A 576,716-nucleotide genomic window follows, 5' to 3' on the forward strand; every position below is an offset into this window, starting at 1 on the left:
GGACACAGCAGCATGGAGGGCAGCAGCAAACAGCCAAATGAACAATAAAAAACTCAGTGGTGATCAAATACCACCAAAAGAAAGCTCTATCTGCCCCAGAAAAACTGATAAAGATTGATAATAATTTGATATGGGTACAGTGTCATGCAGACCACGCAATTGTTAAAGTGTGACAGCGCTGAAAACTGAAAATTGGCCTCTGCAGTAAGGGGGTGAAAGTACCCAGTATTGAAGTGGTCAAAATCATTTAAAAAGAAGTAAATCAGTGAAATGTGGGTTGCACATTACTGACTGCTTAGTCAGTTAAACTTTTGATCTACAGAAGCAACACAATCTTACAAAGAGTGTAACCAGAGGTACACCAATATTAAATGTACAGTACTGTTGAGGGTTAGCATGAAGGCCGACATATGTTTAATAAGCTACACAGCGTTCTCTGTCAAGGTCAATGTTTGAGAATGATCACTTAACAGTTCAATCCAATACACCTTTATTTTTTCCCTTGGTTTTTGACTATTTCACATCTTACCACAACAAGGTCAGAAAGTATTTGCGCTATTTCTATTGCCACGTGTCCATTTTCCTTCTTATCCAATTTGATAAATTACTGATAAAGTAAATTAAACGTCCTTGTTGAAATAAAGGCCTTCTGAACATGACAATTATGTTAGTTTATTACTTAAACGCCACCTTTTTTTTTCTGTAAGTGATAAGTAATAATTATCAAGTTCAAAATGATTTGGGGTACAGGGTCACTCTATCCAAAACCGAAGTTCCTGTGTTTGCTAGATATTGATTTAAACCATTTAATGACTTTTTATTCCTGTATGTCTTGGGGTCTCCCATCATGAGATCTATGTGCTTGAGTTGGAAGGTCACGTGTGGGTAAATCCTAACTTCAGAACCCTGACCACAGCAATCACTTAAAGTAGATGTAAATCTGTTAAAAGAGAAGTAAAGAGAACATTTTTTTATCAGTATCATACTTACCTTGGTGGATGTAGCATCGGTCTGATGCTGCATCTGTCCCCCAGAGCCTCTGCACTGAGAACCGAGCAATCGAACACCGCCGATGGCTCGGTTCCCACAGCTTCATGAGCAGAGAGCTGCTGACTGTCAATCAGAAGCTGTCCACTCTGCTCCTCCTCGCTCATTGGAGTGCTGAGCTGTGGAGGGACAGGGAGCGGCCGTCTCGGGCTCTCAGTGGCTCTCTCAGCCACTCAGTGGCTCTCTCAGAAGCTGAGACGGGTGTCAGTCCAGGCACCTCGCAGACCCAGACTCCCATTGTCGGGATGATGTGGTGCCTGGACTGATTTCTGTGACATCTCTGCTGAAAAAGGGTCACAGGAGTGCAAAACATATTGCACTCCTGTAATCCATAGGAGAAACCCAGCCAAACGAGCTTTGGCTGGACTTCTCCTTTAACAAAATTTCAAATGTGATTTTCAATATCGTTAAATATGCAGCTTTCAGAATATCTGGTCATCATGTCATGCAGGTCTTTGTACAGTAACTTCCTGTTTTAGGGCAACAGTGCTCTGTCTCTGTTTCCATATTGTGATTTTGCATTGTCACTCTGTCACATAAGCTTCCACCGAAGTCTACAAGTGACTGTTTCAACATGCTTGACATAAGCACAGTCTGCTGTAGTCGCCATCCCTGATGTGCATGCATGTAGACTGGAAGTGGTTGCCAAGAGGCTACAGGAAATCTGTAGTACCGTGATGAAACAAAGAATAAAATAGAATAGAATAGAATAAACATCATCACACTAAGTGATGTCCAGGGTAGCTCTGGAAACACAGTTGAATAGCTGGAGGGATCCCAGGCCTGAAGATATGGGGGGAGGTGGTGGTGATGTGGCTCCCCATTGGAACCAAAGTACCTTGGCAGCCATTTGTAAGGTTCTCCCTACAGTAGCTAGGGTTTCCAGACAAGCTGCATGCTATTAGGCTTTGGCATGCCGGCTCTGACAGCAGAGGGCCACTCACCTGGTTGGATTACTTGCCCAAGTGTGGATTCTCTGAGCTTTTAAAGGAGAAAAGCAGGATAAACTTTTCCTGGGCGTGTCCAGCAACCCAACCCAGTTGTGGAAAAAAAATGGGAGGGGACTATTCCTGCATCTAAGCATAGTGAGAAAATGGGCACTCTACTAATCTACACTCTACTTGAACTTTTGAGTTTACAGACCATTCAGATTCATCTTGTGCAAACTTTACAGCAAGTATCCCTAAATTAGGTCTCCGGGAGTGCACTAGAGGTTGAGTCTCGGTTCCAGCTTCTGAGTCTTCATGCATGTCAAGGAATGGTGGTTCAGAGGGCTCCACAGCAGGAGTATGTACCTGAATTGAGTGACCATTGGGCTATGTAATATTTTGAGGATCCAGGGCTTCTCCAAGGGGTCTTGAAGATAATGGTGGAAAAGCAAGAGGCAGCCATCATTTAACCTCTGGTGGCAGAGAAGTTTATGGTATAGGCTTCTTGGTTTTTCTTGGTTTCCTTGTCTCTCAATGGGTTTTGGAAGTTTACTGTGTAGGAGTCTTGGGGTTTTTTTTGGGTCCTTCATTTCTGGTTATTATAAACTGGCAAACCTGGAATAGGCTGTTGTAGGGCACAAAAATAGATTTCTTTCAAAGGGATTTGCAATTTTTCTTGCTGGTGTGAGCCTTTTATGTCAGACTAGTACTCTGTCTCCAGATTGAAGATCAAAGTCTGTGTCACGAATGTCTACCCCAACGCAGGTGGTCAGACACTATAGCTGGCTACTGTGTGCTTCACCTATAGCAGCCCCATTTCCCTTAAGACAAGCAGGCCTACCGGTACTTGGTTGCCCCAGGACTTATACACAATGCTAAAGTGTCTGGATACCACACCAGGGCAGGTGCGAACTGAGCAAAGCAAACAAGTACTTGCAGTTTAGCAGACAGATAGAGTGGTTCAAAGGCAGTTCAGGTAATAAGGCAGGCTGAGTTCAGGGGATAATCCAGTATCCGTTCGAGGTAAAAGGCAGTCTGAGTTCAGGGGATAGTCCAATATCCAATCCGGGTCATACATAGGAGATCCAGCAGCAAGCAAGGCAGACTAACGGGAGGCTTGATCTAGAACAATGCAGGTAAGTCTGTCTCTATTACAAGCGAGGGATAAAGTGTTCAGTTTGCTTATATCAGGTGACTGACCAGATGAACACAGACAGGGGAAAAGCAAAGCCAACACCCGGGTGCTGGAATAAGGAACAGGGGCACTAAGTGATCATGACAGTCTGATAGTTCAAACTCTCCTTGCTCCACTTATGATGAGTCTTTAATGAACTGTTGGACTTCAGATAGGCATTGTTTCCACCAATGAACCCAGGAAGTGAGAATATGTACAAGATCTTCTGTGGGCACTGTGGCTCATAAGTCCGTGGGTCAACCGAGAGTACGATCAAAAATAACATGGTAGGATGAGTGGCCTGCCCAGGGATGTACTGTATTATTGCATTTCCAGACAACTTTGACTAAGTAATGGGTCCATTTCCCTTATTTCTCATTAGCTAAGTCTCTCAGCAGTTGCATCAGGATGTTATAAAATCTGTTACTTGCTCCATTGCCTTGGGTAGTGTGCAAATTCTTAATGCCTATTGAGTGACTCCATCGTTGGAAGAATTCACTTTGGCCAGTGGTCCCTGGTCTGAATGTATCTTCTGAATATAGCCAGGAAGACAGAAGTGCTTCCACACCATATGGGTATCAGTCTTTGAGTTCTGGTTGTGGGTGTGTATAGCCACTACAATGGTATGGTATAATGGTATGTGGTGTGTAAGACATATTTGATAGTAACTATAGTTAACAGTAACTATTTTCAGAGGAGCAGATGTGTGCCAAGTCAGAAAATATAATCTAGGCCCCAGTGTCACGGTCAGGGGTCAGGCTTGGAGACCAGTAGCTATGGAGAGGCTCCCAATGACTAGCTGGGTAAGTACACAAGCAAGTCGTCCTGGTTGGTGATGCAGGTGATGCAGGCTCATCTGAGGTGCAGGGTCTAAGCACTAACTGGTATTTACCAGATCTCCTGATGGTGGAGATGAGTTTTGCTGCATGTTAGTACCAGATTGCAGTCATCAGTAAACAAGCCAAAGGTCAGTAATAAGTGGTTGCAGGTTAGGATCAAGCAGAAGCATAGTCGAGGAACAATCCAAAGGTCAATAACAAATAGTTGCAAGTTGGGATCCAGCAGGATTGTAATCGAGGAGCAAGCCACAGGTTGGTAACAAGCAGTAGTGGAGATAAGGACAGCAGCAGGTACGAAAAGGAACAAGATATTGGCTGGAGAGAGCACAATAATCTGGCAAGCGGGAAGTACAAAGGCATGGTTGAAATACCAAGTTCATGGGAGGAGCAAAGGGTTCAAGGTTCACCAGACACTAGGCAAGATTATTCAAAAAAATCAAACAGTATGAGCATCTCAGGTGGCTCAGCAAGAAGAGCTACTGCCGGATGCAGCAGAGGTCATAAGTTTTGATCCTGGTTCTGATATTTAGCATCCTTCGACACTAAACAGACCACACAGTGTTGGCAAACTTCTTCAACCAACCAGAACAAAGCCACACATGGCTTGTCTCTTGAACCAGGTGAATGTTTTGTAGACACTCATGTACCCCACTTCCACCTGAATTACCGCCGCAGACAGGTCCTAAGCCTGTAAGAGTCTGGAAGAGTAATGGAAGGACATTATTCTACCATCACGAAAATTGCAGTAATAAGAATTATTTTAAGACATCTCTTCAGTCAAGTCAGGGATTTCTAACTCTTTAGCTTCTTCATCTACATCTTGGTGAGGCCTATCTTGTCTGTACCTTGACAAGGTGTCTCTCATATTGCTGCTTTTTTCAAGGAAATTTCAAACTTCACAAAGTGGGCTGTCCAGTGTTGCTTCAGAGAGCCAAGTTTAACTGTTTGGAGATGCACCAATGGATTGTTATCTGTCTAGACCTCAAACTTGGCTCTTATCAGGTATAGAGCAAAGCATTTGGTTAATGCCCACATGAAGGCCAACAGCTTCAGCATGAAGAAGTTTAAAGGGGCTGTAAACACTCGCTGTTTTTCACCTTAATGCATGAAATGCCGATAATGTTCCATTTTTCTCCGGAACTCGAAAAGGCACATTGTTCAGCATAAGGGCATACTTTTGAACTGGCACACCTCCAGGTCTTCAGGCTGTATGCAAATACCCTGTGCCAAGATTGTGTATGGGGAGAAATTTGGCCCGTTTTAGGGCAAGTGATTGCTCAGTCTGTGGAAAACGATAGGTGCCCCTCATTATAACAGCATTCAGACACCTCTAGTTCACACAAAAGCTAAGGGTGCCATCCTTCTTCCTCACCAAGATAACTGTAGCCACCCATGGACTTTTACCTGTCATTCAACTTCTCCAAAGCCCAATCACAGAATGTAATGCATTGTGGAATTATAGTAAGATAGGTTCTGAGTGACGCGGTGAGCAGAAGGGGGCACAACTTTTCTGTGAAGCTGAGGCTGCAGTCAACTTTTACAGTGCAGGATGACCAGTATCCTGAGGCCATGAAAAGGCACAGAGTGTAAGATTTGTAGCAGAAGCAGACACCAACAGGTAATGGGCTACACACCATTACATATAAATAATGTGTGTGGTGCTGTATCCCAACAAAAAAAGTATACTAAACTCCAGCTGTAATTGCTTATTATTGGCAACTTAGCTCTAATATGACCTTTATTTCTATAAAACTGGCAGATTATTGAAACTCTATTGCTAAGCTGTAATATTCTTTGCATGCCATGCTGATCTGTTGCATTCACCCTGAACGTGTACCTATCTTGTTTGTTTGTACTCTGAAAAACCTTTTCTATTAAGATTATTGAATAAAAAAAAAACTGGCAGATTATTACAACATATTGTATGTATGGACACAATAAAGCCCATATCTGGGCAACAATGAAACCCACTCCCCTCTTAACCATTCATCCTTTTGTTAAACCAACCTTTGGAGTAAACTTATACTTATCTATATTCACCTTTGGGTTCTCTCACTAGAGCTGTTGGCAAGGACCAATAATGCATCACGGCAGATATGCCTGCACTAGTTGGTCTCCCCTCGTTCCCTTTTGCTGGTGTCACTGCTAAGACTCCTCTCCTGCATCCTGCAAGGACCCTGGCCCTGGACAACCAATAGAAATTGTGACATGGCCACCCATAAAAATAACCAGATCCTGTACACAGAAGAAGAGAGAAGATTTGGGACTGGAATGTCAAGTGAACACGGATATAGGTGCACAAAAAGGGCATTAAGGTTTTCTGTTTTTCATTTTAATTGAAGAGATTAGATTCATGGGCGTAAGGAGGCCTGGAGTGTAGCTTTAAATTTTGACATCCTACAAATCACCTCTACTGATATTTTTAGCTAATACAGAGAACACAAACTTAGCCGAGCTTACATTCTGCATCATTCAAAAGAGAAAAATGCCAACACACCATATATGCCAATGTCCTCAGGGATTTCTTCCAAATAAAGGAACTCATACTCATCAACTGCAAGTCACCTCTGGGATAGAGGAATTGTTTGTCATTATAAGTTTCTCAAATACATCAAGGATGCCAAAAGGCTGACATTTTGTTTTTTAGATGGTATAAATATCCCAGTTATTTCAGTTATTTCATATTATATCCCGATTCTTTCACACGGGGCGAATCAGTGATGATCCGCCCCGTGAACACCCGCTGGCTCAGCGGGGATCGCTCCGCCGATCCCCGCTGAGCAGAAAGATGACAGGTCCATCGCTGCACGCTGTGCAGCTACGGACCTGTCAGAGCGCCGCTCTCCCCTATGGGGGATCGGATGATGACGGACCGTAGTGTCCGTCGTCACCCGATCCGATCCGAAAACGGATGGAAAAGTAGGTTTTTCCTCCGTTACACTTTTCGGATCGGAGCGGCGTCGGATGTCAGCGGACATGTCACCGCTGACATCCGACGCTCCATAGGGATACATGTATGTCCGTTTTTCATCCGAAAACGGAAGGATGAAAAACGGACATACGGATCCCCCATGTGAAAGAGCCCTAGTTTCAGTTATTTTCCACACGCCCTGTGTTTTAGAAATTATATATTTTAAGAGTTAATGACACCCACACAGTACGGCAGCGTACAGCGAGTCATCAAATCCAGAGAGAGCTATGTGAGAATCATAGCTGGGAGGTTTTTCTTGTACACTAGGATAAAAATGACAAAGCCCAACTTTTAAGTGGACCTATCCTTAGAAATCAGACTTTACATTATCATTAAGACTGTAAAGAAACTATTAGGGCACTTTCACACTGGGGAATTGGGGGCTATTTCTAGCGGCGCTTTACCGTCGTTTTAGCAGTGCTTTTCGGCTTTTAACCGCCGCTAGTGGCCAAAATAGGGTTAAAAGTGCCCGCAAAACACCGCTGCTGAGGCGCTTTGCAGGTGCTTTTGGCGGCGCAATCCCACAAGCGCACCTCACTTTCACACTGGAGTGAAAGGAGAGGCACTTTACAGGCACAGGGGCTATTTTTAGTTTAGTTTATTTTTAGACAGAAGTACACTTAAATCACACTTGTTTAATAATAAAAGGAAATAGAACAAACATAGTCAAAACATGCCAAAGTTCGGTAACCGGAACGGATGGTCAGCCAAGCCAGAAGGTCAGGAATCAGTGTAGTGGAACAGCAAGCAGGATCTGGAGCCAGAAGGGATGTCAGCCAAGCAAGTCTTTAACAGGAACGCAGGAGATAGTCTCTGTGATGTTGACCAAGGTGAAGGCAGAGATCCTCTGGGCTGGATGGCTTAAGTAGACAGAACTGATGAGCAGGATATCAGCAACAGGTGAGTAACTGTGGAGAGATAGGAGCTGTTAATTTTCTTTCTCTGAGCTGGCCGCTCAGCTGTTGGCTGGGCTGAGCCCAGCCCTCAGACCAAATTGGACCCAATTAGCCTTCCCCCCCTCCCCCGTGTCATGTGACTCGTTAGTGTTATAAGGTCTCAGGTGTGAATGGGGAGCAGGTGTGTTAATTTTGGTGTTATTGCTCTTACTCTCTTAAACTGGTCACTGGAAGTTCAACATGTCACCTCATGGCAAAGAATTTTCTGAGAATCTGAACAAAAAAAAAAAAAAAAAAAGAATTGTTGCTCTACATAATGATGGCCTAGGCTATAAGAAGATTGCCAAGACCCCGAAACTGAGCTGCAGCATGGTGGCCAAGAACATACAGCGGTTTAACAGGACAGGTTCCACTCAGAACAGAGAAACAAAAAAATACCGCGCTACCACAAAGAACCTCCCAAAAAAGCAGCAGTTCAACTGCATGATATACACAGAAATACAAGGAAAACAAAAAAAGGAACTGCGCTAAACCATCATGAATATGTGAATGCATAAAAATCAATTAGTGCTTATCAAAGTTCATAAAGCATAAAATCCAGGAAATCTTCTAAGCAAATACCAATAATCAGAGACTAGAGCTATGCTAAAACATATGAATAATGAAATCATGAGTGCATAAAATCAAACTTGAATTAAACACCGCTCACAGCGATCCTCCACCACATGAAATACACCACACACAAGGTAAAACACTAACAGAAATGTAGTTAAAAAGAGCATTTAGCTGGCCGGCATAGCGAGTGCCCGTTCTCAGCAAGATCGTGATGACGTCAGAGCGTCAACCTCCCAATGTACGTTTCGTCTATAACAGTTCCCCAGACGATGTCAGTTATAGACAAAACGTACGTCGGGAGGTTGACGCTCTGACGTCATCGCGATCTGACTGAGAACGGGCGCTCGCTATGCTGGCCAGTGAACTGCTCTTTTTAACTACATTTCTGTAAGTGTTTTACCTTTTTTAATAAATCGTTTATACCGGATTTACGCTATGGCCACCTTTCTTTTGTCCTCATGCCTTTGAGTTCGGGTTGGTGCACCATCCATCATACCTCCGCAGGCACGCTGTATGCAGAGAAGCCTCATCAATAGCTGGACACTGGGATCCGGGTCCCCATACAAGCTTTATTTGCTTGCTTTTTGGTAAGCGTGTATTTCATGTGGTGGAGGATCACTGTGAGCGGTGTTTAATTCAAGTTTTCTCACGTCAGTTTTCACTGAGAATCATTGAAAGGACTTTCTTTGGGACTTTCTCTATTTCTATACAATTTATTTTTATACTTACACTATAATGATTTTTATATGCACTAATTGATTTTATGCACTCATGATTTCATTATTCATATGTTTTAGCATAGCTCTAGTCTCTGTTTATTGGTATTTGCTTAGAAGATTTCCTGGATTTTATGCTTTATGAACTTTGATATGCACTAATTGATTTTTATGCACTCACATATTCATGATGGTTTAGCGCAGCTCCTTTTTTGTTTTCCACTCAGAACAGGCCTCGTTTTTGTCGACCAAGTTGGGTGCACGTACTTAGCGTCATATCCAGAGGTTGTCTTTTGGAAATAGACATATGAGTGCTGCCAGCATTACTGCAGAGGTTGAAGGGGCGGGGGGGTCAGCCCGTCAGTGCTCAGACCATAGGCCGCACTCTGCATCAAATTGGTCTGCATGGTTGTTGTCCCAGAAGGAAGCCTCTTCTAAAGATGATGCACAAGAAAGCCCGCAAACAGTTTGCTGAAGACAAGCAGACTAAGGACATGGATTGCTGGAACCATGTCCTGTGGTTTGATGAGACTAGGGTAAACTAATTTGGTTCAGACGGTGTCAAGCAGGATCCCCTCTCTTTGGAGACTGGGCAGCAGGGCAGTATTCCAACATGATAATGACCCCAAACACACCTCCAAGATAACCATTGCCTTACTAAAGAAGCTGAGAGTAAAAAGGGATGGACTGGCCAAGCATGTCTCCAGACCTAAACCCTATTGAGCATCTGTGGGGCATCCTCAAACGGAAGGTGGAGGAGTGCAAGATCTCTAACATCCACCAGCTTTGTGATGTCATCATGGAGGAGTGGAAGAGGATTCCAGTGGCAACCTGTGAAGATCTGGTGAACTCCAAATAATGGTGGCCACATAAAATATTGACACTTTGGGCAACAGGGGTGTACTCACGTTGGGGTGTACTCACTTTTGTTGCCAGCGGGTTAGACATTAATGGCTGTGTGTTGAGTTATTTTGAGGGGACAGCAAATTTACACTGTTATACAAGCTGTACACTCACTACTTTACATTGTAGCAAAGTGTCATTTCTTCAGTGTTGTCACATGAAAAGATATAATAAAATATTTACAAAAATGTGAGGGGTGTACTCACTTTTGTGAGATACTGTATATGCTATGAGGATTTGGGGATCTGTCTCCCCTTTAGGGGGATATACTGGCAACTGTTCACATTTATTTTGTGTGAAAACTTGAGCCTGTGGGTTCCTGGGGGGTTACCTCTGCTGTTCTGGATCCTCTCAGGAGGTTCTCGTATTTCACTGGGACTCCTGGCGGGAGTCCCATTTAGGCTCGATATTTCTATCCTAATGTTAGGATTGGTGTGCTGTTCAAATTACACTGTTATTGTTTCTCTACAGTGGGCAGACCATAGCGGATGCAGTGCGCCTCCATCGGTCTCTGAGGAGCGTTTGTTTCCGTCTCAGAGGCGTATTGAGGATCCCATATTTAGGGATCTTCAAATCTCTCTGGTCATGGAGTGGGAATTGGCTGGTCCATTCATACTCTGGGGGGGAGGGGGGCTTTTGGCGGTTTATGGCCTGCTCCGCCTAATTTTTGCTGGTCTCCATCTTTCCATGTCACTTTATCTTTTCTCTTTCTCATTTTTCCTTATCTAACAGTTTTGTACTGTAGAGTTCCCAGGAGATGCCTGTAACGACACCCCGAGTATGAAAGGGGTTAAAGTCGTTTAGGACATTCCATACCCAAACACAAAGGCAGCTATCGAGCAATTCAATCAGCCGAACAAGGAACCCATACAAATAATTCTCCCCCAAATACGAGACAAGGCTCTGTCTTGAGGTTCAAGCAGGAATAACTCTTTATTAGAACCGAAATTACAAGTCTTTATATACAGTTAAAGAGGAGGTGTATACCTCCTGCTCATATTACTCTAACAATACACCTGTGACCAGAAACAGAATTAATATGAACTAATTAACTAACCCCTTCAATAAGCCGATGTGACTCGTGCCCTCCTGGGCATTGTATGAGTAATCAGGATTTCACTACAGGTCAGACTTGTTGTCACTGAGCTTCACACATTAGTATAAATACAGGACTCCTTCATACAATTGCAGGGTTAATTAGCCCAGACAACAATGGCTGAAAGAGAAGCCACACTAGACTCATTTACATTATAGAAGACAACAGAGACAGGTGTCTGGAATTGACATCAGCATCTCCTCACAGTATGTGTTCCAACTGTATGAATCAGTCACTATTTCTAATATGGCATATCCAGGGTCCCCAGAGTCTGTGTGTCATGGGGGACATGGACCCGAATCTAAAGTAACGCCACCTCAAGGGTCCCCAGGCATACAGCTCACAAAAAACACCATTTCCCCCAAATGCCAGAGCCCATAATCTGTCGGCAAAAGGCTAGCATTAAGTTCCCTCCAAAAGCCTCTGTCCGGGCTAGGTCTGTCACATTTCTCCCCTTTTGGCAGGAGACTAACACAGGAGGAGACCCCAGACGGGTTGACTCCGAAGTTAGTCAGTAGTTCCAGTCCTCTAATGCTGGTATCCACACAGTACCCCAAACAAATTGTTCCAAACAGAGCATTACTCACCCAGCCAACCTGTGCCTCTCTCAGAGAACATATCTGCTGCTGGGGAGAGGCCTGGACTGGCCCTTCTCCCTGGAGTCCTTTCAGCCGCTGGAGAGAAGACAGGGTGACTGGGGTCACTCCGTCATGCTGTTGGGGATCTGGGCCGACTACCCAGCATCCCTGGGGTATACGGGTGGGGACTGAAGCCCCCTCCACCTTTACAGGAAATGTATCCTCTGTTAGTTGAGGGTAGAGGCCAGCAGCACTCTGCCCTGTTGCCAGCCCTTCTGCTGGAAATCCCACATCATCTGCTCCGGCTAACTGTTGGGGAGGGAGGCCGACTGCCCTGGCTCGCTGGAACTCTGTAGTTGTTGCCGGTGCTGGGCAGAGGTTGGTAGCACTCTGCCTGGTTGCCAGCGCTTCAGCTGGGTTGGTGTCATCATTCTGGGGGGCCGTCTGCTTTTGGCACTCCCTTTCACTGGTATTGTCTCCCAGGTGCACAAACCCTTATTGGGGAGGGAAAATGGCTGCTTCCTTTTCCGTTCCCTCATCTGGATGCTAGGAAGTGATTGCCACCTTCTCACCATGAGCCTCTGGAACTGCCACAGGTGTGGGGCAGAGGTCTTGGACCCTCTGTCCGATGACCAGCGCCTCAGCTAGGGAAGTTCCTTGCAACTCCACAGATGCTTCTGTTGATGCTGGGCAGAGCACACTGAAGTTTGGCCCTGATACCGGCTCTTCTGCTGGAGGCTCATCAGGTTATTCTTCCTCAGCAGAAAAATCTATCAAATCCCTTGTCTCTGCAACTGGTGTCTGGGGATAGAGGTTCACCATCTCCTGTCCGTGGAACCCAGAAGATGCTATCAGTGCTGGGCAGAGGTTAGCAGAACTCTGCCCTGTTGTCAGCACTTCAGCTTTGGGGATGGCAATCTCCAGATTTTCCACTGCCGATTCTTCAATCAGGATTTTATAGTTGTCAACTGGTATTTCCTGATAGTCCCAGGCAAAGGGAGCCCCATCCCAATGAGAGTGAAGTATAGAAATGACATCTTTTGCTCTCCTTTTGGTCCCGTCCCTGTCTCCCAGGGATGAAGCCCGCCTGATCTTTATGAACGTATTTTTCAATAAAACTAGATAGTCTCGATCCATATGGGAACCCTGGGCAACATATAGTAACGAATCGCTCTGTCCAGGAATCGCACATATGGTTTAAGACATCCCTGATCTCTTTCTTCCTTTCTTTCTCTTTTTCCTTTTCCACTCTCCTTCACAGGGATTCCTTAGACTCCCTGTCTCTAACTTTCCCTCTCTTCCCATTAGTTGGCTATATGTCTCTGTGGGGAGGGGCTCCTTATAACCCCCTTACAAGAAGTAGACGGCTAACCAAGTTAACTAGTCAGTTACATGCTTATAGCAAGCATAACTTTTGTTTAATATATCCTCTGGATTCTGTCAGCCTGTACAGTGCTGTGAAAAAGTTTTTTCCCCTTCCTGATTTTGTTTTTTTTTGCATATTTCTCACACTTTAATGATTCAGATCATCAAAAAAAATTAATATTACACAAAGATAACCAGAGTAAATCCAAGATGCAGTTCTTAAAGTTATTATTTCATTTATTAAGGGAAAAAAGCTGTTCAAACCTGCCTGGCCCTATGTGAAAAATTAATTGTCCCCTCCCATGCTGAATCATGAATAACCCGTGATTAACCACAATTTTTTGTAAAGCTGACTTGAATTTCACTGGCCACACCCAGGCCTGATTACTGCCAGACCTGTTGAATCAAGAAATCACATAAATAAAAGCTGTCTGACAAAGTGAAGCAAGTGAAACAGATCACAAAAAGCCACACAAAAGCCACAATCTAAAAAAATTCAGGTCTAGGGAGGGTTTCAAAGCCATTTCTAAGGCTTTGGAACTCCAGTGAACCATGCGGAGAGCCATTATCCTCAAATGGAGATAAGTTGGAACAGCGGTGAACCTTCCCAGGAGTGGCAGGCCTACAAAAATTACTCCAAGAGCATGATGACGACTCATCCAGGAGGTCATAAAAGAACCCAGAACAACATCTAAAGAACTGCAAGCCTCACTTGCCTCAGGTAAGATCAGTGTTCATGATTCAAAAATAAGAAAGAGACTGGGCAAAAATGGCATCCATTGGAGAGTTCCAAGGCCAAAGCCACTGCTGACCAAAAAGAACACAAAGGCTCATCTCACATTTACAAAAAACATCTTGATTATCCCCAAGGCTTTTAGGCAAATATTCTGTGGAATGATGAGACAAACATTTAACTTTTTGGAAGGTGTGCGTCCCGTTATCCGGCATAAAATGAATACAGCATTTCATAACAAGAACATCTTACCAACAGTCAGACATGGTGGTGGTAGCGTGATGATCCGGTGCTGCTTTACAGCTACTTGGACGACTTACCATAATTGATGAAATCATGAATTCTGAGCTCTACCAGAAAATCCTAAAGGGGAATGTCCGGCCATCAGTTTGTAACCTCAAGCTCAAGTGCACTTGGGTTATGCAGCAGGACAATGTTTCAAAACACAACAGCAAGTCCACCTCCAAATGGTTAAAACAAAACAAAATTTTGGAGTTGCCAGGTCAAAGCTCGGACTTAAATCCAGTTGACATGTTCTATCATGACCTTACACAGACTGTTCATGCTGGAAAACCCTCCAATGTGGCTGAATTAAAACAATTATGTGAAGACGAGTGGGCCAAAATTGTTCCTCAGCAATGTGAAATACTCATTGCCAGTTATCACAAACACCTGATTGTAGTTGTTGCCGCCAAGGGTGGCACAACCAGTTATTAGGTTAAGGCTGGGTTCACACTGGTCCGACAAACGCTCCGACATTGGGAGCTCATGTCGCATGACGTGTGAAATCCAATGTTTCCCTATGGGAGCCGTCCTAACTGGTCCGACACAAGTCGTTCCGACTTTAGAAATGCTCCCTGTACTACTTTGATCCGACTTTGATCCTACTTCAGCCTATTGACTATCATTGAAGTCGGATCAAAGTCGAATCGCCGTCTTGCATGATCCGACTTCGGCACGCGACTTGTGCTCAGATGATCTTGAGGGGGAACTCCGCGCCAAATTTTAAATAAAAAACCGGCATGGGTTCCCCCCCAAGGGCATATATAGGCTTATATAGGCGGTGACCCCGCTCCCTTATGCCGTCACAGTCCCTGGGCATGCTGGGACTGTGACGTTTTAGGGGCGTGGTCATCACCCGATGACCACGCCCCCTTATGCCGTCACAGTCCAAGCATGCCCAGGGACTGTGACGGCATAAGGGGGCGGGGTCACCGCCTATATAAGCCATAGCAGAGCGCACAGAGAGCATTCCAGCCGAGAGAGCGTCGTGTCAACATCAGAAGAAAAGAAGAGGGCAGAAGACTGAAGACCGGGCTCCTCCGCTATAGCAAAAGAGCGGCAAAAGAGCCGAAGAGAGCGGAGGAGCCCGGCAGAAGATCCGGAGAGCGTGGAGAAGAACCGGAGAGACCCCCGAAGTCGGAAGAAGACCCCCGGAGCTGTCTAATAAATGACTTTAAAATTCTGTGTAGTGTTTTTTGTATTGACACTTTTTCCCTAGGTGAATGGGTAGGGGTACGATGTACCCCATACTCATTCACATAGGGTGGGGGGCCGGGATCTGGGGGCCCCCTTATTAAAGATAAGCCCTCCGCCCGCAGACCCCGACAACCAACGGCCAGGGTTGTCGGGAAGAGGCCCTTGTCCTCATCAACATGGGGACAAGGTGCTTTGGGGTGGGGGGGCCCGCAGTGCGCCCTCCCTCCCCCCAAGGTACCAACCCCCCATGTTGAGGGCATGCGGCCTGGTACGGTTCAGGAGGGGGGGGCGCTCGCTCGTCCCCACCCCCATTCCTGTCCGGCCGGGCTGCGTGCTCGGATAAGGGTCTGGTATGGATTGGGGGGGACCCCCACGCCGTTTTCTCAGCGTAGGGGGTTCCGCTCAAGGTCCATACCAGACCTAAGGGCCTGGTATGCTCTTGGAGGGGGAACCCATGCCGGTTTTTTATTTAAAATTTGGCGCGGAGTTCCCCCTAAAGATTCATACCAAACACAGTGCCGGGCATTGGCGGGGATCCAAGTCGGATCCCCGTTCATTGAAAGTCGGACATATGCCGGCTTCATGTCGCAGGGCAAAGTCGGATCCAAAGTAGGACGGCTGTCGTGTCGCACCAGTGTGAACCCAGCCTTAGGGGGCAATTACTTTTTCACATAAAGCCAGGCAGGTTTGGACAGCTTTTTTGCCTTTATAAATGAAACCATCATTTAAAAACTGCATTTTGTATTTACTCTGGTTATTTTTGTGTAATAATAACATTTGTGTGATGATCTGAGTCAGTTAAGTGTGACAAATATGCAAAGAAAAAATCAGAAAGGGGCAAATACTTTTTCACAGCATTGTATATAAATGGGGCTCTTATGTCCTGAGCTGGAATAGATTATTCACCAAAGAGATGTCCGGGGGGGCGGAGGCCTTGGGTTTCGTGTCCCGCGAGAGACACTGCACACCTACAGATTGATCCCATAGGGGTGGTGTGCTTGGGTTGGGGAGCTGTGGAAAATTGCTTACCCGGACATTTATAATAGATCAGGCTCCTTTGGATGCTGGCTCATAGGAGCAGTTCAATACATACAGTCATAGAAGTAGCTTCCATTACTCCAGCGTGACAATAGTTATGTTTAAGTTACTAATTCTGTGTTTTGCCTTGTGATGTAGAGGCAGTGTCAACTGACTCACCGTAATCTGATTGTAAAATGTTATATTCTTCGATTGAGGTTGATGTATCTGTTGTTTACACTTGTTTTTCTTTTCAAAAATTCAATAAATAAATTGAAAGAAAAGAATATTAGTGAACTTTAACTTACTATTAGCAAACATGTTTATTAATATCCAACCCAAATTGGTTCCAGCACATGCACCCGCTCCATCTGCTGTCCAGGTCCCCCTGTGTGCCCCTTTCCTCCGCAGCGCTTCCAGCTTCCCTCCTCTCCTGCCTGCAGATTCTGTGGGCCCACATGGGGGATATTTTAGGATGCAGAGCAGGGGAAGGGGCCAATAAATATTTAATTTACTGGCCCCTTCCATTCCTGAATGAACACAGTGAGCGACCATTACCAATCACTCCTGTGTTTATTCATCACTGAAGCATAGTAAACACCTTTTCACAGCGCCACATAAACAAACAAAGGCCAAAATAATGTAATACCGCAGATACTGTTTATTTAAAATACCATTGGATGCTTAAAAAGTATGATGGAGACAACTGCTATAACCACAGTTGCACTTTGTTCCGCCCTATGCGTTTCATTATAACAGACTTTACCAGGGGACCAGAGATGATAAATGGTGGAGGCTTGGTCCTTGGGCCGGGACCATGTGCTGAAATTTGTTGGCTGTTTAAAGTTTAGCCCGTTAAGACATTATCAGTGTGCGGCTTTTCTTTCAGATTCTATCGAGCATTTTGTTATATCTGTTCAATAAGTGAAAAAAGTACCTTGTGAAATCTTGTGGACTGAACACTTATGTCCTGTACACACGTGGTCGGACATTGATCGGACATTCCGACAACAAAATCCATGGATTTTTTCCAACGGATGTTGGCTCAAACTTGTCTTGCATACACACGGTCACACAAAGTTGTCAGAAAATTAGATCGTTCTGAACGCAGTGACGTAAAACACGTACGTCGGGACTATAAACGGGGCAGTAGCCAATAGCTTTCATCTCTTAATTTATTCTAAGCATGCGTGGCACTTTGGTCGGATTTGTGTATACACGATCGGAAAATTTTATAGCAAGCTCTCAAACTTTGTGTGTCGGAAATTCCTATGGAAAATGTGTGATGGAGCCTACACACGGTCGGAATTTCCGACAACAAGGTCCTATCACACATTTTCCATCGGAAAATCCTATTGTGTGTACAGGGTATTACTGTGCTTTCTGCCTCTGTTATCAGAACTTTCACACTAGAACTGAGAATTGGAATAGAACCCCCCACCATGTTACAAAGGAGGAGAGGGGTGTTCTGTAGTTCTGAAACATTTTCTGCCCTAGGGAGACAACTCTCTGAATTAACGAATGAATGAACACTGTCGTCCTAAGATAGAACACATATTACTAATGGTAAGCTGCAATACATTACATTTTTGTGTGTTTAGATACCCTTTAGGTTTGATAAAAATGTTATTTTTTGAATATATAGATATCTAAATTGTGTAGTATATCCAAAATACAAAAGTAAATAAAATGCTTTTTGAATCATTTATGAAAAGTACAACATCCATGTGTAAAGTGACATAGCCGGACTAGAGTAACCTGGAAAAAAGAGTTATTTGGCACCAAGTCTCCATTCAGATATGTGCAAGGTTGTTTGCGCATGCACATCGGAGGTAAGGCAGACCATTCTTTTCAATGGGTGCCCTACTTTGGAGAAACATGTAGAAAGAAGTTCAGGACCCCTTATAGAAATTGTGACGAACTGGTGCTGTGCCACCATGCAGTTTAGCACATACAAAATCACGCTGAGGTTGCTGATGCATGGGAGGGCTATTAAGGAGTAACGGCACCTCTGCACTTCTGCTAAAGTGCAGCTCATCCTTCTGTGGGTCAAGAACACGTACATTTTTGCATGCAATCCCCACACACAGGAATGCGAACCTAGCCTTAGCAATGCCTTACCAAATAAATTGGAATACGGTTTAAAAATATTAAAAATATTTGTAAAGACACATCGACATGGCACATACCAGTGTAAACTACAGATCAAAAGCATAATAGACATATTTGACAACTAAAGAATACAGAAACAAAAAGTTAAAAGAAAACATCCCTTTTTTGAACTATTTAATTGTAGGATCATTAATCAGAAATATTAAAGAAAACTCAATTAATGGGACCCCCTAGGGGAATTGTTAATATTTTTATTACAGTTGTCTTTGTAGTGTGTAAAGACAGAGAGCTTCGAGTCAGCAGTACATTTCCATTACCGAAACATTCAGCTCCCTGGGGGAAATTTATCAAACTTAAAGAAGCCAGAATCTGGAGCTTCTGTCTTCAGCCTATTCAGTTAAACTTTGAAAATAAAAGATTAGAAATGATTGGCTGCCATATACAGCTGTTTCAGATTCTGGCTGATCCAGTTTTGATTAATTCCCTTGTGTTTTTTTGCAGTAGTCAACCCCTTAAATCAGCAGGTAGTACTTCATGGATTTTGTTTTAATAAATTAATGGCATGTGTCTACTTATAACTAGGGATGAGCTTTATGTTCTGGATGAACATGAGTTCGACTCGAACATTGGCTGTTCATCCTATCGTCAAAAACCGAACATTATGGGGCGTTCGCGTCAAATTCGAGCACTGCTTAATTCCCCATTATGCACTGTGCATTGCTGTATGATGATTGGCCAAAGCATGCACCATGACCGGCATGATTTGGCCAATCCCAGTGCCCTCAGCTAAGAGAGCCATAATTTACCAAAGGCAGGGTGCCTTTGGCCAATCATGGCTCAGGGGGACTAAGTCCACACCCCACACTATATAAGGCTACCTGCACGTCGGCCCCATGCAGTGTGTTGTTGGCATGGATGGAGAGAGAGTGTCATTTGATTGGGCAGGCAGGCAGGTTATTCAGTTAGCTGCAGTGTATTTAATATATATTCAGTGTATTTAATATATAATCAGTGGAGATTATTTATATATATAAATAATCTCCACTGCATCCAGTTTAGCTATATCTGAGTGCAGGCCATTCCTGGTATACTTTTTCTAATATATTTCAGGCAGGCAGGTTATTCAGTTAGCTGCAGTGTATTTAATATATATTTACAGTCAGTCTCATGTGTATATATATATATATATATATATATATATATCCACTGCATCCAGTGTAGCCAAGCCTATATCTGACTGCAGGCATTCCTGGTGTACTTTTTCTAATATACTTCAGGCGGTGTACTACTTTTCTGGTGGTGTACACAATACAGTAGACCCATAGTTGTTATTATTTTGTTGGTGTACACAATAACGTGCACCCATAGTGCAGTTGCTACTACTTTTCTGGTAGTGTAGATAGTACACAATACATACAGTGCACCCATAGTTGCTATTAGACTTTTGGTGGTGTACACAATACCGTTCACCCTAGTAAAGTTGCTACTACTTTTCTGGTGGTGCACACAGTACACAATTCATACAGTGCACCCATAGTTGTTATTAGACTTCTGGTGGTGTACACAGTATCATGCACCCCTAGTGCAGTTGCTACTACTTTTCTGATGGTATACACCCATAGTTGTTATTACACTTCTGTTGGTGTACACAGTATCATGCACACATAGTTCAGTTGCTACTACTTTTCTGGTGGTGTACACAGTATACAACACATACAGTACACCCATAGTTGTTATTACACTTCTGTTGGTGTACACAGTACTGTGCACCCCTAGTGCAGTTGCTACTACTTTTCTAGTGGTGTACACAGTACACAATACAGTGTAGTGTGGTTTTGCTAAACAAAATTTACAGCATGTCTGGAAGGCCACCAAGGATAGGCAGATGCTCACAGGCCACTAAAAGAGGGCAAGCAGGCTCTGTGTCTGCAGCCGACAGTGCTGGTCCTGGACACGGTGCAGCCTCAGCACGTGGCCGTGGGGCACGCTTGTCCTTTTTTTCTGTAGCTGGCCATATTATTGAGCCACAACATGCAGAAGAGTTGGTGGAATGGATAACAAAGCTGTCCTCATCTTCCTCATCCTCTGTCACCCAGGCTCAGAGTAGTTTGGAATGTGCGGTACCTCAGTGGCAGGTTCCCAAACGCCATTTCTTTTCATGGAAGGCCATTCCGGCTCTCTACCAGCATGTGGAAGGCAATGTCTTGGCCTCGTTGGACAGGGCGGTCAGCAGTAAAGAGCATATTACCGCTGATTCATGGTCCAGCAGGCATGGACAAGGACGTTACCTTTCTTTCACGGCGCACTGGGTAACTCTGCTAGCAGCTGAGAAGGATGGGTTCAGTATTATTGGAGCTTGTTCCGCCACCTTGTCTCCAAAATGCTAGTAGTGGTGATTCTGCCATAGCTCTCTCCTCCTCTTCTTCCTCTATGGCCTCTTCCTCTGCAGATTTGTCCTCTGAACCAGCGGTGCTCCGTATGTATTCAAGGGGCTACACAAGCATTCAAGCAAAAAGATGCCATGCTGTGCTTGAGTTGGTCTGCTTAGGGGACAGGAGCCACACAGGGGCAGAGATTCTGGCAGCTCTGCAGGGGCAGGCTCAGAGGTGTTTGACGCCATACCAGCTTTAACTAGGAATAGTTGTATGCGACAGTGGCATCAACCTCCTATCCGCCTTCCTACAGGGACACTTGACCCATGTTACCTGTTTGGCTCACGTCCTGAATTTGGTGGTGCGGTGGTGCTTGAGCAGGTACCCGGGCTTACAGGACCTCCTGAGGCAGGCCAGGAAAGTCTGTGGTAATTTCTGCCGGTCATATAATGCCAATGCTTAGCTGGCTGACATTCAAAGAGAATGCAACCTGCCCAAGAACCGACTCATTTGTGACATCCCCACCAGGTAGAACTCAAAGTTGGCAATGCTGCAGCAGCTGCACATGCAGCAGAGGGCAATCAATGAGTACCTGTGTGAGTATGGCACCAGGACAGGGTCAGGGGAGCTTGGCTTTTTTTTTTCCACGCCAGTGGCTACTGAGGATGCATGCACTCTCCTGTCACCATTTGAGGAAGGACTTCCTTACCTCTCAAGGCCCCCTTTATCCAGATAGTATTCCTGTGGGCCTGCCGATCACACAGGAAGAAGAAGAGGAGGAGGAGGAGGATTGTGTCAGCATGGAGGTGGAGGATAACACCCAGCATCAGCAGCAGTCTTCAAAGGATCGTTTTCAGTCCCCAGAAACCTATGGAGTTGTACGTGGCTGGGAGGAGGTGATTGAGGATCATGTGATCCTTAGTGACCCAGAGGACTCAGGATTGAATGCCTCTGCAAACTTACGCTGCATGGCCTAGCTGATCCTGCAAAGCCTGCGAAAGGACTCTAGGATTCGTGGTATCAAGGAGAGGGATCATTACTGGCTGGCAACCCTTCTTGATCCATGCTACAAGGGTAAGGTTGCAGAACTTATCCAGCCTTCACAGAGGGAGCAGAGGATGAAACATCTTCAGGAGGCCTTTCAGAAAGGTTTGTGCAATGCGTTTCCAGAGCCTGGGAGATAACAATTTCATGGTGCTGGACAACGTGTTGCTGAGGCTTCGTTCAGTCACAGAAAGAGCGGTGGAGAAGGTAGCCCGCTAACCGATGCCTTCAGACAATTCTTCAGTCCTCAGCACCAAGGTCTGATAGGTTCCAGCAACCATCGCCAGCGTCTGAATTACATGGTGCAGGAATATCTAGGGGCAAGATCAGACTTGGAGACCTTTCCAACAGAACATCCACTGGGTTACTGGGTCTTGAGGATGGACCACTGGCCAGAGCTTGCTCAATATGCAATTAAGCTACTGGCCTGTCCTGAATCCAGCGTTCTTTCTGAACGCACATTCAGTGCTGCTGGATGCTTTGTAACTGATCACAGAGTGTGCCTGTCCACAGACTCTGTTGATCGGCTCACATTCATAAAAATGAATCAGTCTTGGATCACCAGCTACCAAGCACCTGATGCTGATGTAACTGATTGATTTTTCTCTGGATGTGGGAAGACTGCATATGCTGAGTGACTATCCTATTATGCTGAGTGACTATCCTATTCCTCCTCAATTTTCATGACGATAGCTTCTAAGGATATTTTTGGTTCAGGGCACCACCACCAGTGGCTAAGGCCCAATTTTTCTGCCCCTGTTTAACAGGGGCGTGTAATTACAATTTTTGATCAAATATTTAACAGCAGAGCTCATTCCTGTGCTCAACAAGAGTATCTGTGAGGCTTTACAGTGTTGTGCCACCACCACCGCCTAAGGCCCAATTTTTCTGCCCCTGTTTAACAGGGGCATGTAATTACAATTTTTGCTCTAATATTTCTCAGCAGGGCCCGTTCCTGTGCTCAACAAGAGAATCTGTGAGGGGTTATAGTGTTGAGGCACCACCACCACTGTCTAAGGCCCAATTTTTCTGCCCCTGTCTAACAGGGGTGCGTAATTACAATTTTTGATCTGATATTTCACAGCAGGGCCCATTCCTGCACTCAACAAAAGTATCTGTGAGGCTTTACAGTGTTGTGCCACCACCACCACCACCGCCTAAGGCCCAATTTTTCTGCCCCTGTTAAACAGGGGCGCTTAATTACAATTTTTGATCTAATATTTCAAAGCAGGGCCCGTTCCTGTGCTCAACAAGAGTATCTGTGAGTATTTACAGTGTTGTGCCACCACCACCACCACCTCCTAAGGCCTAATTTTTCTGCCCCTGTTCAACTGGGGTATGTAATTACAATTTTTGCTCTAATATTTCACAGCAGGGCCCGTTCCTGCGCTCAACAATAATATCTGTGAGAGTTTACAGTGTTGTGCCACCACCACCACCTAAGGCCCAATTTTTCTGCCCCTGTTTAACAGGGGCATGTAATTACAATTCTTGATATAATATTTCACAGCAGGGCCCGTTCAAGCGCCCACCAAGAGTAACTGTGAGGGCTTACAGTGTTCTGGTACCACCAACACCTAAGGCCCAATTTTCCGCAGAGTGTATAAGGCAGGCCTAATAGTATATACAGGCGGTCCCCTATTTTCAAACATCCCACTTACAAAGGACTCCTACTTACAAATGGAGGGAGACAACAGGAAGTGAGAGGAAATCTACCCCTGGGAAGGGAAAATTTTCTCCTGTAAGAGTTAATATGGGAAAAAGGTGTCTCCACTGATGCTTTTCACCAATCCTAGTTTCCATAATCACCCAAAATTTTCAAAATCCAATTGTCATTGGGACAGAAAGTGAGGTGAAATCTTCTGAACAGGGGCACAGACAGCAAAACAAATGTTACAGGGGTGATAGCCCTTCCGTACGTTATCCAAAAAGCTTAAAAGTAGATTTTTTGGCTGAAGCCACCCTTTAAAAATGTACCTGTTCCAAATTACAAACAGATTCAACTTAAGAACAAACCTACAGGCCCTATCTTGTTTATAACCCGGGGACTGCCTGTATACTGCTGTTCAGAGTATATAGGGCCTGGGGGCCCCACGCCTTTTTTTTGTAATTTGGGTGCGGGGTTCCCCTTAATATCTATACCAGATGCAAAGGGCCTGGTAATGGGCTGGGGAGGGGGTACCCATGCCATTTTTCTCAATGATTTTCATCTATACATTACATTACAGCCGCAAGCAGTTTTAAATGACTTTTATTCCTTTAGAAATGTCATTTTGTGCAGGGTCTGTTCTAAACACGGGACAAATGCGCCACTTTACAGGCATACTATAGACACCCCCAGGTACGATATTTAAAGGAATATTTCACTTTTATTGTTTCACTTTAAGCATTATTAAAATCACTGCTCCGGAAAAAACGTCCGTTTTTAAAACTTTTTTTTTGCATTGATACGTGTCCCCTGGGGCAGGACCTGGGTCCCCAAACACTTTTTATGACAATAACTTGCATATTAGCCTTTAAAATTAGCACGTTTGATTTTACACGTTCGAGTCCTATAGACTTTAACGGTGTTCGCTTGTTCGCACGCATTTTTTGCCTGTTCGCATGTACTGCCGCAAACCGAACCGGGGGGTGTTCGGCTCATCCCTACTTATAACAAATATTTAAAAATCATTGCTATTCTGAAAAGAATGTGTATGTAAATCAATAAAGCCCATACCCTGTTATTATTAAAAAGCAGTAAGGGTGACAGGCTCAACTGGTATTGGTAACACTAGACCATGCATGAAACAAGAACACCGAGGAACAGTCCATGCAGGTTTGTCATGCACTTTTATTTAGCAAGGCAGTAAATAAATAGTTTTAATGTAGGAGGGCTTTTTACAGACTTATTTATAAGTCCATAACCTAAAGTTGGTCATACACTAGTGGATTTTTGAGCAAACCAACATTCATATGAAAATTGAATTTGATGATTCAATCATCTTTTGATGATTTCACAAATGTCATTTAAAGCACTTCAAAATTTTGTTTGCTTTTAACATTTGATTTTGGAACAAATAGACTTTCCCAAATGAAAACCACATAACGCTGTTAGAAATGCATTCATTCAAGAATTTTTTTTCCATTCTGCTCGTTCAAATTGCTTCATCACTGCAGTTGAAAACAAATGTTGATTTAACCCCATTGATGATTAGATCAAACAAACACTTTTTTTTTTAAAGAAATTCTAGTAGTGTATGGCCAGTTTAAAACAAACAAACAAAACATCTGCACCTCTGAGCCACCAACTAAACTCGGGTAAGTTCTTGACTAACAGGATCTCCCCTAACTAATGGAATCCCCAAAATAAACAGGCAGCTCTTGTACCTTTTTGAATGTTAGTGTTCTGTCAGCAGCCAGACTTTTTAACCAGCAGCAGGCTCTTACAGCAGAGAGAGAGAGAGAGGGCCCTGAGCATCAGTCAGCTCACAGTATAAAGGCCTGTGGACAGCTGAAACTTAAAGAGGTCTGGCTGCTTGATAAAATTTGGACCTAGGAATAGAAGATTATTTCATCCAAAGCTCTACAGAACCTCAGAGCTTTAGTACCAGAATAGGGTTTATTAAACCTCAGAGAAAACAAAAAATCAGTTTTCTCAACATCAGTCATAATCTCTGGAGCCCCTCATTATGTGCAGGTGAGAAACCTAGGAGACAGCTGGTCCCCACATATACACCATTCACAATCCTGCCAAGTCAGTGCCTTACAAACACGTTTATTTTTCAGCATCAACTATTACATTGTTTCAGTCCATAGGATTCCTTCAACTTGGGTTTCTATCTATCTTTTCAGGTGAGAACGCTCATCCACTTGGTTAAGAAGTAAGGTTATGGACTTCCGGTTCCGTCGATACATGAGGAGGAGGTAAGCAGAGACTGCTCCCGCTGCACTCCTCTCTAAAGCCTGCTATTAAGCCAGCTATCGCCTCCGGGGGACCCCCCCACAGCCTCAGCTCACTGCTGGAACCCTTGTGGATCGACTTTTGGTGCAATCCAATAGCCGATCGCTCTCCTCCATGCCACAGCCCTCGGCTGATACAGCGGTGGCCGCGGCCAAGATGGCGGCCACTCCAAGAGATGCTGAGCTAGTGCAGTCTTCCACAGGTATGGTGGCTGGTGATCCAAGCAGTTGTAGCCCTGCTCATACCCACCTTAGCTGCCACAGTGGATGCTGCAGTACAAAGGGGACTGGAGCAGCTGCATGTGAAGATCAAAGCCCAGGCTCAAAGGATCGCTCATACAGAGGAGTGGATCTCTTCGGAGGATGACAATACAGCTCTGCTGTCTTTGCTCACCTCTCACACTCCAATAGAGACCTTTTTGGACAAGCTGGACGATTTAGAAAATCGCGCCCGGAACAATAATTTGTGGTTTATTGGCCTCCCAGAATCATTCTCTAATGCACAGCTAACAAACATCTGTGCCAAAACCATTCCTGAGCAACTTGCCTTCTCACCCAATGTGTCATTGAATGTGCGCATCGCATTGGCCAGCACACAGAGCACCATGCTAAACCTAGACCTGTCATTGTCAGATACCTGAACTACGCTGACAAGAATGCTATTTTGCAGAAATTCTGTCGCTTGTGCACCCTCTCTATTGAAGGCGCAGACCTGCTGTTGTTCGCTGACTACTCAATAGAGGTGATGAAACAACGTAAAGCATCCTCATCAATCTGCTCGACCTTGTACAGCAATCATATCAAGTTCACCCTTGCCTACCCGGCTGTTCTTCATATCCAATCTCCTACAGGGGGACATCTCACCTTCTCATCTCCAGCCGACATGGAGCACTACATCAATAATCCTTCTGACATAGACACGGAGCACAATAATCCTGCTGACGACTCTCCCTCAACTGCTGGTAAAGCCTCTGGGGCCTCATCTAGGAGTCAACACAGTCCCAAGAAGCCGCCATACAAATGTAGTCGTTTTGCCAACATGGCTAAAGGCTCAGAAAATTGCTGAATTATTCTCCACACTAAACTGCTTCCTGAGTCTTGTTGGGAACTGGTACCTTTAATCTCTACTCCATTTACGCCTCTTAGCCTGTTATGTACAATGCAACCACTGCATTTGTTATAGTTATGTATTGTATTTACAGCACTTGGTTTATATATAGCTTTCTATACACCTGCTATTTTCAGCCAAACTCTTGCTCCATCAATGGGTTAAAATTCTGAAGTTTTATTCAGATACTCCTCTACTTTCTACTAATGCCTGCTATCAGGAGGGTCCCCTTCCCTCTTGTCCCCCTTCCCCCTATTCCTTCATTCCATCCTCTCCCACTGTGGGGGCTATCCCCACATCCCCCTCCCTCCCCCAGGGCTTATTTTTCACCCCCGAAAGAGGAGCAGGCATTTGGTGGGAGCTCTGCATGGGAGATGGTCCCCATGTGGAAAAAAGTGGAGTCAGTAGTTCGCACCAGGTGGCTCTTACACTTGGCTTTATTATTTTTGATTTCTTCATCTTTTTATTTGTTTGAGTTATTTACCTGTTAAGTAACTCTACCCTCAGAGGATTTCCAATGTACTGATGCCCCTCACTGTGATGAAAGGATGACTGTCAGAAGGCCCTATTACACGTTAACATTTTTTCAGTCTCTTATTTAACAGACATGGCTCCTCAAAGTGACAGGGATCACCTAACAATTATCTCCTGGAACGTCAAGGAACTTTGCTCCCCTAATAAGCGTATGCAAATTCTTAGACCTCTAAAGCGTCTCTGGGCTGATGTGGTGCTCCTCCAAGAGATCCATCTATCCGCTGATGATTTACCACGTCTTCGTAAACTATGGGTCGTGATGTTTATGACTCTCCAGCAGTAGGCTGCAAAGCAGGGTGGTTATCCTGCTACATAAAAAATTAAAACACACTATCCGAGATATCCGAGACTCGACAAAATGACACTACATTTATTATTAGCCTCTAGTGACATTGCTATTACCAACATCTATGCTCCCAACTCCCCTGACAATCTCTTCTTTCAGGAAATGGTGTCTTGGTTCTTAAATGCTCCCGAGGCTCTCCGCCTGGTCGGATAAGATTTTAATGCCATCATGCATCCTTACTAGGAACGCACGGATGTTCGGTCCCATACACCGCAAGATCATGCATCACCGGCCACATATCTCTCCTTGTTAGCACAGGCCATCTCATCCATACATTTTGTAGACTTATGGCGACTAACCTACCCGACCAAGATTTTACCTTTTTTTTCACCACCCCCCACAATTCTTTCTTGCGTATAGACTATTCTTTTACTTCTCCAGCTTTACTATTGACGCTACATAATGTGGAGATTGGCGATGCAGTGATTTCTGACCACAGTCCAATTATCTTACACTATGCCAGTGTCAAACCATCATCTCCCTCACCCACTTGGCGTTTCCCCTCATATTTAGCAGAAAATTAGGATTTCTGTCACATGCTTTATGATGCCTGGGCGGAGTACGCCTCCACTAACGGATCACACTTCACCGATCCAAACTTCTTCTGGGAGGTGGGTAACAACTTCCTTAGAAGAAAAATTATTTCCTATACTACCCAATTAAAGACACTCCCGACATCAGTATATGCAAGCTAGTGAAACATTACGATCAGCACATGCAACTTTAAAACATACTCGCACCTTGGATAACATAAAACCCTGTCAGCTGGCTAAACAGAACTTTGATCTGTGGGCAGAGCAACAGGAAGTGGCTAAGACATCCTACTCTACACTGCATTTCTACAGGTTCGGTAACAAGGCAGGCAAACTTTTGGCCAGACTGTGTGCAGGTCCTAGACTACCTTAAATTTCTGCTCTAAAGAATACTGCTGGCTCCCTTGTTACCTCCCCTGCAGAAATTAGTAAACTGCTTACTGACTATTGTACATCCCTCTATTCTGAGGATCTGACTGATCAGATAATGGCGGACAAATTGTTATCCAAGGTGCGACTACCTCAGCTCACCTCCGCACACTTAGAGGTCCTTAATGCTCCCATCTCAGTGGAAGACATTCAAATAATGATTAAATCCTTAGCTTCATCCAAGGCCCCTAGGGCCAGATGGATACACTGACGAATTTTACAAATTGACTAGAGATTTCATCCCTGACACATTAAAACATGTGTTTACCGCCATGTGGGAAGGGGGCTCATACCTCCTCACAGGGACTCAAGCGCACATTAAACTCATATCCAAAAAAGGCAAAGACCCCTTACATCCTGGTTCGTATTGGCCAATTTCATTGATCAACGTGGGCGTTAAGATTCTCTCTAAAATAGTAGTCCCGCGATTAGCTATCTTACTCTCTTTGCTTCACCCAGCACAATCGGGTTTTGTCTCGGGGCTGTCGGCGACTTTAAACATTTGCAAAGTCTTGCTAGTGCTAGAATATGCCAAATCACATCCTGATCAAGATATTGTTTTAATCTCTCTAGATGCCAAAAAGGCATTTGATAATATTAGTTTTTCATGGCTATTTAAAGTAATGATGGCATTTGGTTTTGCGGATTCGATTGTATGCTTTTTACACCAAATGTACGCATCCCCGACGGCTCGCCTTGTTACTCCAGATTTCATATCAGACACCATACTTCTGACTAAGGGAACTAGACAGGGTTGTCCCCTCTCCCCTCTACTTTTTAATATAGTGATTGAACCTCTATCTAGAATCCTTAACTCATCTGCTGGTGTTAGTGGTGTCACTTTCGGCGATCAAACTTTCCCATCCGCTTTATTTGCGGACGATATACTACTGTTCTCCTCCAATCCTCTCTCAGATTTTGATACACTATGTGGCCTGTTTGCAGCTTTTCGACTCGACTCCGGATTCAGAATTAATTTTGACAAAAGTGAGGTTTTAGCGCTGCACTCGCAGTTGTCCGCTAAATGGCGATTGTCGTCTCCATTTACTTTAGCCACTCAATATATCACCTACTTGGTATACACATAGGCCAAGAGCCATCCTCTTTATATACTCTCAATTGTCCGACTTTAATAACAAAAATTGTGAAGGAGCTGGAAGCTTGGCAACCCTCCCCCTCTCGCTCTTTGGGAGATGTCACCTCTTTAAAATGGTGTAATTTGCAAATTTACTCTATCCAATGCAGACCATACCTCTTCTACTAAAACACTCAGATGTACAGAATATACACAATACACTTTAACTGCCTTTTTATGATTGCACAAAAATACACGCATAGCTCTCCGAAAACGTTGTCTCCGAGGGTGGTACAGGCTTGCACAACGTACATTTTTATAATCTCTCATGTTTACTTAGACAAGGTCTAGATTGGCTGTCTGGAAAATCTCGGTATTTGGTCTCCCCAGACACCCTTTCGGCCGTCCACTCAACTCTTAAGGCCTTGCCTTTACATCTTAGGTCAAATGTCACAGTGGTTGCCTGGTGGGAAGTGTAGAAGTTGCTAGGGCTTCCCTCGAATATATCCAAACATCTTACCATCCAGGGTACCCCCATGTTCCTCCCTTCCACTATCTACACAGCCTTCAACTATTGGTGCACACGTAATGTCACGAGATGTCACCTCTTTAAAATGGTGTAATTTGCACATTTACTCTATCCAATGCAGACCATACCTCTTCTACTAAAACGCTCAGATGTACAGAATATACACAATACACTTTAACTGCCTTTTTATGGTTGCACAAAAAATACACGCATAGCTCTCCGAAAACGTTGTCTCCGAGGGTGGTACAGGCTTGCACAACGTACGTTTTTATAATCTCTCATGTTTACTTAGACAGGGTCTAGATTGGCTGTCTGGAAAATCTCGGTATTTGGTCTCCCCAGACACCCTTTTGGCCGTCCACTCAACTCTTAAGGCCTTGCCTTTACATCTTAGGTCAAATGTCACAGTGGTTGCCTGGTGGGAAGTGTAGAAGTTGCTAGGGCTTCCCTCGAATATATCCAAACATCTTACCATCCAGGGTACCCCCATGTTCCTCCCTTCCACTATCTACACAGCCTTCAACTATTGGCACACACGTGGTCTCATTACTGTTACTCCCTTATATTCTGGCAAACTGGGTGAATTCAAATCCTATCAGGTTCTCTCACAGGAATTCTCTTTACCACCATCACATGCTTTTCACCACCATCAATTGCTCAGCTACCTACGAATTTGTCATGGACCTCAAACAGATCCCCCTCAAAAATCCTTTATTGATATAGTGCTCCAGAAAGATGATCACTCTATTTCCAGTCTTTAATCCCACTTTATTACACATCAATCGGATAAATATCATCTTACTCCATTCCAGAAGTGGTCCTACATTTTTAATGATACTGAGCTCCCGGAAAGAATCCTACCAAGTTATCGCCACATTCACAAACTCACTACTTCAGAGACCTGGCGGGACATCCACTTTAAAATCATCCACAGAGCATACTACCCATTTCGCAACCACATCGCAGAACCTACCCAAGCTCAATGCCATTTCCACCGCCCTACCCTGCTGCATCATCTATGGGAATGCTCAGCAATATCTACATACTGGGACTCTGTGCTTGCCTATATCTTTAATGTTAACAAGATACGGCTACTCAAAGATCCATTCTTATGCTTGATGCTCCAGCCTCCCCATTCCCATGCAATGGTCTCATATATGTCTATTAGCGGCTCGCAGAACAATCATGGGCCACTGGATTAAACCATCTCCACCTTCCTATGGGCTGTGAAGCAAGCATTACTGTCGCTTTTTCATGTTGAAATACTGGACACCTTTGTCTTAAACTTTCGCTCTACTGCTTGTTTTTTTACCAGGTGGAGGAAATATATGGAGTCTACGTTCACTGTGGAAGAACTATCATCCATCATACATTCGTTCCGATATACTGAATGGCACCAGAAGCAAAAACTTGCTAATACCCTGGGCAAACTCAAAATGCCTGATCTGTCCACTTTGGTAAAATTTAAAAGCTGAGGTTGCACTGAGTGAATAGATACCCAACATGACAAACCTTAACCACTTCAATGCCGGGCACTTATACCCCCTTCTTCCCTAGACCAATTTTCAGCTTTCATTGCTCTCGCACTTTGAATGGCAATTAGTCATGCAACACTGAACCCAAAAAAAAAATTTTTCTCATTTTTTTCACACAAATAATGCTTTCTTTTGGTGGTTTTTAACTGCTTGCTGACCAGTGCACAATGACATACGTTGGCACAATGACACAGCTGCGCACATGGGTGTACAGGTACGTCCCCTTTAAGAAGCAGCATTGTGGGTGCGCTAGCGCCGCCCACCGCGTACTCCATGACCACCGGCATCCCGCAGTCGTGTCACGGAGCAGCAGAACGGGGAGATGCCTATTTAAGGCATTTCCCCATTCTGCCTAGTGACATGACAGAGATCTACTGCTTCCTGTCATCGACTTCTTGTCATCGGCTCCCTGTCATCGGCTACCACTGACGTGTCAGTGGTAGCCCATCCCCCTCACAGTTAGAATCACTCCCTAGGACACACTTAACCCCTTGATCGCCCCCTAGCGTTTAATCCCTTCCCTGCTAGTGTCATTTATACAGTAATCAGTGCATTTGTATAGCACTGATCGCTGTATAAATGACAATGGCCCCAAAATAGTGTAAAAAATGTCCGATGTGTCCACCATAATGTCGCAGTCATGATAGATTGCCGCCATTACTAATAAAAAAAAATAATAATAAAAATGCCATATCCTCTATTTTATAGACACTATAACTTTTGCGCAAACCAATCAATATACGCTTATTGCGATTTTTTTTTACCAAAAATATGTAGAAGAATACATATTGGCCTAAACTGAGAAAGAAATTACTTTTTTTATATATTTTTTGGGGATATTTATTATAGCAATAAGTAAACAATATCGCTTTTTTTTCAAAAAAAGGACATCAATTTTGTTTGGGTGCAAGGTCGCACGACTCCACAATTGTCAGTTAAAGCGACGCAGTGCTTTTTTGGTGGGGTTCACGCTTTTTTCAGTTTTGTTTGCACATGATTCCCCCTAAAATTCATTCCAGATGGGTCTGGTATGGGATTTGAATGGAACCATGACATTTTTTGTGTGGGGTCTCCTTGACATCCATACCAGACCCTCATCAAGGATAAGGTCTGGTATGGATTAGTTTAAAAACAGAAGTAAAGCAGACAAAGCTGTCATTTGCCTGAGATTTGAACAGCATATTTTTGTAAATGTTGTAGTAGGTTGTATATATTTTTCAGATGCGCAATTTCTAAGGCAGGTTAGAGGCATTACCCAGGCATATTATCAAAATGAATTTAGCATTTTTTCATGTGGCTTTTAAGCATTATGAAAATTACTGCTCCCCGTCAAATAAAATAAAAAAAAAGTTTTGGTACAATGCAGTGCCTCATGCTGTTTGTTTGACAATCCCTTGCATATTAGCGTAGGAAATGATCATTAGTGTTTTTTCACATTTTGCTCCCATTGATATCATTGGGGTTTCATTCCGTGGCCAGACTTTACACATGTTTTGCGAACCTGCCCTGAACCTAACCCAGGTACAGTTGGCCCCCCCAAGTTCCTATGTAGCCAATCACATGATCTACAATGTCCTTGGTTAGAAAGCATAGAAGTGTACCATGGCAACATAAAAAAAGGAAGAAAAGAAATGACAGAGAAACCGGTAGTGGGCAGGTATCCCATGTGTAACATTCCTGACCATCACCAACTACTGACTGTTATGTAACTCTTCCCTGCCACAATGCCGCAGCTCTCCTTACATACCATTGGTCTCTGGGGAATTCTGAGGCAGCTGTACCCTTAAATTGTCCTTCTCTCTCCCAGTACTATTTATGAGGTGTTCTGCTCAGGCCACTTATTTACCTCGTCAATCCTTCCTAGCTGTTAACCAAAACTCAAATTTTAAAACTGAAAAGAAGAAAAAAAAATGTAGTCATGGTTTCCTTAGATTCGGTTTTCTGCATTCAGTGTCTGGGGGACAATGCGTGTCCTTTGTTTCCTGGAGACAGACCACTCAGAACAAGGACTGTCCCTGAGAAACAGGGATGAACATCAACCTTTGCCCATGTCCAATTTACCTACATTAAGAATGTGAATGGGAGCCTAAAACTTATCATTAAAATCTCATTTAAGCTTTAACATTTTATGACAGTTTAAAAGCTGTTTTTTAATTCAAATGTCAACTTCAGCTTACACACTCCCTCTTGCCTCCTGTACCCTATGGTGAGGGGGGGGGCTACTTATTACAGCCTACAGTATATACAGGGCAATAGAGGGATGCACAATGTAAGAAGAAGAGGCATATGAGGACTCTACTTTCTTAGCTAAAGCTGAAATTAGTATGACTGAGGCTTTCAGGTTTTTGGACTTCTTGGATGTCACAGCAGACATTTGTATGCATGAACCCTTAGAAGCCTAATTTGCAGTCATAGCACAAAAACAAACACTTCGCCCTTCTTTCTTTTAAATTCCAAAACTGTCAACTGCAACTTATGACAATCAGTTCCGTCTTACCAACATTGAGTTTAAAGCTAATTACCAAGCTGTGCTGTCCTGTCTCAGTTTAATGCACCGCCACCAGCACCCAAAAGGCAAAAAACAGACTGGCTAAAAAAATCAAGTGAAAAGTTCCTCCTGATTGTGTTGCACTCTCTATACTGCTGTGTAATCACTCTGGCAGATGGGAAGAGCTGAGACTCACAGATCTTGCCGCCAGTGTCCAAAAAGCTATAAAAGCCATTTCAACTTCCCAGAATCCACTGAAACCTGAAATATAATTTCATGTTCTACTGCAGTAGAGATAAAGTCATGCAGATGTGCAACAAATAATTTTAACTTTACGATTTAAACATTCCTTTATATTATTTCTCTAGCAATGTCTGCAGGGAGCACTTGCAGGTTTTGATTAGAATTACAACAAAATACAGTGGGGACGGAAAGTATTCTGACCCCCTTAAATTGTTCACTCTTTGTTATATTGCAGCCATTTGCTAAAATCATTTAAGTTCATTTTTTTCCTCATTAATGTACACACAGCACCCCATATTGACATAAAAACACAGAATTGTTGACATTTTTGCAGATTTATTAAAAAACAAAAACTGAAATATCACATGGTCCTAAGTATTCAGACCCTTTGCTCAGTATTTAGTAGAAGCACCCTTTTGATCTAATACAGCCATGAGTCATTTTGGGAAAGATGCAACAAGTTTTTCACACCTGGATTTGGGGATCCTCTGCCATTCCTCCTTGCAGATCCTCTTCAGTCCTGTCATGTTGGATGGTAAACGTTGGTGGACAGCCATTTTTAGGTCTCTCCAGAGATACTCAATTGGGTTTAAGTCAGGGCTCTGGCTGGGCCATTCAAGAACAGTCACAGAGTTGTTGTGAAGCCACTCCTTTGTTATTTTAGCTGTGTGCTTAGGGTCATTGTCTTGTTTGAAGGTAAACCTTCGGCCCAGTCTGAGGTCCTGAGCACTTTGGAGAAGGTTTTCGTCCAGGATATCCCTGTACTTGGCCGCATTCATCTTTCCCTCAATTGCAACCAGTCGTCCTGTCCCTGCGTCCTGTTCCCAATGGCCAATTTCGTAGATTACGTAGGAATAGTACCAAAACAGATGACTATACAGCACAAGGTGGTCTTATGAAAAAGAAATTCGAGGAGAAAGGATACCCAAAAGAATTGATAATGGATGCTTTCTGCTCTAATAAGACACACCTTCCCAGGAATAACAAAGATAAACACATGCATATGGCCAATACGGTCCGATTTATATCCACCTTTAACATCAAATATAGAACCATCTCCAAGATAATATATAAACATTATGATATCTTAAAACTGGATCATATCTTGGCTCCGATACTCCCTCCCAAGCCACAGGTTACGTTTAGACGTTCCCGTACGGTGAAAAATATCATTGCCTCTAGCAAGTTGACTAAACCCAAGAGTGGACCCTTGTTTGACATCAGAACCTATTTTGACAATAGGACTGGTATATTCCAGTGTCGCAAGAGGGGTTGCCTCATTTGTCAATCCATTCCGCATGGTTGTTCAAGGATAGTAACCAATGGAAGTGGGTCTTTTCAAATCAAACAATTTATTACCTGTTCTACAGAGTTCGTGATTTATGTTCTACGTTGTTCATGTGGTCTTATATATGTAGGGTGCACAATACGCACTTTACGTACGAGAATTGGGGAACATCGTAGACTTACCAAGAAAGGATGCATAAAACACAGTGTCCCTCGCCACTGTCGCCTTGTACATAATAAGGATTTTGGTTAGATAGAGGTATATGCCATTGAAGCAATTCCCAAGGGCACTCTCACGGACAACGAAAGATTCTCCCTTCTGTGCCGAAGGGAGCCTTTCTGGATTTATCGTTTGGGCTCGCTTTCGCCCATAGGCCTGAACGAAGAAATCGATGTCCTCATTGTCATCCAATAAAGCCCTGTGGTTAGCTTCATTTACTATATTCATGGGCTAATCTAAAGACTACATGCAGTTCCTTATTAGAGGCTACGACCATCCAGACCATGTATTGATTGTGCGGATGGTCGTTTGCACTTCACGTGACCTAGTGTTTTTTCAATATTAATTATATCACACTGTGTGTCGCTGAGGGTATGCATTGTTTCGCTACAGGCATGGACTCATGATCACACATGTATATCTGTATATGGTGTTTATAGTGTTTTATATTGTTTTGACACCCCACTAAAGTTGTTATGATGTCTGGACTAGCTTACATACCATTATGCTATTTTATGGCCTTGATATAATACACCACATATGTCATAATTGATCATTTTTTCTTGATGCCATTTTTTATCCATTTTCATTCATTATTTATTATTCATTATTTTTTATTTTTATTATTATTTATTATTTTTTATTTTTCATTTATCTTCAGCTTTATTCTTTTTTTTAATTTTTTTTTTATTTTTACCCATTTTATTCATTATTACCTTCATTTCTCTTAGCATCATAAGTTTAATTCGTCTTGTCTTGATACACTCTGTGTATGCCTTCTCATTGTTACATACAAGGGGTCAATATCTCAAAATGTGAAAGCACTCCCCATGTCATATACTGATGCCTATATAGTTCACTGCTGCCGCTGGCTCCCGTGACTTTGACAAAGCGCAGGTGTGTGAAACATGTTAGTCACGGTCGCCACGGCAACATCGAGCTCACTTTCTGTCCAGCCCCTGGATGTTTCCGGTTTTTGGCTGTGACTTTGTTCCTCAGCTTCCCCGGCTTCCAGATCCAGCCTCCACACATCCGAAGGGTTCCCTGTGACGTCAGTCACACACTTGTCCACCAGGCTTGTCGGCTCTGCTTCCTCCGCTCGCTCCACGGGTCTTCAACCCCCCTCCCCCCTGGCACGGAGCGCAAGACACAGCGGCGCTGGCTCCAGCCTTTGCAGTACAGGGACCGCTGCAAGCCACACTACATCTGCTCTCCACATCCCTCCCCCTATGGGGACGCAGCTTACAGTTCCTTCATTGTTTGCAGCAACACGAGTGATCATTTGACATTCCATCACCCCCCTGCACAGCTGCAACACTGAAGCTTTCTCCTGTTTCACACATGGGATACATTCGCAGATATTAACCCTTTGTCTGCTGGCGGTATCGTATTTATTATTCAGCATATTTCAGCAATGGAATTGATGCCTTTTCATTTATCCTTCATATTTATTCTTTCCATTTGATTGTTGTGACTTTTTATTCATTTGGGCGTACATTTTATTAAACCTATTTCAGTTTTTTATCAGTCCTCCTATTTTCTGGCCCCATTGTAGCGCTGTCTCTTTGTGTATTTTTATGTTCACTTTTTCCCAAAAGTTGACAGCTGCACTGGTTTCCAGTTTTTTTTCTTCTCATTTCATTGGTTATGACACCATCATGATTCCTCAATGACTGTCAATTTTAATGCTTTAGGTCTGTGTGTTATGTCCTGTCCCTGCAGCTGAAAAACACCCCCACAGCATGATGCTGCCACCACCATGCTTCACTGTTGGGACTGTATTGGACAGGTGATGAGCAGTGCCTGGTTTTCTCCACAAATACCGCTTAGAATTAAGGCCAAAAAGTTCTATCTTGGTCTCATCAGACCAAAGAATCTCATTTCTCACCATCTTGGAGTCCTTAAGGTGTTTTTTAGCAAACTCCATGCAGGCTTTCATGTGTCTTGCACTGAGGAGAGGCTTCCATCGGGCCACTCTGCCATAAAGCCCTGACTGGTGGAGGGCTGCAGTGATGGTTGACTTACTACAACTTTCTCCCATCTCCCGACTGCATCTCTGGAGCTCAGCCACAGTGATCTTTGGGTTCTTCTTTACCTCTCTCACCAAGGCTCTTCTCCCCCGATAGCTCATTTTGGCCGGACAGCCAGCTCTAGGAAGGATTCTGGTCGTCCCAAACGTCTTTTATTTAAGGATTATGGAGGCCACTGTGCTCTTAGGAACCTTAAGTGCAGCAGAATTTTTTTGTAACCTTGGCCAGATCTGTGCCTTGCCACAATTCTGTCTCTGAGCTCTTCAGGCAGTTCCTTTGACCTCATGATTCTCATTTGCTCTGACATGCACTGTGAGCTGTAAGGTCTTATATAGACAGGTGTGTGGCTTTCCTAATCAAGTCTAAACAGTATAATCAAACACATCTGGACTCAAATGAAGGTGTAGAACCATCTCAAGGATGATCAGAAGAAATGGACAGCACCTGAGTTAAATATATGAGTGTCACAGCAAAGGGTCTGAATACTTAGGACCATGTGATATTTCAGCTTTTGTTTTTTAATAAATCTGCAAAAATGTCAACAATTCTGTGTTTTTCTGACAATATGGGGTGCTGTGTGTACATTAATGAGGAAAAAAATGAGCTAAATGATTTTAGCAAATGACTGCAATATAACAAAGAGTGAAAAATGTAAGGGGGTCTGAATACTTTCCATCCCCACTATATGCCCTCCTAAATTTAATATGTAATTTTTAGATTTGAATGGTAAATGTATGCAAATTAAAAAATGTTGCAAGTGTTACTGTGTTGGCCTTTACAAAACATTGAGAATGACAATGTAACCTAATTATCCACATCTGTCTCCATTAAAGCCATGCTACAACTTTTTGAAGTAACTAGTGTAGCATAAAAAAATGTCAAGTTGATTGCTTGATTAAAATATATTCCCATTTCTAATGAAACACAGTGGGTGTGTTGCATATTAAATTGAACTAGCACATGCTTTTACATTCAAGTCTGTAAATACTGCCATTTAAAAACTATTATATATTAACAGAAGTTTACTTAAGGTTTCATGGAACAAGGCAATATACAGAGCTGCTTAAAATGAACTTGTGGAAAGGCTATGGACATTAAAGTATTGATGTATTTTTATGGAGTTGCACGCTAACTTTATAACTAGCCCTCACTGACCTCTGTAAATGTACAGTATCTCACAAAAGTGAGTATACCCCTCACATGTTTGTAAATATTTTATTATATCTTTTCATGTGACAACACTGAAGAAATGACACTTTGCTACAATGTAAAGTAGTGAGTGTACAGCTTGTATAACAGTGTAAATTTGCTGTCCCCTCAAAATAACTCAACACACAGCCATTCATGTCTAAACCACTGGCAACAAAAGTGAGTACACCCCTAAGTAAAAAATTTCCATATTGGGACATAGTGTCAATATTTTATGTGGCCACCATTATTTTCCAGCACTGCCTTAACCCTCTTGGGCATGGAGTTCACCAGAGCTTCACAGGTTGCCACTGGAGTCCTCTTCCACTCATCCATGATGACATCATGGAGCTGGTGAATGTTACCCCACAGATGCTCAATAGGGTTTATGTCTGGAGAGATGCTTGACCAGTCCATCACCTTTATCCTCAGCATTTTTAGCAAGGCAGTGGTCATCTTGGAGGCATGTTTGGGGATAGTTATGTTGGAATACTGCCCTGCGGCCCAGTCTCTGAAGGGCAGGGATCATGCTCTGCTTCAGTATGGTCACAGTTCATTTTGGCATTCATGGTTCTCTACATGAACTGTAGCTCCCCAGTGCCAGCAGCACTCATGCAGCCCCAGACCAGGACACTCCCACCACCATGGTTGACTGTAGGCAAGACACACTTTGTCTTTGTACTCCTCACCTGGTTACCACCACACACTTGACACCATCTGAACCAAATAAGTTTATCTTGGTCTCATCAGACTACAGGACATGGTTCCAATAATCCATGTGCATCATCTTTAGAAGAGGCTTCCTTCTGGGACGACAGCCATGCAGACCAATTTGATGCAGTGTGCGGCGTATGGTCTGAGCACTGATGGGCTGACCCCCCATTTATGGACATTTATGGTTTTGAACAGTAGCATCATTGTCACTTAATGGTATTTTTAACACATGTTTTTGGGTTTTTGTTCACTTTTTATTAGAAGTTGGATGTGTAAGGATATGTACTGATATGTACTGATACCTAGCGCTTGTCCATTGTGTAGACTGCACTGCACTGCACTGCACTACACTGAAGTGTAGACTGTACTGTACTTGAACAACAGCCAGTGTAAGGCTGGGTTCACACATGTGTGGTGCAAACTGAAGCTCCATTTTCACAGCTAATTGACAAAGTAGTTGTTCAATGTTTCAGGTCAGTTTTTGAACAGGATCAGGTCAGGATTGCATCAGTATCAGGTCAGGTTTACATAAGGATCAAGTCAGGATTTTATCCTGTTCACAACTGAATGACATGTGCGATTCAGAACTGTTCCCATAGAAGTCAATGGACCTGAATTCGCACCTGAGCCAGACCGCACTGCTCAGAAAATTGACAGGACTCTTTCAATTCGCACTGAATCCGCACTCCGGCTGCACCAGACATATGTGAACAGGCACAATAGAAAGCAATGTTCTTTCACATGTCATGCAAATTGTATGCGGTTCAAAACGCATCCAATTCGCATATGTGTGAACCTAGCCTAAATGAAAAAAAAAGGAAAGGATTTTTTTTTTTTTTTTTTCGAAAAAGAGACATATGAAGTAATGCATGGCCATGTTAGCATTATGTTTTTTTCTAATTTGTGTTCCAGTCATAAACCTAGAATGCCAACTATGGCAATGACAGCCTACACATTTCTTCAGTACAGGTTTACTATAAAATGAGAAACTGTCAATATCACAAAAGGCAACCATCTGACATTTTGATGACTTTACTTGCAACGAATGAACAATTATATTGCAATTCAGGACACGAGACCCATCCTTTCCGCTCTATTTTGCCAAATATCAAAGATCATGCACTGCAGAACAGAGACAGATCATATGGTATCATGGGAACTGAGCTATTTTCTAGGAAAAATAGAATGGCCACACAGGAAAAACTTACATTTGTCAGTGTACATTCTGGAAGAGGTTTTAATTGCAACATGATATGGTTAGCAATGTGTTAAACTGTAAGGAGTGCATTTTTACATTACATTTGAATGAATCATCTCAGGCTACAAAAGGTTTGGTTACTTGGCTAGGGGATAAAGCAAGAGACCTATTATAATCTCTAGAAAGGACAGCAGTTCCTTGGGTTTTGTTGGTAGAGGGGAATGGGCTAGGCTCTTCCCTCATACCTGGGTTTGGGAGATTTATGTTTTTTTTCTTCTCCTTTTTTCCTTCCAGTCTTTTCTTCACCCTCTTCTCTCCTAGCAATCTCCGTGAGTGCATCGTACGACAGCCGGTTCCAGCTCCCAGCTCTCGGGCTCCCCAGGCTACATCCCTACCCAAGAACTCCTGAGCCATGGCCTCAAATGATCCAAACAACTCCCCATTGAGGATAGCCTCCCATAATGTTCACTGTGACGCATCAAGAGGAGCCGGTGCCGATACTTCCGGTGGCTCATATACTAGGAGGTGCAGTGAAGAGGAGAGCTGTCCTGTTAAATAGATTTTACAAGGCTTTTTTACAAGATAAAAAATGTGAGTGCATCTATAGAATTTTTAATAAACCAAGTATTGTTTACAGTCTTGCGCGATGATGATCTTTCGTTTTCTTTGAGAATATAAACTTGGAGAATTTGCATCCAAATATATGGGGAGAAGTTTGCAGGATCCTGGATCAAACAGCTGTGTTTTTCATTCCTTTTATGGCTGATTTTCTGGATTATTACTAAAGCGTGATTAGACCCAAGAGGGTCTTCCTTTGAGGTAAGCAGGCATTGCACACAGAGGTGGTGACTACTATCGTCCTTATCACCTGTTTTTACCCGTGAGTGTGTCACGGATTGTGGAGATAATTGAATTCACGTTATCTCATCACTGAAGAATATATTTAATTAATTCTGTTTGCATGTGGACACATTATACACATTTTATTTGCATTTATATTGCATCATATATTGTACTATTATATACCTTTATATTTGGGTTTAGCGCACTATTATTTATATTACATAATTTTTAGTTGGTGTCAGATCACTTTTGAATAGTTGCAGCTGCCCCCTCTTTTTCTTTACCATCAGCCCATATCAGCGCTTATGTATTTTTATTTCATTGCTAGGATCTTGCGTTCACTGGGCTTAATAGATATAAGGAGGGAACTTAACCCGCAATCCAAAGACTACACCGCACCAAACCTATTCCAGGATAGATCACATTTTTGTCTCCTCTGCAGTGATCCCACTTTCCACCAGAGCCATTATCAGAAACTCTGCTCTCTCAGACCATGCCATTGTCCTACTCTTGCTTACATGCTCGCCCGACCTCAAAAGGCCCGTTTCGATCACGACTTAAAGAGTCCATACTAAGCGACCCAGTCCAATGCACTATCTTGGAGAAGGAAATTAAAGAATACTTTCTCACGAGCGACTATGGAGATATATTGCCACATCCACCCAGACAGCCACCCAGATGGCACAGACCACCAATCACCTGATCCCACCCAAATATATAGGTTCTCCCAGCAGGCCAAGAGGTCCACAAAACCCCTGCCCATTGACTGAGATACCACATATACTCCTAAACTGTCCTTGCTTTGCCCTTATCTAATCTAATCTAATGTTGCCAGGTACCCGGCCACCTAGCAGCAAAAGAGAAAAGTGCAGCAATTCCAGACTTAGGGTGAAATCAATTGATCCCTAACAATGAGCCAAGGTAACTACTTTCGGCAGGTAAATTTAGGAGCGACCCTGTGTAATGTCCTTATCCCTCCACTGGAGGCTCCGACATTCTCCTGCAATGTTCTTATCTTTCCACTGGGAGCTCTGATATCTCCACAAACTCTGATGCAGATTGATGACATCACAACGACATCACCCAGCTCCTCCTACTTAAACAGCCGACGCCATTTGCTTGACATTCGTGCTAAGAACCTGATGCCAGGCAAAGATCTCCGTCTTCACTCTCTATTGGGCCGGTCAGAGCCCCAACTATCATCTCACTTTTGGGCCAGACAGAGCCCCGTCTATCACCTCACATTTGGGCCAGACAGAGCCCCTCCAACTTCCAGTTGTTGGGCCGGACAGAGCCCCTTCCTCTCTAGTAGTCAGAGGCTCTCCTCTGCCTACCCTCAGTCAGTTCACTCTGCCCGCAGAAAACCTTACCTGTTCCTTTCCACATAGGAGACCAGTACATCTCTCAAGAAGCCATTTAGTAACCCCAACACCAGAAATCCACTCACTGCAAGTATCTTTATGTTTCCTATAAACTTATTCCTGTGTATTGCTACTATGCTAAAGTTACCTCTGAAGCTCCCCGTTATGGCTGTGCATTACCACTCTAAATAAAACCAATTGTATTCCCAAATTTACCTGAGTCTTCCTACCTGATACCTGTTACGAAAATAGTATTCATAGACTTCCGAAGCTGTGATCCACTCAATCCAATATAGTTCACTGACTGAAGCGTTACACCCTGCCTAAATACCTGGGTGGTACATCAAGATTAGAATATTCAAATCAGTCTCATGCTTTTGTCTCCTGTACTTGTTAATCATGTTTTTTCCCACACTCCTGAATATTCTTATGCCACGTACACAAATGTTCGATGTGAGCTTGTTGTCGTCAATTCCGACATGTGTAGGCTCCATCGGACATTTTCTGTCGGAATTTCCGACAACAAAAATATGAGAGCTGGATCTCAAATTTTCCTACAACAAAATCTGTTGCCGGAAATTCCAATCGTGTGTACACAATTCCGACGCACAAAATTCCACACATGCTCGGAATCAAGCAGAAGAGCCGTACTGGCTATTGAGCTTCCTTTTTCTAGTCCCGTCGTACGTGTTGTACGTCAGCGCGTTCTTGCCAATTGGAATTTCTGGAAACATTTATGCGACCGTGTTTATGCAAGACAAGTTTCAGCCAACATCCGTCGGAAATAAATCCACGGTTTATGTTATAAATTTATTATGACATCTGTACAACCATTGAATAAATGTACGTTTTTTGTTATCTAGTTCAACATTTGATTCTGTTACATTGCTGTCTAAAGCCCCCTTTGGGGAAACCTTTCCTTATCATTCGTTTTGGAGTGTGCAGCCTATACATCTCTCCCATATGTGTGTTTTCCTTATTACATAATTCTGGGTGGTTACACACCCCCTTCCCCCCACCACACATGAGAGATATGACAGGCGCTGTGTGTTGTCCTCGAACCCCTGCATGTTAAATCTTTTACTTTCAATATGATAAACAGTTTAAGGGTGTTACATTGTTAACCTTATGTAGGTATTAACACCCCTTAAAATTGGGGGATTAGATCGTAACTGTATCTCTCCCCTCTTTATGCATCAGTTTACTTCTATATTAGATTCCTGTATTGCAGCATGTTCAGATATATAACAAATATGTGTTCTGTAAACGTACATGCAGGGATTTGGGGCTATTCAATATCACACAGCTACTGTACAAATCGTAAATATATTCGTAATAGATATCGTTATTGCATCCATTGTGAATCAATATATCCAACCTAGGCACAACCGTTATGGTTGATGCTAGTTTATTTTGTACTTTTACAATTATATAGCCGTTGCGGGTCATGGTGGACCCCTGCTGTGCCTGTCGGCCCCATGGGGGTGGATCCTGGCCCCCTGCGGCTTCCCGGCAGGGTGGGGGGATGTGGTTTGCATCCACCCCTTGCATGCTCTAGTCGATGGGTGATTTCACCTCCCGCCTGCTGATAAGAGCCTCACCCTGCCGGCGGTGTCCCTTGATTATCCCCGGATGGTTGTGGTGAAGTGCGCACGCGCGAGTGGCTCGGCGTGCGCATGGCACCGTGCTATCTCGCGGTTTGAGGCGGAGATGACGGCAGTGGCCGGGGCATCCGCCTTCCGGCGCGGGGTTCCCCTTTAAATCCATACCAGACCTGAAGGGTCTGGTATAGATTTTGAGGGGGAACCCACGCCATTTTTTAAAAAAATTTTGGCCGGGGTTCCCCTGTGGGGAATTCCCATGCCATTTTTATCAACAAAATTTTATGTGTATTGTCGGACCGCAAGTAGTTTTAAATGCCATTTTTATCAACGAAATTTTATGTGTATTGTCGGACCGCAAGTAGTTTTAAATGACTTTTTTTCCTTTGAAATGTTATTTTGCTGTCAGACTGTTCTAAACACGGGAAACATGCGCCCCTTTACAGGCATACTATAGACACCCCCCAGGTACGAAATTTAAAGGAATATTACACTTTTATTGTTTCACTTTAAGCATTATTAAAATCACTGCTCCCGAAAAAATGCCATTTTTTGAAACTTTTTTTGCATTGATCCATGTCCCCTGGGGCAGGACCCGGGTCCCCAAACACTTTTTATGACAATAACTTGCATATAAGCCTTTAGAATTAGCACTTTTGATTATTCATGTTCGTGTCCCATAGACTTTAAAGGTGTTCGCGTGTTCGAACAAATTTTTTGCCTGTTCCCATGTTCTGGTGCGAACCGAACAGGGGGGTGTTCGGTTCATCCCTACTGTATATTAGGTTCTCAAATGGCCTTTATTTTGGCCATTTTATACAATAGTGCAAACGTACCTTATTTGCTACATGAGGGGACAATTGCTTCTTCAGCTAACTATTATGTTGTGCTGTGGGTCTGCTATACATACATAATGTTTTTGTTCTTAATGTATCTAATGTATTAAGTTTGAAAACATTATGCCTTTTCAACTTCTTTAATTTCTTTGAGGCCATAAAATTGCATGAGTTGGCCACATTTTAGAGCACATTGTCACTGTAACTACACAAACTTAACAAATACACTGGTATTGAGCATTGAAATAATAAGTCACACATTGTTTAGTAAAAAACATTTTACTCAAAGCACATTCACATGTGCATTTTAAGGTTTTATAACAAGCCAACATTTTGGTGTATAAACATATGTTTGCCATTATTTTTCCTTTTTTGGGGCTAAACAGGCATGTTTGAAAACATAAGATACACATCCCCAACTCAGGAACTTACAAAGTTTAAGCTTGGAAAAGTGAAGGTCATATGAGACATTAGTATCCCAAGACTGCGTTGATGTTGCCTTACTCAGATGGGGTAATCTCACCCCTCTAAAAGCCAAAATTTGAAGCCACGTCCTTGTAGAGGCATAACTGTTAAATGTCCCATATGATCCCCTGTCTAAAATGTATGTAGGTACAAACAGGTTAGTTTCTAAAGCCCCAAAACACACAGTGTGTCAACGTGTGCTATCTCCCATCACAGGGTAGAAATGGACGCATTTTGGGGGTGCAACCCCTTCCTCATAACTAAAGAAGGTAAGAGGAAGGGGTTGCACCCTTGGAACACGTCCATTGATACCCCATGATGGGAGCTAGCACATGTTGACCCACTGTATGTTTTGTGGCTTTAGCAAACTAGTTATAGGGAAAGACACACATTTTAGGCATGGGATTATGAGGGAAATAAGAATCCTTTTGAACAATTTGTGAGCATCTTCAAGTTTTACATAGTTACATAGTAGGTGAGGTTGAAAAAAGACACAAGTCCATCAAGTCCAACCTATGTGTGTGATTATGTGTCAGTATTACATTACATATCCCTGTATATTGCGGTCATTCAGGTGATTATCTAATAGTTTCTTGAAGCTATCAATGCTCCCCGCTGAGACCACCGCCTGTGGAAGGGAATTCCACATCCTTGCCGCTCTTACAGTAAAGAACCCTCTACGTAGTTTAAGGTTAAACCTCTTTTCTTCTAATTGTAATGAGTGGCCACGAGTCTTATTAAACTCTCTTCTGCGAAAAAGTTTTATCCCTATTGTGGGGTCACCAGTACAGTATTTGTAAATTGAAATCATATCCCCTCTCAAGCGTCTCTTCTCCAGAGAGAATAAGTTCAGTGCTCGCAACCTTTCCTCATAACTAAGATCCTCCAGACCCTTTATTAGCTTTGTTGCCCTTCTTTGTACTCGCTCCATTTCCAGTACGTCCCTCCTGAGGACTGGTGCCCAGAACTGGACAGCATACTCCAGGTGCGGCCGGACCAGAGTCTTGTAGAGCGGGAGAATTATCGTTTTATCTCTGCAGTTGATCCCCCTTTTAATGCATGCCAATATTCTGTTTGCTTTATTAGCAGCAGCTTGGCATTGCATGCCATTGCTGAGCCTATCATCCACTAGGACCCCCAAGTCCTTTTCCATCCTAGATTCCCCCAGAGGTTCTCCCCCCAGTGTATAGATTTCATTCATATTTTTGCCACCCAAATGCATTATTTTACATTTTTCTACATTGAACCTCATTTGCCATGTAGTCGCCCACCCCATTAATTTGTTCAGGTCTTTTTGCAAGATTTCCACATCCTGCAGAGAAGTTATTGCCCTGCTTAGCTTAGTATCGTCTGCAAATACAGAGATTGAACTCTTTATCCCATCCTCCAGGTCGTTTATGAACAAATTAAATAGGATTGGTCCCAGCACAGAACCCTGGGGGACCCCACTACCCACCCCTGACCATTCTGAGTACTCCCCATTTATCACCACCCTCTGAACACGCCCTTGTAGCCAGTTTTCAATCCATGTACTCACCCTATGGTCCATGCCAACGCACCTTATTTTGTACAGTAAACGTTTATGGGGAACTGTGTCAAATGCTTTTGCAAAATCCAGATACACCACGTCTACGGGCCTTCCTTTATCTAGATGGCAACTCACCTCCTCATAGAAGGTTAATAGATTGGTTTGGCAAGAACGATTCTTCATGAATCCATGCTGATTACTGCTAATGATATCATTCTTATTACTAAAATCTTGTATATAGTCCCTTATCATCCCCTCCAAGAGTTTACATACTATTGATGTTAGGCTAACTGGTCTGTAATTCCCAGGGATGTTTTTTGGGCCCTTTTTAAATATTGGTGCTACATTGGCTTTTCTCCAATCAGCTGGTACCATTCCAGTCAATAGACTGTCTGTAAAAATTAGGAACAACGGTCTGGCAATCACCTGACTGAGTTCCCTAAGTACCCTCGGATGCAAGCCATCTGGTCCCGGTGATTTATTAATGTTAAGTTTCTCAAGTCTAATTTTAATTCCGTCCTCTGTTAACCATGTAGGTGCTTCCTGTGTTGTGTCATGAGGATAAACACTGCAGTTTTGGTTACTGAAGCCCCCCGATTCACTCGTGAAGACTGAGGAGAAGAATAAATTCAATACCTCTGCCATCTCCCCATCCTTTGTAACCAGATGTCCTTCCTCATTCTTTATGGGGCCAATATGGTCTGTCCTCCCTTTTTTACTGTTTACATACTTAAAGAATTTCTTGGGATTTTTTTTGCTCTCCTCCGCTATGTGTCTTTCATGTTCTATCTTAGCCATCCTAATTGCACCCTTACATTTCTTATTGCATTCTTTATAAATTCTGAATGCTGTGGATGATCCCTCAACCTTGTATTTTTAAAGGCCTTCTCCTTTGCTTTTATATGCATTTTTACATTGGAGTTAAGCCATCCAGGATGTTTGTTTGCTCTTTTAAATTTATTACCCAATGGGATACATTGGCTAATGCCCTTATTTAATATGCTCTTAAAGCAAACCCATCTCTCCTCTGTATTCTTTGTTCCTAATATTTTATCCCAATTTATGCCTTTTAGCAAGGTTTGTAGTTTAGGGAAGTTGGCTCTTTTGAAATTCAGTGTCTTTGTGTTCCCTTCATGTCTCCTATTTGTGTGATTTATACTGAAACTAATTGACCTGTGATCGCTGTTACCTAAATTGCCCCGTATTTCCACATCTGTTATCAGGTCTGTATTGTTGGTAATCAGTAGATCCAGTAATGTTTTATTTCTAGTTGGTGCGTCTACCATCTGACCCATAAAATTGTCCTGCAAGACATTAGGGACTGGCGAGCCTTAAATGAATGCGCGGTTCCCTCCGCCCAGTCTATGTCTGGATAATTAAAATCCCCCATTATGATAACACTTCCCATCCTTGCTGCTAATCCAATTTGTGATAGGAGATCCGTCTCCACTTCCTCCCTCAGGTTAGGGGGCCTATAGCATACTCCCAGTATTATTTTCCCCTTAGCTTCATCCCTTTGGAGCTCTACCCATAAAGATTCCACCTCCTCCCTAGCCCCCTCAGTGATGTCATCTCTCACATTCACTTGTACATTATTCTTGATATATAGGCATACCCCTCCCCCTTTTTTACCCTCTCTATCCTTGCGGTATAGGGTATACCCTTGAATGTTTGCCAGCCAATCATGAGAGCTGTTGAACCAGGTCTCTGAAATTCCCACAAAATCCAAATCCTCCTTGTACAACAGTATCTCTAGTTCACCCATCTTGTCCGCCAGGCTCCTGGCATTGGTGAACATGCCACATAGTTTAGACCGGTCGCATATTGTCCTCGTATTGGGTGTTTCAAGATTGCAACTTGGACTTGCTACTATACTCACCTTGTGTTTTTGTGCATTGGTTAACCTACCACTAATGCCCCCAATACTACCCTCTGGAATATCTTCCGCGCTGGCTATCACTGTCTCTGGACCCTCCCCCCCATCGCCTAGTTTAAAAACCCCTCTAACTTTTTGGCCATCTTCATTCCCAGCAGATCTGCACCCTCCTCATTTAGGTGCAGTCCGTCCCTTCTATAGTACTGGTTACCGACTGAGAAGTCGGCCCAGTCCTCCAGGAACCCAAACCCCTCCTTACTACACCAGCTCTTCAGCCACTTGTTTACTTCCCTAATCTCCCTCTGCCTCTCTGGTGTGGCTCGATGTACCGGTAGTATTCCTGAGAACACTACCTTGGAGGTCCTTTTCCTCAATTTAGCTCCTAAGTCCCTAAAATCGTTCTTTAGGACACTCCATCTGCCTCTGACTTTGTCATTGGTGCCAACGTGCACCATGACAGCCGGGTCTTCCCCAGCCCCTCCCAGTAATCTGTCCACAAGATCCGTGATGTGCCGAACCCGAGCGCCCGGTAGACAACATACTGTTCGGCGCTTCAGGTCTTGGTTACAGATTGCCCTCTCTGTCCTTCTAAGAATTGAGTCCCCTACCACCAGAATCTGTCTTTCCTTTCCCTTTGCTGCCCCCCCCACTCTCACTGGAGGAGTTCTTCCCCTGGCAGCTAGGAGAGTCCCTCATCTCCAGCAGTGCTGGTCCCTGACTGGTTTCACCAATGTCACTCAAAGTAGCGTACTTATTGGGATGCTCCAGTCCTGGATTGGCCTCCCTGGCACTTCCCCCTCTACCCCTCCTGACTGTCACCCATCTACTCTTTGCTAGTGCCTGCACCTCTTTGTCTCCACCCGCCTCTGTGCTGGCCCCTGCTTTTGGCTTGGCTGTTTTGGCTTTGCGATTTTAAAAAACACATAAAGATTACAATTAACATTACTTAGGGCAGCGTTTCCCAACTCTCCTTCTCCAGCTGTATTCCCAGGTAATGTTTTCTATATTTTTTGCTTTTGTCACAGGTGATGATGTCATTTTTAGGGTTAGTAATTCTCACAGTCGTTTTTAAAATACAGAAAACAGGACCTGGTGGTGCACCTAGAGAAGTGGAGTGGAGAAACACTGACCTCGGACACTAAAACCTAGGTTCACATTGGAGCGACTTGAGAGTTAAAATCGCATGACAAGTCGCAGCCTATTGGAGGCAATGTCACTGTTCCAATTGGTGCGACACCGAATTAGCAGCGCCGCACCAATTTTCAAAAGTAGTTCCTGCATTACTTTTGCCAATTTCAGGTGCGACTTCAATAGACATCTGGACATGAAGCCACACAACTGTCTATCAAGTAGCACCTGAAATCGCGCTGACCTTGCTACTTAGAAATCGCGCAACTTCAAGTGAAGTAGCGTGATTTCCAAGTAGCATCAATGTGAACCAGGGCTTACACTGATTTTTGCACTCGCTACATAAGGCTTTGTTGCCCAATCTGATTTGCATCCTAAATTAACAAAGCACGTATTTGTACTTTCCTGCAAACAAAATACAGCATTCCTAAAGAAGCAAGGACAGACACAAAGCTGGTTCCTACTTTTTTAGATGTAACTTGGCTAACAGCCACATTTCTTATAAAAGTTTCTTAGAAAACTACAAAAATTACAGTTTTTGGGTGAAATAGTAGTATACAAAACATGGATATTTGTACAATGTTTTTTGTACATGACAATACTTTTGGACAAGCTACCCCACCATATTCAACAATGTGCTGTGTTCAATTTGGTGCTGTAGCTGGGGAGCAAACCACCCTGAGAAATGGGCAAAGTTAAAATAGAAGCTGGCAACTCGATGATTCATCTTTTTCTCCCAAAAAATGTAAATAGGAAACAAGCTGATGTGTTTCATCTAAAGCATAATTATTCATCTTAGGAAGGCTGCAAGTGCTGAAACGCATTGTTTTGATCCTGTTTAACATGATGTAAACAACAAAAAAGATAATAACAAGTCATGGAGTTTCAGGTTCATTTGTCGATCTTTTGCTAAAGTTAAATCGTACATTCAAATTTAACAGTTGCAACTATTACAAAAAATGTGCAAAGGTTAGTCAATTTCAAACTGTACAAACACATGTACAACAGAACGAAAAAAAAAAAAGTTTCCTTTTTAAATTTTAGCTAAAATATTGATGATGTTGACAAATCTGTCTTGGAGATCATGCATGTTTTCTTTCGTGTTCTTCAATTCCCTATTGCAAACCAAGAGCTCACTGATTAGTATTTGTGCACTTGAACTGCTGAAGTGAGTTTTGTCTTCCACAACACCTAGAAAATATAAAACACACCATGTATTAGAAATATGCAGGTATCCATCTATTACTTAAAGCTGTGGTCCCAGACACTGACCTGTGGTCGACACAGTTTCAAGAACTTCACACAATACTTCCTGCACATCAGCATCAACATCTTCTTTGGGGTGTCTGGTGAGTTGACTTTCTGGATCTTCAGGAGGTGCTGGGTTACTGATGTCCACACACAGCTCAGATGTTCCTCTTCTTTTCTCCCCTATGTAAATCCAAAAAAGGTATACTTAGCAGACAGATATGTTAGGCTAGAAATAGTAATATGAGACATTGTTTTGAAGTGTCTTTCAATTGTCTGTTTTGGCAGAGATCCAAGCTGAATACATGTTTTTTTCCTTTCCAAAGCAGGAATACTTATCTGTTTTGTGCAAGTTTCACACATGGAGATACCCCTAGTATCCACTGGAGCACCTGCGTAGGACACCATAACAAGGGGGTTATGGTGTTTTACACTGGTGCTCCTGCGTCCAGCTACGTAACAGCTGCTGAGTGTCATCTACTGACACTGAATAAAGTTGACATTTCAGTAGTTCCGAACACATCTAGACAACAATAATGAACTTATGCTATATCAAAATAGGCAATAACAAATGCATTTAACATGCTTCTCCCAGTAACGAAGTATTAGTGGTCGATCAACATGTTTCATATCTTGCAAAAGATTCCTATGTCAACGAAAATAAAACTTGGCATTTTAAACTGTAGAACAGTAAAGAGAAGAACATGGACCAGCATGATAGTAATAGGAACACAGGACAAATACTTACTTTTTCGCAGCACTCTCCGGATCTTTCTATACTGATCTTCCTCTCTCAATTTAAGGTCTGACCAGCGTTTTCTCAATTGATCCTTGTTTTGTCGTACCCCAAAATTCCTGTGCAGACTTCTCACAACTTTATCCATGATCTTGGCCTTTCTGGCATTTGGGTTTCTATAAGGTTCATGCTTCCCATCATAGTCTGTCCTCACTAAGATGTCCACCGTCTCTGCCATTTCTTCAAAGGATATATTTGTGGCCTTATAGCTCCTCCTGGATCTGGAAGTCTCTTTCTCTGACAGGGGCAGAGTTTCACGCATGCTCAGTGTATATAAAGCCATATCTCGTGATCGCTGGAATGGCCATAGGAACGATCTGGGAGTGGAGTACGAACGATCGTCAACATGCAAAAGGGGCCCTAAAACGAAGGTACAATTGTAAATTGGGGCATCAGTGGTTAGTGGCCTATATTGGGACCAGATTATGAGTTAAGCCTGACATTATGGTTTGTCTTGTGTTCTGTCTTGCAGGCATCCGATAAATAATTTATCATGGTGGATAAATTCACTGCGTCCGACTTTTTGCTTCAATTTATAGACCAGTACCGGGAGCTACCCTGTCTGTGGAAGGTGAAGAGTAGGGATTGCTAAAACTTAATAAAATCAAGAGGAAAGCAGCGATGGAGAAACTTCTGTGATTGATGAAGCCTCTGTATCCCAGGGAAGACATCAATTTTGTGAAGAGCAAAATTGGGAACCTAAGGAGTAAATTTAATAGGGAGCAAAAGAAGGTCCCGGAATCATGGAGATCGGGAGCATCAGCAGATGACATATTTGTCCCCAGGCTGTGGTACTACCACAGCCTGCATTTTTTGTCTGACCAAACCCAACCCAGGCCAACACTCTCAAGACTTCCTTCTACATCAGATGAGGCCACAGCTCCTGAGGTCCACCTTGGTCCTTCGACACAGAATGAAGATGTGGAGGAGCCCAGCTTGACCCAGGTATAGCATTGTTGAACATATTTGTATCCAAAAATAGAATGATGATAACTAGACATTATTGTTCAAAAATTTCTGCCTTAACAAAGTGGTTTCCATATCAATAGACAGTAGTGGCCAAAAATAATTGGGACAAGAAGGAAAAATGCTGAGGTCAGAATGATAGTCTTCTATATTTCTCCACAATCAATTTGCAACAGTCATGAGCTCAAAATTGTGTGTGATTGATGATAAAAAAAAAAAAATTTTAGTTGTTATACTTTATTTCTTTTTGTATTCAGAGAATGCAATTTTGGTTAAGTTGAATTTTGATTTGGATGGCAGATAACATGTCTAATTTATTTTATTTTATTTTTTGAATAAGGCACAAGAAAAAAAAATGGCCTCAGGCAATGTGAAAGGGAGCGATGGCCTGGGTTCAATATGGTCTGTCAAAAACCGCAGGCTGTGGTAATACCACAGCCTGGGGACATACCAGTCATCTGCTGCTACCGATCTCTCGGAGTCCAGGACATTCTTGTACTCCCTATTAAATGTACTCCTCAAGTTCCCAATTTTGCTCTTCACATAATTGAGGCCTGCCCTAGGGTACAAAGGCTTCACCAATTCCAACAGTTTCGCCATCGCTGCCTTCCTCTTGATTTTTATAGGACCTTCTTGTGATCCCTATTAAATAAAAAAAATGTGTATGTGTTTTACCTAAAATGACAGTTTGGGAGTAGGCAGGTACATTTAAAAAATACAAAGTAAAATTAAAAAGGGACACCAACATAGTTGTATCTTTGATCTTAAAAACTATGGGATAATGGTGTTGTGGTAACTTGACCCAAAAAAAAATCTTGATATCACTAGAAAAAAAAAGCCTTTTTAAATACGTTTGGCAGAACTCAGTATCACCAGCAAAGCAGTTTTATTATTATCCCATTATAAAGAAGAGAATGTGCACTGTATTTCAAGATTTCATAATTTGCCACATCACGAATGTGACTTCTCCATTATGAACGCTAGTTTTACAAAACTGACTGCTTCCGGCTCGTCCTTGCTTCCGAGCATGCATCTTTGTACTTTGGACTTTTGTCCGACGGACTTGTGTGCACACGCTCGGAAAATCCGACAACAGACCGTTGTCCACAGAAAATTTTAAAGCCTGCCATCCAACATTTGTCAGCGGAAAATCCGACAATTGTCCGATGGAGTGTACAAATGGTCGGATTTTCCGCCAACAGACAATCACACAATTCCCGTCTTATCCCTCCTCTTGTCTCATTTGACATAGGAAACATTCCCTGCATATAACTTTGCAGTCTCCACTGCTAGACTTACATGCAATTTCAGCTTCTTATGGTAATGTTCTTTTGTTTTGTTTTTTGCTCCCATAACATTTTTTTACGCTGATGGTGGTTGTGGCTGGATAATACAAGCACGCCTATACGCAGTCATACCTAGTCGTTCACATATAACCTTTTTTGGTCAGTATATAGGAAATGTTTCCATTTTGTTCCCTCTCTCAATTGGTGGATTGGGGTTAATAAAACTTTAGGCAATGCCTATCTACCATCCAGCTTTAACGCCATCACTTGTATACTATACCCCATTATGTCCTCCTGAGTGCTGTACATTATCCTGAATGTTGTCAAAAATCTGTCTGTTATAGAATTTCATCTTTTATGTGGACACCACCGGCATTCATTTATGAGGACCTTCATGGGGACAGTGTGGTCTTCGGACCCCTCTCCAAACTGGGTGGGTGTCAGGCCACTACCCCTGTACAATCAGACCGACAGAGTCAGAGTTTTTTTTCTTAATACATTCAGTTACATTTGTCTGAGTGAACCACAATGTACTATGTGGTAGGTGTCTCTCATATTGTGTAGACCAACAGACCTACAGTATACTACTACTGTGTTTGTGTGTTGTTAAATGGTATTTCCTAATTCTATGCTATTTTATCTATAGAATACTGTATACATGTGTATCTCCCTCATTACACCCCTGATAAAAGGTTCTTCCTGAAACGTGTCGGTAGAGTAGAGACAACATGTGATTCACATATGCAGTTTCCTAGCATGTAACTGGGATTGAATGTTTTTATTTCCTTAGTGCAAAACACATCAATTGGATTTTATCATGTACCAATAAACATTTCTATTTTGTTGAACTCTTGGGTAATGTGTTTCCATTAAAGTCCCACCAAACTATGGGGGTTTATTCTCGCTTTGCAGGTGTGCATAGTAACCAGTCAGCTACTAGCTTTTATTCTCAACGCTTTATTAAACAAGCTGAAGTTAGAAGCTGATGGTTAATATGCACAGCTGCACCAGATTCTGTGTGTGCCAGATTTAGTAAATCTCTCCCTAACTGTGCATAATAGCTGAGTAGTCTCTTATTTCTATAATTATCCATATATAAGCAAAGAAGGCATGCCCTGCTTCTTATCTATTTATATGTAAGTACTGCCACAACTAAACTGGAAAGCTCAATTTTAAACTTATATAGAATAATCTTCCTCATATTTCCAAAATTGCTACTGAAACATTGCCCGACATTTCCTCAAGTTGTTTTGGCTCATGCTGTCAGCCTTATTTAACATTTTTCCAAATGAACCTTTTAAACTTTTAAAATTCTTGTAAAGTCTTAGCTTTGACCTAGCACCATTAAATGCCTGCTATTACTTTTGTTAGCCAGAAAAGCCTCCTCTGGCCCCTATTTCACACTGTTATGAATAGATCAACTTTCCTGCATTCTTGGCTAGGTCAGAAGCCTGCTCACCTACTGTCTCCCTGTCCAGTGAGAATAAGTAACAAAGTTAAGTCTGGATGCAACTGCTCAGACATCACTTTTATGTTATAAGTTCTAAAAAAAAACTGACTGTTCTGATGTAAAACTCAATTAAATGCTCCACATTTTTTCTCTTTATAATCCTGTACTGCTGAACAATATGATCTCAACTAGTTTTTACCTGGAAAAACCTCAAAACCCCTTTTCTTTATTAGAAATGTATGCCCTAGAGAAGCGATGGCGAACCTATGGCACACGTGCCACAGCTGGCACGCAGAGCCTCTCTGCTGGCACGAAGCCAAGTCACTGGATCGCTACCCAGGTCACATGACCTCTAGCTGGGCCGCCCCGTGATTGGTGCGCTGAGACAGACTCGGGTGTATTGAAAACCCTAGAGTGTACAGTGCTGTGATCGTGGGAAGAGGGAGATCCTTCATCATTTCCTTTGGCCGGGAGCTTCGCTACAGCTGATCCCAATCACCGCACTCAGCTGACAGCCATCACCAGTTCAATATAACAGGCAGGAAGGAGCAGTGCTGTGCTAGGTGGACTGGTAACGGCCCTATGGTGTACAGAGATGCAAGTTACTTTGGTTCTATAAGCTGATGCTGGATGGGTCAGTGTAGTCTTAGCAGTGCTGGGTGTCACTGCTGCCCCTGGAGGATGGGGATTACTGGGGGCTTAGAGCGAGGTGCACAGGTGAGAGGGGAGGGGGGCCATTAGAGGGGCCATTGCTATAGCGGACCGTGTGTGATCGCCTCCCGGGATCGGAGATATGGTGGGGTGAGCGGAGTTCTGTCACCCCCTTCTCCTCTGGACGCAGTCACATGACCTTTGACACGCCGCTCTGTACACCTGTTGCGGTTGGGGCATTTGGGTTCAAAAAAGGTTCACCATCACTGCTCTAGACTTTCACTACAGTGTTCTTAAAGGCAGGGCCATTAGAACATGTGCATAATGTTTCTTTCTTGGAAACCACCAACAGTGACTCTTGTCCTAATTTCCCTTTAGTGTGAGTCCCCACTGCCAGAGGGAGCCAAATAGCATATATTAAACAGCATGTGTTTCTTACCATGCCCCCCATGTCAACCTGCATTCCACCCAGCAAAAACAAGTACAAGCTCTAAGGATAGGTCATAGGTAATAGGATGAGGTAAGCCCAAAATACTTTCAAAGCCTTACTTTCTAACTTCAAGATGGGCAACTTCAGGCATACAATTATATAACAGACAATTTCAGGGCACTTAAATTACAAAATTCAAAATAAACGGTTATATCAAATATCACTTCACAATAGAGAATGTTTCATATTTGGCTTCTCATCCTGTTGATTGACTGTGGTCAACATTTTTCTGCATTGAGCACACTGCTAGCCCTGGGGGGAATATCATACACTGGAGACTTCACATCTTTACTGGAAGGACCCCGCTAAGTCCCATGGGGGTCAACTATGGATCTGAGCTCTTATCACCTTGCATTCCCCACCCAAACTCATTTCAACTTGTAACTCCCTCATATATATTCTCAGGAAGGGCACCACCTAATGATCAAAATGGGGATTATGCTAATTCCCTTTTACACTTTATGCTGGTAGAAATGAGTAACAGCCACATTGTTTACACTGATTGTAGTGTGCTGTAAGTACATGTAGGGAGGAATTTACTCATCTGGCATTATTACATTTTTTTTACAACTTATGGATTCAATGGAATAACTGCTGTTACACATTGTTTGACTTGAATAGCTGCCATCTAAATAGAGTGACAAAACTGATCTTAAATAGTCATACACATATAGTGCATTTTCATACATCATGCCATAATTCCTCCACATGGACAGCAATAATGTGTATCCAGATATTCCTTGCAGTTCAACCATTTGTGGCACAGGGGTCCCATGAGGGGGAATCTTCCTCCCCCCTTCTCCTCCTCTTCCAACCTCCAACTTAATTCATTCTATTTAATGCTTTATTAGTTCTTTTAAATTGGTGGGTATCACCCAAACCTTCACTTAATTATTTATTTATTTATTTTATATTTTTATTTTATATTCAAGGTCAATTGTGTAGTCCCTTCCCATGGGGTTCCATCAAGGGTTAAATTACACATACCTTCATTCCAAAATTGTCTTAAATTCAAAACTTGATATTTACCTTTATGTTGCATTCAAAAGAAACAATTTAGACATTTAGGTCATTTCTGTTATCGTGGTGAGTGACACGGGTGGTCCATTACCCAGGTGATTGGTAAATAAACTTCTTGCATATGTTTAGTTTGGTTCCTCACATTCAGTGTATAAAATAAACATGATTTAATTTAATTTTTATTCCTCAAATTTACTTAATGAAAGTAGTAATGATGCTATAATAATGGTGATAGTGGTATAATAATGATAATAGCTAGAATGGTGGTACTGTTACTGGTAAACGGAGTAATATTCCTCTGTAACATTTACTCTTTGTGCACTAAATTAAATAGCCAATAAAAATACAAACCTATCACAAAGACGTGACGAAGGGGAAGTTAATGCTGGTTGTAGGTATTTCCAACTCAGCAAGATCCAATGCTGACAGCCATATGCTTTTTTTTTTTAGACAGAGGTTAACAAAATCTGCGGATTAAATGAGAGGATAAATAAACTGTCAGTTAATTAGAGAGCTTGATGCTAAAATGGTGGAACTATTGCTGGTAGACAGAGTAACTTTCCTCAATGGAACCACACTGCCTTTGTACAGCAATTAAGCAGTTACTATTAATACCAACCTGCCACTAGGACAAGACAAAGAAAGGATCATGATGATTGTGAATGTTTCAAGTGTAGCAAAGTCCAACGCTGACAGCCATGTGCTGTCTCGTTTGGGCAGAAAAAAATATAGTCTGCAGATTAAATAAAAGAATACATAGACTGTCAATTATTTAAAAGAAAAATAATTGTTGGAGAGACCGAAAATTATGTGAGCACGAACCCAAGTTTAATTTCTAGCACCACATCCCAAGAAAAATTGTTTTTAGAACCAGAAAGAGTGGGGATTTTTAAGGTGCAAGTTAAATAAGTATCAAATATTTTTGTATAAAAAGACTTTTACTTTATTAAGAAAATACAATAAAATGTTTTTCACATCAAAATATAAAAAGGAGATTTATATATGGAAGTGCCACATGTATTTAATTGCAGATGCAGTAACACAGCATAAACGATGTACTTCCCAACATGTTTCGCCCATCCATCGAGCTTCCTCCGGGGATGCGGGTCACATGCAGAGTACACTGCCTTCTAGCGAAAAACATATGACAATGGTTGTATATTAGAACACAACATAAATACAGAGAATATGAATTCATTTGGAGGAGGAAGGGAAGAAAGAAACAGCAGGAACAAGAAGCCAGAGGCAGATACTGAGAATACTACAGAAAAGGGTTGTAGCTGAGCATTTCATTCAACCCTGGATAGGTTGTAGCTTTCAACAAATATATCCAGCGTGACTCTAGTTGTAAGAGTTTTTGGTCATTGCTCCCCCTCTACCATCGGGGGGGATATGTTCAAGGGCCATAAACTTGATTGTGTCTAAACTAAACCCATGAAATAGTCCAACATGGCGGCTGATTGGTGTTTCCATCCTACGTTTTTTATTAAGAGAGTTATGGTCGTTGATTCTCTTATGGAATGGGCGTTTTGTTTTCTCAATATAAAAACAATTGCATATACACTGCATAAGATAGATGACACCTACAGGCTGGCATGTTACTCTTTACTTAATTGAATGAACTCATCCATCAGGCAGTTTCACAGTGTTATTGTTGGAAAGAAAGCGACATTTATCGCATTTGCCACAAGAAAACGTGCCTGGGGAACGGTTCAATGGCAACGAGTGATGGTAGTGACTATGAGTGAGGCGGTCCTTGAGGGATCTGGCATGTCTGTATGTTATTTGAGGTTGTTTTTCAAGATACTTCTTAGCAATCGGATCCGCCAATAGAAGTGGGCAATATTTGTCAAAGATCCGTCTCACTTGTTCGTGTTGCTTAGTGTATGAAGCGATAACTCTAACAGTTTGAGAATTATCCGCAGTCTTTTATTTATGAATCCTATCTTGGATTTTGGTCCTATTAAACGCTTTCTTGAGAGTGCTATGGGTATAGCCTCTCTCCCATAGGTGGTCATAAAGAAGATTGGCTTCATGCAGAAAATCGCTATCCCTACTGCAATTTCATCGCAGTCTCAGGTATTGGCTATATGGAATGCTTTTAATCAAAGGTTGAGGATGGGAGCTGGATGCATGCAGGATGGCATTGCTTGCTGATGGCTTTCTGAATAATGTGGTGCCCAGAGAGCCATCAGATTCTACAAAAATCTTGATGTCCAAAAAGTTGACAGATTTTTTGTCGCACATCATTGTGAATTTAAGATTATAGGTGTTATTACCTATGATGGTCATGAATTCCATCAACTCATGGTGGGAACCTGTCCATATTAACAGAAGATCGTCTATATAGTGATGGAAAACCATAATGCAATCCAAATATTGTTTAATGTCCTCTCTAGCAAATAGATACCTCTCCCACCTGGAGGTAGTGGGAGGAGCCAAAGACAAACACATTTCTGGTAAGAATGAATTTTAGGAGATCAAGTATGAATGCATTGTATTGATCAGCAGTGTGGCCGTGTTCCCGTAAGTGTTCAGCCACAACCCTGAGTCCACAGTCATGTGGAATTGCATTATATAAACTCTCCACATCTATAGTTACAAGCCAGGCATCTTGGGGGACCACGATACCTTCAATCAATTTAATGAGGTCGATTGTGTACTGAACAAATGAAAATAGAGACCTAACATGAGGATTCAGGTAGGTATCTATTACGCAACTAGCGTTTTCCGTCAGGAAGCCGCATCCTGAAAGAATGGGCCGACTGGGGGGTTGGTTAAGGATTTGTGAACCTTCGGTAGGGCATAAAAAGTTGGAACTATTGGTTCCTGGATGTTCAAATATGACCAAGTCTGTTTGTCAATTAGACCATAAGACAATGCACAAGTAATGATGTTCCTGAATTCTCTATAGTAGGATTCTATAACCGTTTGAGAAATGGGTCTATACCATTCCTGATTTTTAAGGATACGCAAGCACACTAGTTCGTATTTGGTACCATCCATGACCACCAGGTTGCCTCCCTTGTCGGCAGGTTTAATTATCAGTTCACTATTTTTTTGCAATGATGTTAACGCTTGTCTGAGTTGTGGGGATAAATTGTCAGTAAAAAAGTTCTGACATTTCATCTCCACCACTTCCTGGGTTACCTGCTGTACAAAGGCCCAAATGTTTGGATTGCTTCCTAAAGAAAGGAAATTCCTAGATTTGGGTCTAAATAGCTGGGGGGGGAGAGTCTATTCTCTGAAGTTGTATAGGTCCCTGCTGGGGGGCCAATTGGCGAGTCAATCGAGTTGCCACTTTCCTCCCAGAGGTCCATGAGATCTTGTATGGCTTGGATTTCTCTAATGGTAAGATTTTTTTCCCCTGTAGAAGAGGTAAGGTGTGCAATCTCTGCAGGTTTGTGGTAAATAATTTTAAATAATAGACGTCGGGCAAAAAGGTGTATATCCTTGATTAGTTCAAAACGATCAAGGTTGGTCTCAGGGCAAAAAGTGAGGCCTAGTTGCAAGATCTCAATTTCATCTGCCGTAAGGCAGTGAGATGAAAGGTTCAAAATGGTAAATTGATTACCTTGTTTTGGGGCCTTGTCACCAGAGTTTACAGGCTTACCGGGTTGGGGTGTTCCTGTGTGCTTAGGGGTAAAAAAATGGATGCTACTTTAAGATCGATTTTCGCATTTGTAGGAGCGGTAGAGTCACTTACCTTTGATGTAGTGATAATGGTGCTATAACCGAAGAAGAAGAAATAGGGATAGACAGAAAGCCCATTGTACCACAGGTTTTACAACCCTTGGTGCCACGTAGGTTTTTGAAGGCAGGGTGAGTGGTGTTTAGACGTTGTTGTGAATTTTTAGGACAGACCACGGGTGATGTGTGATTGGGTGCAGGTGCAGCCGTAGGTTTTGGATTGTCTGAAAATGAGATATTAAAATCTCCCTTTCTTTTATTTGATGATCTCTCGTTTGCAATATCTTGATAGATCGTGGACTGACTAGAAGAGGAAGGAGAGACAGTACAGGCATTAGAAACAAGGCTAGAGTGATTAGATTGTGCTTGATTATTAGATTTGGTTTGGTGTCTTTGTTGACCATGAGATGTCTGATTCCACTTATAGGCAAAGCCCATATCGTGAGCCGATTGGTCACGTAGGAATTTTGTTTCTTTATTATTTATTATTTCAATAGTGTACTGCTCAATATGTGTTCTCAGTTCGCGTTCCTTCTCACAAAAGGAAGGCAAACTTTCCACAGTCACATGTTCAGTATACCATTTGCTGATTAATTCATCCAGTTCATTAAGTTCAATGTCATATTGCTCACTCAAAAGGGACATTAGCTCAAAAGAGCATATTTGTAGTCTCGATTCCCACCTATTTTTTAGATTATCGTCAATTTTTCTCAAATTTGGAAAGATTTGGATCCTCAATCCCCATGGAGTGACTTGATTCTCTATATATTTTTCAAAGTATCTTTTATGCCAAAAGATTCTTACTTTTTTTTCAATAAGTCGCTGTAGTTTAATAAATGATTTGTCTAGATTTGCCTCCTTAGCTCCTGCTGAATTCTGGGACAGGTGTATCTTTGTCATTAAGCCTTCCCAATCATCCCCACAAAATTTGGCCATTATGGTTCAACTGAATCCAATCAGGGTATATATTGAATTGCAATAGCTACCTGTTTAACCATTCATTGAATAAAAATAACTTTAATATTCCTGCTTATCAAAGATCTCATATGGATAATCATATGACTCCAGCAAAGAAGTCATATAATAGAGACAAAAAAAAGAAAAAAAGAAAAAAGGGTTATACAGAGTCACAACAATATTTGATAAGTAAACCTAGGGCTCGTGGTCAGAGGGTGGTGTGATGTAACACCTAAAGACAACGAAAGTTATGTGAGCACAAACCCAAGTTTAATTTCTAGCACCTCATCCCAAGAAAAATTGTGTTTAGAACCAGATAGAGTGGGGATTTTTAAGGTGCAAGTTGAATAAGTATCAAATATTTTTGTATAAAAAGACTTTTACTTTATTAAGAAAATACAATAAAATATTTTCCACATCAAAATATAAAAAGCAGATTTATATATGGAAGTGCCACATGTATTTAATTGCAGATGCAGTAACACAGTATAAATGATGTACTTCCCAACATGTTTCGCCCATCCGTCGGGCTTCCTCAGGGGTGCTGGTCACATGCAGAGTACACTGCCTTCTAGCGAAAAACATATGACAATGGTTGTATATTAGAACACAACATAAATACAGAGAATATGAATTCATTTGCTTAAATTACGTGCATGTGCATCTTAGCTGTCATAATGCAATTGCCTACCTGTATCTCCTAGAACGGGGGGAAAAGGGGGGGAGCGGGGTAGGTCTGCCAGGATAGAAAAATGCTACCGCTGTACCGAGGGAGCCCTGCGCTGAAGGTGAGCGTAGATGGTACAAAAAGGCAAGCTAAAATATATAAAAGGAAACGATAATATCCTAATGTGTGAGGGTAAGCTGGAAATAACCTTCACATCATCATGGCACACAATGAATAATAGGGGTTAACACTCACAGGGGCTGGTACGGCAGCTGGCTTAATGCCAGGGACCACACACCTCCAAGGATACAGATCACTTTAAAGGAATGCCTGAATAAAGCACAAACACACTATGTAATACCTGCTGCTAAGTGTCAGCAGTAAAGAGGACAATGTCCTTCAGTAGAAGCATCAAGTGGCACAGAGCGGTAACAGGCATAATGAATTTAACACACAAAAAAAATCTACTTATGTAAATACCTGAGTGGAGAGATTGAAGTGCATGGGTCCCTTGGTTCCTGCAGCATGAACTGACTGCTAACAGCGGCTTTAAATACCATCCATCCGGTACTGATCCTGGAAGCGGACCATGGACTGGGCTGCACAGGTGCATTCATCGTCATGGCTGCTTTCTCCCCAGTCTGCCGCCGGGTCCTCAGGTCCGGAAGGCACGACAAGACGGGGAGCTCCCTCTGGTGGTAAATGGGGGAAATCTCACATCTCTAGAGACAATATGAGATAAAGAGGCCAGACAGCAGACACATGTCAGCACAGTAAATCGGGTGCCCTGCTGAAGGGACAGGAACACCCTGGGTGTCCATACGGTCACCCAAAAATGCGCATGAGAGCCAAGGTGGGCGACAGCATCCCCCCCATGAAAAGGATGACATGGCGAACCAATAATAAGATGTGACTGGACCCCGGAAGGCAGCGCATAAGACAGGAAGATGCACATGCATTTACAAAAGAGAAAAAATGTTTTTCATATATATATCAAATACAATCAAGGAAGACTACAATAACTCAAAAAATGAACAGAATAAGACAGACAGAATCACAAACTGTTAAAAATGACTACAATTATGAAAATGAAGGCTGCATATATTCCAACTTCACCATAATTATCATTGAGCATGATAGCTTTACCAATACTCTTATGCCCCGTACACACGGTCGGATTTTCCGATGGACAATGTCCGATCGGAGTGTGTTGTCGGAAATTCCGACCGTGTGTGGGCGCCATCGGACATTTTCCATCGGATTTTCCGACACACAAAGTTGGACAGCAGGAGATAAAATTTTCTGACAACAAAATCCGATCGCGTCAATTCCGACCGTGTGTGGCCTGTTCCGACGCACAAAGTGCCACGCATGCTAAGAAGAAATTCCGACACGGGACAGCTCGTTCTGGTAAACTTAGCGTTCGCAATGGATACAGCATTTTCGTCACGCTGCAATGTAAAAAATGGTTTAATACAGCGCACTCTCTTCTTCTTTATAATGTGACAAGAATGAAGTAGTTTTGCTGCTCATATTCACACACACTTCTCACAAAGTTTTATTTGTGTTTTTTTAGTGGGATTCCCTGAATATATTGTTATTAGTTGTCACATCTGACAGTTTTATATTTTTTATGTTTTTTTTTTTTTTGATTTTAAGCCTTTTTTTTTCTTTAATGTTTGGATTTTTTCCAAGGCTGATCTTTGTTCAATGTTATTTTTATTTTTACTCCAGAATATTTTTGTGTGTGTTTTGTGTGTCAAGTTACCCCAACACCATTGATATCTTGTATTATTTAATCTCAAGGAGATTGTTTGTTGTTGGTGACCCTTGTTCATTTCACATTTTATATTAGAAATGTACCTGAATCCTCACAAACCAACTGTCATTTTTGAAGTAAAACACATAGGAGAGTATAATTCAAAACAAAAATCCTTTATTAAGGGATCAGAACCAAACAAAGAGGAAGGCAACACTGGATCAACAGCAGAAATTAGTGAAGCCTGGGACCCCCACGGCAGACATCAATTCTTAAACATCAAAATTGGTGGCCTGAGGAGTCCATATGTAAGGGAGGGCAGTCTGGTCCGGGATTCACAGAGACTCGGATAGCAGCAGATGACATCTGTGTCCCCAGGCTGTGGTACCACAAGAGGCTGCATCTTTTGGCCGACCAGACTGGATCCAGGGCAATCACTCTCTGGTCTTCCTTTCACACTTCCTTCCGGGCTGTGGCTGTGCAGTTGGAGATGTGGCAGGAGGAGGAGTAGGACCTGGAGGAGGAGGAGGACTGGGAGGACCTGGAGGAGGACTGGGAGGACCTGGAGGAGAGGGAGGAGGAGGAGGACCTGCAGGAGGAGGAGGAGGACCATCCCAAAGCTGTGTGTGAGGTGTAATTTGGCCCCTCACACCTTTCTCCAGAGCCTCTGATATGAGGGCCTGACACATGGCTTTTTGGCCCTCCTCCATCCTCTGCATTTTATATGCTATGAATGCAGCAATGTTCTCCTGCCTGGTGTGTGGTGCTCCCAGGACCTCTGTAGCCCTCCAAAAGAATCTGATAGCCGCCTCCTCTAGGGCACTCGTCCTACTGCCACTTTCTGTTTTCAGGGGGGGGTGGAGGGACCTTGATATCAGCCAGCCGGCTCGGCCCGGCCACCTCCTGGCTGAGACTTCCCTGTGTATGAAAAAGGGACATGGTTTTAGTTTTTGCATCATCAATCACAATCCTAAATTAGTACTCCCAACTAACATCTAGGTAACATCATTGATTGGACAAGCAGAAATATTTAGAGGAATGCTATACCTGGCTCAATCTGGGCTCCTCCACATATGGCCTGGAAGGCCCAGGTTGGGTGTCAGAAGCCTCAGCCGGGGGGGAAGGAAGCGTGGAAGGAAGACTGGAGAGGGATGGCCTGGGTTCAGTCTGGCCTGCCAGAAAATGCAGCCTGTCGTAGTACAACATCCTGGGGACATAGATGTCACCTGCTGCTCCGGATCTCTGCGAATCAAGGACTTTATTGCGCTCCCTCAGATATGTGCTCCTCAGGTCACCAATGAAAATCTTTAAATAAGTGATGTCTGCCGTGGGGATCACCTGCTTCACAATTTCACACAATTGCTCCAGTGCTGCCTTCCTCTTTGCTTGGTTCTTGAAATGGGGGTGGGTAATCTCCCACAGACAGGGCAGCTCACTTAGCATATCAATGAATATTGACATGAAGTCAGTATCTCTCATTAAGATATCCATGTTCACTGCAAGACACAACACAAGACAAAGCCTAATGTCAGACCAAACTCTCCTAATCTTGTTACAATATAGGCCTCAATCTAGAAGCAGTATAGGCCCAAGTTTGTCTCTTACCTTCGTTCTTACGATCGGCGCGTCCAATGCTCCTTCCTCCGCTCACAGATCGTACGTAATACGCACGCGTGTTACGCTTTATACACACTGCGCATGCGTGTAACTCCGCCTGCCCCTGACCTTCTTTCTAGTCTATTCCCTGCCCCTTTTCATTCGGCGCAGTGGGGGAAGAGCATGATGGCGGAGTTACAACAGGTGCGTGATAATTCTAACAACGAGGAGGAGGAGGAGGAAAGCCCGGATCCAGGCACGTCCCGATCCAGAAGGAGACGTTTTAAGGCCACAAATATGTCGTTTGGGGAGATGTTGGAGATGGTGGACATCATGAAGAAGTCCGACTATGAAGGAAAATATGGGCCTTACCCCAACCCCAACATCAGAAAGGCCAAAATCATTGGTAAAGTGGTCCGGAGTCTGGAGAGGAATTTCGGGGTACGAAGATCTAAAGATCAGCTCAGGAAGCGGTGGTCGGACCTGAAGTTGAGAGAGCCAGAGCAGTACCGAAAGATCCGGAGAGTGCTGCAAAAAAGTAAGTAGTTGTGCTGTGTTCATATTCTTTCTGTCTTTATTCCGTTCGTTCTGCTCCATATGCTTTTAGTAATTGTAACGTTTAAAAAGGTCAACTTTAATGTTCATGGGCCCATTATTCGTTCGTATCAAACATTTTTCTTTCGGCCTCTAGAAAACCATTGTTTAGGCCATATGCATTTTCCCACATTTTTTTTGGGCCTACTTGGATGCCAAATATTTGTTTGTGTAGATGGGTTTGTTACTAGAATGAAATGCCAACTAGATTGTGTGTAAGGAGAGGACACTGAGCAGCTGTTTTCACATCTGGACACTGGAGCACTAGTGTGGGACACAAGAACACCATTTTTATTAGGGGGGGCACACAGGTGCTCCAGTGTATACTATAGGGGGGGCTACATCTGTGAAGCTTGTACAAAACAGGTAAAGTATTGCAGCTTGACAAAGGGCAATAAAAAATATACATCTTGGAACTCGGCTAAAATAGACAATTGTACCCCACTTCCAAGCAATGTTTCCTATTTCTAGTTCTGTCATCAAATATCTGTGTGCTAATTATACCATTTTTGTTTTACATAGGGGAGAAAAGACTCGGAGGACACCCCTCATCCCAGGAGACCAGAGACCCCCCCCCCTCTGGAAGAAGGGAAAATACCAACCCAAGAAGCTGTGCAGGAGGAAGAAGAAGATGTGGTGGAGATTGGCACCACAACAGGTGAGTGTCTGCAACCACAGGCTCAGGTAAAAGAGATGGATGTTGGCAGATTTTTGAGACCTGTTTTTTTTGTTCTTTATCTCTTTTTAGGTGATCGGGATCCAGAACGCTTTACATCTGAAAGTGCCCAGATACTGATCGGGGAGATCATGGGGTGTAATCTCCAATTGCAAAACATCCAGCAACAAATCAGTGATGTTATTAAAAAAAAAATAACATCATTGATGTTTTGGGGCGAATTTAAACCCCACAAAATCACCTGTTTTATCTTACTAAAATTTTTACAATGTTTAGAAAAGCCAAATTTGGAGGATGCACACAGTGTGCCAACATGTGCTATCTGCCATCACGGGAGATCAATGGATGCGTTTTGGGGGTGCAACCCCTTCCTCAATTATAAAGTAGCGTTGAGGAAGGGCTTGCTCCCCCAAAACACGTCCCTTGATCCCCCCTGATGGCAGATAGCACATGTTGACATTCGTAAATTGGTGTGCATCTTCCAAATTTGGCTTTTCCGGGGTGATTTCCCCCCATCTGAACGCTATATCAAACCCAGTTCCTAAATACTGATGTCTGATATAGCCTTCAGGTTTTACCTAATGTGAACTTTGTAAGTTCAAGTTTTTTGGCTTTCTTGTTGGTTTTACACAGGCCTGTTTTATCTGAAATGGATATTTCGATTTTTGATAATGCCCCCCCAAAAAATTGTTATACAACAAACATGTTGTTTTGTTTTAAAAACCTTTGGTAAATGCACATGTGATTGTGCAGGTATAAAAAAGTGCCTTACTCAAGAATGTGTGGATTAGCTGTAATAGCTGTTTTATGCAAAAAAGGGGGTTATTTCCTAAGGGCAAATACACTTTGCACTACAAGTGCAGGTTCAGTGCAGTTGCAAGTGCACTTGTAGTGAAATGTGTTTTTGCATTTAGGAAGTACCAGCCAACACTATTCTTTATAAGGTTACCCAATCACGACATTTTCTGCACTCTACACATTTCTGTCAGGGTCAGCTCAAACAAACACAAGCAGTAAATGTCCACCAAGAATTGCTTTTGGTTGTTTTTTATTTGAAAAAGGTGTCACAGATTGTCTGGCATATTGATAGCCCCCCTACCCGCAAAGAACTCCAGGTATCGTAACCGGACATCATGGGCACTCAGGGAGGGCAAGCCAGGACGGCCGCTTTTAAGCGCCGTCATTGTTGATGTATTTGGTATTCCGGCCTCAGGCCCAACTGAGCCAGCATAGTTGGCTGAATGTTTTCTTAAAAAATTATGGAGAACACAGCACGCCAGTATAATATGGTTCAGTTTATACTCCGCCATATGGATGGGTGTCAGAAATAGTCGGAACCGGCTGGCCAGGATTTCAAATGTGTTCTCCACCACTCTTCGGGCTCTGGCCAGCCGGTAATTAAAAACCCTCTGTTCCGGGGTGAGGGTCCTCATCGGGAATGGCCGCATCAGGTGGTCCCCCAGCGCGAACGCTTCATCAGCAACGAACACAAATGGGAGACCTTCAACATTGTCCTCTGGAGGTGGCAAGTCCAAGCTGCCATTCTGGAGACGCCTGTAGAACTCCGTCTGGGCGATCACTCCACCATCGGACATCCAGCCATTCTTCCCCACGTCCACATACAAGAAGTCGTAATTAGCCGACACCACCGCCAACATCACTATACTATTAAACCCCTTGTAATTATAATAGTACGACCCCGAGTTGGGTGGTGGGACGATGTGGACGTGTTTCCCATCAATTGCCCCTCCGCAGTTAGGAAAGTCCCACCGCTGGGCAAAGTGGGAGGCCACAGTCTGCCATTCCTGTGGCGTGGAAGGAAACTGTTGAGGAAAAAACAATAAACATTACTATTTTTTCCACAGAAACATGGCAAGCAGATTAGACACAAACATTATGGGTCAACCTCCAGATAGCATTTATTAAGGGGAATTTTACAACAACAAAGTATAAGGTACACCTATCATATTCCCCCCCCCCCTCTCATGGGCCATTTCTAACATTATAGGGGGGGGGAACTCTTGGACAGGTAACCCTCTTCACTTCATTGAGAGATGAATGCCTAAATACAGGGTATTACTTGGAACAGCCCCTCCTTAGTTACACTATTGGCAGCCCACTGGACAGGTAAGAAGTGTCATAATACAAAGATATAAATACACACTGTACACATTTGAGCACATTTGGACATTCTGCTATTACCTATCAAGATCATAATAGGATACAAGAACTTTAAACAGTACCATTGGAAAGTATACAGGCAGGCCCTTGCACTACATGCTTTGGGGAATTCATCCATAAATCTGAGCACTAAAGAGGTGGGTATAGTGTGTATGGGTTTGGCAAAGTCAGCAGATAGATGATTGAGGATAGAGAATTGGGATCAGCTGACTTAGCAGTTGGGGGGGAGGGTTACAAAAAATTTGGGGACACCACAAAAAAAAGCCTCTGGCCCTCTGCCTGAATTTAAATCAAAAATAACATTTCCAAACATTTTAGGGGGTGTTTGGGGTAAAGCACTACTATGGAGCAGATAAAATACATTGTTAAGTGACTACATGAGGTGAATATAGGCCAGGAGACACCATGCTGGAGAGGTTAGTGAAGGGCAAATATGTATGAAGGGCATAAAATAATAATTACATAAAAATCCAGCATGCATGAGAACAAAGGGGGCATTCACAGCATATTCCAATCATGGTAATTAGGGAATGAGGAAAGAAATACAATATATTAGCAAACATTAAATACAATAAAATGTGATATTAAAGGATAAAAATCTTACCTTCATATACTCCTTCTGCAGGACCTGTAGGATGGCAGAACAGGTCTCTGGGATGATGATCCCCAGAGCCTGGGGGGAGATGCCTGTCGAGAACTTCAAGTCCTGCAGACTTCTCCCTGTGGCCAAATACCGCAAGGTAGCGACCAACCTCTGCTCCGGAGTGATGGCTTGCCTCATGCAGGTATCCTGCCTGCTAATATAGGGGGTCAGCGAAGCCAACAAACGGTGAAACACGGGGTCCGTCATCCTGAGAAAGTTCCTGAAATCATCAGGATTATTCTCACGGATCTCACGGAGCAAAGGCATATGACAGAACTGGTCACGCTGAAGCAACCAATTCTTGGTCCATGAACTCCTCCCCACCCTGTTCATGGACTGGACTTGTGTCAAGGTCAGGACCCCAACACCAAGCCCCCGCACAGCACGAACTCTACGAGGAGTACGCATACGAAACATGGCTAGAAAACGGTCGGCTGCTCAGAACGAAGTAACAGAACGCACTGAAGAACAGCAAGGCCTGTGAAGAGCGACCTGAAAAACAGCAACGAGCAGGCAAGATCACACAGAAAACTCCGCTACGAACTGACTGCACGCACTGAAGAGCAGATACAAACCCACAAGCACAAACTGAACGTCAGAAAACGATCTGAAAGCCACGAGTCTGAAAAAGCGCGAATCGTCTCTCACCAAACTTTTACTAACACGAGATTAGCAAAAGGAGCCCAAAGGGTGCTGCGCTTGGTTCTGAACCGGCCTTTTCTAGTCTCGTCGTACGTGGTGTACGTCACCACGTTCTTGGCGATCGGAAATTCCGACAACTTTGTGCGACCGTGTGTAGGCAAAACAAGTTTGAGCCAACATCCGTCGGAAAAAATCCTAGGATTTTGTTGTCGGAATGTCCGAACAAAGTCCGACCGTGTGTACGGGGCATAACTCTCATCACAGTCGAAAATATCCAATTTATTTATTTTTGTGCCAAACTATAGCTAAGGGGGATGGATGGTGAGGGGAAGGTTATTGATGACCATAGGTATGACAAAGACTAGGAAATGGGGAGAAGGGGAGGGAAGAAAAGGGGTGGAGGGGGGAGGAGGGGGAGGAAAGGGGGGGGTAGGAAAGGGGAGGAAAGGGGGGGAAGAAAGAAACAGCAGGAACAAGAAGCCAGGGGCAGTTACTGAGAATACTACAGAAAAGGTTTGTAGCTGAGCATTTCATTCAACCCTGGATAGGTTGTAGCTTTCAACAAATATATCCAGCGTGACTCTAGTTGTAAGAGTTTTTGGTCATTGCTCCCCCCTCTACCATCGGGGGGGGGGATATGTTCAAGGGCCATAAACTTGATTGTGTCTAAACCCATGAAATAGTCCAACATGGCGGCTGATTGGTGTTTCCATCCTACGTTTTTTAATAAGAGAGATATGGTCGTTGATTCTCTTATGGAATGGGCGTTTTGTTTTCCCAATATAAAAACAATTGCATATACACTGCATAAGATAGATGACACCTACAGTCTGGCATGTTACTCTATACTTAATTGAATGAACTCGTCCATCAGGCAGTTTCACAGTGTTATTATTGGAAAGAAAGCGACATTTATCGCATTTGCCACAAGAAAACGTGCCTGGGGAATGGTTCAATGGCAACGAGTGATGGTAGTGACTATGAGTGAGGCGGTCCTTGAGGGATCTGGCACGTCTGTATTTTATTTGAGGTTGTTTTTCAAGATACTTGTTAGCAATCGGATCCGCCAATAGAAGTGGGCAATATTTGTCAAAGATCCGTCTCACTTGTTCGTGTTGCTTAGTGTATGAAGTGATAATTCTAGCAGTTTGAGAATTATTTGCAGTCTTTTTCTTATGAATCAAGGAGTTCCTATCTTGGATTTTCGTCCTATTAAACGCTTTCTTGAGAGTGCTATGGGTATAGCCTCTCTCCCGTAGGCAGTCGTAAAGAAGATTGGCTTCATGCAGAAAATCCCTATCCCTACTGCAATTTCGTCGCAGTCTCAGGTATTGGCTATATGGAATGCTTTTAATCAAAGGTTGAAGATGGGAGCTGGATGCATGCAGGATGGCATTGCTTGCTGATGGCTTTCTGAATAACGTGGTGCCCAGAGAGCCATCAGATTCTACAAAAATCCTGATGTCCAAAAAGTTGACAGATTTTTTGTCGCACATCATTGTGAATTTAAGATTATAGGTGTTATTACCCATGATGGTCATGAATTCCATCAACTCATGGTGGGAACCTGTCCATATTAACAGAATATCATCTATATAGCGATGGAAAACCATAATGCAATCCAAGTATTGTTTAATGTCCTCTCTAGCAAATAGATCCCTCTCCCACCCCCCCCAGGTACAGGTTGGCATAGGATGGGGCACAACGAGTCCCCATCGCAATTGTTGGAGAGAGCAGTTCTCCAAGGATATGTCCTACCTGTGTCAATTCCATGCTGCCAAATGAACCTCCAGCTTGTTTACAGTCTATAGAGATGGGAGAGAGAGACACTCTGAGCCCACTGCACCATATAGGAGAACTAATCTTCTCCAAATTGTCCTTAGCTGTGGTCCAGGGGCCAGGATCAATGATCTCCGCCCAGATCCAAGCCCACCATTTCGAGGAAGGGCAATGCCCATATCTGAATCCCCATATCACAGCCGCTAATAGGGGGAGGAAATTAACATGCACAATGCAATATATGTCATTATTACGAGAATATATAACCTATGATTGGTTTCAAAAATTGTTACCAATTGACAATTTAGAGAGTCCCACATATTGACCCACACATATGGAGTAGCATAGCGATTCGTAATGGGCCAGAAGCAGGGTCATAGAGCAAAACACATCATCTCACATAGTAATTAAAGGGAAAGTGTGGAGTGGGTCATATCATTAAACTCTAAAATGATCTAGAAAAATAAAGGCACAAAGCAACACAACGACTCGGAAGTAACAGCGACTTGGGAAAAAGGGCAATACACATCGCCTTACTTAGTAATTAAAGGGAAAGAGTGGCGGGGTCACATCAATAACCTCTAGAATTATCTAAAAAAAAAAAGGCCCCAACAGCATAGCAACTCAGAAGTAACAGCAACTTGGGGAGAAAAAAAAACAAAAAAAGATAAATACAAAAATAAAAAGTCAGTGGTGTTTTTGTGGATTTCTGCTAGCGAATAGAATACCGGTATTTGGGGATGTTTAACTACAAGGAACTAGTAAGTCTCCTTGTCGATCACTCCCGAGTTGAAGGCTTGTGCACTTAATTTAGCAAATTTTGACTGAAACTTTTCGAAACTGTCCTCAGGTACTATTTTGTACCAATTTTTACTGGTCAGAATTTTTTGAACATCTTATCATATCGGTTTCTATCCATCACCACCACATTGCCACCCTTATCGGCTGATTTAATTGCTAATGATGGATCGTCGCATAATTGATTTAGCGCTTGAAGTTGTTTCTGATTAAGATTTCCTGCATGTATGGGTGAAAGATGGAGTTGTTCCACAGCCTTGGTGACCTGGGTCAGGACGGCCCAAATACATGGGGAAGATTTCAAGGGGGGGGACTTATGTGACTTAGGGCTGAATTTTGTCTGAGTGCTCTCTATTTCATTGGGCTCAGGGGAGGAGGAGGGTGTTGTTTCCAATGCTACCTCTTCCTTTCCCTCATTTTCATTTAACACTTGTATGAGATTGTGTAAGGCCCTGAAATCAGCCATCGTGCAAGTTTATATTGGTCTGCCTCTATTTTTCCCTTCAGCTTTCTTAATACTGTGTTTATTGTGTAAGTATTTAAACACTAATTTCCTAGTAAAGAGATACAAATTCTTAATCAGGGTAAATTTATCGATAACCTGGTCCGGGCAGAAATTTAATCCCAGGCCTAAGACCTGTTCTTCCTCTTTAGTGAGGGTATACATAAAGAGATTCAGGACACTTAGATGCTCTACTTCTGACTCTAGAGGACCACAAGGCTGTCTGTGAAGTTCTTCTCCATCTCTGATGTCCTTTCTAGTGGTTGGGTTAAAAGGTTGGTATTTAAATGGTTTGCTGAAGCTTTAGGTATAGCTCCAGGACTTAAGGATCCTCGTCCTTCAATTTGGGTCGTGGGTTCTGTTTTATTTTTGGTGCTGGTAGTGACCTGTGATATTGTGCCATACTGTCAGGTAAGTACTCACCCAGGCCGAAATGCCGAGAGCGGTTTACCCTTGCGACTAGGCGCACTCCGCCCCCTGGAGGTGGTACAGGGAGTGGATGGCACGAAGAGGCACAGGCTACCAGCAGGCAGGATAAGACTTGCGTAGTACTCCTTGAAGAGTTTTGGCAGATGTGCAGAGACTGGCAATTCAGGAAGTCCAAAGCAGGCCGAGGGTCAAACACAGGAGAAAAAGGCAGGCTCGGGTCACTGGCAGAGGGTCAACACAGAAGATAGCAGGCAAGTCCGGGTCACAGGCAGAGGGTCAAACACAGGAGATAGCAGGCAAATCCTGGTCACAGGCAGAGGGTCAAACACTGAAGACAAGGCAGAATCCATTAAACAAATCGAAGGTCGGGTCCAGGAGAAGAGCAGAGTGGTCAGGGACAATCCGGGTCAAGCAAGTGAATCAAATACAGGAAACAACTCAGACAGGTAGCTGAAGACAAACCAGCAACCCGTCTGAGCACCTGAGTGTCTTCAAATAGGCCAGCCAGAGTGTCACGTTGAGTGTGTGCTAATGCGAAGGCATGCACGTCGTTCCATCGGGCCACGAACGTGCGTGCGCCGAAACATCGTTCCGCCACGCATGCGCTTGTTCCGGAGCGCCGTTCAGTAAATACAGCCGGATTGATTATTTCTCTGACAGTGCCCCCCCCCGAGGGGTGGACTCTGGACGCCCAAACTGGACATCAATTCGGGATGTTCTTGATGAAATGCTTGGATCAAGCGTGGAGCGTGCAAATTACATAGTACATAGTTACATAGTAGGTGAGGTTGAAAAAAGACACAAGTCCATCAAGTCCAACCGATGTGTGTGATTATGTGTCAGTGTTACATTGTATATCCCTGTATGTTGCGGTCATTCTTAGCGGGTTCCCAGGAGGTGTCCTCAGGAGGGTAATTGAAAGCGTAGCTTCCTACCCTTGGGCTCTGAGTTCCTGTGTGGACTTCTTTACTTTGTTATTATGTCATGTAGTTTAGTATTATCGCCATGTTATCAAACCTTTCGAAAGGCATCTGGGAGTAAAACATCACACGAGACAGGGATACATAGTTGCCAACATTGCAAAAAAAATACGTGGGACACTTTTTTGGCTGTAGGCGGAGCCGTACAATAATTAGGGGGCGGGGCATTCGTTTGTAGTCGTGGCTTAACAAAAAATACAAGTGCGTCACGCGAAGCGAGCCGCAGCGAAAAATGGCCGTGGTTTGCGTGAAATAGTGGGCATGGCTTAAATGGGCGTGGCTCAAGAGGGTGTGGTTAGAGTCTGAGATGAATGAGGGATGGAGAGGGAAAGGGGGAGAGGGAAAGGGGGAGAGGGGAATGACGGGACAGCAGCCCCAGATCCTACACAATAAAAATATGTGTATCCTAGAAAGTTTAACAATCAGCAGATAAAGATACTCCAAACACCTGGTGTTAACGCTTCAATCATCCCAGCACCATGGTTGTTATGGTGTCAGGATGATTGAAGCGCATTATTTATATTATTACATTGTAATATAAAATTAAATCATGCAACTCACCATAATGCCGAATCAGTGGGATCCCTGAGCGTGTCACCTGCCACGTCGCCTGCCACCAGCAGAGTCTGTCCTTGCATCAGGTGCCCCCAGCAGAGTCAGTTTAGACCCCCTCAGTGCAGACCCCCCTCCATCAGTGCAGACCCCCTCAGTGCAGAACCCATCAGTGCAGACCCCCTCCATCATTGCAGACCCCCTCAGTGCAGACCCCCTCCATCAGGGCAGACCCCCTCAGTGCAGACCCCCTCCATCAGTGCAGACCCCCTCAGTGCAGACCCCCTCCATCAGTGCAGACCCCCTCCATCAGTGCAGACCCCCTACATCAGTGCAGACCCCCTCAGGGCAGACCCCCTCCATCAGTGCAGACCCCCTCCATCAGTGCAGACCCCCTCAGTGCAGACCCCCTCCATCAGTGCAGACCCCCTCCATCAGTGCGGACCCCCTCAGTGCAGACCCCCTCCATCAGTGCAGACCCCCTCCATCTGTGCAGACCCCCCTCCATCAGTGAAGACCCCCTCAGTGCAGACCCCCTCAGTGCAGACCCTTCCATCAGTGCAGACCCCCACCATCAGTGCAGACCCCCTCAGTGCAGACCCCCTCCATCAGTGCAGACCCCCTCCATCAGTGCAGACTCCCTCCATCAGTGCAGACCCCCTACATGAGTGAAGACCCCCTCAGTGCAGACCCCCTCAGTGCAGACCCTCTCCATCAGTGCAGACCCCCTCCATCAGTGCAGACCCCCTCAGTGCAGACCCCCTCCATCAGTGCAGACCCCCTCCATCAGTGCAGACTCCCTCCATCAGTGCAGACCCCCTACATCAGTGCAGACCCCCTCCATCAGTGCAGATCCCCCTCCATCAGTGCAGACCCCCTCCATCAGTGCAGCCCCCTTAGTGCAGACCCTCCCCTCATCAGCGGCCGGTGTTTTGCCGAGAAAGTTCCCCTCTATCAAGTAAGGACCCCCTGTACTGCGCAGGCGCAGCGCTTGAGCAGTACGAGCCGGCGGAATTACCGAACTTTTCGGCAAGACACAGCGGCGCCATGTGTTCAGTGGAGGGGCCGATCCGTGCAGCTAAAGAAGCCGATTCATTGGCTGCACGGATCAAGCCCCCTTCCTCTCTCCACTGAACACTAGGGGGAAGATCGAGCGGTGGCGCCGGCGGCCATTTTGCTAGAGCCAGCTGTTCCAAAAATTAAAAAAAACAACATTCCTGATTTTCCTGATGGAAATCCCGATTCGGGAAGCCTCCAAACGGGACGAGGGTCCAAAAATCGGGATTGTCCCGGGAAAATCGGGACTGTTGGCAACTATGGGGATATGATGCTTTGACTCAAAATGTATTTTGCTTTGCATAGTATATATAGCATTATTACAAGGCAGAGTATTTAAGGCGTTCTTCAAGGCATCATTTTAACCAATCACAAAGACACAACTCAAATGTCACTGGGACCTTAAATGATTAATTACACATGATCATCTCCACTGTTTGATCTATTATCTACTGTTTACTTTGTCAGGTCAGGTCAAGTTAAAATGTCCAGGTACTTTCCATGAACTATTTAGTAGGTAACATGATACAACATGGTCAGCAGTTTCTGACTTATAACTTGACAATTTTTTACTAATGAATAATTCTCTGTTCTAAAATAGAGCTGCAAAGTTAAGATGGTGACTGTATACTCAATCATATCCTTACAATCCCTCCTTTTATCCCTGACAAAGGTTAAACAATAAAGCAAATCATAAGTCCAAGGTACTATCCACAAGATCAAACTATTAGCATCTTTGTCTCGTAGAGGGATGCTGCATCTTGAGGGCAACTTCACCATTCCCCTGGTAATGATTAGGGCATCACCTGTTGCAGCTCATATTCAGTTTTAGATGATTGATTCATTTTGTACTGGTATCCTTTGATCATGCAGAGCAGGATTTTGAAGATGACATATGCAAAAAGAACAAACAAAAGACACATCAGTATCACAACACCCACTTTCTTTATCCAGAGAAATAATCCACTAAACCATTCCCCTACACCTCCTAATCCGTTGAATGGATTCCATTCTTCTTCAGCAATTTTCCTAGCTTTATGCTGTACTTCCTTTATTGTATGTGAATGTTCCTCTATCTTGTTGTCATAGTCTGATGTCCAAGTGCAGCATTCATTTCCTATAAATTGGCAAAACCCTCCTTCTGAAGCTAATAAGTAATCTAAAGCCATTTTTTCATGCAAAGCTAATTTGCTTTATTCTCGTACTTCTTCATTTAACAAATCAATAGCACTTGTGGTTTCATTTAAAATTTCATCCATAATATTTGAAAAATCATTTAATCTTTCCCTTAGAACAATTCCCCACCTTGTGAAGGATGGGAACATGGACATGGTCATGTCCCCAGCATCAAACAGTTCTCGTTTTCCTTTATTGTTCCATACGGTTTTCAACTGATAACTAGCATCTATATCATTTTCTGACACATAGGCAGTGGGTACTAGGGTTACAAGGGTACAAACCCCTGAAACATTGGCGGGAACAACTTTATAGGTGTGATCTCCACACAACCAGAAGAAAGGTGTGGTTATTGAGAAACATTAGGAATTCTGGCTTTTTGTAAAATTTTATCAATCAGGAAGAAAGTTGTATACAGATGTTTGTTCATTATTGCAGAACTACAATGCTTTCCTTGACATACAACCATATTATCCGTGCTGTGGGGATCTGATACATCTATGTCTCCTATGTCTACCACAAGGCCTTTAGGACATTTGATTCTTCCAGTTCTCCCACCCCTCCCTCCTAGTCTATATCCAATATTAGGTTTCCCATGTTTACCACTGACATAAATTGGCTGTCTCAATTGTTTACAGAAATATTTATCCCTACTGGAGAAATTCTTTCCTATTCCTGCCTCACAGAAAGTATCATAGGGTTGTGCAAGTCTGACATTCAAACTTTCATTTATGGGTGCTGATTGATTTATTGTGATGCTATGGGGGATAAATACAGCTATCATTGCTTGAGTCGTAATACCTAATGGGGGTTTCGAACATACCCAGCAGTTAGATGTGTTGGCTGTCTGAGCAATTTTCATATGAGTTTTCCATAACAGACTCAGATATTTATTATTCTCGATATTTCTTTTGTCAATGTGTGGGGTAGCAATGACCTGGGTGCAATGTGATCTGACCAGGCTCTAGTCTAAGCGACTAATTCAGCTGCTTGAGCAGAAGGGTATGTTAGTGAATTTGCTTCAACTATAATGTCAGGCAGCTGTACTATTGCATATCCTGTGTAAAAAGTCCTGTTATTTGGTTGTGTAGATGAACCATCTACAAAAACATCCTCAGCTCCAGGTATCAGGGTTTCTAACAAGTCAGGTCTTGGTGTAGTGTCGTGCTGTATTATGTCCATACAATCATGTTCCTCAAGTGTGTTATCATCAGAATGTGTGATCATGGCATGTAAGAAAGCAATTACACCTGAGTTTGAGGGAGAATATTTTATCTCCAAATTTGCTGAAGAAGTGAGAATCACTTAATATCCAGAACTGCACTGAGCAGTCATGTGCTGTGTGGTGTTATTCTTCAGTACATTTATCACTTGATGCGTAGTATGGAGAACAGTGTGATGTGAAAGGGTAAGAGTTTGGGCACCTTCTACTGCAATTGCACATGCAGCCACTGCTCTCAAGCACGCAGGTAATGGCAACACTTTTGAGAGGAAAGCAGTTGGTCTCATAGAGCTACCGTGTTCCTGGGCCAGGACTGCCGCCATTACCACTCCCCCCCCTCTACAATACAAATGAAAAGACTTTTTGTAGTTAGGGATGCCAAGACTTGGTGATGTAACAAGTAGATTTCTTAAATATGTGTTTTGTGCATTTCATCAGTCCATTGTAACCTTGCTGGTTGTTCCTGGGTGGTGGCTGCCCGGAGAATGAAATCATAATGAGAACAATCTGATATCCATTGCCTGCAATAGGTAATCATGCCCAGAAAAGTCATCATTTCAGCTTTTGTGGATGGTTTAGGCAGGGTAGTGATGGCTTTTACCCTGTCTGAAAAGAGTTTTCTCTGTCCATGGGAGAGGAGGAATCCCAAGTATTTCACGGTTTTCTGACAGTATTGAAGTTTGCTTTTGGAGGCTCTGTGTCCCGCTTCAGCAAGGTGTTTCATTAGAGAGATAGAGTCAGTTTGGCACCCTTCTTTGTCTGTATTTATGAGAAGGAGATCATCTACATACTGCAGGAGAGTGGAGCTGCAACTGGGGGTCCAAGACCTCAGGGTCTCCTGAGTAGGGATGAGCCGAACACCCCCCGGTTCGGTTCGCACCAGAACCCGCGAACGGACCGAAAGTTCGCACGAACGTTAGAACCCCATTGACGTCTATGGGACTCGAACGTTCGAAATCAAAAGTGCTCATTTTAAAGGCTAATTTGCATGGTATTGTCCTAAAAAGGGTTTGGGGACCCGGGTCCTACCCCAGGGGACATGTATCAATGCAAAAAAAACTTTTAAAAACGGCCGTTTTTTCGGGAGCAGTGATTTTAATGATGCTTAAAGTAAAAAAAAAAAAAGTGAAATATTCCTTTAAATATCGTACCTGGGGGGTGTCTATAGTATGCCTGTAAAGTGACGCGTGTTTCCCATGTTTAGAACAGTCCCTGCACCAAATGTCATTTTTAAAGGAAAAAATCTCATTTAAAACTGCTTGCGGGTTTAATGTCATGTCGGGTCATGGCAATATGGATGAAAATCAGTGAGACAAACGGCATGGGTACCCCCCAGTCCATTACCAGGCCCTTTGGGTCTTGTATGGATATTAAGGGGAACCCCGCACCCAAATTAAAATAAGGAAAGGTGTGGGGCCACCAGGCCCTATATACTCTGAACAGCAGTATACAGGCGGTGCAAACAAGACAGGGACTGTAGGTTTGTTGTTAAGTAGAATCTGTTTGTAATTTTGAACATTTTTAACGTGTTTAGCTCCAGCCAAAAAATCTTTTCTAAGCTTTTTGGAAAACATAGGGAAGGGTTATCACCCCTGTGACATTTGTTTTGCTGTCTTTCCTCCTCTTCAGAAGATTTCACCTCACTTTTTTGTCCCAATGAAAAATGTTTTTTGAAAATTTGGGTTTTTTTGTGGAACAAGGATTGGAAAGCATCAGTGGAAAGGAGAAATTGTTTTCCCATATTAACTCTTACAGGAGAGAATTTCCCTTCCTAGGGGTAGATTTCATCTCACTTCCTGTTGTCTCCTTCCGTTTGCAAATAGGAGTCGTTTGTAAGTTAGATGTTTGAAAGTAGGGTCCTGCCCTATATACTCAGCAGAAATTTGGGCCTTAGGTGTTGCTGTGGCCACAACACTGTAAGCCCTCACAGGGCCCTGCTGTGAAATATTAGATCAAGAATTGTAATTACATGCCCCTGTTGAACAGGAGCTGAAAAATTAGGCCTTAGGCACTGGTGCTGGTGCCACAACACTGCAACCCCTCACAGACACTCTAGTTGGAACGCAGGAACAAGCCCTGCTGCAAAGTATTGCTTCAAAAATTGTAATTACACGCCCCTGTTAGACAGGGGCAGAAAAATTGGGCCTTAGGCACTGGTGCTGGTGCCACAACACTGCAACCCCTCACAGACACTCTAGTTGGAACGCAGAAACGAGCCCTGCTGCAAAGTATTGCATCAAAAATTGTAATTACACGCCCCTGTTAGACAGGGGCAGAAAAATTGGGCCTTAGGCACTGGTGCTGGTGCCACAACACTGCAACCCCTCACAGACACTCTAGTTGGAACGCAGGAACGAGCCCTGCTGCAAAGTATTGCATCAAAAATTGTAATTACACGCCCCTGTTAGACAGGGGCAGAAAAATTGGGCCTTAGGCACTGGTGCTGGTGCCACAACACTGCAACCCCTCACAGACACTCTAGTTGGAATGCAGGAACGAGCCCTGCTGCAAAGTATTACATCAAAAATTGTAATTACACGCCCCTGTTAAACAGGGGCTGAAAAATTGTGCCTTAGGCACTGGTGGTGGCGCCCAGAACCAAAAATGTTCTTGCAAGCTATCAGCGTGATGATTGAGGAGGAAGAGGATAATTACTCAGGGATAGTCACTCAGCATCAGCATAGGCAGTCTTTGAAGGGATCTGAGATTTCAAAAAAAATTATTCGGTTACATCAGCATCAGGTGCTTGGTAGCTGGTGGTGATCCAAGACTCATTCATTTTTATGAAGGTCAGCCGATCGACCGAGTCGGTGGACAGACGCACCCTGTGATCGGTTACCACGCCTCCAGCAGCACTGAATGTGCGTTCCGAAAGAACGCTGGATGCAGGACAGGCCAGTAGCTCAATTGCATACTGTGCAAGCTCTGGCCAGTGATCCATCCTCAAGACCCAGTAACCCAGAGGATTTTCGGTGGGAAAGGTGTCCAAGTCTGATCTTGCCCCTAGGTATTCCTGCACCATGTAAAACAGACGCTGGCGATGGTTGCTGGAACCGATCATACCTTGGGGCTGCGGACCAAAAAATTGTCTGAACGCATCGGTCAGACGGCCACCTTCTCCACCACTCCTTCTTTGACTGACCGAAGCCTCAGCAACACGTTGTCCAGAAACAGGAGTTTGTAACCTCCCAGTCTCTGGGAACGCGTTGCACAGACCTTTCTGCAAGGCCTCCCGAAGATGTTTCATCCTCTGCTCCCTCTGCGATGGCAAGATAAGGTCCGCAACCTTACCCTTGTAACGTGGATCAAGGAGGGTTGCCAGCCAGTATTGGTCCTTCTCCTTGATACCACGAATACGAGGATCCTTACGCAGGCTTTGCAGGATCAGGGAGGCCATGCAGCGTAGGTTTGCTGAGGCATTCGGTCCGGAGTCCTCTGGGTCACTAAGAACGACATGGTCCGCAGCCACCTCCTCCCAGCCACGTACAAGTCCATGTGTTTCTTGGGACTGATCCCTTAAAGACTGCTGCTGATGCTGAGTGCCAGGCTCCACCTCCATACTGACACAATCTTCCTCCTCCTCCTCTTCCTCCTCGTCCTCTTCCTGTGTGATCGGCGGGCACGCAGGAACACTGTCTGGATAAAGGGGGCCTTGAGAGCTAAGGAAGTCCTCCTCTTCCTGCCTCTGTTCTGCCTCAAGTGCCCTGTCCATTATTCCACGCAGCGTGTGCTCCAACAGGTGGACAAGGGGGACAGTGTCACTGATGCATGCACTGTCACTGCTCACCATCGTCGTGGCCTCCTCGAATGGTGACAGGACAGTGCATGCATCCCTGATCATGGCCCACTGGCGTGGGGAAAAAAAACCAAGCTCCCCTGACCCTGTCCTGGTGCCATAGTCGCACAGGTACTCATTGATGGCCCTCTGCTGCGTGTGCAGCCGCTGCAGCATGGCCAACGTTGAGTTCCACCTGGTGGGCATGTCACAGATTAGGCGGTTCTTGGGCAGGTTAAACTCCTTTTGGAGGTCCGTCAGCCGAGCACTGGCATTATATGACCGGCGGAAATGCACACAGACTTTCCTGGCCTGCCTCAGGACATCCTGTAAGCCGGGGTACCTGCCCAAGAACCGCTGCACCACCAAGTTAAGGACGTGAGCCAAACAGGGCACATGGGTCATTTGTCCCTGTCGGAGGGCAGAGAGGAGGTTGGTGCCATTGTCGCAAACCACCATTCCTGCCTTAAGTTGGCGTGGCGTCAACCACCTCTGAACCTGCCCCTGCAGAGCTGACAGAACCTCTGCCCCAGTGTGGCTCCTGTCCCCCAAGCACACCAGCTCAAGCACCGCATGGCATCTTTTGGCCTGCGTACTTGCGTAGCCCCTTGAACGCCTACGGAGCACCGCTGGTTCCGAGGAAGAGGCCATGGAGGAAGAAGAAGAGGAGGGGGTGGAGGAGAGAGGTGTGTCACAATCAGCATTTTGGAGCCGTGGTGGCGGAACAACCTCCAACACTACTGCACCTTGTCCTGCATCCTTCCCAGCTGCCAGCAGAGTCACCCAATGCGCCGTGAAACTTAGGTAACGTCCCTGTCCATGCCTGCTGGACCATGAGTCAGCGGTAATATGCACCTTACCGCTGACCGCCCTGTCCAGCGAGGCATGGACATTGCCTTCCACATGCCGGTAGAGAGCCGGAATCGCCTTCCGTGAGAAAAAGTGGCGTTTGGGTACCTGCCACTGAGGAACCGCACATTCCACAAACTCACGGAAGGGGGCAGAGTCTACCAACTGAAAAGGCAGCAGTTGAAGTGCTAGCAATTTTGCCAAGCTAGCATTCAACCGCTGGGCATGTGGATGGCTGGGAGCAAACTTCTTTCGGCGGTGCAGCAGCTGGGGCAGGGAAATTTGCCTGGTACAATCTGACGTCGGTGTACCAAAAGCAGATTGCCCACAAGTACTTGGCTGTGACACACCTAATTCTACACCTTCATTCCTCTCACTGCAGGTCTCAGAGAGGACTAAAGGTCTAGTGGGGTTGGAAATCTCAGCTGATGAGGAGCAAGGAGAGATCCTCTTTGTTCTTTGGTGTGGGTCTTTTAGATACGCTTGCCAACGAACTGCATGGCAGGTCAACATATGTCTGGTCAAGCATGTGGTACCCAAGCGGGAGATGTTTTGGCCACGCGAGATACGCTTGAGACATATGTTGCAAATAGCAGCGGTGCGATCTGATGCACTCGTCTCAAAAAAGGCCCACACCAAAGAACTTTTTGAATAACGCGCAGAGACTGCAGCGCCCTGCACATGTGGAGCTTTGGGGTGTGATGCAGTCAATGTGCTGCCCTTAGGCTGGCCCCTGGAGGGCATCCTGCCTCGTTGGTGATGTGCCGCCGCCTCCTCCTCCTCCTCCTCCTCCTCCTCCTCCTCTCTCCTATCAGGCACCCACGTTGAGTCAGTGACCTCATCATCCCCTCCCTCCTCATCACTGGAGCAAACCTGGCAGTATGCTGCAGCAGGGGGAGCATGACTGCCAGATTGCTGTCCTTCTTGGGCACCCCCTCTGTCCGTGCTCATGTTACTGCCTTCATCGAGCTCAGTATCGTCATCAGAGCCTTCCAAACGCTGGGCATCCTCCTGGAGCATGTACCCAACACTGTGGTCAAACAGTTCGAGGGAATCCTCATGAGGACATGGTGGAGCTAGGGAAGGAGTCACTGATGACATTGAGCTGAGGGAAGAGGCCGCTGCTTTGCCAGACAAAGCACCCTGGGCATGGGTGAGAGAGGATGAGGAGGATGAGGACGGCTTGGTCATCCACTCGACCAAGTCTTCCGCATGTTGCGGCTCAACACGGCCAGCTGCCGAAAAAAAGGCCAAGCGTGTCCCATGGCCACGTGCTGATGAGGATGCACCGTCTCCACGACCAGCACTAGACACAGAGCCTGCTTGCCCTCTCTTATTGGCTTGTGACTGTCTGCCTCTCCTTCTTGGCCTTCCAGACATACTAATGGCCTGTAGCTGCACTAAGCTGGGATAGAACACCTGTAATTTTCTTCAAGTAGCTTTATATACTGTAACCAGACAAGCCTGCCTGTCAGTAGGAAGATAACAGGAACGGATCTAGCTGAACACTGTGAGCAGGACGCACTGTACTAAATGTAAATAGTCTAGCTGCCTGACCGTGGTACTAATAGGATCAAATAGAACACCTGTAATTTTCTTCAGGTAGCTTTATATACTGTAACCAGACAAGCCTGCCTGTCAGTAGGAAGATAACAGGAACGGATCTAGCTGTACACTGTGAGCAGGACGCACTGTACTAAATGTAAATAGTCTAGCTGCCTGACCGTGGTACTAATAGGATCAAATAGAACACCTGTAATTTTCTTCAGGTAGCTTTATATACTGTAACCAGACAAGCCTGCCTGTCAGTAGGAAGATAACAGGAACGGATCTAGCTGAACACTGTGAGCAGGACGCACTGTACTAAATGTAAATAGTCTAGCTGCCTGACCGTGGTACTAATAGGATCAAATAGAACACCTGTAATTTTCTTCAGGTAGCTTTATATACTGTAACCAGACAAGCCTGCCTGTCAGTAGGAATTTAACAGGAACGGATCTAGCTGAACACTGTGAGCAGGACGCACTGCACTAAATGTAAATAGTCTAGAAGATAACAGGAACGGATCTAGCTGAACACTGTGAGCAGGACGCACTGCACTAAATGTAAATAGTCTAGAAGATAACAGGAACGGATCTAGCTGAACACTGTGAGCAGGACGCACTGCACTAAATGTAAATAGTCTAGAAGATAACAGGAACGGATCTAGCTGAACACTGTGAGCAGGACGCACTGCACTAAATGTAAATAGTCTAGAAGATAACAGGAACAGATCTAGCTGAACACTGTGAGCAGGATGCACTGCACTAAATGTAAATAGCAGGAACGGATCTAGCTGAACACTGTGAGCAGGACGCACTGCACTAAATGTAAATAGTCTAGAAGATAACAGGAACGGATCTAGCTGAACACTGTGAGCAGGACGCACTGCACTAAATGTAAATAGCAGGAACGGCTCTAGCTGAACACTGTGAGCAGGACGCACTGCACTAAATGTAAATAGCAGGAACGGATCTAGCTGAACACTGTGAGCAGGACGCACTGCACTAAATGTAAATAGTCTAGAAGATAACAGGAACGGATCTAGCTGAACACTGTGAGCAGGACGCACTGCACTAAATGTAAATAGCAGGAACGGATCTAGCTGAACACTGTGAGCAGGACGCACTGCACTAAATGTAAATAGCAGGAACGGATCTAGCTGAACACTGTGAGCAGGACGCACTGCACTAAATGTAAATAGCAGGAACGGATCTAGCTGAACACTGTGAGCAGGACGCACTGCACTAAATGTAAATAACAGGAACGGATCTAGCTGAACACTGTGAGCAGGACGCACTGCACTAAATGTAAATAGCAGGAACGGATCTAGCTGAACACTGTGAGCAGGACGCACTGCACTAAATGTAAATAGCAGGAACGGATCTAGCTGAACACTGTGAGCAGGACGCACTGCACTAAATGTAAATTGCAGGAACGGATCTAGCTGAACACTGTGAGCAGGAAGCACTGCACTAAATGTAAATAGTCTAGAAGATAACAGGAACGGATCTAGCTGAACACTGTGAGCAGGACGCACTGCACTAAATGTAAATAGCAGGAACGGATCTAGCTGAACACTGTGAGCAGGACGCACTGCATTAAATGTAAATAGTCTAGATAGAAGATAACAGGAACGGATCTAGCTAAACTGAATACAGTGTATATATATATATGCAACACCTGGGATGCATATATATACACAATACACTGTAAGTGCAGCTAACTGACTGACTGTTCTGCCTAATCTATCTAACTCAAATCAAATGACACTGTCTCTCTCTCTCTCTATCTCTCAGCACACCGGAACACACACTACACAGGGCCGCCGTGCAGGCGGCCTTATATAGTGTGGGGTGTGTACTAAATCCCCTGAGCCATAATTGGCCAAAGCCACCCTGGCTTTGGCCAACTACAGCTCTCTCTACTGACGGCGCTGTGATTGGCCAAGCATGCGGGTCATAGTGCATGCTTGGCCAATCATCAGCCAGCAATGCACTGCGATGCCGCAGTGAATTATGGGCCGTGACGCGCCACACGAATTTAGCGCGAACGGCCCATAACGTTCGCAATTCGGCGAACGATCGAACAGCCGATGTTCGAGTCGAACATGGGTTCGACTCGAACACGAAGCTCATCCCTACTCCTGAGCTACTCGAGAGTACACTGCAGGTGAGTCCACAAATCCTTGTGGAAGTCAGACCCAGGTCATCTGGATTTTTTGAAAACAAAAAGCTAACAGTGGCTTTGTTTCCTCATCAATTGGTATTGAAAAGAAAGCGCTCAGATCAATAACTGTAAAATACTCAGCATCTGATGGTATAGATGTTAACAATTAGTTAACATCAGGTACCACTGGTGCAATAGGCTGTATTAAGTTATTGATAGCTCTGAGATCTTGTGTGAACCTATAACCTCCCTTTGGTTTGGGTATTGAATTTATAGGTGTGTTGTAAGGTGAAACAGTGAGTTTAACAACCCCATTCTGAAGTAAGTTCTTTATAACAGGTTCAATTCCTTCTTCCTTCTCTTTACTGAGAGGATACTGTTTCACATAGATTGGAGAGGTGTTGGGTTTGAGTGTTGCTTGTAAGGTGTGCAATCTATGAATCCTACATCAGTAGGATGTTCTGTCCAAAAGTGTACAGGTACTTCCTGTAAATCAGTCTCTAAGTCTTGGAATAAGTGAGCAGTAACATGATCTGTTGTGTTAGTTGGAGATACAATAAATACCGTAGGTGAAGTGACATCGACTCCCTCTTGTGGAGAGAATTGGATGTTAATCTGAAAAACACCAAGTAAATCTCGACCCAACACGTTAACAGGGCAGTTTGGTACTATCATAAAAGAAAATTTTCCCAAAAATGTTCCATCTAATGTAGTTACAGTTAAGGGTGGGGTGCGTCCGCACCGTGTTTGAACTCCAGTAATGCCTATTGAAGTCTCACCTTTTTCCCATGGTCCTTCATAAAAATGTGCACTTAAAGAACTTTTACTTGCTCCTGAATCTATCAATAGATCAGTTGCTGTGCCCTGGATTATAAAAGAGCATAAAGGCAGCTCTGTTCATGAAGGGGAAAGTTGAGTGAATTCTGAGGTGAGGGAGTTTACTTCTAGGCTGTCCTATTGGGTTTTCCTTTTATTCTGCCAATCAATGGGCTATCGTACCACTCTTGGGAATGTTTGCCTCATGTCCTGCTGGGAATTGGGCATATATTGCTGCCTTTTATTTGGGCAATCCCTTTTCCAATGACCAGTTTGTCCGCATTCAAAACAACAATTCCTTTTCTGCGCATCAATACTTCCTCTTAGGAGAAACCTCGTTCCTACTCTATCTCTATTATCTCTATTCATTCTTTGTTGGTATGCCTGTATAATTGGTTTTCCATAATCAAAACATCCTGCAGAATCTTTTATCATGATGATATCTTCTAAACTTTTAGGAGATAGCGTGTGCCAGCTATCAATCATTTATTTGATTGTTCGTGCAACCTTAGGACGAAAAGCATTCATTAAAGTTTGTACATAAACCAATTCAAGACCATTGCTCTTACCTAGGCCAGCTTCCTCTGTCCATACCTTCCTAAATCTTTTTATAAAAGAGCTGACTTACTCTTTAGGAAGTTGTTTACATACTACTACTGGGCCCATATTCTTTTTATCTCTGTGATCCTTTACCCATAATTCCAAAACCTTGTTCCACATGGTATTAATCTCTTCTTCCTTTCTGAAAGGATAGTTTCCTGTGTTGTAAACATTGTCTAAATCTTTTAGGAGGGGTATTTCCTTCCAATCAAACTCATTTTCCTCATCATATCCCACAACACTCTGTAGTATAATTTTATAGTCCTCTCTAGTACAATTTAATGTCTTAGTTGTTCTCTTTAAATAATTTACTGCAGCCTGGGGATTTTTCTGAGGAGGTGGGAAACCGGATAGAATACTATTCAGAGTTTGAGGGTCCAGGGGCTTAATGATGATCTGTTCCCCTACAGTCATGAATGGGGCTTGCACAATGGGAGAAATATCAGTGTCCTTCTGTTCCAATTTTCTCATTTCTTGTTTTAATTTCTCAGTTTGGGCTCTTGTTTGTATTTTTACCTCTTCTGCTACTCTTTTTGTTTGCCCTACTGATTGAGAAGATGTAGAGGGTTCCATGGGTGCATCTGCTGCAGATGCAGAATCAGCTGTAGCTACTACAGGGGCTGCAGCTACGCTGGCTGATGCTTGGGCAAGCGATGTGGGCATGAAAGGAGAGGCAGAAGCTGCACCAAAAGCTTCCTCACCTTCATCATCACTATCACTAACTGTTCACCGTGCTTCATTGTGTGCCCTCTGTAATGAAGCTACAAAAAGACAAACACTGCCATCATCATTTGCTCTAGTCAGGCTGGGGTATAATGGCATGTATGGGGGTGGAGCTGTTGGTGGTTTTGGAAATATACAGTCATGGCAATCACATGTTCCCATGAATGGCATTGTCCCTGGCTCTTGCAACCCATCATCTTGCCACAATTGAGTAATCAATTGTTGCCTGGTAAGATGAGATCCCAGTTTTAATCTTTTTTGTTTCCCCGTTTTCCTTATCGTAGCTCCTCATCAGAGTATTCTCCATAATACCCGTCTTTGCTTTGCTGAAAATCGTCCATTCCTAACATTTGTGTTAACTCTCTTTTATTTGCACCATCTATATGCCATAATCCTCTTCGCTTTGCCTGCTTTCTGAGACTAGTTATTGGGACTTCTTCATAGCCTTCAGTCATTGGTACTAGACTTTTATTATTCCCGTCCTTAACTAATGGTTTGTAATATGGAGCTAATTTGATCTATGTCTTGGCACACTTACTCATATATTTCATGTCCCATTCAGGATCACCCGAATAATATGGGAATGCTTCTTTATCATTCAAACATAATCCTTTAATCATGTCTATGTGAGAAGGGGAAAATGAACCCGTTCTGGGGAATGGTTCAAAACCAAGTTTGTTCTGGGACCATTCTAAAAAATTGGTCAAAAAAGGCTTTACATTGAAAGACCCTGCATATCTCTCTACGAACTCTTTAGGTGTTTCATTTCCAGGGCTTTAGGGTTAACTATTCCACTGGACCTCTTACCTGCAGACTTTGGTACATCAGTTTGTGTTTTATACTTAATCTTTGTTTTAGGAGTTGCATCATCTTTTTTATCCCATTTAGCAATTAAATGACCCATTATGGAGATATTATTTAACCACCTCTATAATGAAAAAGCTAAGGTGCTTAAAGTTAAAAGTGAAAAATGCAACATACAGAAGGCAATCTAAAATTTGTAGTTACACAACCTATAGATGTGTATTGCCACACTGAATTGCCCTTTTTTTAACCTACTGGGCGTAAGGCCAAGCCTTATCTTATTTCAATCAAATAAGCAGTTAGTAATCATGTATATCGCCCTTCTGTAAATATTACAACACTTATAACTTTATGGCAGTGTGCAGCAAGATATACTAGAAACTTAATTACCGTAAATCATAAAGTACAAACATATAGTACATAAAACAAACAACCCAGACAGACATATATGTTTGATAACCGGGAGATATATAATGACGTTTCCTTTAGTAGAAAAAATTAAAAGGAAAAATAACCAAAAATGTAATAATGTCTGGTTTTCTCAAAGAAAACCTGAGGCCTCGAGTAAGTTTCAAAAAGCCATGCTCCCCAAGCACCAGCCTGCTGAACATAGCAGAAATGCTAGCATACACCTGCTTTCCCAAAGCAGAAACTTTTGCCACCCAACAGCAACATAACCTGCCACACAACAAAAATCTCACTCATGAGCACACCAGATCATGTCTCCCAGCAGTGAGACAGCTGAGAGGAAAGAAAGATATACTTTACCACCAGTGGCGTAGCGTGGGGGGTGCGGAGGGGGCCATTGCCCCGGGCGCAACATTTAGGGGGGCGCAATGCTGGCTGCCTCCTCCTAAATTCACTACCCTGTGTCCCCACGCTCTGGCCGCCATGTTCAGTCTCCGGCGCCCTGTGATTGGCCGTATGGGGTCATGTGCGGCGGCGCGGCTGGCCTGTCCATGATCGCGGTACATCCTGGAGTCCCACCTCTGCACATGTTCAGTCTCTGGCACCCTGTGATTGGGTAAATGGGGTCATGTGCGGAGGCGGGACTCCAGGAGCAAGTGCGATCGTTAACAGGCCAGCCCCGCCGCCGCACATGACCCCATAACCCAATCACAAGGCGCCGGAAACTGAACATGGCAGAGCGCGGGGGACACAAAAATTCAAGATTGTGAGCTGCCGCTGTCTCCTCCTCCTCCTCCCCTCCGGACCGATGGAAAACAAAGAAGAAAAGGTGAGACTCCCTCATGATGAGAGTCGTGTTGCTGGCCCGGGGGGGGGGGGGACACGGTCTGGGAAGAGGGAGCAGCCAGCCAGAGAGAGAGAGAGTGAGTAGAAGAGCAGCTAGAGTCATGCAGTGTAGTGGTCAGTATAGAAATACTGTAGGTAGGGTAGTGTAGTGGACAGTAAAGTAGTCAGTGCAGTATAGTGGACAGTATAGTATAGTGGGCAGTATAGTGTAGTGGGCAGTGTAGTGGACAGTATAGTGGTCAGTATAGTATAGTGGACAGTATAGTGTAGTGGGCAGTGTAGTGGACAGTATAGTGGTCAGTATAGTATAGTGAACAGTATAGTATAGTGGTCAGTATAGTGTAGTGGGCAGTGTAGTGGACAGTATAGTGGTCAGTATAGTATAGTGGACAGTATAGTATAGTGGACCATATAGTGGTCAGTATAGTGGACAATGTAGTGGTCAGTATAGTGGATAGTATAGTGTAGTGGACAGTATAGTGGTCAGTGTAGTGGGCAGTATAGTGTAGTGGACAGTATAGTGGTCAGTATAGTGTAGTGGGCAGTATAGTGGGCAGTATAGTGTAGTGGACAGTATAGTGGTCAGTATAGTGTAGTGGGCAGTGTAGTGGACAGTATAGTGGGCAGTGTAGTGTAGTGGGCAGTGTAGTGGACAGTACAGTGGTCAGTGTAGTGGCCAGTATAGTGTAGTGGACAGTATAGTGAACAGTATAGCGGTCAGTGTAGTGGGCAGTATAGTGTAGTGGACAGTATAGTGGTCAGTATAGTGTAGTGGATAGTGTAGTGGTAAGTATAGCGGACAGTATAGTATAGTGGACGGTATAGTGTAGTGGTAAGTATAGCGGACAGTATAGTATAGTGGACAGTATAGTATATTGGACAATATAGTGGTCAGTGTAGTGGACAGTATAGTGGACAGTGTAGAGGTCAGTATAGTGGATATTGTAGTGGACAGTATAGAAGTCAGTATAGTGGACAGTATAGTGTAGTGGGCAGTATAGTGTAGTGGACAGTATAGTGGTCAGTGTAGTGGACAGTATAGTGTAGTGGGCAGTATAGTGTAGTGGACAGTATAGCGGTCAGTGTAGTGGACAGTATAGCGGTCAGCATAGTGGTCAGTATAGTATAGTGGGCAGTATAGTGTAGTGGGCAGTATAGTGGGCAGTATAGTGTAGTGGACAGTATAGCGGTCAGTGTAGTGAGCAGTATAGTGTAGTGGACAGTATAGTAGTCAGTGTAGTATAGTGGTCAGTGTAGTGAACAGTAGAGTGTAGTGGTCAGTATAGGAATCAGGTTGGTTAGTACTATTGTAGGAAAGGAAGGGACAGGACTCGGCGAGTGCTAAAAGTCCACAGGTTAGGGGGCGCAAATTACTTGCCTTGCCCCGGGCGCTGACAACCCACTCTACACCACTGTTTACCACCTCCACTGACCACAGCTGTGGGACATCCCACTTCAAGACACCAATTGAAAGTGTAGCTTCCTACCCTTGTGCTCTGAGTTCCTGTGTGGACTTCTTTGCTTTGTTATTATGTCATATAGTTTAGTATTATCACCATGTTATCAAACCTTTCAAATGCATCCGGGAGTAAAACATCACACGAGACAGGGTTATGATGCTTTGACTCAAAATGTATTTTGCTTTGCATAGTATAAAGCATTATTACAAGGCAGAGTATATAAGGCGTTCTTCAAGGCGGCATAATTTTAACCAATCACAAAGACAAAACTCAAATGTCACTGGGACCTTAAATGATTAATTACACATGATCATCTCCACTGTTTGATCTATTACCTACTATTTACTTTGTCAGGTCAGGTCAAGTCAAAATGTCCAGGTACTTTACATGAACTATTTAGTAGGTAACATGATACAACATGGTCAGCAGTTTCTGACTTATAACTTGACAATTTTTTACTAATGAATAATTCTCTGTTCTAAAATAGAGCTGCAAAGTTAAGATGGTGACTGTATAGTCAATCATATCCTTACAGTAACCCTTCCAACTAATCAAATCCTGGAGCTGTCTACTCCTCTTCCTGCAACTTAGAATTGACTCCACCTCGAATTCCTTCTCCCCATCCACCTCGACTGGTGGGGGAGGTAGTTCTTCTCTCCCAAAGAAGGGGCTGGAAAAAACAGGCTTAAGTAAGGATGCATGAAATACTGGATGTATTCTGTAAGAGTTGGGCAGTGCTAGCTCGAAGGCCACAGGGTTGATCATTCTTTTGATCTTAAAAGGTCCAATGAACCTTGGCCCCAGCTTCCGTGAGGGAAGAGGTAATTTGAGATTAATAGTTGATGGACAAACTTCTTCGCCAACTTTGAAGACTGGGTTCCCCCCCCTTCCTCTATCGTAATGTCTTTTGTAATTGTCCTGAGCTTTTTGTATAGTTTCCTGAATTTTCTGGAAGTTCAGCTGAATAGAGGCTATTCGGTCTTGTACGGCAGGGACAGACATCTCAGGAATGGTGTTCGGAAGAAAAGAAGGGTGGAAACCGAAGACCAGAAAGGTGTTTGGTAGCTGTATGGATGAAGTTATTGTACGCAAATTCAGCGTATGGCAGGAGAGTGGACCAATCATCTTGGGAACCAGAACAAAAACAACGGAGGTACTGCTCCAGGGTTTGATTTGTTCTCTCCGACTGGCCATTGCTCTGCAGGTGGTACGCAGACGAGAGACAAATCTTTATTTCCAGGGCTTTGCAGCGTTCACTCCAGAACTTGGATGTAAATTGGACACCTCTATCCGAGACGATGCTTCTAGGTACACCATGAAGTCTTGTAATTTCTTTAAAAAAAAATATTAGCTGTATCTGAAGCAGAGGGAGTACCCACCATGGGCTAAAAATGTCCCATTTTAGAAAAGCGGTCGACAACGACTAGGATAGTGGTAAACCCCCCTGAAGGAGGTTTGAGTAGAACCCAGGATTTGGTGTTTTTTGGTTGTTTTTTTTTTGATCCTGCCATTATTGCATCCCTCTTTTTTCATTAATTGTATCTCTCTTCTTTGATCCTGCCATAAATTCAATCCCCTTTTTTGCGATTTTGCCATAAATTTAATCCCCCTCTTTTTTGATCCTGTCATAAATTGCATCTCTCTTCTTTGATCCTGACATAAATTCCATCCCTCTTTTTTCATTAATTGTATCTTTTTTGATCCTGCCATAGATTCAATCCTCCTTTTTGTGATCCTGCCAGAAATTTAATCCCCCTCTTTTTTGATCCTGCCATACATTTTATCCCAATGATATCCTCATATTTTCCAAGTCCCTGGAGAGCCACCACACAGATGTCTGTCGTGTGCTTCAGAAATTAAGAGAGAACAATCTCTATTGTAAACTGGAGAAGTGTGAGTTCCATCGGGAACAGGTTAAATTCCTGTCATTTCCACTGCTGGTTTTTCGATGGACCCAGAGAAACTTTAGGCAGTCCTACAGTGGCCTCGACCTGTGAGGTTACGTCCTCTGCAGCGTTTCCTGGGTTTTGCCAACTATTATTGGAAGTTTATTTGTAACTTCTCGTCTCTGGTCAAGCCCCTGACCAATATGACCAGAAAGAATGGTAACCCACAGAGTTGGTCTCCAGAGTCCATTAAGGCCTTTGAAAGTCTCAAGGCTGCCTTTGTTTCTGCTCCTGTGTTGGCACATCCTGATCCTACATTACATTTTATCCTTGAGGTTGATGTTTCTGAGACTGGTGTTGGCGCCCTTCTGTCTCAACGTCCTACCTCTGAGAGTGCTATGCATCCTTGTGGCTAATTTTCCAAGAAATTGTCACCTGCCGAGTGCAATTACGAGATTGGTAACAGAGAGCTGTTGGCAATCATTTTAGCCCTGAAACAATGGAGACATCTCCTCGAAGGTACTACTGTGCCGGTTCTCATTCTTACTGACCATAAGAATCTCACATTCTTGTCTGAGGCTAAACGCCTCTCTCCCAGAAGGGCACGATGGGCTCTTTTCTTGTCAAGTTTCAATTACATTGTCTCATTCTTACCCGGTACTAAGAATGTAAGGGCTGACGCCTTGTCACGACAATTTTCCTCCACTTCCAAGTTGGAGTCGGTTCCGGTTCCTATGATTCCTCCTGATCGTATTCTGGCTATGATTCTTACTTCTCCTTTGGGTGACAAAATTCTTGCTGCTCGGGTTGATGCTCCTCCCGAGAAACTGTGCTCCAGACTTACCATTCTCCCAAGGCAGCTGACCCTTAAGGTAAGAATCAACTCGTTTAGGCCATTTCCCAACAATTCTTGTGGCCTAGTCTACATGCAGATGTAACTGCCTTCGTAGCTGCCTGTTCCATGTGTGCTCAGAGTAAGACTCCATGACACCTTCCAGTGGGCCTTCTACAACCCATACCCAATGGAGAGAGGCCCTGGAACCACCTGTCAATGGATTTAATTGTGGAGTTGTCCAACTCCCAAGGCAACACTGTTATCCTTATGGTGGTTGACCGGTTATCAAAGAAGTCATTGTATTCCACTTAAGAAGTTGCCCACTTCTAAGGAACTGGCTTCCATTTTTGCTCGGGAGATCTTTCGCTTACATGGGCTACCCAAGGTGATTGTCTCGGACAGGGGTAGTCAGTTTGTGTCCCGGTTCTGGTGAGCCTTTTGTGCACAACTGGGAATTCAGCTTGCTTTCTCCTCTGCATATCACTCGCAGTCTATTGGGGCCGCAGAACGAGCCAATCAGTCCTTGGAGTAATTCCTACATTGCTATATTTCTGACCATCACAACAACTGGTCAGACCTATTACCATGGACAGAGTTTGCTCACAACAGTACCTTGAATTCTGCTTTCTGATTGTCTCCGTTTATGGCAAGTTATGGTTTCCAACCTTCCATGTTGCCTGACTCGTTTGTTCTGCAGAGTATTCCTGCGCTAGAGGAGCATCTCCATGGTCTTCATTCCAATTGGGAACAAATCCAGGAGACTTTTCTTCATGCTAATGATAGGTACAGACTCCATGCTGACTGCAGACACCTGCCTGCGCCTTCCTACCAGGTTGGGGACAGGGTCTGGTTGTCATCTCGCAACCTCCATCTTCGTGTTCCCTCACTGAAGTTTGCACCTCGGTTTATTGGGCCTTTCCATATCCTTCTCAGGATTAACCCAGTGGCTTACGCGTTGGACCTTCCTCCTAGTATGCGCATCTCTGTGTTTCATGTCTCCTTATTGAAACCGTTGGTCTGCAACCGCTTTACCACCTCGGTGCCACGTCCTCACCCTATACAGGTTAAAAAAACATGGGGAGTATGAGGTACAATCCATTGTTGACTCCCGTAGGTTCTGTGGGCGCATACAGTGCCTGGTGCATTGGAAGGGGTACGGTTCGGAGGAATACTCCTGGGTCTCATCCTCGGACGTACGTGCTCCTGCCCTCCTCCGTGATTTCCATAGATGTTTTCCCCTCAAGCCTGGTGGTCCTCCGAGGGGGAGGGGTTGTTGAGGAGTGGGGTACTGTCAGGGTTGGCTCAGCCCTTCCTTCTCTGAGCTGGCCGCTCAGCTGTCGGCTAATTGCCAGCTCTCATCTCTCTCCACAGTTAACCAGCTGTTGTGGATCTGCTCCTCAGTCCCACCTACCTAAATATCTCCAGCTCACTTCATTCCTACCTTCACCTTGGTCACATCACAAGAAACCATCTCCTGCGTTCCTGTTTAAAGACTGGCTTTGCTGACATCCCTTCTGGCTCCTTATCCTGCGTGCTGTTCCTCTACTTGGTTCCCTGACTTCTGGCCTGGCTGATTACCCAATCTGGTTACTGAACTCTGGCTTGGCTGATTACCCGATCTGGTTACTGAACTCTGGCTTGGCTGACTACCCGATCCGGTTACTTGACTCTGGCTATGCTTTGACTACGTACTCTATTTACCTTTTTATTTTTATTAATAAACAAGTGTGATTTTACTGTACTTCTGTCTCGGTCTGTTTCATGGTTTCTGACACCCACTCATTACACATTTTATTAGTCCCTTGGTCCAATCGTAGCGTGGCTCTCCTCCACTAGTTCTTCCTGCTGCCTAAAAGCCGTGATACAACATAGCCCCTAATGGATAACTAATATCTGATTTAGACTTCTGCTCATTGATCCAATAGACCTTTTCCAAATATATGAAACAAAACACAGGTCCAAACCTGACTCCTGTCACCCTAGGAGGCACACAAGCCCACTATGTGAAGTAAATGCATCCAACTTGTATTGCATGTCAAAACATTTTCTCTTACAAAACCTGGAGTCGACCTTCTAACAAAACATTGATGAGCTTGCAACTCCACGGAGCCTCTAATCGACTAAGTTTTAGAAAAAGCACAGACTGAACTTGATGTGCTCCTGACAGAAGCAACAACATAGAAGGGGTTAGGCATACTTTCTTCACAAAGGGTAACAAACAAGATATTTTACTAGCCTGTAAACTTACCCTTCCTGCCTCAGAACACAAATGCAGGACTTTCCTTTCTGTATGAATTCTTCTCCTATCTAAATTAAATTCCGGTTCTGACTTGTTCTCAGTAGCTTATTCTAACTATGGCATCTAGTGCTATGCTTCAACAACCCATCTCCACTGATAAGGTCACCCAAACCATTAAACAAGCCCATAAACATCCAGGCCCCTACTGCTTTCCTGCCAATTACAACAAGAAATGTGTTGGTCAGCTCACCCTGCTCTTAACAAAAGCGTTTAATAGCATTTGAAAGGACCATAAATTCAGAAACTCTTTCTGCAATAATCTCTGATACCAGAACCCCACACTGACCCTACTTCCTGGCCCAATTAACAGCTGATCTCATTATTAAAATTCTAGCTTTCGAAAGGACCATAAATTCAGAAACTCTTTCTGCAATAATCTCTAATACCAGAACCCCACACTGACCCTACTTCCTGGCCCAATTAACAGCTGATCTCATTATTAAAATTCTAGCTATAATCCTTGCCACTAGGCTTAACCTAATGATAGGTAGCCTGATATGTAAAGATCAAGGCAGATTCATTCCAGCTTGTCAGCCAGTAACAACATTTGGCTTATGATGTTTTCAGAAAAAAACTCACGCTAGCCTATAGATCCGAAATTCAGCTATTAGCACCAAAGATGACACAAATCACCTCCTAATGTGAAATAAAATAAACAATGTGCCCCAATTATATTGATATATAAATGCTATATCTACACATAAAATTGAAATAAAGTTAAAAACCTATATATACAAAGTGATAACATTTTTTTTTATATGAATCATCGGTGCCCTAATTATCAGTGCAGCCCCATCAGTGCCAGTCAGTGTCTATCAAGGCAGCATATCAGTGCAGCCTCATCAGTGCCTCTTCATCAGTGCAGCTTATTAGTGCCAATCAGTTCAGCCTCATCAGTGCAGCCTCCTCAGTGCTGCCTATCAGTGAAGAAGAAAAATTACTTATTCGCAAAATTGTATAAAAGAAATAAAGAAAAACAAAGTGTGTCTAAAAAGTTTGGTGAATGTTCCGATATCTCAACAGCAACATGGGTCATGTGCACGCGCATGTGCATGGCTATCCAGAGACAAGTTGAGAAGCGCCACGTAGCGTGGCGTACACGTGACCATCAGGGTAAACCTGCTGCAGGCAGTCAGTGTGAGAGGTAGTGTCACAGTGCAATGGAGCAACAAGTGAACATCAAGTTCTGCTACAAATTGGGGGGAAACGGCGGCAAAGACGCATGAAATGTTGGTGCAAGTGTATAGTACGGAAGCTGTGAGCAGAAAACGTGTTTAAAACTGGTCCAAACTTTTGTGAAATGAAGGAAAGACTGATGATGAGCCACGTTTGGGTTGGCCTTTGACCAGCAGAACCCCAGACATGATCGAGTGTCTGACTCTATGATTAATGGTGGAGCAATTGGGCATTAGCAAGGACATGGCATGCATCACGGTCTGTGAAGATTTGGGTAAGTGGAAGATCTGTCCCCGGTTTGTGCTGCACAAGCTGAAAGACGAACAGAAAGCAAACCTCTGAAGATTTGTGACCAGGATCCTACCTTTCTGGGAATCATTGTCACAGGGGATGAGACCTGGTGCTACCAGTTCAATCTGGAATCCAAGTGGCAATTGAAGGAATGGCGTTCACCGTCTTCCCCGCAACCCAAAAAGAGTTGCCAGCAACAGAGCGGAGATTGCGAGCCAGGCCTTCTCATCCAACATCAGTAGCTGACCTCATAAATGTGCTTCTGTAAGAATGGTCAAACATTCCCATAGACACACTCCTAAACCTTATGGACAACCTTCCCAGAAGAGTTGAAGCTGTTATAGCTGCAAAGGGTGGGCCAACTCAATACTGAACCCTACAGACTAAGACTGGGATGCCATTAAAGTTCATGTGCGTTTAAAGGCAGGTGTCCCAATACTTTTGGTAATATAGGGTATGTGTCCATGCCCACTATTTTAGTCTAGAAGCGTTTTTGTAGCTTCAGCTTCTAGGAGCAGAAAAAAAAATGTATTGTGTTTTAGGGAGCGATTTGCCAGCAGGAAAAAAAAAATCTGAATGCTCCTAACTGCTGCTAAGGCTCCATGCATACTAGCGTTTTTTATAAGCTCAAAAAACGCTAATAGAGTTTTTGTGCAGGCTTGTAGTAGTGTTTTAGTAGCTTTTAGAAGCTCTTAGGATCCTTTAGTAGTATTATTTTATGAGCATTTTTACAGTATATGTAGCACTGCCCTCTTGAGGGTCGCAAGATAAATCAGTACCCCTCTGGTTGCCCAGACCCTGTGAGTCCTCTGACACCTCTGACACCCTGGGTTCATACATTTCCCCTTAAATAACAGCAGCAATAAGGAAATATGTCAGAATTAGTTAAATCATAAATAGTTTACTTAATGAGGTGAATGGGAAAAGAATAAAAAAACAAACATGAGTTTACACCTAAAAAGGTTGTCTTACAAAGGATATTATTAGTAGCTAAATAACCATCACTTTTAAGATTCAAACATTCAACAGTGAACACTATATTTCCTTTATTCAAATAAGTGCATATAATGTCTATGTGAATAGGCTACAGGAGAGCAGAGGAATGGCTCTTATGAGTGTCAGACCCCTCTCTACTGCTCCTTCACATATAAATGGGAAAACAGCAGATAAACAAGTATAACTTCAGCAAAAAGAAACTGTAATGCTGCGTACACATTTCCGACATCAAATGTTTGATGTGAGCTTGTTTGTCGGAAATTCCGACCGTGTGTAGGCTCTATTGGACATTTGTTGTCGGAATCTCCGACAACAAAAATTTGAGAGCTGGTTCTCAAATTTTCCGACAACAACATCCGTTGTCAGAAATTCCGATCGTGTGTACACAATTCCAATACACAAAAATCCACTCATGCTCGGAATCAAGCAGAAGAGCCGCACTGGCTATTGAACTTCATTTTTCTCGGCTTGTCGTACGTGTTGTACGTCACCATGTTCTTGAAGTTCGCAATTTCCAACAACATTTGTGCGACCGTGTGTGTGCAAGACAAGTTTGAGCCAACATCCATCAGAAATAAATGCAGGATTTTGTTGTCGGAATGTCCGATCGTGTGTACGCGGCATAATACAATTCAACCTGCTCTTACGGAGAGTTCTTGGTAACGGCGGCTTTACACGCTTCGGCAAAACAATTCCCTTAAGTGGGGAGGGAGGTGAAAGTAGTCCAGGGTTGCTGTGTGGCAATCTGGTTAATCTTCAGCTAGCTCTCAGGCGTTTAATTGTATGCAAAGGAAATTGAATGGTAAAGCAAAATAGCTGATCCAATAGCTGGTGTATAACCTTCAGACAATATTTGTGTGCAAATCAGAACTGTAATTGAATTCACAGTGATCACTGACCTAAAGATGTTAAAATCTGTGGAACTGCAAGCAACAGCAGAACAATGGATGGCATTGATGTCTGTGTATAGTGTCTGTTATGCTGGAACAGATTCTTGAACTAAAGATGGTAATGGGTGCAGGAAACAATGATGTCTATATACAGTGTCTATAAGAAATCCTATCCATATGGACTACATGTGCCAAGATGCTTTGCTCTGTTATGTCTCTGATTAAGAAAGTAACAGGACATCTCACACTGGAACACTAGAGGGAAACAGCTTCCTCTGACACAATGGGGGTCATTTACTATACCGCCAAAAAATTCTCCTGCAGTACCAAAAAATAACTCTCAAAAAAGGCCAGGAAGACTTCAACTCTCAGAAAGTCAGCGCTAATGCAAATGGAAAGCAGCGCTATTGCGGCAATAATGCCTGTCAGATCACATATGCTGGAATAGTGGAAGTCAGTGGGGCTCGAACCTGCAAAATCCAAAGTTCTCACTGAAGGCTTATATGCAAGTTCTTTGCCATAAAAAGTGTTTGGGGACCCGGGTTCTGCCCCAGGGGACATGGATCAATGCCAAATTTTTTTTTAAAAACGGCCGTTTTTTCGGGAGCAGTGATTTTAATAATGCTTTGAGTGAAACAATAAAAGTGTAATATTCCTTTAAATTTCGTACCTGGGGGGTGTCTATAGTATGCCTGTAAAGGGGCGCATGTTTCTCGAGTTTAGAACAGTCTGACAGCAAAATTACATTTGAAAGGAAAAAAAGTTATTTAAAACTACTCGCGGCTATACTGAATTGCCGGCTCGACAATACACATAAAAGTTCATTGATAAAAACTGCATGGGAATTCCCCAAAGGGGAACCCCGAACCAAAATAAAAAAAAAATGACGTGGGGGTCCCCCTAAGTTCCATACCAGGCCCTTCAGGTCTGGTATGGATATTAAGGGGAACCCCGGCCAAAATTAAAAAAAAAATTGGCACGGGGTCCCCCTCAAAATCTATACCAGACCCTTCAGGTCTGGTATGGATTTTAAGGGGAACCCCGCGCAAAAATTTTTAAAAAAAAAGGCGTGGGGTACCCCCAAAAATCCATACCAGACCCTTATCCGAGCACGCAACCTGGCAGGCCGCAGGAAAAGAGGGGGGGACGAGAGAGCGCCCCCCCCTCCTGAACCGTACCAGGCCACATGCCCTCAACATTGGGAGGGTGCTTTGGGGGTAGCCCCCAAAGCACCTTGTCCCCATGTTGATGAGGACAAGGGCCTCATCCCCACAACCCTGGCCCGGTGGTTGTGGGGGTCTGCGGGCAGGGGGCTTATCGGAATCTGGAAGCCCCCTTTAACAAGGGGACCCCCAGATCCCGGCCCTCCCCCCTGTGTGAAATGGTAAGGGGATACAAAAGTACCCCTACCATTTCACCAAAAAAATGTCAAAAATGTTAAAAATGACAAGAGACAGTTTTTGACAATTCTTTTATTTAAATGCTTCTTCTTTCTTCTATTTTCTATCTTCTTTCATCTATCTTCCTTCGGTTTCTTCCTCCATCTTCTTCTTCTGGTTCTTGTTCTTCTGGTTCTTCTTGTTCTTCTGGTTCTTCTTGTTCTTCTGGTTCTTCACCCGGTCTTCTCCTCCGGCATCTTCCTCAGCTGCGCCGTCTTCACTTCATCCTCTTTCCTTGGGCCGCTCCGCATCTACGATTGGATGGGAGGCTCCCGCTGTGTGACGCTTCTCCTCTTCTGACAGTTCTTAAATAACAGAGGGCGGGTGACCCCGCCTGACCCCGCCCCCCTCTGATGCAGAACAAGAAGATGGAGGAAGAAACCGAAGGAAGATAGAAGAAAGAAGATAGAAAATAGAAGAAAGAAGAAGCATTTAAATAAAGGAAATGTCAAAAACTGTCTCTTGTCATTTTTAACATTTTTGACATTTTTTTGGTGAAATGGTAGGGGTACGTTTGTATCCCCTTACCATTTCACACAGGGGGGAGGGTCGGGATCTGGGGGCCCCCTTGTTAAAGGGGGCTTCCAGATTCCGATAAGCCCCCTGCCCGCAGACCCCCACAACCACCGGGCCAGGGTTGTGGGGATGAGGCCCTTGTCCTCATCAACATGGGGACAAGGTGCTTTGGGGGGCTACCCCCAAAGCACCCTCCCAATGTTGAGGGCATGTGGCCTGGTACGGTTCAGGAGGGGGGGGCGCTCTCTCGTCCCCCCCTCTTTTCCTGCGGCCTGCCAGGTTGCGTGCTCGGATAAGGGTCTGGTATGGATTTTTGGGGGTACCCCACGCCATTTATTTTTTAAATTTTGGCGCGAGGTTCCCCTTAAAATCCATACCAGACCTGAAGGGTCTGGTATCGATTTTGAGGGGGACCCCACGCCAATTTTTTTTTTTAATTTTGGCCGGGGTTCCCCTTAATATCCATACCAGACCTGAAGGGCCTGGTATGGAATTTAGGGGGACCCCCACATCATTTTTTTTTAAATTTTGGTTCGGGGTTCCCCTGTGGGGAATTCCCATGTTGTTTTTATCAATGAACTTTTATGTGTATTGTCGGGCTGGTGTTCTGCCAAAAAAGTTCCTCTCGGAGGAGCCGGCGGAAATAGCCGAAGCGAAATAGAGAAGAAATCAGCTGTACACGGTGCCTGTAAGAGGGTCCCCCGCGGGCTCGCTTCGCTCGCCACGCTTCGGGCACGGCCTCGCTTTGCTCGGCACTTTTTTATTCCCCCTCTAGGTCCACTTGGATCGTGGGGCTTCAGCCTGGACCCAGGGCGCAGGCGCCGTGTACAGATGATTGAAGATTTTCATCTTTGGCTATTTTCGGCGGCTGCTAGTCGTTGGTACTGCGCAAGCGCAGCACTTGCGCAGTACAGGGGGGACCTTATCCGCCAAGGGAACTTTCTCGGCAAGACACCGGCGATTCAGTATAGCCGCGAGTAGTTTTAAATTACTTTTTTCCTTTGAAATGTCATTTTGCTGTCAGACTGTACTAAACACGGGAAACATGCGCCCCTTTACAGGCATACTATAGACACCCCCCAGGTATGAAATTTAAAGGAACATTACACTTTTATTGTTTCACTTTAAGCATTATTAAAATCACTGCTCCCGAAAAAACAGCCATTTTTAAAACTTTTTTGCATTGATACATGTCCTCTGGGGCAGGACCCAGGTCCCTAAACACTTTTTATGACAATACCATGCATATAAGCCTTTAAAATTAGCACTTTTGATTATTCATGTTCGTGTCCCATAGACTTTAACCACTTGCCTACCAGGCCAATTCTGACATTTCTCTCTTACATGTAAAAGTCATAATTTTTTGGCTAGAAAATTACATAGAACCCCCAAATTTAGCAGAGACCCACCCTAGAGAATACAATGGCGGTCATTGCAACTTTTTATCTAGCACGGTATTTGCGCAGCAATTTTTCGAATGCGTTTTTTTGGGAAAAGAAACAGTTTTGGGCTTTAAAAAAAAAAACAAGAAAGTTAGCCCAATGTTTTTGCATAATGTGAAAGATGAAGTTACGCCAAGTAAATAGATACCCAACATGTCACGCTTCAAAATTGCACACGCTCGTGGAATGGCGCCAAACTTCGCTATTTGAAAATCCCCTTAGGCGACGCTTTAAAATTTTTTACTGGTTACATGTTTTGAGTTACAGAGGAGGTCCAGGACCAAAATTATTGCTCTCGCTCTAACGTTCGCAGCGACACCTCACATGTGTGGTTTGAACAACATTCTCATATGTGGGCGGGACTTATGTATGCGCTCGCTTCTGCATGCGAGCTCACAGGGACAGGGGCACTTTAAAAGTTTTTTTTTTTATTGTTAATTTTACTTTTTTTATTTTAGCTTGACACTTTTTTCCAAAAAAAATTTTTTTGATCACTTTTGTTTCTATTACAAGGAAAGTAAACATCCCTTGTAATAGGAATAAGCATGACAGGTGCTCTTTACAGTGAGATGTGGGGTAAATAAGACCCCACATCTCACCTCTAGGCTTAGAAGCCTGAAAAAAAAAAAAAAAAAAAAAACGATCTCTGCTTCCCAGCCGAAGCGGCGCCGTTTTTTTTTTAATACAGAGGCCGGGCGTGACGTCATAACATCACGCCCGGCCTCTGAACGATCATAGAGATTCCGGCGACCATCTGGTCCACCAGAAATCTCTATGCTAAACATCCGGGGCTGGCGGATCCTGTGACCGACTCACCGATCGTAGCGGTAAGTCGGTACAAGCACCGGAGCGTGGCGGGAGGGGGGGGACGTCCCCTCTCGCCTCCTGTTAGAATGATCAAGCAGTGAAACAGCCACTATGATCATTCTTATGGTGTGCAGATTCGCAGGCTCTAAAAGACGATATCTGGATGATGTCTGTAGCTACAGGCATCACTCAGATATCCCCGCTCAAAGCCGAGGACATCATTTGGCGTACGGCGGGCGGGAAGCGGTTTTAATGGTGTTCGCACAAATTTATTTGTCTGTTCGCATGTTCTGCTGCGAACCGAACAGGGGGGATGTTCGGCCCATCCCTAGTTCTCATTAAGAATCATGGGGGTACAACTTGTCAAGCAACTCGGAAGTCCAAAGTCGCCCAACTGTGAAACAAGTCATATATATTTTAATAGAAAGGAGCTCTCATTTATACTTGCATTTACATCAGCAGAACAAATGCAGGAAGTGATGTGTGCACATGGGCCAGAAGCAAATGTGTGGGGATGCCAAACAAATCAATGAACCCCACCCACACCAAATCTAACTATCAAATCCACCCCCACATTGATTAAGCACAAGTACATATCATACCCTTATCCAGAAAATGAGCCGCACCTCCTCTTTGCTAAAGAGGGACCTCGCCATGTCCACCTAGATGGAGATCTTGACCAGCACAGGGACTTCTAGGTGATTACAATGACTTATTTCTGGGTCAGAAGGCAAAACTACACTCTTTTAATCACTGCTGCAAATATTTGATCGCAACCACTATTAGAATTTTATTATTTTTGTTTATTTTCAGATATGCAAATTTGTATTTCTACTTATGATATTTAAATGCGTTCGATAAGAAATGGTGTCCCTGGGTTAGCAGCAGGCGGAAATCGTTCAGCTGAAATCACACACTTTCATTCCCGCATGTCAGTCCTGACTGCAGGGGCAATTTCAGAGACATCTGTGCAGGTTTCTGCACTGATATCAATACAAATTGCACCCCAAAGTCACACCAATTAAAACAGTACAATTGTCACCGCTTTGACATGTCAAATCGCACCAATGTGAACTAAAGCTGACACAAACATTGCCTATCCACCAGCTGAATTCATTACCTGCAATTCTCCACAGCCGTTATATATAAAGATTCTACCTTTATCATTTACTTGCAGGTGTGCAGAAGCCTAGGTTTACATTGGAGCAATTTGTCATGCAATTTGAGAGATCAAATCGCATGACTATTGGCAGCAATGGCACTGTTCCGATCAATGCAACATTTTTTTGTGGCACCGCACCAATTTGCTAAAGTAGTTCCTGCACTACTTTTGCCGATTTCTGGTGCGACTTCAATAGACATTTGTGTATGAAGCCAGACGGATGTCTATCAAGTAGCACCTAAAATCATGCTGACCTTGCTACTTTGAAATCGTGCTACTTCAAGTGAAGTAGTGCGATTTCAAAGTAGCATCAATGTGAACCAGTGCAAAGATTAGTTTTTTGGTGCACAAATACATATTGAAATAAAATATAAGAGATATTGCACTTTCCCAAAACCACCACCCACAAACTAAAGAGAAGAAAGTAGAAGAAAAAACAAAAAAAAAAAAAAAAACAAAACACAACAAGGCTCAATAATGTACTTTTATTTTACCAGCAGAAAAACAAAAAATTACATTTACTAGCTTCAAAAAATTTTGGACAGGATATATGGTGCTACATTTAGCAATGGGATTTTAAGGGCCCTGCTCATAGGAGCTTACAATCTAAAATTAGACAAAACCTTAGAGTGGACACAGCTTTAATTTCTGTGTATAATGGGCAACACATCACATTGTTATCTGCAAGATTATAGAAACATACTTAACAGTCATTCTTACAAAGCATTCCCACATAATATTACAAAAGACTTATTCAAAACACCCACCACCAGCCCACAATCCACACATACATACATACATTGGTGACCATGTTCTGCTGGAAGCTGCATTTCGGTGTACATGATTAAACGAGATAAAAAAAAGAATAGGTCAGCAGATGCTTCCAAACGATGTTTGCATGATCAGACAGGAACAATACACACACAACATTGACAGCATGGCCACATAAACCCACTTTTGATTGAAAAAATGCACAAGAATTTCATCAAATCTCCCAATAGCATTCCTTCTCCCCCACAAATCACAGCAAAAAAACCTGACCTTCTCAGGCCAAACGAACCCCCTACTGCAGGCCTTTATATAAGAGAGGTTGTATTGTTAGCACACTGACACACCCAATAGAAGTACACGCCCACCAGTATCTTTCAATCTGTCTCTTCATGTATGTCTAAAGTGATTGGACCTGATGGGCAGGAACACATAATAGTGTTCGCAACTCTGTTAGCCCTTGGCTATGTGCATCAAATCTCCAACTACAGGACAAAGATCAAAGTCCATTTGCATTCACATAAACAAAGCAACAGTTTTCTAAGCATATGTACCCGTGCAGTGTAAACCCTAAAATTTGAATTGTCCAAGTCCCTGGGCATGATTAGTGCTAATAAACATTAACATCAGTCCCTAGCTGCAATGAGCTTCCAATATAAAGTCCAAAATTAACGTTCTTACATTAGAACCTATTTCGACAGGAGACAAATACAATGCCAGCATGTATTTGGATTGTGGTGAGAAACCCACACAGGGATAACATATAAACTTCAACACAAGGATTAGCATGTTGGGGAATTGAACTAACATCCCGGGTGCTGCTAGACAGAACTGCTACCCACTTACCCACCAGGCATCCCCACACATGTTCTCTGCATCTCTGTGGTGTGAACCAGCCCTAAGTCCATAGCCATGCTCAGTGTCACAAGCAATATACAATATATTGGCCTAAGTATTGGGATGCCTGCCTTTAAACGCACATGAACTGTAATGGCATCCCAGTATTAGTATTGGGTTCAAAACTCATTTGGCCCACCCTTTGCAGCTATAACAGCTTCAACTCTTCTTGTCCACAAGGTTTAGGAGTGTGTCTATGGGAATGTTTGACCATTCTTCCAAGTGCATTTGTGAGGTCAGGCACTGATGTTGGACGAGAAGGCCTGACCTACAGTCTCCTCTCTAATTCATCCCCAAGGTGTTCTGTTGTGTTGAGGTCAGGACTCTGTGCAGGCCAGTCAAGTTCCTCCACCCCAAAATCACTCATCCATGTCTTTATGGACCTTGCTTTGTGCACTGGTCCAAATGATTTGGTGGAGGGGTAATTATGATGTGGGGCTGTTTTTCAGGGGTTGGGCTTGGCCTCTTAGTTCCAGTTAAGTGAACTCTTAAGGCATCAGCATACCAAGACATTTTGGACAATTTCATGCTCCCAACTTTGTGTGAACAGTTTGGGGAAAGCCCCTTCCTGTTCCAACATGTTTGCACACCAGTGCACAAAGCAAGGTCCATAAAGACATGGATGAGCAAGTTTGGAGTGGGGAAACTTGACTGGTCTGCACAGAGTCCTGGCCTCAACCCGATAGAACACCCTTTGGCTGAATTAGAGTAGAGACTGCAAGCCAGGCCTTCTCATCCAACATCAGTGCCTGGCCTCACAAATGCAATTCTGGAAGAATGATCAAACATTCCCATAGGCACACTAAACCTTGTGGACAGCCTTCCCAGAAGCTGTTCTAGCTGCAAAGGGTGGACCAAATCAAATTTTAACCCTACGGACTAAGACTGGGCTGCCATTAACGTTCATGTGTGTGTAAAGGCAGGTGTCCCAATACTTTTGGCTAAATAGTGTATCTGGAAAAGACTTACAATGGTGGCGGAACCCTCCTACACATAACTACTACATTTAGACATAATTATATGACCTGGGAGATGAGACAACTTCTTTACATGAAGTAACATGGTTGGGATTTGAACCCAGACCCTCAGGGATACTAAGCAGAAGTTCTAACCTCTAAGCCACGGAGCTGCCACGTGTGAGACCCTCCTACACATAACTACACATAAAAACACATAAATACTGCATTTCTATGGACATACAAGTGATGGAATTCCATTACTCAAGAGTTCTTGATTTATTCTGTGATATTTGGTGTTTTTTTGTGGGTGAGAGTAGAATATTACCCTCAAATTTTTGGGAATTACATTTTGATTTCTGATGTTGGTACACATATCACATTTTTTGGGCTCAAATTATGAATATTTGGAAATAATAAAAAGCACAAAAAAATGTGATTCATTTTAAATTTGCATCAGCAATGGTATTGTTTGTGGATTGTAAAGACTCCTGTGTGAGTTTGGGGTAAAGATTGTTGTGAGATGGAGAGTAACAAGTGAAAGTGACAGAGAAAAATATATTTTATCAAAACTTCAAAACATTCCACATTGTAGCATTCTTAAAATCAAAATATTTTAAGTAGAAGCAACAATGTTGCAAAGGAAAATTTATTTCACAGAAAGATACATTTCATCTCAACATTAAAAGGTTTTTTTGTGAAAGTTAGAATTGTTCCATTAGAATCAGTGACTGAAACTTCATTTGGACTAATTAGAGCAGATTTTAACTCCCAAAAAATGCTCTCTAATTAGCTCTCATTTTGGTATTTACTATAGCTCCAGGTAAAAAAGACACTGGAGATAAAATGAGAGTTATTTTCAGGTCTGAGCATGCTCAGTTGTGTTGGCACCTAGTTGTACAAAACGGGAATTTTTCACTTTTCAGACTTTTAAAGATATTTCAGTGTAGAAATCACTTTTTCACACAGTTTAAAAGCAGATAATCTTTAAATAATATACCGCATATTTCAGTACCATTTAGACAATTATATCATGTTCTAAACATTATTTCCATGTGCAATTCTCTAGGTTTTAGCAGAGTAAGGGTTTGGGCACTATTTAGATTCAGGGAGCTATAGTAAATTTGATTTTGGGAGAATTTTCTCACCAGCGCTATAGTGAATACTGTTTTACGCGAATTAATTCGCGCTAAATTGCCGCGAATTAGCGCTAATTAGCGGCAATTTGCACGAATTAGCGCCATAGCGCTATAGTAAATGACCCCCAATGCCACACAGCGTCTTCTGATTGCAGGAAAAAATAGATATCCAGCTCCTGGCTACATAAGGGGGAAAAAATGCTCAAAAAACCTGTTAGGAGAGTTTTAGTAGCATTTAGGAGTCCTTAGCTTTTTATTCTGCCAGGAAAACTCTCCCAAAAACTCCACAAAAACTCTGCTCCTAAACATGGAAGCTTGAAAAGTGCTTCTAGCATAACATAGAGTGCATAGATAGATAGGAAAACACTATTAAAAAGCTGGCATAAAAACATTATTATGAGCATTGTTCTTCCCGTGCTCCTGTGCGGCTGGTTGCACACAAAGACACACACACAGCATCTGTAAGCCACACCCCTGCCCCCTCCTCACATTTGTTTGACTGACAGCAACAGAAGCCTATGACTGTAGCTGCTCTCAGTCTCATATGAGATTAGAAAGAGAGGAATGCAGGGCTCTTTACCTTAATTCAGGGAATACATTAAGGAAAAAAATGTTTAGGGTTCCCAGATAGAAAGCAATTACATAGTTACATAGCAGGTGAGGCCGAAAAAAGACACAAGAAAAAGAAAAAATTCCTGTGCAATGGAGTGCGTACTATAGAGATTAAAAAGTAGTTTATTGGAACTGCTGCCTCTACCAATTACTTCCACTAGGTGGAGTATAATTTGGAAAAGAAAAAGGAGTAGATATGGCGCCGTTCCCAACCTGATTAAAATCAGGTGTATGTGCTGCTCCCTTAGGTGGGAGGAGAGTATTGTGGTGGGGGGAAGAGGAGTGAGTAGGTAATTTCTATTAAATGGGTGTCTTCTATCCAAAATTCAAATGCACAGTGAAACATTAGATGGCTAAAACTGTGCTCTTTTGTGAAACCAAAACATATAAACTCCTGGGTGTGAATTAATGTGTACAGGGGCGTAACTAGAAATCACAGGGCCCATAGCAAAATGTTGTATGCCCCCCCCCCTGCAAACAGCCCCCCCCACAAACAAATGGCGGGCTTAAATGAAATAGTGGGCGTGGCTTAAAGAAAGAAAGAAAGAAATCCTACACCACAATAGCATTATATGTATTCCAGAAAGTTTAACAATAAACAGATAAAGATACTCCAAACACCTGGTGTTAGCGCTTCAACCATCCTCACCTGTGCCCAATGCAGTGCGACCAGTTCCCAAAGTGGCCTGCCTGTTCCCAATGCAGCGTGGCCTGCCCGTGCCCAATACAGCCTCATCTGTGCCCAATACTGCCTCACTTGTGCCCAATGCAGCGTGGCCTGCCTGTGCCCAATGCAGCGTGACCTGCCTGTGCCCAATGCAGCCTCACCTGTGCCCAATGTGGCCTGCCTGTTCCCAATGCAGCGTGGCCTGCCCGTGCCCAATACAGCCTCACCTGTGCCCAATGCAGCGTGACCTGCCTGTGCCCAATGCAGCGTGACCTGCCTGTGCCCAATGCAGCCTCCCCTTTGCCCAATACACCCTCACCTGTGCCCAATACTGCCTCACCTGTGCCTAATGCAGTGTGACCCATGCACAATGCAGCCTCACCTGTGCAGAGGAAGAGGCGAGCCAGTGGCGGAACTACCGAGGAGGATGAGGAATGCATACTGCAGCCCTCAAATGGCTGTTGGCGAGCGTGGGGCTGCCTCAGAGTGGGGGGGGGTGAGCACCGCCCGCACGGTCCCCCAGCCAGGTGAAGTGAGGAGAAGAAGAGGCAAGCTGTACGAGCAGAGAGCTGTATGAGCTTTCATTCGAATTTCTTGTGTTCCCGGGGCTCACCGTCACATAGCCCCACCTCTTGGCCCGGCGCCTTTGATGATGTCACATGTCCCGCATTGGACCGGCGTTCTGTCTATCAAAGGCGCCGGGCCAAGAGGTGGGGCTATGTGACGGTGAGCCCTGGGAACACAGGAAATTCTAATGAAAGCTATTACAGCTCTCTGCTCGTACGAACAGCTTGCCTCTTCCTCTCCTTACTACCCCTGGCTGGGGGACCGTGCGGGCGGTGCTCGCCCCCCCGCAGTATGCATTCCTCATCCTCCCCACCGGCCCCATAGTGCCCACGTGGCTCGCTATGGCGGTAGTTCCGCCACTGATTCCAGTGCGTGAATGACAGTTCAACTGAGCAACAAGAAATCCTGCAGAAAGTGATATCAAAATCTTCTGTGTGATAGCAACACCCAGAAACCCCCAAGGGTATAAGCTCCCCACAATGACAGGCCCCTATAATGGGACAACAGAAGCCTTATATTTCTATAAGCTCAGATCAATGGCTACAGATCAATGCTTCAATGGATTTAATGATTAGCATGACACCAATAAAGCTTGGTTCAAAGAAAGAAACAATCTCATACTATATACCAAAATAAAAACCTTTGCTTATAAAAAGCTTTTATGCACACACATGGAATGATATGGTAACAGGATCATCTGCAAGTACACAGCCGCCACCTCCCCTCAGAGTTCAGCTAAACATGCAATCAAGCCAGACTGGAGGCAGGATTCAAAAGGACAGATGATACATAGCGTCTCGTACATACCACTTACTGAAAAATTTCCAGTGTTCCCGGAGCTCACCGTCACATAGCCCCACCTCTTAGCCCGGCGCCTTTGATGACGTCACATGTCCCGCATTGGACAGGCGTTCTGTCTATCAAAGGCGCCGGGCCAAGAGGTGGGGCTATGTGACGGTGAGCCCCGGGAACACTGGAAAGTTTAATAAAAGCTATTACAGCTCTCTGCTCATACGGACCGATCCCCTCTTCCTCTCCTCACTACGCCTGGCTGGGGGACTGTGCGGGCGGAGCTCACCCCCTCCCCCCCGCAGTATGCATTCCTCTTCCTCCGCACGGGCCCCTCTCGGCTGCAGGCCCCATAGTGACCGCGTGGCTCGTTATGGCGGTAGTTCCGCCACTGAATGTGTATCAAGCTGTATACCTAACCCGATGTAAAGTGCAATGTGCAAGACACCTTAGCTTGTTTTATATATGAATAAATTAAACAAAATAAATAAAAAATAAGTGCAATATTCCCTAAACATTATTATGCATGTGCAATATCCACATATTACAAAATTAAATCAACAAATACAAATAAACATATGTGAGTACATTTTTAAGCGTTTGCACCAATAAACAATTTTTTTATACAGTATTACGCTATGTGGGCTCCCTCTTTCTCTTTTCATAATGGAATCTCCTCATAGCCAACATTAAGGACGAAGTTATCCTGCATTGCTACACAGTGGCACATACTGTGGATGTGTGAGACCCCAAGAGGGGGTGAAGGATCTGGTGAGTACAGTCACTATAGGAGCACGAATAAGACATGCACCAAGTGTTTATTCATTGGAAAGTCCACCAGAGTTAAAATGGATCCCTTCACTGGCACTATAGCACCTTATAATCTAATTGTATATATCAATCATATGTTCACCAGTTTATATACACCAGCACCTTTTATTTGTATTTGTTGATTTAATTTTGTAATACGTGGATATTGCACATGCATAATAATGTTTAGGGAATATTGCACTTATTTTTTATTTAATTTATTCTTTATTCATATATAAAACAAGCTAAGGTGTCTTGCATATTGCACTTTACATCGGGTTAGGTATACTGCTTGATACACATTCAGTGGCGGAACTACCGCCATAACGAGCCACGCGGTCGCTATGGGGCCTGCAGCCGAGAGGGGCCGTGCAGAGAAAGAGGAATGCATACTGCGGGGGGGAGGGGGTGAGCACCGCCTGCACGGTCCCCCAGCCAGGCGTAGTGAGGAGAGGAAGAGGGGATCGTCCGTATGAGCAGAGAGCTGTAATAGCTTTTATTAAAATTTCCAGTGTTCCCGGGGCTCACCGTCACATAGCCCCACCTCTTGGCCCGGCGCCTTTGATAGACAGAACGCCTGTCCAATGCGGGACATGTGACGTCATCAAAGGCGCCGGGCCAAGAGGTGGGGCTGTGTGATGGTGAGCACCGGGAACACTGGAAATTTTTCAGTAAGTGGTATGTACGAGACACTATGTATCATCTGTCCTTTTGAATCCTGTCTCCAGTCTGGCTTGATTGCATTTTTAGCTGAACTCTGAGGGGAGGTGGCGGCTGTGTACTTGCAGATGATCCTGTTACCATATCATTCCATGTGTGTACATAAAAGCTTTTTATAAGCAAAGGTTTTTATTTTGGTCTAAAGTATGAGATTGTTTCTTTCTTTGAATCAAGCTTTATTGGTGTCATGCTGATCATTAAATCCATTGAAGCATTGATCTGTAGCCACTGATCTGAGCTTATAGAAATATAAAGCTTCTGTTCGTTCATCGGGTTAGGTATACAGCTTGATACACATTCATTCACACCCAGGAGTTTATATGTTTTGGTTTCACAAAAGTGCACAGTTTTAGCCATCTAATGTTTCACTGTGCATTTGAATTTTGGATAGAAGGCACCCATTTAATAGAAATTACCTACATCACTCCTCTTCCCCCCACCACAATACTCTCCTCCCACCTAAGGGAGCAGCACATACACCTGATTTTAATCAGGTTGGGAACGGCGCCATATCTACTCCTTTTTCTTTTCCGAAGTCCATCAAGTCCAACCTATGTGTGTGATTATATGTCAGTATTACATTGTATATCCCTGTATGTTGCGGTCGTTCAGGTGCTTCTAATAGTTTTTTGAAACTATCGATGCCCCCATGCTAAAACCATCACCTGTGGAAGGGAATTCCACATCCTTGTCGCTCTTACAGTAAAGAACCCTCTACGCAGTTTAGTGTTAAACCTCTTTTCCTCTAATTTTAATGAGTGGCCACGTGTCTTATTAAACTCCCTTCCACTAAAAAGTTTTATCCCTATTGTGGGGTCACCAGTATTGTATTTGTAAATTTAAATCTAACCCCTCTCAAGCGTCTCTTCTCCAGAGAGAATAAGTTGCTCGCAACCTTTCTTCATAACTAATATCCTCCAGACCCTTTATTAGTTTTGTACAGCATACTTCAGGTGAGGCCGGACCAAAGTCTTGTAGCGTGGGAGAATTATCGTTTTATCTCTGGAGTTAATCCCCTTTTTAGTGCATGCCAAAATTCTGTTTGCTTTGTTGGCAACAGCTTGGCATTGCATGCCATTGCTGAGCCTATAATCTACTAGGACCCCCAGGTCCTTTTTCATCCTAGATTCCCCCAGAATTTCACCCCCTAGTGAGTAGATCGCATTCATATGTTTGCCACCCAAATGCATTATTTTTTATTTTTCTACATTAAACTTCATTTGCCATGTAGTTGCCCACCCCATTAATTTGTTCAGCTCTTCTTGCAAGGTTTCCACTAGGGATGAGCTTCGTGTTCGAGTCAAACCCATGTTCGACTCGAACATCGGCTGTTCGATCGTTCGCCGAATTGCGAACGATATGGGCCGTTCGCGCCAAATTCGTGTGGCGCGTCACGGCCCATAATTCACTGCGGCATCGCAGTGCATTGCTTGCTGATGATTGGCCAAGCATGCACTATGACCCGCATGCTTGGCCAATCACAGCGCCGCCTTAACAGAGAGCCATAATTGGCCAAAGCCAAGGAGGCTTTGGCCAATTATGGCTCAGGGGATTTAGTACACGCCCCACACTATATAAGGCCGCCTGCACGGCGGCCCTGTGCAGTGTGTTCCGGTGTGCTTAGAGAGAGAGAGAGACAGTGTCATTTCATTTGAGTTAGCTAGATTAGGCAGGACAGTCAGTCAGTTAGCTGCACTTAAAGTGTATTGTGTATATATATATGCATCCCAGGTGTTGCATATATATATATATATACACTGTATTCAGTTTAGCTAGATCCGTTCCTGTTATCTTCTAGACTATTTACATTTAGTGCAGTGCGTCCTGCTCACAGTGTTCAACTAGATCCGTTCCTGTTATATTCCTACTGACAGGCAGGCTTGTCTTGTTACAGTATTTTGAAGAAAATTACTGGTGTTCTTTTGATCCTATTAGTACCACAGTCAGGCAGCTAGACTATTTACATTTAGTGCAGTGCGTCCTGCTCACAGTGTTCAGCTAGATCCGTTCCTGTTATCTTCTTACTGACAGGCAGGCTTGTCTTGTTACAGTATTTTAAAGAAAATTACTGGTGTTCTTTTGATCCTATTAGTACCACAGTCAGGCAGCTAGACTATTTACAGTTAGTGCAGTGCGTCCTGCCCACAGTGTTCTGCTAAACCTACAAGTAAGTGGGGTGCGTCCTGCTCACAGTGTTCAGCTAAACCTACAAGTTAGTGGGGTGCGTCCACCTCACAGTGTTCAGCTAAACCTACAAGTTAGTGGGGTGCGTCCACCTCACAGTGTTCAGCTAAACCTACAAGCTAGTGGGGTGCGTCCTGCTCACAGTGTTCAGCTAGATCCGTTTCTGTTATCTTCTTACTAACAGGCAGGCTTGTCTTGTTACAGTAAATACAGCTACCTGAAGAAAATTGCTGGTGTTCTTTTGATCCTATTAGTACCACAGTCAGGCAGCTAGACTATTTACAGTTAGTGCAGTGTGTCCTGCTCACAGTGTTCTGCTAAACCTACAAGTTAGTGGGGTGCGTCCTGCTCACAGTGTTCAGCTAAACCTACAAGTTAGTGGGGTGCGTCCACCTCACAGTGTTCAGCTAAACCTACAAGCTAGTGGGGTGCGTCCTGCTCACAGTGTTCAGCTAGATCCGTTCCTGTTATCTTCTTACTGACAGGCAGGCTTGTCTTGTTACAGTATTTTAAAGAAAATTGCTGGTGTTCTTTTGATCCTATTAGTACCACAGTCAGGCAGCTAGACTATTTACGGTTAGTGCAGTGCATCCTGCTCACAGTGTTCTTCTAAACCTACAAGTTAGTGGGGTGCGTCCTGCTCACAGTGTTCAGCTAAACCTACAAGTTAGTGGGGTGCGTCCACCTCACAGTGTTCAGCTAAACTTACAAGCTAGTGGGGTGCATCCTGCTCACAGTGTTCAGCTAGATCCGTTCCTGTTATCTTCTTACTGACAGGCAGGCTTGTCTTGTTACAGTATTTTAAAGAAAATTACTGATGTTCTTTTGATCCTATTAGTACCACAGTCAGGCAGCTAGACTATTTACAGTTAGTGCAGTGCGTCCTGCTCACAGTGTTCTGCTAAACCTACAAGTTAGTGGGGTGCGTCCTGCTCACAGTGTTCAGCTAAACCTACAAGTTAGTGGGGTGCATCCACCTCACAGTGTTCAGCTAAACCTACAAGCTAGTGGGGTGCGTCCTGCTCACAGTGTTCAGCTAGATCCGTTTCTGTTATTTTCTTACCGACAGGCAGGCTTGTCTTGTTACAGTAAATACAGCTACCTGAAGAAAATTGCTGGTGTTCTTTTGATCCTATTAGTACCACAGTCAGGCAGCTAGACTATTTACAGTTAGTGCAGTGCGTCCTGCTCACAGTGTTCTGCTAAACCTACAAGTTAGTGGGGTGCGTCCACCTCACAGTGTTCAGCTAAAGCTGCCTGTAGAAGGTTGGTGGTGTTCTCATACTACAGGCAGGCAGTTGATTTTGCTAGCTGCAGTATCAGTACATATATATATATATATATATATATATATATATATATATATATATCCCAGCTTAGTGCAGCTACAGGCCATTAGTATGTCTGGAAGGCCAAGAAGGAGAGGCAGACAGTCACAAGCCAATAAGAGAGGGCAAGCAGGCTCTGTGTCTAGTGCTGGTCGTGGAGACGGTGCATCTTCATCAGCACGTGGCCATGGGACACGCTTGGCCTTTTTTTCGGCAGCTGGCCATGTTGAGCCGCAACATGCGGAAGACTTGGTCGAGTGGATGACCAAGCCGTCCTCATCCTCCTCATCCTCTCTCACCCATGCCCAGGGTACTTTGTCTGGCAAAGCAGCGGCCTCTTCCCTCGGCTCAATGTCATCAGTGACTCCTTCCCTAGCCCCACCATGTCCTCCTGAGGAGTCCCTCGAACTGTTTGACCACAGTGTTGGGTACATGCTCCAGGAGGATGCCCAGCGTTTGGAAGGCTCTGATGATGATACTGAGCTCGATGAAGGCAGTAACACGAGCACGGACAGAGGGGGTGCCCAAGAAGGACAGCAATCTGGCAGTCATGCTCCCCCTGCTGCAACATACTGCCAGGTTTGCTCCAGTGATGAGGAGGGAGGGGATGATGAGGTCACTGACTCAACGTGGGTGCCTGATAGGAGAGAGGAGGAGGAGGAGGAGGAGGAGGCGGCACATCACCAACGAGGCAGGATGCCCTCCAGGGGCCAGCCTAAGGGCAGCACATTGACTGCATCACACCCCAAAGCTCCACATGTGCAGGGCGCTGCAGTCTCTGTGCGTTATTCAAAAAGTTCTTTGGTGTGGGCTTTTTTTGAGACGAGTGCATCAGATCGCACCGCTGCTATTTGCAACATATGTCTCAAGCGTATCTCGCGTGGCCAAAACATCTCCCGCTTGGGTACCACATGCTTGACCAGACATATGTTGACCTGCCATGCAGTTCGTTGGCAAGCGTATCTAAAAGACCCACCAAAGAACAAAGAGGACCTCTGCTTGCTCCTCATCAGCTGAGATTTCCAACCCCACTAGACCTTCAGTCCTCTCTGAGACCTGCACTGAGAGGAATGAAGGTGTAGAATTAGGTGTGTCACAGCCACGTACTTGTGGGCAATCTGATTTTGGTACACCGACGTCAGATTGTACCAGGCAAATTTCCCTGCCCCAGCTGCTGCACCGCCGAAAGAAGTTTGCTCCCAGCCATCCACATGCCCAACGGTTGAATGCTAGCTTGGCAAAATTGCTAGCACTTCAACTGCTGCCTTTTCAGTTGGTAGACTCTGCCCCCTTCCATGAGTTTGTGGAATGTGCGGTTCCTCAGTGGCAGGTACCCAAACGCCACTTTTTCTCACGGAAGGCGATTCCTGCTCTCTACCAGCATGTGGAAGGCAATGTCCATGCCTCGCTGGACAGGGCGGTCAGCGGTAAGGTGCATATTACCGCTGACTCATGGTCCAGCAGGCATGGACAGGGACGTTACCTAAGTTTCACGGCGCATTGGGTGACTCTGCTGGCAGCTGGGAAGGATGCAGGACAAGGTGCAGTAGTGTTGGAGGTTGTTCCGCCACCACGCCTCCAAAATGCTAATGATTGTGACACACCTCTCTCCTCCACCCCCTCCTCTTCTTCTTCCTCCATGGCCTCTTCCTCGGAACCAGCGGTGCTCCGTAGTCGTTCAAGGGGCTACGCAAGTACGCAGGCCAAAAGATGCCATGCGGTGCTTGAGCTGGTGTGCTTGGGGGACAGGAGCCACACTGGGGCAGAGGTTCTGTCAGCTCTGCAGGGGCAGGTTCAGAGGTGGTTGACGCCACGCCAACTTAAGGCAGGAATGGTGGTTTGCGACAATGGCACCAACCTCCTCTCTGCCCTCCGACAGGGACAAATGACCCATGTGCCCTGTTTGGCTCACGTCCTTAACTTGGTGGTGCAGCGGTTCTTGGGCAGGTACCCGGGCTTACAGGATGTCCTGAGGCAGGCCAGGAAAGTCTGTGTGCATTTCCGCCGGTCATATAATGCCAGTGCTCGGCTGACGGACCTCCAAAAGGAGTTTAACCTGCCCAAGAACCGCCTAATCTGTGACATGCCCACCAGGTGGAACTCAACGTTGGCCATGCTGCAGCGGCTGCACACGCAGCAGAGGGCCATCAATGAGTACCTGTGCGACTATGGCACCAGGACAGGGTCAGGGGAGCTTGTTTTTTTTTCCCCACGCCAGTGGGCCATGATCAGGGATGCATGCACTGTCCTGTCACCATTTGAGGAGGCAACGAGGATGGTGAGCAGTGACAGTGCATGCATCAGTGACACTGTCCCCCTTGTCCACCTGTTGGAGCACACGCTGCGTGGAATAATGGACAGGGCACTTGAGGCAGAACAGAGGCAGGAAGAGGAGGACTTCCTTAGCTCTCAAGGCCCCCTTTATCCAGACAGTGTTCCTGCGTGCCCGCCGATCACACAGGAAGAGGACGAGGAGGAAGAGGAGGAGGAGGAAGATTGTGTCAGTATGGAGGTGGAGCCTGGCACTCAGCATCAGCAGCAGTCTTTAAGGGATCAGTCCCAAGAAACACATGGACTTGTACGTGGCTGGGAGGAGGTGGCTGCGGACCATGTCGTCCTTAGTGACCCAGAGGACTCCGGACCGAATGCCTCAGCAAACCTACGCTGCATGGCCTCCCTGATCCTGCAAAGCCTGCGTAAGGATCCTCGTATTCGTGGTATCAAGGAGAAGGACCAATACTGGCTGGCAACCCTCCTTGATCCATGTTACAAGGGTAAGGTTGCGGACCTTATCTTGCCATCGCAGAGGGAGCAGAGGATGAAACATCTTCGGGAGGCCTTGCAGAAAGGTCTGTGCAACGCGTTCCCAGAGACTGGGAGGTTACAAACTCCTGTTTCTGGACAACGTGTTGCTGAGGCTTCGGTCAGTCAAAGAAGGAGCGGTGGAGAAGGTGGCCGTCTGACCGATGCGTTCAGACAATTTTTTGGTCCGCAGCCCCAAGGTATGATCGGTTCCAGCAACCATCGCCAGCGTCTGTTTTACATGGTGCAGGAATACCTAGGGGCAAGATCAGACTTGGACACCTTTCCCACCGAAAATCCTCTGGGTTACTGGGTCTTGAGGATGGATCACTGGCCAGAGCTTGCACAGTATGCAATTGAGCTACTGGCCTGTCCTGCATCCAGCGTTCTTTCGGAACGCACATTCAGTGCTGCTGGAGGCGTGGTAACCGATCACAGGGTGCGTCTGTCCACTGACTCGGTCGATCGACTGACCTTCATAAAAATGAATGAGTCTTGGATCACCACCAGCTACCAAGCACCTGATGCTGATGTAACCGAATAATTTTTTTTGAAATCTCAGATCCCTTCAAAGACTGCCTATGCTGATGCTGAGTGACTATCCCTGAGTAATTATCCTCTTCCTCCTCAATCATCATGCTGATAGCTTGTAAGAACATTTTTGGTTCTGGGTGCCACCACCAGTGCCTAAGGCACAATTTTTCAGCCCCTGTTTAACAGGGGCGTGTAATTACGATTTTTGATGTAATACTTTGCAGCAGGGCTCGTTCCTGCATTCCAACTAGAGTGTCTGTGAGGGGTTGCAGTGTTGTGGCACCAGCACCAGTGCCTAAGGCCCAATTTTTCAGCCCTTGTTTAACAGGGGCGTGTAATTACAATTTTTGATGCAATACTTTGCAGCAGGGCTCGTTCCTGCATTCCAACTAGAGTGTCTGTGAGGGGTTGCAGTGTTGTGGCACCAGCACCAGTGCCTAAGGCCTAATTTTTCAGCTCCTGTTCAACAGGGGCATGTAATTACAATTCTTGATCTAATATTTCACAGCAGAGCCCTGTGAGGGCTTACAGTGTTGTGGCCACAGCAACACCTAAGGCCCAAATTTCTGCTGAGTATATAGGGCAGGACCCTACTTTCAAACAACTAACTTACAAACGACTCCTACTTGCAAACGGAAGGAGACAACAGGAAGTGAGAATAAATCTACCCCTAGGAAGGGAAATTCTCTCCTGTAAGAGTTAATATGGGAAAAACATTTCTCCTTTCCACTGATGCTTTCCAATCCATTGGGACAAAAAGTGAGGTGAAATCTTCTGAAGAGGAGGAAAGACAGCAAAACAAATGTCACAGGGGTGATAACCCTTCCCTATGTTTTCCAAAAAGCTTAAAAAAGATTTTTTGGCTGGAGCTAAACACGTTAAAGATGTACCCGTTCAAAATTACAAAGAGATTCTACTTAACAACAAACCTACAGCCTGTATACTGCTGTTCAGAGTATATAGGGCCTGGTGGCCCCACACCTTTCCTTATTTTAATTTGGGTGCGGGGTTCCCCTTAATATCCATACAAGACCCAAAGGGCCTGGTAATGGACTGGGGGAATGGACTGGGGGGTACCCATGCCGTTTGTCTCACTGATTTTCATCCATATTGCCAGGACCCGACATTACATTAAACCCGCAAGCAGTTTTAAATGAGATTTTTTCCTTTAAAAATGACATTTGGTGCAGGGACTGTTCTAAACACGGGAAACACGCGTCACTTTACAGGCATACTATAGACACCCCTCAGGTACGATATTTAAAGGAATATTTCACTTTTTTTTTTTTTACTTTAAGCATCATTAAAATCACTGCTCCCGAAAAAACGGCCGTTTTTAAAAGTTTTTTTTGCATTGATACATGTCCCCTGGGGTAGGACCCGGGTCCCCAAACCCTTTTTAGGACAATACCATGCAAATTAGCCTTTAAAATTAGCACTTTTGATTTCGAACGTTCGAGTCCCATAGACGTCAATGGGGTTCTAACGTTCGTGCGAACTTTCGGTCCGTTCGCAGGTTCTGGTGCGAACCGAACCGGGGGGTGTTCGGCTCATCCCTAGTTTCCACATCCTGCAGAGAAGTTATTGCCCTGCTTAGCTTAGTATCGTACGCAAATACAGAGATTGAACTGTTTATCCCATCCTCCAGGTCGTTTATGAACAAATTAATCAGGATTGGTCCCAGCTCAGAACCCTGGGGGACCCCACTACCCACCCCTGACTATTCCGAGAACTCTCCATTTATCACCACCCTCTGAACTCGCCCTTGTAGCCAGTTTTCAATCCATGTACTCACCCTATGGTCCATGCCAACGGACCTTACTTTGTACAGTAAAGGTTTATGGGGAACTGTGTCAAATGCTTTTGCAAAATCCAGATACACCACGTCTATGGGCCTTCCTTTATCTAGATGGCAACTCACCTCCTCATAGAAGGTTAATAGATTGGTTTGGTAAGAAAGATTATTCATAAATCCATGCTAATTACTGCTAATGATACCATTTTCATCACTAAAATCTTGTATATACCGTATTTATTGGCATATAACAGGCACTTTTTTCCCCTTAAAATCAGGGGAAAATCACGGGTGCGTGTTATACGCCGATCCCCGCCGATCCCCCGCTGACTGTAAATGGAGGTGCGAGCGCCGCCGACATTCATACATAGTCGAGTGTACTCGGCTAGGTTCGGCTAGCTCCGCTCACAGTCACGCCCAGTCCAGCCCTAAGATGGACATAACACAGGGACTGGGCGTGACTGTGAGCGGAGCTAGCCGATGACACAACAAGGCTGCAAATGACACAAGGCTGCAGATGACACAACAAGGCTGCAGATGACACAAGGCTGCAAATGACACAAGGCTGCAGATGACACAACAAGGCTGCAGATGACACAAGGCTGCAAATGACACAACAAGGCTGCAGATGACACAACAAGGCTGCAGATGACATAAGGCTGCAAATGACACAACAAGGTTGCAGATGACATAAGGCTGCAAATGACACAACAAGGCTGCAGAGGACACAAGGCTGCAAATGACACAGCAAGGCTGCAAATAACACTAAAAGGCTGCAATTGACACTGAAAGGCTGCAATTGACACTGAAAGGCTGCAAATGACACTACAAGGCTGCAGATGGACACTGATAAGGCTGGGCATTTAAATGTAAGTTTTTTTCCTTAAAAAGTTTTTTTCCTTAAAATTCCCTCCTAAACTTGGGGTGCGTGTTATACGCCGGCGCGTGTTATACGCTAATAAATACGGTAGTCCCTTATCATTCCCTCCAAGAGCTTGCATACAATTGATGTTAGGCTAACTGGTCTGTAATTCCCAGGGATGTATTTTGTCCATTTTTTAAATATTGGTGCTACACTGGCTTTTCTCCAATCAGCTGGTACCATTCCAGTCAATAGATTGTCAGTAAAAATTAGGAACAATGGTCTGGAAATTACTTGACTGAGTTCCCTAAATACCCTCGGGTGCAAGCCATCTGGTCCCGGTGATTAAATAATGTTTCCCAAGTCTATTTCTAATTCTGTCCTCTGTTAACTATGGAGGTGCTTCATGTGATGTGGCAAAAGGACAAACACTGCAGTTTTGGTTACTGAAGCCCCCCAATTCCCTCGTGAAGACTGAGCAGAAGAATAAATTCAATACCTTTGCCATCTCCCCATCCTTTGTAACCAGATGTCCATTTCTCATTCTTTATGGGGCCAATATAATCTGTCCTCCCTTTTTTACTGTTTATATACTTAACCACTTAAGGACCGCCTAACGCCGATTTACGTCGGCAAGGCGGCACGGGCAGGCAAAATCACGTACATGTACGTGATTTGCCTCTCGCGGGTGGGGGGTCCGATCGGACCCCCCCCCGGTGCCCGAAGCGGTCCCGTTCTGTTCCCCGGCGATCCGAGATGAGGGGGAGGCCATCCGTTCGTGGCCCCCCCCTCGCGATCGCCGCCGGCCAATGGGAACACTCCTTTGCTGCTGTATGCTAAACAGCAGCAAAGGAAATGATGTCATCTCCCCTCGGCTCGGTATTTTCCGTTCCAGCGCCGAGGGGAGAAGACATCAATGTGAGTGCACAACACACACACACACAGTAGAACATGCCAGGCATACAAAACACCCCGATCCCCCCCCCGATCGCCCCCCGATCCCCCCCCAATCACCCCCCCCCCCTGTCACAAACTGACACCAGCAGGTTTTTTTTTTTTTTTTTTTTTTTTTTTTCTGATTACTGCATAGTGTCAGTTTGTGACAGTTACAGTGTTGGGACAGTTAGTATTACCCCCCTTTAGGTCTAGGGTACCCCCCTAACCCCCCCTAATAAAGTTTTAACCCCTTGATCACCCCCTGTCACCAGTGTTGCTAAGCGATCATTTTTCTGATCGCTGTATTAGTGTCGCTGGTGACGCTAGTTAGTGAGGTAAATATTTAGGTTCGCCGTCAGCGTTTTATAGTGACAGGGACCCCCATATACTACCTAATAAATGTTTTAACCCCTTGATTGCCCCCTAGTTAACCCTTTCACCACTGATCACCGTATAACCGTTACGGGTGACGCAGGTTAGTTCGTTTATTTTTTATAGTGTCAGGGCACCCGCCGTTTATTACCTAATAAAGGTTTAGCCCCCTGATCGCCCGGCGGTGATATGCGTCGCCCCAGGCAGCGTCAGATTAGCGCCAGTACCGCTAACACCCACGCACGCAGCATGCGCCTCCCTTAGTGGTATAGTATCTGATCGGATCAATATCTGATCTGATCAGATCTATACTAGCGTCCCCAGCAGTTTAGGGTTCCCAAAAACACAGTGTTAGCGGGATCAGCCCAGATACCCGCTAGCACCTGCGTTTTGCCCCTCCGCCCAGCCCACCCAAGTGCAGTATCGATCGATCACTGTCACTTACAAAACACTAAACGCATAACTGCAGCGTTCGCAGAGTCAGGCCTGATCCCTGCGATCGCTAACAGTTTTTTTGGTAGCATTTTGGTGAACTGGCAAGCAAGCACCAGGCAGCGTCAGGTTAGCGCCAGTACCGCTAACACCCACGCACGCACCGTACACCTCCCTTAGTGGTATAGTATCTGATCGGATCAATATCTGATCCGATCAGATCTATACTAGCGTCCCCAGCAGTTTAGGGTTCCCAAAAACGCAGTGTTAGCGGGATCAGCCCAGATACCTGCTAGCACCTGCGTTGTGCCCCTCCGCCCGGCCCAGCCCAGCCCACCCAAGTGCAGTATCGATCGATCACTGACACTTACAAGGCACTAAACGCATAACTGCAGCGTTCGCAGAGTCAGGCCTGATCCCTGCGATCGCTAACAGTTTTTTTGGTAGCATTTTGGTGAACTAGCAAGCACCGGCCCCAGGCAGCGTCAGGTTAGCGCCAGTACCGCTAACACCCACGCACGCAGCATACGCCTCCTTTAGTGGTATAGTATCTGAACGGATCAATATCTGATCCGATCAGATCAGATCTATACTAGCGTCCCCAGCAGTTTAGGGTTCCCAAAAACGCAGTGTTAGCGGGATCAACCCAGATACCTGCTAGCACCTGCGTTTTGCCCCTCCGCCCGGCCCGGTCCAGCCCACCCAAGTGCAGTATCGATCGATCACTGTCACTTACAAAACACTAAACGCATAACTGCAGCGTTCGCAGAGTCAGGCCTGATCCCTGCGATCGCTAACAGTTTTTTTGGAAGCTTTTTATTGAACTGGCAAGCACCAGCGGCCTAGTACACCCGTCGTAGTCAAACCAGCACTGCAGTAACACTTGGTGACGTGGCGAGTCCCATAAGTGCAGTTCAAGCTGGTGAGGTGACAAGCACAAGTAGTGTCCCGCTGCCACCAAAAAGACAAACACAGGCCCGTCGTGCCCATAGTGCCCTTCCTGCTGCATTCGCCAATCCTAATTGGGAACCCACCACTTCTGCAGCGCCCGTACTTCCCCCATTCACATCCCCCAACGAAATGCAGTCGGCTGCATGAGAGGCATTTTTATGTGCTCCCGAGTACCCCTACCCAACGAACCCCCCCCAAAAAGATGTTGTGTCTGCAGCAAACGCGGATATAGGCGTGACACCCGCTATTATTGTCCCTTCTGTCCTGACAATCCTGGTCTTTGCATTGGTGAATGTTTTGAACGCTACCATACACTAGTTGAGTATTAGCGTAGGGTACAGCATTGCACAGACTAGGCACACTTTCACAGGGTCTCCCAAGATGCCATCGCATTTTGAGAGACCCGAACCTGGAACCGGTTACAGTTATAAAAGTTAGTTACAAAAAAAGTGTAAAAAAAAAAAAAATATATATAAAATAAAAAAAAATAGTTGTCGTTTTATTGTTCTCTCTCTCTATTCTCTCTCTCTATTGTTCTGCTCTTTTTTTACTGTATTCTATTCTGCAGTGTTTTATTGTTATTGTTATTGTTATTATGTTTTATCATGTTTGTTTTTCAGGTATGTAATTATTTATACTTTATTGTTTACTGTGCTTTATTGTTAACCATTTTTTTGTCTTCAGGTACGCCATTCACAACTTTGAGTGGTTATACCAGAATGATGCCTGCAGGTTTAGGTATCATCTTGGTATCATTCTTTTCAGCCAGCGGTCGGCTTTCATGTAAAAGCAATCCTAGCGGCTAATTAGCCTCTAGACTGCCTTTACAAGCCGTGGGAGGGAATGCCCCCCCCCCCCCCACCGTCTTCCGTGTTTTTCTCTGGCTCTCCTGTCTCAACAGGGAACCTGAGAATGCAGCCGGTGATTCAGCCAGCTGACCATAGAGCTGATCAGAGACAAGAGTGGCTCCAAACATCTCTATGGCCTAAGAAACCGGAAGCTACGAGCATTTTATGACTTAGATTTCGCCGGATGTAAATAGCGCCATTGGGAAATTGGGGAAGCATTTTATCACACCGATCTTGGTGTGGTCAGATGCTTTGAGGGCAGAGGAGAGATCTAGGGTCTAATAGACCCCAATTTTTTCAAAAAAGAGTACCTGTCACTACCTATTGCTATCATAGGGGATATTTACATTCCCCGAGATAACAATAAAAATGATTTAAAAAAAAAAAAAATGAAAGGAACAGTTTAAAAATAAGATAAAAAAGCAAAAAAATAATAAAGAAAAAAAAAAAAAAAAAAAAAAGCACCCCTGTCGCCCCCTGCTCTTGCGCTAAGGCGAACGCAAGCGGCGGTCTGTCGTCAAACGTAAACAGCAATTGCACCATGCATGTGAGGTATCGCCGCGAAGGTCAGATCGAGGGCAGTAATTTTTGCAGTAGACCTCCTCTGTAGATCTAAAGTGGTAACCTGTAAAGGCTTTTAAAGGCTTTTAAAAATGTATTTATTTTGTTGCCACTGCACGTTTGTGCGCAATTGTAAAGCATGTCATGTTTGGTATCCATGTACTCGGTCTAAGATCATCTTTTTTATTTCATCAAACATTTGGGCAATATAGTGTGTTTTAGTGCATTAAAATTTAAAAAAGTGTGTTTTTTCCCCAAAAAATGCGTTTGAAAAATCGCTGCGCAAATACTGTGTGAAAAAAAAAAATGAAACACCCACCATTTTAATCTGTAGGGCATTTGCTTTAAAAAAATATATAATGTTTGGGGGTTCAAAGTAATTTTCTTGCAAAAAAAAAAAAACTTTTTCATGTAAAAAATAAGTGTCAGAAAGGGCTTTGTCTTCAAGTGGTTAGAAGAGTGGGTGATGTGTGACATAAGCTTCTAAATGTTGTGCATAAAATGCCAGGACAGTTCAAAACCCCCCCAAATGACCCCATTTTGGAAAGTAGACACCCCAAGCTATTTGCTGAGAGGCATGTCGAGTCCATGGAATATTTTATATTGCGACACAAGTTGCGGGAAAGAGACAAATTTTTTTTTTTTTTTTTTTTTTTTTGCACAAAGTTGTCACTAAATGATATATTGCTCAAACATGCCATGGGAATATGTGAAATTACACCCCAAAATACATTCTGCTGCTTCTCCTGAGTACGGGGATACCACATGTGTGAGACTTTTTGGGAGCCTAGCCGCGTACGGGACCCCGAAAACCAAGCACCGCCTTCAGGCTTTCTAAGGGGCGTGAATTTTTGATTTCACTCTTCACTGCCTATCACAGTTTCGGAGGCCATGGAATGCCCAGGTGGCACAAAACCCCCCCAAATGACCCCATTTTGGAAAGTAGACACCCCAAGCTATTTGCTGAGAGGTATAGTGAGTATTTTGCAGACCTCACTTTTTGTCACAAAGTTTTGAAATTTGAAAAAAGAAAAAAAAAAAAAGTTTTTTCTTGTCTTTCTTCATTTTCAAAAACAAATGAGAGCTGCAAAATACTCACCATGCCTCTCAGCAAATAGCTTGGGGTGTCTACTTTCCAAAATGGGGTCATTTGGGGGGGGTTTGTGCCACCTGGGCATTCCATGGCCTCCGAAACGGTGTTAGGCAGTGAAGAGTAAAATCAAAAATTCACGCCCTTAAAAACGCTGAAGGCGGTGATTGGTTTTCGGGGCCCCGTACGCGGCTAGGCTCCCAAAAAGTCCCACACATGTGGTATCCCCATACTCAGGAGAAGCAGCTAAATGTATTTTGGGGTGCAATTCCACATAGGCCCATGGCCTGTGTGAGCAATATATCATTTAGTGACAACTTTGTGCAAAAAAAAAAAAGTGTCACTTTCCCGCAACTTGTGTCAAAATATAAAATATTCCATGGACTCAATATGCCTCTCAGCAAATAGCTTGGGGTGTCTACTTTCCAAAATGGGGTCATTTGGGGGGGGGTTGTGCCACCTGGGCATTCCATGGCCTCCGAAACTGTGATAGGCAGTGAAGAGTGAAATCAAAAAGTTACACCCTTAGAAATCCTGAAGGCGGTGATTGGTTTTCGGGGTCCCATACGCGGCTAGGCTCCCAAAAAGTCCCACACATGTGGTATCCCCGTACTCAGGAGAAGTAGCTGAATATATTTTGGGGTGCAATTCCACATAGGCCCATGGCCTGTGTGAGCAATATATCATTTAGTGACAACTTTTTGTAAATATTTTTTTTTTTTTTTTTTTTTTTTTTTTGTCATTATTCAATCACTTGGGACAAAAAAAATAAATATTCAATGGGTTCAACATGCCTATCAGCAATTTCCTTGGGGTGTCTACTTTCCAAAATGGGGTCATTTGGGGGGGTTTTGTACTGCCCTGCCATTTTAGCACCTCAAGAAATGACATAGGCAGTCATAAACTAAAAGCTGTGTAAATTCCAGAAAATGTACCCTAGTTTGTAGACGCTATAACTTTTGCGCAAACCAATAAATATACGCTTATTGACATTTTTTTTACCAAAGACATGTGGCCGAATACATTTTGGCCTAAATGTATGACTAAAATTGAGTTTATTGGATTTTTTTTATAACAAAAAGTAGAAAATATCATTTTTTTTCAAAATTTTCGGTCTTTTTCCGTTTATAGCGCAAAAAATAAAAACTGCAGAAGTGATCAAATACCATCAAAAGAAAGCTCTATTTGTGGGAAGAAAAGGACGCAAATTTCGTTTGGGTACAGCATTGCATAACCGCGCAATTAGCAGTTAAAGCGACGCAGTGCCAAATTGGAAAAAGACCTCTGGTCCTTAGGCAGCATAATGGTCCGGGGCTCAAGTGGTTAAAGAATTTCTTGGGATTTTTTTTGCTCTCCCTATTTGCACCCTTACATAACTTGTTGCATTCTTTGTAAAGTCTGAAAGCTGATGATGATCTCTCAGCCTTGTATTTTTTGAAGGCCTTTTCCTTTGCTTTTATATGCATTTTACATAGTTAAGCCATCCAGGACTTTTGTTCGCTCATGTTTAGCTGAACTCTCTAAATTTATTTCCTAATGGGGTACACTGGCTAATGCCCTTATTTAATATGCTCTTAAAGCAAACCCATCTGTTTCTAAGGGGGCGTACACACGGTCGGACTTTTCGGCTCCAAAAGTCCGACGTAAGCCGACGGACCAAATCCGGCGGACAATCCGATCATGTGTGGGCTTCCCCGGACTTTCAGCGGACTTTTCCAGTCGCAAATCTGACGGACTTTAGATTTGGAACTTGCTTCAAATCTTTATGTCGTAACTCCGCCGGACCCAGAAATCCGCTCGTCTGTATGCTAGTCCGATGGACAAAAACCCACGCTAGGGCAGCTATTGGCTACTGGCTATCAACTTCCTTATTTTAGTCCGGTGTACGGCATCACGTACAAATCTGTCGGACTTTTGTGTGATCGTATGTAGGCAAGTCCGTTCGTTAGAAAGTCCGGCGCAAGTCTGCCAAAAGTCCGTCGAAAGTTTGTCGGACGGGCTGTCGGACTTTTGCAGCCGACCGTGTGTACACCCCATAAGATGTTATCCCAAGTTATATCTTTTAGCAAGGTTCGTAGTTTAGGGAAGTTAGCTCTTTTGAAATTCAGTGTCTTTGTGTTCCCCTTGTGTTTCCTATTTGTGTGATTTTTGCTGAAGCCAATTGACCTGTGATTGCTGTTTCCTAAATTGCCCTGTATTTCCACATCCGTGATCAGGTCCGTATTGTTGGTAATCAGTAGATCTAGTAATGCCTTGTTTCTAGTTGGTGCATCTACCATCTGACCCATGAAATTGTCCTGCAAGACATTTAGGAACTGGCGAGCCTTAGATGAATGCATGGTTCACTTCCGCCCAGTCTATGTCTGGATAATTAAAATCCCCCATTATGATAACACTTCCCATCCAAATTGTGATAGGTGGTCCATCTCCCCCTCCTCCCTCAGGTTAGGGGGCCTATAGCATACTCCCAGTATTATTTTCCCCTTAGCTTCATCTCTTTGGAGCTCTATCCATAAGGATTCCACCTCCTCCCTAGCTCCCTTATTGATGTCATCTCTCACATTCACTTGTACATTATTCTTGATATATAAGCTTACCCCTCCCCCTTTTTTCCCTCTCTATCCCTGTGATAAAGGGAATACCATTGAATGGTTGCCAGCCAATCCAATAGTGTAAGCTGTTGAACCAGGTCTCTGAAATTCCCACAAAATATAAATCCTCCTTGTTCAACAGTATCTCTAGTTCACCCATCTTGTCCGCCAGGCTCCTGGCATTGGTGTAGTTTAAACCAGTCGCATACTGTCCTCTTATTGGGTGTTCCGAGATTGCAAATAGGACTTAGTTACTATACTTACCTTGGGTTTATGTGCTTTAGTCAACCTACCACTAATGCCCCAATACTACCCCCTGGAATATGTTCATTGCTAACTACCTCTACCTCTGGACCCTCCGCCCCATTGCCTAGTTTAAAAACCCCTCTAACTTTTCGGCCATCTTCACTCTCAGCAGATCCGCACCCTCCTCATTAGGTGCAGTCCTTCCCTTCTATAGAACTGGTGAACAACTGAGAAGTCGGCCCAGTTCTCCAGGAACCCAACCTCTCCTTACTACACCAGCTCCGCCACTTGTTTACTTCCCTATTCTTCCAATGCCTTTCTAGTGTGGCTCGAGGTACCGGTAGTATTCCTGAGAATGCTACCTTGGAGGTCCATTTCCTCAATTTAGCTCCTAAGTCCCTAAAATCATTCTTTAGGACACTCCATCTGCCTCTGACTTTGTCATTGGTGCCAAGGTGCACTATGACAGCCGGATCTTCCCCAGCCCTTCCCAGTAATCTGTCCACCAGATCCATGATGTGCTGAACCTGAGCACCCGGTAGACAGCATATAGTTGGGTGCTTCAGATCTTTGTCACAGATTACCCTCTCTGTCCTTTTAAGAACTGAGTCCCCTACCACTAGAATCTGTCTGTCCTTTACCTTCTCTTCCCCCCCACTCTCACTGGAGGAGTTCTTCCCCTGGCAGCTCGGAGAGTCCCTCAGCTCCAGCAGTGCTGGTCCCTTTCACCAATGTCACTCAATGGAGCGTACTTATTGGGATGCTCCAGCCCAGGATCAGCCTCCCTGGCACTTCCCCCTCTATCCTTTCTTACTGTCACCCATCTACTCGTCTTTGTCTCCACCCGCCTCTGTGCTGGCCCCTGCCATGTACGTTTCTGGCTCTCCCTTAGTTTGGAGGATCTTCTCAGTGCTGACAGTTGATTTCCTACATTCAGAATCTGGGCTTCCAGGGAAACAATGTGCTTACATTGTGCACAGCAGTATTCACCATCGATCAGATGATAAAGGAACGCATACATTCCTCAAGATGTGCACTGAGTCACATCTACACACCTGCCGGGCAACGTACCTACTGATTTCATGAGGATTATACCCTGTCCAAATTACCTAACAACTAGCTTCCTGACACTAATACTCAACAATACAATACACAGGTACTCAACAAGACAATACACAGGTACATGCAGACCACATGCACTCGCAGACCACGTGCACTCATAGCCTACGTACACTCGCAGACCACATGCACTCACAGCCTACGTGCACTTGCAGCCAACGTGCACTCGCAGACCACGTGCACTCGCAGACCACGTGCACTTGAAGACAACGTGCACTCACAGACAATGTGCACTTGCAGACAATGTGCACTCGCAGCACTCGTGTACTCACTGCCCACGTGCACTTATAATACAGAGGTACACACACTACACGGGTACTTTGACCCCTGTTATAACCTCCAGTTTTCAACTCTGGCTTTTAACTCACCCCTTTGTCCAGTTCCACTTGGTCTAAGTTCCAGCAAGCAAAAAGGTGGCAAGCTCAAAGATGAGCAGGCTCAAAAGAAAGAAAGTTTTATATAGGCCTCAAGCACCTGTGACCAATTAACCACTCCTCTTAATTAGTGGGCTGAAAGAAGAAAATAAAAAAAAGGCTGTTTAAAAAGTGACGGATAAGGTGTTAAAAAAGCTGCAGGGAAAAACCCCAAAAAAGACCTAAAAATGCAACACAGCAATCATCAGCAGTCAAGAGCAAAACTTGTTCACACTCTCATCTCAAGGTTCCCACTGTTCAGCTTCCAACCAGAAAGTCTGCAATTGTGCTGCAAGTTTGAAAATTACTTGCTCAGCTTTTGCTAGAGCTGCCAGGCTTCGCAAGCTTGTTGCACAATTGCAGCAGGTCCGCATTGCATGATTCTAGATCAACTTTCTTTGCAAACACTCTGCAAGTCTGCTGCAAGTTCTGGTTCAGTTATGTTGAGCAATAGACACCCCACCACAGGGGTCAGTGTGGTTGAATTTTCATGCTGTAGACTTGCAGAGCTCTTGCTGTAGGCTCACCACTGCAATTTTGCTCTTGCTAGAGACCTGCCATGCAAATTTTCTACAAATTGGAAAAGTGTCAGTTAGAACTTGTGCTTCAAGTGCTCTGCAAGTATACAACTTGCCAGTGAAAATGTGCAGCAAATTAATAGACTAATGCCCGAACACACGGTCGGATTTTCCGACAGAAAATGTTCGATGGGAGCTTGTTATCGGAAATTCTGATCGTGTGTAGGCCCCATCGGACATTTTCCATCAGAATTTCTGTCACACAAAATTTGAGATCTGGATCTCAAATTTTCTGACAACAAAATCTGTTGTCGTAAATTCCGATCGTGTGTACACCATTCCACGCATGCTCGGAATCAAGCAGAAGAGCCACACTGGCTTTTGAACTTAATTTTTCTGGGCTCGGCGTACGTGTTGTACGTCACCACATCCTTGACATTCGGAATTTCCGACAAGATTTATGTGACCGTGTGTATGCAAGACAAGTTTGAGCCAACATCCGTCGGAAAAAATCCATGGATTTTGTTGTCGGAATGTCCGATCGTGTGTACAGGGCATTACAGTTCAACACTGCCACAAATTTGTGGCAAGTTAGCTTTGCTATCTGGCTTTAGAACCACTTTAATTTTGACAGTAGACACTTTGACATTAATTCACAGCATCTGTTTAAGAATATTACATGTGCTCAGATTAAGTGCACTTACTGTCATTTTATATTTCCCTAGATTTGCCAACAATCCATTAGAGATTCAAAGTACAGAATGGAAGTGTAGAAATGTACAACCATCTCAGAGAAATATCTGAGTACTCTGCATGTAATATTAGTTAAAAAGAAAACAATAACATGAACAACTTCAGACCCATCACCCATATCTCATGATTGCAGCTGAAACAGCTTCAAACGACTTCTGCTTGAAAAAAGGTTACTTGAAAGATTTTACTATTTGACCCATTTCCTCTTGGAATATTAGTACTGTGCTGATATGTAATGATAGTTCATAGAATATTACACTAAAGGGAATGCATAGATGAATTAAAAAAGACATTCATAATACAAGTCTCAGTCAGGTCAGCCTGCTCTTAAAAAGTTAGACTTTCTTCTTCACATTTATTTCCACAATTTGGTGCTTGTCCATAGAGCTGGTATATACTGTCTATGTGCTGTGTTATTGTGCAATAAGGCTTGCTGCATCAAAGCATACTCAAAATATTTTAAAAAGCCATACCTGTAAAGAACCATAGAAACGCTGCTGCATGTCATTAGTGGTCCAGATCTATTTAGTACTTACTGCTGTTCTGCAGCGTTGTTACAGTTTATGCTCATCTGGAAGTCCAAATGCTGTTTTATATCCTGTGTGTCAGTTTATTTTAATAACGTGTCCAATTATTTTGTGTTCACCCTCTTATCTATTGGCTTAATTCACAATACCATGTTACCTTTTTCCATTTGATTTGATGCTTGTCTCTCTAGTAGAACATCATAGCTGGGTTTCAGGCACTGCCCCAGCAGATTTTGTAGTGTTATACAGGCCTCCTCCCAACCAGGTGATTTAGAGAGGTTGAGACATCTGAGGATCTCAAGGCCTAGAACAGGAGGACCCATTCTATTCAGTGGATCCTATGGGGGTAGAGCTATGTTTGGGGGCTTGTCTGGAATAACTCTGTTCTGAGTGTTAGTGCCAAAGGAAACGAGCCAGAAAAACTTGACCTGGATCCTTATGCTGCAGTACAGTGGTGCCAAGAGTTAAATGACTGCCCGGAAGTGTGTGTTGTGAATGTGATTGATGTGCCAGGAAGTGAATGGACTGAGAAGCAGCTTAACAAAGCTGATGGCACTAGCTCCCAAGCAGAAAGTGTTAGACTTGAAAGTGAACCCAGATCCCTGATTAATTTTGCGGGGACAGCAAGCAGTCGATGCATGTTTAATTCAATTGCATATGCTAAACATTGGCCTGGAGAGCCCCTACCAGACTCTACCAGGTAGAAGCAATTGACCCTATTTGAACAATTGCCTCCTGTCTCTTTCTTCCTTGATGTAGGAAAGCTGGTTGAGAACTTTGTCAGAAAAACAGGCCTCTCACCATCGATCATGGGTATAGTAAGTTACAGTTCTTCTCAGGAAAGTCCCAAGTTTCATGCAGAGAAGAGGATTTCAAGACATGGATAGACCAGTCCACACAAGCACTAGGAGAGTGGGACATTCCTGAGGCTCTAAAAAAGCAGAGAATTAGCCGGATTCTTAAGGGACCAAAGTGATTCGTAATCCAAAATTGGGAAAACCAGATTGTGCAGCCACTGATTATATTGAGGTTTTGCTTGCTGTGTTTGGACAAGTAGGAAAACTACCTGACTTGATGTATAAGTTTGAGCACACCTATCAGCGCAAAGGGGAAAAACTCTGAGTTTTAAACCTGAATAGACAAAAGCTTACATCAAATTCTACAGAGAAAGGGAATAGACCCACGGCAGGCAGGCAAAGTTTAATTAGACCACTCTCACCTGAACCACCCTATGGTGCTGAAACTTCTCCTCAAGGGATCCAGAACTACACCTATTTGGTGAAGGAGATAAGAGAAGACGAGGCTCTGATAGACAAGAAGAATCAGGAACCAGTCATTCCTAACAAGCTGCCTCCAAAGAAGGAAAAAGTCACCACATTAATGGCTCAAGTGACCTTATTATATCGAGACTTCTAAGACAAAAATCTGAAACACATACCATTGCTTGAGTTGGAAGATCTGGAAATCTGGGGTATTACTCAGCACGCAGAAGTTCCCATACAATGGATATCTTCCAGTCAGGTTGACCTCTATAGTTAAAGAAACAGAAACATTCAATACACTTGTGTCCTTTCCCTCCCAGGTGCAAAGCAAAACTCCCTGCTGATAAGGATGAACACTGACCTCATAAGAAGGCTGCCCATCCCTATAGTCATGAAGAGTGGTTCCCCTGCTGAAGTGGTTTATCCCTGATTATGCCAGGCCAATGTGTCCTGCAGGAGTAGAAGGCCCTGATGGAAGGGGTAGGGAATATCTGGGAAGGGGTAGGGAAGATCTGAACACTGGAAGAAAGAGTGCTGCAATCTGGGGAAGTAGCTTGTTCATCAAGTTAACCTGGGAATAACTGGGACCTTTTTTCATCCCTGAAGCTGATTCCCAGGGAGAGGACGCAGGGATGGAGCTGATCCCTGAAGTAGTGCCCTGTATCGAAGCCATGGGAAAGTTCCCATCACAAAAACAACACTTATGTTCCAGTCAAGCTGAAGCCTAGGATGCTGCTTGGGCAAGTGAACACAGCCCAAACAGTAGAACCCAAGGGGGGAGATTTACTAAAACTGGTGCACTCAAAATCTGATGCAGCTGTGCATGGTAGCCAATCAGCTTCCAGGTTTTATTGCCAAAGCTTGAACAAGCTGAAGCTAGAAGCTGATTTGTTACTATGCACAGCTGCACCAGATTCAGTGTGCACCAGTTTTAGTAAATTACCCCTGCTGGGTCTAGTTGGGGAATTTGCTAAAGAAACCTTAGGGAGGTAACTCTTCCCTCCAGTAGTCCCCGTTATCACCCAAGGGGAATAAGAGGGTTGAGAACCTGGAATGGAGGAAGATATTCTCTAAGAAAGATTACAATGTAGGGTAGGCTAAAGTGCTCAACATAGAATTTGACTCATGGAAGATAAACCTTTCAGGGAAAGAGCCCCGGGAATTCCATAAGGCAACTTGGAAGACCTTTGGGAGTAACTGACTGAACTGATGTAAGCAGGCATAATCCAGGAGTTAAGAACCCTATAGTAGTGGTGAGGAAGAAGAATGGCTTGATCAGAAAGTGCAGCGATTATCGAACACTTAATTGGAGAATGATCCCTGATCAATACACCACACCACAAATAGAGGATACTCTGCAGTGCTTGTCAGGGGCAAGATGGTTCAGTGTGATAGATTTGAAGAGTGGGTCTTATCAAATTTCCCTGCACCCAAATGACCAAGAGAAGACCACCTTCATCTTCCCACTGGAATAGTTTGAATTTAACAGAATGCTTCAAGGCTGTCGGAAGCTTGTGTAACTTTTCAATGGTTGATGGAAGACACTAAAGGGACATGAACCTGACTGAAGTACTGGTATATCTTGACAACATCATCGTCTTTAGGAAAACTGTTGAAGAACATGAAGAGTGACTGAAAAAGGTACTGCAGAGACTTCATGAGAAAGGGCTAAAGCTGTCATTGGAAAAGTGCCAATTCTACCAAACCTCATTTAGCTACCTGGGACATGTTGCCTCGACTGAAGGGTTCGTCCCTGACCTTAAGAAAGTAGAAGCAGTCATTTCCTGGCCTAGACCAAACATTGTCATGGAGTTAAGGTACTTTTTGGTATTTTTCACTTACTACCCAAAGTTTGTCGAAGGGTTAGCTGAAATTGTTCGGCCTAAGAATGAAGATGATGATGGGGCTGTACCGAAACCCTTCAAACTCAGCAAGGGGCTTAGAAGACGGCAAGAGTCTATTCGAGAACAGTGGACTGAACATAGTGTATGGGCATTCGGTCAGCTGAAAAGGAGTTAACGCTCCAGTCTTAGCTTGTGCCAATCCCTCAAAGCCCCATGAACTACACATTGATACAAGGAAAGAATATGATGGGCATCTACGCCCAGTGGCTTTTGAAAGCAGGAGCCTGACCCCTGCAGAACAAATTACCCCACTCACAAGTTAGAGTTTTTGGCATTAAAGTAGGCATTAAAGTAGGCAGCAGTAGACAAGTTCTGAGATTGCTTGTACGGTGCTGACTTAGTGGTCAAAACAGACTATAATCCACTAATTTAGTTTCACATCACAGCCAAGCTAGACACAATTGGACACTGGTGGCTAGCTTCCCTGTTCAGGTTTCATTTTAGTTTGAGGTACCGCCCCAGGGCCAGAAACAGAGATGAGGATGCTCTCTCCAGAAGACCCTATAGTGTCTCCTCTGTCTCAGTGCCTCCTGTGAAAGCAGGAAGTGAGGGGAACGGTGCTGCAGCCAAGACAGCACTAGAGAGGTGATAGGAGTCAGGCAAGTGTTTAGGGATGGGGATGGGTAGAAATAAACAATTTATACCTTAATGCAGAGAATTCATTAGGGTAAACAACCTTTTGACTTTACAACTTTAAGTAAAACCTATCCAAAAAAAAAAAATTGTAAACCAACCCTCTGCTCTGTGCTAACTACCATGTGCAGAACGGAAAATTTTGTTTCATTTCGGATAGATTTGTTATGTTACTAATTTCGTTTCATTATGGAATTTGTTTAGTCTGGTTTCGGAATTTGTTTAGTTTAGTTTTGTTGTCATTAAATTTTGTTTCCTTTTCATTAAAATTAATTTCATTTATAAATTTTCTAATGAATTCCAACTTTTTAGAATGATTAGAATTCAAATCAGTCATAAAACGATCGACCAATCCAAATTCTGTGTGAAGAAATAGCTGGTTGTTAAGCAGCAGGCCGGGAAGCCAGCCGCTTATGTCCTTAACAACCATAAGTCATCATCTGTCAGCGGGCTTCCCCACTGACAGATGAATGTAAGGAAAAGAATGCCAGCAATGCCCAGCATTGCAATAGAAAAATGTTTAAACAAACGGTGTAGGGCCCCCCAGTCCATACCAGGCCCTTCGGGGGGCAGCCTCAGAAGTTGTTCATTGCCTCAGGTGGGGTATTTATACAGGCAGGCATGTTATTATAAACCAGGCTTGCTCCTCCTACTCCCACACCATGTGGATACCCTGGGGTCTTTCTGTGTAAAGGTAAGGAGGCCAGCAGTGTTAATTTAGTCGACTAAAACATTTTAGTCGACTAAAATGACTTAAACTAAATTGCAATTACTGAAATGTACTGGAGATTTTAGTCGACTAAAATGTCTTACGTTTTAGTCGACTAAAATCTCCAGTACATTTCAGTAATTGCAATTTAGTTTAAGTCATTTTAGTCGACTAAAATGTACTGGAGACTAAAACTAAAACAATTGCAGAAGACTAAAATGGGACTAAAACTAAAATTCCATTTTAGTCCTAAGACTAAAATTAACACTGGAGGCCATATTGCTATTTATACCACATTCCATCCATACAGAGCACCTATCTAGAGACCATATATTTTAGCTGGTTTCACTGTGACTTTAACACTCTTATTGAGATTGTTTGCTTTCATTTGCTTTCACTTGCTTTCACTATTTATAATAACCACAAATTTTGAAATAAATTTTGTTCATTTTGAACCTCACAGCTGATGTAGTTTTATTGCACTACACTGTAATACTTCATGTTCACATATTGAAGACACTCCTCATCACACTCATAGAACTACTCATAAACTCCAGCTAATTATCATAATTTACTTATACGACAGCCTGAATGCCATAGACATGATATTATATTTTTGTAGAGCACTGATCTAGAGAACATATTACTGTACATAACTGGTTACACCATCCCTTCATCACATGCATTTTGGATTTTTATTTGTTTACACCTGTTTACACTACAATTATAGTGATTAAAAATAATTACTACTTCTTTTTTTTTACATATTGAGGGCACTCCCTTATATATTCACATAATTGCTCACACTTTTAGCCAGCTACTATCATTTGTTCCTTATTTTTTACATTTCGTGTAGAGCTCTACTCTGGGGGTGATCTTTCTCCCATGGGCCGGCGAGACTATACCTCACTGGATATTCAACCAGTACATCTCTGTATACTGTTTGGTCTAGTTACAAGATGCATGAAAAGTATATATATATTGAAATCTCCAAAAAAGGTATCACATTTAGATATATTGCTTTCTCTCTCCCCCTCTCCCGCTCTCAGTCTCTCCTTGGGGATAGGTATTTTGTTTCTTTCCCTGACCCAATGATTATTATAAATAAATGTAATTATTTTTTGATCTTTTGCAAATTATATTCATATTTATATTTTATTCTTAGAATTCACTTGTGTGATCATGTACATTTAGGAGGTCCTGGAGAAGCAGTAATTTCTGTGAAACACGTTGACCCTAGTTCCTCATCTTGACAAACAGCTATACATGTTTGTAGTGGATAATGTTTTGCTGCTATCAGTATGCAAGCCATCACAATTTGATACAGTTTTTTAATATTGTATTGTTAAAATAAAGATTTTGTACATATTTTTTCTTACATAAGTGTACTTCTGTAATCACTGGAGGGGTATTTACAATCCTACTACCTACCTTTTGTTGTAATATGCTTATTATAGGGATGATACCCTCCACTGGCACATTTTTCTAGTTGATCACCTCCCCTATATATACCCAACAAACACACAAAGAAAACCTCTTGACAGGATACGACAGGGCAAGGAGTGGCACGAGTGTCTGAATGAAAGGTACTCGCAGCAGATGCCAAGCAGCGGGCAGGCTCATGGACTGGTAGATGCGGATGCACGCCAACAGGTTCAGAACAGTTTGCAGACTGGTGGACTGGCAGGTGCAGGTACACAGCAACAGGTGCAGGACAACAGGCAGCAACCAAGCTGGTGTGCAGGTGGATGTAGGGTCTCTGGTGGTCAGGCAGGCAGAAGTTGGTAACGGCCAAGCAGCAGAGGTACAGAATCGGATCCAGAGAAGAGTCAGGGCTAAGCCAGGGTCAGTATCAGGCGAGCAGAGAAGGCACCGGAAGAGTAGGCAAAAGGCAGAGTAAGGTCACAAGCCGGGTCAGCAATAAGGTATCAGAAACAAGCAGAGTCAAACAGGCCGGGTATACACAGCAAAAAGCACAGGATCAGGTCACAGATGGTAGAAGCTGACAACCACACAGCAATCTTCTGGTCTATGGAGCCAGTTTAAATAGACAAGAGAGCGGCAAGTATTCACGCACACTCACGCTAATGCGCATGTGCGCGGCTACGTTAGCGAGTAAAGGCATGTCTAGTTGTCACTCGCAAATTCTTATTTGCATGCGCTTGTTAAAGGGGGCTTCCAGATTCCAATAAGCCCCCTGCCCGCAGACCCCCACAACTATGGTAGTGGGGAGCAGGCCTTTATCCCCATCAACATGGGAACAATGTGCTTTGGGGTGGGGGAGACCCTGCCCCAAAGCACCCACCCCCTCATTCTGAGGGCATGTGGCCTGGTATGGTTCAGGAGGGGGGGCACTCGCTCGGCCCCCCTTTTCCTGACCTCCCAGGCTACATGCCCAGAAAAGATCTGGTATGGATCTTGGAGGGGGACCTCACGCCATTTAAAAAAAAAATTGCCATGAGGTTCCCTTCCAAATCCATACCAGACCCAAAGGACCTGATATGGACTGGGGGGACCCCATGCCGTTTTTTTATTTTTTAACCAGTACTTTTTTTATTTTTCAGCTGTCAGCAGGGAAGCCCATTGACAGCTGATGACTCATCGGTTGTTGAGGATGCCACAGCCGGCTTCCCGGCCATGCTCCTTAACAATCAGCCTACACTGTGCCCTGATTGGGCAAAGCTGCTGCACTACCACTGCTCCGATCCACCTGCTGCCAATTACTGACAATATATGTTGTTGTCAGTATATGCACTTCTCATGACATACACAATCCCCAAATGACATTGCTGGGGTTTGGGTTTGCCATAATAGTCATGTAGGCCTCTTCTTCTAGGCCTAGACAGTGAATACAAGCTCAGAACAACAAAGTAGGGCAAGCAAGTTAAAGACCTGTCTTTTGTGTGTGGAAAAGGTCATAAGCTCTGATGAAGGGTAAGGAAGCAAGGGACTTGACATATGCCAAGGATTCTAGAGGGAGAGACACTGGTGGTGCTCATGAAGTAGAGTGCACACAAATGCAGAAAGTTCCCCTTTACTTACAAGTGTAGAGTCCCCATTTTAATCCTACCTGACTTCTTTGATTCCTACCTGTATCTCCCTGATGAGCTATTGTGCTTTAATGTTGTATAGGCAGTATATCTGGCTTGTCAGTATCCACTTTTTGTGAAGGGAAAACCTATAACATAATTATGGAGGTAGAGGAGGTGAAGCTGTTCCTTGACAAGATGCTGATTTGGGGAAAGCCTGCATTCTCACTAAACTACATGAAATTACATGGAATTATTAGAAACTCACTCCATGCACAGTATGAGGTTCTCAGTGCCACTAATAGCATCGCTGACACAGACAAAGCAGGAATATATCACATTATGATTGGATCACATTATGAAGGCAAACTATAAAGTAACAAAAGCCATCAACTTTACAGATTCCACATTAGTACAAGATGGATTCTGATTGGCTGCTCTGGGTAGAGCATTTTGCACCTTATACTTTGCTTCTTGAACCATTTTATTGAATGAAATGGATACATTTCTTTTCTAATGAAGTCACCCTGAAGGTTTAAATAGCACTGTAAAAAATGCACGTATCCAAAGCAATCTTTCATTGCCTTTGGTTACTGGAAATCTGCCTGCTATGGATTGCTGTACATTGCACATCATAAATACTCTGCAATTTTTCACTGCAAAAGCCCATTTAAGGCTGCCCCAAGATTAAAAATTTATCTATTTTTAGTGACCTCTTTAAAGGTTTGCAAGGTCCTCATTTATTTGCTAAAAAAAAGGAAAAGGAGTACACCTAGATTAATGTATTATGTAAATAAACCTATAACAGCATAATAATTATGTTTTTTGCAAATTAGAGTGGTGTGAGTTAATTAACTTGAAAGGGTTTCCTTTTATTATTTACTATATATTGATCCATTAATTGCTGAGATGCATTAAACGTGCTGCTTAATTGCAACAAAACAAAGACATAACACAAAAATAAAGAATGTAGCAGCATGACAAATTACAGTAGTTTGTATAAACTTTTTTTTTTTTTTTTTTTTTTTAAATAATCTTTATTCATTACACAGTGTTATACAGTAATTTCCATCAACGATAAAACATTCCAAACTCATATGCACAACACTCCTAGTATAAAATATCCTAAAACATTATTCACCCGTTTTTTCCCCTTTTTTCCCCCGTACCTATCCCCCCACCCCCCAACCCAAGGGTCTAACTGTTTTTTCCTTCGGTAGTTCTATAACCCTCTGTGTACGTCTACAACACCTCTTCCTACACACACTTTACATGGGATACCCTATTTCTTCTAACCATGGGTTCCAAATTTTTTTGAACTCCTTCAAATTTTTCCTCCTTACGTATACTACCTTTTCTTTCCATACCGTTTCTGTCACTGTTCTAATCCATTCATCCTTAGAAGGGGGTCTCTCCGCCTGCCACCTCAGGGCTATTAATTTCCTTGCCTGAAAAAGGCATCTCACCACTGCTTTGTTTATATTATTTCCTCTCCCTTGGCATTCCCCAACTCCCAATACACATAACTTTGGATCCATTTTCAAACCTAATTTAAAGATCTTATTTATAAGTTCTAATATTTCTGTCCAGTACCGATGTAATTTTGGGCATTTCCATATCATATGGATCAAGTTCCCCGTATTTTGGCATCTTGGGCAATTTGCATCCGCCCTCCGCCCAAATTCAAGCAGTCTCTTTGGTGTGTAATATGCCCTGTGTAGGAGCATTAGGTGTGAGAACTTCTGCGCGGGTGATACCGAGACCTGATGTCCTCCCTCCAGCATCTTTCTCCACTGTTCATCCGATATATTGCCCACGTCCCTTTCCCATTTGCTTCTACACTTAAGCTTTTCTGGTCTCTCCATCCCACCTCTGCATAACAATGGATACATTTCTGCTATGGAACCTTTGTGTCCATCCGCACTACCCATTCTGCAAAGGATAGGGGAGAGGCTCCACCTCGGACCTTGTTCCCCAAATTGAGCCTTTAGGGCATGCCTTATTTGTAGATAGTTGTAATAAGTGTGATTCGGAATATCAAATTCCTCCTTTAGTGAAATGAATGTTTTGAGTGTGCTGCCATTATACAGTTGGGCCAACTTTACTATTCCTTTTGTTTCCCAAGACTTAATTTTTCCCATTGGCTTTAATTCCTGTAAATACTTATTATCCCAAAGGGGAGTGTACCTAGCCTTTCCTTCCACACCATCCAACACTTTCATGGATTTCCAAACTTTTATTATTAATTTAACTGTGGGGGGTCTAGAGACAAAAGAATTTGCCTCCAGCACCTCCACTAAAGTTTCATGTGGCGCTCCTATGGTCATTATACCCTCATTATTTTTATCCCCTGACCCTATGTGCTGTAACTGAGCTGCTAAAAAATAGCATTGGGGGTGTGGGACCGCCATACCCCCCTCTCGAGTTGATAATTGCAAGGTTTGTAGGCTAATCCTTGATTGTCCCCCTTTAGATATAAGATCTCTTAATATTGTGTCTATTTTTTTAAACCATTTCTTATAAATCCATATTGGTGAATTCTGCAATATGAACAATAACTGGGGCAACCACAGCATTTTGACCAAAATGCATCGTCCAGCAACTGATAAGGGGAGCCTCCTCCATAAATTGACTTTATTTTTAAACTTCGTCAACAGGGGGATCAAGTTGTGATTTATATAGTTACCTGGGTCCTTTGTTATATAAATACCTAAGTATTTTACTATCTCCACTATTTCTATTTGTATACTCTCCAAATAGGCATTTTTCCTAATTGGGTCTACCGGTAATAGCATTGATTTTTCCCAATTCATGGTGAGACCAGATAGCTTTCCAAAACTTGTGAATATGTCTATCACCTGCCTAAGTGAGCGCTCCCTATCTCCTAGAAATATGAGAACATCGTCCGCATATAGTGCGATTCTCTCCTCTCTACCTCTTCTCCGGAACCCCTCCATAAGCTGACTTTGCCTCACTGCTGCGGCCACCGGTTCAATGGCCAGGGCAAAAATCAAGGGTGACAGAGGACACCCCTGCCTTGTGCCTCTTTCCAGTCGGAATCCAGCTGAAAGAGTGTTATTAGCCTTAACTTTAGCGCTAGGGTCGTTGTATAAAATTTCAACCCACTTCCTAAAGGATGGACCGAAGCCAAACTCCTTCAAGACACGCCACATAAACCCCCATTCCAGGCTATCGAATGCATTTACCACATCCAACATCATGACCGCCCTTGACCCCGTATTCTCTATGGGTATTTGCAGGTTTAAAAAAAGCCTCCTGATATTCCAACTAATTGACCTCTGGGGAATAAAACCCCTTTGGTCTGAGTGGACTAATTTTGAAATTATTTTTTTAAGTCTAATAGCAAGCGTTTTTGCGAGAATCTTAGCATCTGCGCACAGTAAAGAAATGGGCCTATAAGACCCAGGCTCTAAGGGGTCTTTCCCCTCCTTAGGCAGCATAATAATCGTAGCTTCGGTCATTGATTTGGGTAATTTTCCTTCTTTCTTTGCCATGTCAAATACATTAAGGAGCTCCGGGAGTAAAATTTCCCCATATTTTTTATATGTTTCAGCAGGTAGGCCATCGGGGGCAAGGGGACTTCTGATTTGCCATTTCTGCTACTGCCATTCTTATTTCCTCTAATGTTATCGGAGCCTCCAAAACCTCTCTGTCAGTGTCTGTGAGGGAGGGTAATTCAATATTCTTGAAAAAACTGTCCATTTCCTCCCTTCCCGCACCCCCCCGGGACTTATACAGTTCTTCATAATATTCCTTAAATGTATTACTTATCTCCTCTGTCACAGATGATATCTCCCCGCCCATGGTTCTAATGGCGGGGATTGTGGAAGGTGAGGCACTGGCCCTAACAATATATGCCAGCATCTTACCTACTTTTTCCCCTTCCCCATACGCTATTTGTTTTTGGAACATTCTTTTGTTTTCCCATTTCCTAACCATTACCTCTTTATATGTTTGTTGCTTGTTCTCCCACTTACTCCGAGTATCGGCAGATGGCTCCTTCACATACTCCCTTTCGGCCGCAGCTAACTCCGCCCTAATCTTAACCTCCCATTCCAACGATTTCTTTTTTGTCCTTGAAACCTGCTGGATAAGTAAACCCCTCAGATAAGCCTTTAATGCATCCCACATCACTCCTCTTGTTGTTGTATCCGTATTAAAATCTACAAATTCTTTTACCTTGCCTACAATCTCGTTCTGACCTTCTATTAGTTCGAACCATGTTGGGTTCATCCTCCACAGCCCACCTAATTTATTATTCCTTATATTTACCATAGCTGTTAACAGTGAGTGATCCGACACCCCCCTAGGTTGGTAGACTATATCTTTAATTATTTGGGAGGCTAAATTATTGCCCAATATAAGGTCAATTCTTGAAAGTGTGGAATAGGAACCCGAATAGCATGAAAATTGCTGTGCCACCGGGTTCCGTATTCTCCAGAGGTCCAATAATCCAGCTTCTTCAAGAAATTGACCCATACGCTTTCCTTGTGGCCCCCATCCCTGATTACCTGGGGGAAACCTATCCATTTTTTTATTAATTACGGCGTTGAAATCTCCAACTACAATAACTGGTATGTTAGATCTATTAACTACAAACTCCAGTAAACAGTACAGGACCTCTAATTTGAAAGGAGGGGGAATGTAAATATTTGCAAGTATACATTCCTGATTTTCTATTATGCAATGTAGGAAAATATACCGACCCTCCCCATCAATCTTGCACTGCTTGCAGGTAAACACTATCCCTCCACCAACTAACACCACCACACCTCTAGAATACGAGGTGTGTACCGCATGGTATTGGTACTGAAAGTGCTTATTCTTTATTTGACATTTTGTGTCATTGGTCAAGTGTGTCTCCTGCAAGCAGGCAATACCCACTTTAAAAAAATCCAGCATATCAAAAACGGCAGCCCTTTTAACAGAGGTACCTAACCCTCGGACATTCCACGACCCGATATTCAATGCCATTGATTATACTTAAACATGATTATCAGCAACAACTATAGAAAAGGCTACAGGGAGAGAAGTACACCACAGGGTGTCTTGCCATATTAAGCCCAGAACTCCAACCATCCCTAATGTCACCTGTATCCCATCTACCCCTTGTTCTACAATACTACCCATTATCAATGAAATAATTTCCCTATTTGTCAAAACTAAATTAGTGAACTTTTTATTTATAGAGCATACCCATGTTTCCACACTCCACACTTTCCTAATATATCCATATTCTACTATGCCCTGCGTGTCATTACATAACCCAGTGTACCAAATGTCATACCTAATTTTTTGTTGTGCCAAGTGCATTAATGTATAGACTAGTATACCGTATGTTTTCTTATTATTTAGTGTACCCACTCGTACCCTCCCATGTGTTCTTCCTCTTGTGTTCCCTTTACCCCCCCTCCTTCCCTCCCCTGCCCCCCTCCTTTCCTCCCCTCCCCCCTCCTTTCCTCCCCCCCCCCACTCAGAATTTTTAAGTATTCCCCCCTCCCACCCAACCCATACCATTCTATGTTACCCCTTGAGGCTTGTTTAATGACCGTCCCATACCACCCCACCCACACAAAACTCATATCTCCCAGTCCCCCTACCCCCCTCCCCCCCCCATCACTACAACTACATAAACACTTATTTTAAACCACCCCCATCCAAATCCAACTTCCATTATACCCGTGTCTGAGCCTATCCCTGCTCCACATAAACTATATTAATTTTCTTATGTGCTTCCCCACCTATAAGTGATAAATTTAAACCATTTTTTACAATTATTTCATTACAATTGATCCTTCTTGTCTTCCAACCATGCCAGCGCACTGGCAGGAGAATCAAAAATCTGACTTCCCCCCAGTGCGTTTATCCGAAGCCTGGCGGGATACAGAAGGGCATATGTAACATCAAACTTTTGCAGGCTACGTTTAACTCCCAGGAATTCAGCTCTGCGCTTCTGTAGGTCAGGTGAAAAATCTGGGTATATTGAAATCCTAGTACCACAATATAAGAGTTTCCCCATCTCTCTAGCCCTTCGAAGTAGCGTTACTCTATCCTTAAAATTTAAAAATTTCACTATCAACGGTCTTGGGGGTCTTCCTTGGGGAGGGGGCCTAAATGGAACTCTATGCGCTCTTTTGATTGAGAACTGCTGAGAAAACGTCTCTCTATCAAAAGGTTTCAATCAGCCAGCCCTCTAGAAATACTATCGGATCCGGGCCTTCGCTCCTTTCAGGCAATCCCACCACCCTCACATTGTCCCTACGAAATCTGTTTTCCATTTCATCAAATTTTCTCGTCAGATTATCTATTCTCTCTTTCCAGACTTTGATTTCTTGTTTCATAGGGTACACATCATCTTCTAACAGACTTATTCTTTTCTCCGCTTCCGTTACTCTTTCTGCTGTTTTTCTGAGCTCCTGTCGCACCAGCACTAGTTCCTCCTTGATCTCCTTCATTTGATCTCCTAGTTCACCCAGGGAGAGTTTGCATGTATTAATTGCCACAAGAATGTCTTTTAGCGATGGCTCTCTTTCTGTAGGGGGTGTTATAGTAACGGGGGCCTCTGTTTCTTTCCCGGCTCCTCCTGGCCCTTTACTAGTATGGTTCTTTATACCAGAAGCACTTACTGACATACTTGGAAGCCCCTGACTCTTTCTGTCCGTTACTGTCTTTTGTATAAACTTTAGTCATGTTAGCTAAATAATTATTGTGGAAGAAGGCAAGTTAAAAACTTAATTATAATAAAAAAGCAAAGAAGAGAAGCAAAAATAAAATTATTGCCTTTGGTAACAAAAGATACATTTTGATTGATCACTATTGGCAAAAACTTTTCTTTTTGTTTCTGGTTTCTGTTCTCCATTTTTCCTGCCAATATTAGGAATGATACGAACGTACCTGGGTTTAGTTCAAGGCAGGTCTGGCAAAAAGTACTGTAGTTCGGGTGCCAAATCTGAACCTTACTGACCTCAATTTAAGCGAATGTTAAAAAACAATAAACAGCATTTTCTAAGCTAATAGTCAAGGGATTGTCAAACAAATAGCAAGGGTGTCTGGGCACTGCCCCGGGGAACATACCAACCCCCCCCCCAAAAAATTTTAAAATGTAATTTGGAGGAGAGCAGCAGTTTTAATAATGCTTTAACAGCAACAATAAAAATGCTAAATTCCTTTAACCACTTGCCGACCGCTGCACTCCGATATACGCCGGCACAATGGCAGCGCTGAGAAAATGGGCATACCTGTATGTCCCCTTTAAGAGCCTGGGATAGCAGGCGCATGCGTAGCCCGCCGCGTACAGCGTGACCGTGCCTGCGGGACCGATGTCCAGCGGTCTCCCGGCGATTGTGTCACGGAGCCTCAGAACGGGGAAGTGCCTATGTAAACAAGGCATTTCCCCATTCTGCCTAGTGTCATGACAGAGATCACCGCTACCTGTCATCGGGAGTGGTGATCTCTGTCATGTGACTTGAAGTCCATCCCCCCCACAGTTAGAATCACTCCCTAGGACACACTTTACCCCTTCATCGCCCCCTAGTGGTTAACCCCTTCACTGCCAGTGTCATTTACACAGTAATCAGAGCATTTTTTTAGCACTGATCGCTGTATAAATGACAATGGTCCCAAAATAGTGTCAAAAGTTTCCGATGTGTCCGCCATAATGTCGCAGTCCAGATAAAAATCGCAGATTGCCACCATTACTAATAAAAAAAAGTTTAAAATAAAAATACCATAAAACTATTCCCTATATTGTAGATGCTATAACTTTTGCGCAAACCAATCAATATACGCTTATATATATGATTTTTTTTACCAAAAATATGTAGAATAATACATATCGGCCTAAACTGAGCAAAAAAATTTTTTTTTTATATATTTTTGGGGGATATTTATTATAGTAAAAAGTAAAAAAATAATGCATTTTTTTTTTTTTTAATTTACGCTCTTTATTTGTTTATAGCACAAAAAATAAAAACCGCAGAGGTGATCAAATACCACCAAAAGAAAGCTCTATTTGTGAGAAAAAAGGACGTCAATTTTGTTTGGGTGCAACGTCTCACAACCGTGCAAACTGACTGCGTCAGTTAAAGCGACACAGTGCCAAATTGCAAAAAGTGCTCTGGTCAGGAAGGGGGTAAAATCTTCCAGGGCTGAACCGGTTAAATAACATGCCTGGGGGATGTCCCAAACCTGCCTGCGAAGTGGCACATCTGTACAATATACAGTATACAAATATTTAAAATGTACCCTCTTAAAATTAAGTGATTTTATCTTTCCAGTATGTGTTTGTTGTTCACAGCTTATAGTAAATGAAATCATGTTATGGTCACTGCTGCCCAAATGTTACCTTGTATGAACATTAGTAATAAACTCCACATGGTTTGAGAATAACAGGTCCAGTAGAGCATAATTTCTAGTTGGGGCCTCTATAAACTGTACCATGAATTGTCTTGTAATAGGTTTATAGATTTTTGCCCTTTTACTATTTCTGCAGTGCCATTACTCCAGTCAGTTTCAGGGCAGTTAAAATCCCCCAGGATTATCACTGTTGTAGACCTTTCAGTCCTTTCTATCTGTGCAAGGAATATAGTCTCTAGCTCTACTGGGTGGCCTGTAACAAACACCAATACTTAAGAAGATGTTAATCCAACATTTCATATTCTCCGGATATGTGCCTGCTGTACCATGTAAGTGTATGAAAAAGTATCCTGTTCTATTTGTATTGTTTCCTTTGTCTGAAATACCTGATGTTCCTGCCAGTTCCTCTGCTTTCCTATTAAAGACTGAGCACACCAGGCATGCAAACACAGTATGGTTAGTTATCTAGCTGTGCTTAGAACTCAGCCTGTTCTCCAATGATCAGACTTGCACTGGCATGCCAACCCCCCCCCCCCTCACAGCCATTCACTGGGTGCTGTTTCTCCTTCCATAGCACCCCTTATGCAGCTGAGAACAAAGGGTATGTGATCACTTGTTAAAAAGTGGGAAAGGGTAATCATAATGTTTTTAATATCTATGCACAAACGTTTTGCCTTATATTTCTATTTTAAACTGAATGGACTGTTTTACTAGGTTAGGGTTCACGTATAATTTAACTTCGAAGTATGCACACCCGTATTCAGTTCCACCCATAATGCTTCAGCACCATCACACTCTCCATCAACAAAGTCTTCTTTCACACTCACTTTGAGATCACTTCTCATATAAAGACAGACACCACCACCTTTTCTTTTTACCCTGGCTGTCCAAAAGACAGCAAAGCCAGGAATATTAATAGCCCAATCATGTGAAGAATGAAGCTAAGATTCATCAGAACCAATTAAATCATTCCAACTAACTTATTTTGCTTGGCAGACTTCTGGTATTGGTGAACAAACCGTTTAATTAATTGTCACATTTTGGACTTGTGGTTTGCATACTCTTTGGAATACAAATAAAACTATAATTTCCAGTGGTTGTTTGTAACATGGGGACCTTCTTATCACCTGCCATAGCCCTCCCCCATCCTCCCCCATTTCACCCACCATTGGGGTCTGACCTGCTTACACCATTATATTCTAATTCACCCTCCCCCTCAGTCCTAGTTTATATACTCATCTATCAATGAAAAGTCAGCCCAGTGCTCTAGAAACTCAAATCCTTCCTTCTTACACCAGGTCTTTAGACATGTATTCAAGTCCTTAATCTCCCCCTGCCTTTCCTGTGTTGTGCAAGGCATAGGCAATATTCCAGAGAATATAGTCTTGGAGGTCCTTCCCTTCAACTTGCAGCCTAGTTCTTTAAACTCATTCTTAAGAAGCCTCCATCTTCCATGCATTCTCTCATTAGTCCCAACATGGACCAAGACAGCTGGATCATGCCCAGCCCCTCCCAGTAATTTATCAAGCACATGCAAAACCCTGGCACCAGGGAGACAGTAAACCATTGCTGACTCCCACAACTACTGTGCCACAGATGTGGGAAAGAGGCCCATGTCCTCATCAACATGAGGACAAGGTGCTTTGCCAGGGTGGTCCCCTGCAAAGCACAAGGGGACCCCGTCTGGCATTTTGGATAAGTGACCGCATACTCACCCTTAGGGATAAGCCAGATCAGGTGTTCGCCTGTTCGCCAAATAGCGAACAATTTGTGGTGTATGCAGCAAATTCGAAAGCCATGGAATACCCTTTAAAAGTCTATGGGAGAAATCAAAAGTACTAATTTTAAAGGCTTATATGCATGGTATTGTCATAAAAAGTGTTTGGGGACCTGGGTCCTGCCCCAGGGGACATGTATCAATGCAAAAAAATGTTTTAAAAACGGACGTTTTTTCAGGAGCAGTGATTTTATTAATGTTTAAAGTGAAACAATAAAAGTGTAATATTCCTTTAAATTTTGTACCTGGGGGGTGTCTATAGTATGCCTGTAAATTGGTGCATGTTTCCCGTGTTTAGAACAGTCCGAGAGCAAAATCACATTTCTAAAGGAAAAAAAGTCATTTAAAAGTACTCGCGGCTATAATGAATTGTCGGTCCCGGCAAAACACATAAAAGTTTATTGATAAAAATGGTATGGGATTCCCCCACAGGAGAACCCCGAACCAAAATTTTTTTAAAAATGCGTGGGGGTCCCCCCAAATTCCATACCAGGCCCTTCAGGTCTGGTATGGATATTAAGGGGAATCCCGCACCAAAATTTTTAAAAAATGGCTTGGGGGTCCCCCTGAAAATCCATACCAGACCCTTCAGGTCTGGTATGGATTTTCAGGGGAACCTGTTGTGGAATCTCATATTAGCCAATGTATTTCATATTATATATATTGATTTGCATATATTTTATTGATAATTATTATTATTATTTATATTATTATATAGTAGTGTTTTTATCAATATTATTATTCAATAAGTAAAGCAACAATTATTAATCTTTAAAAATGTATACTGTATTTTCCAGATTTAGAAAGTCTTCATTTTTAAGTGTTGAACTTTAAATGACCTCTGCTTTATGACAAGTACTTGTACACAGGTGTTCTCGAAAATGTATTAAGATAGTCTACTGGGTGAAAGTTCATTAGAATAGATTCAAGTAATATAGAATTGTCTCAGATAAGAAAACAGGTGGTTAAAATAATTAGGTGGAATACAGGAAAGTTATGTACAGAACATTAATTAAGTTTGACAGGGTCAAACAAAGGTCTGCTTGTGCCCTCATTAAAACTGTTAAAATACATGCATATAGTGAAACATATAAATCATCTGGTGGGGTTATTGAAAGTTAATTTTCTCAAAGTTGTAAATCTGCAAATCCTTGAAGCTAGTTAAATCTTATCAAGATAAGGAGAGTTTGATAACACAGCTGGGTGCCAGACTGTCTCTATACAGGTGTTTTTAATTGGACAAAAACAGTTATAAATCACTTTAATGAACATATAGGAATTTTGGGAATAATTAAGTTTATCTGGTTGTAGAACAGGTGTCAGATTTATGGTTGGTTACTTTGACGTAGATCTTAGCAACCAATCATATGTAAGAGATATGTTAAGATAAGACTTGTAAAAGGGTATATAAATGCAAGCTCCACAATTGTTAGACAGACAAGTCAGATAGGAGCTCATAAGGCTGAACTCTATGTATGCTGCCCTATTGCACGGGTCATAGAGGTCAGAACCAATGGGCAAGTATCTGTCCTAACTTGTCCCCTCGGACAAGTCATATAGGAGCTCATAAGGCTGAACTCTATGTATGCTGCCCTATTGCACGGGTCATAGAGGTCAGAACCAATGGGCAAGTATCTGTCCATAACTTGTCTCCTCGTACGAGTCAGAGAAGACTTCTTAACTTGTTCCAGAATGTGGTCTCAGGTGAATTTCCCTCAAGAACTTGGTCGAGCTGGAACCCAGAACTCTGTGAGGGGACCAGACCACCGGCAGATCGGCTGGTCCCTATCAGGTGAGAGGTTCCCAAGAATTGGCAGTAAAGACCCATTCTGGTTCAAGGTGAGAACAATTCACAATTGTTTAAATTTGGTTAGAGGATAAGAATATTTATATCTAATATACTTGCATTGTAAGAAACTGTATAAATTAGATCTGTATTTTGTAATACTTTGAACATAAACCTGTATGTTATCAGCTGTTAATAAACCTGCATTGCTGAAGTTCTGCCTGGTTCGATACTTTACTATTCTACTTCATTTGGTGGCCCGTATGGGGACAGCATAACCTCAACTCCGATCTTGCCTAACTCCATTCTGGTGAGGCACTGAGCTCAACACAATATTGCGCAATATATCAGGTTAGCAGACACCTATTATTAGTTCTGCATTGTGTTGTGCCGTGTTTTGCTAGCGCTAGGAGGGGCAGGTAGTTGTTGTTGGGGTATCGCTGTCCACCAGGCAGATCTTTGTGATGGTAGGTTGAGTTTTCTCAACTGTGAATGCCTTAAAATGCATTGTACAGGATGAAATACCCTGGGTAAAAAAAAAAAAAAAGAAAAAATTTTTCCAAAGGGGTACCCCTGTAGAAGGCTAGCTACTCTCTGTGTGAACCTACCTTTAACATGCATGTTGGTATCCTAGACTGAATAAATCAGTCTAGAAGAGGTATATTTTGATTGGTATCCTAGACCTACAAAAGGTCTGGACGAGGTTTTGGGGTAAATGTTTTTACCCCTGGAGAACCTACCTTTAACATGCATGTTGGTATCCTAGACTGAATAAATCGGTCTAGAAGAGGTATATTTTGATTGGTATCCTAGACCTACAAGAGGTCTGGACGAGGTTTTGGGGTGAATGTTTTGACCCCTGGAGAACCTACCTTTAACATGCATGTTGGTATCCTAGACTGAGTAAATCGGTCTAGAAGAGGTTTATTTTGATTGGTATCCTAGACCTATAAGAGGTCTGGATGAGGTTCTGGGGTAAATGTTTTGACCCCTGGAGAACCTACCTTTAACATGCATGTTGGTATCGTAGACTGAGTAAATCGGTCTAGAAGAGGTTTACTTTCGATTGGTATGCTAGCCCTACAAGAGTTCTAGAAGAATTGGTATCCTAGACTGGTAAGTCCAGTTTGGAAGAGGTTCTTGAGTTGCCTAAATGTACATGCATGTTGGTATCCTGGATTGGCAATCAATCTGGAGGAGGCTTTGGGGTTATCAGACCCCTGGAAAGCCTAAGTTAAAAACAAAAACAGTACTGATATGTAGCTACTAGTAGAAAAAGGTACCTTTGTTTTGTATAATATTAAACATAAAAATTGTGGTGTAAAATAATACTCATGAGTTTAGAAATGTCAGGAGAGGTAAGTCCTGACAGGTAAATAAGGTAAAGGTTTTGGAGCTCCATTTGTTAACAAAGTTAAAAGGTATGTATCGTCTTTGTGCTATAAGTGTATGTGTTTATATGTATCTGTTATAACGGTCTGTGTACTAACTGAGTTAAGATCAGGTTGAGACATTCCTGATCACCTTGGCAAGCAGGGCTTGGCGTTTTTTTTTGTCTTGAGACAAGCGTTTTGGTAAGGAGACGTATGCGCGTACGGTGCCTATTGGCTTTACTCTGAGCACTGCTGTCCATAAGTAATTACTAACCAACCTGTCAGTTTTAATAATTCTGTGAATATTTGAATATTTATATATAGTCAGGAATTTGTGTTCATGTGTATGCATACTTTGCTAGGTGGAGTGACTGTGTATTGCTATATAGAAAACAGAAGATAATGACATTTTGTTAATGAATGTTCACAAATGTAAGTTAATTTCTTTGTAATCTTTGTAGACTGTTAGAGAATATTATATGTGTGAGGGAGACTGATCATCTCCCAAATTAGGTTAGAATAAGTCTGTAGTGGTTGTAAAAACGTTCGTGTGGAAGGACCCTGTGTGTTAGTTCTATGAGTAAATTGTAAGAAGTATGCAACTGATGCTAAATTCTGCATAGTGTATGACGAATATGGAAATGGTATGTATCTTCCATACAAATACAATTAGAACTTTCTGTGTCATACCTTTGATTTTGTGACACGTGTTATTAGTATTTGTTAGGAGGTTTTATATTTATATGAGTTAAATGTGTGTGTGTGTGTGTTTTGTTTTTTTGTTTTTTTTTTTGTATGAGGTGTAAAATGAATCCCTATGTGAATGATTGTATGTCTTTCGTTGAGAGGCTAGGGATTGATAAATCTATGGTGACTGATTGACTTTAGCGTCAAAGTTCTAAATGTTATTGGCAGTGATTGAGGGTGTGTGTGGAAGGCACGATTCATTTTTTATTTTTTATTTATTTATTTATTTATTTTATTACATTCTTTTGAATATGTACCTCAGCTAGTTAGCACCATGAATGAGCTGAGGGAGTTAGAAGTTATTTAAACTGTAGAAAAAAGAAAGTTGTTTGTTTTAAGTAATTTACGATACAAAATTCACCCATATTTTTTTTGTATCCAGCATACTGCTTCTGGAAGGAAAAAATCTGTAGATAAATTCAATGCCGCTAATGTAATTAATGTCATGCTTAACAGATTTTACAGTTGTAGGTTTTACAGGTTGGACGAAATACTGTATTTTTTTTTTTCAGTATGTGTTTAGGAGCTTATGTGCAAAAGCATTAAATCACTTTTTGTGACAGCTCATCTCAGTGCTCTGTACTGAGACGAAAGGGGCACGTTTAGGGGAGTTATGTCTGGTGCCTTTAGACAGAAACTGGATGAGCTGACCAGAAAATAAATAAAATCTCAGAATACGTTCTTATTCTTAAACATTTGTTGATTTTTTATTAGAATATAAACTGTAGATTATAATAGGCATTTTGTCTTTTATATTATGGACTGTAGTAGTGAAAGGTGCATTTTATTTTTAGTGTATCACTCTTGTAAGTAGGGTGCTTATTCTCCCTTGTAGCTTTTGTTGTTTATTTTGTCATGTCCCTATCTTATTGTACAGTATTATGTATACTGTCATCTTTATATATTTGCCTACTTAGTAGTAATCACAAAGATAGTAATGGGATTTATTTATTTGGTACAAGGGAACTCCAAATTTATATTTGTTTATTATTTTCTAAAAAGAATAGTGAAGAGTGATGCATGGTAACAACAGTGCTACCATCTTATTATATGTGCTATATGTAGCACATACAGGGGGGTGAATTAGATAATTAGAGTCTTAATTTTTAATCTTAGCTTGTAAGCTCTGGTGAGCAAGGTCCCTTATTGGTATTGGCTATAACTTATTTTGTCCTACCTGATTACAATATTTAGTAATCATCAGGTTGATTATTAGTTTGCTTAAATAAATAATTTGTTTCTTTATTCCAGGAGCAGCCAGCACGTTTTCATATGTAAAGTTATACTTTGTAAAATTTCACTCCTTTTTGATTTTTTTTATTATTCAAGTTCCTAGTTATGCTACTACAGGTGGCAAAGTCAGTTTTTTTTTTATTAGGGTCACTCTGCATTAATATGATCTAATTAACAATAAAATTTGTATATAATTATTCTTAAGGAAGGGACATAGTAATGCACATTTTCTTAACCTCTTTAGATTTAACAGACTGTGCAAGTGACCATGTAATTTTATTTTGATTTCTTTTTAATTATGAACAATCACAATGTAGTTTCACAAAATGTAGTTCTTCAAAGTCTATTTTGTGTGCCTGTATATAGACTTTATTGCAATGAAAGAACAAAGCTGTAGATATAGATATACTTTAATAAATGTATGCTCCTTTTTAAAGTAAATCAAAGTTTTTCAAATGGTCATGCAAATGTATGAGACAACAGCTAAGTGTCTGATGTGGGAAATTTTTCCCAGGATTGGAGTGTATACAGCACTGATATCAGATAATTGTACCCATTTTTTATGAAAAATCAGTTCCATTTTGCTCTATGCTTGGCATAGACGATAGAACCTTGTGTCCACACTCATATTCATTGGTGGATAGGTTGTATGGGCTGTTGTAGACCAAATTAAATACACTTTGCTGGGCCATATGAAACTTTGGATAGATTTGTCACTAAATTTAGGCGTTCTAGAGGCAGATCATAGTTGCTTAGACTTCATGCTGTACAGTGGGAGATAAAATGTTCATGTGTTTAAAATAATTAACCAAATTGGTGTAGTTTTGTTTCTAAACAGATCCTTGTTTTAGATGTGATCTCTTGTTCCAATCAAAGCCACTAAAGGAATGTATGTCAGTAACCCTTGATGACTGCAAGTACATTAAAGATCATAAAAGGAAGTGGAAGAATTCACAATTCAAGTTTCCGTTTAAATCCACATTTGTGACAGTGACATTTTCCATTTCTATAGTAGTCAAAGTCTGACTGAGATTACCAAGAGTGTTATTCACATAAGTGCAAGTGGAATACATACAAGAGACTGTTGCAGACAAAGACATTGGAAGTATTTCAGTAATGGACAATTCTAATTAATTATATGTGATACTTTGTATGTAGGGACTTACTGTTGTTTTGTTTGTTATATATGTTATAAGTATTAATATTGTGAACACCTTAAGGTGAAACTTTGGTCAGATAATTAATTCCTGCTGGATCACTTGAGGCTAACCCTTTTTGCAGGTGTAGCTATGAAGCACAGTAAAAAATAAGTGCCTATACTGTTTAAAATCCACTGTTCCACCCTGCTCTACACAGGCTCAGTTGTGCTCTATTTTTTGCACTGATTAAAATCTAGAGGCCAGTTTGCTGACAGCCTGAAATTCTACTGCTGCTCAAAGGTTCTGGGCTTCAGTAAAATGGTAGCATAATAATTAATGTGGAATGTATTTTTCTTGCTAATGAACCTTATTTTATCACATTTTTGTGAGTAGAGTTCCACTTTGAGTAAATGTTCAATCATTATAAACAAATAGTTTATCATTTTTTGGAAAAAAAAAAAAAAAAAGTGGGGAGGTGTAATGTAATGAGTATGACATTATCGCTAAAGACTGTATGCTATTGATGCTCTATAGGATATGTTATGATATTTGTCATGATTTTGTTTTATAATTCATGTTTTAAGACATAGGAGAGGTAGGCTACTGACTTAGACAGTACAGCAGTGACTGACAGAAGAGACCCATGCTGACTGTTATACAGTATAGTATGTGCAGAAATGGACAAAAAGTGAAATGGTTTTGGGTTTAGCAAACTTTGTGGGAAGACTTCAAAATTAAAACTAATGAAATATCTGGACTGACTATATTGACAGTATGACATGACCAGGGTAATAGTGACTGAAAGGTGGAGTCAAGGTTAAGAAATTATAAGAATTTACAATTATTGTATGGGAAATAGTATAGGTTAGGAAATGTAAAAGAATAGTTTATATAAAATACTTTGTACTGAAAACATGTACTTAAAGGGATTTATAATAATAATTATTATTAATATTGTAAGAGTATTGTATTATGATAAAACTATATAGATATATTTATATTATTTTAGCGGATGTTGTAGAAGTAAAAGGAACACACTAAATTAAGTTATTAGATAAGATGAGAGTGGAGGAGCCATTGCTTTGTAGGTTGCCCTGAAGCGCTTGCCAGAGACCTATTGTATCCTGACACTGACTTTATTTTAATTTTTATTTTTTATAACTATATTTTTGAAGTGTATTTTATATCCAGACAAATATCGGGTGATCGCAGAAGACATGATGCAACTTGTTACAAATGTTAATTAGTACAAAGGAAGGATTTCATGCATAAAAGGAGGAACTGGAACATCTGAGACTTGTACCTTTGCAGAACAGGTATGCACTGAACTTGTGTCTTACAGCATCCAAAGCAGCTTGTGCTATGATACTGGACCAGCAACTGATGATGAAGAAGGAGATCTCTCCAAAAAACATCAAGTACTTGGCTAAGCTGAAAAGACCTATGCAGGAAAAGGCAGAGCCTTATGGGACTGAGTCTGCTGAATGCTTCTTGGAACCACATACTTGGCTTTCATTCACTAGCTGAACGGATTGTTCCTCTTCCCTGTTATCCTTGATGTGCTGTTGCTGAGTAACTGTTGCCTGTTGCAAGAAGTTTGTGGCAAGAATGATCACAATGCCACTGAGACTGACAACTATGTTTTCCGTGCCACATATGGAGAAGGACTTTGCAACTACAGAAGAAGATGCAGTGTGTTTTTTATTGGACTGATTTATTTATTTTTTATTTTTTGGACTGATTTATTTTTATTTTTTTTGGACAATTTATGTGATCAGTGTTGGGTGCATGGGGTCTCTGAAGAGCATGGTGGGTGATATGTACTGTAATTGCTGTGAGGCTTATGCCTCAACAGGGGGGAAATGTTGTGGAATCTCATATTAGCCAATGTATTTCATATTATATATATTGATTTGCATATATTTTATTGATAATTATTATTATTATTTATATTATTATATAGTAGTGGTTTTATCAATATTATTATTCAATAAGTAAAGCAACAATTATTAATCTTTAAAAATGTATACTGTATTTTCCAGATTTAGAAAGTCTTCATTTTTAAGTGTTGAAATTTAAATGACCTTTGCTTTATGACAAGTACTTGTACACAGGTGTTCTCGAAAATGTATTAAGATAGTCTACTGGGTGAAAGTTCATTAGAATAGATTCAAGTAATATAGAATTGTCTCAGACAGATAAGAAAACAGGTGGTTAAAATAATTAGGTGGAATACAGGAAAGTTATGTACAGAACATTAATTAAGTTTGACAGGGTCAAACAAAGGTCTGCTTGTGCCCTCATTAAAACTGTTAAAATACATGCATATAGTGAAACATATAAAACATCTGGTGGGGTTATTGAAAGTTAATTTTCTCAAAGTTGTAAATCTGCAAATCCTTGAAGCTAGTTAAATCTTATCAAGATAAGGAGAGTTTGATAACACAGCTGGGTGCCAGACTGTCTCTATACAGGTGTTTTTAATTGGACAAAAACAGTTATAAATCACTTTAATGAACATATAGGAATTTTGGGAATAATTAAGTTTATCTGGTTGTAGAACAGGTGTCAGATTTATGGTTGGTTACTTTGACGTAGATCTTAGCAACCAATCATATGTAAGAGATATGTTAAGATAAGACTTGTAAAAGGGTATATAAATGCAAGCTCTACAATTGTTAGACAGACAAGTCAGATAGGAGCTCATAAGGCTGAACTCTATGTATGCTGCCCTATTGCACGGGTCATAGAGGTCAGAACCAATGGGCAAGTATCTGTCCTAACTTGTCCCCTCGGACAAGTCAGATAGGAGCTCATAAGGCTGAACTCTATGTATGCTGCCCTATTGCACGGGTCATAGAGGTCAGAACCAATGGGCAAGTATCTGTCCATAACTTGTCTCCTCGTACGAGTCAGAGAAGACTTCTTAACTTGTTCCAGAATGTGGTCTCAGGTGAATTTCCCTCAAGAACTTGGTCGAGCTGGAACCCAGAACTCTGTGAGGGGACCAGACCACCGGCAGATCGGCTGGTCCCTATCAGGTGAGAGGTTCCCAAGAATTGGCAGTAAAGACCCATTCTGGTTCAAGGTGAGAACAATTCACAATTGTTTAAATTTGGTTAGAGGATAAGAATATTTATATCTAATATGCTTGCATTGTAAGAAACTGTATAAATTAGATCTGTATTTTGTAATACTTTGAACATAAACCTGTATGTTATCAGCTGTTAATAAACCTGCATTGCTGAAGTTCTGCCTGGTTCGATACTTTACTATTCTACTTCAAACCCCACGCCAAAATTTTTTTAAAAATGGCGTGGGGTCCCCCCAAAAATACCAGAGGGGGCGGGGTCACACGTTACATAACCCCGCCCCCTTCTGACGTCACGGGGAATGCCACAGGGAAGTCCCTGGGAAGTCCCCGTCAAGTCCCCATGCGTCAGAGGGGGGGCGGGGTCACCAGGTGCCCCCCCCGTTATTTAAGAACCGTCAGAAGAGGAGAAGTGTCACACAGTGGGAGCCTCCCTCCATGCCATCATGGATGCGGAGCGGCCCGAAAAGAAGATGAAGACAAGAAAATGAAGAGAAGAAGATGAAGAGAAAAAGATGAAGAGAAAAAGATGAAGAGAAAAAGATGAAGAGAGAAGCGTCACACAGCGGGAGCCTCCCTCCATGCCATCATGAATGCAGAGTGGCCCGAGGAGAAGAGGATAAGAAGACGCCACGGAGGAAGATGCCGGACGAAAACAGCGGAGGAAGAACCAGTAGAACCAGAAGAACAAGAAGAAGAAGAAGATGGAGGAAGATACCGAAGGAAGATAGAAGATAAAAGAAAGAAGATAGAAGATAGAAGAAAGAAGAAGCATTTAAATAAAAGAGTTGTCAAAAACTGTCTATGGTCATTTTTAACATTTTTGACAGTTTTTTTGTGAAATGGTAGGGGTTCTTTTGTACCCCCTTACCATTTCACACAGGGGGGAGGGCCGGGATCTGGGGGTCCCCTTGTTAAAGGGGGCTTCCAGATTCCGATAAGCCCCCCTGCCCGCAGACCCCCACAACCACCGGCCAAGGGTTGTGGGGATGAGGCCCTTGGCCCCATCAACATGGGGACAAGGTGTTTTGAGGGGCTACCCCAAAGCACCCTCCCAATGTTGAGGGCATGTGGCCTGGTACGGTTCAGGAGGGGGGGCGCTCTCTCGTCCCCCCTCTTTTCCTGTGGCCTGCCAGGTTGCGTGCTCAGATAAGGGTCTGGTATGGATTTTTGGGGGGACCCCACGCCGTTTTTTTTTTTTCATTTTGGCGCGGGGTTCCCCTTAAAATCCATACCAGACCTGAAGGGTCTGGTATAGATTTTGAGGGGGACCCCACGCCATTTAAAAAAAAAATTTTGGCCGGGGTTCCCCTTAATATCCATACCAGACCTGGAAGGCCTGGTTTGGAACTTAGGGGGACCCCCCCCACGTCATTTTTTTTTTTAAATTTTGGTTCGGGGTTCCCCTGTGGGGAATTCCCATGCCGTTTTTATCAATAAACTTTTATGTGTGTTGTCGGACCGGCAATTCATTAATAGCCGCAAGTAGTTTTAAGTGATTTTTTTCCTTTGAAATGTCATTTTGCTGTCAGACTGTTCTAAACACGGGAAACATGCGCCCCTTTACAGGCATACTATAGACACCCCCCAGGTACGAAATTTAAAGGGATATTACACTTTTTATGTTTCACTTTAAGCACTATTAAAATCACTGCTCCCAAAAAAACATCCATTTTTAAAACTTTATTTGCATTGATCCATGTCCCCTGGGGCAGGAACCAGGTCCCCAAACACTTTTTATGACAATAACTTGCAAATAAGCCTTTAAAATGAGCACTTTTGATTATTCATGTTCGTGTCCCATAGACTTTAACAGTGTTCGCGTGTTCGTACAAATGTTTTGCCTGTTCGCAAGTTCTGGTGCAAACCAAACAGGGGGGTGTTCGGCTCATCCCTAGCCGCGAGTACTTTTAAATGACTTTTTCTCCTTTAGAAATGTAATTTTGCTCTCGGACTGTTCTACACATGGGAAACATGTGCCAATTCACAGGCATACTATAGACACCCCCCAGGTACGAAATTTAAAGGAATATTTCACTTTTATTGTTTCACTTTAAGCATTATTAAAATCACTGCTCCTGAAAAAACGGCAGTTTTTAAAACTTTTTTTTGCATTGATACATGTCCCCTGGGCCAGGACCCAGGTACTCAAACACTTTTTAAGACAATAACTTACATATAAGCCTTTAAAATTAGCACTTTTGATTTCTCATGTTCGTATCCCATAGACTAAACGGTGTTCGCGTGTTCGAACAAATTTTTTGCCTGTTCGCATGTTCTGCTGCAAACCGAACCGGGGGGTGTTCGGCTCATCCCTACTCACCCTCTATTTCCTTGCCTGTCACACTACATGCTCGGATAGGTTTTTGGTGTGGATTTTTGAGTGGGAACTACATGCTTTTATTTCTTGATTTTTGCATGAGCTTCCCCATTAAAATCCATACTAAACTTGAAGGGTCTGATATAGAATTTGTGGAGATGCCACACCTTTTTTTATCACGTGGGTTCCCTCATAAAATTCACATCTGATCTGAAGAACCTGGTAATTATGGGGGGAACCCTACATCATTTTTTTTTTAAACTATCCCCGGGCCTCTTTGTTTACACAGCCAGACTCCTGTAGGGGCAGAAGCAATTGGCCCTATTTGAACAATTGCCTCCTGCCTCTTTCTTCATTGATGTAGGAAAGCTTGTTGAGAACTTTGTCAGAAAAACAGGCCTAGCCCCATCGATCATGGGTATAGTAAGTTACAGTTCTTCTCAGTGAAGTCCCAAGTTTCATCCAGAGAAGAGGATTTCAAGACATGGATAGACCAGTCCACACAAGCACTAGGAGAGTGGGACATTCCTGAGGCTCTAAAAAAGCAAAGAATTAGCAGGAGTCTCAAGGGCCCGAAGTGATTCGTAATCCAAAATTGGTAAAACCAGATGTACAGCCACTGATTATATTGAGGTTTTGCTTGCTGTGTTTGGACAAGTAGGAAAACTACCTGACTTGATGTATAAGTTTGAGCACACCTATCAGCGCAAAGGGGAAAAACTCTGAGTTTTAAACCTGACTAAACAAGAGCTTACATCAAATTCTACAGGGAAAGGGAATAGACCCACGGGAGGCAGACAAAGTTTAATTAGACCACTCTCACCTGAACCACCCTATAGTGCTGAAACTTCGCTTCAAGGGATCCAGAACTACACCTATTTGGTGAAGGAGATAAGAGAAGAAGAGGCTCTGATAGACAAGAAGAATCAGGAACCAGTCATTCCTAACAAGCTGCCTCCAAAGAAGGAAAAAGTCACCACACTGATGGCTCAAGTGACACTATTATTCGAGACTTCTAAGACAAGAATCTGAAACACATACCATTGCTTAAGTTGGAAGATCTGGAAATCTGGGGTATTACTCAGCACGCAGAAGTTCCCATACAGTGGATATCTTCCAGTCAGCTTGACCTTTGGCCCCTCTATAGTTAAAGAAACAGAAACATTCAATACACTTGTGTCCTTTCCATCCCAGGTGCAAAGCAGGTTGGAGTGGCATAGGGCAGGTTGGGGTGGCACAGGGCAAGTTGGAGTAGCACAGGGCATGTCGGGGTGGCACAAGGCATGTTGGGGTGGTACAGGGCAGGTTGGGGTGGTATAGGGCAGGTTGGGGTGTTATAGGGCAGGTGTGGGTGGCACAGGGCAGGTGTGGATGGTATAGAGCAGGTTGGGGTGGTTCAGGGCAGGTTGGAGTGGCACAGGGCAGGTTGGGGTGGTACAGGGCAGGTTGGAGTTGTATATGGCAGGTTGGGGTGACACAGGGCAGGTTGGAGTGGCACAGGACAAGTTGGGGTGGTACAGGGCAGGTTGGGGTGGCACAGGGCAGGTTGGGGTAGTATAGAGCAGGTTGGGGTGGCACAGGGCAGGTTAGGACTCTATGCAGTGAGAGTGTGCTGTGCAGTAACTTACAGCATGCCTCATGCCTGCAGATGAAGGCTTGGGCAGGTCTGCTGTGTCCTGGCCTCCAACTCCTTCAGCCGTGGGATCAGCCAGTGGGAATGGGTCTGTGGGAGGAGTGGAGGAGGCGGTGCGGCCACACCCCCAGCTCCGCCCACCAACTTTGGCTGCCTCGGGAGATATTGGAGATCCCCGAGTGACAGCTTAACCTGAAGGGGGAGTGTTATAGGAAGCTTCACCCGCACTGCTGGATGCCCTGCTCGCACCGCTCCGCTGCAAGCTATAGTAGTGTTTAGCAGCGGTCCCGGTGTCACCCGGTGCGGGCCGCACCCCTCGCACCCCCATAGCAACGCCACTGCCTCATAAGAAGGCTGCCCATCCCTATAGTCATGAAGAGTGGTTCCCCTGCTGAAGCGGTTTATCCCCGATTATGCCAGGCCAATGTGTCCTGCAGGAGTAGAAGACCATGATGGAAGGGGTAGGGAATATCTGGGAGGGGGAAGGGAAGATCTGAACACTGGAAGAAAGAGTGCTGCAATCTGGGGAAGTAGCTTGTTCATCAAGCTAACCTGGGATTAACTAGGACCTTTTGTCATCCCTGAAGCTGATTCCCAGGGAGAGGACGCAGGGATGGAGCTGATCCCTGAAGTAGTGCCCTGTATCGAAGCCATGGGAAAGTTCCCATCACAAAAAAAACACTTATGTTCCAGTCAAGCTGAAGCCTAGGATGCTGCTTGGGCGCACGTGAACACAGCCCAAACAGTAGAACCCAAGGGGGGGGATTTACTAAAACTGGTGCACTCAAAATCTGATGCAGCTGTGCATGGTAGCCAATCAGCTTCCAGGTTTTATTGCCAAAGCTTGAACAAGCTGAAGCTAGAAGCTGATTTGTTACTATGTACAGCTGCACCAGTTTTAGTAAATTACCCCTGCTGGGTCTAGTTGGGGGAGTTGCTAAAGAAACATGAGGAGGTAACTCTTCCCTCCAGTAGTCCCCGTTATCACCCAAGGGGAATAAGAGGGTTGAGAACCTGGAATGGAGGAAGATATTCTCTAAGAAAGATTACGAAGTAGGGTACGCTAAAAGTGCTCAACATAGAATTTGACTCATGGAAGATAAACCTTTCAGGGAAAGAGCCCCAGGAATGCCATTAAGCAACTTGGCAGACCTTTTGGAGTAACTGACTAAACTGACGTAAGCAGGCATAATCCAGGGGTTAAGAACCCTATAGTAGTGGTGAGGAAGAAGAATGGCTTGATCAGAAAGTGCAGCGATTATCGGACACTTAATTGGAGAATGATCCCTGATCAATACACCACACCACAAATAGAGAATACTCTGCAGTGCTTGTCAGGGGCGAGATGGTTCAGTGTGATAGATTTGAAGAGTGGGTCTTATCAAATTTCCCTCACCCAAATGACCAAGAGAAGACCTCCTTCATCTGCCCACTGGAATAGTTTGAATTTAACAGAATGCTTCAAGGCTGTCTGAAGCTTGTGTAACTTTTCAATGGTTGATGGAAGGCATTAAAGGGGACATGAACCTGACTGAAGTACTGGTATATCCTGACAACATCATCGTCTTTAGGAAAACTGTTGAAGAACATGAAGAGTAACTGGAAAAGGTACTGCAGAGGCTTCATGAAAAGGCTAAAGCTGTCATTGGAAAAGTGCCAATTCTACCAAACCTCATTTAGCTACCTGGGACATGTTGCCTCGACTGAAGGGTTCGTCCCTGACCTTAAAAAAGTGAAAGCAGTCATTTCCTGGCCTAGACCAAACGTTGTCATGGAGTTAAGGTATTTTTTGGTATTTTGCACTTACTACCCAAAGTTTGTCGAAGGGTTCGCTGAAATTGTTTGACCTAAGAATGAAGATGATGATGGGGCTGTACCGAAACCCTTCAAACTCAGTAAGGGGCTTAGAATACGGCAAGAGTCTATTCGAGAACAGTGGACTGAACATAATGTATGGGCATTCGTTCAGCTGAAAAGGAGATTGACTAACGCTCCAGTCTTAACTTGCACCAATCCCTCAAAGCCCCATGAACTACACATTGATATAAGGAAAGAATATGATGGGCATCTACGCCCGGTGGCCTATGAAAGCAGGAGCCTGACCCCTGCAGAACGAAATTACCCCACTCACAAGTTAGAGTTTTTGGCATTAAAGTAGGCAGCAGTAGACAAGTTCTGAGACTACTTGTATGGTGCTGACTTTGTGGTCAAAACAGACTATAATCCACTAATTTATGTTCACATCACATCAAGCTAGACACAATTGGACAGTGGTGGCTAGCTTTCCTGTTCAGGTCCCAGTTTAGTTTGAGGTACTGCCCCAGGGCCAGAAACAGAGATGAGGATGCTCTCTCCAGAAGACTCTATAGTGTCTCCTCTGTTTCAGTGCCTCCTGTGAAAGCAGGAAGTGAGGGGAGCGGTGCTGCAGCCAAGACAGCACTAGAGAGGTGATAGGAGTCAGGCAAGTGTTTAGGGATGGGGATGGGTAGAAGTAAACAATTTATACCTTAATACAGAGAATGCTTTAAGGCAGTGGTCATCAACCCTGTCCTCAGGGCCCACTAGTAGGCCAGGTTTTATGTATCACCTTGGGGAGATGCAGACTAGAATACTGCAATCACTGAGCAGCAAATGATATCACCTGTGATGTGTTTCAGTTATCTTTCAAAGCTGGCCTGTTAGTGAGCCCTGAGGACAGTGTTGATGACCACTGCTTTAAGGTAAACAAACTTTTGACTTTACAACTTTAAGTAAAACCTATCCAAAAAAATTGTAAACCAACCCTCTGCTCTGTGCTAACTACCATGTGCAGAACGGAAAATTTTGTTTAATTTCGCATAGATTTGTTATGTTACTAATTTCGTTTTCGAATTTGTTTAGTCTGGTTTCAGAATTTGTTTAGTTTAGTTTCGTTGTCATTAAATTTTTTTTCCTTTTCTTTAAAATTAATTTCATTTATAAATTTTATAACAAATTCCAACGTTTTAGAACGATTAGAATTCAAATCGGTCATAAAACGATCGACCAATTAAAATTCTGTGTGAAGAAATAGCTGGTTGCCTGCCAGGTATTGGCCTTTTCTCTGCATTTGAAGCCTGCAGAATGCGAAGTGAGACTCCCTGCTCAGTAATGCTGCAATCTGGCCCTCTAATACACAGTCTGTAGCTTCTCTAGTAGCATTTTTTACATACACGGCATTATAAAGACACCTTAGGAATTAGGTTCATTTGTGATTTAAGCCTGTCAGGCATTGGTCTTCTCTCTGCAGTTGAAGCCTGCAGTATGCGAAGTGAGACTTTCCGCCCCGTAATGCTGCAGTTTGACTTTCCAATATACAGTCTGTAGTCTCTTTAGTGGCATTTTTTACATATATGGATCCCTGCTATGGTGTATTATGATATAGATACTCTAGGCATTTGGCTTTTTTGTAATTCAACTTTGCAGCATGCGAAGCGAGACTACCCGCTTTGTAATGCTGAAGCCTGGTTTTCCAATATTTAACCCGTAATTCTCCAGTGACTTTTTTCATATATACGGACTCTTCAAACCTAGTGTTTTGGTTGTTTGTCCCTTTTCTATTTTGGTCCTCTTGATTATGGGGTTTTTTCGTATGTTACTTTGTCAGTTCCTCCTTCTTGTAGCTTTTTGTAACTTTTTTTCTTGGTTTTCGAGCTGCATCTCATTGATCATGACTCATAATCCATGAACATATTTTTTTGTTCCTGGGGTATCATTACCTTTTGGGGACATATATGTGCACATTTTATATGTCTTTGTCTTTTTAAATACCAGAGCACACATTGGTTATTTGTTCGATCTTTTTGTCCCTCCCCGTACTCCAGCATATCCCTCAGTTTAATTGAGATATAGTTTAATCATGGTTTCTGGACACTTGATTTGGGAATGGCTGCCACAGATTTTATCGGTCTTCCGATGATCTCTGGCAATCCCGTTCCGTCATGCTCTAGTGTTAGTTCCATATTATTTAGGGTTTTTGAATATTTGTCTGGTGTATGGTGTTTTGGGCTCATGAAGAATAATATCACCTAGCATGTCTGATGTTATGATATTTAATGGTGTTTCATTTGACGGACGTACCTTTAAAAGACTTTACTCTTCTATTTTTATAGGGGTTTAGATCATGTCTGCTACAATGACACCATTTACTATAAACAAAACAATTTATATGTTTGTTTTTTACTTTTATTATTTGTTTTTCATTTTTTCCATGTATTTTCTATGTATTGCTACATCGTGTCATTATTTCATGACTGCTCAGTTTTGCATGATTGTATTCCATGTTATTTCATTTCATGAAAATTCACGAATGCATATATTTTTTTTTTAAACTCACTTTTCTCTAATGTTTTGTTTGTTTTTCATTGTAATTGGGCATTCACAGGTTATCACAACTTGTATGGATTCTGAGAGGTGTGGTTTTTGTCCGCTTGATTAAGTGTTTTATCTCCAGGTGTTATACATGTTTTTGATCAATCCCCTCCCTTTATATACCTCAGTTGTGATGACTGTTCCTTAGCTATGAGTAAGCATCCATTGATGTGAAACGCGTTAGCTGCTTTTTGTCCTATATGTCCACTTTGATGTGACCTGCAACATTTTAATTAAATAAAGGTGCTTTTTTTCATGGCAGTGCAGCCACCCAGAGCTCTTCGATTCATTATCTACTGAAGAAATAGCTGGTTGTTAAGCAGCGGGCCGGGAAGCCAGCTGCCTATGTCCTTAACAACCATAACAACCAGTGGCTTCCCCACTGACAGATGAATGTAAGGAAAAGAATGCCGGCATTGCCCAGCATTGCAATAGAAAAATGTTTAAACAAACGGTGTAGGGCCCCCCAGTCCATACCAGGCCCTTTGGGGGGCAGCCTCAAAAGTTGTTCATTGACTCAGGTGGGGTATTTATACAGGCAGGCATTTTATTCCAAACCAGGCTTGCTCCTCCTACTACTGCACCATGTGAAAACTCTGGGGTCTTTCTGTATAAAGGTAAGGAGGCCAGATTGCTATTTATACTACATTCCATCCATACAGAGCACCTATCTAGAGACTATATATTTTAGCTGGTTTCATTGTGACTTTATCACTCTTATTTAGATTGTTTGCTTTCATTTGCGTTCACTTCAGAGGCGTTGCTATGGGGGTGGTCACCCACCAGAGGGGTGACACCGGGGCCGCCGCTAAACACTACTATAGATTGCCTCGGAGCGGTGCGAGCAGGGCATCCAGCAGTGCGGGGGAAGCTGCCTATAACACTCCCCCTTCAGGTTAAGCTGTCACTCGGAGATCTCCAATATCTCCGAGGCAGCCGAAGTTGGTGGGCGGAGCTGGGGGGGGTGGCCACGCCGCCTCCTCCACTCCTCCCACAGACTCCTTCACACTGGCTGATCCCGCAGCTGAAGGAGATAGTGGGCGGAGCTGGGGGTGTGGCCGCGTCACCTCCTCCACTCCCTCCACTCCTCCCACAGACCCCTTCACACTGGCTGATCCCGCAGCTGAAGGAGATAGTGGGCGGAGCTGGGGGTGTGGCCGCGCCGCCTCCTCCACTCCCTCCACTCCTCCCACAGACCCCTTCACACTGGCTGATCCCGCAGCTGAAGGAGATAGTGGGCGGAGCTGTGGGTGTGGCCGCGCCGCCTCCTCCACTCCTTCCACAGACCTCTTCACACTGGCTGATCCCGAAGTTCATCTGCAGGAATGAGGCATGCTGTAAGTTACTGCACAGCACACTCTCACTGCATAGAGTCCTAACCTGCCCTGTGACACCCAACCTGCTCTATACTACCCCAACCTGCCCTGCGCCAGTCATCCAAACCTGCTCTATACCACCCCAACCTGACCTGTGTTACCCACACCTGCCCTATACCACCCCAACATGCCCTGTGCCACCCCAACCTGCCCTGTGCTACTCCAACCTGCCCTGTGCCACCCCAACCTGCCCTATTGCACTCCAACCTGCCATGTGCCACCCTAACCTGCCCTGTACCACCCCAACTTGTCCTGTGCCATTTCAACCTGCCCTGTGCCACCCCAACCTGCCCTATACCACTTCAACCTGCCCTGTGCCACCCCATCTGCCCTATACCACTTCAACCTGCTCTGTACCACCCCAACCTGCCCTATACCACTACAACCTGCTCTGTACCACCCCAACCTGCCCTGTGCCACCCCAACCTGCTCTATACCACTTCAACCTGCTCTGTACCACCCCAACCTGCCCTGTGCCACCCCAACCTGCCCTATACCACTTTAACCTGCCCTGTACCACCCCAACCTGCCCTGTGCCACCCCAACCTGCCCTATACCACTTCAACCTGCCCTGTACCACCCCAACCTGCCCTGTGCCACTTCAACCTGCCCTATACCACTTCAACCTGCCCTATACCACTCCAACCTGCCCTGTACCACCCCAACTTGTCCTGTGCCACTCCAACCTCCCCTATACCACCCCAACCTGCCTTGTACCACCCCAACCTGCCCTATACCACCCCAACCTGCCCTGTGCCACCCTAACCTGCCCTGTGCCACCCTAACCTGCCCTGTACCACCCCAACTTGTCCTGTGCCACTCCAACCTGCCCTGAGGAACCCCAACCTGCCCTATGCCACTCCAACCTGCCCTGTAACGCTCCAACCTGCCCTGTGCCATCCCAACCTGCCCTGTACCACCCCAACTTGCCTTTTACCACTCCAACCTGCCCTGTACCACCCCAACTTGCCTTTTACCACTCCAACCTGCCCTGTACCACCGCAACCTGCCCTGTACCACCCCAATCTGCCAATATACCACCACAACCTGCCCTATACTACTCCAACCTGCCCTGTGCCACCCTAACCTGCCCTGTACCACCCCAACTTGTCCTGTGCCATTTCAACCTGCCCTGTGCCACCCCAACCTGCCCTATACCACTTCAACCTGCCCTGTGCCACCCCATCTGCCCTATACCACTTCAACCTGCCCTGTACCACCCCAACCTGCCCTGTGCCACCCCAACCTGCCCTATACCACTTCAACCTGCCCTGTGCCACCCCAACCTGCCCTATACCACCCCAACCTGCCTTGTACCACCCTAACCTGCCCTATACCACCCCAACCTACCCTATACCACTCCAACCTGCCCCGTGCCACCCTAACCTGCCCTGTACCACCCCAACTTGTCCTGTGCCACTCCAACCTGCCCTGAGCCACCCCAACCTGCCCTATGCCACTCCAACCTGCCCTGTGCCATCCCAACCTGCCCTGTGCCATCCCAACCTGCCCTGTACCACCCCAACTTGCCATTTTACCACTCCAATCTGCCCTGTACCACCCCAACTTGCCTTTTACCACTCCAACCTGCCCTGTACCACCCCAATCTGCCAATATATCACCCATACCTTCCAATATACCACAACAACCTGCCCTATACCACCCCAACCTGCCACTATACCACCCTATACTACCCTAACCTGCCACTATATCACCCTACACTATAATTTACAGGGGCCGGTTTGGGGTGCGTCCCATGACCGTGCGCTACATGCAGGGTGCTGGGCAGCCTAGACATGAGGGGGGTGACACCATGTTTTACCGCACCAGGTGACACCAACCCTAGTGACGCCACTGGTTCACTTGCTTTCACTATTTATAATAACCACATATTTTGAAATCAATTTTGTTTATTTTGAACCTCACAGCTGATGTAGTTTTATTGCACTACACTGTAATACTTCAAATTCACATATTGAAGACACTCCTTATCACACTAATAGAACTACTCACAAACTCCAGCTAATTGTCATAATTTACTTATAAGACAGCCTGAATGCCATAGACATTATATTATATTTTTGTAGAGCACTGATCTAGAGAACATATTACTGTATATAACTGGTTACACCATCACTTCATCACATGCATTTTGGATTTTTATTTGTTTTTACCAGTTTACACTACAATTATATTGATTAAAAATAATTACTTCTTCTTTTTTTTTTTTTTTTTTTTTACATGTTGAGGGCACTCCCTTTTATATTCACATAATTGCTCACACTTTTAGCCAGCTACTTTCATTTGTTCCTTATTTTTTACATTTTGTGTAGAGCTCTACTCTGGGGGTGATATTTCTCCCATGGGCCGGCGAGACTATACCTCACTGGATATTCCACCAGTACATCTCTGTATACTGCATGGTCTAGTTACAAGAAGCATGAAAAGTATATATATATTGAAATCTCCAAAAAAGGTATCACATTTAGATATATTGCTTTCTCTCTCCCGCTCTCAGTCTCTCCTTGGGGATAGGTATTTTGTTTCTTTCCCTGACCCAATGATTATTATCAATAAATGTAATTATTTTTTGATGTTTTGAAAATTATATTCATATTTATATTTTGTTCTTAGAATCCACTTGTGTGATCATGTACATTTAGGAGGTCCTGGAGAAGCAGTCATTTCTGTGAAACACATTGACCCTAGTTCCTCATCTTGACAAATAGCTACATATTTTTTCTTACATAAGTGTACTTGTGTAATCACTGGAGGGGTATTTACAATCCTACTACCTACCTTTTGTTGTAATATGTTTACTATAGGGATGATACCCTCCACTGGCACATTTTTCTAGTTGATCACCTCCCCTATAAATACCCAACTAACACACAAAGAAAACAGGGGGCAAGAGGGCAAGGAGTGGCACGAGTGCCTGGATGGAAGGTACTCTCAGCAGATGCCAAGCAGCGGGCAGGCTCATGGACTGGTAGATGCGGATACACGCCAACAGGTTCAGAACAGCTTGCAGACTGGTGGACTGGCAGGTGCAGGTACACAGCAACAGGTGCAGGACAACAGGCAGCAACCAAGCTGGTGTGCAGGTGGATGTAGGGTCTCTGGTGGTCAGGCAGGCAGAAGTTGGTAACGGCCAAGCAGTAGAGGTACAGAATCGGATCCAGAGACGAGTCAGGGCTAAGCCAGGGTCAGTATCAGGCAAGCAGAGAAGGCACCGGAAGAGTAGGCAAAAGGCAGATACAGGTCACAAGCCGGGTCAGCAATAAGGTATCAGGAACAAGCAGAGTCAAACAGGCCGGGTAAACACAGCAAAAAGCACAGGATTAGGTCACAGATGGTAGAAGCTGATGACCACACAGCAATCTTCTGGTCTATGGAGCCAGTTTAAATAGACAAGAAGGCAGCAAGTATTCACGCACACTCACGCTAATTCACACACGCATGTGCGCGAATACATTAGCGAGTAAAGGCATGTCTAGTTGTCACTCGCAAATTCCTATTTGCATGCGCTTGTTAAAGGGGACTTCCAGATTCCAATAAGCCCCTGCCCGTAGACCCCCACAACTATGGTTGTGGGAATCGGGCCTTTATCCCCATCAACATGGGAAAAATGTGCCTTGGGGTGGGGGGGACCCTGCCCCAAAGCACCCACCCCCTCATTTTGAGGGCATGTGGCCTGATATGGTTCAGGAGGGGGGGCACCCCCTTTCCTGACCTCCCAGGCTACATAATAAGATCTGGTATGGATTTTGGAGGGGGACCTCACGCCATTTAAAAAAAAAAAATTGCTGTGGCGTTCCATTCCAAATCCATACCAGACCCAAAGGACCTGATATGGACTGGGAGGGACCCCATGCCATTTTTTTATTTTTTAACCAATACTTTTTTTATTCTTCAGCTGTCAGCAGGGAAGCCCATTGACAGCTGATGACTCATTGGTTGTTAAGGATGCCGCAGCCAGCTTCCCAGCCACGCTCCTTAACAATCAGCCTACACTGTGCCCTGATTGGGCAAGGCTTTGCCCAATCAGGGTGCAGAATGCACTGTGCAGTGCTCAGTGCATTGCAGGTGTTTTCGTCGGGGAGAACACCCGGTGAACACCCAGCAAATTTGGGTGTTTGGCGAATGGCCGAACAGGCAAATGTTTGGCCCAAACTCATGCTTGGGCTGAACCATTCACCCACCCCTAGTAAGCACCTGCTACACTACCACTGCTCCGATCCACCTGCTGCCAATTACTGACAATATATGTTGTTGTCAGTATATGCACTTCTCATGTCATACACAATCCCCAAATGACATTGCTGGGGCCTGGCTTTGCCATAATAATCATGTAAGCCTCTTCTTCTAGGCCTAGACAGTGAATACAAGCTCAGAAGTAGGGCAAGCAAGTTAAAGCCCTGTCTTCTGTGTGTGGAAAAGGTCATGAGCTCTGGTGAAGGGTAAGGAAGCAAGGGACTTGACATATGCCAGGTATTCTAGAGGGAGAGACACTGGTGGTGCTCATGAAGTAGAGTGCACACAAATGCAGAAACTTCTCCTTTACTTACAAGTGTAGAGTCCCTATTTTAATCCTAACCAACTTCTTTGATTCCTACCTGTATCTCCCTGATGAGCTATTGCGCTTTCATGTTGTATAGGCAGTATATCTGGCTTGTCAGTATCCACTTTTTGTGAAGGGAAAACCTATAACATAATTATGGAGGTAGAGGAGGTGAAGCTGTTCCTTGACAAGACGCTGATTTGTGACAAGCCTGCATTCTCACTAAACTACATGAAATTACATGGAATTATTAGAAACTCACTCCATGCAAAGTATGAGGTTCTCAGTGCCACTAATAGCATTGGTGACACAGACAAAGCAGGAATATATCACATTATGATTGGATTTATTCAATATCCAATGGAAGGCAAACTATAAAGTAACAAAAGCCATCAACTTTACAGATTCCACATTAGTACAAGATGGATTCTGATTGGCTGCTCTGGGTAGAGCATTTTGCACCTTGTACTTTGCTTCTTGAACCATTTTATTGAATGAAATGGATATTTTTTTTCTAATGAACTCACCCTGAAGGTTTAATAAATAGCACTGTAAAAAATGCACGTATCCAAAGCAATCTTTCATTGCCTTTGGTTACTGGAAATCTGCCTGCTATGGATTGCTGTACATTGCACATCATAAATACTCTGCAATTTTTCACTGCAAAAGCCCATTTAAGGCTGCCCCAAGATTAAAAATGTATCTATTTTTAGTGACCTCTTTAAAGGTTTGCAAGGTCCTCATTTATTTGCTAAAAAAAAGGAAAAGGAGTACACCTAGATTAATGTATTATGTAAATAAACCTATAACAGCATAATAATTATGTTTTTGCAAATTAGAGTGGTGTGAGTTAATTAACTTGAAAGGGTTTCCTTTTATTATTTACATATTGATCCATTAATTGCTGAGATGCGTTAAACGTGCTGCTTAATTGTAACAAAACAAAGACATAACACAAAAATAAAGAGTGTAGCAGCATGACAAATTACAGTAGTTTGTATAAACTTTAGTCATGTTAGCTAAATAATTATCGTGGAAGAAGGCAAGTTAAAAATGTAATTATAATAAAAAAGCAAAGAAGAGAAGCAAAAATAAAATTATTGCCTTTGGTAACAAAAGATACATTTTGATTGATCACTATTGGCAACAACTTTTCTTTTTGTTTCTGTTTTCTGTTCTCCATTTTTCCTGCCAATATTAGGAATGATCCAAACATACCTGGGTTTAGTTCAAGGCAGGTCTGGCAAAAATTACTGTAGTTCGGGTGCCAAATCTGAACCTTACTGACCTCAATTTAAGCGAATGTTCAAAAACAATAAACAGCATTTTCTAAGCTAATAGTCAAGGGATTGTCAAACAAATAGCAAGGGTTTCTGGGCACTGCCCCGGGGGACATACCAACCCCCCCAAAAAAAATTTAAAATGTAATTTGGAGGAGAGCAGCAGTTTTAATAATGCTTTAACAGCAACATTAAAAATGCAAAATTCCTTTAACCACTTGCCGACCGCTGCACACCGATATATGTCGGCACAATGGCAGCGCTGGGCAAATGGGTGTTCCTGTACGTCCCCTTTAAGAGCCTGGGATAGCAGGCATGCGCATAGCCCGTGACTGTGCCTGTGGGACCGGTGGACTCGATGTCTGCCGGTCTCCCAACGATCGTGTCATGGAGCCTCAGAATGAGGAAGTGGCTATGTAAACAAGGCATTTCCCCATTCTGCCTAGTGTCATGACAGAGATCACCGCTATCTGTCATCGGGAGTGGTGATCTCTGTCATGTGACTTGAAGCCCATCCCCCCCACAGTTAGAATCACTCCCTAGGACACACTTTACCCCTTCATCGCCCCCTAGTGGTTAACTCACTGCCAGTGTCATTTAAACAGTAATCAGTGCATTTTTTTAGCACTGATCGCTGTATAAATGACAATGGTCCCAAAATAGTGTCAAAAGTTTCGATGTGTCCGCCATAATGTTGCAGTCCAGATAAAAATCGCAGATCGCCACCATTACTAATAAAAAAAAGTTTAAAATAAAAATGCCATAAAACTATTCTCTATTTTGTAGACGCTATAACTTTTGTGTAAACCAATCAATATACGCTTATATATATGATTTTTTTTACGAAAAATATGTAGAAGAATACATATCGGTCTAAACTGAGTAAAAAAATTGTTTTTTTTATATATATTTTTGGGGGATATTTATTATAGCAAGAAGTTTAAAAAAATGCATTTTTTTCAAAATTGTCGCTCTATTTATTTATAGCGCAAAAAATAAAAATCGCAGAGGTGATCAAATACCACCAAAAGAAAGCTCTATTTGTGGGAAAAAAGGACGTCAATTTTGTTTGGGTGCAATGTCGCACGACCTTGCAAACTGACTGCGTCAGTTAAAGCGACGCAGTGCCGAATTGCAAAAAGTGCTCTGGTCAGGAAGGGGGTAAAATCTTCCGGGGCTGAACTGGTTAAATAACATGCCTGGGAAAGTCCCAAACCTGCCTGTGAAGTGGCACATCTGCACAATATACAGTATACAAATATTTAAAATGTACCCTCTTAAAATTAAGTGATTTTATCTTTCCAGTATGTGTTTGTTGTTCACAGCTTATAGTAAATGAAATCATGTTATGGTCACTGCTGCCCAAATGTTACCTTGTATGAACATTAGTAATAAACTCCACATGGCTTAAGAATAACAGGTCCAGTAGAGCATAATTTCTAGTTGGGGCCTCTATAAACTGTACCATGAATTGTCTTGTAATAGGTTTATAGATTTTTGCCCTTTTACTATTCCAGCAGTGCCATTTCTCCAGTCAGTTTCAGGGCAGGTAAAATCCCCCAGGATTATCACTGTTGTAGACCTTTCAGTCCTTTCTATCTGTGCAAGGAATAGAGTCTCTAGCTCTACTGGGTGGCATGTAACAAACACCAATACTTAAGAAGATGTTAACCCAACATTTCATATTCCAGATATGTGCCTGCTGTACCATGTAAGTGTATGAAAAAGTATCCTGTTCTATTTGTATTGTTTCCTTTGTCTGAAATACCTGGTGTTCCTGCCAATTCCTCTGCTTTCCTATTAAAGACTGAGCACACTAGGCATACAAACACAGTATGGTTAGTTATCTAGCTGTGCTTAGCCTGTTCTCCTCCAATGATCAGAGTTGTGCTGACATGCCAACCCCCCCGCACAGCCATTCACTGGGTGCTGTTTCTCCTCCCGTATCGCCCTTTATGCAGCTGAGAACAAACGGTATGTGATCACTTGTTAAAAAGGGGAAAGGGTATTCATGATATTTTTTATATCTATGCACAAATGTTTTGCCTTATATTTCTATTTTAAACTGAATGGGCTGTTTTACAAAGTTAGGGTTCACATATAATTTAACTTCGAAGTATGCACATCTGTTTTCAGTTCCACCCATAATGCTTCAGCACCATCACACTCTCCATCAACAAAGTCTTCTTTCACACTCACTTTGAGATCACTTCTCATTTAAAGACAGACACCACCACCTTTTCTTTTTACCCTGGCTGTCCAAAAGACAGCATAGCCAGGAATATTAATAGCCCAATCATGTGAAGAATGAAGCTAAGATTCATCAGAACCAATTAAATCATTCCAACTAACCTATTTTGCTTTGTAGACTTCTGGTATTTCTGAACAAACCATTTAATTGTCGCATTCTGGACTTGTGGTTTGCATATTCTTTGAAATATAAATAGTACTATAATTTCCAGTGGTTGTTTGTAACATGGGGACCTTCTTTTCACCTGCCATAGCCCTCCCCCATCCTCCCCCATTCCACCCACCATTAGGGTCTGACCTGCTTACACCATTATATTCTAATTCATCCTCCCCCTCAGTCCTAGTATATATACTCATCCAGCCTTTACATAAACCTCTCCCCAGCACAGCAGACCCCCTTCCATTTAGGTGAAAACCATCTTTAACATATAGGTAGTACATCAATGAAAAGTCAGCCCAGTGCTCTAGAAACTCAAATCCTTCCTTCTTACACCAGGTCTTTAGACATGCATTCAAGCCCTTAGTCTCCCCCTGCCTTTCCTGTGTTGTGCAAGGCATAGGCAATATTCCAGAGAAAATAGCCTTGGAGGTCCTTCCCTTCAACTTGCAGCCTAGTTCTTTAAACTCATTCTTAAAGCGGAGTTCCACCCTAAAGTGGAACTTCCGCTCATCGTATAATACAGCTATCTGCACCCACTTCCGGGCATAGCTAGCCACAGCTAGCCACAAATGCCCGCCCCCCATTGTGTTGTGGGAAACACACAGTTCCCACAACACAATGGGGACCAGTGTAGAGGCGCAGCGCCGCTCGTGCATGCGCAGTAGGGAACCGAGCAGTGAAGCTGCAATGCTTCACTTCCTTAATCCCTGACTGAGGATGGTGGCGGGGGCAGCCAAGAGACGAGCGATCGATCGGCTTCGGCTGCCGACATCTCTGGACCCTGGGACAGGTAAGTGTCCATTTATTAAAAGTCAGCAGCTGCAGTATTTGTAGCTGCTGGCTTTTAATATTTTTGTTTAAGGTGGAGCTCCGCTTTAAGGAGCCTTCATCTTCCATGCATTCTCTCATTAGTCCCAACATGGACCAAGACAGCTGGTTCATGCCCAGCCCCTCCCAGTAATTTATCAAGCACATGCAAAACCCTGGCACCAGGGAGACAGTAAACCATTGCTGACTCCCACAACTACTGTGCCACAGATATGAGAAAGAGGCCCATGTCCTCATCAACATGAGGACAAGGTGCTTTGCCAGGGTGGTCCCCCGGCAAAGCACAAGGGGACCCCCCTGGCATTTTGGATGAGTGATCGCATACTCACCTACTCACCCTTAGGGATGAGCCAGATGTTTGAGTTGAACGTAAGTTCGACTTGAACATCGGGTGTTTGCCTGTTCGCCAAATAGCGAACAATTTGGGGTGTACGCAGCAAATTCGAAAGCCACGGAACACTCTTTAAAATTCTATGGGAGCAATCAAAAATGCTAATTTTAAAGGCTTATATGCATGGTATTGTCATAAAAAGTGTTTGGGGACCTGGGTCCTGCCCCAGGGAACATGTATCAATGCAAAAAAAAGTTTTAAAACCGGCCGTTTTTTCGGGAGCAGTGTTTTAATACAACTAAACAATTAAACAATAAAAGTGTAATATTCCTTTAAATTTCGTACCTGGGGGGTGTCTATAGTATGCCTGTAAAGTGGTGCATGTTTCCCGTGTTTAGAACAGTCCGAGAGAAAAATCACATTTCTAAAGGAAAAAAGTCATTTAAAAGTACTCGCGGCTATAATGAATTGTCGGCCCCGGCAATACACATTAAAGTTCATTGATAAAAACGGCATGCGATTCCCCCACAGGAAAACTCTGAACCAAAATTTATTTTTAAAAAATGCGTGGTGGTCCCCCCAAATTCCATACCAGGCCCTTCAGGCCAATCATGGCTCAGGGGGACTAAGTCCACGCCCCACACTATATAAGGCTGCCTGCACCTCAGCCCCGTATAGTGTGTTGTTGGCGTGGACGGAGAGGGAGTATCATTTAGAGCAGGCAGGCAGGCAGGTTATTCAGCAGTGTATTTAATATATATATTATATATATATATATATATATATATATATATATCCACTGCATCCAGTTTAGCTATATCTGACAGCAGGCCATTCCTGGTGTACTTTTTCTAATATACTTCAAGCAGGCAGGTTATTCAATTAGCTGCAATGTATTTAATATATATATATATGCGCAGGGCTTTTTTTCCTCAAACAATAGGTGCTGGAACTTAACCACGGCCCCACAAAACCCCTCCCCCTACACACACCCTCCAAATCACATCAAATAGTGGGTGTGTTCAATCAAATTTCATGAAAACAGTAGGAGGGTCTTAAAGGGGCATTAAATACCAAGATTGCATTACATACAGAGTACAGAGCTGTCACTTGTAAACACAGAAACCGGACTTCTCTGTTTACGTGATTGTTAAGTGATTAAGTGATTGTGGTGAGCAGGCACCAAAGGGCCTGAGCCAGAGGTGGTGGAACTGAGTTCCACCAAGTTCCCCCTGAAAAAAAGCCCTGTATATATATACACAGACAGTCTCGTGTATATATATATATATATATATATATATATATATATATATATGCCATTCCTGGTGTACACAATACATACAGTGCACCCATAGTTGTTATTACACTTCTGTTGATGTACACAGCACCGTGCACCCCAGTGCAGTTGCTACTACTTTTCTGGTGGTGTACGCAGTACACAATACATACAGTGCACCCATAGTTGCTATTAGACTTCTGGTGGTGTATACAGTACCGTGCACCCCTAGTGTAGTTTCTACTACTTTTCTGGTGGTGTACACAATACATACAATGCACCCATAGTTGTTATTACACTTCTATTGGTGTATACAGTACCGTGCACCCCTAGTGTAGTTTCTACTACTTTTCTGGTGGTGTACACAATACATACAGTGCACCCATAGCTGCTATTAGACTTCTGGTGGTGTACACAATATCGTTCACCTCTAGTGCAGTTGCTACTACTTTTCTGGTGTTGTACACAGTACACAATTGTTGCCTTATGAGTTTATTTGAAATCTCCATTAATAACTGTAAAATATTGTAATAATGAATATATTTCATTTAGCTGGCATCTATGAAAGCCGGGCAAAAAGGGTTTCATTTAAGCTTTTGCTAAGAGCAGAGAATGTGGGCCAAGGCTTGTATATGCAAACAATGGAGAGCCAATTCCATTGTTCTACACCTACTCCTTTGAAAGGGTGCCATGCTGGGATATGCAATGGACCTAACTTCCTGGGGAAATGCAATTAACACACTTGGCCAGCATAGTCACAAGGATTTGCATGAAAGGGGGCCGACTTATGGAGTAAGCCCTCCAATCATGATCCAAGCTAGGCCAACCAATGAGACATCAGCTTGGTTTGATATACTCAGAGTCAAGGGGGAGGTATCGCGCTCTTTCTGATAAGACCAGCAAGCTGAAAGGAGCTTTGGTAAGGATGGGTAATTATGGGAAAGGAATGCCCTTTTACTTGTAACTGAATATGTGTGTAGATTACTGTATTGAGGAATATACTCTATATTCCTTCATGTAAATACTTTATTTCAACCTAATATTTTCTGCCTTGGTGTAAGGCGATAGATAGATGATTGTGTATTAGCTAGACTTTCAACTGCTTCCTAATAAATGTTATTATATTTTAAGCTTTCACTCTTCATCGAAAAGAACTCTTATTTAACCCACCTCATATCTATGAGATATGAAAAATCTTAAATATAGATTTTTCAGGGTAACAGATGGCGACCACTGAAGTAGATTACAAGACTGAAAGTATTTAATATAATACCGAGATTTGTGTAAGGCAGATTAAGGTCATTGGGGGGAATTTAAACTGAGTCAGTTTGTCCCGGAAATTGGAGGTCACAACAATTTTATCTAGGGAAAAATATAGGTAATTGTTTGTTTTATTAGTGGGTATTAGATGAACTCTAAAAAGGAGGGAGGATACACCACATATTTTGTTTTGCTTAATATCCCGTAATTATACTTGAAAAAAGTACTTTGGATGTACCATTATAATCCGGATAAATGTAATGGGGAGGAAATACAGAGCGGGAAAATTTTTTATTTTATTTTATTTATTTATTTTTTTTTTTGTTTCTTTTGGGCTCACCAAGCTTCATTGCTCTCTATCTAACTGTGCTGTATGGTGAGCACATGTGTTTCATTGAAAAGACACCGATTAAGGGTGGTCTTAGTTTTGTTGAAAAGGTTCAACAGATTTTTGTTTTTAATTTAAATGGTGTGTCCACTAAAGGCATAGTATTGTGTGTAGGACATTGGAAATGAGCTACAAGAGAGTAGTTTGGTTTATTTGTTTGTTTGTTTTTAGCTGTGAGAATTTACAAGCAGTAATATTTTCATTGGCGTGAGTTAAAGTACAAAATGGTGGACGTCTTGTTACTGAAGCTAATATTTGATAAAGATTATTATTATAGGGTATAAGGTGCCTCTAGCATACTGTATTATACCTTGACATTTTTTTTTGTTAAGGATAAACCCTATCCAAAATTATTTGATAATCTGAGTTTGTGGTAGATTTTTTATTTTTTTTTAAACTGAATTTGGTTTAACATTGGTGTAAACACGGCTGTGTTTACCTTTCTATTGTAAACCTAGAGGGCTACCCACCCTATTTGATCCTGGTGGCCTTACTATTGTTCCTATAGGTCTGGTGTTTTGTTCCTTGTATCCCACGGGTCTATTGTTTTGCGGGTGTAGGCTCAGACAAGGTAAACTACAGTCTATTGTATGTAGGCTACAGGCTAGTGAGTGTGTCTCCACTAAGCTGAAAGATTGTGTTATTGAGAGCTGAAAATATCTTTTATTTTCTACACTTTACTGTATTTTCAGAATTTTTATTCTATTTGAGTTTCTGTTTATTGTTTTGTCCCTACTTCTATAGTGACTGTATAGTACAGGGGAACATTTAACTTAATCTAGCTTACAAATTGTGCATATTATTTGTTGATAATGGCAGCCATGTCCTCTCTAGAAAAGTTTGTAGCAAGTTATACTCTTAAATATAAGAGCAATGAATTTGCATGTGATGCTAGATTACAAGGTTCGCCTTGGGCCTATGTCCAAGAGTTATTTGAAGAACAATTTAAAACAACCAAAAAGGATAAAAAGCTCAAAGGTTTAGCTGTAGCAGGCATGTATTCGGCTTGCATGGCTATGAATGCTAAAATACAGCAATTAGAAGATATAGTCTAAATATTACAATTTCAGAGAGGGAAAAGGAGAATACAGCTTTACATAACCAAATACAAACCTTAACTTCCCTTAATCAAATGGTTAATGCCTCACAGGAGGAAAATGTTAAAAAGTACAAATTGGCTCAAAAAGAAGTGGTACAATATAAAAACATGCTAACCAAAGTGGAGACTGAACTGGACCACATAATTAGTGCATATAAAGTGATCCAAAATCAGTTACATGAAACTAAGAAAGGAAAATTTATAGATCACACACAGTGCACACAAACAGAGTCACAGTTGCTACAAACAATTTCAATTCTCAAAGGACAGGTGGCTGGGGCTAGCAGATGTGAACATGCTAATGCTACGGCACCTACTTGTGCCTATAAAATAGGGGACACAGAGGAATATGAAAAGTACTGGGGAGGTGAAGATATGGGTCCTAATTCTACTTTTCCTGTGGCGATGGGAGAAATCGCTGAGCCACAGGAAAATCGAGAATGCACCATGGTCACAGACCCACTAAACAATGGGGGCCAGCTGTCCACAAATGAGGAGCAAGACAAGTTCCCCATCACGGGTAGGATCCAGACCCTCTCCTCTCCTGAAGGAAATCAAACACGTTTGGGGTTTGATAGTAAAGGAAATGAGGGGATTTCAGATGTATATCCAATTCAACCGGTAAAAACCCCCAGGAGTGTGGCTGCTATCATTGGCAATATTAAAACTAAGGAACACATTCCACAAGCAACTAATGTACAACAGAGCTGTGAGCTCTTAGATGGGAGAAGGCCTAGTGGCCAGGTTAAGGCATCTTCCAGCCCAGGGCAGCGTGTGCAATCTACACATACCATAGATTGTAATGCAACCAGGTTGAGTATTTAAAGAGACAACAGGAAGTTATCTCCTCCTGGAGAAGTTGTTAATTTCAACAACTCATTAAAAGGTGAGAGCTCTTTTGTAAATACCCCTAGACCTCCTAGGAAGACAGGAAAAGTGGTTAATCAAGTTGGAGCCATGGAATATTCTCGGCCTAAAACCACACCAGTTATTAAGAGATGCTTTAATACTTTACAAAAGGTAAAGTGCTACACGTGTGGGTTATGGGGGCATATTTCGCAGTTTTGTTTGTCTTCTGGGAAAAAGTTATTTAAACACAAGCAATATACAACCAAGAGGCGTGATGTGGAAGTATACTCACCGCGCTGGGGTGAAGGGCCTAGGAAATATGAAAATGCAAAATCATACATCCCTTCCTCAACTATTGAAGCCGAAAATGAGGCTTTACAGCAGGAGATTAGGCAAATTAAAAAGGAACGGGATGAGTTTGTGAAAGAATTCCAATCCTTTAAAAGAAACGTTATTGACTCCTTGAATTGGAAAAATGGAGGGAGTAATTTGTCCATCGAGAGACAAACCACTACACTAAAGCCGGGGTGGCAATACAATATATAAGTTATGTTATAGAGTTCTATGGCATTTAAGTGTCACTATATCCAGACAGAAATGTTATGGACCATTTACCAATATACACATATGAATGATGTATTGTTTGCTTTAAATAAAGTTAAAGAGAAAAAAAGAGGGGGATAGAGTTAATAACTGTTTTCTACAAGTTTTTTTTTCAGGTTAAGTGAGTTCCTGAAAATAAATGTACATATAAAGCAGCTGTATTGTAGGTTGCTGTACATATGCGTAAAATACGCGCCTAACAAAGGTAAGGTGTAACAGTCCTTTGTGTTGGGCTTTCTTTCTCTCTCTTCTTTCCTTTATATTCTCCCAGTGGCCAGAAACGCCTAGCTATTCATTTGTAATTAACAAAGCTCTATCCAGAATGTCTGGGATTCATTCTAAATAAATGGGTGTGTCTGAGTGATGGAATACATGGGTATGAACGGTTCATGTGTAATCAAAGATTTTTGTTTGTAGGGGTGTACTCACCATTGTGTTATAGCCATCAATAAGTGTGATCACACTAATGCGCATGCTTTGTACTGTTTATGATTATTTTAATAATTTTTTTTTTCTCGTTTGTAATGAGCTCAATAATGGTACCAGTTTAAATTAATACTTTTTTTACAAGTTTATATGTATTCGCGAATAAATAACCTGTGCACAGATAAGAGATCTCGATCCCTATAACTCTGAGAAACTGTAGGGATTTTGTTTTGATAATTTTTCCTTTTCTGTGGCTTAGAGTGAAGTTTCATTCACTCTAATACGTGGAAAATACATAATGCATTGCTTTGCACCTTGTGGCCTCTTATGGATTCAGTAGGTCTGGTGTTTTGTTTTTCCTTCCAAATTGACGCATGTGCTGTTAATATGTGTAAAGGTTTTATGTCTACATGATGTCTTCTTAAACTTTAAGTACTTACAAACACACCAGGTTTTCCTATTTTTTTTTTTACTTTTTGTTTGTCAGAGTACAGATATGTGGGTGTGTCTGTACATTTTTGACTGTACTTACTGTGGATGGACGCATTATCTCAGCTGGAAGTCTGTTCCAATCCTCCACTACTAGTTTAGTCCATTATGAACCTCTCAGAGAGGTACAGTGAGGTGTTATTAATTTTTGAGTTTTGTATTTTAGGAGAAATACACAGACAAGGACAAATGATTGAACCCAGACTGGACAAAGTACTTTGAAACACAGAGGACCTTAAAACATAATTTTTATTTTTTTTTGTTTTAAGGAGAAGCCTTGAATCCAATTAATTGCAGTCAGGCCCAACTAAATTCTAAAAAGAAAAACATTTAAACATTTTTTTTTTTTAAACAGAGATCCTGCTCTCTGTAATACAAGTTCTTGTGGCCTGATTGACTTGCAAATAGATTTTCACTGAGAGTCAATTAATATGTTAATCACCACCGACAGAGGGTGTTGCCTTTTGAATAGCTACAATGTTTGAAGGCAGTTTCAATGTTTTTTTTTTTGACAGAATACAGATTCAATTTTTTTTTTTCTCTCATTTTTATTCTTTTTTTTTCTTAACGGTAACTTTTTTTTTGTTTACAAAAAAATAAAAAAATAAAACAAAGGGGGAAGAAAGATTTTTAATTTTTTTTTTTTTTTTTTTTTTTTTTAATGTTTACTATTTTTCTTTCTTTCCTATAGTACCGTTATTTTAATTTATTTATTTTTTTTTTTTTTATTGTGATTCTTGAGTTTGGTGTCACCAGGGTGAAATAAATGAATAAATAAATAAATAAATAAATAAAAAGAGGGGAGTAGGGGGACATTATATGGAGAACATTTAAAATGGTTAGAAATGTTGATATAGAATATTAAAGCTTCCCTATAGCATTTTGGGGATGGACCAAGTTCCAACAGTTTTTCTTCTCTCTTTCGACATTGGATAATTGTTATATAAATGTATGTGATTGTAGCTATTACCAACTATGACAATAACACCTGGGTGTTAGCAACAGTCATGTGACTATTTTCTTTATATATGTGACATACAATCCTCTCTACAGTTCTAATATTGGGCAGTCATCATATGTGGTCATTGATCAATTTTTTTTTCGTGCCATAACTAAGTTCAAAGAGCATTGCGTGAATATCATATAGATATACTGGGACTGGTGAGACTCATAGTGATTGGCAAATAGCAGAGAGTATAGTACAACTGTACTTAAGAGTAATTTAGTTTGATTGATCCTGAAGCCACTAGTGACTGATGACATCCCACTTATCCGTATTCTGAAATTAAGTTATTTTTGTCTGCGTAGGCGACACTGCCTAATCTGCACGGAGAACTCTTAAAGTGATGACCTCTTCTGTAGCCTGCTAAAGGCAGGACTCATACCGTATCTACGCATGGTAGCCAAGGACGGAGCTATATGCCCAAAGGTTTGGCACCAGCCAAGGTTGAACGGAACACAGTTCCAGTAAAAGGGGTTAGTGGTGAGTTGCAATAGCAACAAAATTCCCCTGAACACGTGAAGAGTCATACACACACACACAACGTGGTATTCCACAGAAGGTGGGGCAGAGGTACTTGCAGGCATATGACAATGGAGGAAGAAAGATGGGAGGATGAAAATCAGACACCTGGCTTAAGGGCGTAACCATTCAAATTGTTATACATGTCACTGGGAAAGGGGTCTCATTACTATGTTGCAGTATATCTATGGCAATTCTAATCAAAGGTCCTTATGGCTCAGACTCACCAGACAAGCATTCAGTTGAATGCATATGTCTTAAATGTACTTGTGTTTTTTATTTCTCTACCTTTGTCCACATTATTAAAGTATAATCTTAGAAAGCCAGGAAAAGCTGGTCCCCAGGCTGTTATTGTATGCTGTATCCAATTGGAATCACCAGTGAAGGCCGTCCCAGAAGCAAGGGCAACAGGACCAGACTCGCCTTATGGATTTTCGTACTGTTATTATCGGACTATTGTTATTATTGGACTGTTGAGAACAAGGATCCTCATGTTTTTGTTTTTTTTTTCCTTATTGTTTTGTTTTGGTGCTGTTTCTCATGATTTTTATTATGGACTTATGACATCCAGAACAAGTGATGACTACTGATACTGGGATCCAGAAGTGTGAACTGTAGAGATGGAGAATTTAAAAGTTTTTTTTCTTCTCAATGAGTTTTATTTCATTTCAGTGGGTAAAGCCAAAAGTGCCAAATATTAAAGGAGATTGCACATAAACCATTATTCTAGGTGTGGCCGAGTCTCATATTCTCAACTGGCCACAAGGGGCCATCTGTTGCCTTATGAGTTTATTTGAAATCTCCATTAATAACTGTAAAATATTGTAATAATGAATATATTTCATTTAGCTGGCATCTATGAAAGCCGGGCAAAAAGGGTTTCATTTAACCTTTTGCTAAGAGCAGAGAATGTGGGCCAAGGCTTGTATATGCAAACAATGGAGAGCCAATTCCATTGTTCTACACCTACTCCTTTGAAAGGGTGCCATGCTGGGATATGCAATGGACCTAACTTCCTGGGGAAATGCAATTAACACACTTGGCCAGCATAGTCACAAGGATTTGCATGAAAGGGGGCCGACTTATGGAGTAAGCCCTCCAATCATGATCCAAGCTAGGCCAACCAATGAGACATCAGCTTGGTTTGATATACTCAGAGCCAAGGGGGAGGTATCGCGCTCTTTCTGATAAGACCAGCAAGCTGAAAGGAGCTTTGGTAAGGATGGGTAATTATGGGAAAGGAATGCCCTTTTACTTGTAACTGAATATGTGTGTAGATTACTGTATTGAGGAATATACTCTATATTCCTTCATGTAAATACTTTATTTCAACCTAATATTTTCTGCCTTGGTGTAAGGCGATAGATAGATGATTGTGTATTAGCTAGACTTTCAACTGCTTCCTAATAAATGTTATTATATTTTAAGCTTTCACTCTTCGTCGAAAAGAACTCTTATTTAACCCACCTCATATCTATGAGATATGAAAAATCTTAAATATAGATTTTTCAGGGTAACACAATACATACAGTGCACCCATAGTTGCTATTAGACTTCTGGTGGTGTACACAATACCGTGCACCCCAGTGCAGTTGCTACTACTTTTCTGGTGGTGTACACAGTACACAATACATACAATGCACCCATAGTTGCTATTAGACTTCTGGTGGTGTACACAATACCGTGCACCCCTAGTGCAGTTGCTACTACTTTTCTGGTGGTGTACACAGTACACAATACATACAGTGCACCCATAGTTGCTATTAGACTTCTGGTGGTGTACACAATACCGTGCACCCCTAGTGCAGTTGCTACTATTTTTCTGGTGGTGTAAACAATACATATAGTGCACCCATAGTTGTTATTACACTTCTGTTGGTGTACACAGTACCGAGCACCCATAGTGCAGTTGCTACTACTTTTCTGGTGGTGTACACAATACATACAATGCACCCATAATTGTTATTACACTTCTATTGGTGTATACAGTACCGTGCTCCCCTAGTGTAGTTTCTACTACTTTTCTGGTGGTGTACACAATACATACAGTGCACCCATAGTTGCTATCAGACTTCTGGTGGTGTACACAATACCGTTCACCTCTAGTGCAGTTGCTACTACTTTTCTGGTGGTGTACACAGTACACAATACATACAGTGCACCCATAGTTGCTATTAGACTTCTGGTGGTGTACACAATACCGTTCACCCCTAGTGAAGTTGCTACTACTTTTCTGGTGGTGTACACAATACATACAATGCACCCATAGTTGTTATTACACTTCTATTGGTGTATACAGTACAGTGCACCCCTAGTGTAGTTTCTACTACTTTTCTGGTGGTGTACACAATACATACAGTGCACCCATAATTGCTATTAGACTTCTGGTGGTGTACACAATATCGTTCACCTCTAGTGCAGTTGCTACTACTTTTCTGGTGTTGTACACAGTACACAATACATACAGTGCACCCATAGTTGCTATTAGACTTCTGGTGGTGTACACAATACCGTGCACCCCAGTGCAGTTGCTACTACTTTTCTGGTGGTGTACACAGTACACAATACATACAGTGCACCCATAGTTGCTATTAGACTTCTGGTGGTGTACACAATACCATGCACCCCTAGTGCAGTTGCTACTACTTTTCTGGTGGTGTACACAGTACACAATACATACAGTGCACCCAAGGAGAGGCAGACACTCACAGATCACTAAAAGAGGGCGAGCAGTCTCTGTGTCTACAGTCGACAGTGCTGGTCGTGGACGCGGTGCATCCTCAGCATGTGGCCATGGGGCACGATTGTCCTTTTTTTCTGCGGCTGGCCATGTTATTGAGCCACAACATGCAGAAGAGTTGGTGGAATGGATAACAAAGCCGTCCTCATCCTCCTCATCCTCTGTCACCCAGGCTCAGAGTAGTTTGCCTGCCAACGCAGCTGCCAAAGCGGCCTATTCCATCGGCTCCATGTCAACAGTCACTCCTTCCCTAGCCCCACCCTAATGCACGGAGGAGTCCCCCGAACTATTCGACCACACTGTCGGGTACATGCTTCAGGAGGATGTGCAGCAATTTGAAGGCTCCAATGATGGTACCCAGGTTGAGGAAGGGAGTAATGCGAGCCTAGAGAGAGGGGGCGCCCAAGAAGGTCAAGAAACTGGCAATCATGTTCCCCCAGCTGCAGCATACTGCCAAGTTTGCTCCAATGATGACGAGGGAGGGGATGATGAGGTCACTGACTCTACTTGGGTGCCTGATAGAAGAGAGGAGGAGGAGGCACATCTCCAACGAGGCAGGATGCCCCCCAGGGGGCAGCTTAAGGGCAGCCAGCCTATTGCATCACACCGCAGAGCTAAGCAGGTGCAGGGCGCTACTGACTCCCCGCATATTTTGAAAAGTTCTTTGGTATGGGCCTTTTTTGACACGTGTGCAACAGATCACACCGCTGCTGTTTGCAACATATGTCTGAAGCGTATCAAGCGTGGCCAAAACAGCAGCCGCTTGGGCACTACATGCTTGATCAGACATATGATGACCTCCCATGCAGTACGTTGGCAACAGCACCTAAAAGACCCAAATCAAAGAACAAGGTGGACCTCTCCTTGCTCCTCTTTAGCTGGGATCTCCAACCCCACTATACTTCCAGTCCTTTCAGAAACCTGCACTGAGAGAAATTAAGGTATAGAAATAGATGTACCAAGTACTTGCAGCCAATCTGTTAGCGGTACACCAACATCCAATTTTAGCAGGCAAATTTCCCTACCCCAGTTGCTAAACCGTCTAAAGAAATTCAGTCCCAGCCATTCACATGCTCAGGGTCTGAAAGCTAGCTTGGCCAAATTGCTAGCACTGCAACTGTTGCCTTTTCAGCTGGTAGACTCTACCCCCTTTCGTAAATTTGTGGAATGTGCAGTACCTCAGTGGCAGGTTCCCAAACGCCATTTCTTTTCATGGAAGGCCATTCCGGCTCTCTACCAGCATGTGGAAGGCAATGTCTTGGCCTTGTTGGACAGGGCGGTCAGCAGTAAGGTGCATGTTACCACTGACTCATGGTCCAGCAGGCATGGACAGGGACGTTACCTTTCTTTCATGGCGCACTGGGTAAATCTGCTGGCAGCTGGGAAGGATGCAGGACAGGGTTTAGTATTGTTGGAGCTTGTTCCGTCACCATGCCTCCAAAATGCTAGTAGTGGTGATTCTGCCACAGCTCTCTCCTCCACCCCCTCCTCTTCTTCTTCCTCTATGGCCTCTTCCTCTGCAGATTTGTCCTTTAAACCAGCAGTGCTCCGTAGGCATTGAAGGGGCTACGCAAGCACTCAGGCAAAAAGATACCATGCGGTGCTTGAGTTGGTCTGCTTAGGGGACAGGAGCCACACTGGGGCAGAGATTCTGTCAGTTCTGCAGGGGCTGGCTCAGAGGTGGTTGACGCCACACCAGCTTCAGCCAGGAATGGTTATATGCGACAATGGCACCAACCTCCTCTCCGCCCTCCGACAGGGACACTTGACCCATGTTCTCCATTTGGTTCACATCCTGAATATGGTGGTGCAGCGTTTCTTGAGCAGGTACCCGGGCTTGCAGGATCTCCTGAGGCAGGCCAGGAAAGTCTGTGGTCATTTCCGCCAGTCATATAATGCCAGTGCTCGGCTGGCTGACATTCAAAGAGAATGCAACCTGCCCAAGAACCGCCTCATTTGTGACATGCCCACAAGGTGGAACACAACGTTGGTAATGCTGCAGCGGCTGCACATGCAGCAGAGGGCCATCAATGAGTACCTGTGTGAGTATCGCACCAGGACAGGGTCAGGTCAGCATAGCATTTTTTTGCCACTCCAGTGGCTACTGATCAAGGATGCATGCACTGTCCTGTCACCATTTGAGGAGGCCACGAAGATGGTGAGCAGTGACAATGCATGCATCAGTGATACTGTCCCTCTTGTCTTCCTGTTGGAGCACACGCTTTTGTGGAATAATGGACAGGGCACTTGAGGCAGAACAGCGGGAGGAAGAGGAGGACTTCCTTACCTCTCAAGGCCCCCTTTATCCAGATAGTATTCCTGCGGGCCCACCGATCACACAGGAAGAAGAAGAGGAGGAGGATTGTGTCAGCATGGAGGTGGAGGATATCACCCAGCATCAGCAGCAGTCTTCAAGGGATCGTTTTCAGTCCCCAGAAACTCATGGAGTTGTACGTGGCTGGGAGGAGGTGGTTGAGGATCATGTGATCCTTAGTGACCCAGAGGACTCAGGATTGAATGCCTCTGCAAACTTACGCTGCATGGCCTCCCTGATCCTGCAAAGCCTGCGAAAGGACCCTAGGATTCGTGGTATCAAGGAGAGGGATCATTACTGGCTGGTAACCCTTCTTAATCCACGTTACAAGGGTGAAATTGTAGAACTTATCCAGCCTTCGCAGAGGGAGCAGAGGATGAAACATCTTCGGGAGGCCTTGCAGAAAGGTTTGTGTAATGTGTTTCCAGAGCCTGGAAGGTTACAATTTCCTGGTGCTGGACAACGTGTTGCTGAGGCTTCGTTCAGTCACAGAAAGAGCGGTGGAGAAGGTGGCCGGCTGACCGATGCCTTCAGATAATTCTTCAGTTCTCAGCGCCAAGATCTGATCGGTTGCAGCAACCATCGTCAGCATCTGAATTACATGGTGCAGGAATATCTAGGGGCAAGATCAGACTTGGAGACCTTTCCAACAGAACATCCACTGGGTTACTGGGTCTTGAGGATGGACCACTGGCCAGAGCTTTCTCAATATGCAATTGAGTTACTGGCCTGTCCTGCATCCAGCGTTCCTTCTGAATGCACATTCAGTGCTGCTGGAGACTTTGTAACCGATCACAGAGTGCGCTTGTCCACAGACTCTGTTGATCGGCTCACATTCATAAAAATGAAAAAATTATTTGCGCTGCGCTTGATATCAAAAAATTAAATAAAGTGGTATCAAAGATCCCTGGTGTATAAATATCAAATACGACTTACAAATTTCTATATGTGGTGTGTATCTTAACCTCTATATTATGCTTACATATCAAACAATAAGAGTGCAATGTGCATGTACACTCACGCCAAAGCAAACTTAATCAAGTGATATATCAGATAACATGCAATATCTCACATCTAGTGTAGCATGCACAGAATCAAATCACATGAACATGAAATAACATAAAAGTGCTTGGTGCTTTTTAAACGCAGTCAAAATAATTTTGAAAAAAAATGATATTTTCTACTTTTTGTTATAAAAAAAATCCAATAAACTCAATTTTAGTCATACATTTAGGCCAAAATGTATTCGGCCACATGTCTTTGGTAAAAAAAAAGTCAATAAGCGTATATTTATTGGTTTGCGCAAAAGTTATAGCGCCTACAAACTAGGGTACATTTTCTGGAATTTACACAGCTTTTAGTTTATGACTGCCTATGTCATTTCTTGAGGTGCTAAAATGGCAGGGCAGTACAAAACCCCCCCAAATGACCCCATTTTGGAAAGTAGACACCCCAAGGAAATTGCTGAGAGGCATGTTGAACCCATTGAATATTTATTTTTTTTGTCCCAGGTGATTGAATAATGACAAAAAAAAAAAAAAATTTACAAAAAGTTTCCACTAAATGATATATTGCTCACACAGGCCATGGGCATATGTGGAATTGCACCCCAAAATACATTCAGCTGCTTCTCCTGAGTATGGGGATACCACATGTGTGGGACTTTTTGGGAGCCTAGCCGCGTACGGGGCCCCGAAAACCAAGCACCGCCTTCAGGATTTCTAAGGGCATAGATTTTTGATTACACTCCTCACTACCTATCACAGTTTTGAAGGCCATAAAATGCCAAGATGGCACAAAACCCCCCCAAATGACCCCATTTTGGAAAGTAGACACCCCAAGATATTTGCTGAGAGGTATGTTGAGTCCATGGAATATTTTATTTTTTGACACAAGTTGTGGGAATGTGACAATTTTTTTTTTTTTTTGCACAAAGTTGTCATTAAATGATATATTGCTCACACAGGCCATGGGCATATGTGGAATTGTACCCCAAAATACATTTAGCTGCTTCTCCTGAGCATGGGGATACCACATGTGTGGGACTTTTTGGGAGCCTAGCCGCGTACGGGGCCCCGAAAACCAATCACCACCTTTAGGATTTCTAAGGGCATAAATTTTTTATTTCACTCCTCACTACCTATCAGAGTTTTGAAGGCCATAAAATGCCAAGATGGCACAAAACCCCCCCAAATGACCCCATTTTGGAAAGTAGACACCCCAAGCTATTTGCTGAGAGGCATGTTGAGTCCATGGAATATTTTATATTTTGACACAAGTTGCGGGAAAGTGACAATTTTTTTTTTTTTGCACAAAGTTGTCACTAAATGATATATTGCTCAAACATGCCATGGGCATATGTGGAATTGCACCCCAAAATATATTCTGCTGCTTCTCCTGAGTACGGGGATACCACATGTGTGGGACTTTTTGGGAGCCTAGCCGCGTACGGGGCCCCGAAAACCAAGCACCGCCTTCAGGATTTCGAAGGGCATAAATTTTTGATTTCACTCCTCACTACCTATCACAGTTTTGAAGGCCATAAAATGCCAAGATGGCACAACCCCCCCCCAAATGACCCCATTTTGGAAAGTAGACACCCCAAGCTATTTGCTGAGAGGCATGTTGAGTACATGGAATATTTTATTTTTTGACACAAGTTGTGGGAATGTGAGAATTTTTTTTTTTTTTTGCACAAAGTTGTCACTAAATGATATATTGCTCACACAGGCCATGGGCATATGTGGAATTGCACCCCAAAATACATTCTGCTGATTCTCCTGAGTACGGGGATACCACATGTGTGGGACTTTTTGGGAGCCTAGCTGCGTACGGGGCCCCGAAAACCCAGCACCGCCTTCAGGATTTCTAAGGGCGTAAAGTTGTAATTTCACTCCTCACTACCTATCACATTTTTGAAGGCCATAAAATGCCCAGATGGCACAAACCCCCCCAATTGACCCCATTTTGGAAAGTAGACACCCCAAGCTATTTGCTGAGAGGCATGTTGAGTCCATGGAATATTTTATATTTTGACACAAGTTGCGGGAAAGTGACAATTTTTTTTTTTTTTTTGCACAAAGTTGTCACTAAATGATATATTGTTCAAACATGCCATGGGCATATGTGGAATTACACCCCAAAATACATTCTGCTGCTTCTCCTGAGTACGGGGATACCACATGTGTGGGACTTTTTGGGAGCCTAGCCGCGTACGGGGCCCCGAAAACCAAGCACCGCCTTCAGGATTTCTAAGGGCATACATTTTTGATTTCACTCCTCACTACCTATCACAGTTTTGAAGGCCATAAAATGCCAAGATGGCACAAACCCCCCCCCCAAATGACCCCATTTTGGAAAGTAGACACCCCAAGCTATTTGCTGAGAGGCATGGTGAGTATTTTGCAGCTCTCATTTGTTTTTGAAAATGAAGAAAGACAAGAAAAACGTATTTTTTTTTTCTTTTTTCAATTTTCAAAAGTTTGTGACAAAAAGTGAGGTCTGCAAAATACTCACTATACCCCTCAGCAAATAGCTTTGGGTGTCTATTTTCCAAAATGGGGTCATTTGGGGGGGGGTTTGTGCCATCTGGGCATTCCATGGCCTCCGAAACTGTGATAGGCAGTGAAGAGTGAAATCAAAAATTTACGCCCTTAGAAAGCCTGAAGGCGGGGCTTGGTTTTCGGGGTCCCGTACGCGGCTAGGCTCCCAAAAAGTCTCACACATGTGGTATCCCCATACTCAGGAGAAGCAAAAGAATGTATTTTGGGGTGTAATTTCACATATTCCCATGGCATGTTTGAGCAATATATCATTTAGTGACAACTTTGTGCAAAAAAAAAAAAAAAAAATTTGTCTTTTTCCCGCAACTTGTGTCACAATATAAAATATTCCATGGACTCGACATTCCTCTCAGCAAATAGCTTGGGGTGTCTACTTTCCAAAATGGGGTCATTTGGGGGGGTTTTGAACTGTCCTGGCATTTTATGCACAACATTTAGAAGCTTATGTCACACATCAACCACTCTTCTAACCACTTGAAGACAAAGCCCTTTCTGACACTTTTTGTTTACATGAAAAAATTATTTTTTTTTGCAAAAAAATTACTTTGAACCCCCAAACATTATATATTTTTTTAAAGCAAATGCCCTACAGATTAAAATGGTGGGTGTTTAATTTTTTTTTTCACACAGTATTTGCGCAGCAATTTTTCAAACGCATTTTTTGGGGAAAAAACACACTTTTTTACATTTTAATACACTAAAACACACTATTTTGTCAAAATGTTTGATGAAATAAAAAAGATGATCTTAGGCCGAGTACATGGATACCAAACATGACATGCTTTAAAATTGCGCACAAACGTGCAGTGGCGACAAACTAAATACATTTTTAAAAGCCTTTAAAAGCCTTTACAGGTTACCACTTTAGATTTACAGAGGAGGTCTACTGCTAAAATTACTGCCCTCGATCTGACCTTCGCGGTGATACCTCACATGCATGGTGCAATTGCTGTTTACATTTGACGCCAGACCGACGCTTGCGTTCGCCTTTGTGCGAGAGCAGGGGGGGGCAGGGGTGCTTTTTTTTTTATTTTATTTTTTTTTTTGCTTTTTTATCTTATTTTTAAACTGTTCCTTTCTTTTTTATTTTTTTTTTAATCATTTTTATTGTTATCTTAGGGAATGTAAATATCCCCTATGATAGCAATAGGTAGTGACAGGTACTCTTTTTAGAAAAAATTGGGGTCTATTAGACCCTAGATCTCTCCTCTGCCCTCAAAGCATCTGACCACACCAAGATCGGTGTGATAAAATGCTTTCCCAATTTCCCAATGGCGCTGTTTACATCCGGCGAAATCTAAGTCATGAAATGCTCATAGCTTCCGGTTTCTTAGGCCATAGAGATGTTTGGAGCCATTCTGGTCTCTGATCAGCTCTATGGTCAGCTGGCTGAATCACCAGCTGCATTCTCAAGTTCCCTGTTGGGACAGGAGAGCCAGAGAAAAACATGGAAGACGGTGGGGGGGGCATTCCCTCCCACTGCTTGTAAAAGCAGTCTAGAGGCTAATTAGCCGCTAGGATTGCTTTTACAAGAAAGCCGACCACTGGCTGAAAAGAATGATACCAAGATGATACCTAAACCTGCAGGCATCATTCTGGTATAACCACTCAAAGTCCAGCAACATACCAGTACGTTGCTGGTCCTTGTTGGGCATACATTGTAAACTTTTTTTTCATGCAGCCTGTGGGCTGAACGAAAAAAAGATATTGATCGGTGGGTATGCCCACCATTAGAATACCTCCCTTCATCCACCCACTTCTAATGATGGGCATACATGCACCGTATATATGCCGAAGCATGGGGGCATCCTCCCGCAAAAGGCAGGAGCAAATCGCTCCTCCACCCACTGCTGCCCACACGCTTCGGCATATATGCTGAAGTATGTAACTGTGGTGGTGAAATCACCTCCGACAGCGCTGGAGTCACGGCTTTATGTATCGTGGGAGCAAGCGCTGTTGCTGTCAAGATAAATAAATCCGTGCTGCAACTGAATGGCGTACCTGCTAAGCAAATGATGGTTAACTAAAAAACAAAGTAACATTACAGTATAATAGTAATACTTACCATACCTGCAAAGCAAAATACAAAAAAAACATAGTAAAAAATAAAACATTTAATGCAACCTGTGCCTACCTAAAAAATATATATGCCGAAGCATGGGGGCATCCTCCCGCAAAAGGCAGGAGCAAATCGCTCCTCCACCCACTGCTGCCCGCACGCTTCGGCATATATGCTGAAGTATGTAACTGTGGTGGTGAAATCACCTCCGACAGCGCTGGAGTCACGGCTTTATGTATCTTGGGAGCAAACGCTGTTGCTGTCAAGATAAATAAATCCGTGCTGCAACTGAATGGCGTACCTGCTAAGCAAATGATGGTTAACAAAAAACAAAGTAACATTACAGTATAACAGTAATACTTACCATACCTGCAAAGCAAAATACAAAAAAAAAATAGTAAAAAATAAAACATTTAACGCAACCTTTGCCTACCTAAAAAATATATATGCCGAAGCATGGGGGCATCCTCCCGCAAAAGGCAGGAGCAAATCGCTCCTCCACCCACTGCTGCCCCCACGCTTCGGCATATATGCTGAAGTATGTAACTGTGGTGGTGAAATCACCTCCGACAGCGCTGGAGTCACGGCTTTATGTATCGTGGGAGCAAACGCTGTTGCTGTCAAGATAAATAAATCCGCTCTGCAGCTGAATGGCGTACCTGAAAACAAAAAAGTGGTTAACAATAAAAAAAACAAAGTATAAAAAAATTGCATACCTATAAAGCAAACATGATAAAAGCATAACAATAAAACATTGCAGTATAGAATGCAGAACAATAGAGAGAGAATAGAGAGAGAACAATAAAACAACAACAACTATTTTTGGTTTTTTTATTTTATATATTTTTTTGTGTTTTTTTCTTTTTTTTTACTCTTTTTTGTTTTTTTTACACTTTTTTTTTGTAACTTTAACTTTTTTAACTGGTACCAGGTTTGGGTCTCTCAAAATGCGACAGCATCTTGGGAGACCCTGTGGAAGTGTGCCTAGTCTGTGCAGTGCTGTACCCTACGCTAATACTCCACTAGTGTATGGTAGCGTTCAAAACATTCACCAATGCAAAGACCAGGATTGCCAGGACAGAGGGGACAATAATACCGGGTGTCACGCCTAAATCCGCGCTTGCTGCAGACACGACATCTTTTTTGGGGGGTTCGTTGGGTAGGGGTACTCGGGAGGGCATAAAGAAAATGCCTCTCATGCAGCCGGCTTACTGCATTTGGTTGGGGATGGTGAGGTGGAGCACCGTCTGGATACAGAAGGGCTCTGACGATCTCTTCCTGGAATTTAAGGAAGGATCCAGTCTGTCCTGAAGCTCTGTATAGCACATAAGCATTCAGCAAAGCCAATTGAAATAAATAAACAGACACTTTTTTGTACCAGCGTCTGGCCTTACGGGCAATTAGGTACGGCGCCAACAACTGGTCGTTGAGGTCCACCCCTCCCATATTAAGGTTATATTCGTGGACACAGAGGGGTTTCTCCACAACACCAGTCGCCGTAGGAATTTGGACCATCGTGTCTGCATGAAGGGAGGTGAGAACGAAAACATTCTTCTTATCCCTCCACTTCATAGCGAGCAAATTATTATACTTCAAGTAGGCTCTCTCCCCCAGCCTAAGACGGGAATCTACAAGCCGCTGGGGAAAGCCCCAGCGATTAGGTCGCACGGTGCCACATGCTCCAATCTGATGATCAAAAAGGTGGCTAAAAAGTGGCACGCTCGTATAATAATTGTCCACGTACAAGTGGTACCCCTTTCCGAATAAGGGTGACACCAAGTCCCACACTATCTTGCCAGCGCTTCCTATGTAGTCAGGGCAGTTTGTCGGCTCTACGTGACTATCTTTACCCTCGTAAACCATAAAACTATATGTATAGCCTGTGGCCCTGTCACAGAGCTTATACATCTTGACCCCGTATCTGGCACGCTTGCTGGGAAGGTACTGTTTGAATGACAAGCGGCCAGAAAATGTAACCAGGGACTCATCAACGCAGACAACTTGATGGGGAGTAAACAAGTCTGCAAAACGTTGGTTGAAGTGGTTTACGAGGGGCCGAATTTTGTAGAGCCGATCATATGCAGGGTCTCCACGAGGACGACAGAGTTCATTGTCGTTGAAGTGCATGAACCGCAAAATCTGCTCGTATCGTGCCCTGGCCATGGAGGCAGAGAACAAGGGTGAATGGTAAATTGGGTCAGTGGACCAATATGACCGCAACTCACTCTTTTTATTCAACCCCATGAGGAGGGAAAGGCCCAGAAAGATCTTAAATTCGGAGACCGTAATTGGTCTCCAATCTCTGGCAAGGGAGGACTGGGGATTAGCGGCGATGTATTGACCAGCGTATAAATTGCTTTGGTCCACAATAGATCTATAGAGATCTTCGGTGAAAAACAGCGAATAAAAATCCAGTGGCGTAAAGTCAACTGTTTCCACCTGAATTCCGGGTTGGCCAGTGAAAGGGGGAAGTACGGGTGCTGCAGAAGTGGTGGGTACCCAATTCGGATTGGCGAATGCAGCAGGAAGGGCACTATGGGCACGACGGGCCTGTGTTCGTCTTCTTGGTGGCAGCGGGACATTACTTGTGCTTGCCACCTCGCCAGCTTGAACTGCACTTATGGGACTCGCCACGTCACCAAGTGTTACTGCAGTGCTGGATGTACGACCAGGGTGTACTAGGCCGCTGGTGCTTGCCAGTTCACCAGAAGGAATAGCGGCACTAGTACTTCTCTGCTCCATACGAGAGTCCTGCGGTTCTTGCACTTCAAGGACAGAATAAGTTCGGGGTCTGGTACGCCTGACCTTAGCAGGGACCACAACTCCGTCGTCAGAGCTATCTGTCATGGAGCCGCTGTCCTCTACAGGATCGTATTCTGAGCCTGAATCTGACAGATGAGTGACTTCCTCTTCACTATCTGTCATGCTCAGAAACCTGTAGGCCTCTTCACTAGTGTACCTTCGATTTGCCATTTTGGCCTCTAAATTTAGGGGTACACTAGTGAGACTCACAGGCAAAAAAGCTCCTGACTGTCAGCGACTGATTCAAAACGCTACCAAAAAACTGATAGCGATCGCAGGGATCAGGCCTGACTCTGCGAACGCTGCAGTTATGTGTGCTTAGTGTTTTGTAAGTGTCAGTTATCGATCGATACTGCACTTGGGTGGGCTGGGCTGGGCTGGGCCGAGGAGCAAAACGCAGGTGCTAGCAGGTATCTGGGCTGATCCCGCTAACACTGCGTTTCAGGGAACCCTAAACTGCTGGGGATTATAGATCTGATCGGATCAGATATCGATCCGTTCAGATACTATAGCACTAAGGGAGGTGTATGCTGCGTGCGTGGGTTTTAGCGGTACTGGCGCTAACCTGACGCTGCCTGGGGCGACGCAGACCTTATCTGATCCTAAAAACTTAACTTCTATCACCGCCGGGCAATTAGGGGGTTAAACCTTTATAAGGTAATAAACGGCGGGTGCCCTAAAACTATAATAAACTATAATAAACTGTAATAAACTATAATAAACTACAAAAAACAAACTATCTAACCAGCGTCACCCGTAACACTTATACGGTGATCGCTGGTGAAAGGGTTAACTAGGGGGCAATCAGGGGGTTAAAACCTTTAGCAGGTAGTATATGGGGGTCCCTGTCACTATAAAACACTGACAGCGAACCTATATACTTACCTCCCTAAACTAGCGTCACCTGTGTCACTAATACAGCGATCAGAAAAACGATCGCTTAGCGACAATGATGAGGGGGGTGATCACGGGGTTAACCTTTATTAGGGGGGGTTAGGGGGGTACCCTGGACCTAAAGGGGGGTACCCTAGACCTAAAGGGGGCTAACCTAACTGCCCTAACACTTATAACTGACACAAACTGACACCAATGCAAAAAAAACACTGCTATTGGTGTCAGAGTGACAGGGGGTACAGGGGGGTGATCGGGGGGTGATCGGGGGGTGACAGGGGGGTGAAAAGTGTGCCTGCGTGTTCTACTGGAAGTGTAGTGTTGGTGCACTTACTTGGATGTCTTCTCTCCTCGGCGTCGGATCAAAAAGACCGGCTCCAGGAGAGATGACATCACTTCCTCTCCCTCTGTTTACATTACAGAGGGAGAGGAAGCATTTGATTCGCTGGGAGCGATCGGGAGGGGGTGGCCATCAATGGATGGCCTCCCCCTCATCGCCCGCGAACAAGAGCCGACCGCCTACGGCACCGGGGGGGGTCCGATCGGACCCCCCGCCCGCGGGAAGGCATCACGTATCAGGTACGTGATTTTGCCTGCCCGTGCCGCTCTGATCACGTATATAGGCGTGAGGCGGTCGGCAAGTGGTTAAAACTTTATTTTGCAATGATACATGTCCCCTGAGGCAGGACCCCGGGTCCCCAAACACTTTTTATGAAAATAACTTGCATATTAGCCTTTAAAATTAGCACTTTTGATTTTTCACGTTCGAGTCTCATAGACTTTAACGGTGTTCGCACAAATTTTTTGAACCGGGGCGTGTTCGGCTCATCCCTAGTGGAGAATTTTAAATACTTAGGAGTTGCAATTTACCATCAAGTTTCTGAATTTATTTCCCTGATTTTGGGAGATTTTGGGTCAAAATTGAAAGTATGGAAGTCGTTACCATTGTCTTTGTTGGGACCTATTAATTTTTAAATAATGAAAATTATACCAAAATGTATCTACTTATTTAGACATTCTCCCCAGTGGCTTCCTATGTCCTGTTTTACAAAATTAAACTTTTTTCATCTTTTTTTAAGGGGATCGAAGAACCCCAGGTATAAATTAACCACCCTGTTGTGCCTTTGTGACCAAGGAGGACTAGCTTTTCTGGACTTATATAAATATTTTTTAGCCACTCAGTTGGTTACAGCCACATGGTGGCTGAATCCTGATATATATAACTCCTCTACCTGGCTGGAAGCGGCAATAGTAGGCTCTATGGATGCTTTTAAAGCCCTTTTATTTAGGGGCCGTAAGGCACCATAGCAGTTGACTCCTTCAATGCTATTTAATGCTTCATTACTAATCGAGCCTGGGAGGCTGGTCTTAGATGTGAGGATTATCCTAAGGGTGCTTTTTCTCCAAGTGCCCCTTTATAGTTTAATCCTACTCTTCCTCAAATTTTTAAAGTACCAGAGCCTATTGCATGGACTAAATATACTTTTTCAAGCGATTACTGATCGGAAACTATCTACTTTTTCTACACTTACCTCAACTTTTAATGTTCCAAGCTCCCATTTATTTAGATCTTTCCAGCTTCTTCATACTTTTCATGCTCAGTTTCAACAGGATAGTTTAACGATTAGACAATCCAATTTGGAATTAGTGCTGAGGTCTGAGTGCCTGGATAAGTCTATTTCAAGATTGTATTCTCATCTTATATTCATTTCTATCCTATCATTAGAGGTTCTTAGAGCTAGGTGGGTGCAAGATACACCAGATTTAGATATGGAGGATTGGAGGGGTGTGTGAGGTTTTCCTTTGCAAACTTTGAGAGATCTCATGATCTAAAACAAACTGGTACATAGAGCATACAGTATCTTACAAAAGTGAGTACACCCCTCATATTTTTGTAAATATTTTATTATACCTTTTCATGTGACAACACTGAAGAAATGACACTTTGCTACATGTAAAGTAGTGAGTGTACAGCTTGTATAACAGTGTAACTTTTCTGTCCCCTCAAAATAACTCAACACACAGCCATTAACCTCCCTGGCGGTATGATTATTTCAGATTTTTGCGTCTCAAAGTGGTACAATTATTTTGCATAGAAATTTTGCGTTTTATATTGCAGGTCTGTAATTCTTAGCAATAACACACTTAAATCTGTCCACCAAGAGTCTAGTAGAAATACTGGGTATGGTGAAGTTTGAAACACAAAATCATAAATAATAATATAATAAATATAAATAATTATAAAAAATGATAATATAATAATAATAAAATAAATTTCCCCACGATTCACTATCGCTCAATTCTGCAAGTGTTCTAATTTACTATCGCTGTTTTCTAGCTGGTCTAAAACCACTTTTGACGTAAAGGGAGACTTTTTGGTTGCTATGGACAATCTCCAGTTTCTAGGCAGAAAGGACAGTATATATCAGATAAAACTGCATGCAGGGCACTGGACAAAGCACTGGGGACAAAAGGGATGTGAAATGATTTCATACAGTACTGTAATCTGTAAGATTACAGTGTACTGTACGTGTTATGAATTTTCACTTTTTTTAATTTGACGCCAGGCTCCGCCCCCATGCGTCGTGACGTTTGCAGGGAACGGAGCCCGGCACACAGAGGCTTCGGGCGGAGGACAGAGCCTGCAGACACCGCGGGGGGATATCGCAGGATCCTGGGAACAAGGTAAGTAACACTGCACCAGGATCCTGAAATGTAATCTCGAGTGTGGCTCGGGGTTACCGCTAATGGTGCTGAAATTTAACCCCACCACACTTGGGAAAACCGCCAGGGAGGCTACTGTCTAAACCGCTGGCAACAAAAGTGAGTACACCCCTAAGTGAAAATGTCCAAATTGGGCCCAATTAGCCATTTTCCCTTCCCGGTGTCATGTGACTCGTTAGTGTTACAAGGTCTCAGGTGTGAATGGGGAGCAGGTGTGTTAAATTTGGTGTTATCACACTCACTCTCTCATACTGGTCACTGGAAGTTCAACATGGCACCTCATGGCAAAGAACTCTCTGAGGATCTGAAAAAAAGAATTGTTGCTCCACATAAAAATGGCCCAGGCTATAAGAGATTGCCAAGACCCTGAAACTGAGCTGCAGCATGATGGCCAAGACATACAGCTGTTTAACAGGACAGGTTCCACTCGCCATGATCGACCAAAGAAGTTGAGTGCACATGCTCAGCGTCATATCCAGAGGTTGTCTTTGGGAAATAGATGTATGAGTGCTGCCAACATTGCTGCAGAGGTTGAAGTGGTGGGGGGTCAGCCTGTCAGTGCTCAGACCATACGCCTCACACTGCATCCAATTGGTCTGCATGGTTGTCGTCCCAGAAGGAAGCCTCTTCTAAAGATGATGCACAAGAAGGCCCGCAAACATTTTGCTGAAGAAAAGCAGACCAAGGACATGGATTACTGGAACCATGCCCTGTGGTCTGATGAGACCAATATAAACTTATTTGGTTCAGATGGTGTCAAGTGTGTGTGGCGGCAACCAGGTGAGGAGTACAAAGACAAGTGTGTCTTGCCTACAGTCAAGCATGGTGGTGGGAGTGTCATGGTCTGGGGCTGCATGAGTGCTGCTGACACTGGGGAGCTACAGTTCTTTGAGGGAACCATGAATGCCAACATGTACTGTGCCATACTGAAGCAGAGCATGATCCCTCCCTTCGGAGACTGGGCCGCAGGGCAGTATGCCAACATGATAACGACCCCAAACACACCTCCAAGCCGACCACTGCCTTGCTAAAGAAGCTGAGGTTAAAGGTGATGGACTTGCCAAGCATGTCTGCAGATCTAAACCCTATTGAGCATCTGTGGGGCATCCTCAAACAGAAGGTGGAGAAGTGCAAGGTCTGTGATGTCATCATGGAGGAGTGGAAGAGGACTCCAGTGGCAACCTGTGAAGCTCTGGTGAACTCCATGGCCGAGAGGGTTAAGGCAGTGCTGGAAAATAATGGTGGCCACACAAAATATTGACACTTTGGGCCCAATTTGGACATTTTCACTTAGGTTTGTACTCACTTTTGTTACCAGCGGTTTAGACATTAATGGCTGTGTGTTGAGTTATTTTGAGGGGACAGCAAATTTACATTGTTATGCAAGCTGTACACTCACTACTTAACATTGCAGCAAAGTGTCATTTCTTCAGTGTTGTCAAATGAAAAGATATAATAAAATATTTACAAAAATGTGAGGGATGTACTCACTTTTGTGAGATACTGTATATCACAACACACAGACTTAAAAAGATAAATCCTGTGTGCTCTTCAGAGTGTTGGCAATGTGGAGCAACTCAGCATACATCTTTTGGACTTGCCCATATATAGCTATTTTTTGGGTGGAAGTGGAGGATTTTTTGAATTCTATCACTTCCGCTCCTTTACCGGTTTCAATGTCTGTCTGTTTATTGGGTTTGGTAGAGACTATTTTATCAACAGTGTCTGAGCGAGTGTTTGCTAATACAGTATTATTTTACGCAAAAAAAGCTATTGCGTTGCTTTGGAAGAAACCTCGTCCCCCTACGCTCTCATATTGGAAGCAGTTGGTAAATAATAATCTTCCATTGTATAGAGATACTTGCATGAATAGAGGTTGTCCTAGTAAGTACGACAGTGTGGGCAAAGTGGCCGGACAAACCGTATGCAGCATCGAACGCCCATGGGGGCTATTGTGTATAATATGTGCGTTCCCATATGAGAAATGTTTGGGGTCATTGGCGAAAGAGGGAATCAATTTCATGTATAAATCTACGTGGGATTTACTACTTCCTCTGGACTTCATTGTCAGCTCCAGATGAGATCTCTTTTCAGTCCGACTTGGGTAAAGACTGAGCCATGAAAACAGCCTCTCTAAGGACCATGACATCATCCAGGAAGTTTGCCAAGATCAGGGTTTAGCCAAGGAAGGGTCCTTTGGTGGTCAGAAGCTTCAGGTGAGATCACCTTCAGTCCAGTTGGTGTAAGGATTGATCTATGATGACAGTCTCTCTAGGGGGCTACATCCTCAGCCACTAAGTTTGCCAGGATCAGGGCCTTTAGGACCCTGTTGTGGCTTGCTGCTCCAGATGGGATAACTTTCAGTCCTGTTTTGAGTAAAGGCTCACTCATGAAGGCAACATTTCTAAGGGCTTTTTTTCCCAGTTATGACGTTTGCCAGGATCTGGGCCTTAGGCTATGAGGGATCCTTGGTGGCGTTCTGCCTAGTACAGGTAGTGTACTTCTATTTAGGGTGTTCTCACTCACTATGGGGTGTGTAGATAACTTCCTTATGCCATTCATTTTTATTAGTAAGGTTTCTGTTGGCTGAATGTTATGATTGAAACCCTACTTTTTTCAGCATCCCACCCATTTTTTCCTGGTGCATCATGGCAGCATACAATGGGTTGTGAATCCACCCCCACAACCTGATAGGACTGGTTAACTATAAATCAAAGACAGACCCAGCTCACAGCATTCTCCTTTTTCTCCTCACCTGATCAGGACTGGAATCACGAGGTATCCCTTACTGTTTCTCGCACTAGCCAGGTATAGCCTCTCCTGGGTGGAAGTCCTTCCTGTACAGTCTCTCAATGAGCTATATGGTTGGAGCCCAATTCTGGTGGTCTGGGGGGCATATTTCAGCCTTTTCTGGGTGTAAGTCCTTCCTCTACAGTCTCTAAATGAGCTATATGGTTGAAGCCAAATTCTGGTGGTGCAGGCTTGTCAAAGAAAGCTTTAAACAAGCTTTGACGTAACTGACAGCATTTCACTTTGCTTTTTTCCATATGCTTTTTACTTCTTTTCTCTGTGTTATGGGTGTTTGCCAATTCCAAGATGGCGACAGCAGTGCAAGTACACTCTGTGCATGGGAGGCAGGAAGTGATGTGGCCTCTGTGACCAGTTTCCTGGCTAGAGCTTTTCCAGGATGGCGATCTGAGCATGCTCAGGCACTGACATCATCACTAATGGCAAATGTGAGTTTTAAATGCTTGTATGGCATTTTTGGGCAACAAATGGTGGAGCTCTCTACTCCTGCATGCTTATGTGGTCATTGTTTGCAGGTATGTTTTGGCAAACACCTGGACTTTTCCTATCTCCTTCTCAGTGTTGCTCTAGAGTTGCCACCTAATCCCTTTAAACCCGAACACCTTTGAATTACACAGGTTCTGAGGCTAATTAAATGCAGATAAGGCACCAAGTGAGTTTAATTACCACCTTAATCAGCCACAGAACCTGTGTAATTAATATGTGTTCGGGTTTAAAGGGATGAGGTGGCAACCCTATGTTGCTCTAGGAACATTGTGCTCTTTATGGCATTCACATGGGCTCTTCCTATCTCCTTCTCAATGCTTGCTCTGGGATCACTGTGTTGAGCTCAGTTTCCACTAGTGCGAGTTGTCACTGCAAAGTCGCATGACAAGTTGTACCCCATGATTTCCAATGACTACCGTTCATATCTGAGTCCATAGACCTCAAGAATACACAGTCATTGCTTCAAGTCGCATCAAATTTGCAGCAAAGTCATGCGACTTTCAGGTCGCAATAGTGGAGCCTTAGCCTTATGCTATTTTTCATTTCAGTCTGTTGCTTTGCTCAGTTTCTATGGGGAACGCTGCCCAGCCAGACCACCCATTGCTTTTAAGGTATAGGGATTAGGTAAATAGTGAAGATTGAGAAAAAGAGAGCCAATATCTATAGTCCTGTAAGGATCACAAGATGGAGGGAGCTTTCTGAAGGTCAAGACAAATCACCATCTAAGAACAGACATCCAGGCAATGTTGATTAAGGTCATCATCTCACTCCTCATTATCATTGCTCCCCGTTTAGCAACATCACAAGTTACCAGCCCTAATAGTCACTGCATTTGTGGTGGAAAGTCATTGCCTGCCAAACTAGTATGTCAAATCTGCCTGGAACAAGCACTATACAATCCTGCAAGGACCTCAAGATGGAGGGAGCCTGCTAAAAGCCAGAACAGTCACCATTCAAGCGCAGACATCCAGGCAACATTGATCAATGTCATCATCTCACCTCTCATTATTATTGCTCCCCATTTACAAACACCACAGGTTACCAACCCTAATGGTTGCTGCATTTGTGGTGGAAAGTCATTGCTTGACAAGCTAGCATGTCAAGTCCACTTGGAACAAAGAAGGGGATGTCTGGAAAGTAGCTGCCTTCATTAAAGAATTGACTAAGGAGTTGATTCAAGCCTGTACTCCTCAGTCGGTGGCTGAATTGCCTAGCACTTCCAACCAGAGCCAGTAGGTGGTGTCCAAATTGGAAAGCTTGCCATGGGAAGAAAGCGTTAAAGGGGCCACAGGCTTTGAAGATTGCCCAATAGAGCCTTTTTGCAAGGGCAGCTAAGGATGCAATTGCCTGGGGTGAAGTGGAGGAAACTCTCCACAAGGTTAGAAAGTACTCGTTCCCTTCGCTGAACAACTGGAGGAGTTAATCCAGGAAGAATTGAAAAGGTCAGAGAAAAATGCGTGTATAAACAGGCTGTCAGAACTGTATACCCTGAAAAAGCTAAAGCTCAACCTGCAGCAGTCTCCTCCGATAGTGATTGCATCATTAATGTAGCTGGCAAGACATGTCACCTTGCTGTCACATTCAAGGAGGCTCTAGTCTGAAAATTAGATCTAGATCTGAAGTGCTCCTACATAATGTAGCATCTGCAGGTGCCTGCAGACCAGCAATAACCAGTCCATGTGCTGAGTGAGTCTAATGGGAGTGGTTTCATAATTATCAACCAGTTGCTGCACCTGCAGGACTCTGAGGACAGTGGCAAGGTCTTCATCTCTTTAGACGTGATTTCCTATTGGGAGTATCTTATCAAAAATGATACTTTTGTTTCAGTGGATGCCAATTGTCTGTTTATATAATCCTTTAATTGCCTCTTAAATTGCATTCTGTGGCTGCCAAATTATCATATCTAAGGGCTGGAGTGGAAGGAAACTGCTGACCTCACACATTACATGACATTCAGGGATGGGCTGTCTTATTAATATGGCCTTTTTCCAATGTTGCAGCAATAATCAGTAGGAAAGGCAAAGCTGTTTACCCTAGAATATAGCACAAGTAATGTTTTAACACATTAGGCTATTTTTTACCCCCTTTATGACAGAAAGTAAAACAAACCTTAATACATGTAAAGACAAATGTAGAGGTGCCGCTGAAGTAAAACTGTATGACATTTTAATAAAACAATGCATACAAACACTTACATTTGGATAAGTGAAGTGAGGCACATCAGAAAATCAGAAAGTCCTGTGGGGTGAGTCTCTCGGTTGGATGGGTTACTGCTGTGGTTTGTAAGCCTGGTCTCCTGCAGGCGCCAATCGTCAGCTTGGTGTATAGACTGGAACAGAAAGAAGGGGGCTGGAATGCACGTGGACCGCTGCGGTGTGTGATGTCACCGGAAATTGTGCATTTCCAAGCGTACGCACTGCCGGTGGTTATGACAGGCACGTTCCTTTTTCAAGCTCACACCACAGGACTTTCTGATGTGCCTCGCTTAACTTTACCAGATGTAAGTGGTTTCATGATCAACAGCTTACGCCAGTACCACCCCATTGTAAATCTTAATACGTGAATGCTGTTTTGCAGATTTTGCATGTGTTAGTAAAACTGTACATACACTATATTGCCAAAAGTATTGGGACACCTGCCTTTACATGCACATGACGCACCAGTGCACAAAGCAAGTTCCATAAAGACATGGATGAGCAAGTTTGAGGTGGAGGAAGTTAACTGTCCTGCACAGAGTTCTGACCTCAACCCGGCAGAACACTTTTGGGGTGAATTAGAGCAGAGACTGCGAGCCAGGCCTTCTCGTCTTGTGACCTCACAAATGCGCTTCTGGAAGAATGGTCAAAAATTCCCATAGACACACTCCTAAACCTTGTGGACAGCCTTTCCAGAAGAATCTAAGCTGTTATAGCTGTAAAGGGTGGGCCAACTCAATATTGCACCCTACGGACTAAGACTGGGATGCCATTAAAGTTCATGTGCATGTAAAGGCAGGGGTCCCAATACTTTTGACAATATAGTGTATATATTGTTTTGTTCTGGACTTTCACTTAGTAGCAAATGGTAATGGATATCTCTTTTTTTTTTTTTTATTGTGAAAGGAAAACTGGGAATAAAAAAAAGCATGTTTTAAACTTTTGATATATACTTCTTGCTATTACCATGACCCACCTTAAAAAAAAATAAAAAACACCAAAAAAGTTTTCCTGCTCCTGACATTTTGATATTTGTGGCGATACCACATATAGGTATAATATTTGTTGTTTATACCTTTAGTAACAACAGTGAACATTTTGCAGATTTTTTTTTTTTTTTTTAATCTACCTTAAACACACTGACTCTAAATCTATGACCTCTGATTCTGATACCAACCTAAATTAAGTGCTAATATAGCTATATTATCTTTATTTATTTAATCATTCATTAATATTTTTTTGTGGGCACAAATTCTCTTTTTTACGTTTAGATTAAACACCAGAGGAGTACAGGGGTGGATTTACTGAGTGATCCCTATGATAGCCACTCACAGACAATCACAGTGATCATATGATCAGAAGCCAGTCCTCCTGATCTGTGGTTATTAGTATAAGAACCAGAGCTGCTAATGACAGCTCAGCCAAAGTGCTTGAAGCGCGCTATGGAGCACACTCCAGAACAAATGTTGTGTGCATATATGCAGTGCCTCGGAAGAAGGCCTACCTCTGTGATGCTGCATTTATGTGCAACGCTGGTGTCAACGGGTTAAAAACTGAGTTGACAAAGTTGACTATCTTGCTAAAATGTTTAGTCGTCTTCATTGTAGGGTGTTTAAATGTTGCTGTATTCACCCGTTGGAGAAAAGGGGGTGTTTCTGCTTTCAACAAAATGGAAGAAACCTCTCCACTAATGCCCTGTACACACGATCGGACATTGATCGGACATTCCGACAACAAAATCCATCTGATTTTTTCTGACGGATTTTGGGCCAAACTTGTCTTGCATACACACGGTCGCACAAAGTTGTCGGAAAATCCGATCGTTGTGAACACGGTGACGTAAGACACATATGTCGGGACTATAAATGGGGCAGTAGCCACTAGCTTTCGTCTCTTAATTTATTCTGAGCATGCGTGGCACTTTGTGCGTCGGATTTGTGTACACGCGATCGGAATTTAAACGATCGGATTTTGTTGTTGGAAAATTTTATATCCTGCTCTCAAACTTTGTGTATCGGAAGTTCCGACGGAAAAAGTCAGATGGAGCCCACACACGATCGGAATTGCCGACAATACAATCCGATCGTGTATACAGGGCATAAGTCCTGATGGTAAATGATAAGGATCAAATGAACTGCAACTCACTATGATTGTCTGTTTCTTGTTGGTGTAATATCCTAATATAACTGTAGTGGGCACAGCTGCTTTGCAGGTCTCCACTACCCTCCAAAGTAACTAACCAAGCACAGATCCTGCTTGGTTAGATGCTTCTCTGGTTGTAACAGCCAGGAAATGACAGCTCTGAAACACAAAACAAGTCAACAAGTGATTATTATTGAAAAATGTAAACAAATGCACTTGGGAGCTATAAATATATATGAATGTTACTCAATAGGGGGAGAACCTCTGGGGTAATCAAGGATGGAAAAGAATCTGGGGGTCCTAGTAGATAAAATACTGGGCTATATAATGCAATGCCATACTGCCACATGCAAGGCTAGCAAACTATTGCCATGCACTAAAAAAGGGTCTTTAATCAAGAAATACAACTATAATAACTACCACTTTACAAAACTCTGGTTCGCCCAAATCTTGAGTATGCTGTCCAGTTTTGGTCACAACCCCTTGGGAAGGATGTCCGTGAACCAGAGAGAAAGTCCAGGGGAAGGCAACAAAGCTAATATGTCAGCCCCCCTCCCCTCTGTCAGCCCCCCTCCTCTCCCCTGTCCCCCCTCCCCTCTGTCAGCCCCCCTTCACTCCCCTGTCCCCCCCATACTACACCAGGAGACCTCCCCCCACCCCCCAAATTTACACTGGGAGGCTCCCAACCAAACATACACACTACATATACACTATATTGTACATTACACATGCCTGAACTATATACACTATATTGTACATTACACACGCCTGCACTATATACACTATATTGTACATTACATACTACTGAACTATATATACAATATTGTACATTACACATTAAATAGGTTTTTTATAACACCTTACCTGTAAAATCCTTTTCCTTTGAAGTACATCACGGGATACAGAGCCATAGTAATTATTATGTGGGTTAAAGTCCACCTTCAGGTGCTGAACACTGGCACACCCTAAACAGGAAGTTGTCTCCCTATATAACCCCTCCCATATTGGGAGCATCTCAGTTTTGTAGCAAAGCAATACACGTGTATACTAGAAAGAGAGGCGGGAACTTTGTGTCCCGTGATGTACTTCAAAGGAAAAGGATTTTACAGGTAAGCTGTAAAAAACCTATTTTCTTTGATCGTACATCATGGGACACAGAGCCATAGTAATTATGTGGAATGTCCCAGAGCGATGCCAACTGAGGGGAGGGAGACACAACAAAAGTAGGGCACCATGAGATCAGAGGACTTATACTGCTGCCTGCAGTACACTGCGCCCAAAGGCGACATCCTCATGTCTTTTTACATCCACCTGATAGAATCTGGTAAATGTATGGATTGAAGACCAAGTTGCGGCCTTGCAGATTTGAGCCATGGAGGCTTGGTGATGCACTGCCCACGAAGCACTAACAGCCCTAGAGGAGTGGGTTTTGATTTGAGAGGGTGGAAACTACCTCTTTAAACCAAAAGCTAGAACGATTACTTGTCCAGTCGGGCTACCGACTGGACTATCAAGAACAGATCATCCAGGTAAACCATAATTGTTATACCTTGGGCCCTTAATCTGGCTAGAAGAGGGGCCAGACCCTTTGTAAACACTCAAGGTGCAGTAGCTAGACCGGAAAGCAGAGCTACACACTGAAAATTAAGATTTTCCACCTTGAAAAGTAGATATAACTAGTGAGCGAGGAAATAGGCTTATGGAGGTATGCATCTTTGACGTCGATTGACGCCAGAAGTTCTCCTTCTTGTAGGATGGAGATAACTGATGGGATTGACGTGCGAAAATAGCGTGGTTATATTCAGGAATTGAATTTAGATAAAATTCAGATTGAGATCCAGAATATCCATTTGGATTTAACCAAACCCCAACCTCTGCTCTTACATGGGGGCCACCATGATCACTTTTGCCAAAAGATGGTCCAATGCTTGAGAGACTTCTTTTTCTTTGAAACCTTAGTAACGTTTGATCTGAGAAAATTAGGAGACGGGAACTCTTGGAACTCCAGCTTGTACCTTGGAGCTATTGAGGAAGTCCCCCATTCGTCCTGATACTCTTCCTGCCAGATCCTTGAGAACTGCAGAAGAATTCCCCCTATTGAGTGAGTGGGGGCGCCTCATAAGGAGGCTTCAGTATCTTGTAGGTTTCCTCCCCAAGACCTCTTTTGTCCCTGGGTTTACTCCTGAGGATTACTTTTTGAACCTGACGGCAGAAGCGGTCGTGACTGCCTGGAGGCTGATGCTCCTGGCACAGAAGAACCTTTAAAGGGGTTGTAAAGGTAAAAATTTTTTCACCTTAATGCATTATATGCATTAAGGTGAAAAAACTTTTGACAATACCGCCGCCCCCAGCCCCCCCGTTTTACTTACCTGACACCTCGAATCTCCGCTGCTCGTTCTCGTCATCTCCATTGCAGCTCAGCCTGGTCGCTGATTGGCTGCAGTGGATGGATTGAAAGCAGCGCAGCCATTGGCTCGCGCTGCTGTCAATCACATCCGATGACGCGGCGCGCCGGGGGCGGGGCCGAGTGATACAGCGAGCGGCTATAGCCGCCGGCTGTATCACGGGAGCGCGCCCGCAACAACTAACCACCATGCGAGGGAGCTCGCATTAAGGTGGTTATTTCTTGTGGGGAGGAGCTGAAACAGCCGCCGAGGGACCCCAGAAGAGCAGGTTCGGGGCCACTCTGTGCAGAACGAGCTGCACAGTGAAGGTAAGTATGACATGTTTGTTATTTTTAAAAAAAAATAAAATTACCTTTACAACCCCTTTAAAATGAAAATAAATTTACTTCTGTTCTTGAATGGCAAAAGGGGTACTTTTTCCACTAGAATTTCTTTGGATGTATTATCCAAAACATCCCCAAGTAGCTGTTTCACCACAAAAAGGAAGACTAGCCAGGAGCTTCTGCATGGTGCTTAGCGAAGGGTGTAAGGCCTGAAGGATAGAATCTCTCATAGCAACTATTGCAAACACAAAGCTGCCAGATCCTGGGCCTGCTGAGCAGGACAACCTTGAACACTTGTTTAAACTGGTCTCTCAACGATTAAGCAATTACTGTAGCACAGGCTGAGACACTCAATCTGCCAGAGAAAAAAGTGGGGTTTTTTTTGTTTTTTTAATAGGAATTCCAACTTTTTATCCGTTGGATCCCTAAGCATTTGAGCATTGTCTGCCAGACAAGTCAAACTCTTATTCACATAGGATATAGCAGTGTTAATTGCTGGTATACCCTACTTAGTGAATTTCCTCCACAATAGGATAAAGAGAAAACTTTTTAGGAAGGAAAATAATGCTTATCTGGGTGATCTTCTCACATACAAAAAAGCTTTTCCAACAATGAATGGACAGGAAAAGGTATGCACAGCTTGAGGAGGCTTTAGCGAACCCAAACACTCAGTTAAGGGTACATAAATGTGGAGCGGACCATTCAGCAAGAAATTGAACCATCAATCTTAAGTTTGAAACAGCTGATTCTCCCACATTTGACACCTCAGAAGAGTCATCAGCCTCACCACGGTCCCCTGAGGGAATTCGTCTTCTCCCGCCCCTAGTTCCTCAGTTTGAGGGTCCTGGGTAATGGAAAAGAAAATGTTGCATTTTGACCCACACTGGGATGCAATTAAAGTCGATAAACTTTTTTTAAAAAACCTATCATGGCTGAGAAAAAAAGATCTTTTTTAGTAAAATAAACAGGGGCTGCAGTGTTGAAAACAGTTGCAAACATTTCATGGCCCTGATGCCCACTTTGACCAGCCACTCCCTCTCAGGGGAGGATGCCATTTGTAGAGATGAGTAGGCTTTCCAGAGCTTTGAGGAAGACCCTTTTAGCTCTTTTTTGGGGATGTTTCAACCCCCCTTCTGACCTTAGCCCGATGCACAAAGCAGAGGTACTACCAGAAGAAATCGCTTCCACTGCTTGAGCAATAGTCCAGCCACTGCCGCTGCTATTAATGCTAAGCCTGATGCAAATAGTAAATGTGTCAAATAGGCAATGCCTGTGTCACCAAAACCTCTTTCATGCTCCTCTTTGCTCTTATGTCTCTCTGACAATTTTGCAGCCAGTACAACTCCCGCGTTGGAGGACACCAATGCCGCGCTAAGCCCCGCCCCTACCTTGTATCGTGCCCCCCCCCTTCTCTTTCAAAAAAAGAGCTTTCCCGCTCAAGCACAGGCCTCTGATCCGACGGGATCAGCTTGTGAGTGAGGGAGGGATAGCGTGGAGGAGACCTGGAAGCCCCCGCCTAGTAGGGGCGGTGAAAGAAAATGGCATTTTTTTTTAGTTCTTCCTTATACTCAGCCTCATGAAGAGAGAAAGAGTTCAGCCCAGGTGGGGGTGTCTGGAGGAAGCAAAACCCCCCAAACTTACTGGAGGTCTGCCTGCTAGCAGAAAAAAAGTCTACTGCTTCTGTGACACAGCGTGATCTCTGAGCAAAGCATGAGAAGGTATGTGCTCCATACAGCCCCCAGTGGTGACACTTAGGCATGACAACATTTACTTTAAAGGAGACATTTTATAAGAAAATTTAAAAAATTCCTCAGAAAAATCCACTTACCTTTCCCACCGCAGGGTTTTCTGTGGTAAAACCAACAGACCCAATCTTCATCCTTCACAGTGGGTTCCGTTAACAAGCCTTCAGGAACCGGGGACCCTCGGGAACCCAGAAAGCTGGACCTGTAATAGCACCCCGCCAGTAAAACTTTTGGCCTTAATACCAAAAGTACTGGATCCCGCGTTTACAAGCAAAACCTCATTCTTCGGATACGAGGCCCAGGCACCATTCAATTTGGCCTAAAAGACACTTTGAATGGATCCGGCTGCATAGCTAGCCCCAGGAAGGATTGCTCCAGTGGAGCTCAGCACAGCACATCTTCACTCGTGACCAACACCTTAGACACTGGCAAAAAAACTGAGATGCTCCTGGTATGGGAGGGGTTATATAGGGAGACAATTTCCTGTTTAGGGTTTGCCAGTGTCCAGCACCTGAAAGTGGACTATAACCCACATAGTAATTACTATAGCTCTGTGTCCTGTGATGTACGATTAAAGAAATATACACTATATTGTACATTACACACGCCTGCACTATATACACTATATTGCACATTACACACGCTTGCACTATATACACTATATTGCACATTACACATGCCTGCATTATATGCAATTGGCTACACCCACTGTTCACCGCTGGATTTTTTGAGGAGGAGGCGGTGGTCCACTGTGTCAAATGCAGCAGAGAGGTCCAGGAGGAGTAGTACAGAATAGTGTCCATTGGTATTAGCCATTAGTAGGTCGTTTGTGAGTTTTTAAGGAGAGCAGATTCTGTGGAGTGTTGAGGATGAAATCCGGACTGAAGGATATCAAGAAGTTTGTTCTTAGTCAGATGGTCACTCAGTCTGTTGTAGACCAGTCGTTCAAGGAGTTTGGAGGAGAAGAGGAGTAATGGGGCGTACACACGGTCGGACTTTTCGGCTACAAAAGTCTGACAGCCCGTCCGACAAACTTTCGACGGACTTTTGGCGGACTTGCAGCGGACTTTCTAATGAATGGACTTGCCTACATACGATCACACAAAAGTCCGACAGATTCGTACGTGATGACGTACACCGGACTAAAATAAGGAAGTTGATAGCCAGTAGCCAATAGCTGTCCTAGCGTGGGTTTTTGTCCATCGGACTAGCATACAGACGAGTGGATTTCTGGGTCCGGCGGAGTTACGACGTAAAGATTTGAAGCATGTTCCAAATCTAAAGTCCGTCAGATTTTCAACTGGAAAAGTCAGCTGAAAGTCCGGGGAAGCCCACACACGATCGGATTGTCCGCCAGATTTGGTCCGTCGGCATCCGGACATTTGTAGCCGAAAAGTCCGGCCGTGTGTACGCCCCATAAGGAGATGGGATGTAGGTTGTGAAGATTGGTGGGGTCCAGTGAGGGCTTTTTAAGGATGGGGTGACTAGCGCATGTTTTAGAGAGTTGGGGAAGCTGTTGGAAGAGAGGGAGAGGTTGAAGATGTGAGTTAGAGTGTGTAGAATATAGTTGGAGACAATTTTTCTGCCTGTGTATTTTTTTTTTCTGAAATCCATTATTATTTATTTTTATTTTATTGTTTTACAGTGCAATGAGAAGTTACAAATGTATCTATCCCTTGTGACAGATATGCTAGTTATGCCACTGCCTTGCTTAACATTTTATTTAATAAAAACTGAGCTAATGGTATATTGAGAATATATCACACTGCTACTTTACAGTTTAGCTGTAAAATGCTGGAGGAGACGGTATCGTTCAAATGTTTTTACAGCTATGGTGATAAAAACTGCTTTGTCAGATTATTATTGTATCATAAAATGCTTTTATAATCCTCAAAGCATCTGGCATTTAAACAAACAAAAGAAACATTTTATTTCCTGTGAACCTAATACTTTGTTTATGTGAGGTGCAATTGTTTGACATAGCAAAACCTTATGTTCATATAACCAATAACCTCTATGTAGTATAAGGTTGGTGAATGGCAACTTTTTTGCCGAATACATGTCTGCATATTTATTCTATGATTTATTCTAGGGTAGGGTGACAGTGATCTCAGACTATTACATAAATAGCAGAATGAATACAAATAACATAATACATGAAGCCTTTAAATGTTACTATGTAAAAACTCTATTAACACAACTGTCATCTCACAATTCAAAATTCTCTTTGGGACCTTTGGTTTAGGAAAAAAATTTAGTGAATGGACAAGAAAAAAAATTAATACTGTACCATGATGGAAAGATCATTTCAATCCCCGGGGAGACAAAACAGGCTCAAATCAAGAATGAAGTTTAATGAGTTTTTCACTGGGTTTATCAAATAGAGTACAGAATACTATGATTCCAGGCCTGTTGCAAATGAATGGCTCTGTGGGATATTTTTAATTTTCTCTTGATGTTCCACTATAAGGACAAAGCACTGCGGGTGACAGTGGTCTAAAGAAAGGAACTGGAAGGAAGTGATTACTATATCCAGTTTTCTCTGTGGTAAGATATTGGATGATACAAGATGCTTCAGTATACAATATACATATATAATAGTACAATATATCTTTATGAAGTCATTTCATTAAAAAAATCTAAATCACATTTTCCAACAAACAAAAAGAAATTATGTCATAACAAAAATGCAGGAAAAAATTGTTCACTTATACTTTCAAAAGAATTCATCTAAGAATATTTGATATTAACTATAGAAAATAATAGTAGTATTGTAGACCAAAGAGTGGCTGTAAATTTACCATATTTTGGCTTAGCTAAAGTATTTCTAACTATTTTCTGCCGTGGTGAGAATGGTCACCAGGACAAATAGAGAGTGAATCTGCTGAGCAGTTACACAGACAGCAAGAGCAATGGTAGGCTGCCAACTCTTGCAGCTAATCATGCCCACTTGCATGCGATCTCTCATGCAGTGATCAGATGCGAATGATCAGGCCTGGATGTAGTTCAGGGATGGTCACTGACATGTGGTTGCTGTTTGAGCAATTGCATGCAACTGGGTTTAAAGATCCAGCAGCATCCCATTGTTTTCAATGGGGCCACCTAAAAACAGCTAACCGCAGAGCAGGTGCATTCACGAGTGTGAATTCACCCTTAAAGCTGGGTTTACACTTATGCTGGAAACAGCTAGCAGCAGGGGTCTGGTGCATCTCTGTTCTCCATTTCTTTTTTTTTTTTTTTTTTCAAGTTTAAGTCGTTTATTGAGAAATCTTACAGTACAAAGTACATCCATCGCAGTATACTGCCAAATATATAACATCAACTGAGATCTTTTAGTTAGAGAAGGGCAATAAAAAAATGAAATGAAACAAAAAAACAAATGCATCAATGCCAAATCTAATGCATAATAGAGCACTATATACTTGGAACCGACCAGACACCCCGTATGGGATCACACTGTGTCCAAATCTGGCCCTTATTTAATCAGAAAGTGAGTGCTCTGCAAAGGGCGGGACTTGTGCTACCCCTCTGGAACCACCGTTATGATCCGGAGAAACTAGCACTGTCCCCTGTGACTGTACATTTCAAAGTTGTGAGGAGATAACATGTATGATCTCAAATAAAACAAGATGGATGAAGAACATTATCTTTCGGTTGCTTAGTAATCGGTTAAATCTGACATTAACCGAAAAACCAACTAAAAAGAAAAGGAGGAAAAGAAAAGGAGTAAGAGGAGGGGGTTGGGAGGAATGATGCCAACACTCAGATCAAGTATAACTTTCAAACCGTGGTGATCCCTGGTATAAGGGATATACCTAAATGCCTTGCCCAGGGTTCCCAAGTTGCTTCAAATGCTTTGGTGTTGTTCAAAATCTTGCTAACTAATCTTTCCTGGGACATAATCCAAGAAATTTTTTTTTTAGCGGCTACAAAGGAAATTTTCAGTGTCTTCCAAGCTTTAGCGATCATGATTTTCGCTCCGAGCAACATGAAAGTTATCAATCGATGGGAATACTTAGAGATTTTGGGGATATGCCCATTCAGTAAAGCAATCTGTGGATTCTTAGGTATTGGAAGGCTTGTGACTCTACGAATGAGATTAAAAATTGTATTCCAGAAAACTCTAATTCTCGGGCAATCCCATTAAATATGCAGCATAGAGCCCTGGGCTTGGCACTCCCTAAAGCATAGAGGGGAGGAAGAGGGGAATATCTTAGCCAGTCTTGTCAGAACCAGATACCATCTAGACATCACTTTCCAATTAGCCTCTACCAATGAAATGTTCATAATACCTTTATGCGCTCTTATTCCTCTTCTGTGCCATTCCTCCAGGTCCCAGGTTTCCTGTAAGTCTTTCTCCCAGGTTTCCATATATGAAAATTTGGAGGTAGGTTCTGATAAGGATAAGTAGATTGTGGAAATACCCCCTTTTTGCCCTGTTCCCTGGCCGCACCAGCGTTCGTAATTTGCGAAGGCCGGGGGGTCGGGTTTGTTTTTCCAAATTGAGGAAAGGAAATGGGAAATTTGGTAGTACCTAAATTTCTCAGAATCGAGTATGTCCAGCTTATCTGTACAGAATTTCAGGGAGATCGGACCCAACTGAGTGAAAAAATGTCTGATCCGATATATCCCCTTATCCAACCACCATTGAAAGGATTTGATATTCATACCTGGACTGAAGAGGGGATTATGGAAGATGTGAGCCAACGGCTGTGTTTCTGATGTAAGAGAAGGCAAGTGTTTCAAGCCATCCCATAATCGCAGGGAATGTGAGAGAGTGGGGGACATGATAGGTGGTCTAGATTTCCGGGGGTCCATAAAAGGAAATCTAACGTGTATGAGGGAACCGCCTGTCTTTCTATATTGATCCAGTCCGGTATCTCGTGTCTAAAGTAAATCATTGAAAGTTGAGCCAGTCTAGCTGCTTGGTAATATTTAAATAGTTCTGGAAGCCCCAGACCTCCTCGTGTTTTGGGACTGTGAAGGATCCCTCTAGCTAGTCTGTATCCCTTTTTGCCCCAAATAAATTTAATTATCTTGCCGTGGAATGACTTAAGGTGATCTTTCCTAATAGGAATTGGAAGGGATCGGAATAACTAGAGTAATCTAGGTAATAGGGTCATTTTAATGGAATTAATTTTACCTATCCAGGATATGTTGTGTAAGGACCAAGTTTGAAGGTCTTTTTCTAGTTTTGGGGGGAAATTTGCCTGATAGAGATGTTCAAAGTTTGAGGTCCTCTGTTCTCCATTTCAGGGGCCAAACACAGGACTCCTGTGCAATTCGCTCCGCAGCTGCCACGGGGATGTATGAACTGGCTCAATTGAGAGCCGGTCACAGTCTCCTGTCATGCATATTGGATGCGAGGAAACCTGCATACAAGTCGAATAAGTGTGAACCCAGCCTAATGGGGTAGTATACTCTCATAAAAGTAAATACTTTACTTTTAATATTTTTATTAATATTATCGAAAATTAGGTACAAAACAGTTACCCAAACAATAGCCAAGGCACTGGTGGGTCATGGATAAAGAGCAAAACAGAAACGTCATAACAGTGGGATACAGACCACAATCAAATTGCTATCACATCAGCCCAATGTGGAGCGCAATACAAAACTAGTATCAAAAGCATTGCAAAAGGTTCACCACACATAACTAAAGGGTTTACGGGAAAAACTGCAACTCAAAATTCCATGAGTGTAAAATTCAGGTCAATGCTCCAAAAATAAAAGAAGAGAGAAGTAAGGGCATGGAGGAGGAGAGTGAGGAGTAAATGAAAAAAAAGAGGAGAGGAAGGGAACAAAAGGAAAGAAGAAAACCCAGAGCAAAAAGAGCAAGATGTGTCAGTCAGACTAAACAGCATAGAAGGTGGCCATGGTCATTACAGCTCAATATGGACATAGCTGGCCCACAGGCTCCAAACTTTTTAAAATCATTTAGTAGTGTCATTAATGGTACTGGCAAGATTTTCATTAAAGCGGAGTTTGCGAAAAAAAAAAAAAATTAGATGTCAGCAGCTGCAAGTACTGCAGCTGCTGACTTTTAAAATAAGGACACTTACCTGTCCCGGGGTCCAGCGATGTCGGCACCCGAGACTGGACTGCCCCTCGGACCTCGGGTGCTGCCGCCGCCATTCTCACTGAGGGAATCAGGAAGTGAAGCGTCGCGGCTTCACTGCCCGGTTCCCTACTGTGCATGCGCGAGTCGCGCTGCGCGTCTATACTGGTCCCCGTTGTGTTGTGGGAACTGTGTATTTCCCACAACACAATGGGGGTGGGCGGGGAGTCTGCGGCTAGCTGCGGCTAGTTATACCCGGAAGTGGGTGCAGATACTTGTATTATACAGGTATCTGCACCCCCCTCCCCCCTGAAAGGTGCCAATTGTGACACCGGAGGGGGGGAGGAATCCGATGAGCGGAAGTTCCACTTTAGGGTGGAACTCCGCTTTAAATCTAGAAACAGGTGCTGTGAGCTTCTTTCATGAGCTATGGTGAGCTTGGCTGGCAAGAACATAAATAAGATATGTTTTTGCATGGACCAGGAAACATTCTCCAAGGGCTCCTTCAATAGAGCATTACGAGGCAGTTGAGGGACTGGTACTGGTAATTAGAGTAAACACCTTGCTCCAGAGGCCCTATAACTTAGGGCATTCCCACCAAACATAATACATAGTACCACAGGAAAAAGTAAAAAAATGTTATGCTTACCAACATTACTGAAATACATAGTAGAATGATGATAAAGGTATTCATCCAAATACAGTTCAGGTGTTGAGAGGTATTTTTTCACAGCAAATTAGGCAATGCTTTAAAGGGTATTTTCACCCTACAGTCTGTTTAAATTTGACCAGTCTACTGGTAACTGGTTATCACCATGGGGAGCACAGTGATTACATTTGTGGAGCAAATAAGTACTGTTCTGTGGGTTTTATTCAGTCCTCCTTGAACGGGTGCAGTTATAATGTGTATAAAATCACCCAGGGTGAGAAGAAGTGTCAGCAGTGGTAAATTATGCCATATTTTGGGAAATGTTGCCCTGATATAATCTGCAGTTCAAAGGAGCTCAAAAGAACAATGCTTGTTTACATTCCAAAAGAGTATTTTGTTCCTATTTTATTGCAGCCTAATGCCGCGTACACACGATCGGACATTCCGAGAACAAAATCCTGGATTTATTTTCGACGTATGTTGGCTCAAACTTGTCTTGCATATACACGGTCGGACAAATGTTGTCGGAAATTCCGAACATCAAGAACGCGGTGACGTACAACACATGCGACGAGCTGAGAAAAATTAAGTTCAATAGCCAGTGCAGCTCTACTGCTTGATTCCGATCAGAATTTCCGACAACAAAATCCTTTGTCGGAAATTCCGATCGTGTGTACACAATTTCAATGCACAAAATTCCACACATGCTCGAAATTTGAGAACCAGCTCCCAAATTTTTGTTTTTGGAAATTCTGACAACAAATGGATGGAGCCTACACACAGTCGGAATTTCTGACAACAAGCTCACATCGAACATTTGTTGTCAGAAATTCCGACCATGCGTACGCGACATTACACTGGTAAATATTGGGAAAATAATTATCTGCGTGTAATCCTATGATTTATGCATATTCATACTTTTTGTTTCAAAGATCAAAAGATTGCAGTTTATGTTATCTGTTTGGACATCCTAGGGAAATGAAAATAATAACAATTCATGGATCAGCAGTTGTAGAGAGCCTTTGGCAAGATATACTGACATCATAATTGCCTTCTAACAAATATACGCATCACTGTGGTCACAAGAACAGAAAATCAAGATACAAGTGAATAGCCATGAAGACATTTCTCTCCCTTTAGATGTAATTACATACCATATATCGCCTTCACATGTTGATGTGATTTTACTTTGTTTGGAATTCCAATTTTTACCTTATTGATTGAGTGACTTGGTTGTGGGTTATCTTGTTATATGCAGCATTGCATCACCCACCAATAAAGCATTTTACAGCAGTGTTGCACTATTGAAGTTTTTTCCTTCCTTTTTTACATATTCACTCACTTGCACTTTGGCATCAATGCTGTGGGATTGGGTCTGATCACTGCTTAGTATCTGTGGAAATTTTCTGGTGGAGAAAGCCTAATACATCTGGATATCTCTTCAAGTTTCAATCACCAGGACATCTTTCCAATGGACCCCAGATCCAACAAGCCTTGTGTGACCCCCTCTGAGTAAGGGCAGTCGCAGGCTTTCAGGTAAGCCTCCTTTCTCTCCATGGTGACGGGTCTCACGTGGTCAAGTTTATACCTATTTTTTTGTGTGCCATACTTCATGAATGATCCACCTTAATGAACCCACATTGCACTAGGATCTCTTTTCATGAACTCAAGTCACTTACCAATTATATAAATATATGGATATGTGTAATTTGTGCACTTTTTGATGCATTGGACTTTTTGTTGCTATGCACTGTACTGTTTTTTTATGATCAGTGGTTTATAATCACGGTTATATTTGCACTTTTGCACTTTAATATTTAGTTGTGGTACGTGTACATTTGTATCACCTATCACCAATTTTTATTTATAGTGCTGCACTTTTCTGTTATATACGGTGCCTTGCAAAAGTATTCACCCCCTTGGCATTTTTCATGTTTTGTTGCCTTACAACCTGGAGTTAACATGGATTGTTTGAGGATTTGCATCATTTAATTTACAGAACATGCCCACAACTTTGAAGATTTTTTTTATTGTGAAGCAAACAACAAATAGGACAAAATAACAGAAAAAGTAAATGTGTATAACTATTCACCCCCCTAAAGTCAATACTTTGTAGAGCCAACTTTTGCGGCTATCAGCTCCAAGTCGCTTTGGATAAGTCTCTATGAGATTGCCACATCTTACTACTGGGATTTTTGCCCATTCCTCCTTGCAAAACTGCTCCAGCTCCTTCAAGTTGGATGGTTTGCACTTGTGAAAAGCAATCTTTAAGTCTGACCACAGATTCTCTATTGGATTGAGGTCTGGGCTTTGACTGGGCCATTCCAACATATTTACATGTTTACCCTTAAACCACTCAAGTGTTGCTTTAGTAGTGTGTTTGGGGGTCATTGTCCTGCTGGAAGGTGAACCTCAAATCACACACAGAGTGGTACAGGTTTTGCTCAAGAATATCCCTGTATTTAGCACCATCCATCTTTCCCTCAACTTTGACCAAATTCCCAGTCCCAACTGCTGAAAAACATCCCCACAGCATGATGCTGCCACCACCATGTTTCACTGTGGGGATGGTGTTCTCTGGGTGATGTGATGTGTTCGGTTTGCGCCAGACATAGCGTTTTCTTTGATGGCCAAAAAGTTCAAGTTTAGTCTCATCAGACCAGAGCACCTTCCTCCATACATTTTGGGAGTCTCCCACATGCCTTTTCGCAAACTCAAAATGTGCCATTTTGTTTTTTGCTGAAAGTAATGGCTTTCTTCTGGCCACTCTGCCATAAAGCCCAACTCTATGCAGCATACGGCTTATTGTTGTCCTATGTACAGATATCCCAGTCTCTGCTGTGGAACTCTGCAGCTCCTCCAGGTTTACCTTAGGTCTCTGTGCCGCCTCTCTGATGCCCTCCTTGCCCGGTCAGTGAGTTTTGGTGTGCGGCCGTCTCTTGGCAGGTTTGCTGTTGTGCCAGATTCTTCCCATTTGGTTATGATAGATTTGATCGTGCTCCTAGGGATGATCAAAGATTTGGATATTCTTTTAGAACCTAACCCTGACTTGTACTTCTCAAGAACATTGTCCCTTACTTGTTTGTAGAGTTCCTTGGTCTTCATGGCAGTGTTTGGTTAGTGGTTGCAGCCTCTGGGGCCTTTCAAAAAGGTGTGTATATGTAATCACAGATCATGTGACACTTATATTGCACACAGGTGGACATCATTTCACTAATGTGACTTCTGAAGGTAATTGGTTGCACCAGAGCTTTTTATGGGCTTCATAACAAAGGGGGTGAATACATACGCATATGCCAATTATCATTTTTTTAATTTCTGAAAAATAGTTTTATGTATATTTTTTCTAATTTTACTTCACCAACTTAGACTATTGTGTTCTGATCCATCACATATAATTCAGATTAACCACTTCGGCCCCGGACCATTTGGCTGGCCAAAGACCAGAGCGTTTTTTGCGATTCGGCACTGCGTCACTTAAACTGACAGTTGCGCGGTCATGCGACATGGCTCCCAAACAAAATTGACGTCCTTTTTTCCTCACAAATAGAGCTTTCTTTTGGTGGTATTTGATCACCTCTGCGGTTTTTATTTTTTGCGCTATAAACAAAAAAAGCAACAATTTTGAAAAAAATGCAATATTTTTTTTTACTTTTTGCTATAATAAATATCCCCCCCCCCAAAAAAAAATATATATATATATATATATATATATATATATATATATATATATATATATAAAAATTTACTCAGTTTAGGCCGATATGTATTCTTCTACATATTTTTAGTAAAAAAAAATCGCAATAAGCATTTGATTGGTTTGCGCAAAAGTTATAGCGTCTACAAAATAGGGGATAGTTTTATGGCATTTTTATATAAATTTTTTTTTACTAGTAATGGTGGTGATCTACGATGTTTATCATGACTGCAACATTATGGCAGACAGATTGGACACTTTTGGCGCTATTTTGGGACCATTCACATTTATACAGCGATCAGTGCGATTAAAAATTCACTTATTACTGTGTAAATGTGACTGGCAATAAAGGGGTTAACCACTAGGGGGCGCTGCAGGGGTTAAGTGTGTCCTAGGAATGTGTTCTAACTGTAGGGGGGGTGGGCTACGTGTGACACGACACTGATCACCGCTCCCGATCACAGGGAGCTGTGATCAGTGTCCTGTCACTAGGAAGAATGGGGAAATGCTTGTTTACATCAGCATTTCCCCATTCTTCCTCTCCGTGAGCCGATTGTTGGTATCCCTGCGGACATCGAGTCCGTGGGACTCGCAATCACACTCACGGAGCTTGCGGTGGGTGCGCGCGCCCACAATGCCGCGTCTTAAAGGGCAACATACAGGTACAATATTATGTCTGTATGTGCTCCTTCTGCCGACGTAAATCGGCGTGAGGCGGTCGGCAAGAGGTTAAAAAAAACATTCCACTAAAGGCTGTAATGTAACAAAATGGGTACAAAGCCAAGGGGGGTGAATACTTTTCCAGGGCACTGTATCTGTTTTGTGCCTACTATCTGGGTTATAGTGCTTAGCTGCTTATGATATTGTTGTTTTACCATAGCGCAGATATTTATTTTATCTTTCTAAAATCAGTGTAATGGTTCTGCTGTTTGCAATCACAGTTATATGTAAGTTTAAAAAAGACTACATCTAACCAAACATAATTGTATACAAATAGTAGAATAAATGGATGGTAATCAAACTAAAATATGTTTCATATTAAGATGGCATTCTAACAGTTTTCTCATATTTAAAGTCTGTATTTAGAGATATATTACTTATGTGATAGGTGGTATAGCTACTTATCTTTATACCCACATTGTGCATTGCAGCTAAAATAATGCGCTTTACTAACTTAAACAGCTCCAGACAATCAGTACTGATTAATGACAACCAATCAGTTTAATGATAGGGATGAGCCTCGAGTTCGAGTCAAACCCATGTTCGACTCGAACATCGCCTGTTCGACCATTTGTCGAATTGCGAACGTTATAGGCCGTTCGCACCAAATTTGAGTGGCGCATCATGGCCCATAATTCACTGTGGCATCACAGTGCATTGCTGGTTGATGATTGGCCAAGCATGCACTATGACCCGCATACTTGGCCAGTCACAGCGCCGTCTGTACAGAGAGCCGTAATTGGCCAAAGCCAGGGGGTTTAGTACACGCCCCACACTATATAAGGCTGCCTGCGTGGTGGCCTTGTGTAGTGTGTTGCGGCGGCGGAGAGATAGACAGAGACAGTGTCATTTGATTTAAGTTCGATAGAGTAGGCAGGCGAGTCAATTAGCTGCACTTACAGTGTATTGTGTGTGTATATATATGCATCCTAGGTGGTGTGTATGTGTGTGTGTGTGTGTATATGTATGTATGTATGTATGTATGTATGTGTGTGTGTATGTATGTGTGTGTGTGTGTGTGTGTGTGTATGTATATATATATATATATATATATATATATATATATATATATATATATATATATTAATGTGTGTGTGTGTGTGTATGTATGTGTGTGTGTGTATATGTATATATATGTATGTGTATATATATATATATATATATATATATATATATATATATATATATATATATATATATATATATACATACATATATACACCATAGGCGTGCGCACAGGGTGTGCCAGATGTGCCTGCACACCCTAATCGCCTTGTGTGGTGCATATTCCCCTCTGTTTAGAGCACTGATATTTCATCCCAAAAAAAAATGTTACAAAATAAATTAATTTAAAAATAAAAAAAATAAAACTACTGACACTGTCCACTGCCCTACTGACACCATCAGTACATATACACATGCATATGTATTTGAGCTTTGGGGTGCACACCCTAATGCAAGAGGCTGCGCACACCTATGATATACACACTGTATTCAGTTTAGCTAGATCCGTTCCTGTTATTCTTGTCCTACTGATAGGTAGGTGGTGTTTTTACAGTATTTACAGCTACCTGAAGAAAATTGCTGGTGTTCTTCTGATCCCATTAGTACCACAGGCAGGCAGCTGCAGTATTTACAGTTAGTGTACTATGACCTCTGCACAGTGTGCACCTAAAGCTACCTGAAGACAATTGCTGTTGTTCTGATCCTATTAATACCACAGGCAGGCAGCTGCAGTATTTACAGTTAGTGTAGTGTGTCCTATGCACAGTGTGCACCTAAAGCTACCTGAAGACAATTGCTGTTGTTCTGATCCTATTAATACCACAGGTAGGCAGCTACAGTATTTACAGTTAGTGTAGTGCGTCCTCTGCACAGTGTGCACCTAAAGCTACCTGAAGACAATTGCTGTTGTTCTGATCCTATTAATACCACAGGTAGGCAGCTACAGTATTTACAGTTAGTGTACTGTGTCCTCTGCACAGTGTGCACCTAAAGCTATCTGAAGACAATTGCTGGTGTTCTCATACTAATAATAATACAGGCAGGCAGTTGATTCTGCTAGCTGCAGTATCAGTGTATGTGTGTATGTATGTATGTATATGTATATGTGTATATGTATGTATGTGTGTGTGTGTGTGTGTGTGTGTGTATATATATATATATATATATATATATATATATATATATATATATATATATATATACACATCCCAGCTTTGTGCAGCTACATCTCACTGCAGGCCATTAGCATGTCTGGAAGGCCAACAAAGAGAGGCAGACTGTCACAAGCCAATAAAAGAGGGCAAGCAGGCTCTGTGTCTAGAGGCAACAGTGCTGGTCGTGGAGAAGGTGCATCCTCATCAGCACGTGGCCATGGGACACGCTTGTCCTTTTTTTCAGCAGCTGGCCATGTTAAGCCGCAACATGCGGAAGACTTGGTAGAGTGGATGACCAAACTGTCCTCTCGCCCAGGCTCAGGGTACTTTGGCAAAGCAGCTGCCAACGCGTCCTTTCCCTCGGCTCAATTGCATCAGTCACTCCTTCCCTAGCCCCACCATGTCCTCCTGAGGAGTCCCCCGAACTGTTTGACCACAGTGTTGGGTACATGCTCCAGAAGGATGTCCAGCATTTTGAAGGCTCCAATGATGGTACCCAGCTAGAGGAAGGCAGTAACGTGAGCCCAGGGAGAGGGGGTGCCCAAGAAGGACAGCAATCTGGCAGTCATGTTCCCCCCATCTGCAGCATACTGTCAGGTTTGCTCCAGTGATAAGGAGGGAGGCGATGATGAGGTCACTGACTCCATGTGGGTGCCTGGTAGGAGAAAGGAGGAGGAGGAGGCACATCTGCAATGAGGCAGGATGCCTTCCAGGGGCAAGCTTAAGGGCAGCACACTGACAGCATGTGCAGGGCGCTGCTGTCTCTGAGCTTTATTCCAAAAGTTCTTTGGTGTGGGCCTTTTTTGAGACGAGTGCATCATATCCCACCGCTACCATTTGCAACATATGTCTCAAGCGTATCTCGCGTGGCCAAAACATCACCCACTTGGGCACCCACATGCTTGACCAGACATATGTCGACCTGCCATGCAGTTCGTTGGCAAGCGTACCTAAAAGACCCACACCAAAGAACAAAGCGGACCTCTCCTTGCTCCTCATCAGCTGGGATCTCCAACCCCACTATACCTTCAGTCCTCTCTGAAACCTGCACTGAGAGGAATGAAGGTGAAGAATTAGGTGTGTCACAAGCCAAGTACTTGCGGGCAATCTGCTATTGGTACACTGACATCAGATTGTACCAGGCAAATTAACCTGCCCCAGCTGCTGCACCGCCAAAAGAAGTTCTCTCCCAGCCATCCACATGCCCAGCGGTTGAATGCTAGCTTGGCTAAATTGCTAGCACTTCAACTGCTGCCTTTTCAGTTGGTAGACTCTGCCCCCTTCCGTGAGTTTGGGGAATGTGCAGTTCCTCAGTGGCAGGTTCCCAAACGCCTCTTTTTCTCATGGAAGGCGATTCTGGCTCTCTACTGGCATGTGGAAGGCAATGTCTTGACCTCGCTGGACCAGGCGGTCAGCAGTAAGGTGCATATTACCACTGACTCATGCTCCAGCAGGCATGGACAGGGACTTTCTCTATCTTTCACCGCGCACTGGGTGACTCTTCTGGCAGCTGGGAAAGATGCAGGACAGGGTGCGGTAGTGTTGGAGGTTGTTCCATCACCACGCCTCCAAAATTCTACTAGTGGTGATTCTGCCACAGCTCTCTCCTCCACCCCCTCCTCTTCTTCTTCCTCCATGGCCTCTTCCTGTGCTGATTTGTTCTCGGAACCAGTGGTGCTCCGTAGGTGTTCAAGGGGCTACGCAAGCACGCAGGCAAAAAGATGCCATGCGGTGCTTGAGCTGGTATGGTTGGGGGACAGGAGCCACACTGGGGCAGAGACTCTGTCAGCTCTGCAGGGGCAGGTTCAGAGGTGGTTGACGCCATGGCAGCTTAAGCCAGGTATGGTGGTTTGCAACAATGGCACCAACCTCCTCTCCGCCCTCCAACAGGGACAACTGACCCATGTGCCCTGTTTGGCTCACGTCCTTAACTTGGTGGTGCAGCGGTTCTTGGGCAGGTACCCGGGCTTACAGGATGTCCTGAGGCAGGTCAGGAAAGTCTGTGTGCATTTCCGCAGGTCATATAATGCCAGTGCTCGGCTGGCTGACCTCCAAAAGGAATTTAACCGGTCCAAGAACCGCCTAATCTGTGACATGCCCACCAGGTGGAACTCAATGTTGGCCATGCTGCAGCGGGTGCACATGCAGCAGAGGGCCATCAATGAGTACCTATGGGACTATGGCACCAGGACAGGGTCAGAGGACTTTTTTTCCCCACGCCAGTGGGCTATGATCAGGGATGCATGCACTGTCCTGTCACCATTTGAGGAGGCCACGAGGATGGTGAGCAGTGACAGTGCATGCATCAGTGACACTGTTCCTCTTGTCCACCTGTTGGAGCACACACTGCATGGAATAATGGACAGGGCACTTGAGTCAGAACAGAGGGAGGAAGAGGAGGACTTCCTTACCTCTCAAGGCCCCCTTTATCCAGACAGTGTTCCTGTGTGCCCGCCGATAACACAGGAGGAGGACGAGGAGGAGGAGGATTGTGTCAGCATGGAGGTGGAGCCTGGCACTCAGCATCAGCAGCAGTCTTCAAGGGATCATTTACAGTCCGAAGAAACCCATGGACTTGTACGTGGCTGGGAGGAGGTGGCTGCGGATCACGTCATCTTTAGTGACCCAGAGGACTCTGGACCGAATCCCTCAGCAAACCTACGCTGCATGGCCTCCCTGATCCTGCAAAGCCTGCGGAAGAATCCTCGTATTGGTGGTATCAAGGGGAGGGATGATTACTGGCTGGCAACCCTCCTTGATTCACGTTACAAGGGTAAGGTTGCAGACCTTATCTTGTCATCGCAGAGGGAGCAGAGGATGAAACATCTGCCTTGCAGAAAAGGGTTGTGCAACCCGTTTCCAGAGCCTGGGAGGTTAAAATTTTCTGGTCCTCCTGGACAACCTGTTGCTGAGGCTTTGGTCAGTCACAGAAGGAGCGGTGGAGAAGGTGGCCGTCTGACTGATGCGTTCAGACAATTTTTTAGTCTGCAGCCCCAAGGTCTGATCTTTTCCAGCAACCATCACCAGCGTCTGATTCACATGGTGCAGGATTACCTAGGGGCAAGATCAGACTTGGAGACCTTTCCCACCAAAATCTTCTGGGTTACTGGGTCTTGAGGATGGATCACTGGCCAGAGCTTGCACAGTATGCAATTGAGCTACTGGCCTGTCCTGCATCCAGCGATCTTTAGGAAGGCACATTCAGTGCTGATGGAGGCTTTGTAACCGATCACAGGGTGCGCCTGTCCACCGAATCAGTCGATCGGCTGACCTTGATAAAAATGAATCAGTCTTGGATCACCAGCTACCAAGCACCTGATGCTAATGTAACTGATTGATTTTTTTTTTTTTTTTAATGTGAGATCCCTTCAAGACTGCCTATGCTGATGCTGATTGACTATCCTGTTATACTGAGTGACAATCCTCTTCCTCCTCAATTTTCATGCTGATAGCCAAGGCCTAATTTTTCAGCCCCTGTTTAATGTAATTACAATTTTTGATGCAATACTTTGCAGCAGGGCTCATTCCCGCACTCCAACTTTAGTATCTGTGAGGGGTTGCAGTGTTGTGGCACCAGTGCCAAAGGCCCAATTTTTCAGCCCCTGTTTAACAGGGGCATATAATTACAATTTTTGATGCAATACTTTGCAGCAGGCCTCATTCCTGCGCTCCAACTATAGCATCTGTGAGGGGTTGCAGTGTTGTGGCAGCAGTGGCTAAGGCCCAATTTTTCTGCCCCTGTTCAACAAGAACATGTAATTACAATTCTTGATCTAATATTTCACAGCAGGGCCCATTCCTGCGCCCACCAAGAGTAACTGTGAGGGCTTACAGTGTTGTGGCAACACTACCACCACCAAAGGCCCAATTTTTCTACCACTGTTTAACAATGGCATGTAATTACAATTCTTGATCTAATATTTCACAGCATGGCCCATTCCTGCGCCCACCAAGAGTAACTGTGAGGGCTTACAGTGTTGTGGAAACACCAACACCTAAGGCACCAATTTCTGCAGAGTATATAGGGCAGGCCCCTACTTTCAAACATTCAACATACAAACGACTCCTACTTGCAAACGGAAGGAGACAACAGGAAGTGAGATGAAATCTACCCCTAGGAAGGGAAATTCTCTCCTGTAAGAGTTAATATGGGAAAAACGTGTTTCCTCTTCACTGATGCTTTATCACCAGTCCTTGTTTCACTAAAAACCCCAAATTTTCAAAAAACATTTGTCATTGGGACAGAAAGTGAGGTGAAATCTTCTGAAGAGGTGCACAGACAGCAAAACAAATGTTACAGGGGTGATAACCCTTCCCTATGTTTTCCAAAAAACTTAAAAATAGATTTTTTGGCTGGAGCTACACTTTAAAAATGTACCAGTTAAAAATTACAAACAGATTCTACTTAACAACAAACCTACATTCCCTGTCTTGTTTGCACCGCCTGTATACTGCTGTTCAGAGTATATAGGGCCTGGGGGCCCCACGCCTTTCCTTTTTTTAATTTGTGAACGGGGTTCCCCTTAATATTCATACAAGACCCAAAGGGCCTGACAATGGACTGGGGGAGGGGTACCCATGCCGTTTGTCTCATTGATTTTCATCCATATTGCTGGGACCCGACATTACATTAAAGCCACAAGCAGTTTTAAATACACGACACTTTACAGGCATACTATAGACACCCCCCAAGTACGATATATTTTCACTTTAAGCATCATTAAAATCACTGCTCCCGAAAAAACAGACATTTTTGAAACTCTTTTTTGCATTGATACATGTCCCCTGGGGCAGGACCTGAGTCCCTAAACCCTTTTTAGGACAATAACTTGCATATTAGCCTTTAAAATTAGCACTTTTGATTTTGAACGTTCGAGTCCCATAGACTTTAATGGGGTTCTAAAGTTTGCGCAAACTTTCAGTCCGTTTGCAGGTTCTGGTGCGGGGGGTGTTTGGCTCATCCCTATGTAATGACTGTCTGTGAAGATACTAATTTAGGTTGGCGTTACATGGAACTCACATCACCAGCCAGAGAATTAGTTTATCCTTGGTTAACTACAATCAGCCCTAATTAACTCCTTCTCCCCCTTTCTCTTTTTAGCTATTTTTCTGTTTATTTTCTATTTCTTATTTTTAATCATTTAATATTTAAGCTTTTTTTTCAAATGCATCCATTTTGTTTGGTAATTTTTTTCATGTCACATAAAAAAATTTAAATAAAGAAACACTTAATTTAAACTGGAAATTGATTTGCAATGCTTTGTACCAAAATAACAATTTTAGGCTGGGCTCACACTATTGCGAACTGGATGCGGATTTCTCCGTATCCAATTTGCATAGCAGGAGATTGTGACCGCTCTCTATGGAGCCGATTCACACATCTCCCCAGCGGCTCCGGTGTGAATTGTACAGGAGTCCTGTGCGTATTTTGGTCTGTTTCAGGTCCAAATTCAGCCCAATATTCGGGTTGAAATCGGTCCTGAAACGGTGAATGGAGATGCACTGGACTCCTGCTGTGAGCTGCTGCGATCTCTAGTGTGAACCCAGCCATAGTGTTTTTAGAAGTGGAGGAAATTACAAAATACAGTTTATACTTTTCTTTTACAAAGGTTTATTAGCATGTAATCCAACATATCAGCTCAGCATTTAGATGGTTACATTTATTAATGGGCAAACAAAAGGCAAAACACAAGATGTACAATAATAGAAAGGGGACATGAGCAGTAGGAATATATGCAGGAGTGAAACGTAGTGGAGCAAATATAATGTTTTAAATATAACCATTCCGACCAGGGCAATACCTGGTGGCCTAATAAACCTATGGATTAAATGCATAAAGCATAACAGACTGAGGAGAACAAGGCAACCAGAAAGAAAAGAGGAGATCTGGTAGAGGAGAAGAGAAGAAGAAGGGAGAAGAAAAGAGGAGGTGTGTGTTCACAGGGTGTGCGCCACGGGAGCATTAAATTGAGGAAAGCGTAATTTCAAACCGAGAAGGCTGAATATGTGTAATCCATGGCAGCCAAATCTAAAGCACACGGGTGGACTTTTAAGCATCAAACGTCCGACTGACTTTCGACGGAGTTACGACGGACTTTCGGACGACCGGACTTGCCCACACATGAACGGACTAAAGTCCGTTTGAAAGTCTGTTGGTATGAACGTGATGACTTACGAAGGGACTAGAATAAGGAAGTTCATAGCCAGTAGCCAATAGTTGCCCTTGCATTCTTTTTTGTCCGTCAGACTAGCATACAGACAAATGGATTTTTCGACTGGATTCAAGTCCGTCGGAAAGAATTGAAACATGTTCCAAATCTAAAGTCCGTCTGATTTTCGACAGAAAAAGTCCGCTGAAGGTCCGATGAAGCCCACACATGGTTGGATTGTCCGACGGATTCGTTCCGTTGGACCAGTCTGGTCGAAAAGTCCACCCATGTGTACACGGCATTAGAAATTTGTCATGCGTGTCTGAAAGGATAGCCATCAACTTCTCATTCACATTGACATCATTCATACAAATTTTGACCGCCTCAAAGCTGAGCGCGGGACTTTTCCATGCCCTTGCAATAGTTAATTTAGTTGCAGTAAAAATATGTTGGGCCAACTGCCATTCCAGGTGTAGCAACTCAACAATTGGTTTACCAAGGAAGGCTTCATAGAGGTCCCTCTTAAGGATAATATGGAATAAATTACGAAAGAAGGGTATAGACCCTGACCCATAGCCTGCATGCTCTCGGGCATGACCACCAAATATGTGCCATGGAGCCTTTTTGTGAGCATCCTCGAAAACAGAGAGGAGAGTAAGTTGGGATAAAACTGGCTAATCTAGCCAGTGTATAATACCACCTATACAGTACTTTATAGGCATTCTCCAATATAAGAACATTTCTCAAACACTTGGAAAGGGTTATGGTCATAATCTGCCAGTCCTCTGGATCTAACTATTTCCCCAGTTCTTTTTCCTATTGAAGATGATAGGCCTTAATGGAGGATTTTTTGCAGATATCAGGCCCGGAGAGTGGGGTCTGGCTCTACATAGGCTCTCAAAAGGAGTCAGAGTGTATGGGGTAGGGCGGAATTTAATGAGTTGTTGAAGAAAATGCCTAAGTTGTAGGTAGCTATAGTGTTCTCGCAGGGGGATATCATAAGAAGAGCGTAAGGCAATAAATGTCGGTATCTTAGTAGGGGTAAACAGGGAATGGACGTGCATGAGTGCATTCATGGCCCATCATACAAATTGATCTGGGTTTTCGCAACCTGGAGGGAATAATGGACAATGAAGAAATTGTAAAAGTGAAAAGTGAGGGGAAATCAAACCCACGGAGTATTTGACTGAGTTCCATAATCGTAGAGAGTGGAGTAAACATGGCCCTATTGTAGTCAGGCGATGAATAGGAGGGAACAAGGGTAGAGACGAGACAGGTATAAGATCAGAATCAACAATATCAATTGTGACCCATAACGGCAGCTGATACGTTTCATGAAGATGGGAGAGTGGAGCTATGCTTGCTGCAGTGTAGTAACCCTGCAAATTAGTGTGGGGAGCAAGAGATGACTGAGAAACCTATCAGTGTCCTGACTGCCCGACTGATTAGGGGCCGAATACAGTTTAGTAAGACGGAAATGGGACTCCTCCAAAACCCGCACTGGGTTACCAGTGAGTACGTTATCTCGAATACGCAAGGTGATAGGAGTGAATTTAGGAGTAAACATCTGATTCAGCAATTCGCTTTAGCGTACCACTTCTGGCGGGACCAACATAAGACACTGTCAGCTCCATCACTGAGACAGAGGTCCAATTCTAAAGGGGGTTGATCCAAGAGTTTACGATTAGCAGGAGTGGGGGATTGTTTATTCACCCCTAGAGTACCTCCAGAAGGGGCTCTAAATCTCGTTGTCTTAGACATCATTCCCGTGTATGCTTCAAAGCCAACTGTATAATGTGGCCACTGAGAACCGCCTTGTATGCCTCCCAGAGAGTTACAAAAGATGAAACAGAACCTACATTAGTGCAGAAATAGTCCGCAGGGGCTTTCAGAATATCAGCCTGAACCTCTTTGAGGGATAAAAGCGAGTTATTCATTACCCAGGGGGAGTAGACATGTGCACTGCCGAACAATTTGTTTTCATTTCATTCGTTTTTTGTTTTTCTCGGAAATTCTACAATTCTAAAAATTCGAAATTCAGAAATTCAGAAATTCTAAAATTCGGAAATTCTAAAAATTGGAATTTGTAAATTCGGAAAGTCAAAAAAATTCAGAAATTCGGAAATTTGAAAATCCTAAAATAAGAAAAGAAAATCTGAAAATTAGAAAGAATGAAAATCCAAAAATTATAAATAATAACTAACTAATAATAAATAACTATTAAATTATAGGTATTGGAATTTCCTTTCAAATTTGGCTGTTAGTGAACGTAACAAATACAAATTTATCTGAAGTTACAAATTATCCAAAATGAAGAATGCCACATCTAAACAAATGGAACGAAACAAAATAATAATAATAATACATTTATTATTTATTATTATTATTGTTATTTATAATTTTCAATTTGTTACGTTCCATTCGTTTAGATATTGCACTCGTTATTACGGATAATTCGTAGCTTCAGATAAATTCGTATCCGTTATGTTCACTAACAGCCAAATTTGAAAGGAAATTCCAATACCTATAATTTAATAGTTAGTAATAGTCAAATTATTATTAGTTATTTCAGATTTTCGAGTTTTGGGGTTTTTGAATTCTCTGATTTTCGTTCTTTTGAATTTTCTGATTTTCATTCTTATTTTTGGATTTCCGAATTACCGATTTTTTTTAATTTCCATATTTCCTAAATTTAGAATTTTCGGCTTTTCGAATTCCGAATGTCAAATTTCCGAATTTTCGAATATTAGGAAAAATTTGGAAATTCTAAAATTTGGAAATACGGATAATTCCGAATTAACGAATTTGTCTAAATTTGTTAAAAAAACTAATTTGGAACTAAACGATTTGCTTATGTCTAGTGCTGAGGTTTATCAAGAATAGAGTGGCAAACTACCAGAACAGGATCATGATCTGACCATGAGGTAGCAGGAATAGAAGTAGATACCACTAAGGGGAGATGCTTCCTTAACCTCCCTGGCGGTATGATTATTTCGGATTTTAGGTGCTGAAAGCGGTACAATTATTTTGCATGGAAATTTGGCGTTTTATATTGTAGGTCTGTAATTCTTAACAATAACACACTTAAATCTGTCCAAACAAGAGTCTAGTAGATATCCCGGGTATGATAAAGTTTGAAACACAAAAACATAAATTATAATATAATAAATAAAAATAAATAATTAAAAAAATAAAAATAAATAGTAATAAAATAAATTTCCCCATGATTCACTATCGCTCAATTCTGCAAGTGTTCTAATTTACTATCGCTGTTTTCTAGCTGGTCTAAAGCCATTTTTGACGTAAAGGGACACTTTTTGGTTGCTATGGACAATCTCCAGTTTCCAGGCAGAAAGAACAGTATATATCACATAAAACTGCATGCAGGGCATTCGCCAAAGCACTGGGGACAAAAGGGATGTGAAATTATTTCATACAGTACTGTAATCTGTAAGATTACAGTACTGTATGTGTTATGATTTTGACATTTTTTTTAATTTGCCGCCAGGCTCCGCCCCCCGTGCGTCGCGATGCTCGCAGGGAACGGAGCCTGGCACAGAGAGGCTTCGGGCAGAGGACACAGCCCGCGGACACTGCGGGGGACATCGCAGGATCCCGGGGACAAGGTAAGTAATGCCACACCAGGATCCTGCGATGTAATCCCGAGTGTGGCTCGGGGTTACCGCTAATGGTCCTGATTTTTAACCCCGAGCCACACTCGGGAAAACCGCCAGGGAGGTTAACATAATCATATGATCTGTTCTAAAGTGAGAATGATGGGAATGGGAATAATACGTGTAATCTTTAACCAGAGGATGAGACTCCCTCCAGAGATCGACCAGATCATGAGATCCTAAAGAGCGGACAAATTTCTTGGCGTCAGGGGAGGAGACGTGGCGCGTTCCGAGAGATATTTGTCCAAAGAAGGGTTCAAAGCTAGATTCGAGTCTCATGCAAGAAGGAGAGCACCCTTTTTGTGGGATGCCAGTAATCAACAGACATGGGTCAAAAAAGGTCCTGGGGTAGAATTAGGAGCATAATAAGTTATGCTAGTAATCTCCGTATCCTGAATGGTACCTTGTAGCAACAGATACCTACTGTCCGGATCTGCTATCTGTTTAGTGCACCTAAAAAGAACCGTTTTGCGAAAGGCAATGAGCACCCTTTTTGCTTGCTCTGCCAGACCTCAACTTAAAAGTAAAGGGTCGCAACCTGCAACCCACAATGAGCAAGTAATCCCCAAAAAACAAATGGGGATATCCTGCTCATCATAGGAGGGACCCCACCCCCCCCTCTTGAGCATCAGGGTGCTCTCACCGACAGTAACATTTAGGAAGCATACACACACAAAAAAAAGGGCAGCATTGCTGCAGAGGTTGATGGGTTGGGGGGTCAGCCTGTCATGGCTGTTGTCCCAGAAGGAATTCTCTTCTAAAGATGATGCACAAGAAAGCTTGCAAACAGTTTGACAACAAGCTGACAACAGTACATGGATTACTGGAACCATGTCCTGTGGTCTGATGATACCAAGATAAACATATGGTACAAAGACAAATGTGTCTTGCCTACTAGACATGTGCAATCAGTTTCGTAACGAATCAAAATTCGGCCAAATTTTGCATCTTTCGGACATTCGGATGCATCCGAATTTCCGAATTAGAAAATAACGAATTTCAACTAGTGCGAAAGAAATTATAGCGAATATAATGAATGAATTCAACATGATTCGGTAATTCGTTAAAGATCTAATGAAACAAAAGGTCAACTTAAAGTAAATCTTACAGTCCAATCAGCTGATTAATTTTGTGCTGGAGGTTGGATTACTGGCAAAGTGCATTCCTGAGAACTGAGTGAGAAGGGTGTTGTATTGTATTTGAGCAGAGGAGAAGAGATATTGTCATTGTGTGTGTTAATAGATTCAACAAACGACTTTCCAAACTACGAATCATTATCACGAATATATATACATACATAAATATCGAATTTCAACTAATACGAAAGAATTATAGTGGATATAACGAATGATCAACATGATTCAGTATAATGAATATCGATACTCTACAGAAATAACAAATTATCCGAAAACAAATTAATGAATTAACGTAACATAACGAACATAACAGAACGAAATGATGTATTTTACAAATGACAACGAAACGAAACTAAACAAAATTTTCTGTTGTGTGCAAGTCTATTGCTTACAGTCAAGCATGGTGATGGGAGTGTCGTGGTCTGGGGCTGCATGAGTGCTAATGGCACTGGGGAGCTACAGTTCATTGAGGGAACAATGAATGCCAACATGTACTGTGACATACTGAAGCAGAGCATGATCCCCTCCCTTCAGAGACTGGGCCGCAGGGCAGTATTCCAACATAATGACCCCAAACACACATCCAAGATAACCACTGCCTTGCTAAAGAAGCTGAGGGTAAAGGTGATGGGCTGACCAAGCATGTCTCCAGACCTAAACCCTAATGAGCATCTGTGGGGCATCCTCCAATGGAAGGTGGAGGAGCACAAGGTCTCTAACATCCACCAGCTTCGGGATGTTGTCATGGAGGTGTGGAAGAGGACTCCAGTGGCAACCTGTGAAGCTCTGGTGAACTCTATGCCCAAGAGGGTTAAGGCAGTGCTGGAAAATAATGGTAGCCACACAAAATATTGGCACTTTAGGCCCAATTTGGACATTTTCACTGAAGGGTGAACTCACTTTTGTTGGCAGTGGTTTAGACATTATTGGCTGTGTGTTCAGTTATTTTGAGGGGATATCAAATTTACACTGTTATACAAGCTGTACACTCACTACTTTACATTGTAGCAAAGTGTCATTTCTTCAGTGTTGTCACATGAAAAGATAAAATAAAATATTTTAAAAAATGGGAGGGGTGTACTCACTTTTGTGAGATACTGTATGTTTTTAGCAGCTTTTTTCGGTTGGTTATTGCACCAATGATTTTATATATATTTGTGTAATAAAAAATGTTTTTTTAAGTATATAGTCTACCTTATAGAAATTCTCCTATCCTGCAATATATTACCGAATATAAATTTCCATTAAAAAGAATCCCCAAAGTCTTCAATGTTAACAATGAGGATAATCCTTCTAAATTTGTTTCGCAAGCATATATTGTCACTTCTCCAGGAGAATATGAAGGATATCTGTACATATAAACAAACACAATCATAATATGTTCAAGACAGCACAACAACAGATCACTTACAATTGTCTGGATGATGTCATGGTAAGGCCATATTATCAGAACAGTGTGCATCCAACTGGCCAGGGCCATCCAATAAGGTTGCAAGAGATGAAAGAAGAAACTGGAAAGCGATCATCAACTCTTGAAAAAACTGGAAGATAGAGATTATTTTAAGATATTTAAAAGGTAGGTTGAAACTGACATTGTTCCATTAGCAAATAACATCCCCTAGTAGCATAAATATACTCTTATGCTGTGTACACACGGCCGGACTTTTCGACCAAACTTGTCCGACGGAACAAATCTGTCGGACAATTCGACCGTGTGTGGGCTTCATCGGACCTGCAGCGGACCTTTTCTGTCGAAAATGTGACGGACTTTAGATTTAGAACATCGAAGGAGAAGGGGGTTTGTTAAAAGGGAAGGTGGGACTTTGTATGAAACACATGACAGCAAGGAAGTAATTGGATGAATGTAAAGGAATTTATTAGACAAATAGGTTTGTAGACAATAACATTGATACAAGGTAACATACATATAATGATTAGACCATAAACATCGTCCGTATAACATGTGATGATATCAATGGTATACAATACACAAGGTAATGAACAATAAAAATGAAGGTAATCATTTATAGTAAAACACTGTAATTCCCTCATTCACCTCAAGGAGAATTGACATAAAACAAAAATTCAAAGGGTAATGCCTGCAGAACCTATGGCCTCACTAGACCTGAGGGGGAATAAAATGGGTACTAATTGATAAGCTTAGTGAGATAGATGAGGACACGGCAACCGGTAGCTCTACGCGTTTCGTGGCTTGAATACCACTCGTCAGGAGCAAGCATGTGTAGGATCTATAGAAACATATGATAAAAATGTATTTAGGAAAGAAAATGGAGATGAAAAAACAATGTTTGGGGCAAAGTAAAGAACCTCGAGAGTCAAGGTTAAACTCACTGTGGTTATCTGGGTTGATGGTATAAGTATTAGAACATGTTTCAAATCTTTCCGACGGACGGAAGAAAAATCCGTTTGTCTGTATGCTAGTCCGATGGATGAAAACTTCCTTATTCTAGTCTGGTCGTACGTCATCATTGATTTGTGTGTATCCATACTCTGCAGTGATGAAAGTGAAATTTCAGGGTTATATGTTGGTAAATGAAGGCAATATAATGTACATAGTTGGTAAGGGTGAATAAAGACACCAGTGCATCCAGTTCAACCTGTGAGGGTGTATGTATTTATGTCTCTATCCCTTTCTATACCCCTGTAAATTGTGTTCAGATGCCCATCTAAAAGTTTTTTTAAATTAGCAACACTTCCCGCAGAAACTACCGATTGTGGACGGGAGCTCCACATCCTTACTGTTCTAACAGTAAAAAAAAATCCTACACAGTGGTTAACCACTTCGCCCTGGAAGGATTTGCCCTCTTCCTGACTAGGCCATTTTTTGCAATACGGCACTGCGTCTCTTTAACTGACATTTACGCGGTCGTGCGACGTTGTACCCAAACAAAATTTATGTCCTTTTTCCCCACAAATACAGCTTTCTATTGGTGGCATTTGATCACCTCTGCGGTTTTTGTGTTTTTGCGCTAAAAAAAAAAAAAAGAGCGACAATTTTGAAAACAACACAATATTTTGTACTTTTTGCTAAAATAATATCACCCCAAAAAAATGTCTTCATCAGTTTAGGCCGCTATGTATTCTTCTACATATTATTGGCAAAAAAGTCGCAATAAGCATATATTGAGTGATTTGCGCAAAAGTTATAGCGTCTACAAAATAGGGGATATATTTATGTAATTTTTATTATTATTATTTTTTTTACTAGTAATGGCGGCGGTCTGCAATTTTTTCGGGACTGATATTGCGGCGGAGAGATCGGACATTCACGTCTGCAATATCGTCTTAGAGAGCTGGCATATACCTACGTCTATTTGTGCAGCCGTGCCAACCTGCTGCAGTATAACTGCTGGTCGGCTAGCAGTTAAACTGCTTCTCCACAGTGGTCAAACTGCTCCTTGTGCAACTTCATTGAGTGACCATGTGTTTTCTTGAGGGACCTGAGACTAAATAGTTTCCTCCCTATGCTAGAATCATCATTTAGATATTTGAAATCATATTTCCTCTTAAAGCGTTTGTTTACCCCCCAAAAAAAGTTGCTGCCCCTGTCCCTTTAATGTGCAATTAGTAGCATGGTGCTTTTGCTTTTTAAATCATCCCTCTGTATCTCCTACAATACCTGTTTGATAATGCCAGGTCCTGACTCCCCCCTGAGTACTGACCACGATTACCATGTCTGCTGAGCCAAGAGATCGTAGTCTGTGCATGTATGCGTCACACGCAGCTCTCCTGTCTGTGCCCATTTTTATCTCCCCCTTCCTCCCCCTTCCTCTTCTTGTCAACATGTAGTCTGGAGTGGGAAGGACAATCTCCTACACTCCCAGCCATGCCCCTCTCCACCCCTCTCCTCTGCTCTCCTCTCATCCCCCCTCCCCTCTCCCCTCTCCCCTCTCCTCTGTACACACTGCATTGAAGACCACAGGGAGGAAGATAAAAGATTCCTCTTCTGATTTATCTTGCAAATGTCAGAAGGAATCTGTGTCCCTCCTACTCAGCTCCCTTGGCTCGGATATAGAGATGATATAGGACAATTGTCAGAGGTAAAAAAAAAAGGCTAATAAAAGGTATTTACTCAAAAAAAAAAAAAAAAGATGATGATGTTGCAATACTTAGGGAACCATGTACTGTGTACCTGATTAATTGGGGGCAATTGGGTAAACAACCACTTTAACCATCTCTTAAGACCTCTCTTCGAGTACGCCCAGCATGACCTTCTGGACAAGCCCAGCAAAGTGGATAAGATAAAATAAGATAGGGTTTAGCTGTATTCAGATGGTCTACAGGAAGCTTAGAAGACTGGCTCAGGGTGATAGCTGTCCCCTTGTCCCTGAGCAATGTCCATTTATGATACTAACTCTCTGCTATTATAGCTGAATTCTTTTGAATAATTTCAGCACTCCTAGAATCTTTGGTCACCAGTAAGGGGCCAAAAACTTAACCCCCCCCCCCCCAGAATCTTATTCTCCACAGCTGAGACAAGCTCTTTTGGTCACTAAAAGCCTGGTAAATCAAAGAAGACTTTTCCTATCAAATGTGTACGACACAAGAAGTGGCCTAATCCTGAAAGAATGTTCACTCCGTCTAAGCTTTTTGCTGAAATTTATTGTATGAAAATTTTTTTTAAGAAAACATGGGCTGTTCCAGAAGTAGATTCTGCCATTTTAGTCCTTGATAAACACCTTATGCCGCGTACACACGATCAGAATTTCCAACCACAAATGTTCGATGTGAGCTCGTTGTCGGAAGTTCCGACCGTGTGTAGGCTCCATCGCACATTTCGTGTCAGAATTTCCGACAACAGATGTTTGAGAGCTGGATCTCAAATTTTACGATAACAAAATCCGTTATCATAACTTCCGAGCGTGTGTAGACAATTCCGACACGCAAAATTCCACGCATGCTCTGAATCAAGTACGAGACGAAAGCACTCGGTCTGGTAAAACTAGCGTTCGTAATAGAGATAGCACATTCTTCACGCTGCAAATGTTTTAATCTTTTAATGCAGCGCATTCTCTTCTTCTTTATAATGCTAGAATAATGAAGTTGTTTTGCTGCTGCTATTCACACAGAGTTCTGACAAACTGTTTTCTTTATTATTTCTCGTGATCTCCTGAATAATCTTTTTTTTTTTTTTTTTCGCCAGATCTCCAGAATAATGTTTCTATTTTTTTTTAAAGAGGTCTCTTTTTTTTTTTTTTAATCAAGATGTCCTGATTTTTTTTTTTTTTTTTTTTCTAGTGATCTCCATAATATTTTTTGTCGTTTTTTGTGTGTCAAGTTACCACAACACCATTATTATCTTATATTTTTTAACCTCAAGGAGATTGGTTGGTGTTGGTGTCCCTTGTTAATTTGACATTGTATTTTTGAAATGTACCTGTCTACTCACAAATAAACTGCCCTTTTGAACAAAAACACGTAGCCAAGTATTTGTGAAAAAAACCTAGACATTTAATAGGGGTCATAACAAAATAAAAAGGAAGGCAATTATGTGGGTATAAGACTGCCCTATATGCACGGCGGCCCTGTGTAGTGTGTTGCGGCGTTGGGAGACAGAGACAGAGAGACAGTGTCATTTGATTTAAGTTAGATAGATTAGGCAGGACAGTCAGTCAGTTAGCTGCACTTACAGTGTACTGTGCATATATATGCATCCCAGGTGTTTTGTATATATATCTATCTTTATATATATATATATATATATATATATATATATATATATATATATATATATACACACTGTATTCAGTTTAGCTAGATCCGTTCCTGTTATTATCTTCCTACTGACAGGCAGGCTTGTGTTGTTACAGTATTTACAGCTACCTGAAGAAAATTGCTGGTGTTCTTCTGATCCTATTAGTACCACAGTCAGGCAGCTAGACTATTTACAGTTAGTGTAGTGAATCCTCCTCACAGTGTTCAGCTAAAGCTACAAGTTAGTGTAGTGCGTCCTCTGAACAGTGTTCAGCTAAAGCTACAAGTTAGTGTAGTGCACAGTGTTCAGCTAAAGCTACAAGTTAGTGTAGTGCGTCCTCCTCACAGTGTTCAGCTAAAGCTACAAGTTAGTGTAGTGCGACCTCTGCACAGTGTTCAGCTAAAGCTACAAGTTAGTGTAGTGCATCCTCCTCAGTGTTCAGCTAAAGCTACAAGTTAGTGTAGTGTGACCTCTGAACAGTGTTCAGCTAAAGCTACAAGTTAGTGTAGTGCGACCTCTGCACAGTGTTCAGCTAAAGCTACAAGTTAGTGTAGTGCGTCCTCTGAACAGTGTTCAGCTAAAGCTACAAGTTAGTGTAGTGCGACCTCTGCACAGTGTTCAGCTAAAGCTACCTGTAGAAGGTTGGTGGTCTTTTCCTGATCCTATCACTACCGCAGGCAGCTACATTATTAATACGTTAGTGTAGTGCGTCCTCTGCACAGTGTTCAGCTAAAGCTATCTGTAGAAGGTTGGTGGTGTTTTCCTGATCCTATCACTACCGCAGGCAGCTACATTATTTACACGTTAGTGTAGTGCGTCCTCTGCACAGTGTTCAGCTAAAACTACCTGTAGAAGGTTGGTGGTGTTTTCCTGATCCTATCACTACCGCAGGCAGCTACATTATTTTAACATTAGTGTAGTGCGTCCTCTTCACAGTGTTCAGCTAAAGCTACCTGTAGAAGGTTGGTGGTGTTTTCCTGATCCTATCACTACCGCAGGCAGCTACATTAATTTAACGTTGGTGTAGTGTGTCCTCTGCATAGTGTTCAGCTAAAGCTACAAGTTAGTGTAGTGCGACCTCTGCACAGTGTTCATCTAAAGCTACCTGTAGAACATTGGTTGTGTTCTCATACTACAGGCAGGCAGTTGATTTTGCTAGCTGCAGTATCAGTGTATATATATATATATATATATATATATATATATATATATATATATATATTTATCCCAGCTTAGTGCAGCTACATCTCACTGCAGGCCATTAGTATGTCTGGAAGGCCAACAAGGAGAGGCAGACAGTCACAAGCCAATAAAAGAGGGCAAGCAGGCTCTGTGTCTAGAGGCAACAGTGCTGGTCGTGGAGACGGTGCATCCTCATCAGCACATGGCCATGGGACACGCTTGGCCTTTTTTTCAGCAGCTGGCCGCGTTGAGCCTCAACATGCGGAAGACTTGGTCGAGTGGATGACCAAGCCGTCCTCATCCTCCTCATCCTCTCTCACCCATGCTCAGGGTACTTTGTCTGGCAAAGCAGCTGCCAACGCGGCCTCTTCCCTCAGCTCAATGGCATCAGTGACTCCTTCCCTAGCCCCACCATGTCCTCCTGAGGAGTTCCTCGAACTGTTTGACCACAGTGTTGGGTACATGCTCCAGGAGGATGCCCAGTGTTTAGAAGGCTCTGATGATGATACTGAGCTAGATGAAGGCAGTAACGTGAGCACGGACAGAGGGGGTGCCCAAGAAGGACAGCAATCTGGCAGTCATGCTCCCCCTGCTGCAGCATACTGCCAGGTTTGCTCCAGTGATGAGGAGGGAGGGGATGATGAGGTCACTGACTCAACGTGGGTGCCTGATAGGAGAGAGGAGGAGGAGGAGGCACATCAATGAGGCAGGATGCCCTCCAGGAGCCAGCCTAAGGGCAGCACACTGACTGCATCACACCACAAAGCTCCGCATGTGCAGGGCGCTGCTGTCTCTGTGCATTATTCCAAAAGTTCTTTGGTGTGGGCCTTTTTTGAGATGAGTGCATCAGATCGCACCACTGCTATTTGCAACATATGTCTTAAGCGTATCTCGCGTGGCCAAACCATCTCCCGCTTGGGCACCACATGCTTGACCAGACATATGTTGACCTGCCATGCAGTTTGTTGGCAAGCGTATCTAAAAGACCGACATCAAAGAGCAAAGAGGACCTCTCCTTGCTCCTCATCAGCTGAGATCTCCAACCCCACTATACTTTCTGTCCTCTCTGAGACCTGCACTGAGAGTAGGAATGAACTGAACACCCCCCTGTTCGGTTCGCACCAGAACATGCGAACAGGCAAAAAATTAGTTCCAACACCGTTAAAGTCTATGGGACACGAACATGAATAATCAAAAGTGCTCATTTTAAAGGCTTATATGCAAGTTATTGTCATAAAAATTGTTTGGGGACCTGGGTCCTGCCCCAGGGGACATGGATCAATGCAAAAAAAGTTTTAAAAACGGCCGATTTTTCGGGAGCAGTGATTTTAATAATGCTTAAAGTGAAACAATAAAAGTGTAAAATCCATTTAAATTTCGTACCTGGGGGGTGTCTATAGTATGCCTGTAAATGGGCGCATGTTTCCCGTGTTTAGAACAGTCTAACAGCAAAATGACATTTCAAAGGAAAAAAAAGTAATTTAAACCTACTCGCGGCTATTAATGCATTGCCGGTCCGACAATACACATTTAAGGGGAACCCCGCGCCAAAATTTAAAAAAAAATGGCCTGGGGTCCCCCTAAAAATCCATACCAGACCCTTTATCTGAGCACGCAACCTGGCAGGCCGCAGGAAAAGAGGGGGGACGAAAGAGCGGCCCCCTCCTGAACCATACCAGGCCACATGCCCTCAACATTGGGAGGGTGCTTTGGGGTAGCCCCCCAAAACACTTTGTCCCCATGTTGATGAGGACAAGGGCCTCATCCCCACAACCCTGACCGGTGGTTGTGGGGGTCTGCGGGCGGGGGGTTTATCAGAATCTGGAAGCCCCCTTTAACAAGGGGACCCCCATATGCCTCCCCCCTGTGTGAAATGGTCCTACCGTTTCACTAAAAAACTGTCAAAAATGTTAACAATGACAAGAGACAGTTTTTGACAATTCCTTTATTTAAATGCTTCTTCTTTCTTCTTTCTTCTATCTTCTATCTTCCTTCGGTTTCTTCCATCTTCTTCTTCTTCTGGTTCTTCCTCCGGTGTTCTCGTCCGGCATCTTCCTCCGCGGCTTCGGCGGCTTCTTCCCTTCTTCTCCTTGGGCTGCTCCGCATCCATGATGGCATGGAGGGAGGCTCCCGCTCTTTTCTTCATCTTCTTCTCTTCATCTTCTTCTCTTCATTGTCTTCTCTTCATCGTCTTCTCTTCATCTTCTTTTCGGGCCGCTCCGCATCCATGATGGCATAGAGGGAGGCTCCCGCTGTGTGACGCTTCTCCTCTTCTGACGGTTCTTAAATAACGGGGGGCGGGGCCACCTGGTGACCCCGCCCCCCTCTGACTTGACGGGACTTCCCTGTGGCATCATGGCTGGCAAGATGAAGACAAGAAGATGAAGAAAAGAAGATGAAGAAAAGAAGATGAAGAGAAGAAGATGAAGAGAAGAAGATAAAGAGAAGAGTGGGAGCCTCCCTCCATTCCATCATGGATGCGGAACGGCCCGAGGAGAAGTAGGGAAGAACACGCCGACGCTGCGGAGGAAGATGCTGGACGAGAACACTGGAGGAAGAACCAGAAGAACCAAAAGAAGAGGAAGATGGAGGAAGAAACCGAAGGAAGATAGAAGACAGAATATAGAAGAAAGAAGAAGCATTTAAATAAAGGAATTGTCAAAAACTGTCTCTTGTAATTTTTAACATTTTTGACAGTTTTTTAGTGAAATGGTAGGGGTACTTTTGTACCCCCTTACCATTTCACACAGGGAGGAGGGCCGGGATCTGGGGGTCCCCTTGTTAAAGGGGGCTTCCAGATTCCGATAAGCCCCCCGCCCGCAGACCCCCACAACCACCGGCCAGGGTTGTGGGGATGAGGCCCTTGCCCTCATCAACATGGGGACAAGGTGTTTTGGGGGGCTACCCCAAAGCACCCTCCCAATGTTAAGGGCATGTGGCCTGGTACAGTTCAGGAGGAAGGCCGCTCTCTCGATCCCCCCTCTTTTCCTGCGGCCTGCCAGGTTGCGTGCTCGGATAAGGGTCTGGTATGGATTTTTGGGGGGACCCTGCGACGTTTTTTTTAATTTTGGCACGGGGTTCCCCTTAAAATCCATACCAGACCTGAAGGGCCTGGTATGGAATTTATGGGGACCCCCCCACGTCATTTTTTTTTTAAATTTTGGTTCGGGGTTCCACTGTGGGGAATTCCCATGCCATTTTTATCAATGAACTTTTATGTGTATTGTCGGACCGGCAATTCATTAATAGTCGCGAGTAGTTTAAATGACTTTTTTTCCTCTGAAATGTCATTTTTCTGTCAGACTTTTCTAAACATGGGAAACATGCGCCCCTTTACAGGCATACTATAGACACCCCCAGGTACGAAATTTAAAGGGATATTACACTTTTATTGTTTCACTTTAAGCAGTATTAAAATCACTGCTCCCGAAAAAACGGTCGTTTTTAAAACTTTTATTTGCATTGATCCATGTCCCTTGGAGCAGGACCCAGGTCCCCAAACACTTTTTATAACAATACCATAAATATAAGCCTTTAAAATTAGCACTTTTGATTTCTCGCATAGACTTTTAAAGGGTGTTCCGTGGCATTCGAATTTGCCGCGAACACCCCAAATTGTTCGCTGTTCGGCGAACTTGCGAACAGCCGATGTTCGTGTCGAACATGAGTTCGACTCGAACTCGATGCTCATCCATAACAGAGGAATGAAGGTGTAGAATTAGGTGTGTCACATCCAAGTACTTGTGGGCAATCTGCTTTCGGTACACCGACGTCAGATTGTACCAGGCAAATTTCCCTGCCCCAGCTACTGCACCGCCGAAAGAAGTTCGCTCCCAGCCATCCACATGCCCAGCGGTTGAATGCTAGCTTGGCAAAATTGCTAGCACTTCAACTGCTACCTTTTCAGTTGGTAGACTCTGCCCCCTTCCGTGAGTTTGTGGAATGTGCGGTTCCTCAGTGGCAGGTACCCAAACGCCACGTTTTCTCACGGAAGGCGATTCCGGTTCTCTACCGGCATTGTGGAGGGCAATGTCCATGCCTCGCCGGACAGGGCGGTCAGCGGTAAGGTGCATATTACCACTGACTCTTGGTCCAGCAGGCATGGACAGGGACGTTACCTAAGTTTCACGGCGCATTGGGTGACTCTGCTGGCAGCTGGGAAGGATGCAGGACAAGGTGCAATAGTGTTGGAGGTTGTTCCGCCCCCACGCCTCCAAAATGCCACTACTAATGATTCTGACACACCTCTCTCCTCCACCCCCTCCTCTTCTTCTTCCTCCATGGCCTCTTCCTGTGCTTTGTCCTCTGAACCAGCGGTGCTCCTTAGGCATTCAAGGGGCTACTCAAGTATGCAGGCCAAAATATGCCATGTGGTGCTTGAGCTGGTGTGCTTGGGGGACAGGAGCCACACTGGGGCAGAGGTTCTGTCAGCTCTGCAGGGGCAGGTTCAGAGGTGGTTGACTCCACGCCAACTTGAGGCAGGAATGGTGGTTTGCGATAATGGCACCAACCTCCTCTCCGCCCTCCGACAGGGACAAATGACCCATGTGCCCTGTTTGGCGCACGTCCTTAACTTGGTGGTGCAGCGGTTTTTGGGCAGGTACCCGGGCTTACAGGATGTCCTGAGGCAGGCCAGGAAAGTCTGTGTGCATTTCCGCCGGTCGTATAATGCTAGTGTTTGGCTGGCAGACCTCCAAAAGAAATTTAACCTGCCCAAGAACTGTTGGCCATCCTGCAGCGGCTGCACAAGCAGCAGAGGGCCATCAATGAGTACCTGTGCGACCATGGCACCAGGACAGGACAGTTTTTTTTTCCTCACACCAGTGGGCCATGATCAGGGGTGCATGCACTGTCCTGTCACCATTTGAGGAAGCCACGAGGATGGTGAGCAGTGACAGTGCATGCATCAGGGACACTGTCCCCCTTGTCCACCTGTTGGAGCACACGCTGCGTGGAATAGGGCACAGGGCACTTGAGGCAGAACAGAGGCAGGAAGAGGAGGACTTTCTTAGCTCCCAAGGCCCCCTATATTCCTGCGTGCCTGCCGATCACACAGGAAGAGGAGGGGGAGGAGGAGGAGGAGGAGGAGGATTGTGTCAGTATGGAGGTGGAGCCTGGCACTCAGCATCAGCAGCAGTCTTTAAGGGATCATTTACAGTCCCAAGAAACACATGGACTTGTACGTGGCTGGGGGGAGGTGGCTGCGGATCATGTCGTCCTTGGTGACCCATAGGACTCCGGACCGAATGCCTCAGAAAACTTACGCTGCATAGCCTCCGTGATCCTGCAAAGCCTGCGGAAGGATCCTCGTATTCGTGGTATCAAGGAGAAGGAACAATACTGGCTGGCAACCCTCCTTGATCCACGTTACAAGGGTAAGGTTGCGGACCTTGTCTTGCCGTCGCAGAGGGAGCAGAGGATGAAACATCTTCGGGAGGCCTTGCAGAAAGGTCTGTGCAACGCGTTCCCAGAGACTGGGAGGTTACAAACTCCTGTTTCTGGACGTGTTGCTGAGGCTTCGGTCAGTTAAAAAAGGAGCGGTGGAGAAGGTGGTCGTCTGACCGATGCGTTCAGACAATTTTTTAGTCAGCAGCCCCAAGGTATGATCGGTTCCAGCAACCATCGCCAGCTTCTGTTTTACATGGTGCAGGAATACCTAGGGGCAAGATCTGACTTGGACACCTTTCCCACCGAAAATCCTCTGAGTTGCTGGGTCTTGAGGATGGATCACTGGCCAGAGCTTGCACAGTATGCAATTGAGCTACTGGCCTGTTCTGCATCCAGCGTTCTTTCGGAGCGCACATTCAGTGCTGCTGGAGGCTTTGTAACCGATCACAGGGTGCGTCTGTCCACCGACATAAAAATTAATCAGTCTTGGATCACCACCAGCTACCAAGTACCTGATGCTGATGTAACCGAATACATTTTTTTGAAATGTCAGATCCCTTCCCTTCAAAGACTGCCTATGCTGATGCTGAGTGACTATCCTGTTATACTGAGTAATTATCCTCTTCCTCCTCAATGATCATGATGATAGCTTGTAAGAACATTTTTGGTTCTGGGCACTGCCAGTCCCGCCACCAGTGCCTAAGGCCCAATTTTTCAGCCCCTGTTTAACAGGAGCATGTAATTACAATTTTCTGATGCAATTCTTTGCAGCAGGGCTAGTTCCTGTGCTCCAACTAGAGTATCTGTGAGGGGTTCCAGTGTTGTGGCACCAGCACCAGTGCCTAAGGCCCAATTTTTCAGCCACTGTTCAACAGGGACATGTAATTAGAATTCTTGATCTAATATTTCACAGCAGGGCCTGTTTCTGCGCCCACCAAGAGTATCTGTGAGGACTTGCAGTGTTGTGGCATCAGCACCACCACCACCACCACCACCACCACCAAAGGCCCAATTTTTCTGCCCCTGTTCAACAGGGGCATGTATTTACAATTCTTGATCTAATATTTCACAGCAGGGCCCTGTGAGGGCTTACAGTGTTGTGGCCACAACAACACCTAAGGCCCAAATTTCTGCTGAGTATATAGGGCAGGCCCCTACTTTCAAACATCCAACTTACAAACGACTCCTACTTGCAAACGGAAGGAGACAACAGGAAGTGAGATGAAATCTACCCCTAGGAAGGGAAATTCTCTCCTGTAAGAGTTAATATGGGAAAAACTTTTCTCCTTTCCACTGATGCTTTATCACCAATCCTTGTTTCACAAAAAACCCAAATTTTCAAAAAACATTTGTCATTGGGACAAAAAGTGAGGTAAAATCTTCTGAAGCAGAGCACAGACAGCAAAACAAATGTCGCAGGGGTGATAACCCTTCCCTAGGTTTTCCAAAAAGTTTAAAATAGATTTTTTGGCTGGAGCTAAACACATTAAAAATGTACCAGTTCAAAATTACAAAGAGATTCTACTTAACAACAAACCTACAGTCCCTGTCTTGTTTGCACGGCCTGTATACTGCTGTTCAGAGTATATAGGGCCTGGGGGCTCCACACCTTTCCTTTTTTAATTTGGGTGCGGGGTTCCTCTTAATATCCATACAAGACCCAAAGGGCCTGGTAATGGACTTGGGGGTACCCATGCCGTTTGTCTCACTGATTTTCATCCATATTACCAGGACCCGACATTACATTAAAGCCGCAAGCAGTTTTAAATGACTTTTTTTTCCTTTAAAAATGACATTTTGTGCAGGGACTGTTCTAAGCACGGGAAGCACGCGCCACTTTACAGGCATACTATAGACACCCCCCAGGTACGATATTTAAAGGAATATTTCACTTTTTTTCTTTACTTTAAGCATCATTAAAATCACTGCTCCCGAAAAAAAACAGCCGTTTTTAAAACTTTTTTTGCATTGATACATGTCCCCTGGGACAGGACCCGGGTCCCCAAACCCTTTTTAGGACAATACCATGCAAATTAGCCTTTAAAATGAGCACTTTTGATTTCAAACGTTCGAGTCCCATAGACGTCAATGGGGTTCTAAAGTTCGTGCGAATTTTCGGTCCGTTCGCAGGTTCTGGTGCAAACCGAACCGGGGGGGGTTAGCAGTTGGGGGGGAGGGTTCCAAATGAGTTTGGGCTCAAAAAAAAGCCTCTTGCAATATGCATGAATTTAAGGACAAAATAACATTTGTACACATTTTAGGGGGTGTTTAGGGTAAAGCACTAGAATGGAGCTGACAAAATACATTGTTAAGTGACTAGGCTATAGGTGTATATGGGCCCAGGATAGCCTGCTGGGGAGGTTAGTGAAGGCAAATATGCATGAAGGGCAAAAATCATCAGGATTATTCTCCTGGATCTCCCGCAACAAAGGCACTAACACGAGATTAGCAGAAGGAGCCCAAAGGGTGGCGCACTGGCTATTGAACCTCTTTTTTCTAGTGCCATTGTACGTGTTGTACATCAGCACGTTCTTGCCGATCAGAATTTCCGACAACATTTGTGTGACCGTGTGTATGCAAGACAAGTTTGAGCCAACATCCGTCGGAAAAAACTTCCCTTCCAAGCCCTGTGCCACGAACGGCAGCTCCCGCGTGCATGTGTGGGGTGAGATCATTGCCAGAGCCCGTGAACCTGGAAGCAAGATGGGTAAAAATGGAAGCGGCTGCATCGCTGTCATCACGGCGCTGGAACAGTTTCATTTTAAGATAAGTATCACATAATGTGCTAGCACATTATGACGTTACCTTGCAGTAAGAAGAAAAAAACGTCCAACAGTACACAACCGCTTTAATTGCTAATAGAACAGTTTCAGTTTTAACCTTACCTTTAGATTTGTCGCGATTCTGTCTGCAATTTCAAAGCGCCGAGGTGTGAATGACAAATTGCAGAACGCACATTTGAGATGCTATTCATTTGAATGGCACCTAAAATAATGGTGCGGTTCTGCTTCAATTGTCTTGCGATAAATCGTGCTGCAATTGTGGCAAACCGCATCCTGTGAAGCATGATGCCCAAAAGTGGCTCCTGAACTTTTTTGGGCAACAAGCGTCACACGATGCGGGCTGCCACAATTGCAGCGCAATTTATCGCACGACATTTGGGGCAGAATCAGCACCGCTATATAAGGTGCCATTCAAATGAATGGCATCTTAAATGTGTGTTCTTCTATTTGTCATTCACACACTTTGAAATCGTGAGCAGAATTGTGGCAAATCTGCCAGTGATTCAATACGCCCAGGTGTGAGTCCTGTACTGTACTTCAAGATATGGAACTTACAGGTAAGTCTAAAATCCTACTGTATTGTACTGTATATTTTTTATTATATGTTGATTTATGGTAAATAGCTTTTTGTTTTTTTTTTGTTTTTGTTTTTTTTGCTGCAAGTCAAAAAACGTGGTCTTTTGTTACTTAAATCGGAGCATTCATTTGTTGCTGATCATCTGTTCTGTAAGCTGCCTTTTGTTTACAATTGCACAGCACACAACTGCATTATTTGAAAGGGAGAATAAGCTAAGTGAAACAAGAGAGGCACAAAAAAAAACACCCCACATTATATCACTCACATTTAACATCTCCCTCATCTCCAAAGATAGAACAAATTTAGGTATACACCAGTTCGGTCTATAATCCTTTGTTCACTGGTCTCTTAGGGATTGACCACAAGTTCTCAATGGAATTAAGGTCTGGGTAGTTTCCTGGCCATGGACCCAAAATTTTGATATTTTGTTCCCCAAGCCATTTAGTTATCACTTTTGCCTTATGGCAAGGTGCTCCATCATGCTGGAAAAGGCATTGTTCATCACCAAACTGTTCTTGGATGGTTGGGAGAAGTTACTCTCAAAGGATGTTTTTGTACAATTCTTTATTCAAGGCTATGTTCTTAGGCAAAATTCTGAGTGAGCCCACTCCCTTGGCTAAGATGCAACCCCACACATGAAGGGTCAAGGGACAAGGTATTCTCCGAATAATGGGAAAGGAGATTCATCAGGAAAAAATACCCAGTCCTCAGCAGCCCAATCCTTGTACCTTTTGCACAATATCAGTTTGTTCCTGATTCTTTTCCTGGAGAAAAATGAGCTTCTTTGCTGCCCTTCTTGACACCAGGCCATCCTATAAAAGTCTTCTCCTCACTGTGCGTGCAGATGCGCTCACACCTGGCTGCTGCCATTCCTGAGCAAGCTCTGCACTGGTGGTGCCCCAATCCCGCAGCTGAATCAACTGTAGGAGACGATCCTGGCGCTAGCTGGACTTTCTTGGGCGCCCTGAAGCCTTTTTCACCAATGCAGTGGAAATTTTTTTTTATGGGATTAGGTTAATGTTCATGGCAAATAGGAACATTGCAATTAATTGCAATTCACCTGATCACTCTTCATAACATTCTGGAGTATATGCAAATTGCCATCATAAAATATGAGGCAGCAGATTTTGTGAAAATTAATATTTGTGTCATTCTCAAAACTTTTGGCCATGGCTGTGTAATGGAAATTTGTAAGTTCTGTATATAATTGTATTCTATTTTGTATGTATTGCACATGGCACTAATAATGTTTTCAGTACATGTTTACATTCTTCCGAGTCCTGATTAGAATTAGCCTGCCTATGTAACGCCCCTTGTTACCATAAACGTACAATTGTAATATTAGTATGATACCTACGTAATCATGGCATAAAAACCTTCAATTGCGTCATAATAAAGCAGAACAGTTATTTGGAAAGATGCAAACGTATCTTTTGTGTCTGTTCCCTACTGCAGTAGTTATTATTAATTTGGAACCACTAATCAATATGAGGATAGGAGTTGCCTATCATTAAAATGTCCAACTCAGCTGTATGCTTTTTTTTTTCTCTGCAGTATCTTAATATTTGTAGTTAAACAATTCTCCATGGGATTGATTTACAAAAGGCAAATATGCTGCTCACTTTGCTATAGTGGTCCTTTGGACTTTAAGGAATTTTACCCAGAGTTTAGTGAATGAGGTGAATCTCTTCTATTCATACATGAACAAAAATTCTGTGTTTTTTTATTTTTGTTTTTGTGATTGGGTATTCTTTGCAAAGAGAAATGTTTATTATGTTCACCAAACTCTGGGGCAAATTATCTTGCAAAGAACAACTTCCCTTGCAAAGTGAACAGCATATATGCCTTTAGCAAATTAACCTCCATGCCTCTAGTAAATTTGGACAATTTTGGATTTGCTTATTAAAATTGTCCTGCTGCTGGGCAAAGTTATACTGCTGTGTCATCAGAGATCTCCTAATTGCTGTAGTAAATCACCTGCCTGTACTCTTTGGGTTCTATTTGAAAAAAAAAGATTTCACTGTGCAAACGCCTTCACTCAGCTGTCATGCATAATCGTGTGTTTGGTCTAATATGGTTATTTCCTATGCTTATCAGCTCTATTTAATGACCATATTGCAGTATTTTTCTGACTGAAGTGTTTCAGGAAAAGACCACACTATGGCCACCATTTGAAGCTAATGATCATATGAAGTAGACATATTAGGCAAACTAGGGGATTATTATTAAATCCTATCTACATTCACACAGCAAATTTTATATAAATAGACCCCTATATATACTAACATGCTAAAGGTCAATTTTACATTGCTGTATCCTCTGAAGTATTGTAATTCTTGTAGTAAAGTCTCATCATGTGCTCTTCATCTTTAGTAAATTCGGACTTAGTTTTGCTATTTAAAATTACTGGCTAGTTTTACATCACTGGAAAAATGTACTATAAGATTTAGGTAGCCACCAAATTGTTGTAGTAAAATACCTGTGTGTATTCTTTTTCTCTTGCACATTTTGGCCAATTTCCCCTTATCAAAAATGTCCTGCTGTTAGACAACTTTACACTGCTAAATCATCTGTGGTCTCTTAATTCATAATGAAAGTTTACTTATTACCAAAGAAAAAGCAGTGGTCACTGCAAATATACCCGCTTTTTTTTTGCATTGGTACATATCCCCCATGACAGTGCCCAGCTTCCCATATACTTTTTATTTACTATAGTTTGTCTATTGGCCCTAAAAAATGGGCACAATTTAGCAGGATTTGGCCACTATAAAATTCAGTGGGATTCACCTCTTATTTTTGGTTTAAAAGATTTCAAACAAGATTCACCAAACCCTTGGAAAATTGAATCTAGCAGATTTACCTATTTTTAGTAGGGATGAGCCGAACACCCCCTCCCCGGTTCGGTTCGCACCTCAACATGTGAACAGGCAAAAAGTTTGTGCGAACACCATTAACCACTTCAATACAGGGCATTTTCACCCCCTTCCTGCCCAAGCCAATTTTCAGCTTTCAGCGCTGTCACACTTTGAATAACAATTGCGCAGTCATGCAACACTGTACCCAAATGAAATTTTTATCATTTTTTCCCCACTAATAGAGCTTTCTTTTGGTGGTATTTGATCACCCCTGTGATTTTTATTTCTTGCGCTATAAACAAAACAAGAGTGACAAGTTTGAAAAAAACACAATATTTCTTACTTTTTGCTATAATAAATATCCAAATTTTTTTTTTTTAAAACACATTTTTTCCTCAGTTTAGGCCGCTATGTATTCTTCTACATATTTTTGGTAAAAAATATTGCAATAAGCGTATATTTATTGGTTTGCGCAAAAGTTATAGCATCTACAAAAAAGGGGATAGATTTATAGCATTTTTATTTATTTTTTTACTGGTAATGGCATCGATCTGTGATTTTTATCCTGACTGCGATATTGCGGCGGACACATCGGACACTTTTGACACATTTTTGGGACCATTCACATTTATACAGCGATCCATGCTATAAAAATGCATTGATTACTGTATAAATGTGACTGGCAATGAAGGGGTTAACCAGGAGGGGGCGCTGTAGGGGTTAATTATGTTCCTAAGGAGTGATTCTAACTATGGGGGAGGGGACTCACAAGGGGAGGAGACCGATCGGTGTTCCTCTGTACAAGGAACACACCATCGGTCTCCTCTCCTCTGACAGGACGTGGATCTGTGTGTTTACACACACAGATCCACGGTCCTGCTCAGTTACCGGCAATCGCAGGTGCCCGGTGGACATCGCGGGCACGCTCCCCAGGACCTGAGTGACGCGGCGGGTGCGTGCGTGCGCTCCCTGGAGGGCCTGGAAGGCCGTCACGTCATATGACGGCGGCCCAGGATAACAGCTGCACCGTCCCGCCATCATATGATGGTGGGCGGGCAGCAAGTGATTAAAGTCTATGGGACATGAACATGAAAAATCAAAAGTGTCCATTTTAAAGGCTTATATGCAAGTTATTGCCATAAAAAGTGTTTTGGGACCCAGGAACTGTCCCAGGGGACATGTATCAGTGCAAAACAAAGTTTTTAAAAGGCCGTTTTTTTAGGAGCAGTGATTTTAATAATGCTTAAAGTGAAACAATAAAAATGAAAAATTCCTTTAAATATCGTGCCTGGGGGTCCCCTTAGACTTCCTGTAAAGTGGCGCATCTTTCTGATGTGTTTTACTGTGCCGCAGCAAAATGACATTTCTAAAGGAAAAAATGTCATTTAAAATTGCTTGCAGCTGTAATGTATTGCTGGAGCCTAGCAATACAGATAAAAATCAATTAACAAATTGGCATGGGTCCCCCCCCCCACCTCAGTCCATACAAGGCCCTTGCTCTCTTGCTGTGTGTGCAGCTGCTGCAGCATTGCCAATGTTGAGTTCCACCTGATGGGCATGTCAAAAATGAGGCGGTTGGTGGGCAGGTTGCATTCCCTTTGAATGTCAGCCAGCCAAGCACTGGCATTGTATGACAGACGGAAATGACCACAGACTTTTGTGGCCTGCCGCAGGTGATCTTGTAAGCCTGGGTATCTGGTCAAGAAACGCTGCACCAAATTCAGGATGTGTGCCCAGCATGGAACATGGGTCAAGTGTCACTGTCGGAGGGCAGAGAGAAGGTTGGTGCCATTGTCACATATAACCATTCCAGGCTCAAGCTGCTGTAGCGCCAACCACCTCTGAGCCTGCCCCTGCAGAGCTGACAGAATCTCTGCCCCAGTGTGGCTCCTGTCCCCTTGCCAGACCAACTGAAGCATCGCATGGCATCTTTTAGCCTGACTGCTTGCGCAGCCCCTTGAGCACTTACGGAGCACTGCTGGTTCAGAGAACAATTCTGCAGAAGAGGACATAGAGGAAGAAGAAGAGGGAAGAATACAGATATTGTGGCAGAACAACCATCAGCCTTTTGGAGGCGCGGTGGCGGAACAAGCTCCAACACTGAACCCTGTCTACTCCCCAGCTGCCAGCAGAGTTATCCAGTGTGCCATGAAGGAAAGGTAACGTCTCTGCCCAAGCATGCTGGACCATGAGTCAGCGGTAATATGAACCTTGCTGCTGACCACCCTGTCTAACGAGGCCCAAACATTGCCTTCCACATGAATGTAGAGAACTGGAATGGCCTTACATGAAAAAAAAAATGTTGTTTTGGAACCTGCCACTGTGGTAAAGCACATTCCACAAATTCACAAAATGGGGCAGAGTCTACCAGCTGAAAAAGCAGCAGTTGCCGTGCTAGAAATTTGGCCAGGCTAGCATTTAGATGCTGAGCATGTGGATGGCTGGGACAGAGTTTTTTTTTTTACAATTCAGCAACTGGGGTAGAGAAATTTGCCTGCTGAAATCAACTGGTGATGTACTGCTAGCAAATTGGCTGTAAGTACTTGTGGCACCTATTGCTATACCTTCATTCCTCTCAGTGCAGGTTTTTGAGAGGACTGGAGGTATAGTAGGGTTTGAGATCCCAGATGAGGAGCAAGGAGAAGTTCGCCTTTTTCTATGATGTGGGTCTTTCAGGTGCTGTTGCCAACGGTCTGCATGGCAGGTCTTCATATGTCTTGTCAAGCATGTAATGCCCAAGCGGCTGCTGTTCTGGCCATGCTTGATCTGCTTCAGATATAGGTTGCAAACAGTAATGGTGAGATCTACTGCACACGTGTTGAAAAAAGCCCACACCAAGGAATTTTTGCAAGTCAGCGGGGAGTCAGCTGCGGAGCTCTGTGGTGTGATGCAATAGGGTGGCTGCCCTTAATCTGACCCCTGGAGGACATTCTGCCTCGTTGGAGTTGTGCCTCCTCCTCACTTTCCTCCTGTCTTCTCTCAGACAGAGAGTGACCTCATCTCTGCCCACCTCATCACTGGAGCAAACTTGGCAGTATTCTGCAGCTGGGGAAACATGACTGACAGTTTTTTGTCCTTCTGTGGCACCCCCTCTCTCTAGGCTCACGTTACTCCCTTCCTCAACCTGGGAACAGCAGCAGCATGTAACCGACACTGTGGTTGAATAATTCGGGGGACTCCTCAGTGCATGATGGTGGGGTTACGGAAGGAGTGACTGTGGACAAGGAGCCGGTGGAATAGGCCGCTTTGGCAGCTGCGTTGGAAGGCAAACTACTCTGAGCCTGAGTGACAGAGGATGAGGAAGATGAGGATGGACCGGCTGCACTGTATTATATATTGTGTACACCACCTGAAGTGTATTAGAAACTATGCACACTGTATTATATACTGTGTATGCCGTCTGAAGTGTATTAGAAACTGTACACACTGTATTATTTGCTGTGTACACCGCCTGCACTGTATTAGAAACTATACACCTGTTGCACTGTATTATATAATGTGTACACCGCCTAAAGTGTATTAGAAACTCTACACACTGTTATTATATACTGTGTACACCGCCTGAGCTGTATTAGAAACTGTACACCGGCTGCACTGTAGTATATACTGTGTACACCTCCTGAAGAGTATTAGAATCTGTACACACTGTATTATATACTGTGTACACCGCCTGCGCTGTATTAGAAACTGTACGCCAGCTGCACTGTATTATACTGTGTACACCGCCTGAAGTGTATTAGAAACTGTACACACGTTATTATATACTGATGGACTTGATTAGGAAAGCCACACACCTGTCTATATAAGACCTTACAGCTCACAGTGCATGTCAGAGCAAATGAGAATCATGAGGTCAAAGGAACTGCCTGAAGAGCTCAGTGACAGAATTGTGAGAAGGCACAGATCTGGCCAAGGTTGCAAAAAATTTCTGCTGCACTTAAGGTTCCTAAGAGCACAGTTGCCTCCATAATCCTTAAATGGAAGACGTTTGGGATGACCAGAACCCTTCCGTCCGGCCAAACTGAGCTATTGGGGGGGAAGAGGCTTGGTGAGAGAGGTAAATAAGAACCCAAAGATCACTGTGGCTGAGCTCCAGAGATGCAGTCGGGAGATAGAAGAAAGTTGTAGAAAGTCAACCATCACTGCAGCCCTCCACCAATCGGGGCTTTATGGCAGAGTGGCCCGACGGAAGCCTCTCCTTAGTGCAAGACACATGAAAGCCCGCATGGAGTTTGCTAAAAAAACACCTGAAGGACTCTAAGATGGTGAGAAATAAGATTCTTTGGTCTGATGAGACTAAGATAGAACTTTTTGGCCTTAATTCTAAGCGGTATGCGTGGAGAAAACCAAGCACTGCTCATCACCTGTCCAATACAGTCCCAACAGTGAAGCATGGTGGTGGCAGCATCATGCTGTAGGGGTATTTTTCAGCTGCAGAGACAGGACAACTGGTTGAATTCGAGGGAAAGATGAATGCGACCAAGTACAGGGATATCCTGGATGAAAACCTTCTCCAGAGTGCTCAGGACCTCAGACTGGGCCGAAAGTTTACCTTCCAACCAGACAATGACCCTAAGCACACAGCTAAAATAAAGAAGGAGTGGCTTCACAACTCCATGACTGTTCTTGAATGGCCCAACCAAAGCCCTGACTTAAACTCAATTGAGCATCTCTGGAGAGACCTAAAAATGGCTGTCCACCAACGTTTACCATCCAACCTGACAGAACTGGAGAGGATCTGCAAGGCGGAATGGCAGAGGATCCCCAAATCCAGGTGTGAAAAACTTGTTGCATCTTTCCCAAAAAGACTCATGGCTGTATTAGATCAAAAGAGTGCTTCTACTAAATACTGAGCAAAGGGTCTGAATACTTAGGACCATGTGATATTTCAGTTTTTCTATTTTAATAAATCTGCAAAAATGTCAACAATTCTGTGTTTTTCTGTCAATATGCGGTGCTGCGTGTACATTAATGAGGAAAAAAATGAACTTAAATGATTTTAGCAAATGGCTGCAATATAACATAGAGTGAAAAATTTAAGGGGGTCTGAATACTTTCCGTCCCCACTGTATATACTCTGCATCCAGTGTAGCCTATAACTACAGTGCATTGTTTCTGTTTCTAATACGCTTCAGGTCATGTATTAATATATATATATACAGTCTAGTATATGTGTATATATATATATATAATATAATATATACCTCCACATTCAGTGTAGCCTATATATACAGTGCATTCGGTGGTATATAGTTTCTAATACACTTCAGGAGGTGTACACAGTGTATAATACAGTGTAGTGTGGTGTGGTGTTGCAAAACAAAAACTACATCATGTTCGGAAGGCCACCAAGGAGAGCCAGATGCTCACAGGCTACTAAAAGAGGGCAAGCAGCCTCTGTGTCTACACTCAACAGTGGTGGTCATGGACATGGTGCATCCTCTACAGGTGGTCGTGGGGCACACTTGTCCTTTTTTTCTGCTGCTGGCCATGTTATTGAGCCACAACATGCAGAGTTGGTGGAGTGGATAATGAATCCATCCTCATCTTCCTCATCCTCTGTCACTCAGGCTCAGAGTAGTTTGCCTTCCAACTCAGCTGCCCAAGCGGCCTATTCCACCGGCTCCTTGTCCACAGTCACTCTTCCCGTAGTCCCACCATCATGCACGGAAGAGTCCCCAGAATTATTCAACCACAGTGTTGATTATATGCTACTGGAGGATGCACAGCGATTTGAAGGCTCCGATGTTGGTTCACAGGTTGAGGAAGGGAGTAACGTGAGCCTAGAGAGAAGAGGTGCCACAGAAGGACAAGAAACTGGCAGTCATGTTCCCCCAGCTGCAGCATACTGCCAAGTTTGCTCCAGTGATGAGGAGGGAGGGGATGATAAGGTCACTGACTGTACTTGGGTGCCTGAGGGAAGAGAGGAGGAGGCACAACTGCAATAAGGCAGGATGTCCTGTAGGAGGCAGCTTAAGGACAGCCACCCTATTGCATCACACCGCAGAGCTCCCCGCTGACTTTTAAAAGTTGCTTGGTGTGGGCCTTTTCGAAACGTGTGCAGCAGATAGCTCCATTGCTGTTTGCAACCTATTTCTAAAGGGAACCAAGCATGGCAAGAACAGCAGCCGCTTGGGCACCACATGCTTGACCATGCAGTCCGTTGGCAACAGCACTTGAAAGACCCACATCAAAGAAAAAGGCGAACTTCTCCTTGCTCCTCATCTGGGATCTCCAACCCTACTATACCTCCAGTCCTCTCAAAAACTTGCACTGAGAGGAATAAAGGTATAGCAATAGGTGTCCCAAGTACTTGCAGCCAATCTGCTAGCAGTACACCACCATCTGATTTTAGTAGGCAAATTTCCCTACCCCAGTTGCTGAACCGTAAAAAGAAATTTGGTCCCAGCCATCCACATGCTCAGCGTCTAAATGCTAGCTTGGTCAAATTGCTAGCACTGCAACTGCTGCCTTTTCAGCTGGTAGACTCTGCCCCCTTTCATGAATTTGCGGAATGTGCTGTACCTCAGTGGCAGGTTCCAAAATGCCATTTCTTTTCACGGAAGGCCATTCCGACTCTCTACCGGCATGTGAAAGGCAATGTTTTGGCCTTGTTGGACAGGGCGGTCAGCAGTAAGGTTCATATTACAGCTGACTCATGGTCCAGCAGGCATGAGCAGGGTTGTCACCTTTTCTTTACGGCACACTGGGTAACTCTGCTTGCAATTGGGAAGGATGCAGGATAGGGTTCAGTGTTATTGGAGCTTGTTCCACCACCATGCCTCTAAAATGTTAGTGGTGATTCTGCCACAGCTCTCTCCTCCATCCTCTCCTCTTCTTCTTCCTCTATGGCCTCTTCTGCAGAATTGTCCTCCATAAATGTTCAAGGGGCTACGCAAGCAGTCAGGCTAAAAGATACCATGCAGTGTTTGAGTTGGTCTGCCTAGGGGACATGAGCCACACTGGGGCAGAGATTCTGTCAGCCCTGCAGGGGCAAGCTCAAAGGTGGTTGACCGGTTGACCCTAGGCTAGCTTCAGCCAGGAATGGTTGTATGCGACAATGACACCAACTTTCTCTCCACCCTCCGACAGGTACACTTGACCCATGTTCCATTTTTGGCACATGTCCTGAATTTGGTGGTGCAGCAGTTCTTGAGGTAAAGTCTGTGGTCTTTTCCGCTGGTCATACAATGCCAGTGCTTGGCTGGCTAACATTCAAAGGGAATGCAATCTGCTCACCAACCGCCTCATTTGTGACATGCCCACTCGGTGGAACTCAATGTTGGAAATGCTGCAGCGGCTGCACACACAGCAGAGGGCCATCAATGAGTACCTGTGCGAGTATGGCACCAGGACAGGGTCAGGGGAGCTTGGCTTCTTTTTGCCACGCCAGTGGCTACTGATCAAGGATGCATGCACTGTCCTGTCACCATTTGAGGAGGCCACAAGGATGGTGAGCAGCGACAATGCATGTATCAGTGACACTGTCCCTCTAGTCTTCCTGCTTAGTGGAATCATGGACAGGGCACTTGAGGCAGAACACCGGAAGGAAGAGGAGGACTTCCTTACCTCTCAAGGGCCCCTTTATCCAGATAGCATTCCTGCGGGCCCGCCAAACACACTGGAAGAAGAGGAGGAGGAGGTGGATTGTGTCAGCATGGATGTAGAGGATAACACTCAGCAGCAGTCTTCAATGGATGGTTTTCAGTCCCCAGAAACCCAAGGAGTCGTACGTGGCTGGGAGGAGATAGTTACGGAACATGTGATCCTTAGTGACCCAAAGGACTCAGAATCCAATGCCTCTGCAAACTTATGCTACATGGCCTCCCTGATTCTGTAAAGCCTGTGAAAGGACACTAGGATTCGTGGTATCAAGGAGAGGGATCATTACTGGCTGGCAACCCTTCTTGATCCACGTTACAAGGGTAAGGTTGCAGAACTCATCCTGCATACGCAGAGGGAGCAGAGGATGAAACATCTTCAGGAGGCCTTGAAGAAAGGTTTGTGCAACGCATTTCCAGATCCTGGGAGGTTACAATTTCCTGGTGCTGGACAGCGTGTTGCTGAGGCTTCGTTCAGTCAGAGGAAGAGCGGTGGAGATGGTGGCCGGCTGACCGATGCCTTTGAACAATTTTTCAGTCCTCAGTGCCAAGAGCTGATTGATTCAAGCAACCATTGCCAATGTCTGCATTACATGGTGCAGGAATATCTAGGGGCAAGAGCAGCCTTTGAGACCTTTCCAACAGAGCATACACTGGGTTACTGGGTCTTGAGGATGGACCACTGGCCAGAACTAACTCAATATACAATTGAGCTACTGGCCTGTCCTGCATCCAGCGTGCTTTCTGAACGCACAATCAGTGCTGCTGGAGGCTTTGTAATGGATCAAAGAGTGCGCCTGTCCATAGGCTCCGTTGATAGGCTCACATTCATAAAAATGAATTGGTCTTGGATCAGCAGCTATCAAGCACCTAATGCTGATGTAACTTATTGAATTTGCTATGAATATGGGATACCTTGAAGACTGCCTATGCTGACTATCCTATCCCTCCATAATCTTGATGATGCTAGCTTCCAACAATATTTTTGGTTTAGGGCACCACCACCCATGGCCCAATTTGTCTGCCCCTGTTTAACAGGGGCATGTAATTACAGTTTTTGATCTAATATTTCACAGCAGGGCCCGTTCCTGCACCCAACAAGAGTATCTGTGAGGGGTTACAGTGTTGTGGCACCACCACCACCACCCAAGGCCCTATTTTTCTGCCCCTTTTTTAACAGTGGCTGACTAAATACTTTTTTGCCCCACTGCATATGTTAAAAATCATTACTTAAAACTAGGGGCCTCGACTGAGCTCGGTTTTCCAAACCCAGCGGGAAGTCCATGAACTCTTAACACCAACCCCATTAAAGTCTATGGGAGTTGGACCTAGCTATTTTTTTCTGGCCCATTGCAAAACTAATAGGCATGCTATTGTTAAAATAATGGCATAAGGAGTTAGGCACTGTTATGGGTGACCATAGATCATGTATCAAAACAAAACAAACAGCCTTTCAGCGGGGAGAGGGTCTTTCATGCAGCTTAAAGGGCAACATTAAAAATACATGTCTTTAACCACTTGCCGACTGCCACACACACATATACGTCGGCAGAATGGCACAGGCAGGCAAATGGGCATACTTGTACGTCCATTTGAATTTGCCACCTATCGGGCGCACATGCCCGCCTCGTGCCGCGGGATCGTGCCCCAGGGTCCCGCAAAGCAGGGAAAGGAAATTCATGACTTCCCTTAGTAAAAGTACCACACACAGTACACCAAAACTCTGGTTGGGCACACATTTAACATTTTGATCTCCCTAGATGTTTAACCCCTTCCCAGCCAGTGTCATTACAGTGACAGTGCATATTTTAGATCATGTAATAGTGTCATTGGTTCCCAAAAAGTGTCAAAAGTGTCAGTTAGTGTCTGATTGTCCACCGCAATATTGCAGTCCCACTATAAGTCACTGATTGCCATCATTACTAGTAAGAAAATTAAATAAATAAAAATTCCAGTATATATCCCGTAGTTTATAGATGCTATAACTTTTGAGCAAACCAATCAATATACGCCTATTGGGATTTTTTTAACCAAAAATATGTAACAGAATACATATTGGCCTGAATTTTATGAAGAAATATTGTTTTTTTTTTTGTTTTTGTTTTTATTGGATATCACAATTTATCAAAATTGTCGGTCTTGTTCTGTTTATAGCGCAAAAAAATATAAAAAAATGCAGTGGTGATCAAATACCACCAAAAGAAAGCTCTATTTGTGGGGAAAAGGGACATACATTTTATTTGGGTACAGCGTTGCATGACAGTGCAGTTGTCAGTTAAAGTATCGCAGTGCCATATTGCAAAAAATGGCCTGGTCTTGCAGGGGGGTAAATCTTCCAGGGTCAAGTGGTTAAAGCTATTGTTAAGGAAACATTTAAAAAAAAACAATAAAAAAAATAACGAACACCTCTATACTTATTTTCTCTGTACTCTCTATACTTACTTCCTCTTCTTGCCTCCTCTGCTCTGTCCAGTGCCCCCACGGGAAGCCACCTCCCATGGGGGCACTCGTGCGTGCTCGCTCCTGAGCCCTGCTGCTGTGTCCATTAACACAGACAGTGGGACTTGGCCCTGCCCCTGCTCCCTTGCCACTGGCTTTGATTGACAGCCAATGGCTGCTGGTGCCCTACCAAAGCCCTACCAAAGCCAGTAAGATAGTGTGGGTAGTGAGGGGAGAGAAGAGCATGTATATCTGCTGTCTGCCCCTTTCTACACTCTTTGAAAAGTGCATATCGTGTTAGAAATCTTTCTTCATCTTTTAGCAGCTCATAGGGGTGGGTGGGGAGACTGGACTTACACTGTGTGAGAGCCTCCAACCTACCTCCCCAACACAAATTTTCAGCTCATGTTATCTCATGTGTCCAAGAACTTGTCAGAAGTGATTCATGCTGATAACCAAAGAACGAAGCACCAGAGAGAAACAGCACTGAGAGCTTTAGAGAGAGATAAGTAAACACTATAGATATATGTGCTTAGTTCAAATTTCATGGATGGGGTTTACAACTACATTAATGCAAGGAATCCATCAAGGTAAAAAAGTTTAGGCTTTAGAACCACATTAAGAGTGTTTTTATTCGTATGTGATTTTGTTCTCATATCAGCATAGCTGCAAGGGTCAGATAATAATGCGCTTCATGGACCATCAGATCTAGGCAGACACTCATTTTCATTAGTAAAAACATTAGTTTATTCATCAAGAACATAAATATATACATATTTGAAAACATCACTAAGCCCTTGTTCACAACGACAATCGCACTATTCAAATTGGTGCAACGCTGACTTTGCAGTGCAGCATTGATTTGAAAAAGTAGTTCCTGCACTACTTTTGGTGGTTTCGGGTGTGACGTGCTTAGACATCTGTGCACAAAGCCGCACAGATGTCTCCCAAGTTGCACCCAAAGTCGTACTGACATGCAGCTTTGAAATTGTGTAATTTCAATTGAAGTCACACAATTTCAAGGCCGCAGTCAATGTGAACGAGGGCTAAATGTTTGTTATGCGTTTCCATTCACATAGGATGGCTAAAACAAACATTTTCAAGAAATATATTTTACCTTTTAGATGTTTCTTATGATAAGGGTTCATGACAGACTGCAAGCTTTTCTAAACAAGTTCAGAGAAAATCTGTCCCTAAAAAAAGGCTTAGGACAGGCTCTGCTTCCTCTCATTCATACAATGGAGAAGTCCAGCTTCTAAACAGCTACCCCTTTGTTAGGATAAGCAGTGTTCAAATCTAGTTTACAATCAATGAGATCTGCCATCACAGTACAGATTTTTTTTTTATGGTAAACAACCTCCCCCATAACAAATAAAGTAAGTACTATCCCAATTTGGCTGTAAAAGTGGAATACACTTTAACCAGTTAAGGACCAGCTGCACAGCGGCAGGTTGGCTCCCCTGGCGAATCGCCGTCATAGAAACGTCGGCCACTTTAAGACCTGTGACGCTGCAGCCAATGCACATGGTTGCTGACCTGCGGTCAGCCTTCCATTTGTACTCGGAGTCCCTAGTAACTGTATTAGGAAAGGTCTGAGGGGAAACCGGAAAAATGACCTGGGGTGTGCCAAAAGTCACATGGTCAGTATGCCTAAAAGGGGGCAAAAATAAGACAGTAAGACGAGCTAGCAAAAGATTTACCGTATTTATCGGCGTATAACACGCACTTTTTTCCCCTTAAAATCAGGGGAAAATTGCAGGTGCGTGTTATACGCCGATCCCCTGCGGATAGCTCCGCTCTGGACTACGAGTGGAGCCGAAAGTGAACGAGAGCCATTTTCAAATCGCGGTCGGCGATTTTGAAGCCCAGAATGGCAGGGACAGAGGATTGAAGGCTGCACTGGGGCAAGGCTGCACTGGGGAAAGCTGCACTGACAAGGCTGCACTGGGGAAGGCTGCACTGACAAGGCTGCACTGGGGAAGGCTGCACTGACAAGGCTGCACTGGGGAAGGCTGCACTGGGGAAGGCTGCACTGACAAGGCTGCACTGGGGAAGGCTGCACTGACAAGGCTGCACTGACATGACTGCACTGAGAAGGCTGCACTGACATGGCTGCACTGACAAGGCTGCACTGACATGGCTGCACTGACATGGCTGCACTGGGGCAAGGCTGCACTGAGAAGGCTGCAATGATGGGCATTTAAATGTAAGTTTTTTTCCCTTCAACTTCCCTCCTAAAAGTTTTTTTTTCCTTAAAATTCCCTCCTAAATTGGGGTGCGTGTTATACGCCGGTGCGTGTTATACGCCGATAAATACGGTAATTGAACGTAACCGTATGTGACATTGAGCAGCCAAACGCATGAAAGCCCATGACATCTCAACATGTGAATGTGGGATGTATCCGGGGATGCATGCTGAATTCAACCTACCTAACTTCCCCAAAACGTGAAACACGGACCCCTTGGTGAGAAGCAGCAGAAACCGCACCTATCCTAAAAGAATGACCAAGCCTAGGTATTGCAGCAGGGTATAGCGTTGTTTCATGCACTGCGCTATTAAAGAAGGGAGCACTAGGGAAAGGCAAAGTGGCCTATCCCTGGGTACTTCCGCTGTTGCCACCATGAGTCGGTCTAGGACTGTGACCGGGCAACAGCTTGTGGAAAGCTTGAGCTGCGAGTGGCAAAAAAAAAGGCAACGAAAGCAAGTAGATATTGAATGTTTGTTACAATAGAACCTAGGATACCGAGACGAAAAAGCCTGGAAGGTATCTCAGGCCGTGTCACCAGCCTTCCTAGGCTTAAACTGACAATGACTTGTTGATCAAGCTTCATCTGTAGCAGGAAAAGCTGGGACGGTGTAACACAGGCGTAAGTGACTGGGACCTGCTGGGAAAAGACGGGTAACTAAAACGGGACAGAGCATCTGCTGCTGTATTCTCTACCCCACTGAACCTATAGTGAATGTAAAAATGGAACTGAAAGGGCAGCCAAATCAGCCTACATACAACAAAGCGTAAAGACCTGGATCTGCTTTAGAACAACACCTGAGGTAGACTGATTATCTGTGCAATCACTGGGCCTACCATTTCCCTTGCCGTCAGAGGGACGTGAGCACAGAGAAAAGTGACGTTAGTTTCCGTAGATCGGTGGGACCCTGTTTGGAAACTTTGATGAGGACGAAATTGCCCAGATAGTGGACGACTACATGACAGCATACTACATGTGAACGTATCCAGCTGAGTGCCAGTGCGGAAGTATCCAAAGGCCAATGGCTGCTTTAGGACCCAAAGGATAGTTTAGTAGCAAAATAACACAGACCCCTCCACCTGATCCTATGCCACTGCCAGAGTGCCGGCTGAACTGGGAGGTTTCAAGGAGGCCGTGCTACCATGTTCAGAACCCCTAACCGGAGCAGGATGGATGGAGGCAAAGTCTTTGATATCTGCTGCCTGTGACATGACCTTTGCAAACGAGAACGACACTGTCATAAACGAGTTAACCCAACCTACCCTAAGAAAAAGGAAAATCTCTTACTTCCCTTACCACTATTCATATAAAGGTGACTGTGAATAAAAGACAAAGTAAACGTTGTGCAGGACTGAAAAAGCGTCGGTCTCCAGAAACTAGCAAGGCCAAGTTACCTGAGGCATGTGGGGCAAATTAAAAACGTAAACTCAGGCCTATGCAACCTGAAGATGTGTCAGGCAAGTGACATGAGCAGTGCGAAGTCATGACGTATGAACTCATGACGAAAGACATGTGCGAAACGGATGAGGAGACTTGCCACTGCACCAGCCAGTTAGAAACGATTATCTCAAACCTTTTGAACCCATGAACGTGATAAGTATCCCTGCAGTGGAGCGTTGCCATGAGATCTAAGCATGTAGATATGAACCTGACTCGTGAATGAAATGACAATAAAAGATCCGTACGTTGTGCCAGACTGAAAACATACCAGTCTCAAGAAACTAGCCAAGCCGGGTTACCTGAGGCATATCAGGCAAATTAAAAACGTAAACTCAGCCCTATGCAACCTGAAGACGTGTCAGGCAAGTGATATTAGTAGTGAGATGTCATGACGTATGAAACTCGTGACGTGGTCATGGGAGAAACGGATGAGGAGACTTGTCACTGTACAAGCCAATTAGAAACGATATTTCAATTCTTTGGCACCCATAACGTGATAGGTAACCCTGCAGTAGAGTGTTGCCGAGGGATCTAACGTGTAGATGAACCTGACTCATGAACAAGATGACAATAAAGAAATGTACATTGTGCAGGACTGAAAACGTACCAGTCTCAAGAAACTAGCAAGGCCAAGTTACCTGAGGCCCATCAGGCAAATTAAAAATGTAAACTCAGGCCTATGAACCTGAAAACGTGTAGATGTAACGTGTGTAACACGGATGAAGAGACGTTCCACCGCACAAGCCAATTAAAAACACTTAACTAAATCCGTGCGAACCTGAAAACGAAACATGGCAGTGGAGAATGCCATGATTTAACCGTGAAGATGTAAACTCAAAATGACGAAAACATATGAACGGTACCCAGCCCAATGATAAAAATAACAACCACAAACTGAGTGAAAAACACGCAACTGGGTGAGGAACATAAACTGTGTGAGAAACGTGAGCAGACCGAGAAAAGCAACCTGTGACAGGAATGTAAGCTGCTTGAAGGAACGTAACTGAATGAGAACCGTGAGCAGCATGAGAACCGAGGCTACATGAGAAACGCCAACTGCATGAGAAACGTAGGTTGCACGCGCATGTAAATTGTATGAGCAGCGTGAGAATCATGGGAAACATAAGTAACACAGGAAAACATGAAAAACATGGGAAAATGTGAGTAATATGGGAAAATGTGAGTTGGCCTGAGAAAAGAAAGTTGTGCAAGAAACGAAAAATTGCATGAGAAACAAATTGCATGAGAAACATAACTTGCACGAGAAACATAAATTGCATGGGAAAACGTGAGTATGTACAAGATACGAAAGCTGCGCAAGAACAGATAAGACTTGCCACTGAACAAGCCAATTAAAAACTATCACCTCAATCTGTTTGAAACACCCATAGACATAATGGATAACCTGCAGGAATGGAACAGCACGTTTCTTGGAGGTGGGTCTGATTCCCTTTTTTTTTTTTTTTTTTACCATGGAACAAGTCTGCATTCGCAATTAGGGGAAGGGGCATGACGGATGGTGGCGTGGTTGTAGAACAAAATGCAGTTAGGGGACCATAAGACAAGAGAACTTTGGACTGGGGTAGCCAGGTACCCAACCTAAGGGTACCAACATTGAGGAGTAGGTTAAAACAGTAAAAAGTTACATGAATTGGGTAACGTGTCATATAGCAGCGGGGTTGCCACGCAGGCTCAGTTAGGGTTAGGCTTGACTCCACCAAAAAGCACAGTACAGAAATATGCCTTCCATGCGTTTAATGTCATAATGACAAAAACCTGGCAGGTGAGCATCCTAGCAACAACAGATCCCACCCCTTGCCCCTGACGCCATGCGGAGCAGACGTTGCTCTGCCCCCCCGCCCCCTAAGTCACACCAAGAAAACGGCCGGACCTCAAACTGCCCCCCCGCCCGTACTCCCCCCGACCGGGAGATCCCCTACAACCACTCAACCAAGCCCCCCAGCTACCAAGAGCCACGGTGGGGGAAGCGTGCGCTGGTTGCACCCTCCTTCCCTGAACCAAGATGAGTGAAGACACGGGGGATCCCCGCAACAAGCACACGCCGCCGGGCCCCAGCTCCTTGAGTGACCCACACCCCCTTGCCAACAAACCTCCACACCATGGAAGAACCCCCAAAGAGCACCTAGTGGACCATCAGATGGGAGAGAGCGTTTCACCCTTACCTCCGTCTGTAATGAAAAACCTACCGTGGCGCCTGAGGAACCCCAAAGCCATCACTGCAGCAAAAGAACACCCGGACCAGTTTACCCCTTCTCCGCCGATGCCCCCCCATTGATACCTGTGTCCACCCATGAGAAATGGAAAGAACGACCACATCTACCGCCGCACGTCCATCTTGCCGAACTGAAACCGGAAATGACGTCCGATAGTTGCACCGGAAAAGACACGTAGCGTAAGAAGTGTCGCACACGAGAGAAACCGTCGACAGGCAAGGTGGATAGAGGGTGGGTTTAAATACATCCCGACTCCTCCTACAAAATCAGGCTGATCTGTGGTCAGCCTTCCATTTGTAGATGCTATAACTTTTGCGCAAACCAATCAATATACACTTATTGCGGGCTTTTTTTTACAAAACTATGTAGAAGAATATATATCGGCTTAAACTGATGAAGAAATTAGTTATTTTACTTTTTTTTATATCTATTATAGCAAAAAGTAACAAATATTAGTTTTGTTTCAAAATTGTCTGTCTTTTTTTGTTTATAGCGCCAAAAGAAAGCTCTATTTGTGGGGAAAAAAGGACGTCAATTTTATTTGGGTACAATGTCGCACGACCATGCAATTGTCAGTTAAAAAGACGCGGTGCCATATCACAAAAAATGGCCTAGTCATTAAGGGGCAAATCCTTCCAGTCCTTAAGTGGTTAACCACTTGCCATCTGCGCTATAGCCGAAAGATGGCTACAGCATGGAACTCAAATGTAGGGAGGGTGTCCATGAATGTCATCCCGTTTTCGCTGCACGCTCTGTGATCGCCGAGTTCTTCGGACTCAGCTGATCACAGAGCAGGGTAAAGGGCCAATCACAGCGGGTCGGTTACCACGTGATCAGCTGTTAGCCAATTACAGCTGATCATGGAAGTAAACAGAAGGCGTTTATCGCTAATCAGTGCCCTCCAGCTCTGCAAATCCATGCCCACCAATGCCATCTATCAGTGCCCACCAGTACTGCTATGCAGAGTCAACCAGTGCCACCTATTGGTGCCTCCTGATCAGTGCCCACCCGTGCTGTTTATCAGTGCTATCAGTGCCCATCAGTGCCACCTATCAGTGCCCATCAGTGTCACATATCAGTGCCACCTCATTAGTGCCACCTATCATTGCCCATAAGTGCAGCCTATCAGTGTCCACCAGTGCCGCCTCATCAGTGCACATCAGAGAAAGAGAAAAATTACTTGTTTGCAATATTTTCTAACAAAATATGAAAAACTTTTTGTTTGTTTTTTCAAAATTTTCAGTCTTTTTTTGTTTGTTTAGCAAAAAATTAAAAACCTAGTGGTGACTAAATATCACCAAAGAAAGCTTTATTTGTGTGAAAAAAATTAAAAAGATTTCATATTGGTACAGTGCAATTGTCATCCAAAGTGTGAAAGCAATGAAAGCTGGAAATTGGCCTGGGCAGGAAGGGGTGCTTTTATTGTGAAGTTATTACCTTTCAAAGAGCCTAAAGCTCACAACAAATACTCTAGAGTTGGTTTAGGTTATAGGGCAGCTTAGAAATACCTGCTGTGTTGTGAACTTTAAAAATGCATTTCTTCACAATACTCATGGATACAGAGAGCAATAAGGGCTTTGTTTAATCTTGAAATCTTCCATCCATTGGTTTATCCTGCACACTAAGTTATATGTTTAAAATCACGTAGAGAACCTGTTCACATTCACTGTAGTTTTAAAGCTTGCTTACTGTTAAAGTTTACTTTTAGCTATTTAAAATATGTTTTTATTTTAAAACCATAACACATGACTGTTAGCCTTTGGTTTTCTAAGAAAGCAAGACTTGGATAATGGCCGCTTCCAATCCTCATGTCAGCCATGGGGAATAAAAATGTATCTTTACCCTGAGTAAAGATTTTCTCTTCCAGGGTGCACAATTAATTCATACCTGATGTTCTTCTTAGAACATCACATTATAGTGTTTGGGTTTGTTGAGGTCAGGTTCAGCCAGATAATGAGGGTTCCGAATATTTAAGGGTGAACTGGTGGGTCAATCTAAATATAAGTGAGAGTTTAATCTTAATTTGCACAGTTGCTTAGAATTGTTAGAGGCAGGTATATTTAAAGATAGAAAAATAAATAAAACAATTTGGCAAAATAAATTACTTTAAATACCATATGCAATATTTTATATGCTTTTCTAGTAACAGGAAGAGTGCAATACACAAATACCGTATTTTCATTCAGTGACATAAATGTGCATTTTTGTTACTGTATGCAGTAAATGCTTTAGATTACAGTATTATTGTTTATTTACATGGCTGCTAAAATGCATATGCATAACATTAACCTTGCCTCAATAAAGACACCAAAGGAGGTGATTTATGAAAGGCAAATCCACTTTGCACTACAAGTGCACTTGGAAGTGTACTTGGAAGTGCAGTCGTTGTAGATCTGAGGGGGACATGCAAGGAAAATAAAATACAGCATTTTTGCTTGCACATGATTGGATGATAAAATCAGCAGAGCTTCACCTCATTTCAGAGCTTTCCCTCAGATCTACAGTGATCTACAGCGACTGCACTTCCAAGTGCACTTGTAGTGCAAAGTGGATTTGCCTTTTGTAAATAACCCCCAAGACTCTTTATGAACAATTTCCATGAGTAAGCACTTGTGCAAGTCACAGCTGATGGGAGCACCTGAATAATACATTATTATTGCTATCAATACCTACCATTACAATGAGCTTAATAGCCCCAAAAACCCACTTGTGGACATAAACCTGTCTCTCTCTCTTACCCCTTTTCCTGCTCCCCCCCCCCCCAACTCTGGGGTTAATTTACTAAAGGCAAATAGACTGTGCACTTTGCAAAGTGCAGTTACACTCTGCAAGTGCAGTTGCTCCCGCGTTTGGTAAATTAGGTAAAGCTTCACTTTGCAAAAAGTACCCAATCGCGTCCAAGGTAAATTTAAGGGCCCTTTCACACTGGGGCGGGGGCGGCATCGGCAGTAAAGCGCTGCTATTTTAAGCTGTGCTTTACCCTCGGTATTTGGCCGCTAGCGGGGCAGTTTTACCCCCGCTAGCGGCTGAGAAAGGGTTAAAAACCACCACAAAGCGCCTCTGCAGAGGCGCTTTGCCGGCGGTATAGCTGCGCTGTCCCATTGATTTCAATGGGCAGGAGCGGTGAAGGAGCAGTATACACTCCGCTCCTTCACCGCTCCGAAGATGCTGCTAGCAGGACTTTTTTACCGTCCTGCTAGTGCACCGCTCCAGTGTAAAAGCCCCGAGGGCTTTCACACTGGAGAGACAGCAGCGGCACTTTCGGGTCGGTTTGCAGGCGCTATTATTAGCGCAATAGCGCCTGCAAAACGCTCCAGTGTGAAAGAGCCCTAAAAGAAAATGCATTTTTGCTTGCACATGTTTGGATGATGGAAGTCAGCAGAGCTTTTGCTCATTTACTAAGCTCTGGAGCAACTGTTCTTGCAGAGTGCAGAGTCTATTTGTTTTTAGGAAATCAACCCCATTGGGGGTTATTTGCTAAAGGAAAATCCACTTTGCACTGCAAGTGCACTTGGAAGTAAAGTCGCTGTAGATCCGAGGGTGATATGCAAGGAAAATTAAAAACAGCATTTTAGCTTGCACATGATTGGATGATAAAATCAGCAGAGCTTCCACTCATTTCAGATCTACCCCTTAGATTTAGAGAGATTGCACTTCCAAGTGCACTTTTAAGTACACTTGCAGTGCAAAGTGGATTTGACTTTCGTAAATAACCCGCATTGTCTCTTCCTCCTCTCATTCTTTCCCCCCTGGCCCTTTCTCTCTTCCCCCTCTAATTCTCCCTCTCTCCCACTTGTTCTCTTTCTTCACCCCTTGTGTTTTTTCTCATTCCCCTCTCTTTCCCCTGTTCACTCCATGTGCAATGACCTTAGTTACTCTGTACAGATCAATGAATGCTCATCATGAGGGCATATAGAAAACTATTTTTTTCTGCCCTGTCCAAATCACAACTCTTCCTTGAGGTATAAAAACAGTGTTAATGGAGTTGCGCAGCCTATAAACTATATATCATAAAATAGCCCTATCCATAAATTCACAATTCCCATATATACAATATGAAATGAGATTTACAAAAAATCAAATAAAGTAGCAGTGTCCATTCGATCACAAAATAAATCAGCGCTGGGTGTATGAAGAGAAAAAATTTGGCAAGGAGATTATATAGATTTAGTGAAAATTCTTCCTTTAAGGGATTTGTCTCACAGATATGATAAGAAGCAAGAAAGAATGGATGAGGATAAACCTAAGCCAGTTTTAAAATCTTTTTATAGCTGGCTCTAAGCATTCTGCATTTATGCAAGCGTATTGTGTGAGAAATATCCCAAGAAGAGTTCATCTCTATTCCAGCATATGGAGGTAATTTACAAAAGGCAAATCCACTTTGCACTACAAGTGCACTGCAAGTGCACTTGGAAGTGCAGTCGCTGTAAATCCGAGGGGGACATGCAAGGAAAAAAAAAACAGCATTTTAGCTTGCACATGATTGGATGATAAATTGGTTTCAAGGCAATCTGGGGGGGGGGGGGGGGGGGGGCATTTGTGTGCATCTGCCTGGCCGAGCAGGTGGTTTGCAAATGGTTTTTGTAGGAATATAGTTCTTTTGGAATTATTCCCAGTTGTCGTTTCATTATAGTTATAGGGTTTTCAATTTTCAAATATGAGAATATTATTGAGTACAGACAATAAAGGGGTTTGTTTTGCTGTAAATTGTCTTTCCTCCAAGTCTCTGCAGGTGGTTTCTTTATTGCGACATTTAGTTTTTCTTTGTCTAAAATTGAACATCTGGTTGAAGGCTAAATAGATTCAAGGTAAGGTTAATATAATAGCTGACACTCTCTCTCACCTGCAGATGGACCGCTTTTTCTCCCTGCCTCTGGAGGCAGATCTAATCGGAGCTTCATGCCCGCCCCATTTATAGGATCTGATTTTTTGTAAATATTAAGAATTCAATGGCAGTATCGACTTGGAAAAATTATTCTGCTTCATGGTTGCTGTGGTTATCCTTTTTATCTTCATTAAAATTGACCATTTCTGAATACTCTGAACATTTAGTGTTAATTTTCCTGCATTCAATGATGGAGAGGAATTATTCTTGGTCACACATTAACAAAACCCTAGCTGGTGTATAATTTTTTCTACGTTTTTGCAAGCTACCTGCTTTTCAAAGCTTCTTTTCAATAAAACAGGCCATGAAAGGATATAGAAAAACAAATTTGATTACTGATAATAGATCTCCTATTACACCTGAGATTTTATCAAGGTTATGTAGAGTAACAACCATAATATGTTCATCGGAATATGAAACTATTTTGTTCAATGCAGTTTTTTCGTTGGCATTTTTTGCAGCATCATGGGCACGGTGAGACAGCATTATGGGCACGGTGGGGCTGCGATTATGGGCATGGTGAGGCTGCGATTATGGGCACGGTGAGACTGCATTATGTGAACGGTGAGGCTGAGATTATGGGCACGGTAAGTCTGAGATTATGGGCAAGGTGAGACTGCATTATGGGCATGGTAAGGCTGCGATTATGGGCACGGTTGAGGCTGCGATTATGGGCACGGTGAGGCTGAGTTTATGACGTGTGACGTCCTAGCCATGCTCCGCTATGTCCGGCTTTGGCCGTTGCCATAACAACGGTGCTAAATCAGCTAAAAGTAGTTGGATCTGTATCTGCATTATAATTAATCGAAATCAATCAGTTAACTGATTAAAAAAAAAATCAATTAATCAAGCACGAAAATTTTAATCGGTAACAGCCCTAGTATTTTGTTATCAAACGTACAGTTATTGGAAGAAAGTGTAAGAATATTTCTAAAATTTAGCAAGACGGACTCTTTGGGTCTGGGTTCCTGAATATATTTAAAGAGGTGCCAGGATAAAAGTATTTGTCAAGTTAAGGCATTGAGGTCATATATGAATTTGAGGTCGGGTTCATCCAATGTATTATTCATTCACAGTGACAATTCACCTTTAGCAGCTTATCAATTTAGAGTGGTATTACAACGGCGCTTGTATCATTTAGATTTGAACCATTTAAGAATAACAATACACTCCTTTAGAATCGGAGCAGCCACAGAGGCTGCTTGAATTGGGTTAAAGCCTAATAGCATTAAGAAAATAGGTAGGTGGAGCTCTGACTCTTATAAATTGTATATTCGTCCTTATTAATTGCTTACTTTGTTTCAGGTAATCGTCGCTTGTTGTGGTTAGTGGGACATTCTTTTGTCTTCTGGGCTCAGAAAAGAGCAGCTGCAAGAATTTATTCCGAAAATTTGGGATTGGATCCATCCTCAGTTTGTATTAATTGGTATGGTAGAAGTAGAATGATTTGGAGAGATTTAGTATATGAGTTAGGTAGACTTTATGCTATTTTCCCCCCACCTGACATTCTTATAGTTCACTTGGGGGGAAATGATATTGGGAAAATGAAGACATTCAAATTAATGTTAACTATGAAGGATACTTTTAGGTTTTTGAAGTTAGTTTCTCCAAACACAGTGTTGGTATTCTCGGAAATAATACTGACAGAAACCATTAAATCAGACCAAGACAGAAGTACAGTTAAATCACACTTTAATAATAAAAGTAAAAAGAACAAACATAGTCAAAAAATAGCCAACGGATCGTCAGCCAAGCCAGGAGTCAGGTATCAAAGTAATGGAACAGCAAGCAGGATCTGTAGCCTAAAGGGATGTCAGCAAAGCCAGTCTTTAAACAGGAATGTAGGAGATAGTTTCTTGTGATGTGACCAAGGCGAAGGCAGAGCTCCTCTGGACTGGACGGCTTAAGTAGGCAGGACTGACTAGCAGGATCAACAACAGCTGGGTAACTGTGGAGAGAGATGGGAGCAGGCAATTAGCCGACAGCAGTGGCCAGCTCAGAGAAGGAAGGGCTGAGCCCAGCCCTGACAAATACTCAGATTGGGATGGTTGGAATCAATTGCATTTAAACCATTACAGAAAGTTCACCAGCGAGTTAACAGAGCTATGGAAAGATTCCTAGTTCAGGATTTAGGTTTCTCATTTCGTCATGTTGAATTGGAATGTGGCATCCAAGGTATGTATCGGTTTGATGGCATACATTTATCAGATGTAGGTTTGGACATCCTGAACCTCAACCTGCAAACATGCATAGAAAAGGCAGCGGTTTGGGAGGGTGGTGACAGGAAGGCTGTTTTATAAACAGCCCTCCTGTTGGTTGGTATATGTGAGAATATGTTTAAAGAAGAGATGCTGGTCAACCCGAGTCTTAGTGGCTGGGTTGAGTTTTGGTGAATTCTGAAGATGAATTTTGTTTGAAAATAATATTTAAGTAATAAAGGTTATGACGTGATATATTATTTTGTTGTAAACCAATAAACCAAGCTGTGACCTAATTTTATCCAAGTTATCTATGTGTGGTGTGGTTTGTATTTTATTATGCATGTTTGCAGGTTGTAATTTTAGCCTGACGTCTACGATCCCATGTTGGGTAAAAGGGGGGCAGCCCATTTAGGCCCCCCTTGTCTCATGGGACTGTCGGCTATTAATTTAAATAAAAAAATAAATAAAGGGGCTCATTCTATTGGTCACAGGGCAGAGAAGCTACCAGGAAGTGAGAAGGCGGAAGGGATTGGTCAGTTAGGGCCAGGTGACCTTGGAACCTTCTGAAAGCTGTTTGGTGGGCTATTTATAGAACCTCTCTGACTGAAATTAAGCCAGTCACCAGAGAAGAGTCGTCAGAAGAGCTTCCCTCCCAAACCCCCCTCCTGTCACGGCCGGTTTATGTGGTAAGGTCCCTTTGGTCAAAAATAGCAAAGGGGATATGTAAGAATATGTTTAAAGAAGAGATGATGTTCAAACCGAGTCTTAGTGGCTGGGTTGAGTTTTGGTGAATTCTGAAGATGAATTTTGTTTGAAAAAATGATTTATATATAAGTGATATGTAATTTTGCTGTAAACCAATAAACCAGGTCGTGGCCTAATTTTATCCAAGTTATCTATGTGTGGTGTGGTTTGTATTTTATTATGCATGTTTGCAGGTTGTAGTTTTAGCCTGACGTCTACGATCCCATGTGGGGTAAAAGGGAGGCAGCCCATTTAGGCCCCCCTTGCCTCATGGGACCGTTGGCTATTAATTTAAATAAAAAAATAAATAAAGGGGCTCATTCTATTGGTCACGGGGCAGAGAAGCTACCAGGAGGTGAGAAGGCGGAAGGGGATTCGTCAGTTAGGGCCAGGTTACCTTGGAATCTTCTGAAAGCTGTTTGGGGAGCTATTTATAGAACCCCTCTGACTGAAATTTAGCCAGCCACCAGAGAAGAGTCGTCAGAAGAGCTTCTCTCCCAACCACCCTCCTGTCGTGGGAAGTTTATGTGGTAGGGTCCCTTTGTTCAAAAAAGCAAACGGAATATGTGAGAATATGTTTAAAGAAGAGATGATGGTCAACCGAGTCTTAGTGGCTGGGTTGAGTTTTGGTGAATTCTGAAGATGAATTTTGTTTGAAAAAATTATTTAAGCAATAAAGTTTATGACGTGATATAATTTTGTTGTAAACCAATAAACCAGGCCGTGGCCTAATTTTATCCAAGTTATCTATGTGTGATTTTTTTTATTATGCATGTTTGCAGGTTGTAATTTTAGCCTAATGTCTACAGTCCCGTGGGCTGCCATAAGTCAGGAGGTGGCCCAAAAAATGATTGACAGCATGCCAGGGCGAATTGCAGAGGTCTTGAAAAAGAAGGTCCAACGCTCCAAATGTTGACTCTTTGCATAAACTTCACGTAATTGTCAATAAAAGCCTTTGACACTTATGAAATGCTTGTAATTATACTTCAGTATACCATAGTAACATCTGACAAAAACATCTAAAAACACTGAAGCAGCAGACTTTGTGAAACTTAATATTTGTGTCATTCTCAAAACGTTTGGCCATGGCTGTATTGTGCACTAATGGCCTTACCACTATTCTACGCTCTATGCCACCCTCTGTCCCTTATTTTACCTGAGCAACAATGGCAAGCCTGGGTCCAATACACACAGTAGTCAAAATGTGAGTATGTCTGCAGAAAGCTTTTAAATGCTCATAAATGAAATAGCTTTGCTTCTGGCTAGTCCAAACGAACCAGAATGATAACATCAAGCCATATGTAATACTGCAATTTATTTCAAATTGCTCCTCTGGTAGGAAGAAATTGAGAGCTTAAAATTACATGAAACTGACATAGGGGAAGCTCAATGTACTTTTGTATCTTTGTATAAGATTAGGACTTTGCAGTGTTAAAATTATTAGGTTCTCTATATCCCAGAAAAAGTGTTTCTTGAAGCTACACTACAGCTACAGGCAGTTAAAAAAAAAATAATAATAATAATTAATGTGTGTATTTACTAACAAAAAAAACTGACTTCTTTTTTTATTATTAAAAGTGCTTTGTCTTAAAGTATTTGTAAACTCAATCGCCAAAATTTCATATAATCTTTAGCATATTGCAATTGCATATGCAATTTTAAATATAATTGTCAATCATTTTAAATTTAAATCTTTCACTAAAATAATACTTAGCGATCCATGAAGGTCCTTGTCTGGGCACTTTCTGTTATAGGGTGAAAACACTTTGTTCCTGTCTCCCAGTTGTTCTCTTGTTTGTTAGCCTGTCACATAGGCTCCCGATGTAGTGACCATTCACACACCTTATACATGCATGTTTCACCATTGTCACCACAGTGGAAACCCACTTTGAGAAATGCCATTCAGCCATCGCTGAAGTGCATGCATGTACTATAGACATGTACTATGCTTTCAAAAAGACTGCAAAAGATCAGCAACATTTTAAGAAAAAACTAGCAAATATTTATGATACCACAGAACTTTAGCAAGCAATTTTATTAAGTTGGGATTTACTTCTACTTTAAACAGTAGGTTTCAGGTTTTGTGTCTGCAGAAAACAGATTATAGCCAAGCTTCTTTATATAAGTCTTCAAACTCAGGTTTTTATTGTTTTTACCAGTTGCTGCTGAGTAAGCTCCAGTAGTTTGAGTGAGAAGGGTTAATAAACTAAGTTATGATTATTTATCATCCCAGCTATGCCCTGAAGAGTTAGCCCAGAGGTGTAAGCTGGGGGAGTTGATAAATACATGGGGTAATCTTTCCTGTGCATGTAGTGCTATCCCCAGAAGAGCCGCTCAATTGTTTTGTGATTTCTCTGCACACTCAAAGATGACACACCTCACTCACCCAGCGCTTACCGTCACATCTTAAAGTATTTCAAAAAATTTAATAGGCCAAGCATAGCCTAAAAGAAGAAAGGATAATCAAGTGTACTGATATAAGCAATCAATAAGACAACAATGTTATTTGGAGAGCTATGGTTAAACTACTTGCCTACTGGGCGCTTTTACCCCCTTCCTGCCCAGGCCAATTTTTAGCTTTCAGCGCTGTTGCACTTTGAATGACAATTGCGCAGTCATGCAAAACTGTACTCAAATAAAATATTTATCTTTTATCTTATACAGATAAAGCTTTCTTTTGGTGGTATTTAATTACCACTGAGTTTTTATTCTGTGCAAAAAAAAAACGAAAATACGGTAGATTGAAAATTTTGAAAAAAAAAAAGTTATTCTTAGTTTCTGTTATACAATTTTGTAAATTAGTCATTTTTCTCCTTCACTGATGTGCGCTGATGAGACTGTACCGATGGGTACTGATAGGCTGTACTAATGGGCACTGATGAGATGGCATGGAAGGGCACTGATGAGGTGGCACTGATGAGGAGACACTAATATGCAACACCGATGAGCACTGATGATCAGTGCCCTAATTATCTGTGCAGATCTCCCCTGTGAGGAAATGCCACTGGCTGGCTCTCCTTTCCTAACATGCTGTCAATGTGAGGAGAGGAATGCCGATAACCGGCATTTCCTTGTGTACATGTGATCAGCTGTGATTGGACAGCTGATCACATGAGTAAAGAGCCTCGTCATCGGCTCTTTACCGAGATCGGTGATGCCCCGTGTCCTGGGGACAGAGTGCACCACCGATTGCCGTGCTGCACGCCCCCATGGGTGAGGTCATATGATGTCGTCCCAGAATGAGAGAGCTGCCGTGCACCTGTCAATTTACAATACAGTGGGCGGGAGGTGGTTAACACCTGCAGTATTCTGGCTAACAGTATTTAACAGAATTAAATTGCATTTACCTAGCAAGAGTATATAAACAGTATATAAAGACAGTCCTAACTTGCTATAACAGTCCAAATGTTATCCTACTGGCCAGTGATTGATGGAAAAAAACTGTTGGTTGGTGAATATGGGGCAACTGAAGAAAGCACAACAGTTCCCAGCAGACAACAAACTAACTTGTATGATGTTAGTCTCTTATTAGTTCCAGAGCACCCTCTCCGGAGTCTCTAGACACGTGTTTTAATTCAATAAAAGTCAAGTTCAAGTCAGAGGGATCTCTCTCTTTTAATCCTGCTGAGACAATCCCTATTTTTCTTCCTTACAATTAGAGGGAGTACTTTTTAAAGGGGAGTTAATGCAGCCCCACTTGGGGCAGAACTATTTCAAGAAACCAGGAAACAAGAAAAGTCAGTGGCGAAGACACCTCTCACCACAGTAGGCACTCTCTGAACTCCAGGCATTTCCATGTAGGTTCACAAAAAGGTCCTTTTGCAAGTTAGGACCCAGCAGTAGTAGCCAGTGGTCCTTTAGTAGCAATGTGGTCTCCTTTAGGCTGCTGCACTTCTGCTATAATAAATATTCCATTTAACCCTGTCCACGCTGCAGAGAGATAATACAGCAGCAACAAAGGAGAAGTTCCACAGCAGTTATCAGCTGCAGTCCAGGTTACACATGCTCCGTCTTCCCTGTGCTTAAGCACTAAGTAAAAAAAACAAGTGGTTAAGTCATGTTTTTACCACCCCGACTGCTTCTCCTTAAGCTACAAAGACAGTGGCCTGGCTGCGCTGGGACTTGATGTGTAGCTAATGAAATAAACAGCAGGTGAATTGGGCTACTCTCACTGTTCAGTGTGTCAGCTTTACTGCTTACTATCATATAATGTATGGGGGTGTTATAAAAATGTAAATGTGTAGGTGGCTGGAGCATGGCATAGCTTTCCCTTGTTGGCATGGCTCTCCCCTGGCTCACAGGCAGCCCAACTTATGATCTTGTATACAGGCCCGGTGCATTCAAAAAATGCCCCTGCTCCAAGCTCAAGTGCTGTAACATGATGGAGAGGTTGCCAAATCAGTTGACAGCTGACACAAGAACAAGGAGCAGCAAGGGAGCGATGGAGAGGTAAGTCTATTAGTGGGTCAAGAACCTTTTTTACAGACCAAGCCTCTTTGCTGTGAGAGTGTCTGGTCACTGAGCACTGACAACTTCAGCAAGCCCAAGACCTCCTCAGTGTTACAGCAAGAAATGCTTTCTTATATTAACTACCACAATGCATTAAATACATTATATTTAACCACTTCGGCCCCGAAAGATTTGGCTGCTCAGTGACCAGGCCATTTTTTGCGATACTGCACTTCATCGCTTTAACTGACAATTGCGTGGTCGTGTGACGTTGTACTCAAACAAAATTGATATCCTTTTTTTCCCACAAATAGAGCTTTCTTTTGATGGTATTTGATCATCTCTGCGTTTTTTATTTTTTGCGCTATAAACAAAAAAAGAGTGACAATTTTGAAAAAAACACAACATTTTGTACTTTTTGCTATAATAAATACCCCCAATTTTTAAAAAAGCTAATTTTTTCCTCAGTTTAGGCCGATATGTATTCTTCTACATATTTTTGGTAAAAAAATAGCAATAAGCATATATTGATTGGTTTGTGCAAAAGTTAAAGCGTCTACAAAATAGGGGAAAGATTTATGGCATTTTTATAATTTTTTTTTTTTTTTTACTAGTAATGGCGGTGATCAGCGAAGTTTATCGGGACTGCAATATTATGGCGGACAGATCGGACACTTTTGACACATTTTTGGGACCATTTGCATCTATATAGCAATCAGTGCTATAAAAATGCACTGATTACTGTGTAAATGTCACTGGCAGGGAAGGGGTTAACAGGGGGCGATCAAGGGGTTAACTGTTAGGGAGTAATTCTAACTGTGGGGGGATGGGACTGCTTGGGTGAGAAGACCGATCAATGTTCATACTTATGAACAACAGATCGATCTCCTCACCCCTGACAGCATGGAGATCTGTTACATTGACAGATCTCCATTCCGTCTCTGTGTGGAGCGATCGCGGGAGCCCAGGGAGTTCATTGCGACCACCGGGCACGCGCATCGGCCCCCTAGTGGTCAAAGTGGCTACGACGGTTCGCCCAGGGGAGCCAACCTCCTGCTGTATAACTGCGGCGGCTGGTCGGGAAGGGGTTAATTTGTTTTTGTTAGCGCACATATGTCAAACACAGGGCCTTGTCATGTGGACCTTGCACCCAGTTTTGCCGCTGAAACTCCATTCTGCCACCTCCGACTCTCACCCTCCCCTGTCACTTGTAAACACTGATGCCTTCTGTGTTTGCAAGGGACAGCTTGGCTCTCAGAACCCTGCATGCAGTCACAACTAGGCACAGTGGAGACAGATCTCCAGAATCCGTGATAGAGAATCATCTCCCTGCAAGGCAAGGCAAGACAAGGCAAGGCAGAGCCACGTACACAGGGAGGTACTGGAGCTGGGCCAGATAGGAGAAAGTAATGCAAGGAAGCTTTGTTGGGATTACATACTGTGCCTAGACCACCCCCAACTCCTGCACTATGTATAATTCACACCCCTGAATTCTGCTTTCTGTACGTAATGCACTCCCGAACCCTTCACTCTGTACATAGCGCACCCCTAAACCTAGCACTCTGTACATAGTGCACCCCCAAACTCTGCACTCTCTACATAATGCACTCCTGAACTCTGAACTCTGTACATAGCGCACCCCTAAACCCTGCACTCTGTGCATGGCACATCCCTGAACTCTGCACTCTGTGCACAGGGAAACCCCTGGAACTCCACTCTGTACATAGCGCACCCCTGAGCCCTGCACTCTGTACATAACGCACTCATGAACTCTGCATTCTGTATGTAGTGCACTCCTGAACTCTGCACTCTGTTTGTAGCGTAATCCTGAACCCTGCACTCTATGCACAGCTGGCCCTTTGAGGACAACCATGCTGCTGAGGTGTCCTGCAATGAATTTGAGCTTGACACCCCTGTGTTGGAACTAAAGTTGGGTTTTAAGCAAAAGTATATGGTATGTCAGCCTACATTTTTTCATTTTAATATATTTAACAAATATTTCAGGACAAATATTACGGGACCATCTACATAACCATCTTGAACTTGTGCAATTTAATTATTTCTCGTGTTTCTCATGTTTTCTCATGTGCCTCTTTTGTTGTGCATGTGTGGTTAATCTCTTTTTTTTCTGCAGACTCAGTGGTGCAGGTTTCCTTGTGCATTATTTATTAATGCCTCACAGTTTTCAGAAGAGTGTTTATTTATCTTGAAAAAACTCATTATACTCTGTTAATGTCGTTTTCCCATTAGTGAAGATCAATTAACATAAAGTCTTCTTATTTACAAATCACTTTGTAGGTGTTGATTACGTATAAACAGTTAAGTAATTAATGAATCAATGAATTAATGAACCATTAGGCACTCCTCGTTACTCTATTTTTGGTTACATTAAACTGTCTGCTATGTGGTACTTATTTCTTATGAACTGTACTCAATTATACAAGGTTGATTCACTTACCATTATAGTAACTTTTATTTAATGTTATGAAAGTGTGATAAGTGCCATGACCATCCTGCTCACAATCTCTTTAGAAAACTTTACAAAAAACGGTGAAATACAATAGTTCTCATCAGAGCCAAATCTTCTGTAAGGCAACTAAGGTAGAGGTATTAAGGCATTATTAGCACAGTCAATGTTGTGTACCTGCCTGTCACTTCACGAAGGAAGATGTACTTGTATGCAGTTCACGTCTGATGGGCAATGCCAGTACAAAAACTGATAATGGGGCAGCTTCTCTATGACTATTGCAATCCTTAGCAATTTTAAGGGATGGGGGATTGTGGCCAAAGTTACTATCTCAACTAGGGCTCCAGTTCTATTCAATCCATCTCTGCTGCTCATTTAGACACCATGTTAGCTGGATATACTATATATCTTTAGGTCAAATGTGCCATCTCACTACAATTTATAATAGGGAAGCCAAAGTGTAAATAGAGGTAGTCAGGGAATATAATGTAGAAGGCAAAATGGGATCTGATTATAGACCACTTGGTGAAGAGGCAAAGAGAGAGAGATGATCATAGATCACTAGAAGAAGAGGCAGAGAGGAAACGTATTATGGACCATAAAGGGACTAAGAGGAGGGAGACCAAATAATTGCAGAACATCTATAATGGGCAAAGAATTAAGATGGCAGAATAGTAACTGAGGCAGAGTGAAAGTGTATCATGGCAGCGAGGAGATGAGCAATAATTTACCAGGGACCATGGTTAAATGTAGAGTGGGATATGACCAGGAAAAAAAGTGACAGGATGCAAAATGTGGGCAGATAAAGTAACAGGTAGTGTGAGTAAAGGCAAAAGGTAGATGATCATGGAAGAAGAAGAGAGAGTAGGCAGGCCATGCACTTAATGTGGGACTGAGGAAAGTGAAAGAGTGGAAGCACAGGGGACAACATTTTGAATTGTGGGAAGGCAGGGGGTGCAGTGGAATCTGATCATGGACAAGGGATAGAGGAGGTTAAGCAAGATCTGATCAGTAGGAGAATAAGTTAAGAGGGGTAGAGGGGAATATGGTTGTGGCTAGGGAGAGAAAATGGGAGTTTAATGAAGTGCAGAGCAAAACTGATTGTTGCTGATACATAGGGGGTTATTTACGAAAGGCAAATCCACTTTGCACAGCAAGTGCACTTGAAAGTACACTGAAAGTGCACTTGTGTAAAATGTAGAGAATGTAAAAAAACTTCTCTTCTCCCAGACACGTGTTATGTCAACAGTGTCTTAGGCGTTTTGTTCAAAAGTTCAGTAGCCAGACTGTCTTAAAACAAAGTGTGAGTTTATTTGGTCACACTTGGCAACAACTTGAAAATATATACAAAGTTAAATTCTTCTTACAGCTTTATGTAGTAAAACAAAAGATAATAAGAACAAAAACTTGTATCAAGAAAGTTCAAGAGATTTTTCAGCTTCGTCTGTGCTTCTCTATGTCAGAGAGATGTCTGCTCTAGCAGCTGTTTGTGAGGTAGGCTGTGTATAGGCCTAATGTAAACAAAATGTCTTCTGTAGTGTAAGGATGCGTGTGTCCTTCCTTGTGTGTGTGAAAAAGTAGTGAAGTCCTTCTGTGTGTAAGTGAAGGACATGTGTTGTGTTGTGTCGTGTTGTGTCGTGTCGTCTGTTTTTATACTATCTCAAATCTACTAGTCAGCAAGCTATAGCCATAACCATATATAGCTAGAACTAAAAATGAAATGATCATATTCGTGATTATTCTAAATATTCTCTTTGCCAACAGCTGACAGTCTCCTAAGCTTCTTTGATTGTCAGTAACACACAACAGATTCTTATAAAAAACTCAAGGTGAATGACCTTTCCAAATGGCCGAATTCTTGTAATGGATATACTTTAAGCTACAGAAATGCAATTTTGTACCAAACCTTACAAATGCATATTAAATTATAATTTAATATATATAAATATATATTACTTCACACAAACTCAATCTAGCTAACTAATTAAATAACTATATCAAATAACTTACTATATTATAGATAATATATGCTTTTACTTTTAAAAAGATCTTTACAATAAAGTCTATGACAGATACTCTGAGTATATTCTTATCTGTGAAACCACTGACCTACTGACCTTTAGTCATTAACTCTGTACATGGAGAACAACTGGTACAAAAATGACATGCACACAACCTAGCTATTTCAAGATTCGTCTTATGCTGAGCTGAGTGAGCTTTTTCAATGTCAAAGCATAAAAGGGAACTCAGACTGCATAAATACAGATCTTGATTATAAAGCCAAATTAATATAATTATTCTACAACTTGGAAGTGCAGTTGCTCTAAATCTAAGGGGGAGATCTGAAATGAGGGGAAGCTCTGCTAATTTTATCATCCAATCATGTGCAAGCTAAAATGCTGTTTTTTTATTTTCCTTGCATGTTCCCCTCGGATCTACATCGACTTTACTTTCAAGTGCACTTGCAGTGCAAAGTGGATTTTCCTTTAGTAAATAACCCCCATAGTGGGAAAAAGGAGTGGGAACTGATTTTTTTTCCACTTGCAAAGGATGCAGAGGAGGGCCCACTAATGAACTGGAGGGGGTGAGATGGCAGGCCAAACCCTTTCTCTTGATGTGTTATAAAGTCATGGTGAAATCTTCAAAAATGGGTTAGCTCTAGTAAAAGGACTTTAATATCTGCTTGGGAGTTTGTGTCCAGTTTATTCAACAGTGTGGGCAGTGTTCAAAGACAATATACAAAGGCAAGGTATCATGGTGGTTAAATGACCAAACTGCTCTGCTCTAACTGAGTTAAGGTAACATACAAAGAACAGGGAATTAATGTGTTGGGCATTGGAGCTCAAATCAATATAAACAGGTACAGACATAATCAGGGTGTAGTGCTGAAATCTGGGGGAGACCTGCAAGATAAGCCACTACAGAAAGTGAGACAAGTGGTGCCAGAGAACATAGTAGAGGTTTGGAAGAGACCATCGGTGGAATACTAATCTCATGTGACTGTGTGAGCCCTTTCTTTCTATACTATGATTTATGTACTTAATATGTCTGCCCCTTCTGGGACTGCTTTTTTATAACATGAACACCCAAAAACATCAATTGTAGAAGATTCAGCAACTGTAACTGATACACTAAAACATCAAAGGCACTCTGATATAAACACATAAACAACTTGGAACAGCATCAAATCAAATCAGTGGGCTCATACAGTGCCTTGAAAAAGTATTCATAACCCTTTACATTTTCAACATTTTGTCATGTTACAACCAAAAACGTAAATGTGTTTTATTGGGGTGTTATGTGATAGATCAACACAAAGTGGCACATAATTGTGAAGTGGAAAGAAAACGATAAATGGTTTTCAAAATGTTTTGCAAATAAATATGTAAAAAGTGTGGTGTGCATTTATTCAGCCCCCTTGAGTCAATACTTTGTGTAACTGCCTTTCGCTGCAATCACAGCTGCAAGTCTTTTTGAGTATGTCTCTACCAGCTTTGCACATCTAGAGAGTGAGATTTTTGCCCATTCTTCTTTGCAAAATAGCTCAAGCTCTGTCGGATTGGATGGAGAGCATCTGTGAACACCAAATTTCATGTCTTGCCACTGATTCTCAATTGGATTTAGGTCTGGACTTTGACTGGGCCATTCTAGCACATGAATATACTTTGATTTAAACCATTCCATTGTAGCTCTGACTGTATGTTTAGGGTCATTGTCCTGCTGGAAGGTGAACCTCTGCCCCAGTCTCAAGTCTTTTGCAGACTCTAGCAAGCCTTCTTCTAAGATTCTGGGAGGGGTTGTGATTGCAGGTGAAAATGGAAACATGAAAAACAAATTGTGTCAAAATACATATAAACAACAATTGCCACGCTAAATACAAAAATAATAATATAACAAGTGCGCCTTCCACCATATAGATACAAGATGTGCCTTTTTATCCACTTGTTACATTGTATTGGACCTGTGGTGACTTTTAATAGCATTTTTTTCAATAAAACCACCCCGGTTTTACACTATGTGGTGACTTTGTGCCTTTTTTACATACACCTCCATGAGAAAGAGTGATTAACCAGCAACAATGGCCATGACGCTTCCCTTCTCTACCTCCAGTGGATGGATCCTTTATGATGTGTGATTCCATGAGTGATTAGATTCCTATAATGTGGTTTCTAGCTATCTGGTAAGGACACATCTTGTATCTATATGGTGAAAGGCTCACTTGGTGTACAGTCGCTCACTATCATTTGGACATGTGTTGCAACAATATATCATTTTATTTCTGTATGGACTTATATGGAAATCTTATGGACTGACCACTGTTACTTTATTTCATTTCACATGTTATATTAATATTTTTGTATTTAGTGCGGCAATTGTTGTTTATATCTCTTCTACGATTGCCCTGTGTTTGTCTCCATCCATCTTCCTATCAACTCTGACCAGCTTCCCTGCCCCTGCTGAAGGAAAGCATTACCATAATATGATGCTGCCACCACCATGTTTCATGGTGGGGATGGTGTGTTCAGGGTGATGTGCAGTATTAGTTTTCTAACACGCATAGCGTTTTGCTTTTAGGCCAAAAAGTTCAATTTTGGTCTCATCTGACCAGAGCACCTTCTTACATATGTTTGCAGTGTCCCCCACATGGCTTCTCCCAAACTGCAAACGGGACTTCTTATGGCTTTCTTCTTGCTACACTTCCATAAAGGCCAGATTTGTGGAGTGCACGACTAATAGTTGTCCTGTAGACAGATTCTCCCACCTGAGCTGTGGATCGCTGCAGCTCCTCCAGAGTTACCATGGGCCTCTTGGCTGCCTCTCTGATTAATGCTCTCCTTGCCTGGCCTGTCAGTTTAGGTGGACGGCAATGTCTTGGTAGGTTTGCAGTTGTGCCATACTCTTTCCATTTTCGGATGATGAATTGAACAGTGCTCTGTAAGATGTTCAAAGCTTGGGATACTTTTTTAATAGATATTATTTACCTAACCCTGTTTTAAACTTCTCCACAACTTTATCCCTGAACTGTCTGGTGTGTTCCCTGGCCTTCGTGATGCTGTTTGTCCAGTAAGGTTCTCTAGCAAACCTCTGAAGGCTTCACAGAACAACTGCATTTATACTGAGATTAAATTACACACAGGTGGAGTTTATTTATGAATTAACCACTTCAGCCCCGGAAGGATTTACCCCCTTCCTGACCAGAGCACCTTTTACAATTTGGCACTGCGTCGCTTTAACTGCTAATTGCGCGGTCATGCAATGCTGTACCCAAACGAAATTTGCGTCCTTTTCTTCCCACAAATAGAGCTTTCTTTTGATGGTATTTGATCACCTCTGCCGTTCTTATTTTTTGCGCTATAAATGGAAAAAGACCGAAAATTTTGAAAAAAAATGATATTTTCTACTTTTTGTTCTAAAAAAAATCCAATAAACTCAATTTTAGTCATACATTTAGGCCAAAATGTATTCGACCACATGTCTTTGGTAAAAAGAATGTCAATAAGTGTATATTTATTGGTTTGCGCAAAAGTTATAGCGCCTACAAACTAGGGTACATTTTCTGGAATTTACACAGCCTTTAATTTATGACTGCCTATGTTGTTTCTTGAGGTGCTAAAATGGCAGGGCAGTACAAAACCCCCACAAATGACCCCATTTTGGAAAGTAGACACCCCAAGGAAATTGCTGAGAGGCATGTTGAGCCCATTAAATATTCATTTTTTTGTCCCAAGTGATTGAATAATGACAAAAAAAAAATAAATTACAAAAAGTTGTCACTAAATGATATATTGCTCACACAGGCCATGGGCGTATGTGGAATTGCACCCCAAAATACATTTAGCTGCTTCTCCTGAGTATGGGGATACCACATGTGTGGGACTTTTTGGGAGCCTAGCCGCGTACGGGGCCCCGAAAACCAATCACTGCCTTCAGGATTTCTAAGGGCGTAAATTTTTGATTTTACTCCTCACTACCTATCACAGTTTTGAAGGCTATAAAATGCCCAGATGGCATAAACCCCCCCCCAAATGACCCCATTTTGGAAAGTAGACACCCCAAGCTATTTGCTTTGAGGCATGTTGAGTCCATGGAATATTTTATATTTTGACACAAGTTGCGGGAATGTGACAAATTTTTTTTTTTTTTTTTGCACAAAGTTGTCACTAAATGATATATTGCTCACACAGGCCATGGGCATATGTGGAATTGCACCCCAAAATACATTTAGCTGCTTCTCCTGAGTATGGGGATACCACATGTGTGGGACTTTTTAGGAGCCTAGCTGCGTACGGGGCCCCGAAAACCAATCACCGCCTTCAGGATTTCTAAGGGTGTAAATTTTTGATTTCACTCTTCACTGCCTATCACAGTTTCGGAGGCCATGGAATGCCCAGGTGGCACAACCCCCCCAATTGACCCCATTTTGGAAAGTAGACACCCCAAGCTATTTGCTGAGAGGCATGGTGAGTATTTTGCAGCTCTCATTTGTTTTTGAAAATGAAGAAAGACAAGAAAAACATTTTTTTTTTCTTTTTTCAATTTTCAAAACTTTGTGACAAAAAATGAGGTCTGCAAAATACTCACTATACCTCTCAGCAAAAATAGCTCGGGGTGTCTACTTTCCAAAATGGGGTCATTTGGGGGGGGGGGGGGGTTGCCACCTGGGCATTCCATGGCCTCCGAAACTGTGATAGGCAGTGAAGAGTGGAATAAAAAATTTACGCCCTTAGAAAGCCTGAAGGCGGTGCTTGGTTTTCGGGGTCCCGTGCGCGGCTAGGCTCCCAAAAAGTCCCACACATGTGGTATCCCCATACTCAGGAGAAGCAACAGAATGTATTTTGGGGTGTAATTTCACATATTCCCATGGCATGTTTGAGCAATATATCATTTAGTGACAACTTTGTGCAAAAAAAAAAGATTTGTCTCTTTCCCGCAACTTGTGTCACAATATAAAATATTCCATGGACTCGACATGCCTCTCAGCAAATAGCTTGGGGTGTCTACTTTCCAAAATGGGGTCATTTGGGGGGGTTTTGAACTGTCCTGGCATTTTATGCACAACATTTAGAAGCTTATGTCACACATCACCCACTCTTCTAACCACTTGAAGACAAAGCCCTTTCTGACACTTTTTGATTACATGAAAAAATTATTTTTTTTTGCAAGAAAATTACTTTGAACCCCCAAACATTATATATTTTTTTAAAGCAAATGCCCTACAGATTAAAATGGTGGGTGTTTCATTTTTTTTTTCACACAGTATTTGCGCAGCGATTTTTCAAACGCATTTTTTGGGGAAAAAACACACTTTTTTAAATTTTAATGCACTAAAACACACTATATTGCCCAAATGTTTGATGAAATAAAAAAGATGATCTTAGGCTGAGTACATGGATACCAAACATGACATGCTTTAAAATTGCGCACAAACGTGCAGTGGCAACAAAATTAATACATTTTTAAAAGCCTTTAAAAGCCTTTACAGGTTCACACTTTAGATTTACAGAGGAGGTCTACTGCTAAAATTACTGCCCTCGATCTGACCTTCACGGTGATACCTCACATGCATGGTGCAATTGCTGTTTACATTTGACGCCAGACCGACGCTTGCGTTCGCCTTAGCACGAGAGCAGGGGGGACAGGGGTGCTTTTTTTTTTTTTTTTTTTTTTTTTTTCTTTATTATTTTTTTTGCTTTTTTATCTTATTTTTAAACTGTTCCTTTCATTTTTTTTTTTTTTAAATCATTTTTATTGTTATCTCAGGGAATGTAAATATCCCCTATGATAGCAATAGGTAGTGACAGGTACTCTTTTTTGAAAAAATTGAGGTCTATTAGACCCTAGATTTCTCCTCTGCCCTCAAAGCATCTGACCACACCAAGATCGGTGTGATAAAGTGCTTCCCCAATTTCCCAATGGCGCTGTTTACATCCGGCGAAATCGAAGTCATAAAATGCTCGTAGCTTCCGGTTTCTTAGGCCATAGAGATGTTTGGAGCCACTCTGGTCTCTGATCAGCTCTATGGTCAGCTGGCTGAATCACCGGCTGCATTCTCAGGTTCCCTGTTGAGACAGGAGAGCCAGAGAAAAACACGGAAGACAGTGGGGGGGGCATTCCATCCCACTGCTTGTAAAAGCAGTCTAGAGGCTAATTAGCCGCTAGGATTGCTTTTACATGAAAGCCGACCGCTGGCTGAAAAGAATGATACCAAGATGATACTTAAACCTGCAGGCATCATTCTGGTATAACCACTCAAAGTCGTGAATGGCGTACCTGAAGACAAAAAAATGGTTAACAATAAAACACAGTAAACGGTAAAGTATAAAAAATTGCATACCTGAAAAGCAAACATGATAAAACATAATAACAATAAAACATTGCAGAATAGAATACAGTAAAAAAGAGCAGAACAATAGAGAGAGAATAGAAAGAGAGAGAACAATAAAACGACAACTATTTTTTTTTTTTTTTTTTATATCTTTGTTTGTGTTTTTTTTTTTTTTTTTACACTTTTATAACTGTAACCGGTTTCAGGTTCGGGTCTCTCAAAATGCGATGGCATCTTGGGAGACCCTGTGAAATGGCACCTAGTCTGTGGAATGCTGTACCCTACGCTAATACTCAACTAGTGTATGGTAGCGTTCAAAACATTCACCAATGCAAAGACCAGGATTGTCAGGACAGGAGGGACAATAATAGCGGGTGTCACGCCTATATCCGCGCTTGCTGCAGACACAACATCTTTTTTGGGGGGGTTCGTTGGGTAGGGGTACTCGGGAGGACATAAAGAAAATGCCTCTCATGCAGCCGACTGCATTTGGTTGGGGATGTGAATGGGGGAAGTACGGGTGCTGCAGAAGCGGTGGGTTCCCAATTAGGATTGGCGAATGCAGCAGGAAGGGCACTATGGGCACGACGGGCCTGTGATTGTCTTCTTCTTGGTGGCAGCGGGACACTACTTGTGCTTGCCACCTCACCAGCTTGAACTGCACTTATGGGACTCGCCACGTCACTACGTGTTACTGCAGTGCTGGTTTGACTACGACCGGGGTGTACTAGGCCTCTGGTGCTTGCCAGTTCACCAAAACGCTACCAAAAAAACTGTTAGCGATCGCAGGGATCAGGCCTGTCTCTGCGAACGCTGCAGTTATGCGTTTAGTGTTTTGTAAGTGTCAGTGATCGATCGATACTGCACTTGGGTGGGCTGGGCTGGGCCGGGCGGAGGGGCAAAACGCAGGTGCTAGCAGGTATCTGGGCTGATCCCGCTAACACTGCATTTTTGAGAACCCTAAACTGCTGCGGACGCTAGTATAGATCTGATCGGATCAGATATTGATCCGTTCAGATACTATACCACTAAGGCAGGCGTATGCTGCGTGCGTGGGTGTTAGCAGTACTGGCGCTAATCTGACGCTGCCTGGGGCGACGCATATCACCGCCGGGCGATCAGGGGGCTAAACCTTTATTCGGTAATAAACGGTGGGTGCCCTGACACTATAAAAAATAAACAAACTAACCAGCGTCACCCGTAACAGTTATACCGTGATCAGTGGTGAAAGGGTTAACTAGGGGGCAATCAAGGGGTTAAAGCATTTATTAGGTAGTATATGGGGGTCCCTGTCGCTATAAAACGCTGACGGTGAACCTAAATATTTACGTCCCTAACTAGCGTCACCAGCGACGCTAATACAGCAATCAGAAAAATGATCGCTTAGCGACACTGGTGACGGGGGGTGATCAAGGGGTTAAAACTTTATTAGGGGGGGTTAGGGGGGTATCCTAGACCTAAAGGGGGCTAACACTAACTGCTCTACCACTTCTAACTGTCACAAACTGACACCACGCAGTAATCAGAAAAAAAATAAAAAATCTGCTTGGTGTCAGTGTGACAGGGGGGAGGGAGGGGTGATTGGGGGGTGATCGGGGGGGGCGATCGGGGGGGTTGGGGGTGTAAAGTGTGCCTGGCATGTTCTACTGTGTGTGTGTGTTTGTGCACTCACTCAAATGTCTTCTCTCCTCGGCGCCGAAACGGAAACTGCCGAGCCGAGGAGAGATGACATCACATCCACATAGTACACACAGGAAGGGGAGGATTCTCATTGGCTGGGAGCGATCGCGAGGGGATTACCACGAATGGATGGCCTCCCCTTCATCTCTGAACGCTCCCAGACCAAAGCCGACCGCCTCTGGCACCGGGGGGGGGTTCGATCGGATCCCCCACCCGCGGGAGGCAGATCATGTATGGGTACGTGATTCTGCCTGCCCGTGCCATTCTGCTGACGTATATCAGCGTGAGGCGGTCGGCAAGTGGTTAAGCGACTTCTGAAGGCAATTGGTTCTACTAGATTTCAGTTAGGGGTATCAGAGTAAAGAGGGCTGAATACAAATGCTTGCCACACTTTTCAGATATTTATTTGTAAAAGAATTTGAAAACCATTTATCATTTTACTTCCACTTCACAATTATGTGCCACTATGTGTTGGTCTATCACATAAAATCCCCCAAAAATACATTAATGTTTTTGGTTGTAACATGACAAAATGTGGAAAATGTCAAGGGGTATGAATACTTTTTCAAGGCACCGTAAATGTACTTTAAAATCAGAGCTTGCAATACTTAATGTGGCAGTTAATGTTCCATTTAGAGCAGATATATGCTACACAACAACTGTAGAAGTGGTTGTTTTTTACGGTATTTTTTTTGCAGCATTTTACAAACATAACAAAATATTACATTTCTCTTAACTGTCTTTGATCAGGCTTTCCCCTCTTTAGTTTTTCTGCAGACAGTAATTCTATGTTTCAGCACCCACACATTGCTTTGCTTCCTCTATAGGGTTTTTTTAAATCATTTTTTGCTTAAACTAGCTTTCTCTGCTTCAGTCTGCCCCCTGCGTATACAGTCTCCTGGGCTACCTCCTGGTATCCAGTCTCACCACTTTTCTACATCCTTAATTAATCTGCCTCCTCTTCTTGTCTACTCTCTCTTTCACTTTTGAGTGAAAACACATGTGGATTTGCATCCCCACAGGCGGGACATGCAGCAATTTCTCCTACCTGGCCTTTTTAGCCCACTCCTCTATCTGTCACCAAGCAAAGGACAATCAAAGCATACAATGGTTCAGCCAGTAGCACAGTAAAGTTTTTGGAATAGCTACAACAGTACAAGACTTTGTAGGCACTATTAAAAGATAACTGCAATAAAAGTTTTTTCATATGTGTTTAGTTTTATGAGATGGAATGAGGGGGGAACCCCATCTTAACATATACAGTAATACCTTGTAGTTGTACTCAAGACCAAATAAATGCATTGTCTCAAATGGTGACTATACCATTGGTAGATCAGACACCCACCTAGGCACAAAGTCCTAAGAACTGCCTATTCTCATCTATGGACCCTTATATAAAATAATGGCATGGCACTATCAGATGATGGCTAGACTATCAGTGACAGCTGATCAACCTGACAGGAAATGAAAGTGAAATGCACAATTATCATGCAGAAGCATGTTCTGAACGCAGGCTGCTAGCAGTGGTGGAGCAGAAGCAGAAAAACTGTATTCAGTTCAGAAGGAGGAACTTGGTGGCATATAGATGAACACAGTAATCAGAGGTCAGCCTAAAGTTACCAGGAGCCATTATTTTCACAGTACCAGTTGGTGTGACATCTTGTTTCATGAACATGTTTGCTAAGGAGCTGCCACACCTCCGAGGTCCAGTAACAGGCTAGGTGCCTCACTACTGGGATCTGGTAACAGGGAAACTCCTTGCCATCTGGTTCTGATAACAAGCAAGCTATGTACCACCAGTGTCTGGTAACAGGCAAAGTGCTCCTGCTCCCGGGGTGTGGTGACAGGCTACGTCCCCTGTTGATGGGATTTAGTGACAGGTTGGATTCCCTGGTGACCATATGAAGAGACATAACATATAAAACTTGTTTTCCCAAGTCCATCAAGTCCACAGGTATTCCAACTCCGAGGTACCATTAGTCATTGGGGAATTTGGCACTGGACTTTTCAACAACGCCTGAACCTTGACAGCAGGGTGCTTCAACATACAGGACATTCTACCTTCCTAGAACCTGCTCTGCACATTGACAGCCACTTAGGTCTTTCCAGGCATTGGTACCAACCTGGGTAACCTAACACACCTGGCGTCACAGTGATTCCATCTGGGTGCCATATAAGCTCAAACTGAACTTTTATACAGTATTTCCAAAGGATCGCTACTTCTAGGACTGTCACTGTAGATATAACTACTGGTTTCAGAGTGAGTGTCTGGACCGGCAGGCTTTGGTGCAATGGGAGTAACAAGCTGCAGAAGCAACTTGGGCAAGTCTCAGACCAGACGAGCTACTAATGCCAGGCAGGTGACTAGAATGAGGTCTTAGTAATGTCAGACCAGTCAGCTTACGCAAGCTCAAAATTAAAACTGGAGTCAAGCAGGGCAGTAGGCAGATAATCAGCAGAGTCAAGCTGAGCAGAAGGCAGGGAGACCGGATGCAAAAACTTTGGAGCAAAGTCAGGATATAAAACCACTGGAGCAAAGACAGGGTGTGTGGTTTCTAGAACATAGTCAAAGAACTGGTCTTCTGAAGCAGAATCATGGTGCAGGATTGCAGAAATAAAGACAGGATCAGGTCATTGGAGCAGAATTAGGGAGAACTATTTAAGGACCCCACTTAGCTGAATGAGTGAGCCTGTCCATAAGTCATACCTTTTAGGAAGAAGTGAGGAAAATGTATTGCAGATAGGGAAGAGTGGGGTATTGAGACTTCCAGACGTTAAGTGGCAGCAGCCAGTGTACAAGCTGGCACAGAGACAGATTGGATGCAACAGCTGGAACAAAGACAGACTGGATGGGTGTAGCTGGCACAGAGACAGGCTAGATGAGTACAACTGGCATAGAGACATGCTGGATGGGAACAGCTAGCACAGAGGCAGGCTGGACTGGAACTGCTGGGACAGAGGCAGGCTAGACTGGAACAGATTGATTGGAGACAGGAGTTAGGCAGCCAGGCTGGTTGAAGGCTGGTGATGACACAGGCTAGACAAAAGTTAATGTTGACTAGACTGATCCATACCTCCCAACATTTTGAGATGGTAATGAGGAACACCTACTAGCAAATGTATGTAGGCATAGTACCTGCCCCCTGCCACACCCCCTTATAGGAGTATTAACCAAAAAAAAGGGCTTTTTTTACCACTACTTTTCCTTTATATTGGCTTTTAAAATTTACAGATGCAGCAATTTAGAATTTGGATGAAAGGTTTAGCACTGGGAAACACTTTTTGAAAGATAAAATGTGCATTTTATATACAACTATAGAGATCAGACCAAAATGAGGGACAAATGAGGATAAAAGAGGGACAGAGGGAGATTGCTCCAAATCAGGGACAGTCCCTCGAAGTCAGTGACAGTTGGGAGCTATGCTGAGCAGAGGCTGGTGCAGTAACATGCTGGTCTGAAGCAAGAATTAAAGTTAGATGATATTGAGACTTTAACTGACACAGGATCTGGCTAAATGTTGACTGAGGCAGCAGTGGACAGTTACAGAGTGGTGGTGGTTGAAAAAAATACCTCATCTTTTTTGGTTTGGTCACTGAACTTTTATTGGCAAGTGCAGAAAATCAATCATGCTGTTTTGTGGGCAGAATAGTTGAAATATCGAAAGCGCTTGTTATTAGTGATAGGATATAGTATCTACAGGATTGGCTTTGAAAAGAGACAGTGAATAGTTACAGGATTTTTATAATGAGTGTGAACAGAAACAGAAAGCTGTGGAATGGGGTACTGTAAGATGGTTTGGAGTAAGGTCCACTGAGTAGCAACTGCAATATATTTAAGTAACAGAGATCACAGCATATGGGAATGCTGGTGCCTGCAGGCAGGAATAGAAAAGAGGCAGAGATAAATTAGCTACAGTTGGGAATGACCAAGTTTGGTGTAGCGATTGAACAAAACTTAACTTACAATTCCCTTGTCTAACACATTATTACATTGCAGCAGGGCCTCTAATGAATATATAACATAATGTTCACAAGAACAGAGTTTATTATTGTCCAACAACCACACCAGAGACGTACTAAAGGGAAAAGAAAAATCTTCACCACTAGCATTATTAGTCAAACCCAGATCAGAACTAGGGATGGGCGAACAGTTCTTCAGCGAACCACGAACATTATGTAATGTTCATGGCAAATTTGAAAGCCGCGGAACCCTGTTAAAGTCTATGGGACACTAACATGAAAAACCAAAAGTGCTATTTTTAAAGGCTTATATGCAAGTTATTGTCATAAAAAGTTTTTGGGGACCCAGGTCCTGCCCCAGGGGACATGTATCGACTCAAAAAAAGTTTCAAAAATGGATGTTTTTTCAGGAGCAGTGATTTTAATGATGCTTAAAGTGAAACAATAAAAGTGAAGTATTCCTTTAAATATTGTGCCTGGGGGTGTCTATAGTATGCCTATAAAGTGGCGCTGTTTCCCAGTGTTTAGAACAATACCACAGCAAAATTACATTTCTAAGGGAAAAAAGTAATTTACAACTGATTGCAGCTGTAATGAATTGTCGACTCCCTTCAATATAGATCCAACTCATTGAAAAAAATGGCATGGGTCCCCCTCCCCCAGTTCATTACCAGGCCCTTTGGGTTGGTATGAATATTAAGGGGAACCCCAAACCAAAATTAAAATAAAAAATGTGTGGGGGTCCTCCCAAGATCTATACCAGGCCCTTCAGGTCTGGTATGGATTTTAAGGGGAACCCTGCACCAAAATTTAAAAAAAGGCATAGGGGTCCCCCCAAAATCCATACCAGACCCTTATCTGAGCATGAAACCTGGCAGGCCCCAGAAAAAGAGGGGGGACTAGAGAGCGTCCCCCCTCCTGAACCATACCAGGCCACATGCCCTCAACATGGGGAGGATGCTTTGGAGTCGCCCCCAAAGCACCTTGTCCCCATGTTGATGGGGACAAGGGCCTCATCCCCACAACCCTTGCCCGGTGGTTGTGGGGGTCTGCGGAAGGGGGGTTTATTGGAATCTGGGAGCCCCATTTAACAAGGGGACCCCCAGATCCGGCCCCTCCATGTGAATTGGTAACGGGTACATTGTTTCCTACCAATTCACAAAAAAAGTGTCGAAAATAGTAAAAATGACAGGAGACACTTTGGGACAAGTCATTTATTAAAAAATAATAACACAAAAAATGTTCCATCTCACGCCACCTGACGAACCGATAAAAAGAAAAAAAAACGCAACAGCTCCGCCTTCATGGGAGGCTCCTGCACATTGCACGCTTCTTCTCGATGACAGCTGTTACATAGCTGAGGGCGGAGCCACCCTGTGATGTAAACGGGTGACCCTGCCCTCCTCTGACACCACGTTTATTTTTACATAGTTACATAGTAGGTGAGGTTGAAAAAAGACGCAAGTCCATCAAGTCCAACCTATGTGTGTGATTATATGTCAGTATTACATTGAATATCCCTGTATGTTGCGGTCATTCAGGTGCTTATCTAATAGTTTCTTGAAGCTATCGATGCTCCCCACTGAGACCACAGCCTATGGAAGGGAATTCCACATCCTTGCCGCTCTTACAGTAAAGAACCCTCTACGTAGTTTAAGGTTAAACCTCTTTTCTTCTAATTTTAATGAGTGGCCACGAGTCTTGTTAAACTCTCTTCTGCGAAAACGTTTTATTCCTATTGTGGGTTCACCAGTACGGTATTTGTATATTGAAATCATATCCCCTTTCAAGCGTCTCTTCTCCAGAGAGAATAAGTTCAGTGCTTGCAACCTTTCTTCAGAACTAAGATCCTCCAGGCCCTTTATTAGCTTTGTTGCCCTTCTTTGTACTCGCTCCATTTCCAGTACATCCTTCCTGAGGACTGGTGCCCAGAACTGGACAGCATACTCTAGGTGCGACCGGACCAGAGTCTTGTAGAGCGGGAGAATTATCGTTTTATCTCTGGAGTTGATCCCCTTTTTAATGCATGCCAATATTCTGTTTGCTTTGTTAGCAGCAGCTTGGCATTGCATGCCATTGCTGAGCCTATCATCTACTAGGACCCCCAGGTCCTTTTCCATCCTAGATTCCCCCAGAGGTTCTCCCCCCAGTGTATAGATTGCATTCATATTTTTGCCACCCAAATGCATTATTTTACATTTTTCTACATTGAACCTCATTTGCCATGTAGTTGCCCACCCCATTAATTTGTTCAGATCTTTTTGCAAAGTTTACACATCCTGCGGAGAAGTTATTGCGCTGCTTAGCTTAGTATCGTCTGCAAATGCAGAGATTGAACTGTTTATCCCATCCTCCAGGTCGTTTATGAACAAATTAAACAGGATTGGTCCCAGCACAGAACCCTGGGGAACCCCACTACCCACCTCTGACCATTCCGAGTACTCCCCATTTATCACCACCCTCTGAACTCGCCCTTGTAGCCATGTACTCACCCTATGGTCCATGTCAATGGAACTTATTTTGTACAGTAAAGGTTTATGGGGAACTGTGTCAAATGCTTTTGCAAAATCCAGATACACCATGTCTACGGGCCTTCCTTTATCTAGCTGGCAACTCACCTCCTCATAGAAGGTTAGTAGATTGGTTTGGCAAGAACGATTCTTCATGAATCCATGCTGATTACTGCTAATGATACCGTTCTCATTACTAAAATCTTGTATATAGTCCCTTATCATCCCCTCCAAGAGTTTACATACTATTGATGTTAGGCTAACTGGTCTGTAATTCCCAGGGATGTATTTTGGGTCCTTTTTAAATATTGGTGCTACATTGGCTTTTCTCCAATCAGCTGGTATCATTCCAGTCAGTAGACTGCCTGTAAAAATTAGGAACAGCGGTCTGGCAATCACTTGACTGAGTTCCCTAAGTACCCTCGGATGCAAGCCATCTGGTCCTGGTGATTTATTAATGTTAAGTTTCTCAAGTCTAATTTTAATTCTGTCCTCTGTTAACCATGGAGGTGCTTCCTGTGATGTGTCATGCGGATAAACACTGCAATTTTGGTTACTGAAGCCCCCCGATTCACTCATGAAGACTGAGGAGAAGAATAAATTCAATACCCATCTCCCCATCCTTTGTAACCAGATGTCCTTCCTCATTCTTTATGGGGCCAATATGGTCTGTCCTCTCTTTTTTACTGTTTACATACTTAAAGAATTTCTTGAGATTTTTTTGCTCTCCTCCGCTATGTGTCTTTCATGTTCTATCTTAGCCGTCCTAATTGCACCCTTACATTTCTTGTTGCATTCTTTATAAAGTCTGAATGCTTTATAAAGAATCCCTCAACCTTGTATTTTTTGAAGGCCTTCTCCTTTGCTTTTATATGCATTTTTACATTGGAGTTAAGCCATCCAGGACTTTTGCTCGCTCTTTTGAATTTATTACCCAATGGGATACATTGGCTAATGCCTTTATTTAATATGCTCTTAAAGCAAACCCATCTCTCCTCCGTGTTCTTTGTTCCTAATATTTTATCCCAATTTATGCCTTTTAGCAGGGTTTGTAGTTTAGGGAAGTTGGTTCTATTGAAATTCAGTGTCTTTGTATTCCCTTTATGTTATCTATTTGTGTGATTTATACTGAACACACTTTTTTTTGTGAATCGGTAGGGGTACAATGTACCTGCTACCAATTCACATGGGGGGTGGGATCTGGGGGTCCCCTTGTTAAAGGGGGCTTCCAGATTCCGATAAGCCCACAGACCCCCACAACCACTGGGCAAGGTTTGTGGGGATGAGGCCCTTGTCCCCATCAACATGCTTTGGGGGTGACTCCAAAGCATCCTCCCCATGCTGAAGGCATGTGGTCTGGTACGGTTAAGGGGGGGCACTCCCTCGTCCCCTCTCTTCTCCAGCGGCCTGCTAGGTTGCATGCTCAGATAAGGGTCTGGTATGGATTTTGGGGGGACCCTATGCCTTTTTTTTTTTTTTTGGTGCAGGGTTCCCCTCAAATCCATACCAGACCTGAATGGGCTGGTATGGATTTTGGGGGGACCCCCATGCAGTTTTTTTTTTTAATTTTGCAATTTTGCTTAATATGCATACCAGACCTAAGCTCTATTTTTAATGAGTTTTAGCTATATTGAATGGATCCAACAATTCATAACAGACGCGATCACTTTTAAATGATTTTTTTCCTTTAGAAATGTCATTTTGCTGTGGTACTGTTCTAAGGGAAAACTGTGCCACTTTACAGGCATACTATAGACACCCCCAGTGTCTTTGCATCAGCTGATTGTTAAAGCCCCATCGATTGATTCCTGTAACTGCTCCTTTAATTGGCTTTCTTCCTCCTGCCAATAGGAATACAGGGAGGATACAGGGAGGAACAGAATAGCCTGTGTGAGTCAGCTCACATTACATTAACTGCTTGCTGACCGGCTCACGCTGATATACGTCGGCAGAAGGGCACATACAGGCAGATTAACGTACCTGTACGCTGCCCTTTAAGAAGCGATTTCCGGGCACGCGGACGCCGCCAGCGGTGCGCTCACTCCCAGCGCGTTCCCCGTGAGTGTGATTGCGGGTCCCGCGGACCCGGTATCTGTGGGAATGCTCGCGATAGACTCATGGAGAGGAAGAACGGGGAAATGCTGATGTAAACAAGCATTTCCCTGTTCTGCCTAGTGGCAGGACACTGATCACAGCTCCCTGTAATCGAGAGCAGTGATCAGTGTCGTGTCACACATAGCCACGCCCCCCCCACAGTTGGAATCACTCCCTAGGACACACTTAACCCCTTCACTGCCCCCTAGTGGTTAACCTCTTCACTGCCAGTCACATTTACACAGTAATCAATGCATTTTTAATTGCACTGATCGCTGTAAAAATGTGAATGGTCCCAAAATCATGCCAAAAGTGCCCGATCTGTCCACCATAATGTTGCAGTCATGATAAAAATCACTGATCGCCGCCATTACTAGTAAAAAATAAAAAATAAAAAATGCCAAAAACTATCCCCTATTTTGTAGATGCTATAAATTTTGCGCAAACCAATTAATAAAAGCCTATGTAGCACCCTGCTCCTGTTGATCAGGCGCTTATATGTAAACGTAATGGGTTATCTGTTCAGTACATAGTTCAGATTTAATCTATGGCTAAATTAGCCTCTGTTTCAGCATGGGCTGTGTTGTGTGCAGTTTCACACTGTCGCCTGTAGGTATCGTTGTCACCACAGGCCAGTGTTGAAAAGCAACAAGCTGAAGTGTATTGAGTGCTCTTCTTTCTCAGAAGCAACTCGGCAGAGGTGGTCCACTGCTATGCGTTCTGGGAGAGAGTACCTAGGGGCAGACGCCATTTTTGGTTCTCTTTTACCTGCTGGCCCTCCTGGCCTAGAGGTATGTGAAGGCTTCCTTTCAGTCTCGGGACCATGCTGGCCCGAGGCTGCGTTGCTATAAGTGGGCCCAGAGGTGGTCCTATGCTGTCTGTCCTGCGGGAAGAAGCCAAGCAATTGGAAGATCCAGGGGAGGACTCATCTTGGAGAGGACCGTGCGGAAGGCTGGTCTCAAGAGGGGCCTGGTGACGCAATTGGAGGATGCATCCTAACCTAACTTACCGCACAGTACTGCCGGGTCGGCTTAAAGGTTCTTGTACTGTGTCGCTGTTCATCTAAAACTATTACGTCCTGTGGCAGAGGACTATTCATCTAATACTACATCCTGTGGCAGAGGATCGTACAGCAATTTTGTTCCTTCAAAGTCTGTGGCAGAGACTTTTTGTTCGTGCGCCATTCTGGCTGCTAGGTCAGTGAGAGAGACCTATCCGGGTGGGCAAAAGATCTTTGGACTGAAGGTATAATCGTTCCTAAGATCTTCAATCCCTCAATGATCTAAAAAGGTATTTGAATTTTCCTGCAACTCCCTTTCTACCTCTTCACTGCTACTTCTTTCAAGTTCTTTCATTAAAGCATTGGAAAAATACTAAAGTGACTGGTGAAAAATTGGGTACAGGTCCAGCGTCTCCCTGTCTCTACGCTCCCCCCTGCCCTTTGTGTGTGTGTATGTGTTTTTTTGTCATGCAAAATTCTCAACAGAGCTGTAGTGTCCTGCAAGAAGGAAGGGAGAGAGGTAACATGGGGTCGAAGGAAGGCATCGACTAGACAACTGCCTTTTTCGCTTTTGGCTCCAATACCCGATATAATGGGGCGTCCTGGTGGTTTAAATAAATTCTTATGTGTCTTTGGCAGCAATAAGAACGATGAAATTCTAGGGTGGGTAGTACGTAGTGCTTCAAAGACCTCTTTGTCAATAATCCCATTATTGTAAGCCTCAGTAATGACTATATCATAGCCATTGTTAAAAGTCTGGATATTTTCCAAAGAGATTAAACAGTACCACTCTTTGTTTGACAAAATATCGAGACACATTTCTTGATATTTGTCAGTATCCATTACTACCACGTTTCCACCTTTATCGGCCATCTTGATGGTAATCTCCCTATTATTTTGCAGTTGGATAATAGCCCGATGTTGTTGAAAAGATATATTTGTATCTTTCTCAGACTTAAAATCTAGCTTTTTAACATCCATTGTAACCTGCTGCATATGTCCATATGTTAGGGTTGGTTTTTAGGGAGAGAAAGTTTGTAGATTTTTTACAGAGTTTAGATGCCTCCTTGTGGGGAGCCGTTCGAGAAGAGACCCCCGTGTATAGCGGGGATCCCTCCTCCACAGGACCACCCAGAGAATCCTCATTCTCCTCTAGTAAATCCATTAAGTCCTTTAAGGCCATAAAGTCCCTAACTGTAAACCCCTTCCACTGTTCTCGTTCAACCAGTTCCTGTTTCCTTTTTTTCCTTTCATCATCAAACATGTATTTATAAGTGAGACGTCTGGCAAATAAATTAAAATCCTTAACCACCTCAAAACTATCAGTGTTAACTGATGGACAAAAGCTTAAACCCAAACCAAATACAGTACCTGACCGCGAGATTGTGTTTCCAGCGCGATGGTCTCGGCGACAGGGTACTGTGAATGTCACGCTGGCTCGCTCATCGGGAAAGGAAAACTTTGTTTTCCTTCCGCGATGAGTGACAGGCAGTGCTGACAGCTGTCTAGTATGAATCCTGAGGCAGGAACACCGCGCCAAATTTTAAATGAAAAAACCGGCGTGGGTTCCCCCCTCGGGGGCATACCAGGCCCTTAGGTCTGGCATGGATTGTAAGGGGAACCCCCTATGCACCCACCCCCCCATGTTGAGGGCATGCGGCCTGGTACGGCTCAGGAGGGAGGGGGGGGCTCGCTCGTCCCCATCCCCTTTCCTGGCTGGCCGGGCTGCGTGCTCGGATAAGGGTCTGGTATAGATTTGGGGGGGACCCCCACGCCGATTTTTTGGCATAGGGGGTTCCCCTTACAATCCATGCCAGACCTAAGGGCCTGGTATGCCCCCGAGGGGGGAACCCACGCCGTTTTTTTCATTTAAAATTTGGCGCGGTGTTCCCGCCTCAGGATTCATACTAGACAGCTGTCAGCACTGCCTGTCACTCATCGCGGAAGGAAAACAAAGTTTTCCTTTCCCGATGAGTGAGCCATCTCGGCGCTGGCTCCTGCGACGGGGCTCGTAGGTGTCAAATCTCGCCGAGAAGTGCGGCGAGATTGACACAATATCGCGGTCACCTACTGTACTTCTGTCTCATCCTGAGACAACGTTTTGCTTGACAAATTTAAAACTTGTAGCTGACCCCTACCTGGTTCTGTACTCAAACTTTTCCAGGTTTTGGGAGATGGCTTGTTTGTTGGGAGGATCCTGGGTTGAAGGAAATGAAAATCCTTGTCTTTAGCCACTTTGGGGATAGTACCCACATTACGAGGGGTATTGGGAGGCATATGGGTGGATGCTGGTGAGAGTATCGGTACCCTATTACCTCCCACCCTATTACCTAAGCCCATGAGGGGTCATCCCTCGGAGTAATTCCTATGGGCTGATCTAACTCATAGCTTCTATCATCAAGGTGTTCTTTGCTCTTTTTATCCTTACCACGTTTATTGGGACTCCCTCCCATTGTTTGTCTTTTCCTGGAGCCTCTTTGTCTCCCTCTTCCTTTGGGGGCTATGAAAATTGGGAAAAATAAGAAGAATGTGAAACAGTAGATGAATCAGAATACAATCCATCTCTTATATTTCCATTTTTATTTTGATTCTTATTTTTCCTTAGATTGTTTTTCCCTTTCCCCCCTCCTCCTTGCTGAGGCCACTTATATGCATACTTTCCATTAAAAGCCATTTTGTCCCGAATGAACTTAATATCTTTTTTATAGATCAGATCTTTATTGTACTTCTCTAAATAGTCTTTCAATTGCTTATCCTTTTCCAAAAATTTTGGATGGGCACATAGGGATACATTTTGTTTTTGGAACTCAATGATCTCATTATCGAGATCCTTGATATCCTTTTCATAATGTTCAATCAATAAAGTCATCATTCTTGACGTACAGTCTTGTAAATTATCCTCCCATTGTGCTTTAAACTCGTTGTTGGTTTCCCAGAGATTCGGGAATACCTGAATCCTGAGTCCCTGTGGATTTATGTCTTCTTTGATATACCTTTCCAAAAATTTGACTTGCCAGAAAAGAATGGATTTACGTTCCAAAGCCTGTCTCTGTTTAGCTAACAATACCTCAATCTCCAATTCGATACCATGATCATCCCCACATTCTTTTTGAATTTTAGACATCAGACCATCCCACTCTGATCCTGTATAATCCGTCATCCTGTTCTATGCCAAAAGATGCACCAACCAAAAATAGTGAGCAGCTAAAAAAAGAAAGTAACAAAATGTTATTAATATGATTTGAATCTTCCTCTTCACCAAGGGTAAACCACTCATAGTGAATCAAAACCCCTTAGCCTAAAAGGGGCCTCTTCAGCCCAATAACTGGTATAAAATTATGGACAAAAGAAGCTAAAGGGGGTACCTCATCCTAGACAAAGTATATAAAAAACAAGAACAACATGACGGATTATCACAGTACCACAGAGGAATATAGACATATATTATTTGATAGAAATTTATTACGAAAATTCATAAATATAAACACTATAAAAACAATTAAATACTGTCTAAAGGTCTAACAACATAGGTTACAATATATGTGAAAACAAGATGGTTGACCCGTTTCACAAGATAGCTTCTTCAGAAACAACTTGAACATGTAACCAAGGAGCCTTTAATTAAAGAAGAGGGAGAGTTACATATAGAAAATACAAGCAAGTCCATTGCAATATAGCAAATACATATGGATATGACACATTGCTTAATGATCAAAAAATATGCAAGCTTACGCACTTAAAAACCAGACGGTCAAAACTGAGGAGCAAGGATGGTGTACCCCCCCATACACACACACATTGAGTTGCTCAATTTCAAGAAGCTGTCAAATCATTTTTGATTGATATAACTGAATATATTTTCATTAAGGAATTCTTATGTTACTGATATCTTAAGAAACTATGGGTATAGTCAGTTTGTGGCAGACATTAACATCCCCCACTTCCTGTGTCTGGAGTTAATTAGAAATGCTGTTCATATTACATTACTATTCTTAGCCCCCACCCTAATGCCGCGTACACACGGTCGGATTTTCCGACGGGAAATGTTCGATGGAAGCCTGTTGTCGGAATGTGCGATCATGTGTACGCGACATTAGAGGGGAGGGGAAGGGAGAGGAAAGGGGGTAATATGGGAGGGTTTTGTTTTCAGCGCAAAATCTAACAAAGAGAGCAATTTTATATAAGGGAAGAACAGCATGAAGAAAGGTCTCTTATGCCGCGTACACATGAGTGGACTTTTCAACTGGACTGGTCCGAAGGACCGAATCCGGCAGACAATTTGACTGTGTGTGGGCTTCATCGGACCTTCATTCGGTCGAAAATCTGACGGACTTTAGATTTGGAACATCGGAACTCCACCGGACCCAGTTCCAATAGAAAAGTCCGCTCGTCTGTGTGCTAGTCTGATGGACAAAAACCGACGCTAGGGCAGCTATTGGCTGCTTGCTATCAACTTCCTTATTTTAGTCCGGTCATATGTCTTCACGTACGAATCCGTCGGACTTTGGTGTGATTGTGTGTAGCCAAGTGCGTTTGTTGGGAAAGTCCGTTGGAAGTCCGCCGAAAGTCCATCGGATAGTCTGTCGGACCAGTCCAGTCGAAAAGTCCGCTCTTGTGTACGCGGCATTACACACTTCTTCCAACACACAGCAAACATATCTAGAGAAGACAGCATACAGAGTTTTGTTACAGCTGCTTTCAGAACAAAGGACACAGCAGCCATCTTTGAACACGTCATGAATTATTTTTTTGAAACAAACAACTCTTCATATATAGTTTTTTTTTTTTTTTTTGAAAAATGTTTTTATTATGCACAACATGTATACATATCACTCATCTTACACATATTCCATATGTTCCATTAGCATAGAAATTCCATAAACATAACAATCATATTGCTGGCTTAACATATGCTCTTTCCATCATCAATTCTGTCCTATGATAGTATACACGTGCATTTTTTCCATAACAGAAACCCCAATAACAATACACCCCCCCCCTCCCCTCCCACCTTCTTCCCCCGGGATGTCTGCATTTCAGTATTTTTTTTCTGCCCATTCTTAAAAAAACAAAACATATCTGGCCCATCTAGGAAAGGGAAGCAAACAGTCTATTTCCATCTCTCCAGAATTTTTAATCTATCACTAATACAACATACTAGGGCGTCTCCTCATCCAGAGTATTCTCAGAGTCTATCCACCGAGACCAAACTTTCCTAAACTTCTTGGTAGCCCCTCTAGCCTCGTAAGTCATTTTATACATCATTAAATCTGCATTTATTATTTTAATCCACATCCCTAGCGTCAATTGTTCCTCATGTATCCATCTCCTTGCTATGAGTTTTTTAACACCAAAATACAGGATCCTTAGGAACAGTTTAGTGTGGGCATTCAACTCCTCTTGATCAAAAATCCCAAGTAAACACCGCATAGGAGAGCAAATATTCGGTAAAGCAAACTTATCTGATATAAATTCAGTGACCTGAGACCATAGCGGTCTCACCTTCATGCATTCCCACACCATATGTGCAAATGTGCCCTCCTCCTTCCCACATTTATGACATATAGCAGAATCCCTCCTATGCATTCGATGTAATCTGGTCGGTGTATAGTACTGTTGATGTAGATATCGATATTGAATCATTCTGTCCGTGGAGGAGATAACAGACACCAAAAATGTGTCCAGTACCTCCTGCCACAGTTCCTCCGACAACTCCGGGACGATCACCTCCCATCTCCCCCTGGCCTTGGAGGTCAAAGCTACCTGACCCGGACCCACCGCCCCGTAATATCTGGAAATCCTCTTTGACTCATGCGGGTCAATCAGTACCCTTTCAAAGTCTGTATTCTGGACACGAATCTCAGACCCTCCAAACTGAGTGTATGCTGCATGCCTCAATTGTGCATATCGGAAGAGCCAAGACCTCGGCACTCCAAATTGCTCACGCAGCTGGGTAAACGTACACAAACGACCATCACTACAAATTTGGTGTAGATATTTAATACCGTATTTTGCCCATGACCCTGGGCCATCAGAAAGTTTCATAAACTCCCCCAATGATCGATTGTACCATAAAGGACTGTTAGGAGATAGCCATAGGGGTTCATCACCCCGTCGCTGAGAACACAGGTGAAAAACCTTTCCCGGTAACGCCATCACCGAACCCATCTTTCTACCCGGAACCCCCCTCCTATATAAGACATTCTGCAGGGTCTCCCGTGATGTGGCAATTGCAGCCTCCAACAAGGCAGTGGCATTAGGTGTCTGTGGGGACAACCGCCAGTGCAGGAAAGAGAGCTGTGAGGCCAAAAAATAGGAGCGCAGATCTGGAAGGGCTAGCCCCCCCAATGTAACTGGTAGTTTCAAAACCTTTAAAGAGACCCTGGGAGCTTTAGATCCCCACAAGAAACCTACAATAATGGAGTCAATATTCCTAAAGACCTGCAATGTCACGAAAACCGGGGAGTTCGAAAGGATATATAGAAACTTGGGCAGGAAGATCATCTTAAATAGATTTATCCTTCCCATCAAGGTGATCGGTAAGTTCTGCCACCTTTGAACTTTTTCCCGAAACTTCCCCACAATTGGTGACAAATTGGCCTCCAGGAACTTAGAAATGGGGAGTTGAATCTCAATTCCCAGGTATCTAAAAGATGCAGATAGTGGAATGGGGCACCCCGGTGGGACAGTCAACCCCTCATCGATAGGGAAAAGAGAAGATTTTTTCCAATTTATACGGAATCCAGAGTAATCTCCAAACTTCTGTATCAGTCGGAAAGCCTCCAGAAGCGAGGGTCCTGGATCCTGCAGATATAGCAACATGTCATCTGCATAGAGTGACACTCGCTCCTCAAAATCCCCGATCCTCAATCCAGTCAACTGTGAACTAGACCTCAGCTGTACCGCTAAGGGCTCTATGGCCAGGGCAAACAGTAGGGGTGAAAGTGGACACCCCTGCCTGGTGCCCCAAAAAATAGGAAAGGGATCTGATATAATACCATTGACCCGTATTCTAATCAATGGGTCTGTATACAACAGCCGGACCCATGAGATGAACACTGGGCCAAAACCATAAGACTTCAGCAATTGAAACAAATACGGCCACTCAACCGAGTCAAAGGCCTTCTTTGTATCCAAAGAGGCCACCACCCTAGTCCCGGAGTTGTCATGAACAGTCTGAAGATTCAAGAAAAGCCTCCTGATATTCATCTGAGTGCACCTACCCTGAATAAATCCTGTTTGGTCTGCGTCCACCAGCTTAGGAATGACTGACTGCAGCCTGCTTGCAATTACTTTGGCCAGTATCTTTGTATCAACATTCATCAGCGAGATCGGGCGGTAAGAATCACATTCCCGAGGGTCTTTCCCCCCTTTAGGTATCAGGACTACCAAGGCTTCCCTCATAGAAGGGGGCAACCCACCGCCCATCCTGGCCGCATTAAACACTCTAAGCAAGCGGGGAGCTAATCCATAGCGATAGGTGCAATACCACTCTGATGGGAAGCCATCTAACCCAGGGGATTTTCTAGGGGGGAAGGAGGCAATCGCCTCCTCCACCTCCTCTACTGTAATGCCGGCCTCCAAAGCAGTGCTGTCATCCTCCGCCAATTTAGGGAGATCAATGCCTGCTATATACGTTTCCACTGCTTCTGACCCCAGAGGAGCACAAGACTTGTATAATTCTTTATAAAAAAGGACAAAAGTGTTCAAAATATCCGCCGAGTCACAGACCTCCAACTTACAATCGTCAAAAACTGATTTAATATGTACCGGAACATATTCCGGCCTTGCCAAGTATGCCAGCAATCTGCCATTCTTGTCACCAAATTCAAACAAACGCCAACGTTGAGCGAGGCCAAGCTTCGTAGTATGGTCTGTTAGTGCTGTCTTGTACTCCCGTGTTGCCATCCGCAATGTCAACAGCCTCTCCTCAGTGGGATCCCTAACATATTCTGCCTCCGCCAGAGAGACCTCTGTTTCCCTATGCTGTAGTGTGGAGGCCAACTGCTTCTTAAATCCCTTTACTTCCGCCATGAACACCCCTCTCAACGTGGCCTAAAAGGCCTCCCACTGAAGCAAAAAGGACCCGGAGCCGGCATTATCAACCCAGTAATGTTTGATGGCCTCTGTGCACTTAATTGTTATATATTCTTCCTGAAGCCAACTAGCCTCCATCCGCCAGAGTCGCAACCCAGGCCTCGGTCCCAGATTAAGCTTCAATAGCATAGGGGAATGATCAGAGAGAGCCCTGGGCAGGTAAGACATCTTCTGAACTAATGGCATGCCCTCCCCCTCTGTTAGGATAGCGTCTATTCTGGAGAGTGTCTTGTGCGTTTCGGAGTAGCAGGAGTATTCCCTAGTATCAGGATGGTGAAAACGCCAGACATCTCTAAAGCCATGAGCAGACATCCATCCCGCCAGTGGGGCAGGAGCACCAACCGTCCCTCCCAACCTGTCCAACACTCGATCAGAGACTGAATTAAAGTCCCCCAATATGAAGATCCTCCCCTCCGCTACCTCATATGTATCCTTCATCATATCATCCAGATGAGTTAGCGCAAAGGGAGGAGGAACATAGAGATTCACAAATGTCAATGTCCTGTTCATCGCTTTCAAAACAAGTATCACATATCGCCCTTTAACATCTGTTCTTACTGTTTGAATGGATATGGGCATGGTCTTGGTGACCAAAGTAGAAACTCCCCTCGCATACGAGGAATAGCTGGAATGATAGGCCCCAGCAATGTGAGCCCTTTTTAAAGAGAGAAGCCTGGAGCCCTGCAGATGAGTCTCCTGTAGGAGTATCAAGTGAGGTTTGTATTTTTTTATATACTCAAACACCAAAGAGCGTTTAAACTTAGCATTTAGGCCTCTGACATTCCAGGCCACAACCCTCAAATTTACCTCCATGGCAGATATGAAAAAGCAAAGAAAAGAGTCGAGTGGAGGTGGTCCCTCCACCCCTGGGTATGGTCCTCTGTAAAGTCGGGCTTCCAGGCTTCTCCCCTCACACACACTCCACTGCACTCCATACCTTGAGCAGTACCTAATGCAGAATCCACAAGTAAAGATAATCCCATCTGTACATTAACATAGCCCCCTTGCCCCAAAGAACATCCCAACTGCCCCCACCCCCCTCCCCGCACCCAGCCCCAACATGCCAGGCACTTTTTTCCCATAACCTGAATTTAAGTAGGTAACAGAGATGCGACTCAAAAAACCGTCACATGAGACCAGTCGCCAAAAGGGCGGCCAGTTCTACCCGTATAGTTCAAGAACCGTTCACCTGCTATTGAACAAAAAGGGCAAGAACAATAGACAAAGTCTACTAATAGAAAAATATATTGCCTAGAGCATCTTGCAGACTTGGCATATATTGCTGGCAAACGACATAAACAGTCCCACTATCAGTAAAAAACTTTTTTCCCTTTCCTTTCCTTTTCCCCTTTCCCCCCTCTCAAAACAATACAAGGAGGTAATGATAAAAAATTAAAACAAAAAAAAACATTCAGTTCCCTAAATTATGTGTCCCATAGGAGAATCAGCAAACTGGTATATCCGTGCCAGTATAGGTGTATCTTCCATATTGTGCAATATCAAACACGACTCTAAATGTCAGCCTTGAGAGAGTAATGCAGGGGTAAAAAAACTCTTTCCTCCCATTTTTAATGCACATGCCCTTCCTTTTCCTCCCAGCATGTATGCAAAAAAACCTTGTAGGAGAAACCTGAACATCCCCTTGCCCTCTCTCTTTATTTTTACAAAACAATATTAGGAGGTAATGACAAAAAAAGGGGGAAAGAAAAAAAAATTTAAATAAAAAAAAACGTTCAGTTCCCCAAATTATGTGTCCCATGGGAGGATCAGCAAACTGGTATATCCGTGCCAATGTAAGTGCATCTTCCATAACTGTGTAATATCAAGCACAACTCTAAATATCATTCTTGAGGGAATAATGCAGGGGTAAAATAACCTTTTCCTCCCATGTTTCCCAGCATGTATGCAAAAAAGGTTTGTAGGAGAAACCTGACCATCAGTTTAGGTTGGTCTGAAGGAAACGATCGAAAAAAAAAACACAAGACCCCCCCCCCCTTTTTTCAAAAAAAAAACACCAAGGTTCTGCTGACATTTCTTCTTTGGGCCCCCAATCTAGTAATGTCTCTACAGGACTCACTCATGGTCGGCTGGGAGAGACTCTATTTCGTTGGCGACCACGTGTATCCAACCACTCTGAGGCCTCAGTAGGATTGTTGAAGAAATATACTTTCCCATTATCCACCACCCTCAATTTGGCAGGGTAGAGCATGCTGTATATCAGGCTAAGATCCCTTAATCTCTTCTTTACAGGATGAAAGGAGGCCCTCTGCTTCTGTGTAGTTGCAGAAAAATCAGGGTATATTGATATCCGGCATCCATCGATCGTTAACTCAGGGCCTGTTCGGGCTCCCCGCAGAATATTTTCCCGATCATGGAAGTGCAGTACTTTTGCAATCATTAATCTAGGGGGGGCTCCCTTTGGAGGTGCTCGTCCTGGAATGCGGTGTGCCCTTTCAATGGCAAACATACTTGTAAAGGTATTAGAAGGCATATGTTCCATCAACCACTTCTCAAGGAATTCTTCAGGATGCCTCCCTTCCACCCCTTCCGGGAACCCCACCAGCCTAATATTGTTCCTTCTCATACGATCTTCCATATCCGCCATCTTTAATGTATGTTCAGACTGTGTCTTCTTAGTCATTTGTGCTGCAGTCTCTAATGGTCTGAATACATCTTCCAATGTAGTAAGGCGGCGATCCGTGATCTCTGCCTTTTCTCTTAGTTTTTGCATGTCATGCTTCATGAAAGAAAATTCTACCTTTAGCTCCTCAAAGTGGTTTATTAACTTGCTCTGACATCCCTGTATGGCATCCATGATTTGTGTTAGGGATGGCTCCTCTCCCCCCTCCACCGCTCTATCAGCACTGGCCCTAGAGTCTCTCAGCCTGTCTAGGGATCTCCCCCTCTTCAGCACATCAGCCCGCTGGGGTTTAGGACTCACCCTGTCTTGCTGAGGAGGCGCCTGCTGTAAAGGATCATCAGGCCTGTGGAGCAGCAGCCATTCATCCTCCTCCTCCTGTGTTCCGGCGCCATTTTGAGAGCCCCAGGCATATTTCGCCAGCCGTTCTCCGGTCGATTTTGGCCAGGGGGGGCCGTATTTCACCATCCCCGGAGACTCCCGGGGTGTCCCCGAACTCATCCCCCACCTCCTGATAAAAAAGCGGGTGTCTTTAGCCCAGGATCACTGCAGGATCTGCTGTCTGCTAACGGAGCTCCGTTCTCAGGCTCCTCACATGCCGCTCGCTGGCTCCGCCCCCGGTCCTTCATATATAGTTACATAGTAGGTGAGGTTGAAAAAAGACACAAGTCCATCAAGTCCAACCTATGTGTGTGATTATATGTCAGTATTACATTGTATATCCCTGTATGTTGCGGTCATTCAGGTGATTATCTAATAGTTTCTTGAAGCTATCAATGCTCCCCGCTGAGACCACCGCCTGTGGAAGGGAATTCCACATCCTTGCTGCTCTTACAGTAAAGAACCCTCTACGTAGTTTAAGGTTAAACCTCTTTTCTTCTAATTGTAATGAGTGGCCACGAGTCTTATTAAACTCTCTTCTGCGAAAAAGTTTTATCCCTATTGTGGGGTCACCAGTACAGTATTTGTAAATTGAAATCATATCCCCTCTCAAGCGTCTCTTCTCCAGAGAGAATAAGTTCAGCGCTCGCAACCTTTCCTCATAACTAAGATCCTCCAGACCCTTTATTAGCTTTGTTGCCCTTCTTTGTACTCGCTCCATTTCCAGTACATCCCTCCTGAGGACTGGTGCCCAGAACTGGACAGCATACTCCAGGTGCGGCCGGACCAGAGCCTTGTAGAGTGGGGGAATTATTGTTTTATCTCTGGAGTTGATCCCCCTTTTAATGCATGCCAATATTCTGTTTGCTTTATTAGCAGCAGCTTGGCATTGCATGCCATTGCTGAGCCTATCATCTACTAGGACCCCCAGGTCCTTTTCCATCCTAGATTCCCCCAGAGGTTCTCCCCCCAGTGTATAGATTGCATTCATATTTTTGCCACCCAAATGCATTATTTTACATTTTTCTACATTGAACCTCATTTGCCATGTAGTCGCCCACCCCATTAATTTGTTCAGGTCTTTTTGCAAGATTTCCACATCCTGCGGAGAAGTTATTGCCCTGCTTAGCTTAGTATCATCTGCAAATACAGAGATTGAATTGTTTATCCCATCCTCCAGGTCGTTTATGAACAAATTAAATAGGATTGGTCCCAGCACAGAACCCTGGGGAACCCCACTACCCACCCCTGACCATTCTGAGTACTCCCCATTTATCACCACCCTCTGAACACGCCCTTGTAGCCAGTTTTCAATCCATGTACTCACCCTATGGTCCATGCCAACGCACCTTATTTTGTACAGTAAATGTTTATGGGGAACTGTGTCAAATGCTTTTGCAAAATCCAGATACACCACGTCTACGGGCCTTCCTTTATCTAGATGGCAACTCACCTCCTCATAGAAGGTTAATAGATTGGTTTGGCAAGAACGATTCTTCATGAATCCATGCTGATTACTGCTAATGATATCATTCTTATTACTAAAATCTTGTATATAGTCCCTTATCATCCCCTCCAAGTGTTTACATACTATTGATGTTAGGCTAACTGGTCTGTAATTCCCAGGGATGTTTTTTGGGCCCTTTTTAAATATTGGTGCTACATTGGCTTTTCTCCAATCAGCTGGTACCATTCCAGTCAATAGACTGTCTGTAAAAATTAGGAACAATGGTCTGGCAATCACCTGACTGAGTTCCCTAAGTACCCTCGGATGCAAGCCATCTGGTCCCGGTGATTTATTAATGTTAAGTTTCTCAAGTCTAATTTTAATTCCGTCCTCTGTTAACCATGTAGGTGCTTCCTGTGTTGTGTCATGAGGATAAACACTGCAGTTTTGGTTACTGAAGCCCCCCGATTCACTCGTGAAGACTGAGGAGAAGAATAAATTCAATACCTTTGCCATCTCCCCATCCTTTGTAACCAGATGTCCTTCCTCATTCTTTATGGGGCCAATATGGTCTGTCCTCCCTTTTTTACTGTTTACATACTTAAAGAATTTCTTGGGATTTTTTTTGCTCTCCTTCGCTATGTGTCTTTCATGTTCTATCTTAACCGTCCTATTTTCACCCTTACATTTCTTATTGCATTATTTATAAATTCTGAATGCTGAGGATGATCCCTCAACCTTGTATTTTTTGAAGGCCTTCTCCTTTGCTTTTATACGCATTTTTACATTGGAGTTAAGCCATCCAGGATGTTTGTTCGCTCTTTTAAATTTATTACCCAACGAGATACATTGGCTAATGCCCTTATTTAATATGCTCTTAAAGCAAACCCATCTCTCCTCCGTATTCTTTGTTCCTAATATTTTATCCCAATTTATGCCTTTTAGCAAGGTTTGTAGTTTAGGGAAGTTGGCTCTTTTGAAATTCAGTGTCTTTGTGTTCCCTTCATGTTTCCTATTTGTGTGATTTATACTGAAACTAATTGACCTGTGATCGCTGTTACCTAAATTGCCCCGTATTTCCACATCTGTGATCAGGTCTGTATTGTTGGTAATCAGTAGATCCAGTAATGTTTTATTTCTAGTTGGTGTGTCTACCATCTGACCCATAAAATTGTCCTGCAAGACATTAAGGAACTGGCGAGCCTTAAATAAATGCGCGGTTCCCTCCGCTCAGTCTATGTCTGGATAATAAAAATCCCCCATTATGATAACACTTCCCATCCTTGCTGCTAATCCAATTTGTGATAGGAGATCCGTCTCCACTTCCTCCCTCAGGTTAGGGGGCCTATAGCATACTCCCAGTATTATTTTCCCCTTAGCTTCATCCCTTTGGAGCTCTACCCATAAAGATTCCACCTCCTCCCTAGCCCCCTCAGTGATGTCATCTCTCACATTCACTTGTACATTATTCTTGATATATAGGCATACCCTCCCCCTTTTTTACCCTTTCTATCCTTGCGGTATAGGGTATACCCTTGAATGTTTGCCAGCCAATCATGAGAGCTGTTGAACCAGGTCTCTGAAATTCCCACAAAATCCAAATGCTCCTTGTACAACAGTATCTCTAGTTCACCCATCTTGTCTGCCATGCTCCTGGCATTAGTGAACATGCCACATAGTTTAGAGCGGTCGCATATTGTCCTCGTATTGGGTGTTTCAAGATTGCAACTAGAACTTGCTACTATACTCACCTTGTGTTTTTGTGCTTTGGTTAACCTACCACTAATGCCCCCAATACTACCCTCTGTAATATCTTCCGCGCTGGCTATCACTGTCTCTGGACCCTCCCCCCCATCGCCTAGTTTAAAAACCCCTCTAACTTTTTGGCCATCTTCATTCCCAGCAGATCTTTTATCTTATTTGAAACAACATTTATTTTGAATGTGAATGTACAACCTTTTGTAAGTATTTTTGTAATTTTTGTGTGGAAATAAATCACACGGTTTGATGCAAGCTGACTCAATCATACAATTCAGAAATTTGTCTCACAATCAATCAAAAGAAAGGCAGAAGAGTCTTTCACAGCTATAAATGTTATTTTTTACAGAAGCCCAGACAAATGTTCTAGGTCAGTGGCTTATAAAAGAAATGAAACTAAAGTATCAGCATGATACCTGAGCAGCTACTACTTTTCTGAAAGAGTCCAGCAATGACACACCATGTATTTCTCTCATGGCAGTTTTCCTCTATATTTGTACTCTGAAAAAAGAGAACAAGATTGTATTCCTTTGAGCATACTCTGACTGAAGGTGTCAGTTATGTAGGTTGTGCAGCGAGGGTTATCAAAAACTGCCATAACTATTATCAGAACAAGCAACACTGGAGTGCCCTGGAGCCTGCCAATTATTAGGCTTCCATCACACGGCCATGAAAAATTTACTGATGTCATTGCACATATTTTCTAGGAGAAAAGTTCCTGCGCAGTGATCAGTAAAATAGATATAGATGTGTTTACTCAGTTCCAGTCCAGGCCAATTTTATTCTACATGCAAAAATATTTGTATTTTTACTTGTAGAATAATGTATTTGTTTGCTAGAAAACTACTTAAACACCCCCAAACATCACATTTTTTAAAAAACAGAGGTCCTAGAGAATACAATGGTGGGTGTTGCTTTATTTATGTCACAAGATATTTGCACAGCAGTTTTTCCAAACACAAATTATTTGGAAGAAATACACTTTAATGAATTTCAATGCACAATAACACCATATAATACCCACTTGTTTGTTAAAATATAAAAAATTGTGTTACTCCGAGTAAATAGATACCGACAGTGCCTTGAAAAAAGTATTCATACCCCTTGAAAGGTTCCACATTTTGTTATGTTACAATCAAAAGCGTAAATGTATTTAATTGGGATTTTATGTGACAGACCAACACAAAGTGGCACATCATTGTGAAGTGGAAGGAAAATGATAAATGGTTTTCAAATTTTTTTTACAGATAAATATATAAAAAGTGTGGCGTGCATTTGTATTCAGCCCCCTTTACTCTGATACCCCTAACTAAAATCTAGTGGAACCAGTTGCCTTCAGAAGTCACCTAATTAGTAAATAGAGTTCACCTGTGTGTAATTTAATCTCAGCATAAATACAGCTGTTCTGTGAAGCCCTCAGAGGTTTGTTAGAGAATCTTAGTGAACAAACAGCATCACGAAGGCCAGGGAACACACCAGACAGGTCAGGGATAAAGTTGTGGAGAAGTTTAAAGCAGGGTTAGGTTATAAAAAAATATCCCAAGCTTTGAACATCTCACGGAGCACTGTTCAATTCATCATCCGAAAATGGAAAGAGTATGGCACAATTGCAAACCTACCAAGACATGGCCTTCCGCCATGGACAAAGGCCCATAGTAACTCTTGAGGAGCTGCAGAGATCCACAGCTCAATTGGGAGAATCTGTCCACAGGACAACTTATAGTTGTCTCCACAGATCTGGCCTTTATGGAAGAGTGGCAAGAAGAAATTCATTGTTGAAAGAAAGCAATAAGAAGTCCCATTTGCAGTTTGTGAGAAGCCATGTGGGGGACACAGCAAACATGTGGAAGAAGGTGCTCTGGTCAGATGAGACCAAAATTGAACTTTTTGGCCTAAAAGCAAAACTCCATGTGTGGCGGAAAACTAACACTGCACATCACCCTGAACACGCCATTCCCACAGTGAAACATGGTGGTGGCACCATCATGTTGTGGGGATGCATTTCTTCAGCAGGGACAGGGAAGCTAGTCAGAGTTGATGCTAAAAAAGGGATGCATTCAAATACAGGGCAATTTTAGAAGAAAACCTGTTATGCCACGTAGACACAATCAGAATTTCCGTCAGAAAAAACTTGGATGGTTTTTCTGACGGAATTCCGCTCAAGCTGGTCTTGCATACACATGGTCACACAAAAGTTCTCTGAACTTTCGACTGTCAAGAACGCGGTGATGTACAACACTACGACGACCCAAGAAAATGAAGTTCAATGCTTCCGAGCATGCATCGAATTGTTTCCGAGCATGCGTCGTTTTTTTGCGCGTCCGAATTGCATACAGACAATCGCATTTTCGGACAGGAACTTTTCCCAACCGAAAAATAGAGAACCTGCTCTCAGCCTTTTGCTGGCTGGAATTCCGCCAGCAAAAGACCGATGGAGCATACACATGGTCGCATTGTCCGACAAAAAGCTCTCATCTGAGTTTTGCTGGTGGCATTTCCGATCATGTATATGTGGAATAAGGGTCTGCAAAAGTCTTGAAACTGGGGTGGAGGTTCACCTTCCAGCAGGACAAACATACAATCAGAGCTACAATGAAAAGGATTGGATAGAAGCATATTCATGTGTTAGAATGGCCCAGTCAAAGTCCAATCCACTTGAGAATCTGTGGCAAGACTGAAAATTGCGGTTCACAGACGCTCTCCATCCAATCTGACAGAGCTCGAGCTATTTTCCAAAGACAAATGGGCAAAAATGTCACACTCTAGATGTACAAAGCTGGTAGAGACATCCCCAAAAAGACTTGCAGGAGTAATTGCAGTGAAAGGGGATTCTACAAAGTATTGACTCAGGGGGGCTGAATACAAATGTACCCCACACTTTTCATATATTTATTTGTAAAAAAAAAACTTTCAAAACTATTTATAATTTTCCTTCCGCTTCACAATTATGTGCCACTTTGTGTTGGTCTATCACATATCACATACGTTTGTAGCGCTGGTAGATTTAGTGAATTGCTCGTTATAGGAAGTTAGATTTGCCTCTGTTCCAGCTTGGCTGACGTTGCGTGTGGTTCCACATTGTGCTGGTGGGTGTCGTTGTCACCATCGGCGGGTGTTAGAAAAGCAACTTGTTAAAGCGGATGAGTGCTCCTCTGTCCTGGAGACAACTCGGTGGAGGTGGTCCTCCGAGTTGCATTCTGGGAGAGGGTATTTATGGGACAGACACCATGTTTAGGGGTTCGTTTTCAGCCACCTGCTGGCCCTCCTGGCCGACAGTTATGTGTTAGAGTACCACCTCATGGTCCTCAGTTCCGGAGGCCCGCGTCGCTGTGGCACGTGGGTGGGCCCAGAAGCCTGTCTGGAGCCTACCACAGCAGGCAAGGAATGGACCTGAGCTGTCTATCCAGAGTGAAGAACCTGGACAACTGAGGAGATCCCAGGGGTGGACCCGTCATGGAAGGATCATGCAAAGTGCTGGTCTGGAGAGGGGCCTGGTGACTCGGTTGGAGGACGTATCCTGAAGTAGTCTTATTGCATGGTACTGCCGGGTTGGCTTAAAGGTCCAAGTACTGTGTCTGACATTCATCACGAACCAATACATCCTGTGGCAGAGGATCGTACGGGTTTATTTCAAGCAAGTCTGTGGCAGAGACTTTTGTTCGTGCTACGTACTGGCTGCTAGGCAAGTGAGAGAGGCCTATCCAGGTGAGCAAAGATCGTGTCCCACAAAAAGGGGATTGCATTCAATTACAGTATTCAACTTTAAAGGATGTTCTAAAGAAACCTAAAGAAAGGTATTTGGGCTTCCCTGCAGTTTTCCTCCTGCCTCTTTCCTGCTACTTCCTTCGTTACTTGGTTCATTGAAAAGGTACTCAAGTGTTGGTGCTTATATCGTCCAGAGGTAAACTCAACGGAACCCTAGACCCGATGCTGGTGAAACAGAGGTATCGAGAGTGAAGGTAACAGCCCGCTTAAACCAGCAGCTCCACCGAGAGTTAGTGCTACACGTTTTTGGTTGTAATATGACAAAATGTGGAAAATTTCAAGGGGTATGAACAGTTTTTCAAGGCACTGTATATAATATATGAGTTTCACTTTTTGAATTGAATTACTGAAATAAATTAACTTTTTGATGATATTCAAATTTTTTGAGATGTACCCGTAAATGTGGGCAGGACATGGAAGTGGCTGCAAAGAGGCTGGTATAGATCAGCAGCACTAGGATGCAAAAAATGATAAAGAAAAACATGAAAACAGTATTTTCTAAAAGAAAAATAACAGCAATTGTGTATGATACATAGTGATTTGTCAAACAAAATGTCATTCAGCTATAATTTACTACTTTAAATTAAAACATTCACATTGAGATATTTCTCACTAAAGTTCCTGGGTCTTCTTGTGAGAACTGGGACAATGCTTCCATGCAATTCACATAGCTGGGTACTTGACAAGTGAAGAAAGAGGGTTGTTGTGTAGGTTATCAATCTCCATTACCAAGGGCACTTACAGAGTGTAAAATGGAATTTTGTCTTTTAACTTATATTAGAATATACTTAAAAAGACTCTTCCTGTCTTTGCTTATCAGTACTAAAAGTGCCAGAGTCAGTGTCATTAAAAGTGCTAAATAAATTCAAATTTTCCAACAGAAGACCTCTCCACTGCCTCAAATTTAACCATGCAAAGGCAGCAATGGTTGACACAGACTGGGACAATACGTTACCCAATCACTACTATCTGACAACATTAGGTAGCATAGTTGCAATTGGTCTGGGTTGGTTGGCAGAGCCAATATGTAGGTACTGGAATCAACATTTTGTGGTGTGCAAGGATATCATTGAACATGACCTGTGGTATGTGTCTTCCATCACAAGACAAACAATAACCATCATATATACTGTATATGCCAGTACATTACTAGTGATTATGTATCTATGTAATGAGCATCATCGTGATGGTGCACTACTGGGGCAGAGTGCCTCCAGCCAGTGTTGTATGTGAACTGTCTGTATGGCAGCACTAGTAGCAACCTGCTTGTGGCAATGACCTATTTTCCTACGATGCTACTGCATTTTAAGACCCCTTTCACACTGGGGCGTTTTTCAGGCGCTTTAGCGTTAAAAAAAGCGCCTGTAAAGCGCCTGAAAGAAGCCTCATCTGCAATCCCAATGTGAAAGCCTGAGCCCTTTCACACTGCCAGCGCCCGAAAAACGCTGGTAAAGCGCCGCTTAAGACCCCTTTCACACTGTTGGTGTTTTTCGGACGCTGGCAGTGTGAAAGGGTTCGGACCATCGGCACACCCAGCCCGGTGACAAAAACACGAAAGTGCTGCAAAGAAGCTGCTTGCAGGACTTTTTTTTGACACTCTGCCAGCGCAGCTCCCCAGTGTGAAAGCACTCGGGCTTTCACATTGGGATTGCAGATGAGGCGTCTTTCAGACGCTTTTTTTAAAGCTAAAGCGCCTGAAAAACGCCTGAAAAACGCCCCAGTGTGAATGGGGTCTAATAGTTATTGGTGCTGAGTGTAACCGACTGCTTATGTCATTAAAGCTAAACTTCAGAAAAACTAAAAAGTCCTCCCTTTCAGTGGTGTTGTGTCTATGCTGCAAGGGTTAACTGCTTATTTATGTCTAGGGGGACTGGGTACAGCACTTTAACTTATCCGATCCTCCACTACTGCATGCTCCTCCACGCTCCTCTACAGTAATTAAAAGGGCTTTTTTTGTTGCCTAGACAAAAAAAAACCAAGCAGTTAACCCTTGCAGTGTGGGCACAGACCCACTGGAAAGGAGTTAGTTCTCCCAGAGTTGTGCTTGAAGTTCTAAGACGAGATGCTCCAAGACATCTATTCTAACTACAGTGCAGTTACCTATCCAGAGTATCAAAATGAACAAGTTATTGAACTTTATCATTTTTTAATATTGTAATATATAAATTATACAGATAGTTTGATTTTTAGAACATTTGGCAGTCATGCGGCTTCGGGCTGGTTTCATTTTAGAGCATAGTGATATTAAAATAAAAATTAGGTGCGAATGTTCATTTGTCACAATTCCTTCAGTAGTATAGTTTCTACCTCTGGAAATTTACAGTCGTATCCAATACATTTGTTGGTGCTGTAACCAATAACAACCAATCATCCTCATCTAGCACTGGTCTCATATCCGCAGTGTAATTGGCCCTGTGAGCTTCAGCAGATGATGTGTTCTTAAGAATTAGCACTAATAATGAATCTTAGAAATAAAAATAAAAAATGTTGTACTCTGTACATCCAAATAGTTGTATTATGAACAATAACAACACTCAAAAGTCCCCCAAGGTCCAAAACACACATAAACACTGAATCACTTAATGAGTACACATAAAGGGGGGTGTTGGGGGTCACTAGTAAAATACACTATATTACCAAAAGTATTGGGACAACTGCCTTGACACGCACATGAACTTTAATGACATCCCAGTCTTAGTCCATAGGGTTCAATATTGAGTTGCCCACCCTTTGCAGCTATAACAGCTTCAACTCTTTTGGGGAAGGTTGTCCACAAGGTTTAGGAGTGTGTCTATGGGAATGTTTGACTATTCTTCCAGAAGCGCATTTGTGAGGTCGGGCACTGATGTGGATGAGAAGGCCTGGCTCTCAGTCTCCGCTCTACGTCATCCCAAAGGTGTTCTATCAGGTTGAGGACAGGACTCTGTGCAGGCCAGTCAAGTTCCTCCACCCCAAACTCGCTCATCCATGTCTTTATAGACCTTGCTTTTTCCACTGGTCCAAATCATTTGGTGGAGGGGAGATTATGGTGTGGGCTTGGCCCCTTAATTCCAGTGAAGGGAACTCTTAAGGCATCAGCATACCAAGACATTTTGGACAATTTCATGCTGCTTCCTGTTCCGACATGACTGCACACCAGAGCACACCTGGAAAACAAAAAATCATTAAAAATAATGAGAACTCAAAAAACAGCTTTCCGTGGATGAGAGTAATAAAAACAACTTCTAATAGTTCCACGAAATGTCCCAGCAAAGTTGCCAAAACATTTGAATATATATAAAGTACATAATAAATGCCATTATAAATATTAAATTGCCAGAAAAACTGGATGCCAAGCATGAAAAAAAAATTAAAACACAGAACAAAAATGAACAAAAAATATATGGTAACTTTCCAAGTGTGTTCTGGGGTCACCTAATAGATAGTGAACACTTTAGATACAGTTGTATGCAAAAGTTTAGGAACCCCTGACAATTTCCATGATTGTCATTTATAAATATTTGGGTGTTTGGATCAGCAATTTCATTTTGATCTGTCAAATAACTGAAGGACACAGTAATATTTCAGTAGTGAAATGAGGTTTATTGGATTAACAAAAAATGCGCAATATGCATCAAAAGGAAATTAGACAGGTGCATAAATTTTGGCACCCCAACAGAAAAATCACATCAATATTTAGTAGAACCTCCTTTAGCAGAAATAACAGCCTCTAGACGCTTCCTATAGCCTGTAATGAGTGTCTAGATTCTGGATGAATGTATTTTGGACCACTCCTCCTTACAAAACATCTCCAGTTCAGTTAGGTATGATGGTTGCCGAGCATGGACAGCCCACTTCAAATCAACCTACAGATGTTCAATGATATTCAGGTCTGGGGACTGGGATAGCCATTCCAGAACATTGTACTTGTTCCTCTGCATAAATGCTCGAGTAGATTTTAAGCAGTGTTTTGGGTCGTTGCCTTTTTGAAATATCCAGCCCCGTCGTAACTTCAACTTTGTGACTAATTCCTCAACATTATTCTCAAGAATCTGCTGATATTGAGTGGAATCCATGTGACCCTCAACTTTAACCCGATTCCCAGTAGCGGCACTGGCCACACAGCCCCACAGCATGATGGAACCTCCACCAAATCTTACTGTAGGTAGCAAGTGTTTTTCTTGGAATGCTGTGTTCTTTTGCCGCCATGCATAACGCCCCTTGTTATGACCAAATAACTCAATCTTTGTTTCATCAGTCCACAGCACCTTATTCCAAAATGAAGATGGCTTGTCCAAATGTGTGTTTGCATACCTCAAGCGACTCAGTTTGTGGCGTGTGTGCAGAAAAGGCTTCTTTCGCATCACTCTCCCATACAGTTTCTCCCTGTGCAAAGTGCGCTGAATTGTTGAAGAATGCACAGTGACACCATCTGCAGCAAGTTGATGTTGTAGGCCTTTGGAGGTGGTCCGTGGGCTGTTTTTGACCGTTCTCACCATCCTTTGCCTTTGCCTCAACAATATTTTATGTGGCCTGCCACTTCTGGTCTTAACAAGAACTGTGCCTGTGGTCTTCCATATCCTCACTATGTTCCTCACAGTGGACACTGACAGCTTATATCTCTGCGATATCTTTTTGTAGCCTTCCCCTAAACCATAATGTAGAACAATCTTTGTTTTCAGGTCATTTGAGAGTTGTTTTGAGGCCCCCATGTTGCCACTCTTCAGAGGATGCACCTGTCTATGAAGTTCAAGGCTTAATGAGCTCACCAAACCAATTGTGTGTTCCAATTAATCAGTGCTAAGTAGTTACAAGTATTTAAATAAAAAAAATGACAAGGGTGCCCAAATTTATGCACCTGTCTAATTTTGTTTTGATGAATATTGCGTATTTTCTGTTAATCCAATAAACCTCATTTCACTACTGAAATATTATTGTGTCCTTCAGTTATTTGATAGATCAAAATGAAATTGCTGATCCAAACACCCAAATATTTATAAATGACGATCATGGAAATTGTCAGGGGTTCCTAAACTTTGGCATACAACTGTACATTACAATGGTGTGCTGGTTAAGTGAGACAAAAAATAGTTTTGTCTATTTCAAAGATTTTTTTCAAGGATTCTGTTAGGAATATTCTTCTCCTGTGATCAGTCGAACTCCAGATGTAATGAAAAGAATACAATTTATTTCAAATGTGTGACACAAAAGGATGAGCTTCTTACATGTTTGAGTTAAAATGCAGAAGTCACCCAGAATACAGGATGTAACTTTCTTTTGTGAGATCAACAAAAAGAATCCTATTGGCTAGAAGCTCACTGGTGGCTCATGACGCATAACAGCTTTATTTGCCAATTCACAGTGGGCTTCTTACAATCTTATTCCCTTATACAGAAAAGCCTGTGGTTTTCTGGCCTTAGGCAGTTAGTTAAAACAATAGATAAGAAAACAAGTTAGGGTCCTTTCACATGAACGATCCGATCAGGTCCGCCTGTCAGTTTTTTAGGCGGACCTGAACGGACCCTCCATAGACCTCTATGGAGCGTCGGATGTCAGCGGTGACATGTGCGCTGACATCCGACCCGCTCCGATCCGAAAAAGTGTAGCGGAGGAAAAACCTTCTTTTCCATCCGTTTTCGGATCGGATAGGGTGACAACGGACTCTAGAGTCCGTCATCATCCGATCCCCCATAGGGGAGAGCGGCGCTCTGACAGGTCCATCGTTGCACACTGTGCAGCGACGGACCTGTCATCTTCCTGCTCAGCGGGGATCGGCAGAGCAATCCCCGCTGAGCAACCGGATGTTCACCGGGCGGATCATCACGAATCCGTCCCATGTGAAAGAGCCCTAAAAGCAACGTGTCCTTAGATGCCATTTTAGAATTATCAGTCTCCATTTTAGATAAAATAGTCACACAGTAAAACTTTTCCAACAAATTCTTTCTCAGAAAGTTGTTTTAAAAAATTTCAACTATAATCCTTATCAGCCTTCTGTTATTATATTAGGCCAGAAACAAACTTAATAAACTACTGTTGTATTTTGGAACTTTGAAGGAGACTAAAGTATACTTTAATTCTTAAGAAATGGAGGAATATTCAAACTATCATTAAAATATGGGGATCTGGTTGCTTTCAGCTACCAGATCTACCTGGTCTCGTGTTGTAGCACCAGTCGGTCAAAATCACAATCTCCAGGGCTACATGGAACAACCACCAATACCCAGCACTTTAAACAGCAAGAGTCCCTGTCATGTTCCAGACAAACATGTCTAGCTAGGGGGGCTTTTAGGTGGTACATGGAGATCGCATACATATTATCTAGTAATCTCCTACGCACTGTACAAATTGTATTGCCGACATAGAAGGACCCACAGGAGCATAAAATTATGTAGTTAACGACCATGGTATCACTCTCTGTTTGCATTTGAAGGTTTTTCCACTCAGCAAAGTGAGGATATCCCCTCAATAATATAGGGACAATACTCGCAAAAACCACATCTGAACATGCCTACCCTTGTTGAAAACTTGGGAGGACTCCATGTCACATCACTGTGTACAAGCAATTCGCCCAGTGAGTGAGCCCTCCTATGAATATATTGGGGGCACTTTATAACTAGTTTTCTTATTACGGAATCCTCGTTTAACAAGTGCTAATATTTGGCACAGATCTTTGTCTTGTCATCTGTCAACTCAGTATATTGTAAACTAAGTTTTACGGAATCCTGAAAAATCAAATCAGGTTTCTTACTTTTAAATATCTCTTGAGAATCTCTTGCCTTATGGTAGGCGGTACTTAAACATTTGTTCTTGTATCCACGTTCTAGGAATCTCTGATGTAAGTTTCATGCCTCATTCTTGAAGTCCAACTGATCTGAACAATTACAGTGGACCCTTATATTATGAACACCTTTCCTTATGTGCTCAGTTAGTTTCTTTTCTCTTTGGAGTAGATTGGGTTGGGAAGCGTTTATTTATGATAACTTTTTTCATAATATCTGACTATTTTTCTAACAATTTAGTGACCAGAGTACCCTTTCTTAGTTTATTAAAGTAAAACTAAACTTTCTCAAACGACATTAACTATTTTATTCCCTATGCTGCTAGTAAACAGCCAGGATGGCATATTAGATTTACTCCTTCTAAACTTTTTTTTTTTTTTCTGGCCTAGGCCCAAACAAAGTCATACATCCTGGAGTCTTCATGAACATTTTTTTTTTCTTCTGGAGGCTAGGAGGAGGAGCTTTCCAGAAGGTAAAAGCTACATGAATCATCTCCCCTTCGTCAAGATGGCCACAGCTAGAAATACTAGGGTGTGTTTAACAAAGTGATTTTTCAACAAAATAGAGCACAAAGACATGGAAAGATGGGCGAGTTTATTTTGAATAAAAATGAATTAACCACTTGCCGCCCACGCTATAGCCGAAAGAGCAGACCTAAATTGCTGGGAGGGCATCCATAAATGTCCTCCAACTCTCGCGGTTCCCCCGCACCCCAGCGGCACGCTCAATGATCGCCGAGTCTGTGAGACTCCGCTAATCATAGATTAGGGTGAGGGGGGAGGGTGAGGGGGGATGCTGGCACCTAATTTTTTTCTTTACCTTAATACAAGGAATGCATTAAAGTGGTTGTAAACTCTGTTACACCACTTTTACCTATAGGTAAGCCTATAATAAGGCTTACCTGTAGGTACTGTAAATATTTCCTAAACCTGCATGGTTTAGGAGATATTTACCATATATGCTTGCGCCGACCGCATTGGCGCATGCACACTGAAGAAATGGCTCCATCGTGCCGTTTCTAAAGGGCCTGTGCCGTGACTGGCACCTCCTGCGTGCATGCGCAGGGGAGTTACGTCATCCCGGCTCCAGCCAGTCACAGCTCTGGAGCCTGTGAACCCGGAAACAACTCCAGGAGACATGTCGACGGTCACAGCGGTGTACGGGGGCCACTGCAACAGGTAGATCTAAGGTAAGTATTTCATAATGAGCTAGTATGCAATGTGTATATATATGAGTTTACAACTACAAGGAAAAAATGTTTAGGCTTTAAAACCAGAAAAAAACCTAAAAAAAAAAAAAAATAGAGACTGGCTGAGAGAGGGATCACTTTGATGCAGTTGGACTGTTTGGACATGTATTGCAATACATGTGAACTAAGAATCCCGTTTTTTAAAAAAGAGTTTGCTATGAATATGTAAAAGTTCACATGTGGTTAAACCTTTTTTAGCACCTCATGTGTTGAATATATAAAAGGGCAGAGATTTCTGAAGTTGCTGGATTATTTTTCATTATTTGCTCAATCCATCTCGGGAGCAAGCAAGAGTGAGTGGGCAGACTCGATGGACTACTCTGTCTTTTTCTGCCATCACTTTTCTATGTTTCTACATTCAGACAGTGGGACCATGGAGAATGAAAAGTAGCCACCCTCTAACAGGAAGTCAGATCACAGCAGCAATAAAAAAAAAAGGAATTTGGAGGAGGCTGGGAGTAATAAAAGGTGCTTTTTAAAATTAGGAATATATGGTTGAATAGATTTTATTGTATTAAATCAGAATTTAGTTAGGAGTGAAATAAATTGTATACTCTGGTATTATTTCTTAATTGCAGTTTTGCAAAATTGGTGAAGTACTGGCTACAAATGAATTTCTTGCACTGTAAAAAATATTGTGCTGGGTCTAAACAAAAAAAATGAGGCAACTATTTGCATCAGATTTTAAAGTACTGTCAACTAAACGTATTTTTGTCTGACTCAGTAGACTTTTCATGTTTTCAACTTACCGTATATACTCGAGTATAAGTCGAGTTTTTCAGCACATTTTTTTGTGCTGAAAGTGCCCCCCTCGGCTTACACTCGAGTCAAGCACTTTTCTGCAGCAAAAAAATTCATTTTCCAAACCGATTTTGGGGCCCCGTATCTCAGGGCCACTTTATGCTAGGAACCCCAAATTTGGTGCGCAAACCCAGTGGAACTGGTACCATATCCAAAGCTGGGGTTCCTAGCACTAAGTGGCCCCGAGATACGGGGCCCCAAAATCGGTTCGGAAAATGTCATTCTCTGCTGCAGAAAAGTGCTTGACATTTTCTGAACCGACTTTGGGGCCCCGTATCTCAGGGCCACGTGGTGCTAGAAACCCCAGCTTTGTATATTTTATGGTGCTAGTTCCACTGGGTTTGCACACCAAATTTGGGGTTCCTAACACTAAGTGGCCCCAAGATATGGGTCAACTGTGTCCATCTGCAGCAATGTCATTTCAGGACCCTTTGGGTTCAGAGACCCCAAATTTTGGCTGCATCTAGGAACCCTTAACTTTGAAGTTTTGGGGGGACCTATGGCTGCAAATGGGCATAGTGAGGCTGCAAATGGGCATTGTTGACCCTCTTTTCCACTTACAGTAGCTGTGCATTTCTCACCCTCGTCTTGTGCTCGGGTCACTAAGTTTTTCCCATTTTTTTGTGGTAAATTAGGGCCTTGACTTATACTCGGAACGACTTATACTCGAGTATACACGGTAGTTGTTTTAAGTAAAGCCAACTAATTTTTTTTCAGTTTATAAACCATAGTGCATTAAGTTAGGAATACATTTCTTAACTTGTCTGGAACTATATTTTTAAGTAAAGCCAACTCAATTTTCCAGTTTATAGACCATAGACCAAATTCTTGTCACTGGTGGTGCTCTTTTGTCCTGATGGGCCTCAAACATATGGGAACTGCCTTGTGCAGGCTTTCAAAGTTCCAAAAGACGTCGAACTCTCTAAAATATACAGAATCAAAACTCATGCGGTTGCACGCTTGGCAAATAATGCGTCCAGTCGATTTCAGTCAAATGAAAAGATAATTTTTTAAGTAAATGTAACTCAATTGCTATATGGAAATGCACACAACTTAAACGTTTTGTCTAGATTACACAATATTATACATTATTTTCGTAAATGTAAAAGGTGTGTTTTAAGAACTAATGAAAATTAGGGAAAGTACTTAAAATATCAAAGTAAATTAATTAACATTTATTTTTATGTTGAAAATTATAACATTTTTATGTTAAAATTACAAGCCAACTGAATCATTTTTATCAGTGTGCTTACCTTATTTAACACATACATTTGATGTTATTATATCTATATTAATATTTTCTTCTTTTTTTTTTTTTTTTCATTATGTAAGGGCCCTTTTGGCTTGCCGTATGAGTTTTCCTAACTGGCCATGCATGTGGATCCTATTAAAGTATAACTAAGGGCAAAACTTTTTTTTTTTAGTTTTAGATTTGAGTTTTAGTTTTAGAGTGGAGGGGGATTAGAATGCTTGTCAGTTTTTGTTGCTGTCTGTGCCCCTGTTAAGGAAATTCACCAACTATCTGTCCTGTTTATCATTATCATTAAAAATTAAAGTAAAAGAAAGTCTCAAATTTTGGGTTGTTCCCAGAAAATATAGAGGGGAAATCTTTCAATGGGGGCACTAGTTCTGGTGACCTGGGGGTCCCCAAGGGATTCCCTTAATTTTCCTGTTTGCTATGGGGCATGTGGTGAAGGGAAATCTCCGCAATGGGACACAGATGGCGAAAAATAAAATCTGACAGGGGTTATAACCCTCACTTGCTCTATTAAAAATACAAAAAAAAGCTTTGCCTACAGTTGTTCTTTAAGCTCCAGTGCTGTTTGTATATTCGTGTGCACTTTGTTAGTTCTCAAACACATTATCATTCCAACACTCAGCCTGTTGTGGGTTGGTTGTGTTGAGTGGCAATATAGAGGCAGGGCTGGTGCACATCACCTATTAAATGTGTAACAATAAATTATTAGAGAGGTGCTGTGGAGTTTTACCTAGTCCAATGAGCGGCGAGGGAGTGAACATTTTTAAGCTGAGTATATAAAATATTTATTTAGGGGGTGAAAATGAGTCATAGGTAGAATTTACAAATTATAAACATGCTAAGAAATGGTTCTGTAAGATGGATATATACAAGAAAAGTAACAGATAGAGTTAGGGAGGCAGTGTGTGTGTGTACCATATACAACATTTCAGGAGCTAAACACGACTGCAAGATTAAATACTTTGAATAGTGACTGTGAAGAGCTATTGGTTCAATGAAAACAGAGTCAAATCTATCAAGAATATATTTGTATTCTCTGCTAATAGAGTTTTCTGTCTCTTCAGCCAGAAAGCCACATTTATAGCTCAAATAATCTAAATGTAATTTTTAAAGAAGCTATTAATAAAGTTAAGTTGGCAAAGCTGAACCTTTGTTTTCTGGAAACCGACTATTGCTATGGCGCTATGGCTACACTATCAAAAATTGACAAGTTGGTTGATGACAATAAAATCTCACTGGCAATATCACAAGTATTCTGTTTCTTCTCCTTTGAGGCCTAATATACCGTATTTTTCGGACCATAAGACGCACTTTTTTCCCCCAGAAATATGGGGGAAAATGCCTCTGTGTCTTATGGTGCCAATATACGTCAGGCACTGCTCCCCATCACTGCTGGCACCGCCCCTGCCATCACCAGCACCGCCTCCCGCCGCCACCACCGGAAGAGAGGCAGGAGAGTGGGGGACAGACATCCAAACCCCCCATGGGTGCTTGGCGATCTCGCCTTCCTCCCGGGCTGCTGCGAGCCAATGGGGGCAGAGGGAGGCAGGGCCAACTGCCAGAATGAGTGGGATTGGCGGTGAGATAGAGAAGTAGCTGCCTGGCTGTCAAAGTAATATGGGGGACGAGAGCATCAAGCGGTGTGTGTTTATAATGCTGAAGAATATGGTATGTATATTATGGGAGCATTTATGTGGAGATCATGCTAGGTGCTTAGATAGATGAAACAAGATATGGCTAACTACACTGCTTCTCACATTCTTTTCTTACTATTGCAATATCTTTGCTTGTATTATGACAGTGGTGTGTGCATACCTTACTATATATCTATAGGAACATGGAAGACATCCTGCTAAAGATCTACACTGTATGGCCTTATAAAGTCCAATTTCTCACTCATCAGATTATACTCACATAAACACTGGTGTATCTTTATTTATTAGAGGAATATATACCACTGGCTAACGTACTGTCCACTGGCTAATTTACATTTTATTTGCCAGGCTTCTGTATGGGTCAGAATATTTTTTTTCTTGTTTTCCTCCTCTAAAACGTAGGTGCGTCTTATGGTCAGGTGCCTCTTATGGAGCAAAAAATACGGTAAATATAAAGTTTTGTAGTGTTGAGGGGGAAAGGACCATTTGTATACCAGAACACAGAGAAGCCCCAGATATTAGGGTCTCCAGGGCATATTTACTGTATGCAGTGAAAACTAACAACTTTATTTTAGATTATAGTAAGTTTTAATAAAAGTGGCAATGATTTATGAGAAGTTCCCCATGAAGGCAGAACAACTGGTGGTACTGCAAGCTTACTTGAGCACTTTAGATGGAGGGTAAGCACACAGTCTACCAGTCTCCTGCCTGCAACTGCCAGGTAGATTGCAATATATGGGATGCTGGTCCCTGCCTTAGACCATGTTGCAAATCTTCTTATAGTGATTATTAGTACTGGTAAGCATTATAAATGTTTATTACTGCTTAGCATATCATCAATAATATGTAAACTATTGGAAGGAATGATAAGTGACCATATCAAAGAATTTGTTGATGAAAATAGTATCATTAGTTGTAACCAACATAGGTTTATGAAAAAAATCTCTTAACATTCTATGAGCAGGTAAGTTGTAATTTGGAGGAAGGCCTGTGGATGTAGTATAGCTAGATTTTGCTAAGGCATTTGATAAAGTACCCAAATAATTGCTTATTTTATAAATTAAAGTGAAAATAAAAGGCAAGTTAAATTCTTACCTGCTCTGTGCAGTGGTCTTGCATAGAGCAGCCCAGATCCCCCTCTTCTGGGGTCCCCTGCCGGCGCTCCTGGCACCTCCCTCTTGCCGAGTGCCCCCAGAGCAAACAGTTCCCAAGCCACTGCTCTACATGTTCATTCACACACAGAGCTGTGGATAGGCTCAGTCCGGCCCCCCTCTCCTCATTGGCTCACTGACTGTGACTGACAGCAGTGGTAGCCAATGGCTCTAGCTGCTGTCTCAGCCAATGAGGAGGGAGAGTCCCCAGAGAGCCGAAGCTCTCGTGCACATTGCTGGTTTGCGATGGGGCTCAGGTGAGTATTAGGGGGGCTGGGGGAGCTGCTGCACAGAGAAGGTTTTTTAACTTCATACATAGAATGCATGAGGGTAAAAAACCTTAAGCCTTTAGAACCACTTTAAGATCTTTTGAGATTGATGACATTGTATTTATTTGGATAGAAAACTGGTTGCAGTAGCGTGTCCAAAAGGTGGTGATTAACCACTTCAGCCCTGAATCGCTTTAACCAACAATTGCACGGTCATGCGACGTTGTACCCAAACAAAATTGATGTCCTTTTTTTCCCCACAAATAGAGCTTTCTTTCAGTGGTATTTGATCACCTCTGCGGTTTTTATTTTTTGTGCTATAAACAAAAAAAGACTGACAATTTTGAAAAAAAAAACATTTTTTTACTTTCTGCTATAATATATATCCAAAAAAAAAAAAATATATATATATATATATATATATATATATATATATATAAAATAATTTATTCATCAGTTTAAGCCAATATGTATTCTTCTACTTATTTTTGGTATAAAAAAATTGCAATTGGCGTATATTGATTGGTTTGCACAAAAATTATCGCGTCTACAATCTACAAATACAGGTACATCGGTTCGTGGAGGAGAGCTGACCTGCCACAGTATAAGTACGGTGGCTGGTCGGCAAGTGGTTAATGGCATATTTTCTGAATGGTCTGAAGTTTTGAGCATTGTTCCCCAGGGCTTTGTCCTGAGACCAGTTCTATTAAACTTGTTCAAAAACAATATAGAGGTTGGATTAAAATTGTTTGATCCCAGTGTTTGCTGATAATATAAAGCTAGGCAGGTTAATATTGTCACAACAGGATATAGCAATTTTACAAGAAGACCTAGTTAGAAGAAGGGTAAGAGGTTATATTGTAGATGTGGTTTAATATTGAAAAATGTAAAGTAATACACTTGGGAGCTAAAAATATTCATGAAAGTTACTTGCTAGGGTTAGAAACTCTCGGGGAATCGAGGATGGAAAAGGATCAGGTGGTCATTGTAGATCATAGACTAAGAAATAATATGCAATGTCAAGCTGCAGCTAGCAAGGCTAGCAGACTATCAGCATGCATTAAAAAGGGTATTTACTGAAGCGATAAAACTATAATTCTACCACTTTACAAAACCCTGGTTCAGTCACATCTTGAGTATGCCACCCAGTTTTGGTCTCTAATTCTCAGGAAGGATTCTGTCATGTATCTGGTTACTGAGCCTGATGTGAAAAAGAAGGCCTCTCTTACAGCTCCGACTCAGGCACCATTGGAAGTGGAACAGTGGCCGTAAGAGCACAGTGATGTATGAGTGCCTGTAATTAGTCCAGTAGTCTGCGCAGGTAGTAGTCGGTGCCTTTCCAGGAGGGACCCAGGAGACAGGGGTAGCTGACAGCAGACAGATGCAGCATGCAGAGAGCTGGCTGGTAGCAGACTAGCAGGTGCTTGGCTGGCTGGTGACAGGCTACCGATGCCACATTATTTATGTATTTATTTTTTTGGTAATTTTTTGTTAAAGTGGGAGTTTATTCTCACTTCATTACTTTTCAGGCAATGAAGAACACTGAATGCTGTAGACCAAACAGAAATGAGCCGGTGCTGAAGCCCTGTTTTAATAGTCCGTTTGGAACCAATATTGGTGACAGGCATGCGAGCATATGCGCATGCCTGAGCACATCTGCCCAGATAGTTGCCAGTCTGGGCCTGCGCACACGTATCTGCCTTGGAGCATTGTCTGTACTATGGACAAGCTTTCCCTGACAGAGAATACAGAGAAGGGTAACAAAGCTAATAAGGGGGGTGGAGGACCTCAGTTATGAGGAATGATTACAAAAATTAAACTTATCCTCCCTGGAGAAGAAGCACTTAACAGAGGATATGGTTGCAATATACAAATCTTTTTAAAGTTGATTTAATCTAAGGTCTCTAAAGATGACTTGTGGTTGCACAATTAAGTTGGACGAAAAGCAGTTGAATCTTAAACTGCCTTAGGAGTTCTTTACTGTTTGAGTGGAAAGGATGTGGAACTCCCTACCGCAGTTGGTGGTGTCAGTGGGGAGTGTAGATAAGTTCAATAAAATTTTTAGATGTCTTTTTTAGAGGACACAATGTTCAGAGATATTGAAAATAGTATGAACATAAACACACACACAAGCCTGTGTCTTCATTCAGCCTTTCCAACTATGTATCTATGTAACAGGTAATGGGGCGTACACACGGTCTGACTTTTCATCTACAAAAGTCCAACGGACGCCGACGGACTAAAGCTGGCTGGTAATCCGATCGTGTGTGGGCTTCTCCGGACTTTCAGCAGACTTTTTCAGCCTCAAATCCGACGGACTTTAGATTTGAAACATGCTTCAAATCTTTACGTCGTAACTACGACGGACCGCGAAATCCGCTCGTCTGTGTGCTAGTCCGACGGACAAAAACCCACGCTAGGGCAGCTATTGGCTACTGGCTATGAACTTCCTTATTTTAGTCCGGTGTACGTCATCACGTACGAATCCGTCGGACTTTTGTGTGGTCGTGTGTAGGCAAGTCCGTTCGTTAGAAAGTCTGCTGCAAGTCCGCCGAAAGTCCGCCGGAAGTCTGTCGGACAGGCTGTCGGACTTTTGTAGACGAAAAGTCCGACCGTGTGTACGCGGCATAACACTTATGCCCTGTACACACGGTTGGACATTGATCGGACATTCCGACAACAAAATCCATGGATTTTTTCTGACGGATGTTGGCTCAAACTTGTCTTGCATACACACGGTGACACAAAGTTGTCAGAAAATCCAATCGTTCTAAACACGGTGACGTAAAACATGTACGTCGGGACTATAAACGGGGCAGTAGCCAATAGCTTTCGTCTCTTAATTTATTCTAAACATGCATGGCACTTTGTGCGTCTGATTTGTGTACACACGATCGGAATTTCCGACAACGGATTTTGTTGTCGGAAAATTTTATAGCAAGCTCTCAAACTTTGTGTGTCGGAAATTCCGATGGAAAATGTGTGATGGAGCCCACACACGGTCGGAATTTCCGACAACAAGGTCCTATCACACATTTTCCGTCGGAAAATCCGACCGTGTGTGCAGGGCATTACTCTGCTAATTTGTCAGAACAAGGCACACTGCTTGCTGATAATGTTATGTATGTTGTCAGTACAAGACCCATAACAAAGTTGCAAATATACTAGCAGCCTGGGTACTTCTTTAAAACCCAATTGAACCCTTTGTATTTATTAATTTAATGCAGTCATGCTTTATGTACATTACAAAAATAAGCTGCATATTCTTTTCTACTTGCTGCAGAAAGGGTTAAAGTACCCTGTGCACACAACGTAGCGGGCCAGGTTGTGGCCTAGCATGTCCGCCCGACATTACTCTGATCAACAGTGTTCCCAAGCCCTGAGCAACAGTAAAACTTTATAGAATTTCTAGCCCATTGCTCCCCCCCCCCCCAAAAAAAAATGGTCTGTATTTTAATGTGCTACTTTAAGCAAAATCTGCGTCTTTAGTACAGCTGTCATTTAATGAATCCCTTACACCCCTGATTGCAGCTTGCCTGGCAAGATCCTTGCCTTCCTTTAAGTTCTAGGCTACATTTATTGATGTATTAATGATTACAGAGTTGCATTAATTTGTGTCTCTTATATCTGCCTAGAGTTGAGCTTTAACACAGTTGAAAAGAAAATTTGATCAGCAGTTCATTCCATTGACATTATTATAAACTACATGTGCCCTCTGAGGTTTAGCTCTACTTTTTGTATGATGCTACAAATGGTTCTACATTTGTGCACAAAGTTTTCATCATCTAGGGATCTCCAAACTACTGCCCTTCAACTGTTGCGGAACTACACGTCCCATAAGGCATTATAAAACTCTGACATTCACAGACATGACTAGGCATGATGGGAATTGTAGTTCCTGAACAAATGGAGGGCCAAAGTTTGGAGACCCCGACAATATGAATATTATGGTAACAAGAACAGCCAGTTTACTGACATGGAGTTTATTCACTTTGCACTCATCTGAGCCTTTTGCTTGGGTAAACATTTTAGACAAAACAGTGGATAATTTAAAAGCTGACAATGAAAGGTATGTGTGACATAACTATATATCACACTCTTCTTCTTCCACATCTAAGGCTTCTCTCCTGGAATTGTATGGGTGTCAGTAAACCAAAAACACATGCATTTCTATTTTATTTGCTGCCTTTTCTTATTTTTTTTCTAATCGATTTTGGATAAAAATACACTTTGAACCTGCCAGTGACCTCTTATTGCTGTTAGTGGTGGCCATAATCTGCAGGGTCATCCACCCTAACAGGTTGTGTAAGAGCGCATGATAGTAGCTCCTACAGTCATTGTCTTAGGGCATATGGATATTACCCTGCAGGGCATACTGGTATTACTTATCACCCAGGCCAGTCATGCAACCTGGAAATAAAGGGAAAAAAAACAATGAATTTTGGAAGCTTTATTAAACATTTTGCTTTATCATTTGGTTTGAGAGTCAGTTCCCAACCTCAGTTTGTAAAAATGGTGGTTTGTGTTTACAACCACTTTGATATTTCCTTCAACACGAATAGTATATGACTTTGCCAAGAAGTGTTCCGATTTTCTACAAGTTGTTTATAGATGGGTAAAAGGTTATGAATGAATCCCCGCAAAAAACAAAAAAAATGCAAAATGGCAAAATATAGTTTTTCCTTTTTTCAATGTTTAAAGTTTTACAAAAACAGTATGGAATCAAAGCTTGTGTAGTTCATCACACAATGTGCAAAGAGCATAACAACAGTTAAAAAAAAAAAAATGAATAAAAAAATAAACGTGAAGGAGTAGGGAAGTGATGGAGTTTTGTGTAGATGGAAGATCTTCAGTAAAACATATATTAACCAGTTGCCGACTGGGCCATAGCCGAATGAAGGCTACAGCACGGTCGGATAACTCTGGGAGGCCGTCATATGATGGCCTCCCAGAATTGCACTCCTGCGTGCCCCCTGGGGAGTGCACATGGGACCCTCTGTGCTCCCCGGGTTCACGGGCGGTGTGTGATGGATCGCGGTAAAAGGGCCAATGGCAGCGGTCCTTTACCACGTGATCGCTTCGTCCATTGATGGAACGATCAGAATGTAAACACGCCGGGTCATACAAGGGTTGGACTCTCTCCTCACACCGATACAGCATGTGTGGAGAGGAGAGAGATCGAGTGCCAACTGTAAGTTTTAATTGTTATTTCTGTGCCCAGCTATGCCCAGCAGTGCCCTACAGCACCACCTGTGCCACATCAGTGCTACTACAGTGCCAAATAAGTGCCACTACAGTGCCACATGTGGCACTACAGTGCCAAATCAGTGCCACAACAGTACCACATCAGTGCCCTACAGTGCAATCAGTGCCTCTACAGTGCCACATCAGTGCCACCTGTGCCACTACAGCGCTCATCTGTGCCATCAGTGCCACATTAATGCCACTACAGTGCCCACCAGTGCCACTACAGTGCCCATCAGTGCCACTACAGTGCTTATCTGTGCCATTAGTGGCACTACAGTACTCATCTGTGCCATCAGTGCCACTACAGTGCCCATCAGTACCACACCTGTGCCACTACAGTGCCACACATGTGCCAGCACAGAGCTCATCTGTGCCGCTTATGCTACAACACTGCCTATCAGTGCTACATTAGTACAACTACAGTGCTCTTCTGTGCCCTACAGTGCCATTACAGTGCCCATCAGTGCCATCCTATCAGTGGATACCCATCAGTGCCGGTCTCTGCCACTTAATCAGTGCACATCAGTGCCAGCTAATCAGTGCAGCCACAGTGCATCAGTGCAACCTCACCAGTGCACATAAGTGCATCCTCATCAGCCCTCATTAGTGCACCCTCATCAGCACCCATCAGTGCACCCTCTTCAGCATCCATCAGTGCACCCTCATCAGCACCCATCAGTGCACCCTCATCAGCACCCATCAGTGCACCCTCATCTGTACCCATCAGTGCACCCTCTTCAGCATCCATCAGTGCACCCTCATCAGCACCCATCAGTGCACCCTCACCAGCACCCATCAGTGCAGCCTCTTCAGCACCCAGCAGTGCAGCCTCTTGAGACCAGCTTCATTAGAACCCATCAGTGCAGCCACATCTGTCCTAGTGTCCCTATCATGCCACAGCCCACAGTCACCAGCGAGGAGACATACCAGCTTCTTAGCCTGAGTGACAAGAGCAGCGGGGAGCTCTCTGATTCGGCATATGAACCTGTTTTAAGCAGTGGGTCTGCTACAGAATTGGAGGAAGAGGAATGTGTGCCCATGAAAAGAAGGCATTCTTGCGAGGAGCAGCAGCCTACTACAAGTAGAGCAGTGGCATCAACCAGCAGCTCAGTGCCATCCACCTCAAGCACAGTGCCATCCACTTCTAGTGCAGTGCCATCCACCTCTAGCGCAGTGCCATCCACCTCTAGCGCAGTGCCATCCACAAGAAACCACTGCAACAAAGCCCAAGCACTAGTTGGGTGTCATATCAGCCCCAAAGGGTTAGGACCCATGCCAGCCATCTCTATGCCCTTCAAAACCCTCTGTACAGTAGCTTCCCCCCAATTCAGGAGCAGCAAACATCCCTCCTTTCACTGCCCAGCCAGGTGTCCCACTGAACACCGATAATTTTTCCCTTATTGATTTGTTTTATTTAATTTTTACTGAAGACCTACTATCTTCCATCATGGCTCAGTGGAACCTCTATGCACAACAGTTCATAGCAAGCAACCCTGGTTCTAGTTACGCCCATCCCTTTGAGTGGAGAGAACTTTCCATGAAGGAATTAAAGCATTTTTTAGGCCTAACTTTCAACATGGGACTCCCAAAAAAAAAAGAATTATACTCCTATTGGTCCACCACATGCCAATCTTCTCATCCATTATGCCAAGGTCAAGATACCTAAGCCAAGGTCAAGATACCTAATGATTGTGCGGTTCCTCCATTATAATGACAACACCCAGTGCCCTCCCCGAAATGACCCATCTTATGACAAATTATTTAAAATTCGGCCACTTCTAAATGTTTTTGTCTGAAAAATTCCCCCAGTTATATACCCCTGAGCAAAATATCTCCGTGGATGAGTCACTAGTCAAATCCACAAGCAGGCTGAGCTTCAAACAGTTTATCCCCAGCAAAAGGGCCTGATATGGGGTTGGGCTCTACAAACTTTGTGACCGAGCCATGGGGTACATCTATGCCTTCCTGGTGTATGAAGGGAAGGACACCCAGCTGCATCCCCCTGAATGCCCAAAGTACGTTGGAGCCAGCAGAAAAGTTGTCTGGGAGCTTGTCTATCCACTCCTTGAAAAGCGATACCATTTATATGTGGATCATTTCTATATGCCCCTCTTCTGCAATTTTCACCAGAGGAAGACTCCAGCATGCGGTACAGTGAGAGCCAATAGAAAGGGCTTCCTGCAAAAGCTCATTAATGAAAGGCTACGATAAGGGGAGATGGCTTCTTTGCAGAACAATGAGATATTGGCTGTCAGATGGAGGGACATGTTCTCATCGATCCATGATGACACCTACATGGAAATCCCCAGAAGAAATGGCCCAATTTAGAAACCAGCTTGTGTCAATGACTAATTTGTTCATGGGTGTCAGAGTCGACTTCAATGATCAGATAATCGAACGCCACCTTCCCACAAGAAAAAGCCGCCATTGGTGTAAAAAACTCTCTATTTATTTTCAGTTTGGCCATGTATAATACTTATGTTATTTACCAAAAATCTACCGAGACCCCCGTATCCTATCTTCATTACCAATAAGAAATTATCACCGCCCTGATGTACCCTGAAGGCCCACCAGTAAGCATTCACTCCGATTCAGTGAGCAGACTCCACGAACGCCACTTTCCAGAGAGAAACCCCCCGTGAAACAGGCCAAAGACGTCAAAAGAAATACCTGATGTGTCCCAGAGGAGAATTTAGAAAAGATACTGCGTATTATTGTCCCCAATGTTCTTCCCAACCAGGCCTCTGTATAGGTGACCTGGTTCCGCCGTTACCATACTTCTCTACATTATTAGTGAAGTATTGTAAACGGAATTCTCATTTCCCGTCATTTTCCTCCACACCCCTTATGCCACGGCACTAAACTGTGCATACCACTGCCTTCTCCGGAACTGACCCTGGCCTGTTATACGACCACGCTTCTGCCTAACACTGAACATACCTCCGCCTGCTCTGGTGCTGACCTTGGCAATATCTTTACCTGTACTGACCCTGGACTGTATATGGACAGCGTCCCTGCCTCTACTGACTATGGACAATATTCCTGCCTGCTGCCTGGACAATTCTGTTCGCTGTCACTGACCACGTCCCTGCCTGCTGCCTGGATCAGTGCTCTCCTCCTGTGGACAACTGCACTACTAAAACCACAGGTAATCTATTGTTTACCCTCTGCTCAGCAGAATGTTTTTTGGTGTGTAATTCTTGGTATGGACATGCTATGTGTTAGAAATATGAAGGCCTTTCAAAAATGTGATAGGTTGTCAGGAAATTGGATGCGTAATTTATGTCCCTACAAAACCTGACTCCTTGGATGTTGGAGGGTGCTCCTTGGATGTTGGGCTTCTGTATGTGGCTAGGCTGTGTAAAAGTCTCACACATGTTGTATCACCATACTCAGGAGGAGTAGCAGAATGTATTTTGGGGTGTCATTTTTGCTATGTACATGCTATGTGTTGGAAATGTCTTATAAATGGACAACTTTGTGTAAAATAAATGCGTTTTCATTTTTTATCCACAATTTCCAAAAACTTCTGGAATAATATGAACCATACAAAGATTAATGTGCTTTATACGTTCTTTAAAACAGATAGCAAGTTTTCTCCAGGCATTTGCAATGGCTTGCTTCGCTGCAGTAAAATAGAGGAAAGTAAGTGTAATTCTGTTTAGAATAGTTATCTGTTTTTTTTACCCAGCAGGGCTTCAAGTGGTTGTTTCCATAAGGCTCTATCTAGGATAATCTAAATGAGTTGATAAATTCAGGACCAGAAGTGATGGCTGTTAGGACAGTCCCAACATATATATCTAAATGTACCAGATTTTCAGCAACCTCTAAAGAACTTAGAGGGGTAATTCGGGAATATGCAAGATAGACGATAGGGAATTAGATACCAACATATTAGTACTTTATAGTTAGTCTCTGTTGCAAGAATCCTAATCAAACTCGTGTTATATCATATACTGTATCTCACCAGTCTTTCTGAGAGATGTCAATTTAAAAGTCATAGGCCCAACTAGACATATAACTAGGTGGAGAATAAATAAACAGGACATTAAAAGAGAAGTATGGACCTTTTTTTCCCCCAGAATCATACTTACCTAAGTGGATGCCGATGCTGCATCTGTCCCCCTGCCGTCTCTAACACTGAAAACCGAGCGATCATACACCGCTGATTGCTCGGGTTCTCAGAGCTCTGTGAGCAGAGAGCTGGTAACTGTCTGTTACTGGCTCTCTGCTCTCCCCCCTGCATTTACTTGAGTGTTAGGTTGTGGAGGGGGCAGGAGCGGCTGGCTCAGGCTCTTAGCGGCTCACTGAGAGGCTGAGCCGGGTGCTGGTCAAGGCATGTGGGCAGGATCCCAACTTCATTATCGTGATCTTACCTAAGCCTGGACCGGCTCTGTGATGTCAGCCTACTGTCAGCTGAAAATGGGTCACAGGAGTGCAGAATGAACTGCACTCCTGTGATCCACAGGAGAAGTACAGCCAAACGAGCTTTGGCTGTACTTTTCCTTTAACAGTAGTGGGTAGATGGTTACAGAAGTATTCAAAAGGACATAATTTGTAGAGGGGTACCAGAATTACAAAGCATAGAAGATACACAACTTTTAATTTGAAGAGTGGGTGGTATGTTATGCAATTCTTTGAGAGGTTCAAAGGACTTTAAACCAGAAGGACACAGGAGATCTTATAACCTAGTCAAATTCACATTCTGCCACCATGTACAGGCACTCCACAAGTTACATACATCAGACTTTACATATGCCTCATAGTTACAAAGGGAGGGAGGCAACAGGAAGTGAGAGGAGATCTACCCCTAGGAAGGGAAATTCATTCCTGTAATAGTTATCATGGGAAAAAGGTGTCTCCACTGAAGTTTTATCACCAATCCTTGTGTCACAGGGACAGAAAGTGAGGTGAATCTTCTTAACAGGGGCACAGACAGCAAAACAAACATTACAGGGGTGTTAAACCTTCCCTATGCTATCCAAAAAATATAAAACTTTTTTTTTTTTGGGTGGAGTTACATTTAAAAATTGTACCTGTTCCAACTTACATACAAAATTCAACTTAAGAACAAATTTTCAGAATTATCTTGTTTGTAACCTGGGGATCAAGAGAGTGATAGATATTATCTCCTGCTTGGCCTCCAGGAACGAAGCCTACCTGGTCTGAGGAGACAAGGCTAGCTGTACAAGTTCAAGCGGTAGGCTAAGATTTTTGCCAATAATGTGATGTCAGTATTAATCAAGGAAGTCTGCAGATGATTTAGGAAGCATACTGGTAGTTGCTGTGAGAGATTTTGAATGAAAGTGTTCCATACCGGTGTAGCCGACAGCATACCACAGTTATCTGGCACTGCAGACTTCCCCTCTCCTTTCTTAGACTGTCTCTGTGTTCCTCTAGTGCTGGGCTTTAAGGTACTTGCATCATCTTCCTGAGCCCAGCAGAGAGCAGTGTGGGGATTGTAGTCTCCTGAACAGACATCCTGGACCTGCAGAACTATCCCTGGACTACACATCCCAGCATGCCATTTGTTTCAGAAAGAGAACTCTGGGAGAGGCTTTAAAAAAGGTCAGCAGACTAGGCCCAAGCCTCATGCTTCCGGGGTCCAAGTAACCCCCCCCCCCCACTGCTGTGCTAGAGGACTGCGGCCTACCACACGGCAAAACGGCGATCCCAGCTCCGACCCAGGCGGGTTCAATGCCCGGCATCCCCATCCGTTCTGCAGCAGGATGCATCAACTTGGATTGCTTTTCAGGAGGTTCCTATGCTGTTCTTCAGTTCCACCTGCCAATACAATCTCTGCTTTATCCTAGTTCACAGAACACTGTATATAGACATCTCTCACCTGGAATTGCCATAAGTTATCTCTCAGAACACTGTATACAGGCGCCTTACAACTGGAATTATGCTGAGGATTACAACTAGCCAGGCTGTTTGCTTTGATTACACATCACTGTGCTACACTCAGGATTCTTGTTATATGAGCTCCAATTTGCTGGTGAAGATCATTGTGAGGCCTTGCATCCTGGACACTGTTATCCTATTGCTATTTAAAGTAGACATGTGCACACTGAAATATTTCGTTTCGGAATTTCGTCTGAAAAATAAATTTATTTAGTTACTCCCGAAATTCGTTTTTATTTATTTAGTTTTTCGTTAAAAATTGCATTCGTCCGAAAATCCAAATTAAGGTCAAATCTGTCATTGAAGGCTTATGGTGTCTGTCGAATGTTCAAAGAATATTTGACGGAGCAGCTAAACTGTACACCGCCGTTTAGTTTACCTGCTCCGTCGAATCTTCTTAGAACTTTCAACAGACACCATAAGCCAAAGTACGTGTGTACTTAGTTCTAGCTATTTTACTGCTCCTCCTCTTTGGTTAAAATCAGCCAATAACATTCATCATCATCATTATTTTTATTTATCTTTTCTCCCCTACGTCGAATCTTTTCTCCCCTACGTCGAATCTTTCTCCCCTACGTCGAATCTTTTCTCTCTATGTAGAATAATCTTGGACTAATAGAGTTAAGGTTAGGCACATTCAACCACAGGTTTGATGGACACAGATTGTTATTGTCATCATCATGTCGAATCTCCTATCTATATCGAACTGTTGTAGCAACTAAAACGAAAATAATGCATTTGTTTATGTCGGATCTTTCGTTTTTCGGATTCTGCACTTTCGTTATCGTTTGTTAAAACGATAACGAAAATACCTGAAATTCTGACGAAAATGCATTCGGACGAAAACGAATGCACATGTCTAATTTAAAGGGACATACCCCTAAGATCTAGAATACCCAGTCTCTCATTAGGATTAAAGGTATAATAGGCCACCCCGGGGTCCCCTTTTAGCAGTGATAGTATATACAGCAGTTATTAACTTTCCTTAGATATTCATTCTATTTATGTCTGTTCCCTATGTACATTGCTATTTTACATCTGTGATTCAAAGTTGTTATTTAAATTGCCTCAGGGGACCTTTTCAACGGAGTTTTGGCTATTTACCCAGGACTTAGATGACTAATACCCTGTTACAAGACTCTCCCTTTGAACAGGTTAAATTAAGAGAGAGCTAATCACTCTGCATTGTGTTGGTGTGTTATTTAAAGGTAAACAAAAAAGAGGGAGGGAAAAAGGGTAGGGGGAAGGGAATGTGGCAAGCTTTCCACTACCGTATATACTCGAGTATAAGCCGAGTTTTTCAGCCCATTTTTTAGGCTGAAAAACTCCCCCTTGGCTTATACTCGAGTGAGCCATACTTTTTATTACTAAAACAGCACGTGTCTCCCACTGTGTAATGCATTCTGTTTAGCCGTCCATTGAAACAAAGCCCGCCCCGCCTCCTCCTCCTCCGTCCATGATAGAGGAACAGTGATACAATGCTGGGAAACTGTATCAGTGTTCCGCCTATCACAGATGAGGAGGAGGCGGGGCAGGCTTTGTTTCAATGAACGGCTGAACAGAATGCATTACACAGCGGGAGACACACGCTGTTTTAATAATAAAAGGTACGGCTGCAACTGGGCACAGTGAGACTGCAACTGGGCACAGTGAGACTGCAACCTGGCACAGTGAGGCTGCGGATGATCACAGTGAGGCTGCAGATGGGCACAGTGAGGCTGCAGATGGGCACAGTGAGGCTGCAGATGGGCACAGTGAGGCTTCAGATGGGCATTGTTTACCGGTAGCTGCTGCATTTTCCCACTCTCAGCTTATACTCGAGTCAATATTTTTTCCCAGTTTTTTGTGGTAAAATTAGGTGCCTCGGCTTATATTCGGGTCGACCTATACTCGAGTATATATGGTAGTTGCCGGTCAAGTACAATAAATGACTGATTTTGATCTTTCGCCCTTTGTTGCTGTAACCTTATAGCATATAAAGAAAAAAAGGGAGAGGGGGAGGATGGTACCCTATGGTAGAGAGTACTGGGTAAGGGGTTACTTTCAGCAGCAATAATTAGATCAAACTATGATTTATCAAAAAATGTAATGTATTAATTTTAAAATAATATAATATTATATAAAAATGATTATATATTAATATATAAAATATATATTTTATATATAAAATATTAAATATCAAAAGGTTATACTAAAGATAAATGCAGTGTTCATAAAAGCTGATTAAGTCTAATAATACAAAGAATTACCATGGATATCAACAATCAACAAACAAGACCAACATATAACAGTACAAAACACTAAACACTGTCCGGACGCATTGTATTAGCCGCACGTCAGTCAAAAATTTCAATCATTAGAGTGTAGTTTAATAAAATGGGGTCAAACATGATCCCCTATTCTCACCAATTGTTTATGGCTGACATCAGGCTAATCAATTGAGAAAGGTAGGACGTGAGGGGTGAGTAGCGGGCCAATAGGGGTAATAACTTAGCTTATTATGCTGGTAGGTCAATAAATGCAAGGAAAAAATATTGAAACGCTATGTTGATCCTTGTCTCTGAAAGAAAAACTGATGTACTGATACTGAGAATAATTCGAAAAACAGACAGTCCTTAAGATGCACACTTATTATACCCGAAGGATCCAGTAATTGGTAATGATTATTGTACTGCAGTAATTTCAAAGTTCATATTCTTTCCATCATATCCCAAAAGAAATTTTTTAGCATAACAAGATTTCCTTTAACATTCAATGCTCAAATCTCAAAGCAATTTATCAAGTTTAGGGAAGCATCAGCATTGTAAAGATCTCCTATGTCAGGGATATTGTGAATACAAGGCAAGAGTATAACCTGAACCAGTCAGGTTGTAGGTGACAACTTCAAACGATGTTATGTAATGCTTACATTTAGAAGTTATCCATATGTTATCGCTCTGCTAGTAGGGAGCTTTGAATCAGCTGTCTCCGTCAATTAGAGTGGAGATGGATTAAAGTCACGGATCTCTCCATAAGTTACTGCTCTGCTAGTAGGGAGCTTTGAATCAGCTATCTCCATCAATTAGAGTGGCGATGGATTAAAATCACAGATCTCTCCTGGTCACCGAGGTGTAGGCCGAGAGATAATCAACGACTTGCATGACCATTGCCAAGTTCATATAGCCCTTAGCTATGGTATATTGTCTCTCGCAATGGTATTCCATTACTGCGGCCGAAGCTCACAAAAGACCGTATCCCGGCATTCTTAGCTCAACCCACTCAAACAGCGTCATGGGACAAGGCAGCATTGTGGATGACGTCAACGCGTTTCGCTGTGTCTAATGGCGTAGATTCATCTTGGACGTGTATTGGGCTGGCGGCCGTACTCCCTTTTAAACATAATGTTTCTGTATATTTGCCGCCAATGAGTGTTTTAGATTTAAAGGGACAGGTATCTCATTTGTAAGAAAAAGATTTATCCTGGCAATTCTCCTAGGCTAATTACCTAAAAAGTACATAAATTAAATAGGGTAAACTAAAAGTAGAATAGATATCCATTATCACTTTAATGTTAATTATGCACTTAGGGAATTCTTTGTAGACTTCACTATTATATATTAAGGGGCTGTGGAAGAGAAAAGAACAGAAAAGGGGAAACGAAGGGGAGAATAAAAAGAAGAGACAAGACAACAACTGGAGATTTAACATTTTACATAACAGGAAGGACAACCATGTAGATAAATATCAAAATTAATTGCGCATGAGGATTAAGATGTATTGTAATGGATAACTAGATGGTGGCCAAGCGGTCATCAGAAATATGTATCACTACTGTATCCATTGTATTAAGGATTTTTAGTAAAGAGTATTTTTAGGAAATAAAATCCATAGGTCTCCAAAAAGGCCTGTAAATTTAGTTCCGTGTTTAACCCTACGGGTACGAGGGACTTCGATTGATACACCCACCACTTCTCTTTTTGCAAGAGTATGCGATCGAAGTCACCTCTTCTGGTGGGCAATTTTAAAGCATAGATTCCCTTCACCTTCATGCCCAGGGAGCTCCCTCCATGGCAGAGTGCAAAGTGTTTAGCAAGGGGCTTTTCTGGGATTTTTCCTTTTTCATTAATTTCACGTAAGTGCTCACCGATTGGAACCTTTAGTTTTCTTTTTGTTTTTCCCACATAAATTTTGGGGCAGGGACAGGTTATCATGTAAATTACTCGCGATGTAGAGCAATTGATTAGGTCACGAATTTCATAAGTTTCTTTAGCCAAAGCATCCATGAAGGTGGAGGTTCTATGCACCAAAGGACAAACCTGGCATTTATTACATGGAAACAGGCCTGTGCTTCTTGGATAGTCTGTTAGCCAGATAAGATCTTGCTCTTTAGTGAATTCTGACTGAATGAGCACATCTCCCAGGCTTTTGGCTCGACATGCCACTAGTTTGGGGAAAGTACCCACAATTTTGGCTAGCTCTGGGGAATTGGTCAGGATTCCCCAGTGTCTCTACAAGATAGACCTAACGTTATTCCACTGAGAACCAAAAGCTGTTATGATCCGAATTGGATCATTTATTTTTGGAGTGAATTCTGCCTCTGGTTTAGATGGCTCAATTGCTAGGAGGCTTTCACGGCCTCTACTTGCTGCTTTCTTTTTGGCTCTCTTGATCTGTCTATGTGAGTAACCGCGTTCGCAGACCTCATATACAAATCAAGGCTTTCATGTCTGTAGTCACTTGCCTTTGTACAGTTCCTTTTGATGCATAAAAACTGCCCAACTGGTATTCCATTTTTTAACCAGTGGGGATGATGACTTATGTTATTTAAAGGTACATACAACATGTCTGAACCTAGAGTGTCAGGAGGGCTGGAAAGTTTACAGGGTCAAAGTGGCGCAGATGAACATGCAATTCTAAGCAACCCTCAAGGGGGCAGTGCTACACCAAGAAGACTAATAAAGGTTGAAAAAAATATATATAAAACACAAAGCGCTGTGATGCTAAATAGCTGATAATTACACATAAAACCAAGTGAGGCTGCTATCAAAAGAGAGTGTTTTCAGAGTCACTTAAAAAGAATAAATAATGATATTTGAAGCGCTTCACAATGTGCATGAAAATGAATATATAAGAATAAATATAAATATAAATAGTCAAATAAATCCAGCGGTGAGAAAAAATTCCTAAAAAATCCAGCAATCAAAATAGTGTAAAATTATAAAAAATTAGTGACACCAAATGTGTAAAAAAATTCACATAAAAAATCCACATACAAATAAATATATAGGGATGTATTCAGAAGGTTCAATTATACAGGTGTAGAATCCTGATTGGTATAGAGCTTTTGATCACTAGCAAAGCTGTTTAAAAACACTTGCTTAATCAAGGTGCTCATTGACCTTCATAGTAACAATGTGCTTTTTGCTTCTATTCACAACCAATGTGAGAATCATAAACAGGCAGATAAGAGAAAAAAACAATCATTGTGCAATAGTTAGGATACCAAGGTACACAGGCAAACTTCAATCCACTCACGTGTGCCTTATAATGATAAGGCATATGCAGGTTTTACTATAGCAGTCAGCCGCCTTTAGACAGGAGCAAAAAGGCGGCTGACTGCTATAGTAAAACCTGCATATGCCTTATCATTATAAGGCACACGTGAGTGGATTGAAGTTTGCCTGTGTACCTTGGTATCCTAACTATTGCACAATGATTGTTTTTTTCTCTTATCTGCCTGTTTATGATTCTCACATTGGTTGTGAATAGAAGTAAAAAGCACATTGTTACTACAACCCCTGGCAAAAATTATGGAATCACCAGTCCCTGAGGATGTTCCTTCGGTTGTTTATTGTTGTAGAAAAAAAGCAGATCACAGACATGGCCAAAAACTAAAGGCATTTCAAATGGCAACTTTCTGGCTTTAAGAAACACTAAAAGAAATCAAGAAAAATAATTGTGGTGGCCAGTAAGAGTTAGATTTATAGAACAAGCACAGGGAATAAATTATGGAATCACTAAATTCTGAGGAAAAAATTATGGAATCATGAAAAACAAACAAAATAACACTCCAAAACATCACTAGTACTTTGTTGCACCACCTCTGGCTTTTATAACTGCTTGCAGTCTCTGAGGCATTGACTTAATGAGTGATAAACAGTACTCTTCATCAATCTGGCTCCAGCCTTCTCTGATTGCTGTTGCCAAATCATCTTTGCAGGTTGGAGCCTTGTCCTGGACCATTTTCTTTAACTTCCACCACAGATTTTCAATTGGATTGAGATCCGGACTGTTTGCAGGCCATGACATTGACCTTATGTGTCTTTCTTCAAGGAATTTTTTCACAGTTTTTGCTCTAAGGCAAGATGCATTATCATCTTGATAAATGATTTCATCATCCCCAAACATCCTTCAATAGATGGGATAAGAAAAGTGTCCAAAATTTCAATGTAAACCTGTGCATTTATTGAAGATTTAATGACAGCCATTTCCCCAGTGCCTTTACCTGACATGCAGCCCCATATCATAATTGACTGTGGAAATTTGCATGTTTTCTTCAGACAGTCGTCTGCATAAATCTCATTGGAACGGCACCAAACAAAAGTTCCAGCATCATCACCTTGCCCAATGCAGATTCGAGATTCATCACTGAATATGACTTTCATCCAATCATCCACAGTCCACGATTGCCTTTCCTTAGCCCATTGTAACCTTAGCCCATTGTAACCTTGTCATTTTGTGTTTAGGTGTTAGAGATGGCTTTATTTTAGCTTTTCTGTATGTAAATCCCATTTCCTTTAGGCGGTTTCTTACAGTTCGGTCACAGATGTTGACTCCAGTTTCCTCCCATTTGTTCCTCATTTGTTTTGTTGTACATTTTCTGTTTTCAAGGCATATTGCTTTAAGTTTTCTGCCTTGACGCTTTGATGTCTTCCTTGGTCTACCAGTATGCTTGCCTTTAACCACCTTCCCATGTTGTTTGTATTTGGTCCATGTTTTAGACACAGCGGACTGTGAACAACCAACATCTTGTGCAACACTGCGTGATGATTTACCCTCTTTACCTACATACTAACAAGCAGATTTAATCTGATGCAGGTGTTAGTGTTTGTAATGAAAATTTACAGGGTGATTCCATAATTTTTTCCTCAGAATTGAGTGATTCCATAATTTATTCCCTGTGCTTGTTCTATAAATCTAACTCTTACTGGTCACCACAATTATTTTTCTTGATTTCTTTTAGTGTTTCTTAAAGCCAGAAAGTTGCCATTTGAAATGCCTTTAGTTTTTGGCCATGTCTGTGATCTGCTTTTTTTCTACAACAATAAACAACTGAAGGAACATCCTCAGGGACTGGTGATTCCATAATTTTTGCCAGGGGTTCTATGAAGGTCAATGAGCACCTTGATTAAGCAAGTGTTTTTAAACAGCTTTGCTAGTGATCAAAAGCTCTATACCAATCAGGATTCTACACCTGTATAATTGAACCTTCTGAATACATCCCTATATATTTATTTTTATGTGGATTTTTTATGTGAATTTTTTTACACATTTGGTGTCACTAATTTTTTATAATTTTACACTATTTTGATTGCTGGATTTTTTAGGAACTTTTACTCACCGCTGGATTTATTTGACTATTTATATTTATATTTATTCTTATATATTCATTTTCATGCACATTGTGAAGCGCTTCAAATATCATTATTTAATAAAGGTTGAAGCCATCAGGACCAGGTTGTTTGCTAGTTTGGGCAATTTATGCAACTCAAGGGGGAACATAAGTCAATAATAGGTAAACTTGGTAGTAGAAAATCGCCCATAAGGTAGAGTAATCTGGTTTAGGAAATGGAGCAATAAACGCAATAAAAAAGAGAATTACAATGGTAGACATGTCAAGTGGCCCGTAAATGAGGTATACACCCGAAATACATAACAGTAAGTAACAGTAAGTAATAAAACATTAAAAAACAACAATAGGAGAGACCAGAAAATGTGATGGGTCCCTATTAGCAGTAAGAAAATAGTACTCTTTAAGTACTGTGTTGCTGCTCATTAGATAAACCGTCGTTGGATGGAAAGATATACAAGAAATACAAGACAATCACAAATATGAAATATATTCATCCAATAATACCTGAGTCCATATTGTGAGCAAAAGATGAGCTTGGTTAATCTGGATGACAGGTTCTGGGTTGTAGCGTGTGTTGAGGTTTCGGAGTCAGTGCAAGCTGCCTAGCTGCAGAATAATAGATGGCTTCTTCCTCAGAAAGCAAGGAAAGCTTACACAGTCAGTTTTTTATCTCTTCTCGAATAGAAACCACATAAATGCGACTTTTGTGAGACAAAATACATTTGGAAGGGATCTCCCAGGGCTGCCATCAGGGGGTTACAGCCCATACACCTGTAAGAGGCCAGGGCGTCTGGACGGGCCTGGCCAGATGGGAGAAGGCAGGGGCGGGTGCAGGAGAGCTCTTTGGCTGAGCTGGCTTTCTGTTTGAGTGCTGCTTTGTGTCATTGAGCTGGCATCGGGCTCTTTGCTGCCACCTTTGGCAAATTTCTGCATGTGCACTCTTTGTGTGTTCTGCACAAGAGCTGGGACCAGGAAGGAACACCACCTTACAAGTAAGGGCTGTTGTACATGTGTGTCTGTGTACATGTGTCTGTGTACATAGAAAAAAAAAAACAAAGAATTTTTGCCCGTGGGACTTTAAATGAAGTGTCCATGGTGATCACATATAAATAGAAAGAGTATATAAGTAACAAGATTTATTGGAATAAATATCATCCAGTACAGGTCATAAACATAGGTGACAGTTACATAAGAACAGCAACATGATAAAATGGTCCTAAAGACATAACCATCATGACATAACATCAAAGTATAAAAAGTACAGATATACATGATACATCTCTAACCCGACGCGTTTCGCGAGCTCTCCTCGCTTCATCAGGGGCTGATGTGTATATCTGATGTCTGTAATAACAAGAAAAAATGTATTGAAGTATGGTTTGTAGTAGGACAACAACATGAAGTCAGAGCTAGTAATCCGATACCTACTTGTCAGGCACTTGACCCCAAAGAGGGCGGCCCCAGGCAGGGGGCGGCGGGAATGCATCTCCCCCGGGAGCTGAGGGGGAGGAGACCATGACGCGGAGGTCCAGGATCAGGCACAGGGCAGGCATGGCGAGTGAATGGAGAAAAGAGAAATGGACCCGACTGTCACCCATAATAGTTGAAGAGCGTACTCGCTGTAATAAAGTATAACAAAAATGTATCTGTATCTAAGGTAGTGGCAGTAGCCATATCCAAAAATATATACAATAGTATGCTTGAGTATGGTGGGTGCAGGGTGTCCAGCAGAGCATGAAAAAGAAAGTAAAAGCAGAACAGAAAACAGAAAAAAGGTAAAAAGGATGTCAGCCCAAGTGTAACCCATGGGTCTAGCAGGGCATACTCTCTATAATAGAATGTATAGATGTAAATATATTTATTGAGGTATACTCAATCATCTAAAAGTCCTACGTAGCATGTACACCATAGTAAAGTACATGAATATGTGTATTTATAAAACTTAAATGGTTCATATCCCATTGTAATGAAAGTATAAGGTAGTAGACTGGGGTACAAGAAATACAGGAGTGTCCTGCAGAACATGGGGAGGTGTGATGTGACAGGAAGGGAAGTGAAAAAGAAAAAGTGGGGGGGGATATTGAAGGGGAAGGAAAAAAGGAAACAGAAAAAAAGGGATAAAAAAAGAGAAGAGAAAGAAGAAATGAAGGAAGTTAGCAAAGAAAAAGGACAAGAAAAACTGCAGAAGTGAAGAAGAGGGGGGTACAACCAAACAGGTAAGTAAGAAATAATGAGTGAGCAGAAATAAAAGTCAAAAAGTTGCAAGTGATATTTCCAAGGTGTACTATATGAATAATAGGTGCATTGGTGGGGTAACATGTATAAATAAGGGTATAATGGTGATGCCTACCAGTATGATCTCTCACCAGTGTGTGGAAGGAGCCAAATGAAGAGAAGACTGACCATGCCAGAACCCCCGCCTAAATACCCGGACGTCCGCCGTAGCCTCCGCCCCCAACGTCATACAAATGTCGGTGGGGGGAAGCCGCACACACCGCACCCGCCAGCGTGCGGCGGGACACAGCAGAGGCACCCGCCCATCGTCCGGATGCCAACAGTGCCCAGGAAGTGGAGACACCGCCAACGCGGAAGTCTCCCACCGGGGCACACGGCATGACGCCGATGCACTGATGGCTCCGCCCCTTCCGGAATGGAGAGGCGGAGACAGCAGGGGAAAGTAAACCCCATTTGTGCATCGCAGCTCCCGGGGGAAACGAACCGCCACCCCCAGAACCCGGAGCCACACACATGGAGCCAGGTCCGCAAGTAGAGAAGGGGAGTCACCTTTAAAAAAACATGTCATATTGTCAATGGGTAATCAAAGTATATATGTGTATATATTGATATGTTTATAAACTGGATCTAGGAGCGGCAACAGACTCAGGGCATATGGTGTCTTCCACCTGGGTTCAATAGAAAAAGGAGAAAGTCTGAGAGCTGCTCCCTAACATGAGACACCTCCATCCCTATATTGCATAAAGAAACAAAGAATTTTTGCCCGTGGGACTTTAAATGAAGTGTCCATGGTGATCACATATAAATAGAAAGAGTATATAAGTAACAAGATTTATTGGAATAAATATCATCCAGTACAGGTCATAAACATAGGTGACAGTTACATAAGAACAGCAACATGATAAAATGGTCCTAAAGACATAACCATCATGACATAACATCAAAGTATAAAAAGTACAGATATACATGATACATCTCTAACCCGACGCGTTTCGCAAGCTCTCCTCGCTTCATCAGGGGCTGATGTGTATATCTGATGTCTGTAATAACAAGAAAAAATGTATTGAAGTATGGTTTGTAGTAGGACAACAACATGAAGTCAGAGCTAGTAATCCGATACCTACTTGTCAGGCACTTGACCCCAAAGAGGGCGGCCCCAGGCAGGGGGCGGCGGGAATGCATCTCCCCCGGGAGCTGAGGGGGAGGAGACCACGACGCGGAGGTCCAGGATCAGGCACAGGGCAGGCATGGCGAGTGGATGGAGAAAAGAGAAATGGACCCGACTGTCACCCATAATAGTTGAAGAGCGTACTCGCTGTAATAAAGTATAACAAAAATGTATCTGTATCTAAGGTAGTGGCAGTAGCCATATCCAAAAATATATACAATAGTATGCTTGAGTATGGTGGGTGCAGGGTGTCCAGCAGTGCATGAAAAAGAAAGTAAAAGCAGAACAGAAAACAGAAAAAAGGTAAAAAGGATGTCAGCCCAAGTGTAACCCATGGGTCTAGCAGGGCATACTCTCTATAATAGAATGTATAGATGTAAATATATTTATTGAGGTATACTCAATCATCTAAAAGTCCTACGTAGCATGTACACCATAGTAAAGTACATGAATATGTGTATTTATAAAACTTAAATGGTTCATATCCCATTGTAATGAAAGTATAAGGTAGTAGACTGGGGTACAAGAAATACAGGAGTGTCCTGCAGAACATGGGGAGGTGTGATGTGACAGGAAGGGAAGTGAAAAAGAAAAAGTGGGGGGGGATATTGAAGGGGAAGGAAAAAAGGAAACAGAAAAAAAGGGATAAAAAAAGAGAAGAGAAAGAAGAAATGAAGGAAGTTAGCAAAGAAAAAGGACAAGAAAAACTGCAGAAGTGAAGAAGAGGGGGGTACAACCAAACAGGTAAGTAAGAAATAATGAGTGAGCAGAAATAAAAGTCAAAAAGTTGCAAGTGATATTTCCAAGGTGTACTATATGAATAATAGGTGCATTGGTGGGGTAACATGTATAAATAAGGGTATAATGGTGATGCCTACCAGTATGATCTCTCACCAGTGTGTGGAAGGAGCCAAATGAAGAGAAGACTGACCATGCCAGAACCCCCGCCTAAATACCCGGACGTCCGCCGTAGCCTCCGCCCCCAACGTCATACAAACGTCGTGGGGGGAAGCCGCACACACCGCGCCCGCCAGCGTGCGGCGGGACACAGCAGAGGCACCCGCCCATCGTCCGGATGCCAACAGTGCCCAGGAAGTGGAGACACCGCCAACGCGGAAGTCTCCCACCGGGGCACACGGCATGACGCCGATGCACTGATGGCTCCGCCCCTTCCGGAATGGAGAGGCGGAGACAGCAGGGGAAAGTAAACCCCATTTGTGCATCGCAGCTCCCGGGGGAAACGAACCGCCACCCCCAGAACCCGGAGCCACACACATGGAGCCAGGTCCGCAAGTAGAGAAGGGGAGTCACCTTTGAAAAAACATGTCATATTGTCAATGGGTAATCAAAGTATATATGTGTATATATTGATATGTTTATAAACTGGATCTAGGAGCGGCAACAGACTCAGGGCATATGGTGTACATGTTTGTCTGTGTCTGTGTACATATGTGTGTGTCTGTGTACATGTTTGTGTACATGTCTGTCTGTGTGTGTGTGTCATATATACACATGTGAAGGGGCTAAGACCATACAGGTGTTGGGGTTCTGCGAGCGTACAGATGTAAGGGGGGCTGTGAGCGTACATGTTTGAGGGGGGCTGAGAACATACAGGTGTGAGGGGAGCTGAGAGTGTACAGGTGTGAGGGGGGCTGATGCTGAGAGCGTACAGGTGTGAGGGGGGCTGAGAACATACAGGTTTGAGGGTGGCTGAGAACATACAGGTTTGAGGAGGGCTGAGAACATACAGGTGTGAGGGGAGCTGAGAGTGTACAGGTGTGAGGGGGGCTGATGCTGAGAGCATACAGGTGTGAGGGGGGCTGCGAGTATACAGGTGTGAGGGGGGCTGAGACCTTACAGGTGTGAAGGGGGCTGAGAACGTACAGGTTTGAGGGGGGCTGAGAACATACAGGTGTGAGGGGGGCTGAGAGCATACAGCTGCTGGATTGGGATGTCTCTTCTGGCCAAAATGCATCTCTGTTACTGTTAAGGGTCCTGATAAGGTGTCTCATTCAGTGTGATGAGTTTTTGTTAGACAGCTCTTTGGAGAGAAGGGACTAAAGTTATTTGAGTTTCTCAATAAGTCATAGATGTATGTGGACGTTATATTATGTCAGAACAAAAAATATATACAGTATATTTTTATTATAGTCTCACAGAATACAAATCCCACATGTTTTGGGGGGTTCCAAGGGGCCCCCTTCCTCAGGGCTAACAGTAGTTAATTCATTGGAGTCAAGACATAAAAATCTAAATAAACATTTATATAATTTGAAGAATCTATAAGATGAAATATGTATATATATATATCAGGACTGCTGTTAAACATCATGGGGCCCTGTACAGCCTTCCTGATGGGGCCACCCCCTGGGGTGCAGTGGAACAGCAGCACTCACTTTATCCACCTACGCTCTCACCTCCCGGGCCCCTCTGTTGACGTGATGGGGCACAGGGAAATGTAATTTAAGCTCCGGTAAGCAAGAAGGTGCGGGGATGTGCTGTAATAAATTTAATGTATTCATTTAGGCAGAAATGAACAATAAAGCTGCCCTGGGCCTCCCTGTTTAGCTGATGAGGCCTGGGCCCAGTACAACAGGACCAGTTGTACTGCCTTATCCGCAGCCCTGTATACAATATATAAATATTTTATCTCACAGATTCTTCAAATCATATAAATGTCTATTTATATTTTTATACTATATAGTATATATGATGAAAAAAAATCTATGGGATCAACAATATATTGATATATGTTTGATGGGTTGTCAATGCAGGATAGCCTGCATTAAAAGACTGTAGAAATCACAATGGTCCTGATTTACTGTTGCTGTCACACTTTTCAGAGTTGCACTACCTCATGGACATCTAAATGGACGTGCTGTTGCATATACTGTATGGTATTAAACTTTTATAGGTCTTGCTAATATGAAAGAGGAGCTTGGCATACAAACACCAATTCATGATGACAGTTTGGAGTCTACCTGCAGCTTCTGAAAATTTGCTTGGCATGTGATTGGCTGGTTTTTGGCACCAAACTGCTCAAGTCCCTGAACCACTTCCTCTTGAATAGGACAGCCACCCAAATACTGTTAGTTGTTTGCACGTGCACTCAGCTTTTTTTTTTGGTCGACCATGGCGAGGCCTTTTCTGAGTGGAACCTGTCCTGTTAAACCGCTGTATGGTCTTGGCCACCCTGCTGCAGCTCAGCTGTAGGGTCTTGGCAATCTTCCTATAGCCTAGGCCATCTTTATGTAGAGCAACAATTCTTTTTTCAGATCCTCAGAGAGTTCATTGCCATGAGGTGCCATGTTGAACTTCCAGTGACCAGTATGAGAGAGTGAGAGCGATAACACCAAATTTAACACACCTGTTTCCCATTCACACCTGAGACCTTGTAATACTAACGAATCACATGACACCAGGGAGGGAAAATGGCTAATTGGGCCCAATTTGGACATCTTCCCTTAGGGGTGTACTCACTTTTGTTGCCAGTGGTTTAGACATTAATGGCTGTGTGTTGAGCTATTTTGAGGGGACAGAAAATTTACACTGTTATACAAGCTGTACACTCACTACTTTACATTGTAGCAAAGTGTCATTTCTTCAGTGTTGTCACATGAAAATATATAGTAAAGTATAGAAAATATATAGTAAAATATTTACAAAAATGTGAGGGGTGTACTTACTTTTGTGAGATACTGTATATAGGCACTAACTCCCCCCACTGAAGGAAGGTTTCCTCTTAAAGTGGCCTAACACCCAATTACATATTTCCCTTAACCAAAATAAACTGGAAACAGAGCCACCTAGTGGAGGACTAGCTAACTGCACCTGCTAACAAGCTAGGTAGTAGCAGCCTTTTTTTTTTAAACTGAGTTTGTGTGCGGACTAATTGCTTTTAAAGCATTAGATTGATATCTATTGAATTAGTAAGGTGTCCTTTAAGAGCAATTAAAGTTTGCACTCGGTGAGCAGCACTAAGTAAAAAACTTTACAGAACTTCTAGCCCTTTCCGCCAAAAAATGTGGCTGTATTTTAGTGTGCCACTTTAAATGACAGTTGTGTCTTTAATACAGTTTTCCTTTAATGAATCCCCCACACCCCTGATTGCAGCTTGCCTGGTAAGATCCTTGCCTTCCTCTTTATTCTAGGCTACATTTATTGATGTATTAATGATTACAGAGCTGCATTAATTTGTGTCTTTTTTATCAGCCTCGATAGCTTGAAAAGCAAATCTTTAGTTGTTCATTCCATTTAGAGCCCTTTTACACCAAGCCGCTGCGGGTGTCAGCGGTAAAGCGGCGCTATTTTTAGCGCCGCTTTACCGTCGTTTTAGCAGCGCTATTTGGCCGCTAGCGGGGCGGTTTTAACCCCCACTAGCGGCCGAAAAGGGGTTACATCCGCCAACAAAATGCCACTGCAGCGGCGCTTTGCCGGCGGTATAGCAGCCCTGCCCCATTGTTTTCAGTGGGCAGGGGCGATTTAGGAGCGGTGAGTTCAATGCTCCTAATGCGCTCCAAAGAAGCTGCTTGCAGGACTTTTTGTGATGCCCTGCTAGCGCACCGCTCCAGTGTGAAAGCTCTCAGGCTTTCACACTGGGTTTGCAGCTAAGGCTTTTTTCAGGCACTATGCAGGCGCTATTTTTTTCTGTAGCGCCTGAAAAACGCCTCCAGTGTGAAAGGGGTCTTAGTTTATTCTTAACTGCATGTACCCACTGCGGTTTACCGCTACCTTTCTATAGAACTTAATGATGTAACAAAATGGTCTATATGTCTGTATGAAGTTACCATCATCTAGGCAGCTATGAAGATTATCGTAAGGCCCCTTTCACACGGGACGGATCCGTGTTGATCCGCCCCGTGTTTATCCGCTGCTCAGCGGGGATCGCTCCGCTTTCCCCAGCTGAGCCGGCAGATGACAGGGCGGGACCCGCACACTGTGCAGGGACCGCCCTGTCAGATCTCCGCTCTCCCCTATGGGGGATCGGAGGAACACGGACCGTCTGTCCGTGTTCATCCGATCCGCTCTGCAGACGGATAGAAAAATAGGATTTTCTTCCGTCCGCAGAATTGGACGAGAGCGGAGCCGGACAACATCGGGTGTCAGCGGCTGTACATCCGCTGACACCCGCTATCCCATAGGGATGCATGTATGTCCGTATTTCATCCGAAAACGGATGGATGAAATACGGACATACGGTCCGCATGTGTGAAAGGGGCCTTACAGGAGCAGTCAGTTTACTGGTACGGAGTCACTTTGCGGGGGATTTACTAAAACTGGAGAGAGCATAATCTGGTGCAGGTCTGCACAGAAACCAATCAGCTTCCAGGTTTTATTGTCAAAGCTTAATTGAACAAGCTGTGTCTGATTGGCTACTATGCACAACTGCACCAGATTCTGAGTGCGACAATTTTATTAAATCCCCCCCTTTGTTTTCATCTTTAGAGAGCTTTACGAGAGAGGTTTATTTGGAAAAAAAATTTAGAGAAGGAAATAGATCATTTAAAAGCTGACATTTTTCATGATAGATACTGTATGTGTGACATACTTATACATCACGCTCTCCTTCTGCCAAGGCCAAGGCTTCTTACTCACTAACATTTCCATCTGATAAAATCCCAAGTTCAAATGGTGTATTCTGGCACAAACTTTTTAAAGTACTGGTTTTAAACTATGATTACTTAACAACACTGACATCATGCTCAATTTTTCAATACTCGTTTTGTTTGCATGAGAAAATAAATATAAATGATTAATTTGTCCAATATACAAAACACTTGAAACCTCAGAGGTCCCTTTGCATGAACAACCGTGTTTTCTATTGATGACAGCTCTCACAATGCTTATATAAAATCAACGAATAGTGTATGCGCTTGGCAAGAAATGTTCTTTTTTTATTAAGTTATTTTCATAACATTTTAACGTTATATTTAAATGGGTAAAAAGGTAAGAAGTGAATCCCAGCATAAAATAAAACATGTGCAAAATGACATAACATCATTTTTTACAAGTTGTAAGTCATTCTCTTTTGTAAAAAAATTATTTTCTACTGGTGCGAAAAACACATTTAATGGGAAGGAATGTGCTGTAATATATCTTTGTTTTTAATACTTTTCTGTACTATTTGTGAGGTGTTCAAATACGAAACTAAAAAATATTTCATCAACTTTTTTGGACTAAACATACAGGTTATAAGGTAAGTGTGTGAAGGGCTGCATCACCCTTACTGTTGAAGTGGTATTAAAGTCTTGTTTTTTTTTTCTTTAACCACTAACTGACCAGCCGGCATCATTATACTGAGGCAGGTTGGCTCTCTCCCACAAAGCGCCGTAGGTGTGTGTCGGGTGATCTAAACAGCTATAGCAGACACGCACGCGGGGGGACCCAATACGCGTGGCCGGTGGTCGTGCTGACCGCCGGCCACACACGATCCTGAGCACGAGAGACAGAACAGGGATTTGTGTGTAAACACACAAATCCCTGTTCTGTCAGGAGAGGAGAGACAGATTGTCTGCTCCTACTAAGTAGGAACAGCGATATGTCTCCTCCCCTAGTCAGTCACATCCCCATACAGTTAATAACACACATGAGGGAACACATTTAACCCCTTGATCACCCCCTAGTGTTAATCCCTTCCCTACCAGTGACATTTACACAGTAATCAGTGCATTTTTATAGCACTGATCGCTGTATAAATGTCAATGGTCCCAAAAATATATCAAAAGTGTCCAATCTGTCCGCCGCAATGTTGCAGTACCGCTAAAAAGCGCTGATCACTGCCATTACTAGTAAAAAAAAAAAAAAAAGATAAAAATGCCATAAATTTTTCCCATAGTTTGTAGACTCTATAACTTTTGCGCAAACCAATCAATATACGCTTATTGCGATTTTTTTTGTCAAAAATATGTAGAAGAATACATATCAGCCTAAACTGATGAAGAAATTTGTCTTTTAACCACTTGAGCCCCGGACCATTATGCTGCCTAAGGACCAGAGGTCTTTTTCCAATTTGGCACTGCGTCGCTTTAACTGCTAATTGCGCGGTCATGCAATGCTGTACCCAAACGAAATTTGCGTCCTTTTCTTCCCACAAATAGAGCTTTCTTTTGATGGTATTTGATCACCTCTGCGGTTTTTATTTTTTGCGCTATAAACGGAAAAAGACCGAAAATTTTGAAAAAAAATGATATTTTCTACTTTTTGTTATAAAAAAAATCCAATAAACTAAATTTTAGTCATACATTTAGGCCAAAATGTATTCGGCCACATGTCTTTGGTAAAAAAAATGTCAATAAGCGTATATTTATTGGTTTGCGCAAAAGTTATAGCGTCTACAAACTAGGGTACATTTTCTGGCATTTACACAGCTTTTAGTTTATGACTGCCTATGTCATTTCTTGAGGTGCTAAAATGGCAGGGCAGTACAAAACCCCCCCAAATGACCCCATTTTGGAAAGTAGACACCCCAAGGAAATTGCTGAGAGGCATGTTGAACCCATTGAATATTTATTTTTTTTGTCCCAAGTGATTGAAAAATGACAAAAAAAAAAAAAAAAAAATATATTTACAAAAAGTCGTCACTAAATGATATATTGCTCACACAGGCCATGGGCCTATGTGGAATTGCACCCCAAAATACATTTAGCTGCTTCTCCTGAGTATGGGGATACCACATGTGTGGGACTTTTTGGGAGCCTAGCCGCGTACGGGGCCCCGAAAACCAATCACCGCCTTCAGGATTTCTAAGGGTGTAAATTTTTGCTTTCACTCTTCACTGCCTATCACAGTTTCGGAGGCCATGGAATGCCCAGGTGGCACAAAACCCCCCAAAATGACCCCATTTTGGAAAGTAGACACCCCAAGCTATTTGCTGAGAGGCATATTGAGTCCATGGAATATTTTATATTTTGACACAAGTTGCGGGAAAGTGACACTTTTTTTTTTTTTTTTTTTTTTTTTTCATAAAGTTGTCACTAAATGATATATTGCTCACACAGGCCATGGGCATATGTGGAATTGCACCCCAAAATACATTTAGCTGCTTCTCCTGAGTATGGGGATACCACATGTGTGGGACTTTTTGGGAGCCTAGCCGCGTACTGGACCCCGAAAACCAATCACTGCCTTCAGGATTTCTAAGGGTGAAAATTTTTGATTTCACTCTTTACTGCCTATCACAGTTTCGGAGGCCATGGAATGCCCAGGTGGCACAAAACCCCCCCAAATGACCCCATTTTGGAAAGTAGACACCCCAAGCTATTTGCTGAAAGGCATGGTGAGTATTTTGCAGCTCTCATTTGTTTTTGAAAATGAAGAAAGACAAGAAAAAACATTTTTTTTTTTTCTTTTTTCAATTTTCAAAACTTTGTGACAAAAAGTGAGGTCTGCAAAATACTCACTATACCTCTCAGCAAATAGCTTGGGGTGTCTACTTTCCAAAATGGGGTCATTTGGGGGGGTTTTGTGCCACCTGGGCATTCCATGGCCTCCGAAACTGTGATAGGCAGTGAAGAGTGAAATCAAAAATTCACGCCCTTAGAAAGCCTGAAGGCGGTGCTTGGTTTTCGGGGTCCCGTACGCGGCTAGGCTCCCAAAAAGTCTCACACATGTGGTATCCCCGTACTCAGGAGAAGCAGCAGAATGTATTTTGGGGTGTAATTTCACATATTTCCTTGGCATGTTTGAGCAATATATCATTTAGTGACAACTTTGTGCAAAAAAAAAAAAAAAAAAAAAAAAAATTTGTCTCTTTCCCGCAACTTGTGTCGCAATATAAAATATTCCATGGACTCGACATGCCTCTCAGCAAATAGCTTGGGGTGTCTACTTTCCAAAATGGGGTCATTTGGGGGGGTTTTGAACTGTCCTGGCATTTTATGCACAACATTTAGAAGCTTATGTCACACATCACCCACTCTTCTAACCACTTGAAGACAAAGCCCTTTCTGACACTTATTGTTTACATGAAAAAGTTTTTTTTTTTTGCAAAAAAATTACTTTGAACCCCCAAACATTATATATTTTTTTAAAGCAAATGCCCTACAGATTAAAATGGTGGGTGTTTCATTTTTTTTTTTCACACAGTAATTGCGCAGCGATTTTTCAAACGCATTTTTTGGGGAAAAAACACACTTTTTTTAATTTTAATGCACTAAAACACGCTATATTGCCCAAATGTTTGATGAAATAAAAAAGATGATCTTAGGCCGAGTACATGGATACCAAACATGACATGCTTTAAAATTGCGCACAAACGTGCAGTGGCAACAAAATAAATACATGTTTAAAAGCCTTCAAAAGCCTTTACAGGTTACCACTTTAGATTTACAGAGGAGGTCTACTGGAAAAATTACTGCACTCGATCTGGCCTTTGCGGTGATACCTCACATGCATGGTGCAATTGCTGTTTATGTTTGACGACAGACCGCCGCTTGCGTTCGCCTTAGCGCGAGAGCAGGGGGCGACAGGGGTGTTTTTTTTTTTTTTTTTTTTTTTCTTTATTATTTTTTTGCTTTTTTAATCTTACTTTTAAACTGTTCCTTTCATATTTTTTTTTTTAATCATTTTTATTGTTATCTCGGGGAATGTAAATATCCCCTATGATAGCAATAGGTAGTGACAGGTACTCTTTTTTGAAAAAATTGTGGTCTATTAGACCCTAGATCTCTCCTCTGCCCTCAAAGCATCTGACCACACCAAGATCGGTGTGATAAAATGCTTCCCCAATTTCCCAATGGCGCTATTTACATCCGGCGAAATCTAAGTCATGAAATACTCGTAGCTTCCGGTTTCTTAGGCCATAGAGATGTTTGGAGCCACTCTGGTCTCTGATCAGCTCTATGGTCAGCTGGCTGAATCACCGGCTGCATTCTCAGGTTCCCTGTTGAGACAGGAGAGCCAGAGAAAAACACGGAAGACGGTGGGGGGGGGGGGCATTCCCTCCCACGGCTTGTAAAAGCAGTCTAGAGGCTAATTAGCCGCTAGGATTGCTTTTACATGAAAGCCGACCGCTGGCTGAAAAGAATGATACCAAGATGATACCTAAACCTGCAGGCATCATTCTGGTATAACCACTCAAAGTCGTGAATGGCGTACCTGAAGACAAAAAAATGGTTAACAATGGTTAACAATAAAGCACAGTAAAGTGTAAATAATTACACACCTGAAAAACAAACATGATAAAACATAATAACAATAACAATAACAATAAAACATTGCAGAATAGAATACAGTAAAAAAGAGCAGAACAATAGAGAGAGAGAATAGAGAGAGAGAGAACAATAAAACAACAACTATTTTTTTTTATTTCATATTTTTTTTTTTTTTTACACTTTTTTTGTAACTAACTTTTATAACGGTAACCGGTTCCAGGTTCGGGTCTCTCAAAATGCGATGGCATCTTGGGAGACCCTGTGAAAGTGTGCCTAGTCTGTGCAATGCTGTACCCTACGCTAATACTCAACTAGTGCATGGTAGCGTTCAAAACATTCACCAATGCAAAGACCAGGATTGTCAGGACAGGAGGGACAATAATAGCGGGTGTCACGCCTATATCCGCGCTTGCTGCAGACACGACATCTTTTTTGGGGGGGTTCGTTGGGTAGGGGTACTCGGGAGGACATAAAAATGCCTCTCATGCAGCCGACTGCATTTGGTTGGGGATGTGAATGGGGGAAGTACGGGCGCTGCAGAAGCGGTGGGTTCCCAATTAGGATTGGCGAATGCAGCAGGAAGGGCACTATGGGCAGGACGGGCCTGTGTTTGTCTTTTTGGTGGCAGCGGGACACTACTTGTGCTTGCCACCTCACCAGCTTCAACTGCACTTATGGGACTCGCCACGTCACCACGTGTTACTGCAGTGCTGGTTTGACTACGACCGGGGTGTACTAGGCCGCTGGCGCTTGCCAGTTCACCAAAACGCTACCAAAAAACGTTAGCGATCGCAGGGATCAGGCCTGACTCTGCGAACGCTGCAGTTATGCGTTTAGTGTTTTGTAAGTGTCAGTGATCGATCGATACTGCACTTGGGTGGGCTGGGCCGGGCCGGGCGGAGGGGCAAAACGCAGGTGCTAGCAGGTATCTGGGCTGATCCCGCTAACACTGCGTTTTTGGGAACCCTAAACTGCTGGTGACGCTAGTATAGATCTGATCGGATCAGATATTGATGCGATCAGATACTATACCACTAAGGGAGGTGTACGGTGCGTGCGTGGGTGTTAGCGGTACTGGCGCTAATCTGACGCTGCCTGGGGCTGGTGCTTGCCAGTTCACCAAAACGCTACAAAAAAAACTGTTAGCGATCGCAGGGATCAGGCCTGACTCTGCGAACGCTGCAGTTATGCGTTTAGTGTTTTGTAAGTGTCAGTGATCGATCGATACTGCACTTGGGTGGGCTGGGCTGGGCCGGGCGGAGGGGCAAAACGCAGGTGCTAGCAGGTATCTGGGCTGATTCCGCTAACACTGCGTTTTTGGGAACCCTAAACTGCTGGGGACGCTAGTATAGATCTGATCGGATCAGATATTGATCCGTTCAGATACTATACCACTAAGGGAGGCGTATGCTGCGTGCGTGGGTGTTAGCGGTACTGGCGCTAACCTGACGCCTGGGGCTGGTGCTTGCCAGTTCACCAAAATGCTACCAAAAAAACTGTTAGCGATCGCAGGGATCAGGCCTGACTCTGCGAACGCTGCAGTTATGCGTTTAGTGTTTTGTAAGTGACAGTGATCGATCGATACTGCACTTAGGTGGGCTGGGCGGAGGGGCAAAACGCAGGTGCTAGCAGGTATCTGGGCTGATCCCGCTAACACTGCGTTTTTGGGAACCCTAAACTGCTGGGGACGCTAGTATAGATCTGATCGGATCAGATATTGATCCGTTCAGATACTATACCACTAAGGGAGGCGTATGCTGCGTGCGTGGGTGTTAGCGGTACTGGCGCTAATCTGACGCTGCCTGGGGCGACGCATATCACCGCCGGGCGATCGGGGGGCTAAACCTTTATTTGGTAATAAACGGCGGGTGCCCTGACACTATAAAAAATAAACGAACTAACCAGCGTCATCCGTAACGGTTATACGGTGATCAGTGGTGAAAGGGTTAACTAGGGGGCAATCAAGGGGTTAAAACATTTATTAGGTAGTATATGGGGGTCCCTGTCACTATAAAACGCTGACGGCGAACCTAAATATTTACCTCACTAACTAGCGTCACCAGCGACACTAATACAGCGATCAGAAAAATGATCGCTTAGTGACACTGGTGACAGGGGGTGATCAAGGGGTTAAAACTTTATTAGGGGGGGTTAGGGGGGTACCCTAGACCTAAAGAGGGGTAATACTAACTGTCCCAACACTGTAACTGTCACAAACTGACACTATGCAGTAATCAGAAAAAAAAAAAAAAAAAACTGCTGGTGTCAGTTTGTGACAGGGGGGGGGGGTGATTGGGGGGGGATCGGGGGGCGATCGGGGGGGGGATCGGGGTGTTTTGTGTGCCTGGCATGTTCTACTGTGTGTGTGTGTGTTGGTGCACTCACATAGATGTCTTCTCTCCTCGGGCCGGAACGGAAAATACCGACCCGAGGGGAGATGACATCACTTCCTTTGCTGCTGTTTAGCATACAGCAGCAAAGGAGTGTTTTCATTGGCCGGCGGCGATCGCGAGGGGGGGGCCACGAACGGATGGTCTCCCCCTCATCACCGATCGCCGCTGGACAAAAGACGACCGCCTCGGGCACCGGGGGGGGGTCCGATCGGACCCCCCACCCGCGGAAGGCAAATCACGTACCCTGTACGTGATTTTGCCTGTCCGTGCCACTTTGCCGACGTACATCGGCGTGAGGCGGTCGTCAAGTGGTTAAAAAACATTGAGGATATTTATTATAGCAAAAAGTAAAAAATATTGTTTTTATTTTCAAAATTTTCGCTCTTTTTTAGCACAAAAAAATAAAAAATGCAGAGGTGATCAAATACCACCAAATGAAAGCTCTATTTATGGGAAAAAAGGATGTAAATTTTGTTTGGGTACAACATCGCACGACCGCACAATTGTCAGTTAAAGAGACGCAGTGCCCTAGCGCAAAAATAGCCTGGTCAGGAAGGGGGCAAATCCTTCCGGGGCTGAAGTGGTTAAAAACAAATGTGTCATACTAACCTGCTCTGTGCAATGGTTCTGGTACAGCCCATGGCTCCCACTGCTGCCAAAAGCCAATCAGGAGTACGAGTCCTCGGAGAGCCAAGGCTCTCCTGGACATTACTGGATTGAGAGGGGGCTGAGGTAAGTATTGGGGGGCTGCTGCACAGAGAAGGTAAAAAAAAACTTGTGCCTTTAGAACCACTTTAAGAATCCTGATAAGGTATCTAATTTGGCGTGATGAGTTTTTTTAGCCAGCTCTCTGAAGAACAGGGAAAGTCTGGCTCTTGCCTTAGTAAGTGAAAGCACCCAAACACACTGTATTATTGTATTATGTCCAGTAAAAATTATATATCATAGAATAGAAATCGAACATTTTACAGTTTCAAGAGTTTCAAGAGGCTCCCTCCCTCAGGGCTAAAAAAAATGAATGTAATGTAATTCGACAGTGCTTCATCCATAGAAGTCAAAACCTATACCGTATATACTCGAGTATAAGCCGACCCGAATATAAGCCGAGGCACCTAATTTTACCACAAAAAACTGGGAAAACCTATTGACTCGAGTATAAGCCGAGGGTGAGAATGTAGCAGCTACTGCCACCTCACTGTGCTCATTGCAAGCCTCACTGTGCCCATGTACCTTATCCGCCATGTCAGTATTGATATGGAGGGAAGGAAAGCCATATTACGCCGTACATTATCCCCTCAGATTCACAGCAGGGGAGGGTAGTGGCAGTCCACAAGTATTTATTGTCAATATCACAGTTTTATTGATTGCATGCAGTAACAGGCGCTCAACATAACTATCAGGGTCCTCTCACCAATATGAAAATGAAGTCCAACAATAAAAAGCACCAGGAGATCAACTGACTTCCAGAATTATCCCATTAATTCATATTATAGCATCAAAACAGCTTCAAGGAGAGTTCACAATGCTAATGTGCCGCTCTGAACAGACTTCTGTAACTGGTTCTACATTGTAGCATCAGAGGTATGTATACACTTGTAATAACAGAACTTAATCAAAGAATATCTAAACTCTAAAAAGTGGGGGGCGTGGCCAAGCTGCAGATGTGAGTGGGTGCTAGCCTCTGGCCTGTCGCCCAACATCTGCTATCAGCTTTGGAGATATCTTCTGAGGGTTCTTATACACACAGCCCTGCTGTGAATCGGAGGGGACAATGTATGGCGTAATATGGCTTTCCTTCCCTCTTGGTCACCAGAACCGTGCCGTCCAATTTCCTTCCCTCCTGGTCACCAGAACCGCGCCATCCACTGTAACAAAGCTCCGCCTCCTCCTCGTCACTGACGGACAAGGAGGAGGAGGAGGCAGGACAGCATGGACGGTGCAGACTTCCTATACACACAGCCCTGCTGTGAATCGGAGGGGACAATGTATGGCGTAATATGGCTTTGCTTCCCTCCGCATCAATACCGACACCTGATAACCTGCCTCAAGTATAAGCCAAGGGGGGCATTTTTAGCACAAAAAAATGTCCTGAAAAACTCGACTTATACTCGAGTATTTACGGTAAGTAACATAACATTAGAATAAATAGTTACATAGTTACATAGTAGGTGAGGTTGAAAAAAGACACAAGTCCATCAAGTCCAACCTATGTGTGTGATTATGTGTCAGTATTACATTACATATCCCTGTATATTGCGGTCATTCAGGTGATTATCTAATAGTTTCTTGAAGCTATCAATGCTCCCCGCTGAGACCACCGCCTGTGGAAGGGAATTCCACATCCTTGCCGCTCTTACAGTAAAGAACCCTCTACGTAGTTTAAGGTTAAACCTCTTTTCTTCTAATTGTAATGAGTGGCCACGAGTCTTATTAAACTCTCTTCTGCGAAAAAGTTTTATCCCTATTGTGGGGTCACCAGTACAGTATTTGTAAATTGAAATCATATCCCCTCTCAAGCGTCTCTTCTCCAGAGAGAATAAGTTCAGTGCTCGCAACCTTTCCTCATAACTAAGATCCTCCAGACCCTTTATTAGTTTTGTTGCCCTTCTTTGTACTCGCTCCATTTCCAGTACGTCCCTCCTGAGGACTGGTGCCCAGAACTGGACAGCATACTCCAGGTGCGGCCGGACCAGAGTCTTGTAGAGCGGGAGAATTATCGTTTTATCTCTGCAGTTGATCCCCCTTTTAATGCATGCCAATATTCTGTTTGCTTTATTAGCAGCAGCTTGGCATTGCATGCCATTGCTGAGCCTATCATCCACTAGGACCCCCAAGTCCTTTTCCATCCTAGATTCCCCCAGAGGTTCTCCCCCCAGTGTATAGATTGCATTCATATTTTTGCCACCCAAATGCATTATTTTACATTTTTCTACATTGAACCTCATTTGCCATGTAGTCGCCCACCCCATTAATTTGTTCAGGTCTTTTTGCAATGTTTCCACATCCTGCGGAGAAGTTATTGCCCTGCTTAGCTTAGTATCGTCTGCAAATACAGAGATGGAACTGTTTATCCCATCCTCCAGGTCGTTTATGAACAAATTAAATAGGATTGGTCCCAGCACAGAACCCTGGGGGACCCCGCTACCCACCCCTGACCATTCTGAGTACTCCCCATTTATCACCACCCTCTGAACACGCCCTTGTAGCCAGTTTTCAATCCATGTACTCACCCTATGGTCCATGCCAACGCACCTTATTTTGTACAGTAAACGTTTATGGGGAACTGTGTCAAATGCTTTTGCAAAATCCAGATACACCACGTCTACGGGCCTTCCTTTATCTAGATGGCAACTCACCTCCTCATAGAAGGTTAATAGATTGGTTTGGCAAGAACGATTCTTCATGAATCCATGCTGATTACTGCTAATGATATCATTCTTATTACTAAAATCTTGTATATAGTCCCTTATTATCCCCTCCAAGAGTTTACATACTATTGATGTTAGGCTAACTGATCTGTAATTTCCAGGGATGTTTTTTGGGCCCTTTTTAAATATTGGTGCTACATTGGCTTTTCTCCAATCAGCTGGAACCATTCCAGTCAATAGACTGTCTGTAAAAATTAGGAACAACGGTCTGGCAATCACCTGACTGAGTTCCCTAAGTACCCTCGGATGCAAGCCATCTGGTCCCGGTGATTTATTAATGTTAAGTTTCTCAAGTCTAATTTTAATTCCATCCTCTGTTAACCATGTAGGTGCTTCCTGTGTTGTGTCATGAGGATAAACACTGCAGTTTTGGTTACTGAAGCCCCCCGATTCACTCGTGAAGACTGAGGAGAAGAATAAATTCAATACCTCTGCCATCTCCCCATCCTTTGTAACCAGATGTCCTTCCTCATTCTTTATGGGGCCAATATGGTCTGTCCTCCCTTTTTTACTGTTTACATACTTAAAGAATTTCTTGGGATTTTTTTTGCTCTCCTCCGCTATGTGTCTTTCATGTTCTATCTTAGCCATCCTAATTGCACCCTTACATTTCTTATTGCATTCTTTATAAATTCTGAATGCTGTGGATGATCCCTCAACCTTGTATTTTTTGAAGGCCTTCTCCTTTGCTTTTATATGCATTTTTACATTGGAGTTAAGCCATCCAGGATGTTTGTTCGCTCTTTTAAATTTATTACCCAATGGGATACATTGGCTAATGCCCTTATTTAATATGCTCTTAAAGCAAACCCATCTCTCCTCCTTATTCTTTGTTCCTAATATTTTATCCCAATTTATGCCTTTTAGCAAGGTTTGTAGTTTAGGGAAGTTGGCTCTTTTGAAATTCAGTGTCTTTGTGTTCCCTTCATGTCTCCTATTTGTGTGATTTATACTGAAACTAATTGACCTGTGATCGCTGTTACCTAAATTGCCCCGTATTTCCACATCTGTTATCAGGTCTGTATTGTTGGTAATCAGTAGATCTAGTAATGTTTTATTTCTAGTTGGTGCGTCTACCATCTGACCCATAAAATTGTCCTGCAAGACATTAAGGAACTGGCGAGCCTTAAATGAATGCGCGGTTCCCTCCGCCCAGTCTATGTCTGGATAATTAAAATCCCCCATTATGATAACACTTCCCATCCTTGCTGCTAATCCAATTTGTGATAGGAGATCCGTCTCCACTTCCTCCCTCAGGTTAGGGGGCCTATAGCATACTCCCAGTATTATTTTCCCCTTAGCTTCATCCCTTTGGAGCTCTACCCATAAAGATTCCACCTCCTCCCTAGCCCCCTCAGTGATGTCATCTCTCACATTCACTTGTACATTATTCTTGATATATAGGCATACCCCTCCCCCTTTTTTACCCTCTCTATCCTTGCGGTATAGGGTATACCCTTGAATGTTTGCCAGCCAATCATGAGAGCTGTTGAACCAGGTCTCTGAAATTCCCACAAAATCCAAATCCTCCTTGTACAACAGTATCTCTAGTTCACCCATCTTGTCTGCCAGGCTCCTGGCATTGGTGAACATGCCACATAGTTTAGACCGGTCGCATATTGTCCTCGTATTGGGTGTTTCAAGATTGCAACTTGGACTTGCTACTATACTCACCTTGTGTTTTTGTGCTTTGGTTAACCTACCACTAATGCCCCCAATACTACCCTCTGGAATATCTTCCGCGCTGGCTATCACTGTCTCTGGACCCTCCCCCACATCGCCTAGTTTAAAAACCCCTCTAACTTTTTGGCCATCTTCATTCCCAGCAGATCTGCACCCTCCTCATTTAGGTGCAGTCCGTCCCTTCTATAGTACCGGTTACCGACTGAGAAGTCAGCCCAGTCCTCCAGGAACCCAAACCCCTCCTTACTACACCAGCTCTTCAGCCACTTGTTTACTTCCCTAATCTCCCTCTGCCTCTCTGGTGTGGCTCGATGTACCGGTAGTATTCCTGAGAACACTACCTTGGAGGTCCTTTTCCTCAATTTAGCTCCTAAGTCCCTAAAATCGTTCTTTAGGACACTCCATCTGCCTCTGACTTTGTCATTGGTGCCAACGTGCACCATGACAGCCGGGTCTTCCCCAGTCCCTCCCAGTAATCTGTCCACAAGATCCGTGATGTGCCCAACCCGAGCGCCCGGTAGACAACATACTGTTCGGCGCTTCAGGTCTTGGTTACAGATTGCCCTCTCTGTCCTTCTAAGAATTGAGTCCCCTACCACCAGAATCTGTCTTTCCTTTCCCTGCTCTGTGCAATGGTTCTGGTACAGCCCATGGCTCCCACTGCTGCCAAAAGCCAATCAGGAGTACGAGTCCTCGGAGAGCCAAGGCTCTCCTGGACATTACTGGATTGAGAGGGGGCTGAGGTAAGTATTGGGGGGCTGCTGCACAGAGAAGGTAAAAAAAAACTTGTGCCTTTAGAACCACTTTAAGAATCCTGATAAGGTATCTAATTTGGCGTGATGAGTTTTTTTAGCCAGCTCTCTGAAGAACAGGGAAAGTCTGGCTCTTGCCTTAGTAAGTGAAAGCACCCAAACACACTGTATTATTGTATTATGTCCAGTAAAAATTATATATCATAGAATAGAAATCGAACATTTTACAGTTTCAAGAGTTTCAAGAGGCTCCCTCCCTCAGGGCTAAAAAAAATGAATGTAATGTAATTCGACAGTGCTTCATCCATAGAAGTCAAAACCTATACCGTATATACTCGAGTATAAGCCGACCCGAATATAAGCCGAGGCACCTAATTTTACCACAAAAAACTGGGAAAACCTATTGACTCGAGTATAAGCCGAGGGTGAGAATGTAGCAGCTACTGCCACCTCACTGTGCTCATTGCAAGCCTCACTGTGCCCATGTACCTTATCCGCCATGTCAGTATTGATATGGAGGGAAGGAAAGCCATATTACGCCGTACATTATCCCCTCAGATTCACAGCAGGGGAGGGTAGTGGCAGTCCACAAGTATTTATTGTCAATATCACAGTTTTATTGATTGCATGCAGTAACAGGCGCTCAACATAACTATCAGGGTCCTCTCACCAATATGAAAGGAGGTGAGTTGCCATCTAGATAAAGGAAGGCCCGTAGACGTGGTGTATCTGGATTTTGCAAAAGCATTTGACACAGTTCCCCATAAACGTTTACTATACAAAATAAGGTGCGTTGGCATGGACCATAGGGTGAGTACATGGATTGAAAACTGGCTACAAGGGCGTGTTCAGAGGGTGGTGATAAATGGGGAGTACTCAGAATGGTCAGGGGTGGGTAGTGGGGTCCCCCAGGGTTCTGTGCTGGGACCAATCCTATTTAATTTGTTCATAAACGACCTGGAGGATGGGATAAACAGTTCCATCTTTGTATTTGCAGACGATACTAAGCTAAGCAGGGCAATAACTTCTCCGCACCAATGTCACTCAATGGAGCGTACTTATTGGGATGCTCCAGTCCTGGATCGGACTCCCTGGCACTTCCCCCTCTACCCCTCCTGACTGTCACCCATCTACTCTTTGCTAGTGCCTGCACCTCTTTGTCTCCACCCGCCTCTGTGCTGGCCCCTGCCGGCACCTGCCGTGTACATTCCTGGCTCACCTTTAGTATGGAGGGACTTCTCAGTGCTGACTGTTGCTTCCCCAGATTCAGAACCTGGGCTTCCAGGGAAACAATGTGCTTACATTTTGCACAGCAGTATTCGCCCTCGATCGGATGATCAAGGAACGCATACATGCGGCAAGATGTACAAAGAGTCGCCTCTCCACACCCGCCGGGCATCGTACCTATTAAATTTAGTGAGGATTTGGGGATTTTACCCTGTCCAAATTACCTAACAACTAGCTTCCTGGCACTAATACTCAAGACAATACACAGGTACACGACAAGACAATACACAGGTACACAATACACAAGTACTAAGGATCCACACACACTACTCAGACAACACTCAGATACTCACCCTACACAGGTACTATGACCCCTGTTATAACCTCCTGTTTTAAACTCTTGTTTTTAACTCCCACTTAATCCAGCTCCACTTACACCAAGCTCCACCGCTTCAAACTGAGCACGCTCAGACTGAGTCCTACAACAAGTTAAATAGGCACCTGGGCACCTGTGAGCAATTAACCACACCCCTTAATTGATAGACTGATGAAACAGAAAAAAAAAAAAAAAAAAAAAGCTATTTAAAAAGTGACAGCAAAAGGCAAATTAAAAACTAAAAGGAAAAGTCCCCAAAATGCAACCCAGCAAACACCAACAGACAGCAGCAAACACACACCAACAGACAGCAGCAATACACACACCAACAGACAGCAGCAATACACACACCAGAATCAACCAGGACGGACCATAAACCCTAACTGAAAGCAGCTGTGGTACTGAGGGTAAATTTATCAAATCCCAAAAAGATACACATAAAAAGCAGTACAGCGCATATATTAAATAATAAAAGAAATCAATAAAAGTCCGTATATGAATGGTGAAATGCAGACAAATCCAGCAATTCCTCCGGTGACACAGGTGACATGAAAAAAGCTTGCAGAGTGACTGTAGTGAAAAATGGACCTCCACCCTCAGTGACACAAGCCGCTCACCTCTATAGATGGACCCCTGAGTCAATCAGTCAGGTCAAAACAGCAATTCCTTCACAGGGATAATGGCAGGAGGAGATGCATACAGGATTTGATCAGACATCAACAGCGGGTACGTGGGCAGTAGTCACATGAAAGAGATATGAAAAAATCTAGTGCTCTCTGAATACTGCTAAAACCTTTATTAAAAAGTAGCGGAAACACTTACAATATGATGCACTGTGCCCCAGTGCGAAGGATGCGAGCGTGAGTGTGGGTGGATGATCCACATAGGATAGACAAGCGGAGCGTGGGTGACGTCACGATCCAGTCACGTTCGAATGAACGGCATTCGAACGTGACTGGATCGTGACGTCACCCGCACTCCGCTTGGATTTGTCTGCATTTCACCATTGATATATGGACTTTTATTTATTTCTTTTATTATTTAATATATGCGCTGTACTGCTTTTTATGTGATTAAAATAAATAGACCTTTATACAATAGGAAGAAAAAATTATATATATCTATATAAAAAAAATATAAAAAATATATATCTATATAAAAAAAATATAAAATAAATATATATATATATATATATATATACACTGTATATTAATGTGCAAGAGTCTTAAGGTGGGCTTCTCCTCTGGGTCACAGGAGTGCAATTTGTTTTGTACTCCTGTGACCCATTTTCAGCAGAGAGAGGTCTAAAGTCCGCTCTCTGCTGATGTCACCAGGACCAGTCCAGGCACCGCGTCATCCCGACTTCCGAAGTCTGGATCCACCAGGTGCCTGAACTGATAGCAGTCTCAGCCTCACAGCGAGCCGCTGAGTCGGCTGCTCCCCGCCCCTCCACAGCTCAGCGCTCCAGTGAGTGTGGAGGAGCAGAGCAGGAGAGCTGCTGATTGACAGTCAGCAGCTCTCTACTCGGGGAAGTGAGAGAACCGAGCCATCGGCGGTGTTCGGTGGCTCAGTTCTCAGTAAAGAGGCGGCGGGGGACAGATGCTGCATCCACATAGGTAAATATGAATGGGCAATTATAAAAAAAAAAACATACTTCTCTTTTAAGCAAGTGTGAAAAAATGCTGTAAATTAAGAATTACTTATTTTTATCAATTAACAAAATGGATAGTAAGTGAACAGAAGAGAAATCCTAATCAAATAAATATTTAATGTGACCACCCTTTGCCTTCAAAAAAGCATAAATTCTTCTAGGTACACTTGCACACAGTTTTCGAAGGAACTCAGCAGGTAGGTCGTTCCAAACATCTTGGAGAACTAACCACAGATCGTTGGTAAATGTAGGCTGCCTCTAATCCTTCTGTCTCTTTATACATTCCCAGACAAATTTGATAATGTTGAGATCATGGCTCTGTGGGGGCCAAACCATCACTTCCAGGACTCCTTGTTCTATTTTATGCTGAAGATAGTACCTTAATGACATTGGCTGTATGTTTTGGGGTCATTGTCCTGCTGCAGAATAAATTTAGGGCCAATCACACGCCTCCCTGTTGCTATGGCATGATAGATAAGTACCTGCCTGCATTTCCCAGCATTGAGGACACCATTGCTCCTGACCAAATCTCAAACTCCATTTGCAGAAATGCAGCCCCACACTTGCAAAGAGCCTCCACCATGCTTCACTGCTACCTGCACTCATTATTCTACTGCTCTCCAGCCCTTCATGTACAAACTGCCTTTTGCTACAGTCAAATATTTACAATTTTGACTCATCAGTCCAGAGCACCTGCTGCCATTTTTCTGCACCCCAATTTCTGTGATTTTGTGCATAGTTGAGTCTTTTAGTCTTGTTTTTATGTCCTATGCAAGAAAACATACGAACTGTGGTGCAAAAAAATGGCAGCAGGTGCTCTGGATTGATGAGTCAACCGGAGTGAGCACATCTATCTATCTGTTAGCAGAGACTGCACACATTGGGGAGAGACATTTGGCTAGCAGCCTTTACCACATCATGCATACTTTACTGGGACTGTACTTATTGTCAGGAATGGTTCCTCCTGCTGGTAGCATTGTCAGACATTGGGCGTGCAGTACTGTGGAACTGTCAGGGGAGCTCTCTCTGGCTAGTGATATTATTTGATCTTTGGGCCGCAGTACTGGCGCCCACCAGGTGGTTCCTGGCAATGTGGAGCCGACATCATCTCCTGCAATCAGACATCACCTGAGCCTGATTGCAGGAGATGTGTATAAATACCTGGCAATGCATACACAATTTGCCTTGGTATCTTCCTTGCGCCCTGACTCTGTGAGCCCTGATCCTGACCCTGAACCCGATCCTGAACCTGATCCCTATACCTGAACCCTGTGCCTTGTACCTGTACCCGTCCCTCCTGTGATCCTGTTACCTTTGCCTCCCAACCTGATCCAGCCATCCTCTCCTTGTCCTGTTTGTTCCCTGTCCCCATCTGCTGACCTCCCATTGATGACCCTGGCCTGGCTAAGTTTACAATTCTGGCATTTCCCTATTATTGTATATACTTGTCTGACTGTTATTATTTGTGGGTCTCTGTTAGGAGCTCCTCAGATAGCTGCTCTTTAAGAACTTCATACAGAGTGTACTCTAAGCAGTATAGCTCACTGATCACAAGAAAAATTAACACAGTACTGATCATCATTGCTGTTACTTGTATCTATGCCATTGCTTAATTATGATTTGCAGATTGCCAGATATAGATTAATCTAACCATATGGATTCTTAGTAGAGATGTGCACGATGGAAAAATTTTGTTTCAATTCGGTTTCATTCTTTAAATAATTTTGTTTATTCATGATTGTTATGAGAAACTCATTTTTGGAACGATTAGTTATTTCAGGCGAGTATATATTTATTGTTCTGAATCGATTCATAATTTCTAAAGTTCTGTTATTCTTTTGTTATTTCGGAAGATTGGCTAAATTTGTTTTAATGTATTTATTCATTATTTGGCAGATTAACCATTTGTATATAACAAAAATATTCAGAATTAGGCCACTTTCACACTGAGGCATTTTACAGGTGCTTTTGCGCTAAAAATAGCACCTGAAAAGCGTCTGTAAACTGCCTCTTCTGCCCAAGTGCTTTCACACTGGGGCAGTGCGCTTGCAGGACAGGAGAAAAAGTCCTGCAAGCAGCATCTTTGGGACGGTGCGGGAGTGCTGTATTTAACGCTCCTAAACCGCTCCTGCCATTGAAATCAATGGGCAGCGCTGCCAAACCGCCTGCGAAGCGCTTCGGCAGCGGTGTTTTGCGGTTGATTGTAACCCATTTTTGGACGATATTGGGGGTTAAAAGTGCCCCCGCTAGTGGCAAAAAAGCACCTCTAAAGTGACCGTAAAGCGTCGTTAAAATTAGCGGCACTTTACCACTAACGTTGCCAGAGCCTAAGTGTGAAAGTGCCCTTATTGTTTTTTTTTGCAGACACAACAGAATTATTGCAGTTAGGCCCCACATTTTTCAAACGTAAGAATTGCATTAGACTGTGAAACTGTGGAAATTTGAAATTTACTTTAAATCACATACATTTTACTTTACTTACTCTATTGAACAAGCATTGCAGCCAAATGGGCCAAGCCCTACAAAAATGCATCACTCCTGCACAATATATAACCCATCTTATTTCACTTATTGCATTTATTGTAATATGTTTCCATTTCATATATACTGTAGTGCATTGCATTTTTGTATAATAATGAAAAGTGTGAATGCAAAAAGAATAAGCTGATTATCCAAGAGTCAAAGACTACTGTGCAGCTCTCATCCAAATAAAACAAATTAATCTGAATGAATACATAACAGTTATTATGTTTTTAAGCTGAATTAATTTCCCCATTTGCAACTGACTGTTTTTTGGGCCTCTCACATACAAATTAGGTGAATGGTCTCTCAACCACAATACAAAAAGAATCTTTACATTATTTGGGATGCTTTAAACATTAACAAAAGGCCCAGACTATTGTATCATGTCATACAAATAAAACAAATGAATACAAATCAATTTGTTGTTTTCCTCATAATTTATTTTGTATTAGTTAAAATTCACTGATATTGTGATTTGGAAATTCGGATACATCCAAATCTCTGAATCATGCAAATTTAGTCCAATTTTCAGTTTGTAACAAATCATACATGTCTATTTCTTATTCTAAACTGTTACAATGCAGTAACTCCTTATAGATAGCTATGTTTGACCTATACTCTACTTGTTCCTATATGTACATATTGCCATCTACTTTAATTCATAACAATATAACGCATTTCTTTATACCTAAACAGTCTGGTGTGTGCTTCCTGAGACTGTTAACTGACATATTAATTTTTTTTTATGCAATCTTTTAAAAATATATATAAATTTCACGCCAGTTAGATTATAGATTATACAGGGACTTAAATTGTGGGGTCCATGGAGACCATTAGATAAATCCTTTATCTATATCTAATGGTCTCCAGGGACCCCACAAGTCACAAACTTGTGTGAAATTTATTGATTTTTTTTAAAACATTGGAATTTTTTTTTTTTAATGTACAAATAAAGATGTGTGATTATTTTTAATGATGTTTATTTTTTGTGTATAAAACCATTGGAGATATATTTAAACTCCCTCTTCCTATATGAAATACTTTGGTCTTGCACTATATTAGGGGTGATATCTTCCAATGTGATTATGTATGAGATCACACCACTCCCCTAATCTATTACCTGTTGTGCTAGTAATTGTAGTGTAATATCCTCTTTGATTAATCTGGTGTGTCAGAGGGGCTAAGGTTTTTCACAGAGCCGAGGTAAAAGAACAAAGAACACAATCTACCAAGCGGCTCATGTGGGGGCAGCACTACATACTGTATATTATACAACATAAGAAAAATAACTACATATATATATAAATCTGTGGGATCACCAATAAAATGATATCAATTTGAGGTGATGTCATAAATATGATTGTATTATAATTAGGAACTTCATTAAAAGTCTAATGCCCCGTACACACGATCGGACATTGATCGGACATTCTGACAACAAAATCCATGGATTTTTTCAGACGGATGTTGGCTCAAACTTGTTTTGTCTACACACGGTCGCACAAAGTTGTCGGAATTTCCGATCGCCAAGAACGCAGTCACATACACCACGTACGACGAGACTATAAAAGGGCAGTTCAGAACCAAGCGCGGCACCCTTTGGGCTCCTTTTGCTAATCTTGTGTTAGTAAAAGTTTGGTGAGAGACGATTTGCGGTTTTTCAGACTCGTGGTTTTCAGATCATTTTCTGCTGTTTAGTTTGTGCTTGTGGGTTTGTATCTGCTCTTCAGTGCGTGCAGCGAGTTCCCCTTGACTCTGTCATTGTGTTCTTGTTCGTTCCTGTTTTTCAGGTCGCTCTTCACAGGCTTTGCTGTTCTTCAGTGCGTTCTGTTACTGCGTTCTGAGCAGCCGACCATTTTCTAGCCATGTTGCGTATACATACTCCTCATAGAATTCGTGCTGTGCGGGAGCTTGGTGTTGGGGTCTGGTTATCTTGACACAAGTCCAGTTCATGAACAGGGTGGGGAGGAGTTCATGGACCAAGAATTGGTTGCTCCAGCGTGACCAGTTCTGTCACATGCCTTTGCTCCGTGAGATCCGTGAGAATAATCCTGATGATTTCAGGAACTTTCTCCGGATGACGGACCCCGTATTTCACCGTTTGTTGGCTTTGCTGACCCCCTATAACAGCAGGCAGGATACCTGCATGAGGCAAGCCATCACTGCGGAGCAGAGGCTAGTTGCCACCCTGCAGTACTTGGCGATGGGGAGAAGCCTGCAGGACCTTAAGTTCTCGACAGGCATCATCCCCCAGGCTCTGGGGATCATTATCCCGGAGACCTGTTCTGCCATCATACAGATCCTGCAGAAGGAGTATATTAAGGTAAGATTTTTATCCTTTTACATCACATTTTATTGTATAGAATGTTTGCTAATGTATTTTATTTCTTTCCTCATTCCCTAATTACCATGATTGTAATATGCTGTGAATGTCCCCTTTGTCCTCATACATGCTGGATTTTTATTTAATTTGTTTTTGTCCTTCATACAAATTTACCTTCACTTACCTCCCCAGCATGCTCTCCTGGCCCTATATTCACCTTGTCTAGTCACTTAATGTATTTTGTCAGCTCCATAGTAGTGCTTTACCCTAAATACCCCCTAAAATATATAAAATTGTGATGTGTGCTTTAAATTCTGGCAGAGTGCCAGAGGCTTTTTTTTTGGGTTCACAAAATCTTTTTGAACCCTTCCTCCCCCCAACTGCTAACTCAGCTGATACCAATCCTCTATCTGCTGACTTTGCCAAACCCATACACACTATACCCACAGATGGTTTTTTGGTTTTTGTGGTCAGATTTATGGATGAATTCCCCAAAGCATGTAGTGCAAGGGGCGGCCTGAATACTTTCAAAACTCCCCCCCCCCCATAAAATTCACAAAATGGCCCATGGGGGGGGGGATCTGATAGGTGGACCTTATACCTTTGAGGGACGGAATTTCCGCGCTCACGGACCTGAAGGCTTGCAGCCTCCCCTTAGACTTACCCCGAAGGGGTGAGTTGAAAGGTAGAAGTAATGTTAATTAGGGGTGAGTGGCGCTACCTTACCAGGGTACCTTAATTAATATATGAACCCCAAAGATAAATGTAGATAAAATAAAATTTATGTGCTTAGTGCAAGCCCTAGATCACTCAAATTCATTGAACAGTGAATGTGAGTATCCAACACTATAAGGAGTGGACTGTGCTATCGTGTCAGTCTCATACCTGCATAAAAGTGTACACCATGTGGCTGACCATCACAAATTAATAAGTGACAATTTGTAGAAAATAATAAATGACAGTAAAAAATGACAGTAAAATTAAAATTAAAACACCACAGTCTGTGCCATGGAGAGGAATCAGTCCAAAGAAGTCCCCCTTCTAAAAAGCAGTGTGCGATCCACTAAAAATGGCATTAATCAGGATATCTAAATCCTATGTTAATCCACAAGTGAGTCCAAAAAATTACATAAGGTGAAAAACTAGTAAATATAAATATATGTATCATAGGTATCCCAACTTAGACATACAATGTAAAAAAGATGTAAAAAAGATATAAAAAACCCTAAAGATTAGTGAAAAAATGGTGAAGAAATTGGGTGTATCAGAGTCCAGCAAAAAAACAAAAGATAAGAACAAGACGTTTGTGGTAAGTGACTTTCGTGAAGACAGCTGCTCAGATCCAGTGGACTTGCCACCTCCAGAAGACAATGCGGAAGGACTCCCATTCGTCTTCGTTGTGGATGAAGCATTTGCTCTGGGGGACCATCTTGTGTGGCCATTCCCTATGAGGACCCTCACCCCGGACCAGAGGGTTTTTAATTACCGGCTGGCCAGAGCCAGAAGAGTGGTGGAGAACACATTTGGAATAATGGCCAGCCGTTTCACCTATTTCTTACACCCATACATATGGCGGAGAATAGACTCAATCATATCATCCTGGCTTGCTGTGTTCTCCACAACTTTTTAAGGAGAAATTCTGTGAATTATGCTGGCTCAGCTGGGCCTGGATCCGGAATTCATGTAAATGAACCAACCCTGAGGGCGCCTGAAGTTGGCCGTCCTGGCTTGCCCCCCCTGAGTGCCCGCGAGGTCCGTATAAGGTACATGGAATACTTTGCGGGTAGGGGGGCCATCAATATGCCAGACAATGTCTGAGACATTTTTTAAATAAAAATATATTTTAAACTGAACAAATATTTACTGCATGGCTTTCTTTTAGCTGACCCTGACTGAAATTTGGGGAGTCCTGAAAATGGCATAATTGTGTAAAATTAGAAAGCACTGTTGGGTGTTATTTACTAAAGGTGAGACTGCACTGAAACTGTGCTTGTAGTGCAACGTGTATTTGCCCTTAGGAAATAACCCCATTGTCACAGAAACCAACAATTTTACCAACAAAAATTTTTTGGAGCATTGAAAGAAGAATCCACACAGTCTTGATTATCAATCTTTTTAATACAAGCACGATCACATGTGCATTTATCAAAGGTTTTTAAAACAAACCAACATGTTTGTTGTATAATAATTTTTTGGGTCACATTAATAAAAGTAGAAATGTCATTTAAGGTAAAACAGGCATGTGTAAAACCAACAAGAAATACACAAATCTGGAACTTACAAAGTTCAACTTTGTTAGAAACTGAAGGCAATATCAGATATGAGTATTTATAAACTGTGTATGATATTGCGTTCAGATGGGGTGAAGTCACCCCTGAAAAAGCCAAATTTTGAAGGTACACACAAATTCCCGAATGTCAACATGTGCTAGCTGCCATCACAGGGGATCAAGGGACGTGTTTTGGGGGTGCAACCCCTTCCTTTCAGCTACTTTATTATTGAGGAAGGGGTTGCACCCCCAAAACGCATACATTGATCTCCTGTGATGGCAAATAGCACATGTTGACACACTGTGTGGATCTTCAAAATTTGGCTTTTCGACAATAGGTAAAAAAAGGTGCAACACATTTTTTTGGAAAAAATGCCAACTACATTAGGGATTTCGAGGGGTTTTAAACTCTCCCTAGAACACCAATGATGTTCTTCATTTTGCTTTTAACATCATTGATGTTTTTCTGGATGTTTTCCAAGTCCCTATTACACCCCATGATCTCCCCGATCAGGATCTGGGCACTTTCACTGGTGAAATGACCTGGATCCAAAACATCACGATCACCTAAAAATATAAAAAAAAAAACACACCATGTATTATAAATATGCCGGCATACATCTCTTACCTGAGCCTGTGGTCGCAGACACTCACCTGTTGTGGTGACAATTTCCACCACGTCTCCCTCCTCCTCCTCCTGTTGGCTTTGGGGGATTTCCCCTTCTTCCTGAGGTGGGGGGTCCCTGGTCTCCTCGGATGAGTGGTGTCCTCCGAGTCTTTTCTCCCCTATGTCAAAAAAATAGGTATACTTAGCACATAGATATTTGATGGCAGAAATAGGAATATGAAACATTGCAAGATGCAAGATGAAGAAATATTTTTGTCCTTTGTCAAGCTTGAATACTTACCTGTTTTGTACAAGCCTCACAGATGGAGACACCCCTATAGTATACACTGGAGCACCTGTGTGGGACCCCTAATAAAAAGGGTGTTCTTGTGTCCCACACTAGTGCTCCAGCGTCCAGATGAGTAAACAGCTGCTGAGTGTCCACTCCTTACACAGAATCTAGTTTGCATTTCATTCTAGTTACCAACCCATCTAGACACCAAAATTATTTGAAGAGAAGTAGGCTAGCAAAAATGTATTCAAATGCATATGTCCAAAACATGTTTTTTTCTCTGCCGAACGAACAATGTTTCATACGAACGAATAATGCGCCCATGAACATGAAAGTTGCCATTTTAAACTGTACAACAGTTAAGAAAAGAACATGAACATTAGAAAAATAAAGAATAGGAACACAGGACAACTACTTACTTTTTTGCAGCACTCTCCTGATCCTTCTGTACTGCTTGTGCTCCCTTAATTTGAGGTCCGACCACCGCTTTCTCAGTTGATCTTTCGATCGTCGTACCCCAAAATTTCTGTGCAGACTCTTGACAACTTTCGCCATGATCTTGGCCTTTCTCATATTTGGGTTTGGGTTAGGTCCATACTTACCATCATAGTCGGTCCTCTTCAGGATGTCGACCATCTCCAACATCTCCCCAAAGGACATATTTGAGGCCTTAAATCGTCTCCTCCGAGATCGGGACTTTTCTGGCTCCGGGCTTTCCTTCTCCTCATTGCTGTAATTAGCACGCTCCTGCACTGTCTCTGTCATGTGCTCTTCCCCCACTGCGCCGAACGAGAAGGGTCGGGGAATAGACTAGAAAGAACGTCAGGGGCGGGCGGAGTTTCACGCATGTGCAGTGTATATAAAGCGTAACACGTGTGCGTAGTACGTACGATCTGTGAGCAAGGGAAGGAGTATCGGAGGCGCCGATTGTGATAATGAAGGTAACATTTAAACTTGGGCCTATACTGCTTCTAGATTGAGGCCTATATTGTGAAAAGAGTAGGAGAGTTTAGCCTGACATTAGGGTTTGTCTTGTGTTGTGTTTTGCAGATAAAATGAATGGCTTCAATGACCACAACTTCCTCCCCCTGTTCATAGACAAATACAGGGAGCTGCCCTGTCTGTAGCAGATCAAACACCCCCAATACAATAATAAACAAAAGAGGCAGGCAGCGTCTGAGAAACTGCTGGAGTTGGTGAAGCCGGTGGTCCCCACAGCAACCATCCCTTATTTAAAAGCCAAAATTGGTGGCCTGAGGAGCACTTATCTTAGGGAGAGCAAGAAGGTCACGGATTCCCAGAGATCCGGAGCTGCAGCAGATGACATTTATGTCCCCAGACTGTGGTACTATGAGAGACTGCGATTTCTGTCAGACTACACTAAAGTCAGGGAATCCCTCCCCACTCTTCCTTCCACTCTTCCTTCCACCCTATCCTCCACCCCAGCTGAGGCTTCCGATGTCCAACCTGGGACTTCCAGCCAGGAAGAAGTGGAGGAGCCCAGCTGGAGCCAGGTATAGCATTCTACTACAGATTTCTGGCCAATAAATAAATGATGTTTACTAGATGTTATTATTGATCACTAATTGCTGATTTAATAAAGTGTTTTACATATCAATAGACAGTAGTGGGCAAACATAATTGGGACAAGAATGAAAACTGCTGGGCTCAGAATGATAGTCTTTTATATTTCTTAACATTCAATTTGCAACAGTCATGAGATGAAAATGATGTGTGATTGATGAAGAAAAAACTAAAAAGATGTCCCTTTTTCATACACAGGAAGACCTCAGCCAGGAGGAGGCTGTGGAATGTGGCACACAGGAGGAGGCTGTGGAATGTGGCAGCCAGGAGGAGGCGGGGGTTAGTGGCAGCCAGGAGGAGGCGGGGCCAAATTCCAGCCAGGAGAAGGTCAGGCCCAGTAGGAGCCTGACAGAATCGCAGGTCCCTCCCATCCGCCTTCCAAACAAAAGACCCAGGAAGGGGAGTAACGTGCAGGATTCAGCACTCAGGATGATTCAGGAGGCTTCTGCGTCCCTCAGAGCCTTCCCCACTCGCAAAGAGGCCTTTGCCTGCATAGCTGCCACAAAACTGAAGGACATGCAGGAGGGCCAACGCCTCATGTGTGAGGACATTCTTTATAAAATCTTAACTAAGTGGGTGGGGGCGAAATCACACCCAATACCCACCTGTGTGAGTTGGACCATTCTCCTCCTCCTGCCACAACTCCACCACCACAGACACAGCGTGGAAGGAAGCGTGGAAGGAAGACCAGAGAGTGATGGCCCTGGGTTCAGTCTAGTCTGGGAAAAGATGCAGGCTCTTGTATGACCACAGCCTGGGGACAGATATGTCATCTGCTGCTGTTCATGATCTCTTGGACTTCTGGACCAGATTGAACTCCCTTATATATATGGACTCCCCAGGCCACCAATTTTGCCTGGAAATAATTGATGTGTGCCCTGGGGGGCCAAAGGCTTCGCCAATTTCTGCTGTTTCCCAAGCGTTGCCTTCCCTCTTTGTTTGGTTAGGACCCCTTAATAAAGGAATTTTTATTTCAATTATATTCGCCCACGTGTGTTATCCTTCAAAAAGGACAGTTTGTTTGTGAGAAAGCAGGTACATTTCAAAAATATAATGTGAAATTAACACATTGTTAACACCAAACAACCTCCTTGAGATTAAATAATACAAGATAATAATGTTGTTGTGCTAACTTGACACACAAAACACACCCAAAAATATTCAGGAGTTAAAAAAAAAAAAAAAACACAAGATCAGGCTTAAAAAAAATACAAACCAAAAAAAAAAAAAATTTACATTTTTTTTTTTCTTCAGAAAGATTTTATTGATTTTTACAGTTTAACAAAGTATAGAAAACATACATTGCAATCATTGAGGCAACAGACATATCGCATGTATGCTTTTTCCATTTACAATTTAGCCAATGCACATAACGTATACAACATGTCAGTTCTTTGCGTAGTAAAAGTAAATAGAATTCCAACTGTCTAAGATTCCAAGTGTTAGAGCACTAAATTTATGCTGTAGTGGTAGCTTTATATGGTTAGATCGGAGTGAGAGGCAAAGGTCACCTCAATATTGACCATGGTTAGATCCAGGTCCAATCACCCCTAAAGGAACCATCGCTGTGAGTGGACCGAGATATTAGGGCATTATATGAGTGGGATCAACATCAAGGGTGTGTTGTGTGTTACGGAGCATTCCCACTATGTGACCTGATTATTCACATCCGAGTGATGGAACAGACATTCTGACAGCGAAGGTCATGAGCCTGCATCAATGGTGTGGGGGAAGGAGAGAAAATGCGTGAAGATGTACGCGGAAAAATTTACATTTTTTAGTCAGATGTGACAAATCAAAATATAGTGATGAAATCACGATAAATAATAAAGAATGAAGTTTGTGAGAAGTCTGTGTGAATATGAGCAGCAAAACTACTTCATTCTTCAAGCATTATAAAGAAGAAGAGAGTGCGCTGCATTAAACAATTTAAACCATTGCAGCGTGACGAAAGTGCTATATCCATTCCGAACTCTAATTTTACCAGACCGAGCAGTTCCGTCTCGGAATTTATTCTGAGCATGCGTGGCACTTTGTGCGTCGGAATTGTCCACACACGGTCGGAATTGACGCGATCGGATTTTGTTGTCGGAAAATTTTATAGCCTGCTCTCAAATTTTGTGTGTCAGAAAATCCGATGGAAAAAATCTGATGGAGCCCACACACGGTTGGAATTTCCGACAACAAGCTCCGATCGCACATTTTCCGTTGGAAAATCCGACCGCGTGTACAGGGCATAACAATCAAAGAAAGCAATGCTCCTGATTTACTATTGTTGCTGCAAATTCCTTCTGGACTGCCCTCTTCTGGACTGCCCTATTCTGTGGACACCTAAATAAACATAACATTGTATTTTTAAATTAGGAAAGTACACATTTGTCAGTGTGTATTTGGTGTTATTGATTTCACACACTAATGCCCCGTACACACGGTCGGATATTCTGACGGAAAATGTTCGATGGGAGCTTGTTGTCGTAAATTCCAACCGTGTGTAGTCTCCATCGGACATTTTTCATCGGAATTTCCGTCACACAAAATTTGAGATCTGGATCTCAAATTTTCCGACTACAAAATTTGTTGTCGTAAATTCCAATCATGTGTACACAATTCTAACACACAAAGTTTCACGCATGCTCGGAATCAAGCAGAAGAGCCGCACTGGCTATTGAACTTAATTTTTCTCGGCTCATTGTCACCACGTTCTGAATTTCCGACAAGATTTGTGTGACCGTGTGTATGCAAGACAAGTTTGAGCCAACATCCGTCGGAAAAAATCCATGGAATTTGTTGTCGGAATGTCCGATCGTGTGTACGGGGCATTAGATTATGTAATGCCCCAGGTCATCTTCTATCATAGACAAAAGCCTAAATAACACAGTGTTCTTTGTTGGAGCATTAGATTGGTAGATGGATATTGCCCATTGCAAAATTTGGGGGGATTTTTGTGCAAAAATGTCTCTCTCTCTGTATACTGATAAAAATGATTCTGTTGGCTTGTAATTTTAACATAAAAAATTTATAATTTTCAACATAAAAATAAATGTTAATTAATTTACTTTGATATTTTAAGTACCCTACTTAATTTTCATTAGTTCTTAAAACCAGTGGCGGCTGGAGCCTCACTGTGTCCATCAATTGCAGCCACTGTGCCATCAAACGAAGCCACTGTGCCCATTAAACGCAGCCACTGTGCCCATCAAACCCAGCCACTGTGCCCATCAATTGCACCCACTGAGCCAAACGCAGCCATTGTGCCATCAAATGCCGCCACTGTGCCCATCAATTGCACCCATTGTGCCCATCAAATGCTGCCACTGTGCCATCAATTGCAGCCACTGTGCCCATCAAATATTTGAATCAATTTCGCGCAATATTAAAAATGATAGAGCGTGTGAGTGAATGTACAAGATACGTACTACAATGCAAGTGTGGGGGAGACACGGGTAATAGTAGCTGCTGCTATTAATGCTAGGATCAATGATCTCTATTTTGCATTTGTAATAATCGCTGCTATTTATCAATATAGTGGTGATTTTCAAATAATTACAATTAAATGCTAAAATAATATTGAAATACCACCCTGTAATCAACGTGAATAAATAATGTGCATAGAAAATAAATTACCATGTTTAAATAACAGTTCCTTGTGAATGAAAAAACAAAGAAATCTTCTAAAATCATTAATCAAAATTGTGCCCATCAAATACCACCACTGTGCCCGTAAAATGCCGCCACTGTGCCATCAAATGCTGCCACTGTGCCATCAAATGATGCCACTGTGCCCATCAAATACTGCGGGTGACGGGTAACACACCCACGCTTCCTGATTGGCGGGGAGGCGGTTCAGTGTTAGAAAAGCGAATATTCATTTGCTTTTCTAACAGACCTGGGTGAACTGCAAGTGCGATGCTTTGCGCTCCGAGTTCACCTTTTTTGAAGCCTATTAGAGCCTATGACTCTAATCAGGTGCTTTAAAAATACACCCCCGCCGCTGTAATTCAGGCTCCCGGCATCCGAAAAGGGGCCGGATGCCTGAATAGAGGATGGCGGCGGCGGCCATGGATAGATTCATGCAATGCATGAATCTACCCATTATTCATATAGGGGGTGGATGGAGAGAGGGGACGGCGCCTGTACGCCCTTAACCTCCCTGGCGGTATGATTATTTTGGATTTTAGGTGCTGAAAGCGGTACAATTATTTTGCATGGAAATTTGGCGTTTTATATTGTAGGTCTGTAAATCTTAACAATAACACACTTAAATCTGTCCAAACCAGAGTCTAGTAGATATCCCGGGTATGATAAAGTTTGAAACACAAAAACATAAATTATAATATAATAAATAAAAATAAATAATTAAAAAAAATTAAAAAAAATAGTAATAAAATAAATTTCCCCACAATTCACTATCGCTCAATTCTGCAAGTGTTCTAATTTACTATCGCTGTTTTCTAGCTGGTCTAAAGCCACTTTTGACGTAAAGGGACACTTTTTGGTTGCTATGGACAATCTCCAGTTTCCAGGCAGAAAGAACAGTGTATATCATGTAAAACTGCATGCAGGGCATGGGCCAGAGCACTGGGGACAAAAGGGATGTGAAATCATTTCATACAGTACTGTAATCTGTAAGATTACAGTACTGTATGTGTTATGATTTTGACATTTTTTTGAGTTTGCCGCCAGGCTCCGCCCCCGTGCGTCGCGCCGCTCGCAGGGAACGGAGCCTGGCACGGAGAGGCTTCGGAGGAGGACGGAGCCCTCGGACACTGCGGGGGACATCACAGGATCCCGGGGACAAGGTAAGTAACGCCGCCCCAGGATCCTGCAATGCGATCCCGAGTGTGGCTCGGGGTTACCGCTAATGGTACTGAATTTTAACCCCGAGCCACACTTGGGAAAACCGCCAGGGAGGTTAATGGACGCACCGCCACTGATTAAAACACACTGTTTACATTTACAAAAATAATATATAATATTGAGTAATCTGGACAAAAACGTTTAAGTTATGTGCATTTCCATATTCTAATTGAGGTACATTTACTTAAAATTTATCTTTTCATTTGACTGAAATTGCAGGACGCAAATATTTGCCAAATGTGCACACAAGTTTGGATGCTGTATATTTTAAAGAGTTTGACATCTTTTGGAACTTTGAAAACCTGCACAAGGCAGTTCCCATACATTTGAGGCCCATCAGGACAAAAGAGCGCCACCAGTGACAAGAATTTTTCCAAGTCACTACAAAGCCATGCAATGCCATTGAAAGGTAAGAGTGAACATCGAACAAATTATCGTTCACATGCGTTAAATGTTGCTTAACACACCATCCAAAATGTTTATTTTATTTGCAGAATAATATATTTATAATAAATGGACATACATCTGTTGTATACAGCTATTGAGACAATTCACTTGTGCGCACGCAAAGTTTGCGCTTACTGCATGCAGCAGAACGCAACCAAGATGCAAGGTGAGGATGGTAAGCTTAAAAACTATTTTGTGCCACAAAAATTAATGTTTCAGCCGGTTCAATTTTTGAGATATTGGAATTCAAATTCAGATTATGTAACATCAAGCCCCTCCCACTTTGCACCCAATGTTATTAAACTTTAAAAACAAAGATAGCATTCATTTGCACGGCATGTGTGCTGATTTGTGCTGCAAAAACAAACGTATGTGCTGGTTTGGTTTTAGAGATATTGCGCATTATAGTTGATGAAACCTCTCCCACTTTGCACCACATGTTATTACATTTTAAAAACAATTATACAATTTGTTTGTGCTGCATTTGTGCTGATTTGTATCACAAAAACAAACTTTCTGTTTGTTCGGTTTTTGAGATATTGGACATTCAACGTTAGGTTATGTAACCTAAAGCCCCGCCCACTTTGCACTATGTTATTACATTTCAAAAACAAATATACCATATTTATGCTGCATTGGAAGGAAAAACAAGCATATTGGTATAGTGTATTTTTTTCATATAGCACTCTCATTTTGTATCAGAAAGAATGATTATGAGACTCATTTATGCTTTTAGCCTGAGCTACCCTGAAAACCTAAAATATACCTTTGAAGTTTTTCAGAAGATCTTTTTAGAGTTAGATGTGGGGAATCTATCTTCCAAAGTTCACACCTTAACTGCTTGCCGAACAGCCACCGTCATTATACTGCGACAGGTCGGCTTTCCTGCGAAAACCGCCATAGGTGTACGTTGGTCTTTTGCACAGCAGATAGTGTCCACCAGCGACCCACGATTACGGTATACAGAGGCAGAACGGGGAACTGCCTATGTAAACAAGGCAATTCCCCGTTCTGCCAGATGACATGTCAGAGATCTGCTGTTCCCTGTGATCGGGAACAGCTATCTCTGTCATGTCCCTGGTAGCCCAGCTCCCTACAATTAGAACTCACCCAGGGAACACACTTAACCCGTTGATCATCCCTAGTGTTAACCCCTTCCCTGCCAGTGTCATTTATACATTGATCAGTACATTGTTATAGCACTGATCAATGTAATAATGTCACTGGTCCCCAAAAATTGTCATTTGGGGTCAGATTTGCAATGTTGCAGTCCCGTTGAAAATCACAGCTTGCGCCATTACCAGTAAAAACAATAAAAAAAAAAAAAAATGTCCCTAAATCTATCCCATAGTTTGTAGACACGATAACTAACCAATCACTATACGCCTATTGTGTTTTTTTTTTTACCAAAAATATGTAGAAGAATATATATCGGCCTAAACTGATGAATAAACTTTGTTTTTTTATATATATTTTTGGATATGTATTATAGCAGAAAGTAAAAAAAAGATTTTTTTTTTCAAAATTGTGAGGGTTTTTTTTTGTTTATAGTGCAAAAAATAAAAACCGCAGAGGTGATCAAATACCACCAAAAGAAAGCTCTATTTGTGCGGAAAAAAAGGATGTCAGTTTTGTTTGGGTATAGCGCTGGAAGACCACTCAATTGTCAGTTAAAGCGACGCAGTGCCGTATCGCAAAAAATGGCCCGGTCATTAAGGGAGCAAATCCTTCCGGGGCTGAAGTGGTTAAAGTGCAAATTACTTTCCTAAAAGGCTTAAAAAAAGTTAATACATTCTGTATTCTATGTTCTTTACAAATATACTGTATATGCATGTGTGTATTTTAGTTGGATTTGTTAGCTGAGAAAGAGGCATTTTTTTCTTTTTTTTAAATGTTTAAATGCCTGTTTCATGAGACTATTCCCTTTTTAAAAACCATATTATTGTATTCTTTTTATATAAAAACCTTCAAACATACAATGAATATATAATTGGCAGTGCCTCCACCTAGAACACGGCTCCTGCGTATGTAGAGATGATCCCTTTCTAGGACAATAACTAGTAACTCACCCAAAATAACTGACAACAGTAGTACTAATACACCCAGCATAGATTTCTAAAAGTAAAGATATGCAGACATACCAGCAGGTGATTAGTGTAACTGTACTTGCCTATATTGCATTGTCCCTTTTCAGCCTGGAAGCATTATGGATGAATAAAAGGATACAGCACAAAATCAGCCTGCAAAGCATGTGTCTGGCCACTCTCTTCCTCACTTCCTATAAGACATCCATATATATATATATATATATAGCCTTGAAGGGTCTACTGACCTTTTAGCAGGGGCAGGAAAACACCTCTTAAAGTGGAGTTCCACCCACTTTTACAACTCTTCAGCATCCCTCACTAAACTGTGCACTGCAAACGAATTGGATATTTTTAATTTTTTTTTCTCAGCACCTACTGTATATCTGCTGTATTCATTTTTCACTTCCTCCTCCCTAGCCCTGGCTCATCGCATCATTTCCTGTTTGCAATGCCTTCTGGGAAGGGGTGGCAACTTCCTCTGACACTGCCGTTGCTATGGAAACCTGACCTGAAACCTATTACACTGCTTGTGCTGCACTGAGCATGTGCGAGATCTGCAAGGATGAGATCCAGGAAGAAATACAGTCTGGCTTCAGATGCCCACACTTAAGATGGCCACGGCCTGCTGTAAGTTTATAAAATAACAAACTACTGCTATAAACGAACAAAACAGACCTTAGTTTACAGACTAACTTTACTAGAATACATTAAGCTTGTGTATTATAGGGGTATTTTTATTTAAAAAGTATAATTTTGGCCGGAACACCACTTTAACAGGAAGAATCCATTTGTAATAAGAACTCTATGGTAGGTACCAGGCATGAATGTAAACAAACTCCAGACAGTGTACAAAAGAACACTTCCCTACACAAAGTTGTACAAGCTAGGACTTTGGATCGTGTTTAAAAGAAATATCACTATATATACAGTATATCAAACACATTCAACGTGAATATAAACAAAACTGTGAGACAAAAGGGTTGATTTACTAAAACTGGAGAGTGCAAAATCTGGTGTAGCTCCAGGTTTTTCTTTCAAAGCTTAAGTGAACAAGCTGAAGTTATAAGCTGATTGGCTACCATACACAACTGCACCAGATTTTGCACTCTCCAGTTTTAGTAAATCAACCCCAAAGTGTCCATAAAAAATCCACAGATGTGAGTTTTGCTCAATCTTCCCTCCATGTTCACGGGATAGATTTGACCATTATATTTAAAATGGTCAGCCAGTCCCCTGACGATGTCATCTGTGATAAAACACGCAGGGCGTGGCCTAAGGACATGACATCATCGCACATGCTTACTGGCGGTCAGCCGGTATGGAACTATCTGCCCATTGGGAATAGTTGAAGGGTACTGCCTTTATATCTCACATGTGAGTCTTAAAACGTTACTACACTATGGAGTCTTTATGGGGTGGATTTACTGGAGAGTTCGATCTTTTGCAGCTGTGCATGGTAGCCAATCAGCTTCTAACTTCAGCTTGTTCAATTAAACTTTGACAAAAAAACCTGAAAGCTGATTGGTTTCTATGCAGAGCTATAAAATTCGAAAAAATTCTAAAAAAACATTAACTGAATTTGAAAAAGTAAACTATATATAACCATTTTGCGAAATTTGAAATTCGTATAGAATGAAATCGAATTTCAATAAAAAAGTTTAGGATAGAATAGAACATATAAAAGAATAGCATAGAAAAACAATAGAACAGAATACTAAAAAATATAATATATTGTATTCTAATCTTTTCTATTCGAATTCAAATTCATTCTGTACAAAATTCCAATTTCGGAAGATGGTTATATATATATATATATATATATATATATATATATTATATTTTTTTTCTATTCTGTTCCATTGTTTTTCTATGCTATTCTTTTCTATTCTATACTTTTCTGTTCGAATTTGAATTAACTCTATGCGAAATTTGAATTTCGGAAGATGGCTTTTAAAATTAGAATTTCGTATACAATGAATTTGAATAGAAAAGATTAGAATAGAAAATAATAGAAATAGAATAGACTAGAAAAACAATAGAACAGAAGAGAATAAAATATAATATATATATTATATTTTTTTCTATTCTGTTTCATTGTTTTTCTATGCTATTCTTTTTTATTCTATTCTAAACTTTTCTATTTTCGAATTTGAATTCATTCTATACGAAATTCGAATTTCGGAAGATGGTTCTAAAAAAACATTAACTGAATTTGAAAAAGTAAACTATATATATATATATATATATATATATATATATATATATATATATATATATATATATATATATATATATATATATATATATCTATATATCTATCTATCTATATATATATCTATATCTATCTATCTATATATATCTATCTATATATATATATCTATATATATAGATAGATATATATAGATATATATATATATATATATAATATTTTTCTATTCTGTTCTATTGTTTTTCTATTATTTTCTATTATATTCTAATCTTTTCTATTTGAATTCAAATTCATTCTTTACAATTCAAATTTCGGAAAATGGTTATATAGAAATAGAGTGAAATCAAATTCTAATAGAAAAGAATAGAATAGAGGGGGCAGGAGGCGGAGCCTAGCAGAGCAGACATGCATTGTTAGAGCTCCACACCGCTGAGGAGAAAAGAGAAGGACAAAGCAGAGCCTGCAGGCTCAAAAGGTATCCATTTGAACCTTTTTACCCCAGGGAACAAACTGTGAAAGTTTGGGCAGGAAATATGGTACTGGGAGGAAACCGTGGCAGAATTAAAAATCACCTCACAAAGAGCTCACAGGCACTCACTGCAGCTGAAGCAGCTCCAGTCACCTCACAAGATACAACATCAGGGCGCTCTCACAGACAGAAAATGTCACAGCAAGACTCTCCATTTGAGTCAGATACAGAACAAATCCTCTCACAAACTTCTCCACAAGCCTCCTCAGTATCCCCAGTAATATTATTACAATTTGAAAAGATGCTTCATAAGGCTTTAAAACAAACCTCAGACCAAATAACAAAAAGCCTAACCAAAGAAATAAGAGAGCTGGGAAACTGCACCGCAGCCTTAGAAATAAAAATGGATGAAATTGAAATTACAACCCAAGAAAATATAACAGAATTGGAACAATTAAAAAAAGAGAATTTAATACTTCAAACTAAGCTTGAAGATTACGAAAATAGAGCCAGACGTTCAAACTTGCGCATAAGGGGAATACCTGAAACTGTGACAGACCTGCAATCTACTATTACTGCTCTATTACAAGAACTAAAGCCAGATATCCCTATTGAACGTTTAGAACTGGACAGAGTACACAGAGCCCTCACAGCCAAAAAGAAAGATGGACCCCCACGTGATATAATCACAAAATTTCATTATTACAGAACGAAAGAACAAATACTAATTGCTGCAAGAGAAAAAAAGGAACTTAATTTTCAAGGACACAATTATCAAATTTTTGCTGACCTATCCCAACTTACTATTACTAAAAGACGATCCATGAAACCCCAACTAATGGAACTGCAACGCCACAACATTATGTATCAATGGGGCTTCCCCTTTTCAGTCAGATTTAACTACCAAGGTACAATTTACAGAAGCAGATCAGCAGATGAACTACAACAAACCCTTTTAAAATTAAATCTGACAGAACCCACAAGCAGCAACTCTCTCACACGCAGAAGAATTACATCATCTTCACCTTCAGGCAGCACTCAGAAAATTTCAGAACAAAATGGGAATCATCATTCTCACAAAAGAGGCTGTTATGCCACATTATCCATGGACCAAGAAGATTCAATGGACTGACATCCGAATTCCTGATATCTCTTCATTTATTATACTAAGAGATGGTTCTCTATAAAAAACCTATATTTATAACTGAATGTAACTGCATTCTGATAGTCACACACTGTGTGGGATCATGTTACATTCCAGTTATATTTCTTATTACTTCTGATTCATATAGCCTTAGAATATATAAGTGAAATAAGGAAATTCTTGTTCAGTTATATATTATCAGGTAATAACAATAGATTTATTACTTTTTAGGACAAATGTGTTCAATAATCCAGAAGTAATGGAAGCTTTTTCTTTCTTTTCTTAAAACAAATATATTATTACCTAACTAGTTCCTAGAATTAGGTTTTTGTTTATTCTAATCTGAAGCAATACAACCTCAATTTTATGAGTTAACATATCTAAACAGTTACATATGAATAAAATATGTAATTGTTTACTCTAAAAGGGTTAAAATCCCAAAATAATTCAAACTATCTTCATCAATACCAAAGTTATTAACAGTACCTTTCTAACTGTATTATTTAGCCTAGGGCAAGACTAACCATATACAACCACCCTGGAATAAATAAATTAAACAAAAACTATATTCTGCACTCCAATTAATGAAACATCATTTTGATGTCTTTTGACATAGCACTTCTCTCCTGTAAGCGGAAGATCCGTGTACCCCCATTAGCCCTCCTCATTCTCCCAACCATATTATGTGGGAGTGTGACGAAGGCACTTATTCCCCTGAGAGAGATATTTATTCTCTTTCACGGGTAAATTGTGATTACTTGCAAAAAATAATTTATACAATGTATCATCTAATCTCATATGTTTTTTGTTTACTCTTTACTCCAGAATTCACTGGTTTCTTTTCTATCTATTCATCTCTTCAGTCCACACAGGTTGATCTGCGCAGTCAGCCCTGCATAACAAAAAGTAAGTCAAAACTATTTGATCTATTGCCATGGCACCACTGAATATACTTTCCCTGAATGTTCAGGGAATAAATGTCCCTCAAAAAAGGACCAAAGCCTTCCGTACTTTCCATAACAAGAAGGCTCACATAGTATGCCTCCAAGAAACACACTTCACCAAAGATTCTACTCCAAAATATATTTCTCCTTTTTATCAACAAATTTACACGGCTTCTGCCTGTACCAAGCAAAGGGGAACTCTAATTGCATTTCACCGATCCACACCATTCACCTTATCATCAGAAATTAAAGACCCAGAAGGTAGATACCTGATACTCATGGGTTATATAATGGATACAGCAATCACGGTGATTTCCTACTACGCTCCTAACAAACAACCTACACCATTCCTCTCACATATATTACAAGTGATTAATACACACAAAATAGGAACAGTGATAATGTGTGGGGATTCGAACCAGGTCCTCCTCCCATTTCTAGATAAATCACCTTTTACACCATCCAAAATAACCTCTAGATTACCTTTTTCTCAACTTCTTTCCAAATACAATCTGGTAGATTCATGGAGAGAAAGTAACCCAATGAAAAAGAAATTCACTTATTTCTCGCACCCTCATCAAACCTTCACCAGAATAGATCATATTTTTCTAACAATAGGAATGATACCAGAAATTATTGCATCAGATATAATTCCGATTCCGTGGTCTGACCATAATGCAGTATACACTACTATAGCCTCAGCCATACCAAAAGCGCATGACCCAACGTGGTACTTACCGGACATAATGCTCAAACACCCACTACATCAGATGGCCATTGAACAAGCTTTAAAGGAATACATATCAATTAATAATACAACAGACATCTCCCCAATAACACTGTGGGAAGCTCATAAGCCTGTCTTGCGTGGTACAATACAAAAACAAATGGCACTATTTAAACGGGAACGCAAAAATCTAGCAAAAAAACTAGAACTCAATTTTAATGCAGCCTACATATCATTTCAAGATAATCCATCTCAGAGTACAAAATCTCATCTGGAAAAATCTAGATTGGAATACGATCTATTTCTCACTGAGTCAGTTGATAAATCCCTCAAACGCTCCAAACACAATTTCTACATGAATACAAACAAACCAGGTACATATTTGGCTCGGGCATTAAATTCAACTAACAAATCTTTCAAACCAATACGTTTGAAATTATCAAAAAATGTTTACACTTGTAATCCAGTTAAAATAGTCCATAAATTTCACTCACATCTCGCAACTTTATACAAGACAAACAATGAATTTAATCCTACAGAGGCTGAATCCTTCTTCTCAAAAATAACCTTACCTGAGTTATCTCAGAATCAAAAAAGCAGTTTGGATGAGCCTATAACTATAGATGAAGTTGCTAACGCCATAAAAGACCTAAAACTTAACAAAAGACCAGGCCCAGACGGCTACTCGGCTTTATACTATAAAACATTCTCAGAAATACTCTCTCCCATTCTCACTGAAACTTTTAACAAACTTCTAGATGGACATTCTTTTCGGCAAGAAACACTAATGGCAATTGTTTGTATGATCCCCAAACCCCTTTCTGATGATACTTCCTGTGTGAATTATCGGCCTATCTCTCTGTTAAACCTCGATATTAAATTATTAGCAAAAATAATAGCAAAACGCCTCAATAGCATTATAGGAAAATTAATACATAGAGATCAAGTAGGCTTCATGCCAAATAGACAGGCAGGTGATAATATACGCAGGGCAGTGTTATTGGCACATATTGCTAAAAAACGGAAAATCCCTTTATGTTTTCTATCTCTCGATATTAAGAGGGCATTTGACACAGTATCCTGGCAATATATGCAATATTCATTACAAAAATGGGGTTTTGGACCCCACTTTTTAACATGGATCAAAGCATTATATAATAAACCCAAAGCCTATATAAAATATGCTGGATACAAATCTGAAGCCTTTAATATCGAAAGAGGTACCCGACAGGGTTGCCCATTATCTCCCTTATTATTTGCCCTTATACTCGAACCCATGGCCCAATACATCAGAACAAACCAAACTATAACTGGCATTGAAGTAGGAGGTATTACACACAAATTATGTATATTTGCAGACGATATATTACTTTTTCTATCATCACCACAGGTCTCTGGTCCTAACTTAATACCAGCTCTTGATGGATTTGCAGCCCTATCCGGCCTTATGATTAATCCTAAGAAATGCCTAGTGCTTAATATTTCACTCACAAACATGGAATTGATCCCGGCTAGGGCTGCACTCCCATTCACATGGGCAGAAAAATCAATCCCATATCTTGGAGTTCATTTAACAGCATCTCATTCTGACTTATTCTCAACCAATTATCCTCCTGTATTAAGACAGATCACAAATCTAATAAAACAATGGTCGCAACTTCCTTTATCCTGGATAGGGAAGATTAATGCAATCAAAATGACTATTCTACCCAAATTGCTTTATCTATTCAGAGTCCTCCCTATTCCAATTCCTTCCTATTTTTTGAGAATAGTACAAAAAAGAGCAACTTCGTTTATATGGGGCTCTTCTAAACCACGTATACCTATACACAAACTACATCTTCCCAAAAATAAAGGAGGCCTGGGATACCCTAATTTTACTAACTACTACAGAGCAGCACATTTGGCCAGTCTGTCCAAATACCATGCAAAACAGGAAATCCCATTATGGGTATTTATAGAGGCTTCAGAAAATGACCCTCTATTAATATCAAATTTATTATGGCTTGATCCTAAAGACCGCTTTAAAATTCATAATCCCATAACTAAACACTTCCTATCTCTCTGGGATAAACTAAAAACCAAATATCAGTTACAATCTCCACACAATCCTCTCCTTTCTTTTATCAGAAATCCGGCCTTTTATCCGGCATGGATCTACCCAAATTCTTTTAAAGCTTGGACAACATCAGGCATTCAGACACTAAATGACTTCATAGCATCTAAATCATTCCTTTCATTTCCATCGCTTAGAGAAAAATATGATCTACCAAACTCTGAGATATTTAGATATCTCCAAATCAAAAATTTCTATACACCATTCCTAAAGGGGGATACACCATTATCCCAATTATCCATTTTTGAATCAATCTGTACAAAAGATCCATTTGCTAAAGGTACAATTTCATCACTTTATAATCAATTATATGGAGTAGCAAATCTTAATAGACCCTCTTACGTTCAGCGGTGGGAGGAGGACCTGGGACGAACTTTAGAAGACACGGACTGGTCTAACATATGGCTCACATCTAAGTCATCTTCACCCAACATCTTAGCACTGGAGACAAATTATAAAGTCCTAACTCGCTGGTACCTTGTACCCGCTAGAGTGGCAAAATATTCACCTAATACCTCAGCTCTTTGTTTTCGAGGATGCCCAGAAATAGGCACATATTTACACATATGGTGGACGTGCCCAGTAATCCAAACCTTCTGGAAGGAAGTCTTCGTGATTGCATCTAAAATATTTAAAAAAAATAATACAACCAGATCCATATATAACTTTACTTAATCTAAAACCGGAATGGTTAACACTCTCTCAATTCAAACTTATGATCCAACTAATAACGGCTGCAAAACAAACAGTGGCCAAGGCATGGAAATCTCCTACATTGGTACTAGCAGAAACAATTCACAGAATGAATAATACAATGTCCCATGCTAAGATGGTAGCCATCGATCAAAATCAAATTCCAAAATTTTAAAAACTTTGGCATCCTTGGATAAAACAACAGTTCCTGTCAAACTTCAATGACTCTGTCCTGTTGCCATGGTAACAGATTAAATGACTTACAGAGACACCCATTCTAAGGCTTCAAAGAGAACTAAAAAGAATAATAAACTGACGAGCGGGACAACCTTGTGGACCATACCTCTACCTTTCAACCCTTTTTCTTCTTTCTCTTTCCTTTTCTCCACCTTACGATTAAAGCTCATTATCAGAATTTATTTGACCTATATACACTCTACTTGTAAACAATATGTATAGTAGGTATAAATCATTTAAATACCTACAAAAGTAACTAAGGAAATGATATATATCTTTAATTTAGGTTTACGTGAACCCAATGTTTAATATTTGAAATTTCATGATATTTACCTATATAAACCCTACTGTAAAACAATGAGCTTACATTATAGATCCTTGTAAACTTACTTTATGTATCTTTATAACATTGTATACTCAATAAACTTCTTTTGACAAGGAAAAGAATAGAATAGAAAAACAATAGAACAGTAGAACAGAATAGAAAGAAATATTATATATATACCATAAAACCATATTATTGTATTCTTTTTATATAAAAACCTTCAAACATACAATGAATATATAATTGGCAGTGCCTCCACCTAGAACACGGCTCCTGCGTATGTAGAGATGATCCCTTTCTAGGACAATAACTAGTAACTCACCCAAAATAACTGACAACAGTAGTACTAATACACCCAGCATAGATTTCTAAAAGTAAAGATATGCAGACATACCAGCAGGTGATTAGTGTAACTGTACTTGCCTATATTGCATTGTCCCTTTTCAGCCTGGAAGCATTATGGATGAATAAAAGGATACAGCACAAAATCAGCCTGCAAAGCATGTGTCTGGCCACTCTCTTCCTCACTTCCTATAAGACATCCATATATATATAGCCTTGAAGGGTCTACTGACCTTTTAGCAGGGGCAGGAAAACACCTCTTAAAGTGGAGTTCCACCCACTTTTACAACTCTTCAGCATCCCTCACTAAACTGTGCACTGCAAACGAATTGGATATTTTTAATTTTTTTTTCTCAGCACCTACTGTATATCTGCTGTATTCATTTTTCACTTCCTCCTCCCTAGCCCTGGCTCATCGCATCATTTCCTGTTTGCAATGCCTTCTGGGAAGGGGTGGCAACTTCCTCTGACACTGCCGTTGCTATGGAAACCTGACCTGAAACCTATTACACTGCTTGTGCTGCACTGAGCATGTGCGAGATCTGCAAGGATGAGATCCAGGAAGAAATACAGTCTGGCTTCAGATGCCCACACTTAAGATGGCCACGGCCTGCTGTAAGTTTATAAAATAACAAACTACTGCTATAAACGAACAAAACAGACCTTAGTTTACAGACTAACTTTACTAGAATACATTAAGCTTGTGTATTATAGGGGTATTTTTATTTAAAAAGTATAATTTTGGCCGGAACACCACTTTAACAGGAAGAATCCATTTGTAATAAGAACTCTATGGTAGGTACCAGGCATGAATGTAAACAAACTCCAGACAGTGTACAAAAGAACACTTCCCTACACAAAGTTGTACAAGCTAGGACTTTGGATCGTGTTTAAAAGAAATATCACTATATATACAGTATATCAAACACATTCAACGTGAATATAAACAAAACTGTGAGACAAAAGGGTTGATTTACTAAAACTGGAGAGTGCAAAATCTGGTGTAGCTCCAGGTTTTTCTTTCAAAGCTTAAGTGAACAAGCTGAAGTTATAAGCTGATTGGCTACCATACACAACTGCACCAGATTTTGCACTCTCCAGTTTTAGTAAATCAACCCCAAAGTGTCCATAAAAAATCCACAGATGTGAGTTTTGCTCAATCTTCCCTCCATGTTCACGGGATAGATTTGACCATTATATTTAAAATGGTCAGCCAGTCCCCTGACGATGTCATCTGTGATAAAACACGCAGGGCGTGGCCTAAGGACATGACATCATCGCACATGCTTACTGGCGGTCAGCCGGTATGGAACTATCTGCCCATTGGGAATAGTTGAAGGGTACTGCCTTTATATCTCACATGTGAGTCTTAAAACGTTACTACACTATGGAGTCTTTATGGGGTGGATTTACTGGAGAGTTCGATCTTTTGCAGCTGTGCATGGTAGCCAATCAGCTTCTAACTTCAGCTTGTTCAATTAAACTTTGACAAAAAAACCTGAAAGCTGATTGGTTTCTATGCAGAGCTATAAAATTCGAAAAAATTCTAAAAAAACATTAACTGAATTTGAAAAAGTAAACTATATATAACCATTTTGCGAAATTTGAAATTCGTATAGAATGAAATCGAATTTCAATAAAAAAGTTTAGGATAGAATAGAACATATAAAAGAATAGCATAGAAAAACAATAGAACAGAATACTAAAAAATATAATATATTGTATTCTAATCTTTTCTATTCGAATTCAAATTCATTCTGTACAAAATTCCAATTTCGGAAGATGGTTATAAATTAAATTAAACAAAAACTATATTCTGCACTCCAATTAATGAAACATCATTTTGATGTCTTTTGACATAGCACTTCTCTCCTGTAAGCGGAAGATCCGTGTACCCCCATTAGCCCTCCTCATTCTCCCAACCATATTATGTGGGAGTGTGACGAAGGCACTTATTCCCCTGAGAGAGATATTTATTCTCTTTCACGGGTAAATTGTGATTACTTGCAAAAAATAATTTATACAATGTATCATCTAATCTCATATGTTTTTTGTTTACTCTTTACTCCAGAATTCACTGGTTTCTTTTCTATCTATTCATCTCTTCAGTCCACACAGGTTGATCTGCGCAGTCAGCCCTGCATAACAAAAAGTAAGTCAAAACTATTTGATCTATTGCCATGGCACCACTGAATATACTTTCCCTGAATGTTCAGGGAATAAATGTCCCTCAAAAAAGGACCAAAGCCTTCCGTACTTTCCATAACAAGAAGGCTCACATAGTATGCCTCCAAGAAACACACTTCACCAAAGATTCTACTCCAAAATATATTTCTCCTTTTTATCAACAAATTTACACGGCTTCTGCCTGTACCAAGCAAAGGGGAACTCTAATTGCATTTCACCGATCCACACCATTCACCTTATCATCAGAAATTAAAGACCCAGAAGGTAGATACCTGATACTCATGGGTTATATAATGGATACAGCAATCACGGTGATTTCCTACTACGCTCCTAACAAACAACCTACACCATTCCTCTCACATATATTACAAGTGATTAATACACACAAAATAGGAACAGTGATAATGTGTGGGGATTCGAACCAGGTCCTCCTCCCATTTCTAGATAAATCACCTTTTACACCATCCAAAATAACCTCTAGATTACCTTTTTCTCAACTTCTTTCCAAATACAATCTGGTAGATTCATGGAGAGAAAGTAACCCAATGAAAAAGAAATTCACTTATTTCTCGCACCCTCATCAAACCTTCACCAGAATAGATCATATTTTTCTAACAATAGGAATGATACCAGAAATTATTGCATCAGATATAATTCCGATTCCGTGGTCTGACCATAATGCAGTATACACTACTATAGCCTCAGCCATACCAAAAGCGCATGACCCAACGTGGTACTTACCGGACATAATGCTCAAACACCCACTACATCAGATGGCCATTGAACAAGCTTTAAAGGAATACATATCAATTAATAATACAACAGACATCTCCCCAATAACACTGTGGGAAGCTCATAAGCCTGTCTTGCGTGGTACAATACAAAAACAAATGGCACTATTTAAACGGGAACGCAAAAATCTAGCAAAAAAACTAGAACTCAATTTTAATGCAGCCTACATATCATTTCAAGATAATCCATCTCAGAGTACAAAATCTCATCTGGAAAAATCTAGATTGGAATACGATCTATTTCTCACTGAGTCAGTTGATAAATCCCTCAAACGCTCCAAACACAATTTCTACATGAATACAAACAAACCAGGTACATATTTGGCTCGGGCATTAAATTCAACTAACAAATCTTTCAAACCAATACGTTTGAAATTATCAAAAAATGTTTACACTTGTAATCCAGTTAAAATAGTCCATAAATTTCACTCACATCTCGCAACTTTATACAAGACAAACAATGAATTTAATCCTACAGAGGCTGAATCCTTCTTCTCAAAAATAACCTTACCTGAGTTATCTCAGAATCAAAAAAGCAGTTTGGATGAGCCTATAACTATAGATGAAGTTGCTAACGCCATAAAAGACCTAAAACTTAACAAAAGACCAGGCCCAGACGGCTACTCGGCTTTATACTATAAAACATTCTCAGAAATACTCTCTCCCATTCTCACTGAAACTTTTAACAAACTTCTAGATGGACATTCTTTTCGGCAAGAAACACTAATGGCAATTGTTTGTATGATCCCCAAACCCCTTTCTGATGATACTTCCTGTGTGAATTATCGGCCTATCTCTCTGTTAAACCTCGATATTAAATTATTAGCAAAAATAATAGCAAAACGCCTCAATAGCATTATAGGAAAATTAATACATAGAGATCAAGTAGGCTTCATGCCAAATAGACAGGCAGGTGATAATATACGCAGGGCAGTGTTATTGGCACATATTGCTAAAAAACGGAAAATCCCTTTATGTTTTCTATCTCTCGATATTAAGAGGGCATTTGACACAGTATCCTGGCAATATATGCAATATTCATTACAAAAATGGGGTTTTGGACCCCACTTTTTAACATGGATCAAAGCATTATATAATAAACCCAAAGCCTATATAAAATATGCTGGATACAAATCTGAAGCCTTTAATATCGAAAGAGGTACCCGACAGGGTTGCCCATTATCTCCCTTATTATTTGCCCTTATACTCGAACCCATGGCCCAATACATCAGAACAAACCAAACTATAACTGGCATTGAAGTAGGAGGTATTACACACAAATTATGTATATTTGCAGACGATATATTACTTTTTCTATCATCACCACAGGTCTCTGGTCCTAACTTAATACCAGCTCTTGATGGATTTGCAGCCCTATCCGGCCTTATGATTAATCCTAAGAAATGCCTAGTGCTTAATATTTCACTCACAAACATGGAATTGATCCCGGCTAGGGCTGCACTCCCATTCACATGGGCAGAAAAATCAATCCCATATCTTGGAGTTCATTTAACAGCATCTCATTCTGACTTATTCTCAACCAATTATCCTCCTGTATTAAGACAGATCACAAATCTAATAAAACAATGGTCGCAACTTCCTTTATCCTGGATAGGGAAGATTAATGCAATCAAAATGACTATTCTACCCAAATTGCTTTATCTATTCAGAGTCCTCCCTATTCCAATTCCTTCCTATTTTTTGAGAATAGTACAAAAAAGAGCAACTTCGTTTATATGGGGCTCTTCTAAACCACGTATACCTATACACAAACTACATCTTCCCAAAAATAAAGGAGGCCTGGGATACCCTAATTTTACTAACTACTACAGAGCAGCACATTTGGCCAGTCTGTCCAAATACCATGCAAAACAGGAAATCCCATTATGGGTATTTATAGAGGCTTCAGAAAATGACCCTCTATTAATATCAAATTTATTATGGCTTGATCCTAAAGACCGCTTTAAAATTCATAATCCCATAACTAAACACTTCCTATCTCTCTGGGATAAACTAAAAACCAAATATCAGTTACAATCTCCACACAATCCTCTCCTTTCTTTTATCAGAAATCCGGCCTTTTATCCGGCATGGATCTACCCAAATTCTTTTAAAGCTTGGACAACATCAGGCATTCAGACACTAAATGACTTCATAGCATCTAAATCATTCCTTTCATTTCCATCGCTTAGAGAAAAATATGATCTACCAAACTCTGAGATATTTAGATATCTCCAAATCAAAAATTTCTATACACCATTCCTAAAGGGGGATACACCATTATCCCAATTATCCATTTTTGAATCAATCTGTACAAAAGATCCATTTGCTAAAGGTACAATTTCATCACTTTATAATCAATTATATGGAGTAGCAAATCTTAATAGACCCTCTTACGTTCAGCGGTGGGAGGAGGACCTGGGACGAACTTTAGAAGACACGGACTGGTCTAACATATGGCTCACATCTAAGTCATCTTCACCCAACATCTTAGCACTGGAGACAAATTATAAAGTCCTAACTCGCTGGTACCTTGTACCCGCTAGAGTGGCAAAATATTCACCTAATACCTCAGCTCTTTGTTTTCGAGGATGCCCAGAAATAGGCACATATTTACACATATGGTGGACGTGCCCAGTAATCCAAACCTTCTGGAAGGAAGTCTTCGTGATTGCATCTAAAATATTTAAAAAAAATAATACAACCAGATCCATATATAACTTTACTTAATCTAAAACCGGAATGGTTAACACTCTCTCAATTCAAACTTATGATCCAACTAATAACGGCTGCAAAACAAACAGTGGCCAAGGCATGGAAATCTCCTACATTGGTACTAGCAGAAACAATTCACAGAATGAATAATACAATGTCCCATGCTAAGATGGTAGCCATCGATCAAAATCAAATTCCAAAATTTTAAAAACTTTGGCATCCTTGGATAAAACAACAGTTCCTGTCAAACTTCAATGACTCTGTCCTGTTGCCATGGTAACAGATTAAATGACTTACAGAGACACCCATTCTAAGGCTTCAAAGAGAACTAAAAAGAATAATAAACTGACGAGCGGGACAACCTTGTGGACCATACCTCTACCTTTCAACCCTTTTTCTTCTTTCTCTTTCCTTTTCTCCACCTTACGATTAAAGCTCATTATCAGAATTTATTTGACCTATATACACTCTACTTGTAAACAATATGTATAGTAGGTATAAATCATTTAAATACCTACAAAAGTAACTAAGGAAATGATATATATCTTTAATTTAGGTTTACGTGAACCCAATGTTTAATATTTGAAATTTCATGATATTTACCTATATAAACCCTACTGTAAAACAATGAGCTTACATTATAGATCCTTGTAAACTTACTTTATGTATCTTTATAACATTGTATACTCAATAAACTTCTTTTGACAAGGAAAAGAATAGAATAGAAAAACAATAGAACAGTAGAACAGAATAGAAAGAAATATTATATATATATATATATATATATATATATATATATGTAAATAAAACCATCTTCCGAAATTGGAATTTGGTACAGAATGAATTTGAATAGAAAAGATTAGAATATAATGTTTTATATTTTTTTCCATTCTGTTCTATTGTTTTTCTATGCTATTCTTTTATATTTTCTGTTCTATTCTAATCTTTTCTATTTAAATTCATTCTGTACCAAATTCCAATTTCGGAAGATGGTTATATATATATATATATATATATATATATATATATATATAATTTTTTTCTATTCTGTTCTATTGTTTTTCTGTTCTAGTCTTTTCTATTAGAATTTGATTTCATTCTATTTCATTCTGTTTCTGTATAACCATTTTCAGAAATTCAAATTTCATATAGAATGAATTCGCATTCAAATAGAAAAGATTAGAATAAAATAGAAAAGAATAGAAAAAAAGAATAGAAAAGAATAGAAAAACAATAGACCAGCATAGAAAAAATAAATAAATATATATAGATTAAGATTAGAATAGAGTAGAAGAGAAAAGACTAGAAAAACAATAGAACAGAATAGAATAAAATATATATATATTATATTTTATTCTGTTCTGTTCTATTGTTTGTCTAGTCTATTATTTTCTATTCTAATCTTTTCTATTCAAATTCGAATTCATTCTATACGAAATTCCACTTTCAGAAGCCATCTTGCGAAATTCGAATTTCATATAGAATGAATTCAAATTCAAATAGAAAAGTATAGAATATATATATATATATATATATATATATATATAAATATATATATATAAAACATCTTCCAAAATTCGAATTTCATATAGACTGAAATCAAATTTGAATATAAATGATTAGAATAGAATAGAAAATAATAGAAAAGAATATATTATATTTTCTTCTATTCTGTTCTCTTGTTTTTCTAGTCTATTCTTTTCTATTATTTTCTGTTCTAATCTTTTCTATTCAAATTCGAATTCATTCTGTACGAAATTCAAACTTTAGAAGCCATGTTCCGAAATTCGAATTTCGTATAGAAAGAATTTGAATTTGAATTGAAAGACTATTATAGAATATAAAATAATAGAAAAGAAAAGCATAAAAAAAAAGAAGAGAATAATTAAAAAAAATTATTTTATTATATATTATATTGCTTTATTATTTTATATTCTATCTTATTGTTTTTTTTAGAAAAACGTTTTATATTTTTTTCGAATTCGATTCGAATTTGTCTTCGAATTCGGTTCGAATATGTTTTCGAATTCAATTCGAATTTGTCTTCAAATTCGATTTGAATTTGTCTTCAAATTCGATTACAATATGTTTTCGAATTCGATTCGAATATGTTTTCGAATTCGTTCATTTTTTTCGGATTCGTTTAAATTCTTTACTTTTGTAATTCGGAAATTCGGAAATTCGGATGCATCCGAATTTTCAAATAATGAAAAATTCGTCCGAATTTTGATTCGGAACGAAACAGAATGTACATGCCTACTTTGAGGTTAATTTGCTAAAACTGGCAAAATCTGGAGCAACTGTGTATGGTAGCCAATACGTTTCTAACTTCAGCTTGTTCAAATAAGCTTTGACAAAAAAAACTGATTGGTTTCTATGCAGAGCTGCACTGGATTTTGCACTCTCCTTTTTTAGTAAATCAACCCCTTTGTGGTGATACAATTGATTCTTCACAAATTGTTACATGTATGTGCAGGGCTAGCGTCACCATAAGGCCCCTTTCACACTGGGGCGGTTTGCAGGCGTTATTGCGCTAAAAATAGCGCCTGCAAACCGCCCCTAAACAGCCTCTGCTGTTTGTTCAGTGTGAAAGCCCGAGGGCTTTCACACTGAAGCTGTGCGCTGGCAGGAGTAGAAAAAATCTCCTGCAAGCCGCATCTTTGGAGCGGTGAAGGAGCGGTGCATTCACCGCTCCTAAACCGCTCCTGCCTATTGAAATCAATGGGACAGCGCGGCTACACCGCGGTAATACTGCGGCTATAGCCGCACTATACGAGGGGTTTTAACCCTTTTTCGGCCGCCAGCGGGGGGTTAAAACCGCACCGCTAGCGGCCGAATACCGCGGTAAAACAGCGCTAAAAATAGCGCTGTTTTACCGCCGACGCCCCCTACCGCCCCAGTGTGAAAGGGGCCTTAGGCAGCTCAGGCGGCCGCCTGAGGGGCCAGGGTGGCAGGGGCAGTAAAATCCATTCCTGGATTAGTCCTGGAGAAGAGTCTCGGTGAATACAGGAGCAGAGGATGTATGTATGTATGTATATATACATACATACATACAGTATCTCACAAAAGTGGGTACACCCCTCACATTTTTGTAAATATTTTATTATATCTTTTCAGGTGACAGCACTGAAGAAATGACACTTTGCTACGATGTAAAGTAGTGAGTGTACAACTTGTATAACAGTGTAAATTTGCAGTCCCGTCAAAATAACACATAGCCATTATTGTCTAAACCGCTGGCAACAAAAGTAAGTACACCCCTAAATGAAAATGGCCCAAAAGCGTCAATATTTTGTGTGGCCACAATTATTTTCTAGCACTGCCTTAACCCTCTTGGGCATGGAGTTCACCAGAGCATCATAGGTTGCCACTGGAGTCCTCTTCCACTCCTCCATGACGACATCACGGAGCTGGTGGATGTTAGAGACCTCGCGCTCTTCCACCTTCCGTTTGAGGATGCCCCACAGATGCTCAATAGGGTTTAGGTCTGGAGACATGCTTGGCCAGTCCATTACCTTTACCCTCATCTTCTTTAGCAAGGCAGTGGTCGCCTTGGAGGTGTGTTTAGGGTCGTTATGTTGGAATACTGCCCTGCGGCCCAGAAGGGAGGGGATCATACTCTGCTTCAGTATGTCACAGTACATGTTGGCATTCATGGTTCCCTCAATGAACTGTAGCTCCCCAGTGCCAGCAGCACTCATGCAGCCCCAGACCATGACACTCCCACCACTATGCTTGACTGTAGGCAAGACACACTTGTCTTTGTACTCCTCATCTAGTTGCCACCACACACACTTAACACAATCTGAACCAAATAAGTTTATCTTGGTCTCGTCAGACCACAGGACATGGTTCAGCAGACTGTTTGCAGACTTTCTTCTGCATCATCTTTAGAAGAGGCTTCCTTCTGGGACGACAGCCATGCAGACCAATTTGATGCAGTGTGCGGCGTATGGTCTGAGCACTGACAGGCTGACCTCCCACCCCTTCACCATGGCAAAGCCTGTTCTGAGTGGAACTCGTCCTATTAAACCGCTGTATGGTCTTGGCCACAATGCTGCAGCTCAGTTTCAGGGTCTTGGCAATCTTCCTATAGCCTAGGCCATCTTTATATAGATTAACAATTCTTTTTTTCAGATCTTCAGGGAGTTCTTTGCCATGAGGTGCCATGTTGAACTGCCAGTGACCAGTATGAGAGAGTGAGAGCGATAAAACCAAATTTAACACACCTGCTCCCCATTCACACCTGAGACCTTGTAACACTAACAAGTCACATGACACCGGGGAGGGAAAATGACTAATTGGGCCCAATTTGGACATTTTCACTTAGGGGTGTACTCATTTTTGTTGCCAGCGGTTTAGACATTAAATGGCCGTGTGTTGAGTTATTTTGAGGGGACAGCAAATTTACACTGTTATACAAGCTGTACACTCACTACTTTACATTGTATCAAAGTGTAATTTCTTCAGTGTTGTCACATAAAAAGAAATAACAATCGATCACAGGTCAATTAGTTTCAGTATAAATCACACAAATAGGAAACATGAAGGGAACACAAAGACACTGAATTTCAAAAGAGCCAACTTCCCTAAACTACAAACCTTGCTAAAAGGCATAAATTGAGATAAAATATTAGGAACAAAGAATACGGAGGACAGATGGGTTTGCTTTAAGAGCATATTAAATATGGGCATTAGCCAATGTATCCCGTTGGGTAATAAATTTAAAAGAGCAAACAAACATCCTGGATGGCTTAACTCCAATGTAAAAATGCATATAAAAGCAAAGGAGAAGGCCTTCAAAAAATACAAGGTTGAGGGATCATCTTCAGCATTCAGAATTTATAAAGAATGCAATAAGAAATGTAAGGGTGAAATTAGGACGGCTAAGATAGAACATGATAGAACATGAAAGACACATAGCGGAGGAGAGCAAAAAAAATCCCAAGAAATTCTTTAAGTATGTAAACAGTAAAAAAGGAAGGACATCTGGTTACAAAGGATGGGGAGATGGTGAAGGTATTGAATTTATTCTTCTCCTCGGTCTTCACGAGTGAATCGGGGGGCTTCAGTAACCAAAACTGCAGTGTTTATCCTCATGACACAACACAGGAAGCACCTCCATAGTTAACAGATGGCTTGCATCTGAGGGTACTTAGGGAACTCAGTCAAGTGATTGCCAGACCGTTGTTCCTAATTTTTACAGACAGTCTATTGACTGGAATGGTACCAGCTGATTGGAGAAAAGCCAATGTAGCACCAATATTTAAAAAGGGCCCAAATTACATCCCTGGGAATTACAGACCAGTTAGTCTAACATCAATAGTATGTAAACTCTTGAAGGGGATGATAAGGGACTATATACAAGATTTTAGTAATAAGAACGATATCATTAGCAGTAATCAGCATGGATTCATGAAGAATCTTCTTGCCAAACCAATCTGTTAACCTTCTATGAGGAGGCGAGTTGCCATCAAGATAAAGGAAGGCCCGTAGACGTAGTGTATCTGGATTTTGCAAAAGCATTTGACACAGTTCCCCATAAACGTTTACTGTACAAAATAAGGTCCGTTGGCATGGACCATAGGGTGAGTACATAGATTGAAAACTGGCTACAAGGGCGAGTTCAGAGGGTGGTGATAAATGGGGAGTACTCAGAATGGTCAGGGGTGGGTAGTGGGGTTCCCCAGGGTTCTGTGCTGGGACCAATCCTATTTAATTTGTTTATAAACAACCTGGAGGATGGGATAAACAGTTCAATCTCTGTATTTGCAGATGATACTAAGCTAAGCAGGGCAATAACTTCTCCGCAGGATGTGGAAACCTTGCAAAAAGACCTGAACAAATTAATGGGGTGGGCGACTACATGGCAAATGAGGTTCAATGTAGAAAAATGTAAAATAATGCATTTGGGTGGCAAAAATATGAATGCAATCTATACACTGGGGGGAGAACCTCTGGGGGAATCTAGGATGGAAAAGGACCTGGGGGTCCTAGTAGATGATAGGCTCAGCAATGGCATGCAATGCCAAGCTGCTGCTAATAAAGCAAACAGAATATTGGCATGCATTAAAAGGGGGATCAACGCAACGAGATAAAACGATAATTCTCCCACTCTACAAGGCTCTGGTCCGGCCGCACCTGGAGTATGCTGTCCAGTTCTGGGCACCAGTTCTCAGGAAGGATGTACTGGAAATGGAGCGAGTACAAAGAAGGGCAACAAAGCTAATAAAGGGTCTGGAGGATCTTAGTTATGAGGAAAGGTTGCAAGTACTGAACTTATTCTCTCTGGAGAAGAGACACTTGAGAGGGGATATGATTTCAATTTACAAATACTGTACTGGTGATCCCACAATAGGGATAAAACTTTTTCGCAGAAGAGAGTTTAATAAGACTCGTGGCCACTCATTACAATTAGAAGAAAAGAGGTTTAACCTTAAACTACGTAGAGGGTTCTTTACTGTAAGAGAGGCAAGGATGTGGAATTCCCTTCCACAGGCGTTGGTCTCAGCAGGGAGCATTGATAGCTTCAAGAAACTATTAAATAATCACCTGAATGACCGCAACATACAGGGATATACAATGTAATACTGACACATAATCACACACATAGGCTGGACTTGATGGATTTGTGTCTTTTTTCAACCTCACCTACTATGTAACTATGTAACAAAAAATTTACAAAAATGTGAGGGGTGTACTCACTTTTGTGAATACTGTGTATTTATATATATATATATATATATATATATATATATATATATATATATATATATATATATATATATATATATGTATATATATATATATATATATATATATATGTATATATATATATATGTATATATATATATATATATATATATGTATATATATATATATATATATATATATATATATGTATATATATATATATATATATACTCGCTGTTTCTTCTTTTTAAGGGCTTTGTTTGCCCATGTTTTATTAAAAGCAAGTTGCAAGTTCAGCAAACAAACATAGGTTTCCCTCACAGGGGGTTCAGCATTCCTTTTTCCATCAACAAAACGACATTTAGCCTAGTTGGGTCTCACTTGCAGCACTGTTTCTCTGGCCTTACATGCCAGGCCCTTGTCTGTCGCCTACAGACTGTTTCACCAACCAACTTGGTGCACACAGCTAGCAGCCTCTTGCTGCACTGGCACTGGCTCCACCGTGGAGCCCTCCTGACTCCTGGCCAGACTTCCTATCTGCCAGGGTGAAGCCCAGAACCATGGTCAGGTTACTACTAATAGCCCAGCACACACCTGACCAATCAGTATTGTGGCTGTTCTCAAAATCAGGACCCAGGACTGGGGATTTCATCCCATCCGGATCTCTCAGAAATCCCCAAGCTCCAGGTCCCAAAGTGGACTTTGCAAAAACACTGAGGAAACTGAAAGGCCAGTTTTCTCTTCATGTTACAAGTCCTTTGGAGTCCCTCAACACGTCCAGTTGAGAATTCTGGGTTTCAACCTCCTTCTAGACCAGTGGTTCTCAACCTGGGGGTCGGGACCCCCTCGGGGGTCGAATGACAATTTGCCAGGGGTCACCAGGTCTGTTCCTGAAGCCCGCACCGCTCTCCCAGCCTTTTCGTGGCCGTCGAGCTGGGCTGTTCTTGGAGCCCGTGGCCGCCCACTCAGCCTTTTCGCAGCCACCCATTCATTTCACGGCATGGCTGGGGGGCAGAGACTAGAGGTCAGCTGACTAGTGAGGAATGTGAAGTGGGAGGGGCTGGAGGAAACCCTATCTCCTGATTTTGGCGTAGGTGTCACTGCTACGAAACACCACAAAGTCGGAGACAGAGTGAGTAAGACTACCTGTGATTATAGTTGCCATTAAAAGTCCCCACTACAGTTCTCAGATCAGCAGATGACCTTGATCAAGAGCACCTAAGTTGGCAGATCAGAACTCCCCCCAGCACTGCCACTCATCCCAACTCCTCACCAGCACTGCCATTCATCCCATTACCCCCACCCACCAAGGAGTAAGAGAAGGAATAAAAATAGAGAATACATGGAAGGGAGAGCAAAAGAGGGGAAGGAACAAAGAAAAAGGGAGAGGAAAGAATAAGAGAAAGAACAAGAAAGACGGCTAGAGAGAGGGATGGGGAAAAAAAACAAGAAATTAGGATAGAGAGAGATAAAAGGGAAAGAAGAACAAAGAGAGAGTGTTACATCCTACAATGTACCATAAGGGGTTTTAATACGGTACGAGTGGAAGGGACTCAGGGAGCGCTAAATGTCCGTGGGTTAGGGACGGAAATTACTTGTCTTGTCTTGGGTGCTGACAACCCACACTATGAAAATAATTTTACTGTTAGGGGTCCCCACAACTTGGGATCAAGGCACCAGAAAGATTGAGAACCACTGATCTACTGTGTCAGTGGGGTGAAGTCATTCTGGAGGTCGAGACAAAGAACAGAGAATCCATCCTATCCAGTGGCTCCTGCGGGGGTAGCGCTACAGTACAATTACTTATATAATATGCTTTATGTGTTTGCATTCAAATAGTCATTGTTTACATGATTGTTTTATCTCTTAGTTCTTTACAATGCTTCATTACTGGTAAATGCTAATATCCCTTTTATGCTTTCTTAGCTTGCTTTTATCATCAGTTATAGTTGTTTTCAAAGCAGCTTTTCCTCATTATGACACTATTTTATACATTTTATTATTACTTTATGTATGGCATCCCTTCAAAATCATATTACTGATTTCATTAAAAAAAACATGGATCCTTACAGCCTACAGACTCTTAATACAGTTAAGTTGTACTCTGGTTTAAAGATGAGCTCCAGACAGTGGCGGCCCATCCATTAGGGGAGCATGGGCGTTGCGCTCCCTATCCTTTTGTCCAGCCCCATGCAGGGCGCCGAATGCATGGATTGCAATAGGGCTTTTTTTTTAAGCACTTGATTAGAGCCGGAGGCTCTAATAAGCATGGTTGTTAGAAGCCTTTTTAGAATTTCATTTGTTGGTCAGTGGAGTTACATGTCTATATACTGATACACTTGTTTATGTTTGTGGGTATATATTTATGGTATATGTTTAATAAATGGTAAAATTTGCTTCACAAGGCTAGTGTGTACCTTGTGGCTAGTGTGCCGACCAAGGTGACATTTAATAACATAGTATTGACAGGGGGATAGAATATAACTGTGGTAGAGATATAGATCCACTTAATCTTGCTTGAATTGCAGTGAGATTGTAGAATATTTGTTATGTTTGCAAATGTAAGCATGTAAGCTCTGCTTCCATTACCATTGTATTCCTCTTTTACCAGCCAGCAAAATCATATGTAGGAGACTTTGTATGCTTTTAGCGCTTTCAGTAAAGGTAAAATGTTTAATTTTTATGATCCGTAGGAGTCAGTGATATGCTGGATACTGTATCTGTCATCGCTCACATTGCAGAGTCACAGCCACAGGATAGAACAAGATCATCTAGAATCACATTACCGAGTACACAGATCAATGTCTGGGAAGAGTGTGGCTTGTTTGACCTTCATAAAACAAAAAACCTAAAGTTGCGAACGACGCAGTATTAATTTAAATGGAAACTATAGTATTATTCAAACAATTAATTTTTTTTCTAAATTACCATTTAAACATTTATTAGTTTGATATGCTTTTTATTTATTCTATTTTTTTTTACATTACCTTTTTACTTTACATTACATCGAGTCCACGGTACCAGCTCATCGACTCCTGCTGTGCATAATCACAGCTGGAGTAAGCTGGCGGCGGTACATATTCGCAACTGCTACCCGGAAGTGCGGGATCACATACTGAATATATATATATATATCTATATATAGATATATATCTATATCTATATATAAATCTATCTATCTATATATAAATCTATCTATCTATCTATCTATATATAAATCTATCTATCTATCTATCTATCGATAGATAGATAGATAGATAGATAGATAGATAGATAGATAGATAGATAGATAGATAGACACACACATGTAATCCTGCACACAACGGCAGCCCTGTATCAGTAGACTGCTATAGCGTGGTCGTGAAGTGGTTAACCACTTCAGCCACGGAGGGATTTACCCCTTTAATGACCAGGCCATTTTTTGCGATATGGCACTGCGTCACTTTAACTGACAATTGCGCGGTCATGAGATGCTGCACCCAAACAAAATTGATGTTCTTTTTTCCCACAAATAGAGATTTCTTTTGGTGGTATTTGATCACCTCTGTGGTTTTTATTTTTTGCGTTATAAACATTAAAAGAGTGTCAATTTAAAAAAAAATTAAATTTAAAAAGCTAATTTATTCATCAATTTAGGCCAATATGTGTTCTGCTATATATTGTTTGATAAAAAAAATCCCAATAAGTGGGATAAGCGGGACTGCAACATTGCTGCCGACAGATTGGATGCCTAACGGACATTTTTGACACTTTTTTGGGAACCAGTGACATTATTACTGTAATCAATGCTAAAAATATGCACCATTATTGTACTAATCACACTGGCAGGGAAGGGGTTAACATCAGAGGTGATCAAGGGGTTAACTGTGTTCCCTCACTGTGTGTTCTAACTGTATGGGGAAGGGCTCACTGGGACAACACACAGATCCATCTTCCTGCATTGCAGAAAGACAGGATCTGTGTGATCTCCCCTGTCAGAACGGCGATGTGCCTTGTTTACACAGGCAGTTTCCCATTCTGTCACTGCAGGGAATGATTGTGGGTGGCTGGCAGACATCAAGTCCGCCAGACCCGCTGATTAGCTCCCCCTGATGGCCAAAAGCGTATGCACAAGTCGAAGTACACCTGCGGTGATTTGCGCAGCCAAGCCACCTTGCCGCAGTATTACTGCAGCGGATGGTCGGCAAGTGGTTAAGACTTATAATATTATTTATCAAAGAAGAGAATGTCCATATATACACTTTAACAGGGACCACTGAGACAATATATATGGTAGAAGGCACAACATTATTCAGTCTTCAGGTGGGGTTACTCTGTCATTTGTAGTATTGATGCCCAAAGGGGTGGGGAATGCTAAAGGTGGTTCCAGCACCCCCTGTTTTTATTATTCCATTGTCACTCCCCCAGGTTGCTAGAAAGGGGTATTAATCACTCTAAATGGCAGTCTTAGCCACAGGGAAACATAGGAGGGGGAAACAAAGTGAAATAATGAGGCCAACAAACATGGGCATCAGCATTCAGGGAGTGCACCTAATAACATATGTGCTTCCTGCTGTGAGCTCTGGATTTATTGTTGGTTAACTATGCAAGGTGCAAGGCCTTCTATTACCTAAGATAAAAATGCACAGCTCCTGTTGGATTGTATTACTATTGGCTGTGCATTTGGTTCTCAGGAATGTGTTTGTGTGTGTGATTGCCTTGCAGAAGAATCAGCTGCTACTCACCTTTGCACCAGATTGTGTGCAAGATTTGTGTCTGCATGGATGCGCCTAGCCATGTAGATTTTGGGGAGAGTCTCCCTCTTGTGGTGGCTGGCAATATTGTAGGCTGTGCTGATTGTTTCACAGCTTTGTTTTTCCTTCCCAAAGGAAGCTCTTTCTTCATTCCTCCTCCATCAATCAAGGTTATAGCATTTGTTAGCAAGTTGCTTTGGGTGTATTTTCCTATATATGTTATCGATGGGATAATAGTGCAGATTAGTTTACAGTTGTTACCTGTGGGTTGGGGAATTTGGTTTCCAAGGATGCGCAACAGGGGTGCATTTTCTGGACTCCCTCTTCCCTGTATGCTCTGTACACCTATCTTTAATAATAATGCTCCACCGTTTATCATTTAAATGTAGTTCTTGAGGGAGTGGGTTGCGAGCGCCGAAGATGGATGCCTTGAGCTCCACAAGCCGACCAGAGAAACCTACAGCCACAGCGGGGATTCCTGCCCTCTCTCCGAGCGATCAGACAGTGCTCTCACACCCAGGGGACCAGTGTCCATGATGTCCCACAAGAGGAAAGAAGAACGGTGGCCACAGAAGCCAACAGATTTCTTCTTATATGTGGCGCTGAAAAGCAGGAGAAGGCAAAATGGCGCAGCCGATCCACCATCAAGGCCACCTTCAGCTTAAACAGACCTCCCTGATGCAGACCCGGGAGATGAAAGCAGCGGGATGTCACCTCTGTCTCCCAGAAGTTCAGCTCCACATAGCCCAGCCTCTGGCAGCCCAGCTAAGGCACAGTTGAGGATGGTCTCGCCTCAAAAAACTGACAGCCTGGTGAGTAAAGAAAACAGCCCAGTCCACACAAAGCCCACATTTTAGTCATCCATTGCCACATTCCCAACCTCGGGACAACCAGTCCTAGACACTAAAATGAAGGACATGTTTATGTCCCTACAAACATCACTCTTAATGAATTTCTCGTCCCTGATCCACAAATTCACCTCAGATTTGCAAACCATGGGGGACAGAGTACAAGGAAATAAAAAATGGAAGAATGTACTACCACTGTAAATTACCTCATAGATGCCCATGAGGAAAGCAAAGATGAACATTTGAAGATACAAGTGAATTTAGCTGATCTTGAGGACCGGTCTCGACACAACAATATTAAATTGTGTGGGGTACCAGAATCAGTCCCTTCCCATGACCTACAAAAAATACGCTAGAGATATGTTCGCTGCACTACTTCCAGTCCTCTCACCACTTGAAATGACGTTTGACAGGATTCACAGAATCCCCAGACCCCAGTACCTGGCCAACTCGATACCTAGAGATATACTTATGCATATCCATTTTTATTTGGTCAAGGAGCAATTGCTGGCCAAAACCAGGGCACTCAACACTCTACCGCAACCCTACATAGGTGTCCAATTGTTTGCGGATTTATCGAAATACACTCTGCAAATGCTGCACAGACAGCTTAACGCAATCACCAAAGCTTTCCCCAACCACCACATTACCTATAGATGGCACTATCCAGCCACCTTGCTGATTACCCACAATGGTGCAACCCATTCCATCCTCTGTGTAGGTAGTGGCATAAAACTTCTATGCACATGGGGCATCGTTCCGGAACAACCTAGGGACACAGAAAACACTTGGAAGGATCTGAGATCCCCACAGAATAACCAAGTACGCTCCAGCCACCAGGGATCAAGACGTGAGTAATGGATACAAAATGCAAGTCCCCCATATTCAGCTTCATGTTCTTTTCTGGCCCAGCCATCTGCTCTGTTATTCTAACAAGTGAAAGCTTCCCCCTGATATACTCAGCAGCTTCTGACCACTTATAGAAGCTACTTGTTCTTGTTGTTTGTTAATCACTTCTATCTGAGCACCGCGTTTGTGACTTGTTTGAAAATTTTCTTCTACAGTTATAATTCAGTCTTCAAGCTACACACAAACTACCACATTGGTTCCAGCGAAACTCGAGCTGAACAACACTTGTACCCAAGCTTCAGGTTCCCCAACAGTGAATCTGCATCTTTATTCTAGCAGTAAGTGCCACCTAACATCCAGCACCACTCATTCACGCCCACCACAATGACTATCACTATTCACTATTCTTGTGTCTCCTAGACACAACGCCTATTCTCAAATCGACCTCTTCTTGACCAATAAATGGCTACTTCAATTAATTAAATCTGCAAGCATCCACACTACGACCTGGTCGGACCATGCGCCTATCAGCATAACCTTAACTGACGAATCGTCTCACCCACGCACTTATGTGTGGGTGAGCAAATGCCTCTCTACTACAAAACCCTTCTTATGCAAAAGACCTTACAAACAAACTAGAAGAATTCTTCTACACTAACTCTGGCTCAGTGTCCAATCAGGCAATAGTCTGGAATGCACACAAAGCATTTATTAGAGGCTTGCTAATTCAAATGGGTTCTAGGGCAAAGAAAAAGAGGATGCAGCAAATGAAAGCATTGTTGAAAGACATCAACAATGCTGAAAACCAAAATAAAACGGGATGGGGTGCGTTTAAAAATTTGTTTGTTTTTTTCTTATTTTACCTTTCATTTTTATTTTTACACTGTTCTTTAAAAAAAAAAATGTGTCACTTTTATTCCTATTACAAGGAATGTAAACATCCCTTGTAATAGAAAAAAAGCATGACAGGACCTCTTTAAATATGAGATCTGGAGTCAAAAAGACTTCAGATCTCATATTTGCACAAATGGGCGGAAGTGATGTTTTGACAGCGCTTCTGCCCTGCAGTGGTATGGAAACAGGTGGGGGCCATCTTCCCCTCACTCATCTCCATACCACAGACGTGACAGGACCCGACAGGTGAATCAGCTGCAGAGACCACTTTTATCTGAAAGCGGACCGCCCGCTGAAAAAGAGGATACCGGGGTTATGGTAGCTAGCTGCTGCCATAACAATGATATCCCTCTTCAAATTACCACAGTATAACAACGGCGGCGGTCCGTAAGTGATTGATGAAACAAAATCATCTATGCTAAATATTGGCATAGACCACACCACTAAAAACCTTCTTCAACATACCAACACCATTTTGGCCTCCATAGATGTGGAGGCCCTTTATTAAAGTATACCCCACCACAAAGGGGTTGCAATGGCATCACTCTTCTGAAATGAGAGGGATCTTGATACTATACCATACAATATGTTTATCACTGAAATGCTACACTTTATTTTGACCCACAATGCTTTCACCTTTGACGGCTCCCACTACCTCCAGGTGCAGGGTGTAGTGATGAGGACCAAGTATGCCCCAGCGAATACAAACCTGTACCTGGGGGAGTGTTCGCATCGGATGTCTACTCGATAAACCTGCGCCACACTTTGTTGTGGCGCAGGTATATCGATGACATATTGACCTTTTGGACAGGCACACCAGAGCTCTTGCTGGCATTTGTTGAGGGACTTAATCAAAATGACTATAATCTATACTTCACACTTAACTGGCATATGGACACTCTCCCATTCTTGGATCTCACCATACACAAAAGTGTGGAGGGTAAGATCACCACCAACCTTCATTGGAAGGATACAGCGGGAAACACCCTGCTGCATTTTACAAGTGCTCATCCATCTCACTTGATAAACTCCATCCCTAAGTGACAATACCTATGGGCAAAGCGCAATTGCAGTAGTGAGGAGAATTTTAAAACACAAGCCTCCCACCTACAGAAACGCTTTTTAGACCGAGGATATAGTAGAAAATCCCTTTAAAAGGCTTTCAAAAATGCAAATGATAAACCACAAGATCTTTTACTTTTCCAGGGAGAAACACCGACACCTTCCCACCCCCCAGGGTATACGTCCCTTTACAAAATATAATAACCAACATCAAGCCATAAGAAATATTTTAAACACACACTGGCACCTACTAAGCAAAGACCCTGCTCTGAAATTGTTCATAGAACCCGAGCCACACCTGATATTTAAACGCAATTTATCGTTACGAGACATCTTGGTGTCAAGTCACTTCACATCTCAGAAGGATAGGGACCCCTGTGGCTCTTTACCGCGAGGCACCTTTCAGTGTGGGAAGCGTGAATTTGGTAAAATTCATTCAAACAGGGAAAAATGTCCACTTACCCACAGGTGAGAACTTAGTTATGTACCATTTTGTGAACTGTGACGATTGGTATTGTATACCTACCCACATGTGGCTGTGGAAGCCACTATGTGGGTAAAACCAAACAAAACTTCTGGAGACACATTAAGAAACATGTCACAGATATACAAATAGGGATCACTGAGAAACCTATACCCAGACACTTTGCAGAATTTCATGATAACAAAACAGATTCACTTAAACTTCAGGTACTTGCCAGGGTGCACCCTCTAGCTCGAGGTGGTAACTTTGATCAAAGGATCCTCCAAGCTGAAGCTAAGTGGATATTTAAGTTGGGGGCAACTCAGCCACCAGGGCTGAATGATGCCATCAGCTATGCTTCTTTTTTATAACCATTCAACATTCATCCCTTCCCTTTGTTCTTCTCCCCTGTCTTGCCCACCTGCCCCCTCCCACCCCCTTCTTTTTCCCCCCTTTCCCCCCCTGCCCACTTCTCTCTTTTCCCTTCCCCTTTTATTCCCCGAGAATGCCTTAGGCTATATCTTACCAATGTAATAACTTTCTTGGGGTACATACAGTATATAATGTACCCAGCCTTCTTTATAAAATTCACTAACAAGTATCTGGTTTTTCTATGTAGTGTGTAAATGTCCAGCTAGGACTCAAATGCAGGAATATAAGTGATGAATCTCAGGGCACTTATTTACTATTCCCTTTATTGTTTTTAACTGGGAATAATATGCATTTTATTTATCGCTTGCAGGCAATGATTGTGGTATTGATGCTTGTTCTGGAGGACTTCTAACATCGCCCGTGTCTGCCCACTGCCTGTGGGCAGTTGGATTCCAGCCTTGGGATTGTATCGCTTCCTAAAGCGGCTCTCTGACACCCCTCTTTACATCTGGGTCCCCACAGAGGCGTTCTCGCGAGCAACCATTCGTCCATCTGGGGACATTGATATGGGGCGACTTCCAGGTCGCCTCAATTCCGGTGTCTTGCCAAGAAAGTTCACCCGGCGGATAAGGACCCCCTGTACTGCGCAGGTGCTGCGCTTGCGCAGTACGAATGACTAGGAGCCGCCGAAAATAGCCAAAGCTGAAAAACTTCAATCAGCTGTACACAGCGCCTGCGCCCTGGGTCCAGGTTGAAGCCCCACCATCCAAGTGGACCTAGAGGGAGAATAAAAAAGTGGCGAGCGCAGCGAGGCCATGCCCAAAGCGTGGCGAGCGAAGCAAGCCCGCGAGGGGCCCTCTTACAGGCGCCGTGTACAGCTGATTTCTATTCTATTTGGCTTCGGCTATTTCCGCCGGCTCCTACTGCGCAAGCGCTGCGCCTGCGCAGTAGAGGGGGGTCCTTATCCGCCTAGAGAAACTTTCTCGGCAGAACACTGGTCCCTGCATGTCTGCTGGCTTGGAACGCAGCGCCTATGATGCACACTATGTGTGCGTCATATCAGGCGACACGCCAACCCCTTCTTTCGGCCCCCTTCTCCCCCGGCTGCTAACTACAGCTGAGGGTTTGGGGACCGCCTCCCACTCCAGCTTGGGAATCCGCAGCAATGGGCAATGGATCCAGGGAAGTACAGGCAGGTTTATAGCTTGTGCCCCCCCTGGCCTATCAGTGGACAGATGAGCCCGCCCCCGTCCCTCCGGATCCCTTAGATCCATTCCGGATCCTCGATCCGGGCAACGTGGGCGGCCTTAGGGATCCCTCCCACTCTCATCTTCCCAGACAAATCCTCCTATAATTACCTCACACATCATCAGTCTCCCCTCAGCGGTCCATCTCTCCATGCTGTAGATGCTCAGGGAAGACACACACATATGCAGGGAATCAGGTAAAACTTTCCTCTCCTTACTATATATTTGACAGAAGTTCTGATGTACTATACGCCATTCTAAAGGAAGGCACTATTTTCTCTGCTTTCCCTTCAGTTGTGCGCTTTCCCTTTCTTTGGGCTTTTCCCATTGGACTCTAATAAAGCCCATGCACACTTTGCCCCCTGGGTCTAGTTTGAACCCCAAGATACAGCAGTGTGGCATACTCCACCTGCCTTTGAATAGCATCATGACGTCATTGGTAATTTACACCTAAACTATGCAACTGCATATACATCCCTGCTCTGTAATTTAGGTAAGAACTTATACCTAGCCATTAACCACATCAGCCCAGAAGAATTTACCCCCTTCCTGACCAGAGCACTTTTTGCGATTCGGCACTGCGTCACTTTAACTGACAATTGCACGGTCGTGCAACATTGTACCCAAACAAAATTGACATCCTTTTTTTCCCACAAATAGAGCTTTCTTTTGGTGGTATTCGATCACCTCTGCGGTTTTTATTTTTTGCGCTATAAACAAAAAAAAAGCTACAATTTTGAAAAAACATTATTTTTTACTTTTTGCTATAATAAATATTCCCCTAAATATATAAAAAAAACTATTTTTTTCCTCAGTTTAGGCCGATATGTATTCTTCTACATATTTTTGGTAAAAAAAAAAAAAAATTCGCAATAAGCGTATATTGATTGGTTTGCGCAAAAGTTATAGCGTGTACAAAATAGGGGATAGATTTATGGCATTTTTATTATTATAATATTATATTTTATTATTATTATTATATTATTATATTATATTATAATTTTTTTTTACTAGTAATGGCGGCGATTTGCTATTTTTATCGTGACTGCGACATTATGGCGGACACATCGGAGAATTTTGCCCCTTTTTAGGAACCATTGGCATTAATACAGCGATCAGTGTGATTAAAAATGCATGGATTACTGTAAAAATGTCACTGGCATTAAAGGGGTTAACACTAAGGGGCGGTGAAGGGGTTAACTGTATTCCCTGGGAGGTGATTCTAACTGAAGGGGAGGGGACTAACTAGAGGAAGTGACGGATCGTGGTTCCTAGCAAATAGGAACACGATCTGTCACTCCTGTCTGAACAGAACAGGAAGTGTGTGTTAACACATACTTGTCCCTGTTCTGTCTCTCCTGGTCACGGTTGCTCGTGGCCGGCAGTCATCACGACTGTCGGCCACAAGCATTGACACCCCCCGCTGTGCAGCGCACATGCGCACCTGCTATCTGGGCCCCGCGAGCCAACTTATAGTTACGTGGTTTCGCGCAGGGGAGCCAACCTGCCACAGTAAAACTGCGGCGGCTGGTCCGGAAGCGGTTAAACACATCATACTAAACCTCCCCTATCCCTTCTTTCCCCCCCCCCCCCCCTTTTTCCCTCCCCTTTCCCCCTCTTCCTTCCCCAGATACTGTTATACCATATCAGTACTCTTATTGGCATATTGGCACATTTACAGTATTACTATCTATTCACATATATAATTTTTTACACACAGGGGTCCGCCCTGGTCTCTCTCTCTGGCAAGACATGGTAGGGTATCCCCACTGGCTCCCTGGGCTCATTATTCCTCCTGGACCAATATAAAGAGAAAGGAGGTTTCCACCATGTCAGAATGAACAATGTAGTGGCCACATCCATGGAATATGTAGAGCAAAAGGAATATTCCCCTTTGAATGGGACTTTAAAGGCCACAGACACTGAAGTACATAGAAAAAGAATTTATTGTTACAAAAAAGATTGGTCCAGATCAAACAAATGATCTACTTAGATCATTTGTTTGATCTGGAACAATCTTTTTATGTAACAATAAATTCTTTTTCTATGTACTACAGTGTCTGTGGCCTTTAAAGTCCCATTCAAGAGGGAATATTCCTTTTGTTCTCCTGGACCAATACGCTACCTGCACAGTCTGAAGGTAAACTATAAATGAATGTATCTATTAAAAATAGATTTAATATCTAGACGTGCAACTAGATTACCCTCCTTCCCCTTCTTTTTGGACCAATCTTGCATTTGTGAGACATGAAACAGTATGATGTGTAACTGTAATTTTTTTGTCAAAGTTCTATGTTGATGTATTTGGATTTTACCAATGGGCAGTCATAAATGCCCCACAATGGCATAGTGTTCTTGCAGAAGTTTATTCACATGTTGTATATGTAATATCAATGTTTACCCTACATTATTTCATAATGTTGCTAACTCTGTATTTTTAAGACATTTGCAATACGTTTCTTGTGCTGCTTTAAAGGCCCTGACAAAGCGGAGTTTCCTGCGAAACACGTAGGCCATATCCTTGACCAGGACCTGCACACCCTGGATCAAAGAAACAGTAAACTGTACTTTTTCCTCAGACTGTAATATGTTTTAAAGTCCCCATCCACGGATGGCAAATAAAGCTTTTCTATATTCTTTTAAAATTGTTATAAACTATTATTTACGACCCACTGAGGCACATTCAAAGTCGTACTTCACTCTACTTCGAATTAAAATTTTGTATTTTTTAGGGACTGTGCCTCCGTGGAGTTATACATGTTCCACGTCTACTCCCAACCTTACATAATAACTTCTACAACATAAATTCCCATATGCATGGACAGATACCAGTATACATAACTTAGGTATTTAATTGACAAAAATGTCCAGAGCCTTTTTCCATGCCAACTTCCTTCCTTTCCGCGCCAAACTGCAGGCAGAACTCCGAAAACTGGCACAGTATGAATTTTCCTGGGTAGGGAGACCGGCAGCATTCAAAATGATGCATCTCCCTCAACTCCTTTACTTATTCAGGACATTACCTATTCCAATCCAGGCTTCCTATTTCAAATCCTTACAGTCCATGCTATCAAAAATGAATGGAAAGACAAAAAATCCAGATGCCCTCACTCCAGACTGATAAAGCATATCAGTAGGGGGCAACGGATATGTGGATTTCGGTGACTATTACTGGGCCACTATCCGCACTCAACTCAGAGATTGGTTCCAACCTGCATGGGGAATAATAGAAGTCACTTATACATTAAAACAACTATTTAAGTCATGGCTAGCTAGCATCCACCTTGGGCCCAAAATTTCCTCCACCTATGAAAGCTACAGCGAAAGCATGGCTAAAACGCATCTCCCTATCTCACTTGTATCCTCTCAATGTAACTCCTAAAATCCCTAATATTAACACTGTCTAAGGGCTTACCTTGGTTGGAGTCCATAGTGCAGAGATGTATGCTCACCCTTACAAATACACACTGCCCACGGTAACAAGGTAAAAGGCTACCTGGGCTGTGAATCTATGCAGGGGGGCTTGACAGGGAATTTACCAAAGGATTGTCGAGGTGAAGCCGTGGTCAGGGATTCCAGAAGTCAGAGTTAACGATGAACAGAGCCAGAGTCAGAGGCCGGGGTCAGTCTTGGAACACTGAAACTTGAAAATAAGAACACAGGAAAACAGTAACCTTTGGCAATACAAGAGACAATGAACTGACCAGCCCTCAGAGTGAGGCAGTGTTTTATACCCAGCTGATTAGATAAACTGCCTCAGCTGAACCAGGATTGACAGATGCTAATTGCAAAGCAAGATCCAGAGTATAGCCCTCAGTGCTGCATGCAGGACAAGGCATAGCTGGAAACCAGGCTGAATAATGAACTGAGGTGTGGCTCAGAGAGGCAATACAACAGGAGCAGTACACAGAAAGTCATGGGTTCAATACCTCCTTGAGCCACTTGGGGCATGACCACGCCTGGCTGTTTGAATGGCACAGTAGGAACCATGACACACTGCACAGCTTCACTGATGACCTACCTCTCACCGAATGGACAAATAAAGGCATTCACAACCTAAACTACCTATTCACGATCACTGGCCCCAAACCTTTCTCCCAGCTACAAAAGGAATACCAATTGACGGCAAAATAATTACATACCTCCGCATATCCAACTGTCTAACATCCTTCCCCAATTGGACCTGCAAAATTCCCTGTCCTGCATGGTCCCACCACAATGATCTGAAAATGACTTTGAAAGGGATTTCACTATTTCAGCAGAAGACTACCTTTGTCAAAGATAAACACCACAAACAGTGGGAAGCTGACTTAGAAACCACATACCCCGATGACCAATGGATTAGAGCACATAGACTGACCTACAAGGTGACCTGCTGCTTCACGTTGTGGGAGCTATCCCACAAAATCAACCTCCGATGGTACCTGACACGAGACAAACTCTCACATTACCAGGACCAGCGTTCTAAACTCTACTGGAGACAATGGGGGAAAAAGGGAGACCTTTTACATACCTTATGGGGTTGCAAAAAACTCCCCGCCTACTGGTCCTCTATATTTGCCCTTATCTTCACTAACGCTCAGACTTCCATCTCTCCATCCCCAGACCTAGCCCTATTAAACCTGGGCATGGAAAGCCTACCACTGTACCTCAGACACACGACCACCCATATTCTTTTAGCAGCGAGGCTGTGTATCACAAGGATATGGAAATCCTGTACACCCCCTTCCCTTTCAAACACCGAGGACCTGATACAGTTGTACTGTACTTATGAACACTTTATAGCATCCATCATGGGAAAATTATCTCAGACACGTACATTCTGGCAACCCTGGTGCTCATGGAAAGTCCAAAAACCTTTAATGAATCAATTATATACATTGTGTAGTATGGTAGCTCTGTGTTAAATTGTTGATATTTCTGGCAATGCAATCCTTTTACTTGCCCATCACTTTGAACGTTTAAAACATTGTTTGTATACAATTCTCTATGCAAAACCAATAAAAACTGTTGAAATGAAATGTAGTTCTTGAGCTCCTGCAATGTGACTGTCCTAAGGTTGAAATTGTATCTTCAAGCTGAATTCCAAGAATTCAGCTCCTTTGTAAGTAACTTTGAGTTAAGTCCAAGGAGGTGCATGACATCTCTGGAACTTATCTGTATTGTTGATTTCTGACAGGTTTATAACACTCTCAGGAAGATGGTTATTGCTGTTTTTTACGGAGCTCAAATTTGATCCTTCAGGTCTCAGCATCTACAACAGAAGAGTTCCTGCAGCTGCTGTGCCTGCCCTAACTCTTCTCCTGCCCAATCACCGCAAACTTTGTAGGAGGGGTGGGCATAGCTGATGTGTGTGCCTCTCTCACAGCCATCAGTGTCTAGTATATCCTTCAGCAGTGCCATAAACATGTCAGATATAAATAATAGAGATAAGTTCAGGAGATGTCATTCACTTGCTTTGACTTAACTCATAGTCTGCCTTAAAATGGAGTCTACTCTTTCCCACTGATCAGAAGTATAAATACAATACTTAGAAATGTTGCACTTATATTTTACTTAAAGTGGTTGTAAACCCCATTCATGAAATTTGAATTATGCACATATGTCTCTCTCCAAAGTTCTACATGTCATTTCTCTCTGTTGCTTCATTCCTCTGTTATCAGCATGAGTCACTTCTAAGAAGTTCTCGAACACATGAGCTAAACATTTGTGTCGGGGAGGGAGCTTGGAGAGATAAGCAGGAAGTTTGTCTATTCAGAATACAGCTCTACATATTCCTTCGTTCCCCTGCCTATGTGGGGGGGGGGTGTCCCATTCCTCCAATGAGCTCTCACACAGTGTAAATGTAGTCTCCCCACCCAGCCCTATGTACTGCTGAAAGATGAAGAAAGATTTTTACCACAATCTGCACTTTTGAAAACATGTAGGAAGGGGAAGACTGCAGAATGGCACTTCTGCGTGAATCTCCGTAGCTGTACGGTGGGCGCTTTAAGGAGTATAGGGGGCATGCACCCGCCACTTTCCTAAGGAGCCGATGCACGTGCCCGGTGGACATCGCGGCTGCTGGGCACAATCGCTACTGACAGAGCGAGAATGGGGATTTGTGTGTGTAAAGGGACAATGATCGGTCTCCTCCCCATGTCAGTCTCATCCCCCACAGTTAGAACACATACTGAGGGAACATATTTAACCCCTTGATCGCCCCCTAGTGTTAACCCCTTCCCTGCCAGTGACATTTACACAGTAATCAGTGCATTTTTGTAGCACTGATCATTGTATAAATGTCAATGGTCCCAAAAATGTGTCAAAAGTGTCCAATCTGTTCACCGCAATGTCGCAGTACCGCTAAAAAGCACAGATCAATGCCATTACTAGTAAAAAAAATTCCATAAAAATGCCATAAATCTTTCCCATAGTTTGTAGACTCTATAACTTTTGCGCAAACCAATCAATACATGCTTATTGCGATTTTTTTGTCAAAAATATGTAGAAGAATATATATCAGCCTAAACTGATGAAGGAATTTGTTTTTTAAAAACATTTTTGAGGATATTTATTATAGCAAAAAGCAAAAAATATTGTTTTTATTTTCAAAATTGTTGCTCTTTTTTTGTAAATAGCGCAAAAAATAAAAACCGCAGAGGTGATCAAATACCATCAAAAGAAAGCTCTATTTGTGGGGGTAAAAAAAAGGACATACACTTTGTTTGGATACAAGGTTGCACGACCGCGCAGTTGTCAGTCAATGCGACGCAGTGCCGTATCTGAAAAAATGGCTTGGTCAGGTAGGCGGTAAATCCTTCTGTGGCTGAAGTGGTTAATATACATGCACTTAACTTGAAAAAGTAAAAGCGAAGTCCCCTTTAGGCAGTTAGCTTTCTTATTTTTAGTAGAATTGATTTGGAGGACTATAAAGCCACATGATCACTTCTATATAGATTCCCCCCTGTCACTTACCTGGCTACTATGTGAGCTTGAGATCATTGCGGGGTGAATCAGAAAGGAGAGCAGTAAAAGCATGGTTAGCTTCCATTCTTTAATCTCCTTCCCTTTGAATTAACTTAGAACCCAGTCCAAGCACTTCCACAGTAACAGGCTTTCAATATCTAGCTATTGAAAGGTGACCATGCGCCATGCATCCAGTTTCTACAATCTGTTCAATCTACTTTAGATTTACCAACACTATGTAATATTGTAATATAAGGACAAAGCAAAACAATGCATTCAATTTGTATCAAATCAGACTAGCCTTTGCACTGCATAGCTAATTGTAGATATAAAAAATATTGTACAGTCATGTTGTATATGTAGTAAACCAAATATGAATTGGTGCAATCAAACAAATTGTGAATATGTGAAAACAAAAATTATAAGTAGCCGCTGTCACTAACAAGTGCTTTCACTCCACTTAAGAAGGATATAAAATTAACAAAAACAACGCCGCACTACTAAATAAATCAATATGTGTGTGTGTAAACCAGTAATAAATCAATAATCATCATCACCATGTACACAAAAAAAAAAAAAAAATACTTATGAGTCCATATAAATATATACAGTATGCGTGTATCAAAGTCCATCAATAATAACAAGTGACTGATTGAAGTGGATCCAAAATGATCAGTTCACTATCATGCTGGATTAATTAATCCCTTGTGCCCTTTTCACTAAAATTTTAAGTTCTGGTTTTGTTAGCAGCAGTAATAGAGATCTCTTATGAAACCAATTGTTTGCTGTATGTCTAAAACTAGCACTACATGCTCAACATACCGGTAATCACATAAAAAATGCAGCAGTAGAGGCAGAAAACAGCCAAACCGAAGAACACAGTGTAATTTTGTAGAGAAGTGCCCACTTACTTGATGTGCTCAGATGCAGGCATTATAGAGTTCTATAGAGATTATGCTATACAGCCACGTCACCCTATTTGAATCCACGTTTCTGATCATAATCTGATCTGTATTATTCACATTGTATGCATGCTCTTTGCCAAACTGAAACTGTTTTGCATTATTGCTTGTAACTTCACATCTGTTTAGTAAACTGCAAGTTACAGTTACTCCCTGTTTGATCATATGGCCAATTGCCTATTCTGTTAAAGTATATTGATAAGCTGACCATAGATGGTTTGCTTTTTCGTTCAGCCAGCACAAACAAGGTGGATAGATGAATCCTCCCCTCTTAGACATTGTATTCTCATAGCAGGATTCTCCGCTGTCAGACTTCACTGATAAGCCAATAGGCTGCAGCCCGCTGAATGCTAAAAATGTTTTATCAAGCTCGTTTGACAAAAGTTATTCAAACAATCAGCTTATGTCAAACGTGCATGATCCCTGCTGAACCGGCTGAATTTCATTCCAGCTATAGCCCCTTATCAGAAAGTAATTATTAAACTCTGGGCAAAAAATTACATATGGCACCAGTTCTATTAAAATCTTTAGCAATCTTCCATTTTTCCTGGCTTTTCCATTCCCTTTGACATATTTTTTTCTACAAAAAAAATAAAGAAAAATACTACTAAGCCTTTTTGTTACTCACTTGAATCCTTAGGAATTAAAAATGGTGATGCACCACTGCAGTCTGGGCTTGACCCTCATTCTAACATCACCAGGGTGTGCCTGGAGTTTTCAGACCTATATTAGCATTCAGCCATCGGAATCAATGGGAAGCGTTCACATCAGCAGTAACATGAGTAACTAAAATGGACCCACCTACTCTGCAATGAAGAAGCAAAAAGGACTCAGGACCGGACACATCTCATTACCATATGTTTAGATGAATATCTGGGGCATTTGGCTTATTTTTTTTTCTATGAATGAAATGATTAGCTTTAGAGGAACAGGAAAGTATTGTTTCCCTGGCAAGACTTCAGCCCAAAAACATTTTTAAGCTTTGTGTAGAGCAGGGCAATTGTCCGGATTTAAAATGGTGTCTGTGCCCCCATAGAGGAGATTTCTCTTTATGTTCTCCCACCCATCTTCTAGGTTCTAAACCTTTAAAACTCCTATGGAAAATGTGTTCTTTTTGTTGTATGTATCCTTCCTGTTTAGTTTAGCACCCAATAGGAAGGGAATGAAGAGATTTCCCTTCACTTCTTTTTCTGCCTGAAGCCTAATTCTTTAGGAAACAGACATCATTAAAACGTTGACATAGGTTTTAACTCTTTCACATACTATCAAAAAGTAAAAAAAAAAATGTTTTGGCTGGAGTTGCACTTTACAATGATTTTTATTGAGAATATTAAATGAAACAGAGATAAAACGCACATTAGTCATTTTGACAACTAGAGCCCTGGTGCAAGCTTTCATGAGCAGCAAAAAAAAAAAAAAAAAAAACATTCTTCAAATTGCAAAACCATAAAAAGAAAGTGTATCTGTATCCCTCCAAAATAAGATTGGGGAATGTCTACGTGACCATCTGAGAAGGCAGTTAGTCATGACAAGTCATTACATCATTGGGGATGCTACATAAATATGCCAGGAACTCTAACTATGGCAGAACGGAAAGAGACAGCCCTTACTACCAAGGGCCATGGAGAAGATAATGGCGAACAAGAGAAAGAGAACAAAAGAGGGAGATTAAAAAAGATAGAAGAGTGTAGAGAGAAAGAGGCAGAAACCCGAAGACAGGGGTACAGCATGAAGCTCATAGGGAGTGAGCCCAAGCTAGCCGCCAACCTAGAGCTTCACATGTACATAGTGAGCCCAAGGGCTCCAGATATCTTCAAAATGCTTAGTAGTGTCGTTGACCACACTAGTAATTTGTTGATTGAGACTAATCCAGGAAACCTTTCTTCTGTAAAATGACATACACATAGGTCTCCTTCCAAGAGCGGGCTATAGTGAGTTTTGCTGCTAACAACATAAAAAAATTGAGTTGTTGTTTACATTGAGGTAGGTGTTCAACAGGTTCATTTAATAGCGCTATTCGAGGTTCACCAAGGTTGAAATGGTATCTTCAAGCTGAATTCCAAGAATTCAGCGCCTTTGTAAGTGAAGTCACACTTTTGTCCAAGGAGGTGCACGACATCGCCTGATCTTATCTGTATTATTGATTTCTGACAGGTTTATAGCACTCTCAGGAAGATGGTTATTGCTGTATTTCAAAGAGCTCAACGCCGATCCTTCAGGTCTCAGTATCTACAACAGAAGAGTTCCTGCACCTGTGCATGCCCCTAACTCTTCTCCTGTCCAATCACCGCAAACTTTGTATTATGTAAACTCACTAAATACAAAGGCATCTTTGAATGGGCAGCGGAGGGGAGGGGTGGGCATAGCTGATGTGTGTGCCTCTTTCACAGCCACCAGTGTCTAGTATATCCTTCGGCAGTGCCATTAACATGTTAGATATAAATAATAGAGATGAGTTCAGGAGATATCATTCACTTGCTTGGACTTAACTCATAGTCTGCCTTAAAACTGAGTCTACTCTTTCCCACTGATCAGAGGTATCAATACAATACTTGCAAATGTTACACTTATATTTTACCTAAAGTGGTTGTAAACCCCATTCATGAAATTTGAACTAAGCATATATATCTGTAGTGTTTACTTGTCTCTCTCCAAACCTCTACGTGCCGTTTCTCTCTGGTGCTTTGTTCCTCTGTTATCAACATGAGTCACTTCTGAGAAGTTCTCTGACACATGAGCTAAACATTTGTGTTGGGGAGGGAGCTTGGAGAGATAAGAACTGGATTTGTCTATTCAGAATATAGCTCTACATGTTCCTTTGTTCCTCTGCCTATGTGAAAGGGGGGGGGGGGTGTGTCCCATTCTTCCAAAGAGCTCTCACACAGTGAAAATGCAGTCTCCCCACCCACCCCTATGTACTGCTGAAAGATGAAGAAAGATTTTTACAGTGATCTGCACTTTTGAAAACATGTAGGAAGGGGAAGGCTGCAAATATACAAGTAACACTTATGTAGGAGGATTTGTTTAATCTCTGTGTATCATCTGAGGCTATTGACTTCATTAGGTATATGTGAGGGTTTACAACCACTTTAACCACTTGCCGACAGCCCACCGTTGATTGACAGCGGAAGAATGGCACTCCTGCGTGAACCTCCATAGCTGTACGGCGGGCGCTTTAAGGAGTATAGAGGGCGCACACCTGCCGCGTCCCTAAGGAGCCGATGCACGTGGTCGGTGGCCGTGATGACCGCCAGGCACCCACGATCGCTCCTCACAGAGCGAGAATGAGGATTTGTGTGTGTAAACACACAAATCCACATTCTGTCAGTGGTGAGGAGACTGATCTATTGTTCCTAGTATATAGATCGGTCAACGATCGGTCTCCTCCCCAAGTCAGTCTCCAGTTGATCGGCCCCTGGTGTTAAGCCCTTCCTTACCAGTGACATTTACACAGTAATCAGTGCATTTTTATAGCACTGATCGCTGTACAAATGAATGGCCCCAAAAAAGTGTCCAATCTGCCCTCCGCAATGACGCAGTACCACTAAAAAGCGCAGATTAATGCCATTACTAGTAAGAAAAAAAAATTATAAAAATTCCATAAAAATGTCATAAATCTTTCCCATAGTTGTAGACTCTATAACTTTTGCGCAAACCAATCAATATATGCTTATTGCATTTTTTTTTTCTTCAAAAATATGTAGAAGAACATATATCAGCCTAAGCTGATGAAGAAATTTGTTTTTAAAAACATTTTTGAGGATATTTATTATAGCAAAAAGTGAAAAATATTGTTTTTATTTTCAAAATTGGCGCTCTTCTTTTGTAAATAGCGCAAAAAGTAAGAACCGCAGAGGTGATCAAATACCATCAAAAGAAAGCTCTACTGTATTTGTGGGGAAAAAAAGGACATACATTTTGTTTGGGTACAAGGTCTCACAACCGCGCAATTGTCAGTTAAAGTGATGCAGTGCCGTATCGCAAAAAATATAAGAACAAAGCAAAACAATCTATTCAATTTGTATCAAATCAGCCTGGCATTTGCACTGCATAGCTAATTGTAGATATAAAAAATATTGTACAGTCATATTGTATATGTAATAAACCAAATATGAATCAGCACAAACAAACAAATTGTGAATATGTGAAAACAAAAATTAAAAGTAGCCGCTGTCACTAACAAGTGCTTTCACTCCACTTAAGAAGGATATAAAATTAACAAAAACAGTGCCACGCTACTAAATAAATCAATATGTGTGTGTGTGTAAACCAGTAATAAATCAATAATCATCATCATCACCATGTACACAAAAAACCAAAAAAAAGTACTTATGAGTCCATATAAATATATACAGTATGTGTCCATCAATAATGGGGGACGTGGATGGATGCTTAACCTAGGAGCTCCGCTCGCCCACAGGAGATAATCCACAGCCATCAGTGCCATTCACGGCTTCAAACACTGCCATCCGAATGGCGAGATCCCGCTGCACAAGTAGAAGATGCCCAGACATCGCAAAAACCCACAGCAGCCGCAGAAGATGACAAGCTACTATGCCGCTCGTGAACTACAAACAAAATGGCGGCAGCGCACTAGATAGCAGGCCGAGGCAAAGGCCCGGTCCGAGCAGCAGCAAAAATGGACTCCCATCCGCCACTATCCGCTCCTCTAACCCACCCAGTGAGTCCTCCTCGGGCCCATCTAGCCCCTCTACGAGAAGTCCGGCCAAATCGAAGCCGCAGAGAGACTCTCCAGTCAGACAGCAGACTGATCCGGACATGGAGGTAAGTGGGCCTCACAGTAATTCCAACCACCAAAGCAGTAAAGATGGGGATCCTATTAAGGAATACCCCACAGCAGACAGACCTGTATCAGATACTTTGCTGAAAGAAATGTTACTGTCCCTGCGCTCCTCATTACATGCAGATATGGTCAGGGGGATAAATGAGTGTCAGAGAGAAGTGCAAGCAATAGGCCACAGAGTACATCAGGTGGAAAACAAAATGGAGGAATATACCGTACTTCAGCATACAATGTGATAGTGGAGGCTCATACAGCTCAGGGGGAGGACATAACATGGATAAAAGACAAACTGGCCGACCTCGAGGACAGGTCCAGGAGGAGCAACCTCAAGCTGTGGGGTATCCCAGAAGATGTCCCCCCTATCCAGCTCCTGCAATTTGCCCAGACCCTATTCTCCACATTGGTACCAGAAGCATCAGCGCATGATCTTCTTGTGGACAGGATACATAGGGTCCCCAAACCGTCTTCCCTCCCTGATGACATTCTCAGAGATGTCTTACTGAGAATGCATTTTTACCACATAAAAGACATTGTACTACAGGCTTCACGTAAGCTAGAAAACATCCCTCAGCAGTATGCCAACGTCAAACTGCTCCCGGATCTTTCCAGACATACCTTACAACATCGCTGTAACCTGCTAACAATAACAAAAGCCTTGAGGAACCATAAAATCCTCCAAAGATGGAAGTACCCTGCCACACTTTCTATCACCCACAACGGGGTCACTGTTTCTGTATCTACCTTAGAAGAAGGGCTCACTGCTCTAAGGCGCTGGAATATCATCCATGACCAGCCCACCCCACAACCACATCCAGCAGGGCCCACGTTCATTCAAAACGAATGGCAAGTCGTATCTTACAAGCGTTCAAATAAGAAAAATGCAGGTGGAAGCTCCTAACTTAAACACACAGGCACACAAGTTTATCTCCAGGGGCGAGTTTCACAGTTCGAATCTCTCTTTCACCCCTATAACATCAATAGCAGTTACATCTGCACGAGGATCAATTTTAAGATCCATTTCTTATGATACCCATGTTGACTTTTCTTTTTGTTTTCAGTCTCTGTTCATCTTCCTTTTCATGTGATATACACAGTTTAATACGAAACGACCTCGCCTCATCCGTGGAAACTGATTCACCAAAGATGTCCTTCTCCAATGACACGGCAGCTTTACAAATCGAGCCCTTCGGTCGCAGTGAGTACTCCTACTACACAACTCCACGAAATACCTCACATCTCTTACAATGATATTTACATGCCTTTCAATTAATGCTAGAGGTTTAAACCACCCGGCAAAATGGTTCTCTTTATGGAAAGAAGCTAACAAACAAAAGGCGGACATCCTATGCGTCCAAGAAATGCACTTCCAACTCAACAACACACCATACTGTGCACACAAGGACTATCCATACCTCTATATGGCCTGCATACCGCACCACAAAAAATGGGGGTGTCCTATTTGCCTTTAAAAATTCCCTCTCATTGGAACCCAAAGATATTGTTCTTGACAAAGGAGGTAGATACATCATAGCCACAGGAGACATTAACTCCAAACCATACACAATCGTCACATTATATGCACCCAATTCACACCAAATTAGATTCATCAAAAAGGTGCTCTACAAAGCAAACTCTGTGAAATATGGTAATCTCCTGATTTGTGGAGACTTCAACGCAACACTGGATCCATCTCTGGACACTTCCTCAGGTAAATCTAAAGGAGCACTAGCCCTTCAATCACTACTTCACAAAGAGGAGTTATTTGATACATGGAGATGTCTCCATGACAATGAAAGGGACTACACCTTCTTCTCCAGCAGACATCGTTCATACTCCCGCATAGACCTACTGTATTCTTAGTGGATAAATGGCTCCTACAAAATGTGGAAACTACAAGAATACAAGATATTACGTGGTCAGACCACTCTGCTATATCTATGTCTATTGAGAGGGGAGTCTCCTCCTCACCCCCCATCTGGCGCTGCAACACTCGCATACTCCAAGAAACACATTACCAAAAAATCATATCTCAGTATTTACAACATTTTTTCTTAGACAATACTGGATAAGTAAATGATCCATATATCTTGTGGAACTCACACAAGGCCTTCATGAGAGGCATTTTAATTCAGATAGGAGCAAGAGAAAAAAAGACGGGCTCAGCAGCTTAACACTGTTGTCTCAGACATACACACTGCAGAATCTCCAAATAAAAAGGTTCCTTCAATACCAATACCAATAAATCCCCTTAGGGAAAAACTCAGGAAAATACTATCACAACAATATGACATACACCTCAGGCGCCTTCAACTGAACTATTATGCAAACGCTAACAGAGCAGGTAAATATGTAGCAAACAGACTAAAAACAGTTCGCACAAAAACCAGAATAGCTTATTTGAAACATCCTACACTGTCACACAAAATCAAAAACCCACAAGATGTCGCTAACCAATTCGCAGAATACTAAAACTCATTATATAACCTGCACGCTGATCCCAACACACAACAACCAACAGTAGAAAAGATTAAATCATTTCTGCAGAATATTAACCTCCCAACTCTTTCTGAACACTACCTAGAGATCCTGAATGCACCTATTACGGTCCGGGAAATAGAACAGACAATAAACACACTTCCTACTGGAAAGTCTTCAGGGCCTGATGGATTTTCTAATGAATACTTCAATACATTTGCCAATATTCTCTCACCACACATGACAACAGTATTCAACAAAGCTGCTGAGACCACCACACTCCCACAAGACATGCTGAGAGCACATATAGTAACATTACCAAAACCAGTCAAAGAACCCACCACACCAGCAATTTCTGTCCTATTTCCCTCCTTAACTCCGATACAAAAGTATATGCAAAATTACTGGCCAGGAGATTAACAGATATCATACCATCTATCATACAGCGTGACCAGATGGGTTTTGTGATGGGGAGACAAACCTCAGACGCAACCAGGAGAATTATAAATGTGAAACATTTTGCTGAAAAAACTCGAACGCCTTCTCTGCTACTGTCGATTGATGCAGAGAACATGTTCGACAGAGTCCACTGGACTTATATGGAAATGACTCTCTCCAAGTTTGGCTTTAAGGGCCCTATACTACAAGCCATTATGGCCTTATACTCATGTCCCTCAGCACAAGTATACTCTACAGGGTTTTTATCCAAACCCTTCGACATTACATATGAAACTAGACAGGGGTGTCCCCTATCCCAAACCATCTTTAATTTCACGATTGAACCATTAGCTGAGACTATAAGGACACACCCCTTGATTATGGGCTTCCAGTTCGGCTCCAGTACACACACCATTAATTTATTTGCAGATGATGTAATCTTGCTCTTGACTAATCCAGTCACATCACTACAGCAAGCCCACAAAATTCTCAGTACATTTGGAGAAGTTTCATACTATAAAGTTAATTTCACTAAATCACTGATACTGGATATTGGTGTACCACCCCCCACGCGCAATTTTTTACAGTTACAATTACCTTACACGTGGAGTAAAGAGGCATCACATACCTCGGTATCACACTTACAAACAAAACCTCCACACTTGTCAAAGCTAACATAGTCCCACTGGTAGCCAAACTGGAGGCCCAACTCAGGAATATGTCCAGTAATGAAATTTCATGGCTTGGCAGCCTATAAGATGATGATATTGCCACAAATATTGTATATATTCCGTACTCTGCTAATCCACATTCCTCTTCACTATATCAACAGTATAATGAATCTAGGATGGAGATATATATGGAATGGTAAAAAAGCCAGATGTTCTCGAAATAACCTCACATCCCATAGAAAAGTAGGAGGAGCGGGTCTAGTGGACATATATGACTACTACTGGGCAGTTCGATTAGACCAGACCAAACACTGGATTAAAACCAATGACACGCCACTCTGTGTGGACATTGAAAAAGCACTAGCACTGACAAAAGACCTGACTTTACTACTGCTAAGTGATAGGTGGGTACCATCGAACATGAAAATCTTAACTCCCCCAATACAGATATCACTAAGAGCATGGAGATTCATACTAGAACAGAAACATAAGGACATACAGGAAGTACACTACAACATACCCTTGACACTTCTAGAGACAAAGGTTCCACTATTGAAAGTCAGGAAACTGACATACAATGGTATCAAACATATCTCATACCTCTACAATAGACCACAACTCAAATCTTTTGATCAGATCATGACACAATACAGCCTTCCGTGTGACTGGAGGTTCACATGTCTGGGGTTCACACACTTCCTTAAATCTCAAACAAGACTAATTATAACCCTTCCTGACAAAATATGTCAATTCTTCTCAACAGTTGACAGTAACACGAAAGGCATATCCTTTTTCTACAACCACATAAGGGATAAACTGACATTCATAAAAACTAAAGCAATGGGAAAATGGGAGGAAGAAGTAGGCACCACCTTCTCAACAGAACAATGGCAACAATCATTCAAGGAAATACACAAAGCTTCTCATTGTGTTAAGCATTGGGAACTGGCAATTAAAATGGCTAATAGATGGCACTACACTCCATATAGACTAGCAACCTACTTCCCAGGGACTTCACCACTTTGCTGGAGAGCATGCGGACAAACAGGATCCCTACTGCACATGCTCTGGCACTGCCCTACAGTGAAAAGTATATGGTACCAAGTATTTAGACTAATCTCCTCCATAACTGGAATGCTCACACCCCCAGACCCGGCTATGGCAATTCTACACTTTCACACTTGGGCGGTGGGGGCGTCGGCAGTAAAACGGCGTTTTTTGTGGCGGTATTCGGCCGCTAGCGGTGCGGTTTTAACCCCCGCTGGCGGACGAAAAAGGGTTAAAACCGCTCGCATAGCGCCGCTACAGCGGCGGTATAGCCACGGTATAGCCGCGCTGCCCCATTGATTTCAATGGGCAGGAGCGGTTTAGGAGCGGTGAATACACCGCTCCTTCACCGCTCCAAAGATGCTGTTTGCAGGAGTGTTTTTTCTCTCCTGCCAGCGCACCGCTTCAGTGGACAAACAGCAGCGGCAGGTTTAGGTCGGTTTGCAGGCGCTATTTTTAGAGCAATAACGCCTGCAAACCACCCCAGTGTGAAAGGGGCCTTAAACATGGAGAAATTTCGTACAGACTTTAGACATGTCATAACACATATACTACTAGAGACACGATCACCAATCCTACGTAACTGGAAACCCACAACAGCCATAAACATAACAGACATCACTAAAGCTGTGAATAGGAATTATACTTTCGAACATCTCATAGCGATAAATTCATTAAAATGTACAACATTCGACAAATGTTGGTCTATATGGCCCTATGGATTTTGATTTTAATGACATAAGAGGTTATTTCGTAAGATTAACATTACCTGTAGGTATAGATTATTTACTGAAAACCAACTTAATGAACACCCTTTCTAGATGTATATCAAACTAATGTGTATATCACTATTACCATCTTTTTATGTCCTGTACTTTGTTTACTTTAGAAATATTCAATAAAAATTATTGCAACAAAAAAGTCCATCAATAATAAAAAGTGACTGATTGAAGTGGATCCAAAATGATGAATTCACCAATATGTGCAAAAATAAATATTGATCCAAAAGTGCTTGTGCTCGCCTCCACCAGTATCACAGGCTGCTCACCTTGCATGCGAGTCAAAATCAGCAGTTTTTCCCTCTGGGGATAGTGGAAATAATTGGCATGGTACTGACACTTTCACTCCTCCATCTTAAACACCTGCTTCCATAAGTTCTGAAGAACCCCGATCCTCTCACCAAATTGGATGTGTGTGAGAAGGCAAAATCTAGTGCTCTCCGTATAAAAGGTAATTTACTTTTACTATACTGTACATGGACATACTTTTCAGTAAGCCAACAGTTCTGTATTAAAAATCCTTTTTTATTGGTCTTGTATATTATTCTAATTTTCTGAGATACTGAATTTTTGTTTTTCACTAGCTGTAGGCCTTAATCATCAAAATTAAAAGAAAGAAATGGTTGAAATATATTCACTTTTTGAATTGAATTACTGAAATACATGAACTTTTTGATGATATTCTAATTTTATGTGATGTACCTGTATATATACAGTATATGGAAAAAATATGAAGAAGTATTTTTTATATACTGTACACTAAAACACTAAAACACATACAGATGATGACAGACTTCAAGAGATGAGTGCAGACTGTGACAGATATATCGAGGGTCAATCATCAGGCCATTAATCTCAAGCAGTGAGGCAGGGGTAGCTTACACTGATTTATTTGAATAAACTAACTGCCCACACTTGAAATTCATGTGTATAGCTAGCTCACAAATCTATTAGACACCAGTTATAGTATTACATTAAATTAAATGATTTTGACATTATTTAACACAATATTACTCAACATAAAGCAGCTAACATTCTTTTTGGTGACTGTCACATTTATCTTTTCTGGCGAATATACTACTCTGGGCATCCCTCTTTGGCAGCCATGGGATCCAAGCATTTGGTATGATGGTCTCTGCTGAAGGAGAGAACTGGCAAATATGGACTCGATACGACTCTTCCACAGACATCAACTAATCATCAGTCACCTATTCATAGCTACACTGTCAACAGTATTGGGACACCTGCCTTTACACGCACATGAACTTTAATGGCATTCCAATCTTAGTCCATAGGGTTCAATATTGAGTTGGCCCACCCTTTGCAGCTATAACAGCTTCAAATCTGTCCACAAGGTTTAGGAGTGTGTCTATGGGAATGTTTGACCATTCTTCCAGAAGTGCATTTGTGAGGTCAGGTACTGATGTGGGCGAGAAGGCCTTGCTCTAATTCATCCCAAAGGTGTTCTATCGGGTTGAGGTCAGGACTCTGTGCAGGCCAGTCAAATTCCTCCACCCCAAACTCGCTCATCCATGTCTTTTTGACCTTGTGGACAGCCTTCCAAGAACAGTTGAAGCTGTTATAGCTGTAAAGGGTGGGCCAACTCTATATTGAACCCTACAGACTAAGACTGGGATGTCATTAAAGTTCATGTGCGTGTAAAGGCAGGCATCCCATTATTTTTGACAATATAGTGTGTGTCAAATAACTCCATAATGATTCAAATAACAGTTGTAACAGTCCTTATACGTAATATGTCCAGGACTTAAGACAAAGCTTTTAATCGTCTGGAGCATTTGTGATGTATATAACTAGGGATGAGCTTTATGTTCGGGTCGAACATGAGTTCGATTCGAACATTGGCTGTTCGAGCGTTCATCAAAATACAAACATTATGGGGCGTTCGCGCAAAATTTGGGCGGCGCGTCACGCTCCATAATCCACTGTGACATCGCAGTGCATTACTGTCTGATGATTGGCCAAGCATGCACTATGACCCGCATGCTTTGGCCAATCACAGCGCCGTCAGCAAAGAGAGCCATAATTGGCCAAAGGCAGGGTGTCTTTGGACAATTTTGGCTCAGGAGGTTAAGTCCACGCCCCACACCATATAAGGCCACCTGCACATCGGCCCTGTGTAGTGTGTTGCTGGCGTTGACCGAGAGAGAGTGTCATTTCATTTAGATTGAGCAGACAGGCGATTCGGTTAGCTGCAGTGTATTTAGTATATATATATATATATATGTATACATCCAGGCCTGTGTATATATATATATATATATATATATCCACTGTATCCAGTTAAGCTAGATCTGACTGCAGTCCGTTCCTGGTGTACTGTTTCTAATATACTTCAGGCAAGCAGGTGATTCAGTTAGCTGCAGTGTATTTCATATATATATATATATATATATATATATATATATATATATATATATATATATATACAGTCAGTCTCATATATATATATATATATATATATATCCACTGCATACAGTTTAGCTATATCTCACTGCAGGCCGTTAATGGTGTAGTGTTTGTAAATTGTAATATACTTCTGGCAGGCAGGTGATTCAGTGAGCTGCAGTGCATAAAATATGTATACAGTCTCCTACATATATATAATCACTGCATTCTAGTCTAGCCAAGCCTATATCTGACTGCAGGCCATTCCTGGTGTACGTTTTCAAATATACATTCAGGCAGGCAGGTGATTCATTGAGCTGCAGTGCATAAAATATATATACAGTCTCCTACTTATGTATATCCACTGCATTCCAGTCTAGCCAAGCCTATATCTGACTGCAGGTCATTCCTGGTGTACGTTTTCAGGCAGGCAGGCAGGTGATTCAGTGATCTGCAGTGCATAAAATATATATACAGTCTCCTACATATATATCCACTGCATTCTAGTCTAGCCAAGCCTATATCTGACTGCAAGCCATTCCTAGTGTACGTTTTCAAATATACTTTCAGGCAGGCAGGCAGGTGATTCAGTCATCTGCAGTGCATTAAATATATATATATATATATATATATATATATATAGAGTCTCCTACATATATATATCCACTGCATTCTAGTCTAACCAAGCCTATATCTGACTGCAAGCAATTCCTGGTGTACTTTTTCTAGTAAACTTCAGGCGGTGTTTTGCTAATAAAATTTTACAGCATGTCTGGAAGGCCACCAAGGAGAGCAGACGCTCACAGGCCACTAAAAGAGGGCAAGCAGGCTCTGTGTCTACAGCCAACAGTGCTGGTCATGGACACGGTGCATCCTTAGCATTTGGCCGTGGGGCATGCTTGTCCTTTTTTTCGGCAGCTGGCCGTGTTGATCCACAACATGCAGAAGAGTTGGTAGAGTGGATAACTAAACTGTCCTCATACTCCTCATCCTCTGTCACCCAGGCTCAGAGAAGTTAGCCTGCCAATGCAGCTGCCAAAGCAGCCTATTCCATCCGCTCAATATCATCAGTCACTCCTTCCCTAGCCCCGCCATCATGCACGGAGGAGTCCACCTGCAGGAGGATGCGCAGCGCTTTGAAGGCTCCAATGATGGTAACCAGGGTGAGGAAGGCAGTAATGTGAGCCCAGAGAGAGGGGGTGCCCAAGAAGGACAAGAAACTGGCAGTCATTTTCCCCCAGCTGCAGTATACTGCCAGGTTTGCTCCAGTGACAAGGAAGGAGGGGATGATGAGGCCACTGACTCTACCTGGGTGCCTGATAGAGGAGAGGAGGAGGAGGCACATCTCCAATGAGGCAGGATACCCTCCAAGGGCCAGCTTAAAGTGGATGTAAACCCAATGTCATCCTTTCTAAACTACTGCCATAGGGGTTATCTGTAAGGATATACATGCCTCCTGCATGTATCTTTACCTGTCAAATGTCTCCCGTCTGTTATGAGAGCCGAAAAACTGCAGATTCTGTGGGTGGGTCTGTTGTCTGGAGCTCGGTGGGTGGAGTCGTGATGTCATTAGACTCCCCGCCGACCTCTACACTCCCCTTGTCAATATGCATTTTCTCCTGCGTATTTCTTACACTGAACTTCTGCTATAATCTCTAACAGTGAAAAGACAGGAAAGTAACCACATGACTTCAGCATGCCAAATCATGCTGAGGTGTGGAACAGCCAATCCTTGCAGAGCTGCTGAAGAAAGGAGTGGGGGTGGGAATTAAAAAAGAATGCATGTCTTAGGCTAGTGCATGAGATATGTAAATCACCTGTCACTCACAGCAAGGGGGAGGATTTGACAAAGTTTTTCTCTGTTTGTCAAGATTTATCTCACTGAACAATAAAAGAGGATTGCTCAGAGCTGGAATAAATCCGTGTGGCAAGACTGGGCTCAAATGATAGGAAATCTTATACTCTACAGTATGATATCAAAAAAAGAAAGAAATTGGGGTTTACATCCACTTTAAGGGCAGCCACCCGACTGCATCACACCGCAGAGCTCCGCATGTGCAGGGCGCTGCTGACTCCCCGCGTATTTTGAAAACTTCTCTGGTGTGGGCCTTTTTTAATACGTATGCAGGAGATCATAGCAGTCCCAGGCATCCACATGCTCAGCGGTTGAATGTTAGCTTGGCTAAATTGCTAGCACTTCAACTGCTGCCTTTTCAGCTGGTAGACTCTGCCCCCTTTCGTGAATTTGTGGAATGTGCAGTACCTCAGCGGCAGGTTCCCAAACGCCATTTCTTTTTGTGGAAGGCTATTGCGGCTTTCTACCGGCATGTGGAAGGCAATGTCTTGGCCTCATTGGACAGGGCAGTCAGCGGTAAGGTGCATATTACCACTGACTCATGGTCCAGCAGGCATGGACAGGGACGTTACTTTTCTTTCGTGGCGCACTGGGTAACTCTGCTGGCAGCTGGGTAACTCTGCTGCTAGCTTCCAAAATGCTAATAGTGGTGATTCTGCCACACCTCTCTCCTCCACCCCCTCCTCTTCTTCTTCCTCTATGGCCTTTTCCTCTGCAGATTTGTCCTCAGAACCAGCAGTGCTCCATAGGCGTTCAAGGGGCTACGCAAGCACTCAGGCAAAAAGATGCCATGCGGTGCTTGAGTTGACCTGCTTAGGGGACAGGAGCCACACTGGGGCAGAGATTCTGTCAGCTCTGCAGGGGCAGACTCAGAGGTGGTTGATGCCACACCAGCTTCAGCCAGGAATGGTGGTTTGCGACAATGGCACCAACCTCCTCTCCGCCTTCCGACAGGGACACTTGACCCATGTTCCCTGTTTGGCTCACGTGCTTAATTTGGTGGTGCAGCGGTTCTTGTGCAGGTGCCTGGGCTTATAGGATCTCCTGAGGCAGGCCAGGAAAGTCTGTGGGCATTTCCACTGGTCATATAATGCCAGTGCTCAGCTGGCTGACCTTCAAAAGGAATGCAACCTGCCCAAGAACTGCCTCATTTGTGACATGCCCACCAGGTGGAACTCAATGTTGGCAATGCTGCAGCTGCTGCACAAGCAGCAGAGGGCCATCAATGAGTACCTGTGTGAGTATGGCACCAGGACAGGGTCAGGGGAGCTTAGCTTTTTTTCACCACGCCAGTGGCTACTGATCAAGGATGCATACACTGTCCTGTCACCATTTGAGGAGGCCACGAGGATGGGGAGCAGTGACAGTGCATGCATCATTGATACTGTCCCTCTTGTCTTCCTGTTGGAGCACATGCTTCATGGAATAATGGACTTGAGGCAGAACAGAGGGAGGAAGAGGAGGACTTTATTACCTCTCAAGACCCCCTTTATCCAGACAGTATTCCTGCGGGCCCACCGATCACACAGGAAGAGGAGGAGGAGGATGAGGATTGTGTCAGCATGGAGTTGGAACCTGGCACTCAGCATCAACAGCAGTCTTCAAGGGATCGTTTTCAGTCCCCAGAAACCCATGGACTTGCACGTGGCTGGGAGGAGGTGGCTGTGGATCATGTCATCCTTAGTGACCCAGAGGACTCTGGATCGAATGCCTCAGCAAACCTTCACTGCATTGGATTTGTGGTATCAAGGAGAGGGATCATTACTGGCTGGCAACCCTTCTTGATCCACGTTACAAGGGTAAGGTTGTGGAACTTATCCAGCCTTCGCAGAGGGAGCAGAGGATGAAACATCTTCGGGAGGCCTTGCAGAAAGGTTTGTGCAATGTGTTTCCAGAGCCTGGGAGGTTACAATTTCCTGGTCCTCCTGGACGTGTTGCTGAGGCTTCGGTCAGTCATAGAAGGAGCGGTGGAGAAGGTGGCCGTCTGACCGATGCATTAAGACAATTCTTTAGTCCGCAGCCCCAAGGTCTGATCGGTTCTAGCAACCATATCCAGCTTCTGATTTACATGGTGCAGGAATACCTAGGAGCAATATCAGACTTGGAGATCTTTCCAACAGAAAATCCATTGGGTTACTAGGTCTTGAGGATGGATCACTGGCCAGAGCTTACACAATATGCAATTGAGCTACTGGCCTGTATTGCATCCAGCATTCTTTCTGAATGCACATTCAGTGCTGCTGGAGGCTTTGCAACCGATCACAGAATGCTCCTGTCCACAGACTCAGTTAATCGGCTCACCTTCATAAAAATTAATCAGTCTTGGATCACCAGCTACCAAGCACCTGATGCTGATGTAACCGAATAATTTTTCTATGAATGTGAAATCCCTTGAACACTGCCTATGCTGAGTGACTATCCTGTTATGTTGAGTGACTATCCTATTCATCCTCAATGTTCATGTTGATAGCTTCTAAGAACATTTTTGTTTCAGGGCACCACCACCAGTACCTAAGGCCCAATTTTTCTGCCCCTGTTTAACAGCGGTGTGTAATTATAATTTTTGCTGTAACATTTTTCACCAGGGCTTGTTCTTGTGCTCAGCTAGAGTATCTGTGAGGGGTTGCAGTGTTGTGGCACCACCACCAATGCCTAAGGCCCAACTTTTCTGCCCCTGTTTAACAGGGGCATGTAATTACAATTATTACTGTAATATTTTGCAGCAGGGCTCATTCTTGCGCTCAACAAGAGTTTCTGTGAGGCTTTACAGTGTTGTGCCACTACCACCACCACCTCCACCACCTAAGGCCCAATTTTTCTGCCCCTGTTTAACAAGGGCATGTAACTACAATATTTGCTCTAATATTTCACAGCGGGACTCGTTCCTGCACTCAACAACAGAATCTGTGAGGGGTTACAGTGTTATGGCACCACCACCACTGCCTAAGACCCAGTTTTTCTGCCCCTGTTTAACAGGAGCATGTAATTACAATTTTTGCTCTAATATTTCACAGCAGGACCCGTTCCTGCACTCAACAAGAGTATCTGTGAGGCTTTACAGTGTTGTGCCACCACCACCACCACCACCTAAGGCCCAATTTTTCTTCCCCTGTTTAACAGGGACATGTAATTACAATATTTGCTCTAATATTTCACAGCAGGACCCATTCCTGTGCTCATCAAGAGTATCTGTGAGGCTTTACAGTGTTGTGCCACCACCACCTCCACCGCCTAAGGCCCAATTTTTCTGCCCCTGTTTAACAAGGGCATATAATTACAATATTTGCTCTAATATTTCACAGCGGGGCTCGTTCCTGTGCTCAACAACAGAATCTGTGAGGGGTTACAGTGTTATGGCACAACCACCACTGCCTAAGACCCAATCTTTCTGCCCCTGTTTAACAGGGGCGTGTAATTACAATTTTTGATCTAATATTTCACAGCAGGGCCCATTCCTGTCCCCACCAAGAGTAACTGTAAGGGCTTACAGTGTTGTGGCGCCACCACCACACCACCACCAAAGGCCCAATTTTTCTGCGCCTGTTCAACAGGGGCACGTAATTACAATTTTTGATATAATATTTCACAGCAGGGCCCGTTTCAGCGCCCACCAAGAGTAACTGTGAGGGCTTACAGTGTTCTGGTACCACCAACACCTAAGCCCCAATTTTCTGCATAGTATATAGGGCAGGCCGTATAGTATATACAGGCGGACTCCTACTTTCAAGCATCCGACTTACAAATGACTTCTACTTACAAACAGAGGGAGACAACAGGAAGTGAGAGGAAATCTACCCCTAGAAAGGGAAAGTCTCTCCTGTAAGAGTTAATATGGGAAAAAAGTGTCTCCACTGATGCTTTATCACCAATCCTTGTTTCCCTAATAACCCCAAATTTTCAAAATCCAATTGTCATTGGACAGAAAGTGAGGTTAAATCTTCTGAACGGGGCACAGACAGCAAAACAAATGTAACAGGGGTGATAACCCTTCCCTATGTTATCCAAAAAGCTTAAAAATAGGATTTTTGATACAGCTAACCCGTAAAATTATTTTCTTGGGAGTACATCACAGGACACAGAGCCTTCATTGCTTAGTGGGTTAGATAGTCACCTTTGGTGATTGGACACTGGTTAACCCCAATTAGGAGAATTCCTCCTCTATATAACCCCTCCCATATGGGGAGCACCTCAGTTTTGTAGCAAAGCAATAAGTTTCCACGTAAAACCCGTAGAGGGGCGGGAGCTCTGTGTCCCATGATGTACTCCCAAGAAAAGAATTTTACAGGTAAGCAGTATCAAAAATCCTATTTTCTTGTTTATACATCACGGGACACAGAGCCTTCATTACTTAGTGGGATGTCCTAAAGCAATGCCCAAATTGAGGGGAGGGTTCTTTGGTCTTTTCTGACCCCCTCATGTACCATCCTTTATAGCTATCTGGTTGAGGTCTATACCTGCTTGTTTCGGTTTCACTTTCTCACTGGATGCAAACTATCTTCCATCTATCCTATCAGTATACTATGATACACTGATTTTCCATCCTTTCATTTTAGATCCCTCCCGGCAGTTTTTACTTCTACTGGTACAACACCATGTTTCACCATTCTACCTGGCAACCCATTATCTGTGGATGTGGGGGTGGTCTGGGTGTATGCCCACCCCGCCGCAGCGCTGCCACACTATCTCAGCTCCCGGTACAGACTACCGTCCCGGCCCTGGCTTCTTGCTTTTCATGCTTTCCAACTCTCATTTCATGTAAGTACACAGGATGGGCTTAATTGCCTGTCCCCATCCACTAGTGATCATTGGATTAATTGTATCCTACCATACCTTTTAGATACCTCACAGCAACAGCCCCTGATGAGTGGTTTACACGAAACACGTCGGGCAACTTGATGATGCAAACTCATGCTCATATTACACCTTCTATCAATGAACATGTCATGGGGCAATTTGATGACGCAGACTCCTGCTCAGATTACACCTTCCACCAATGAACATGTCATATATATTTTTTCAATCATGGTCTCAGTGTACTTCTTTATATTATTGTCATTTTTTTCGCTTAGGCTGCTGCAATGTGTATATATATATGAAATTTATTGAATGTATTGTACAATCAGTTGTGACCACTATGTTGTGCCAAGTTGATATATATTTAATGTACCCTTGATGCCCATGTTGCATACACACATATTATGTGTGTGTGAACTTTTATGGTTTGATATTCACTACAATGTCTCTCCTCAAGTGGTTATGCAATTGATATGTTTTATGCATCTTTTATTTTCAATAAATATACTTTTTGTTTTTATCAATCTACTCCCACAATGTTCTTGACCTCATTCAAAGTCCCAATTTCCCGTTCTTTATCTTTGCAATAGGGATGGAGGCACATTGTGTATATGTGCCTCATTCAAAGTCCCAAACTCCCCGCTTTTCCAAATTGAGGGGAGGGAGACACAGATCAGAAACATAGACCGCAAACGGACCAGAGGAACTAGACTGCAGCCTGCAGTACACTGCGCCCGAAGGCAGCATCCCTTTGCCCTCTTACATCCACCTGATAAAATCTAGTGAATGTATGGACTGAAGACCAGGTCGCAGCCTTGCAGATCTGAGCCATGGGGGCCTGGTGATGCACTGCCCAAGAGGCACTAACAGCCCTAGTAGAGTGCACTTTAACCTGAAAAGGAGACGTCTTCCCCTTTACACCATAAGGCTGTAAAATAACTTGTCCAATCTATCTAGAAATAGTGGATTTCGACACTGCCTGGCCTTTCCTGGGGCCTTCTGGCAGGATAAATAAACAAAATCAGTTTTTCGTATCTGAGCAGTTGCCTGCAGATAGATGCTGACTGCTCTTACAACATCCAGAGTGTGTAACGATTCTTCTTCTGCGGACAGCGGATCTAGAAAAAAGGATGGTAGGACCACATTTTGATTCAAATGGAATCCTGAAACCACCTTAGGTAAAAAGGTCGGTTGAGGACGCAGCACCACCCTGTCTTCGTGAATAATCAAATATGGCTCTTTAAAAAAAAGAGCTGCCAACTCTGATACCCTCCTAGCAGAGGCTATGGCTACCAGAAAGATCAACTTCTTCGTTAAAAGAATTAAAGAAGCATGGTGCAATGGATCAAAAGGTTGTTCCTGTAAAGTGGACAAAACCAAATTCAGATCCCATGGGCACACAGGAGGTTTGACTGGAGGATTTAAGCGCATCGCCCCCTGAACAAAGGCCCAGACTAGGGAATAGAATATGAAGCAAGTGGCTTCTGAAAAAATACTGACAAGGTTGAGATTTGGACCTTGGTAGTATTCAATGCCAACTTCATTTCTATGCCTAACTGAAGAAAGGCAAGGATCCTGCTAATGACATACTTTCTAGGATGCCACCCCCTGGGTTCACACCAGGAAATATATGCTTTAAATAAAAAATATGCGATGCGCTAGAGTGAACTAAATCAATGTGTTAACTCTTGAGTGTAAACATATGCAAGAAAAACTCTTGAGTGTGAAACGTATACAAAATAACCCTCTCTGTGTCACTCAAACACTGATATAAAAAACGTATATATAAATTCATATAGTTCAAACAATATTAAAGTGCAATGTGCATATGAATTATTGCCAAATATTTAAAGTGCATAAATAGATACAAAAGTGCTGCTTGATAATATTCCCTGATGAAGACACGTGATCCCTGTGTCGAACACACGTAGGGGAGGGGCCAGGACAGAGTGAGCAGCACGGAGTCTGTTTGATAGAGACGCATACCATACCACACACCATACCTGCATTTATTGCTATCTCGGAGGCTTGTAATAGATTGGTGCACTTACGCACCGGTAGCATGTGAGTACCCCACTGTGGGAAGTGTGACTTATTCAATAAATTCACCCAACAATATTACACTATTGAGTTTCTTTTTTATTTATGATCATGGAGCTGCATTGAACCAGGCTGGAGATCGGCACCTGATAATCAGTATAGAGCCCAGGGGTGGCTCCAAAGCGTGTTTTGACTCAGTGTAGCAACTGGGTCACACGCTCTGGGGTGAGCGCAATAACCTGGGGGGTCACTGCATGGTTTGCAGCACCAAGGATCTCATGAGCATGTTGGATTGCACTATCCATGGACACTGTTTTACACACTTATTTTGATGTTGATTTTTAGGATTTTTCACCCACCACTTATGATTGTATCAGGACTGTCTATTATTATCATTGTGGAGCACTAAGCACTTTTGTATCTATTTATGCACTTTAAATATTTGGCAATAGTTCATATGCACATTGCACTTTAATATTGTTTGACAGATTTGAATTTATATATACGTTTTTTATATCAGTGTTTGAGTGACACAGAGAGGGTTATTTTGTATAAGTTTCACACTTGCATATGTTTACACTCAAGAGTTAACACATTGATTTAGTTCACTCTAGCGCAGCGCATATTTTTTCTTTATATCAGTTTGCACGGTTTATGAAACGTGATCTGCGCCTGTAGCTGGGTATTGTCATATTGGCATTGGCATTGGACTGTTGTGGCTCGCAAGATTTTTCTTTATCAGGAAATATATGCTTTCCAGATTCTGTAGTAAATGAACCTGGAGGCTGGCTTCCTGGCATTAACCAGTTCCTGGTGTTCCTGGTGACCCCACAATAGGGATAAAACTTTTTCGCAGAAGAGAGTTTATTAAGACTCGTGGCCTCTCATTACAAGTAGAAGAAAAGAGGTTTAACCTTAAACTATGTAGAGGGTTCTTTACTGTAAGAGCGGCAAGGATGTGGAATTCCCTTCCACAGGCGGTGGTCTTAGCGGGGAGCATTGATAGCTTCAAGAAACTATTAGATAATCACCTGAATGACCGCAACATACAGGGATATGTAATGTAATACTGACACATAATCACACACATAGGTTGGACTTGATGGACTTGTGTCTTTTTTCAACCTCACCTACTATGTAACTATGTAACTATGTAACCAGAGTGGAAGGGACTGAATCCGAGAGCCCACAACCTCTTAGAATGTGGGTCTCAGCAGCCAAACCATCAAATTCAGACTTTGTATGGCAGGATGGAATATTGGACCTTGTGAGAGTAGATCTGGAAGTAGTGGAAGAACCCAAGGCTTCCCTACTGCCATCTTTATGATCTCTGCATACCAAGGTCGTCTGGGCCAAGTCGGAGCCACTAAAATGACCAACTTTGCTTCCCTCTTGACCCACCCAAGAAACCGCGCGAGTAGCAGAATTGGAGCTAAGGCATAGATCAGAGTGTATGGATCCCATGGAACCATTAAGGCATCTGACCCTTTAGCAAGCAGATCTTTTGTTCTTGACACAAAGCTGTCCAGTTTCCTGTTGAATCTATACGTGAACAGGTCTACATCCGGGGGACCCAACTTTTGACACATGGTTTGAAATATGTCAGGGTGCAGAGACCATTCTCCTGGACACAGCTGCTGGCGGCTTAGAAAATATGCCTGCTGATTTTCCTCCCCTGGAATAAAGACCGCAGATAGGCAAGGAACATGCCTTTTTGCCCACAAAAGAATGTGTTTCACCTCTTTTTTGGCATCCAGACTTCTGGTGCCTCCTTGGTGATTGATGTAAGCCACTGCTGTGGTCTGAAAGACCAGACCTTGAGGGCTAGATAAATTGACAGAATTTCCAGAATGTTGATGGGCAAGAGCTTTTCGGTTGCGGACCATCTTCCCTGGGTGCACGCTTCTTCCAGAACTGCTCCCCAGCCAATCAGGCTGGCATCTGTGGTTACAATCTTCCATGCTAGTGGAAGAAAGGATCTTCCTTTTAGGAGATTCTCGGTCCGTAACCACCAATTAAGGCTCTGGCGTACCCCTGGGGATAGGCACATTGGAAGATCCAAGGCTTGAACCCTCTTGTTCCAAGCCGAGAGGATGCTTCATTGTAAAGGCCTTGAGTGAAACTGGGCATAAGGCCTCGAAAGAGGCAACCATCTTTCCTAGTAGCCTCATACATTGCCAAATGTAGGGATTCCTGTTTGCTATGACTAGCCGGACAAGAATCTTTATAGCTTCGGCCTTTGATCCAGGTAGAAACACCCTGCTTTGAGCGGTGTCTATGATCATGCCCAAATATTCCAACCTTTTTAGAGGTTGTAAGGAAGACTTTTCTTTTTTTTTTTTTGTTTAATAATTGTTTATTAAAGATTATTATAAAGAAGAAAGTAAACATGTAACATATGGAAAGCAATCTTTTGAACAGAAAACAAGGGATTCAGAGTGCACATATTCCAAGCATATATCAGTATTCAAAAAATTGCCCTTGTAAAAAGCAAAAAGAATTGATCGCACAGATATAACCAAAAACTAAGCAAAAGCTTACTTCTATATAAACAAATAGAAAGAAAAGAAATTCAATCTAGACATTAATATTGCAACAAGATAGAGCGGGAGGTTAGAAAATGCTTTCAAGAGAAGAGATAACATCTGAAATCTGAGATATAAGGTTGAGAACCTCGGTCCAAAAGGGGCGAATGAGTGGGCAGCACCACCAGATATGAGCATGAGTAGCCTTGTTCCCACAGCTCCTCCAACACAATGGGGAACTGTCGGGGAACATTTGGTGCAGTTTGGCTGGGGTATAGTGCCATCTGGTAAGTAATTTGTAATTGACTTCTGCTATTTTTGAAGCGGGAGAGGAAACATGGGCGAGTTTCAAGACTTTGTCTTTCTGTGTGTTTGTAATCTGGGAGTCCAAATCTATTTCCCATTTAGCCAGAAAGTGTGGGTATGGAGAATTAGGAAAGTCAGTAAGAGCTTTGTAGAATAGTGAAATGGCGTGTAATGGGGGATCTTTTGGGTAGAATATTTCTTCTATGCTATTTAGATCTTGTAAGCCTCTTAACGGGTGAGGGAAGGATCTTAGAAAGCATTGTAGTTGGTGAAATCTCCATTTATCTAAAAATGTAATCGGTTTAGAGCAGAGGATTTCAGGAAGAGGTTTAATTACATTAGCGTGGAGGATATGATGTAACAAAAAAGGTTCTTCTGAGGTCCAGGATTTAAAACCTGGGTCCAATAGGCCTGGTAAAAAATAGTGGTGATTTAAGAGGGGCATTAGTCATATCTCCAGGAAAGCTTCCTATGTAGGGCGTCCCAGATGTCTAGCGAGGATGTGGTGAGTGCTGACGTAGTGTGGGAAATGTTCCTATACGCTCGAGGTATCCAGGGGACAACAGAAAGATCTGCGCCACACAGAGAGTATTCTATTTGCACCCATAGTTTCGAATTAAGAGCATATTTCCAGTCAGTAAGTCTAGAGAGTATAACAGCGTGATAATATGTCTTAAAATTTGGGAGAGCCAGTCCCCCAGAGCACTTAGAACGGAAAAGAACGTCCCTGGATATTCTGGGGTGGCTGTTCTTCCAGACAAATCGGGAGACCATCGCTTGCAGGATAGTAAAAAACCCCACAGGCACCCCCAGTGGGATCATCTGAAAAAGAAATAGTATGCGAGGGAGTATGTTCATTTTGATGATATTTATTTTCCCCAGCCAGGAGTGTGACAGACCGGCCCATTTTCGTAAAATCCTCTTTAATACTATTTAATAGTGGGATATAATTATACTTAAAAAGAGAATGCAGTTTAGGTGTGAGGAATATGCCTAGGTATTTCATGTGGGTCTGTTTCCATTTGAAGGGAAAGAAGGGTTTTAGAGAGGCCGCCTCTGCTCTGGGAAGATTTATGTTCAAAATTTCGGACTTGGATAGATTTATTTTGAAATTGGATATCATTTGGAAGGTGGAAAAAGCTGACATTAAGTTGGGAAGAGAAATACGTGGCTGTTGGATAAAAAAGAGTATATCATCGGCATAGGCAGCATACTTGTGAATTCTATTACCTATTTGTATGCCATGTATATTAATGTTATGTCTAATTGTGGCTAGGAAGGGTTCCAGAGTAATGGCAAAGAGAAGGGGGGATAGGGGACAGCCTTGTCTAGTGCCATTGTATAGGGTGAAGGGGTCGCTCAGTAAGCCGTTTATACGAATCTGTGCAGAGGGAGCGGAGTAAAGAGAAGAAATACAGTGATACATCTTTGGGCCTAAACCAAAGTGACGTAAAGTCATCTTAAGATAGTCCCAGTCCACCCTATCAAACGCTTTTTCAGCGTCAGTAGAGAGGAGTAGGGTGGGCTGGGAACACATCCTAACATATTGAATTAAAGAAATTGTACGTAAGGAGTTATCTTTAGCCTCTCTGTGTGGCATGAAACCTGTTTGATCTGCAGAGATCCAGCTAGGCAATAGAGGGAGTATACGGTTAGCCATCACCTTGGCAAATAATTTAACGTCAACGTTTATCAGTGAAATTGGCCTGTAACTGCTACAGAGGGCAGGGTCTTTACCGGGTTTAGGGATAACAGTAATGTGGGCTGAGAGGGATTCCGGGCGTAGGCCTGAGGATTGGGAGATTGAGTTGGCATAGGCTGTAAGGCGAGGGAGTAGGATCTCTTGGAATGTTTTATAGTATAGGATAGTGTATCCATCAGGCCCAGGAGCTTTACCTGAAGGGGAGGATTTCAGGGCTGTCTGAAATTCTTCAACTGAAAAATCCGTTTCCATTTCCGCAAGGGCTGACCTAGATAGTTTAGGGAGATTTGCCGCTTTCAAATAGGAAAGCATACGCTTACGTCTTTCTGATGGGGAAAGGGAGGATAGGCCATTTGTGACATTATAAAGATCTGCATAAAATTCTTTAAAAGCTTTGGCAATATGTGGGGTTGCATGGACAAGCTCCCCTGTTGAGAGTTTAATTTTAGGGATAAATGACTTTGTTTGTTTAGCCCGTAAGGATCTAGCAAGTAGTTTACTTGGTTTATTGCCCCATTCATAAAATTTCTGCGATATGCGTTGAAATTTCCGTTTAGTGTCTAGTTCTAGTAGATTTTTTAGTTCTTCACGTTTAAGTGTGAGGGCATTGAGGTGAGAGCTATGGAGGGAAAACTTATGCTGTTTGTTAAGGTCTGTTATTTGCTGTAATAACTGTGCAATTTGATGACCATGTTCCCTTTTTTTCCTCGCACCTAGCTCAATTAAACGGCCTCTCATAGTAGCCTTATGAGCCTCCCACACCAGCGATGGAGATGCCACAGAGGGAACGTTCTCTTTAAAGTATTGCGTCAAGTGGGAGGCTAACATGGAGACCTCAGTCGGGTTAGAAAGAAGAGAATCATTGAGCTTCCAGCTATTGGTGTTACGGATTAAGGTGGGCATGGTCATGCGCATTGTCACAGGTGCGTGATCAGATATGGTTGCAGTACCTATATGAGTAGATTTAAGGAGAGGGAGATGGAAATGATCTAGAAAGATGTTATCTATTCTAGAATAGGACTGGTGTGTCGTGGAGAAGTGTGAGAAGTCTTTATCCTTAGGGTGGAGGAGGCGCCAGACATCTATTAATTGATATTCAAGGAGTCTTTTCTTAACAAAAGCTAAACGTTTAAATGATATGTTCGAGCGGCCTTGGGATGTATCCATTGTTGGGTCAAGAGGCATGTTTATGTCACCTGCAAGGACAATAATACCTTTAGCAAATTGTGATAATTTAGTGAGGGTTTGCGAAAAAAAAGTTGGTTGATTATGATTTGGACAATAAATGTTTGCAAACGTACATTGGGTGTTACCTAAGAAGCCCTTAAGAAAAAGATAACGACCACAGTCATCAGCAAGCATATCAGATAAGCGGAAAGGTACTCCACCACTGAACCCAATGGCAACTCCCTTGGCCTTGTTGGTGTCCGAAAGACTATAGTACCACTGTGGAAAGTGGGGTGAGGTCAATTTAACCGGTGTAGTGTGAGTTAGGTGCGTTTCCTGAAGAAAGGCAATAGAGCAGGCGGATTGCCTTAGCTCACGTATTACTTGGTGCCGTTTAGCGGCGACATTAAGACCCCGGACATTATAAGATGTGATTGTCAAAGTAGCCATTGGAACAGTGGATTAGAAATCCTTCGCTTATATTTCCACCCATACCAACAGGGAGGGGAGAGATAAAAAGGGGGGAGAGAAGAGATAGTTTGAAGAAGTATAAGAAGAGGAGGAGTTAAGCACATAAAGAAGGCATGAACATGCAATAACACAATCGTGGGAAGTACGGGTGAGACATGCAGAAATCTGCAGTGGTCCCTGTGGGGAGAGAGAGAGCAGGCGGCCATCCAATACTCCAATAAGAGTCTGGATTAGAAACCCTGAGGGCAGCCCGATCTCACCAACCCCAAAAGGGAGGGGGTGGGGTGGGGGACGTATCGAGGAAGAGGCGCTGGGGAGCTACGCGCCCCGCCAGCTCTCGGCCTGTAAAAAAAAGTACATTATAAGTATGCAAAGTGAGCTCCAGCGATAAGCTAGATAAGGAGGAAAGGAAATTATAAAAACCAAGACAATAACAATAGCGACTTGAACATTACAAAACCTGTAAGAGAATGTGCAGCTGAACCCATTGGGCCCAATGAGACTGAACTTGAGAAATGAGATACCCAATAGACAGTAAACATTTGTGTCAGGTCTGAGTCCTCTAAGCCAATGAAGCTGAAGAGAGAAAAAAAAAAAAAGAGTTCCGGGTGTTTAACCAAGATCAATAGGGCATTGAAAAAATGGGGGTATCAGCATATAGGGAGTGGGAATGAGTAGAAAAAGACATCACTCAGGCATGTTTTTGTGCGGATCCAGGGATTGACGTGCGCTGTCTCTTTGATGGTGTTTTCTGCCAATGGGGATCCAGAGGGTTAGAGAATTTTGGGATGGGGTCCTGCCAACCTGGAAGCTCTACAGGCGGAAGATGTAGATCCTGTAGAAAGGTAGGAAGTTCCTCAGGGAAACGGAGGGTATGGGAACGGCCATTTTTGGTGGCAATCAGGCAGGCTGGGAAACCCCATCTATATGTAATCCCATCCGTGCGCAAATGTTCAAGGAGCGGTTTCAGCACTCTGCGGCGATCAAGGGTTTCCTTGGACAGATCAGGGAATATAGTAATAACTGCTCCATCAAAGTCAATGTTAGGAGTGTTCCGCATTTTTGTCATGATGGCGTTTTTGTCTTCAAAGTAGTGTAGACGGCATATGACATCCCTGGGCTGTTCTGAATTCGCGTTTCGAGGGCGCAAAGCACGGTGTACACGATCAAATCGTATTGGGTCAGTGACCGGGTTTCCCAGTATTGTATTGAAAATGCCTCGGATTGATGGCTCAAGATCATTGTCTCTGGTTGCTTCTGGTAACCCTCTGATTCGTAAGTTATTTCTACGGTTACGGTTCTCGAGATCTTCGAGTTTGTACAGTACAGAGAGGCACGATGAGCAAAAGCAAGCTGAGTGACAGTCGCCTGCAATTCTTTTATAGCTGCTGCTTGGGAGTCCTGACGCTGTTCCATTTCCTCAACTCTGACCAGGAGGTGAGACATGTCGGTTCTCACCGCTGTAATTTCTTTCTTAATGGATTTCTCCAGACTGTGAAACATTCCAGCGAGTTCTTTTTTAAGACCACTCATCAGAGTCGTCATTTCAGAGCCAGCGGGGGATCCAGGATCATCCATAAGATCTGAACAATAAGAGGAGGCAGGAGAGCTTTCCCTCACAGAGGCAGCATGGGAGGAAGGGGAGACACTTGGTCTTGAGGTTCTGGCTTGACCTTTGCGTTCCCCAGCTAAATATTGCTGGATGGAGCCGGAGGTAACCGTGTGAGATTTCAACCCTTTTCGGAGCTTTTACCTAATGTGGAACGGGTTTTAGGTGTCTTGGCGGGCATAGCTGAAGCTGTAAGGCCGATAACTGGACAGGGCTCACCTCATTAACATCTGATTACATAGATATTACAGTCATATTGCAAGAATCAAATATAGTAGTGAGTTGCAAAAGACAGAAAAAAAAAAAAAACCCCTGTAAGCTACTATGGGAGATGAATAATAATCCTCCTGTGTGTTAATTCTGGAGAGGAAATAGCTTTGCGGATGATTAAATAAGGTGGAATGGAGCTGGAGTAGGTGTAGTTGGTGTAGCAAGATGGCCGACCACTTCCAGGCCTAGGCCGAAGCCGCGGACTTTCCTGATGGGGACAGCCTGCCGGATAGACTCTACTCCTCCCAGATTAACAAAGAAGTGATCGGGTTTAGGCCTCGGTATCCCGGTAATGTGACCGGTGGAGTCCCTTCTCTGGGCACACACAGGGGGGGAGAGTTTGTACTCACAGTGTCCAGGAGGCAGAAAGGAACGGGCCGGCAGGCCGCAAGATGGCGTCGGGCCGCCGGGATCCGGAGCAGAAAGACGGGATCCGCAGGCGACTATCCTCCCACGCCTACCCGGCCATCGGTCTCCAGCCGTACGGGTGTCAGGCGAGCAGGGCAGAGCGTCCGCTTATCGCTCGGCACACCAGGACCAGGAACGGATGGCGCCGAGCCGTCTGTAGGCCCCAAGATGGCGGCCGTTGTCCGTGGAGCCGGATGAGCCTCAGGCTCGGATGTAAAATAGGTAGCAGCCAAATCCAACAAAGACCCCTCCAGAAATGTAGCAGAGGGGTCTAGAAAGCAGGGCAGGTGTGTTGGGGTCCTATAGAGGAGGAATAGGGCAGGGATGGCAACGGATTAATCGTGCCTGTGTGGAGCTCAGCATCCACACATCCTCCCTCACACACGTCCAGCCACGCCCCCCCCAGGAAGACTTTTCTAGGTAGAGAACCCAACCTAGGAGTTCCAAATATCTCACGGTGCTGAGTACACTGTAGTTTAGGCGCGCTACGGATTGCTCTATGAGTAGAAAATCATCCAGATAAGCTGTCATTGTTATGCCCTGGGCCCTTAGATTCGCCAAGGGAGGAGCTAGAACTTTTGTGAAAACTAGAGGGACTGTAGCCAGTCTGAAAGGTAGGGCCACAAATTGAAAGTGGCGCTGATCCACCGCAAACCTTGGAAATTTTTGGTGAGCGGGGAAGATTGGCACATGCAAATATGCATCTTTGATGTCTATTGATGCCATGAATTCTCCCCCTTGAAGGGTGGAAACCACTGAGCGGATTGACTGCATGCGGAAGGAACGAATGTGCAGAAATTGATTCAGGTCCTTTAGATCTAGGATGGGTCTGACATCCCTGTTTGGTTTTGGCACCGTAAAGAGGTTTGAGTAGAACCCTGATCCCTGCTCTTCCGGGCTTATTTCTACTATCACACAGAAATAGAGGCCTTCTTTTTACTGGATCCTTGGAGACCCTTGACCTTAGGAAACCAGATGGAGGAAGCTTTCGGAACTCTAGCTTGTAGCCCAGAGACACTGTGGAGGCTACCCATCTGTCCTGAATCTCCTTCAGCCAGGCCTCTGCAAAGTGCAGCATCCTTACCCCCCCTCGGCCGAGCGGGGGCGCCCCTTCATAGGGAGGCTTTGGGGTTCTGTTTACCAGATTTTTGACCCCAAGACTTCTTTTGCCCTTGGGCGTGGCCTTGGGCCTTCCCTCTAGCACTATATTGGGGAGGCCGCCGCCACTGCTTGGAGTTTGAGGCACCAGGGGAAGGGAAAGGAGAACGGTTAAATGATGGATGTTTACTCTTTTTAACCAGTAGAAATGTGGATTTACCACCGGTCATTTTTTGGATGTATTTATCCAGATCATCTCCAAATAGGTGTTCCCCTTTAAACGGGAATCCGGTTAAGTTTTTCTTGCATGAAACTTCAGCTGTCCAATGCCTAAGCCAAAGGGGCCTGCGCATGTGCACCAGCAGGAGAGACAGACGGGGTGCCTGCTGAACAGAGTCCAAAATGGCATCAATCGTGAAACACAGGACCTTAGGAAGGTCTGCATAAATTTCTGCTTCCTCACTGGAAAGGAGGCTAAGCAACTGCTTAACTTGTTCCTTGAGGAACTGGCACATACCAACTGCTGCGACTGTAGGCTGGACTATGGCTCCAGTCATTGAAAAGGAGGCTTTCAGTAAAGTTTTCAGCTTCTTATCAGTTGGATCTTTAAATCCCTGAGCATTGTCCAGAGGTCAGGTTCTTATTCACACAAGAAATGACCACATCAACAGCTGGGACCTCCCATTTCTTGGTGAAACCTTCCTCCACAGGATAAAGCATAGAAAACCTTTTAGGAGGGGAAAACAGTATATTGGGGTCCCCCCAGTCCTCATACAACAATTTATTCATCAATGAATGAATTGGAAAGGTATACACAGCCTGTGTGGATTTTCTGGCCCCTAAGGAGGAAACAGAGGATGTGGTAGCCTCAGCAGAGAGTAATCTGAATGTGGCACGCACCAATTCCGTATAGTAGTGAACCTGCCTCTTGAGGGCCTGAGAGGTAGAAAACTTCTCCTCTTCCTCTGATTCGTCCGACTGCTCCTGATCCCTATCCCCAGATAGGGATCTTTCTTCATTATCAGAAGGATCATCTGAGAGAGAAGCCAGAGCAGAGGGAGGGGATCTACCCCTTTTACTGCTATCTTTTAAAGAAGCTGTGACAAAGTTAGTAATCCTACCTTCCAAACCCTCCAATGCAATCTTTAGGGAGTCTTCTGTGATATACACAGGGACTGCTACATTGGGAGAGGCTGCAAAACCTGACAGGGGCACTGACTCAGCCTGTGAGGCTGACTCCAGTCTTGCAGGGGGGGATGGTAATCTACAGGCATTTCTAGAACCCCTAGGCGTAGGTGGTGATCTTTTAGTGCCTCTTTTACCTCCCCCTGAAGCCCTCTTACAAGGAGACATAGTCCTAAGCTGCAAAGCAGAGGTACTAGTACATATGCAATTACTGTTGTGCTATAGTTCTACAATATGATGTATGCTAAATACTGCGCAACCTGATGCCGAGTAGGTGTCTTAGGTTTGCCTGGATCTGATCACTTCAGATGTTTACAGCCCACAGCTCTGTGTCCCACCGCTTACAGGAGCTCTGACGCTCTGGGCTTTTAAATTTTGCCGCCTGGTGCCTGCTCACTGGCATGCCTTGCATGCCACACGTGCATGGCGCCACAACCACGCCCCCCCTCCCAGCCAGAATAGCTGTAAAAGTGCACCCCCTGTGCGCATGCATGCACGCGTAGGCTGTCATGGTGGCGGCCGGGGACGAGGGGGAGAAGAGGACCACTCTTAGGACCATGTGACTCCGTGGGACCCCTTTTTTATATGCAGATGCAGCAGAGCCTGCAGCGGAGGAGGTGAGCGGCTTGACAGACCAACTTCACTGAGCGTGTATCCTGGAAGGCATGTAAGTATACACCAGGTTTGTCTCTTACTCCCTCTAGTGGCGGAAACCAGGTAGGACATACAACTACTCACAGAATAAATCCATAATATGTAACATATAGGATTATCTTCACTTACCTGTCCCCGCTGCAGGAACTGCTGAGAACAGACAGATCCCAATCTTCACCCATCATGGCGGGCAGCGTTGTGTCAACCTTGAGGGTTATGGGTTCCTACTTACAGGATCCCCTTCCCTGGTCCTGTAAAAGACTCTGCCAGAGACTTTGGTGCCACTGTTGTATTAGTACACCAAGCCTGGATCCCAGAGCCCAGTCCTCCAAGGAGAGACATTACAGGCAAAACCTAGTTTCTTCCAATCACGAGGCCCAGGTGCCATCCACTTGGGCATTTGGTATTTAGCCCGAGGTATGGATTCGGTTGTGTAGCTCCTAGACCCCCGCAGGGACCATCAAACAGAGCTTTTTTCTTAGCACATGTTTTAAGTGACCAACCACCTTAGACACTGGTGAAAAAACTAAGGTGCTCCCCATATGGAAGGGGTTATATAGAGGAGGAATAAAGAAAAATTGGGGAAATGGCGCTACCCTATTATGACACAGTATTTATATCGCAATTGCAGTGGGAATAAAAAGACGCCATCTTTGAAAACGTCCTATGACGAAACGCGCAAGGTGGACTCACGGTCACACGTCACACCCGGAAGCTCTGGCTGGAACGCAAGCTGGGACGCACGCTAGGACTGGCTTCCTGGTCTCATTCTTGTCTAAAGCCGTGCTGTACTGGGTCTATTGTTTTATGGAATATATACTTTTTAAATAAACTGGACATACTTCACTACAGAAGCCCCCTGTTTCTTTTTTGTGTGGAGGAAAAGACAGATTGGTGGTGGTGAGTTACGGAGGAGCCCAGCTCTGGAATGGTTGCCGGGAATCTTGAACCGGATTGCTGGTGCAAACCTACGGAGGAGCGGAGTACAAGCGGGACATCCAAAGGGGACATCCATCCCAAGACACCCACTCTATGCCCATTACCCCTGCAGGGGTGACTGCCTCTAGTGAGTGGGGGAACATTGGGGGAGCACTTGGAGTCACCAGTCTTTATGAGCACAGAAGTCACCGTTTTCATCTTTATTATTTTTTGGATTGCATTTGGTGGGATCTCGGCTCCGGTTTTTTCACAGAGATTTTGTTTGTTTTTTCACAGAGACTTTGCTTTTTCATATAGACTCTGTCACATACACTTTAAATGAGGCCATTAATAATTATATAACCGTATACGCATCTGGTCTGGATTTTTCATACAAATCTTGTTTATACACTTCACATGAGTCAATGTGTGGTTTAATTATATCATTACACACATACACGGACTTTCCGGAATCAGTTTAGTAAATGCTTCACTGCTCATCTCACTAGAAACAGAAGATATTGGATTGAATATACACATTGATTATACACTTTAATATTACTATCACTGTTGATTGCTTTAAGGGGTGATACACTGGAATAACTGTATGGTTTTTATAATTAGCGTAGCTGTGATTTATAATACTGTATGCTTAAAATATCTTCATGCACGTATATGGTACTTACTTTAACATTTGTTAATTTCACTGGGTTTTGCAATAGTTCTTTTTATCATGATCACTTTTACCTATTTTTTTGATTTTTATTCCCACTGCAATTGCAATATAAATACTGTGTCATAATAGGGTAGCGCCATTTCCCCATTTTTTCTTTATATACTTTAATAGCTCCCAGTGGGAACTTATTAGGGGGAGGCTGCAACCCTCCATCTCCTGAGCGCAGACTTTTAACTTACTATTCATATAGAGGAGGAACTCTCCTTAATTGGGGTTAACCAGTGTCCAATCACCAAAGGTGACTATCTAACCTACTAAGTAATGAAGGCTCTGTGTCCCGTGATGTATGAACAAGAAAATTCAACTTAAGAACAAACCTACAGTCCCTGTCTTGTTTGGACCGCCTGTATACTGCTATTCAGAGTATATAGGGCCTAGGAGCCCCACACCTTTTCTTTTTTTAATTTGGGTGCAGGGTTCCCCTTAATATCCATACAAGACCCAAAGGGCCTGGTAATGGCCTGGGGGGGGGTACCCATGCCATTTTTCTCAATAATTTTCATCCATATTGCCGGGACCCGACATTACATTAGAGCCGCAAACAGTTTTAAATGACTTTTATTCCTTTAGAAATTTCATTTTGTGCAGGGACTGTTCTAATGGGAAACAGGCATATTATAGTCACCCCCCAGGAACGATATTTAAAGGAATATCTCACTTTTATTTTTTCACTTTAAGCCGTTTTTAAAACTTTTTTTTGCATTGATACATGTCCCCTGGGGCAGAACCCGGGTCCCCTAACACTTTTTAGCAAATAACTTGCATATTAGCCTTTAAAATTTGCACTTTTGATTTTTCACGGTAGGGTTCCATAGCCTTTAACGTTGTTCGAATGTTCGTGCGAACCTTCGGTCCGTTCGCATGTTCTGCCGCTAACCGAGCCAGGGGGGTGTTCGGCTCATCCCTATATATAACAAAATGACAATTTTTTTTCAAATGCTACAATGGCTGTGGAAATTTTCCTGCCTAGGTAAAGAGTTTTCTACCATTCTGGTTCAGTCATTCCACCTTATCTCTTTACTATCCTTTTAATAAAATCAGTGATGGCTGGTGGGTTTTTCTTTTGGGGGGTGGCAAACAAGCACCCCCCCTCTGGGCAGCCAGCGGCACGGCACTGACAGCACCCTACTCAATCTAGGGCTGGCGGCTGTGATGTCCTCTCCTCCTCTCCCAGGGTGCGGGCAGCGGCTCCGGTGTCCGCTCCTCCCACAGCTTCCAATGGGTGAAAATTCACTTGTTATCATCACACAACTGGGTGGGCTTGGGGCGCAGTGCTCTGCGCCCCAAGCCCACCCTTTTTTGAAGCCTATTAGAGCCTCTGGCTCTAATCAGGTGCTTCAAAAAAAAACACTCCCCCCCATTTGGAATCCATAGTCCAACACCCTGATATGTGGGTCAGGGGGCCGGACGCATAGATGGGGGGTGGCATCTGTGCACCCTCTATGGACTGCCCGCCACTGAATGGAATTCTCATTTAATGTTTCCCACTACAGTCCACGTGGTCACTGTCAATATCCTTTCAACCGTTTTGTGCATTTACTTGTAATCTATAGCCAGAGGGAGAAGCAATCTTAGGTTAAATAAAAAAAATATTTTCTGGAAGAATTTACTTTAATGCATAACTCTGAAGTCACTCAAAATGTTAATTTAGTAGATTAATAGATGTAAATATCTTGCCAGGCACAGCTGCTTGACTCATTCTTTTTGAAATAAATGTACTCTCTGAAAATTTTTTGGCATCAATGGCAACTATTTATAATCTTTGAGAAAATCAGTGTGGATCTGTTAAAAACAAGCTTTACAGTTTGTCTTTACATCTCTGCTGGAATAATTAATCCCTTGTGCCTTTTTCACTAAAATTGTAAGTTCTGGTTTTGTTAGCAGCAGTAATAGAGATCTCTTATGAAACCAATTGTTTGCTGTATGTCTAAAACTAGCACTACATGTTCTACATAATTACATAAACAATGCAGCAGTAAAGGCAGAAAACAGCCAAAACGAAGAACAAAGTGTAATATTGTAGAGAAGTGCCCACTTGATTTGCTCAGATGCAGGCATTATAGAGTTTTATAGAGATTAGGCTATACAGCCACGTCACCCTATTTGAATACATGTTTCTGATCATCTGTATTATTCACATTGTATGCATGCTCTTTGCCAAACTGAAACTGTTTTGCATTATTGCTTCTAACTTCACATCTGTTTAGTAAACTGCAAGTTACAGCTAGGCCCGGTTCACACTGGTGCGATGCGAGAACCCTGCAAATCCACTGCGGGTTCCCACATCGCACTGACTCGCATGGCAGTTCACAATGCCATATGCGAACTGCTAGGGAGTGTCAATACATTGTTAACGACACTCCCAGTTCAGCTTGCATATCGCACTGCGAACTGACAGTTCGGACATGAATCGGATCGCACAGGTGTGAACAGCCATGCGATCCGATTCTGGTCCGAACAAAAAGAAGGGTCCTGTGAGTGTTTGGACCGAATGCGGTGCGATAACAGCCATACTATCTGTATGGCTGAAATCGCTTCGCACGGACATCGCATGTGATGTGAACAGCGGTGCGCTGCGAATCACATGCAATGTCTGGCATCGCACCAGTGTGAACCGGGCTTGACTCCCTGTTTGATCATCTGGTCAATAGCCTATTCTGTTAAAGTATATTGATAAGCTGGCCATAGAAGATTTGCTTTTTTGTTCAGCCAGCACAAACAAGGTGGATAGATGAATCCTCCCCTCTGAGACATTGTATTCTCATAGCAGGATTCTCCGCTGTCAGACTTCACTGATAAGCCAATAGGCTGCAGCCCACTGATTGCTAAAAATGTTCCAAAAAGCCCATTTGAAAAAGTCAATCAAACAATCAGGTTCTGTCAAATGTGCATGGTTCCTGCTGAAAGTAATTATTAAACTCGGGGTAAAAAATTACATATGGCACCAGTTCAAATAAAATCTTTAGCAATTTTCCTTGCTTTTCTATTCTCTTTAACATATTTTTTCTACAAAAATAAAAAATAAAAATACTCCTAAGCCTTTTTGTTACTCACTTGAATTCTTAGGAACTAAAAATGGTGATGCACCACTGCAGTCTGGGCTTGACCCTCATTCTAACATCACCAGGGTGTGCCTGGAGTTTTCAGACCTATATTAGCATTTATCCATTGGACCCAATGGGAAGCGTTCACATCAGCAGTAACATGCAATGAAGAAGCAAGAAGGACTCAGGACCAGACACATCTCATTGCCATATGTTTAGATGAATATCTGGAGCATTGGGCTTTTTTTTTATATAAATGAAATGATTAGCTTTAGAGGAACAGGAAAGTATTGCATGGGGAGATGGGTTTCCCTGGCAAGAGTTCAGCCCAAAAAATGGTTTAAGCTTTGCGTAGAGCAGGGCAATTGTCCAGGTTTAAATGGTGCCTGTGCCCCCATAGAGGAGATTTCTCTTTATGTTCTCCCACCCCTCTTCTGGGTTCTAAACCTTTCTAACTCCTATGCAAAATGTGTTCTTTGTGTTGTGTGTATCCTTCCTGTTTAGCTTAGCACCCAATAGACAGGGAATGCAGAGATTTCCCCTCACTTCTTTTTCTGTCTGAAGCCTATTTTTTTAGGAAAAAGACATCATTAAAGAGTTGGCATTGGTTCTAACTCTTTCACATACTATCAAAAAAGTAAATGTAGCGCTGGTAGATTTGCGATCTACCATCTGATAGGTAAATTTAGTAAATTGTGCTGGCAAAAACAAAAAATAAAAGCTGCGCTTAAAGTGAAACCGAAAATACAGTGTAGTGAAAACTAAGCAGCCTGCATCGAGATCTAGTCTCCAAATCCCACCATAAATAATAATACAAAAAAGATGCGGCGCTAAAAACAAATAAAACCAGTGAAATAAAATGATACAATAATCAAAAATAATTAGTGCAAGTTAAATAATATCATATTCAATGTCCCAAAATTAATTGGACAGATAGAATCCAAAAAGCAAAGCAGGGAAGAGTCCGTGATGAATCAAGAAAGAGTGCAAAAAGGGCCACAACAGAGATGAGGATGCAGTGGAGAGAATCTTCTATAGTTCCTCACACCCGAGGTGGAATATCAAATATGCTCACCAGATCCCGTTGACCGCCATTACAGCGGTCAAAAACAGCACAGGGAATTTTGGGGCTCCCCACAACCTCAGCTCAATGGTACCGATGGGCGACAGATGGTATCTCAGGATTCAAAGAGAGAAAGGACAAACCATCGCATAATATAGTCTGCACAATCGTTTTATTAAAGGAATTGCACTTACAAAATCTCGTAGTATAAACAGCATATCGCGTACAACTGACAGTCAGCGCCTCCGTCTACTGCCTCCGCCTTCCTGGTTCGTGTACAGCCCTACACAGAATACGGACGTGGTGACGTCATAGGCTCCTCCCTACGCGTTTCGTCACTAGCGGACGTCGTCTGGGGATTGGCCAAAGCATATTTGATATTCCACCTCGGGTGTGAGGAACTATAGAAGATTCTCTCCACTGCATCCTCATCTCTGTTGTGGCCCTTTTTGCACTCTTTCTTGATTCATCACGGACTCTTCCCTGCTTTGCTTTTTGGATTCTATCTGTCCAATTAATTTTGGGACATTGAATATGATATTATTTAACTTGCACTAATTATTTTTGATTATTGTATCATTTTATTTCACTGGTTTTATTTGTTTTTAGCGCCGCATCTTTTTTGTATTAAAATTTAGTAAACTCTTCGTTAGGGGAAGTTAGATTTGCCTCTGTTCCAGCTTGGCTGACGCTGAGTATGTTTCCATACTGGGCCGGTGGGTGTCGTTGTTACTATCCGCTAGTGTTGGAAAGGCAACGTGTCAAAGCATATGGATGCTCTTCTGTCCCGGAGACAACTCGGTGGAGGTGGTCCTCCAAGTGGGATTCTGGGAGAGGATATTTATGGGACAGACGCCATATTTTAGGGTCTTTTTTACAACCACCTGCTGGCCCTCCTGGTCGACAGGTATGCGTTAGAGAGCCATCTCGTGGTCCTCCGTTCCGGAGGCCCGCTCCGCTGCGGCGCATGGGTGGGCCCAGAAGCTTGTCTGGGGCCTACCACAGCAGCCGAGGAATGGTCCTGAGCTGTCTATCCAGAGTGAAGAAGCTGGACAACCGAGGAGATCCCGGGGGGGACCCATCATGGAAGGATCATGCAGAGTGCTGGTCTGGAGAGGGGCCTGGTGACTCGGTTGGAGGACGTATCCTAAAGTAACTTTACAGCATAGTGTTGCCGGGTTTGGCTTAAAGGTTCAAGCACTGTAATTTACATTCACCACCAAACCAATACATCCTGTGGCAGAGGATCGTACGGGTTTATCCCAAGCAAGTCTGTGGCAGAGACTTTTGTTTGTGCTACGTACTGGCTGCTAGGCAAGTGAGAGAGGCCTATCCAAGCGAGCAAAGAGTGTGTCCCACGAGGGTAGTGCATTCTATTGAAATATTCAACTTTAAAGGACATTTGTCAAGAATCCTACAGAAGGGTATTTGAGTTTTCCCTGCAGTTTCCCTTCTGCCTCTTTCTTGCTACTTCCTTCGTTAACTGTTCAATAAAGCATTGAAAACGTACTCAAGTGTTGGTGCTTGTATCGTCCGGAGGTAAACTCAAGGGAACCCTAGACTCGGTGTCGGTGAAACAGAGGGAAGGAGACTGAAGGTAACAAGCCCGCTTAAACCAGGAGCTCCGCCGAGAGTTATTGCTACATAAAAATAAAAAATGTTTTGGCAGGAGTTGCAATTTACAATGATTTTTATTGAAAATATTCAATTAAACAGAGATAAAATGCACATTAGTCATTTCGATAACTAGAGCACTGGTGCAAGCTTTCATGAACAGCAAAAAAAAAACATTCTTCAAATTGCAAAACCATAAAAAGGAGGGGATTGGGGAAGTTGGGACTTTAAATGAAAGCTATGTGTCATGTGCCTCCATGCCTGTTATTCTGACAACGAGGGAAAAAATGCAACAAGGGGCAGCAAAGATGCAAACAAGGAAAGCGGGACTTTATATGAAGCTCATGGTGACAAAATGAATGGAGTGGTGGAAAATAAATTATTTAATGATGCATAAAAAATATGTTTACATACATTGAAATACACATACAGAGAAATGCACTCATAAACATGGTGCCAATTTCTGAACTGGTAATCAGCAGTAATAACATGTTTACAAGCATTGATTGCATGCTAAAATCAAGAGGTCCACCAAAATTCATAGTTGGGTATATACATTAAAAAGGTAGCATCTGCACAGTCAATAGTCTTTTCGTTCCCTATCAGGGTAAGATATTACATGAACACAAAGTCCCACTTTCCTTGTTTGCATCTTTGCTGCCCCTTGCTGCATTTTTGCCCTCATTGTCAAAACCATAAAAAGGAAGACTAATGCCCCGTACACACGGTCGGATTTTCCGATGGACAATGTCCGATCGGAGCGTGTTGTCGGAAATTCCGACCGTGTGTGGGCTCCATCAGACATTTTCCATCGGATTTTCCGACACACAAAGTTGGACAGCAGGAGATAAAATTTTCCGACAACAAAATCCGATCGCGTCAATTCCGACCGTGTGTGGCCTGTTCCGACGCACAAAGTGCCACGCATGCTCAGAAGAAATTCCGACACGGGACAGCTCGTTCTGGTAAACTTAGCGTTCGCAATGGATACAGTACTTTCGTCACGCTGCAATGTTCAAAATGGTTTAATACAGCGCACTCTCTTCTTCTTTATAATGTGACAAGAATTAAGTAGTTTTGATGCTCATATTCACACACACTTCTCACAAACTTCTTTCGTTACTATTTATCGGGATTCCCTCAATATATTTTGATTTCTCACATCTGACAACATTTTTTTTTTTTTTTTTTGACTTTAATGTAAATTCTTTTTTTGTGTTTCTCTTTTTTAATTTTGTTTTTTGGTGATTTTGATTTGTACTCCCGAAAATGTTTGTGTGTTTTTTGTGACAAGTTCCCACAACACCATTGATATGTTGTTCTATTTAATCTGTAGGAGATTGTTTGGTGTTGTTGTCTCTTGTTAATTTCACATTGTACTTTAGAAATGTACCTGAATCGTCACCAACAAACTGTCCTTTTTGGATGAAAACACACACAGGAGAGTAGAATTTACCTAAAAAAAATTTATTAAGGGGTCACAACTATAAACAAAGAGGGAGTCAACGCTGGAGAAACTGCAGAAGTGGGTGAAGCCTTGGACCCCCAGGGCAGACATCAATTATTTAAAAGCAAAATTGGTGGCCTGAGGAGTCCTTATCTAAGGGAGGGCAGTCTGGTCCAGAAGTCCCAGAGATTCGGAAAGCAGCAGATGACATCTATGTCCCCAGGCTGTGGTCATACGAGAGACTGCAGCTTCTGTCAGACCAGACTGAACCCAGGGCCATCACTCTTTGATCTTCCTTCCACGCTTCCTTCCAGCCTTTGGCTGTGGTGGTGGAGTTGTGGCAGCAGGAGGAGGAGGAGGATCGTCGATCTCAATGACATCCGTCTTGTGTGTCAGTTCCCCACTCTCCCCCTTACGTAGGACTTTATAAATCAGGTCCTCAGAGATCTTGCGTTGGCCCTCCTGCATGCCCTGCAATTTGGTGGCAGCCATGCAGGCAAAGGCCTCTTCAGGACTGGGGAAGGCTCTGAGGGACGCCGAAGCCTCCTGGATCAGCCTGTATGCTGAATCCTGCACAGGACTGGGAGTCATCTTCCTGGCTCGTTTATGTGGCAGGCGGAGGGGAGGAACCTGAGACTCAGTCAGGCTGCGACTTGTCCCAGGCTTCTCTTGGCTGCCACTTAGCCCCGCCTCCTCCAGGCTGACACTAATCCCCGCCTCCTCCTGACTGCCACATTCCACAGCCTCCTCCTGGCTGAGGTCTTCCTGTGTATGAAAAAGGGACATAGTTTTAGTATTTTTTACATCAATCACACACAATTTTCACCTCCTGACTGCTGCAAATTGAATGTTAACAAATATAACAGACTATCATTCTGAGCCCAGCATTTTGCATTCCTGTCCCAATTTTGGGTGCCCACTACTGTCTATTGATATGTAAAACACTTTTTTTATTCAGCAATTAATGATCAATAATAACATCTAGTAAACATCATTTATTTATTGCCCAGAAATCTGTAGAAGAATGCTATACCTGACTCCAGCTGGGCTCCTCCACTTCTTCTTGGCTGGAAGGCCCAGGTTGGATATCGGAAGCCTCAGCTGGGGTGGAAGGAAGAGTGGAAGGTAGAGTAGAGAGGGATTCCCTGACTTCAGTGTGGTCTGACAGAAATCGCAGTCTCTTGTAGTACCACAGCCTGGGGACATAAACGTCATCTGCTGCAGCTCCGGACCTCTGGGAATCCGTGACCTTCTTGCGCTCCCTAAGATAAGTGCTCCTCAGGCCACCAATTTTTGCTTTTAAATAGGGGATGGTTGCTGTGGGGACCACCGGCTTCACCAACTCCAGCAGTTTCTCCAGCGCTGCCTGCCTCTTTTGTTTATGGTTATAGTGGGGGTGTCTCACTTGCCACAGACAGGGCAGCTCCCTGTACTTGTCAATGAACAGGGGCAGGAAATTGTGGTCGTTGAACCTATCCATTTTCTCTTCAAGACACAACACAAGACAAACCCTAATGTCAGGCCAAACTCCCCTAATCTTGTTACAATATAGGCTTCCATTTTGAAGCAGTATAGGCCCAAGTTTAGATCCTACCTTCGTTAGCACGATCGGCGTCTCCAATGCTCCTTCCTCCACTCACAGATCGTACGTAAGACGCGCGCGTTACGATTTATACACACTGCGCATGCGTATAACTCCGCCCGCCCCTGACGTTCTTTCTATTCTATTCCCCGCCCCTTTTCGTTCGGCGCAGTGGAGGAAGAGCACATGGCGGATAGACAGCAGGATCGTGCTAATTACAGCAACGAGGAGGAGGAGGAAAGGCCGGAGCCTGAAACGTCCCGATCGAGAAGGAGATTAAAGGACTCAAATATGTCCTTTGGGGAGATGTTGGAAATGGTGGACATCCTGAAGAAGGCCGACTATGATGGAAAGTATGGGCCTTACCCCAACCACAATATCCGAAAGGCCAAGATCATGGCGAAAGTGGTCAGGAGTCTGCACCGGAAATTCGGGGTACGACGATCGAAAGATCAGCTCAGGAAGCAGTGGTCGGACCTGAAATTACGAGAACATGAGCAGTACAGAAAGATCCGGAGAGTGCTGCAAAAAAGTAAGTAGTTGTGCTGTGTTCCTATTTTTTTTGTGTTTATTACGTTCGTGCTGCTCCATGTGCTTTTAGGAACTGTTGTACAGTTTAAAATGTCAACTTTCATGTTCATGGGCACATTATTCGTTCGGATCACACATTTTTATTTCGGAAGATAAAATACCATTGTTTAGGCCATATGCATTTGGCCACCATTTTGACGCCCTATACTTGTCTTCAAAGAATTGGGTTGTGTAGATGGGTTTGTTACTAGAATGAAATGCAAACTAGATTGTGTGTAAGGAGAGGACACTCAGCAGCTGTTTTCACATCTGGACACTGGAGCACTAGTGTGGGACCCCAGAACACCATTTTTATTAGGGGGGGGCACACAGGTGCTCCAGTGTATACTATAGGGGGGGCTACATCTGTGAAGCTTGTACAAAACAGGTAAAGTATTGCAGCTTGACAAAGGACACTAAAAAAGCTACATCTTGGAACTCGGCTAAAATAGACAATTGTACCCCACTTCCAAGCAATGTTTCATCTTTATAGTTCTGACATTAAATATCTGTGTGCTAATTATACCATTTTTGTTTTACATAGGGGAGAAAAGACTCGGAGGACACCCCTCATCCGAGGAGACCAGAGCCCCCCCCCCCCCCCTCTGGAAGAAGGGGAAATCCCCCCAACACAAGATGAGCAGGAGGAAGAAGACGTGGTGGAACTAGTCACCACAACAGGTGAGTGTCTGCGACCACAGGCTCAGATAAGAGATGGATGGCGGCATATTTTTTAGACCTAACTTATTTTGGGTTTCCTCTCTTTTTAGGTGATCGTGAGGTTGTGGATGAAGATCCTTTCACATCCGAAAGTGCCCAGATCGTGATCGGGGAGATCATGGGGTGTAATTTACAATTGGAAAACATCAAGCAAAACATCAATGATGTTATTCCAAAATATAAAAACATCATTGATGTTTTGGGGCGAGTTTAAAACCCCTACAAATCACTTTCTTCTTTTGTGTGCTACAATGTGCTAAATGTTTTTGTGATTTTTCCCAAAGCCAAATTTGGAGGATGCACACAGTGTGTCAACATGTGCTATCTGCCATCACGGGAGATCAATGGACGCGTTTTGGGGGTGCAACCCCTTCCTCAATAATAAAGTAGCGGTGAGGAAGGGCTTTCTCCCCCAAAACACGTCCCTTGATCCCCCCTGATGGCAGCTAGCACATGTTGACATTGTGAAATTTGTGTGCATCTTCCAAATTTGGCTTTTCCTGGGGTGATTTCCCCCCATCTGAACGCAATATCAAACACAGTTCCTAAATACTCATGTCTGATATTGCCTTCAAGTTCTACCAAATGTGAACTTTGTAAGATCCAAATTTGTGTCTTTCTTGTTGGTTTTACACAGGCCTGTTTTCTATAAAATGCACATTTTGATTTTGGATAATGACACCACAAAAATTGGTATACAACAAACATGTTGGTTTGTCAGAAAAACCTTTGGTAAATGCAAATGTGATTGTGCAGGTATTAAAAAGATTGTTCATCAAGAATGTGTGGATTATTGTTTCAACACTACAACACTTTTGAGGTGATGTAATTGTTGTTTTATGAGAAAATGGGGGTAATTTCCTAAGGGCAAATCCACTTTGCACTACAAGTGCAGTTTCAGTGCAGTTGCAAGTGCACTTGTAGTGAAAAGTGTCTTTGCATTTAGTAAATAACAGCCAACAGTGCTTTGTATAAGGTACACAATCACGACATTTTCTGGACTCCACACATTTCTGTCAGGGTCAGCTCAAACAAACACAAGCAGTATATGTCCACAAAGAAGAGCCTGGGGGGAGATGCCTGTCGAGAACTTGAGGTCCTGCAGGCTTCTCCCTGTGGCCAAATACCGCAAGGTAGCGACCAACCTCTGCTCCGGGTGATGGCTTGCCTCATGCAGGTATCCTGCCTGCTGATATAGGGGGTCAGCGAAGCCAACAAACTGTGAAACACGGGGTCCGTCATCCTGAGAAAGTTCCTGAAATCATCAGGATTATTCTCACGGATCTCACAGAGCAAAGGCATATGACAGAACTGGTCACGCTGAAGCAACCAATTCTTGGTCCATGAACTCCTCCCCACCCTGTTCATGGACTGGACTTGTGTCAAGGTCAGGACCCCAACACCAAGCCCCCGCACAGCACGAACTCTACGAGGAGTACGCATACAAAACATGGCTAGAAAACGGTCGGCTGCTCAGAACGAAGTAACAGAACGCACTGAAGAACAGCAAGGCCTGTGAAGAGCGACCTGAAAAACAGCAATGAGCAGGCAAGATCACGCAGAAAACTCCGATACGAACTGACTGCATGCACTGAAGAGCAGATACAAACCCACAAGCACAAACTGAACGGCAGAAAACGATCTGAAAGCCACGAGTCTGAAAAAGCGCGAATCGTCTCTCACCAAACTTTTACTAACACGAGATTAGCAAAAGGAGCCCAAAGGGTGCCGCGCTTGGTTCTGAACCGGCCTTTTCTAGTCTCGTCGTACGTGGTGTACGTGACCGCGTGGTTGTCGATCGGAAATTCCGACAACTTTGTGCGACCGTGTGTAGGCAAAACAAGTTTGAGCCAACATCCGTCGGAAAAAATCCTAGGATTTTGTTGTCGGAATGTCCGAACAAAGTCTGACTGTGTGTACACCCTATAAGTAATCTCAGACTGTATCCCTCCAAAATAAGATTGGGGAAAAGAACCATATAGAATGTCTACATGACCATCTGAGAAGGCAATTAGTCATGTCATTACAACATTGGGGATGCTACATAAATATGCCAGGAACTCTAACTATGGCAGAACTTAAAGAGACAGCCCTTACTACCAAGGGCCATGCAGAAGATCATGTCGAACAAGAGAAAGAGAACAAAAGAGAGATGAAAAGGGATAGAAGAGTGTAGAGAGAAAGAGACAGAAATCCGGAGACAGGGGTACAGCATGAAGCACATAGGGAGTGAGCCCAAGCTAGCAGCCACCCCTAGAGCTTCACATTTACATAGTCAGCCCAAGGGCTCCAGATATCTTCAAAACGCTTAGTAGTGTCATTGACCACACTAGTTTTGCTGTTAACAACATTAAAAAAAATGAGTTGTTTACATTGAGGTAGGTGTTCAACAGGTTCATTTAATAGAGCTATTCGAGGTTGTTGGAGGACTGGAATCCCTATAATTTTCAATTTCAGAGTAAATTGTGTACTGTCCGTGATACTTTTTTTATTTGCACTAACATACAATTTTTCAGGACAAGCTTTCACGGTATGTCCCCTTCCTCAAGGTCCAAGCAGTACTGATTCACAAATTTTTAAGCAGAATGTTAAAAAAGAAGAAAAAAAAAAAGAGAAAACCAAACACATACAATTTAATGGTAATAAAGATAGCAGCAGAGTTAGTGAGATAAGACAGAGGGAGAGCTATAGAATGCAGGGGGGATACTAGTCACAGAGTGGTCGTAAAACTTTAGCATAATGTGTAAGGAAACCAATATCTAAATTCAGGCCATTATTTTTCGTGTCAAAAAGAAGTATCATTCTTAGTTCAAACGTTTTCCTTTCCTGGATAGTTCTGAAATTCCCTTTAAGAACTAAAACATTGAGGTCTTCTATAGTGTGGTCCGGTTGTGAGAAATGTTCATTTTCAGTTTGGATCAACAATGTGCAAAAGTGTAAGGGCCTTGAGGGGTCACGAAAATGTCCTATTCTATACAAGCCTTTTTTTAGCCACCAACGAAAGGCTTTGGGATCTTGACCAGGAGGGAAGGCAGGGTTATTAAATAGATGATTGAGCGGGTTAAAAATGTAAAACTAATTTAGGGTTATTTTGTACTCGTTCCCAGGGAGTTATAGAGTTGCACTTAAATGTGATTAATAAAAGATTTTCAACTGACAGCAAACTTGCTCTATGTACAGAGAAGCTAAGATCATGGATGCATGACTGAGAATGCATGGAGCATTATTATAATTTTTTAGGATTTATATGATTTAAAAAACATCATTCAAATTAAGGGAGTGATTTGTCAGTGGAATGCTTTTTTTAATCAAAATGTTGGATCATTTTTTTTTTTTATCCCAATTTTTCAAAAGTAATTTTTCCTGTGAAATGCATGCAAGGTGCCATTCCTGACTGTCTTCTGAAAAATTGCTAGAGAGAAAAAGAAAACTCCCCTCACATAAAGGTGCAAACAATCAAATTTATATGAAAAATTTTTATTGGTATCAAAAATATATGTAAAAAAAAAACAGTTTAAAAGGTATCCTCAATACAATACAATAACACATGCCACCATTTGATTTCAAATATTTACAAATGTTTGCTCGCAAACTTACACTACAAATTATATATAACAAACAAGAACAAGATCACACTCAGGGTAAAACTAAAGAGGAACAAAAGGCAATTGATTAACTCATCTCACTTTTAGAAGAAAATGACCAGACCGATTTAATAGACTGTGTTGACATGGATAAACTTCTGGACAAATGTGCCCAGACGGCAGATCTACTACCTCCATCAGGATCAATGCTCAGAAAAAAATCTGACAGCTTTCCCTCTCCCAGTATTAACCCAAATGTGGTGGCTTTTCTCAGATTAGTCACTATTGACAAACTACCACTGCAATCCAAATATGAACAAAATTCAACCTATGAGAAGCCCTTAAGGACCTTGCCAATAATTTCTCTTTAACCATCAAACAGTCAGACAAGGGAGGAAATATTGTGGTAATGGACAATAAACAATATGTACATATTTAGAAAGGTTTTGGACAATTCCCAATGTTATAGACCTATCTCTTTTAGACTGGTCGACAAATTCAATACTCAATTCTATTAATTTGTCGACAATGCCTTTGCCAATGGCACCATTGCCAAAAAGACATGGGACTGTGTACACACTGATTTCCCTAAGATTCCCACCTTCTACTCCCTCCCTAAAGTTCACAAAAGTTTTGTCAATCCACCTGGGAGACCTATCATCTCAGGCAATGGGGCACTAACAGAAAAGTCATCTCATTGACGAACACTTAAGACCCATGTAACCAGTCTTCCCTCACATGTGAAAGATACCATATATCTTTTGAAAATCCTTGAACACCTCTGTATTCCCACACACTCCTACTTGGTCACTGTCAGAGAGCTCACCTTGCTGGTCGCGGTGCTGGCCACCCTGGTGCACGCCGGTGCGTGTCGGTTCCCGTGCGTGCTGCTGTGCATGTCCCTGCAGGCGCTAGTCTGTGTACTGGCGTGCAGGCGCGTGCATGTGCACGCGCGGGTATGCGCGTGCGCCTGTGAGCGTCAGCGTGCATGTGCGCGCGCCGTTTGGCGCCAACCGGCCTATTTAGGTTTGCCATGCACGCTGCTCGGTGCTGCCTGATCAACAGCTTCCGGTTCCTTAGTTCCCACTACCTGTTCCTGCGTTCCTGTGTTCCAGATCTCCTGATGACCCGGCTTGCCTCTGATATTCCGCTGATTGCTGCCCGTACCTGACCTTGGCTTGTTTGACCCTTCTGCCTGCTCCCTTTGTACCGTGCTGCCTGTCTGTTGCCGAACTCTGCCTGTGTCCTGACCTGCCTGCTTGCTCCTGCTCAGCACCTGTTTGCCTGTGTTCCAGCTCTCCATTTGCTGCTTGAAGATCCTCTTCCACCCAGCACCTGGATCCCTCATCAGGCTCTCTTACCATTCCATACTCCCCTGCCTCCTGTCCATTCTACCAAGGGCCGTGAGTAGGATACGTACGGGAGACCACCCTCTGCCCAAGCGGACTCACCGGTCTGGTAAGTAAAGTCTGACAGTATCAGGCAGCCATGACCGAGTCCGGGCAGGGGGCCTTCCCCATGGATGAACTTTGTAGACATCTGGCAGGTCTTACTCAAGCCGTGAAAAGCCTTCAGGAAGGCTATGCCAGATTGGAGGAGCAAGTTTCAGTTCTATCCTCTCCCTCCAATCCCCAGGGAGCATCTTTTGCTGGACTTTCATCTGCACCCTCCGTGGTAATGCTTCTTCCTGAGCCCAGAGTACCCACTCCTGAAAGGTTTGCTGGAGAAAGCAGCAAGTACCGTGCTTTTCGCAATGCATGCAAGTTCTATTTCGCTTTGCAACCACGCACCTTCTCTTTAGAAGCAACTAAGGTGGGCTTTGTCATTTCTTTGTTGTCCGGTGAACCCCAAACCCGGGCCCACCGCCTGCTGGAGCAAAAATCAGTATCCCTGGATAGTTTAGAAGCCTTCTTCTTGGCCATGTCCCAACTGTATGAGGATCCGCAGACTGCGACTGCGGAAGCCGTTCTGCACTCTCTACAGCAGGGTCGCAGGGCAGCGGAAGATTATGCGGTGGAGTTCAGACGCTGGAGCTCTGACACCAACTGGAACGATGCCGCCTTGCTTCACCAGTTTAGAATGGAACTTTCGGACCCCCTAAAAGATGAGCTGGCACGTGTTGGAATACCCCCGTCCTTGGATGAACTCATCAACCTGTCCATCCAGATTGACCGTCGTTTGAGGGAATGCCGGTCAGAGAGGTCTTCTCACCAGTTCTGCTCTACTTGGATGCTATCTAAGGTCCCCAGTTTGGTCAGTCAACAGTCAGACAAGGGAGGAAATATTGTGGTAATGGACAATAAACAATATGTACATATTTAGAAAGGTTTTGGACAATTCCCAATGGTATAGACCTATCTCTTTTAGACTGGTCGACAAATTCAATACTCAATTCTATTAATTTGTCGACAATGCCTTTGCCAATGGCACCATTGCCAAAAAGACATGGGACTGTGTACACACTGATTTCCCTAAGATTCCCACCTTCTACTCTCTCCCTAAAGTTCACAAAAGTTTTGTCAATCCACCTGGGAGACCTATCATCTCAGGCAATGGGGCACTAACAGAAAAGTCATCTCATTGACGAACACTTAAGACCCATGTAACCAGTCTTCCCTCACATGTGAAAGATACCATATATCTTTTGAAAATCCTTGAACACCTCTGTATTCCCACACACTCCTACTTGGTCACTGTCAGAGAGCTCACCTTGCTGGTCGCGGTGCTGGCCACCCTGGTGCACACCGGTGCGTGTCGGTGCGCGTTGGCGCACGCGTTCCCGTGCGTGCTGCTGTGCATGTCCCTGCAGGCGCTGGTCTGTGTACTGGCGTGCAGGCGCGTGCATGTGCACGCGCGGGTATGCGCGTGCGCCTGTGAGCGTCAGCGTGCATGTGCACGCGCCGTTTGGCGCCAACCGGCCTATTTAGGTTTGCCATGCACGCTGCTCGGTGCTGCCTGATCAACAGCTTCCGGTTCCTTAGTTCCCACTACCTGTTCCTGCGTTCCTGTGTTCCAGATCTCCTGACGACCCGGCTTGCCTCTGATATTCCGCTGATTGCTGCCCGTACCTGACCTTGGCTTGTTTGACCCTTCTGCCTGCTCCCTTTGTACCGTGCTGCCTGTCTGTTGCCGAACTCTGCCTGTGTCCTGACCTGCCTGCTTGCTCCTGCTCAGCACCTGTTTGCCTGTGTTCCAGCTCTCCATTTGCTGCTTGAAGATCCTCTTCCACCCAGCACCTGGATCCCTCATCAGGCTCTCTTACCATTCCATACTCCCCTGCCTCCTGTCCATTCTACCAGGGGCTGCGAGTAGGATACGTACGGGAGACCACCCTCTGCCCAAGCGGACTCACCGGTCTGGTAAGTAAAGTCTGACAGTATCAGGCAGCCATGACCGAGTCCGGGCAGGGGGCCTTCCCCATGGATGAACTTTGTAGACATCTGGCGGGTCTTACTCAAGCCGTGAAAAGCCTTCAGGAAGGCTATGCCAGATTGGAGGAGCAAGTTTCGGTTCTATCCTCTCCCTCCAATCCCCAGGGAGCATCTTTTGCTGGACTTTCATCTGCACCCTCCGTGGTAATGCTTCTTCCTGAGCCCAGAGTACCCACTCCTGAAAGGTTTGCTGGAGAAAGCAGCAAGTACCGTGCTTTTCGCAATGCATGCAAGTTCTATTTTGCTTTGCAACCACGCACCCTCTCTTTAGAAGCAACTAAGGTGGGCTTTGTCATTTCTTTGTTGTCTGGTGAACCCCAAACCTGGGCCCACCGCCTGCTGGAGCAAAAATCAGTATCCCTGGATAGTTTAGAAGCCTTCTTCTTGGCCATGTCCCAACTGTATGAGGATCCGCAGACTGCGACTACGGAAGCCGTTCTGCACTCTCTACAGCAGGGTCGCAGGGCAGCGGAAGATTATGCGGTGGAGTTCAGACGCTGGAGCTCTGACACCAACTGGAACGATGCCGCCTTGCTTCACCAGTTTAGAATGGAACTTTCGGACCCCCTAAAAGATGAGCTGGCACGTGTTGGAATACCCCCGTCTTTGGATGAACTCATCAACCTGTCCATCCAGATTGACCATCGTTTGAGGGAACGCCGGTCAGAGAGGTCTTCTCACCAGTTCTGCCCTACTTGGATGCTACCTAAGGTCCCCAGTTTGGTCAGTCAACTTCCTCCCATCTCTACCGCACCCGCTCAAGACGCCCCAGAGCCCATGCAGCTTGGCTTGCTCCACCCCACAATGACTCCTGAAGAAAAGCTGCGTAGACGAGCCCCCAACCTTTGCCTGTATTGCGGTGAACCCGGGCACTACGTGAGGGCTTGCCCCAACAAGATGCGTAAGTGTTTTCCGGCTTCTTCAATGTGTGCATCTATTGTACCTAAGACCGGTTCTCACCTTGCTCTCCATCACTTTGCAGTTTCCAGGAGGGACTACCCCAGTGACGGTCATCATTGATTCCGGTGCCTGCAGCTGCTTCCTCGACCTGTCTTTTGCTGCTAATCATCGCATCCTGCTTCAACCCAAGGCCCAGGGACTTAAAATACACCTGGCAGATGGCTCCACCCTTCGTTACGGCCCGGTCACCCAAGAGACCGTCCCTTTGCTGGCCATCATTGGCACCCATCACCAGGAATTCCTTCGTCTGGACGCTATCTCCTCTCCCCTCTTCCCCATCATCCTGGGAATACCTTGGCTACAAGCCCATAACCCCAGCATTAACTGGACCACAGGGGAAGTTACTTTTCCTTCTGAGTGCTGCCAACAGCACTGCCTGTACAGGTCCTCTCCTGAGACCTCCCAACTCTTTTGTATGGACTCAGATCTGGAACTACGACAGTCCATCCCTGAACCTTACCGAGACTTTGTGGACGTATTCAGCAAGAAAGGAGCAGAAACATTGCCTGTGCACAGGCCTTATGACTGTCCAATTGAACTACCGGGAACTGAGGTTCCTTTCGGAAGAATCTTTCCACTAACTGAGCAGGAGTTAAGCATACTAAAAACCTACATTGACGAAAATCTGGAAAAAGGATTCATCAGCCCTTCCACCTCTCCAGCCGGTGCGGGCATCTTTTTCTTCAAAAAGAAGGACCATTCCCTACGTCCCTGCATAGATTATCGGGAATTGAATAGGATAACTATCAAGAACCGTTATCCCCTGCCTCTAGTGCCAGAACATTTCCAAAGGTTGGGAACCGCAGTCGTGTTCACGAAGCTTGATCTTTGCGGAGCTTATAACTTAATTCAGATCCGGGAAGGGAACGAGTGGAAAACGGCATTCCGCACTCGATTTGGGCACTGCGAGTACCTTGTCATGCCCTTTGGTCTTTGCAACTCCCCTGCAACATTCCAGCACTTTGTCAATGACATTTTTCGTGACTACCTGGATTTGTACGTGATAGTGTATCTTGACGATCTTCTGATCTTCTCCTCCTCACTAGCCGATCACCGCAGACATGTCCGGAATGTCCTAACCCAGCTCAGACAACATGGCCTCTATGCAAAACTCGAAAAGTGTGAGTTCGAACTCCAGTGCATCCAATTCCTAGGCCTAATCATCTCAGTGGATGGCATCAAGATGGACCCTCAAAAGGTGTCCGCCATCCTGGATTGGCCTGCGACTGTGGATAAAAAAGGTGTGCAACGCTTCATCGGCTTTTCCAATTTTTATCGGAAATTCATTAAGGGGTTTTCAGCAATAATCGCCCCAATAACTGAACTAACCAGCAGGTAATCCGATTCCCATGGACTCCTAAGGCCCAGGCAGCTTTTGAGAAACTTAAAGAGCTCTTCACATCAGCTACCATCCTGAAACACCCAGTCCTGCTTTACCGTTTGTCCTGTAAGTTGATGCCTCAGAAATAGCAGTTGGAGCAGTTCTTTCTCAGCGGCAAGGTGCCAAAGCTCTTCTTTACCCAGTGGCATTCTTTTCACACAAGCTCTCAATATTAGAAAGGAATTATGATGTGGGAGATTGGGAACTTCTTGCTATCAAGTCGGCTCTGGAGGAGTGGTGTTACCTTCTGGAGGGTGCTGCACATCCCATCTTGGTGTATGCAGATCACAAGAATCTGGAATATTTGAGGACAGCCAAAAGATTGAGACCACGACAGGCTAGATGGGCACTTTTCTTTTCCCGATTCCAATTCCACATCACCTATAGACCGGGTTCTAAGAACATTAAGCCGGTGGCGCTTTTGCGCATGTTTCATGATTCCGAAAAGACCCTGCCTCCTGACACGATCCTTCCTTCTGGGAACTTTTTGCTCCTTCAAGTGGACCTTATAACCCGGATAAAGCTGGCCTCTGTGGGAATGTCCCCATACCCTGAAACCTGAGTGAAGGTCTGTTTTGGCATGAAGATAAAATCATAGTCCCTGAACCTTTACGGGTGGTGGTAATGGAACTTTGTCACGACCATAAAATAGCCGGACATTTTGGTGTGCTGAAAACTACGAAGTTGGTGCACCTTCTGGTGGCCCCACCTGTCTAACGATTGTAAAAGTTATGTGGATTCATGCAACACTTGTGCCCGAAGCAAAAACAGCTGGACCAAGGCTTGGGGCCTACTAAAACCTTTACCCATTCCAGAGAGACCATGGAAAATGATATTGTCGGATTTCATCGTAGAACTCCCTCCGTCGGAGGGATTTTCCACCATTTTCCACCATTTTTGTAGTCATAGATAGGCTATCCAAGATGGCACATTTTCTACCCATGAAGGGCACACCTTCGGCCATGGACACTGCGAAGATTGGACACAGCGAAGAAGTGGTAAGGCTGCATGGGGTCCCGGCAAGTATTGTGTCCGATCGCGGTGTCCAATTTACTTCGAGGTTCTGGAAGGCTCTCTGTGGCTCCCTGGAAATAGAGTTGGCATTCTCATCAGCCTACCATCCCCAGATAAATGGGCAAATAGAGAGAACCAATCAAACCCTAGAGCAATACCTCCGCTGCTTCTCTGCTTTCTCTCAAGACAACTGGGTCTCTCTACTACCCGTTGCAGAGTTTAGCTACAATAACTCCTTGCATTCCGTTATCAACCAAACGCCATTCTTTGCCAACTACGGTTTTCATCCTTCCTTCTTGCCTAGCTCATTACCCGAGTGAACCTTTCCCGCAGTTGCTGAAACCATGAATTTTTTTTCCACTAACAACAAACTTTTGAAGGAAACTATGGCCAAATCTCAGGAGTACAGCAAAAGGATGTATGATAGGAAAAGGCGTGGAGAACTGATCCTGGAAACCGGCAACCAAATGTGGTTGTCCACTATTAATCTAAAAATGGCCTGTCCCTCAAGGAAATTGGGTCCCAAATTTATGGGTCCCTTCTCAGTAAAGAGGAAGATAAATGATGTTGCATATGAACTTGATTTGCCGGATTCTCTAAAAATACATCCGGTATTTCATGTGTCTCTATTGAAGCCTGCTATTCCGAATCCCTTTACTGGCCATATGACCGGCCCACCTAAACCTGTCATAATTAATAATGAAGAGGAATTTGAAGTTGAAGCAATCTTGTATTGTAGAAAAAGGAACAACAGAATTCAATATCTCATCAAGTGGAAGGGGTATGGGCCGGAAGACAACTCCTGGGAGCCAGAGAGCAATTTGCATGCCCCGGAACTTTTACAGTCTTTCAAGAACGTTCATGCCTCCAAGCTGGCCCAACTGGGCATCTGGAGGCTTCCCTTGAGGAGGGGGCACTGTCAGAGAGCTCACCTTGCTGGTCGTGGTGCTGGCCGCCCTGGTGCGCGCCGGTGCACGTTGACGCGCGCATTCTCATGCGTGCTGCTGTGTATGTCCCTGCAGGCGCTGGTCTGTGTACTGGCATGCAGGCATGTGCGCATGCGCCTGTGAGCGTCGACATGCACATGCGTGCCGTTTGGCGCCAACCAGCCTATTTAGGTTTGCCATGCACGCTGCTCGGTGCTGCCTGATCAACAGCTTCCAGTTCCTTAGTTCCCACTATCTGTTCCTGTGTTCCTGTGTTCCAGATCTCCTGATGACCCGGCTTGCCTCTGATACACCGCTGATTGCTGCCCGTACCTGACCTTGGCTTGTTTGACCCTTCTTCTGCCTGGTCCCTTTGTACCGTGCTGCCTGTCTGTTGCCGAACTCTGCCTGTGTCCTGACCTGCCTGCTTGCTCCTGCTCAGCACCTGTTTGCCTGTGTTCCAGCTCTCCATTTGCTGCTTGAAGATCCTCTTCCACCCAGCACCTGGATCCCTCATCAGGCTTGCTTACGAGTAGGATACGTACAGGAGACCACCCTCTGCCCAAGCGGACTCACCGGTCTGGTAAGTAAAGCAAGTAAGTAAAGTCTGACAGTCACTATAGACGTTGAGGCCTTGTACAGTTCAATTCCCCACAATCTTGGCCTGGCTGCCATTAGATACATGTCCTTTCACTGAGAACCCATGATGACTGGGCCTATAACAACTTCATCATGCAAGCTTTGGATTTTGTCCTCAACCACAATGTGTTTGCCTTCGATGGTTCCCTTTTCCTCCAGGTGCAGGGGGTTGTGATGGGCACATGTTGTGCCCCATCATATGCCAACCTGTACCTGGAGGAATGGGAAAACATGATCATGTCAGATGGACAACTTTCGATGTATGTGGACCACATAGCCATGTGGTACCGATACATAGATGACATTTTCATGATTTGGGATGGTCCCAAAGACTTTTTAAAATTCTTTTTGGGAAATTTGAATAAAAATTAATTCAATCTCATGTTCACTATGATTTACCATCCCCATGAGGCTACCTTCCTGGATGTTACAGTAACACGCGACGCAGATGACATACTCCAAAGTCGCCTATATCGGAAGCCCACGGCAGGTAATTCTCTTTTACACACCTCCAGCTTTCACCCCAAGCCTTTACTGAAATCAATTCCCTACAGTCAATACTTTAGGACCAGAAGAAACTGCTCCATTGAAGTATAATTTCATCAGGAATCACTAAAATTAAAGGATCGACTTTTAGAAAGAGTCTATACTCGAAGATGTTTAGAAAAAAGCCATGTTCTTCACTAGGAGCGAATTATTATATGGGACAAAAAAAACTAAAGAGCAGGACCATTCCACCAGAATCATCATGAAATTGTTAAGGCAACATTCCAAAATTAGATACATTATATAAAGACACTGGCATCTTCTGTCTTTGGACACCAACGTTGGAAGATTCTCTTCACAAACTCCCCAGATTCCGTACAGGTGCTCCATGTCACCTAGGAACTCCCTCACAGAGCAAATACAGGGGTGAAAAAGGAAGAGATACATGCAAATATAGAGGTACATACACCTGTGGAGGATGCAACCACTGTAGATTTATATAGACCGGTTCTTCCATCACACTACCAAATGGTCGGAGGCTTAAGGCAAAACATTATGTGAATTGTAAAACATATGGAGTAGTATATCTTCTATTTTGTGATTGCGGCTCTTTCTATGTTGGAAAGACCAAAAATGAATGGTGCAAAAGAATTTATAGACATATACTCAGCATGCAAACGTATAACCCTGAATTACCCCTTGGCAGACATGTCTGAGTTATGCACGAGGGGGTTTTTCCCAGTGTAAAATTTTGGGCTCTACATCGAATCCACCCCAGTGCCTGAGGAAGAGATTGGAACAAACTTCTTCTCCAGAGGGAACTGAGGTGGATCCATTCGCTTAAAGCCACTACATTTCCAGAACTCAACAAGGCGATCAATTACAAACCTTTTCTGGAGGATTTTGCCTCCAGTGGTATGGAACAGTAATTCCATCTGCTGCTCCATCCCCTCCCCTTTTCCATCGCCAATGTCCTACAGCCTTATGCCTCCTATGCCTGCACTTTCAGGAGGACACACATGCCTACCCATGGTTAAGTTTCATTACTATCATTATCATTATTTCATGACCAGTTGATATAATTTCCTATATTTTATACATATCATTTTCTATAACCAACCCTTACTTCATCTTTTTATTTGTCATCATTACTTTTTCTTTTTTTTTTGTCACGTTTTCTCCATTTTGAGGTCCTTTGTTTTGCTCTGTGTGACCGGTTTGGTCGGTGCACCCGTCACACCCAGGCCAGTGGGATTTAGGTGGCCTCTGACGCTTGGGGTTGTGTCCCCTTGTGTCACCCCTGCCTGCATCCCATTGGCAGTGTTCTGCTGCTACACGCGACTCATGACTCACGTGACATCATTTCCACCTGCCCTCCGCCTCATCCTTGGCGTTGCTAGCCGCGCCCATGGGCTTGGGCGGCCATTGTGTCTGTGGGTTCTGAGTGTATGATGTCGCCATGCATACCACGCCCCCCCCTTGTGGGAGGGTTGCAAGGAGACGCCGTGTGATCCGTTCTCAGGGGATTCACCTTAGTGGCATTAGTTATGATGCTTATGGACGGCGGGCTATTAATTGGGTTAGGTATTCTTGCCACTCCTCCCCTCATCATCGGTGGCCTCAATTACCTCATGTACTTCCCTATATATGGACAGTCTCCTCCCCTAGCATGTGATCTGGCCTCTGTCATCAGGCTGCACTGGGTGGTGAGGAGCTGTCCTGGCAGGTATGCATTTACTCATGGGCTCCCTTAATGCACACATTATATATATATATATATATATATATATACTGTTCACGTGTGGACGCCTTACACCGTGGAGGACCTCCTCACTAGGGGTAATCCGTAAATACTCTTTTAACGCTGATGAAGGAGTTCAACTAAGATTCCTTAGCTACCTTTCTGGCTGAGGCTTTCCCGGTCTATGACAGGTGAATTTTCTCTATGATAAGGTATGTGAGGGGGAACTAATACATTTCCACCTTATTTAAAAACAATTACACGGGACGTGGCCTAGCACCAGAGGAAGATGGCAGCCTAATGAGAGAGCTCCACCATCCAGGGCTTCCAGACAGCATTTAATTAGTGGGATAAACCTCCCACACAGCAGCAAGGATGACCAGGAGAAGCTCCTCAGCCACCCCGTCCCTGCAGGACTCATCTAGGCAGCTACGCCACAAAATACCGGCTATGTTGCGCACACAACCGGCAGACCCACAGGCCACTTCTCAGGCCTCAGACCGGAGTTTCCCCACCGCCGACGACACTCTTGGAGCCTCTGTTACCGCAGGTACGCTCAGCGCGCAACCCTCTCCCCTATTGTGCCTAGCAGACCTCCAGATGGCTGCCACTGACATTAAAAGCACATTATATGCAGCCATATCCGACCCTAAAAGGGACATAAGATCTGTAGCCTCTAGGCTGCAACACGTGGAAACAGCGGCCATGACACATGGGGCAGAAATACAGCAAGTACAAAAGATCACCAGTGTCCATGCCCAGCATCTAATAGAAATGCACAGACACATGGAGGACTTGGATAATAGGGGTCGCAGACGCAATTTACGTGTAAGAGGCATACCAGAATCCATCGAAGGGCCCCAGTTACAGGCTACTATTTGGGCCATCTTTGACACTCTGCTGGGCAGGCCATCAGATGCACCTGTGGAGATGGAAAGGTGTCACAGAGCGCTCAGGCTGAGGGGCAGAGACACTGATCCCCGTAGAGATGCAGTATGCTGCCTAGTGAACTTTGCTCAAAAGGAAGAGATATTACGACTTGCGTGCAATCAGGATCATCTAGAGCATGAAGGGGCACATATTCAATTGTTCCAGGACTTGTCAGCCATTACTCTGCAGCACAGACCCTACAAACCCTACAAACCCTGCGTGACAGACGCATCCCCTACCGGTGGAAATTCCCCTTCTGCTTACAAGCAACTGCAGGCAACCACACAGCACAATTGAGAACCCCTGCTGACTTGCAACCCTTTTGTGATACTTTGGGCATCCCTGCGGTGGATGTCCCAGACTGGTATAGTGTTTTTATACAACCAGACCCTTGGATTCCCACACAGCCTGAAACTACGCCGAGATCACAAAGACAAAGGCAGAGGAGACGCAGAAATTCAAATGCTTCACCACCGAGGTTTCGGGGGGACATGGAAACAGAGGAAAGCCCAAGAGGATCCCCATCATCCGTCTGATGCAGAACCGATCGCTAACTCTATGACAGAGTAACGGGTGAGCAGATTAGTATCACCCATATGTTTCTACCCTGAACTCCGAGACTTAACCTTTGTCATAGGTAACCAAGTTACCTTTATTTAGCACCCTCACAAGAGCAGCCCTCGCTAACTGGAGATCAGTGCCTGATGACTATGTATTTGGCACGTGCCAGATAGCCCAGTGACCTACAGCCTTATTGGAACAGGACAACAGGTAATACCCCCAGGCCTGGGGGTGAATATACTTATACTTTCCGGCTCAGTTTAGGTTACACTGAAAGCTATGTGGAAATGCGGTGAGCAGACAGTCCTAGACACAGGACTTGGCCACACAAAAGTGGAGGGACACGTTCCCCTACTTACAGGGAGTCATATAGAACTTTGCAAACCTACTTGAACTGTGCGATTAACGTTTCTCAACAGCTAACATTGAGAAAAGCCAAAGCGAGGATTTTGGAAACCGCGGTGATCCCTCACTGGGCCTTTAATGGAACCTGCCAAATACTGCACATATTCCAAGTAACCCTTTCTTTTGCCCCTACAGCTGGGTCACTTAGTTATAATGACTTGTGCTGGTGGGTGAGATACGCTGCTCATTCCTAATTGCTGGAAAGAATACGCGGCTCTTGTGAATCACCAAAATGCTAGTATAACCATGTTTCCTGACTAGGTTGCATACATGGGCTCTGTTGTTTGACATTTTTCTACTTTAATTGTTTACAGTTTTATATACATACTAAATGTGGTTATAGTTATAGGTTTTTATATGAATAATCGTGCCGCTCATTGAATAGCGGGGGAATCCAGCGGGCTCATAGCAGCTACTGTTGGGACCCCCGAGACCCAACCCCAAAGATGGCAATACTGTGAGTTGCTTCTGGGCTTAGAAGTGTTATTAGACAGGCAAAAGCCTTGATTTAAAATAAGAAGGAGTGGGGGTTGCAACACTTCATGATCTCAATAACATGCATACATGATTGCCTACAGGGCCTCATGGCCAGGTGCCCTGCATCACCTGGATCGGAATCTTGGGATCCGGGGGGGATGCTGGGTCCTTTGGAAATGGGGCACCGATGAACCGATTCAGAGATTGCTCATGTTCTCTTAAACATTGAATACTCAAGGGACGAGCCCAACTGTACATGTTATATGTTACTTGCATTTTGTTTAATTCACTAAGTGTGTGTGGGGGGGGGGGCAAAGAAACAAATAAAAAGTATTAATTTACTCATAGAAATACATCAATCCCAACCTCTGAAGTTTATTACTCTGTCAGGGGGAGATAGAGGAGGAAGGGACACACTCCTGACAGTATTTAGAGTAGATGACTACTGAAGGGATATAGCTGGTACTCGTAGACCCCTTTAGCGGAGGTATATCCCATTCTGAGCACGCTCCAACCTGGAGGTCTTTGGGTGGCGATAGCTTATGGACTCACCCCTGGTGTTGGGTCTCTTCTCCACTCCAAAGAGGCAGGTTCCTCCTTTGAACATCTCCGGAATAGTATATCTTCATTCCTCTTTTTAGGCAGACTCCTTGCTAAGTGGGTAAGCAGGACTACATCCACCTCTGGTAGATCTAACGCTTTGACCATATTAGGGGCATCCACTAAGTAAACGTAGGGGTCTCCAGTTGGTACTGGAACCACCTCCCGAGCATACATAAGCTTCCAATTACCTCTTTCTCTCAGGCCACACTCCGTCCTCCCACCCTTTAGCTCCATCCCCTCCCCCCTTTCTTCTTTATCTTCCTGCGTTCTCCTCTCTTTCATGTCTGCACTCCCCTTTTTTTTTTCTCTCGCCTTCCCCAATCATCTCCCCCTCTTCTACCCCTCCTTTTCTCATGCAAGCCCTCTAAGTCTACTAAAAAGCCTGACGAATCCTAAACGATCTTACTTCTCTCAATAATGTCTTCTGCAGTACAATCATCAGCTCCTCTATCTCTCAAGGTGCTTTCGCTAAACGTTAAAGGTCTCAACATTTCAGAAAAGCGTAGCAGTGTTCTAGCCGAGGCTCACCGACTTAGAGCACAAATCATATTTTTACAAGAAACCCACTTTAAGACAGGTTCTGTCCCACACTTAGCAGATAGACGTTTCACAGAGGTTTACCACCTGTGCTGACTCCCAAACCAAGGGAGTCTCCATTTTATTGGTTAAGTCCCTGATGTTTCACCTTACTGACCAACTTATAGACCCCGAGGGTAGATTTATATTTCTCAAAGGCATGTGGAAAGACAAACCTGTAACCTTATACTGTCCTAATTCAGGCAGGGTACCCTTCCTGAAAAATACCCTTCTAAAACTGACCTAATTTCAGGCAGGCCTTTTGATTTTGGGAGGGGACTTTAATATGGCCTTAGATCCGCTCTTAGACACCTCTACAGGCACCTCCTCATTCCCCTATTCTGCACTACGTCAAGTGAAACTTTAGCTAGCTGCCCTCACACTACATGACACCTGGCGCACCTTCAACCCCAGAGAGAAAGACTTCACATTTTACTCGACACCGCACAATCGGTACTCGAGACTGGACTATATTTTCATACACCAGGCTGAACTGTCATACCTCGCGGACGCTACCATAGAAAATATGGCGCTCTCGAAGAGAGGGGTTTACCAAGATGTGGAGGCTAGATGCATCCATATTGGCAGACCCGGGAGATGCAGAACACATTAGACAGGCCCTTCGGGACTATTTCCATAACAATGACATGTCGGATGTGACTCCCATGGTTCAGTGGGAGGCACATAAGTGTGTCATACGGGGACATCTACTAGCTATAGCAGCCAGAAAAAAAAGGGAACACCAAGCAATGATACTGGCTCTCTATGGAAAAATTACCAGACTAGAGACCCAGCAGAAACGCACCAGAGCTATTCAAGTAGCGCAAGAGCTAGCAGACACAAGAGCACTGTTAGTTGAAGAACTTTTCAGAAAGGCACGAAAGCGACACATTATGTCACAAAAATTATTTTATGAACGAGGCAACAAACCAGGGAAACTACTGGCTAGGTGCATACAAAAGCGTACATTGGCTTCAACAGTCCACCATGTGACTGATCGATCAGGAAAAACCCACACTAAAAATGAGGACATTGCACAACAATTTCTACATTTCTATAGTAAACTTTGCAACTCGTTTATCGTATCATGTCCCGGCCTGGGTGGGAAGAGATCAAGTAGGCTTTGTCCTGGGCAGGGAAGCCAGGGACAATACCATTAAAGCCCTAAATTTACATCACTGGCTGACCTCTACCCAGAGAGAAGGGTTTTTCCTTGCAATGGATGCGGAGAAGGCATTCGATGGGGTGGCCTGAGACTATATGGATGCAGTCTTGGACGCTCTTGGATTAGGGAGCTGTATGCGTACCTTTATTAGAGCACTTTATGTAAATCCAAGAGCCAGAGTCAAGGTCAATGGCTGCCTATCGGACGCCTTCCCCATCCATAACAGTACAAGACAGGGATGCCCTCTTTCACCCCTACTATACATCCTAACCCTAGAGCCCCTCTTAAGATGCATCAGAGCTAACCCAAACATAAAAGGTATAGAAGTCCATGTCAAGGAATACAAGATTGCGGCCTTTGCGGACGACATTTTGCTTTTCCTATCAGCGCCATTGACGTTCCTACCAAACCTCATGCCAGTTCTTGAACAATTTAAATGTATATCTAACTTGAAAATCAACTACTCAAAATTGTTCGCATTGAATGTGTCCTTACCGAACAATACAGTACGGTTATGCCAATCAAACTTTCCCTTTAAGTGGAAAACAGATGCTATCACTTATCTGGGGATACAACTCCCCAGTAACCTAGGTACTCTTTATGAAAAGAACTTTTTATCTGAGCTGAAAAATACACAACATGACCTAGAAAAATGGGATGTCCCCACCCTGTTCTGGCTTGGAAGGGCCTCTGCTCTGAAAATGACAGTTCTCTCACGCATACTATATAAAATTCAAACGGTACCAATACGCCTACCGCCAACTTTTTTTGCAGCCTACAAGAAGATGTGTAGATCTTTCCTCTGGGGCTCCAAAGCGGCACGTATCGGGTGGGCGAAATTAGTGTTACCCAAATCCAAATGCGGAATATACTACGTTACTACTGGGCGATACACATGACTAGGGTTGTAGACTGGAGGATTCATGCCGGTTACAAAGACTGGGTAGACCTCAAATGACTAATTTCGTGGTGCGATCTTCATCTACTCCCTTGGTTCTCCAAGAAACCTACAAGTCCGCATCTACACTCATACCCCCTCATTGGGGCAACACTTCATAAATTCGATAGGGTATGTAAAAAATGCGCTGTCAACCACAGAATGCTCGATCACTCCAATAAAAGGAAGCCTTGACTTTCCCCCAGGGCTAACCAAGTCCTACCTAACACAAGAATGGCCATATACAGAGATGCTCGCGAAGCATTTCTTTCATAGGGGCAAGTTCGTGCAACAACAAGACCTAGCAGCATTGTCCAAAACCAAATCCTTTCCCTTTTGGCCCTACATGCAATTGAAACATTTTCTAGATGACCCGGGGAGAAGGGAAGGATTTACAAAAACACCCACCATGTTTGAAACCCTATGCTCGAGCTTAGCTCCCCAGAGTCATGTGATCTCAGCACTCTATGCTTCTATGTTTGGAGACACCCGCTCCTTACTGCATGCAGACCATGCATTCTGGGGATCTGTGCTGGACAGGGAGTTGGAAGACACAGACTGGGATCCCATCCACCTACTCATACACAAGGGGTCGCTCAATGTAAACGTACAGGAAAATGGGTATGGGGTTAAAACGACATGGTACAAAACCCCAGAATTGCTGCATAGGATATTTCCAACGGTATCAGATAGATGCTGGAGATGTGAGAAGGAAACGGACATGCTCATTAATACAGCCTTACTGGAGGAAGGTGCATGAAGTGACAACTACCATTTCCTCCTTGCCTCTAGAATTTACGCCAGTGCAATATCTCCTTCACCTGTCTAAAATCCTCCAAAAGAAATACTTTAAGTTGGTAGCCATGCCTATGATTAACGCTGCTAGAATGTGGATTCTGGTACTATGGAGATCCAAATTCCCCCCCGGGACCAAAAACTGGGTACAACGCATCAACCGCATAGAGACAATGGAGAAGCTGATTCACACCTCACAGGATAGAATATCTAGCTTTTCAGCTGTCTGGGGAGCATGGGTCACCTTAAAAAATTCAAAACAATATCAAGTACTGATACAGAGTAGCGACTGATCCTTGACAAAGAGATTATGTCAGTGTGACTGATGTCCAATACAAAGACAGTGTTATGTTCTTCTTCATACCTGGAGCATCAGGTAGCTTTGGTCTATTAGGAAACTTCGCTAAAGGTAGACGGAGAGGGTAGCTGGTGGAAATTTCCACCCCCTCTCTGTCTGGCAGCCTATCTTTACGCCACTCCCGCCCAACTGTTCATCCCCCCCCTTCTCCCCCACACCGGGAGAATAGAATCAGTCCCATTCCCTAGCATTCATCTTGCATGAGCTATTCTCCTCCACAGATGTTACAGCTGTTTTGACCTGTTCAGCCATATGATATGTCCACTGTTGATCAATGTTTTCGCACTTTGTATGTGTACATTTAACTTGTATGCTGTTGAATTTATAAAATAAACTTTTATTGGAAAAAAAAAAAAAAAAACAATTACACACATATACATATACCTCCCCCTCTTCTTTCTCCCCCTGTCCATACCAGGTGATCCCTGTGCACCTCACGTGGCTGTTCAGTAGCCAAGAAGGCCTTGTACACTTTTTCTTCTTCTTGTTTTTATTTCTGTTGGATTTATTACAAACATTAATCTCACCATTGGTCAGCCCTGTGCTTTGTTCCTCCGCTCAGGCATAGTGAGTAGCTGCTGTTATGCATTTTTTAATTTTTTTTTTTGCTTTTCTATTCCTCACTCCCCTCTACCCTTATCCAGTTTTGTCATCAACAATCAATAATGAATGCTCTAATATATGTTCTGTTTTATAGATTGTATTTATCAAGATTATGAAAAACCTTCTCTGAAGAAGGAGCTCTACACACTCCGAAACATGTTGGTGTGTGGTTTTCTGCATTAATCTTTAATATTACTGTAACGAAACGTCCCACACTCCACTTGAGTGGTTTCGTCATATACCGCTTTCTCCCAGTCTGAGTATTAATATCAGATATTTCAACTGATGATAACAACAAACAAGAAAATACTCGTTTGCTGAACAAGGACTGTTTATTGAAAACACAGGTACACAGGTAATACTCTGGACAATCCCCCCCCCCTTTGCATTCCAGGTGGGGTAGACTGTCCAATCAACAGTGAGAGTTGTTGGAGGAATTCGCCCCCACCAATCTCACAGCAAATCTACATACACATCCCATAATTTCCAAGGCAGACAGACACAATAGAACATTGGAATACAACCACACATCAAACGACCCAGCAAAGAGTACACAACAAAATGAGACGATAAACTATTGGGTGAAAGGCCCGGGCTTTCCAGATCTCATTAATCAGCATTCCTTTCACATACATCTGTCCACTGAGTCCCAAGCTGGCAAAGACCATCATGGCCTCCTTAATAATGTCCTTTTGCATTACATAACAGAATATCTTCCTAAATGCTTGTAGCTCCCTCAAATGCCAGGGCCCATAGTCGGTAGGCAATAGGCTAGCATTCAGTCCCCTCCAAAAGCCTCTGTCCCAGATGAGTCTATCACAATTACTACTGAGCAAAACAACCTACATTGGCTTGTGGTTTTCACCATCTTTCATGTGTTTATGTATTGTATTGAGGATACCTTTTAAACAGTTTTTTTAACATATATTTTTGATACCAATAAAAATACTTTTTAAATTTGATTGTTTGCACCTTCCTTAGAGCCCTTAAAGTCCCATATGTGAGGGGAGCTTTCTTTTTCTCTCAATCAGGGATGTAGCCACTATTTTAACAAAGTTGAACCTCTTCCTTTTTTACATCTGAAAAATTGCTAGTTACTTAATTATTATAGTGATCCTCTAGCTTCAATACTGTCTTAGTCACTGATTTGTCACAAATATGCAGATTGCAAAAATCTAAATACTTATATGAATACTTCTGGTTTAGCAAGTCAGTGAAAGCAGTATATCAGTATGATAGCCAGGCAGCTAGCATTTTCAGGACCACCAATAGTCACCTTCCATATTTATATTAGGATTGATTTCCTAAAACTCTATTAAATCTCCAAATCCCCTGGTTCCCTGCAACATATAAACTGTTCTGAAAGCTAGGTACATTGCAAGAATTGTGCTGAGCATTTCCTTTGAAATAAACAACTTATTTTTTTATAAGCAGATTTGGCATGAAACAAATATTGAAAATGAAATTATAAAGAAATACTATTACAAGACTCAGTTTTAAATATGGTATTTAAATTGATTTTAGATGCTTAGTTGTTAAAAAAAACAATTCTACAACTTGCCTATTATTGTACGTCCTAACTGATATATTCTCTAATATAAAAATATCTTCAGGCAGTGCAAAAATTAATCAATAAACATCTGACGTAATTCAATATCAGCCATGCCGAAGTAAGAAACTCTAAATGGGTTTGAGGTGTATAGTAATATTTTCACAGTGATTATGGGTGAAACATTAATCTCTGTTCACATGATTATGTTTTCTCTGAGAAAGAATTATTCAGATCCACTGATCTAAATGGCCTCCCATTTACAGATTCAAAGTCAATATACCCATCAAGATACAACTAAGGGAAGTGCCATTGATGGCTTATTTGTGAAAGTGCTAGCACCAGTTGTCCATAGAGCAGGTTTTGTGTTTAGAAATATATTAGTACATAAATACTGCAGGAGTTTGGAGATCCTGCAATAAATAAGCCAGGTCCAGAGTGAGATTTTTGTGTAGCACAAACTCCAGGGTTGTCACCCTTACCCTTGTGCGCAGCCCAAAAAAAAAGTGTCAGCGCACCTCACCTGAATGCTTGTTCCAGATCATCGATTCACAAAGTAAAGAAGCAAAGAAAGGATGTAGGTCTCCAAATGTACATCTTAAAAAAAAAGAAAGCAAGGACAGCAATTCTATACAGATTCCCTTTTAGCCCCGTTCACATCGGCATGATTTGACATGCGATTTGACAGGTCAAATCGCATGTCAAATTGGAGCCTATTCCCAGCAATAGGAGCGTCCCATTCGGTGTGACGCCGACTTTGTGGCACTGCACCGATTTCCAAAAGTAATTCCTGCACTACTTTTGGCAACTTCGGGGGTGATTTCAATAGACATCTATACATGAACCCGCACAGATGTCTTTCAAGTCACCCCCCCCGAAGTCAAGGTGAAATGCGGCTTTGAAAGTTACTGGGCATATGCTGGACGACACTAGGAACACTAGGCATACCAGGGACATGCGGTGAGGTCAGTGGCTGGTTGAGGCACTGGCTAGTATCAGAGCCAGATACACACAGGTTACACATGCTTCGATCGTTAGAGCGAAAGCAATACTTCTAGCACTATACTTCCTCTGTAACCTGTAAAATTTTTTACAGCGTCGCCTATGGAGGCTTCCTCGATCCTCCCAACAGCCTTCCCTTCCCTTTGGCAAAAAGGGTCTGGTGAGAGTTCCTGTGCTTCACCAGCAGGGGGAGCTCTATTTACTAGCCTCCCTTTGCTCTCCCATAATCTCCAAAAATGGGGGAAGACTCTCCCCACTAAAGCCTCATGAAGCAGTGAAGGCACCACCCCCACCAAATGTATTACACTGCCCCAAGGAGTATCAACCTCTACCACTGCTATCTGGTATTTCTGAGTGTCCCCATGGATGCAAATGACCCCAATAGTACTGGGGTGTAATTTTGTGAGGTTTACACAATAATTTCTGACTAGGGTCACCACACTACCAGAGTCTAGCAGGGCTGTGAGTGGCTTTCCATTCACTGAAATAACACACATTTGTTTTTCAAGGCGACTCTGACATGGTGCAGTACATGCGACCTGTGCAAAAAGAGACATACCTCTTTTCCTATAAGCATAATTGCATTGCATAGGTTCATCATTTAGAGGGCAGTTTGCAGCAATATGTCCTAATGCATGGCTAATGCATGGCAATGATAATACTGTATGTGCTAATTAGTTGTAACAGCAGTCTTATCAATCTTCCCCATGCTCTTGAACCCTTGAACTGTCTTACCAGACTCGCTGGGCGATCTTGCACCCCTAGACACACCGAAATGGGGCGTAGATGGGTTCACCAAGTCGCAGTGTACCTCTGCCCTAGGTCCACCAATTGGGTTGCAGTTTTGTGGTCCCCCCGTCCGACCCATCTCTTCAGAGCAGCAGGGAGCACACGCAGGTACCGGTCCATTACCACGTGTTCCACGATCTGAGGGCCTGTCAAGGTCTCTGGTGGCAACCACTTCCTGGTGAGGTGGATCAGATTGAACATTTGAGAACGGGGTGGCTTGTCACTGGAGTAGGTCCACTGATGCAGACGCTGGGCCCGGACTGCAATGGTGTCTTTAGAGTCTCATAGTCCTGGGCTTTATCCGGTTTCAGATCAAAGTAGGCCTTTTGAGTTTCTCAAAAATGGTGCTAACAGACCCGCCCACTGTTCCTTTGGCCATCCTTTGCGGACAGCGACTCTCTCAAAAGTCACAAGGTATGCCTCGACATCATGGGCAGGTGTCATGGGCAGGTGTCATCGTCTGTAGGTAGTAGGAGGCACGTACCAACTTTGGTTCCACTGGCACAGGAGGTGGGAATCCCGACTTGGTGGTTGTTTTCCCGCGGAGATGCATTGGCCTGTAACAGGGGCTTTAACATTTCCTCCATCTTTAGAAACTGCCCGCTGCCTCCACCACATGTGGGAGATTAGCTCGTGGGGATAACCTTTTCTGGAAAACAAGGTCAGCGTGCAGGCAATTTCTTTAAAATCTGGCGGGTTGCCAGGTTTATTTAGTAGAGGTTTGCAAAGTAATAAAAACAAACAAAAAAAATTAGTAAAATTAGTGTCCTTCTGACACTAAGCTATACAGTAGTCTCCTCTCTATATGGGATGGGGCTGGTCCCCATCACCCACAAAACATGTGGTAAAGCAAACCTTCTTTTTTTAACTCCAACAGATCTCTCTCTCTCTCTCGGGGAATGCCACATGGAAGTCCCGTCATGTCCCCGTGCGTCAGAGGGGGGCGGGGTCACCGGGTGTCCCCGCCCCCCATTATTTAAGAACCGTCAGAAGAGGAGAAGCTTCACACAGTGGGAGCCTCCATGCCATCATGGATGCAGAGCGGCCCGAAAAGAAGATGAAGACAAGATGATGAAGAGAAGAAGATGAAGAGAAGAAGATGAAGAGAAGAGCGGGAGCCTCCCTCCATGCCATCATGGATGCGGAGCGGCCCGAGGAGAAGAAGGGAAGAAGACGCCGACGCCGCGGAGGAAGATGCTGGACGAGAACACCGGAGGAAGAACCAGATGAACCAGGAGAACCAGAAGATGAAGAAGATGGAGGAAGAAACCGAAGGAAGATAGAAGAAAGAAGAAAGAAGAAAGAAGAAGCATTTAAATAAAGGAATTGTCAAAAACTGTCTCTTGTCATTTTTAACATTCTTGACAGTTTTTTAGTGAAATGGTAGGGGTACTTTTGTACCCCCTTACCATTTCACACAGGGGGGAGGGCTAGGATCTGGGGGTCCTCTTGTTAAAGGGGGCTTCCAGATTCCGATAAGCCCCCCGCCCGCAGACCCCCAGAACCACCGGCCAGGGTTGTGGGGATGAGGCCCTTGTCCTCATCAACATGGGGACAAGGTGTTTTGGGGGGCTACCCCAAAGCACCCTCCCAATGTTGAGGGCATGTGGCCTGGTACGGTTCAGGTTCAGGGCCGCTCTCTCATCCCCCCTCTTTTCCTGCGGCCTGCCAGGTTGCGTGCTCGGATAAGGGTCTGGTAGGGATTTTTAGAGGGACCCCACACCGTTTTTCTTTTTAATTTTGGCGTGGGGTTCCCCTTAAAATCCATACCAGACCTGAAGGGTCTGGTATAGATTTTGAGGGGGACCCTACGCCATTTTTTTCTTTTAATTTTGGCCGGGGTTCCCCTTAATATCCATACCAGACCTGAAGGGCCTGGTATGGAATTTAGGGGGACCCCCATGTCATTTTTTTTTTAAATTTTGGTTCGGGGTTCCCCTGTGGGGAATTCCCATGCCGTTTTTATCAATGAACTTTTATGTGTATTGTCGGACCGGCAATTCATTAATAGCTGAAAGTAGTTTAAATGACTTTTTTCCTTTGAAATGTCATTTTGCTGTTAGACTGTTCTAAACACGGGAAACATGCGCCCCTTTACAAGCATACTATAGACACCCCCCAGGTACGAAACTTAAAGGGATATTACACTTTTATTGTTTCACTTTAAGCATTATTAAAATCACTGCTCCCAAAAAAATGGCCGTTTTTAAAACTTTTTTTTGCATTGATCCATGTCCCCTGGGGCAGGACCCAGGTCCCCAAACACTTTTTATGACAATACTTTGAATATAAGCCTTTAAAATTAGCACTTTTGATTTTTCCCATAGACTTTTAAAGGGTGTTCCGCGGCATTCGAATTTGCCGCGAACACCCCAAATTGTTCGCTGTTCGGCGAACTTCCGAACAGCCCATGTTCGAGTCGAACATGAGTTCGACTCGGACTTGAAGCTCATCCCTAATATATATATATATATATATATATATATATATATATATATATATATATATATCGTTTGGGGGTTCTGAGTAATTTTCTAGCAAAAAATGTATGATTTTTGCATGTAGGAAAGAAGTGTCAGAATTAGCCTGGGTGGCATTATTATATATTGTTTTTAAGGTGAAAAACCTCTTGCAGTGTAGCAGCCCCCCAGTGCCCCCGTTTTATTTACCTGAGCCCTCTTTTTTTCATGCCGTGGACGAGCACACCAGCTCTAGCCGGTGTCTCGTGTCCTGATTGGCTAGATTGATAGCAGCGCAGCCATTGGCTCCCGCTGCTGTCAATTGAATCCAATGACGCGGCGCCATGGGGCGGGAAGGCCATACATTCAGCGGCTATGGACGCCGAATGCTGGACTCAGGAGCACGCACGCAAGATAACCCCCTCGGGAAAGTGCTTCCCCTGGGGGGTCATCTGATGTGGGGAGGAGCCGCAAGAGCCGCCGGGGGACCCTAGAAGAGCAGGTTTGGGGCCACTCCGTGCAAAACGAGCTGCACAGTGGAGGTAAGTATGATATATTTTTTATTTTAAATAAAAAAAAAAAAAACCCTTACAATCGCTTTAAGTGAAGCATCCTCTGAATAGAACAGATGGTGAATCAGCCTAAAGCTACCTTGCTCCTTTTTGGGAACAATGCACAAGGGGGAGAGGCGGAAATTTGGAAATGGTGGGTGAAGGAATGGACCAGCTATTCTTCCTTTCACAACTACTTTAGAGATCTTATCCCAACCAATTTCAGGATGAATCACAGCAGAACATAAATTCTTAACCAAGGTGCATTCCTTCCCTGAGAAGGAGGGGACCAAGAAACCTTCCTTGAAGCCATGAATTAGTAGATGCGCCATCAAGCAATCTGGATAGCGATCTAACCAAGGTAACATTCTTGTTAAGCTCACTGGTGTCTTGGCTTTTTCCACTAGCATCCCGGGATAGCGATGGGAGAGAGGTTGCTGATGTTTTCCGAAAATATCTGCTAGCAGGATGGTTCCCATTGCAGTAAGAGCATTCGTGCCTATATCTGTAGTTTGATAAGAATTTGCATTGCCCTTCATTGAAAGCAAAACAGAAGCCTTTACGAAAGGCATTCTGTGAACTAGTCACTGCTCTTGGCGTGAATTGCGGCTTCTGTGGTAGCATGAGGTTCAACCATAAGTCTACATCTTTGGCCCCCCATTGTAAAAAAGGGTGAAATGCCAATTTCTGCCTGAAATTCTCATCATATGTGTACCATGCTGTACCACCAAAATGACGAAAGGCTTCAGAAACTATATCTACGTGCTGGAATAAGCCTGAGCATTTCTGAGGAAATAGTTCTTCCAGCACTGCTGCATAAATGCAGAAGGCCTGCAAGCAATTCTGAAAAGTTTTGGGGATAGCCCTCCTTCTAGCCTCCTCTGTGCAGTCTTCCATTTTTCTTCCAGATTTAAATTCTTTGTCTTGTCCCCCTCCCTAGCTCAAACCAATCCAAGAACTCATTATTAATTTTTAATCTTGCCTTAGGGCTGTTGTAGAGCATTTTAATCCACCCAATAAAGGAAAGGACAAATCCGAATTTCTCCTGCACACGCCACATATATCCCCACTCCACGCCAAAGGCCCTAGATACGTCTAGGGTAATTAAGGCTCTTGAACCCACATTCTCCACAGGGGTCTATAAGTTCAAGAAAGCCCTTCTGATGTTTAAGCTTGTGGATCTATTAGCTAAAAAACCCGCCTGGTCCTCAAGGATTAATTTATGAATGACTCTCTGCAGTCTAACTGCCAAGACCTTGGCCGTAATTTTAGCATCGGTGCATAGGAAATTGGCCTATAAGCCGCAACATCTAGGGGATCTTTCCCATCTTTTTGTAACACTATAATTGTTGCATCTAGCATTGATGCAGGCAGTTGCCCCCCCCCCCCAAATGCCCCTCCCAGTGCTTTCAACAGTTCGGGGATTAATACTTCACCATAATATTTATAGGCCTCGATTGGGAGTCCGTCGGGACCAGGTGACTTAAGGCTTGCCATACTAGTTATTACTTGTTGTAATTCTGCAATTGTTATTGGGGTTTCTAGTAAGTCCCTTTCTTCTTGTGATATGGCCGGGATCGTCAACTTCCCCAAGAAGTCCTCCATCACAGCTTCCTTTCCTTTTTTCTGAGAAGTATACAGGTTTTTATAATAGTCCCTAAAGGTTTGCACTATTTTTGGGGTACTTGATAGTATATCTCCACTCCGAGATCTAATGGCGAGGACCGTGGATGGAGCGGCATTGGATTTCACCAGCTGTGCCAACTATCTTCCCACCCTCTCACCCTCCACCAGGGATACCTGTCACTGAAGGAAACGCCTAGTCTCTGCCTTCTGCATGATGACTAGCTTATACACTTGTTGTTTATCTTGCCATGCTATTTCCTTCTCAGGGGTTGGATTTCTAATAAAGTTATTTTCAGCCTCGAGTGCTTCCCTTAAAGAATTCTCTTCCTCACTCCTAGCCTCTTTATTGAATTTGGCCAACTGCTGTATTAGGACCCCCCTAAGAAAAGCCTTAAGGGCGTCCCATAGCACAGTGGGCGACACCGTTCCCTGATTGATTCCTACAAACTCTCTCAGGGTAGGGAGAACCCCATCCGCCTTTATAATAACTGCAAACCAATATGGACTTATTCTCCACTCCTTCCGAGATCTATTTCCTCCTAGATTCAGTATACCTACCACAGGGGAGTGGTCTGAGATACCTCTTGGCTCGTATAGAATATTTTCTGATAACTGAAGTGCTCTGTCATTCCACAGGACCAGATCTATTCTTGAGAGCACTGAATGTGACACTGAGCGACAAGAATATTGTAGCACTCCCGGGTTCCGTACCCTCCACAAATCCACTAACCCCACTTCATCCAAGAATTGCCATAAACGACTCTTCTCCATATACTCTGAGAGGGTTCGGACAGGGAATCGATCCAACCTTCTGCCTAAGATCTCGTTAAAGTCCCCTACTGCTATAATCGGCACCTCTTTTTTGTCTAGCAGGGATTCATTCAATTTGAGCATAACATCCAGAATAAAGGGCGGCGGGATGTATATATTTGCCCCCACATACATCACACTGTCAATAGAACAGAGTAGAAAAATGTGTCGGCCCATTTCATCTATCCTGGACTGCCTGCAGGAAAATTTCACCCTGGTTTTCACCAAGATACTTACACCCTTACTATAAGAGGAGTGAACCGCATGGAATTGGCATTGAAATTTTTATGTCTGTAGATGCAAGGCTGCATCTTTGGTTAGGTGAGTTTCCTGCAGGCAGACCAGGTCTGCTCCATAACTCTCCATCACAGAGAGCACTGCCAGCTTTTTGAGCGGTGTCCCCAGACCCCTAACATTCCAGGATCCTATTTTCACTGTTTTAGCTTGCATCTAAATACTGAGAAACTTAGAAAGCCCAGACAGGTAGCACTGTATAAAACTAAGTTCTTTACAAGATAACATTTTTGCACCCTTCAACCCAAAAAAGTGGTTTTAACCAGTGGAATTCGTGCTACCTCTAACCGCTTAAACATTAGTAATTCTAAAAAGTGTATACAACATAGCCACGTCAACACAGCCTTAAATAAGTATTTACCAGAAAAAGTAAAAAAAGGTGCTTTCATGTGCAAAGAGCCAGTTTCCTGACATCATATCTATAAGTGTAAACCTGGGTCCAAACAGGGTGATTTCCAAAAGTGTATATACTTCCTATGAGTACTTTACCAAAGATGCTGCCCCTCAATCCCCTCCCACCCCCCATCCATCCCCGATCCATCCCCCCCTCCTAACCCCCTAATGCATTGACTCCTGAATTCCCTTCCCATTCATCACCCCTCATACAGACGCCGGTGTGCACCTGCCCCCCACCCCCAACCCCCAGATATCAAGGAACACTGACAGGGGAAAAAAAAAAACACATAAATATTCCAATGACCTAGTATATCCCAAGCCTATTACACCTCCCTTATCCCTCTAAGGGGAGCTTAAAAATGTATCTCTATTATCGTCAAGCCACTTCTCCACACCGGCAGGAGAGTCAAAAAACAGGGTTCCCCCCAAGGCCGGGTAAAGAAGGGCATACGGCAGCTTAAATTTTTGTAGAGTGCGCTTTGACTGAATAAACTCCGCCCTGCGCTTCTGCAAGTCTGGCGAAAAGTCAGAGTACAAAGAAATTTTAGCACCCTTGAAGAAAACATTTCCTGCCTCCCTTATTTTTCGAAGCAGCACCACTTTGTCCTTGTAATTAAGAAACCTCATAAGTAGAGGTCTAGAAAATCCCCCAGCTGGGGGAGCCCTGAAGGGAACCCTATGGGCTCTTACGATTGCAAACAAGGTTGAAAATGATTCTTTCCCAAACAGGTCCACCAACCCCTTTTCTAGGAATTCTATTGGGTTAGCGCCCTCACTTTTTTCAGGTAACCCCACCAGCCTCACATTATCCCTTCAACTCCTATTCTCCATTTCATTCAATTTGGAGGCTTGTTTGGATATCTGATCCTTCAACCATTTCATTTCTTTAATAAGTGGGGACATGTCATCTTCAAGCAGGCCAACTCTTTCTTCCAGAGCTGATGTTCTCTCAGCAGTTTTCTGTAGGTCTTGCCTGACCAATAACAGGTCCGCTTTTACTCCCTTCATCTGTTCACAGAGATCTTTAAGTGAGGAGTTACATACCCCTACTGCCATGAATACATCCATTAGAGTTGGCTCTTTCTCTGGGGGCAAGTTTGAGTCAGTTATAACATCTATGTTTATGTTTATGTTTTGATCACTTGGCCCCGGTCCTTTATTGCTATGCGTTTTTGTTAGCTGAGCCGCCGGGGCAACACTGGATGGCTGTGACTGAGGCTGGCCCTGGCCCTGACTCTTCCTATCCAGTGCCCCCCCCTGATGTGTTTTTGACTGAGACCCCTTCTTTGGGGGAGTCACAGTGGGGGTATGAGCATATTGCTCTAGTTTCGCTGCTGACGCTGCTGCTGTGAGCTGCGGGTTTTTGTCTTTAGAAGAGCGTAGATTCTGCATCGTACACTCTTTAGCAATAAGTTGATTTCCGACAAAGTTCCAGTACAAAAGAAAAGGGAAAGGACTGTACACCTACCAGCCCGCTATGCGGGGGTGAAACCACAGCAATTTAAGATGATCAAACATAAACCAGCTCCCACTATGCATATGCACCCCAACCGGAACAATATTAAGTGCTGTCCCCCCAGCAAGCTCCATCGATGGATCAGGTTATAGGTCAGGTTGTAGAACCGCACTCTATAGCATACAATAATCAGGGCACCGCTGACTGAAGTGCCCTCCAATTTGCAAAGAGTGAGTAGAACAGCTGAAATGAACTCTAGCAGTGCGTGGTAAGTAAGGTGTGGATACAAGGGTATTCCATCTATCACTTGCACATGCCCTCTTTCCATCTATCACTTGCACATGCACATGTCCTCTCTCTCCATTGCTTTTTACACTGGCAATGGAACCCCTGGCTATCTCCATAAGAGAGAGCCATGAGATAACTGGCTTCCAGAGAAGGATGAGCGAAGAAAGGATTGCGCTCTATGCGGATGACATCTTGCTTTTTTGGGGGGATACAAGAAACTCAGTGCGAGGAGCAATGAGAATTGTGGAGGAATTTGGTAGTTTTTCTGGTCTGGAAATAAACTGGGAAAAGTCAGAGTTTTACCGATAGACCCCATAAGTGAGCCTGGAATGCCCCAGGTGGCAACTGTGGAAGCACTGAAGTACTTGGGAATCGTCTTGACGAAGGACCCTAACCAATATATTAGTAAAAACCTTGCTCCACGTTTGACAAAATTTAAACAAAAGATAGGTATATGGAGACTCCTCCCCTTGTTGGTTGCAGGAAGATGTAGCTTAATAAAAATGATTTGGATGCCACAACTGTTGTATGTCCTGCATAATTCCCCAGTGTGGATTTGCAAGAGTTGGTTTAAAAGAATTGAGGTCCTTTTTAGGGAACTGATATGGAAAGGGAGACAAGCCAGGATACGGTTACGAGTACTTCAGTTTCCCACTCGGGATGGGGGCTTTGCCCTCCCACACCCAGTTTTCTTGCAACCCAATTGCAGCAGTTAATGGGATGTGGGATCCCGGAACGTGGCACCCCAAATGGTAGGCTCCTTTTAACAAGCGCCCTACATAATATGTTAATTGAAGCCCTGGAGGCAGACATGTTTCTCCATGAATCTCCAACAATCAAACTGGTAGTTAGGCTTTGGAAAACAGTTAAGAAATTGATGAGGTATGAGGGGCTAACAGATTATACCCCTATTTGGAATAATCACAACCTACAGGAAATTCTTTAAATTGGAAAAGTTAGAGGGTGGGAGAATTCTGGTATTAAAAGGTTAAGACAACTTTATATAGGCAACACTCTAAAGAAATTCCCAGAGTTGGTAAGGGAATTTAAGATACCACAAAGCTCCCTCTTTTTGTACCTTCAGATAGAACACGCCCTTAAAGCTCAATTTAAGGATCAGCCTTTAAGATGGAAAGAAATGCCCCTATTTCAAAATGTACTCCAGGTAGTCCCCACTAGGGGGTTAATATCTACGATCTACGAACAACTAAGTAACTCAGATAACAGTGGGGGGCTACTCCAGGGCGTAAGAGCTAAATGGGAAGGGGATGTAGGAGTACTGACCCAGGAACAATGGAAGAGGATTCTGGAGCTGGGACCATCGGTCTCAGTGTCCTCTCCACAGAAGATCTCGCATTTGATGCTGCTAAACAGAGCCTATTATACACCTAAACGTCTCTTTAAGTTTGGCAGAAGGCCCAATGATAGTTGTCCCAGATGCCGGGGGACAGGGGATCTCATCCACATGTTGTGGAGGTGCCCCAAGTTGTTTTGGTACTGGGAGGGGGTGACTAAAAGCCTGGGAGATATTTTTGGCACCTTAGTGATGACGGAGGCTAGGGTATGTATCTTGGGGTATAGGTGGGTGAAGGGGGAGAGGAGGAGTACCACAGTGGCCATCTCGAGAGGCCTGTTTCAGGCCAGGAAAATGATAGCATTAAGATGGCAATCAAAGGACCCCCGACCGTGAAAGATTGGATAGCCACACTGAGCGAAACCCTGTGCAGGGAAAGATTGGAATATATTAAGAGAGGCAATCTCCAGGAATTTGATAGGATGTGGAGGCCGTGGGTGAAAAAGGTGGGCCGTATCAATAGAGAGCAGCAGAGCGGGCTATAGTTTCAACATAGCCAGGCTGGTAGGAAATTGGAACTCCTGACTGTAGCGGGTGCCTTAGGGTGGTTGGTTTGTTAAGTTAATTTTAGGTATTAGTAGAAAGTCTGTAAATTTTGTTTTTGGGTATGTATTCAACTTAGGTGGCGCTTGGGAAGGGGGGGGGTTGAATGGGGGGGGGATCGGAGGGAAGAGTGCAACCATGATCTTTTATTGGTATGTACAACACTGGCTTTGACCTTAGGAGGTGGGCACGGGGAGCCCACTAGTTTCTTTTTTCTTTTATATCTTGTTTTTTATGGGATGGCATGCTGTACCCCTACTGCATTACTATCTCAGCTATTGTATTTAGCAAGAGATAAGGCCCTTTTGTGTTGTTATTCCCAGTTTGATAAAACTGTGTGCATGAGATTAAGTAAATAGGGCTATTAGTAAGTTAATTTAATAAAGTTTCAAGCTGTAAAGGAAAAGAGGAAAAACATATACCACAATTATGTGAATTTGAGAAGGTGACAGTTTTTTTTTTTTTTTTTTTTTCTTTTTTTTTCTTTTTTTTTTTTTTTTTCTCCACTTCAGCGAAAATTTTCCGAGAGACATTATTTCAACTTTATGTGTCAAACTTTATCTCTTCTCCTTTTTCACATCATTGTGGATTGTTTCCGTCACATCTTTATTATTTTTCCCTTCTAGGATATTCTTAAATATTTTTAAAAACCGGCGACAAACCGCCTTCTATAATTATAAACCCTATTATTATCTTATTCTCTCTCAGTTCCTCTTATTTCCCCCCACCCCCCCTCCCCCTCCCCTGTGTCTGGTCCGTTCCTTTATGTTATTTATTTATCCACTTGGCTCTGCACCTGTTCTTTCTTTTATCCTATCTAAATAAATATCCGAGACTTTGTAGTTTTTCCAACTTTCCCATCTACTATTATCCCCTTTCTCTCCTCCTTCCATTTTGTAGTGATAATCTATTTCCTTTAGCCAGTTTCTAATGTCTGGTTTTCCACTTTTTAGCCAATTCTTGGGAATTAAGGCCTTGGCCGCATTCAGGAGGTTAGGTATTATTGATTTTCTATATTGTTTCTTAGGTTTATTGTAGATATGGAAGAGGCATGTCCAAATATTTTGTTCTATTTCTTCTCCAGTTATTTCCTTTATGTTGTTTAACACTTCCTTCCAGTACTCCATTATTATTGGGCATTCCCACCATATGTGTATGATCGTTGCTATTTGGCCACATTTTCTCCAACACAAGGAGGTTCTATCTTGATGGAATCTGTGTATTCTTACTGGGGTCATATACCATCTTGATACTAGTTTATAATTCATTTCTATGGTCTTCATGTCCCAGGCCTTATTATATCCCATTTCTATCATTTTTTCCACTTTTTGGTTATCTATTTTTAAATTCATTTCTTTTTCCCATTGATTTATATATTCTGGTCTTTCTTGTGCTTCCAAATCTGTCAGTATACTATAAATTTTTGATGTTCCGTTTTTTAATGGTGTTTCATTGCTACATAGCTTTTCCAGTGCAGTTAATTTTGTTTCATCTCTCAGTGGGTGTGGTATTGTGCTTACTAGGTGCCTTATTTGAATATAATTCCATTCATTCATCTTCCATCCATTCCTTTCCTCTATTTCTACTCGTGTTCTTATTTTGCCATTTCTAGTGATATCTTTCAGTCGTGGGTTACCTATTCCTTGGATTTCAAATATTTCCCTCCCAGGGGTGAAGAGATTCGATCCTGTGAGTGCTAATAGTGGTGAATTATATTTCCATTCATTCTTTAAGTGAATGGTGTCCCAAATTTTAAATACATTTTTTGTTATTTCGTGCGTGTCGGTGTCCAATATTCTATATTTCCGTGGAATCCAAATATTCTTATGTAGTGTGGCTCCACTTATTGTGTTTTCCATTTCCACCCATTTTTTTTCATTTTTCTCATTTGTCCACTCTAACATTCGTGTTAAAACTATGGCTTTATAGTACCTACTTATATCTGGGACGGCAAGACCCCCATGCTCCTTTTTCCTTGTGATCAGCGTGTATTTAATTCTTGGTTTTTTATTAAGCCATATGTATTTTAGCAGGATTGTTTTAATTATTTTAAAAAAGCTCTGCGGGATTTTTACTGGTAACATCTGTAATCTGTAATTTATTTTAGGTAATATCGTCATCTTAAACATATTTATTCTTCCAATCCATGAAAGTGGCTGTATTCTTAACTTTTTCATTTCTTCTTTGACCTCATTGATCAGTGGAATAAAGTTTGCCTGATAAATTTTTTCGACTCTAGGAGTTATTTTAATTCCAAGGTAATTGAGTTCTTTTACCCAAGTGAATGGGAATTCTTTTTGTAAAAACTGAACTTCCTTTTCCTCTAGACCTATGTTTAATATTTCCGTTTTTATTGGATTAATTTTGAAGTTTGACAGTTCTCCGTATTTTTTAATTTCTTTCAGTATGTTTGGGAGTGACACTCTTGGGTTGGATACGTACATCAAGATGTCGTCCGCGTAGGCAGCGATCTTATGCTCTTTTCCTCCTAGTTTCGCTCCTTCTACCTCTTTGTTATTGCGGAGTGTTACTAATAGTGGTTCTAAGGCCAATACATATAATAGTGGAGACAGTGGACAGCCTTGCCGTGTTCCATTCTGCATCTTAATTTTTGGAGAGAGTCTACCGTTTACTTTTACGACTGCTGTCGGGCCATTATACAAATTTGTTATCCACTTCATCATTTTTGTCCCAATACCCAAGTGCCGCAATGTATCCATCATGAAACCCCAGTCTACCCTGTCAAATGCTTTTTCTGCATCCAATGACAGGAATAGAACTGGGGTCTCATTCTGCACCTTCTTGTGCAACATCAATAATGATTTTAGGCTGTTGTCCCGCCCCTCTCTCCCCGGGACAAAACCAGTTTGGTCCGGGTTGATCCACAGTGGGATTAGTTTTTTTATCCTAGTGGCCAGGATCTTGGAGTACAGCTTCGTATCAGCGTTCAATAGGGCTATTGGCCTGTAGCTTGAGCAGTTAACTTTGTCTTTCCCTTCTTTTGGTAGTATTGTAATATGAGCTAATAACGATTCACTTCTTATTTCTTCATCTTCCCCTAAGGAATTCATATATTCTAATAGTTTTGGAGTCAGCTGTTCTTCAAATTTTTTATAGTATTTGACCGTAAACCCGTCTGGTCCTGGGCTTTTTCCTACGGGAGTTTCCTTTAATGCCAGTTTTACCTCTTCATGCGTAATATTTTTTTCCAATTCTTCTAGTTGGTCTATTTTTAGTTTTGGTAAGTTTGCTTTTTTTAAATATTCTTGTATCTTCTTTGTTCTTGTATTCGCTTCTTTCCAACTTTCCTGTCCTTTTATTGCATAAAGGGAGCTGAAGTATTTTTGAAATGTTATCGCTATATCTGTGGTTTTATTTACCACTTCTCCTTTTTCATTTTTGATCTTCTCAATGTAATTCAAAGACTTCTTTTTTTTTACCAGATTTGCTAGGTATTTTCCTGGTTTATTAGCCCATTTATATTTTTCTTGTACTACTCTGTTGTAGTCCTTCCTTTCTTCTTGTTCCATCCAGTCTTTTAATTGCTCTCTCTTTTGAGATAGTAGGCCGAAGATTTTGTTGTTTACTTGATTTTTGTGTTTTCGTTCCAATTCATAAATTTCTTTAATTATTTGTTGCATGTTTGTTTTCCTTTCCTGTTTTTTTCTTGCCCCTATAGCTATTAACTTGCCCCTAATAACAGATTTATGCGCCTCCCATATTGTTGCTTTCGATACTTCTGGTGTATCGTTTTCTTCAAAATATCTTTTAATTTCTTCTATGATGCTTATTTCGGTCTCACTGTCTTCTAATAAAGTTTCGTTGATTCTCCATGGACCCCTTTCAAGGACTTCTCCTTTTATTTTCATTCTCAAGATTACTGGGCTGTGATCTGAGGCGGTTATTATGCCTATTTTTGTTTCTTCTATTTCTTCCAAGTTTCTATGTTCGACCATGATGTAATCCAATCTGGAGTAAATTTTGTGTACTGTTGAGTAGAATGTGTAGTCCTTTGTGCTGGGGTGCTGAATTCTCCAAGGGTCTATTAGTTGTTGTTCATATAATGTTCTTTTTAATTTCTTTAGTTGATTTACCTCTTTGTCCCTTACTCTTGAGGTACTGTCCATTTTATTATCCATGCTGAAGTTGAAGTCTCCAGCTAGTATTAATTTTCCTTGCTTGAATTCCATTAGTATTTTAATTATATCTATCAAATATTTTTTAGGGTTCTTATTAGGACAGTAGACATTGGCCAATGTATATTTTACCCCATGTATAGTTCCTGTAATAAAAAGATATCGACCCTCCGGGTCTATTTTCCTTTGATCTATTAGAAAACGTACATTTTTCCCTATACCGATGGCTACTCCTTTGGCCCTTCTTATTGGCGAGTCTCCTTGATACCATGTTGGTATGTTTCTTGAATAAATTTTGGCACTTGAGTTTTGGGTTATATGCGTCTCCTGTAGGAAAATTATTTCTGCTTTACTTTTTTCTAGTTCTCGGAGGATGATGTTTCTCTTCCCTGGGGAATTTAGTCCTCGGACATTGTAAGAGATTATTTTTATGCTGTTTACATTTTCCATTCTTGTGCCTTTTCTTCCCCGCCCGTCCTCCGGCCCTCCCCCCCACGCGGTCCCCCTAGGAGACCGGATGGAGGGGACACCCAGCGGACGCACGGGGTCTCCTCATCTCTTGTCTCAGAATAGGTGTGCCTATGTAACCACTCATGTGACTCAGACCTCTCCCTCCCCTCCCTCCCTCCCCCTCCCCTCCCTCCTCCCACCCTCCCCCTCCCTTTTTTCTGATATGGGTTTTTTACCCCCATATTCTCTAGAGCTGAGAGCATTTTACTTTGTTTTGTGGGGCACGCTCTGCCCCCTCTGCTCTATTTATTGTGAGGCGGAGCTCTGTAAGACACCCTATTACCCCCCTGCCTAAGCACTAATAGGGCGACCCCCTGTCCACTCCGTGAGTCCCTGTCTCCCTCTCCCTGCGTTTTTGTTGTGTTTTACCAATCCTTTCACTTTCCTTTTTTTCCCATCCCATCAACCCCAGCCCCCCCCCCCCCTTTCCACTCTAGGCCCCTTGCACCGTTGTGTGGTATTTTCTCAGATATTAATTTCCTCGAGAGTCCACATCTTGATGTCTGATCCTTGAATTTACTTGCCACTGTAGGTCATCTCTTGCCGTTATTCGCTCCTGACTATTTGCGTATTTTTCCAGTTCTGGGGAGGGGATTTCTAGTTTGTTGCAAAAGTCCGGAATCTCCTCCACATGTCTTAGCCTCGCACTTATTCCGTTTTTCCTTGCTATTAGACATGCTGGAAAACCCCAGTTGTATTGAATTTCTTGCTCCCGGAGGATTTCTAATAATGGCTTTAGTATCCGTCGTCTTTTCAACGTTTCTTGAGATAAGTCTTGAAATATTTGTAATTTACCTCCCGCAAACTCTATTTGTGTTTTCCTCTTTAGGTTTATCCAGATCTGTTTTTTTTCTTCCCATTTTTCAAAGCGTACGATTACATCTCTAGGTGTTTCCCTTGCAAACCTTTGAGGTTTTTTTACTCGAAAGACACTTTCTATTCCTATTGTGTTAGTTGTTTCCTTTCCCAAGATTTGGTTGAAGAGATTGTTCATTTTTTCTATTAGATTTTCTGCTTGTTCTGTTTCCGGTAACCCACGTATTCTCAAGTTTTTCTTTTTATCTCTATTTTCTTGCTCTTCTATTTTATATGATTGTTCCTGTTGTTCCCGTTTTAATTTCTTTATTTCATCTTCTAGTTCCTTTATGTTTTTTTGATGTAGGTCTACTTTGATCTCTACTTCTTCCACTCTGTTTAACATATATCCCATATCTTTATGGAGTGTTGACATCTCTGCTTTTAGGGAGTTCTCTAGTGCCGCAAACATTTTTTCCATATCCTGTTTTGTTGGCAACTGTGGCCCTTGTTGTCCTTCCTCCTTTCCTCTGTCTTCCTCTCCCATTTCTGGCTCCATTCTGGGTTCTGAGAGGTGGCTGGTTTCTGTTTGTACTTTATACTGGCCTTTTTTATCCTTGTTGTCCTTCTCTTTTGTATCTATTTGTCTGCCCTTTGAACCCACTTGTTTCTCTCCTTCTCCGATTCCTTGCTGTATATACCTGTTCATAGGGCCTGGACTTGGGCCTAGGCTGGTCCTAGGTGATTTCGGTATTGCTCCCGCACTTCTTGTTGTTTTCCCCTTCATGTTTGTTTCTATGGCTGGATTTATAAGATCTTCAAAGCTGCCTTCCAGAATACCCCTTGATTGGGATTTCTTAATGATGAAAAAATCTCCCAGCCTTTTTAAATTGACTTATTTTTACTAATATTTCTTTTATTCCGTTCTCATACCCGGCATCCTCCCCACAATCCAATAATAGAAATAAATTAATGAGATATGAGTGGTCCCCATTTTCCAGAAGTTATGTTACTACCTTAAATACATTAAGCATTCCTTAGTGCTGTTCAATTGTTTAAGCGTTCTTAAGCTGGAAAAAAAAAAAAAAAAAAAAAAAAAAAGGCTCAAAAACGCTCAAAAACGCTATTGCAAAAATGCTGAAAAAAAGCTGGAAAAAGTTAAAAAAAAAAAAAAAAAAAAAAAAAAAGTCACTGCAAAGACACCGGCGTCTTCACAGCGCTTTTCCAGCAGCCCGTGTGCATGGGGGCCCAGGTGCTCAGCAAAATAATTCAAATGTTTTAGCGATATAATGCAATCTAATTCAAGTATTCAGCAAGATGATTTATATATTCAGCAGTATAGTTCCAGTATAAGCTTATTTGTTCCACATTTTGTTACCATGGAATTTCTTCTTATTCTACAGTCCGCACCATCAAGCCTATAATTAGTACCCTTTGCAAAAAAAAAAAAAAAAAAAAAAAAAAAAAAATTCACAAGAAAGGGAGATACTGCAGCAGCAGCAGCAGCAGCAGCAGGCAGGTGGGGGCTGGGAGACAACTCTTCCGTTGGCTTGTCTTTCTTTCACCTTCTCCTTCTCTTCTCCCCTGTTCCCCCCCCCTGTTTTTATTGTTTTTCTTAGCTCACTTGATTCTACTTTTTCAGCTCTTTCGCCTTTTCCCCTGCTTGTTCACTTCAAGACAATTGCAATAGAAGAGCCAAAAGAGGAGGAAAAAACAAAAACAAAAAAAAAAACGCTCCAAAAACGCTCAAAGACGCTATTGCAAAAACGCTGAAAAAAGTAAAAAAAAAAAAAAAAAAAAAAAGTCACTGCAAAGACACTAGCGTTTTCACAACGTTCTCCCAACAGCCCATGTGCATGAGGGCCCAGGTGCTCATAAAAATAATTCAAATGTTTTAGCGGTATAATGCAATCTAATTCAAGTATTCAGCAAGATGATTTATATGTTCAGCAGTATAGTTCCAGTATGAGCTTATATGTTCCACATTTTGTTAGTATAAACTATAGAATAAGAAGAAATTCCACAGCATCGAGCCTATAGTTAATACCATTTGCAAAAAACAAAAACAAAAAAAAGACCAAAAAAAAAAAAAAAAAAAAAAAAAAAAAAAAAAAAAAGGGATCACAAGAAAGGGAGCTACTGCAGCAGCAGCAGCAAACAGGTGGGGGCTGGGAGACAACTCTTCCGTTGGCTTGTCTCTCATTCACCTTCTCCTTCTCCCCTGTTCCCCCCCCTGTTTTTATTGTTTTTCTTAGCTCACTTGATTCTACTTTTTCAGCTCTTTCGCCTTCATTTACTTTCGCTTTTTATTCCATTTTATTTCGTTTTATTTCAATATGTTCTTTCCCTTTCCCTTTCTCTTGCTCCATTACTTTTCCTTTGCCTTTTCACTTCAAGACAATTGCAATAGAAAAAAAGCCAAAAAAAAATACGGTACTTATCTTTTAGTTGTTGTTGAATTTGGGACAAAAAGGGACGCTCACTACAGCTTGTTGCAGTCAGACGCAGGTACAAACTTCCTCTGGCTTACTCCACAAGACAGCTCAGTGAGTGATGAGCAGGGGGGGCGGGAAGCTACCTACACCTTCTCATCAGGCCGATCATTCCTCTCAGCTGCAGGGAGAGGGTTTTGAGAAGGTGACAGTTAATGAACGTTAAGCTGATTTTGCCCTCTAATGGTGTTCGCTGATGTGGAGAGAAAAAAAAGAAAGAAAAAAAAGTAAAAAAAAAAATTCTTTGGATTCAGGTAATAATGCCAGCAGATCAATGAAATCACCCCCCCCCCCCCATATTTTTTCTTTAACAGAGTTGGCTAAGTAGAAGCCCAAAGGTGAAATTTCAAAATTTCACAAGGCATAGGTTCCTTAAAGGAAGATTCCACAACTATAGAGTGAGAGGGGAGTGAAGGGGGAGAAGGGATAACAGATTTATGAATATTAACAGGCTGATTAGACAGGCTACAAGATCCGCTATCCCTAAAATTCCTACCGAGGGGAGGATCTGATAAATTTTGCTAGATTGGGCTGATATCAAGTTTCAGCATAATGATATAGATGATGTCATTTGAATGTAAAATTGCATCATTTAACTGTGCCCCGATAGAATTAGCGCTGGTATTAGTAAAATTCAGTGCACCAGAATCCTGTGCTCCTTCAGCCTCTTTAGCAAAAGTACCAACTATGTGTGCCCCGTCAATATTTTTTAATATACTATATAACGAATTGACAATTACATGTAACTCAGAGACATTAACATTAGACAGTGTCTCACCAACAGAAGAACTCCTCAGTTGCTCACTGCTGGCCGCTGCGGAGGCTGAGTATCCGTCCTCTGAGTATCCATCCTCTGCCTCTTCTTTTTTTCTCCCTGGCTGCTGGCGTGGACTGCGCATACTCGCTGCTGTCTCCTCCATACTTGTAGGAACATACATAACTGAATAAAAGCTTATCATTGTAAGCATCCTTGTCAGTGTTAAATGCCTTGTCTTTAGTGGTACAGTGCTTTTGATCAGTCAGCCAGCTAAACTGAAAAAAATGTACTGATTTCCCCACCCACACATTCGAAATGGATGCTGGAATCCTCCCTGCTGTGTCATTGTATTCTGACAGCGGGACACTCCCACCATCAGAATACACTGATCAGCGCTGCAGCCCATTGGCTGCATGCACTGATTGAGCAAAAATGTTACAGCAAGTCCATTCATAGAAAGTCAATCAATAGATCAACTTCTCATAAATGGGAATGGGCATACGTGGATCAAAATTCGACCCTATCAGCAGGAGCTGATCGATGTATGGCCAGCTTTAGTCCTCTAACTGTTTGCTGGACAGCTTGATTTGTCAAAGGAAGTTGAAAGATAACAAACAGACTTACTGGCTGGATCACCAGGTAAAAAAAAGGGGAAAAAGAAAGCAAATGTAGGTACCACATATAAGAATTGGTAGGCCAAAATATTTAGAATTTTTGTTTTTGGGATTAGATATACTTTACACTAAAATTAACCACGTGTTACTTATCCCCAAGTTAAGAAACTGTACAATACTTAATCAATAATGATGAACAAAATCACCCTGGAAAGTGTGGATTAAAGAGTTCCCATCTGCATGGGGGACACTCAAATGGGTACCTGGAGGCTCTTTAGCAGAAACACGTTGGGTGGACCCCTCACAATTACCGCTACTTGAATATTGTGCCTTTGATGATCTTCTAATATGTGAGTTTATTTTTGATGATTTTTAAAATAAAAAAGTGCTTACGTTATCACGCTATGTGAGTTTTTAATCTATTTCTCGTATGATATACGAATACCCGTTTGTGGCTTTTATTGGAGTATAATTTGTGTGCCGTGTGGGTAACTGTGGAGGCTCAATTGCCATCCTGGTTTGGAAACCACTGAGGATATCGGAGAAGATTTATTACCTTGACCAGCTGGTCATCAAGCCTTTTTTGACTTGGATGATGTAAGTCCTCCCAAGTCAACAACCTCTGGTAAGCCTCTTGATGTCTTCGGTGACGGCTTTTGAACCACCAACAGCTCTTTTGCCCACTTTGGTTGTTTCCTTACTTCTATTTGCCTATTTGATCCAGCCGATCTTTTAACCATAACATTCAGGTTGACATTGGTCCCTTCTAATTATTTGCCTTCGGTAAGCCCCCTAAGGCCCTTGGTGGTGGCTTCTTCACTTTTACTTCATATCTCCTTAACAACATCGATGGATTGTACTTTATATTATTTCTACGTGGTGTCAACCTCATTTAGGACTCTTTGGACTTTATATTATTATTTTCAGATTTATAGTATTTATATATGTACACAGTGTATTAAGTAGTTTACACTAATATTGCATTGTCTTTTCACTTTGTTTAATATGTACACAGTATTTGTACCATATATAGTTAGTTAGAATCATAGTTCTTGATAATAGTACCTAACTGTTTGTTATACACTTTATACGGTGTTTAAATACCATATATTTAACTTAATTTTTTTTTTTTTGGAGTTTATAGCACTACACTTTTTTGTATATTTTCTAACACTTGGGTACCTGGAGGCCACCACCATCTCCTGACTCTGTATACCGCCCCACTGGCTGTGATTAACAGCAGCAGGAGCCAATGTCTACCACTGCTGTTTCAGCCAATGAGGAGGAAGAGACCTGGGAGAGCTGCTTCTCTTGTGCACATTGCTGGATTGAGATGGGGCTTAGATAAGTATTAGGGGGGTTGGGGAGACTGCTGCACACACAAGGTTTGCATGAAGAATGCAGAATGCATGAAGGTAAAAAAAATCTTGAGCTTTTACAACCACTTTAAAGTGTCTACAAGTGAAATACTGATTCTAATCCTTCTCCCACATTTTGCCCCTGTATTTGCCCCAAAGAGGTTTTTTTTGGCACAGTTTGATGATAAAACTACTATTGTATGTATAATTTGTAATTTATGTAAAACATATGTGATATGATATGAATTAATGTTTTTTATAAACCTTTGTTTGACTATTTACTTGATGCTCTCCCGATAAAGCAGGTTGTTTGACACCTGCAAAATGTTACCCTTACTCTACTGAACTATCAGCACCTGCAATGCAAACATATTTCTGCATATAATACCACGCTGGTCAGTGTACAGTTAAGGCGAAGCATGCAGAGGTGTAAGGGATGGTCCAACAAACAGCTTTTTACAATGGAAAATCTTTTGTGCTTTTGTAGTTATTTTAATATTCCAAAAAACTTTGTTTTAACGTTATAATTGTGTGTTGTGTGGTACTGTGAAAGTTTGTGAAGCATTTATATTCACTTTTGAGTGTATTCATATTTTAGATTCTATTAACCTTACTTGTTGATCTTCAGTCTTTTCAATGACTTTAAACAATATGGGATATGCTACTGATTTAAAATCTCATATGATTGATTAGTATATTCTGAACTTTGGAAGCTTGAGGCATGACTTATCATAGAATATCAATGCACCACAAATTGTAAACATTTAATAAAGGTTATAAGATTGCTTTCATTTATTTTACTTTATTAGATTTATACTTTTTGCATACTGCAATCAGCCACAGGTTATTCCAGGAACAACAGCAGCTTAAAAATCTATTTTATTTTAAAATAATTTTATGACTACATTTCTTAATATTTTCTGGTATAGCTTCATGTTTATTGCCTATTTATAAAAAGTACCATTTACATTACTTCTGACTTGATTCAATTTTCCATGTGCTTTATTGAATAATATAAATCAGATATTATCTCCTCCTTTACTGGTCTACTGTGAGAAAAAGAAAGAGTTTATTTTCATTATTTTTGTAAGTCTATTTTTTTCATAAAATGTTTTCTTTTCCACAATAACATTTTGAAAACAAATAAACTGTTAGGTTAGGTTCACATATATGCAGTTCTGGAAATGCAGCGAAGACTGTGCGTTTCCACACCGTATTGAAATCACATGGTGTGCATGAGAACCGCTGGGTGTGTCAATGTTAAGTTAACCTCCCTGGCGGTATGATTCTTTCGGATTTTAGGTGCTGAAAGCGGTACAATTATTTTGCATGGAAATTTGGCGATTTATATTGTAGGTCTGTAAATCTTAACAATAACACACTTAAATCTGTCCAAACCAGAGTCTAGTAGATATCCCGGGTATGATAAAGTTTGAAACACAAAAACATAAATTATAATATAATAAATAAAAATAAATAATTAAAAAAAATAAAAAAAAATAGTAATAAAATAAATTTCCCCACAATTCACTATCGCTCAATTCTGCAAGTGTTCTAATTTACTATCGCTGTTTTCTAGCTGGTCTAAAGCCACTTTTGACGTAAAGGGACACTTTTTGGTTGCTATGGACAATCTCCAGTTTCCAGGCAGAAAGAACAGTGTATATCATGTAAAACTGCATGCAGGGCATGGGCCAGAGCACTGGGGACAAAAGGGATGTGAAATCATTTCATACAGTACTGTAATCTGTAAGATTACAGTACTGTATGTGTTATGATTTTGACATTTTTTTGAATTTGCCGCCAGGCTCCGCCCCCGTGCGTCGCGCCGCTCGCAGGGAACGGAGCCTGGCACGGAGAGGCTTCGGAGGAGGACGGAGCCCTCGGACACTGCGGGGGACATCGCAGGATCCCGGGGACAAGGTAAGTAAAGCCGCCCCAGGATCCTGCAATGCGATCCCGAGTGTGGCTCGGGGTTACCGCTAATGGGACTGAATTTTAACCCCGAGCCACACTCGGGAATACCGCCAGGGAGGTTAACAACACCCCAAAACAGTTTGCAGTGCGATTGACAGAATCAGAATACATAGATGAGATTTGGTGCGATTTGAGCTATACATACTAATGGCTCAAATTGCAATGCACAGACATCGCAAATGCGGTGCGATTCCTATCACATGTGTTGTCCTGCACCGCATATAAGTGAACCCAGGATTACATGTACTGGCAATCCAGCAAAAATAAACCCCTATATGACTAAATGTTTGTGCAAAACACACCATCACACATACATTATATGGCCAAAAGTGCATGGATACCACTCCACTTGTTGCCTAGTTTCAGAGACCTTTGACAAGCCACAATCAATGTTAGAAGTCAAAAAAAACAGGGCCTGTGCATTCATTTGTAGGCTTTAGTTAATTAACTACCACAGGAGATATGAGGGCTGTGTAAAATTTACACCCTTATCTGAAAGTAGGCAGTGTTTACTGTATAGGTATCTGACCTGGCCATTTCCTAGATAGGCAACTCCTATCCTCATATTGATTAGTGGTTCCAAATTAATAATAACTACTGCAGTAGAGAACAGACACAAAAGATATACTCCGCATCTTTCCAAATAACTGTTCTGCTTTATTATGACGCAATTAAAGGTTTGTTATACACATGATTATGTAGGTATCACATTAATATTACAATTGTATGTTTGTGGTAACAAGGGGCATAACATAGGCAGACTAATTCTTATCAGGACTCAAAAACATGCAAACATGTAATGAAAACATTATTAATGCCATGTGCACAGTGAGGGCAGTGTGCAATACATACAAAATAGAATGCAATTATATGCAGAACTTAAAAATTTCCATTGCAATCCCTTACAATTAAAGTATTTGAATAAATAGTACCCTAGACTGTGATTCCAAGAGGGAAACAAATCAAACACAGAGATTTCTTTAATTTAGTCATTTTTGCCGTGTCTCCTGTGGATCCAGGTGACTTTTCCTTCAAGTTTTGCAAAACTGTACATGGAATAGACACTATATTGAGTCCCCAACCATTTCCTTATATATGAATGTCTCTTAACAGTCCACAAGTCACCTGGCTTTAGTTTTAGATCCTTCCAAAATCTTAGGATCTGGAATTGGTGAGAAAATACATGCATGAGTTTGTCAAAAACCTTAAAAGTTCAGCAATATTCTCTGTGAGATCCAAATGGAGGACTTCAGCTGCTGAGACAAAATATAATCAAGTAACACACTCCCAAACCCAATCCCATAGGGATAGAGTCCAACATTCCTTTAAGGCCTTGATAAATTATAAAAAAAACATTCAGGCAAAAGTTTTCTAGTTTCTTACTCTACTTTTGCAGCTACATTGTAGACAGTAGGGAGTGTAAAAATAAAACCTCAAAACTTCTAGTAAGGACTTTCCTATAAAAAACGATTTCCTCTGTTACTCTCTGTAGATTCTGCACTCTGTACTGTAGTATGGGTCTATATTCATATATAACTTTAGTTATTGAATTACAAGAAACTTAGTAATAGTTTTAAGGTGATTACTTACTTACTATATATATATTTCTATATATGAAAAATGTATGTTTCTGAGCTCACAGACGGTCATTCACAGATGGTCACATTGTCTCGGGCTAGGCTTTGTTAGTACCAGATGTAACAGATAAAACCTGCTTTTTCGTGCCTTCCATCTAGCCTTTAAAAGGTCAGACAATAGAGCAGGCCGGTGAACTTCGTTGAGGGACATGAGTGGTCCTAGATCTTGAACAGGCTGTCGGCTTCCAGAACTATCTGAAAATTCAGAAGTTGAGGGGTTCCCTGGATTGAATGCTGAATTTATCCTGTATTGTAATCGAAGCTAAGTAAATCTCTTTTAATTACATTCTTTGTTTTGTGTGTTTTAATCATTGCATTTACTGACCACATATCTAAAAGGGTAAATATATAAATGAATTAATGAATAAATGTAACACAGAATTTAACCCCTTGTTACATAATGGCGCTGCGAGCAGGATATTTAACCCTTTCAGTGCTGGTATGAAGTGCAGTGATTAATCCTAGTAATACTGTTGTGAATTGTAATGTTTTTTTACAGTTGGGAAACTGTATTATTAGTGTGCACTGTGATGGGAGGTTTGTTGCTAGCTTTGCTTTGGTGGCAGTTAGTGGCAGATATGTTTAACTGGATAAAAAAAGCGAAGGGGGGAGACAGTCGAAAGAGCCCCATCTCAGAGTGGGCAGATTCTAGACACTGGTCTACTCTGGCTCGTGAACTGATCAAGTATCAGGATGCATTTAAAGTGGAAGACCCCCGCCACTGTCTCCTGAATCTTGACTTGTCTCGATATTCAAAATCGGAACAGAAAGCTGCATCTATATTAGGATGGATATTTTTGCAGGCACTGAGACAAAAAGGGGGTAGATGGTCGAATGTTTCCACTCATTGTGTGCTTAGCGAGCCCTCGGCAAGCTTTAGATTTTTTGAGATATAGAACAGATGAGCTGATGACCGCGTTAGGTGGACGAGTGGCCCTTTCGCTGGTGTTCACATAATTGTTCTTTAAGGTTTGAAAACGATGAGCAGAAAACAGGTAGTAAAAGGAAAAATATGACTTGTGTTGATGCTTAGATTGTGATTACTGCAGTAATATATGTGTTGAGTTTAAATGTTGAGCTCTTTTGTTGGTTGTTTAGCTAGCTATTAGTGAGGAAAAGTTGTCGTATGGATGATATGTAAAAATGCATTTGGCTACTGATGTTTAAGTGAGTTTTTGTATGTTTAACTGAAAAGATCAGTAGTTAGCAGGAATGGCTGCAGCTTGCAGTATCGCCCTCTTCCCCTCCCCCCCCCCCCCGGACAATGGACAATAGTCCAGCATTTTGTGAAAAGAAGAGCTACAGCTGTAGACTGTATTTGTGAGAGTCTGCTTGAATGGAGACGATCCCTTAAGAGAGTGAGATTTCCCCTTAACCCCCCCCCCCCTTAAAAAAGCTTGTGCCTGTGAAAAGCAGGACAGTGCTGAACATCTGAGAAATGTCTAATCATGTTGAAAAAATAACATCTTAGTTGAAATTGTTAGTTTTGTTAAAATTTAGGATTATTTGAAACAAAGAAAGTAAATGGCTGATTGATGTTAACACCCTTTAAAATCCTGAATAGCAGTCATGATTATTATAATTCTATTGGTGAATGTAATAGTGTCATGTTCTAGGATACAACACTAATGTTTTTTCGTTAATACAGAAGGAACCAGATCTATTCCTAGAAGTTTCGTAGATCTGTATGGTATTGAACAAGAGGTTGCAATAGAAACATCAATATGAGTTTGGTGATGTATAATGTTTGTGCACAAATGTAATGAACACCATATAATGTTCTTGTGAATTATTTCAACCATGGTTAATGACAACTTTGAATGGACGTCCTTTAATGAAAATCCACGTGGTGATAATTAATTAAAGTGGAGTTCCACCCACTTTTACAACTCTTCAGCATCCCTCACTAAACTGTGCACTGTAAACAAATTGGATATTTTTTTATTTTTTTTCTCAGTACCTACTGTATATCTGCTGTATTCATTTTTCACTTCCTCCTCCCTGGCCGCGGCCCATCGCATCATTTCCTGTTTGCAATGCCTTCGGGGAAGGGGCGACAACTTCCTCTGAAACTGCCGTTGCTGTGGAAACCTGACCTGAAACCTATTACACTGCTTGTGCTGTACAGAGCATGTGCGAGATCTGCAAGGATGAGATCCAGGAAGAAATACAGTCTGGCTTCAGATGCCCAGACTTAAGATGGCCACGGCCTGCTGTAAGTTTATAAAATAACAAACTATTGCTATAAATTAACAAAACAGACCTTAGTTTACAGACTAACTTTACTAGAATACATTAAGCTTGTGTATTATAGGGGTATTTTTATTTAAAAAGTATAATTTCAGCCGGAAAACACCACTTTAAATAATATGAGCTCAATTAATAAGGGTAATAAAAGTGCACTCATGAATAACAGAAATAATGGCCATATGTTTTGTTGTTTGTGGAAAGTGTTGGTTAATTGTGTTTGTTGCTAACTATTTGTTACTTTCTAGGAAGGAACTGTAATAACATCACACTAAATAACCTTTTTGTTTTGTTTAGTTCCTAGATAATATTAAACAGTATCAATCCACCTGTCTGATATGGTTTGATGTCCAAGAACTAAAGATTAAGATTACAGTCAAACTGAATTGTTTATGTTGTTTTTGTTGTTATTTTTATGCAATATGCAAATGTACTGAAAGTTTTCATTGGAACTGGTGGTAAACCAGAGCAGCTAATACTCTTGATGCTGCATAATAGTTTTATAAGTGTTTCCTCTGATTGAGTTGATTATAAAATGATATAGAACAAATAATGTTTGAATATTGACAGCAAGATTGTTTTGATATCTGGAATTATATAATACTTGTAATGGTTTGAAGGGTGTAAGAATACCCAAACATTTACATGTTGTTCTTTTCTGTGTATATGTAAGCTAAATTATGGCTGCATCTACTTCTGTATATTCTGCCATAATTATTTTGGTACCACTGTGGGAGTGTGCCTGGGGTTTTACATATAAAGTACATTTTTCTGCATGATTGACAGTTTAAATTTAAAGTAATCATTTTGTTTTTCAAGGAAAAAAAGTACTTATGTCTACTTATAACTGTACATTTAGGTTAATATTATTGCACTGAACACAATTTTTAAGTCTTTCAACATGAGGAGTTCTAGTGTTATATATATGGTCAGTTATATCTGACACTCAGTGATTCTTTGACCACCCTGTTCTATTCACCTGGTTGAGTTTTCATAAAATTTTCTTGGTAAAGAAAAAGAGTTATAAAATAGGTTCTCAGGTTTTGTTTTCCTCAATTCTCCTTGGACTGGCATGTAGAATACAGTGACACATATGCATGGGCATATTATATGCACATATTGAGATAAGTGTAGACAAGAGCCAGTTAGTCTGCCAGAATGTCTTTAGAGTGTGGAAGGAGATCAAAGTGCATAGAGGAAACACACATGAAGTAGTTTAAAGTTGGGCCTATAATTTGAGACAGAGTAGTGTATAGTTCAGGTGGGGGATGAGTAAAAACCTGTAATATTATTTCACCTTTAATGTAGAAAGCTGAGTTTTTCAGTGTTAAGACAGGTCACTAATGATTATCGATTTGCCTGTTCAGAAATCTATAATGGGCTATATGGGCATTGTTGTTAATTAAGGAATGTTGGACTGACATATTTGGTAACACACCTGCCATGATGTTAACTAGAAGCATATTGGAGAAAGAAGACAAACACTTTTGACAGCAGCAACGGTCTATATAGTCTTTACCAATGATCAGCAGCTGAACTGTTGGTGCAAGTTCCACCTGTTCTGAGGGTCGAGTACCTGAACTGTTCCATCCGCTATCATGGTTAAGTACCTGAATCTGATGGTGAAGTACTTGAACTGTTTTATCTGCTCTGATGGTCATGTGCCTGAACTGTCTGTAGAAGTTCCAGCTACTAGGTGGTTATGTGCCTGCACGTCTATGACTTGTGAGCTGCAATAATCCGAAGGATATGGACTTTGTATTCTATAGTTCTTTCAGTTCTACAGTGTTGCAAGTGTTATGCTGCAGCTGCGATCTGGTAACCGGATGTCTAAGACTCTGCTGTCCATCACCAGATATGGAGGACTTTGACAAGTATCTATGCGTTTAAACTCTTGGAAAGGAAAGTTTGATGCTCATGCCTGTACTTTCAAAAGGAAGTTTGGTGTTATTCTGTTAGTCCAACATATAGTTGTTTTTATAAGCCTGGACATTTTTTATATTTTTCAGCCCTAACATAGCAGAATGAGATTTCCTGGACAGGTAAATCAGACAGAGAAAGTGGGTCAAGAGATAGAACTTTAGATAAATAAGACGAGGCGTGGAAGGATGTAAAATTGTTATACATTGATTTACATGTGGAAAATACCCAAGGGGTGGGATATATGGGACCATATTTAATAATGAGGAGTGTTTCCGTACATACTCGAATGGAAATGTGAAGGATGAAATTAATGAAGTCAGAAATGTTTATATTGGAGTACAAGCGAAAGGACTACCTTGAGTAGAACATCTTGATATATCTATAAGTAATCTTGAGTATTATAAACTAAACTAAGAATCTTGTAAGTCAAGGGGTTGAATGTAGAATGGGTCTATATTCATACATAACTTTAGTTATTGAATTACAAGAAACTTAGTAATAGATTTAAGGTGATTATATATATATATATATATATATATATATATATATATATATATATATATATATATATATATATATATATATATATACATATATTTCTATATATGTAAAATGTATGTTTCTGAGCTCACAGACGGTCATTCACAGATGGTCACATTGTCTCGGGCTAGGCTTTGTTAGTACCAGATGTACCAGATAAAACCAGCTTTTTCGCGCCTTCCATCTAGCCTTTAAAAGGTCAGACAATAGAGCAGGCTGGTGAACTTCGTTGAGGGACATGAGTGGTCCTAGATCTTGAACAGGCTGTCAGCTTCCAGAACTATCTGAAAATTCAGAAGTTGAGGGGTTCCCTGGATTGAATGCTGAATTTATCCTGTATTGTAACATCTGTAATACATCTTTAATCGAAGCTAAGTGAATCTCTTTTATTACATTCTTTGTTTTGTGTATTTTAATCATTGCATTTACTGACCACATATCTAAAAGGGTAAATATATAAATGAATCTATGAATAAATGTAACACAGAATTTAACCCCTTGTTGCACTGTACTTACAAACTACTTCTGATAACACTTTTTACTGTGGCCTTTGCAATAGCATTTGCCACTGGACATCCAGAAGACATGTCCATACAGACAAAATGCATACTCGTAAGATCCTGACTTGGGCATCTGGTTATATCTTTTTGTAATCTCTAGAAAGGATGTTCAGCTTTTGGTAACACCTTTGGTAACAGGTAAAACAAGAAGTGGTATGTCATAAAAAACAACTGTGGTGATCCCTGGCTCTATCCCATGCTCATTTACTAAGGCAGCCATAACTGCTTGTGACTGATGACATGGTCAATCTGTCAAGCTGGAGGGAAAAGAGTGACTGGCAGACATAAAAGATCACATTTTTCCAAAATCCCGTTTAATAAGAAGTTGCCCCCTGTGCACCACTTGTTCTTCTCATTCTGGGGTCCTTAAAGTTGAATTATTAATCCCAGCTATACTGGGCCAGAACTAGGGTGGAATCTGTGATTTGCATAGACCCAGCAAGTGTCCGGGGCTGTAAATTCAGCATCCTTAGTCGCCTGGACTGCTTCCATGTGTGAATTTTTAATGTTAGTATGGCTACCTCAGCAAAAACCTGGAAGGCTGAAAACAGCCAATCAAATTGATTGGTTTACCTGTCGAAGTAAAAACAAACTTCTGGCCCTTCAAATGCAACCAAAAGCCCTCTTTTTATAGCTCACAGGCTTTGCTAAAACATGGAGCTCTGCTTCTTGAGCTGGGGAAAAAGGATCCAATGACTCTAAATACAGAGTATCCTTCTGGGTGATTAACTGCATACTCAGTATAAAACTGGGAATAACTCTACAATAAATGAAATATCTGGGTCTTCAGTGAGTGTGTCCTGCACTGGGCTCACAGCAGCTGATATCTACATCATTAATTTAACACATGTGATTTGCTTTGTCTCCAGCCTCCTCCAATAGAGGCAATAAGGTGGCTGGATTCAAATGTACACATTTTTCATTGTTAGATTTGTACGTAAACAAACAAAACAAATTCATATTTTGAACCTTTCATTAGACAAACATTTAGTTGTATATTTGCTACGCAGAATGTGGGACCATTAAAAATTAAATATTTGACCAAAATAATGTCTGTAACTTTGTCTAATAACACCTTTTCATAAAGCTACAGCTCTGATATATCGGGGTGAACCCTTCATTACTGGGTCCAGCTTGCATAAATATATTACAATGGCTTGTTTACTATCATGCCGTTTGTGTAAGAACTTCAGTTTCAAGTTTCAAAATGACAACTTTTTCCTGGCAATATTATACATTTCTCATTGCTTGCTCTGTTGTTAGTTTTAGGTAGATAACACAAATCCTTAGTTTGCATCTGACATTATTTTCCTGATGTCATAACATAATAAATGATAACATAACCCTGCGGTCATGCAAAGATGTCCAATAAATCCAAAATATTCTTCTGCTTATACCACAGCACTTACAAGGAAAAGGGGCACATCATTTCACAATCCACACATTATGCTTTGGATTTCAAAAATAAAAATAAATAAAAACAAAAGGACCAACAATTTGTATATGACAAAACAGAAAGCTCTCAGCCGGATCAAAAACTTTAAAACAACTGGCTGCAGGTGGCATCTATCCTAAAAGGGAATGTATGGACTTGATGTGATGGGTCTGTTATATTTAAATGTTATTTATTATTACTCTCACATCATGGACCGCACATCAAGTTATTATCAGCCCTTTAGATTTAATTTTTGTAGAAAAACTTCTAATGTATCCCATCCATCTTGGCTTTGTTAAATATTATGGCACCTGTATTCCAATTAACAACCTCATCTTAATCTTTTTTTTTTTTCGCTCAATAAATGTAAAATTACAAAATTGTTATCTTAATCTAAACTAAACCCATTTTTTACAAATTTCCCCATTAACCTGGATTTCATTTCCAACCAAAGGTTGTCTAAACCAGTTATTATAATATATCTATATAATTAATAAAATTGTTAATACTCAAGTGATAATCTCAATATCACACCCTAATTCTAATATACAGTATTAGTACAGTATCCAAGTATATCCAGAGATATATTTCCTTAAATTAGGACATTTTACTTATTTTTACTTAATTTCCCTTTTTTAAATGTACTGTTTCTACTAGGGATAAGCTTTATGTACGGGTCGAACTTGAGTTCGACTCAAACATTAGCTGTTTGAGCGTTCGTCGAAATACAAACATTATTGGGTGTTCACGCCAAATTCTAGCGGCGCATCACAACCCATAATGCACTGCGACATCGCAGTGCATTGCTGTCCGATGATTGGCCAAGCATGCACTATGACCCGCATGCTTTTGCCAATCACAGCGCCGTCAGCAAAGAGAGCCATATATAAGGCCGCATGCACATCGGCCCTGTGTAGTGTGTTGCTGGCCTTGACCAAGAGAGAGTGTCATTTCATTTAGATTGAGCAGGCAGGCGATTTAGTTAGCTGCAGTGTATTTAATATATATATACAGTCAGCCTTGTATATATATATATATATCTCCACTGTATCCAGTTTAGCTAGATCTGACTGCAGTCCATTCCTGGTGTACTGTTTCTAATATACTTCAGGCAGGCAGCTGATTCAGTTAGCTGCAGTGTATTTAATACATATATATATACAGTCAGTCTCGTATATATATATATATATATATATATATATATATATATATATATATATATATATATATATATATATATCCACTGTATCCAGTTTAGCTAGATCTGACTGCAGTCCATTCCTGGTGTACTGTTTTTAATATACTTCAGGCAGGAAGTCTCCTACATATATATATCCACTGCATTCCAGTCTAGCCAAGCCTATATCTGACTGCAGGCCATTCCTGGTGTGCTTTTTCAAATATACTTTCAGGCAGGCAGGCAGGTGATTTAGTGATCTGCAGTGCATTAAATATATATACAGTCTCCTACATATATATATCCACTGTATTGTAGTCTAGCCAAGCCTATATCTGACTGCAGGCCATTCCTGGTGTACTTTTTCTAGTAAACTTTAGGCAGTGTTATGTTAATAAAATTTTACAGCATGTCTGGAAGGCCACCAAGGAAAGACAGATGCTCACAAGCCACTAAAAGATGGCAAGCAGGCCCTGTATCTACAGCCAACAGTGCTGGTCGTGGACATGGTGCATCCTCAGCACGTGGCCATGGGGCACGGTTGTCCTTTTTTTCAGCAGCTGGCCGTGTTGATCCACAACATGCAGAAGAGTTGGTAGAGTGGATAACTAAGCCGTCCTCATCCTCCTCATCCTCTGCCACCCAGGCTCAGAGTAGTTTGCCTGCCAATGCAGCTACCAAAGCGGCCTATTCCATCGGCTCAATGTCATCAGTCACTCCTTCCCTAGCCCACCATCATGCACGGAGGAGTCCCCCGAACTGTTCGACCACAGTGTCGGGTACATGCTGCAGAAGAATGTGCAGCGTTTTGAAGGCTCCGATGATGGTACCCAGGTTGAGGAAGGCAGTAACATGAGCGCAGAGAGAGAGGGTGCCCAAGAAGGACAAGAAACTGGCAGTCATGTTCCCCCAGCTGCAGCATACTGCCAGGTTTGCCCCAGTGATGGGGAGGGAGGGGATGATGAGGTCACTGACTCTAGGAGGGTGCCTGATAGAAGAGAGGAGGAGGAGGCACATCTCCAACAAGGCAGGATGCCCTCCAGGGGCCAGCTTAAGGTCAGCCACCCCACTGCATCACACCGCAGAGCTCCGCATGTGCCGGGCGCTGATGACTCCCTGCCTATTTTGAAAAGTTCTTTGGTGTGGGCCTTTTTTGATACGTGTGCAGCAGATCGCACTGTTGCTGTTTGAAACATATGTCTGAAGTGTATCAAGCGTGGCCAAAACAGCAGTCGCTTGGGCACCACATGGCTTGACCAGACATATGTCGACCTCCCATGCAGTTCATTGGCAACAGTACTTAAAAGACCCACACCAAAGAACAAGGCGGACCTCTCCTTGCTCCTCATCAGCTGGGATCTCCAACCCCACTATACCTTCAGTTTTCTCAGAAACCTGTACTGAGAGGAATGAAGGTGTAGAATTAAGTGTGCCAAGTACTTGCGGGCAATATGCTATCACTACACCAACATCCGATTGCAGCAGGCAAATTTCCCTACCCCAGTTGCTAAACTGTCAAAAGAAATTTGGTCCCAGCCATCCACACGCTCAGCAGCTGAATGCTAGCTTGGCTAAATTGCTAGCACTCCAACTGCTGCCTTTTCAGCTGGTAGACTCTGCCCCTTACGTGAATTTGCGGAATGTGCAATACCTCAGTGGCAGGTTCCCAAACGCCATTTCTTTTCACGGAAGGCCATTCCGGCTCTCTACCGGCATGTGGAAGGCAATGTCTTGGCCACAGCGCACTGGTCACAGCACACTGGATAATTCTGCTGGCAGCTGGGAAGGATGCAGGACAGGTTGCAGTATTGTTGGAGCTTGTTCCACCACCACACCTCCAAAATGCTAGTAGTGGTGATTCTGCCACACCTCTCTCCTCCACCTCCTCCTCTTCTTCTTCCTCTATGGCCTCTTCCTCTGCAGATTATTTTTCCTTGGAACCAGCAGTGCTCCGTACGTGTTCAAGGGGCTACGCAAGCACTCAGACAAAAAGATGCCATGCAGTGCTTGAGTTGGTCTGCTTAGGGGACAGGTGCCACACTGGGGCAGAGATTCTGTCAGCTCTGCAGGGGCAGACTCAGAGGTGGTTGACGCCATGCCAGCTTCAGCCAGGAATGGTGGTTTCTGACAATGGCACCAACCTCCAACAGGGACACTTGACCCATGTTCCCTGTTTGGCTCACGTCCTTAATTTGGTGGTGCAGCAGTTCTTGTGCAGGTACCCGGGCTTACAGGATCTCCTGAGGCAGGCCAGGAAAATCTGTGGGCATTTCCGCCGGTCATATAATGCCAGTGCTCAGCTGGCTGACCTTCAAAAGGAATGCAACCTGCCCAAGAACCGCCTCATTTGTGACATGCCCACCAGGTGGAACTCAACTTTGGTAATGCTGCAGTGGCTGCACAAGCAGCAGAGGGCCATAAATGAGTACCTGTGTGAGTATGGCATCAGGACAGGGTCAGGGGAGCTTGGCTTTTTTTTGCCATGCCAGTGGCTACTGATCAAGGATGCATGCACTATCCTGTCACCATTTGAGGAGGCCACGAGGATGGTGAGCAGTGACAGTGCATGCATCAGTGATACTGTCCCTCTTGTCTTCCTGTTGGAGCACACGCTGCGTGGAATAATGGACAGGGCACTTGAGGCAGAACAGAGGGAGGAAGAGGAGGACTTCCTTACCTCTCAAGGCCCCCTTTATCCAGACATTATTCCTGCAGGCCCGCCAATTACACAGGAAGAGGAGGAGGATGAGGAGGAGGATGAGGATTGTGTCAGCATGGAGGTGGAGATTGGCACTCAGCAGCAGCAGTCTTCAAGGAATCGTTTTCAGTCCCCAGAAACCCATGGACTTGTAGGTGGCTGGAAGGAGGTGGCTTTGGATCATGTCATCCTTAGTGACCCAGAGGACTCTGGATCGAATGCCTCAGCAAACCTTCGCTGCATGGCCTCCCTGATCTTGCAAAGCCTGCGAAAGGACCCTCAGATTTGTGGTATCAAGGAGAGGGATCATTACTGGCTGGCAACCCTTCTTGATCCACGTTACAAGGGTAAGGTTGCAGAATTTATCCAGCCTTCGCAGAGGGAGCAGAGGATGAAACGTCTTCTGGAGGCCTTGCAGAAAGGTTTGTGCAATGCGTTTCCAGAGCCTGGGAGGTTACAATTTCCTGGTCCTCCTGGACAACGTGTTGCTGAGGCTTCGGTTAGTCACAGAAGGAGTGGTGGAGAAGGTGGCCGTCTGACCGATGCGTTCAGACAATTCTTTAGTCCAGAGCCCCAAGGTCTGATCGGTTCCAGCAACCATCGCCAGCGTCTGATTTACATGGTGCAGGAATACCTAGGGGCAAGATCAGACTTGGAGACCTTTCCAACCGAAAATCCACTGGGATCTGTGAGGGGTTGCAGTGTTGTGGCACCACCACCAGTGCCTAAGGCCCAATTTTTTTGTCATTATTCAATCACTTGGGACAAAAAAATAATATTCAATGGGCTCAACATGCCTCTCAGCAATTTCCTTGGGGTATCTACTTTCCAAAATGGGGTCATTTGGGGGGGTTGTACTGCCCTGCCATTTTAGCACCTCAAGAAATGAGGCATGTACCCTAGTTTGTAGACGCTATAACTTTTGCGCAAACCAATAAATATACGCTTATTGACTTTTTTTACCAAAGACATGTGGCTGAATACATTTTGGACTAAATGTATGACTAAAATTGAGTTTATTGGATTTTTTTTTATAACAAAAAGTAAAAAATATCGTTTTTTTTCAAAATTTTTGGTCTTTTTCCATTTATAGCACAAAAAATAAAAACCACAGAGGTGATCAAATACCATCAAAAGAAAGCTCTATTTGTGGGAACAAAAGGACGCAAATTTTGTGTGGGTACAGCATTGCATGACCGCACAATTAGCAGTTAAAGTTACGCAGTGCCAAATTGTAAAAAGTGCTCTGGTCAGGAAGGGGGTAAATCCTTCCGGGGTTGAAGTGGTTAAGGGGAACCCCGAACCAAAATTTAAAAAACAAATGCGTGGGTGTACCCCCAAATTCCATACTGGCCTGGTATGGATATTAAGGGGAACCCTGAGCCAAAATTTTTAAAAAATGGTGTGGGGTCCCCTTAAAAATCCATACCAGGCCCTTATCCAAGCACGCAACCTGGTAGGCCGCAGGAAAAGAGGGGGGACAAGAGAGCACCCCCCCCTGAACTGTACCAGGCCACATGCCCTCAACATGGGGAGGATGTCCCCATGTTGATGGGGACAAGGGCCTCATCTCCACAACCCTTGCCCGGTGGTTGTGGAGGTCTGTGGGCGGGGGGCTTATCGGAATCTGGAAGCCCCCTTTAACAAGGGGACCCCCAGATCCCGACACAAATGTACCCCTACCATTTCACAAAAAAAGTGTCAAAAATGTTAAAAAAGACAAGAGACGGTTTTTCACAATTCCTTTATTAATGTCTTCTTCTTTCCCCACTTCTTCTTCCATCTTCTTCTGGTCTTCATTCGGTTTTCTTCCTCCATCTTGTTCTTCCTCTGCTTCTTCCTCTGCTTCTTCCTCTTCTTCCTCCGATCCTCTGCTTCTTCCTTCGGTCTTCTTATCCATATCTTTCTCCGGCTAATTCTTCCCTGCTTCATTCTCCGGACGATCCGCAACCATGGGTGGTTCCCGCTGTGTGACGCTTCTGTTCTTCTGACAGTTCCTATATAACTGAGGGCGGGACCGCCTGTATACTGCTGTTCAGAGTATATAGGGCCTGGGGGCCCCACGCCTTTTCTTTTTTTAATTTGGGTTCAGGGTTCCCCTTAATATCCATACAAGACCCAAAGGGCCTGGTAATGGGCTGGGGGGGGTACCCATGCCGTTTTTCTCAATAATTTTCATCCATATTGTCAGGACCCGACATTACATTACAGCCGGAAGCAGTTTTAAATGATGTTTATTCCTTTAAAAATGTCATTTTGTGCAGGGACTGTTATAAACACAGGAAACACGCACCACTTTACAGGCATACTATAGTCACCCCCAGGTACGATATTTAAAGGAATATTTCACTGCTCCCGAAAAAACGGCCATTTTTAAAACTTTTTTACGGCCCCTCCTCCTCCCCCCCGCTGCCTACTGGGAGATACACACAGGTCCTAGAAGACAGCGGGACCATTCAAAAAGCGCGGCGTGACTCGCCCAGGCGCAGTAGGAAACAGGCTGTGAAGCCACAAGGCTTCATTTCCTGTTTCCCTTAGTAAGGATGCCTGCACCCGAAGCCCATGGATGTGTCGGCTTCGGGTGCCAACATAGCGGGTTCCCTGGACAGGTAAGTGTCCTTATATTAAAAGTCAGCAGCTACAGTATTTGTATTTTGCTGCTGACTTTTTTTTTTTAATACAGGCTGGAACTCCGCTTTAAGACAAGCTTTTCATATAGGCTTTCCGATCAGGTCTGCCTGTCAGATTTTTAGATGGACCTGATCGGACGCTCTATGCACCTCTATGGAGTGGCGGATGTCAGCAGTGACATGTATGCTGACACCCGCTGCTATCTGATCCGATCCTGTCTGCCAAATCTAGACAGATGGAGGTTCTATTTTCCAGCCGTCTGGCGGATCAAATTGGATGGAATCGGATGAAAACAGACAGGCGGTCCGTTTTTATCTCCCCATAGACTCTGACAGGTCTGTCTCTGCACAGTGAGCGGAGATAGACCTGTCATCCGCCTGCTTAGCAGGGATCAGCGGATCGATCCCCCACTGAGTCCGTCAAACAGACAAACCCGTGTGAAAGGAGCCTTTGGGTCTCAAAACCAATCTCCCAATCTCCAATCAAATTTCCTTTAGAAGTTAATGAGAGCAAAATCTTTACCTCGGGGGGGCGTGATTGGACATGGACGAGTAAAGACACCTGTTCAAGGAGCTCCTGTTTCTCCTCTGCCTTAACCTGCTTCAATCAAATATGATATACACCTGAGCAGCCTGAGCAATCCAAAAGTTGTGATGTGGAGAGAGGAGCAGCTTACTAAGAGAGTAAGATTACCTTGTTCAGTGCCTGGTGCCACATTTATTAGTCACCGATTAAGATAAGCTATCGGACTCTGCACTAGGGTTGCCACCTCATCCCTTTAAATCCGAACACATATTAATTGGTAATTAAATTCACTTAGTGCTTTAGCTGGATTCAATTAGCCACAGAACCTGTGTAATTAATATGTGTTTGGGTTTAAAGGGATGAGGTGGCAACTCTACTCTGCACTGGGAAACTGAACTTGAATCCCTCTCAGTTGGGGGTGCCCGCTGATTGCTGATTGTTGTGCTGTCTCCACTGGTCAGATCAACTGAACACGATCCATTCACTGCATCCGTGGACACCCCCCCTATGAATTCAGCAGAGACAGGACGTACTACAGATCTGGATTGGAACAGCTGATACTCCCTCTGAAGCCTGAAGGGGCTGTCAGCTCTACAGGATATCTGTGAAGGAGATTGTGGTTTCATTGGATCAGTAAACCTTATTTGTATAGCTTTATTAATTGCTAGAGAGACATTATAAGCTGGCGTCCCCTCTTCCTTTTTCCTTTTGAGTTATTATAGCGGTATGCAATCACAAAGGCAGAGGGTGGCAAAAACTTTATATAAAACAGCAAAAGCGGCCAAAACAGGGGAAGCTCAGGCTGAGATAGATCAATATTTTTCAGCAGCAAACAGACGTGGCTCTGGGGCTAAGATGGCATACACAAGAGGTCAAGCGATTGGGGTTCAGACCACACAGACAGCACAGCAAGCACAGATTCCCCTAGCTATTAAAACAGCAGTGAGTGCTATCACTTTAGAGGCACAATAGACATTAGCATCAGAGAGACAGTTTTTCCTTCAGCAAGAGGACCTGCTATTAACCCAAAAGAAGGAAGATGATATAAAAATGCTAATACAAGATCTCCCTACACAAGCGGACATAGAGGCTCTTATCTCTAAAGTGGAAGAAGCACATGGTAAAGAATTACAGGTTATACATGGAGACGAGATACAGACAATCTCAGAGCATCTAGCAGTAGACGAAAGCGTGACCCATACAGAAACAGCAAAAGTATTCCAGCTACAACTGGAAGGTTTGGAAGACCGGAGTCGCAGGACTAATGTGTGACTCTGTGACATCCCAGAAAGTGTAGACCAAGGGAACCTCAGCGACAAGGTAAAAGGCATTTTCCAGGAGTTATTAGTGGATGATGTTCCAGCTAATGTGGAACTTGATAGGGTCCATAGAGCACTGGGCCCTAAACCTACAGATCCCAACCGCCCAAGAGATGCGATCTGCCGCCTCCATTATTTCTTGCAGAAGGAGACTATACTTAGAAAAGCGTGGGAGACTGGCATAACAGAGCTGGGCGGCGCAGGGATCAAAATATTACCGGACGTGTCAAAGGCTACCCTACAACGTAGAGCCTTAATTCGCTCGGTTTTAGACCAGATAAGACAGGCTGGCTGTACCAGATTGGCGGCAGATATCCCCACAGACAGATAGCCGAAAGAGAATAGCATTCAAGCAGAACTGAAATTTCACGGAGAGGTCTTCCTAGCTTAGATAGACCAATATACTTTAGGAGACAAGACGAAAGAATTTTTTTTTTTTTTTTGAGGCTACAAGGACTCTGAAGACTATACTTTGCTCGGAAGCATTAAAGATCAGGAGATACGTCTCCATAAACATAATATGTAAATTATAAAAGCCATTCTTTATTTTTCTGTGTTAGCCCCCTGTAGGGTTTTCATTTAATTTTCTTTTTTTCTGTATGTTTGCCCCCCTGAAGGGTTTTTTCATTTCCCCCTTTTTTGTGTGTGTTTGCCCCCTGTGGGTTTTTTTTCTCCTCTCTTTGCCCCCTGTGGGTTTTTTTTTTCTTGGCCCCTGTGGGGTTTTTATTTGTGTTTGCCCCCTGGGGGTTTTTTTGTTTGTTTTTTGCTTTTTGTTTTTTTTGTTTTTTTTTTTTTCTCTCTTTCTCGAGACTGCTATGGAAATCAAGATATGGATATTAGACAATGTAAGGGTTAGATTATATAGTTTGGACATTACTCTAAGTGGTATAAAATCTTTGTTGCTCTTGTTAAATGGCTTGCCGGGGGGGAGATCTAAGGGGAGGAGGGAGGATTTTCCATAACGGATTGTTCCAGAATGAAGGGAAATATTAATAAAGTGTTAGATAAATATGGATTGAAGAGACAAGATCTAAAGATAATCACTTCTAGATATACCAGATATAGGCGGGAGGGGAGAGGGAGGTAAAGACGGGAGAGAGAGGTGTAATCCCCCCCCATATAGGGGTGTTTTTTTTTTTTTTTTTTCTTGCTCGACACAAAGAGAAATTTTGATACACGACCATATCCATAATAAGACACGTGCAGGGGAAAATGGGGAGACGAGGTAAAGAACAGGGACACAAGATACAAAGTAAATAAATATAGACACTTGGGGTATTTCTCACAATTATAATTACACCAATAACCACACAAAGGTGTTAAGTAACTTTTTCACATTATACAAGATAAATCTTCTTTTTAGATAATATTTGATAATATTTGAGTCACTAGGGGATGAAGGATAGAGGGGAGTCACTTGGAAAGATATTTTAAATGGAGAGGGGAAAGAGGAGAGAGGAGGAAATAGGTCTTCTCCCCATTGAAGGCAGGGAATTTTTTTTCTCTCTCTTTTCCCTCTCCCTCCCCTCCCCCAGAATCTCACCCTATATACAATTAAAGGTATAGTTAGTAACCAGGGATTTTACTCCCGTACCAATAGAGTTACTTATTGAAATGAAATACCCATACCCCTCGTCTTCTTTTTTTCTATTTATTTTTGCTATACGTTTGATATTAAGAGATGATCTTCAGAGAAGATGAGGCAGAACATAACAAGGCAACTAGAAAAAAGTGTTATTAATGCTATGTTCTCTCTCTTTTTCAATTAACCATATAAAGGGGCTAGCGGAGAACGCTGGGAGCTCCTCCTTTTTGGCTGTGTTCAACCACTTCCCCCCAATAGGACAGCACTCACATAGTTCAAGAAGCTGAGTGCACAAATCAAATGCTTAGGGGCACCTAGGGAGGTCATCGGAAGGTGCCCATCCTTAGTGGTCATAGTAAATAGGCCCCTAAAAAGGTTTTGGGATTTCGAGGGCTTTTTCCTTTTTTTTTTCCCTCTTCCTTCTTCCTTTCCCTCCTTTTTCTTTCCAAATCCCATCCCCTACCCTGAGATGGATACTGTCAAGATACTCTCGTTAAATGGGGCTAAATATCCCTGAAAAGAGACGCATACTACTGAAAGACCTGAAACGCTCGCATATAGATGCGGCCTTTATTCAAGAAACACACTTCAGAGATGATAAACTTCCTATTTTAAAGAATAGGTATTACCCAGTTGCTTACCATTCTACGAACAGCCTAGCTAAAACTAAGGGTGTATCTATTTTACTATCTAGCCATCTCCCATGGTCTTGTCAGGATATCCTGGGAGACCCGAAAGGACGCTTTATGTTTGTCAAAGGTATGATAGGAGAGGTGAAAATAACCTTTGCTTCCATATATGCGCCAAATGACCTTCAATATCTTTTTCTTAGCTGTACAATAGATCGCCTTATAGAATTTTCTGAAAGCCAGCTAATTTTAGGAGGCGATTTTAATGTTCCATTACTTCCCACCTCTTCTGGCTCATCCTCCGTTACTCATCCTCCGTTACTTAATGTTCCGTTACTTCCCACCTCTTCTGGCTCATCCTCCGTTACTCTTGGTACCCGTAAGCGAGTGGCACAAACTATCCACAAGGCTCAACTGATCGACGTCTGACGCTTACAGCACTAAGGTAAGAGAGACTATACGTTCTATTCCACTCCTCATAAACTCTATTCGCACATAGACTATTTTCTGATCCCACATGCACAACTACAGGCTATTTATAGTACAGCAATCGGCTTAATTACATGGTCAGATCACGCACAGATTGAGTTGACATATCGACTATCAGAGCTCTTAGCTTTCAGGGCTAGATTCTGGAGACTGAATGAAAGCCTCTTGCAGATCCCCGAGATAGCGGAAGATGTACAACATGAGATAGGTCAGTACTTCCAAACCAATAAACAACCTGACACTGACGTAGGGATCCTATGGGAAGCCCATAAGGCTGTTATAAGAGGTGTTCTTATCAAACATGGAGCATGGCTTTGTTGTAATATGTGCCAACGGACGGAAAAACTCACAGCCCTTCTTAAGGATAGCCACAAAGTAGAGGCCCAACATAAACATGCACCGAACCTTATGCTTGAACAAACTCTTTTCTCCCTCTGTAAGCAGGTTACGGATCTTTTAAGATACCAGGCCAAAGCTACCATAAAACGATGTTGCAGATTTAGCTATGAGTCGGGAGGCAAATGTGGGAAAATGCTAACACGTTCGGTTAGAGAACAAAAACTAGCTTCGTATATCCCTCAAATCATTACACCTCAAGGTCAAAAAGCAGTGCTCCCTAAGCAAATTGCACAGGGCTTTAGAGATTTCTACTTTTCATTATACAACCTTCCAGAGCAGTTTCCCAGATACAAATGGAAGATTATATCGCCTCCTCTCAACTCCCTCAGTTAACCTCAGAGGTTCAAGAAGACTTGGAGACACCAATAGCTTTAGACGAACTCCAAGATGCACTTGGGGCCTCTAAATTAGGCCCTAGGCCCTGACGGGTTCTCGCTACAGAATTAAAAGAAATTTCTATTTTCTGGAATTTTATTATTACGGTCTTATGTCACATAGGCCTGGGGGAACACATGCTGCAGTGGATATCTAAAATTTACTCACATTTGACAGCCCAAGTCAAAGTTAACGGAGCCCTATCAAACCCCTTTCCCTATCTCAAATGGGACGAGGCAGGGGTGTCTGCTGTCCCCGTTGCTTTACGTTCTCTCCCTGGAACCTTTCCTTTATATGATACGGCGGAATCCAGATATCACTGGCGTTAGAGTGGGAAAGGGACAACACAAAATTTCAGCATGCGCGGACGACTTGCTCTTTTCTCTCACTAACCCCTTCATTTCGCTTCCAAACTTTATTTGTGAATTTGAGATTTATGGCCGATTGTCTAATTTACAGATCAATTTCAATAAATTGGTGGCTATGGGGGTTGGCGTTTCTACTGCGCTGCTTCAGACCCTACAGATAAATTTCAAGTTTAAGTGGACAGATACAGCTTTCAAGTATCTGGGAACGTATATTCCCTCCAATCTAACTCAAGTCTTTGAACTCAATTTCCCCCCTCTTTTGACTAGAACGTGTATTTCTCCGGAGATGTGGAATCGGGGACTGCATTCGTGGTTTGGTAGATGCAATCTTTTAAAGATGAGTATCCTACCCAAGTACTTATATTTACTTCAAACCTTACCAATTAAGATACCATCCCAGTATTTTAAACAGGTCCATTCTTTATTTATCAAATTTATATGGCATATAAAAGACCACGCATTCCCAGATCCCAACTATCTCTATCTAAACATAGTGGAGGTATTGCACTCCCAGACGTACTTAAATACTATCAGGTTGTACATCTGGGGCGACTCATAGACTGGAGTCGCCACTCAAGGGATAAACTCTGGGTTCGGATTGATCAAGCTCAAACTGACATTTTACTGAAAGGGGCACCATGGTGCTATGATAATCTCCCGTCGTTTTTAAAGTTACGCCCTCTGATAGGCCCCACAGTACGTACCTGCTCACAAGCTATTGTCAAAACCTCTCTTTCATCAATGGACTCGCCCTTGATGCCTATTCTTGAAAACCCAAGATTTCCTCCAGGCTTGAGAGATCACCATTTCTCCATCCTTCAACAAACTAACTGCTTTCGAGCATCGCATTTTTTTACTACCGGACAGCTGGCCATCTATAGCTGCATTAATGGAGTCCTTGGGCTCCTTCCGTCTGCCCTTTTGGAATGCTCTGCAGTTACATACTTTCTTTACTCACTAAATTCTCCGGAGAGGTTCAGTCGACAATTATCCACATTTGAAGAGTGCTGCTTGAACAATGGGACTTTGACGCAAACACTCTTAAGGATGTATGGTCTACTGATTACCCCTCTGGAACAACCATATCTATCTTGGATAGAGAGATGGGAGAGAGAGATGAACTGTAAGATCACAACTAGTCAAAGACAAATAAATGATTAGACTTTTGCTGAAATCATCTATCTGTACTAAGATACAGGAGACTAATTACAAAACATTGACACGGTGGTACCATACTCCACAGATGCTACATAAATTTTACCCTGAAATGCCAGATCGCTGTTGGAGATGTCTGGAGGAGGAAGGTACGATGCTACACATTTTTTGGTCCTGTCCAAAGATAATACCATATTGGAGGGAAGTACGGAACATTATTAAAAAATTCACAGATTATAGGATACCTGAGGATCCAACTTTTTTCCTATTACATGTTATGACTATCCCAGTTAAAAAATATGAGAAATCTATTTTACGACATTTACTAAATGCTGCTAAAGCATGTATCCCTCTTAGGTGGAAAAACACGCTACCTCCTACTGTCGGATGCTGGCTTCAGAAGTTGGAAGAGATCAATAAGGTGGAAGATCTCTATGGAGACGGTGGAATATGTTTATCCTCTCTGAAGAAGGTTTGACCTTGCTTAACTCATGATTGTCAGGCATAGGGCATAGGGCATAGGTATCACAACTAGATACCTGTCAATTAGCTATTTATTATCTATCCAGCCCCCCTCCCTATCTCCTTCCCCTTCCCTACCCTTCCCCCCCCTTTTTTTTTTTTTTTTAATTTATTTTTGTTTTAGTTTTTGTAATTTAAAAATGGAAAACAGATAGGGTGACCCTGGGTATGGGGAGTCGGGGTGTTCCCTGTGGTAGTTGAAATATCGGCGTTAATTCTCACTGGATGTATATTGAGGGTGCTATGAATGATCTGATTTCTATTTTTGGACTATTATTCTATTTCCTTTGCTGACCTTGCCGACCAGGGCACGCTGATGTACGTCGGCAGAATGGCACTGGCAGGCAAAAGGGCGTACAGGTACATCCCCTTTAAGAAGTGGTGTCGCGCGTGCGCGTCTGCCGCTGTCTCCGTGACCATGGGTCCCGTGGACTCGATGTCCGCCGGGTGCCTGCAATCGTGTCATGAAGAGGAAGAACAGGGAGATGCTTATGTAAACAATGCATTCCCCGTTCTGCCTAGTGACAGGACAGTGATCTACTGCTCTCTGTAATCGAGAGCAGTGATCACTGTCCTGTGTGTTCAAGCCCAGCACCCTCACAGTTAGAATCACTCCCTAGGACACACTTAACCCCTTCACTGCCCCCTAGTGGTTAACCCCTTCACTGCCAGTGCCATTTTCACAGTAATCAATGCATTTTTAATTGCACTGATCGCTGTATAAATGACAATGGTCCCAAAAATGTGTCAAAAATGTCCGATGTTTCTGCCATAATGTCACAGTCCTGATAAAAATTGCAGATTGCTGCCATTACTAATAAAAAAAAATTAAAAATAAAAATGCCATAAAACTATCCCCTATTTTGTAGACGCTATAAATTTTGCGCAAACCAATCAATATACGCTTATTGCAAATTTTTTTCACAAAAATATGTAGAAGAATACATATCGGCCTAAACTGAGGGAAAAAAATGTTTTTTTTTATATATTTTTGAGGGATATTTATTATAGTAAAAAGTAAAAAATACTGCGTTTTTTCAAAATTGTCGCTCTTTTTTTGTTTATAGCACAAAAAATAAAAACGGCAGAGGCGATCAAATATAACCAAAAGAAAGCTCTATTTGTGGGGAAAAAAGGACATCAATTTTGTTTGGGTACAATGTCGCACGGCCGCACAATTGTCAGTTAAAGTGATGCAGTGCCGAATCGCAAAAAGTGCTCTGGTCACGAAGGGTTACCCCGGGGCTGAAGTGGTTAAATATATCTGTTAAAGTTATTGTGTATATATGACTGTTGTGAGAACCTAGATGGTTAAGAAATAAAGTATTTGAAAAAAGAAGTTAATGAGAGGGCTGCAAATGATTAAGCAGCTTTGTCTGTGTTAAAAAAAAAAAAAAAAAAGTTTATCTTTTGCCAAAGAACCTATCTATGTTATGATTGTGTTTGTCTCCATGATAGCTCATAGTTATTTTATCTCTTACAGCATTAGAAAACATTTCTGAAAGAACAAGTTTTAAAGACATAAGATGTTGTAGAAAGATTTAGGACTATGGGAAGAAGTGAGTTATACCCAACTCTATTTAATCAGAAATTTCTGGCATACATAGTGTATATTTCCTAAACTGTAAAAACATACAGGTACATCCAAGTATGATTTAACAGAAATATTTAATATTACAAAGTGAACCCTATAATTCCATATTTCATTTTAACAGCATTTTCGTTGGCTCGGTTCAACAGTTTATTAGAAATTATGGAGACTCCAGTAGGACAGTCCATAAACTGAGCAGTTTGTCATTACTAACCATCAGCATTTGAACAGATGGTTTGTGTAATCTGCATGCTTACTGCATGAGCAATGTTTGTTAATATTATAAGTTTAAGTATTTGTTTTAGTTGGCTTTTACAAATCTACTCCTTTTATTCATTAACACAGTACAAAAACTGTTTCCTTTAGCACATTCTACAAATTGTTATTTATGGTCTGTAATTTACTGCAATCAGAAAGGTCGGATTTTAGCCTTACTATGATCAAGAGACTATTTGTTCAAGTAAAAATATTCTTTCTAGGAAAAATAAAATATAACAATATCTAAGTCTAGGTTCACATCTATGCAGCTGCGCTTGATGCCTTTTTCAGGCACATTTTGCATTTTTAACCCTCAATTTTTATGCGCTTTTGCATGTAGTTTTCATGCATTTTGCATTTTTACCTTTTTTTTCTCTTTAAACACACTGTAAGCACACTGTATATAGCTGGTTGCTAAGGAGCGGACCAAGAAGCCGGCCGCTGCATCCTTAACAAGCAATGAGTCATTAGCTGTCAGAGGGATTCCCTGCTGAAAGCTGAATGTAAAAAAAAGAATTGCCGGCAAAAACAAATAGTGAAAGAAAACGGCATGGGGTACCACCCCCAGGTCCATACCAAGCCCTTTGGGTCCGGTATGGATGTGGAGGGGACACTCCCACAATAAAATAATTTAAAAAATGGTGTGGGGTCCCCCCTAAAATCCATACCAGACCCTTATCTGAGCATGCAGCCTGGCAGATCAGGAGAGGGAATGAGCGAGCGCCCCCCCTCTCCTAAACCATACCAGGCCACATGCCCTCAAGATGGGGGGGTGCTTTGGGGCTGGGGGCTCTGCTCCCCACCCCAAAGCACCTTGTCCCCATGTTTTTGGGGACAAGGGCCTCTTCCACACAACCCTGGGTGGTGGTTGTGGGGTCTGCAGGCAGGGGGCTTATCAGAATCTGGAAGCCCCCTTTAACAAGGGGACCCCCAGATCCCACCCACCCCTATACGAATGAGTATGGGGTACCAAAAAAAAAGAAGTGTAGTGTTATAAAACACAAGAGACAGTTTTTGACAAGTCTTTTATTAAAAATTGTGTCTTCTCCTTCCGGTGTTTCTTTTCCATCTTCTCTCTCTGGTGGTTTCTCCTCCCTCCGGTGTGTCATCCTCCTATTCTCTCTCCGGTGGTTTCTTCTCTCTCCAGTGGTTTCTTCTCCCACCGCTGGTTTCTTCTCCCTCTTAGCTCTTCGGTGATGTCTTCTTCGTCTGCTAAACATTAAAAAACACGGTCTTCCCCCGACGCTGGCTTCCTCCATTGTGTCGGCTCCTGCTGTCTGCTATTTCTTATATAGCCATGGGGTCGCTTCTGTAGTCATGGGTTTAAGTACTAATTCTGCTTCTGGGATATGTCATGCTTCCTGAGCCTCGTGGTCCCTAGTGAAGAAACTCATGCCATCAGAACAGTTCTTTCTGTATAGTTACTGGAACCCCCAGCATTAGCTCATGGTTAAAGTATATCTGAAGCAAACTTGTTTTTTTAGTTTGGATAGAATAAGCAGCTTAGGGGCACAATCATCAGCTATCATGCTTGAGCCTCATGACATCAAGAGCTCAGCACCAGTTGCACAGTTATGCACATGCCCAGGCATTATGGTCTCTAGTTGCACCTGTGGCTAAAGTTATTTTTCTATTACACTACACAAGGGCTAAGTAAGTGTGAGCAGCCTATAAGAATTGATAGAGCAACATATAGAACCTCAGAGTCATGCAGGGCCCTTCAGGTATCTTTCACTGCTGGCAACTGTGAGGGATTGGCATCAAATGGTAAAGGAAACTAGCAGGGAACTCCTCATAAGAATCCAGGAACAAACTTTGAGCACAGGAACACACAGGTAAGTCCACATGAAAACTCATGTTTATTCATTAAACAATAATAAAAAAATCCTTTCTCACAAGGCACATCAAACTGAACATTTCCACAATAAGAAAAGGGTTTGTAGACTCACACAGTCCTTCACTTTGTGTGGGATTTATCTGGCTTCTACAACTCAAATCTGGCTCTTATTTACAGAACCACACATTTTGAACTCGTGTGAATGGATGATGCAACTTGCAACATCAATTTAAGACACTTCTAAGATCATTCAGTATTCACTGACCGATGCATTTAACCTGCAGTTGACTTCCTGTTCTGCATTCAACTTACTTCAAGCCACTTTTGCATTTACTTGAATAGGAAGAAAAGCAGTTCTGGCATGATCAAAAGCCCATTGACATTGACCCTTTGCCACAAAGGTTGATTTATGAAAGGCAAATAGGCTGTTCACTAAGGATGAGTCGAACACCTCCCTGTGCGAACAGGCAAAAAATTAATTCAAACACACGAACACTGTTAAAGTCTATGGGACACGAACATGAAAAATCAAAAGTGCTAATTTTAAAGGTTAATATGCAAGTTATTGTCATAAAAAGTGTTTGGGGACCTGGGTCCTGCCCCAGGGGACATGTATCAATGCAAAAAAAAGTTTTAAAAATGGCAGTTTTTTCGGGAGCAGTGATTTTAATAATGCTTAAAGTGAAACAATAAAAGTGAAATATTCCTTTAATTTCATACCTGGGGGGTGTCTATAGTATGCCTGTAAAGTAGCGCATGTTTCCCGTGTTTATAACAGTCTGAGAGCAAAATTACATTTCTAAAGGGAAAAAAAGTCATTTAAAAGTACTAGCGCTAGTGCCGGCTATTAGTGAATTGTCGGTCCCGACAATACACATAAAAGTAATTGAAAGTCATTGAAAAATTTAAAAAAATGCATGGGGGACCCCAAAAGTCCATTACCAGGCTCTTCAGGTCTGGTATGGATTTTAAGGGGAACTCCAGGCCAAAATTTAAAAAAAATGGCGAGGGTTCCCCCAAAAATCCACACCAGACCCTTATCCAAGCACGCAACCTGGCAGGCCTCAGGAAAAGAGGGGGGGACAAGAGAGCGCCCCCCCTCCTGAACCGTACCAGGCCACATGCCCTCGACATGTTGATGGGGACAAGGGCCTCATCCCCACAACCCTTGCCTGGTGGTTGTGGGGGTCTGCGGGCTGGGGGCTTATCAGAATCTGGAAGCCCCCTTTAACAAAGGGGACACCCTGATCCCGGCACCCCTATGTGAATTGGTAAGGGGTACATTGTACCCCTACCATTTCACAAAAAGAAAGTGTCAAAATGTTAAAAAACCACAGGAGACGGCTTGGGACAAGTCTTTTATTAAAAATAAAAAAATAAAAATAAAAAAGAGATTCCAGTGATGTAATCCAATAAATCCATGCTACTACTCCAGCTATGTAATCCAATTCTCGATCTCCAGCGACTCCAGCGACGAACACGCACAGGATCCTGCCTCCACCAGAGGCACCCAGCCAATGATGCGGCGCTAGCTTGACAGCTCTTATGTAGCTAAGGGCGGGGCCCCCTGTCACGTGATCCCGTCCCCCTCTGACAAGGGGAAACGCCGGGATTTCCCAGTGACGTGTACGTGTGACCCCGCCCCCCTCTGATGCAACGGGAATCCTTCGTTGCTTCAGAGGGGGGCGGGTTCACCCGTACACGTAACTGGGAAACCCTGGCATTTCCCCTTGTGGGGGGGAAACCCACGCCCTTTTTCTTTAATTTTGACACAGAGTTCCCCTTAATATCCATACCAGACCTGAAGGGCCTGGTAATGGATTTTTGGGCTGACCCCCACACATTTTTTTTTTTTTTTTTCAATGACTTTTATGTGTATTGTCGGGACCGACAATTCATTAATAGCCGGGACTAGCGCTAGTACTTTTAAATTGCTTTTTTTTCCTTTAGAAATGTCATTTTGCTCTCGGACTCTTATAAACACGGGAAACATGCGCTACTTTACAGACATACTATAGACACTCCCCAGGTACGAAATTTAAAAGAATATTTCATTTTTATAGTTTTACTTTAAGCATTATTAAAATCACTGCTCCTGAAAAAAAAGACCATTGTTAAAACTTTTTTTGTATTGATACATGTCCCCTGGGGCAGGACCCAGGTCCCCAAACACTTTTTATGACAATAACTTGCATAGTAACCTTTAAAATTAGCACTTTAGATTTCTCCAATAGACTTTTAAAGGGTGTTCCGCGGCTTTTCGAATTTGCCGCGAACACCCCAAATTGTTCGCTGTTCGGCTCATGTTCGACTCGAACAGATAGCCCATCCCTACTGTTCACTTTGCAAGGGTATTCACTCTTAGCTTAGTGAATGTGGTAAAAATTCTCTTTACAAAGAATAGCCAATCACATGCAAGGAAAATTAAAAAACAAAAACAGTATTTTTGCCTGAACATGATTGGCTGATGGAGATCAGCAGAGCTTCACCTAATTCACTAATCTAAGGGTAAATTCCCTCTCATAGTGAAAATTTCCTTGAAAAATGAACAACCTGTTTGGCTTTAGTAAATCAACCCGTCTATGTCACCAGGCGGATAAAGACCCTAAAGAGGGTTGAGTCACAGAGTCTAAAGTTGGGTAAACACAGCCTGAATATCACCTGGCTCAGCAGGAACTGGCCAACATTCGGACCATATGCACAGCTGTTCTTACAACAGAAGCAGCATATAAAACCGAGATGAGTTTGATCTGCTGCTACATAATCCAGCAATTGCTTGTAAACAAAGGAACTGAAACCGTAAGTGACAAAATCCTCGCCATTTCTTACGTCACAAATTAGGAGGAACAAGATCAGTTTCTCTCACTGTGTTCGGGGAAGCCGATGCCGGTGGCATCTTTACCAAGCTCCCCGATTGCTCCTAGTCACTGGGTTTACTGTTTCAGTAAAGAGAATTGCTAGATGAAAAAAGGTACATCGCTGGTCGCCAAGTGATTAAAGAGTCTAAAACTGGAAAAGCCCTTTTAAATATTTCCTGGAATTAAGAATTGGTTTATGGCTTGCATTTTTTCATGTAATACAAGATTGCAATGTTGGTGTCTATGGTGATAAGACACTGTACTGTCCATGGTCCTGAAATATTTGAAAACATCAGCAGTGCTCTTCTTGTTGTGTCACTTGTTAATTTAAATTGTTTATCTAATCTAGTTTCCGATGAAGGAAATGCCAAGGTTTCCTTCTACCCCTCTATCAGGCATATAGTCTGGTATATCCATGGCTGGAGGAACAGCAAGAATGTGGACACACACCATGCAAATACCAGCCAGGGGCAGCACAGTCGTGTAGTTGTTAGCTTTTTCACCTAGGAGCAAAAAGGGTCGCTGGTTTGAATCCCGACCACACACCATCTACCTGGAGTTTGCATGTTCCCCCTGTGCCTGCGTGGGTTTCCGCTGGTTAACTTCCACAGTCTAAAGACATGTTGGTAAGTTGATCTCATCTTGTCTAAATTGGTCCTAGTATATATGAATGTGTGTTAGGGGACCTTAGGTTGTAAGCTACTTGAGGGCAGGGACTGATGTGACTGTACAATGTATATGTAAAGTGTTGCGTAAATTGACGGTGCTATATAAGTAACTGAAATTAATTAATTAATTTCAACCATTTAGAGCAGGGATGTGCAATTAGCGGACCTCCAGCTATTGCAGAACTACAAGTCCCATGAGGCATAGCAAGACTCTGATGGCCACAAGCTTGACACCCAGAGGCAGAGGCATGATGGGACTTGTAGGTTTGCATCTATGTAAACAGGGGGAATACTTCTCAAAACACCAAGCCAGAGCTCTGATTCTTAAAAACAAAATTGCCCCCAGTAAATTGAAAACCACTCCAGCCTTTCCACCCATCATTCCGCTCATCCCTCTGGTAGGGATGTTTCAATGCCACAAAAAACTCTGCAAAACATGTCATTTTGTCCAACATGGCCAAAAATCCTTCTCCACCAAAGGCCATACATACCACTTGAAGGAATTCTTTAATTGTTCATCTGATCATGTGGTGTATGGTCTCACCTGCCCTTGCGGCCTCATATATGTTGGCCGTACTATCCGGCCCCTGAGACAGCGTTTTGGAGAGCATAGGAGGTACATTGAGGGTGGCACAGTGTACCTAGACATTTCACCACGGCCCACAAGGGCTCTACCCTTGGGTTATCTGTCTGGGTCATAGAACAGATCCCTAGGTCTCTCCCGCCTGCCGAAAGATTCAAAATATTGTGCGCAAGGGAAACCTACTGGATTTACCGCTTAAATGTCCTCTCGCCCGGAGGCATCAATGAATGTATCGAAACATCGCCATCCTGTGATGTCCACAAGTGTATACTCATATGCTGTTGTTCTGTTTTGATTACTTATATCTATTATAAAGTTAAAATGACTATGCGCACTACATGCGCATTCATAGGTTACATTGTATGTTCTGTTGTCCCCCCCCCTTCCCTTCCTTTCTCCTTCTATCTAAATGTAATACATATATACATGTACAGTATATGTGTGTATGTATATATATATGTGTGTGTGTGTGTGTGTGTGTGTGTGTGTGTGTGTGTGTATATATATATATATATATATATATATATATATATATATATATATATACACATGTATGTTACATCTAACAATATATCCTATTCCAGCCCTCCCCCCCTCCCATCCTGCATTTGAACATACATCTACATGCATTGCAATGCGTGGATGAATGTTCAGTATAACACTATCGCCTTTCCTTCCCCCCTCCCCTCCCCCCTCTCTCTCCCTCCTCCCTCCCCTTTTCCCTTCCCCCATTTTCTCCCCCCCACCCTTTTTTTCCCTGTTTATGTTACATACAACTTTCATCCACATCCTCTATTTAATGTAATTAAATCCCCATCATCAGACATCATGTGATGTCTATTGTATATGATACCAGTATATAATAATTGTAAACTCCGGTCCCACTTCTCTCTCTTCTCCTTTTCATCCTCTCTCATTTATTCTCTTAACCATATCTCCTTCTCTTTTCCTTTTACTTCTTCTCTTTTGTTTTTAATGCCCGCTGTCATTGCTGACTCCCCCCCCCTTCTCCTTTCCCCCGCCCCCATCCCCTTCCCTATTGCTCTCCTTATATATTCCTTCCCAGCCCCTTGCCAATCAGCTTGACAAAGGAGCGCAGCCGTCACGTCACTCACGGCTAGCCGGCTCAGGAAACGCGTCACACATGGTGTGACGTCATCAACCCTCGCCTGGATCACTGCTTGCTCCTCAAGCCTCGTTCTGGTGTTCTTCCTCGCTGTCGGCCGTTACACATCCAGCACTTGGGAACCAGCTAGAGGACACATATCCACGGCAGAGAGAGATGACCTCACGGACCCCCTTGATTGTCTTGGGACTTTTTAATGCCTGATATTTCTACCAAAATGTGAGTGCAAACTATGTTGTTGCCTTTTTAAAATTAAAATTGTTTTACAGTCTGCACCCAGAGGCACCTCTGTTTCCTTGTTTTACAGTGTCTCTTTGGGACTATGGTTTTCACGCCCACCGGAAGGCTGCCATGAATGTGGACTCCACACATCATCCCCATCATCCACCTTGCTGTGTCATATCACGGACTCATTTTGTAATTATTTTATTATTTAATTTTTTAATCTTTTAATTATTTTTATCACCATACTCACTATTTTTATAGGTATCTTGTATAGTGCCATACCATCTGGAATTTGCTTTCAGTCTTTTGCGCCAAACACTTGTGGTATTGTGTTCCAGCGCTCATAGGTCCTAGATTCTTTTACACCTCTGTCACCCTAGGTGTACAGTCATTGGGGCATATATGAAACTACAAATGTGGGGAGGAGTTAGAGCCTCTGTCAGTTTCACTGCTCTCTGTGGGGAAATATGACCTCCCTTCCTGAATCAGTGAAAATGTGACAGGGGCAGTCTCCCCAATGCGGCCTTCGACATAAAAAAACTGACGAAATAAATATATATATAATTTTTTTTTTTTTTTACCAAAAGTATTGGAATTCCTGCCTTTACATGCACATGAACGTACACACGATCGGACTTTCTGACAACAAGACCATGGATTTTTGTTCAAAGGATGTTGGCTCCAACTTGTCTTGCATACACACGGTCGCACAAATGTTGGGTAACAATTATGAACGTAATGACGCACAACACATACGTGATATCTCCATTACGAACACTAGTTTTACAAGACCGAGTGCTTCTGGCTCGTACTTGATTCTGAGCATGCGTGGACTTTTGTCTGACGGACTTGTGTACACACGATTGGAAAGTCCGACAACAAACATTTGTTGGCGGAAAATTTGAGAACCTGCTAGCCAACATTTGTTGGCGGAAAGTCCGACAACAAATGTTCGATGGAGCATACACACGGTTGGACTTTCCCCCAACAAGCTCACATCCAACATTTGTTTCGGAAAATCCGATCGTGTGTACGGAGCATTGGTCTCTAGGGTTCAATATTGACTTGGCCCTCCCTTTGCAGCTATAACAGCTTCAACTCTTCTGGGAAGCCTGTCCACAAGGTTTAGGAGTGTGTCTATGGGAATATTTGACCATTCTTCCAGAAGCGCATTTGTGAGGTCAGGCACTGCTGTTGGACGAGAATGCCTGGCTCACAGTGTCCACTCTAATTCATCCCAAAGGTGTTCTATTGGGTTGAGGTCAGGACTCTGTGCAGGCCAGTCAAGTTCCTCCACCCCAAACTCGCTCATCCATGTCTTTATGGACCTTGCTTTGTGCACTGGTGTGTCGTCATTTTAGAACAGGAAGGGGTAATTCTCAAACTGTTCCCACAAAGTTGGGAGCATGAAATTGTCCAAAATGTTTTGGTATGTTGACACCTTAAGAGTTCCCTTCACTGGAACTAAGAGGTCAAGCCCAACCCCTGATAAACAGCCCTACACCATAATCCCTCCTCCACTAAAGCATTTAGATTAGTGCACAAAGCAAGGTTCATAAAGACATGGATGAGCGAGTTTGGGGTGAAGGAACATGACTGGCCTGCACAGAGTCCTGACCTCAAGCCAATAGAATACCTTTTGGATGAACTAGAGCAGAGGCTGCAATCCAGGCCTTCTTGTCCACATCAGTGCCTGACCTCACAAATGCACTTCTGGAAGAATGGTCATACATTCCCATAGACACACTCCTAAACCTTGTTGACAGCCCTCCCAGAAGAGTTGAAGCTGTTATAGCTGCAAAGGGTGGGCCAATTCAATATTGAACCCTAGGGACTAAGACTGGGATACCATTAAGGTTCATGTGCGTGTAAAGGCGACGTCCCAATACTTTTGGTAATATAGTGTATATTAAAAAAAATGAAAAAATGCTTTTTTTCAAAGTGGTTGTAAAGTCAAATAACCATTACTGCCAGCCCCTCTGTTCCTACACTGTGTACATGTTTGTATAAAATTGTCCCTGTAAATACCTTATTTCAGATCACTTCTGGCCGGTCAAGTGACCTCCAGCCACTTTCCTCCTCCTATCTAAGGGCAACAGCTGTGCTCTCGGCTCAGACCCTCCTGCTGTAGCCCTAGAGTGGCCGGAAGTCACATGACCCGACAGAACCGGTCTGAAATAAGGTATTTACAGGTACAATGTTATAAAAAAACATGTACACAGTGTAGGATTGCTTAGTAAAACAGAGGGGCTGACAGTAAACATTATTTTACTTTACTGTGGGCTACTAATAGCGGCAGGAGGGGGGGTGGCGCAGGAGACGGCTCAAACACACAGGAGCTGACAGGCAGGGAAAGGGGGAGAGAGGAGAGCAGCGTGATGACGGAGGCACGTAAACCTGACCACAGTAATGGAGGATCATTAGCCATGATTACCGTGGTCAGCAAACTAAGGGGGACACAGGAACAGGCAGGATCAACCAGGTTTTTTTACAGGATAGAGAGGGACAGATTAGACAGCACAAGTACTTTGCTGTTTAACTTGCTATAAGGGAACAGGATCTCTTCCTTTTTTTTTTTCTTTTCTTTAGGGTTATAACCTCTTTACGTTTATACTTCTGTAAAGTTCAGCAAAGGTATACTTCAAAGTGAACCTTAGTTTAAAAAGTGAAGATTTGGTTATTGCGAATTTGACATCTAGGAACACCTAAGCAGAACCCTGGAAGATTTACCTTTATCTTGAATGTTTTGTAAAAATTAGGGGTTTATTTACTAAAGGAAAATAGGCTGTTCACTGTGCAAGGGAAGTTGCATAATGAAAGGGAATTTGCCTCTGAGCTTTGTGAAGTTTAAGACGCTTCCCTTTGCAAAGAATACCCAATCAATACCCCCAAAAAACTGCCTTTTGGAACATGTATGAGAGCATGAGCAGTCTTTTTTTTAAAGCACTGACATTTACAAAGAAAAATGGTTTTGAACTGCTGGAAAATTACATTTCCCATCTATTTTAAGTTTAAACTAAAAAGAAGTCGACAATGAAATGTAATTTGTTGATAATTTAAACCATATTTTTTTCTTTGTAAATGTCAGTTTTGCTATAGCACTTCATACAGAAAGAATGGGAAAAAATTGTATAGAATCCCCCCACCCAAAATGCATACCAAGCCCTTTGAGTTTGGTACTAATTTTAAGGGGGGCACCCCAAACAAAAACAAAAAAAACGTGTAAGATGCCCTAGGAGATCCATACCAGAACCTTAATCTGAGCATACAGCCTAGCTGGCCAGGAAAGAGGGAGAGGAGCCTGCACCCCTACCCCTAAACTATGCTAGGCCACATGCCTTCAAGAGGGGGGTGCTTAGTCCCATGTTGATAGGGATAAGGACCCCTTCTGCGGCAGCAGGTTTATCAGAATCTGGAAGCCTTCTTTGAAAATAAGGTGGCCCTAGATAATGCTCCCCTCTCACATGAATGAATAAGGAGAACATAGTTCACAAACAAGTAACCAAACACTAGACACTCAAATGTTTCACAAGTTGTTTATTAAGAAAATAAAAATACCTAAACAAGTCCCGCATTATAAATCTTTAATTACAATGCCCATTGACTTGTCAAAGTGAAAAAACCCCAACAGACCTGACAAACAAGACCAATCCTAACGGTACTTCTTGTTGGAAGGTTTAGTCCAGAGTTTTGAGGCGTTTACCATACTCAGACAGGCTGGGTCGGCAAGGTACAGGGTCAGAATCCAGAAGCGTGGTCGGGGACAGGCAGGGTCGTACACCGGCTGGAAGCGTATTGTAGAACCATCAGGCAAAGAGAGTAATACAGGGAACAGGCAGAAGTCAAAGTCCAGAAGTTCAGTAACTCAGCAGTATGTCACACACCCAGGGAAACAGATCCAACAAATGGGCATAGTCCACAGGAAGTACTGCAATTTAAGCTGATCTGACTGTGGATTGATTGCAGCTAGAAGGCAGGTGGGGCTAGAGAGTAACGTAGTGGCAAAAAGTAAAAAAAAATAGCCTGGTCATGAAGAGGGGTAAATCTTTCTGAGATCAAGTGTTTATTGCAACACACCATACATGTATGAAAGTGGTCTTTATATATTCAAACAACCTTAGGTAGGCTTACATCACTCTGAATGATTCTACCAGAGCATTAAAGTGGTTGTAAACCCTTTACAACCACTTTTTGCTACAGGTAAGCCTATAATAAGGCTTACTTGTACCTGCCCTGGATATCTACTAAACCTGCACGGTTTAGGAGATATCCCCTGTATCTACATGCGCACTGAAGCAACGGCTATGCTATGCATACTAGCTCATTATGCCTTTGTCTTGCAAGTTTTTTTGTTTGTTTGTTTTGTTCATGGGTTTACAACCACTTAAAATCATAAGTAATCCACATGTTGTCAAAGTAAATTTTTTCATTTATTCACTCAGAGCTAAACAGTCACAATATATTTGCTGTAGCAGAAAATTTGGACAAATTAGATAATTACAATGCAATGGAAAAAGCATTTAACACATGTAATAAAGTCAGCTCTCAAATTATTTTTTGTTAAAAGTGTATAATAGGTAATGTGTTGGGCAAATCAAGCAAATGTGTCTTTGGGGTTTGGAAAAAAATGTTAGAGGAGCACAGATCTACTATAACAATTGCTTTTAAATCCATCAATACGATTGTCTCTTCACATCTTCACACTTCTTCACCTTCTAATAAAGTGGCAGATTACACAGCAATCCTGCTTCATAAAAGAGTGTCATAGGGAATCATATGTGCCATGTGCATCTGTCATGTTAGAAAGCGATGCTTGCTACCAGCATAGGTCTACAAAACCAGAGCCATGTAGGTCTTTGCCACCCTCATTAACGCCCCCCCCCCAGTGGTAAAAATCAGGCATAATTCACAAACCCCAAAAATGTTCCAGTGTTTCTCCTTTACAAAGGCTGCAACTTTAAATCATAAATAATAAAAAAATAAAAAATGATTACAATAGTCCAGCTAGAAAAAGGCAGAATAGACAAGGTGGTTAATATCTACAAAAAAAATGTTACCCCAAGTTCATCTTTTTTAGGGGACCCCACTTTTTTCCTGCCTTTAATTCACCAGAGAGCTTTTCATGGTGGCATACCAACTCCCTTACTCTAGCTGCCCTCCAAATAGGAGGAACATTTGCTACTTTTGAGCTTCTACGCACGCAGAAACAAATCCCACACCGAGAATTCTACCATTATCTGCAGATTACACATTTCTATACCACTTGCTATTGCCTCTCTCCAACCTCCCCAATTACATTTTTTTAAAGGCTTTGTCGTGACTCTCCTAGAGGTAAAAGTCTCATTTCAGATCTCTACAAATCAGCCGTCATTTCCAATTTTGCCAGTACACTCCCTTGTATAAGCAAATGGGAGACTAATTGCGCTACACAATTTACTCCGAAGGACTGGGATATTATGCTGGATAATTTGCACAAATGTATTAAATCACTTGCAATTAGGGAGACCGCCTTTAAATTATTGACCAGGTGGTATTATACCCCTCCAATCTTTCCTGGAACCTCAGGATTATGTTTTCGTGGTTGTCCAAACTTAAGTTCCTTTAAACATACTTTTTGGCAATGTGAGCAACTTTCTTTGGTATGAAGCAAGATATCCGCTATAGCCTCAGCGATGTCAGGCACTCCTTTAAATCTTACAATGCAGATATGCCTTATTGGTGCCCCAATTGCAGGTGTTTTACGTAAAGAGGAAAGGTTAATTCACACTACTTGTGTGTTAACTGTATGGGCCATTGCTCTACACTGGAAGTCCCCAATGGTTCCCTTATCTACAATTTTGGCTGGAGTGGATAGTATTGTGTTAATGGAAAGGATCCTATATACCTAACAGGATAAAATGCACCTATTCTCTTGTAAATGCGATGCATGGAGGACCCAACTTCATATACTTGTACCTTGAATGTTTTTGTTACCATAGGTTAAATACTTAGTGCCACTAGACACACTTTTTCTATTTGCCTATTTCTGTAAATTTACCGATTCAGATGCTCTGGAGATTTTATGTATGCTTCTAAATAGTTTTTGCTTTTATGGCATAAACTTGTACTGGTGACATATATCCTCTCTTATATATTGTCATGATACTATTTATTATACATACTTTAATAGTTTGTAAACAAAAATATCTAAAAAAAATGACATAAGTTATTTATAGAAAAAAATATGATTAACTGTTATTATTAAATGTATTAACACATAGTTACATAGTAGGTGAGGTTGAAAAAACACAAGTCCATCAAGTCCAACCTATGTGTGTGATTATGTGTCAGTATTATATTATATATCCCTGTATGTTGCGGTCATTCAGGTGATTATCTAATAGTTTCTTGAAGCTATCGATGCTCCCTACTGAGACCACCGCCTGTGGAAGAGAATTCCACATCCTTGCCACTCTTACAGTAAAGAACCCTCTACGTAGTTTAAGGTTAAACCTCTTTTCTTCTCATTTTAATGAGTGGCCGCGAGTCTTGTTAAACTCTCTTCTGCCCTCTCAAGCATCTCTTCTCCAGAGAGAATAAGTTCAGTGCTCACAACCTTTCCTCATAACTAAGATCCTCCAGACCCTTTATTAGCTTTGTTGCCCTTCTTTGTACTCGCTCCATTTCCAGTACATCCTTCCTGAGGACTGGTGCCCAGAACTGGACAGCATACTCCAGGTGCGGCCGGACCAGAGTCTTGTAGAGTGGGAGAATTATCGTTTTATCTCTGGAGTTGATCCCCTTTTTAATGCATGCCAATATTCTGTTTATTCAATGTTTAATCAATAAGTGAAAAAAAACACATAGATAGTAGATCCATCTGTTTTTCATTTTACTTATCTGCCTTTTGTTGGAACATCCCCTCCAGTGTGGGATAAATTTGTCAATCCCCAGGAATAGGGTGCCAGTGGGGTCTTAATTGTGGACCAGTGCATAATGCTTCAACACACTGGGATTAATTTGATAAAACTGGAGATTTACTAAAATCTGGTGCAGCTGTGCATAGTAACTAATCAGCTTCTAAATTCAGCTTGTTCAAATAAGCTTTGACAAAAAAAAACTGGAAGCTGATTGGTTTCTATACAGAGCTGCACTAGAGTTTGCACCCTTCCGTTTTAGTAAATCCACCCCACTGTGTCCTCGGAAGCCCTGGCAAATATTCCCCATGCGCTCCTTCAAACTATCAACATATTGCAGTCCACAGGGGCACTGCAATAAGTATACTATAGTATAGTATTGTTGGTAGCACAAGTAATGAATAATTTAATAGTGCAGGATCTTGAAGTAAAAGTGAATTGGAAAGAGGTAACTTTGATAGGTTAACCTTTCAGGTTGTGAAATAAAAGTAGGTCTAATCGGTGCATCAACCACATTCTGAGCAATTTTGTCCCTCAACAAGGGTACTCTGAAGCAAATATTGGGCCTATCTCAAAAGAGAGGTTTGAATATTTTGTCATTTTAAGGGACAGACCAATGTCTTCTAAAAATAATTCTAATAGCATAGTGCTGAACTAGTGATCAAAGACAAAGCAAAACCTGGGAACTAGTGGACCTGTTCTCTTTGCACCTCAGCAAAATATTCCTCTCTATTTGTTGGAGCATTTATCATTTCCTTGTCATATCTCTAGTCCAAATATCTACCATTAAGGAGATCCGCTTTAGTCTGAAAATCCTGCCAACTGGAACAGTTTCATCTTAACTGAAAAAATTGACTCCAGGGGAATCAATTTAAGCCAGGAATCATGATGTAACTACCCAAATGGATGAAGGAATTTCTGTCAGTAGAAAAAAAAAGTACTAGTTATGAGGATCCCCTTATCTACTGTAATCTGAAGGTCCAAAAAAATGCATCTGTGTCTTACTCACCTCAGAGCTGAGTGAAATCCCCAGATAATTATCGTTCAGTACTTGTCACGTTTGTATATAGAAGCAAAGGTGTGCATCCAATAATGAACCAGTATTATGTTCAAAATGAACCAAATAATGCCCAGTGGCTAAGGTGCATAGGCGCAATCAAA

Source organism: Aquarana catesbeiana, linkage group LG02 (assembly GCF_042186555.1).
Source record: "Aquarana catesbeiana isolate 2022-GZ linkage group LG02, ASM4218655v1, whole genome shotgun sequence".
Classification (NCBI taxonomy): Eukaryota; Metazoa; Chordata; class Amphibia; order Anura; family Ranidae; genus Aquarana; species Aquarana catesbeiana.